Below are 559,289 nucleotides of genomic sequence, written 5' to 3' on the forward strand. Positions count from 1 at the left end.
CGTTTGCCACATAATTGAGTGGCTGGGTGCGAGTAGCTGGGTATCTGAGTGCCGCCTGAGCCCCTCATGGCAAATGAGAAGCAAATTTAAAATTTTACACTTGACTTAGCTTTGTTGTCCTGCCATTTCACACGATACACACACACACTCATCGCTTCTGTGTCCTCGCACCCCCCAAAGGCGATCATCCGATATTTGAGTAAACATATATGCACATTCGCTCTGGGTAGTTTTCAAAATGTTTATTTTTCACTTGACATTTATGCAATTTTTTGTTTGCTCTTTTTGATTTTGCTTGCCACTTAAACGCTACAGGTAATTGTATAATTTAAATCTAGATATGGCATTCGAGGTTCTAAGCACTAGCATATTAGGTATATTTTACAAAAACTATATACAGCGGATAATCAGAGGAATCGAAGTACCAAAACAAATCTCTGGCCGAACACTAAACACACACTTAAAGCAGTTTGACATTTACAGTTTATCCTTGGGATCCACCAGTGGTTTACCCACTGATCCACTTCCGGCCGCAGGACCTGCCCCTCCCGCCTCCGTCCTGCCTCGCTTTTCGAACAGTTGCAACAATCGCTGTTGCATCTTGCAATTTTATGAGTGCGAGTGGCTGAGGTGGTGGGCGCCCAGGGGGTGGAAGTAGGGACCGTAGGGCGGGTAGGGCACCGCGTGCGAGTACAGGAGTCCGCTGGCATACGCCCCCGGTCCGAAGGAGCCGCCGCCGGGCGGGGGAATGGTGGGGGAGTTCACGTCCATGCCGGGGTTCTGCTTCTTCCACTTGGTGCGGCGGTTCTGGAACCAGATTTTAACCTGGAAAAGCATGATGGGAAATGGCATTGTTGAAAAAGATTCAACTTCATATTCTAGTTCTAAATTGTAATATACAATTTAGAAGAAATGTGTATGTGACTACCTGGTGGATGGACACATTGCAGTGAAGACTTTAAAAACATCCTTTATAATAACAGATATTTTAATTCAACTACTTTTAAAAAAATGTAAAGGCGTGAACCTATAACTACTGCATCAACTTTTTAGGAGCGTTTCTTTTGTTTTTATTCAATCGTAATGTTCAGAATTACACTACAAAACAAATTCTAGGCTTCGCTTCATCTAACATTTGCCTAAATATACCTATATTTTTTAGATTTTTCGACTCTCTATACTAAAGTATATAAGCATTGCTCACCTGCGTCTCCGTCAGGCTCAAGCTGAGGGCCAAGTTCAGCCGCTCGCAGACGCTGAGATATCGGGTGGTCTTGAACTTGTTCTCCAGGGAAACTAGTTGCTCGTATGTGAAGGCGGTGCGAGCTCGTCGAGGCTTTGAACCACCTCCGCCGCCGCCACCGCCGGATTTTCCATCCCCATTACGACTGCCTCCCTTCTTGGAGTCTGTCTCGCTGCTGGGATCGTCGATATCGCTGCCATCGTCGCACATATCGTCCTGATCCATGTCATTCAGATCCTGGGCTGCAAGAAAAAAGAGGAGATTGGGTCTTCAGTTCTGCGTGTTCTGCGTTTCTCTTTTTGCATAAGTCAACAGGGTAGGACCATCCATCACAGACAAATGGCAATGTCCTGGGGGATTGGCAAACGGAAATCAATCACCTCGGCCACCGCATCATTGTTCGATTAATTGGAATTTTTCGGCACATGTTGGCGCACATGTGACTGCCGGATGACCGGATGACCAGTCCGCAATTTTCCGAGGGCGGAGTGTCTGGCTCCGTCGATTGCCATGATTCGACAATCAAAATTCAATTAAGGCAGCTCGCCAACTGGCCAACTGGCCAACTGTGTCCGTGGGGTGTGCCTTTCACCGAAATATCAGTTACCAATTACGGCAATACCTTTTTGCCGCTCTGATTGCGTCATATTATGCAATAGTAAGCCAAATTCGGTAACCGAAAATATTGTAAGCCGCTAAGAACTTCGCTTGTTAACAAATTTCTCTGCGGGCGTAGGGCAATTTTGCGGTGAACCCCTTTCAAAGCTGCGGAATCGATTCAGCCGGGCGAAAGTGTCAACCCTCCGTCAAGGATGCTCGCGATGGCACTGCTAATTGGCCAACATGATTGGCCGTGTTTGCATGAAATTAGAGGGCGCAGAGTAGCGAGTGAGGTAGTGCCTAAGAGTGCACCGCAGACTGGCCGGCAATTAAACCGAAAATTAACGTGAACGCTTCATTTAATATTTAACGAATTTCGAGACATCCGCAGTGTGGGCACACTACCATTTACCGCTGGTAATGGGCTGTGGAGTGTTTGCAGGCACTTTGATATGCATTAATGGCACATTAGATGCCCGCCAGCCCCATCAAAATCTAACCGATTCGAGTCGACGACTGGCCCTGACCACAATGGGTTTGAGTCAATTGAATTAACAGCCCCGAAAACCAACGGCGAAAATCGACAGCCAGCCAGACGCGCTTAATGCGCTGCCAAACAAATGGGGAAAGTTCAAAGGGCAGACGAGAATGTCGGGAAAGTCGGGAATGTCGGGAGGGGAGGCGAAAAAGCCAGAGCTGCTAATAAGCGTTGCAACCACAATTTTGCAGGACGAGCCATGGCGCCTAATTACGCTGACCATTCAACTGAGCGCTGCAACGTGGCGTATGCGTGATGTCTGGTACTTGGGGGGGGTGGAAGATGGGGAAAGCCCGTCGGACCACGTTCAATATTTGTGCTGACGTTTAATTAAACTGAAAGGATTATGCATATTTGCGTAGGGTAATCTGAATATTATGTGGATGCAAATTTTCCTTTACTTTCTATGATTTCTATGATTATCCTCAAGCTTAAATTGAATAACTTCTTGGTACAAGAACAACAAGAACCCCATCTTGTTGTACTTGAATACTAGACACCCGGGCTGGATTATTGTCATTTAATTATCATAACTTTATACTTTAATAACCCAGTTCCTTTATATAAACACAACAGTTTTAATCCACCTCATTTAAAAGAGCATTTCTCGATTAAATCGATCCAACTGGTGCATAATTTAAGCTGAATGCCCATAAAAGCCAGAATCATTACGAAATTCTTATCTGTCTGGTGTCTGCCATTATCAAAATGGCTGCTGTTAATTATAATTATGACGAAAGCACTTCATAAGCAATGCTGATGATATTGCGGAGACAAGGAGACTGAAAGCGAGGCACTCACAAGGGGAGTGAAATTTGCAAAGGGAAGAAGGACAGAGGGTAGCTGAAATTACAACATACAATTTAAACTTAATTATGAAATCCGAGTGTTAATTACCACAAACTGGCGCATAATTTAGCCCACACACACGGGGGCTCGCTTGAAATGGCTTATAAATTTGAAGCTCTTTGTGCTTGGGCAATCATTGTAATCGCATCCGCCTGGCCAATGCGACCCCGGGGAGCATTTGTCGTCTCATTTTGCCATTTTCATAAAATAATAAATGAGTGGCTGATGGACGGATATACTCGTAAAACCGGGCCGAGCTCCCTGGCTCTGGAAATTGTCGCTTAACTTGACTTTACGGCAACTGCAAGAAGGCGAAATGGAGCTCGGCGTTACACACATTGACATACAGACTCAGACACAGGACTCCCCCGAGTCCTGTCGCCCATAAAAGCGCACGAGAGAGAGAGAGAGAGAGCGCAAGAGAGCGAGCAAGAAGGAGCGCCAAATGGAGTGCTGAAAAAGAATAAAAGTTTTTCGCAGCCATTTTACATTTTTGTTTCGGGGTTGGTTGTACGGCCTGTGTGTTAGTGCTCCATCCTCCATTCCTGTACCGCCCACATTTAAATGTCGGCCACCCCCGGATTTTGCCGCCCCCTCCCCACTTCAGTCCGGTTATCGCTTGTTTTTTCATATGACTTTTGGGGCGCATTTCAGTTGCTTTTCTGGCTATCTGGATTATGCAGACAATATGTGGCTTTATTGTTGCAAGTGTGCCTAGCTCGTGTTGTTAGTTTTACGCTTTCCAATTTAAATGAAATGCAAATTGCTGCGCCTGAAACGCAATGAATGGCTCCTTCGAGAATTGCAGTTAGCCCCGGCGTATGCGTAATATTTGTGAATTATTAACCAGCTGCAGATGCCCCAAGTTAAATGCGAAAGGAGCGAGTGTCCTGGTGACATAAAATCTAATTAATCGCAATGACAAAGAGCCGCATAATTACGCTAATCTAAACCGATGCGAAGGCATTAACACCTCCTCCCAGAACAACGTAAAGCAGGGGGTTGGAGGTGGGTGTTTGAATCTCTCTCTCTCCCTCTGTGTATATGCGACAGCTCCATTGAAGCGCCTAATGAATGTGCGGTAATTAAGTACCTTGCTAATTAATGACTACAGCAACACCAAGCAACAGTCGTTGAATGCCAGCCGGCAAACAGTGCGTATGCGTGATGCACACACACACTGTCTGTCTATATGTCTTCTGTCTGTGTTTGTGAGTGAGTGAGTATGCTGCCTTGGGGTTGCTGTAAACTGGCAGCCACATAATCATTTCCAACATCATTATCGTGGCAAAGTTGCCCCGCCTGACTGTCGACTGTCGACTGTCTGCCTCCATTTCAGTGCCCACCAGCACTCCACTGCACATCCAGGCTCTACACCTCCACCTACACATCCACATCTCAACCCCCTTTCATGGGGTCGTTGGCGCGGCCATTGAGTCGGTTTTATTAGCAGTTATGTTCGCAGCCCTCGCCCGCCATTGATGAAGTTAATTGTGTTTTATTAACACAAACACAAATGCGCAAACAGCAAAGCCGACAGTCCGAAATGGCCGATAATGTGTCGTTGATAATGATGTGGATGTTGATGCGAATGCGAATGTGGCTGCGATGTGAATGGCTATTCCACCATAGTCAGCGAAACGCCATTTTCCGTGTTTATAATTTTCAACATAAGCGCTTAACGAATTGCCCATTAAGAGCAGTCGTAGTGCGGCGGCTTAAAACAGGTTAATTAATTGGCAATATAAATTGAACATTGCTTCTTGGATAAACACAAATACGGAAGCTTCAAAGAGACCAAAGAGAATGGGTTATTGCAGCCGATCGGATTGCAATCGAGCCTCGAGTGTTTAAATATTTTCAACTTAAACAAATTCCTACGTGTCAATTGCTAGAGAATTGCTCTCACTCTTTTCAAAGGAATTGTTGGTTACCTTTCTGAGATACTTTTATTTATTTAGAGAAACAAGGTTAAGCAACACATTACGAGTATAATTTAAAATTATTTAAACATGTTAACTCATCTTGGCGAGAAATACCCTGATTAACAGTATATGTTTGCTTATCTGTTAAACTTCTCAAAAAGTAAAAACCTTCGAGTAAAGTTTTAATGAATAATTTCCAAAGTAATGCATACCGAATGGTGGAAACGCGATCATATTAATATAATTTCCCATTGATTCCAAGCCTGTTTGCCAAGTCATCAACTCGTTTTATAATCAGATCATGAGCAGCGTTCAAACAAGCCACATAGCATTTGAACTTAAGCTCCATCAGCCAAAACCCCATAAGCATTTACTTTCTTTTTGCAATTTTTGGAGCTTTGGCCAGTGGCTTAGCGATGGTATCGCCGTGCCCCCCGCCCACAACAACTTCAATCAAATTTGCAAATTTTTATTTGAGCAATTTCTTTGCAACGAGCCAAGCATGAAAATCAATTAATTTTCAGCAAAATTTTAGCCAGCCATCGAAGGAAAAAAGGCAGCAAAGGCATCGAAAAAATCATTGGGAACCCGAAACCTGATCCGCAGCAAGACAAACAGTTGGAAGGGGGGAAACAGAGAGTGAGTGAGTGAAAAAGAGAATTTAGCTTCCCAGCTAGCAATGGCTTTTCCCCAATTAAAACATCAATCAATCAATTAAAAGCAATTCTATTGAAAATCCTTATTGGATATGAGTGCAGCTTTTTTGGTCTAAACAAGTTTGCGTTGGAAAAACGCAGAGTGCCAGCCTCACAAATCGGAGATCCTTTCTTTTTTTGTTTTGTTTTTTTTTTTTTGGATTTGGTTGCTCTGGCATTTGCGCATTTGTTTGCTATTGAATATACGCAAAATATAAATGCTTTCATGGCCAACATAAACACACCACCCAAGCACCAACACACCCGTAACTACGTGACTTGTGCCGGAAAGCAGGCAACACGAAAAATCCCAGGAACTTTGAAATGGCAGAGTCCCAGCTTTCGAGGGTGCTGCTGGCAGAACTAAAGGCAAATTCAAAATCAAAACATACACAAAAACGATACAAGCAGCAGTATAAATATAACATGTGCCTTAAGCCCCCCACCGGAATCCCGGGCACACAAAAAAAGGAAGATGCGGATGGGAAGCAGAGCTGTTTGCAGGTGTCCTGCCCATCCTCATTTCATTGGACGAGTACTCGAACACGGAATGTTGCACAGAGTCACTCGGGGGAACGTGCCATGTCGGCGTGCCCTGAATTTCCTCCGATTTCAATCAAATCAGACAGCTAACCATCAAAGTGGTTGTGGACTCACAGGATGTGGGGGTCGGGGTCTAAGTCAGTTGCGAAATGAATATCCTTACTCACCAGACATATCCTCGCTCTGATCGTCATCCAATCGCTCCTGCATTTCCTCGTCCCTCTCGTAGCTCCACTGCCTCGGATGGCCGAAAGGAACACTTGGCAGCTTGTTGCCCGTGAACTTGTTCGGATCTAGGATGTTCTCCACGGAAAAGGCCAGCCGCTTTGTGGCGGCATCTCGTTCACTGGAGGCACTCGTGGAGGCCGAGCTCGGATTCGCCGTGGCATTGCTGTTCACCGATCGCGTCAGATCAACTGGGCAGACCTACAAGGATAATGGATATTAAGGAGAGTAAAGGGTTAGAGTAAGATATGAGATCACTGCTTTATATGCCAGCTATATTCAAATGCTACATGTAAGTACTACGAATGTTGTTTTGATCAACTTTCTAGCTTGTGAAAATGGGTGGTTCCAAAAATGTAAGGTGGGACAAGACATTATTTGGATTATAGCAGCAACTAACAATCAGTGGCAAATGGCCAGTATGGCCAGTAATCGCTCAAAAATAGCTTACTTCTTTTGTTATAGGAGATATATAATAATGAAACGTACAAAAATGTGATTGAAAAAAAGTAAAAAACCGATTTCAATATGGTTTCAATCAAGTTAAAAACTGTACAAAATAAGTTCTTTCTCAACCAAGTGTTAATTGTGTCAAATACGCGAATGCAAAATCTCTTAAAAAAGTTAATTGAGCAGAACATAAAATTAATATTTATAAGCCAATTAGCAATTAGCTAATAAAATCTACTAACACAACCGAATTAAATTTGGTATTTACGTTTTCGCATATTCGCTAAAACCCTTCATTTTAGAACTATTATTCTCATCAATCCATTTTATAACATTTTACAAATTTCGCGCACCCAAATCGTAACGCAAAAAGCACTCAATCTAAACCCTTTCTACATGAATTTTCGAAATCTTTCGCACTCAGTACCCTTATGTCTTGAGTTCTTACCGACGGCGTGCTGTGCGATCCATCGTTGCTGTCCTCGTCGTTTCCATCGACGTTGAGCTCCTCACTGGAGTCGCTCCTCGCGTATGTGGCTGCCGCAATCTGCCGCGAAGTGGCCGCCGCAGCAGCTGCCGCCGCCGCCAGGCCGCCCAGCTGTATTCGGAATCCGTAGTCGCTCAAGTCCCGGCCACTGGGCGATCCAGAGCTGGAGTTGGAGATGGAGGTGCTGGCGTTGGACACGGAGTTCGAAACGGACGCCAAGGCGGAGGTGCTGGAAGCTTGAGTGGTGCGGGCTGCTACCGCAGCCACCAGCTTGATCCGCTCGAGATCCATGTCCGATGGTGCGGCAACCTGCTGCTGCTGCTGCTGCTGCTGCTGTGGTGGCTGCGAGGAATGTGGCGGATTTTGGGGTGGGGCAATGGGTGGGCTCATCTGCTGGTCGGAATGCAAGGCCGGGGAAGTGGGCGGCGACAGGGGCGAGGTGGCCGGAGAGGGTGGGGCGGTGCTGCTGCTGCTGGGAGCCCTCAAATGGAAGACCGCCGACGGATGTGGATGCGGATGGGGATGCGGATGCGGATGCGGATGAGGATGTGGATGCTGATGCGAGTGCGGATGGACTGGGTGCTGGTGATGCTGGTGGTGGTGCATGTGCTGCTGGGCGGCGGCCAGGAACTGCGGGTTCTGCAGCAAGTGGGGATGCTGCTGCAGCAGGGCCGCATGTGGATGCTGCAGTGGCTCCGGCCTTGCCAAGTGCCGAACGGCATTCAGTTCCAGGAGCTTTCGCTGCTGGGCTGGGGAGGAGAAGTTCACGGATCCCACCGAAGCTGGAGGCGATTGCGAGCGACGTGGATTGCTGATTGCGTTGTGGTTAGTTAGACTGCTGTTGTTGTTGTGATTGGGCTTCTCCTTGTCCTGGGAGTCCTCCTGCAAGGGACTCAAGCGGCTGAGCAAGCTGCCCGAATCACTACTCATTTGCTTTAGCCGTTCGAGGGAGTACCTCAGTTCCTGCTCCTGTTTGCCCGCCACTGCTGAGCCATTGGCGCTGATGATGAACTTGGGTATCTTGGCCGCTGGCGGAGTGGTGCCACCTCCTGCGCCGGACACCACACTGTCCACAGTCGCCACATCCGGAGAGGTGTTGGACTTGGGCGAGTCCGGGTTCGAGTTGGGACTCATCAGACCACCGACGGCTGTGTTTTGGGCTGACGCACTATCGCTGGCCTTTTGCGCCGGCGATTGCAACATGACCATTTTTCGGTCTTTGGGTATATTGTCTTGGATGCACTGGGCGTTCACTGAGAGTTCGAGTTCACTGAGTGTTGTTCACTGCGCGTTGCGTGTCTTGTCACCTTGAGGGCAGCCAATCGACTGAATCCGGAGATGCCAATATCCGAGGTGGACGCTGCTGTGCTGCCGCTGCTGCCGTCGTCCAACGTCCGATTATCCTTGGCGTAATCCGCGCGCGACGACTCACACGCTCAAGAGCCAGAAGCGTAATGATGAGGGTTGTTTCCGATTTCTCCGAGTTGTTAATCCAACAGATGTGCAGTGTTGTGTGCCTGTGGCAAGTCAACAGCTAAATGCTGATGCTGCTGCTGCTCCTGCTTTTGCTTCTGGTGCTAGCGGTGGTGGCGGCGGTGTTGATGGTGGTGGTGGAGGCTGTTTTTGTGGTACGGTGGTGGTTTTCGCTTTGAGTGACTCTCTGTGCGGCGCTCTACACGCCCACCGCTGAGTGGTTCTTTGAGTGGATTGGCTCCTCCCCGCCGTGGCTCTAATCTCTACTAGCATCTAATGATTTAATTTGCCTTCCACTCGTTAGCAAATGTAATGGTCTGTCGCAAGTCTAAGCCACAGAGCGGCAGGATGCGAGCGCGAGAGGAAAGGAGAGGAGAGGATTCAGGAGTCCTGTTTTACATAGTTCTTCACTCAACTGTAATAGCCACCCGATGGAAACAAAGGCCAGCCATGGAGCCATACAGCTAGCCAGCTAGCCAGCTGGGCAGCCATCCATGCTGCCTTCGCCTCTCGAGGATGTGAGTAATTGTCAAATTATTTAGCGCAAAATTTGTTTGTTTATGCGGTTGGGTGCTTTCGAAATGGATCTCAACTTTTTGCACATTTCTCTCAGTTCTTACTTTTATTTGTTGTATTTTATTTTTTCCTATTTCATATTTTTGCCAGTTGTGTGCTGAGTTTGCTTTGCTTTGCTTTCGGCATGCCTGGTTTGTTCTTAGTCATTTATGCATGAATGCTTTGCGCTTTCTTCAGCTTAATTGAATTTTTGAATATTTTCGTGGCCGTAATTATGTTGCTAATTAGTTGGTTTATTTATTCTTTCTCTTTCATGATTAGAACGAAAAAATCATCCTTGTGGCTTTCCTCCTTGACACTTCCTATGTAAAACTCAATGTGTTCGAGGGGGACAGCCGCATTGGTAGCTCTCTCACTCTCTCTTTTCTCGGGCTTTTTCCTCTCTTTCTTCTGCGCTTGCTCGCTCTCGGAAAATTCTTTAAAATTGAACAAAAATTTATATGCGCTTTGGCACAGACGATTTAATATCGCATCCAATTTGCGGTTTATACGCATCCCAGCAGTGGCCTTCAATGGGGCGGGTTGGGTGGTCGATGGGTGGATGGTGGGATGGGGGGATAGGCCACTCGGCTCTGGGGATTTTACTCCTGTTTCCTTTTTGGTCGAGGGGACAATGGGGCGTATAAGTGACATCGTTAAATGGACGCCGGGCGCTGCTTAATGAACTCCGACGCTGGAAAGTTGGGTGTTAGCTACTGCTCCTATACATACATACATATGTATATCGACTGGCTTTACTTCGCCGCTCGTTAGCAAGGCTCGTCTTCTCCCTTCTATAATTAACCACAGATTGGGGTGGCGAAGGGAACTCGGATGCTTAATGAGCAGCTTGTTATGCCGTTTTTCGTTTTAATTAGTTTTAAGATGCTCACCACCAACACCAGAGCGTCGGGCACTCATTTTAATTGGTCCATTGATGGCGTGGATCTCGTATACTCGTACATACTCTACACTCTGCACTTAGCGCATTATCACACTCAGTTGCCCATCCCTGCCAGTGGAGCGTCCTTCGGCTTGGGCCGTTTCTCTCTGTGTAATAAGTGCTTAACTCTTTACATGCAAAATTAAATGATGCGCATACGCACGGTAAAACCGCAAATTATTTTAATTGCTTGTCTCGTCATTATTCATTATTTAAGTGCGCTCAAACAGCCGACGTATACGGAATACGCTATGGCATGTGCATATGTATATGTATATGTACACCCCTCGCATGTGTGTGTATGTGTGCGTGTGTGCGTGTGTGAGTGTGTGAGTGGGCCGCCAAAATTGGCAATGCGCCAGACGCACACACGAAAGCCGCTGTTTACATAGACATCAAACTTTTTGCGCTGCGGAAAAGCGGAAAATTGCTCCTGCTGTCGCATGTGGCCTTCCCTCTCTCTCTCTATCTCTCTCTCTCTCTCTCTCACTCTCTCTGATGTACTTACTCTTCCATTTAATTAGTGAAAATAAGTATTAAATGAGCAGCTCTTGTTAAAATAAATAGTGCATGCAATGGCGGCCCGCCCCCTTTTTCTGTTTTCTGTTTGCTTTTCCCGTTGGCTTTCAACAGGCTGTGCAAGATTTACAACTAATTAAAAGGCAAATAAAAGGCTGACAGATCGAAGGGGAATATCGTAAAATCGATAGGCCGATAATATGAGCCACTGACCTCGGGACAAAAGGCAATAAAAGCACAAGTGCGCGGTCATCTGCATAATTATGCGATAATTAAATTATTGCCAATTTGTTTATAGGATTTCCCTCAGTTTTTCCAGCCGTCTGCCCTAAGCCCTATCCCATTGTCCTATTGTATTTGTATATTTAATGAAGTGAGAGGGAGCTGGCCTCCACTTCCGCTCAACTTCCTCACTCCACCCGCCGCACTTTCACCGCTTGCTCTGTTTATTCGGCCATTTTGTTGTTTGCACTCCACTCGCCGTAAGCCCCACGTTAATTTGTTTGACTAATTAAACTAATGAGCGTTCAAAGTTAATACATAAATTAGTCAGCCAGACGGGGTAAGCGGCGGCTGCAGGACTGTCTAAGCTCGTCTATTTCGGCCGTCAAATAATTTTTTTGTATATCATTTAATAAATCATTGGATTGGATTTCGGTTGGTCATTTGAAAGTTTAATGGCGTAGAAATTCGAGCTGAATTATTTGGCTTTTTTGTTGTAAATAGTTTTTAATGTCCCAAACCACTAGTGGCTATTATAGCTAGATAAGTAAATAAATTGATATGTAAAAGTTACACTAGTTGTAAAGGGATAAACTATAAATGTATATAAAGCAAACAGATCCAATTAAGTCCTGATTAGTGGAAGTTTGACTTAAAGGTTTGCCACGCCCACTCTAACGACCACAGTTATGGCAAAAAGGTTTTTTTGTACATGGTTGATACATTTCCTTGAATGTAAATATATTTTCAGCCCACATCTAGGAAATGGCGCTCAATGAGCAATAAATAAACAGTTAAGTGGCGCCCATGGCCAACATGGAGAGCAGTCGGTTTCCTACTTGAGGGTATCCATCACTTGCATTTCCATAAGCTGAGTAATGGGTGTCCAATAGTCGAGGGACTCGACTGTAATACTAAGAACTAATAACTAACGACTAATAAAATAGCATGTAAAACTTATTATTTCAATAAGGGGAAGTATATTAAAGTATATTTATAAAGGCAACAAGAAAAGTTTAAGGCTGAACCAAAAATCGAAATTTTAAGCACCATTAGAACACTAAATTAGGTAACGAATTATTGATCCAATCAACGGCGCTTAGGCTGCGATTTTTTCCTTGCCATCGGCTAATCGAATGTGTGCCTAATCTGCATTAAAAATGTGCACCTAAAAGCCCATTAGCCTATCATCATTCACTGGCCGCCGCACTCGCTGGGCAAACAAGGACCAATCGCCGTGGTTGTTGTTGGTGCTGCGAGTACGAATTAAATATGCTGCGCTAATTCCTCCATCAATTTGCAGCTCATTTCATATGCCAACCCATTTCGCAGGCCATCATCAGGGGCATGGAAGTGAGCATTGGGCTTTGGACATTGGGGAATCGGCAATGGGCAATGGGCGGTGGACATGGACAGGAGCTATCGAAGCACGTGGGCAGCCGCACGAAATGCCGGCGGGCAACCGGCCGGATGAAAAGCGGATGGAGCGGGAAAACTAGTTTGCATTCAGCTTGTGCACGTAATTAGAAAATTTCTAGGTGGCGCGAGGCGGCGGTTGGTTGGTGGAATGAAAACAAAAACAGAAACGTGCTAATTGCAAATTAATTATGCACGATATTGAATTTGCACTAAACGCAAAGGCGGAAACGGAAATGGTCCGCTAGAGAAAGTCCGCTATCAGGAAAGTGGAAAGCCCGTGAAACGTGATTTGCATGATTTTCCTTTTTTGTCGGGAGGATCTTTCTCTCTCTCTCATTCTCGCTCGTCTCTAATGGCCGACACGATTAAGTGTCCACAACAGCGGCATCAGCATATAAACAGCTAAAGTGTTAATTGCCATAAATGCTTGTCATTGTAGCGGTAAACGTTGGTGTATACTGCGCCAGCGCTCACCCACACACACACCCGCACACCCATATGCAGAGAAAGAGAGACAGAGCGGAAACGGAAACGAAACGCTAACGCTAACGGAAGCTGGAGTTGGAGCTGGAGCAGCGGAAAGGCATTTAGGCAGCGCACATCTCTGAGCACTTGCACTCAAATGAATGAAATGAACTGCTAAATTATGCACGCGATTTAACCCTCATTTTGCCAGCCGCAACTTTGCGCTGTCACCCACTCACCCATCCTGCCACCCACTTTTCTCAAGCTGGCCTCTCATTGCGCAAGCGCTCTACGCAAGTACATATATATTTTTTACTGCCACAAACTTTTTTTTGTCGTCAAATGTTTCAGTTGCTCTCCCGCTCAGGGAAACCCAATTGGAGGCCACGCCCCTCAACCTGCAGCCAATGAGTGAAATCAGTGGCCACTCGAATCTTTTCAACATGGCCGCCAAATGGAAGTCACTCGAAGAGCGAGAGAGCCAGAGAGCGCGAGAGCGCATTGTGTGAAAGTGTGCGTGGCTTTCCCCTGCTGTGTTGGTCGTTTTGCAGACTTTTTGCACCTTTTATTTTGTCATTTGTGTGTAATTTCGGAAAATGTTGGCGACATTATGACGCTCGACGCCAGTTGGGCCGGGGTCGCGCGCTTAAGTGTCCTCCAGGGTACTTACTTCGTTAGCAGAAGTTTCTTGCCCTCCCTCGTCCTTCGTCCTTTGCGCGGCTCCTTGTTGCTGTTGGTTTTGTTGCTGTGGCTGTTGCTGTTGCCGTTGCTGTTGCTGGTGCCGTGCGGTGCCGCACTGTGCTTGTCGTTTTGCGGATGTGTCTCTTATTTTCATAACTGTAAATTGCTTTAGATATTAAGTCTGCTGTACTCGCTGTGGATTTCCAAGCGGCACTGTATGTGTGCGTGTGACACCAAAAGGACGAAGGATGGGTCTCCCACACGGAAAAAAAAGGGAGGCCCATGAGTATGCCCCAATGCTAGGGGCAAACGTAACTTGATGAATAAATAATAATAGAGATAATTATTCACAATTAATCATTTTTTAAATTCGGATATAAAAATTTCACCAAGGAACCAACAAAATATTAAATTAAATTAATATTAAATTTAAATATGTATACTTAAAAACAATGATCAAACATTTTTTTTATAAGAGTTTCTGTATTGTTAGCAGTCATGCCACATTTTTGACCAAACAAGTACCTTAACCCACGTTCTTTCTGTGTTTTTAGAAGACTTCATCCGGGGGCAGAAAATGTCCATTCCTTTGGAGCAGGGTCGTGTTTTTCAGCAAAATGGTAGGATATTTATTCTGTGTGCAGGACAATATGTCCGCATGAGGCACTTGGCCAGGCCATTTAAATAGTTTCAAAGCTGCAGTCATTACCAGCAACAATTACATTTTGTCGCTTCGAATTTTATCATTCACTGGGGCAATTACAGAAATAATTGAAGAATAAATTGCTACGACTCCACCACGAGATAGAAATTAAAAGAATTTATATAGGTCTTAGACAGGATAATATACATATGTATATAGGAAAATGGTCTTGCTTAGTTATAAAGTTATTAATACTATACTAAGAATATTTAGTAAGAAAATGCTGGTAAGATATGCTACTGAACAAATATAGTTTTTTGAGACATTACAATATAATTTACACATAATAATGATTTTGAACGGAGCAAGGCATAGTATTTTATATTTCTTTTAGTTGAATTGAGCTATAAAAAATGATTCACAATAATAAAAAAGCGAAATAATATAGCAGTGGAAATTCGAAAACATACAATCTCAGAGCGCAAAATGAAGATTTTAATATGCGCAAAATTGAGACATAAATTAAAGTCACATAATTCTCATTAAAAGGCCGTAAATGAAACCGCGCAAGAACAAAGAAGGCGAATGGTCGAGCAGTAATAAAGATATATGCACCTTAAAGTGCCTTAAAGTATAAAAAGGAATCTCCGGGGCATTGGGCTTGGGGGACCCCAAAGAAATTTGGCAGCCAGATCAAAGAGCAACGACTTTTTGGCCATAACTTAATAGTTTCGAAATGCCGAAATTTAAGTCTTGGGCAAATCAAATTAAACCAGCCGAATCGGCCACTAAATCCACGCACACACATGCTAATTGCCAACATTCTAATTTGAGGCGGGAGCGAGACGGGAAGAGCTGAGAGAGAGAGAGACAGCTGCCACCCAGGGCGTTAAGTGGGCGGCGATTCCTTTCCATCGAAATTAAAGGGGAAAAGGGGTCAGCCTCTGATTTTTTTGGCCTGCGCGCGCAATTTAAGTTGAAATTTATGCGCAGTCCAACGGAAAGCGCATTAAAAATGAAGAGCAAACGCTCGTCTCAATGTGTTAAACGGCACATGTGATTTAAAACTGTATTTATTATGACCTTAATGTTTTTAATATTTCCGACTCTTAGCTGCCCGACTTCAGCCATTTGTCTTCGGTGAGGCGTGGAATTTTTTCGACGTGCAGGAATCTGTTAATTTCGATATTTGCCTTTGTGGCGGGCGATATATTAATGATTATGAATAAATTCAGGGGAAAAACAAAATCATAAACTACACAATACGTCCATCCGCACACAGATGTTTGGCGTGTTATGTGCGCTTGTGTGTGGCACAATACATGTGCATAAAATATTTAGCAACGCTCACACGAGCTTAGATTGCATAATGCATATTTTATGAATGTTTTCGTGTTTTCCCCGCTCTCTTTTCTTTCTGTGCCAAGTCAGGTCGCACAAAAAAGTGTTGAAAATAAAAAAGTAGCCTGCACTGGCGAGGGGGGCAGATTTTAAAGCCACTGCGGCAACAAAAGGAGATGTGGCACAAACAACCGGCATATGCCACCAAACTTCCCACCGCCACTGTTACTGCAAAATCGACACATCGCACACCATGAACGCTAAAACCCAATTCTTCTATATAGCATTTTTATGTACACTCAGAAACGAACTCTTCAGTTTCCAAAGTCAATATACATGTGAACCACAAAGTTTGACATTAATTTATAATTTAGGAAGATATACTTATAATAGATATATTACTTCGGTGAACTACAAATAATAATGATAAGGGAACATCATAACATTTTTATGATCCATTCATCCATTTTTAAAAATTCAATTCCCCTGTTTCTTTTTATATGTATATATGTCCTGGTAAATCTTTAAACTTGACATCTTTATTTGATAATTTAACAAATAATTGCTATCATGTCTTTTTTAAACTTAATTAAGGTGAATATCAGTAATTTTTTGCTAATACTGTAGTTTCTCAAAATGCAAAGGGTTGCATCCACTGTGCATTGCCCCATTGTTGCCGCTTGGCCAGTTCCAGTTCCTCGGATTTTCTGTTGGCCATGTTTGGCTTGCTGGCTACTGGCTGAGTGCACAAACACTCATGTGTGCGAGCTGATGTCAATCCATCATTTGCCTTAACACCATGATTTGTTTATTTGACGAGCTGTATTAAGAGAAATGAAACACAAATGCCATTCGTGCTCCGCTGCTGATTGCCATAAATAAATAATTTTCAAATCAGACACTGACCAAATCCCCGAAATGGATGCGAATGCGAGAGTACATGCTTGATTAGGCCTCCAATTGTGTGGATAGTTTTGATGTGATGTAATCAAGATAGCAGGGAAAGGGAACTCTTTCTGTTCCAAAATTAAAGACCAAATATATCATATGCATAGCTCTGAGTCTTGTCAGTCGTCCCACCTGAGCTCCTTGCGATGTACAATTTTATGGCTCTGTTTTTTAGGCCAATAAATTCTTGTGCACCACCAGCACTTCCTCTTTAATAAGCTCATAAAGTAACAGCCACTTAAAACTTGTTGTTGGCAGCAGTGACATCAATAAACGCAATAGACTCAAAAGAGCTGCCAAATAAGCCGTGAACGAGTTCCGCCTCCGTGGATGCCACATAAACGTCAGTGCCACATCATCATCTTCATCTCGGGCGGGTTGCTACAACCCCTGCAAGCTGTCTGTTTATAGAAATTAAATGACTTCAGACAAAATATGAAGCATAAACTCAACTCAACTCAACACTTTGGTATTGAACAGCGACACAATGGCCCCAGAGCCCCCCTTTCTCAGGACCCACAGCCCCCAATACACATAATAATATCCGGGCAACATTTGTGGCTGCTTCCTCTTTGCATTTATCCCTGTTTTTTAACACTTTCGAGGGCTTTGTTGGCATACTTTTAGTGGGATTTTAAAAATTTAAATTGTCGTAATCGTAAATTAATTTCATAGCACATAAAAATGCGAGAACACACAGCAAATACAATGTCTTTTCGGGCTATGTTTGTTTTTTCGGTCGCCGTAAGGGCCAAATGATGCTTTGTCTTATAACGCAATATATTCAAAATACATTTTCTTCTTTTATTGTATTTTGAGTGTGCTCAGTTGGCAGTGAGCGACATTTTTAAAATGAATTGCTGGGAACGTGTACGCGATGAGGAGACCCATGGCAGCAAAATATTTGGCTAGCTAAGTTTTCGGAGCAGACAAATGATTAAACTGCTTATAATGCAGTATTTAGAGGATGCATTAAAGAGTCATAAAAGCATTATATTCACCAGTATCCTAATTAGATGTGTAAATTATTTTTGCCGCCGACATTCAGTTGCACACGAGACGCCTGCAAGCAGTATTTTTGTCAGCGCCTTGTAAAAATTACCCGGCCAGACGGACAAAAAACGGCGAAAATGTGTTGCAAATGAATAAAGTTTTATAAATACACATCAAGTGCAATTAGAGGCATGACTAGAGGCAGGAAATGACATTCGGTAATTGTTTCCTCAACCTGACAGTCCACCCGAAGGTGTGAAGATTCCGCTCTTGAAGCCTCTATTTGAGATTTTTCATCCTTTCGCGACAAACCGCACAAATTGCGGCCTTACAAAGTATTTATAATGAATTAATGCAGTGAATGCAACTTGTAAATCTGTCACGCGTCCCAGTAAATCATCCTGCATAAGTAATGTGCAGTTTAGCCCGGCGAACACACCCAGAATCCGAAAACGATACTCCCCTCGAACCACTTTGTCACTCGAGATACTCGAAATACCCGAGGCACTCCGAGATACTCCGAGATACTTGGAGATACTCCTCCTCTGACTGCAACAGATGCCGGAATATAATAAAGTCGGGGGAGTGTGAAATTGTGTGCTCGCGGCGACTGAAGGCGGTCCGCGGCTAATCTATGACAGAAAACATGAAATCGGAGCGAACTGCCGAAAATAACTCGGTCTCGGGGACCTTTGACTTCATTTGCAGCTCTTTACTTAGCCATGTTCCCCAAGGCCTGGCCCTGGCACTAAAGTTGCTCTGGGTGGCGATTCAGCGGCCAATTAAAATCCCAATCGGGGCTTCGCCGTACTAGATGGTGCGTCGAATTTAGTTGCTCAAATTAATTATGGAGCACGGGAAATAAAAATGAGTTCGAACACCACGCAAACAATAAAGACAAATCCTACTTTTAAAATGTCCTTGGAATGTCTGGCTTTTACTGATTACTTTTATGCACCTTCATAGTGGCTTCCAACCTCGAAATTGTTCAGTGTCCCCCTTGTTGGATGTCAGTGCTAGCTATTGAATTAGTATTTTTTCCAGTACATTTTACCATGTGCTCCATCCAATTCCCAACTCCGTCCGGGGGCGGCACTTTCTTTTTATGACTGCTTTGCTGCCGTCGAATAAGTGAAGCGCGAACTAATTGAAATTTGTTGCGCTGACATGTTCTACAAGATCTGCTTGCAGATGGGCGACGGAGAAGATGCTGCCCTTGTCGATCGTCTCCAGCTCATTAGCCTCTTCCCGTCGTAGTTATTGTCTAATTTTAATTAATTTATCACAAGCATAAAGTGGCGCAACTCCTGACATTTCCCCAGCGTTGCCCCGCAACAAATCACTCACACGCCTCGTTGGCCGGCTAGAAACTTGCGAGGGGACATAAATTTCCACCCGGGATTCTTGGCATAGCACTACAATCAAACCGAATTTACGACGGCTTCTCGTCTAGTCTTTTATTTTGACATGCTGAACAAACAGGCAAACTAGCAACAGCTCATTTGATTGGGTCGTTTGGATGCCACAGCAGGTACGAGCCATAACCAAACTGAATAATATGACATACAAAAGCAAAAAGAAAATAAGATGGCACTAGGGAAGAGCGATATCAATACGTGAACTTCCACTGGTTTTTCCAGGTCTCGCGCTTGTAAACATTCTTGTACGTCTGCACGGACACCTGGAACTCGGGGCCAAACAAGGTGTTGGCCAAAACATTCTCCACAGCCAAATTTCGATTGGTCACCGCGTGAACAATGATCAGCGGATTGTGTACCTAAACATATAAACAAGGTATATGTTAAGACATTCTTACCCTTAGCTTACCCTTTTAATTTACAAGTTACGACAATACGAACAAAATTAAATGAACTTACGGGTATGGTTTTGCCTTCGCTTTCAAATCGAAGATCAGGATCCTTGTGGGCGCAGAAAAAGTGAGTGTGGGAAGTGGGCACTCGGGCAGAAGGGCCACAGTTCTGTGGGATATGCAAACGACGTCGGACTAAAGGACTCTTAAAGGACTAAAGGGTTTGCAAACCTTATGGGATACTAAGCCAAGCGGAAGTGTAACCTCGCCGTTTTTCGTGGTGAAGAACGCCTTGTCCACGGGGAGCGAGAGGTTCAGCCTCTTGGGTCCGCTGAAAACATACATGGGCTCATCAGCGGGCTCCAAGGCTTGCAGGCGGAACTTTTCGCCATAGGCCAGATACTGACCGGTACGGTCATCCTCGTTCGGACTGACAATCCTGAAGCTGTTGCGCAATGCGGGATGTGGCGAAGGAGCCACCGTGAGATCGCACATCTCGTTGATGGTGTTGCAGTTGCGATGAAGTCCCTCCTGAGTAATTACCACCGACAGCACCAGGTTCTGATCCGCAACCTGCTGGCGACAGACACTGATATTCACGGGCCGGATCTGCACCACCACTCCGAAGGCCAGAACATCCTGCGGAGGACCCAGCACTGTTCCCTGGTAGAAGCGGTCGTAGACGCCGCGGGTTCTGTCCAGCAGCAGGTTCCCGCTCTCCCGCCGCTTCTTCATTTCACTCACACGCATCTGAGTATAAGGAAACCATTTACATTACTAGTCGAAGGATTCATACAAATAAATGGCAAACAAGTTTTCAAGATGCTAAAACATAGCGATCACGAGTGGATTTCAAGAAATGTATTAGTCAAGTTTTATATACTAGAGAGAGATGGGCCCGGCAAGCCCATGGCCATTAGCTAGGAATATATCGACTGATATGACTGACAGCCACCCCTGCGCATCGTGTTTTCCGCTCATTCAAACCATAAACAAATATGCTCTTTTGTAAACTATTAAAACCATGAATGCTCACCTCCTCCGACAAGGCAGTTTCCAGCCAGTTGCCCACTTTCACCCCAGGACCGTACATAGCACCGTAGTTATTTCAGATATTGGGAGCTCTCGTCAGTGCATATCCAGTTACCTAATCTGTCCAGTATCGCAGGTGGTGTTTCCTTGTCGTGTCGTGTGCTGTGGCTTCCTAGTGACAGCCCGGCAACCACCTACTTCGATGTGTTCCCTCAAAAGATCAAAGATAGTTTTCTGCCCCGAGAGCCACACACAAAGCCTCACCCACCGACGACTAACCGAGCATAATATTTGCATGCGGGGCTTTGGAGGCGGCTTCATCTTTGATCCTGTCAAAGAGGCGAAAATAAATTGCTCAATTATGAAATATTAACTGCACACAGCGCCAACGAGAAGTGAGTCCCGGGCGCAAGTTAATTACTCATTTGTTGATTGTCGACTGTGGTTAATGAAGTATCCAACTAATTACAAGTCGGGACGGGCCGAGAGTGCGCATGTCATCAGGCGTTCTCTGAGGAATTCCCGCTTATATTGAAAAATGTCGCTGCGGAAACTGAAAGTGCCTCGGGCATCTTTGGACCGCTTTTCCACCAGCTGCCGAGGAGCCAACGACTCTGAGCCCACAATTTATTACCTTTCCCCCTGACATCTTGACACAATGTCGCCATCCCCCTCGGCACCGGCATCTCCAATCCAGTGGCTCGCGTTTCTAGTAGTTTCCGCGGGGCTCTGAAATTACCCGCATTCATCTTTTGACAGTGGAAACTCATCGCACTGGCGTCTAATTAGATTATTTGTCAGGTTCCCTGCTGAATGGCTAGTTCAGCCTGCTCATATCCAAAACTTTGAGATTCCTTCTCGATTGGCCCGACACCCCAGAGATTGGAAACGAAAGAAAAGTACTTGCTAATTAGACAGTCAATCACTTGAATCTGCTGAAGGTTAGTGGGAAACTTTTAAGAACTTTTTGGGGTCAACTACACATGGCATTTTATCAATTTCACTTCCTAAGAGTTATCCTAAGAGGATAAGAATTCGAGTTTAAAAATTTAAAAAGTTCTGCGAACCTTAGCAAATTTTTAAGGCTCGGATATCTTTAATGTAAGGAAATTATATAAATATAAACAAGAGAAAAAACTGTCGTCGTGTTTTATATTTTTTTTTATTAATTTTGTAAATTTCAATCGATCGGCATAACAAAAATTTTCCACGCCCACTCTAGCGCCCACAAACCGCCAAAAACTGTCTAGTGTTGAAATTTCTCCACCGCAATTCCGCTAGAGGAGTAACGGGTATCAGATAGTCGGGGAACTCGACTATAGCGTTCATTCTTGTATTATTTTACTTTTGGTGCCTATTTCTAATATTAAATAAATATATCTAAATTCTGAAGTATCTTCTTAGCGCTTCTGTCTCTTTAATTTACATTTTTTGCTTTAAATAACAGTTAATGATCCTGAAAATGCAGGCATTGTTTGTTTTTTAATAAGTGATCCAGTGGTTGTTACTTGTAGTAGTGAATTTTATTTGTATTTCCTTTTATTATAAGTTTTTTTTTTGCTTAAACAAACAGGAAACAATTAACTTAGCATTACTTTTACAATTAGCTTTAATTAGAAATAATAAAAATATTGAAGCTTTTAATTTTTATCCTTTTCTGTTGTGTTTACAATGTTTATGTGTATTTAGTTGACAATAATTTGTTTAAATGGTACTGTTTATTTAAATAGATGTTCGCGTGTATATACATTAAAACAGCAAGGAGCAGCGGCGACTCAAAGCCAAACTTTCCTGAATATATATCGCTATACAAGTAGTTGATATTTGGCGTTGTCGCGAAAGCGCTCATGTTTCCACTTTATGTTACAACAATTTAGTTAATTAGACTACTAAATATACATGTTACGTGACGCCGCACAGCGCTTTCTGCTTTTCTGCTGCTTTGTTGTTTTATTTTAATTTACTCGTTAAATGTATAATTCCATTAATTGTTTTTACGTTTTCCCACCTTTTATTTCCATCGATTTAAGTTTACAATTTTCGTTAGAATTTCTCTTATTTCTTTTCACATTTTTTATGTACATAAAAACAAAAGGAACTATATCTTTCAGTCTTTTTAGTGTGTATGTGTGTAATATATGTAAATGTGTGTATGGGTGTCTGTGTGTTTGTGTATAATATCTATTGTTTCGTTATGCATATAGCGTATTACATTGTTAAATTAATATAATTGTTTTGTTTTGTTTTTTTTTTCGTATTGTTTTGTTTGTTTTTTTAGTAGATTTTACTTCAGTTTTCAGTGTAAATATCGCTTGCTTCCCAGTTTTGTTTATATAATTAGCACTAGTTGTTTTTGTTTTTCATTCATATACTAAAATTAGTTCAAGGTTTCCTACCTATCTCTCAATTCATTGTCTCCTCCTTACAATGACTACAATCTAAGTAATTTGTATAATTCATTTAAATATTTAGTTTCCTTGTTTTCGCTTTGCATCTATAAAATAAAAACAAAACACCTAGCACATGCGTGTTTTTGTTTGTTTTTGTTTTTGCTTTGCTTTTCTTTGCTTTGCTTTCATTTAGTCATTAAATATATGTGTTTGTATAGTTAAATATATAATAATATAAAGAGCGAAGGCAAATATCGAATACTTTTGTTGTAGTTGTTTTTCGTTTAAAAATTCCATTTGTTGCAGTTGTTGTCGATAATGTAAATGTTGTTGCTGTTGCTAAAGTGGGTTATTGCTTACTTCGGATTTCAAAAGAATGTTGTTTGCACCTGGGTTGGGTTGGGTTGGTTTGGATTGGATTGGTTTGGATTGGATTGAACTTTGGGTTCCGTTTCTCTGCTAGAAATCGGAGAACTGTCAGGATAGTACACTCAGCAAACATATCACGTTCAGTTCTTAATTATGTGTAAATATATATGGTATATAATTTGTCTATTGTTTCGACTATGAGCTATTGTTGAATAATTAAATTATAGAAAAACAAAATCCGTCCGGTTTCTTGTTCATATTTGAGTTGATGGGGCGTATGGCAGAATATTTAGGTCTAGTGAAAAATGTTGTATATGAGTCTATGGTGTTTGTCTGTTTCGTTAAGTGTTGCTTTCATCTATAGTTAGTACAAAAAATGCTTTTTTTTTCGTATATAACGAGTGTTGTATAAAAACGACAGCAGATTGTATACAATAATCATGATGCATTAGTTAGTTAAGCTCTCAGTTTGAAATTACGTTATGGGTTCCTTTTCTCTTAACTCCTTTTCCGAAGCTTGGCTTCCAAAAAATTGATTTAGAAAAAAATATTTAACAAAAGTTTTTCCGCATGCACTTCCTACTGTGCCCTGCTCTCGCTTGAAAGTGATGAACCAAGTTTGAAAGTGGTACTCCTAGAGCAGAACAATCTTTCGCAAGTTGATCAATAAATACTATAATTACGCAATAAAAAATATAAGATATTGTAAGTGAAGTATGAACAATCAAGCAATGCTTACCAATTGCTTAACATAAATGTAGGTGTAAATATAAATAAAAATCAGGGGTAAAACGCACTAAAACTGCAAAGCTCTTCGACATGCATGTAAAATTAGCTGAGTAACATTTAAACCTAGTTACGTGTAGTTTAGGTGTATCGATAATTATTACTATTGCTAGCTAACTCAGTGAAGACAGTTGCTGTTTTGTTTTTGTATTGCTTGTTTGCTGTTGTAGAGTTCATCTATTTCTGTTTTTGCTGGGGCTTTCACTTACTCTCGCCTTGCTCTAAGCGATTTGGTAGGTACTAAAAATTATCATAATTAATATACGTAGTAGGTATGAGTTATAAGTTATAATTGGTAGAATTTGTATGTCTATTTAAACGGTACTTAGGTTGGTTGGTTGTTGGCTTTTGTACTTTTGTTATTTGCATGTAGGACTTGTTTTGCTTTTATTTGTTTTCTTGTTTTCTTCTGTTTTTGCTTCCACTATCGTTCTCTGCTCTCGTTTTATATTGCGTTAACGGCTCTAGTGCATTAATTTTAACAAACAAAAAATTTAGAGTAAATACTAAACGAATACGTAAACATAAATAGGCTTAATCGAAACTATTGGTATTATACATGCGCGTTTAGGGTGGTTCGATGACTTGAACAAAGAATCGTGGAGGGGATAGCAATCTTTTTGGCTCGTTCTTAGCAAATGAAGCCATCGTTTCCATATGGACTCCATATAGTCGTTGGCGTTATCGTCGACAAAAGTGAGAATAATTGAGAATTCAAAAAAAGCTCTATGAATATAAAATTTACAATTTTGGTTCGACACCAAGAAGAGTCATCGTCATCGCGTCAGGGACAAGTGTGTTCTTATACGAAGACTAACACAAAGTTTTTAATTTTCTAATAAATATTAAATAAAGATTCAACTTTTTGTTCGAAGCTTCATCGCTAAAAAGTTACAAAAGATTGCTAGCCAGTCATATTTAAATACAAATATCTTTGGACCTACATCTCCTCCACCGTAGTTAGGCATAGAGAAGAGTCAAATTCAAAGAAGCTTGGCTTGCGGACAAGGCTTGCTGCTCTATCTATGTCCATGCTGCTTCTCATCTATTTACATGTGGGTCTACTGAAATACCGGTCTTAACGATTACGCCTCCCTTCCGATGAATCCATTTGGAGGTGGGGGCCTTGGCGTACTCGCCGGGCGCAGCCAGTTCTCTTTTAGCAAGTTGGATCGGTTTCCGGCTCCTGTAGCTCCGACTCCGGAATTGGGATTCGTAGGAGATTTTCTCGTTTGGCTGACGCTTCGACTGCGAGGCGGCTGCGTCTTGCTCGGCAACGCTCTTTGCCTGGGCCGACTCAATGGCATGCGCTCCATCTTGATGTGCTCCACATGCTCGTCGTCCACGTCGTCATCCTCGTCCTCGTCGTCCTCCTCCTGCTCGTTGTCCTCGTCGGAGCTACTTTGGCTTTGGCGTGCATTCAACGGCGCCTGCATGGGCTGGTAGTTCGGATTATGGCTAATAGTCACACCTGCCATCTGCACAGGAGCCTCATTCCTGGGTATATAGTTCGGATATGTCAGACTGACCAGGCTGCCTGTTGGGCGCATCATCTCGTAGTTCGGATTGGGGCTGCTAGTGGTAAGAATGGTCGCCTGTTCGCTGGCTATTGATTCGTCTAATAGTCGATAGTTAGGATTGTCGCTAATGGCCATACCGCTACCTCCACCAGGAGTGGCTGTTGGGGTGTAGAAGCGGGGTGTGCCAGTATAACTGCCAGCCGAACCACTGCCTCCACTTTCGATAGTTCCAAGATTGCCCATGGCCACCGGGTGACTTGTCAAGTTGGTGTTACTGCTGGTACTAGGAGCATTGGAGGCATTGCTCTTGTGGCTGGTATTGCTGCCCGTTCGCTTGTGGTTAAATAGGTGGCGGTTAATAAAATTGGCCTTATTGCGAACCGTATCCGCCACTGTTTTCTTCAGACTTTGACGACCAGTGTGAGAACTGGCATTAGAGCTTGCTGCTGATGCCGTTGAGGGTTGCAGTGAAGATCCACCTATGACATCATCTGGCATCGAGCTGCTCATGATGGCGGGCTGCCGACCCCTTCTTGGTAGCAAATGTTGTTCTCCGCTAAGTTTTCCACCGCCTCCAGTACTGCCACTTCTGCTCGTTGGCAGCTCCGCGCATTTCGGACTAGGGTCGTAGATCTCATATCCCCTGTCGCCATCCAAAGCGTCTGTATCAGGGAGAACGTATGCCGCCGAAATATCACCTTGCGTTGCTGGAATATTCTGGAATGCAGTTGGCATTGCAGTTTGCCCATCAGGAGTACTGCTCGCAATGAATCCCGACGGCAGACTAAATGGCAAGTGAGTACCCTGATCATCAACCATGGCGATGGGGCTCTCGGGCGGTTGGTCTAAGGATGAGTTCGGCTGATAATCACCCATTCGCAAAGGTGTGGTAGCATCCTCCTGCTGTTCCCGGTCCTGCAGATCCTGGTCCAAGGGGACTGCCGCAAATGCATCTAGCTGATTGCGCTCCTTGCGCTCCTTTTCCCGATGCTGCAGACCCGCCTCTGAGTGATAAAAGGATACATCCTTAAATTTCGAATTGGGACATTGTGATTCGAGATACGCTATGATATCCAGAAAACTGGGTCTGGCCGAAGACCTATGATGCCAGCACCTTTGCATTAGTTTATGAAGAAATTCTGGGCAATTTTCCGGCCTCTCCATAACTCCTCCATCGATGACGTAACGCAGGACTTGCTCGTTGGAAAGACCTTGGTATGGCTGAGCCGCTAAGGTGGCCATTTCCCAGAGAACCACTCCAAAGCTGAATACATCACTGGCACTAGAGTAAACGCCATCTCGCAAGCTCTCTGGTGGCATCCAGCGAACTGGCAGTAGCCCTTTGGTTCCCTTCCGATAGTAATCCGTTTCATAGATATCGCGAGTCATGCCAAAGTCACCGATCTTCACCGTCAAATCATCAGCTACCATACAATTGCGAGCTGCAAGATCACGATGGACGAACTTCTTGGCGGCCAAATATGCCATGCCATCCGCGATCTCAATGGCCATCTGGTAGATCCTTCCATAAGTGGGAGGCTGCACATTACCAGTCACTCCAATGCGATTAAGATACGTTATCATGGCCTCATCCCGCTCCTCCGGACGATGGGCACGCAAATAGGACTTAAGGTCACCCTTCTTCATAAGCTCCATGACCACCAGAGCCGGCTGGCCCCTGGAGCATACTCCGAGCAGTCTAACAACATGATACGTATCGAACTCCTTCATAACACTCGCCTCGCTTAGGAAATTAGTTCGCTCGCGATCAGTAGCATTTTCGTTGACAGTCTTAATGGCGCACTCGCGGTCCAAGCCACTGGGTGGGAAGGATTTCAGGATTCCCTCATACACCATGCCAAAGGATCCCTGGCCTAGGGGAGACAACTGGATGATGTTCTCTCTCAGCACTTCCCAATCGTCTGGGATGTATTGCATGCTCGCATAGAACGGATTCACTTCTGTGTTCATATGGAGGTCATTAGAGGGAACCTTCCTCTTATGCAGGTAACAGACATATCCGAACAAGGATACAATCAGCACCGAAAGGCCGATTCCCAGTAGCCAGAAGAAGACCTTAGCGTAGCTCGGCGGAGGCTGTTTGATAAACAATAAAAACAACAATTGTTTTAAAGTTATAAGTGTAAGAAGATAAAAATTATTCAACATACCTCCACTTTTATATGTTCGACTTTCGTGAAATCGCCGTATCCCGCTATGGAGTTGGCTCGCACCCTAAAACTGTACGGGCCCTCGTTGAGCTTTATTAAATAGCCGGCGGTCTGGTTGAAGTCAGCAGCCGGGATGCACTTTCCTTCTTCCAGTTGGTCGGGCTTGAGCAACTTGTAGACCACTTCGTAGGTGACAATTTCACCGTTGGGATCTACTGGAGGCGTCCAGCGAACCCGTACAGGGGACTCGGTATTGTTGGCGTGTTCTAAATCTACCTTTAAATCCATGACCAGGTCGGCAAATTCTATAAGCAAATGAAACCGTTAGTAATAAAGATTAACACGTTCTCCTGTCCACCTACTCTTTCTCTTAGTAGTTTGAAAAACGGTGTCGTAATCGCTGCAAAGCGACTTCTTAAAAGTGCTATCCCTTAATTTTTCGCTGGGGATTTCTTCTCTACAGGCCACCACGAAGATAGCGTAGCGGGTGAAGTGGCGCAGTTTTTCAAAGACAAAATGTGTTTGATTTGGCGGCAATTCCTTAGCAAAAACCTCATAGAATTGTCTGTTGGAGGACAAGAGTTCTTCATCCTTATAGGTATTTTCGTCGTCCTTTTCGAAAAAGGCATCGCTATCGTCTGTGATAGAGCGCACATGGCGAAGAAGTACACTGCCTTCCACATCGTCCAGCTCTGGCTCGAGCGCAAGGTCTCGCCTTTGACGGGAGGTGTTAGTAGCTCCTCCATTTGGAATAGCATTGGAATCGAGAGCTGCATCTTCCGCTCCGTCTGATTTGTCAGTTGATCCATTCTTGCTTTTCCGTATGTTTGGAACGAATATAAAGTTTTGCAATGCGTTCTCAAACTCCATGCCCGCTTGAACTTTACGATCATCGTATTCCTGGCTGCTAGTTTTCTTTGAGCCCTCCACGCACTTACAGTCACCTGCTGACGGATCCGGTGTTTTCTTGGTGGGCGTTGTGGCTGGCAGGTCATTTTCCATGGCCTTAACGAGAGCTGCACCGATGCATTATTTAAATAAGTTAACAATGGATAAAACGAGGCTATTTTATTGCTTACGTTCAGTACAGTAATCCCGGTTATTGTTTCGGGTCGGCCGATTTATCAGTTTAGCTTTTAGAAAAAAGCGCGTTAGCACGCCATAAGGCTTATCTAGGTAGCTCCAAGTTACGTTCTGAAAATGCAAATAGAGGGTATCAGTTAAGATCAACAATTTCGTCACATCTAAAAATCCTTTCAAATTCTAAAGGGACCAATTGCACAACGCCATACTCACAATTTTCGAGTCTGAGATGGCGGTTGCTACCACCTCGGTCACCTTTGATGGTCGTCCGGGATTGGTCCTAAAGTTTTTTACGTCACTCTCCGCGTTTGTCAATTCCGAGGATATAGCCATGGTTCGGACGTAGTAGGAGTAATTAGTGTACGGAATCAAATTGCTGAACACCATGATCCCGCTCTTGTCGGGAGAGCTGACCTTCCAGCGATCATCGCATGGATCGTCGCTGCTTTTAGTTGAGTTCCCGTACGGATCGATCATATGATAAAAAACAAAACCGATGAAGGCGCGCGGATCCTTGAAAACAATGGTCGCGTTGCTCGGCTTTTGGGGCTCTCCTATTTCGACTTTTGTCGTGACGTTCAGCATGGCGGAGTTTGCTCCCACTGATTGTAATGTGACGTTGAGAACGGCTGTTCCACCTGGAAATGTATTATTCGGGTCAGTAATGCCAAAATATTAAATTATACTGAAAAATTCAATAGAAACTACTTACAAGATCCGCGGTTTCCGTTTGAGTCGGCGCCCACATCTGACTTTTCAAAGAACTTTGGACTGGAGGCCAGCATGGGTAGCAACTGGTTGATAGTGGACACACACAGTTTTGGGTTGAAATGAAAGAAGACACCGCCCTTCCTAATGAACACCGTTTGGTTGGGTGCCCAGAGCTCATCCAAATCGCGATTATCCAGCACATACAAAGCATATTTATCCGCGTCCATCGGTGGGTCGCCGCTAATTTCAGTTAGAGACTGAAAGAATTTTAGGGACTTCAATCCGTAAGTCAAGTGAACCATTAGGGACGACTGAATTTTATGAACGGCCGCTAGGCCATATTTTAATTCATCCATGACGTGAGCTAAAGAAAAAAGCAGTTTTATTATAACGAAGGCGATAACTTTTTGTCAATGTTACTAATGGATTCTCATATTAATTAACAAAACTGTAAAAACTTAACAATAACTATAATGTCTACTTCAACAATATTTGCTCGTTTTAATAAAGTTGAGTCCTACGACTTTTGAAAAAGTCGATAGTCAAGCGGGACAGGACAGTCATACATAACGTAATCGGCAGCAACCACTTACCACCGCTTTCACGTTTGATGCTGATAGTAAGGGGCTCGGTTCCGGTTATAATGGTGCATCCGTGGAACTCCCGAGCACGCTCTAAACTGTCGATAAGACCGGAGGAGCACTCCTTGTCACACTTGCCGCCCGGACAAGGTTCGCACATGCGCTTATTCTCCGACTTCTGGTACCCCGTTGGACAGTGGGTGATACATTGGCCGTTATACGGAATACCGGAATACACATTGTTGGTTTCAAACTTTGTTAGTGTAGTGCACTCGCTCGCCGTAACGCAGCGGCTGTCGAACTGCGAAAGAGTATGAAAGTTAGCTACTTGCTGTACAGTTAAATTGAATCAGTTTCTACCTGATAATAGCCTTTCGGACAGGTGTCCATGCAGATGTTATTAAAAGACACGTTTCGACAGGAAATGCAACTCTCATTCCCATTCTTATCGATGACGCATCCACCCAAACAGTCCTGACTGCAACAGGTGTGATCATCGATGCAGTTGTTTCTGCACTTTTCGGGGCACTCTGGAGGAACGAGGATAGAAATGCAAATATTAGTAAGAAAATTGTCTGGCTTTTCCGGGCAACTCACTTGTCTGGCATAGTTTGCTATTCCAGCACAGGCGCCTGTTATTGTGCAGCTGACAACTGGCGCTAAGCTCTCCCTCAATGGCCGCGGAATCGTGCCCCTCTTCGATTTTGATCTCCCCCGGACACTTGGAAAGCCTACACTCTTTCTCCTTGCCGTTCTCCGTCAGCACCACCAACTGGGTTTCGTTTTCCGCCAGAATTTCCAGCCAATCGATGGTCCTATCATAGCACAGCTTATGATTCTTCTCAATGCGCACACCGCCCCTGGTTATGGATCGCAGCTTGTGAAGTCCCAAATCCATGAGGTCGAAATTTGAATAGACGACCAACGCGTATCCGTCGAACAGCTTGTTCCCCCTGATGACGCTTAGATTGGGAAAGATCTTTGACAGTGAGTGCAGTCCGGTCACTCTGTAGATTATAATATAATCGGTGACCTCGGTCAGCTTGGGAAAGGTCCTGTTCAGGGGGCTTGCGTCGTTTATCAAGTCGATCAGCAGGAAGCCCTCGATGACCGTGCAGTTCTCCAGCTGATTGAAGTGCGCCACCATGTTCCTGATGTCCATGGATTTACAAGCTATAAGGGTAATGGAAAAGCTATTAGTGCCTGCTCTGTTATTGTATAAGCCTATTCCTTTAACTATAAATGTAGATTTTAGGTAATACATACGTTTTACATTTTGTGACAGTCGCATTGTTTGGGTTGATTCGCTCCTTGGCCATCGCGAATGTGTATCCGTCAGCGCAAGCGCGTTCTTATCCACTCCATCAGCTATATCATTGTGCAGCAGGTGCTGCGTATGTCCTGGCAGCACGACCGCTTGGATGGCCAATGTGTTGGCCAGTAGGATGCAGAGCAGAATGCTTATCCAAGGCGTGTAATAGTAATTTCGCTTGTAGTAAGAGCTTTTATGCTCCCCTATATGTTGTTGCTTTTGTTGCGGTGTGGCACGTGGCAGCTGATGATTATGCTGTAGTTGTTGGTGGTTGTAGTTTTTAGGGCTTAAACTCAGTCTTGTGGTTGCTGCTGCCAGTGTTTGAAGCAGCCATAGGAATTTTGTGTAATTAACGTGGACTTGCTGCTGCTGCTGTTGTTGCTGCTTGTGCTGATGCTGCCGCCTGCGTCGCTTGTTGAAAATGCCGCAATTGAACATGAGCAGCAGCAGCGACTGCAATGTTCGCAAAATATTGTGACAGTTGCTGAAGATATTGAACTTTTCGCGCTGATGTCGATTGTTTTTCGTGCTGCCATCGTTGCATTCATTGCTGCACTGATGGCCACTGCATTTTACGTCCCTCTTTTTACCCGTCGTCTCCACTTCTTCAAATTTTGGTCTGCGGCACAGTACAATATCGTCATGACTAAGAAACCAGACTTGCTTCGAACTGATTTCACTGCGTGCTTGACAGCTGCTGTTGTTGCTGCTTTTGCTACTGCTGTTGCTGCTGCTATACGTTTCGTCGCTGCTTGCGGAGATATCCACTGCTTCCACTGCTTGCTGACAGCAACATGTATCCAGCAACATTTCTTGCCGGCACAAAACACAAATGTGTCCCAGCGTACAGGTTGTCGTTGTTGTTGCCATATCGTTTTCCATCTTAATTTTCCCACGCTTAGATTTACTTTTTGTCACTCCACGTGGCATATTGTACATTTTGGGTCCTTCTATTTTCTTATGAAATAGTTTTCTCAAATTTTCGTCTTTCCACGAGTTTTGATTTTGGTTTTTGGGTCTCTTTCACCCCCGTTAAGTAATCATCTTTCGTCCCGCTCTCACACTCTGTTGCGGCGGAAAAGCGCAACAAATATTTCACTTCAGTTGGAATGCAATTTTCTTTTATTTGCTCCGCCGTTGCAACTGTAACGAGAATGTAAGCAAAATGTGCAAATTAGTTTTCAGTTCTCAAGCTAAAAAACAATTCAGAAGAACAGAAACCTACGTAATTCCATGCGAAAAAGGGCGCCAAGTGCTCGGCACACGTGTCTGAACTACCTGCCATCTGGCGTCTCTTTCGCACAAAGTGATTTTCATTTTAACGCTTTACCCTCGTCATTTCAAATCCCTAATTATTGCACCTCGTCTATATACTACACAGTATTCAGTTTACGTAGCACGGAAACGAGATGGAATATTCGGAAATTGGACACGACTTGACCTATTGGACATCCAGATTTTCGCTAAAAGTTCTACTGCTTAGTTCTATGAAAACCCATTATTTATTATTTCGTTATATAGATAGATGAAAATAAATAGATGATACATTAATATTAACTACTTTGTTATACGTACATAAATTTAATTTAAATTTTAAATATTTATCTTTGAGAATAGACGTTTAAATGGATTTTTCCAAATCAAGTCAACATTTTTTTTGTCAATAATGAAATAAAATTAATTAATTATCGTACATGAATAATTTGTTAAGTAATTGGGAATCCAAGTACAAATATTTTGGTAATAGGAAATTAATACTTGTAAAGATACAAAACGCAAGCAGCAACAACAACAACAAATAATACCCTAAACAGCTGGGAATCAACGATCCACTCTAGCCATCTCGCTCGCACTCGCCGAGTAAAGAGCCCAGCTTGCTAAGCAACAGCAACAGCCAGAGCAAAAAAATAAATAATTTTATGCAGCAGACAAAAGAGCAGAACAAATAAGAATGGCAAGCATATGGAGAGCGATTCTTCAGCTTAGCATTGACGTTCATTTTTTTTCGAGTGTTGAGTGTTCTTTTTTCAATTTTTGAATGACGCGCGACATTCGTTTGACGTTGACAGCGCAGTCGCGTTGTAAGCGTGGTAAATAGTAATTGCAAGTGTGTGCGATTTTTACTACGCTGTAATTCATCAAAACCTACGCCTATTCAAACGGGTGACTTGTGCAAAAAGACTTGTATTTACTATCTCTGCTCCTTCCTTTTGCTTTTGCCCCACTAATTTTGGGGCGTAACTTGGGGCTAGGAAAATGCGACTGCGTGGCAAAGGAAAAAAAATGGAAATGCGAGAAAGAGAGAGGCAGACGGAGAGGGAGCCGCAAGTGAGCGAGTTGTTGTTGTGCGAATTTCAGCTGCGTAGTTGAAAACGTAGTAGATGTACAACACAAACACAGGCAAAAGAATAAAAAAAAACCGCACACGCAATTTGTTCTTGTTTTGCAAATTTTTCTAGCTTGTCGCCCCAAAGAAAAAAAAAAATAATAAAAACAGCCAAAATTTATCAAATAGCCTTCTCTCCGATTTCGCTCTCTCACGCACACATTTGTGTGCTCTCAACTAATGCTGCTTGTTTATTATGCTTGATTAGTTTTTGTCCTTATTGTTGCTTTTATTGCGCAGTAAAATATAATACAAACGGCCAGCAAATGTCGCGCTATAAATACATAAAATACATGTTTAGCTAATATATTTAAAATGTTATGCCTAAAACATACAAATAATGTTAAGAGGCTCGACCGAATGAAGTTACCACAACTTAATAAAGAAGCGCTATCTTTCTCGCTCTTAGCCCACCAGCCACGGTGACTCCCAAACTGTGGCTCTAAAACTTTCGTCCGGTGCATATGTGTGCGGGTGACCCAGATTAACCTGACAGTTTTTTTTTGTTGTATCTTTCAGTTTAACCCAACAACTAACTAAAAGATGAAAGTTCCGGTGAGCAACATTTCCGGACAACACAACATTGCCAAAAGGTCGGAGGCCCTGATGATGGGCTATACATTGTATAAAGATAATATGCCACACACAAGGAATGTAGGAAAATAACAATAGTAATAGTAATATAGTATAACTTCAAATTAACACATTAGAAATAATATATTTATGCTTAAATGGCATCGCCAATTTTGTTTGTTATATTTATAAATAAAAGAATTTACATATGTAAATATGTATGTACATAGTTAAAATCATAGATTCATTTACATATACATATATATGTTACGTTCAAGATGACTAAGTCCACTTAGTAGAACCGCATAAGCCCACAAAACTTTAGCCACTTGAAAAACGTTTAGGTCTTGAACTAAAGATGTCAAGCTGAAGTGGAAACACGGCGGCTGATGATGACGCGATAAGGGGAAAGGAAAGGGCCAGGCCAAAGCGAAACTGGCTCGGCTGGCTTGGCTTATCAGCACTCGTTTACACACATGGAAATTAACAGCAAACGCTCCGCTCCGGACGCTGGCGAGCGTTTTATTGTTTAATTTCGTTTAACGCGCCTCGGGCGCCACCGTGCACGCGCCTCGTAAAAAGTGTAAAGGTGCATTTGGCACGCCTAACCGTCATTTGTCCCTGTTTTTACTACTCATTGTTGTTGACGCTTTTGTTTCACATTTTCAAGTGCGAATGGCAAGACTACTTGACAACGAACTGTTTTCAGATGCGAATGTGTTAATTCAGTTTTGCAGGGTAGAATTAAAGGGTTTGGCTTAAGTGCATGGCAAACTGTTAAAAATCTGGTATATACTTTACCATCTTATTACATATTATATTACAAACATATTCCCCTCTAAAATCATTGATGAGCACTAAATATTTGGTATAACTGCTTGCCGAAATGTCCACAAAACTGCTTAACAATTAGCAATGCTTGAGACGTGAACACTTGAAATGGATGCACTTAAACGGCTTGCAACATTTCGCTATTGCTTTAAAAACAATAAGAATGTGTAGAGAAAACAATAAAAGCAAGAATTATCAAAAAAGAAATTGGAAAACTGCATTGCCTTTTCGCCGCCTTTCCTTAAACCTCTTAATCTGACTCACTGGCAAAAAAAACAGAGACACTCCGAAGTAGCGTGGCAATAACCACAATAATAATCATAACAATAACAATATTAACTCCGGCATTGACGCAATAACGGGCAGAGGATAAAAGGCCAGTGAAGACAGAGGACAGAAGAATGTAAAGAGGAGAATCGGAGATCGGAGAAACAGAGACTCTGTGCGGCCGAAACCAAAAGCCAACAACATTCCAATCCGGACCGAAGTTGCCAGACCAGTTAGGAAGCAACGACAACAATCCCAAGAATAACAAACAAAAACAACAGCCTCCAGAAGACAACAAACAAGAAAAAGAATCTGAATCTGAAGAAGGAGACCAGAAACAGAAAACAAGCTTATTGAATTATGTCGTATGCTCCAAATCCAACGACTTTTGGTTTAAGATTTTTTGTTTCCCGAGTTTCAAAGGCAACCGAAAAAGTGGAAAACAATCAAATTATTGCAGCATTATGATAAGCGAAGATCACGCCAGACTCACTGGGAGATATAAACGATCGAAAACCTGATTTGACCGACCGAAATTCCAACTTTATATCGATTGGCCGCTGGTGATGGTGATCACCGTCATCATCAGGTGCCGCCGCCGCCTCCCATTCATAATATCTCAATCTTGTCAGTTTGTCACAGCAACGACTTTTTTTTTATTCCCCAGCGATCTTGCATATTCTGTTGAATATTTTGGAAAGGTTTTTTAAGCGAGCATTTAACACTGGCGATACGCAAAGTGCTTCAAATTATTCAAATCCCTTAACTTTACCATGTTTAACTCTGTTTTACTTCATAATAGTCTCCTTTGAATGTCGGGAGAACTATTTAATGTTCTGGAAACTTCTGTGACGTCGAGATCGAACCCGTGCATCATCGTGACTTACAATACCGGTCACATGTGGCGCCCCCTAATCTCCAGATCTGCCAACTCATGCTCAGAGTTGGGATCCACCAATTTGCTGCTGTCCAACGATCGTTTTAGCACCAGCAAAGGTGACTGAAGCTTTCGAGCACCTAAATACTTTTATTTCCCAGTCGTTGTCTTTCTACAATCGCCCAGTACGTTGATGTGGGCCTGTTGTTTTGCTTGACATGGTCGCTTTTCAGTGCGAAAAGCATATTGTGGCGAGTATCGGTGTGTTCGAGGTGCGAGTTCCAGATAAGCAACGTGACGCCGCCGCCTCACGCGAGATAAATAACTCTGTCCCCTCCCGGCAAGTGTGAAAAAGAGACAGCCTCTAGCCGGGTGCGAAAGAGAGCCACAAGCTTTTGCAAATAACAAATATGACATTTAAATGCGACTACTAACGGGGGGCACAATTATCCATATAGATATAGTTAGTGCCGCCTGCCCAGCCCCCAGATGTGTGGAACGAAGCTAAGCCCAATTAAAACATTCAATTGTGGGTGTCGCCAATCTTGCCCGCTGTGATGAAATAATAATTAGTAATTTCATAAGTAATTTTGTTTTTTGGGTGAGAATACTAAGTAGTGCCCATGCGAAATCGAACTAAGTATAATAACAGACACGTAATGTTATCTTATTCTTTCTCACTGGGCAGGAAAAGTGCACTGTACGTTTTTTGATCTATTTGATCCAGGCTTCCAATCCAACTAACGTGTTCAATGGAACCAATATGACACAAGAGTGTTTTTCATGAATAACTTATACTGGAGCTGTATGCAAAAATATAACTCTCATTCAGTCATTCTGTAATAACTGCGGCTTGTTTGTTTCCGCAAACAAGTTGGGATTTTTTAATCTTATTCTGGGGTATTTCGTACGCCTGACTGCGTAATTTCTATATACAGTTTGGGCTTAGTATGCAGTTCCCCCATCTACAGACTTTCTACGACAAACAATTGTCTCGAAATAATGGCCGCTAACTTCAAAGGAACTAACGTCGTAAAGCGAGTAAAATAGGCCTCTCTTCGGGATTCCACGCTATATGGAGTTGTACCAGGCGATGCCAGTTTTCCGAAGGTTTTCATCAGAATGTTTTTAGATCTGCTTTACAGGAGCTGGAAAACGTAGGGTGAAAACATGCGGGTAGGGTTGCTATGAGGCTATAAAACACTTCTAATTATGGAAATGAGTAGATGTATAAATTACAGAGAGATATATAATTACAATAAGAGGGGAGGAACATAAAAATGAAGTAAAGCTCGAATCCGATATCGTTTGAATCGGATAAATATCGTTTTAACAGAGACTTTCGCCTTTTCTATTAAAAATAACTCCAAAATAATTAAAAACAAAATAGTATTATTCATACAAGTTACAGATGCAAACTCAAATTATGCAAACATTTTCCTAAATATTATAGAAAGAAAAAAAACAATTCCACTCTGGAACTTAAAATAGTTATAATCATAAAAACGAGTTCCCATTGATTGCGATCATAAAAACACGGCCAATACTGTAGTCAACTAATTTTAATTATTTACGACTTCGATTTCAATTGACTTGCTTGGCTTGTCACCGATTGATTTTCTTCTGTATTTCTGTGTTTTTTACGTAGTGAATGCCTTCGTTGCGGTTGATACTTATGCTTCTGCTGCTGATTGAGCGCATTTCAACGACACTGGTTCCAAGCCAACCAGAAACAGTCTCACACCCCTGAAAAACCACCCAAGCCCTCGAAACTCTGGTAAATGTCTCGCGCTTTTTGTTTGTTTGCACGTTCATTCATAAACTCGTAAAAAATTCGAAAACAAACAAAAGCACCACAAAAAAAATTCCAATAAAATTTTAATTAACACACAAAAAATGTAGGAAAGCCGACATACCAAGAAATAGGAACGCAACGAAAATGGGGAGATCCGCTTCGAAAAGCGAGCATAAAAACGTAACGAAACGAACCATACAACAGTAAAAACACTAACCTTTGAGGCCTAGCCCCAAAATCCGTCCAACCCAATCGAATCGGAGCCGATCGAAAAGAAACCATTACAAGAGACACCTGCGAAAATGTTAAAATAATAATGAAATGCCAGTGCGCCCTACAAAAAATAAGCCCCGATAAGTGAGCACACACAGTAAACGGCTTTTATATTTTTCTGGCATTTCGCATTCCAAGCACACTAGTGGCTGTCGAGATGGTTTTGGGGAAAATAAGACGGAGCCGAGACGGAAATTCCACGATCATGACGTACACGCTTTGGCGATGACTGACTTTTATCGCCCCGAAAGTATGGGTAGTTGGTAATCACATCATATGTATACATTTTTACCCGCAGGTTCCAGTAATCGTAACCGACTAACAATTTATAATCGAAAAATCAGCCCAAAAAAATTAACGAATGTAATGACAAATGTAATTAACTATAAAAATGATCACATATGAAAAATGGGGGTTTAAGCAGTTTAATTCCTATGGCTTTCAGTTAACTTATATATTCAATCTACTAAAAATATATCTTGCCTAAAGAAGACAAAATATTTCGGGTAATCGAAAGTTAATAATAATTTATATCCATCAGTCTACAAAGCGTACGAAATAGTTGGTTTGCACACCATGCCGAAAAAAACTATTGGAGGGAGCGAGCCGAATCAGAAATCTTAAAGTCACAAGTCTCGGCGAAAACAACCACGTCAGCTGATTAAGACCAAAAATACCGATCTCGGTGCGTGAGCCAAGTCAGAAACGGCCAATCGGAGATGGCCAGCGATAAAGATAACGACAGCAAAGAGAACTATGATTGCCGACTGCTTTCGGCTGCCATTGATACAAACCCCTATTTCGGTAAATTATTTCGCTTCATCAGTAGCGAATAGTTTTGGAAACTCAAGGCGTTCTTTTTGTACTGACCACTACTATAGGGATATGACTTAATGCTGATTTATTCAAAAGTGCACATTTCACACGACCATCGAAAGAAATCTAAATCCCAGAAAAGACCTCCATTACCCCGCTACGAAATCTCGTGACTTTCACTAGCAGATAGAGCCCAGCAAACAGACTTTGGTCATCAATCACATGGGCAGACCGGTAAAGTACCACACAGCCTTTTGACAATACAATAAGCCGTCACGTTCGAATCAAAATACATTGTTTATTGCACATTTTGCGGGCTGCCCCTTTCGTTCGCTTGTCTTTATCGGAATACTTCGGAATACTACTTTTCACACGTCATTGTCATATCAAAGACGATGATTAGGAGCGATCCTTGACGCAGTGTTATTTTTACAGTTGCATTCCCGGCTCTATTCTCCAGTGCCAAGTGCCAAGTGTAAAGTGCCGCACACACCCGCTTGCTGTCTGTGTTTACTCAATGAATTATTATTCAGCCGATCGGCAGGCATTGAATTTCACAATAACAATAACAAGATAAGAGCGGGCATTACTAGTGCAATTGTTCCACTAAAATTAATGATACGAACAAAGTTCGTACAGACAAATTAGCGGCTAAAATTAGATTTCCAGTAAGCCAGAGCGATGTATTACTTAAAAGCATAACTTAAATGCGTATGCATACCTCATAGGCTGAACACTTTTGTAGTGAGATTGTTATCTATTCGTTCCACCAAGAACACCTGAAAATAGATAAGGAAACGGTACGTTAGTTAAAAATACTACTAATCATACATACATATATACGGACATAGTTCACTAAATTTAGTTCGGAACAGTAGTGATATAATCGAAGAAATAATTTATAACACACCCATATCTTAATCTTTAAAGGACTGCCTTGACTGATATACATATATTTACCCTTATAAGCCCCCCACCGATCCAGCAAGTCAGGTGAACTGTTTGCTTTGCAAGTGCTGTTTGCAACATTATTGCAATCTGAGTCAATATGTAACTTAGAGCTAGGGATACATGACAAAATGTTACAGACGATCCCTTTCATTACCTATCCAAGTTCCTGTTGGCCCACAGCAAATATTGCTGCAGTACTACACGGAATGAGCAATTTATATGGCACTTCCTGTTATGTTTGCTTCCCAGTTGGCATTTATTTATCTAGGCACTTCTTTTGCACGAAAAGCTTACGCAGAATTCTTGGAAAAGCCACCACAGCTAGCAAAGGGCAATGCAAACAAGTTAAGCTGTTGTGATTGATCGAGTACGAGAGTCCCTGTTTCGAAATCCAAAAGTACTTGAACAGAACTAAAACTGTTAAATATTTCAAATAAAATAAAACGGGTATATAAACCTTATTTTTTGCATAACCAGCATGTTTCCAATGTATACTAAACAATTCATTAGTGTTCATTCTTAGTGTTCATAACAACAGTTCATATATGTTATAAGATATGATCGCATCTAAAATAGCTACGTAATTAAAGATGAATCAGAACGAGGCTTACTTTTATATGAACAACCAAAAGAACTAATGTTTCGTATTATTATTATTTTTTAAAGCACTTCCAGTTTTATAATATTTGATATGTTGTCTAATAATCGGGTTTGTATTTATTTAATTTCTGTCGTGATTGAATTGTAAATTTCTATCGATTTGCGAAAAGACACTCTAGCGCCCAGAAACCGTCGAAAATTATAACGCCCACAGTTCTAATTTGAATTTTATATTTTAATTGATATTTCAAATTTTTCGTACGCACTTCCGCTAGCTGGGTATAGGGTATCTGAAAGTCTGAAACTTGAATAAAGCGTTTGCTCTGGCTTATATTGCTCTTTACTTTTTATTATTTCTTTAGTTAGCAACTTAAAAAGAAATTGTTAATACAGTTATATAAAATTAATATAAACATACTTATTTTAGAAATAAATACTTGTCTCACTGGATCCCGCATCCTTCCTTTTTTGTAAGGTTCATTACAATCTAAATTTACTCGTAAGTTATCAGCAATGATTAAAATTTCACATTTCACATTATCGAATAGTAAAACAAGTTTTGCCTTTCAATTGAATCGTGTGAAACGTGTCTCGCCTTTCATTAATCTTATTTATGCGGTTGGGAAATGCAATCGCATTACCAATAATGATTTTATGAATTATAGTATCTAAACTTGTGGATTGAGAGTCAGTTCTTAAAGACCTTGAGCTGGCCAGTTCCGGTCAGATAAGATCCTTTTCAGTCTGGTTTTTGTTCTTATTATTGAGTTTGCGGTTGTGGCAAGTTAAAACCCGCTGGAGCTTATAAAACATTTTTGTGGTTTTTTTTGTTTATCACAGTGTTAAATGCACAGCGGAATACGTTTCAACAGCAACTGTCCAAAGAATAATAACCATTTTTTTGTTATACTATAAAATAAAATATGTTATATGTATGTACATTTAAAACTATAATTTTAATTCACAGGTTTGTATACAAATACAAATACACATATTGAATGTTTTTTAAGACATTGGTATTAAATAAGACAAAATTTAAAGTACTTTTACTACTATTACGTGTGTGTATGGTAAGTGCCGCGTATTTATTGAATGAAAGGCATGAAAAGCAACAACAGGCGATCCCATGGTACTTGCACTGCTTGCTCGCCCAATCTGATGGCCTCTCTCTCCCTCTCCAACGTGTGTGTGAATGAATGCAGTGGCGTAAACAGCACAAGCAACAACAGCAACCACAGCAACGACAACAAAGGCAAGCAGCGTGAATCAAGTGAATGAAGTATTAAGCGCGCGCCTTTTTTCTCTCCGTGTGAAATTACATTTTCAAGTGACCGGACGGACGCCCGTAATTCGCGGGAGTGTATGAGTGAGTGAGTGAGTAGAGAGCGAGGTGTGCGTGTGTGGTATGCAAGTGAGTAAACAATAATAATTGTCAGCGGCAATAACAGAAATAACATTTCATATAAATTCCGATTTGATAAGCTTTCCTCCCTAATCTCGACAGGGGATTTTCCCCTACCGATCCTTTCTTGCTCTTCTTATTTGTTTGTGGGTTGGCTAACGCTTTATTTTCTCACTTTTATTATTTATGATACGTTCCGCTCCCCCCATTGCCCAATTGTTTTTGTTGGAATGCATTGCACAAGATATTTCCCAGTGTGCTTGTAGCAGTGCGATTGTGTGTGTGAGTTGTTTGATTTGGCATTTTCAAGTTATCAATGAATTTCATACACACGCACGTAGGAATAACGGGCGTGAGTAGAGTAAATTTGTCCGCGTACTTATTGGATTCGATTTCATTCACACCCAGGGACCCCGATTTCCCCCACGAATACCACCAGAAATTGAAGTTGCCACAATTACCGACAGTACAGCTTGGCTAGCGTGAATTTTTTTAAATGAAATCCCACTGATTTCCCAAGATATGCTCGCTTTTCTAATTACACAAATACCACTACAAATAATTCATGCACCTTTTATTTGCTTTAAAATCGTCCATTCTATTTATTGGTCCTTTTAATGCATACAGTACATTTTAGAAGTAAACTATTAGATATACGTTCAGGCAAGAGAGGTTTTGCCGTATTTACCTACTGACGGCGGGTAAATAAGTTCTATATTTGCTTACCTTATCAACCGCCTTATCGCCCTGCGCTCACTCCACAAATGTTCCCCATTTTTGTTGAATGAATATTCCCCTTTTGGGAAATGGGAACACCACAATACAACCCACGAAACCCCCTCCGTTTTGGCAGCCCATTCATCTATTCCCATCTGTCGGCTGTGCGCTGTATCTTTTGAGCTGAATCACAACTTTGACGGGCCAGTCACAGAGTCAAGCTAATTAATAACAAGCTATGGTCGTCCAAAAAAGGTTTCCACCGCCTTTCCCCCTCCCTTCCTCAAAATTTTGGTTCTAACATGTTATCAGTTGGATTCTCGCTCGTGCGCCCCCTCATCTGTTTCCTTTCTCGCTTGCTGGTGCTTTTCTGCTCGCCGCCTGTCAAATTTGACATTTGCTATTGAACCGTTCATAAAATAGGCGCCAGACTGATTTTCGCTCGAATTTTCTCCGCTCCTCTACTCAATATAGCAAGTCGCTTGGTTCTCAGTTCTCAGCTCTCGGTTCTGTTTTGTTTTGTTTTCTTGTTATGATTTATTAAACATTTATTTGGCTTAATGAATTAATTTGATTTGATTTGGACAGCGTAACGGAAATGCCTGCGCGTGTGTGTGAGTCCGCTTTTGTCTGTGTAAGGCGCCAAAAAGGCGCGCTGCACGACGCAATTGCCTGAGCTCGGAAAAGGCGGAAAAGTGCATGGCGAAACAATAGTGAGGGGAAAACAAAGAGAAACACCGAAACGACAACGACCGACCAATACATTTTAAGTATAAACTTGCATAATCTTACTAATTTTATTTTTTATGGATTATAACTAGTAATTGCTCGCACGTAATTATCCCCATTACTGAAGGTCAACTTTATTACAACGGGCTGGAAGGGGAAAACGCAGCAGACCTCCAGAGCACAAAATAGAACGCAATATGTTTTTACAAGCCTCTGAAAAATTGCCAAGAGACAGCAACAAAAGGCCACCAAGTTATAATGGTTGTTTAGCTATTAAGTTCCGCTTAAATTGTTAAATTTCACATTTACCTTATGCCCGTGCGCCAATGCTACAAACATTATATACATATTTATATATGTATATACATATGTACGTACATATGTAGCTACGTTTACAAACACATGCAAGCGAAAGCGCCAGCGGCAAAAACAACGACTACGACAACGACAACAACAACAACAACAACAACAACAACAACAACAACAACCACTGAAGCAGAATGGGGAGAACTACATAAGCAAAGTGCGAGGCACAAAAGAACCTAATCAAGAGCAAAACGCCGCAAATAAAGCAATAAACAAGACACAATATTGTTTTTTCTCCTTCTTCAACTTCTCCTCTCCTTTATTCCTTGCTTCTGCCTAATAACAACAGCAAAACGAGTAATAATAATACAAACAACAATGAAACGAGAGCGGTTTCGAAATACTTGCCCAAACAGTGCCAGTAGTTTCCATTTCCATCCACTCTCAGTCTCTCGAAGCTAAAATCTCGATTCTCAAAGCCCCAGTTCAGTTCCGAGCAGAAACAACAAGGCCCAGATACACAAGAGAAACTACTAAAGTACAGTAAATAACCAGATTAGCAACAAAAACACCTAGATTCGCGACGATACGGGCAGACAGACAGACAGACGCAGCTTAACTTTTTAGCAAGGCCAAAGGAAAACAAATACAGAAAAATATTTTACAAAATAAATATGTATGTTTTTAAGTACCAAAACAAATCAACAACAAATATTTTTCTTATACAAGTACAAATTTGACCAATGACGAATACGTTTTACAGTCAATTTTGGAGAGCTCTAGAAAATAATTATATTTCTTTACATTTAAATACAGAAGTTTCATACTGGCAGCATGTGACAGAAAAAACAATATTGATTGCGTCATACACTATTTGATAATAATACACAACATTTCACATTTACAAGAAACTATACTTCCCAGAAGACGTGTAAGTGTGTTGTTTGAAGCTCGGTTCTCAGAAACTGTGTCAAATGTTTAATATTTATGACTATCCAATTGTTTGTCAAGCTTTCTAGGAACTCTATAATAAATTAAATTTTGCAGTTTTCTAAGATTTATATTAAATATACAAATACTGTGCGCAAGATTATCGCGAGATTTCTTTCGAGCCGAACTCTTTTGAGATTCCGGTAGACGAGAGAGAAGAATTCATTTATTTTCTTTCTCTCGGGAAAGATGAGCATTGATTACTTTGTGCTCAGCTTATTACTGAGCTCAGCTACTGCGGAGTAATCTATTCATTTTACGGACGCTATTCCTTTTTGATGTTACAGCAATATTTCTATTACAATTAACGACACTTATGGTAATTTGTTTTTCAAGCTGAGGATATAGGCGTAGAAATAGAAATACATTAGACAACAATTAGGTAGGGGGTTTACAAAAAACAACACCGAAGACGGTTTCAATTTTGCAATATGTAATAGCACAAGCAACTACTACACAAACTCCGGTATCAGTGACGGAATTAAACTAAATAAACTAATAAACTAATCAGAAAAGGCAACGAGGCGCAATAGTCGTAGTAAAAAATAGCATACAAAACAAACTAGAGAGATGCAATAAAAAAAAACAATGCGGTTAGAAGTATCTGGTTAATGTAAAAACACAAAAATAATCAGCAATAAAGACAATAACAAGAAAATCGTTATACACAACCAAAAACAATATTCCTTTTGTATTATCAACAAAACCTCTTGATGAATTTGCATGCCTTAAACTCAAATATCATGGTTTTTTATACGATGACTTTACCTTTTTACAAAAAAAAATAAAAGAATTTAGGTCTCTGAATTTTAAGATTTAAAAACAAATGTATGTTGTTTTCAAATATTTTTAATGTATACCCTAATTTTTGAAACACCCTAAGGGTTGCACGGGACCTATCGATAACAAAGGCAAATCCGCAAAGTAGCTCAATGCGACAAAGAGCACGCACAAAATACCACGCACGCATTTTTAAGCCAACCACAAAAAGAAGCCGAACAATCCGGAGAAACTGCGATGAAAACAGGAGGTGGAGAAAGGACGGAGAAAGAGCGTACACAAAGCCCGGGTTTACAGTTGTTTGATCCCACAAATCAGATTAGAGCGAGAGGGAGCCTACTGGACTGACGTGTGGTAAGCTGATGCGCGATGTGTTCATCCCCAGTGTTCACTGGGGATGTCACCCAACACCTCTCGTCCTTGCTCATAGAAATAAAATTAGAGGATCTGCACGGGGAAAGCAAGTGCTGGCGACAGCTGGGTCACCAGATTTTCATCAATCACACTTTTTATGCCACATCAAGCGTCGGGCACAACATTGCAACGGAAATAGTGCCACGTCGAGTGCAGCGATGACATTTTGGCGAGACAGTCGGGTGACACTCAGACAGAGACGAACATCGGAGGAGATAGGGACGGAGATGTCAGACGGACGGACAAGGCAGTAGGCAGTTCCATGTGTTTGTAAATTCTTAAAACACATCCATAAAATGTCTAAAGCAACACATTTATTAATTTCTGTCCGATTCAGGATCTAACTAATTGTAGATACAGATAAGTATCTCGCACTAATGAAAGTAACATTTTTATCCAATTATAAAAGCCAGCACCAACCATGTTTATTTTTAAGTTCGAACCAAAAAAGCCAAACAGTTTCGTTTTTGGGTAACTAAATAATTTCAGACGATTAGCAGCGAGTTTTTTCGAGTGTGAAAAGTGCAGGGCAGACGATCCGACACCAGCCCATCACACCACGCCGTGAAACAGCGGACCAGCATCAGCATCAGCATCAGATTGCCCAGACCGGTACCGCCGGGCGCAGGTGCGAGCGGGATGGGCAGCTTTTGTGTGCGGACGGGGCCATTAGATGATCGCCGCGGCTAAATTTAAATGTCTGTGCGTTTAAGTTGCAAGGCAAAAATAAATCTACATAAAACGTAAACAACACACAGTTTCGTCTCAGGCTCTTCGTCTTTTTCGTCGTTGTGACAGATCACAAGATCCGTGTAGACGGGTTAGATTTGGGATGGGACGGAATGGATCGGTCTGTTGCCAAGGGGTTGCCCTCGGGGTCCGACAAGGGTTGTCTGCTCCCCCTTCCCTCACACCCAAATAAATAAATGTAAATGGGCTTTTACACAGCCCAAACTTGTTTATGCAAAGAAAACAAAAAGTTCATGATCAACATTTTGACAAGGCCTATGGTCTATATGGCATTTCCGCGTCATAAAAAGAAGCGGGTTAAATATTATTATGCATAGGGGCTCGCAGATGTAGTTCACTAAAAACAACCCATAATTAAATTACTAGGGAACAATATACAGAAAAAAATCATTGCGATTAAGAATCAAACATTTTACTTATTTGTTCTTTGAGTATTTAAATTTAAAAAGATACGTATTAAAGCTTGCTCCATAACATAATCATTAATTTGTTTTATTTGGGAAAACCGTCAGTAGAAACCGATGTCATCCTGGCCAATCTGTGATCAATCGATGACGGTCTAAAGCGGTTTTCAAACCGAAATTCCTCATGAATCTTATTAGTCAGAGGTTTCAGAGAGATTTCATTATATTGAATCGGCACTGAGTGACGTGAAAGCAATTAGGAATTCCAAATGGAGAACAACCTACAAAGTTGGAAACAACATAAATTTGCTGCCTCACATTTACTTTCTTCTGCAATGACTTTAAAGTCCTTTCACCTTTGCCGTGCTCTTCACGGGTTTCCTCCCCTTCACCAAATGAACTCTCGAAGCTTTCTCTTTAATAGTCAGCTCCCCCAAGGACTTTGTTTTTAGCATGCATCTGCCGGGGGTGTGAAATTAAAGGAAAAAATTAAAAATAGCAAAATGCATTTGAATCAAATAAATAACACGAGACAACCGACGCAACGTCCCCCCAATGGGGACCCCTGAAATAATAGTGGGGAGAATTCGTAGGGTTGGACGTGCTCTAAAGGTGCAGTTTGTGGTCTCTGCACGTCCGCATTTTCCTAATTTAATTTTCGTGTTTCAGTTCACGATCAATTTCATTCTAATGATTGTAATTAAAAACATTTTCCTGCGCCACCGAGACAGAAAGTTTCACGAAGGGGCTCGGATTGCCGGAAGACAGAGAGAAAAGTGGGCGGTTGGACGCCCACTTAAACGCCGTCGTATAGCGAAAAAATTAGCGCTTCGTTTAAAGCGAAACGAAAAACAACATGAAATAAGAAGAGGAAGTCAGCGCAAATCCCAAATACTCTCACAATATGACCACATTATATTTTACAAAATAATTTCTTCACTGTCTTTTAACTGTATGTATTTACATACCATTCGTCAGTTCAATCTTTCTCATATGAGATATTAAAACAACATTGTGTGCAATTTCTAGCGAGTGTACTTGAAACAGAGTACTTTAGCCGACTTACCAAGTCGGGACCATCAACTTCTCCACGAATAAGATTACAAAAACTGTTCCAAGCATCGTTATACGGTAGGTTATAAGTTAATAAGTTTATAATCTACTGGAATAAGAAGGTCATATAATAGTTGCATCCCAATTTGGGCGCCGTAAGGCAACTTTTTTTCAAGAATCGGACAGACAAGCGAAACTAATAAGGTTTTACCAAAGCAAGGATCGTCAAATGAAGATCATCATCCCTTGACCACCTTCTTATAAAAGCAATTACACCCCTGGCTTTATTAATGTTATAATTTCCTTATACTGCATAATTTAACATATTTTCACATAGGTACACGCCAATGTTTTATAACTAAGGTTTTATTAACTCGGAAAATACAGGAATGAGAATTTTTAAAGAAGACCATTTATGTGCTGCCATTTTAATAAATTAAATCCCAATTAAAAATATTAACCGGCAAACCTAATAAATCAGGTTTCCCTACCAGAAGTGAATGATTAACAGTCAAATGTCTTACTAAAGTCAGTGGAGATCTGTTTGAAAACTATTTTTGATCAGCGAAAGTTTTTCTGTTTACCTTTCCTTTTTCTTAATTATTTTCGGAATGTTTTTGATACCCCTTGAAAACCGTGTAAGTGGCATAATAGTTGGACAACAGCAGCGTCGTCAACGACGAGACAATGAGGCAGAATCCCAATAGCTTTGTTATATTCTTGCGAGGCTCGTGGGTCGTCGTCATCAGTGGGATGCAACACCCCCAGCTCTACCTGCCCCACCGATGCCGCGCTGAATTTCGTCAGATGAGGTCCCCAGCAAAAAAAAAAAGAAGAAAACAATTTATTCTATATGTACAACATCTTGAGACGACCCCGTCGCTACGACGGCGTCATCTGTTGTGCATTTCAATTTGTAATTGTAATTGCATTTTATATACATTCTTACATCCATATGTACTGTGCGGACCCAATGAATTGCGGTGTGAGAGTGTATTTTGGTATTTTCGGTCATGGGACCATTTGTGCTACGTCTCTTTGTGTCTGCACATTTGGCAAATGTCGCTTGATTGGCAACGAAAGCTGCCAGACTCAAGACTCATGTGTTGCAAAGTGGCTTAATGCTTGGTCAAATGCTTATTTTTAAAACAATAACATCTACATAAATATTGGTGGTTTTATATAAATAACTTATTAGATTGCATGACAATGAGGCGTTAAAGTAAAAAGGTAGTAAGTACCATTTAAAAGAACAGAAAGTCTAAGATGGTAGGAACAAATTTGTGGGGTCCAACATATATATATAATATAATATATATACATATGTATTATATTATAATATATATACATATATATATAAAACTACTTTACCAACATGCCGGCCCATTAGATTCCAGCGTGTGCGCACCTAGGGAGCCCAAGCCCGACATCATCATTATTGCATATATAGTGTGTAATGGCCATGATAATCGCTATCACATCATCATCATCACTGCATCCCGGATGCATGAAAATGCAAAAAGCTGCAATGTCAAATGCAGAAATGGGCACAATGACACAAAGCTGGCTGCAGATTGCGGGCTATAAAAAGCGGCCAGCCGAGAGAGCAGCTAACTTTCCAAATGCCAATACCAAACCAAACACATACTAGCATGTGGAACAAAATCACAGTCATTATGCATAGTATCTGTGTGTCTGAGTCTGTTTCCAATGTTTCCAATGGGCGACGACAACGTCTCAGCGACACTTAGCTGAAAATGCAATAAACAACATTCCGATCTAAACTCCCAGGCGCAAACGCCCTCCCCCTCCCGCTGTTTCAATTTACCCCTTTTTGTCTGACGGACAGGAAAAAATAAAATAGCAACTACAGCGGCAGCCGGGTCATTATGCGCATGTGTCGCCCATTATCGTATAATGTCGCCGGCGATCTCCAAACAATACATCCACTGCAGTTACTATGCATACCACTATACTACTATAAAATAAAGATCGCAACCGAGCTTGGAGTAAAAGTCGGTACGTAGAAAAAGTTTTAAGCAAATAAAACTTTAAGAAAACGACTCCACCTTGCGTATCTTGATCGCTTTCAGTAAAACAAATCAACTGGCAAACGTGGCGAAATGGCCTTGCGGTAAAGTTAAAAGGTCAGACTAAAAATTAGGCAGGGTCACTTTTTTGCGCCCAGAGGAGTAAACGATAGAAATATGGGGAGGACGAGGGGAAAAACACGTTTCTTCTGTTTGCTCTTTTAGAGGGTACTGTGGTTTTGCAATTTAAATAGATATCTATTATATGTGTCAAAGTTATATTATATGTATGTATGTACATCTGCTTTTCTTTCGTTAATGGTCTTTTAAACACCCATATAGTTATCCAAGTAAAGATCGGTACAGTAGGGTAGGGTATCACTATACTCGATACTTTTTACTGCTTTTCCCTCCCCGCTGTCACTCCCGCCCACAGCCTCCCAATGACATCGTCAATGTCAATAACAAGATCGTTTCTTCGCTTCCTCTACACAAGCACTCGTATGTATAAAAAGCAGGCGACTTGGATGATATGCGCATATGCTAAGAGATCTCCAAGAGGTAGACAGGCGGCGGCGATCTTGTTGCATACGCTTAACGGTTTTCTGGCTTTAACCTGGTGGCGTTATTTTCCCCAGCCTCCTCGCTCTTCAAGTGATTAATGGGCCCAAACGAGCAACGAGCAACCGACTTTACCTTGTACGGGTTATGCTTGAGGTAAATATACATTTATGTATATGGGTGGAGGAGACGAACTTTGACGACTTTTGTGAGCAATTAAAAAACTATTACGGCGGCAGCCAAATGGCAAGCTGCATTGTTTGCTGTCGAGTTTTATGTGCAACGATGACGTTTTTATGGGCGCCACACGAGTGTGGGTCGAGGTCTTTCCCTTCCTTTCCACTCACTCCCTCCCTCTGGCACTGTGCCTCACTCTCTCTCATTCTCTCTATCTCTCTCACTCACTCTCGAACTCCTCTATCCGTCTTTGTCTCAGGAACCGTTGCGCATGCGCCCGACTCTGTTTTTCTTTTTTTTTCGGTTTGTTTTGCTGACTTTCCACTGTGGAATGCGGAAATGGTTTATACCCATTAGTCTTTTGGTTTCTGTGTTTCTGAGCTCTTTTATTTTTAGGTGCATAACTCAAAATGCACCCTAATGACACACATAAAGTATGATACTCGTGCCATCTCTTTTTCGCCTTTGTCCGTTTGTTCTAAATTAATTGATGGCCATTAAACTTGGTTTTAATGAAAGGGAGTTGGGGACAGCGAATGGCGGCAACCAAATTGCCATTGAAGGGGTTACCGCCGGTTTACTTATACAAAAATGAAAATAAATTAAATGACAGATGAGTAGGCTTATTTATGGCTTTATCTTTTCATTATACCTCAAGTACAAACTATTAAACGTTTGCTGGGTTTATTGTACAATTTTAATTTTTCTATCGGTTATTTGTCCTTGTATTTAAGGAAGATAGGTTTACGTCAAAAATTAGTACTTTATGATGTAATAAAAGCAGCACCCTGCCTTATGAATATGTTTCAATGAAAACCTAGACACATTTTATTGTCGTTTGACATTTAATTAAATGTGAAACAAAATGAGAAAATCTAACAATGACTTGGAAAATAACTTAAATGATTACAAACCAAAAACATAAAAAACTGGTTTATTAATTTACGTTTAAGCCAAATAGTAATAAATAACATAAATAAAAATACGATACATACAAAAACAGATGACAATGCAATGAAAATACTTAAGTTTAAAGCAAATGGGGTTAGGTCTGGAAACGAAAGCTTACATTCCGGGACAAATCGAGGAAATTCTCACTCTCGGCGAATTAAGTCTGCATTTTTAGCTCGATCGCATTCGCAGACTGCGACTATGTCCGTCTTTTTCGTTTGCCTTCCGGCCGTCTCTTTCTTCCTTGCGATTCGAACTCTGGACTTTAACTGATTCACGCGCCGTTCACATAACATAAAACGTGATTTTAACATGGAGAGTGTCGATGAGATGATGCCACGATTAATGCTGCTGCTGCTGCTGCTGCTGCGGCTGCTTCATCGACTTCATCTTCGTTTTCCTCTTCATCTCCAACATTCTTGACAACAAAAAGAAAGAGAAACAGCTACAGACATTGGAATGTGGCAGCGCCACTTTACACCCTTCGCATTGCGATTGTCGTCTGCGGCTGCAGCTGTTTCTACTAGTTTATTGGATACATCTAAAACCAAGTCGGGGAAAAGGAGAAAATTCTGGAAGGGCCGGGTTAGGGAAAGTGCCTCCGGGAGAAGTGAAAACGGTACGGCATGTTAACTCACTGTAACTTGTGAGTACACAAAACAAATTACCAAATCTCAAAAAAAAAAAAAAATTCACTTTTCATTTTGAAAACATTTAGGCTTGGAAAAACTATAATTTGGGCACCGTAACGAATAAACGAAATTATATACGCAAAAATTAACAAAAACGTATTAATTTTATTTCGTTTACCAACGAAACAAAGCGGAAAAAAAGCCAATGCATAACGGGAAATTCGGTCTTGTGTTTTTGCTTACAAGCTCGAACTAGGCGATCAAATGGGGGAGAGAATTTGAGAGAGCAGTACTCTTGTTCTTTTGAGTTTTTATTGCCCCAATCTTATTCGCGACATTATTTACGTAAGCCACATTTCTTCTCGTTTACGTATTCATTTCCGCTTTAATTTCTGATTTCTGATTACATCATTGCCCAGCAGTCGGCCATCAATCACACGCACAAAACGGAAATAAATATAGAACTAATGCGAGTGGGAAAGCGGAAGTGCGTCTAATTGAGCAACTGACAGAATGTGCGCGTCTGTGGCGAGTGGTACAAAGCGAGGGGAACGCCCCCAAAAAAGAAGAGCCCCCGGTACTCTGAGACTCTGAGACACCGAGATTCAGAGACCCTGAGACCCTGAGACGCCCCTCATGGACCCTTACCCTTGTTCTCCTCACAGATCCAGTCTGCTATCTCAATCAACGTCTGGGTGACTGACTGGCTGGATGGCTGGCTGGTTGGCTGGCTGGATGGATGACTGACAGCCAACACGTGCTCACCGCAACCAGTTGGCCATTAAAGACCCAAAACAAAACAAACCAAGGCCCATGGAAGAGCGAAAAAAAAAGCAGACGGCAACAGTGCGAATGCGAATGGTTGTGGGAGACCGCGTAGGAGATACTGTTGGTTCCCTCCTAAACTCATTAAAGTCCTCCCACGGGAGCCTGGGAAAATATCAGTTGCCACACAGAACTCGAGCCCAAAAGGCGAAGAATGCGAACTAAACTGATAATAAAAGGGATTCCCACATTTTTCACATTGTCAAAGGAAAATAAAACTGTTTATTCTAGTAGCAAAAACAAATCGATTTCCCCAAAGTAAATGCACAAGCTCGTAAATATTTCTAATCGATTTCCCCAAAGTAAATGCACAAGCTCGTAAATATTTCTCCTACGCGAAAGATGAATTAAAGGTTGCGACAAAGTATTTTTATACCCTAATGTCCAACTAAGATAGTATGCCCCGTATGTATACATAAAGTGGAAATACATACATTAATAAAAAAATTAAAAACATTTTTATTTGAAACAAGTGAGTAATTAGGTGGACTTTCGAGTGATCATGCAATTTCTCTCATTTTTTGTTTATTCCATTCCATTTCACACAAATGAGTTCATTGTAGCTTTTCAGCTGCACTCGCATGAATGGAGGCCACTTATGGCTTTATCAATGACCAGAGCACAGATCTTTCGACCAGGTTGCCTTTCCAATTGAAACTGTTTCCGGCCCGACTCGATTCCACCGCAGAAAAACAAACCACAACTACAATGAGACGGCGACACAACCACGAGGCGTGGAGAGACACATTAGAGCAATATAGAAATGTTTGTGCAATTGCAATGGCATACCGCATGCCACATGGTGCCACACACTAATAGATCCCCCCGTTCCCCTGTCCCCCCGCACTCCCTAGCCACCACTCTCCAAGGCGTCAACCGTCGTCGTCTCTAGAGTGGTTCCCAGGCGAGCGAGTGTGTCTGCTCCAAAACTGTGAAAATGCCCAGACAGTGAGTGTGCAATTGAGCGACTGCTGCTACTTCTATTTCTACTTCAACTGCTGCTGCTGATGCGGTTGGTTGCCTCCTTCACTTGCCACCCGCCCACTTCCCGGGTCCGGTGGAAATTTGTCTACCCCCACGGAACCCACTCCGTAACCCCAACTTATAAGCATATAACACATAAAAAGCTCTATAGATACATTATTTATTTTTTATATTTCTCCGAAGAATATTAGTTTAAGAGTTAAAATTGATTGGATTTTTCCTCCGCGTTGTAGCATCACTGTTCAAGACAATTTCTTAAAAATATTACCCATCTAGGGGGGGTTCTTAAATCCCCCTATTAACCTCCTGGATGCGCTCTCCACTAATGCAGTTAGCTTGCTGCCAAGTTAATATTATTGATGTTGTTGTTGCGGCAGACGCACCATTTGCTACACATTATTTAGAAACAGAGGCCATTTAACACCAACTTCTGCCACCGTTCGCCCATTTTTCCCGCATTTTTTCCCTCATTGGCCAGTCTTTATTTTAGTTTTTGCTCTATCCCATTTTACCCAGTATTTATTGTAAGCGAGTTACTGGAAATTGGGGCATGCGGAAATACCAATGTGAATACCAATGTGGGAGCTCGGGATGATATATCCGGAACCAGAAGAGCTACTCCCCTTTTTCTATATCTGTCGGGCGGAGAAGTCCGCTTCTAGCTCACAAATCCCCCATTGACAATCAAAACAGCATACATTTCTTAGGAAAAATTCCAAAACGTCCCCTTCTGGTTCAACCTCATCGGAATGTGACACAAATTAAGCACAACGAAAGAGATAGATGTGGACAAACAAAACTACAGTGGAACTTTCCCAACGATTTCTTTCTGTTTAATTCTTTGAAAATCATAATGGATTGGGTTTTAGGAAAGTAACTTTTGCTTGCAAGTTTATGAATTTAAGTCTATTTGATATTTTTCAATGTTCTTACAATAATATATCAACAGTTTAACAACATTGTTAAACAATATTGAAATGTTTTTAGGTAAAACCCAAGTTATTTTACTTTAATGAAAACAAACAATGCAATTTAACTTACCGCAGTCGAGAACAATGAATGACACCTTCTCTCGCTTTTCCTTGTTGTTATAAATTTCAAACACGTTTCAATAATATTTTTCTTCACTGCTGCCTTGGTACTTTCTTTCCAGCTTGTGGCGAAAGCTTTCTTCGGTGGCAAGAGAAAATTGTAAATTCGGGAAAACCCCCGTTGACCAGAGAGGTTGAGATTGGGGGAGAAAATGCACGCGGGATCGGAATTCGGATCACTTCTATAACTTAATTTTCTTCTCTCTGTCTGTGGCTTCGAGTTCCCTGGTTTCTGTTGTTGTTTGTTTTTTCTGACTAGCAATTTGAATTATTTAGGTTATCATTTTTCTTGATTCTTTCGATGTTTTTGTTGCTCCCTTGATCTTTTGTTTGCAAGTCTTTGTGGTTGTTGTCACATAGGATTCCTCACTTATTCTCACATTTTTCACATAATTTTTACTTTTACACCTTCGAGCCACTCAATGATCATTTCACGAGATCTCAATCATGCATTTAGTCGTCACCGATCTGAAATGGGAGAATAAAAAATAGACGTTAGGTGAGAACGAAATATAAAAATTAGAATGATGACCTAAAAAAATTAGTCAACTTCTACTGGATAATAATAATATTATGATTTCGATTAGGTACAGACGTATATGCAGCATACAACTACTGCCTGAAAATGGTTTCAACAAGTTTACAACTTGTGTCTGTCGAAAAAACCTTTCCCAATTTAAACTTGCAACCAAGTACAATCAACGCAGTAACAACTATGTACTGTGCAACCATTATCCAATTAACAAATTCCTTCGAATCACTTTAAACCAAGAAAAATAGCATTCGTGCCACTTTAATCCACCTGAAAATCCATAATTTAATGCTAGGCTCTCATTCCAATAGCAATATCCACTTAGCCCCACCCAGAATCAAAGAGACCAACAGCACGAAAACTTTCAAATTTCGTGCGAATCCATAAGGAAAGCAACAATAAATTCGCCAGCCAAGCGGAAAAAAACATTTAATATATTATCAATTTTAGGAAAAACTTTATAAAACAATAAACAATATTTTATAACAACATCACCGCCGCAAGAATGGCTAAAAAGATAGTCGTTATTGGTGGCCACGCCTTTTTTTCAAAAGATCAACAACGACGACAAGTACATATGTATGTACATAAGTACATATATAAAATTTATAAAGTGCAACCGAAAAATAAAAAACAAAACTCGTAACAGAAGTGTGGAAAAATAGAGAAGAACGGTAAACCGACATTTTGACGGTCTAAAACACAGGTTTTTTTTGATAATTCACCAAGAAACTTTTCAAAAACATTTTCAAAGTAAAGGTTTTGCTTATGCAACTTATTTGCAAAAATATCAACATTTACGGTACATTTTTTATCGGTTTTACTATATTTTGTTGTTAGAATTCATGTCACCTTGAAATTAAAATAGTTTTTATTTATACATTTGTTTTTTTTTACTACTTTTATTATTATTGTTTATATTTTAAGTTACAAATAAATTTACTGTTCGAACAAGCGCTTTGGCTTTACAACCTAATGGGTATAAAAACCGTCTCCGCCAAAAATAACAACAAAACCAAGAAAAACAAGCGAAGTTCAAGCATCAAAAAGCTGCCATCACGCCCCTCTTGAGTGCGCTTGCCGCGCACTACCCCTGCCTCCTCTGCCCCACCATACGAGGCCAGACCTACAGCGTCTCTCTCGCTTTGCTGCTCCACAGCTCCCACTTCCCACCACACTCCACAAGTCACGTGGGGTTTGTGTGCAGCACGCGAAATGCAAAAAATCGAAAACTGCTGAACTAAAGCTAAATAAATAAATAAATTAGATGGTTTATTTCGGATTAATGCATATTATTAGCAAAACAGTGGGAAGTGCTCCAAAGCTCCACAATTTTAGAAACCCATTTCTACACTATCATGTTTTGAATTTGAAATACGTACATAACGATTACTATGAGTTAAAGTCTTTCCTAACTGTTCATATTTCATTTACATAACAAAATACATACTCTTTTAAGTAAACACTTCAACAACAAAATATACTGCAAAACGGTGAGTATAAAGTGAAACTAATTAATTGACTTTTGCACTTGAAATAATAAAAACGAATAAATATTGGCTTCATAGTTAGCTTTACTTTACTTACGATTCCGCATATTTAACCAAAAATTCATTTTGGTCAATGCAAGAAATCAACACACACAAAAACTCACAGACACTCGCACAGGCCGGCATTAAAAATGTGCTGCAGCAGCAAATGGGAGAGCAAAACTGGGAGAGCGCTTGCACACGCGAGAGAGATAAAATACAAAATACGAGACATGCACAAACAACAAAAACGAAAAACAAAAGGAAAAATCAAAAAAACGCCAAGCGTGCAAGAAGCGCAGCACCGACGCCGGCAGAAGCAGAGCGCCGGCAACCCTCGAGATGACGTTGACCCCGAAAAATGACGCGAAGCGCAATGTGTGAAAACGAATGCGAACGGGGACGAAAACAAACTGAAATCTAATAACAGCCGGCGCGAGTGCAAGCGAGAGGCGAACAGCGTCGACGTCTGCATGCTTCGATCTCTTTCTGTCGATCTCTCCCGCTCCAACAGTCGGTTTTTTGTTTTGCGGATAGACGTGCTAAAGCGCAGTGCGTATAAAAACACGCAGACAGGACGAAAACCTAAAGAGCAACAACAAAGTGCAAGCGCAGTTAGGCGGCGGCCAGACAGAAAGGGACAGGCATACCGAGCGCGCGCAAACTGTGAGGACAAAGAGCGTAAGAAAGCGAGGAGAGCGCATGTGTGCGATGGCGAAAAGGAGGAAGCAGAATTTGGCAACGAAAAGGGAGCGGTGGAAAGGGGGAAAGAAAAAGGACGAATGGAAATTGCGTAGGAGTGCGTCCATGCCATGCAAAAATATTTTCCACAAAAAAGAGCTATAAATATCGTATTTTTTAATACGTGAACGTAAGACACATTTATAGTCCTCATGGAATTTATTAAATTTGTAGCTATGTAGAGCTTGATACCTACTTTTAGTTTATGATGAGTACCAGATAAAATGCATGTTTTGTTAATTTTCTTTTTATTATTATAATCTCTTTATTATTTTTATATCTAAAAAACATTTTAAATTCAATTTTTTTTGGTATCCCTTAGCTGCTTTCCAGTAAAAGCTGAATAAGCAATGTTATAGCAAAACCCTTACGAGTTCATGAATTGCATTGCACTTATGAGCGTTTGATATACATATTTATGTTCGTTTTGGCATGAATAAATCACAATTCACATGGCTTACGTATAAACGTACGGTGTAGAAAACCCGCAGGCTGAGTCTGTGTTTGTTATAAGGGCGGTAACTTTGCAGTCTCACCAAGGAAAAATAGCTACAAAGGACAAAAAAATAAAAAAGAAAGAGCATCAACTATTTCAAACACAAAACAAATTTCCTCACAGATGGAGACCGTCAAATAATTTTTTTTTAATATTTTTTGCCAAGCGCCAGCAGAGGGACAACAGCAACAACAACGAGTCGCAAACGCAGTCGCTTATGAATGGAAAAGAGGCGCACGACTATCTCGCTCACACCCCCAAAACGCATGTGGCCGTGCGACAGAGAGAGCGAGGCAGACAGAGGGAGAAGGAGTTTCATGTGTGTGTGCGAGTGCGAAGTGCAGAAAATGTCGGTGTCGTTGGCCCTTTGCTGGTATTTTTGATGCTTTGTTGTTGTTGCGGCGCAATGTGGTACAGTGACTACCAAAAATACTAACAGGCACCTCGTAAAACGGCCAAAAGAGGAAGCGGCAAGGAAGAGGAAAAGCAGCAGGAGGACAAGAAGAAGAGGAGGGAAGTGAGCAAACGGAAGCGGCAACGTCGCCCAAATGGGTTGCAATAAAAAACTACACATGCGGTTGTAAAGTTGTAAAACTGCAGACGTAGTTCTAGTTGTAGTTGTAGTTTCCAGTCGTAGTGGTTGTAATTTGTAATCGAGTGTTTACACTCCCTCTGCTTTAAAATCGGGACATCAAAGGCACATTATCCTACCACAACAAATTGTTAGAGTGCATAGAGAAATTTTTATGAAAGTTTAGAGTCAACCTTGTAAAAACCCATTTTAACGGCATCGGCCAAATATTTAAATCATTAGAGTACGTGCTCGAGTATGTATCATTTGTATGTTAATGGATGTTATTGGTGCGATACACCAAAAAGCAAAATATAGTACATTTAGGTTTTTTTTTTTTTTTTTTGTTTTTTTTTTAATATATATAACTTCAAATGTTACATGTTTTTCATTAAGAGAATTTGTTTCGGGCCATAGAATTCAATACATTTTTTGTCGGTTTAATGCTTTGTGTTTTGTAAATGAGCTGCTAATAAAGAAGAAAGGGGTGTGTTGCAGAAGAGGTCCGAATACGAAGGAGTAAGAATCATCAAACGGCGCCGCCTAATTAAAAAACCATTAAAAATTAAAGCCACCGCCTATGAATGGGAGCTTATAAATACATAAATTTTCAGCAACGGCAACGGGCGCCCAAAAATAAGGAAAATAAAAATAAAAGCTAAAATGAATTACCTTACGAAACAAACAAGAAGCCGCGCGGTAACAGCGATAAAAAACCAGAGAAAAAGGGGATACTAAAAGTGCACTCAAAGCACATTGGGTTCAGTTTCGGTGAAACTAAATTCTTTTGAAAAAGAAGTAATCTAATGTTATTTTAGCCTTAAACTTCATTTAACATTTTTAATGGCCAACTTAATTTTTAACCTGTTAGGTCAAAACTATTCCAATCTACACAAATGTTTTCCTGTACTTAAGGATTTTTATATGTTGCTTTAATATAACTACATATATAGTTTTAACGGAGTAAATGGAAAGTAAGGTAAAATGTCAATTAAAAATGGGAATTGTATTCGAGACAGTTATTAAATATGTACAATTATTGGTCATTAAGAGCATCTTTTTATCTTTTGTGACTGCCAATTCTAAAGTTCTTCAAACTGGATTGCAAACTAATTGTAGACATTTTAGACTCAATTAAGTGCAGTCAATTAGGGTAGAAGTTCTCGGCTTTGCTAAATTTCTGTGGCAACCGCCATTCCAAGGATTGCGATTCGGGCCTGGAAGTCTACGGATCCGATCCAACGCCCATTGGCCAATGTGCAGAGTCAGCGTGGCAGACGGACAAAAAAGCGGAACATCATGGAAATGTGTCTAAAAATAAACTTGTGCAACAATGTTGCAAAAGCAAACATCAGCAGACAGTCAGTGACACAAAGTGGGTGCCGGTGGTGGAGAGGGGACTTTGCTGGGGCTCGGGGGATGTGAACCGACCCGGCCAGACAAGAGTGGAGCGCTCTTGGCCAGACGGCGGCCTTTCTTCTGGCCCTTCTCCTCCACTGCCTTCTTCAGTCCATGTCCCTCATTCTGTTTGTCTGCTGAGTGGAGTGCCGCAGTCGCATTGTTTGTGGAGCGGTTAAAGGGGCGGCAGCAGAGACAACGGCTAAAAGGAGCAGCCGCAGCAGCAGTGGCATGCTTGGCTTTTGTACCACGAAGCATGAAATACTCTGTGTCTATAAAACGTTTATGACCACAGAAAACATGTAGGAGAATACATAAAATATTTTTATATATTTCTTATATTTTTAAGGCGGTTTCTTCAGAAGAATCTAGTCTAAGTATTTAATACTACAAAAAAAAAAAAAACAGATACCTTGAGAAGCTTTTATAATTTATATATTATTTTTTTTAAATGGTCTGACCCTTACACCACATCTATAGAACCGCTAGAAAGGGTACAAAAACACGATGTGGTATATGGTGTGCCGCGTTGGGCGCGTGAAGCACGCGAAACGAGATCTGGGTGGATGTAGAGCGGTAAAGGAGGGGGAAGAAGGTGGCCAGAAGAAGGACGCGAAGGAGAAGGTGGCGCAGTGTCCGAGAAGAGACACATCAAACAGCCAGAAGAAGCGAGGAGCAGACCGCGTCCACTAATCGCTAAATTTACGAGTACAGTTAAAATAAAATAATAAAAATGTTTTCTCGATGGTTGTTGTTGAGGCAGGCAAACAAAGCGAAAGAGACGGCGTGTGGCGTGTGATAAGGACGGCAACAGAAAAAGAAACAAGGGAGAGAGTGAAACCTGAGTTTAGTTTACAATTTACATGATGAAGTAGTTCAAGAAGTTGTGGCCTGCAATTTCCACGAAACACTTGGGAAACAACTTCCCGGGCACACATCATTTTGTAGAAAAAAAATAAAGACAGACACGCAAGCAGACAGCCCGCCGCAGAAGAAAGAGAAGACGACAGAAAGGAAGACTAAAACGGTCCGAGGGGAAGAATTTAATGAACAAAACTCTACGCCACAAGATCATTGGCGAAATAAAGTTTTATTTCAGGTTTTCTGGCCTCACTCATTTTTCCACTTCAATGGAAATGAGAAAAACAACAAAAACAAGCAACCCAAGTAAAGGTGACAACGTGCGAGATTAAAGCAAAGTGACAGGCAATTGCCTGTCAAAGATTTAAGCGAACCTCTGACAATGTTAGAATTAATAGTAAAATTCGTTAGTTTATAATCTGTAAATAAATGAATTAGTTTATAACAATGTCTACTATTAGCATTTAATATTTAGAAGTGTCCGGACATAATCGCCGTCACTTTTAATAAATCCTTAAAGTGCAATCCGAAGATCACTGATCGTAGAATAAGCGAAATGAAATAACGGGACAGGCGAAGGTCATTCACGGGCGAAAGAACGACCTAAAGCAAGAGGCAAACGAAAATAACGGCAACATTGTTGACGCCACAGCGATTAGAAAAGAAAGCTAAACAAACACTTAAAAAACGAAGAGCAACATATTAACTTGAAATAAAGAAAAAAAAAAAACGAACATATAAACAGCAAAAGCAAGGCGAAATGCCGTCAGCAAATCCAAAAGCCAATCAATAGATATGCAACGCGAAATGCCCACGCACAAAAACACAAGAAAAGAAGAAGGAGGGGACAACGAGGGAGAAGGGAGCGGGCGTCGGGCTTATCTCGTAATGTTTATGAAAATGACTATAAATACAATACAAAAGCGGCGAAAACAAGCAAGAACGCTTAGGTAGATTGCATAGACTTTGAGATACCCGTAACCCTCGGCCCTGGGCAAAAAAAAAGTTTGCTTTAAGACGTTGCTTGATAATCAAAAGCAGCCTTTACTATGTATATTGTATGTACTTAACAGAATGGTCAAAGAAATTTATAATTAAATATACATATGGTTAATATGAATATATAAATATTAGGAATAATAAACACCGATTTGTCGGAGAACCTTATTTTAAACCTGGCACATTTTAACGAACACAACATACCCATTGTTACCTAACGGGCATCAAACCAAAGCGCAGCCACCCACCTAGCAGCGACGTCGGCGTCGACGTTAGCAGCACGCAAGCAAAATGCTCCAAGCGCCACAGCACACGCTCGCCAAACACACACATCGCCATAAAAAGGCAAACAGCAGCACGCACTTTATCAAAAACAAAATATAAGATCTCTCTGACTCTCTCTGTTGCCTGCAGCGCGTGGCCGCAAGAGGAAGATGGCATGCGTAGAAATGCAACCACGTGTGATGTTTATTACACCAGCACACACTCGAAAGCTGGCAACGGAAAATAATAAACGAATGTCAATACGAAAACGGAATCTTTCAAAACAAGAAAAACAAATAACTGCGCAAAGCGAAATGCCGAAAAAGCAAAAACAAGGTGCAGTGGGAGCGGGACGGTACTATCTGAGCGACAGAGACAGTATGATATTGTCAAAAGGAGAACGGGCAATAAAAACAACTAAGGGGCACACATTTGTTGCTCATATTGCTACAAACAGGGTCTTGAAATTACGGAAAGGGTAATATCAAGTCCGTTAAGTTATGAGATATTCAAAAAGTAGCTATTGCTTTTTGCGGTTCTAAAAGTATTTACATTTAAGAATTTGCAACCTAAAAAACTTGAAAGTTAATTAAACCTAAATATATATTCCCATAATATTACCATGCGTAAAATGTATCCAGTATGATATTGAATCACAAGATCAGATTTCTCTAGTTACTATCTGGTTTTAGGAAGATTTTTGAGGCTTTCGTATAAATTTTTCAGATAAAAAAGGATGATGGAAGATTAAACCTAAAAATACATTGGTGACGGAAACTAAATACATATGTATTTAGAGCCTATAAAACCATATATTTCTTCAAGATATTAAACGTCAAAAAAAAAATTTAATTGTAGTTCAAAGGTAACTAATGACCAATCATACGCTGTCCTTACATACTATTAACAAATTTTAAATTCCAATCTCCCGCTACTTAAGGTATATATATAATACATTTGTAAACATCTGACATATGTACATACATGTTGCAGAACTAAATCACTACATAAGTTTAAATTAGTATGGACTTTTTTAGTCATATGTACAATGTATAATTATCAATTATATAATTATCAGGGCTATGTTTCAAACGACTAACATGGTTAATCACGGCCAACTAGCTTGATAAGCTCTTAATCCTTACTCACCATCCGCAGAGGTTGCCCATAATCTGGAATCAAAATATCAAAACAAACAACTTGCCATTGGCCAATTGTTGATTCTTGTAGGTGTATATTCTTATTGAATGCGTTTGTGTGTGTGTCGCCAAATGAGATACCGAATAAACACTTCCACGAGAAGACGGACCCATACAAAATGATCACAAGATCCCGTAACCATATAAACACCACGTCATCGCCTGTCCACCGCCCATCACTTCCCCACCACCACCCACCCACGTCGACCAGCTTACCCCCTAAATTTCCTGTAGATTTAGTTGCCATTCGCACCAGCAGTTTATTATACCTAACTTTTCCTATAATACATTTGTTATTGCTGTTCTTTAAATCACATAGTGAAAACCATAATTGTACACACTCGCACACTGAAAAATAAATTGGTGTGCACAGCTGCGGAAGAAATATTAAAATTCTTAGGTGAGTCATTCATTGCTTAAGGATCGTCAAAAGTTTTCAAAAGGCAGAAAAAAAAGCAATAGAAGGCAATGGTTATTGAAATCGATTTAATTTAATTTGAAGAAATATAATGGTGTAATCAAATGTTGTAATATATGTAGACAATTTTCCACTGCTACTACTGCTGTTAACGTTCCTGCAAGTTTCAACTATTAAGAACTATTTATGTGACCGCACTTATAAGTTCGAGGCTCATGCGTAGGCGACAGCCTACTTCCGAAGGGAAGGTGAAATCGGGGGACTCTCGTCATACGACCGACTGACGAACGTCGACCATGTCATGTGTTGTTGGTTCCAAGTGTGCGCGTGGAGGGGCTCCATGCGTTACTTTTGTTCCCGCTGTCGCCAGCACTATTGTTATTGCCATGGCTGTTGCGGCTGGGTATTATTTACTTGGACCTTAGACCCTCTTCCCATGATAAGATTCGGGAGCAGCTGCGTGTAATGATGGGTGGTGGATGGTGGGTGGCGATGTCTGGGCGGATGGCGAGATGGATGGGTGGCTGGTTGAGTCGTTGAGAGATGCGAGTCCGCATGTGAATCACTGTGGCTGCCCTCGCATCGCTTCTTGGAACAATTGATTCCGATTCATTCGATTTTCCGCAAGTCGAATGCAAATAAAAGCACAATTATGTGCGGCTGGTACAGCGAAAACAAGTTGACTCACTGCAAATACGTTGCATTTCGCAATGGCAAAACAAATGGCAGCTACACGGCTTGCGTAATTAATACCAATTTTGGGCATGATCAAAAACGCACAGCTGAAAGCTGTGCAATAATGCCAATAATTAAAAACATTCCCCATCTCCTTGTCTATCGGTCAGCTATACAATAATGTGTGTATAAACGTACAAACTTAAATACATGTTTTTATAAAATTTATCTGAAACACAAGTTTAAAAAAATTTAATAATCATAAAAATAAAAGAAAAACTCTATTAATATTTTATCAGAAACTCATACAACTCACAAATTATTTTAATGGTTAGTATAAATTCAAATTAATTGAATTATATTATTTTTCTACTATTTTTAACTTCTGGACAATCGACGAATTCCATTGCTGGTCCCATTAATAAACAGAAAAACAACAACATCGTAGTGCGTGCATGCATTTGTAGGCAGAAGGGGGCGGGGTAGCAGGGGGAGGAGTTCGGAGCGATTAGGAGAAGCGCGTCTAAGTTCAAGGCCAAGTAGTTCACAACATAAGCAGTGAAGGCAGCAGCAACAACAACAAAGGCGAAAAAGCAGCAGCAGCAGGGCGAGAGTGCGAAAGTGAGGATGGAGAGGGAAAAGAAGCAAACGCAGCTGAAAAAAGTGCACAGAAAATTGTTTGGCTATGTGAATGTGTGTGTGTGCTGTTTCGCAGCGAAAAAGGTCAATGACACCTGTATGTTTGTCTCGCTCGGCTCACACACACACAGGGTTATCACCGGCCACTCTCTGCACTCGCGCCCTCTCTTTCTGGCCTTCGCGCACCTACGTTTAGACATGTGGTCAGAACAATTTTTGTTTTTTTCTCGCTTTAAAAGGCATTTGTGTTGGTGGCGGCATGTGTGTTGTTGTTGTTCGTTTCGGCACTGTTAATTAGTGTGGCCAAATTATGCGCCAAAGCTGACAACAACTCGATGGTCATACGTCATCAACAATAGCCGGACAAACAATTTCCGGTTTTTAGCCCCACCATTAAAAAGCCAATATCAGAAATAACATACACGAAAATAAAATAATAAAAAAAAACCGAAAAACAAAAGCAGGCGCAACAACAACAAACATGGCCCGGGTTCCGTCATTGCCTCATCCTCTATAGATCTCCTCTGTTCTTCTGCTTTATTTTGGTTCTATTTCAGCAATTTGTTATTGCGGCGACTTATTTTTGTCGCAAGCATGCACACACACTCGTATTTATGTTCGCATACGCACACTCACACAGTGCAGGCGGGCAAACTCGATTTAAAAATAAATAAATTACGCACAAATACAAATACATTGGCCAACATTCTTCGGGCCTCGTCAAAAATATAGCATGATTAATACAAAAATGCGCAATTCTGTGGTGTTTTTTTTACTTCGGTTTTGCCTGTTGTTTTAACCCCACCTCCCAATTTTTTATGGCATTTCTCTCTTATTATACAATAACAACGCGTATATAATAAGAGCACAGCAAGTGGGCAGTCCAACGGCATCGCAAATAGCAACAACAAGCGCAGCGGCACGCCAATTAGTGCTTATGCTTTTTAATTAGTAAGTGGACCCATCCCCAATTTCCCACCTCCCCAAATTTACGCCCACAAAAACCCCTTAGCCGTAGTATTTCCTCGCCAGTTATATGGGAAATGTCTTTATATTTTTCACTATTTGAGGTCACCCACAGACCCCAGATCTATTGGACAGCTTTTGTTGTGGATGTAACAGGTTTCAAAGTCCCTAAATCGTGGGTGTGTCTAAATCTCGTTCTTTCAGAAGAAAGACCCATTTTTAATTCCGAATTTAGTCACAATAATCTCAAACTGTCTAAGTTCAATTAAATGTAGCAAAAAGTGGAATTAAATATTAAATGTTTGTTATTTTAAAAGCACCTAATGTTTTTACAAAAATTTGATTATTATCAAATTGAAATCGTATTTATAAGGTAAAAGTTAGAACAAATATGCTAAGCTGCTTGAAAATTGTTTTGGTTTCTAATGCGAAAACGTGTGAGAGCTTTAAAAGTATACTAAATAAATTGGGCTGGTTTTGCACAGCTAATGGTCACTCTAACTACGAGCTCCAAAATAAAATTGAAAACTGCAATGTCATGACTTTTTGACAAACACTAAAATTATGGTGTCCAACTTAGTTGTTAATTAAACACGTTAAAAAAGGGCGTAAACAACCGTTTTCCAACAAATGATTTAACAAATCGACAGGTGAGGAAGCTAAAATTTATTAATAAAATATTTAATAAAAGTTTGCGTTTTGCAGGCGGTACTAAAAAGGAAAAAGTAACAAAATAAAAGCGCTTTTTAGGAAAAATACAAGTATTGACGGGATGTTAAAACGCTAACACTACTTTTGGAGTTTAATGGAACTCGTTTAATACATTTAATAACATTATTTTAATGAATATACATGAATACATTTTTATATTTTAAAATTTACCAAGGACAATAGATATAACATTTTTAGTAAGAATACTAGTAATTTCATGAAATACTATTTTAACAATCGTGTTAATTACTCTTTTAGTGCTGGATTTATTTAATGCAAAACTTATTTGTACCGTTCTTCAAAATGCGTGCAACAATAAAAAACAACCAGGAAAACAACAACAAAAAAACAAAAACCGGCAGCAATCGAAATTCTTTCATTTCCTTTGCGCCTCTCTTCGCGCAGCCGCTCTCCGCATGCCAGAGAGAGAAAGAGAACATGTTGGTGCGCCGCTCATTCACAAAACGGAGACGTGAAGCGGTGTGCGAAGAAGAAGAACAACAACAGCCGAAGATATGATAGATATGGAACAACAACAAAAGGAACAAGAGAAACCGGACGAAGAGAGGAGAGGAGAGGAGAGGAGAGAAGAGTAAAAACAACTTGGCATAAATTGCTGCTGCGTAGTAATTTCAGTCGAGTATTTTCCTAGTTACGTTCTCACTACTATTATTCATTTTATTATTTGTTGTTTTTGTTACATACCCTTTTGCAACGTTGTTGTTGTCGGGCATTGTTGTTCTAGTTGTTGTTGTGTCACCTATTTTTTGTTTTTTTTTTTCTATTTGTATTTTATTTTGGTATCGATTTCAAAATAGAACGACGCACTTTCCCAGACGCAGGCGTAATTAAATTTTCTTATGTTTTATTCGCGTGCTTTCTTTTTGCGCCGCAACTTCACAACATGCTGTGTATATATAATTAATGGGCGCGTGTATGTGTGTGTGTACACAAATTTTATTTATTTATTTACCGTGAATTTTACTCGCACACCCGGGCATGCCGTACTCTCGCAAGCACACGAGAATCGCCCGCACTTGTATTTCGTGGAATTTCATCTATTGGAACTCCACCTAACTCGCACTATTTCTCTGTATTTTGTGTTTTCGCACTTTTCATTCACCAAATGCTGGGGCACACATTTTCGCCTTGCACAGTATTAGATATCGGCAATCCACTGTGGCCTCTATTTGACAGCGAAGATTTTCCGCACGACGGACACACTCACAATTCCAATACCAATTCCCGACGACCGCAGCAACGAACTTAACGTTTCGAAATCGCGTGAAACACTGCCAGCCGTTACCCTTGTTGTATACGCGATTTTCGGTTTCGTGCGTTTTTCAACACTGTTCGGGCGTTTTAGAACTCTGTCTTCTGCCCGCTTACGAACTCTTTTAGTGACTAGCTGTCACTAGCGCGCCACCTATAGCAGCGCTGTTAAGGGACAGCGATTACTAGCAGGCCTTAGTAATAAATCCTAAAAATTATTTGTGGTATATGCTTAAATTATATTGGTCTGCTGTTATCAAAATCATAAAATTTTTCTGAACTGTGTTTTGTCCTGTCTATGTTTTTATTTCTTTAACATTCGATCGGAAGAAAATACTTTTCGTTGATGTACTTTTAATAAAGGAATTTTTAAAAATTATTACTAATTCATTGTAAAAAGCCTCTCCTCCTCATGCAACCATGAATAATCGTTTCCTTGAACCATGATATGGACAGACCCTGAAAACCCAACCTAAAAACAAGTTTAAGTATTAAACTATTAAATATTGCCCGACACACTTAAATTTCGTAATTGCAAGCAGTATGCTGCTTGAACTGCTTACCGAGTTGGCAGGCTGTTCAAAATATGCAGACAAATCTGCTAAGTAATCATAGGTAAAGTTATAAAAATACTTGGAATAGATTGCATATGAAAATTAAAATATTAGAAATACAACTTGCCGTTGTATTATTTTTTAAAATAATTCATAATATATTATTTTAATTAGCGTTTATTTTTACTTTGCAATTTTCTTTTTGTTTCGAATTTATATCATTATTGTATGTATAGTTTTACTTTTTTTATTGTAAAAATGAAATTCCGTGTTGAAAGCCAATAAAATTTTGCCGTTCTGCGAAATAATAGTCTACTAAGGACAGAAAGCGAAACTTTTTTAGAACCGAAACAATATCAAATAGTTAAAAACGAAGTTTTCCATAAATACTTCTCGTTGATTTAGAAACTTGGCTTGAAAAACTTCCATTTCCATTGAAACAGGAGACATTTGGTTTTAAAAATGTATTTAGTTTATTTTAAAGTTTCCTTCGTTTTTCTAATATTTATTTTCTCTTTTTTTCATGTGTTTGTTTTTGGAAAGAAAGAAAAGTACCTAACAAGTGTGTTCTCTTATAAAAATTAAACGTACAATTATACATTGGTTTGGGATTGTTGTGGTTCTCCTTCGTTTATTTATTGGTTTTATACAATTGTATGATTTGCATTTGTTTGTTGCTATTATTTTAGTTAAATATATAACTCCTAGGCGAGAGTTTAAATAATTATTTATGTACTTGTAGTTGACTCTGTTAAGTGGTTGGTTGTTTGTTTTGTGGGATGATTTGGCTTCTATGAATAAACTGCTATTGGGCCCATGTGTGTGTTTACAGTTTAAATTTTATAACAATAACAAATTATCATACATAGTTATAGCTTTAATAATATTATAATTAAAAATCAATCGATAAATCCAAGCAAATGAAACAAATGTCAGAAGAGGATTCTGTTGCATGCGTCAATAAAACAGGAAGGGCGAATTAGGAGCGAACCAAAGGCATTGTTGGTGCCCAGGAGTTGTGTCCTCTTCTTCTGCTCCATATGAATTTGAAATGTCGTCGATATTTTTTTACAATTTGAAATTGATTTTCTTTTTATTGTTTTTGTTTGTTTAATGTTGATTGGCTTGACAACTATTTTGTTTTTTAATTTAAAATTATATGTGTGTGGTTGTGTTATTTCTACTAATTTACAGACAGTTCTAGCCCAAAAAGTTCTTTGATAAGTGGGAAGTATTCGCATTTTTGTGTGTATTATCCAATCGTTTAAATAGTATTCCTGATTCTTTTTGCTTTGTTTAATGGCTAAAATTAAAATTTGCTTATAAAATGTGGCTCTTCTTGCTACGACTTCTCCCCATTTCTCTCGTGAGGCTAAGTTTTTATAAAGTAGATTTTGTGTTTTCGTTTTGTTTCTCTTAAATTAGTTTGGGTTATAAATTTTAATGTATATATTTTTAAGCTTAAAATTGTACACACAACTTAGTTTCATTAAGTTTTGCTGATTCGCTTTTTTTGTGTTTTGTTTTTGGATTTTTTGTTGTTTGTGGTATTTGCAATCAAATAATTTAATAAATTGTAATTTGCTGGCTTTGTTTTTGTTTGCCATTTGTGTATAATTTTAAATTATAAACACCCCCAGAATCCCAATTTTGTAGACATATGTGTGTGTGATTTTGTTTCGTGGACGTCTCCTCTTAGGGTCCATAGGCATCCGAACCGAAGTCGAACAGCCGATCGATGCCCTCGTTCGCGTTCAGCGCATACGGATAGTCGTTGTCGTCCGGCGGGTTGATGGACACAAAGGCAATATCGTTGCTGAAGTCTGTAAATAAGAATGAAACACATTACTGGATGTTCAGGCCATTTTCTGGTGCTTTGGTCTGGGCTGCAGATGAGTTTACATGGGGTTATAGGCGATTTTATCTGTACAGTACAGCCATAGAAAAGGAGAGAGCTGATAGAGCGAGATATGTTGTGGATGCATGTTTGAAATTCACGCCAGAGCTGAATCTCATGGTGCTACAGAATTTCAATTTCAAAATGAACAATTGGCCCTGGAGCGGTCAGTGTTGTCAGTGCAGACCCACGAGAATTCAGTTCCAAAATGAATTTGACACGAGGACGATTGCTGACGAGGCGGCGGGTTTGTTGTCGATATATACATATATACATTTATGCACAATTATTTTATTAGTAAATGGTTAATGGTTACCAGTTCGATGTTAGCACAGTGTGAAAGTAAAAGTTGTGGTTAAAACATAATGATGTATTGTTATAAATGTTTTAAAGGGTTGGGCGATCTGGTTTTTGTAAATTTTTTTTATATATGTTAAGGTTTGAGTGCAAAAAATACCACGTTCACTTAAACTAAGCTGTCTCTCCTTTTAAAAAAATTTTGTTAAGCTCTTTTTTTTTGTATATGAATAAGGGATAAAACGAAAAAGAATATAAAATCAAATTGTCAATTTTGAACTGATTCTCGTTGGCCGAAAGGTTGTGAAAAATTAAACAAATTGAAAATTTGGGAATAAGTATACGTTTTTAGTACCCAACCCATGATTTCGCTTTATGTTGCTTTGAGGATTTCGCGCTCAGCAAGAACTCAGACTGTGATGCGGCTTTTAAGTACACGCAGGTCACAGAGAAAGTTCTTGACAAGTGCGCCTCATGGAGAACTAATGGCATCCAAGGCTCCTCAGCGACAGCTACAGACGGATGCTGAATGGATGGATCATGAATGAATGAGCGGCGAGCGATAGCAGGCAAGATCGGTGTAAGATATTTACACATGTTGCAATGTTCTAAGCACTATACATAATTTCATTTTTGTGTACCTTTGCCAATACATTAGAACTATTACTTTAAGCGCTTAGAGCAAAGGACAAATAAGGTGCTCAAGTTACTTACAGTCCGAGCCAATGTCGTTAAAGAGAGCATCGAGACCCTGCAGTGTGACATTGCTGCTGTTGCTGTTGGCATCGCAGTCGGCAACGCTGGGCGGCAGGCTGTTGCGGCCATGGCTGAACGACTGATGGGGATCAGCGTTGGCGCCAGCGCCAGCGATGCTGCCATAGCCGCCGTCACCGCCGCTGCTGCAGTTGTTGTTGTTGCTCTCCGCCACGGCAGCGAATTGCATTTGCAGCGAGCTTGCTGCCGCCGATCGCGATGTGGCAGCTGCCGCATCTGCCGCTGCAGATGTTGTGGTTGCGTCTTCCATTGCACAATTATACATGGGCACATCGCTGCGGCGCTGACTGCTGCCGTAGCCTATTGTGTGTGGCTGGGATTTGCTGTTGCTGCTGCTATGGTTGCTATGATTGCTGTGGTTGCTGTTGCTATGACTATTAAGCGTAGTGGTTGCTGTTGTTGCGCTGCCTGCGGCAATTGCTGCGGCTGCTGCCGCCCGCCGCCGCTTGGTAGGCGTTGGGGGCGAGGATTCTGTTAAGCTGCTGAACAGCTCCTGGATGGAGGGCTGCTGATGCTGCTGGAACTGATGGGTCCGGACCACAGGATTCGTCAGTGTCGGAACCAACTGGTTTAGCTCCGCGTCCACATCGTCCTCCTCCTGCTGCTGCAGCAACTGTTGCTGGTGCTGCTGCTGGTTCAGATTATGATGCTGGGCCATCGGAATATCACAAATGTTATTATATTCAGGCTGGGACTGCTTGGCGGCTTCCTCGATCGATTTGCTGAGGTTGCGAGCCGAGCGGTAGGGCGTTTGAACTGTAATAAGAAGCGAAAAAATAAATAACTTTATTCGTAAATAGTAGTAATAGTTGGCAATCAAAACTAACTATTGACTATAAGCAGATAGTAAATGAGAAGGTGCGACTATCCTTTCAATTAAACCTTGATTGTCATTTAACTCACCTAATCCCTTGGTACTCATGGCATCGATATTGTTGAAGAGCGGATCGTTAAGTCGCTGGTTTGTCAACGGATGCAGTCGAGTGGAGGTGGCCGTTCGGACGCATCCTGCTCCGGGTGCTCCAACGTAGCCGGTGCCCGCCGCAATCGGCGAATTTTCCGGCGAGGTGTCATGGCAGAGGAAGACGTTGATCTCCCCGCTGTTCTCCGCCTTCACGTAAATCTCGCGCGGCAATTTTGTGTTGGGCAGCTGAGAAAAAAACACAAACGAAACCAGATTACTAAACAAATTCCAAATGTAGGTACGTATACACAATAATTAAATACCGATAAATGGCAAACGGGGAACTAACGTTCAAGTTAAAGGGGAGCGGTTGAAATTTTTAAGCGGTCGCCGACCGCTCGGCAGCAAAAGAGAAACACAAATGAAGCGAGCCTCAGAATGAGCAGCGTTTTTTTGCCGCACGCGTATTTTTAGAAATGATATTTTGCTTTTCGCTGCTTCGCGCCCCCTGTCTTCTTTTATTTTTATTTAATGTTTGAATAGCCGCCTTTTGCGTTCTTGTTATTTCGGCAATCAGTTATTGGCGTTCGCAGAGGGCTTGCAACATATACAAACTTTGGCAGTTCCTTATGGCAAACGAGGATCTCTGGAGGTTCAACTATCTGAGGAAATCCACGAGCACCAATGCTCCCTTCTGCACAGAAAATAGTGCGAGCGCAAGTTCGTTTAACAGTTCAAGGCGAGCGGATACATTAGGCATTGGTATATTTTTATAAATAGTGCGGCATCTAGGAAGACCGAGCAGCAGCAACGGCGGTTGGAGAACTCTGGTGGACGAGGCCACAAATTTACTTGATATCAAAAAGAAGGTGGCCAGGAGGGAAGGCGAGCTGGGCGGGATTCCATTTCGCCTGTCGTGTCTGCCGCTGCGATGGGCAGACCGTCTATAAATAAGCGCCACGTTAAATGGCATGCAGACGCTAAGAAGAAGCACCAATGACTAGAAAAAAGCAGAGAAAAGCTGGGAAAAGCTCTGACGTAGACATCGTATGTATGTATGTAAGTATGTAAGTCAATCGTCGAAAATTGTTACTATTGCTGTTGAATTAATATCGCTAGCATTCCTCATAAGTATCACATTTTGAAAAACTTTATTTCCAGTTGACAAGTAATCAACACTCTTTGGTGGCATTTACCAGCAAAGTCACTAATCACGGTTTATCTTTCACCTCTGGTTGCCTCAGATCGAATACTCACCACAAGCTTAGCCTCTGGCGGCGCCTTGATCACGATTACGATCTGATCTTTGAAGAGATCCACGTTGAGCAGGTCGTTCTGCGTGACGTAGGCCATGCCGCCGGAGTTCTCCACCTCCTGGGAGATCTCAGCCAGGTTCTCGCGCATTAGGTCGATGGCCATGTTCAGCTCGTTCTCCTGTTGTTCCAGCCGCACCGAATCCGCTTCGATGCGACGCGATCGCTCCTGGCTGACCATTGACTGCCCGCAGCGCCACTGTATGTTGTTCTTTGACTTCTTCTCCAAGATATTGATGCCTTCAAGAACATTGGTTATGTCGTAGATGCGTCGCTTCTGGACGTGCAACCGATTGGAGGCCTCGTTCAGATCCACCACGCCATCCGGTGACTCCTGCAGCAGGTCCACAAACTTTTTGGTCAGTATTCCCAGCGAGGTGTCCGCCCGATTTCGATCCCCGCTTGAAGAACTGCTAGCCACCGACGCGGCCAACTGTTGCTGGGGCGTCGACAGTGCAAAGGGGTGATGCGATGCTGGCTTGGCCACCCGCTCCACCACATCCTCGTCCAGCTCGGCATCCGCATCATGGTGCAGCTGATGGTGGCTGTGCCGGAGCTGCTGGGGCGTGCTGCTGGCCGTGTGCTTCTGATACACCGTCTGATGGTGGGCGCTCTGCTTGGCCTGTTTCTTCGGGTGGATCTCGTCGCTGACGGCGTGTGGACGACGTTTGACCTGAAATTTAGAGTATAAACAAGGGTTATTTACCGAAACCAATTTCATAACATTATTGTGATTTATATTTTCTTTATCAATTATCTTCCGTTATTGATGTTTTAATAGCAACAGATCTCATAGAACACCAACTGACCTTGTAATAATTTGTGATATCGTTAGATTTGCCGATCGCCTTGCGTTGCTGCTGATTTTGATGGTGGTGCTGCTGCTGCGTGTGGCCCGTCGTTGCCGCCGCTGCTGTTGCCACTGCCCCCGTGTTGTGCCCCTTGTCCAGACTGATGTAGACATGATCCCGCAGGTGGGCTGCCACGCCGCCGTTGCTGTTGCTGTCGCTGCTGCTCAAGCCGTGATCGTAGTCCAAGTCGAGGGCCTCGTTCTTGATCACAATGTTATTGTTGTTGTTGATGCTGGTGGTGCCGCCGTGCAGGTCGTAGTTGAGTCTGCGGGCCACCATCGTGTGGCCGGTTGTCCCGCCCCCGCCATAGTGTTGTTGGTGCTGCTGGTGTCGTTGGTTGTTGCTGCTGGTGGTGGTGTGGCTACTGCTGCTGTTGCTGTTGTTGATGGGGGCAACATTCACAAAGAACTTGGACATTTCGGTGCCGGTTCTTCTGTGATTCCTCGGCGATTCACCGCCTGACTCTTAATCTCGCTCTCTCTCTCTCTCTCTCTCTCTTTGCTCCGCGTATATATATTCTGTATATATTCTATATATATGCCGATTCTGTTGGGTTCGCCTCAGTCGGCAATCGCTGGCAGTATATTACAGCATACTTTTAAGCACTGCCTTCGAAAAGTTGCCACCCCGTCGGAATTTCCAGCGCTCGCGTCGGTTTACTTATTGTACTGCCTGTTTCTGTTTATCGCTTTCTAACTTCTCTCTCGCTGCTTGCTGCTTGCGCTTATCAACTAAATTAGCACCTAGGGATTCTTCACATCTGCAAAAGAACAAACAAAGAATACAAATATTAAATGCGGTCTGTATGTGTGTGTGAGTGATTTATTTATAGCTAGATTGACCTGCTTTTCTCGATATTTTATGCATTTGGCACATTAAACTTTTGATCTGTCTCTTACTTTTGTCCAGTTGGGCGAAACAACAAATTAAAATGCGCAACTGACCAGCGGACGGGCGAATGTTTGTATGTGGTAATGCAAATATATACGAATCGAAAGGTAATGGCGAAAGAAAAAAGTTTCGCGACTATAGTAAAAGGAGGGCTAAAAAGGAGAGTAGCAAAGCGCAAAACCGGTCAATAACGAGAGACATTTCGACGTATTTTTTCTGGCCAAAAACCACATCAGCAACACCTATGATAACAGAGAGTCATATACTGCAACTGACTCATAAACTTTCGCTTCAGAAATACATAATTAGCTTCTCTTTTATAAGATTGTGACACGTAAACATACTTTTGCTTTTGGATACACAAATTAAAATAGTTGTTTCCAGAAAAGTGATTACTCTTTACTACACTATACTATAACAGACTATGCTACAAATAATATATTTATCTGCTTGAAAAATCAGTCTTCTACAGTTTTGAAAGGCAACTAACCACATAAAATCAGATGATAAGCAAAAATGTGAAATACGGGAACTTAAAAATAAAAAAATGCCAAGCTCGACCGAACCGGATTCAAGTGTTAGAAGAAGAAGGGAAACGGGGAAACTGTCCGCTCTGAAGCATGCCGAAACTATTTCTGATGCCAAGAAGAAGACGCGCTTAGGTTCGCGCACAAAATGTCAATAAACTCGGCATAAAATATTAAACAATCAATATGTGTGTGGAAGAATCACCAGAGAGAGGCAACAAACGCAAAAGAGAAGCCAAAAGATTGGAACGAGAAAAACCATCAGGTAAAGAAGAAAATAACGTTATTGCCGCGCTTGGCTTTAACCGCTTTTGGCACAATGCCAGAATAAGCACTGAAAGAAATTGGTATGCGGCATACAACCAGATATAGTCTGGATATTAAAATATAATTTTGTTAAATGTAATACGAAATTTCTTTCGCGATGTCATACATATTTTACCAATTTTCAATTTATACGATAGAATTCCACTATATAAGTGTACAACAGTTTTTCGCAGTGTTTGCTACCTGTCACCTCTTGTTCCCCAAGCCTGACTCAAAGTTCATTAGGGGAATTCTGGCCCCATTCGCAGCTAAAGCGAGCATGAACGGAAGACGACAACAACAAATTAAAAAGCTCAAATGAGCGTAAAAAAGAATAAAATAAGAAGAGGGCAGGTAAGAACGGCAATTAGCGCTGCTCGCCCTGCATGCAATGTTAATTTGCATAACAGAAACTGTTAGCCAAACAGCCGACGAGATTGAGTTTAGCAAAATATTTAGAAACACAACTCCGCGAGCTGATAATTATTTCCAAAGTGACAAGAAAAAACCCAGAGAATGATAAGGTAAAGTGAGCCAGAGACCGCTAAAATATCGCATGGAATTTGCTGAAATTTGCAAGAAAATGGAATTGCAAACGCGCCAGGTAGGCAGACCATCGAAATTGACATTGCACAGTGGCCTTGGCGCTCGCAAACCGCCTTTCAAATTTCACCCAGATGAAGGCAACTAAAATCCAGAAACTGCTTATCTAAGATATTTATTTTTTCTCTAAGAGTAGGAATATACATATGTATGTATGTATGTACGTTGGAAATCTAGGTGATATATATTTCATAATGTTAAAACCATTATATGTACATAAACAATAAATAGATCTCAAACCATGCTCCCTCTCTCTTTCCCTCCATATCGCTATCTCTCTTCCACTCAATTGCAGTCGCGTTGGCGGCAACTTAATACCCCACCACAACTTTTTTCGCAACCATTTGTACATTGGCCAAAAGCTTTGCAGTGATTCTTCGAGCGTGTGTTAATGTGTTTATGTGTGTTTAAGCTAAAAAAAAACGGTATCTGCTTACAGACGAATGAGCTCAGGTAATTCAACTCCTATACATGGAAATCGTATACTCTCTCTCTCTTTCTCCCTGCCAAAGAAATGCTAAAATCATGTGGGCCAGACAAAAGACGCATGTGTAGAGGGGGAGACGGGGGGGGAGGTACCGAAAAATCCAGGTAGGTCTCGCCGATTGAAATTTCCAATTTAAATTTCTTTTGATCGGCACGCAAAATGCGAACAAGTAGCTCGAAATATTTTGCATCTAAAATTACAGTGGAACGTATAAAATTACCCAAACAACACAATTTAGCAAGAAAAAACGGGGAGGCGGACTCGCAAGCCTTGAGATCATACAAATAAAATGCAGATATATAAGTTCAAGCCATACTCTTTTAAGGTCACATAATTTGTAGGTCTTCTTCAAATGTATGTGATATGATGACTATTAAGGCCCTTAACTTGCATTTTTACATTACATTTTATTATTATAGAGGGGTTAAAAAAAGGACTCCTCTATCTTATCAACAGTGGGAGATTGCTTCAAGGTATGACACAAACAACGTTTTTGCTTAATGGATATTTGTACATGTACAAGTAGTTATTAATGAATTCAATGACTTGGTGATAACTATTTATTTGAGAAAACTTATTAGACATTTCAAATTTCTCCAAACAATAGCAAAACAAACCCAACAATGTACATACATATATCAAAGATAATACATCTTATCTGTATAATAACAACTTCTAAGTGCACTTGTCAGTCATCTCTGCATACATTTATCTAGCAGCACAAGGCGAAGCAAACAGAGAAAAGTAACATTATGCAAACAGGGAAATGAACATGAAAATACGAAGCGGTGAGTGGAAAATCGTGGAAAATGTGGCCTACACGCCAAAGGAATAACAAGTTTTTCTTTATTTTTTTATTGTTCCCTCTCGCTTTTTCCCTATCTGTACGTTTTTCAATCGGCATTGGCGCAACAGAGCGGAGCTACAATAAAACCTAGAATAGCTTTTCTTTGCTTTGCTTTTGCTTTGCCGTACAACATTTGTATTACTGATAAAGAAAAGGCTAGAAAATAAAACGTACACATTATGTAGTGGCCAAGTAAATAATTCCGTTGGGGGTTTTCAGTGGGTGGGGAGGGGTGTTTGAAGGGGGAGGGAGGAGCAGCCAAGCGACTCAGAGCACGCAATGCGACTTTTGATAGCGCTGCCTCTTTTCCTCTGTTCCCATTCCACTCCTCCGTTCGCCGTGTTAATTTCGATTAAGTATAAAACAAAAACCGGCCGCCAGGTGGAGAAAAGAATGTTAAATGAACGGGTCTTTACATCTTATAATTCAAATGAAATGCATCTTTACCCGAATAATAAATAAATCTCATTTCACGTATTAATAAAATATTAGCTAAATTGATAACTGCTCTGCAAATTTCCTGTAAAATCCCGATTCGAATGCACTTAATGGCTGGCATTTAACTTGCAGGCATAACTGTATTCCTTTGGCATGCCAATTTCCCGTTATTAATTATGAAGATCATGCATTTACATGGCTATTAATTATGCACGTTGTTATGTATGCACACACACACACACTAGCAAAGGCTCAAACACACGCAACATACAGGCATGCACACTGACACCCACACAGATACCAAGAGCTAATAAAAAGTTTCGCTTTCTTTTTGCACATCATTTTGCATGCGCAGTAAAAAAGGCAGGGACAAGTGAAATAAATACAAATAAATACTGTGCGAGTGTGCAAGGTGTTTAGCAACAACAATTGCAAAACAAGGAAAAAAGTGAATCAAAAGCCAGAAAAAGAGGAGGAACACGAATTTTGTGTATTAAGCGGCAGGCAAGAGAGTGAGAAAGAGAGCGTCTGCCAGAGTGTGCGTGTGCGGGATGGGATGCTGCTAGGGAAAAGAAAGGGGGAGAGAGTAAAAGCCGGCCTGAATCCGAATAACAGCTGTTACTCACAGACAGAATCCACATGGAACTTCTCTCCTCGTCTTGTTGTTGTTGGCTGAAAAAAGTCCACATGGATGCTTTTTTTCTAGCCGGTTTTATTTTTTCTATTAACTTAATTTCTTTTGACCAATTACACTTGGCGCGTTTCTTATGAACCTCCAGGCTCAAGACACAGAAGCCATCCACTTAATTGCACACTTACAGAAATAAAATATAGTATTATAAAATAAAATGGCCGTAAGCCTCGCCTTGGCTTTTTTCGTTTGAGAAAGCCAAAAATCTTTGGCAACTGGCAGAGTCGAGAAAAAGAGAACAAGCGAAAGAGAAGGCGGCTTTTTGTCCAGGGAGAGGAGCACAAAATGCGTCGCAAAATATTTCGCCCACAGAAAACTGCAAACAAAAAGAAAACCCGGGAAAGGGAAAAGTATCGCGTGGGTGTGGAAATTCAATGCCGGCAAGGCAAGGAGAATTTCGGGGAAGTCCCCTGCTTATTTCACACGCAAAAAAAAATACAAAATATACATAACTCCATTTCGGCTGTCCATTAAGGCGATGACGCATTTAGAGCCAATCGAATATTGTGTACTCAAAACGCCTGATAACAGGGGCCACATATCATGTACACACACTATGTGTATGTGGTGCAGTCGTTAAGTACATGTACAGATTAAAGCGGGGAACTGTTGATGCAAGTCCAATTAGTCCGACGAAAGTGTTAGAAATAACAGTCAAAAAACAAAGGCCCATCAAATTTGGAATAGCATCTAAATAAGTCAACTGACCTGCGATTTTGAAACATTAATGTGACCAAGTATATACGAAACATATTATTTAATTATTACATGTATCAATTATATCTGTGAGTGAAATTTATATAATTTAAGGGTACAAATCACTGTTTCCACGGCAACACAAAAAACTTCACTTAGTTTCACTGAGCTGGACTACTCTTTTAGTTTTACTTGAATGTATTTATGCATTATGTATTTATGTCTTAATCTTCAAAGTTACACCACGAGTTCTCCAAACTGTTACCTGTACTGTTGTTTTAACATCGAATAAAATGTTAATCTGGGGGCGCCATAAAGAAACGGCCGCCGACTTTGGGCAAACAGAAATAAAAACTGATGGACTCCGAATTTTCGATTCGTTATCTCTGAAAACTGGAGCGTTGGGGGATTGAATGAGTGAGCGAATGACTGCTATTCACCGTATCAGTTTTGGAGGTTATTAGAGGGCTTAGCCCAAAATTGAATGATTAATTGATCATCATCGGTGATGTGGAAACTCCCTCCCTTGGTTCTTTTTCTTGTTTAAATACGCACCTAAAATGGAATTTTTGTCGGTTTTTACTTGCTTTCTATATATCACACGGAACCACAACAAATTCCTCTGCTTTTTTTTCACCGCCGCCTGCTCCTTCTTGTTCTTTTTGAATATCACACACGTTTCATATTTGCAAATTTTTCGTTTTTTGCAGGCGTTTTGCCTTTTCCGTCGGTTACTTTTTGTATTCCACGTATAATGTGCTGCTGCTTCTTACTCTTTTGACTCAGTCTGCGTGTGTATGTGTGTGTTTGTGTGTGCGAGTACGTCGGTGTGTGTGGGAACTTTTAACTTTACTACGCGACGTTTTCGATTCTCTTCTTTATTCTCTATATATTCTACGATTCTGTGCGTGACGTCAGCAGTTCGAGCATTTGTTGTAGATATCACATAATTGTTACACGCCCGCACTTTTCTTGTATTTTATTCTTGACTTTTCAGCGCATTTGCTATTGCTACTCAGCGATTGGGAGCTTTTACTTGCAGTGGCAGTCTTTTGCGGCTTTTCGGTTTTCCCCTCAGTTTTCCATTTTCACATTTTTGCGGACTGGCGACGAAAAGCGAACTGAACTTGGGCCACAAAGTGTGTTGTGCCGTGTCTTTTTTGGAGTCGCCGTCGCCGGCAAAACGCAATCCACACGCGGAGAAAGAGAATCGGAGAGAGAGAGAGAGAGAGAGAGCGGGATAGAGAGATAGAATTGTCTTACGTCAGACGGAGAAAACGTAAGCGCCGTCGTAATGGCACATTTAATAGCGGCCACTTGTGCTTAACTATTGTATTAAACCGCATTAACTTATTAATACCTCAGTCTTGTACTCTTTTTAGTTAGGTTTTATTTTATATTTTCAGATTTTTCCGTCGATTTTTCCCTCGTAACGTGTTTTCTGCTCGCACATGTGTGTGGGGGCGGCAGCGGCAACAGCAGCGTCACGACGCGACAACAACACTGAACGCGGCGAATCGACGGAACAAGCTATGAGCCACAAACCTGCGGCGTCTCTTGTAGCGGCGAATTCAAGGCGTCAGCAGCTGAGCGTTCGCGACACGAGAGAGTGTGAGAGAGTGGATCGTGAATTGAGGGGAGAAAATCTGATCAAACGATAGCTATTCGATAGTACGAGAGTATGTCAAATCAAAAAGGAACTAATATTTTGTGTAATTCAAATATTGCTATAAATAAATACATATAATTTTTTTTTATTAAAAATATTAAATTCGAGTACCTAATTATTAGATTCGTTCATTCATTTATGTTATAAACAAATTTAGAGTAATTTTAAATGCCCATTAAGCCTATTAGTCACATACTTCTTTGACTTATAAAACTGTATTATTATTATATTATCTTTTCATTAAACCTATTCTTAAATTTTTTTTAAATTTTTATTTTATATTTATATTCGGTTGACATGAAAACTAAGGCTTGGAACTGAGAGAGGCCCGCTGCTTATTGCAGCGAATTAGCGGCAACAGTTGAGCACGAGAGAGAAAGAGTGAGCGGGGCGGAAAGCGAAAGCGCAAGAGGGTGCAATCTGAGTGGCGCCTCTTCCTACTCTTCCCATGTGGCATGTGGAAGCCAGACTCGAATGTTCGGTGAGAGCGGCTTTTGCTTTTTGCTCCATCCCTTTTTGCTCTCTTCGGCTTGCCGGCTACAAATCGGCTAAAAATCGCTCAGACGGAAGTGGCGATGTCGCTGTTACCGCACCCACATCGGCAGCGACGTAGACAGAGGCGATGGCAGAGAACCTTTTCCTTCCCCCTCTCCCATCCTCTTCCCCATCTTCCTTATCTTTATCAGTTGTGTGCCAAGTGTTGCATTGCGTTGCAGTGACGACACATTGTTGTAGTTGCAGCAGCGCTGCAGCGTTGCCGATTTTCAGAGCCCCATCATCAAGGGGTTGATTTTTTAAGGCCGGAAATAGCCATTAAGTGGGTCTATCGCATAACTCGACATGTCGCACACGAATCTATTAATTTTTACGAAAATCATGAAAATGATGCCTGAGATTATAAGCAAGTACGTACATTTATATCATTTATGATGTCTTATACACCACGTAAATATACTTAAATTTGCAATACATTTATTATTTTTTTAAATATTTGTATACAAAAACTGAAAAGTAAAAGAGTAAAAGCGCACTAAATTCACCTATATGTATATTTGCTCAGCCTTTGACCTGTTTAAAGAAACCTGTTCAAACATTTAGCTTTCCTTTCTTATATTATTTGTTTTTGCCAAAATGCTTTTTAAGTACTATAATCGAAAACATTTTGTACCAACAAAACTCATTCATTCTGGAATAATGTGAAGTTTGTACTGATAAATTACCCGAAATTGCTCCCTCGCTACTTTTTTAAACGGCTATCTGAATAAATATTTACAACTCATGCCCGCAACCATTTGCATTCCTGGTTTTGTGTGCACAAATGTATCTCGCAAATCAGTACAACATGCCAGGCGATCCGATCTGCGCAGTGTTTCTCATACCCAGAAACTGAGATACATCCCCCCACCACCACACGAGCTCAGAAATGTAATCTCCTTTCCAGTTTTCGATTTCTATTAACTTTTTGGGCAGTTTTTGGGATTCATTTTTTGTGGATGCGAGGCTGTTATCCTTTGCGTTTCTTGGGTGGGGTAGGGTGGTTTGGCGAGGACCCTCACAGATCCGTGAGTGTGATTTTTTTCGCATTTCCCATAAGCCAGACAGGCAGACAAGAAGAAGGAGGAGAAGGGGAAGAGGGGCGAGAATCACCCCTCACGGACGCAGAAAGAGAGGAACTTTGGCCCCTGCCTCTCTGCCCCTTCCCCTTCCCATCCCTTGCCCGGCATATGCAATTAGAGTATCTCTATGCTTGATTTTTTTCAACCATTTTCTGCAAGATGTTTTTTTTTTTGCTTGCCAGATAGAATAGAGCAAGCGGGAACTTCCCACGATCCTTGGGTGGACTTTTGTACTTTGGAAGACATTTTATGTGCGCAGTGTCATAAATACTTTTAATTAACTGGAAATGCGTGTGCGAGTGCCTGGCTTCTTTTTTTCTGCTATTCTGCTTTTCTGTTTTTGTGCTGCCTTGTGTGCTTGCCAGTCGCTCGTGAGTATCTGTGTATCCGTTTCTGCCCATTTCAGATACCCGAAAGCGGGGCGTGAGTTTTCAGAGGCGTATTTACCATAATTTGCTTGATTTTTTCCCGTATGTATGTCCGTATGTCATATCATAAACTCTTTCGGGTGGGCGAGGCGAGAAGGAGGGAGGGTGCAGACAATGCGGTGAAATAGATATGTGGCTAGCACAAGCGCTGCGTACATATTTGAGCAGATGTTTCTCCTTTTGGACCGGATCAATGAACTCTTAGTCAAGAATTCGGCTTTAACACTTGTCGCACTTTTGTAACACCCACGTTTGGTGCGAGTAACTGGGGCAGTGGTAAAGGCTTTAAAATACTTTGATTACGCCGAAAATGAAAACATAGTTAAGGAACAGGTACTTAAATATCACTGTTCTAGAAAGCCTTGGTAATAATAGAGACATTTTCTAAGCAGCTAAATATATTTAAGATAAATAAGGAAAAATACATTTAGAGTATGAAATATGCTATTACATTTATTATCCGACAAGTCGCAACCCTACGAACGAATTCAAGGGATAATTGCACTCATTTAGTTTCCCTGGAAAGTATGCTACATATTTTTTCCATTACTGGAAATCGTGGAAAATTTCAAAGACTGAGAAGGCTGACGCTAAGACACTACTACACGGTATCATAACGCCCAGAAAATCCATGATTTGTATTAATTTCTTTTTATTTATCAAAAGATTCGAAAAGAATTCGAAAATTCGACACAGTTTCTGGTTAACTTTAAAAAAAAATTAACAATTTGCTCCTTAGCCATTTATCTTTTCGGTTAATTTCAAGCACAGCATTTCAAGTCTGAGAGCCTGGAAGAGCTGCGCCTGGCATTCATCAGGCTCCTCGACAACCTCGTCACTCGTCGCTCCCTGCAATTCCTTCCTCATCAGCAGAAGCAGAAGCAACCCCTTTGCCTTCAGTGGGGTGCAAAAATCGGATGTCGTACTACAGTACTATGCCCCCACCGCCATCCCCTCTGCCGCACGAAGAGCCAGACATATGGGAAATGAAAGAGAGTTGCCGGCGGAGCACGGAAGCACAAGAGGAAACCACGACGCCGGCATGGAATGCAATCAACAGAAAAACTACTTGAGAATCTCCGGCCACGGCGCAATATTCAAATTTGAAAATAAAAGTGAAACAAAAAGGGGGAGGTGCACAGGGTCGACGGAGGGGACGGGGGACGGGCGGTTGGTGGAACGAGACTATGTTGAAGTAGACGTCGACGTCACCGCCTATTTGACAGAATGTCAGTCAGACTTTCAGAGCCGGCCGGGGTGGCGTTTTTTATTCAGCGGCAGCAACTTTCAAAGTACACTTGGAGGATCTAAAATGTTTACTGACTGGAGTTTTAGGGATCAAGTAGTATCACTTTGTGATCTTAACAAAAAAAAATTAACATTTTATGATATAATCATAAGAATTATATTAAATTCATGTATACTGGTTGATCTTCGATTATTTCCTTACCAACATTTATTTGATTCAAGTCTGAGCTTAAACAAGACTTTTTCCACTGTATTGGTTCTTAGATTTTTCTCTTTACCTCAACCGCTGCCTGCAAGGGACATTTATTGAACATCTTGTGTCACATCCTGGATTCTCTACAAAATGGATTGGAGGAGTTTCTGCACTCCTTAAATTTTCACAGACGGCAGCCCTTACCCATTCTCATGTTTTTCTTCCCCATTGCGAAGTATCTTAAATGCTTCGCCGCATCCATTTCCGATTTTACAGAAATTGAAAATAAATTTGATTTTAGGGTAAATTAAATTAAATTAAAGACATTGCGTTTGGGCCTTAAATCAGTAAAGTGGAAAGCGTTTGGTTGATGCGATAATGAGTGCTAGTCCAGTTTACTAAAACACTGATAAAAGCGAATGCAAGGAAGATATTTGTGGTTTAGTACCTGGAAATATCTAACCTTAAATCTTAACGTGTCATATATTATTTGTTTTTATCGTATTGAATTAATACACTTTACTGGGTTGAATTAATTTTTGAACAATAATAAACCTTCGTCTATGAGGTAAATATGGGAATGACTTCAAAGTTTTTTTCCACTAATGCCCTCTGTCAGTTGACTCTATTCATACACATGTGCATAGAAATGTACAAAAAGCAAAAACAGTGACTACGAATTACGAATCACATTGCTCAACGATCGACATTGAGACGTGCGACTCCACCAGATACCCTCCTCCCCCTCTGCTACCACTTCCCCAGTAATACTGTAGCCCCATGTGGGGGAAAGAGAGAATACCAAAAGTGGACTACCTGTCCGCCCTAACTGTGAGTGCGATTTCTCAACAAACTCACAGATACTCTGCAAACGCACAGAGCGACCAACCGACTTAAATGGTTAGACATTCTCGGTTTTCAGTTTGAGTTTGGGTTCTCGATTCTACCGAACCACGTTCAATGAACTTCCTCTCTCTCTTGATGTCTATCTGTATTCTGCTCTCTAGGCCACAAGACTACTAACAACAGAATGAATTCCTATTTATGTTTAATTATCATTTACATGTAAGTGGAAAAACCAACCGACTGTGGTAAGAAATAAAACCAACTTGCCGGAAACAAAAGGTTCTTAGCTTGAATTTATTCCAAGTCGATATTGGTTATAAAAAGCATCTTTATAGAAGTCGAATTTATAATATCCATAAAAGAAAAATATTTGCTTTAAACATTCGTTTTTTTACTCTTTATATACTTACACATTTGAACAATCTTGTTGTATAATCCAAAGGGTCTTTTTGGCAGCAATTTTGAATTGAATTTTATAAGATTGTATAATTTAGGTGTATACTAATGTAATTACAAAACCATAATTCAAATGTAATAGTAGTGTATAATAAATAAATAAGCGTTACGAATTAAAAGAATTTGGCTTTTGTTAAATAACATAAAAATAGTATGTATAACTTTAAGAACTTGTATTGGGTTTCAAAACAATTTTGAACAAACTTTCAGAATAGAAACACTTAAACAGTAATGAGATTTTGAAGAAAACTTGTTCTTAACACGTGAGATTTTTAATAACAGATAACAAACAGAAAACTTGAAAGAATTTTAAGTATTGCATAGATTCAAGGTAGAAACAGAATTTGGTGTTTGATTTTTTTGTGTTTTATAATATTTTTTATGCTTTTATATTACAACCGTGATTTGTGCATTTTTGAGTAATATCCTCGGAAACCGAAACATTGGTAGTGATGTTTGCTTGTGGGTTATAACAAAACACAACACTTTGCAAGCGCGCGTATACTTTTTGTATCTTGCAGATACATTATTTTGGGTTCACTTGGGTGAGTTGGGATATTATTTTTAATAATGTTGGCAGCAGCGATAACAAGGCAATAACAAACAACGCGCGTATAACTATGTGCGATCCAGAGATCAGGGAGATCCGCTGATCACTTCCACTTTCTGCTGCGTTCGATTCGTAAATGTTGCGTACTTCTTTCTTGCCACAACAAATTCCGAAAAACCGGGCGAAAAGAAAGAAGCAGAAAGAGAGCAGGCTCTCTGCAAACCGAAACCGAAAACGAAACCAAAACCGAAACAGGAATGCAATTGCAGGGGATCATGAGTGCGAGTGCTAGTGCCAGTGCCAGGGGAACGGAGAGAGAGAGCTCGTAACGGGGCGCATAAGCAGGAATGCAGCAGGGTAACAAAGCCATAAGGGAGGATAATGCATTCGGATCGGAGAGACCTCTCGGGAAGGAGCAAATGGGAGAGCTACGCTTCGGAGAAGCCGGAGAAGAAGGGAACCGGAGTACGAAGAGCTTTTCTCCGAGGTGGCATGGACATCAAACAATAGGCGTCTGGACAGGGATTTCCAGGCCTTTGTTCCCAAATCCTTGATTGACTAAATGACCCAACTACGAAGACCAGCCGAGAAGCAGGAATCATGGATGGCGGCACTTGAAAAAAAAAAACCCAAAACAGTGCCTTCAGGAAGTCCACATCAACAGTTCGTGCCAGCGAAAGGATTGGCAAATATATATTGTATTTCAATTAATATGTAATTCGCTTCAATAAATTATGCTCTGTGCCAAAAAGTGTGTAATAAGGTCTTAGGACATATTTTACTCACAAAATAAATCTGATAAATTAAAAAATAACCAGTACTAACAAAAAAGGTGGTACTCTATCCAAAAGCTTCTTCAAACAGTAATAGATGATAATAATATAATTGATAATAATTTCAATTTATAGGTAGATTTCTTTGCATTATCATTTAAACAATCTATATGCATTTTTCTCCGTGCTAAGAGGGAGTAAGCATCTGTGTGAAATGGAAGGAAGGCAGCACCGAGGGAATCCACAGAGAGAGTGCCCTATCCTACTTACTTACTACCAGTAAAAGTTGTCTGACCTGAAAGAGGCCTCTTCTGGCGATAATGTTGTTGACAGGTGCTAATTGCTTGCCTAGATCTACATAAGTCTATTGAACCCCAGAACGCGAGAGCTTAAGAGCCACTACAAGCCATCAGAAGACCAAGAAGGCATAACGCTTTTATGGTCATGCAAATCCAACAAAAGAAGTTCAAGTCAACCGGAAGTCAGAGTTGCAGAAGAGGTGAACAAAAATCGGACCAGATTGCTCGATCGTTACTGACTTAATAACAGGGAATAAACAGGACACGTCCCCTTTTCTGATTGCACACAAAAAATAAATTATACAGAGAACGCACTAAAATATTCGCTGACTTCTGAGATTAGCAATCAAAGTTCGGCAATTTTATGTTCAGATTATAAGACTTCAAACATCATCTGTTAAGATGAAATAATTCGGTTGATATATTTTAATGGTAACAAAATTACAATTTTTATTACATTTGTTAGTCAAATAGGACGAAGCTAGCACCGACATAAAAGTGTGAGCAATCAATTTCAAAATATAATCACTTTATGGCTGATTTTGCAAAATTGGAAAGCGGGAGAAAGTTGCCGCAGATGTAGTCGGAAGTAAGAAATTGAGACAGGAGATTGAGTTGTCGCTGTCTGGGATCCAATTTTCCCCCAAGTGCTTTTTGGGCGTCCACGTAATTCGCACGGAAAATAGAAGTCACAGCGCTGCGATGCCTGTACTGTACATCCCATAACTGTCAGGTCCTGCAGGATAGTACAGACTGCCCAGGACATTGCACTGCGGAGAGGTGAGCGGAGAGCAGAAGCAGGAGCGGGAACAGGAGCAGGAGCAGGAACAGGGAACCATACCAAAACGGGAGAGAGAGAAGAGCTCGTGTTGCACTGAGGGGGTTCGATGAGGTTTGACAGAGGGTCTGACGTATTGCTGCGATGTATATGCATAAACCATCGAGGAAGGAAAAGGAGAATAGTTTGCAGCTGTCGCTCTACGGCTTTTACTACCGCTGACACACACACAATCAGCAATCACCAATCACCAATGCAAACCAACCTTCTTAGCGCATGCCACAAACAAGAAAAGGGGAGTTGGCATTGCTGGAAAAAGGGAACGCAGCCAAGGATCTTACAAACATTCCTACAGATGGCAGACGGCCTGGTCTCTCAGGGGTCAGGGCGATTCTTACAGGGCAGCGTCCTCGTCTGAAGATCGTATAAGAACTGTAATAGTGAGGGGTTCTCGAGGATCTGAGAGGACTCCGAGTTGGAAGAACCACGAAGAGTACTGGAACATACCGTCGATCAATTGGTGTCACTCCCGGATCCATTTCGAACATCTCAAACATCTGTTGAATAGATGGAGTACGATGTTTACCAACTCAAGATACGTTTAGGTGTATTTGAATTAAATAACAAAGTATTATTTGTAGCTTATGGTTACAATTTTCCAATAACTTTTCAGTTTGTTAGTGATTGAAAATTGCCGAAGATACTTTTGGATTTCTGGATTTCTTTCCAAGCAGATATTTCCTTTAATAACAAATAATTTATTGGTAGGCGAATTGTGTATCTGATTATTTAACAGTTTCTTATATATACTTTTGGATTTCTGGATTGTCTGGACCAAGCAGATATTTCCTTTAACAACAAAGAATTTATTGGTAGGAGAATTGTGTATCTGATTATTATATTACTATCACTGCAATTACTTCCACCGGTTGAGTCTTGGATATCCTCACTTTTTAGTATTAAGGAGCGATTGGAGCTGGGATCATTAAACATAGAGACAGGAGAAAGAACGAGGAAAAAAGAGATAGAGAGGTGGCTACCTGGCTACCTTTGGACGATCTGATCTGAGAAGATCTGGTCTGGTCTGGGCCGGGACTGGGACTTGGACCTGAATCTGAACCTCAGGCTGAGTCTGAGGTTGCGGCTCAGGCTACACCGGTTTTCAAATTTGGGATATGTTCACCTCACGTTTTCTGCTTTCGTTCATTTCAGCTATTTTAAGTAACAATAACGAGAGGAGCCGCCGGCCAAGGAGTGCGAACGGGACGGGGATACGCGGAGCGGTACGGCAACTAAAGCTGCCGTTGCCTGTTCCGAAACCTTCGGGCCAAGTACCAAGTACATTCATAAGAGTAGCGGCGGCCTTAAATGTCCCAGGTTGAGATTCAGGTTCAGGTTGAGGGCACTGAGATGAAAATGCTGGTTTAAAAAAAAAATTAATTTTACACCCGAAACCGAACTAAGACTTTCAAGCAAAGCTTGTTTCATTTGCGATATTTCTTAGAGTTTTTCGAGAAATGACCCAGAACTCTACTTCTCAATCCGAAAACGTGGTACACGATTTCTCTCAGTGCACGCACAAGATAGGTAGAGGATCTTAGACCGCTCTTTCCACACAAGTTCCTTCTCTCTTTTTCTCTCTGTGTGTGCTGCGCTTTTGTTTTTCCCATTCACGGAATTCCTGGAAATTTGCCGATCACTAAATCTCTTGCGCCTTTTGTTGTTGCGTTTCCTACGAAGCAAAAGCGGAAAACAGGACCAGATCAGGAAAGGACACTGCCCGCAGGAGGGAGAAAGAGTGTGCAATTAGCCTGGAAGGGACAATGGGGGTTTTGGGCTCCAAGTGGATCCCAGGCGTGGGAGCTTCTTCTTCCTCTTCTGTCTCAATAAATAAAGCAATCCCGAACGGAAGTAAGCCAAATCCAAACGAAATCAAATGGTGTGGCAGATGTCCCACAAGAAAACCATATAGGCAAAATATGAAGAAGTGGAAATGGAGAAGAACGAGTGGAAAAGAAGCCGAGAAGCAGAAAAACAGAAAAGCAAAAGGTAGCGCACACGCACTTTTACACCTGGTTCGCTTTTCTTGCGCAAAGGAGGTGTGGAACCAGAGCAAAAGAGACAGCCCGAAGAAGCACCCTTAAAAGGAAAACCAAAAAAAATAGTAGTAAGTAGCAGTAGTTCGAGCACCCCTTCATGGCAACCGTCTTCCACTACCCACCTTGGTTTCCACCATCCACTTCAGACTGGAATGTAGGAAAGTGGAACGAACCAGGGGTGGAACCTGGGCGAGGGGTGCGCCGTGGGGTGCAGCCTGCAAATGTCGCGCTTTTTGCCTCCTTGATAGGATCTTGTAGGGCACTTACGTATGTCCAGGTTGCAGAGAGGGTTTGCTAAGCCCAGCGGTAATGAAGAACACTTTTCCTTGCATTCTCCACTTGGTGATTTAAAAGTTTTATTTAAAAAGGAGTAAATACGTAATACATAAAATCGAAAAACAAGGACTTTTCTTAACTGAATCAAATAAATATTTTTCGAGATCTCCAGTCAGCCTCCAGTTTAAGCTTGTACTATTGTTTAGCTATTTTTCTGTAAAAGCAATTGTCTACTACGACACATAAATAATAATATATTTAAATAATAATAAGAAGAGTATTCGAGACTTCGACTCTCCACAGAGACAGAGGACCTTTCCTGTTGCTCTGTAAATGTTGCATGTTGCAACAGAGGCATTACACCTCACACCACTTATTTTCACTCTGTAATTGTTGCTGCCGAAATGCAACAGAAGTTCTCTTGTGAGGCTTCGCCTTAAGGATCTAGTATTAGAATGGACTGACTGCTTTCGGCTCCCTGTGTTCCTGGTCGTGTTTTTTGTCCTTTCAGGGCTTCCTGCAACTGCAACAGGAAGCCGAAAGTGGTTGCTGGGGAACGTAGCTCAAAAACCAGCATTGTGGCACAGTGGGACATTTGGGTTTGAAATTTGCTTTAAATTGATTGTTTTAAATTGATTTTTAGATAAGACAATTTGCTTAAGGGAACCTTAAAATGTAAGTCAACAGATATTAATAAATAAGATCCAGACATACAGACATATACAGAGCAAGTGTTATGAGTCTCGTGAATTAGCATACATTTAAATACAATAATTTTAATACAATTATGTATGGAACTAGCAGCACTTGGAAAAACTCTTACTTCCAATCAACTGCAGAGGATCACCACCAACCCCGGTTACTCATTTAAGATTACCCGGAACATCCACCAGTTTAGAACCAGTGTGCTGCAAGGGCGCAACTTTCGAGGGGAGCTGGTTAGACCCAAAGTCCACTACAGGCATTGGCATGTGCCGGAAAGTCGATGGCCCCTTCTCGCCGAGGAGGGTGACCACCAGCAGCACCACCGCCAAATCGAGGGCTGCTCCGCTCACGGCACTGAGCCAATAATTAAACTAAACTAAAGCAGCCAGCGGGAGGGGAGGAGATGCAACCCCTAGTCGGTAATTTGCCAGTCAGGAGTGGGAATAGGGTGAACCACTTTTCATTCCACATTTTGATGTCTGCAAAAAAGAGCGGAAAACTAAAGCAAGCAAGCAAAGCCAGCTGGCAAGCCGAATAAGCAAACACCCTACCGATGGATGGATTAGAACTATGAACTATTCGTTAAAATATACTCATAAGAGAACGTCCAGATAGTACTAGTTGCCAATTTATATTGGGTGTAAGTTTAAGTAATATATAGCTCAACTATTTTAAATTTATGCAGTCTAGAGCTGTGCAACTGAGGCTGGAAAACAATTGTTTTGAGTCTTCTCCCTAAGCGAAGGATCAGTGGGCAATGAAAACAAGGATGCTTTGAGGTTGTTGATCTAAGGTAGGATGATTGCTGTCGAACGTGTCAAACGTCTGGGCCAAGCTGTCGAGCTCTCGTCGAGGGTAAAGGGGTCAATAAATATAAAATGGTATTGTAAATTAGAGCAGAGCCAGCCGGAGGCAGGGGGTGCAATGAAGAGCGAGGGTTGTCGGTTACAACTAATCAGTTGGTCCCCTTGTAGAGGTATGTTGCGCAGACGCAGTAACAGCTGTCACTATTATTTCTATTTTCCGTGCTATTTCTGCTCCTGTTTTCCGTTGAGGCCGGGCTAGGCTGGCCTGGGGCATTGCAGGATGCGTCGCGCGTGTCAAGAAAATCCTGAAAAATCTTGGTAAACATCCTGACCCGAAGGCGGCGTAACTGTGCGAAATCAATACAGATTATGTGCGAGACCGGGATAAGGCGACAGTTTGCCGCCTACCTACAAAATATGGGGAGGGATGCCTGATGCAATGTGCAATTACATGCATAGAATTCAAAAATCGGAAATTGGAAATCAGAGCGGGTTAGAGGTGAGGATCAGGGCCAGGTGCCAGGTAGAGAACCGGACGGCCCCGTGTGTGAAAATCATCGGAGCGGAATTAAGTCCCTCCCCGAAAAGCCGTGGGATTAATTAGCATTTGGATTCGGGACAACATTTTTGACCCTGGCCCGTTTGTCCCTAGTAGAATAGTACAATTTTAATTTATGCATTTGGCGGACAGCAACGTGTCAAGTGAATGTCAAACAAATCTGTGAAAACATTTTTGTGCAATCACCATCACTCCAGTGGAGAAAATTCAAATTGATTTGTAAGCTTAATATAAAAATAGGGGAAAGAGGAGATAACCAGTTCCTGTGAACCGTGTGACATTTGGCGGGATACAGAAATACACCAATAACCATCCGCCTATCCTTGTCCACCGACGGACTTACAAGTTTGTCTTTTGATGTTTGTCCGCGAGTCTTTCCGCCAGTTTGTTTCGCCTTATTTCGTTTCGGGGTTAACTTGTTCCCTGGCTTTGTTTGCCCGGTTGTTTGTGGTCCTTCAAAGTTGTTGGCTGTCGACTTGTCCACGGTTGAGTGGACTCGGGTTCCTTAGGACGAGTGAACCCTTTGCGGGCTCGGTTCACCATGGGTTAAGTGCAGATCAAAGTGAGGAAATTTTATTTGCATACAATTTAGCTTAAATAATTTGTTTACACATACGATTTGTCCGGGAAACTACAAATAGGAACATAGGACTATCTCATTTTTATACCCGTTACTCGTAGAGTAAAAGGGTATACTAGATTCGTTGAAAAGTATGTAACAGGCAGAAGGAAGCGTTTCCGACCATATAAAGTATATATATTCTTGATCAGGATCAATAGCCGAGTCGATTTGGCCATGTCCGTCTGTCCGTCCGTCCGTCTGTCCGTCCGTATGAACGTCGAGATCTCAGGAACTACAAAAGCTAGAAAGTTGAGATTAAGTATACAGACTCCAGGGACATAGACGCAGCGCAAGTTTGTCGATTCAGGTTGCCACGCCCACTCTAACGCCCACAAACCGCCCAAAACTGCCACGCCCACCTTTTTGAAAAATGTTTTAATATTTTTTCATTTTTGCATTGGTCTTGTAAATTTCTATCGATTTACAAAAAACTTTTGGACACGCCCACTCTAACGCCCACAAACCGCCAAAAACTGTCCTTCGCACTTACACTAGCTGAGTAACGGGTATCAGATAGTCGGGGAACTCGACTATAGCGTTCTCTCTTGTTTTTATATTGGTCTTGTAAATTTCTATCGATTTGCCAAAAAACTTTCTGCCACGCCCACTATAACGCCTACAAACCGCCAAAAACTGCGTTTAAGACTCTACTTCTCTCTTCCACTAGCTGAGTAACGGGTATCAGATAGTCGGGGAACTCGACTATAGCGTTCTCTCTTGTTTGATTGCTGATTTGTGGAACTAGGTTCCGTTTGGTGATTTCTATAAATGGGTTTTAGAAATATACTAATCGAGCTAATGCCTTTCTTTTATAAAATCACGAAATTAATTACCCGAATGATGATGTATTCTATAATTTTATTATAAGACTTACCAATAATTCGATAATTAAAAGAAGCGATCTGCAAAAAAAAGTATGATAGTTTGGTTAAAATCAAATTGATTTCTAAAATAAAGAAGAATGAAAACAGTCTAAGACATTATAGGATACACAGTCACTGTTTTTTTGGTGTTTTCTCCGGAACCTACACACATTTAAAATAAGTTAAACGATCCCCTAGCTGCTTTCCTGAGACTTCTTGAAAATCTTTTAACCATATGTTTGTGGATGCATTGTCAGGTTTATTCTACATCAATCTTCGAGAATGTGAGGCTGTGAAAACACATCCCTCCTTTGGGCAGGGGCCCTAACCTAACCTAAATCAACAAATCGGGCTAAAGCTATCTGCTCCGATTTAGAGCAAAAAAGTTGGAGAGGTTCGGAGGCAAACACAAATGAACAAACATCGTACAGGCAATGCCAACAAAGTTGTCAAATCAAACAGAGAACTTGAGGAGCAGGAACGAGATCCAACCTCTGTCAGATCCCGATTTGGATCGCCATGGTTTTGGTGTTACAAATATGAAAAACATTTATAACTTTTTGCTGAAGAGTTCTTCTCCTCGCTGGCTGGCATTTAAAGAACTTTAGCGATTTATGCGTCTGTCAGAGGAGGCAGGCGAAACCTGATTTGCTGCTGACGATCAAGAACGGGGGCTAAGGCCAGGAGGCCCAGCCAAAGTCGCAAAAGTTTAAAGGGCCCGAGCGAGTGTAGGTAGGAAATAAAACCAGACCCCGGCCCAAAGGGGAGGAGCAGGAGGAGTGACTACGCAATAGATGGCAGGAATCGAAGCGGGAGACTGCGGCCAGAAGACTCCAAGCACTCCTCTGCTGCATTCCGCTGGAAACTGCGACACCGAACTTCCAGCGCTTTACTCGGCCACATGTTGCACACACTGTGAGAATGAATTTAATTAAAGCAAATCCGTCCCACAGCAAAAGCCAAGGGACCAATGGAGCGCCACACAACCCGACCAGACACCAGCCAGACCCCGATCCAGATCTTCGCCAGCGGAGCCAGCTGAGTGCGTCTAGTCCAAAGTCTAGTCTTGGCCAACCGTGGGACCAGATCGCGGCCTGATCGATGAAGCCGTTGCGTCGTTTTAAACAAACAACGATAAGAACGTTACGATCTAGGGCATTGGAGTCATACTTTGGCTTACCCAACATCAGAGTTATCATACCGAAGAACATTCTATGTGTTAACCATTGCTTACCAAAAACGCAAGGAGATTAGGAAATAAGTACCACAAATTGCCAAATTTGGAGTCGGACTAACTGAGAATGAAGCCTGTCGAGGGCAGATAGTGCCGCAATGCTCATTTGGTTTATCAACAAAACCCATATTTGTGGTTAGTGGAGGAAGTCAAGTGGGGTACTTGGCTCCGAGGGTTCCACATGTGAACACAAATTGGAATCAATTTGCAGTCGTAGTTGCCACGATGTGCACCGCAACAATGCCAATTAAATCCCATTTCAGTGGCACATTAAAATGCAATAAAATATATTTCGTGTGATTGTGTGAGCGCTGATGCTTCTTCCATTGGAGCGTTTAAAATATTTCATGCCCAACACACAGTACCGGGTCTGTGGCATTCGTGCTTCCTTGCTGCACATGCTCCCAAAACTGAGGCAGCCGAGCCCAAAGAAACTACGCGTAGAGATGCTGAGGCTGGCCGGGCGATAAGCTCACAATGGGTCTGCAGTTTTTAGAGTTGAACGAATTATGTAGCCTCGAAAACGAAATTCGCCGCCGCATATTTAGCTCGCATTTCAGCATAATTTGATGTAATTTCAGTGGCCTCCTGCAACATTTTGGGTCTGTGCTTGCGATGGAACCTTAAGAGCTTGGATTGCCGAAAGCCACGAGATCGTGGCAGCCAACTGACCACGAAATTATATTGCGAAATATTGATCAGTCCCGATTCCAAGGTTTCCCCACACCCCGCGATTCGACCGCATCCACATGCCCAAACTTCCGAAACTGCGTGACCGCTCCACAGAATTTTATTTTTATTTTGAGCATTTTTATATATATTTATCTACACAAGTGAAAGTTGTTTTTATGCACCTGATGCTCGGATATATTATTTCTCTGCTTTAAAAAAAAAAATTCTATTGTACATATTCTATTTTAGAAATATATACTTATGTTTATTAAGTTTAATCAAACATAACCTTTTCAAAAAAATAAATAAGTCGGTTATATTTCACCGTGCTTATGCAATAATAAAAAAAAAACGGCAATAATACAAAAACTATTTAAACCGTTGTATGAATTTTGTTTCAAAACGTATTTTTATGATATTTAGTCAGAAGTGAATTATCTAGCCACCTTTACCATTGGTAACGTTTTGCTGGGCTTATAGCCGACTCCCGCCGACATTCTGCCAAGAATCCCTATATATGTGGGCAATGTAAAGAATCTTTATAAGCAGTGGAACTTTCAGCCCCTCTGCCCCCTCAAAGGGTGTCAGTTTGTCAGGCTTAGCTGGCCAAGAAGCCCAGACGATTAACTGTGGCTCGCGACTTGGCCAAAAGGGTGCCCCACCACCCCTTCGCTCCCTAAATCCCTCTGACAAACCGCAAATGTGAAAAATTTCGCCTGTTTTTCTTATCTTAACCCGTTTGTGGCCCCTACCCCAATGGTGACTGCATTGCAATGAAATAAATGAAGTTAAGCCAATTTGGGGTTAAAGCCAAAGAAGGAATTCATTATTTTTGTTGATGTTTTTTATTTGTGGTCACCACTCGAAACGTGTGTCCTGCTGGGAAAAGGAATTCGCACAAAAGTTAATAAAAACAGGCATCTGTTGATCATCGAATAATTTAACACTCTTGCTATAAACTAAAATGTTCTTGGTTACTTGCAAGAACTTTAAGTTAATTAGTTAAACTCGAGAGAAAACGACTTTTTTAGAAATTGAAATAGACATTAAAATATTACGCATACGCAGTGTTGCCCAATTTTTAAACATTTTCTTCACTGTGCTAAAACTAAAGAGTATTTTAGATAAAGCGTTTCGAGCGACCAAAGCAACCGCAAAAATGCGACAAATGCAACAATAGCTGTAAAAAGGAAAACAAGAAGTAAGAGACAGTGCAAAAGCAGAAACCGCAATAAACTTGAGTGGAATCCAAAGATGAGGTGCAGGATAAGCCAGGAAAAGAAGCCAAGCCCGAAAATGGCAGCACTTGTTAAGTTAGGACGCGGAGAATGGCCTTATCGAAGGCCCAAACTGTATGCTTTGCATATATTGCACACACACGACCGATAAATTGCTATATAATGAAAGGTAACCAATTGCGTAACCAGTTCTGTACGACAGCATTCACCAGCTTTCAGTGCTATTGCTGCTGTTTTTGTTAATCTTTTTCGCTGGTGCTGGGCGGGCAACTCCAAAAGGGCATCACAAAAACGTAAACAACATCCCAAAACAACAACAACAATCGACCATAACAACCAGCATTCGAGACAAGAGGCAGAGGATTTCAACCAGGAAAGGAAAAGGGGGGACCACCGCCAACGGCGGCTACATTCAAAACAAAAACAAAGCAAAACTGTAAAAAAAATATTGGTGTGGGAAATTAAGTTAATCGAGGGAGGGATTCGAAATACAGATACCTTTTAAACAAATGCAGTACTTTAAAAAACAAATCATTTTGCTTAGAAATAATAACTACATTGATTTTTGACACTTCTATGGGCATTTGCGAAATTATTGATTTTAAGCATGTTTATCTATAAAGCAGAACAGTAAATAATGTTTCTATAAATAAATAAATATTTTTCCCCTTTTAAAAACGCTGCAGCAAAATATGGGGTGTCTTGAAGGAGGTGGCCCCATAAAGGAAACTAAAGCAAATATAGTTTAAATAGTTTAGAGTAATGCAAAGTTTATTACTTAACCAAATTTATAACCTATAAATTTTTTAAATAAAATGCACATTTTTGTTTATGCAAGCATGAATACTATTTAAGCATCTTTCCACAAAAATACAGTGTTTTATGAATCACCTAAACACCAAAAGTTTACATTAACCATGGGCCCAATATTTTCCGCTCAGTGTACGGATGCAAGGAGCAGACAAAGATGCGTGTCTGGCTCTTTAGACATTCCCCTGCCCCCTTGTAGGAACTTCTCCTCTACTCAGCATCCTTTACTCCTTCGTTTGCACTCACATTGAGAGTTCCATTGAAATCGTTTGAAAATTGAGCCCCATGCTGGAGCATCTTGTGGATGCAAGGGGATGGTGGGGACTTGCAGGGGTAGACACGTCTGCCGCCTCTCTTGTAATAAATAAACGCCAGCGGAGCAGCGACAACAACAAAATCAAGAAATAAAACGACAGATGATGACGTTGCAATGTCTTCTGCACAGAGAAAAACATAAAACTTACCGAAAAAATTTAAAATTATTGATAAATCATATATTTTTCAAATTAACACGTTAACAAGTAAGTAATGCACGAAGTTTATGTGCGTTGGAACGTATTCCAAAAAGCAATAAATTACCATTTGAAAATGAAATAGATTAACTATAAAAAGTTCTAAATTATTTACCGCACATTAAACTGAGAATAAACTCATATAATTATCAGTTTATTCCTATAAAATACTTTTATACTTTCGTGTGGAATCTTCCCACTCCTTTGTCATTTTATACATACAAATGTAGCCATAAAATGTGTAAAAATAACAAAGCATATGAGTTGCATTTTCAACGGGCCAAAGGAAACGGATGAACATTATGGGCTGCGGAAAAAAAGGAGTTACGAAAAGTTGGGGGCGCACTGCATCACCCGCATAATAAACCAGAGCGCATAAAAATGTGTGTAAAATTGCAACCGCAACGTATTTCGCCAGTAATTGCCCAGACAGACGACAACAAGGGGTTGAGGAGGGGGGCGGAGGAGGCGGAGTGTGACAGGGAGTTGGGGGGGTTTGAAAGGAGGTGGCGACAACAAAGTTGCACTCACGCAGCCCCACAGCTCCAGCTCCAGACCCAGAATCGGAATGAAGAATCAGAGAACCAGACGCAGTCTTCTTCTTAAGACCCCACCAGACGAACTGGAGTGCGAGGGAGATAGAGAGGGGGAAGTGGGCGGGGAGCAGCACAGCAAGAAGTAAGCCGGCAGATGAAACGGTCAGACGCGAAGCCCGCCGGACAACAAAAACAACTGCAACCCCATCAGCTGCAGCAACAAAACATCCGGCGAGAGCGACAAATAGAAAAACAAGGAATTGGAATGCAAATTAAAGGATGCCCAACTAAACCATTGGATACCCTGTATACAGTTATTAAAAACATATGTTTTATTGCCATAAAGTAACTAAACGATTTCGATTTAAAAACGAAAGTTATTTTTGAAACAGCTTAAACAAATCAAAAAACCATAGCCCTCTTATATCATTGATAAAAAAGAAACCCTTGAAACCCCTAACTGTAGGCTACAAGTTAGTTTTAACTTATTGTGTAATTAGTGGGAATTAGTAATACTAGAGATGTTCAAATGTACTAAAATGTACTAAAGCTTGTTTTAATATTTCATTCAATATCGAACTCGAATAGAACTCCCACAGCCCCATACACCCCGTCGATACAGGGTATTTGCCACAGCAGAGCGAGCGCCACACGCAGACAAATGCACATAGAGTCCTCACACGAACGCAAAAGGAAGTAAGACGGGAAGAGGCGGAGAGTAGGACAACGAGATGGAGCCCGGCAGAGAGGAGGCAGAATCTGCATCTTCAGCCTCTCGCGCTCTCTCTTTCTCTCGCGCTGGGTTCAGCTCCACACATGTATGTATGTGTGCCAGTGTGCCTGTGTGAAGTGGAGCTTGGCGTGGACGTCGACGTAGCGAAATTTCATGAATGGAATTTGTAAATTTTATTTTCATTTGCAACGATTCGTTTTCCTCCTGCTCTCGCGATTCGTGTTGTTGTAGCGCTAATCATGTGCAGAGAGAGAGAGAGAGAGACAGAAAGAGATAGAGTAGGAAAGAGAGATACGAAACGAGACCCCAAGTGGGGCAGAAAACAACAATGATGTGGCATGTTGTCCAACCTCCTGTGTAGCTCCATTTCGCTCCCGCCCACCCCTTACTTATCTTCTCTTCCCTTTCTTTTTGCGAAACGGGTTTTGTGGTCGTTGAACATTTTTGCTTGCTTGTGGCAAGCTGTGCTCTTCTTTTTCCACCTCTAATACACCAGCAAATGCGGCAAATAATGTTTTTCTTAGTTCTAATCAGCAAACGAAACAGCGTAAGCAACGTGGGCGAGGGGGAAATGGGGGAGGAGAAGGGTGGGCAAGAACCTAATGCGTTTTTAATTGTTGAGGCTACGGCCTGATGACGTTGAAAACCCAAAAACCCCACCCCCCAGACGCTAATTCAAATTTTTTGTAGTATCGCACTAATTACACGACTACCAAAAGTGATTTAGAACGAAAATTAAAAGGTAAAAGTGAAAACAGTTATGAAAATAGAATATGCTGCCTTTTACAAGCTTAATACAGTGCAGTCCGTTTAAAGAGGACATCTCCGCATCTTCAATTTTAATAATGCACAAATTCCACACATTAAATATTTAATATAAATTGTTAGAATATGTTAAAATATTGTTTACTAACTTAAAATAATTACATTAATCAGTTTAAGCTGACTACTAAAATTCAAAAAGGATCCTATCCTATCGTAAGTACGCATGTTTCTTATTGGGCCCTAAATTGTTAGGAATTTTCATAATATATATCTTTTCTATTGAAGATCTAATTGGCAGTGCGTGTATATTCAAAACCCAATTGTTTCAGAAATTATGTTCTTGATGTACACTCTTATGTACTCCATGTATACCTATCTAATTGCGTTACCACGAATAGAAATGGCTAGTTGTATCATCGCGTAAGCAAAGTAAAAAAAACCTTGAAGGAAGGAAGTTGTTGGGTCGGGTGGGAAAGGTATGCGGAGCAAGGGAATCGGACTCGAAGAGCTGACTCGAAATTCCATTATACAAAAATGCGTCGAAACCGCAATTACAGAGCAAAGTAGATAAACGACAAACGGCGACAACGAGTGGAGCAAGTAGATGAGTAGCTGAGCAAAAAGAAGCCGCGAAAGAGAGCCATTGGCTCTCTGGCAAATTAAATACAAAAAGCGCAGCAAGCGGACAGAGGAGCAGTGGAGAGTGCAAGAAAATAAACAAAATATAAAACGGGAATACGAGAACGCGCCGAACTTTTGACACACTCTACATTAAGTCTGATTCGGGAAACTCTTATAAAACGTGTTTTATAAATAATGCCCTCTTCTTTTTACATAGCTTTTGGCCTTGGTCTTATTTTTAAATAATAGTAGACAGTCTTAGGGATTATAGTGCTGAATTGGGTGATAAGAGCTCCAAGTTAAAAAGAGTACAACTTCCGTATCTTGACTGAAGTCTAGAGTTTTATCCTGTTGAAATAACACATTCAACATTTTACAACAACCCCCAATAAGATAATATGCTACTGCTGTATTGTCCTTATAAATTTCAGAAGTTCTTGCAGCAGACCGGATTTATTCCATTCAAAGAGCATCGAACGATATCCTCAGAGCAAAAAGATCGCAAGCGGCAAAAAGAACACCAAGAAGCAAAGAACCAAAACAACAGCACAGCAGTAAAAATAGTCATTTGACTTTGAACTTTGCGACTTCTGCGTCGGAGGTGAGGGAAAGGATATGGCCGATGCCGATGATGTGCATATGGATGAGGATGGGGATGGGGATGGGGATGGTGATGGGGATGGTGATGGGGATCGGGGTGGGGATGGGGATCGGGATGGGGATGAGGATGGGGTAGATAGTCAGTCGAGGTGCGTGCGATCGCACTTGGATTGGCATTCCTTGGCGTGGATGTGAAATACAGCATACAGCATACAGCATGGGTGTGGATACGGCCCATATAATCTAATCGGGCAATGTGAAACGTGTGTCGATTTAGGCTCGAGGCCATAAACAACCAGAAACAACTAGTAACAAGACGAAAACAGTGGAAAAACTGGAATCGCCCATTCGATTCCAGTTGCTGAATAAAAAAGGTGGCATTGTCCATGTATTATCACAAAAAATCATTGCAGATCGAAATTATACGTACAGGATTAACCATTTTTTTAACGTCAAATAGCGAATTTTATATTAACTAAAAGGTAGCATTACTATGGACACTGCTATGTGCTAAACTTTTAGTAAAGTGAAATAATTCTGTGTTTTGTTAGCCTTCAAAAAAGACTAACAGTCAACTCAATTAGGCAAAAATACATGATCGCATACCCCTTTATAATGTGAGGAAATCGTAAAACAGCAATTACACATATCAAGGTTGCAGAGGCTTCATTTGCCCGACTGTACAGCACACCACCTGTTTATCCACACAAAAGGAACAAATTGTCGAAGGTGTAGAGTAAGGAGAACCCTAACAGTTTGAAGACGGCGCTTAATTATAAAACAACAAATCGACAATATGAAGCAGCGCAGCTGTCCTAGAAGAGGAACAGCTAACGAAGATCATGAGCAGGTGTGTATCTGTATCCGTTTCTGTATCTGTATCTGTGTGCCATTGAATCTGATGCCGAAGCATAAATTATGAGCACGTACACGAAGATCCCGGTATGCCGGGGATTATAAAAGATCATCCCACAGGCAAACAAAAAGTAGGAGGAGGTGGACGCTGCGGCTGGGAAGGAGGACCAAAGATGCATGTCCGCTTCCCTTTTCATTCAGAAGATGATGCAAAATGTCCCCAGAGTTGCCTTGCCTTTGTATTCGACAGCTGCCATTCTTCCTTTCCCGTTGGAAAGTAGAACTACTACTACTGCCAGCGACTTTTGCAATTGTCTCAATGGCCGAGGTCCTTCACTCACACTTTCTTTGTCCTGGGTGATGCAGCTGTATCTCGAGGATCGCCCCGTGTCCCATAAATTGCATTCGTTATCGATTTTCACAAAGTTTTTCTTTTACTCGGTCGTGGGTTCCTTGTTTCTTTCGTGATTTCTTAGGATCCCGGGGTGAAATGCTTTTACCTTTCGCATAATTCGAAATGCATTAGGCAATTAGTGCATTTCCAGGGGCAGCTGCTCGATCGCTTTGCTTTATGGCATAATCAAATCAAATCAAATCAATTTCGTGTAATTATCTAGGGTTGCATTTTCCATGTCGTATAAATATTGGACCGGAATTATGATTAGGGTGAGCCTTTTTTATGTCTAGGGTGGCAAGGCTTGAGGATCGCGGCATGGGAATTTTTCATTCTTGGGTGATCAAGCATAAATCATTGGGTGAAACTGTAATCTATACAAATGGTTGAATAAACGAAGATAACTTTTAGTCGAGGTATTAGTTGTTCTTTACAAATTGACTTATTTTTTGTTTCATACTGTTACATACATATATTATTATTAGTATTTAATAAAAATAAAAATATTACGTGAGATCAATCAAATTAATGAATGCTGTCCATATGTGATCCTAGCAATTTCTGAATTCCCTTATGTTTGCTTTTAGCTTTCGCTCATAATACCGAATTCCAAGCAAAATGCAATAAAACTTTATCCACAAAATTATTCCAAGCCGAAAATGACCTCAGATGAACCCAAAATTCGTTATCAAATCCGCATTAGACCCCAAAAGGGAATGTCGTGCTCGCGTATAAATTGTTTAAACATCCGCTTTTACGCGTCTCCGTCTAGGTGACACACACAACTCAAAATAAAGCATGTGTACAGAGAAAAATTACATATTTATCAAATATGCCCAAATTACGCTTTTCAAAATACAAATATTATAGAAACTTAAGACATTACAAAGAATTTTTACTTACTTAAACTATTATTTTCATAATAACTTATTCGTTTCTATAAGTGCTTTAAAATTGGTTTAGTAACACACCGTTTGCAAATTCTTTCAGTGCATCTATGCATGTGAATTTTTCCTCTCACACCCCCGCACACTCACCATAACGATTAATCATTTTATCAATGAAGTGCAAAGTTGCTTTGCGACATAAAAAACATGAGATGAAGAGATAGAGGCAGGCGAATGAAATGTTTTGCGAAAAGAGAGTGAAAAACGGACTTGGCGGAGATGAAGAAGCTGCCACGACGCCAATGTGACCTAATTGGTTCTGGAGTCGAAAATGGGATTGGATTGTTTCTGTTGCCGTTTTTGTTGCTGTCATTAAGTGACGACGTCACCCACAAAGAGCCACTGGAAAAAGGACAACAACAAATGAGATGTTACTCGCGTACGTGTATACGTAGCGGATTCCCCCACATGGGGAACATGGGAACTAGGCAGTATTTAATTATCATAAACATAAATTAAACAATAGTCCTGGGACACAGAATTTATTTATTTATTTGAAGGATTCTTTAAGACACTTAAATCGTATTAGGCATCTACAGATACAAAACGCAGTCATCACAAAAACAAGCAAGTTTTGTCTCAACTTTCTAGCTTTTACAACTCCCGAGATCTCCTTTTATACGGACAGCGTGACGGACTGAGAGGCGTGACTGGAGATCGTGTTATATATGTATATATGTACTTCTCAAGAAATCTAGTAAGGATTCTGCTATGTAGTTACAAATGAAAACAAAAGTCGCTTAGATATCTGCGCATAAATAATATGAATGCTTGCGGATTAAGTATGGAAAAAGTATCATATTAAAACACTTTTGTTGTAATCCTAAGATGTTTGGTTACATTCGGTTTCAGCAGATGATAGGATTTTTGAAATATTCATTATATCAAGTTTAATTTGTCTGATTCGCATCTATTTAGTCAGAAACAAAAAAGGAGACGTAAAAGTATCTGAATCTGTGCTCTCGTCCCTATCCGTTTCTTTTTTCTCCCCCTCATTCACAAAAAGCCAAAAAGTCGCGACTCGGATTGCGTATCTGTGTGTAATTCTTGTGCGTCCGTGTGGGTAAATGTGGGGTCGCGCAGAGAAATTCCATATTCCACATTTCTTATGCGGCCAACGCAGCAGCAACAGTAAAAGCAGCAACAACAATTGCTGATGCTACTGCGCCGACTTCGCGTTGCCTCGTCTTTTCCTTTTACTTCGCTCTTTAATTTGACTTTTTTGTTGCTTTCGCACAAAATTTTTAAAAATAGCCAGGCAACCAAAAGCCCAACAGAAACCAGCTAACAGCACTGACAAAAAAATCAACAACAAAACAAAGAACACGAAAAAATTAAGATGCTAGCCGAGTTGGCAACAACGAATCATGATACCCTTTTTTTGGACGTTAAATAACCTTGGAGATAAGTATTTATATTTCAAAATTTATTTGCCGAGATAGGAAGCATTATAAATAAACTTAAAGTATACATTTAAAAAGCACATGACAATACGTTTTGACTACACGTGATGTTTATAAATGTGTTATTTCTTTATGTTACTTTAAATTAATTTAAGGTTTAAATACATACATATACATATGTACATATGTAGATATAGTAGTCATGATTAAGGAATTATTATTACTAACTTTTAATCATTATCCAGTAAACAATTGGCAATTTCAGTGATGAATTGTGACGAAATATCCTAAGCAACAATTTCCCGGTCTTATTAAAGCAGAGGGTATCAGAGGGCAAGGGCAGAGATTAAAAAACAATAAAAAAGTAAGCAGCCACAGCAGCGGCCAGCACAGTAACAACACCTCAAGCGGAGGGAATCGGCAACAAAAAAATATTAATGAAATCGCTTTTAACTCGTTTCGCTTAAGTATCTGGTGCCAGCGTGTGTGCGAGCGTGTGTTTCGGGCATGGAGACTTGCCTCCTCATGTGGCCCCCTTTTGGTGTGTTATAAAAGTGCAACAACAACTTAATACACACACAGTCACTCGAGGTAAAAAGCAAAAGAAGGCAGCACATGATAAAAACAAACACGATACGATCGGCGGGCTAGCGATGACCCAAAGTGGTCAGTCAGTCCGTAATAAAAATGGAATTCAAGTGTTTAATATATCATGAAATGTATTAGCCTGTCCGAAATCTGGATATATATTGCTTGAAGCAAGTGCACAAGTTTTATTTGGAGCGAGTGTGCGTGATATTTTTTTGAGCTGATTGTATAAGCCATCCAATGAGCTTTATGTCGGAGTTGCCAGACGGTCCAAAAATTGGAACCGGTGCTCGCTACTTACATATAAATTATGTACATATATTATTATTATTTTATGGTTAGCTTCTACGCTTATCAATGCGTACAGGAATTTATGTTAAGCACCTATAGCCTAAGTACGATTTTCTCGGTTTTATAGAGCTAATCAAAAAATTAATTCTGTCTTATTGTCAGTAATCGAATAAATAAATGTAAGACGTACTAAGTCAGAACTGTATTCAATTAAGCAAACCATCTTAAAAGAAGCAGGTGGGTTTGAATGAAAAAGTAAAAATTCAGTAAGGAATTAAAAATGCATACCTATTAAAGACAATGCCCAAATGAAAAATCATTGCTCCCCTTAATAAAACGAAGAATGACCTAAATTTCACAATTTTCGAAGGCCTTATCATCGCAGTAAGAGATAAAAGAAAGAGCTCAAATCGAAGCTGTCGGTGCGCCAATTTCACTTATGGAAAGATTTGGAATTTCCTTTGCGACATAGGGCAAACAGAACGGAGTGTACAAATCACCGCTTCCGTAATGATGTATCGGATTTGGTGCATACTACGGCAGTCCAAAACCATGTGTATACCAAACAGGGGCGAACAGGTAACAGAGGCGCTTAGAGCAACTGGTTCACAAAAGACCCGACCAACAGACCAAGTCTGCGCCCGAAGGCCAGGCGAATCCAAAGTAACCAAATACAAAACGAAATGTATAAAAATCGGAAAAGAAAAAACTGCAGACTCGAGAAATTTCGTCGCCCAATACATGGAGATGGAGCAAAAAGCCATGAGACAGCGTCGTCTTCGATGTTCGCCATTGCCCGGCTGTAGCGTGTGCACACGGACGTGCATAATTGCTCGAGTGTTGGTGGGTATTTGGGTGTGCGAGTCGAGTGGAGGTCATCAAACTATGACGTCGCCAAAAGGTGACCCAAGACGATTGCAATTCCTACCTTGAGTTCTTGTGTCTCCTACGCCTGGATGTCACGGAGAAAGTTGGAACCGCGGTCTTATCGAGCCCAAAACAAACTTCATGTTTCCATATCTGGGTTAATTGATACGCCGATAAGGTTGCAGCTATCATGCGCCGGCTTTTAGACATGTCTCATGTGTTTCCATCACATTACGGCACTACAAAAACCACACCCTTGGCACTAGTCTCTGCCCCAATCTGAGGTGATCGCGTGCACAGTCACAGCATCCGTTATGGGCGATCTGGCAACGCTTGCACGAGCTTTGCTGCTCCAATTTGAAATCTAATCAATTCCCCAGGGGCTAACATGAATTCTCGGGAAATGAAACACGCCAATATATAAATATAAAAAATAAAGTGGTCTTCCAGAAGTGGGAACCTCATTGGGGGTATCAGAAAAGTAATATTAATCAACAAGCTATTTTTATACCCGCTAATTGTAGAGTTAAAAAATATATTCGTTGTTGAAAAGTATGTTACTGGTAGAAGAAATGGTTTCCAACTTCAGTTATATGGAAATATTTATTGACATACCAAAAACATTTCTACCACTCCTATTTTAACGGCTGCAAACCAATTTTATTTTGAACATTTAAAATTGCAACCTCGTAATCCCAATATGTGAGTAACGGGTATCTGATAGTCGGGTAACTCGACTGTAGATTTCTCTCTTGTTAAATCAGCGTTGTGTTTATTTATGTAAACGATAAAGTTAATGATGCTAAGTAATAATCATATAAGTGGGTAATCGCTCTTTATATTTTTAGACCCAACACGATTCTGGATGCAACAACATTTGGAAACAGGAAAGTATGGATAAAATACTAAAAATAAATAAATTTATTGCTTATTAAATCTATGTTAAATAGCTAGAAATCATATTAATTCCAAATTCTATAGATATAAGGGACAATATAAGGGATTTACTTAGCTGGGTGTTCTGTTATAAAAAACCACTGTAGTTTGTGATCTAAAATGACGTTGGAGTTCGATTTTTGATATCTTAAAGTTTCATATTCTTAAAACAGACGAAATTCGTAAAGAAATTTAAATGATTGACTTATTCTGGCCTTTGCAGGGCTCACTGTAGTCTGGAGCTCGACTTTACACTTGAGATAAATAAAATTGAAATGATTGCAAATGAAATTGGAGTGACGTCAGCGCAGAGATCCCATGAATTGGAATCTGACAGGAATCCGTTAGCCATTTGCCCACATCTACCCACACATACACCCGCACACCTATACGCATACAGATAGAAGCACGAAACATTAGAGATGGCGCACAGGTAGCTGCAATTATATAAAGTGCGCATTATCATCAGCCCTTTTCTCTTGCCGTTTCCCCCAAGATGCTTCTCCCCCGCCCTATCACTCCTCCCACAAAGTTTTTTTCTTGATGCAGCTGCTGTGTCAGCTGGACCGGCATGCAATTTTTTGCATATGAACTTTTTAGCCGGCAGTTGGGGGCGCACGCCCAAAAACAGTTGTTTTTTATTTCGCTCGCGGGGCCGCTGTTATAAAGAAAATGCCCAGCGCAGCACCCCACACACACAGCCAAGCACACACACATGTCACATTCTCTACTTCTAGTACTACCTACCACATTTTTTCCATTCCGCCTTCGTATGGATTTTTCGGCCACGTTTTTCACTGAGTTCCCCTTGGGTTAGCTTTGTGTTTTTGATCGCAAATTACAGGTGAGAACGTCACCTGTCTATTGGAAGGGATTGCAGGGCGATATCTGCCCGATTTCTGGGCGTAAAACGGCAACAACTAGCGCACAATGTGCTCACGGGCTGCTGCTTCCTCTTCACTTTAACACCATGACAATTGGTGGCTGCAGAAAGAATGAGCGGTGCGGCGAATTGGCGGGGCGAATTGGAAAGCAACAGCAAACAGAACAACAAACAGCGGGGCGGACGACGGACGTTTGTGCCACCCCCTTTCCGCCGAATATCACCACGATTAACCGTTGTCTTGTAAGCAGAAATGAAACTTTTACCAGGGTATTAAGCCACTTCAACTTCTGCGTACTCGAAAAGCTAAATGCTAAAGCGAATCGAGTAACTGGCAGTTTGTGTGTGCGTGTGTGTGCGCGGGCTATTTGCCTTCATACTTTGTTTGTTCTTTCGCACGCTCTTTCGTATCGCTCGACGTGCCGCAGCGTTGCTTTTTTAATATCAATCAGCTGTTAAAACGTATATTTTTCAGTTTGCCGTTCGCCCTAGGTTCCAAGGAAAAATACCGCTACTCTCGCACGCACACACCCACACAACTACAAAAGCCCATATGCTGGGCGACGTTGCCCGGCAAATGTTTTTTTTGTTGTTTACTTTTTGGGTTTTGACGGTGCCGTCAGCTGTTTCAAAACAAATCGCTCGGTGTTACCAGCTGACTTCGCTCAGCGGCCACTAAATAATCTCGCGTCACGCGAAAATCAACCTAATAATACCGATTTTCTGCCAAATCGGAAAAAAACGCGTTATTTAAAGGAAATCAAAGTTTTTTTTTATTTATATAAATATTTGTTGACTTTGTCGTGGGGATGTTAAATTAGCGATTAGTTAAGTTACATTTTCTAAGCTAATAAATTTATTGTACCCTTTTGTTATAAACATTATACAGAAGTAAGTTTGTTCTGTTTTTGGCCCACTATTTTCCATAATTTAAAAAGTGACTTGCTTCTAAAAAACAGCTTATTATCGCTTTTCGACTACGGCAGGTCTTGCATTACTGACTGCTGTGTTCGACATGACTTCCCAAGAAAAGCAACTAAAGTCTTTAATGAAACCCAACTCAGTAGCTACTGAAGGCTGCAACATAAAAGTGCATTGAACTCAGCCTGGGAAAGGACAACAAATTCGGCGCTTGTCTGGGAATTCAACACGTTGCCAATTCACAAAGCCGTGGGCAAAAAGTGAGTAGTACACAAAAAATTGGGAGGCAAAAAGGGTAAATCTTGATTCCGGAATCAGACCGTTGGAAAGGCAGCCAGTCCTAATTGCATTTGCAGCCGCACAATCGAGTGGTTTCTTGATAAGTCATCCTCAGCCTCATCGACAAGGGATGCAGTCGCAGCATGAGAGATTGCAATTTTTCGGAGCTTTTGCAGCGGTTTTATATCGTTTTTTTGGCATTTCACTTATGATTAATGGAGACAAGCAAAGGGGTTGAAACAGAACAGTCACATTTAATTCCCGCCGATCGCTGCTGGATCAAATGTCAATTATCACAAACACCTCGTAGTTGCTGGCCTCCGCGTCCTGAACGATTTGCATCGCCGAGTATGTGATTGCCTTCACCTCGGTGCCCTGCGGATGTTTTCCCAGCTCAAATGGTTCCCCGTAACAACGACAGGAAATCTGGAAAGATTCCATATCGAATTTGGTGATCTCCAGCTTCTTGCACACCAAATACGGTTCGGCGGAGAACAGGAACAGCAGCTCGTCCAGAAAGTGAAAGAGTAAGCCCTCCAGATCATCTCCTTGGGCTTCGATCTCAAAGCATTGCTCCACGGACACGTAATCCAGTTCGGTCATATATCCGAACATGGCCACTCCGCATTGTTCAAACGCCTCCTTCAGCGACGATCCCCATCCGTGGATTCTGTTAAATGGAAGGGGATTCTATCAGAATAATCGACTGTATTCTTCATTTAAAAGATATATCTCGGCTGTTGTGGTCACAATCCCTACGTATGTATATTTCCCTTGTCAAACTAACAAAAACTATTGCCTTTCAGTGAAGTAGTATTAATAATTACCATCTTCTGGTACAAGAAAGAACCTTTGACTGAGATAAAAAACTGCGGATGACGTAGGGTTATCTGAAAAAAATGCCAGCTGATATATGTATGTACATGTTGTCTAAATTTACAAAAATATGCATTATTTATAATCTTTAATTGGGTACGACTACATAACTGCTAGACTTTCTTCAATTTTTGCAAACTTTTAAACATGCTTTTATTTTTCTGAACAAATTGGTTTCAAAACTATTAGGTTACTTTAAAAGTCTTTCGTAAGTTGCCTTTGAACGTTATTATTCATTGGTTTAATATTTGCGCTATCTTAAAATTTTTTTTTTCCTGGCATATTAATAGTTGATTCCTTTATGTGTCGAATTTGGGAAAATATAGAAAAACGTATTTTAAAATATGTATGCCAAATAATTTCTTATTCAGAATGTTTGAAATTCCTAGAGAAATACGCTTAAAAGAATTTCGCTTATTATTTGTATTTTTTAGATATGAATAGCGAACCACCCTACTGCACATGTTCATCGGGCACTTTGTGGTTGTGGTTGTTGTTGTCTTACTCACTGGACATCCGCCGTGTGATCGAGGTCTGCAAGGCAATGTGATGAAATAATTAGCAACAGGTTGGTCGCCTGCAAATCGAAGATCTACTCACACTCGTATTTCAACTCCGGCAGCAGAAAGTTCTCCTTACTAAAGTCCACCTCCATTATTGTTGGTTAAAGCTAAAGTTAACGAGAAATTGGCGGCCTAATAACTATAAACAAATCAGCAACCGCTCAGTATGACCTTCGGTGCGCAGGGGAAAAATACCGATTTGCTAGTATCATGGAAAATACTGAACTCCAATAAGAACATGTTAACATGCTAATTGTAATAAAATGTATAACATTGTTTGTAAGAACTGATAAGGTATTATTACATTTACGTTACAATTGTAAAATTAAATTATTAAATTCATTTAAACTTTAAACTTATCAAAAATATTTTTAAAACACCTTAAATGCTTCTTTTAGAATCTTTCTTAATTTTAAATTAAATTATATAGAGCAAAGTTTTATTAGTTCTGTGTTATATTTTCACTCTTAAATTATTGTTAATGTTTTATAATTTGTTATTATATGTTTTATGTTTTATTATTTCTGGTCATTGTGTTAGTTCACAAAACGCTTCCCACAGCCTTTTTAATTGAAAATAAAATTAAAAAATGTTACAGATTAATTTTTTTTGTAAAGGCTGTAATTGTAATAAAATGAAGTCATTACAAGCAAAATTAAGGCAGAATTTCCAGTTTACGCACACCATTTGTTATCGCAATTAAAGTAGCACAAAGTGCTGGCGTATGTTTTCAGCCCCGTTTTGAATTTCTGTAAGAGCGACCTTGTCCTTTCATTAAATTGCAATCAGCCATAACATCTGAAGCTGCAACCTTGTGAGATCCATTTGCCAAAAAGCAGTCCACATAATCTTCTTCTCGTGCACCGGCAGCTTTGTCGTCAATCGTTACGATTGTCAATCACGTCGCTTGATTTATTCAACTCCATGAACTTGAGAGCTGGTGGTGAGTACTTGATTCGATACTTGACAAAAAAGCCATTGACGGACATGGGCTTGCCTAATAAACATTGCCTAATTAAATTCGGATCACTTTTCGACCAGCAATGATGGGTTATTGTTTGGAACAGACGGATGGATGAAAAGAACATTTCAAGTATAAATTCAAGTTTAAGTATAAGCTCAAATAAATCTGTCCAAAAACTTTAATTCCATTTCGTATCTACATTGTTTGTTGCTTAATATTAAACTTCAAAGTGGATTTAAAGTTATATGACATAATCATAATTATAACTTGCTAGCCAAGCAATGGGTATCCGCCAAGGCGCATCCCGCACAACTAAGTAATTCTACGCATTTCTAAAGGAATTTATGAATGATTTTTGCTGGTGATTTACGACCGTTTTGTTCATTTTCGTAAGTTGAACATGAGGAAACGCGACTTGGGGGTGTCAAACTCTGAGCCGAGTTGACAAAGCTTAGTTTTGTGCCCGGCCATATCATGGCTTTCAAACATTTTCCTGCTATTTTTGTGGCTTTTTATTATGGCTCATTTGGCTGCTGCTGCTGCTACTTTTGGTGGAAGCTCTTTTTCTCTGGTTTCTTCGGTCTTGGAGTGGTTCAGTTGGCTACGGGAGCTCGCCTGATTCACGTCGCGTATTCGGCGCAAATAACTGTAAAGCTATTATTATTCGCCAATATTGGCGCGCCTTCGCGTACGAGTTCCAGAATTTCATATTTGGCGACAGTATATTCGGAACAACTAGAAGTTGTAAATAGCTTCGAAGTAAAACTAAAGCTCTGGAGTTTGAAAACTTTACTAAACTAAGTAGCTGCATGCATAGGTAACTTGTTTTGTTGAATAACTGACCGTTGGTCAATTTGGTTGCAAATGCAACCGCCAAACTGAACAATTGCCAAATATTATCATACGTTGTTGCTCTCGTGTTGCATGACTGACTGGCTGCCTCTAAGTGGAAATAAAAGTTGTTCGCACCCCCAAGTTTGTGTCTCGTCGAAGTCTTTCGTTTACCACTGTTACCATGTCTCCATACTGACGCACAATTTGTCATGTTTGTAGTTTTCTTTTCACGCTGTATTTGTATCTATTTACTGCAGTACTAAGAGCAGTAATAATCGCGAGCTTAGGTTAAAGGGGTCAAGTGCAGGAGGCGAACAAAAAGATTACAAAACGAATTACATGAAGATGATGCCGTTTGAATGGCTTGCGATGAGAAGTGTCTTTTATTTTTGGTGCTAGGAGAAGTCTCTACGATGGCAATTATAATAATCTGGAAGTCTTTTGAATTGTATGCAAATACTAAATTCGGATGACAATTAACCAAAATAATCAGAGTACACAAAGTATCTTGAAACATTTTTTATAATTATACCCGTTACTCGTAGAGTAAAAGGGTATACTAGATTCGTTGAAAAGTATGTAACAGGCAGAAGGAAGCGTTTCCGACCATATAAAGTATATATATTCTTGATCAGGATCAATAGCCGAGTCGATCTGGCCATGTCCGTCTGTCCGTCCGTCTGTCCGTCCGTATGAACGTCGAGATCTCAGGAACTACTAAAGCTAGAAAGTTGAGATTAAGCATACAAACTCCAGGGAAGCAGCGCAAGTTTATCGATTCATGTTGCCACGCCCAGTCTAACGCCCACAAACCGCCCAAAACTGCCACGCCCACACTTTTGAAAAATGTTTTGAAATTTTTTCACTTTTGTATTAGTCTTGTAATTTTCTATCGATTTACCAAAAAACTTTTTGCCACGCCCACTCTAACGCTCTCAAACCGCCCAAAGCTGACACGCCTACACTTTTGAAAAATGTTTTGATATTTTTTCATTTTTATATTGGTCTTGTGAATTTCTATCGATTTGCCAAGAAACGTTCTGCCACGCCCACTATAACGCCTACAAACCGCCAAAAACTGTGTTTAAGACTCTCCTTTTCCCTTCCACTAGCTGAGTAACGGGTATCAGATAGTCGGGGAACTCGACTATAGCGTTCTCTCTTGTTTTTTTTATAAATAATTAGTAATTTTCAATTTAGATAAAGAAAATTATTATTTCAGCTTGAGATAAAAGAAACTTTCCTCGTTCCTATCGGTAACGCTTTATAAACTAACATATAATTTCACTGATCAATTTTATTGCCTAATTTGTACCTGTTTTTCATATTCCTTCTTGAAACTTAACCGAAGTTAAGGAACTTAAAACGTACTGTAACATGCTGAAGAATCAATAATAGCAAAAATTATGTATGTACAAATCTGCGTGCCAAAGACAAAGACATTTTGAACAAATACCGGTGGCTCTTCACGCCCACTAAATAAGATTACTTAAAACAATAGACAATAAAAACCCAACGTATTTACCTTTGAAATTAACAGTCGACCAACAGTTCTGTTAAACAAACCATTGCTGTTAAACTAACACCACGAGCATGTCGCAACAGTGGCCCTCAAACTGTGCTAGGCTACTAGCTTACCTGGTGGCGACTACGCTCTTTGCCACTCACTTGGCCAACGCGTCCAGCCAGATCGATGTGGATGCGGATCTGAAGCACATGCTAGGTCGTTGTCACAGGGTGGACGAGGATTTCAACGAGTGCATGCGGCAGGTATTCAACGACCTGAGGGCCTACTTCACAACAGGTGAGTGAGATTTGGATTACGGCGAGCAATCATGGGGCAACTCTTTCAGGTGTGCCCGACTACAACATCAAGCCCTTTGACCCCCACCACTGTGGCTATGTTGAACTGCGGCGGGGTGCTTCACAGGGTCTTGGCAGCTTTCGTCTGATATTGCGCAATGTATCCGAGTACGGATGGGCGCGATCCGAGGTGACCAAGTTCCATGCCGATCCAGAGGACCACCGCATCGTCTACACACAGTATTTCCCCGACAAAAGCTTGGAGGGGGAGTACGAGTTCGCCGCCAAGATGCTGGGCACCGAGATGAACAGAAGAGGCCACTGGAACCTAACCCTCTATGATTACAGGTGGGCACCTCGTTGCATGCAAATATTTCCCAAGCCGTGTTGCAAACACCAGTATTGTTGTAAGCTTTGGCTTAAAAGTTGACTCCACTGCTCCCAAGACGACAACCTAACCTTCCGCTCACTTTATTTCCTTTCTCAGTCAAACCACCAGCGTTCGACGCATCGGAGGTCCGGGTTCGCTCATCAAAGTCCACGTGGAGGTGGACCGCATCGGCGGAATGGAGCTGCATATTGAGAACTTGCTGCAGGGACAGCCCCTCAACCAACTAGCCGATGGAGTCATCAACAGCATGTGGCAGCTGGGATTGCCGTTCATCAAGCCGATGATTAACGAGTTGGTCAGCACGGCATTTACGGATATATTCAACGAGTCCTTCCGACACTTTCCCCTCGAGAAGTTCCTCGCCGCGTGACCTCATCTAATTAACCATATCTGTATCTGTTTTGTAGTATTTTTAATGGAACTTATAACAAAGGCTAGTTAATTAAACACTCAGACGACATCTGCCAAAGCACTCGGGATTGATTCGTTCTGCTGCTGCGCCACGGGCGGTTGCAGGCTCATCTGAGCCAGGGAGCGGGCAAAAAGCTTGCTCAGCGAGATGATCACGTAGGAGGAGCTCTGCAGCTGCTGATCCACCGTTTCGTACAGGAGCTGATAGGCCTGCTCCAGCTCCGGGGTGAGGGTGGCTAAAAATAAATATATTTAAATAGAATAAATATATTTTACTACAAATTACTAAGAAGGTGAGGATGCGAGCCTAAAGAATTACATTCTGTGTTCAAGGCTGGTACTTCTTTTAGAGAAGTTTTTTTATTATTTTCCATTCCCACCTGTCCGTCCGTATGAACGTCGATATCACGGAAACTAGTAGTATAAGAGCTAAAGATTAAGGATGCAGTCTTGTTTTTTTTTTTGTTTTCAAACCGCCCAAAGCTGTCACGCCCAACTTTAAAACTCTTTACAAATTCAAATATTTTTTCATTCCATTCGGTGGGCTGTCTTTCTAATAAAACGCAGATATTTCTTACTCGTACTCCCACTATTTAACAGTCTAAAAACTTGACTTTGACTCTTCTGGTTGCTTATATACCCAAAATTGTTTACATTCTTGACTATAAATGCTTTGAGTTTACTCACGTTTTTGGTGCAGCGTTTGCTTTCCGAGGTCGAACATGAATCGCAGGTAGCAGAGCTGATTGTACAGGTCCCGCTCCGTATACTGACGCAGTAGGCTGCCACTCCTGCACTTTTGGCACAGCGGGCGGTGCGACTTCTTCCTTAGGGAGTGTGTGCGGGTGTTGAAGTTGCAATCCGGGTGATCACAAACCAGCCAGTTTTTATAGAATCGTTGCACATACCGCCGCATGGAAAGCTGCAGCTGATTGCGGACGCTGGCCAGGTACTGAATCGGTGCTGTTTGGCACTCGGGATTCGCGCATTGCTGGAGCACGGCTATGTGGGAGTTGCTTGGTCCCGGTCGGTATGCGGTCGCCATCAGCTGCTCCGCCTTACAGGTAACGCACTGGAAGCGGAACGGTTCGCACAGGCGGTACAACTGGAGAGTTGTCTTGAGGAGCGACTCACCCTCCGACTGCTCGGTGTTCTCTTGCTGGGTTCTATATACACGAAATGATATTTAGATTCGAGTTTGTAAGGAGTAATATAATAGTTTAAACAATTATTAATACCTTTGCGCGTTCTGGCGGAACTTGGTTGGGTCCATGCCCAGACACTCGGCGATGCGACTTGCGTCGGTTCCTTCTAGCACCTCCACCATTCGCGTTACTACCGGATGGATCTGGTGTCCCAGGTAGTAATTCGTGTCCAGCTGCAGCTTCTTATCCTCGCTGGCCTTAAGCTCATCCAAATGGTACGCTCGCTGCATTGCAGCATTTGTGGTGCCATCCAAACAGATAACATAGTCCACCATATCGCCCTTTTTGTAGCGCCTATTACGCTCTCGATTCATCCGAAGGGCCACCTGGACGTGGGGTAATGAAGCACTATTGGCATATTCCTGGGGAGTCCGAGTTAGCTGCTTGGTGATGACAAACAGTGGCAGCGGTACTGCACCCTCTGCGATTTGAGTTTTGATCTTCTCTAGCTGGGCATGCACTGCATCCAGTTTTTCTTCCAAAGGCTTTTCCGACAGCACTTCATCGAGAACGGCTTTTCCCACCATCACAGCTAGCTGAGACCAATCCCGACGAACTATATCCAGGCCCTTGTGCTCCTGCTCACGCCTCAGGTTTCCCTTGGAATCCTTGCTCAACTTGACAGCGGCATATTTCTTTTTCTTCAGCAAGAGCAAACAACCAAATACTCCATCGATATCCAATTCCAGCTGCTTATACAGTTTATTTACACTCTGTTTAATGCTGTGACCAATCTTGTAGACCTGATCGTAGTCGGTTATATTGGTATTTATCATCAGGGAATCTGTATCTCCATAAACCACGTCATAGTTCAACTTTTGAACGAGTTGCTGTGTGCTTGTGAGGATTTCTCTGCCCTTGTGGGTGACCAAAGCAGCCAAGTGTTGCGCAAAGAACCGGGAGTGGGCGAAGCCCAAGCAACCATACATGGAGTTAGCAGTTAGCTTCAGGGCCATCTGCCTAATGTGGTACTGCATCTGCAGTTCCGGCGAAAGATCTGGCGCTGCCATTAGCTTTTTCACCTCTTTCCGCGACTCCACCAAACGTTTTAGTTGGAGGGGTAATATTCCAGCTTCCGTTTTGGAATCCGGTAGCGTGGGCAACTCATCTGCATCCACGGGCTGTTGGACAGTGGTGAAGCATATGTTGTATTCCTGTATTATGCTGGGGTACAGGGAGTTGAAATCCATCAGGAGAACGTACTTTTCGTAGAGACCGCGCAATGGCTCCAGGACCAGTCCACCAGCATAGGCTGCCTTCTTTTTGCTTTGCAGCGTGGCATCTGCACCCGAAAACGTGGCCTCTGCATCTCCTGCAGCACTGCGTTTGGAAACCGGCACCTTTTTATCCGGCACTATGTAATTCTTCTCGTGGAAAGCATGCAGCAATAGAAACTCATTCCGTTCAGAACGGCCTCCTTGAAGGGTCCTGGTCATGGTGTTGCCGCAAATATTGGTGATTTGTAACGCTAACGGCATGATGTTGAGCTCACACATCAGCCTTAGTAAATATGAATTGTCCTGCATGGTGAGCGATATGAGCTTAGTGATGCTCTCTCCCTTCTCATACATCTCCAGGAGATCATCCGCATTCACTTCCATTCTCTCCGATTCCTTAAGCTTCAGAACTTGCTTGCACAGCGTTTGCAGATCATAGGATCTTGCTCTTATACACTCCTCGGCAGACCGCTTTACATCGCAAACCATTCGGCCGACAAAATGTTCCAGCAAACGCTTGCCAAACGACTGGCTCAGTCTCAGTCGCCCCATTCGGGACCATTGAGGAATCTTCAAGGCTACGATTTGATCGGTTATCACATTTAGTTGACAATCCATGGAATCAAAGGTCACAATGAGATCTGCATCTATTTTCTGATACTGAGCTAGGAACCAACTTAATAGGGCCCTCTCCGAGTCATGTTTGTGCACTGTAGTGGATTTGTATTTTGCCATCTCGAAGTTCAAATCCAAAGGCCAACTAACCACTGCCGGACGGGTCAAAGCGCACATGTGTCGATTGAAAGCGGGCTGTGGAGCAGGGCGGTCGATGTGAAAGCGATTGTGGGTCAGCATCGAAATCATGCATATCTCGTTTCTCGAGGTTTTGGGATTCATTGAGGTGCGAACATTAAGGGCTAGTATCGTAAGTGGAGGTGGTGGTGCTGGCTTTCCTCTATCTTGCACCAACTCCACATTTTTGGGCTCAGTCAGTGTGACTTCGATGTTACACCAACTCATGGGAGCGGGGTTCACCTTAAATCCAGTCACCTGCAGCCAACAGGGCCCCTTGATTTTCCGATCCAAGAGGAATCTTTCGAGTGCATTGGTGGTGGCACCGAATATATGTGCTATGGAGTTGTATTTCTTGTTGGCCGACAAATTCGGCAGAGGTTTTTTGCCATCGTAGTGAACCTCCAAGTAATCGCAAGTCTGCGGAACTTCAATACCGATGGCGTGGTGGGCAAAACTCTTGGTGACCTTGCGGGATCGAAAGAATTCCAGCTTAAGTTGGTTTGCCACCTCGCTATCGAACTCCTTGTATATGTCTGCAACTGTCACCTTTTGCTTGGTTGGCTCCTTCGAAATGGGGTCTAAGAGCTAAATTAAATAAAATAGAAATTGAAATAAATGCAAATACATTTGCGAGAAAATACTCACGAATTGCCGGGGTAGCAGATAGAGCACACGGTTGATGTTCTGCACACGGAGACAGACGGACTTTCCATCGGCGGTCCGACCGAAGAGGAAGACCTCGCCGGGCATCTTTACTGGATCTTCGTAGGCCTCCCAGTACCAGAACCGCAGCTGCTGATCTGAGGAGATTGTCGATTCCTGATCCGTGGTGAGCACGGATTTTTCAAAGTCATCGTCCATTTGGCATATGGACTCCCAATTGTTCAGCAGCCTGCTTATGTCCTCCGATTCCGATGCCGATTCCTTTGCGGAACACTCTGTTTCCTTTTTGGGCGATGCATTCCCGTCGACTTTAGCTTGGGATGATTCCTCGGCTGAGGCTTTCGTTTGGGAAATCTTCTCCTTGAACTGCGTCTTCTCCACGTCGAATTGATTTTCGTCGTCATCCAGACAGCTGAAATCCATTTCATTGTCGGAGAAGGCATCTTCGGTTGCTGTTTTGGCAGGTGTCTTTTCGGGCGCCGGCTCTTTTTTGATTGTAGGACTGGAGAAAAAGGCCACCTTTGTGTTTGGAACTGCTGCCTTGGGCTTCAGGATGCGCTCCAGCATCTCGTTATCGCTACTGGCCTCCGCTTTTTTCCGTTCCTGCTCCTGAACTTTGATGTTGTTGAGAAAACTATTCATGTATTCCTTGGCAGCAGCGGCATCGAATTTACGCGAGGTAACTGATATTTTTGCTGGGGCTATAACTTTTTCAGTCTTCTCTGACGTAGCCGCAGGCTCTTCCTTGATTTCACCCAAGATATCAGCCAGGATATCATCATCTTTCACACTGTTCTTTACGTCTATCTTTTTGGGCACTGCATTGCTAAAGAGATTCTTGATGGACGCTTTTCCTGTTACTGGTTTTTCAGTCTCCCGTGGTCTCTTTTTGCTGTTGGGAGCAACACCCTTCTTCTTTTTGAAGTCCTTTTGTTCCTCCTCACCATCGGAGTACTCATCTTCGTCCTCGAAGAAATCGCGAAGATCTTCTGCGTAACCAGTACCATCTGAGAATCGCAATTTGTATTATGAATGATTAAGTTCAGAGGATGCGGTTTGATACTTACCCTCCTCGATCCAATCGTCGCCGTACTTTTCCTGCGCCCTCTTGGCGTATTCCCGCTCATCAACCACATCGTATACGTCGTCCACCTGGTCCTCCACTTGGCATTTGTTCTTGGTTCCCTTCAGCTGACGCAGTCGCTCCATGGCGGCGAACCTCCCATTTTTGTCTACTCTCTGGCGCTTGGCGCGTGGTTCCGCTGGACATATATTATTCCGGTGAAGAAGATGTTTAAGGGTGCTATCTTATTAACTTACACGGTGACTCGGACATTGCAATTGCTTATAATAATTTGATTATAATTCCGCCGTGTTGTGCTGCAGATTGGTAAATTTTGTTTTGTGACCAGGGCTGCAGGCTGATTGAAGCGGGAATGGCGGGAAAATATCGATAAAAGAAAAACGATGTGTTAAGTGTTGCCGTACCTCTGCAATATTATATCGATAGGGTCGTAACGAAGAATAATAATGTAAGTTCTTCCTTCCGAGCCTATCCGTAGTAAAAGAAAATAACATAAAAGCCGTCATCCCATTTGCCCATTTATTTTTAACAAATAACCATATTATTTATTGAAGTTTACATTAATTAGTAATTGGTTGTTGGGAATATATCGAAGGCTGGCAACACTTTATGTTAGCCCTGGGCACTGTTATCGCCAAATCTGTCAGCACTGTTCGTTTACAATTAACAGTAACAGTTAGCATGAAGATCTGTGTGCTAACAGCGATTTTAAAAGACTGTTATATTTTGGCGGGAAATTAAACTTAATATTTGAAATAAATTAGGCAAGTCCCTTAATTTGTATAATATACTTAATTTGTACTTAATATACTGCACTTTTCCTCGATAGTAATAAAATCCATTTGAAAGTTATTTTTAGCGTGATAACTTTGTAGCTTTTAGAAAAGCATTCTTAAAGTAATTTTTGAGCTAAAGCTTTTCTATTTTAGTGGATTAAAAAGCGAATAACCTTCTCATGAAGATGTTGCTCCATGTTATGTTATTGTCCTTTGTATTTATTTCCCAACTAAAAGACAATAGTTTGTTTGGTTTTAATCGTGTTTTATTTAATATGCATAATATTAGGCTTATATAATATATTTTATTATACTTTAAATACAATATACACCAATTTCGCTTAATATTTGGGTGGATTTGAAAGTCGTTTTTCAAATAATAATATAATTATCAATGCAAAATCATGGTTTATATATATACACACATACACAAAACAGACTTACATATTACATGAATACATATATTTATGACTATATTTGCTGTTTAAATGTTATAAGCAAAAATTCATACATATTTACAATTTATTAGTAAATATTTAGAATTTCTGCGTTTGCAGTCGTTATATTATACAATTATTTTCGGGTGTTTTGGTGAGGAAAATTTTCGAAAGATGAGGAAATATGGAAAATACTGTTTTAGTAGAGGATGGAGGAACTATAGAAAAGGTATTGAAATATCAGTCTACCAACGAAAAATGTACAGAAAAACAGATTAGATTAGATAAAAGAGGGTAGATATTTTGGATCCTTGAGGTATTTTCTTCAGCTATGGGGTGTATTACTCATTTCTATATGGTTTTATTTTTCTTGTAAGCCACAGACATGGCACAAAAATTTACTACGTTTTTTTTTTTATTTTTAAGGAATTTTTCTCCGTATATGGTTTCCATAGTTTTGGCTAAACATTTAACAACAGCAACAAATATAAAAACAACAACAAATAATCGTTAACAAGTGCAAGACGAAACTGAAAAGAAAAGAAAACAAAAGAAAAATAATCAATAAAATATTCAACAAAATCGTACTGTTTAAATTATATGATATTATTAACTGAATTAAATCAGAATACAGGTCTGTTTGAGATAAAGTCTTCTTAAAATGTGTATCTACATTGATTCTTTTGATGTTTTTAAAATTTTTCTAACGTTTATTTTTATTAAAAAATTTACTCGATCTGGAAAACAATACTTTTAAATTTTTTAAATATTAGTCTCGGGAATTTCTATCAACTCATTCTTACGCCCCGAACCGCCCAAAACTGCAACGCCAAATCTTTTTGGAAAAATTTTAAATTTATTATTTTTTCCCCCCCATTTCTACCGATATTCCAGAAAATGTTGGAATTTTAGTTCGCACTTCCACTAGCTGAGTAACGGGTATCTGATAGTCGAGGAAATCGACTATAGCGTAGCGTCTTGTTTATATTTACACTTTGTCGCTTAATGGTTATTATCTCACCTTGCTCTGTGCCTGCACAGATGCTACAGATGCTAGACCCACTGTTCACGCCCTTTACACCACCTGCACGGTGGCAAAGGCGCTAAAGGTGACCTTCTTGGGAAACTCCGGTCCGGGGGAGCCACGCGTCTTGATCACCGGCTTGAGGGGCTGGCGGGGCTTCAGGGAGAGCAGTCCGGCGGAGGCGGCCAGTTCCCTGAGGCGCTGGGAGAAGCCGCTGCCTGTGTGACCGGAAGTGGTGGCCGTGTTGTGATGCTCCAGTCCAGCGCAGTCCAGAACATCCAGGCCGTTGCTCGAGCGATAAACCTGGGCGGTGGCCGTGGGATAAACAGCCAGATTGGTGCCACCCACGCCTCCTGCCGCTGAGGTTGATGAGGTTGCCGTTGCATTAGCGGCTGCTGCCGGAGTTATGTATCTGAAATACAAATAAAGGTTCTGAATTAGACTTTTTTAGGGTAAAGCTATTTTCAGCTCTTAAATGTATCTTCATTGTTTAGGTACAAAGTGAAAATACCTTAAATACATTACCCTAAAATGAATACAAAATGAAACGAAAATTAAGATGATAATATAAAAAAAAACAATATTTGTTATAGTTACGATTTGTTTTTAGAATGCATATTAGGGAGTGGTATGAAAAAATGGCTGATCTGAATTTGCATTATAACGAACGACCGCTAAAAAATCCCACTTCAACGTCAAGTGTGGTAACAATATACACTCCCCATCTTGTTATCGCCACCTGGATGGAAGTAGAAGATTGGCAAGGGCTGGGCGCTGATACATATTACTCAGCCCGCTAATTGATTTATTTTTCTTAGCGCTTAGAAACTACCCATACACGTGCCGGGTGTGAAGAGATCACCCCATATATAGAGGTGTGTCCCCTCAGGTCGCACACAACTGCGAACTCTTTGGAAGGATGATGCCCAGATTTGGGATCCCAGTGGTTGGCAACAGCCGTTTTCCGCTATCAAATCGCAGAAATTTATATATGATCCATCAGTGTTTACGAGTGTTTTTGTGTGCCAAGTGGGCTTTTTTGGTTTGGAGCTGCTCTTGGTGCAACGCTACAGGCGCTAATCAATTTGTTTATGAGACGAGCTCGCTTTGGGCTACTTTAGTTTATATATATCTATATATTTATAAGGTTTTCATTATTTGTGCTGTCGTGCAAAAATATATATGCAAATGAGTTTACACACAGCAGCCTCGATTTTTTTTCGAGATAATTGTTATGCGCTGAACTGAAATGGTTGGGTAAATAAAGTGTGATGAAAAATAAACGCCAGATGAGACATCAATACGCCAGTAAGGAGATCCCAGTGCTCAAGCACTGAAGGGGTATATCCACTGTAAGCCGAAACTGAAGCCGAAAACCAAAAAATGGCTAACTGCCACTTGGGATTCAAGTGGCGTGGTTCATCTGATTTTTGAAGGGATCTCTGTAATTGGGTTTATGAGAAGCAAATATTTACACAATTGTATAACAAATTCATTGCCTAGTTTTCCACATACTGAAGACGCACGATCGATCCCATAAATCAGAAACGAAAGTTATTTGGTAAAAGTGTTATTTCAGCATTAATGGAAACGTTTGTCTTTTTTACTTTAATTTTGGAGACAAATAATAATGAAAATAATAATAATAAAGACAATTATTGTAATTTATATTAAGACCATAAACCAAAACTAAAGATTTCTAAGCGTCTCTAATTTAGAACAAGCCTTTTTCGGTAAGGGTATTTATTTTGCAGGCATTACGATATAATTGCCGCTTGCTTTTTGGCTTAATGACGGATGGTTGGTTTGGATATCTGCGCTTTTTACGATAGATTCGGCATTCGGCATTGTTGAGTTAATTGTGGCAATTATTTTGGCAATATAATTCGCTTGCTTGATGTCAATCTCAAGCACGCTTGCCCTTACAGTGCATTTCGAGTGCAACTTTTGTACTTAGATCGTAACTAGTCCGAATTAGCATAATATTGCCTTGTGTTTGAACTTCCTAACAAAGTCAGCTTAAAATGAGATTACAGGGGCTTAATCGTCTTAGAATACAAGCCCTTCATAGAAAACGAATTACACTTAATAATTTCATTATCTGCGATTCGATTTATCAGCTGTAGGGCGATTTTGATCAACTGGTCAAGAAAAAATCTATGTGAGACAGAGCGCAGTCGAAGCTCAAAGTCTTAATTGCATTCATTAAATTTGTTTGCTAAGCTTTCAGAGGATTTTATTGGATTCATTGCTCGCTATATCATGCCCTTTGCTCAAGTGCTCGAACCGTGTGAATTATCTTCAGGTTTCGTTTTACAATTTTGTTCATCTTTTCTGCGGCCATTGTTCTTGTTTTTTTTTGTTTTTATTACTTTGGTTGGGCTGCGGCTTATGAGTATATCATTAAGCAGGGAGTTGCATTCAAAATGTATTTTGTCGGTGGCTTTTGTTTTGGTGTGTGTTTGTTTTCGCTTTGGCATTGAACTTTGCTTTGACTTTGAGGTTTTGAAGCATTCAGAAAATCATAATTAATTATAATATTATAGACATCTTCATATTGTCTGGCCCACAACATACTCGTATGACGACTGTCTATATCTGCAAGTGTGTGAGAAAATTGCTCCACATTTTTCTCACAATTTACAGTTGAAGGGGGTTTTTTTCGTCGTGTTTTTGTTTCGGGGTATTTTAGTTTTTTAGGTATTTGCAGTAAAGTCAGGGAAAAGTACGAAAATAGGCTCCAAAGTTGTTGCCGCGGAGTGCATTTTGATGCCACTTGAAACTGAAGAACTTTAATTAGTGTGCCTGCGCTGTTAAAAAATGCTAATCAATACTTTAGTTATTTTTGAAATGCTATTTTCGCTGCAAAAATGCATAACTTTCGAAACAGATTTTCCCTTTGACAATACATTTTTGTATGGTGTACATTTACTCCTCAATTTGCCAAATTCTTCTTTTCAATGTCACTCTTCATTCTTGCGATTTCAATTTCATTTCATTTAGATAATGTATGCACTTCTATGCAGATCAAAAAGTGTTGTGTATTTTTCACCATAAAGCATTCTTTGAGATATCTTGGTGGCCGTCAGCACTTGTCTAATCCCATAACTTAGTTTCCATGCAACTCCCACAAAACGCATCCAAATTGGCTTAAAGAGTTGCTAATTCTGACCCAATTCTCATCGCCTGTCTTTTAAGAGGGGAAGTGGGGAAGGAAGTGGTTTGATGGGGATCAGACCGGTTAAGTTAATAAATCATAGCTGATTTCGGCTTGTCCAAGATGTTTGTTTGCTTCCCCATTTAATTTTAATATATATGCATCTCGGTGACGGTTTTCAAGTTCAGCGAGCGCATAAATTTAAATCCAATCGAAGGGTAAGCGCAAGGGGAATTGGTTTTTGGCCAGGTAAATTATATGATTTTTGGCTGTGGCAATTTAATTGGCAGATCAACGAAATTGATACCGATTGGGAGTTAATTTGATTCGATGTGGCAATCTTCCAGCACCGGTGCATGCAAACAAATATTTCAATTTTGATGTCACGAAGTTGTCAAACTTTTGACAAATGACCAAACAAGTTTTACTGGCTAAGTACTCACAAGATAGCCAACAACGCGCTGCGACGATGCTAAGCATTAGGCAAATGTCTGGCATAATAATTTGTCAAATGCTCTCGACATAAAACCATCAAACCAAAATCAATAGAAGAGCAAAAGCAGCAAATTGCATAATAAATCCAAATAAAAGCAAGGCTAAGCCATAAACATTGTAAGACTTTGAACGAAGAGGGGAAACACACGTTTGAAGATGGCAGTGGGATAAACTGCAAATATAAGAAGTCTAAGAACCAATATTTTTTTTTAAATAAAACCAACTTTTACTAATGTTATTTCTTTAAAATAAATTACTTGATACACGTAAAATTGCAATATTACGTATATCATAAAATTCAATTTGAAACATAATTACGTTTCCAGATACCATTAAATTTTTTCATAAATAAACACAAAACTTCATTGAACCATAAAACCGTAAAAAAATAAACTAGTTGTTTAATTTGCACATTTTCAAACCAGAAATACTATAAATATATTACCAGCTGTAGTGCATAGATATGGCATAGAAATTTCTCTTTAGAGCTGCGGATCTAAGGCACCTGCCGGCTGTCTTCCAACATAATTACATATTCTTACTGTTGCAGTTGCATCTTCTTTTCGCAGCCCGTCTGGAACTTCCCCAGCTTTCTGCTTGTGTGGTATGTTAAGCAGCTGCCCAGAAAATGGCAAAAAGAAAATATATAATAACGAAAGGAAAGAAAACAAAAGAAGCGCCGCACATGCTCAGTTTCACATCCGCATGGCTTTCTTCCCCTTTCCCGACCCCTCTCATCACTCGGTCCAACAATTGCTTTATTTTGGGGCAAATGAAAAGCAATTTTTATGCCACAATTATCTGCAACAGCCAAAGGCGATGCAGAACGCGAAGTGAGGCAAGTGCCAGGCTCCAGTTCGTTGCCAGAGTCTTTTGTTTAGCATACGGCACAAAAATATTCTAGCAGAGTCTTAGGAAGTTGCTATGGAAAGTGTCGCTGGTTGCACAGATTCCATGGAGAAATTTCTACAGGCAAAGGTGTTTTATATGGTGCACTTACAGTTTGACAGCCACAAGGCTGTACATATTAAATTTGCGTAAAATGGATAGTAACTGTATGTAATTAGTTTCAGCTTTTTTAGTTAAAGGCGGGGTAGCAGAGAAAAGAAAATAACATAGACATTTATAAAATTAATTTTTTAACTTTTAAACTTGAAAAATTAAAAACCACGTGCTAAAGTCATTTTAGCTTCAGAGGAAGCTAACAAAATTTCGCTTCACTTCAATTTTGTTTTGGCCTGCTTATTTGGTATATTTGGTAATATAATTTATTTGGCATACTTTAACCGACTTGTTATTAGCATTGACTGGTTCCTTCAGATCGCTGACTGTTCGGGCATAAGTAATGTCTATATAAAAATATGTATCGCATCATGTGACTCGACTTTTGACATTTTCAACCGATTAGCGCAGTTAGTCGCATCGAAGCGAAACACGTTTTGATCGCTTCTCGAAATATTCTAATATTCAGCATGGGCGTTCTCCCTTTTATTTTGCGAAAAACGATCACTTGGGGCGATGCGAAATGTCAAGGTTGCTAGTGCCAAAAGACATTCGTGCTGACTCGTCAAATATCCATTTGCGAGTTCGCAACTTGTAAGCGGCGAGAATTTCCAATTACAGTGGCCGAAGGATAGAATAGAAGATGGGCATCAAAAAGCCCAAATGGATCTCTGATTGTTTAGCCAGTCATCGCCCCGAAGAAGTGAAGGCACAGAAGAATCCCGGAGACCGAAGGGCAGGAGCAACATGAGGTGAGGCAAATCTTTCACACGTTCATAGCTCTTTCGAGGGGAGTACGAGTAATCCCCACTCTGCCTCGTCTACTGTGCGTCTCTCCGCTCCGCTCCGACCATCGAAATTGTTTATTGAAATCGATGATGAATGATTGAAAGTTACTATTAGTTGCCAGCAGTTGCCGCAGTTGCTGCCGTCGCTGTTGTTATTATTGAATTTGCTGTCGGAAGCAATTTACAAATTGTTTCGCCAGACAGCAGATTCTTTTCTCCACTCTGTTTTTCTTTTTTCTTCGCTTTGTTTTGTTAGATTCTACAAATTTTTTTAGCTTTTTACTTTTATTTCGGTTTAAAGTTCTGTTAAAGACAACAGAACATTCAAAATTTAAATTAAAGGTTTTATGGTGCACCAAGAAAGTAACATGTTCGTTGTTTAAATCTTTTGTTTGGAATAGTTCCATATACCAACTATACAAATAAAGAGCATTAAAATAGGTCTACACAAATACATAGATCTAAAAAAATATATTTATGAAATAAAAAATAATACATATTTTTGTTATGTATGGGAAAACAGAAAAATTTCAAAGGAAAAATACATATAAGAGCAATGAATTGTAAGTGGAGAAAGCTACACAAACTGAGCTTCATCTTAATAAATTTGGAATAATAAAGTTTCCAGTTTCTCGAAGGCGTTGTTGGTGTAAAGTGATAAGTGAGTGATTAACACCAGCAAAATAATGCAATTTTCGTAGTGCTGCGGAATTGAAGCGTGGACAGCACTCTATCTTGTTTTACACTCCAATTGCTGGCTAAGACAACTGAACTCACTCATATTCCGATTTTCACTCCTTTTGCCAATCGGCAGAGAAGTTGATCGAACCTTGAAAAGTAAGCACTTAAACCATTCTGATTGCCCACAATTGTGAATCAAAAAATAGTCTGGCGAGCAAAACAAAATGCCAGAAAACGTCTGCAAAACTTTAGGGTTAGCATTACTGAAGAGCAGAAAAAACAAAAACTAACTACCTGTACAAAAACAAGAAGAAGCGATCAAAGCGCAGTAGAAAGGAAACACAAAAGGCGCGCAAAAATTCAAAGAGCAACGGCTGTAAGCAAGGGAAACAGTTAGTTTCTACACTGATAAATTATAGCTTAATATTACATAAAAATGTTAAAAAATTTTAAATTGTAAATTCAAATTTTTAGTTTTAGTATGCCTTATTAATCCTTACCATCTTAAGTCTTAAGTCTTACCATCTTATTTATATTTCTAGCTTTTTATCTTAGAAAGTTGATTGCACTTTCAATTTACTTGCCGGAAAAGTTACTCAAATAAATTGTAATTTATTAAATTATAAACCATCAATTAGAAGTTACTTTTTGTGCAAGTGTACTCTTTTAAGCTAAGGGCACCCAGCAACCAGCGGACGTCAAAGGCAGAAAGGCAGCAACGTTGCTCTTTTATGAAGTAATTAAAGCGCATGAATTGGCCAATTGTCCAAAAGTCGGGATCCGTGGCGTCGTACAGCAGGTTGATGTGAATTAATTACTGACCCCAAAGCGCTGGCAATTTTCCAGGTGCTAGATGCCGTTAAAAGGCTTCGCCGGCGAAAGAGTCTTGTCTTCGTAGAGCCTATGAACAACTAACAGCTCGGGCAGTTGGCTACTGTTGAAGGCTACAGTGCCTGGAGATGCATAGATAAGCGACCTAAGATGGGGCAGGATTTCTTTGTCGAGAAAAAAGTTGATTAGGTAAGCGACGGGCGAGTGGAAATGGCTATTCGAGCGCTTATGGACGGTTCTTTTGGGGCATAGATTAACCCAAATTAAAGATAAGTGCGGCAGAAGCCTTTTAAAGCAGATTACCGATACCTAATGGAGAGGTCATCAAGGAGATTGCAATGGGTTTATGCTAAAATGCTGGAGTTTTTCAGTTCAAAATGTGGTAGATACAATAGCCGCCCAATTAAAAGTTTATTAGCCAAACGTGAACAACTTATAATTTCAAAACAACTAACTTTAAAATCTTAAAGCTAAGTTAAAGACTCAAGATTTCAACATGACAAGTCTAAACAAAAACTTAAGATCGATTCATATAAGTCAAGGCCTTTTCAGAAAGGCACTTCATTTCCGGAGCGTTTATGAAAAGTCTTTCCTGCGGCAGTGATTGACCAACAGCGAGTAGTTAAAAATACTTTTCGTTATGTCAGCTAACTGCTATTAAAAAGCATCGAAGAGTGCATGATAACAACTTCCGCATGATAACACCTTTCAAAATAAAGTCTCAGCCTCACACCCCGAAAAATAAAAACGCGTACATTCGAAGCAATTTTGAGATGCAGTCGAGTTGATCGCATCATTCTCGAGTGTTTCCAGTTTTCAGTTTTCAGTTTTGTGCTGAATGTACGGATATCTGGACAGTTGCATCTCGAGCCTCAAACGTAAGCGGAAGAAGTAAAAGTTTTTAAGGCACTTTGCTCATAATTATACTTGCACAAGGAAAGAAAATTAAACAGAAATATGCGGCAGCGAAACTGAAAGTTCAACAAAGGCGCTGACAATGATTTAGATGTAGATGATGGAGGGGCATGACAGTTGTCAATAGTTATACGCTCATGCGGAAGTCCAAACATAAGGAAGCTCTTCTGATGTCTAATGAAAATGCATGGTGAAAAATCAAAAGTCTATAAAATTCAATTAGCATTTATGCCTGATGACAATTTTTGCTTTGTTTACGAGCGAAGCAAGTCCCCTTTCCCCATTTTTACCGACTTTTTCCGTTTGCTGTGGCTGTTCGACATGCCACTTTGTGTGGGTGCGTGTATTTTATTAGCCACTTGGCATTTTATAAGCAGTTATTAAGCTAATTGCTTTGATGTCGACTTCATTGCGTTTGGCAGTGTGAAAGGTGTCAAACGGTTCCCTTCTTGAGCTATGATCAATTTAGGCAAGAATGAATGTTTGCCTGCTGTGGCAATGGTCGATATTTGCATCATGCAGCACCTGATGAGCTAACCCATACTGGTAAATTTAATGCTTTTTATCTTCTTTATTGCAAATACTAAGTAGCTTACCTTTACGTATAATATCTAGTGGATCTTCCAGTAAAGCTTGTAAGTAAGAATTGAGTAACTTTGAAATGATTATATGTCAAAGATTCTGTTGACGATATTTAGTGTACATAAATTGGCAGTCTTTAATTACATCGCTTTTTCGTTATTTAATCGTGGAGAAATATGTTTGAAATTCGCCCGATTGCAATTATAATTTATATACTTTTGTTTGCATTTCCCAACAGCGGCAACGCCTTTATTTATTAACGCCCGTCTCTTTTGGCTGCTTTTCAAACGAAGCAAACTAGATTCCGACTGCAGCACAAGCCAAATCACGACACTATCAATTAGAGACACCCAACAAGACAATTGTTTAAATGTTTCACAAAGAAAAAACAAAACTAACTCTGTTCCGCCGCTTGTAACTCGTTAGCGGGGCGTGTCCCTCTCGTTTATCATTTCAAGTTGAAGTTTCGCAATGTGAACGAAAAAAGGAGGAATAGCCAAATAGTTTTGTTTTTGTGCCTTGGGAGCGTGTATTACAAGCAGATCTAGCAACCGAAATTGCTCCAATTTGTTTGGGAACTTTTGTCGAGACTTTTAATTATGCAAGTGTACAGCGCCCACAAGAGAGTTTACCCATTCAGATGGATAATTTGCATGAAATTAGCTGCGATAGACGGTCATAAAAGTGTGCCCCACTTGGAAGGTTGGTTGGCAACTTTTATGCTGCTTCCCAGCCGAATAAGGGAGTTATTATTGTTTGTCACACTGACTCAATTCTGCTGCCCACTTGACCAACTGAGATCTCGGAGAAAAGACTATGAAAACAAACTGCAGATGGGTTAGACCCAGACTGCGACCAGTATGTTGCGATGCCCTCAAAACTTTTCTGCAGAGGCACTCAAGTGTACTTGTCTACCCTTGGAGCGGACCCTCTCTACACAGAAAGAAATTTACTTCAGAGTAGTAAGCAGGTAGCAATACAGATGAACACCAATTAAATATCTAGGTTTTAAACGTTTGTAGTATCTAAAGCTGTTTTAAACCACTCTTGAGAGGATTTTGTCTTAATAAATGGTTTCCAGACTTTCTTGGAGTGCAGCTCAAAAAGGTGCCTGGGTGCCCACGGTAGTGCATAGGTAGGTGCAACCTGTGGCACAAACGACGACGCGACAGAGGAGACACAATGCCACTTGCCGTTGGTTGGCTTCCTGCTCAGAAAGTCCAAACATGTCATGGACTGACTCCGAGTTCCCGAGTCTCCAATTCTCCGATTCCGACTGACTGCCTTTCCCAAAGACACTTTGTGGTTTTTAGCTCTGCGTTAAGACGGAAAGTGTTTTTTCTTGCTCCTCGCCCTCCTCCTACCAAGCGTCTTTTGCAAAAACATGTCAGGGCGACACTTTGACCAAGTTGCAGGTTTCTTTTTTATAGACACAACTTGCAGCTCGTCGTCGGCAGTGGCAATAACAACAAATACGGCAACGGCAACAACTCAATGCCAAAAGTGCAATGAAGAGTAAAGTCAGGGTTAGTCCAAGTACAGGTAGTGCGGTGAAGACAGACTTTGCATAGTTGTCAATGTATACATTGACAAAAACTATTTTTTTTAAACTTGGCTAAACATAAATAACCACGTCTTGAAGGTGTGGAAGCCCCACAATAAAGAAGTTAAGCTAATAGTTTGCTAGAAAAATAGTTGCACACTTTATAGCCATGTTTGTATGCCTACAATTTCAAAAGTATAGGTACTTTTTATGACCTAAAAATGGGCTTCAGGATTATAACGCTAAAAATTGTAAATATAAGTACAGTCTATTACCGTTTTTATAGTAAAATTCTGGCATGCTCATGATTAAATCGATACGAGCTGTGTATTAGATTTCGTTTTATGAACTACTTAAAAAGACTGCATGTTTTGAAAATACTTATTTCTTTTGTAATAAAAATGGAAATAAAGTTAAATGTATAATTGTATTGCATTGAAAATGGTTAGAGGAAATGATTTTAAGCCTAAGTATATTGAATAATGCAATAGAATTAATTTAAAAGTCGATTGAATCACCACTAATGCTGACTCATTTTTACACAATACAAGCTAATGTGATTCGATTTGAAAGCCGACATTAATATTTGTTAAGCTGTTCACCTTTTGCGCAATTTATTATAAAATGCCAGACCGCAAGGCGCCCGACTTACTGAGAATGTAAATTTAATATAGTGAGCAGTGTGAACAATAATATATTTACATTTTAATGGAGCTATGATTTCATTACCCTTACACACTGACAAGAACTCTTTTTATCTGAACAAAACACAAAAATACCGTATCTAATAAAAACCATAAGAGGATTGTTCAGATACATATACGTACGTCTAAACTGGCGTCACTTTGAAAAGCCAATCGAAGAGCCACAAGTCGAATTTAAGATTCTGGCTACCAGAACTTGTGGCGTGACTATTAGGCAAGCTAAATACACATTCGGATACTTGCATAGTTACCCACACGCAACGCCTCTAAAACTGTAAATGTTACTTGCTTTAAGACCCAGCAAGCAGCCAGCAAGAAATAAACAAAAATAATTACAAGTAAACAAAACGGTTGCCAACTGTGAAGCGATGGCAGTGGAAAATCGGGTCAAAAAGCAGTTGCAAATGCTAAAGTGATTAGCACTAAGTTGCCTGGCCCGCGGGGCGAGGGCCAATCGGGGCAATTAGCCGAACCAACCAAGACTCAAAGCTGCCAAAAAGATGAACATCATCAATGCGGACGATGTATGTTGTTGTATAGCCAGATCTGTGGTTTCTAGGCTAATAGCCCACAAAAGCCCAGGGCACAAAGGTACCTATGTACCTATCTGGCTGGTTCTGCTGAAAAGTTTTATGCAAATCACTGAGCCGTCTTCTTACGCGCCACCTGATGATTTGACAAATTCCGATTGAACCCAATAAAATAATAGAAAAAATTACAACTTATTCCCCCGGTAGCTGACCATGACAATGCGATGCTATCGAAATGGCAAAAACGCCAGAGAGCCGCCATAGAAAAGACCTAGCCAGCAGAAAAAGCATCACGAATGGAGCGGAAATTCCGTGGAAAAGCTGAAAACTAAATCTTATGATTCAGCCCAACCCCTTCCCGGCTAAATCAAGTCTAATCGAATGAGCCAAATCTATTGTTGCCCGCGAAAAAAAAAAAAGCAAGAAAATGTTTATCTTTTTTTTTGGTTTTTGGAATTCAGAGGCAGCCTTTAATGGTTAAGCAGTTTCAGTTTCCTGTAAAAAATTTGTACAAGAGAAATATTTCGTTGTTAAGCAAAAATAGATCTGGCCAAACTCTCATTCAGCAGCCGCTCGGCCAATGCCAAAAGGAATGTAAAGTAAGAGGGGCTGAAGCCGTAGCTGGACATGAACCTGAATTCGACTCCAGCTCCCAACTCCCAGCTCCCATCTCGAACTCCAAGACAAACCCGAATCCGAATCCGAACCGTTAAAAGCGTAACAACAAGTGCTGGCCACAATTTATTGGCCAAGCGTGTTGAAAAGCCAAAGCACAAGCCACGGTTTCAGTCGCAGACGAGACGACAACATCGTCAATGAGACTCTCCTGCTCCTCCTCCACCTCTTCGTACTCCTGCTCCTCCAGCTTCCCAGCCTCCATGTCTTTCTCTTTCTCCAATGGCCAATGAATGGAATTTCGCTGCATAGCCGCTGAACTTTGCTAACCTTTTCAGCTAGCCAGGAAGCCAATTGCCCATTTCAACAGGATACACTAACTTCTTACGAAGTTCTGGTCAACTGGATGTTGGTTTATTCATGGTATGTCCAAAAAGGAAATTAGGAATATTATTAATTTTTTTTATTGAATATTGTTTACCTATTTATTTTTCGGCTATAATTAGTAAATTTACTTGCAAAAATAAGGCGTTTAATATTTATTTAAAATAAAGGCTTTTAATATTTATTTAAAATATTCTTATTGTACATCCATTACAACCAGATTTTATTTTATATAATGTGATATTGTAACGTTGACTTACATTAAAAAAGTCTATTAAAAATGCAACGTTCTCAACTTTTATAATTATTTGCGCTGAATCTTTACAGGTGAATGGATTAGGGTTTCAAGAGTATTCAAAAGTCCTAACTTGTAAAGTAAATTGCTATCACCATTAACATTTATCAACTGCTACAGTTTCTCGCCACCCCCTTCCTAATGCCCCTCTGCCCAACAAGCATTTTACTTGGGCGCAAACTTGTGCTAATGATAATGATGATACTGGAAGAGGAGTGGAGGGGGCAGACGGATGCTCTCTCCTGGAAGTTGTTTACCAAGTTGCCAAATGGCCAATTCGCTTAGCTAATTCATATTGGCAGGCCGTTTGTCTTTATCGCCGCCTGCCATCGCAGACGGAAATTTATTGATAGGCAGTGAAAGGCTTGGGAAAACTAAACTGGAGTTGAGCCGAAGTCAGCCTCAGCTCAGCCCAGGCCTGCAATTGAAGCATTATAATTCACTTCATTAATAATTTATTCTGACCCACATTCCCCGCAAAATCCAGCCAGGCAGATCAAACCGCAAAATAAACGTTAAATGAGCTTTTTCTCAGGAATGTTTTGACTTCTAAAGGGTACAATAAACCTAATAGATTTAGATTGAGGAACTTATTAAACATCTTTTAAAAATTTTGGCTTAAATTGATGCGCAACCATGCCTTATGCCAAACTGTATCATTGTATTTTAGGAAATAGGTCCAGGGCATCTGTTCGTCGAGCTGCGATCGCTCGTTCTTTGTGTAGTTTTTGCAATAATTAAAGCTCATCTTCGGAAACCGTTTTGTGACTAATTTAACCAATAATGAAGCGTGTTTTGTGGTGATTAGAAGTTGCCCAAAAAAGAACCGCCAACCAAAATCAGTAAAAACAACTGCAGAAGGTGGCCGATGGAAAGCGGGCCACAAATTTAACGCTCATTACGCGCACGGCTTGACGTGACCATCGGCGGTGACGCGAGTTTCGTGGGCAGTGGTTTCTGTTTGGGTTCTGTTTTGGGAGCCCCGGGTGTCTCCACCTGCCCCAAAACGAGGGAAATTGCGATCCATTTTATGAGTGGAAACTTAACAATGTTTTGCCTATTAGTTAGAATGCTTCTAATATACCACCGGGCATGTGTGTGTCTGCTGCGGGGGAAGCTCAACAAAAATTGAGGCTACTGTTGCACACGACGCCGCCATCGAGGGAACTTTGCCACTTCACTCCTCAGAGCGATCTGTCTGCGGCTCAGTGGAGTTCTTGGCGTTTTCCTACTTTTTTGGGGCCCTAATGAGGCCCGGCTATTGAGTTATGATCGTACAATTTGCCGGAGATACTTAAGATACTCGGCGGACCACCCGGGCTAAGACATTTGCCACTCATCAGACCGCCCAACTGTTAATCTCGGTGGGGCATGCAACGGCGGGAGGAGTGCTCTTTGGCAGTGTTCTTGTCAAGGCGGTGAATTGGAAAATTGCCGGTCCAGAGGTGGGGGCCATTTGGCTTTTCCTGGGGACTCAAGAACTCTTTTGTTCTCATTAAGGTCTCGGCCAAGATTGGAGGCTCTGATATTTCTTGGAATTGGGGAGACTCTGAAAACGGATAATCGACTTTTTATGTCCGACCGTTTCTCTAATAATGAATTCAGTCACTATTTATTAAGTTCCTTACATTATCCCTCAGTAAAATGTAATTTCAGTGAATCTACTAAAAATTATTTAAAGCTTTAAAACCAAGACTATATATGTAAGCTTATTATATTAAATTAATCTTAAATAGTTACAATACATTACAATAGAATTTTAAACCAACATAGCCATAGCGAGCGCTATACTATTTAATTTAGTTTAGTTATGTAAACTACTCTATCTAAAAATAATAAAAACCCAAATAAATGATTATAAACCTAATGCAATTAACCACTTCTGTTCATTTTCAGATACAACAAATTAGTTTCATTTCTGTGGCGAAGTCAACTAAGTGACCTTATCCATAAGAACCCCGATTGTCAGCACTACCATATTCGGTTGCACCTCCCCTTTCCACATGCTCACACACTGCTGACACACTTTGCCTTGATTTACCTTCATTGAGAGCCGAGAGAAATGCCTTCGAGAGGTTTCCGAGAAAACGGACTTGGGCCTTCTTTGGGCCACGTTCACTTTGGCCTAACGCGTGCCGCCACTTGCCGGGGCACATGGGCTGCACGAATTTTGGCGACCGTAACAGTTGCAACCTGCCACCGAGGTGAACGGGAACGGCCCATTGTCCATCGATTATTGTAAAATATAAAAACCTTTGACAAGAAAAGACTTTTAACTCACGCGCTTTTGTGACTATGCCTTTGGCAAACCACCTGTTCTTCTGCGCAGAGATAATCTTTAATCGCTGGGGCTCGGCCTATGAGAACTAAGGTCGAATAAATTGTTTTCAATATTTTTTTGAGTGTGGACAGCAACTAAATATATGTCTCGCACATCGAGTGCCGTTGCCTCAGGATTTTCATGCACCTCTCGAATTGCCCAACGCACCAAATGTGGAGCAAGCGACTTAAAAACTTATTTAGTAGCTCCGCCTAATCTTTTCTGGGCACGGATCTGGCCGTCTTGCCTATATAACCATATAAATATATGGATGTCTGTGGGGTTATGTGGGGTCTTTATGCAAAATGTCCGGCACCAGAGCTGCACTTGTCTTCACGTTTCTACATATGTGGTTATATATATGAGCCAATAGGCATAAATTTGGTTTAGTTGAGGGGAAAACAGAGGTGACGATTTGAGGTGGGTAATAATGTCTTGCCAGCGTGTACAGTGGGTTTATGAACTATTAATTTAAACATATCATATTAATGACATTTTATCAACAAATAAATTTGGAAAAATATTAACACCTCAATGCTTTTAACTGAATTTGTAGAATTTGTATTGTCATTTGTTGGCTTTATTTGCGTAGGTCTCGACTTTCTCAACGCGACCACTGTGTTTGGTCGGTCAGCAAAAGTTGCGTGTGTTGTTGTTGACTTTGTGTTGCGTGTTGCAAAATCTTTTGGCCAAATGAGTCAGTCGCCAGTCAGTTTTGTTTGCCTTGTTTTTTTCCCTGACTTCCATTACCGATCGTCTTGTAGCTGCCTCCACGCAGATCGGCGCCTTCTTTTGCATAAGTGGCGCATGCGCAATATTGACAGCTAATTGTACACAGATGGCATCAAATTTACTCATGCAAGCGGATATCTCTCCTCCTCACCTTCTGTTTGCCATTTTCTTGGGGAAAAACTCATACGCACAGCGGAATTCAAGAGTAGAATTGGCCGGCGGAAAAATGAGATGGATGCGAGCGTAACAAGATTTCCATGTTGGATGACTTTTATCCATTTTCCGGCCCTCGTACCACTCTCTTTGCGGCACAACGCCCACTGAAGGCTTGGTCAAGTCGAGCAGCCAGTTTGTATACAGAATCTGTACTCTCTTTTTTCAACACAGTAGCTTAGGGTATTACAGCTGCGAAAACGGAATTTTATGGTTTATTTTAATAAAATTTGATTTTTAACCATGGTATTCCCTGGAAAACTATATACTAGGTATAATAGCACAATTATTGAAATGCAGCTTTCAACCTTGACTTAGTTCGTGGTTGGTTTCATTTCGCACAAACTAGGATTTTGCATAGCAGTTATCTAAAAACATGTAATGCTAACTAGAGGGTATATAGCATTCTGTTAGGCTAGCTTAATTTCCCGCATTTCTTTGTTGCTAATTTTGCAGTTGAGTAAATTGCTCTGATCGTCTCCTTCAGCACCACTCCTCCCCTGCTGATTAGATTTTGTGAAAGGCGCTGCCGCTCTGCTTTGCTGCCACTGCACCAAATTTGCCAAAAAAGGGAGCGCACCACCTGCTGGGCGGCGGGGAAATGGCGGTGGAAAATCCAAGCCGATCCGTGGGAGAGTGGAAATGCATGATGCTACTAGGCTGGCATTTGGACCCCCCAGGGAGGGGTTTGCCATACGTGTGCGTTCTCCGTGAAAACTGAGGCCCCCACTTTCCCACACCTTACCCACCTCATTTTCCACCCCTTTGCCGAACGATTTTCCTTGGCATGCTAACGGTAAGCGTGACGCATTTTTTGGTCTCGTTTGCTCTGGTTGCCTGTGCTTCGTTGGCTAACATGTCGCATCATTAACCCATGCTGGCCGTTATTATTCCGCTGGCTTATTTAGTCTGAATTGCGCACACAAAACTTATGCAAGCGCGCTGCAGCGGTCCACTAAAATGAAAATCGTTTACATTTCGAACCGAAATTGGGTGCAACGGTCAGTGGCCCATTGTTACGATTTTCGCTATAATTTTGGTTTTTTCGTTTTCACCGAGCTCTATGGCTAGGGCGTTGGTCCGCTCCGATCTGTCCAATTATTTGCATTAGCTTAACTTAGTTGTGTAGTTGGCCCAACTTACATAACCCAATAAAGCGTGCAGCGGGATTTTAAGAGCTTACCTGAAACGAGAAGAAAAGAGAATTACAATGAGTTGTCTAGGAAATCAGTGAGGTTTGTGGCATTTGAAAATGGCTAGGAGTAGACATTTCTACAAGTGCGTAGTTAAAAATTGTTTAACCTACCAATATGTTATAATGTTTGGGTTTCATTAAATATAACTTTTTCATACATTATTGTTTATTAAAATGAAAGCAATTAAGTGATTACCTTTCTTTTAACCTTTTTATTAAGAATTATTATTATAATTCTAATTTAAATTAATGCTTATCCCAATTAGTTTATTTATACCTTCTCATTGAAATTACGAAGTAATCAAGTTAAACAAGATATTAATAAAAATTATTTAAAATTCCCAAACCAAACAGGTAAAGTTATTACTTCTGAGAAGCACTTTAATATTTCACACACGCTTTCAAATTTTCAAGGGAAAAGCTCCCCTCCAAATCTCAGCCAAATCATAATGTGTTAACCTCCGTTACGTTCACCGATGCCCCAAAACCATTTGCAACACCGTCAGTACCGCCCGCCCCGCCTACATCGATGCCCACATCCTGCAGATCTCAGTGATCTAATCCACTCCCCCGCAACTCCCATCACCAGAAACAGTCCGAGCCACCCAAAACGCCCCATTTTCGTGCCTCGATCATAGTGACAGTTATGATCGTGGAGAGGCATGTGGCAGTGCGTGGTGGGGGGAGGTCGGGGTGGTGGAGGGTGGGGGAGGGTGATGGTTGGTGATGGAAGGGGCCGGGAAGGTCAGACGGTCAGTGCATAAACTGACGAACTTTACGAGTATGTGAGGAGTTCGCTCCGGCTTCGGGCATAAATTTTTCGGTGGTCCCGGTCGGAGAGATAAGTAACGCCCACAAGGAGATCTCTCTCACCTGCATCCGCCCAATCTCCACCTCCACCTCCCACCCAATCCTCGTGTTCTGCGCTGCCTGTGAATTCTCCGTGCTAAATTGTTAATAAACAAGCGACTAACAAGCAACAGTTAGGAAACTGCGAACAACAGTTTACAATTAGACTTTCAACTATTGCCGCCATCTCCACCGAAGATCACCGGCTATCTTACCCCGTTCTTAGCCGTGTGTGTGTGTGTGTGTGTGCGTGGGGGCGGGTTGTATTGCTGGATGGCTGACGGTGTGCTTGGCTCACCGAACAGCCCCCAACGCCACTACCGCCCACTCTGACTCCCACTCCGACGCCTTTGGCCAACTGACAAGTGGGCGTGAGCAACGCTTCCGCTTCCCCGAAACTGCAACTCGAAGGTAATGCCACCAGAAATGCAACAATAGTGGCAAGCACAGCAAGGTCTGGTGCATTAATTGCAAGTCAAAAGATCCAAAGTCAGAGCAAAGTTAACTGTTAAACGCAGAAGCAGAGTCAGCAGCTGAGGAGTGCGCTTCTCAGGCGCTTCTGCGGCAGATTCTCTCAGATTCTCTGCAGATATGCATCTGCATTGCATACAGAATGGAAATGGGTGTGGGAAATACCATACTGTATTTTGCAGTTCCTACTATATATATAAAATATTATATAGATATTTAAGACCCAACCAAATTCGAAATAATGCGTTTGGTATATAGGATGTTTGGGCCAAAGTTAGATTATTAAAATTCGTGTCACGAACGCATCGCTGGCGCACAGTCAGTGGCTGCCAGCAGTGTGTCAAACCCAAAGTCGAGTCGAATGTGGAATTAGAATGTGTGTTTGGAATGCTCGGCTCTTCTGCTTCCCCGCTCACTGCAACTTACACGCTACAATTTTCATGTTCCACGCTGCCTGCTGGTGTCCCAACTGCAGCTCCAACTTCGGTCTCCATCCGAATGCCCAATCCCAATCCCAATCCAAATCCCAATCCCAGCCACCGACTTGGTCGGCAGCAGGAGTTCAGATATGGCCAGAGCCAAGCCTGACTGGGTCTGTTGGTTCTGCTGGCAATTGTACAATAATTATAGACTTTGAATTGTGTTTAACACGCAACGTCGACGTTTTGCCAGCCAGCGTTCAGTGTTCTGCATCCAACGGATGCCGGCAAACCGGCAATGTGCTTTCACGTTTTCAACTCAGCTCTGCTCTGGCCAACTGGAATCGATTCCTTGGCCTGGCCGGCGATTGCATTGGGAATTTATTTGCGACAGAGGTCAAATATTTGATTATCGCGAACACTCGCAGCGCCAAAAACCAACCAACGAGTGTGAAAAATTTGATGGGAAATTATGGTGCAACAATTGTGGCAATGCCAATGTGGCAAAGTCGTTTAATGCCAATTTATTAGCGCAAAGTAAAAGGTTTTCTTCTTTCGGTACTCTTCTCTTGGGTCCGACTTTTGGCCAAGTCAGGAAATTATTGCCACTTGGCAGCAGCAGGAGCAGCATTCGGGGCTGTCGGAGCAGTCAAAGCATCCATCCAGCTGGGGATCGAAGTCAATTTGCCTGGGATGGGTGACTGTCATAGGCAAGAGTGAATCAGAATCGAACCGAATCGAATCGAATACTGCAGACTCTGTCTTTTAACCATGTTGAAATAATGCATTTTTTTATTCTTAACATAGTTAAATAAGCGGCTTATATGGTACTGAATCCGATTTCAAACGAATGCAATATTAACTTTTGTTTCATATATAAGCCAACAAATCGACTTTAGCAAGGCACTGCCAGTGTAGTGAAGGAGTATAAATCAGAGTTCTACATCGGGTGGAGAGAGTACGGAAAGTCAAGGGAAACTCTTTCTGTCTGCCTGTCAATAAAATAAATAATAATGCTGCATAAATATTCCTAGCACTTTGGAAATGCGATTTTTTTCCGGGGGATGGGCCACGTTGGAAAGGGAGTGTGGCGGAAAATTCGGGATAATAATGTTATTCCATGACTCTAGACAGAATGAAAGGGTGCAACTGACGGTGCTACAGACGAAAAACAAAGCCAGGGAAAATGGTGAAAAGAGAAAAATAAATGAGGCACCGATTGTTGATGCTGCAGTCATTGTAGCAGTCATTTATTGTAGTTGTTGCTGCAACGTTTTGGCACTATTAACCTACTCCGGAAAATAACACCACGAACGATGAGGAGAGGATGACGCTGATGCAGATGTTGGATGCCTCATGCCTCATGCTGAATGCTGACAATGGCCATGAGTCTTGGGTGAGGAAAGGAAGGAAAGGAGACAGTCACAAATCAGTCGGCACATAACTGTAAAAGCCACCTAATAATATAAATTAAACGCTAGCACAGCGGCTAATTGCAAGAGATACCCGAAAAAGCCGTAAAAATTTCCACTACCACCAATGATTTATGTCCACCGCACTTGGCACGCAATTAAAATTGTCAACCCAGCAAAGTGGAGGCAGCACTTTGATTTAATTTTATTCCATGCCACTTCGCTTTATTCCTCCGGCCCCATCTTGTCTATAGAAGATGGTTCCAAGATCGGGGAGAGGTGCTAAACGAGCTGACCTTCACAGATCTGGTTCCAGCCCAGCCAACTAAACCCAAACCCAACTCGTTTTTGTTCGCAATAGTAAATGGATTTCTTTTGCATATGAAAGGCCAGTTTCTGTGTGTTTTCGTCTGCTTTATTTGTTCAACTCGGCGACGTTCATCTTACACCATTCGAATATTTAACGATTTCCATCGCACAGAAATACGCAAAAGTTAACATTCTACAATCAATTCTGATTGTTTCTTCTTTAATTCGCTGGGTGTTGTCTGCTCTTCCTAATGAATGGAATTTAGTTTCCTCATTTTGAATGTCATAATATTTAAATGATTTGGTTGGGCAACTTGACCTGTTGGTTTTTAAAGTGATTTTTTCAAGGTTATGGGGAGGCAGTCATTTATGTACATACACCATGAATGGTATTCGTTTTCGCTTTTATTTATGCGGTATTGAAAGTTGGGTGTGAACGGCAGAGGTGACAATATGTCAAACGAAGTAGGAAGATGTGTTATTTTTATGTTTTTTAATAAAGCTGTATATCAACTAAATGACATCACAAGAGTTGTTTTTTTATATCTAAAATCAGAATTAATTTCCAAACAAATTAGAAATTTCACGAAATTGGTATACTTGCCTTTTATTCATATTTTATTATAATATAATATTAAAAGTTTTAATGTTTCACAATCTAATTCATTGAGAGGTTAACCTGTCATTCCCAGGGCATGCAATAAATGACAATAATTTTTTGGCTAACCTTCGTTAACTCGAATTGTCGCCCTATCCAAAGTAATAAATTATAAACTATAAACTAAAAAATTGGGGAAACAGCTCGTAGTCTTTTGACTAACGGCATATTACGCCAACTTCGTGGTTCAGACAGACGTACACACAATTTTACTCATTTGGTTAGTCATTCAACTGAAGCCACATATGTACTTGTGATTTTTATTGCAACAACGGCAGAATTTCATAACCCACAAGTGAGCAAACGAAAATAATATAAAATAAATCCAAATTCGTATGGGCAATAAAAATCGCGCGCAAAACGAAAAACTTAGGCAACAAACTTTTAGCGGGGGCAGCGGAAAGTTTAACAGTTAAACGCAGTTTAATGCGCCAACAACAACAAGAGCCACAATAACAACGGCCAGAGACAAAAATCAACAACAAAACCGAAAAGATAGAAAAACAGCGACAAAAAGCTAACAAAAGTATGTGCAAAAGCTAACAACCATTTGTTCTCACAACATTTTTACGCCAATTCAAAAAAACAAAAAATAAGTAGATAGTTACGAAAAAAAGAGCCTCAACAACTGCAGGCAGGAAAATGAGTTAGAAGCTGCGACGACTTCCCATTCATGAGCTGCTGGCGCTCGAGGAGCGGAATGGAATGGAGCAGAGCCGAGTGCATTGAAGGGGAGGGGAGGATAGCGATCCAAACGATTCGAGCCATCCAAACGAGCCGGGGGGCGGGGCAGCTGCGGCCCACACACAGAAATGGCAATAGCAAATCCAGCAGGCTGAGGCTGGGCGAAAAGCCCCACAGCAGGCTCTTTGGCGAATGGCAACCGCAGCCAACAACAAAGTAAATGAAATAAAATTGAATTGTGTGTTTGACTGTGCAGCAGTTGCAGTTGTTTTTATTTTGTTGTAACCGATGTTGTTGGTTTTGTTATTGTGTACTGACTTCACGACGTTGCCGCTGCCACTGACGTTTGAGGCCAAGTTTAAGGTCTTCCTGTTGCCAGTTGGCAGTTTGCAGTTTTGCAGTTGTTGCTGTTGTCTTAACTGTTTTCACTCGATCCGCCAGCCGGTGTGTGTATGCCTGTATGCAACTAAGTGTGTGCGATTGTGTTGTGTATGTGGGCTGGCTCTTTCAGCTTCCTGCTGCAACAAGTGGCTACCTTTCGGCATGCCCTAACCCAGAAATGGAGATGGCATCGAATTTGGCTTAGCAGACATGTCGAAAGCTGGTTGACAAATACAAACCTAAGATAGTGTTTGATCTTTTTGTCAAATAGTTCAATACTAAAGCCAAACAAGTTAAGCTTCAGAAATAGTTTGTTTTTAGCAAAATAAACTTTCTTATGAATTGGCGGACTTTTATTAATAGCGTATTAATAGTTTTATTTACTGTTTTCATTTCAGCGATTTTTTGAAAATATATTCCAGTTACCCATACAATACATTGCAGTTACAAAAAAAAACTACTTACAGAACTCAGTTAGGAATCATGGATTTAAAGAATTGTTCCGCTTTATACTTTAATACTTTAAATTCATAGTTGAAAAAATCAAAAGTAGTCAAATCTTTATGTAAACCTATCAATTTTTGCTAGTTTCTTCTTACATAGTTTTTATTTGATTGTTAGTCCTCCCGCGATAAGTGAGAGGTTTGGTTATATTATTTATATGTTTAATTGCAATGTTATGGTATGTACTGCATGTACGGATTCGTTGCTTTAATATAACTATTACAAAAAAAAAATAATAAAAAAAAAGTTTTTATTTGATTTAAAAGAAGAGCAAGTGTATTTATTCAGCGGCACTAGTTATTCCCAAAAGTCGGCTTCATTCTCGTTATCTATTGTTGTAGTACCGCGATCGGCTATCGCCGAAAAAAAACGGTTAGAGGGGAATCGACTGAAACCCCGCCATCCAGTTCATTCCGATGTTCTCCAGCACATTTCCCGCAGCGATCGCCTACTCTTGGGAGGGACACCCCCAAGAACCCTCTTGCTCGGACGCCACTGTCGATGGATCCCCCGCAATGCGGATAACGCCCATGTGTAGCAGATTTAGTCAAATGTGCTTAACGGTTAAAATGGGTTTGGTTTTTCGTTTCGGTTAGCATGGCTATCTGCTCTGGGCGCTTCTTTTCCTCCTGTTGATTTCTTTTGTTGCTTGAAAAATATTGTTATTATTTATTTTGGCGCAGGGGCTGTGTGGAGCTAAAGCAAAGTGGAGTTGACCCAGGGCCCGGTACATTCGAGCTGCAATTTTTCTCCGCTTTTTTGCTGTTGTAGGTGGCGTATGCTTAATATTATTATAACTGCCGGTGCAGCGCTGTGTTCTGACAGGGTTCGAGGATTGGGGATCGTGGAACGCTCCATGTTTGCGGTCAGGGACCAACCCAAGCTCAAGTCGATCGACCAGACCCAATAACGGAATGGAAAGGGGGAAAACCTGGCCAATTGTTAGTCGGTTAGTTTGTAAAATGTGGGTGGGTGTGGACCAGTGGCCAGGAATGAGAAGAAAATAAAAAAGGCAAAACCATGCTGGGGCGTTCACTTTAATTAATTTTTAATTTCGGTCACGAGGTAATCAGCCCCAGCTCAATTGACATTTTCATCGACTTTCCCCGCAGCTTACATCATTTAATTAAGAAATCATCAGAAATTATGTATGAGCTGAAGTGAACAGTTTTTAATTATGGCTAAAGGGAATCCCGAAATCTTTATTAAAGTTCAAATCGCGCTACTGCACAAATTTGAACCGCTCTTCAATGTCCATATAACATATATGTTGAAGCGAAGCCGAGGAGGTTTTAAACTCATTTTCTTTTACGGCCGTCTCGTCACAGTTCGTTGAGCTCCAACTTAAGATAGTTTAAGTTAACTCTTTTGTTGAAACGTTTTTTGTCATTTGCGATTACGTGAGTTGCCGCGTGCTAAAACCCATTAAACAGCGATTTAATGAGCAACAAATTTATGACTTCAGCCGACAAAAAAAAAAAGTAAATCGAATCATTTTAGTTCATTTAATGAGATTTTGTGGCCGGTCATTTTTGTGACAGCTCATCATGTAAAGACGTATGCTGTAACAGTGAGTAATGTAAAATTGTCAGTTTTGGGCTACATTTAGATGCATCAAGGAGAAAGTTATAAAAGAAGATCCTTCATTTTCGAAAATAAAAAGGGGTGTCTCTTAAGTAAGAGTATAGTAAACCGCGTATCTTCAATACATCCCAGCTAATTGAACAGTCTATGATCAAAATGTAAATAATTATAATACGAACTATTAAAGCTTTCACACACAAATACTATCATTTAAAATTAGCTGCTCACAAATCATACATTTAGCCATTAAACAAGTCGCCAAATGTTGAGTGGACAAACAAATTAACCATAAAATCTATTTCATAAATTTTTAAAGGCAGATCGATATCAATGGGCAGCTCGAAGTAAGAGATCTCCATAAACTTGTATTTAAAACATCCAACTGGCTGTAATAAATTGCCTAAGGTTAAGCCAAGTTGCCCAAAAAGCCTAATGCAGATTGTACAGAAACTAGTTTGCGTTCGCTTCGATCTGGAAACGTGTTTGCTATTCAAAAACAAAGATCTACGTTAGCGAAAAAATGATGTAAATTAAAGCTCTCGATATAAATACGTAAATTAAAAATTAGTTAAAACGGCAAATCACTCAAAAGTTGGCATCGCTCGTTGTTGGCTTCAACCTTCACATTTCGCATAAGATTAGTGTATTTTCGACTGATTGTTTGGCATGGTTTAAGATGGTGGAGATGATGAGGTGGTTTGGCATACGTAGTGGGGTATGAGCTTAAACCGAAATTATCCTACTTTTGCATAGTGGCAGTGTTACGACACGCGAGTAAATGTAAGTAGCCAAAGTGGGCCAACGCTTTAATATATGACTGAATAAGTATCTAAAAACCCAGGTACGTATTAGGTAGGTTTTCGATAGGAAACCTATTTCCGAGCTCAAATTACACGTTAATGGTTTTATTGAGGTTGCCATTAATTATAAATGCAAATATTATGCATTTTATTGGTTGTCAAATTTTGTTTTATAATCGCGCCTATTAAAATTTATTAGGGTTCAAAAAATAAATCCACTTATGGCAGAGGTAAACAAACCCAGCGACTTAATAACCGGTTGCAAATAACAGTTAACCATTTGCCCCTTGCAGGAGGGTAGAGAAAAAGAGTTCACATGTGAGTGCGCGATCTGCTCCATAGCATTTGACCTCTAACCTTTACATGGCTTGCACAAAGATTGGGCAAAGGTTAGCCCCAGTTTGTCCTCTCGATCGAAAGCCCCTGTGATTTGTGTTTCGTGACATTCGCTGGCATTATCATTTTCTTTGCCTAATTAAGGCGACATTGAGGTGCGTTTTGTGCGAAATCAAATGTGGAGCTCAGCCGTTTCTAATTTCCAATTTTTTGGCCCTTCTCAGCACTTTCGAAGCTGTCAGTCGCCTTGGCACAGCTCGTAAATTCCCTTACCCAAGCGAAATTAGCAAATCTTCTCTTTCGAAAGTCTGCCCGAGAAGCAAAAGAAACTTTCTTGGATTGGGATCCCAAACATTTGCCATTTGCCTTTTGCCATGCGTCGAGCATTCCAAATCTATTTGGATGCGCGAGCGAGTTTCAACTGCAGCCGCGCTCAGAATATCTAAGCAGCCGCAGACACATCTAGGTAGTTCCCAGTTGCAGGGCTGGCAGAATGTGGTTCATTTGGTCACTGGGTTAGCTCGGTCTTGGGCCCAGATCAGCACCCATCCTCCACCAGTCCACCAGCCCACTAGCCCACCTTCCCACTTTCCCACCTGCCACCTGTCCCCTGCGAAAATTGAAATGGCAGAGAACGCGAGCCGCAAAAGGCAAATAACAAATTGTTTCGCCCCCCGCGTCCCTCCGGCTCTTCGCTTGGCTGCTGGTGGCATGCAAATTGAGCGCCAGACGCCAACGCAACTTCAACGGCAGCAGCAGCCAACAGAAACTTCGCAAACAGCTCCAACAACAACTCCGCCTCCATCCATTGTTGTGCTGCAGAGAGAGAAATAAGGGGGACCCACCGAAGTGCAATATTGAAAAATACATTTGGTTCTAATATAAGTAAAACTAAATAAAACAACTTTGCTGTTTTAGTTATGTTTGCATTATATACAAGGTTTTACCATTTAAAAGCTTAGGTTAATCGTATCTTTTCTGGGAAATAAGATACGAATTGTCCACGTGCAGGCCAACGCAATTACCAACAAACTTCGCTGTCCGCTTTTGGCGTACACCTCCAACAACAACAGCAAATAAAATGGAAAAAATGGAAAAAAAAGGGAACAAAAATACTGGAGATTTGTGATTTTTGACCGGAATTGTCGTTGAGTGGCTGCTGACGTTGCTGTGGAGGCTCCCCTTGAAAAAGGTGAAAGCAAAAGTTATGTTCTATTTGTTTCACTTGAAAGGCAACAATAACGAAACGAAAACCGAACAAAAACTCGAGGAAAAACTATGTAATTTTCCAGCAGAGAGTCCCAGTCCATGGACTGGCAGTCTGTCAGTCTTATAGGCAGTCATTCATTCGGGGCATAAAATGGTTCACGGTTTCGCGCACGACTCAAGTAAAAGCAAAAGCTGCTAAAAACCCTAAATTGTTTATGACCCGTTGTGGAATGAAGAAAAAGGGATCTGAAAGGAAAGTGCCAGCGTATAGTGGCCCTGAATTGGAGAGGGAATTTGTCGGGACAGTATTCAGACAGCAAAGAAGATGTGAAAATCAGGCTTAATCATTAATACTATGATTGTCTCAATGGGTGATTATCTAAGTACGTTATGTGTTAAATATATATAGTATTAAAGTCTATAAGGAAAGAAAAAAGAAAATTATAATTAATAATAGAATATTCAACATCGGAATTTATGAATTTAGACCGGAAGCTGTACTTAAACTCTTTCTTATAAAAACTTGCCGTTAGGTATAACGAGATACAAAGCGAATGAATTAAGAAAGCGTTTCTTAACAGTTAAGGAATTTTGAACATTAAATCAACTAGACAGACTGCCTTTATTAGGCCTGCGAATTTTCCTTAACTGATCCAACAAATTCGTTCGGGGATGTAAATCTTATCGTTTGGATATAATCAGAAATTAAAGAGAAACCGCACAAGAAATCAGCATCCTAATTTATACTCTCTGCTCAGGATCTCTAGCTTACTTCCATTTTATCCTGCTTATCGACTGAAAACAAAAGCCTCAGCCAATTATTGAAAAGTATTATGATTACCAGAAAGCTACAAAGAGATCCGTCTACAATCCAATTAAGCCGCAAAAATGTTGTCGACAAATCACCAAAAGACCGGGACAGAGCGAGATCAGCATCAATTTTCGAATCGCCAATGGATGAAAACGAGGCATGCAAATTCAATACAATTGCCACACAATTACGCTTACAAGTTGGCGTTTCCTGGCTGCACCCGCGCCATAAATATATGGATACCCCCCGGAATTATTGTGAGTTTTGAAAGTGAAATTTCTTCGTGTCTCGGCGGCGAGTCAGCTTTTTGGATGCTGGGACTCTGACGCTGATGATGACGTTGATGAACAAACAAACGAGGCAGCAACAAGTTTTCGGCCCACTGCCCCCCTACCCTTATTTTAGTGCCCCCACTTGACCACTTGGCCACTTGACGACTTCTGTCAACGGCGAATGAAAGTGTTTGCCACATGGCGATTGCGATGCTGGAGTCGATGCAGAGGATGATGATGATCGCGCAGATGATGAGGGTGATGAAAAGGGGGCGAGACGCGGCTGGAAGTGGATTGCGGGTGCCACTCATCAGATTTTATTACCACACACACATCAAAAGTCTCTACAAAAGAGAGAAAGAAGAAAGTGAGCCCTCTCGAGTGGCTGACCGAACCTTCAAGACACTTCTCCACACCATACACCCCAGACCCACCAGTCTCAGCAGGGAGTTCCACGCTTCAGGTTGAAGATTTCGAGCACAAGCTCGGCCAAAAATTAATTGCCAATTAAGTGCTTTTGATAATCGCATTCGATTTGCCCAAAAACCTATAACTCAAAATATTTATAAAAAAGCATTTACTTATCAGTAAAGTACACAAGTATTTCATGGCAAGGCGGTTTTTTGTTTGTAATGTTTTATTTATAAATTTAATTTTTACGACTAGCAGTTTTCTGTGTTTCAAGACTCGATAAAACTCGATGCAAACTGATATGAATTATTTATTTGATGACTTATAATACGAGACCTCAATTTTATCATAAGAAAGAGTTTATATCTGTGGCCCGTTCTTCAACAATTACTTACTCGCTCTTAAGTAAACGGCAGAAATCTGAAGCATTCGTAATAACAAGTAAGAATTTAAAAAGTTTCTGAGCCATTACGACACCACCTAGTCACAAATATACTACCAAAGCTCTCAAGGAAGCTCACTCGTTTGTCACTCACGGCAGAGTCCCTTCCTCAGATGTCAGACTTCGCACATGACTGCATGATTGAGCAAAGTAATTGATCGACTGATCCGTGCGAGTGATTTTTGATTACATGACACACCAGCCCAAACACTCGGCGAACTCATCCATCCCATGCAGCAAAAAAAGTACACGAGCTACTCAAAAAAAACCAATCCCGTTTGTGGCAAAGATTTCAATTGAATGGAAGGAAGGTTGGACCTCGCGGAAAAAAAATACGTTGACAGTACGACTTTTACTTTCCAAATTGCTAGTGCGACATAGAGTGGCAAAGTGTGGGAGACAGGGGGGGCAGGGGCATTGGAGTGCGGGGATGGGCATCTGTATCTATGTGTCTTGCGGTTGGCTTTATAATTATTTCATTGAATCGTTTTGCTCGGTCGAGCGTTTCAATTGATCGACTGCCGGCACTTGAGAAAGTTTTATGTATTATGGTGTTTCTCTTCTGATCTTCTTTACTGAATATTTTAGGTGTACTTATAAAGACGTCGTCTTGTAATTGTTCAGTGTGATGGCTCACTACATCCGCGTCACAGATTTTCAATGAGGAGACATACAAAAAACTCTTGATTTCTATAAACCTCAGTTGCCAATTTTAATTATATGCCTCTCCCTTTCACTCTCTCTCTAAGGTAAAAAACGTGTAATTAAAAGGTATTTCTTCTCCCCGAGAAGTACAGACCTCAACAGAATCGGCAGTAAAAGTTAAAAAAAAAAACAATGTCTGCAAACAAAAGATAACGCCAAAAAAATTACATGATGTCATGAGCTTTGTATCTTGTAGATACAATTGTGCCTACAAATTGCCTGTAATTAAGAGAATTTAATTTCTTTGTGGAGGGTTAAAACGATCGGATCTGTATTTCACTTATCTTATATAGACATTTATGTCTCTTACCGACCTTTGGATTTTAGCAACATTTACGAGCTTATTGTACATACCTGTAATAGAAAAGAATCAAATGAGTACATGCTGCATGAGTAAATTTAACTTCTACATATATCTAAACCAATTTTAAAGTTATACCCAACTTGTAGCCCTAGTCCTAAAGTTTCTGTATTAAGGCTACAATTCCGTTGAGATCTATTGTAATCTGCTAATTTAGAACAGTTAGTACGGTAATCCAGTTAGCAAACCCCGAACAGTCACACGTTATTACTCTTAACTGGAGCGCTGTCATAAAGGCCCATTAAATAGGAAAAAATATAATTCAAGGCACCTGTCAATTGCCTCCAAACATTAGCCAAACGTTAGCAAGGTCTCAAGGCAGTCGAGCTAAATGTTCCAGTTAGCTAGACTTGAAAAAGTATCTGCCGCTCTTCATCCCAACTAGGGTCAATGTGGTGTCCTCTCCCCGCAACGTTACCTCTCAATTGGGTGCCAGTCTCCGCGTGTCTTGACCCAGTTTGGAGCTTGGAGCTCGGCCGTAAGCGCCTTGACAAACAATTATGGCTGGCAAAAAAGGTGAATACCCACCCACGACACGGTATGGCGGCATGTGACGGAAGTGACCTTGTCAATGGATTGTTGGACTGGTTTCTGATGGGGGTCTGCTGCTACATATGAACTTCCCCATGTTTCTCTATTTTCTCGTGCCGATGCCGATCATTAGAGGCTCAACCTTAGCTGAGTTCGATAAACTCGGAGGAAATTGTCATGATGTGGCGCGGTTGGCTTTTCTGTCTGGCCAGAAGTTAGGAATACAACGAGGGGGAGTTCAGGGAAATTTGCATTCGCTGTGAGGTAATAAATAGCCAGCTGGTCAGCGGCTAACTTGGGCCATCGATCGTTGATCCCCCATTCCTCCATTGATTCAGGTGCATTCAGATTTGAATTTCAATTTCAAATTGAACGAAACGAATAGCAGAAAAAACATAAAAATCGCTTGCGAGAAAAATGAAATCAAGTCAAAATTATGCGCATAAGTTGCAAGTTGGGCAGGTGTAGTGGGGTAGGTACACAGTAAAAAGAAACTTGGAGCTATCACACACTACTACTACTACACAAATATTTCCTTGTAGTTATATGTATATGTATAATTACTGCTAGGGTATATAAGTTTCAGTTTGCCAAAGGCACCTTTATTTCTTGTTCTACAAATTTTTAATCAAAGCAATAATTTTTCTTACTACTGAATGTAGTAATATTTTTTTTAGTGTTGCCTATCGCATATGTAGCGGCACATACTCGAATGTGGCCGTTATGGTTGCAGAAATTTATCATCGCCCGGCTCGTATCGAATTGCGGGGCCAGAGCAAAGGAGAAAGGTGCAACAAGTGGCAGCTACAAAGTGGTCGAAACGGCGAATGCTGCAGCATCGGAAAAATCAGCAGCAGCATCACCAGCTGCTGCCTCAAATGCTTCGAATACTTTATTGATTTCATAGCACATTTGCCAGGAATTTCAGTAACAGTTGTACGGAGGTAAACGAACGAAAAGGGGTAAATCTGTATCTGTTGGAGTTCAGGGAAATTTATAAAATTTACATACTGAACGGAAGTTCATCGTTTGCGGCTGGGAAAAGTAGCTTGCAAATTTCACGTACAGTGAAGATCCGTTTTATGAGGTCGCGCAAGTTGCTAGCTCAATTAGGTTAATAAGGGTTTGCTTATCTACATCGACATATGAATATTTGGATGTTTTAAATGAAAATGAAGTGATTGAACAATATTTCATATTATTAATACTGAAAAAGCGGTAATGTGAATGTGATTTTTTAAAATTTTTGGTATCTCCAGTTTCAGCAAGAAATAATAACTCTAATCTCTAAGAAATAAATAAACTTCTTTTTCTGATAATCCTTTCAGGATCCCTTGATTTTCGCATTTTGCGCTGAAAATTACCAAACTCCAGACAAGCTCATCATTCACCGAAAGCCAAAAACTTCAGGCACTTGCTCAAAAAAAGAGAGATAAAGATGAGGAATATATCTTTTCAGCCTTTTTGTCGGCTTTGACTGCTTTCTTTGCAACATTTCAACGTTTTGCGGCAACTTCGTTAACGTTTACTTTCTCCTTCGATGTGTACTTTTTCCTGCTATTTTTTGGTACGTGCATTTCTTTTTTCCCTGGCGTTTTTTTTATTCATCTTTTTGCGATTTTTGGCTGGCAACCAGTTGGGTGCACAGGTTCAGGTTCAGGTCCGTTTGTAAGTGGACTTTGCTTATCGCGGCTGGAATTGTTTATGTCTGGTGCCTTTTCTCGTTTTTTTTTTGGGAAAGCCAAAAGGCATCTTCGGCCTGCAGTTGAGTTAAGGCGGTGGCAAGTGGCGTTGCACGCGGAGGGAGATGGCTATGGGCGGCAATGAAAGAGCGGCGCGCAACGTTTCTGCGATTGTTATCAACTAAATGGTGTTAAAGTGCGTGAGAAACACAATATGAAGTCTCAAGTCCTATGTCGTGGTTGCAATGGCCCCGGAAAAGTCTTACTTTGCAGGGGGGGGGGGGGGGGGAAGAGAGGAGAAAGCGGGAGGAGGTTTCCTGGTGGGGGGCACTGCAACTTTTACCCTGTTATACAACACACGGTAAAGGGCAATGGCAGGGCCTTTACACTATCGTCATCATCGCCAGCGTGATGATCATCGTGATCGTAAAACTTCTCTTCAAGTGCCCTCAACCTCAACACGTAACGTGAAGGAAATGCAATCTCCACACACACAAAAAGTTTAACGAAGCTTCGGTGAAACAATAAAGAAAGGGCTAAGTTAGAAGAAGCAGTTACGCTGATACCCTGGAGTATAAAGTTGTTAGGAATCGTGCATTTCATTTGTTTTATTTCAATTAAATATCAGCTCACAATTAACTATTTCACTCGAAGAAAACTAACATTTTAATCCGATCTCTATTTCCCACCTAGCTTCTAGCTAAAATAAAACCTAGTATTACTCATAAAATAGCTTGGGCAAACAATAAGCTAAAAACATAAAATGCTGGCTGTTGCTTTTGGACCCTAGCGCGTGCCAATTGCATAACTACAAATGTAACAACAAACGTAGCAGCAAAAATGTTGATAAACATTTCAGCGGCTTAATGAGCAACAAATTGAATTCGTAATTGAAGTGTTTGACGAGCGTTGAAGCGTCGCATTCGTTTGCTGGATTTTGGCTTTGGATGTGGCTCCGTTTGTTGATGTTGTTATCCAGCTGTTTTTCATGCAACAATTTCCCGCTAAAGCTGTTGCTGAACCTCTAACGAAAATAATATCGAAAAGCTGGTGTAATCAGACTGCGTGCATTCGAGTGGCGCCCCCTCAAGTGGAGCCTACTACTGGTAGAGACACAACCCGCCGAAATTGGATTTCGACGAGCTGGGGAAATGTGCAAGATCGTTAAACGGTTAGTTGAATTGGGGCTATCATCATATACATATATGCTGGATGCTTAGGTAAGCCATAATGATGCATGGATAAATGGATCAGTTAGCTGGGGTAATTTATAACTTGTATTATACTAATTTATATTGCCATTTGGCCAATTTAGGAATTGTGGTCTAGCTTTGATAGCAGCTTTATTACGCCGTGTTTGGTGACCTTTGAATGATACCAATTTGATTGTGTAATATTTGTATCACTTAGCGCCACAATAAGGTGAATAAGCTTTGTCTTCGTTCCCGCAGCATTGAAACGGAAATTTATTGGGGACTTTAAAAGAACAATCAACGTCTAGTAAAATCAATATAGTTAAATAAATATAATTATTTATATATTTATATGGTACATATAGAAATTAATTTCGATAAATATACTATATAATATATGTACGTACATAGTACATCTGACACCAGTTTTGTTATGAACATGTATTTAAATTTTCGGGCCTATTTAAATTTAATCTAAATATAAGTGTACCCAACAGTAGAGCTCTACGTAATTAAACAAATATTGAATTTAAACTTAAGTTATTTATCCAACAATTTTTTGCATGTTTTTAGCACTTGAATGGCACTTGGCACACAGCCAAACATCGTGCGTCATCCGCGGAATAAGAAACAGATCGAGATCGTGGACGACGGCTGGCGAGATACAAAGTTTTCGAGTCAAGACTAAAAAGTCGGGCCCGAAACTGGTGTTAATTCAATTACGACGAGCCTAATAACTAATATGCATAGGAGGATCGTATTGAGTGCTAAACGAGTTGGCTGTAAACGAATCTGGCAGCGAGCATGCTGTATCTGCTGGATGGGATTGATGCTTTCATTTCGATTCCAGGGCCTCGGGTAACTATGTGCTTGCGTAATTAACGTCTTGGTCAAGCGTGGAGAAAAAGTCTAGTACGAGTACTGAGAAAAAGATGAAAATGAAAAGAAAGCCAAGAGCATCTGATAGTACGTGCCCAGCACTTGACAATCTTCGGAGCTAAAGATAGATGCCTGGGGAAAAAGACGGCGACGCACTCCGAAATTGAAACACAAAAGAAATAACGAATTATTGTGATTATTATTAGGAGACACAATTGATTTGGCATGCGGTCTGAATCGGAATCGGAATCGGAGATGGAGCTGAGTTTGAAGACCCTAGCCGATCCAAGAGCTGTAGAAAATTGAATTTCTTAGGTTGGAATAGGTATTGGAATCGGAATTGGAATTGAAGAAACACAGCCCAGCCGAAGATTTCACTTCGCCGCAGACAAATGAAAAAATATCCCAAACAAAACAAAGCAAATGAAATGAAATGAAGAAAACTTTCCAACAAAGAGAAAAATTAATCAAATGATGACGACGTAGCCACGAGTCACAATCTCAACCGAGCTTCAAGTTCATCTCCCAAATCATTTGTCAGAAAGGCGCACTACAAACACACTTAGATCGCAGCAAACTACAAGATACTTCTACAACTTCCGCTACAAGCCGACATTGTTGCAAATCTGCAGTGCGATGGATGAACCGAGGGTAACAATTTGGTTTTACTTTTATCTTTGCCTTTGTCTGATGCCCGGTGCTGCACATTGGATCTCGGACCCTGCAAATCGCAGTTGTTGGGTGAAATTTGTTTGCGGCTTGTAAATGAGTTTCAATTGTGTTTGAAGCCATGCAAAAGAAATTAAATGAACTTAAATACAATTTTAAGCTTTTAAGCTTAGAAACTCTAAGAAATGGTTTACATTCAAGCAAAGTATTAAGTAAGATAAAGCATATCGAAAAGCAATATTAAAGTAAGCAATTAATCCAGTCATTTTTAACATTTTGAACCTTGATTATCTCCTCAGAAATCATTAGGCGTCAAGTTTTGTTTCAAAAACACATTTTTGTTGTCTAAGAGCGTCTTGTATTGACTAACATAATTTACAAGCTGCAGGGAGCTCTGTGAGTAAGCAGTTATAGGTAATAAACCTTGAATCAAGAGTAAAGACCGCATGAATGGAATCTTCAGGTGCGGCTCCTGCTGATCTTCGCCGAATGCATCACTGACGTAGCTCAAGCCAATGAATTCATTTCACCCATTCGCATTTTGCCCAGCAATAATCGATTCATTTGCTTTGGAAAACTACCAATCCACGACCAATGTGGAGTTAATCCCAGCGACCACCAGGAGGGCTTCGCCATTGGAGAGGAAGGCCCGAATGGGGAACAGCTTCTTCTACTTCTACTTTTGCTCTGCTTTCTGTTCTTTTACGTTTTGTTTATTTACGATCATTGGGAAACGCGGAGAAACCCAGGGTGCCATTAAATCGTTTAAATGGTTTCCTTGGCACTTCATAATTTGCCGATCAGAGCGCCCCAAACTCCAATTGCAATTGCCCTTGAAGAATCTTTGCGTGTGGGCGTTGCCCATCGTCCCCTCGGAGGGTTGGATCTGCCAACTAAAGACAGCGGGGAGCTGAAGCCGGTGGCGGATGATCATGGGATACCAGAGCAATGTATTGGCCCAACGGCCATTGCATCTGTATCTGACCACCAACTTGAATCCGAGCTGCGACTTCAAGTCCAAGCTGGAATAGCAATTAATTGTATATTATTTTCGCGTCGTTTATTTACAGCAAATTAGCAGAGCTGCAATTTTTCTCCAGCAGAAAATTATCGTTATTGCCGCGGCGATGGCCAATATCGCCAATACAAGAGAGAGTACCCAGGGGATATATTATGAGGTATTTTCTTTTCGCATTACATCAAAAGAAAGTAAAACAAAAGACTTTAAAAGAAAAACGTTTGCAAGGAAATGTCTTTTTATCAAGGTTAGGTATAATAATCTTCTTGAACTAGCTGAAGAATCAGTCAAATCATAACTTTAATGGCCGACGGAAAAGCTGTACATAAATAAAAGCTTTACAATAGTATAAGGAGTCTGCTAAATAAACGGAACACAATTTGAGTTGACTTCATTTCGGATTGTTTTCTATACTTATATTGTTAATTAACAGTGGTCAACACTCCGATACAAAATCACTCTCGGCATTTCCATTCGAAAATTTCCCTTCACCTCGGCGGCGCTCCAATGAACATGGAAAACCTTAAGAAAAACGAAATGAAAAGCGGACAGGGCGCCGATGCGGAAATAAAGAGTGTTCAGCGCAAAGAAAAGCGAAGGAAAAGAGCCGGCGGTAAGGGTTTTCATTGTTGTCATTCGATTATCGATGGCTGTCATTTGCACTTTTCATTTTCCTGCTACCTATTTGCGCTTTCGTTTTCAATCAGGTAGCTAGCTGGCAAGTGATCAGAAACCTTATTCGAAATTTCCCCACCACTTTCAATTGGGCCCTGCTTCTGGGCAGTTTCCGTCGTTTTATGTCGAAAGGAAGCCAACGAATATCGCTCGCAGCCAAGTAAAATTTTTGTTTACGCACTCAAGTCGTTTACTTCCTTGTTTACATAATCACTTTGACTCTGAGCCTGAGCCCAATTAGAAGTGTGTAGTCGCCAAAGAAGAACTAAAGCTGCGAATTAGCTTAAGTTTGGCGTGACTTAATTAGGAGCCCAGACCCAATTATATCATCACCCGACCATTATTAACATCAACTCTGGATTCGTGGAGAGGAAAGTGAACTCTTATACTACGAGTATTTTCTTTTGTCCGATCATCTTGTTTAGGGTCTGGAACGGTGCTCGGGGATTGAGTGTGGTCAGTGCATGCCTAACCATTATGACTGCTGTCGGGTTATATAACTCTATAACGAGTTGAGGAAAACACAAAACGAATCATAATTTTGTAAGAACTTCTTCCGGGTTTCGCTTTATCTTCCCTAGTTTTGATAGATTTTTAAGAAGTGTTTTTAATCTGAAACACAGGGCGTATGAGTTCTAGTAACAATCCTTATATACGATATACGAAATAGAAATTAAAAACTTTATTAAACTTTATGTTGAGTTTCTCCACATTAAGCATTATTATTCTGTATGCCCGAACCTATTAAACATATAATTAAATTTATTACCACAATCGAAATATTTATTGCATATTTTCATTAAATTTTTGTTATATCTGTTAAGTTTGGTATGTCTGAAAATTCCATTCGCATGCTCGCATAACTTCACTATTACTTGCAATTAATTTAATTAAGGAAATAGGCAAACAAAAAATATTTTCGCTCTGTGACAAAAATACAACAAAAGCAAAAATATTTGTATTTAATTGCATTAGCGGCAATTAAGTCAACTGGCGAAAAAGCACAAATAAATCTTGTTGGGCAACCTGGTGGTTTCTTAGTGTTTTTTTGGGCCAATTTAAATGCATTTGGAATTATGATAGAAAAACTCCGAATGGAAACTCCAGCAAACAAGTCCGACCAGTTGGGCTCTAGGCTGGGTATTTGTAATAAGACTGCAACTCCGAGTTGGATTGTGGCTGGGAAGTCATCTTGTGTGGCTCGACAACAACGAGACATCAAGTTGAAGTTCGCACGGCACTTGAAAATTCAAACTGAATGAAAAAAACGCTATATTGTGTGGATGATAATAGAAAGAAATCCGAAAAATGGCCAAAGATGAATTCCAAATACACTTTTATTGTCTCAAATATTTAAGTTTAGTGGCTAATTAGGGAAGCGATGTTTAAAAAAAAAAGCAACTTAATTTATAGTAGATACAGTATTAATTTAGGTATTTTAATTTAATCGGAGTTAAATTAAATTTATGATAGATACCAAATTAGATTACAATTGTTGTTGCATATATTAATGGAACCAAAGGATCCAATTTATATATAATAATATAATTTCAAAATTATGTTTGTTATAAACCATTTAAGTGGATTGTGCCATATCTAAATTATTCTCATTTGAATAATGAGAATAGCGCTTGCCCTTTTTATATTGACTGACCACGATAAAGTAAAATAATAGTAGATCATATCTAGGCAGAGTATATGGTAGAAAACAGTCAGCGGCAACGAACAACAGCTGCCTGACAGAAAGTACTTTCTTTCTTAATAAGATGCGCAGTTCGCATATTTGCAGTCACAACATGGGGTGGCAAGGAGGTGGCTGGGGGAATGGGTGCCTGGGGAGCTGAAGAGCCAGTGATGCGTCTACCTTTGCCTACCTGGCGGCTTCTTCTCCTCCTTTGCCAAGTTAATTTGTTGACTGCCTCCAACTTGCTCTAATGCATGCAGGCAAAATACGCGAGCTCTCCGACGTTCCCGCCATCCCCGCCTGCTTTCTTCCGAGGCCCCGAGGTTCCAAGGTTCAGATCCCCAGCAGCTGAGACAACGACACCATTTGCTGGCAAATAGTTTTTGCGCTTATCTCCCAGAGGAACAACAACAGCATCAGCGCAACAACTGCTGCAATGACACAAAAGTGAGTTTTGAGAACTGGCAAAGTGGCACAAAGGTTGACGGGCAAAGTCGAGGCAAGGCAGGTGTTGAAAATATGCCGTCCCCGTTGTCAGTGCATTTCTGTGAGGGTGTATGCAACATCACTAGGAGCAAGATCTACAGCGGCAGCCACAACCGCTGCAAGACAAATGAGGCACACGGGTTACATGGCTGGAACTCTCTTATCGCCGTCTGTGACTCTATATAAGGTTTTGGTACTTTCTTAGCGTTGATGGAGAATAGTTGATAGGCTAGATTAAATAGGCTAAAATTAAATAGTCTCTGTGGTTCATCTAAAATGGAATACTTAATTTTTACTTATAAACGTTTTTTTAATTTGTATTTTATTAAGAGACGAAACGCGGTTAATCACTTGTCGTTTTATATTCCCTAATGTAGAAATCAAAGTGTAACCAGTTAAATCGCCAAATCAATTAGGCAAAACAAAAAATAACGTAAACTGCTGACGAGCTTTACACCCACTCGAAAGCAAACAGACTCATTTGGCCTGTCACTTGGCTCATTTGCATGACAACAAAAACCTTTGCTACTCTGTGGCCAAAAGACCAAAAAATGTATCCATCAAATGCCAAGTAAGCAAAGACCGGGTCACCGAAATTGAATTAGAATTGTTTATAGTAATTTGAGGCAAACAACTTCATAAAGAACTTCTTAAGGGGCGCAAGTGTGTGAAAAAACAGAGGAAGACAAAACAAATTCGAGTTTTGAGTGCTGCTTCTGCTAAGCAATTAAGCCGATCTACGCACTCATCCAACAGGGGATCGGTCAGTCGGGGAGTCAAGGAACTTGGCTAACTTTCAAATTCCAGATTCTGTTTTGGTATTTCCGTTTACATAAATTAGTTGTAAGATGAAATTTCCCATCTTTCATTCTTTCCACTGATTCTCATTGCGTAATCCACACTAACCATAAAATGGTGTCCAGAACCTGGGGATTGTTTCCTCTCTAATTTATAGTTTTGAACATTCATTTCCCTTTGTTCGTCTATGACTGTTTTTCATTATTTTTGTCACGCACTCAAAATCAATAAAAAAGCACATTTGTATAACAAATTATTTTAATTTGTTACTCGTTTCTTTTTATATAATTATTGTATATATCATTGTTCTTCGGCGTCGCTTTGTTCAATGAAGTGGCCTGATGCCTGTAATTTTTCTTGTTTATATTGCTAAGCTTTAAGTTGCGATTGCAAAAAAACATTCAGGGGTTGTTTAGTAAACTGGAAGGCAACTATCAATCAAATCTTGATATTTTTACTAACTGATTCCGATTTTATTTGTATAAAAATATGTTTTTTATAAATGAATTAAAGTAATTTCCATATTCCAATAAAATTAAAATATTTGTCGTATATTTGTTGCGTATTCAAAATTTGTCAGCTTTTACTACAAAAATGTCAGCAGAAAACAAAATAAGTCTCTAATTAACATGTTCTGTAAAATTAATGCCCTGGCCAGAAAAATATCTATATAAAAGAATATCGCTGAACCAACGAAGATCTCACGCATAAAATTAGGGAAAGGAAAGTTTTTAAAATTATTGTAATATAATATATATTTAAATGGAGTTTTTTGCATTTAGATTTGCAATACAATTTTAGTCACAAGTGTGCGTAGTAAAAGAACTTATTTCTAAAATATTTGGTTGCTTGTTTTTAAAATGGGTTTTCTTGATTTCCTAGCAGTAGCTTGCATAATATTATTGAATTTTAGCTGTTTTCTTTACCGAAAGCGAAAATTAAAAGAATCGCCGACCATAGTTTTCTAAATATAATTTTATACATATACATATGGCTATGTTTTTTTGTTGATCAGCTCTTTGTCATGCTAATTATGAATTTGAAAATGCAAATTTCCTGTGGAGGTTCTCAGCTTAAAACGCCGAAAGACAGAAACTGGAATCAACGGTCATAATTTATGAGACGTTTATTGATTTCGTTAAACGAATTTTTCGGGGCGTGTGCTCCACGAGCTTCTCGGCAATTTGTAAAGCTTCGTTTCTGGTTCCATTCCGAAACGTTCCGGGGGATCTCTGGATCAATTGCCAATTACTGAGCGAACAAAATATTTCTCTAATTTGCTGACACGAAGCGGCGGGGCTCGCATGTCACGGCCACTAGGAGTTCCAATCAAAACTCTGGACCAAATATGTAACTCTTCGCCTGGTTGCGAGCTGACGCTCCCAGTGGTTTGATGCCTCTGCTCCGATAACTCCAGTCAGGCGATGTTTGGACTCGGGTTGGGCTAGGCTGAGTTCTGGAACGGCTAGGCACGGGATTCGGCGATGGCTTGGCAGCAAAATATTTTTCTAATTAATAATAATAACAATTGATACCCGAACTGGCTAACGGAACTATCCGAGTGGAATGTGGAGCAAAGGTGTTAAAATTGTATTTATTTGCCAAGTTCTCTAGCTTTGCCCGAATCTCGATTCCTTGTGGCTTTTTTTCAGGCCCAACATCTAAGCGGTTCATCAAAATCGTTGGCCTCGCTTAAATTGCATTTTGCTTTTCAAATTAAAAGTGAGGTTTCTGCGGTTTTCTTGGGCTTGCTTCTATGGGTGGCAGTGACTTTTTTATCTTGAGAGCATCTTTCTTCAAATCATTTTTGTATTGAACTTTTTTAAGTATTAATGGAATTTGAATGATTTAATTAAAATTAGACAACCAAACCAAAAAAATGTATAATGGAATTTATAAATGGAATTTAAAACAAGGGAGAACGGCATAGTCGAGTTCACCGACTATGTGATACCCTTTACTCAGCTAGTAGAAGTGCAAAGGCGGAATTTCAACACTGACAGTTCTTGAACGGTTTGTGGGCGGTAGGGTAGGCGTGGCAAAGATTTTTCTGCAAATCGATAAAAGATTGGAGTCTGCATGCTGATTCTTAACATTCTAGGTTTAATAGTTCCTGAGATCTCGACGGACAAGATCAAAGACATTAGAATAATATTATTATAATGTCTTTGGCCAGATCGACTCGGCTATTGAACCTGGCTATAAATATAGATACTAGATATGGTCGGAAACGATTCCTTCTGCCTGTTACATACTTTTCAACGAATCTAGTATACCCTTTTACTCTACGACTAACGGGTATAAGGGCTTCCAAAAATTGTTTATTCGTAAATTGCGAATCGTCGCTAGTAAAATTTGTATAAGTAAATTCGCAGAAAACGAAACGACTAATTACATATATGTATGTTTCGAAATTCCCATGGATCCGCTTCAACCCCAGAGTCACAGTTGGCGATTTCAGTACATTGATGACTTTCGCTGTCTAAGCCTCAAAAAAAATGCATATAAAATAATTTAGTTTTGCATACCATACCCTGCATACCACACACCCCGTGCGGGGCAGTAGAAAAATTCATTTGTCCATATGCCAGAGATAATTACCATGACTCGCACTCGAACAAAAGCCGCAGCCATAGAGCACACGAATATTATTGCATTTTACAATTCGGCTCGCTACCGACCCTGCTGAACATTTGAACTGAACCCGACTCTCGCCGACTCTTCACATGTGGGTTCACATGGTTGGCCCGTGACCCAAAGCGGTCGCAGGTGTCGACAACTGACGCTGGTGGTGGTTGCTGTGACTCACCGGGTCGAATGGTTTTCATTTTCGCATAATTACAAATGTGGCAAATGCTAAATGGCAAAAATGTAACAGAAGTGAAGCGGGAAACCCTACAGGGGCTTGGGAAGTTTTTGCGCTGCATTTCCGGCTGCTTTTCGGTTTTTGTTTCGGTTATTCATTTTCAACAGTGTCTGATGTCATTGATAGCGACAAGCGGGTAGAATTGTGGTGGGGGCACTCAGGTTAAAGTTTCCACAAAATTGAGATCCCCATTTAATAGTTCTATTGTGTTGATGACTCGTCCAAAAATGGTGCTAAAACAGACATCAAAGCTTTGAAATTGAAAGTGTTTCAACGCTGTCAAATGTGGGTGCCAAAAAAGTTCGAATTTTAAAAAAGCAATTACCCTAAGCAATTTGACATTGAAAATGCTTCAAAAGCCTTTAAGAGATTAGGCAAGAAAATGAATCACCCCGAGTTATCCTATTGCATAAATGACAAGTTAGTTGCTTAAGTCATTCGTATTTGTGGGACAGTGTTTGGCCTAAAGTCAACACAATAATTTAACAGACGGACTCAACAATCGCCGTTTCAGCATAATGTAAATCGAAAAAAAAACAGTTTGCTTGTCTCATTTGGCTGCCCCTTGAGACTCTTCCTACAATACTTGATCTATTTTTAGGCCCACAGCTCACAGAAATCTTCGATCTGCGCCACAAATATTGACAGACGAATTTCGTATTTGTATTTACTTTGCCAAAAAATCACTAAGCGAAAAGAAGCAGCAGTCATCTCATAAGTCAAATACGGAAGATCGTCTTTGGTTCTATTTAAGCATTTATTTCTTTAAATTAGGCACCATATTTGCCGATGATTTCGGCGCTGGGTATGAGCTCAATGATGAACAATCAAAGTGAATGCTGCGCAACAAGTTTATTATCTAGCAGCAAGGCAATGTGATTGGCAAAACAGCAATCAGAAGGAAACTTTAGCCCTCACCTCCGGCACGAAAAATAGTGAGCAATTATGGTTAGATATCTCCCGATTGGCTGATGAGGAGCAATTAGCGGCATTTGTTTATCGAATCTCGATCCAAGTGCAAGCATCAATGGCTAAGTGACAAATTTATGGGCTCCTTAATGGCGTCATTAAGAATTTGCATGCAAAAACGGAGCCTTGGCAAGTGCTGTTATATTATTGGTTCTGTCCACGATATTTATGAACATTACTACAAGGTTGTAAGATATTGGATTTACTCGTAGTGTATTTAAATAGTTTATAATCTTTATTTGCAGTTTATAAATGTTTTCAGATACGTTTTATCATGTGAGAAATGAGTTCAAATAGTGATCAGCTTTAAAATTTCTATTGAATTGCAAATACTAAAAAAGTATAAAAAGTACAAAAGTTCTTGATACGAGTATACAAGTTTTCTGTTTCATTATTATCAACGCCAATTTCCGATCAAAATTACAGTTTAATTTGTAAATACCTTCATGCATGCAAACAACATTTGTAAAGCCAACTTATTTTCGAATGCAAAAACATTTTGGTAAATTCTCATAATATGCATAAAGCGGAAGTTTGGCACTATCGGGCAGACATCAAACAGCGCCACTCCATACTCATCAGCCAAAAAAACTTTCGCACGCCGAAAGCAAAAACATCATATCTTCAGCAACACCCCATCAAAGAGTTACAAAAACAGCGACATAAAAAACACTTTCAAACGCTCGCATCTCGGACACCTACACGTCGGCCATCCCCACTCAGCATCCAAAAAAAAAAACCAACTAATGCCTCATGAAAAGCAAAAGTGTACAAGGGAATGACACATTGTAAAAAAGACCAAGAGATGCGCAAAATTTACCCAAAACTATGTAAATAAATTTACCTATGCGAAATAAAAACTTTTACTTTTATTGTTTCTTGTGGTGTTAGAGATGCTGTCGAAGCCGAAATATTTGCGCATCATGCAATTTGATTTGCAACGTAGATTTGAGTTGTGTTTTCGAGTGCGATATCAATCGAACCTCCACTCAAGCCTGCTACGACAACAGACGTAATAGAGAAAACTCCAAAAGCATTGCTTACACAAAAAATTCCAATTGATAAAAACAACTTGCAGTACGTTGAACTAATCAAGTTCGTTGCCTAAGTCTTTTGATTGACTGTACACATTTCCGTTGAATGCCCCTGGGAGTCTTATCAACTTTTCTGCTGTCTCTCTGTCTGCAGCCACTTTTCTTTCGCTTTTGATACACTTTGCATGTCTGCTCCTGCTGATTGAAATGTTTGCCATTTTTCAGCGACGGCTATGTGGAGTACCTACCAACCATTGGGGCAGACAGTTGCGGCTCTGGAGTGGGCGGCGCTTAGTCAAAGTAAAAGGCTTTTAATCAACATATTTGCGTGTGCTTATGCAATAAAAACCCCAAATGAACCTGGGACTGATATTTGAACATCAAAAACCGTTTAGGCGTTACACAAAATTTGAAAGTAAATTCAAAATATTTCCCTTTTGGCCAAAAAAAAATAATAAGCCTATTGCTTAAATGTTAATATCAAAAAATATGTTCGCTTACTGAGGAAGATAGTACACAACCCAGCAAAAACTTTTTTCGTCCTGAGTTAGCTTTTTACATATAGACTACAAAGGCATTCAAGATCCGTTGAATATAATTAACAGGTTGACAGGACCTGTGAAGTATATATTCTTGATCAAGATCACTAGTCAAGTTATCCTAGTTTGTCTGTCTTTTCGTATGAACGTGTAGATCTCGAAAACTTTAATAGTTAGACATTTTAGATTATCACGCCTTCAATTTTAATATTTGTATACTTATTTTTTTGTTTTATTTTGAAGTTGCTGAAGATGTAATTCAACTTAATTTCGAATGCAAATATATCTAAAGATATTTTAAAAGAATTATGCAATTTTTACATTGCACTCCCACTATCTGAGTAACGGGTATCTAATAGTAGCGCAATAGTATCTAAAAAATCCAACTGACATGTCGTCCATTTGAAGTGTCCAATAGAGTACAATATCAATACAACGGTCTTGCTATTTATTTAGTATCCTGTTGAACTTAGACAATATTATAGTAAATAAAAATATACTCTTTCCAAGAACGACGCAAAACCTTACATTGCACTTACACCTTACCTTATTTTTGACATTCCTATTAAAATGAAAAGCTTGGCTACTTTTACTAAGCTTGGGCTTTTCTCGGATATCGTTAAAATGGAACAATTTAGCCATTTCTAACCAATGACACGCCCCTTCACCTCGACGTTTATACATCTGTGCATAGTCATAAAAGTTAAACGATTGCCGCAGCTATTAAATATTTCAGACACATTTTGTGGGCAAAAATTGTAACAGACTTCAGGCGAACAAAATAAACCGAAACCCAACCCAAATTTAGGCAAAAACCTAAAATGTCTTTTGGAAATGTTAAGCGCGAAATTGGCAAACTTTATGTGCCTGAATTTTGGAGTGCAATTTGTGTTTAATTTGGGGTCACACACATTTCGGGCAAACCCCGGGCAATGTTAAGTTATGTAAAACCGAATTTAACAATGTGCCAAGGGACGGTGCTGAGGGTAATCAATGTGAAGCAGTTTAAGTCTCCAAAGGCATTTTAATTGCCACAGAGCAACTTGCAACACTGCAACCTGCCTCGCGGCCAAGTTAAATGACACATGTGCCTGCCCCAGCCCTCTTTCTCTTTCTCCTACAATATTTTATCTCTCTCACTCTCTGTCTCTGTTTAACTTGGCCTGCTTGTTGTTGCTGCGGCCGATGCTGTTGAAAAGACTTTCACTCTGGCCGAGCGCTATAGATGAAGTGGCATTTGACTTCATTTTTGGTCAAAAATAAAACCGAACCATTAACTAATTAGCTTACATTTTGAACCATTTATTGAGCTCTAGAATTAAGCATAGCTCGTCTAACTAAAAATAAAATGCTCGCTTTGGAATTAGAGAATAAGAAGAGAGCAGGAAATAAATCATTTTAAATAATATTTACAGAAACTAACTTTCAACAATAGATTCATTGTAGAATAACTGCGACATTTTTAAAAGCATTTTACATTTGTTCTCCAGATTTGCCCAAAGTAATATTTGCAAGAAAATGTATAAAGATATTATTTGAACCCCCATTTCTGCACTTTGTTTTAATTACAATTTACTTATAACGAGTAGCGCGCTTAACAATATACACTTAGCATGCCAAAATTTATAATTGAAATGAATTATTTATCATATCAAAGTAATACATATACTAAAATATTAAAAAGCATATTAAGGCCTCCCTTAAATTCTTGATATCCTCACTTTTCTTAATTATTTCTATTAAAATAGCAAGCTGCTAATCACTCACCTTCTGGCCTGCCTGGGAATGGACTGCGTCCAGCACACGGGTGCCTTGTGGAGCTGGTGCATATTTCGGGAGGACTTGTAGGTGAGGTCGCCGCACTCCGTCTGCCACACCTGGAGATTCCCTTCCGCCGGATAGAAGGTGTACAGGCTGTGGGTGGCCGAGGCGATGACCGGCGAGGAGCCACCGCCCTCGACCACATCGACCACGCCGGCTGCCACGAGTGGAGATAGGGTGGCACTAGAAATCGGCTGGACGAGTAGAGCCTGTCCGGCTGCTGGGGCCCCGGCTGCAGTGCCTCCGCCCGGCGACTTGTAGTTGAGCATGCGGGTGGTGGTGGCACCGGCATTGCTGCTGCTTATATTGCCATTTCCATCGTGCTTCAGGATTAAGCTACTGGGATCGTAGCCATGGCGATTGTGCCGCGAAATCGCGTCCACCGAATGTGATCTAATTCCGTTTCGAGGCGGATTCATGTGGAGCCGGCGTCCGCGCCGGTAGTTTGCAGTTCCAGTTCCAGTTCCGGTTCCCAGGGTATTTACCAATCCCGAAGATCCCTGCTGCATCGACGCAGTTAACCGGTGATTGTGGACACTGGAGGCGGCACTGGGAACCAGGGGTTGTCGTTGTTTTTGGTACTGGAGGCGTGGCTGCTGTGGGGGTGCCTGGTGCCTAAGTTTCCCCTGATCCTTGGCAAAAAACTCCCGCCTCTGCAACTGGGGGGCGGCCAAAGTGAGTGCGCCCCTGACATTTCCGGAGTTCACCATCGAAGGGCTGGATGCAGTAGCTCCGGATGTCGTCTTAGTTGCGCCCCCAGTGGCCGCCGAACTAAGCTGCGCCAGCTTACTGGCATTGTTGTTGCTGGCCGTAATGGCTGCATTGCTGTTGTTGCAAGTGCTGGTGTTAGTGGTTCCACTTGTCTGATGCTCCGAATCGGTGGAAACCCGATCCGGATCACTTTCGAAACCTTCGTCCAGGGATCGAGTTGGACTCAGAATGGGCTTCGAGTGCTGCTGCTCCAGTTTCGTAGACATGGCTGCTGGCCACTAAGGGGTATTATTTGTTGTTGCTTCTTTTGTGTTTTTATTATTTTTTCTACAGCTTTAGCCCGGGTATTGGGTATCGTTACACTTGCTGCACATATGCACCTTATTTCTCTCTTTCTCTGCCGCCTGCCATGCACACTTGTTTTTCACATTTAATTTCGCTTCGCGAAAAGTCGCGCCAAAGTTACAGTTGGTTTGGTTTTTGGTTTTGGATCGAATAAAATATCGTTATTGCGTTATGCACGTCTGTCTCGAACGAGAGCTTTTTATCGACTGTGGAGTGCGAGGCAGTAACTGAATTAACTTGGTTCGCTCTGTTATCGCCATGTTAAGTTACATTCGTTAACATTTGCCAACGGAAGAGCAAAAGCTTCGATCGACACTTGTTGCGCTGCACCTGTTACATTTAGAGAGTGCCAGTGAGCGAAACATAGCTCAGCTGTTTGCCAAATGTTATTCGCGAAATTTCCATGGGAGAAAGATCACCACAATTATTAAAATGTAAAATGAAAAAAGCAGGAAGTGCCGCGGTATCTTCCTTTAATGTTTTTTCCTGTTCCCGCTTTTTCTTCAGGAAAATGTTAACAATTTATAATGTGACTGTATATCAGTAGACTATTGTTTTAGTGAATGCAATTGTAAACAAAATGTTTAATTGCCATTACAGATTCATTATTTATTTAGTTTTGCTTAATTGTTTAATATTTTCTTTAATTTCCATTACACAGTTTTTATCTCTTAGATATACAGCTGCGAAAAAAAAAATAGCACCACTTGCCCAGTAAAACTTTGAATAAGTCTCCTACCTACAATTTTGGGTTTAAAAGGATCTGAAATACCTTTTTAGAAAGGTTAAACAATTCACTTTTTAGGAAATAAAAAAAATCACAATTGTTCTATGAATTCTTAACTTATTTAAGGAACTTTATGAAAAATGACAAAAAACGGCGAAAAAAATAATAGCACCACTTCATAAAAAATGCTTTAAACATAAAATATAAACTTAACAGTAACAAATTCATTAATAACAAGTGATTGTATATTAAAACTACGCCGATCCCATTAATTTAGTGTTTGGTAGTGTATCCTTTATTACCAATAACAGCTGCGCAACGCTTTGGCATGGAGTCAACCAGGTCCTGGCACCGTTTTGGGGTTATATTGCTCCAGGACTCCTTAATCACGGTCCATAGGCTTTCGTTATTAGTTGGCTTAAAAGCTGCAACTGCCTTTTTAATATTCGACCAAAGGTTTTCAATGGGATTGAGGTCTGGCGACTGCGCAGGCCACTCCAGAACATGAACTGATCTATTTTGGAACCATTCCTTGGCTTTCCTACTGGTATGCTTGGGGTCATTGTCTTGTTGGAAGACCTATTTTAGCGGCATATCATATTCAGCAAAGGGTAGCATAACCGTTTCCAAAATATCCACATACACATGCTGATCCATTATGGTTTTATCCAATGTATTGGTCCAACTCCATAGTAAGAAAAACATGCCCATACCATTACACTGGATCCGCCGTGTTTAATTGCTTCTACTGTGTCGTTTGGCTTATATTCGGTGTTCCTAGGGCGCCTTACATTCGATCAAGATCCATTGCCACCAAAAAAAACCACCTTGCTCTCATCTAACAATAAAAAGTTCGTCCATCTTTCGCATGGCCAATTTAAATGTTCCTTGACGAACCTAATGCGCTTGGGTATGTGTCTCCCATTTAAAAAAAGGACCTTTCCTTGGACTACAGCCTTTTAAACTATGTTCCCTTAGACATGTGTGAACTGTTTGCACTGTTGCGGATATGTTGAGATCCTTTTTCAGTTCGGTAGGAGCTTTAAATGGATCCTTCTTGCTCTCGGGCACTAGCCTTTTGAAGAGATGGGTGCCCAATGATTGTTTTTTCCCACGTTTTTCGGGATTCTCGTTGTAGGTGATTACATTTCCTATAATTTTGTTTGAGTATTGAAGGATTTGGCCAATATTTCTAAAAGATTTTCCTTCAGAAATGAGTTTTTTGATCAAGTCACGTTTTTCTTTAGTGCAGTGCTTTCCACGTCCCATTTTAATGATTTTTTAAAGGAAATTTTTTAAAAATCATTTTCGAAATAATAGATTAAGTGTCAAGTTTAATAACCACATGCTTTTTACCAAAGCAATCCTTCGATAATTATTGATTATTTGAAAAAATCGATAGTGGTGCTATTTTTTTTTTCGCCTCATTTTAGACCTTGCCGCCCAAAAAAAATTATAAAAAATTAAGGTATAAACAATTCAAATTTTTTTTTTCATTTTTGGATGGGAAAAATATCTAGCATTATGCGAAAAATCAGTATTTGGTTCTATCGGTACCTCAACCTTAATTTATTTGATCAATAACAAAAAAAGGTATGGTGGTGCTATTATTTTTTTCGCAACTGTAACTCTATAAATTAACATAGAGCTAAACATTTAAAGATACCATGCCATCTGCTTTGGAAGCGACTGTGGTTTCGTTTCTTTCAACTCTCTCATGCCGTGGGATTTATCAATGAAAATACCAACTTTAAAGCAAAAGCAACAACAACAACCGGCACAAAACCCGCAACCGTAAGCCGAGAAAGGGAGCGAAAAAAACAAAGAGAGGGCTTGAAAAGCTCGCTAAGCTGAGAGCAAAAGAGCAAGGAGCTTTCGACACCTGCTGCACCTGCACAACAACTGCAAAGAAATAGGGCGATAGGGAGTATTTTGTTTATTTTGCAGTTTTGATTCAAGTGAATAGCCGTGTCTTATCGTTACTCTTACATATGTACATATATATGTGTGTGTGTTCCCCCGGGCCCGTATTCCATGTCGCCGGGCCTGGCCATAGGAGTACATTTTTATTATCCCTATGATAATATGTAGTAAAAATACCATTCATAGGCAACAGACTTAGTTGTTTCGTAATATTGTTTCTTTTACATTTTCGCTAACGCTCAACGATCGTAATTTTTGTTTCTGTTCTCAGCCGTCATTGCATTGATTTTCGCTTTTCACTTTATGCTCCCATTTAAGAAATTATTCACTCTCGGCAGCGATTTGATTTCGATCCGAGCTTTATGATAGTTTCGCTAGATGTTGGCGTTGCATGTAGCTGCTGTTATTGTGGCTGGTGTGCCTCTTGTTGCTGCTGTTAAAGTTATAACTGCAATTTAATTATATGAATTTTATAGTTTGAACACCATAAAAATGTCGGTCTTAATTGCGTTTCGGCAGTAACTGCAATTCCGCCACAGACGCCTTGTGCCTTGTTATCGGTTTACGTGACGGTATTTTGATTTTTATTATAAGAGATCCCCGTCTCCGACTGCCACTCGGAGGTGACCCAAAGGTTTGGGCCGCTCCGGTTGTTGGTCCACCATTACCGTTATGGTTAAGCAACGAGCTCCGATTCCCAAACACTCCATAATGCTCAGCCTGCGTTCATATAACCCGGTGGGTGGAGCGGCCAAAGTTGGCGCTGGTGTTTGCGGTTGGCTTGTGGCGGGTTCATATGGGTTCAAGACTCAGGCGCAGCCATAAACACGCTGTAAAGTCAACAACTACTTGGACTCGGGGGCAATCAATCAATCAAAGTGCAGTTAAAGTGTTCTCGGACGTAAAACAACAACGAAGGCTAAAGCCATAAGCATCCAAAATAGTGTAACTATATAGGTTTTACACGGGAGTTGCCTTAGATTAAATATGGCCACGAAGTAGTTGACTACTTGTACTTATGTACTTGACCTCTTGAACTTGAAATCATTGGAGGACAAAATGTTAAATCTCACATCTAAGATATAGTATTAATAGAAACATAATGATAGAAAGTGTCTCTTAATGTTGAATTAATTTTATCTATAATAAACCATTTGAGTAATCCTACAATATAAAATATTAATTTTTTTGAAATTTGTAGGACCAGTTATCTTGAAACTCCTCTCACTCAGGACGAAGCCCACCCATCATAGCCCACATATCGATCAAGTGCCCATTCAATTGACTCATCTATCATCTGCTCACATGTGTACTCACGTAGCATAACGTCGACCATCCAACATCCAATGGATGGATTCCACCCAAACATCAATTGGCGGCAATAAACAACCGTAAAATGTTTACAACCAGCCCGAGAAAAACCCACAAAATGCTGTCTTCCCATTCCAGACAATTTCATCTGATGGGCGGCAACGAACTCGCCACAAGAAGAGTTAGTGCTAGTGTATGGGGATGGGCCAGGGAAGGGAAGGGGATGAGTTGGGGTGCAGTGAGGGGGTGGTAGTCTCAGCACCAGTTTAATTACAACCTTACCAGTTATGACAGACGTCGGACCGCCGTCCTCCCGATCTTCCCAGAAGCAACGGCCACAACGACAACAGCAGCATATGTCACATAATTTCCACAATTAAAACTTATATTGAAGCCGTGCGGCAGTCAGCTGATGCAGTTGTTGGTCGACCGGGGACGGGGGGCGTGGCAGGGGGCCAGGGCAGGTGCAACAGGCCCCGTAGCCACACGCATGCGTAAAACGGTTGTTGCTGTTGCTGCTTAACAGCACAACGGCAACAACATGCATGAGTTTTGTATTGAAATCCACCGAGAAATGGTAAAAAAGACTGCGAAATACTCCCGTTTCGTTCAACATTGCTGTACTTTTCGTTCATTGTATTAGTATTCAGTATTACTTTCGTATTTCAAAGAACGCATTTTTTAAAAACATTTGTTAAGGTTGCAGTGCTACTACTTTATAATGCTAGGATGACCAAATTTTTTTAAAATGTTTAAATTTAATATTTACTCGTATGCGTGTAATTATTTTTGTACAGGGTATCTGGAAACAAAAAGTACTCTATTATCCTGTTTTATTTCTTTATTAAAATTACATTTACCTCGTCGAAATGATCTCTCAAAATTATATTCATTTATACATTTTTAAATTCGTTGAAGCACACATTGGTGTGCTGCTATTTAACATGCAGGGTATCTATAGAATACATCTGAGGATTGGACCGTGAACTTATTATCTTTTAAATAGATCTGCTTTTCCAGTGCACCTTTACTTTGGCTTCAGCACAGGCGACGTGGAGTGCAGGGACGTGCAGGCCAGACCAGCCGGTTCAGCGACAACGATACCAGCTACACAACTGGAGAGGATCAGAGGATGAAGCCGAGGAGGTGAAGGCTGAGGACAAGGCTGGCCACAACAAGGCGTGAATGCCGCTAGAGGAGCTCACTGGGAAGCAGAGGGAGGAGCAAGGGGTGAGTTGAGGACCCGGCTGAAACGCAACTTGGAGGCTGACTACATAATTACCGTTTTGGCCATGGCCGCTTGCCATTGTAATTGATGTTATATTAGAACATCATTTACGCAATTGCCGCAGTTTGATGTTGTTGCTAGTAGTAGCTCATGTTGTCTCTTAGTTTTGCCATGGAGATACTGCACCTCCTATTTCTGCAGTCCGGGTTAGCGGATTTCATTTCCAATGTTTTAGAAGCTGTGTAAAAACCAAAAACCACTAAGTAGCTTGCAGATTCCAAATGGAAGCAGAAATGGAAGCAGCTTTTGCCTATCTCCTAGTATTATTTATTAGTATTTATTTATTTCACCTTATGTTCATCGCAAGTATCGTCCTTGTAAAAATGATTTGTAATTCTTAGTTATAAGTGTTTTCATTTTATTTTATTTTATGAACTATTTTCTTGTGTCTTTTTCCCCAAGACCACCTTTTTGAATCACTTATTATAATTTCGACATATACACAATCTTGAAATGGCATAATTCTAAACTTCTTATACAATTATAACTTTATATACCAACTATTAAAACGTAAAAAAATGTTCTTTCCTTTAACAATATATTTTTTAAAAATAACACATTCGTTTTCCAACATTAAAGTAAATCCCCTCATCGTTGAAGAAGTTCCGAAAACCAGAGAATCAACCTGAGTGACAAGTTGATATTGAGTTGGCATTGGGATTCAATCCTGGATTACCTTGCCTTTGGCCATGGAGCAGTAATGAGCGACCAACCGCGGCTGTCAAAAGTGGATGGCCTTTATCAAAATATAACGAAATATAAACCCTTGAGTAGGAACTCTCTGTAAAAAATTCAAAGAACTTTAGAAAAATCCAATTAACTGTGTGCTTGAGTGAAAGTAAATTAAAACTCCAAATACTCGTAACATCCTATTTACCCACTTGACATTACACTGTGCACGCAAAGAATTTCCCAATCAAAGTCTGGACTAATCCACCTAAATGCCGTCCAACCTGTCTGTCTCCCAACCAGCTCTCAAATGTGTTTTGCCCGAAAAAGGTTCAGCTAACGCAATGCCGCCGCCCATAAAACCAAAAAAAGGAGCCTGAAACCAAAAAGCAAACGCAGAATGCAGAATGGAGAACGCAGCGCCATCGGGCCATGATTGCCAAACCAAATAGCCCGAAAAATACAGAGACACAAAAAAAGAACCAAAAGGAAAAACGGCACGAAACGAGGCAACATTTTTTACGCTTAAATGGCAGATTGTTAAAATAACAGAGGCGGCAACGGCACGCAAAATTGAACAACGGCATCGCCATTGCTCCCAGAACGAAGTGCGGCAAACAGAGAGGGGTTTTCCCAGCCAGAGGAGATGGAGGAGAAGACGGAGGAGGGTCCATCCCACCGAGAAGCGGACGCAAGACCAGACCATCCAACAGGTGCAAGCCAAGATTAACGCAAAATTAAAGCGGAAAAGTATGACGCGCGCCGAGGAAGCAAGGAGCAGTTGAAAAGGAGGTATTAGAACATTTTTGTTAACCCGAAGCGGACACAGGGGTGCAGAGGTGCCTCATCGTGCTATAGAAAACATATTTAATTTAACTTATACTTTATAGTATAGTATATTATTAGTATATTTTTTTAACTACAGATCGAAATTTTAAAATCTTTGTTTTTTCGATGACAAGTGGTCTGAATGATTGCAAAAGTTCCCGCTAATCCCAGCATTGCAGTCAGGAAATCTTGCCATGTGGAGCCCAAGGGTTAAAGGCGGACTGCGGTTCCCCCAAATGGCTAACCGAATGCAATTGCTACCGTCTCCAATCCCCTCGCCGCGGCAATGGAAGCGCCATGCCAGCAAATCAGACGCGGGCCACATGCGGCAACTGGGAAGTTGCAACCAGCAGGCAGCAGCCAGAACATTGCATCGTGCAACTGCTGCAAGTCGCGCTTCGCTTTTGACTATATCATTAGAAGCATCATTAGAATCACTTGGCAGCGACTTGGCTGCGGGCAACGCCTCGAGTGGATTTTTGCTGCTGCATAATAATTGTTGAGCTCACCTCATCGCGCGATCGCAGTGGCAGTGGCAGGCTGAATGCTGGCAGTTGCAGGTTGCCAGTGTTGCCGGTTGCCGGTTGCCAGTTGCCGGTTGCAGATTTTCATTTTTCGGTATGGGGCCTGTCGATTTTCAGTTGCTGTTTGCCTTTTACACTAGTTCCCTTCGCTGGGCATTACACTTTTGATTAGCGCTTTCCAAGAAAGCCGGGAAATTAGCGGCAAGCAAGAGTGAGAACCCCATAGTTTCTAGCTCTAAGGTTTAAATAAACGATAGAATTTGCTTTGAAATTATGATTGCTTCACTTACAGGGTATTGGCAGGGTATATCAACATAGACGAGTGCCAAAGTAAGGGCCCCATGCTGAGAACATGGTATCATATTATATTTACCCAGCAGCATTGAATATCAATCATATAATAAAAAGTAGAAAAATACAATATCAACAAAAAACTGAATACAACATTAATATTTCTTGTATAGATACATTTAAAGATTAGATTTGTAAGCATAATTAATACTGAGGCAATTAAATAGCTTCTCATATAACTGATAAGATAGTTAAGGCCTGATATGCCTGGGTATTTTCAAGTCGGAAAACTCGCATATGGCGTGTAAACAATGTTTCTTTTTAGTTACTTCCATTGTTTGGCCCTGGCTTCCGGGGCCATTCGCAGTATCATTTTAACACGTTCGAAATAAGTCTAAGACTTGCATTTATTGCTTATTATGCTGCGCTTTTCTTTTCTAATCTACATCGGCGTCTGCTCAGTTTTAAACATATTTTTCCTTTCTTTGGCATCAGCTTTAAACTGCACTGTGGGAACAGACGGTTCTCAAAGCCACACATGCCACAAATTGCGGCGCGTAGCTGCCATTTAGTTGAATGATCTAGGGCAATTGTCAACTGCTATAAACGACATCTTTAACCGAACTTTAATACGACAAACTTTAAACTAAACATGGATACATCGCAGCAACAATAGAACAAATAAATTACGTTTCTGGCTGCATCAACAAATTAATTTAAAATTAATTTACTATATAACCTCTTGTTACGCAGCTAAAAACACAACGTTTTTAACAATAAATAACTTTCATTTTGGTTGATGCCCATGTCAAAGAAGCTAACTATGACTACACATGTGTAAACTGAAACTGCAAATATCATATTGCATTCAGGAAGGTATGTATATTTATATAAAACAATATTATATTCTCCTAACAACCTGTCTATCTCAATCAAATGTGTCTTGTTTTGGAAAACATACCAAAATCTTAACTTACTGACCGCTTTCATTTTCATGAGTCAATAAATTGATTAAAAAGCAACTGGTGGTTTTATCAGGTTTCAGCCAACAGCGTGCCTTGACATTAAACCCCATCAGTCTAGGGGCTTGAACTTCATTAATTGGCGGGGATGCGGTGGGTCTGGGAGCCACATTCAAGAGCGACTTCCGAGCGCCAAGACTTGGGAGCAATGACTTTCCGCACAGCTGCAGATTTTCCTTCTGCGGCTTTGCTTATCGAGCGCCCAACCGCCAACGCATTTGACAACATTTGTTTCCTCATTACTCGTATACTTGGTAGAGATTTCACCAGCCGGAGCTGAATGTTAATTGCGCGATGCTGCGAGGAGGCATCTTGGCGGCATCTCTCGTCGTGCCAAAAGAAAGTGAAATGGAGATGGAAATGGGAAGCGTGGAAAGTCGACAAGCGGTGAAGATGTCTGCCAAGCCACCACAGGGTTCACAATCGGTCAGCTGGTGCTGATTTCGGTTGTCGGATTTCCCGCTCTTCATCCATTTAGCCATTTAGCCACTCAGCCTATCTGCAGTCTGCAGGAGTTGCCTTGGGGTCAACCGAATAATTTGGGCGGTCAACGAGTGTGGAAGAGTTGGACACGATCGTTATGTGACGGTAATGCTGATGAGCAGGAAGAGGGGACACCAGTTTGCGGAAATCGACGATGACAAATGTCCACAAATGCTTCCTCAGTCGGAGTGCACTTAAAATATGCAACTGGAAAATAATAAGTTATAATAAGAGAGAAATTTCAGTACTAACAGTTTTTTTCTGAGTTTTTTAGTTGGAGTGGGCGTTTCAAAAAGGTTTTTGGAAAATGGAGAAAAATTTACAAGACAAACAAAAATGTAAAAATATATCTCAACATTTTTCAAGAGATCTATAGAGATCTATATTTGTTGTAATGTCTTTTAATCCTTTTGAACGGTTCATTAAAAAAATATTTATAAGCGGAAGGTGAAAAATCTTGCTAGTGTGCTTCTTCGAGTCTGCTTTTGAATTTAGTGCTAATGCGTACAAGAAAGAGGCGTAACCACCGAAATAATAATAAAGTGCTAATAATTTGTGTGCAAACTTATGTTTGGAGTCGGGCCCCGAATAATCGATTCCTGGGCATAGCTGAGTTTGGGTCCGCTAGGTAATCGCTGAAAGCCCAGCTGCAAATGAACAAGTAAGGCACGTTGCCTTGGGTGTATAAAAGCGGGTAGGTTTCTTTTCAATCACAATAATACAAAGTCTTTAAAATGCAAAAGGAAATGATTGTATTTCAAAAATGTAGGATTTTTGAAAAAAAAAAGCGTGGTTCTTAAAACCACTACTATTTTGGCTCAGGGGGTTGCAATTTCATTTATTTTTCCTACGCAATGCTAATTGCTTGGCATATTCGCTCGAATTTGTTGTTCATCTTTTATGGTTTTTTTCTCACTTTTTGCGGCCTGAAGCTTTACATTGGTTTGGGCATCTGACAGATACACGCGCGTAATTAAGATTGGAAACATAAACAATAAGACAAGTCTACGGCCAAATTGCCTCCCACCCTCCATTGGTTTGTGGGACGAAGGTTGGCCAAAATAAATCAGCTAACAAGACCGACCGAACAGCAATTAAACCAAAATCAAATTTTTTCTTTATAATTTGGTAAATATTTGTGGGCTGCTTGAATTGGCTGAGGGGGATATGTTAGCCTAGCTGCCTATAATAATTACGCATAAATATTTGATGCGATTTTTTTTGGTATCAATTTTGTGTCAAGGATAAGCGGAACCACTGTCATATATTGGGGTTTTTGGTCGATGCGCTTTGATTGATTGATTGATCCGTCTTCGGGGGCCAAAACAAAACGATACGCGAAAGAAAAATGATGCCTTAATGGGCGTTTAATTTGCTTTTTGATTCGTGTGCAACTTTTTAATGCGATGATTTCTTATCCGAAATAAAATGAAGTTTATTTAAAAACAAGGGTGAACGATACCGCCGGTTTTCTTGACTATAATATTCATGTCATCGTTAAAATATTTAACATTGTCAATAATAAAAACATGATTTGAGTGGTTTGTAGCGTTAGAAAGAGCCGGACCAAAACCAAGTGTCAACGTTCAAAAACCAACTTGCACAGCTTGTGAGTCAATTGTCATATGTATGAATATACTTACCTAGTTTTCGACAAACAGACAAACATGGACATGTCAATTGGCCTTTGGAGCTGATCAAGATCATATGTATGCACATATGTATATTCTATCTTTAGGATCTACCTTCTAGGATCAAAAAAGCTTTCTTTGCATGTTGTAAGCAAAATTCGCTTGCAGTTTAGGACGCATTGGAAATTGTGGCAAGCCAGTCATGGAAGCAATTACCACGTGGAACCTTTTGCTCACCACTTTCGTTCCCTTCCCTGCACCAGTATTTGCTGGCGGAATTGCAGAGTAATTTGCAAACGCACCAATATCCAAGCCCAAGTCGCTGGTCAGCAATGACGACCTTAATTAGCGGGAAGAAGACGGCCGAAGAGGAATCAAAGCCAAGAACAACAGCAAATAATAGGCAAACACACATGCTTGTTTGAGGGGGAGAGAGCTGGAGTGCGGTGGGGTGCGGTGGGGTAAGTGAAGCGTTCATCGAGTAGAAGGGCGCACCGCGAATTCTAGGAAACCAATTAAGGCGCCACTCGAAGTCACGTTGGTTTCAAGCCAATGGAAATCGAACGAATTCCAAATCAAGCTAAAAAAAAACAGACGAACATGTCTCAATATATAAATCTTAACCATTCCAAAACTCAATTAAAAAAAATTTTAAGATGGAACGATTGAGGTTTACTATTGTAATATTTTTGGCTTCATTTATTATGGACTTGATCAAAAAAATACATTCTTTTTAGCTTTAGTTTTTATAAGGCAAAAAATATACGTATTTACTCTTAAATATTCCATTAAAAATATTTTTAAAAACCGTATGTATGAACGCATATGGCACTTAATTAAATGTTCAGAATTTAACAAATTTCATTTATGGTAGTTACAGAACCTGTTTTACATTTCACATGGGGTTCTTATGTCAGTTACTTGTTTTAATATGCTTGAATGAGTAACCCTAATTCGGCTTTGGCGACTTTAGATCTATGATATCATATTTAGAGACTCCAATAATTGGTGGGCCACCAGATTGTCCCTTGCTATAGGAACCTCCACCGTGAAGTCTATCGCCATCTTTTCCACTTTCACTTTTTTGCTGAGGGAAGTGCAAGTTTATTCCTGCATTGACAACGTCAAAAATACCCCCCATGAGTTTGTCAAGGTTTATTTGAGGTGCGTTGGAAAACGTTGGGTAAGCTGTAGTCCACTGGGTGGCCAAAAGGACACAAATTAAGTACTTCTGCAAATAAAGATTAATATAAATAAAATAAATTCAAAATACTTCTTACCAGCAACTCCATTGCAAGTTGATTTCAAAATGAATTTATTATCACTTTTAAGTCGCATTTATAGATTCTTTAAAGAAACACGTATGTGTACTTTGTACTATCAACAACAATTTGAATGACAACAACAAGATTATAAGAGGGCGTTTGTCAAATGAAATATCAAAAAATTAAATATTATAAAGTAACCGACGTAGTTGTCGAATCTTTGAAACTTATTAAAGAAAGTCATACATGGTCCTCCTAAGTCCCAAACAATCCCCCAAGCCCAAATTCATACGCCACTGTATTTAATGCTATCAGTAATTACTTGCTGGCGACAACAAAGAATGTCACAGATGTCACCCCAAGGGTTGATAACTGTGATTAAAGGCCATTGCATGGTAAAGGCCTTCGATCAGCAAATGGTTGTTGGCCCATTTCTTCAGTATGTGTGGTAATGAGGAAACTCCTATTTTTATTTGTCTAGGTATTATATATAGCATCTCCTTAATACCAAAAATATATTTATTTTAAAATTAGCTGGACTTCCAAAACATGTGTGTCTTGTTCAATTTCAAACCTAATAAAGTTTTTCTTACTGCTTTTCGTCTGTTTATGTAGGGTAGCTAACCACTGTGGCAAGGAGCTTGATGGACCCCTCTCATCAATTGAGATATTATGAAATCTACTGCACGCCCCGCTTTCCCCAGCGAGTGCGTGCGGTCCGCGTTCGCTAAGAAAAACGCATTCATGTATGCACATGTGTATGTATGTATGTATGTACAAACATCCTTCTGGCCCTCGGACCCGAGCTGCGAAGGGAACTGATCTGAGCAGAGCTGAACTGGCGTTGCATAGCATTTGCCTTGTTAATGATGTGCCGTGTGCGCTTTTAAATAAAGTGCCGCCCATTATAATGAGCCGAGCGCACCACGTCCCAGTCCACAACTTTGCCTTCTTTGCCGCCTGCCGTTACACAGAAATAAAAATTGCTTTGGTATGTGAATTTTACATTTTATATAAAACTTGTTAAAATGCTATAATTCAACTTTTCAAGTATACCCTTTATCTTTAAGTTTGACCTAGACGCGAACAGTAGTATATAATACATAAATTAATACATACATTTTTATATGTAAATCATGTCGTAAGAAGATAAAGTGACAAATCGAATTAGGATGCTTCATTCAAATTTAAAGAAAATGTGTTTATCGCAGTGTAGTTCTTACCAACCCCATTCAGCCATCGTCGTCGACATCCCAATCTTAACGTCATAAAGGAGCGGCACGCAGCGTCGAAACCCCTTTCCTATTCATTTCTGGCCTACGCATTGGGCCCGATTCTGTTTGTTGGCCCTGTTCGGGTTCTAATGAGCGGCCCATAAAACGCGCCAAAGTCTGCACATAAAAAAGTTCGTCGCAGACCAATGCCAAGGCCCATATGAAAGGCATAATTAAGGCTGCGAAACTCGCTCGACTGCAGACAGCTATTAACGAAAGTAAAAAATGCATTTAAATATCGAAATTACCAACAAACACAACAAGCCCTATCCTTTGCCTTCCTGAAAACAATAAGCTATTGAAGATTTATTCGAGCTCAATTTAGGTAACTACAGTTTTTAAAACTTGTACATTTATGTATAATAGCAAATCGAACGAATGACATCTGAGATTTACTCTGGAAAATGTTGTTGACCATGTTTTTGAAAGCTGTCGAAATAATTATGTGCAAAACTTAATTACCAATCTAAGAGGGCTGAAATTATAATAATTTATTTTAGTAGCGGACAATGTGCCTATCAAGCGTGAGCTCAGTGTAAACAAAAGTACTTATTTTTTGTACATATACCCTAAATATTTTAAAAAGGATTCAACATGGGAATTCAATATTCGGGTAGGTGGGTCCGACTTGTGATATTACATATTGTACATATATTACCAACGACACAAAGCTGGCGGCTGTGACACATCACTATTTGAAATTTCCCACTTGAAATGAGGCGGCAAAGAAATATTATCGTTGTCAGCTGCTGTCGCAAGTCGCATCTTCAATAAAAAGCAAGCACTTACGGTGGTTTCCAATCCAAAAAGGAGGAAAATTAAATATTTTCCCTGTGAAAATGTGCAAATAGAAAGTTGCCTCTCTCGCCCGCCCAGTGCAACAAAACAATTAAGGCAAGGTGAGAGGACAGTGGAGTGGATGGGTGGGAATCTGAGGCAAAACTGCAAGCTCAGCGAAAAGAAAGCAAGTGGCGCAACCTTAATGACAGTGGGCAGAGCACAGTTTGGCCGACACTGGACCCCCACCACCCATCTCGGGATCTTCGGGTTGCAGCCCCTTTTCTTGTGTGGTCGACAATTGTCATAACATAAACATTTGCACTCGGCCACAAATACACACAATCGCCAATCGCCTAATTATGGCCCTGCGCGGCTCTTCTTCTTGCAGCTCTTTGGGCCCATTCAATTGATTCAAATGCCCGACAATCTTTTCAATTATTTCTTATCACCTGCGGCAGGCACCAAGGCAAATGCACCTACACTGCCAGAAATGTTGTAGAGAATATTGGTCTATATTCTTAAAATAAATCGATCCCCATTAAATGCATTTTATTATAAATTCGAATGGAAAGTACCTTCAATAATGTGTTTTGATTTTTTAGGTTAGTAGGAATTTAGGTAATATTTTTTATATTTTTAGCTAAGAGAGCTTCTTTCGAGTGCAATTTCATGGCTAGCTGACTACATTGTTGCAAGTTTTCGACCAAGTTACTAATGGCATTCGATGATTCTGTTGGTTTAGTCTTCATTCGTCCTCTAGCCAGAGATGCTTAGCATATTCTCCTATTGGAGGATGGAACGAGTATCTGAACGATCCCGGCCAACGACATTCGACTAATATAAATTTTTAAGCAAACTTTCTGACTATCGCCACAACTTCTCCTGGCTTTTTGAATTATTCGGTCGCTTGCTGCCTGTTTTTTAGCAGCGGTCATGTTTTTGTATTGCAGCAAATTTTTGCGTTTAGCAATCGATACGAACGCGGTTTCGATTTCGGCGGATGACAGCAGTTTGATTAATTACCATGGCCAATGCAAAGGAAAATCGCTGTACGAGTTTGGTTTGGCGGTGCTTTGGCAAATTGTCCACAAGTTCCGGTGAAAAGGAAAAAACTATTTACCAATGTCTGGCGGGAAAGGGGATAAAAAAGGCTCGACTAATTTGCTGTCCGGTAAAACCCAAAGCTTTAAATTGGGAAAGTTGACCGGTTGTGGAGCCATAATTTTACCATTTTTCAGGAATTTAATGCTTTTAGGAAAGCCTAACCTTTCGTGCACGTCGCTTAAATAAATGCTAAGGAAATTACATGATTGGTTTTCTCCTTAGCATCTTTTTAGAGTACTGATTGGAATATAATTATAGTTCTATGGTGTCTTCATTGTTCGCGAGGAGAGTTTAGACTGTTATTTATGTTACAAATGTCACCAAAGAAATATATCGAATTAGATTCACAATAGTTTTAGTGTACGCTTAACAATTTGTATTGTCACGATATTCATCATTTAATTCACACATTCATCATTGAACTCCAAGTTCTGCCAGTTTGGAATCCAAATCCAAGTCTTCCAAAAGGGAAACCACTCATGCAACCTGAGTTTACACCTGCACCAATCTGATGTCTTCATAACCGTAACCGTCTTACATCGATTCGATCGAACCGCCAAGCCACTTGCACTTTCAGCATCGTCATTCTACTCGCGGACAACTTTCATCTTTCATCCCGTATCTTTTGCTGCCTGCACTTTCGTTCAATCGGTCAACGCAACTTGGCTGGCGGTGTATGTGAATCTGTGTTTTTGTGCCCCTGCATCAGTACCAGTGCACTAACAAAACAAAATTAATTCAATTTGTGTATTAGTTGATGAATAAAAAGTAAAAGAAATATCTCTTGAGTAAATTCAATATCAATTGCGTATATATACATTTTTTGTTTGGAAATTAGGCAATGTCACATCCATGATTAAATCAATTAAAAGCCAATTCATCGCATAGTTCGCTGTATTTCTCCCAGTGCAAATTTGTTGCGTTGCATTGCCTGGGGGCACCTTATGATGCCCGTCGATGGTAATTTGCATATTTTCCGCATGCGCAGACGACTTGAGTCGTCCAGTTTATTAAACAAAAATATTGACATGAAAATCGGCTTTCGATTTCCACGGGACAAATTGTGCGGCACCACTGTTGCACCACACTGAAACGCTCCGCGCCACCGAAACGAGATTAAATGGAAAGTGAAGTTGCACATATGTGTGTACGTCGCCAATCAAGCCGATGAAGCTCTAAGCCAGAGCCTCCGATTCACAGTCTTAGCCAACTCTTTGGCACTCCGTCTGTGACTGTCGTCTGTGTAATTAGGACAAAATGTCTAATGTTGACCAATGCCGAAAAAGTAAATACAACTCGGTCCAGTTCGGTTTCGTTTTACGCACCTTAATGATCATTTAGCGGCCGGTGTTTGTTGGCCAGTTAGTCGTAGCGGCTTTAAGCCGATCAATCTGGCTGAAACTTTTACTTCGACTGGGAAAGTTCTTCCATTGCTTTGACCAAAGATGTCGCTATGTGGAACGTAAACAAAGATGGGTTGAGGGTTTTAGACTTCTCATTTTCTTTGGGAAATGCAATTTCATCGAAAGCGAAACTGAAAGTTTCCGCTTCTTGGGGATTTATCGATTTCTCAAATAGAAGAAGAGTGCCGCGGAATTCGTTTTTCAAGCATTAGGTTGTTTCTTTCCGCAGTTTTAATCAACATATTATACTAAACTGTTCCTCATTACTGCACCTTTTACCAACTTATTATTGATTTTCAAAGTGTGCACAGCAAATCGTTTTAAGAAAAGGATTGCGGACAAAATGCCGTTAAGTCTTGGTGGCTCCATTAGCAACCGAGCAACCTGGCAACCGAAACACTCGCCCATTTCCCACTGCGCTGAGCAAAACTAAATTAAAGCAACAATTATTTATTTAATCATATTTTCTTGAGATTGAGCAATCAGCTGGAAGAGATGCGCCGCTCGGAATTCCCGGCTACCTGACACTGCAACACTGCAACATCAGAAGCATCTCCTGCAATTATTTGTGCATTAGAGGAAGTCAGCTACCTCTAGATGGCGACTAATGTCAGTTTAAGTGTGGCAATGAATAGAAAACTTACCAAGGTAGTGCGCCGGGGAAATTCGAGTTGGTGGGAAAACACTAGCCAGTTTGCATCCAGTTGCACTCTGCGAACGGCGACTAGCAACTTGGTTGCTGGGCATAAAAGAATATCGGCATCAAGCATGTGCGCCAAGTCCTTAAAAGCTTTAGGAACTGTAATGTCATGTGTGTCCAATTGATAGCCCCAAAAATGGCAATATAGGAAAAATTGAGAACTCTTTTTGGCAATTCATAATCAACTCACATTGATTACGGGTGGATAATAGACTAGGATTAGTCTGAATTACTGAATGTTCCTAATTGAATTGCAGAACTCGTCCTATCTAGTTTAATTAAAAATATATTATCCCACCCACCAAAGAATGAAAAAAACCAACTCTTAAAACGAACTGTGTGAAATAAATTCGATCAATATTAATAAAACCTTTAAGTACATTTGATATTTTAAAAAAATAAGTTAAGTTTTGCGATAACGCTGTGAGTACATTAAAGAAAATAAATGGTGGAGGAACAAAAGTCACTAAAGGACAGACTACAAACGAATTTCGCTTAATCTTCGATAATCTCTGATATTTTAGCGTTTTCGGCAAACACATCGGGGATCTCTGCATCGTCAGACCGCTCGATGATCCTGTATCGCTCCGCCGCCGCTAGGCACTGGATGGCCACCTCTCGGGCTTTGGCACGCGTGTCATCTGGCAACTGACCCAAACCGCTCAGCAGTTCCATAATGTCGGTGTCAAACAGCTTTTTGGCGATCTCCTCGCCAGCATTGATCATGTTTAGAATAACCACAATGCCACGATGCTGGACTGCCGGACTGGGATTTGCGATCAGAGTGTGCAGAATGTCCAGCCAGCTGGTGATGGCCAAGATCTTCTCGCAGCATTTGACGGACACTGAAGTAATGATGGCCAGAGCTCCGGCACAAGCCGTAGCGGTCTCCTCGTCCTCATCCTCGCAGAGCAGTGCCAAGAACTTCACTCGGTCGTTATTGCCCTCGAACATTTTAATGACATCCTCACTCATAACCAGATTACACAGACATTGGGCAGCTGCACGGGTGAGGTAAAGATGGTCCTCCATCAGATAATACTCTATCTTGGAGACCCCCTGCTCCTTAATTATCCTTTGGCGCACGCTCTCGTTCATGCTGGCTAGATTGGTGAGTGCCATTAGCGACTCAAAGTTCTCAAGCGCTGTGCAGTCCTGTTCCAAAAGGTTCAACAAAGGACGGATTACATCAAGCGACCGCTGACCACTAAAAGATACTTCCGGATTAATGGTTATGCCAATCCTAGCCAACGCCTGGGTAGCATGGCGTTTTCCTTTCTCAGTGCCCTCAAGCGCCATACGAAGCAGCGCCTTAACGCCGCCTTCTTGGACCACTTTTCCTCGTAACTCTTTCAGTCCACAAACCGCATTCAAGACCCTTGCAATCAGCTCCTGCGAATTGTGGCTTTCCGTTTTGGCCAATGCACAAAGAGCAGTTGTAATGCCCTCATTTGCCAGCACTGTAATACGCTTATTGATGAAATCTACGTCATCCAGCTCGTGCTCCTCCGGTATGTGTTGCTTAGCAAACTTAGCAAGTTCTATCATCTCCGGCAACATCTCCTGCTTCTCATACGCATTGCACAGATTTACAAAAGTGGTGACCACACCATAAAGGCAGGACTGGTTTCCAGCGCGGGCCAAATCCATTAGAGCGTGAATGGAAGCCGTATCCTCAATGAGCTTCTCCTTACATTCAGCATCCAGTGTTAAATAAGCCAGACCATCGGCAGCCCAACGACGGATATCCCTATCCTTTCCGGGTTTTATCAGAAACCGACGACATGCCTCCGCCAGTTTCAGAGCAGCTCCATCCCCAAATGGTCGAATGGCCGCATCCTGACCGCCATAGCTACCCAGCTTGCAAAGACCTACCAGGGCGCGTACTCGAATACCATCGTTCTTGGAGTGGTAGAGCCGCTTTAAGATGTCCACTCCCTGCTCGCACAGTGCCTTGGCCTTGTCCTTTTTAGAGGAAGCGGCGATAAGGCACTCACAGGCTACTCGCTGCTGTAACTCATCGTCGGTCGTAGCCATTGCTAAAATCATCTGCAATATTCCTGTAAAAAATTTATTTATATAATATTAAAAAAAATGTATTTATTATTTTTGAAATCATATAAAAGATCTTACCATCTCTGGCTACGACCTGATTGCCCACATCTAATGGACCGTTGAGCAGGGCAGTAATCGCAACAGTAACCCGCACCTTGGATTCCATATCAGGCGCTAAAAGTTTGTCCTTAATGTATTCGTCGATCTGGTCCGTGAACCTTGCCTTAGCTTCATCGTAGTACATGTTCTCATATATGCGGGCCAGACAAACGGAAGCAATTGTGGATGATGAGCCGGTGATATTCATTGCACTCTCGTACTTATAATCCTCCAGTTCAGAGCACACATCCAGCAGACGGCACAGACCCCTGATCTCTACCAGGCGTTCAGCCCATTCCAATGCCGTGTAGTGGACATTCCTGGTTATAAGCTCAATAACGGCATCCCTAGCTGCTCCAGAAATCGTGCGATCCGTGATACTATAAACTAGGCATGTAAGGAGTGTGTCAATTTCCCGGTTGTTTTTAGAGCACAGCTCCTTATCCGGCTTCGAATCGGTTTTGTTCTTAAGCCCAGACAATGCGTTTAATATTGTTTGTAAGCAAAACTGGGCGGTAGACACATAGTCCTCGTGTTTCTGGTCGAGAACCCTCATGAACCACGGTACTCCCAGTTCTGTTAAAACGCCTTTTGTACGCTCCACGCTATTTTCGCAAAGCGCAGCCACTAAACGCACCATATTCACATAAATGTCCTGATCCTTTTCCACCTTGGTTAGAGAGGCCACTTTGGCGATGCAGTGTTCCTTGTAGAGTAGTTCTGCGCCAACTTGCTCTTTGGCCAAAACTACAAGGTTATTGGCTGCGGCTCGTCGCTTATCGATGGGCGTGCCCAAATTAAAAGTAAGATCCATCATCTGCTGGACTTTCGTGGAAGTCTTGGCATTGAGTGCTGAACGCTCTTCGACGACGACATGCAGCCTCTGGAGCATTGGCTGCACGGTTTTGTTCCCGGGATCTGCTTTAAACAAAGCGGTGGCGTCTCTGTAGGCCTCCTCGAACTTTTCCAGAGCCTCATACGCCTGAGCCCTACGGAACAGAGCCTTTGGATCGCCCGGAGCCGCTTTTAGAGATTCAGTGCAGTCGTCTACGGCGTTTTCATATTTTTCTAGCTTCAGATAGGCAGCAGCACGATTTTTATAGAAAACCGGCAGCTCCTTGTGCTTAGAACCGGACTTAATGGCATTGCCATAGTGCTGCACGGCCTCCTCCCAGCGGGAGGCTTTGAACGCCTCGTTGCCTTTATCTTTGTAGGACGCCGCGTCGGACACTTCCTCGGTATTGATGGTGTTCGTCATGGTTACACAATTTTCTGTATAAAAAGACAAAAACTATAGCTGCAACTTCTTATTGAACACGAATGACTCACTATTCAGTTCGGTTTTGTGCCTTCTGACCTTAATTTGGACCCCCAGAAACTTCTCGATCGCTCTCGAATACACACAGATACAGGCACAGACGGTTAGCGGGAAAATCAAGCACGCTGTGTAAGAAAATTAAACCGGCTGCTGCCCTGTTCTATATATAAATACAAATTGAGAAGATTCAAACCAAAATAGTTGCAACAGTTGCCATTCGCAGCGAATCGGCCAAACAGCTGTCTGGAACAGTGGAATTGCATAGGTCTGGCTTTCTTCATTACAGCCGAAACAGCGGGGAATTTTAACATTCTAATGTCTTAAATACCCAAATTATTACCCCTGTAAAATATGAAAAATGTGTGAGTATACTTCTGTGAAAATTTCGTGAAAAACGTCCGTGACATAGTCGTTTAGTCAATAAATATTTTCTATCTATCGAGATATTATAAAAATAGTTTTTCAACTAGTTTTTAAAAATTGTTGGGCTTGTTTATTAATAAATTATTTTCTAGTTTTTTTTCTCTTCGCTGATTTTTGCTTCGCCCAGCCCCACTGGTTCGGCATTCTATCGGTCTATCGATAACAACGCTGGCGAGGGTGAACAAGTTCAAGTTCAAGCAGCTGATTCGTTTTGTTTTTAATTTTCATATGATATAACGAAACCAAAACAAGTGAAGCGAGCGAAAGGACACAAGATGTTTCAGCACAGCCCAATGTTGTGGCGACCTCTGCTCCTGCTGCGCGGTCTCCACCTGGGTCAACGCCACCAGATAAGCCACTACGAAGCACTGGGAATCGGACGTCAGTGCACGCAGAACGAGATCAAGGCAGCTTACTATAAGCTCTCGATGCTCTACCATCCGGACAGGAACCAAGGAAGTGATAGCGCAGCCAAGAAGTTCCGGGAAATCAATCAGGCTTATGAGATTCTGGGAAACTATCGGCTGCGTCGTCTTTACGACAAGGGAATCGTGCATACGGCGGGCGCCCAATATGCCCAAGATGTCCAGGATGTGGCAGAACCCGTAGTCGAGGACGATGCGGAGACTAAGTTTTACAAATCGCGTTTTCAGAAATCGCGTGTAGCGGACTCTGAAGGCCGTACGCCCATCTATGACTTTGACGAGTGGTCCCGAAATCACTACGGTAAATCATTTGACCGGAGACAGGCCGCCCAGGCCAAATATGACCGAATTAAGGTGCAAAAGGAGAGCAACAAGATGTCAGGTGAGACAGACATGGTCTTGCTGGCGTTTATCTTTGCCGGAATAGCCGTATACCTGATGTTCCTCGCCGAAAGCTCCTACGACACCCCCAAACGGAGGGCTGAGGAACGACACAGACGTGATCAAGAAGAGCGAGAGCAAAAAGTAGCCGGGAAGCAATCGTAGAGTTCTCTAGTCCTCAGCGTACATAGACTTAAGTTTAATGAATTAAATTCGAAAAAATATATTTTTATGAATAAGAGATATGTCCGTTTTACTGTGCTTGAATAAAAGCGGGACTTGCATATAAAAACAATTAAAAGCTTTGTAATATTAAATATAAAAACTTTATTCAAAATTTGCCGGTGCGCTTGCGTGCAGTGTACTTTGTGTCTGGGCGGGTTTCCAACCCCTGGCGACGTCGACGCTCTTTCTTGGCTAGGATCCAATCGCGGGATTTCTTTGGTGGTTTCCCACGGGCCTCACGGCAAGCATCACGTTTTTTGATATAATTGACACGACGTTCCTCTTCAGGTGAACCTACAAACGTAAAGAAAAATGATGTCAAGGAATTATTTAATAATTGTTATTTAAACTAACCCAAAGCCTTCGGCAGCTCAGCTGATCCTCCAGTCATGAGCACGAGGTAGTACTTTTTTGCCTTGGCGGAGTTTGGATAGTCGACAACCAATCCACCGTAAAATCCCGCCTTCATAGCTTGTGAGGTGACCATCTCGATCTGGTCGGAGTTTTCCGGATAAAACTGGAAGACAGCTCGGGCGGTTCGAGTCAGGCAGGAAAACAAGGTGGTGAAGAACTTCAGCAGGCGCTTGTGAGGATTGTGATACGACTTGTCCGCATTGCAGAGCCACTGGAGGGCAGAGATCGAGATGGCGCCATCAAAGGTGCCCGGCTTAAAGGGCATTCCCTCGCCCATGTCCCCCAGAATCACATCCCCCGCTACCTCGCGTTCCACTGCGATATCAAGCATAGATTTTGAAATGTCAATGCCGATCCACATGTGTTCGCTGTCCTCAAGAACGCTTCCTGATAGCCCCGAGCCGCAGCCGATGTCCAAAATCAAGCGACACTCATCATCATCCGGGAGCGCTAATAGTTCCAAGGCACGTTCGGCCATTTCCACTTGGATCTCAATGATGCGGGTGCTAAAAAAATTTTAGTTCTTATGAGTTCGTTAATTTATTTAATTAATCTACTTACTTTGTGGAATATTTCTTGGCCTCATCATCGTTATAGAACTAGAGGAATTATAAATTGCTTAGGGTTCTCTGTATGGCCCGTACGTGGCTATACTCACAATTTCTGGCGGCGCCGAATGCTCTGGTCGTCTGGCCATTCTACCTGTATGATTTGTCTGTAATTTGCAAAGCTTTGAACAGAAATTCAGGAGCGTTTTAATAAACAAAATAATCTCGGTACACGTGCTATCAACAAACAGCTGTTTGTCATTCACAACGAAACGTTGACAAACGTTTCGTTTATCGCTATCGGTCAAAGTTATCGAGCTAGCCTACACAACACATATCGCAGCGCAGTGAAAATTCGTGAAAAATGCAATTTTTCTAGTAAACTAAAAGCAATAACCATGTGAGGAGTGTGATTTAATGTGTAAACTTGTTTGTGCACCAAGTGAGACGGTGAGTTGGGCCTGAAAATACTTCGGAATTGAAAACAAAGCCACCATTTGCTTGGGGCTAATTTGGGTGTGGGAGTGTGCCTGTGAAATTGATACCTGTGTGTGTGTATGATTCTGACGCGTCAACAAATACACATGACACTATTAAGTGCTAATTGGCCAGGCGGAAGTGCAAAAAGTTTAGATGTGCGTGTGTGAGACCGTTATGTATGCCATAAAATTCTAGTGGCACAGTTTGCGTTGGAAACCCGTTAATGCTGACTCGTTTGCCTTGCTCCAATTTGCTCGAAAAAAGCGAAAACTCATCTAGCCAGCAAACTCAAGAGCAACAACAACAGGTTAATGCTTCTCAATCAGCTGTTTGCCGGGCTCTCTGGCTCTCCTTTTTGATCGACAGCGGACATCAGTGGCTCTCAAAATGTAGCTCTGGCAAGTGAATGTAAAACTGCACCGAAGATGCATTTCATTTGATGTAAGTTCTTTTGTACTCTTCCCAAATAAATGAAGCAACCTAAATCAGGTTTATTTGCGGTATGCCTGCTGTCTGCCTGTGTTTGTGCACACTTTGCATATTTATGACCAAACTGGTTCTTCGTTTGGCAACGGAACATCTTTCACTCTTTCCAAGAACAACATTCTCCTCCGGTCATCGGTGGTTACAAAATTTACGCAACAAGCGGCGATCGCGGTCGCTGGCCTCTCCACTCAACAAGTTTGCTAAAACCCCCAAAAAAATAGCAGGTGAAAAAATAAGACAAACACCGAAGCTATAAGTACGCTCAGAAAATAATGATGTTAAAGGGATACATTCTTTTTTATTCCATTGAGGCAAATTATTTGAAAAGGAATTTTTAGAAGGAAAGCTAAAAGTTTTTAACAGATTATTATGTAATAAACATTCACACATATATAGAATCAATCCAGTTTAATATTAATCGTTTGACTCTAAAGATTTTTAATATTTTCTTCGTAATATAATACCTTATGAAAGAGTATAAGACAAAGCCGAACCCGCTGTCACCCATTTTGGAAACCAGATACAGATACGGGGACAAAGACAGATATACAGAGCCAACTACAGATGCTCGCTGGCTGCTGGGAAGAGTCGCTTCAGTTGAGTGCCTCCATTCCCCCAGAGCAAACCGTTCCCGCCAGAAGAAAGTAAGAAAACGCAAGAAATGCGCAGTGGGCTAACGCTTCGTCCAATGCTGGTGGTGCTTCTAGTGGGTCACCTAGTGGCTCCAGTGGTGCCAGCTAACCTACTGACCAGTTATCTGCCCGCCTCCATGCAGGCCTTGGCATACTATATAGACTTGCTGCAGTACGAGCCACTATCCAGCACAACAGTGGAGCCTCCTTTCAGTGCGGATGATGAAGGAGTGAAATCAACCACCGCCAATCCGCGACCATCCACACCGTTGCCCACGAGAATGAAAACCTCTACAACAAGGCGACCGATTGGAGCAGGTGTGTCTGGATCTGGTGGCATGGGCTGGTGGCAACCGCCAAGTTGGTGGGAGACCCCGCATAGAACTTCCACTACCGAGAGACCCACATCCCCACCCACTTTGCCGCACCGTCCGGCAATTTTCGCACCAGCCACCCCGCCGGAAAAGTCACTTGAGGGCAACGATCTATTTGCAGAAATCGGAGATGATGAGGACTTTGATGACCTGCCTTTGTCTTTGATCCGTGATATTCAAAACGAGCGCTACGACTTTACCAACGATGTGGAGTCGCTGGATAACTTTTTGCGCCTCTACGACGATAATTACGGAAGGGCAGCTTTTGGTTCTGAGTCCGCGATGGATCGATGGAGTACCGCCTCGATAGCTGGCAAAAAGAGGGTTCCCCCCACAAAGCCCTACGTGGATTTCCTGCTGGTTTACGATCTGCTAAAGCGCGATGCCAAGGCGGCGAGTCTGAGCAAGTATGAGGGATATTCCGAGGATCTGCTGGTGGAGCTGCACGCGTTGTCCCAGGTTTCTGCCGCCAGACAATTGCATACTCTCTTTAAAAGGATGCTGGACCGAGGCGATATCCAGCGCAGTGACGTGGTGGCCCGCGTCCAGGGAATCGCCAAAGATCTGGGGAATCCCAAAAGCGCCACTTCCAAGGCATTGACTTTTATTCCCAGCATGCAGTTTTTACCTTAAGCTCCTAGGATAAGTCACAATAAAGTCGACCTTACAATTGTGTGTGCTCTTTGATAAACTTGAATTTTTGTTTTAGGAAATAGTTAACTTAAATCATATTGACCCAAGCATTGATAAAATAATTTTTATTATTTATTTGTGCCTATTTTTTTAAAAACTTAGACAGTGTACAACAATTTGTTATATCGCATTCTTGTTCTATCATTGGAAATTAGTAGCATCGCAATCTTGTTCTATTATTGGAGATTAGTAGAACAGTGAAGATTTTAATACAAATCAAAGCAATTATTTATTACCCGACTTGTTCTTTTTACTATATTTTGTAGCTGGTAAAACTGCCGTAGCACTAATAATATTGGAATTCAATTAAATCTATGACTCGCAGGTTGAAATTAGGTTTGATTTGCACTGGTGTACCATACCACACTACTCATTAATATTCGTGTTACTAGTATTTCTTCTTTGGTCTTCAAAAAGATTAATTTAGATCGGACAGCTATTTATACTCGTTACTCATACTACTGGTACTTCGATGAAGTCTCTAACAGGTAAAAGGAATCGTTTCCGCCCCTATGAAGTATATATGTACATACATATATAAAGTAAATATGTACATACATATATAAAGTATATATGTATGTATGTACATATATATTATTAATAAGGAACATTTGGCCATATTTTTGATTTTTAAACAATTTCGTATTTGTTTACCCAATTTTTATCGATATACTAAAACAATGTTAAAATTACTCGTTCGCACTCCCACAAGCTGAGTAACAGGTATCTGATAGTCGAGGAACTCTTGGTTTGTGATTACACTTTGTATTTGGAACCGATTCTAAATCAGTTTGTAGAGCATTTACGACCGGAAGTGCCACCGAAAGTATTCTTTTAGGACAAAGCGAACAGGACATTGGACACAGCACCTTGAGCACCGAGTCAGCCAAACAACTTAAGTGACACATTGACATAGTTCACGCCAAAGTGGGTGTGTGCATCGGTGCTAATGTGCCTAAAAGTCTATAACAGGTCCGCCGGCTGCAAATTGTTGCTAAATCAGCTGCGATTCTAACGTGCGACGTCATCGGCGCTCTCTCACAAGCCGCTCTCTTCCGCAGCACTTGCCACCGTACTCGTACTCGTACTCTTCTTGAACATGCCCCTCTTGTTGCTATTGCTGCTGCACTGGGATGTTTTTTCCACCGCTCTTTGATTTTATTTTTTTTTTTGGCGCTCTCTCTCTTTGAAATTTATTCATTTACATACTGAAGTGGTGTATACACTTCTACAGGCGGTTTATAGCAGATAGGCGAAACATATTTGCATGGTATGTTACAAAATTTATTTGTATGTGTTTTTCAACTATACTGAAAAAGTTTGTTTTAAATATTTTTTTTTTAACTTTATTAATAGAAGAAACAAATGTGGTTCAAAGAAATTTTTTTTCTAGATGTTGGCAAATAAATTAATATAAATGGGGCCGCTAACATTTGGCAGCGATTTTACCCTAAGAAAGGGTATTAAGAGAGAGCACTCTTTCGTTCGGTGGGTTGCTGTTTGCCAACGCTCTTTCATTTCATTTTGTTTTTGTACTCGGTGCGCGAAGCAAGTGTAAGCGGATCTGGTTGGGCCTGCTTCTTCTCCAGAGTAGCGCCTGTAATCTCATCTAATTCGGCTTTTTTTTTCGCGACTTACGCCACATAGAGTTACAAGCTATTGAAGAATTAATTGCCCTGATGAAACTGAAAGCAAAGCAATAATAGCAAGGAATTTTAAACAAAATCCATGGAGACAGTTAAAATCTTGTGCTGAAAGTGCTGTTGTGGAAAAGTTATCGATTCGTGTGAAAGTTGCAGGCTGCAGATTGGCGAGGGAAAAGCCAAAGAAAGTTTTCTGGTAATGTGACGACACAGCAAACCACAACAATGGAAAACTTAAACTTTGCACGCACGCCGCAATTTCTGCGCAAAGTTATCTTCGAGGCGCGCAGGTAAATTTAGGAAGAAAACAAAAACAAAGCAGGAGGGTGGGGTGTTCGAGGGGGGTGGAAAGTGGAAAAGTCAACCACCACCACTACCCAAAGGAAATCACCACCCACCGGCGAACGAGTCACCCTGATGTTCCGTATTCCACAGGACAAGTCTAGCCGGGACTTGCATTTGTGGCTGCTTCTTGGTTTCTTTTCTCTAGCTGGGTTGCACCTTACAGGTTTTACTTGTTTTCCTTTTGTAGGAGGTAAAGTGTGCGCCAGGGGGCGGTGCAGCAGCCCGACGGTGACTTATGTAACTCGAGCCTGCAGACGGCAATGGTTCGGTGTCCTCACGTCAGAGGATTATTTCTCTTTGTATGTGCACACAGCGATGGTCAAAATAATAGCACCAAAATTCTTTTTCATAGTAAGGCGAAGAAATTGTTATGTATCGATTATAAATTATGAATGAGGGCATTACACTTAGACATTGTTGTTTTTACAACAAGAGGAAATACTGATCACTCTAGTAACATTTACGTATTCAAAATATTTTAATGATGACTAGTAAATCAGCGTTAAATTAAATAAATCTTATTCTTACTAACCAGCTTAACAACAAATTTTTTAGTCACAGCTCACTCATAACACATGTTTGGCAATTTTAGTTTTGTGAGAGCATGAAACGGATAAATGTGATATATCTTATTTTTAGTGCTATTTTTTCCACCGAAATTGTAAGCAGTGTGAGAATATGTGCCTTGTGCAACATGCCACGCAAGCCACTCGAGGCACAAACCGCAAACAAAGACCAAAGACAACAAAGAAGCAGGGGGAAGGAGCTGCATCGAACAGAAACCCCTGGAACCAATAACCCCAAGGCACGGGATACCCTTTGAGAGGCCGACAATTAGTCATAGGAAATTGCACATACCCTTTAAAAAAAATGTTTACCAACAATACCAACTGTATTGGGTTGAGAACTGAATAACCATTTTTGTAAGGACTCCCTATAAATAAATGCAAAAATTGTGCTCAAAAAACTGACTGAGCGTTGACAACATACATATGTACATTTTTATCTGCACTAATAAAATAAATAAATAATAATTAAAACAAGAGAGAACGCTATAGTCGAGTTCCCCGACTATCTGATGCCCGTTACTCAGCTAGTGAAAGTGCGAAGGAGAGTCTTCAACAGTCACAGTTTTTGGCGGTTTGTGGGCGTAAGAGTGGGCGTGGCAAAAAGTTTTTTGGCAAATAAATAGAAATTTATAAGACTAATACAAAAATGAAAAAATATCACACCATTTTTCAAAAGTGTGGGCGTGGCAGCCTTGGGCGGTTTGTGGGCGTTAGAGTGGGCGAGGCAACATGAATCGACAAACTTGCGTTGCGTCTATGTCTCTGGAGTCTGTATGCCTAACCTCAACTTTTTAGCTTTTATAGTTCCTGAGATCTCGACGTTCACGCGGACAGACAGTCGGACGGACAGACGGACATGTCCAGATCGACTCCGCTATTGCTCCTGATCAAGAATATATATACTTTATATGGTCGGAAACGCTTCCTTCTGCCTGTTACATACTTTTCAACGAATCTAGTATACCCTTTTACTCTACGAGTAACGGCTATAAAAAGTTCCTGAATGAACCAAAAAAACCGAATTAAAATGATTAATTTGTATATGCGTAATTCCATAGTGAAAATGAGACTCATGAAATAACTCTTACAAACATGTCAGAATCTTTCCAGTTAAGCAATTATTGAAAACGACCTTCCCAAGCACCATGGTGCTCCCAACCATTAAATTGCAGCCCGCCCCCCACAAATCCTTTCCATTGTCTCGGCTTACTCCAATACCCATAGCCAGCGGACATCATTTCGCACATTGCACAAAAATGACAAGGACAAGAGAGGCATCCGCATTGGACCCCTTTGATTTTCCGTAGGAAAAGTCTTTGTTTCTCGTTAATGATTTGGTGCCTCTTGACTTTGCCGCCATCTGTGTCAACGGGCGCTGCCATCGAGCCCAAGGCAACAGCTCTTTCCCGCACTTATCGAAGCTGGATGGGATGGGTTTGTGGATAAAACAAGAAAGTAGGGCGGGTGTGGGTGGACATAATAGTCGCTACCAGTGCAGTTTCCGCCGAAGTGTGGCCGCGTGTCGATACATTTGTATATGTTTCTGGGTTGACTTCATCACCGTCATCAGCGCCGTATATATAGATTGAGTGATGCATACTTTTCCACACAATACCATGGGGGACTGCCACGCTGCGCCCCTTCTATTATAAACGTATATTCCGTAGAGTGATTGCTCTACTTTTTAGTGGCAAGTTTTGAAGCCATATTTGCTTTGGTTTAAGGGACACAATTTCCAAGGTTTTTGTTTAATTTTATCTTTTCAATAGTTACATTTAATAAATTTGTTTTCCTACCAATTTTTTAAGTCACATACGTACATAAATATCAATTAATGTTGATCTGCACACTTAGTGAAGAAGAAAACATAACATGACATAATGCATACTTAACATAGTGAAATAATCTTTATTTTTAAGCCTAATCTGTAATGCGATCCAAAAATTTGAATCGATAATGCAGCTGTCCGTACTACTAGTAGACTCAAATGGCAAGGTCAAAGGTCAACTTAATAGTCACGAACACACTCATAAACCATATGTTGCGTTTAATTAGAATAACATTCCGCAATTTATATTATTTTTTCTCGCTTGTTCTGCAGATCGTTTATAAACAGCGACCATTTTTCCGCCTCATCCGCAAGGGGACGTCCGGAAACTGAGGAGGAAGCTTTATCCGAAATGGAGCTAGCCCACACTTTGACCCTTAATGAGGAGGCTCTCAAGCAGTTGCCCGAACACAAGCGGCCTGTGTTCGAGTTGGAATGGCTGCGCTACTTGGAGAAGGCCCTGCCCCTGGTGTCCAAGGCGGAGATCAAGACGAGCCAGAAGAAGCTGGTGCAGCAGCTCTCTGAACGAATCCAGGGTGCTCCAGGTCCGCCCATTCGTAAGCTCATCGCTAGCGCGTTGGCCACGCTATTCTCCGTGGGTGACACCTTCATGCTCTTTGACACCGTCAACGCCTGCAATGACATCCTGAAGAACAAGGACGATTCGCCCAGCTACTTGCCCACCAAGCTGTGAGTATATTTCATATAAATATATACCAAATCGAAACTAAGTCTCTTTCATCCCTAGCGCCGCCATCTGCGTGCTGGGTTCGATGTATGAAAAGCTGGGCAGGATGATGGGCCGCACCTACGAGGATACGGTGCAGATCCTTATTCGAACACTTCGCAACGCTGAGTCGCAGGCGCGAATTGAGATCATGCACACGCTGGAGAAGGTGAGCGCTGGCATGGGAACCGCCATTGCCAACGTGCACAAGGATATTTACAAGGCTGCCAAGCATTGCCTATTGGACCGAGTTATGGCTGTTCGAGTGGCTGCAGCCCGCTGCATCCTCAAAATGATATACAGTGCACCATTCCTGTACCAAACGGAGTTGGAAAGCCTGGGAACATTATGCTTCCGAGCCTTTGACGGCAGCAACTACGAAGTGCGATGTGCAGTAGCTCAACTGCTGGGAACACTTCTGGCCTACACTCAACAACTGGCAGAAGCCGCAACAGGCAAAAAGAAGCAGGGACAAGTGGTGGCTATACAGGCGGCCAAAGGAGCTACGCAACGTTTGGTTTCCCTCGATGAAGCGCTGGGCATCCTAATGTCAGGATTTCTTCGAGGTGGCGTCTCTTTTCTCAAGGGTACCGGAGAGATTATTAAAGGCAGCTCAGGAGTCAACCGAGAAGTACGAGTGGGTGTAACGCATGCCTACGTTGTTTTTGTGCAATTCATGGGCAGCGTTTGGTTGGAACGACAGTTAAACACATTTCTGGCACACGTTTTGGATTTGGTGGCCAATCCAAAGGCAGCGTGCTCCCACGTGGATGCTGTGTATTCGCGCAAATGCATCAGCTTTATACTCCGATCAACGATTGGCAAGATGCTAGGTGAAAAGGCGCAAAGCGCTGCCTGCAAGGAACTGGTCCATCTGGTAGCCAAACAGATGAACTCTATTGACTTCAATCCCGAGAACGCCAAGGATTCTAATCAAGAAACTTTGTTCAGTCAACACCTGCTGGTGTGTGCCCTCCAGGAACTTAGTTCCCTACTAATTGGATTAGGAACCACAGCTCAGAACTTGTTGGGAGATCAATCTCTGCAAGCTATCGATGCCACCTGTGCCGTTTTGGTACATCCCTGTGCCGCTGCCCGTTTGGCTGCCGCTTGGTGCTTACGATGCGCTTGTGTGGCGGTTCCTGGGCAAATCACGCCACTGATTGATCGCTTCGTGGAGGCCATTGAGCAAATGCGATCCTCGCCAGAAGCAATGGCCGGATATAGCTGCGCTTTGGCGGCAATTTTGGGAAGCGTTCGGTACTCGCCATTGGGCATACCCCACACAAAGGGCAAGGTCGTGTTCAACTGTGCGGAGGAACTGCTGCGATCTGCTTCCCAGAATAGCCGCATGTCGCTGCACCGTACCCAGGCCGGCTGGCTATTAATTGGAGCAATAATGACTTTAGGATCGCCGGTAGTCAAGGGACTGCTGCCGCGGATGCTGCTACTGTGGCGGAACTCGTTCCCGCGGTCTAACAAAGAGCTTGAATCGGAAAAGGCTCGTGGTGATGCCTTCACTTGGCAGGTGACGCTAGAGGGCAGAGCTGGAGCTCTCTCTGTAATGCACAGCTTCCTGCTTAACTGCCCGGATCTGCTCAACGAAGACATAACCAGACGACTGCTCACCCCCATCGAAAGCGCACTGGCCATGCTGGTCAAGTGAGTGTCATCTTTTAAATTCAGCTTACCTGTCACGCTTATTGATACTTTTTCCAGCTTGGCATCTGTTCTGAAGAGCTATGGAACCCAGCTCAAGGCTCCGGCTGCTATGGTACGGCTGCGTCTCTTTGAAACGCTGACTCTGCTGCCGGCTAATGCACTAGAGGCCTCCTATACGCATCTTCTCCGCATGCTCGTCTCGGAGTTTACTCTTGCGGATAACGCGGCCAACACCACAAACTCTTTGTTGCGGACGCTTTGTCATGGTGATGATTCGATCATACTGGGCACTTGGCTGCAGGAAACTAATCATCGCACCATTGAAGATCAGGTGGGTTTAATTTGGGAGCTTGGGTACATCTCCCATAAATGTGTGTGTACGCTGAACCAACTGTCTATCCGTGAACCCCAATTCACTGTTTTTCCACCCTTCTCTCTATAATTGTGCTTATCCAAAGATGGAGCCCAATCGCAAAGTCGATGGCGAGCATGTAAGTGGAGTGCAATATCTGCTACCAGTGTTTGTTTCTGGTTGTATTAAGTCGATACATGTATATTAGCCTATATTTATTATTCATCACAATGGAATTGATTTTGATCCCTAATTGAGCATGAGTAAAAATTTTAAAAATGTTAAAGTGTGAGATTTTAATAGGTTCACAAGCTAAACATAAAGCCATGTTTTTATTTTGTAGCTTAATTGTTTTTAAAATTTCGATATCGAATGCAAACTATTGATATGTTTTCAGTAAGTTTTTTTGTTGTTAACCTTATAAAAATGTATATAGCTTCTTAATTATTGCTGAGAAAATCATTTCAGCATTGATATTGTTGCTTTTTTCCTGCGTGCATGCATTTTGAATTATCTTCATTTTGTTATAAGTTGTTTTTTAGTTAAACTGCAGGTTAATTAGTATCATTAATAATTAAAAACTCTTTGTTTTTTAGCTGCAACCCAATAGCGCCGCGGGATCTGGCGCCCTAGAGCACGATCCATGCTGTCTCTACCGTCCCAGTTGGTCTGCCCAAGGCACTGGATCCAGCTCTAATGGTGCATCAACAACATCCACTGGTGGAAGCAGTGGCGGCGGAGGAAGCAATATCCAGCAGATCAGCAAGGCACAACAGTGTCCAGGACCATTGCCACTTGGTGTGGCAGTGATCGATATGGCAGTGACTCTGTATGGAACCATCTTTCCCAAAGTGGCAAACAAGCATAGGCTGCAGATGCTAGAGCACTTTACTGAGTGTATTCGCCAGGCCAAGAGCAGTCGCCAAGAAGCCGTCCAAATGAATATCTTTACGGCTCTGCTTTGCGCTCTAAAGAATTTGACAGATAGCAAGACAAGCCTAGGCCAGGAGGATGTACGAAAAAGTGCCACGGCATTGGTAGTTGCTTCGTTGACGAGTGCCAATTCGACCATTCGGTGTGCGGCTGGAGAGGCCTTGGGACGATTAGCCCAGGTCGTGGGAGATTCCCATTTTACCGCGGAGTTGGCTCAAAATAGTTTCGATAAACTAAAGTCTGCCAGAGATGTGGTTACGAGGACTGGACATTCACATGCCCTCGGCTGCCTGCATCGCTACGTGGGTGGCATGGGCTCGTCGCAGCATCTGAGCACTAGTGTATCTATTCTTCTGGCCTTGGGTCAAGATAGTGCATCGCCAGTGGTACAGGCTTGGTCGCTTTATGCTTTAGCGCAGATTGCCGATTCCGGAGGTCCAATGTTCCGCGGCTATGTGGAGGCAACCCTGACGCTGTGCCTGAAACTTCTACTTACCGTACCCCACGCTCATGTTGATGTACATCAGTGTGTGGGCCGCGTAGTCAATGCGTTGATCACTACCGTGGGACCGGAGCTACAAGGAGGAGGTGGACCAGTAGCCAGTATGAGAGGATCCTTCCTCGGTTCAGCCGCTCTCCTTCAATCACACTCAGATCCACTTGTGCAAGCTGAGGCCATTGGTTGCCTACAGCAGCTACATCTTTTTGCCAGTAAATCTCTGCAACTAGAAGAGTTGGTGCCCACTCTAGTTGGAATGCTATCCTGTAACTATTTCATACTTCGCAAGGCCTCCGTTTCCTGTCTCCGGCAGTTGGCACATCGGGAAGCTAAAGAAGTTTGTGAATTGGCCTTAACTATGAACGCCGAACATCTTCCTGATTTGGTAATAACGGAGTATGGACTTCCAGGATTGCTCTTCTCTCTGCTCGACACAGAAACGGATGCCGAGATGCTGAGAAACATTCATGATACACTTACTTCCATGCTTCAAATGCTGGCTGCAGATAATCTCAGCTCCTGGTTGAGTCTGTGCAAGAACGTGTTAACCGTCGCTGTGGAAGGAGGACTAAATGATGATCCTGCTAGTGGAGAACAAAGCAAGAGCAAAGATGCTGGGGGAGAAGATGTGGACGAGGACGAAGAGGAAGAGTATGCTGATGATGTAACAGAATACCGAGCAGAAGAGAACACATCCACCCATCCGGCAGTTCAACCAAGGTGGCCCACTCGTGTTTTCGCCGCCCAGTGCGTGCGACGGATCATAGCCAGCTGTGAAGCTGCCAGTTCAGTGCACTTTGATCTCTTACAGGCTAAGGAACAGCAACTCATTCGCTCTCGCGGGGATTACCTCATCCTGCACTTGGCGGAACTTATTCGAATGTCCTTCATGGCCGCCACCTCGGATTCGGATCAATTGAGATTAGAAGGATTGCGCACTCTGCAGGAAATAATCGATCGATTCGCTAATGTTCCAGAACCAGAATTCCCCGGTCATCTACTCTTAGAGCAGTTCCAGGCTCAGGTGGGAGCTGCTTTGCGTCCTGCTTTCGCGCCGGATACTCCCTCTCATGTGACGGCTGCTGCTTGTGAAGTTTGTTCAGCGTGGATTGGATCTGGAGTAGCTCGCGACATAGGGGATCTAAAAAGAGTTCATCAGCTGCTAGTCAGTTCCCTTGATAAGCTTTCCTCAAAAACCAACAGCACTCAGTTATATAATGAATCAATGGCTACTTTGGAGAAGCTAAGCATCCTAAAGGCGTGGGCAGAGGTTTATATTGTGGCCATGATAGGAAATGGAAAAGCTCCGGCTTCCTTACTAAATCTCCAATCCCAACAGTCCGGCTTACAATCCTCAGCCAATGTGGAAACGGACTCAGATGTTCCTGACAGTAGAGGTGAAAGTCTTCTAGGATTGGTGCAACCTGAGCTTCACAATCTTTCAACACACTGGCTAAGTGCTATGAAGGATCACGCCTTGCTGCTACTACCTGCGGAGTTCCAATCCCAACTACCACACGACGGAGGAGCTTTTTACACCACGGACACAATTAACTCCTCAAAACCACATTACATGACCAGTTGGCCCCCAATCCTCTATGCTTCTGCACTATGGTTAAGGGATGAGGGGTTCGCGCGTCATCTTGATACAAGTGAAGCCGCAGCGGAATCCAATAATAATCAGATCACTCACGGATCTTTGTCGGCGGATCGCTTCCATATGATCTTCGGCATATGCATGGAGGCACTCTGCAGCATGAGAAGTTCTGAAAGGCCTAGAAACATTGTGAGCTGCCTTCGCTCACTGCACAGCATCTTTGATTCTGATTGGGCTAGGAGGCAGTTGGTCAAGGATCGGGCTTTAACCATTGAACTCTGCCATGTTCTACACCGTCAGATACTGACGAGAGATGAATTACTCGTACAACTTCTGTGCGTGGAAATTTTGAAGCAAACGATCCGTGCTGCTAGAGAAGATTTGGAAAGGAAACGGGACAATAATGCAAACTCTGAAGAGGGGGATGGAGGGCGACATGGTGAAGATGATTCTATGCAGCCAGGAAGCTCGCATGTCTATGCCGTCCTGGAAGTTTGTCTTTGTCTATTTGTTCGCCAAATACCTACGATGAATCCCACGAGGCAGGGAGCTGGTGGCTCTGGCCTGCAGCTGGATTTTGCTTATGCCAAAATGGCCACTGGCTCGTCATTCTTCTCGGTGCTGGGTGATGAAAACGGCCTGCTTGTAGCCAGCGGACTGCAGTGCGTCGAACAGTTGCTGGATTTGTGTACACCCAAAGGTGCCCTTGCAATCCTGCCCACCGTCCTGTATATGACAACTAGTATCGTTAAGGAAATCGCCAACAAGTCGGCCATAGATAGTACTATTTTGGCAAATACATGTGCTGTGAAGTCTGCCTTGCAGTGCTTGCGATCCGTTTGTGTCCACAAGTGGGCTAAAGTAGAGGAGACAACCGAGGAATGGCAACAGTTACTTCAAAGTGCCCTGGCCACCATTGTGGATCTCACCAAAACGGCTGGCGATAACGAGGAAAGGAAAGTCGACGAGGTCACCATGCTGTTGGCCATCACTGTTTTCATCCTACATACGCCCGCCTCCGTTGTGTCTACTCCTTCATTGCAATATCCCTGCATTAATCACTTCCGGCAGTGCCTGCAGTCGGAGCATCTATCCGTAAAGCTGCGCTGCATCGAGACCACTCGATCGATCTTCGCTCGGGCTGAATTAAAGACGGCAACCCCTTACATCCACGCACTTGCGCCTAGGATAATCGAATCGTTATATGCGGAGTCCAGCAAGGTGCCCACAGGCGAGCTGGAGCTACAGGTCACCCTTGAGAGCATCATTACCGTTGACCAACTTATAGACTTGTCGGAGCCACAAAACCGTAAGTAAATGGGTATAATTGAGAATTATTTAGCTTGGTCTTTCTTTAAGACACGGGGTACTCCTATTTTAGTAAGAACATTTTAGAATTTAACCTTAAGAACATGTTTTTGAATATGTTATATCAATAGATTTAAAATGGATGCCTTTGAATTTAAGGAATGGTATAATTTACAATAATAATATGCCTAGACGACGTGGCTGTGTCCATTTTTTCAAATTTCTATTGATATTTCAGAAAAAGGTTGCAATTTCTTCTTTGCACTTCAAATAGCTAAATCAACAGATATCTAAAAGTCCAGCGTTTTTTCTTAATTGTTAATTAAGAGGTTAAAATTTGATAACAAGTTTGTACATTATATCTTTCTTTAGAAGACAACTTATTTCATGTTCAATTGTTGTGAATAAAAAGATTAAATATTACTATCATAATTTCTCAAATTCGACATAACTTGCATTTGGTGCAGGAGTACCCCATCTTATATTATAGTTCATAGCAGTACCCCCTTCCCGCTTATATAGTTGACACTCTCCCCTTTTCAACTTTTGCCGTTAGGCTGCTCTGTCATATCGATCTGTTTTCTACAAATATCTCTTTGGGGAAAAAAAAGAAATACGTTATTATATATTTGCTCTCTTCTCTGTCTTCTCTTTTTATCAACTCACAAATCATTTACAAAACACTAAACCAAAAATGAAATCAAACGTTAGGAAACATAAACTTACTACAAGGTAAATAGAAGAGCTCGATCGCAAACTCACATGTTTCATGTCGAATAAGCATTTCAGAAATATAAGGCAGTTCAAACAAAACATAAAAAGTTTTAATTTCTTATCTTTGACACGCGTTGTTATTTTACTACATCGTCGTCGTCTTACTGATTGCAAGTTAAATACTTTTTCCACAAAAATAAAAAAGAAACATAATCCTGTGCTTTTTTCTACAAAAGTTTCTTATATTTAACAAAAAAACTTAAATTATAGTATCTTAACTGTCATTTAGTTTTGAAATGCTTCGTTAAATGCACCCTTTATGTTTTCCTATGCACCAATCCATAGAATAGCTGAGCACCTAGTTTCTAGTTCTTGTTGTCAAAGAGGATTACGCTTTAAATGTTGCACGTATGAAGTAAACGTATGGGATGACATGACTTGTCTATCTCTTGAATGGGTGTTCTGTTTAGCAAGCATTTCAACTTAAGTTTAAAATATTAATTGTTTCCCTGTCAACACTTCACAGATATTCAAATGCTGACTTTATTGGTCCCTGTGCTTATTGGATTCCTTGCGGAACCTAGTCGACTCCGGACGCTGCCAAAATACCAACGGCAGCTCCACGACCAGGCGCTGCAGTGGCTACTGAAGATCGGTCCCAAATATCCGCAGGAATTCAAAGCCCTAATGGGTCAAACCCCGGAACTGCGACAAAAACTAGAAGCGGCCATTCGCAGCCAGCAACAGTCGATTAACATTGCCCAAAAGGCAAGCGAGGCGCAAAGGAACCTGCTGGCCAAGCCGCAGAAGCCCACGATTAAGCTGAAGACGGATTTCAGTAACTTCCAATGAGCGCCTCCTCTGGGATTCGAACAAAATAGTCCTCAAGCTGCTAGTGCTAACATATAAATGCTTTGTAATGCATTGTGGCCGCATGTACAATAGGATGGATCGGTTCTTTTTATATTGAAAATAAGGTTTTGACAATTCTGCTCTATATAAACATCCAGGATAAAGGTTACATTTTGAAAGGATTCTTAAACGGCAACCAAAAAAAAGCAATATTTTTAAACTACATTCAGAAAAATGAGCCACCCTAATGCACATCGGTCCGGCATTTGATTTTGTTGTATGTGAAATACGTTGAAAGTACCTACCAGTTTATAAATTATTTGTTAGCCATTGTAATGAATTATTATATAACGCGATATAAAGTAAAAAAATATAAACTTTTAAAGCTTAAATATTTCAATATGTATTTTCATTTATAATTCCTATGGAACTATATATTCCATTTCCACTTCCTGCTTGACTGTATTAATCACTTCATCTTCGCTAAGCGGCTCGGATTTTAGATCATTCTGTTGTTCCGGCTCGGGATCGATTAAGACAACATGTGTACCCAGTTTTGCTAAATTGGGATTGGGTCGTGGCAGAGACACTAATGCTGAGGGTAGGTCCGTAAAGAGTTGCGATTCCAAGCGGCTGAGAAGAGTGGTACGATAGAACAGAGCTCGCAACCTGTTGCGGAAAAGCTGGATGGGTGGTGCAGATTCATTATATTCGAAGCCCCGTACTTCCGTACCTTTCTTGCGACAATCTCCAGAAAGAATGCACAAAGCCCGAAATCCCATCATCGTTGACCAGTTGGGTGGCAAAAGTGGGCTCTTTAAATCACCTTTCTCGTCCGGAAGGTTCCGGATCATGCTATTGTAACACTTAAGCAGTTCATTTGGCAAAAATATGTTTTGTAAGAGCGAGGGACGAATTGGTGGCTTATATGCAAGAGCTCTGACCACATACGCAATGTTAAAAAGGTCATATGGAACTGGAAATGTTTTTGCAGTCGCAACCGGTAGATTGTAACTATACTTAAAGAACTCGCACAACTCTAAATCAACTTTCATAAGTTTTGAGGAACTCTCTCGCTCAATCTTAGCCTTCTTTGATCTGGGTCCTCGCATCCGAGTTCTTTTAGTGCTTTCAGCTTTAACTAACGACTCTGGGTTCTCTTGCCACTCTTGCAAACGCTGCGCCCAGTTTTCAGAGTTGACCAATGACACCTTCTTCGATCGGCGGCGTGGCAAGTCTTCCACTTTTGCATTGGGATTTTGTTCAAGGAATTTCTTGATGACTAGGAAGCGGGTTCGACAGCTGGTCCGTGTGTGATTGCCCAAGAATGTGGCACAGTTCAGCCACTGGGATGCCCCGTATTGCGTTACGAAGCTCATTAGTTGGGTGTCGTCCTGTACGGACCAGGAGTCTGTCTTGTTGCGCTGTGCTAATACATTGTGGTAGCGAGTTCGGAGCTGTGTTAACGACCGGTTTGGGAAAAGAGATCTCGGAAAGCAGTGAAACTTCCCATTGTACTCTTCAACGGCGGCGAACAGCATCATGTCCTCTTTGGTAGTGAAGGCTTCTGCAATAATATAAGTAGGATTTTAAATAAAATAAAGATCAATCAAAAGTGATAATATAAATTTGGTACCCACCGTGACTAATGCGAGGATGCAACACGTAGTAATAACGACCAATCAGCGTTGACTTAGACTTGTCCGGAAAGTACTCCACGACTTTCTTCCAGTTAATTACCCCGTTTGCCGTATTTCTATCAACGATCTCCCTTAGTCTGTCGTTATCCTCATCGCTCCAGCGACAGCTGGTCTTTGGCTCCATCAGATAACGCAAGGCGGTATGAAAGCGAACGAAGCACTGGTAGTCGGAACGTCGTTCTAGCGACGCGGCTGTCAATTCCCAGTTTTGCATCCTATTCGCAGTTGCCACCGCCAACAGGGTTTCGTCCTCCTCGGGTGACCAATCGTCTCGCCTGAGATCAGGGGATAAGTACACCCGCCACATTGCCTCGCAGCTATACGGAGAGTGCCGATATTCCAAGTCCAGAGTGCTGATCTGGTTCCAGTCGATGCTGAAGCTACTGTCCGCAGACGCCAACAGACTTACCAGTGTGTTTAAGTGCCGCTCCGTTGGCTTACGCTTAAGGCTTCCACTGGGCAATGTATTGTGGGCCCTATGGTCAATTAACTTAGAATTGAGTTTTTATTAACACAGAATATTATTATTTGCTTTTTAACTTTTAATAGTTATAAATGGTTATTTGGCAAGCAATCTGAGTTCATTGCTAAACAATTCTTAAATGAATTGAGTTATGAACTTTACAGTTTATTAACATTCCCATTTATTAACCATTAAATTTATCCCTCATTATATGGCTTGTATGACTATATTCATAAATGAAGGGTACTTCGACACCTAAGTCGGGTAAAGGCCGACATCTCAGTGATAATTTAAATTTCTCCTCATAGCAGAGATAACTTGTCCATATTTTAGACCCACAACCATACTATCCTCACCTGTTGTTTTATCCCCATTATCACATTCTTTTTGTCCAGCAATGTCCACACGTGTCTGGAGTGCATGTCAAAGTCGGTGGGAAACATCTCCGTGTGGCAGCGCGCCTCGTAGTCCTCGTTGTTAGGGCAGCTTCGGCCGTCGATGTCTCGGAAAAAAAGGTTGCCCTTGAAGCGAAACGTGCCCTTCCGCAGGATCGCACCGCTAAGATTGAGAGAATCCGGGCCGAAATGGGAGCGAGGTCTAAGCCGGCGCACCAGGATGTCCTCGTTCCGAGAGAAGCGGGTCCTAACTACTTGCAACATGGCCAGGATTTTAGTCCGGACCTGCATGAGCCGGCGTTGGAGCTCCTGGTTCAACTGCAATGCGTTGGCGTCGCTCCGTTCCGACGTGCTCTGCAATAGGGCAGAGATCTCGTTCATAAGCTGCTGCTGGTTTATCCGCAGATCCTCGACATCGTCCATTTCTCGGTTTGTTTTGTTTACATTGCCTTGAATATTAGCGATGAACCATGCCTGGCCTCCACTATCGATAACATGGTTTCTGGTCTTTAATATATGCATGATTTTAATACCCTGCAATATTGCAAATTAGGTTTTCTAAAGCATTTCATAAGAAACTACTCCCCATGCATTTAATAAATTCATACACCCTTGGTAACAATAAACGTATTTATCGTGGCTAATTGTATTCAAATTTTTAATCTTATGTTGTGTAACATAATCTATACAAATTATGAATATATTCCGCATTTTATTTACGCAAATTATTTATTTATAAGATTTAAAATCAGCTGGTGTCCGACTCGCAACCAAACCAGAATACACCTAATTAATTGAGAACCTTAAAAAAAGCGATAACCAACATTGGTAGAAATTAGCGAATCAGCAGTAACCGATGACAAGCCAGTCGCCTATCGCTGCTGCTCGGCGAACAACAAAAGAGGACAGAGAGAAAAAACGCGTAGTAGCATCTTAATTAACAAAATTCGTGGTGAATGCGCTAGCATAACATGGAAGATGTCCCGGTTAAGATAGTCGAGCGCTACAAACCACCGCCTGCCGTGTTCCACCTGCCGCAGGCGACCCTCAATCGGCTGTCGCAATTCCGAGTAGGTTTCTACACGGATCATCCGGATTACCAGTATGACTGTCAGCTGGAGCGGGCTGTGGTGAGTCAGGCACAACGATGGCGCCAGCTACGTCGCCAGCAGCGCGAGGAGCGAGCCAGTCGCCAGGAGCGCCGCAAGGAGGAACGCCAACGGGCGCTGGAGGCGAGGCAGAAGGAGATGCTAGGAGCAGTTGATTATCCTAATGCGGACGATTTGTCATCGGATGAGGACGAGGAGGAGCATAAGACGGACGAGCCTGAACGGAGGGAAGAGGAACTGCAGCCACCTCCAATCACCGCTGAGTCACGCGACTCTTCCGACGAACCAAAGTCAATAAGTGTGTGCAATTTTCACAATATCTTGCAGCCCACCATCTTGAGCACCACTCCAGTGGTCAGTCCGCAGACGCTTCACAAGCGGAATAGCTCCCTAAACTACGCTGACTTTGAATACAATATGAACTCCACTCCTTTCGACAATATCGAGCTGAAGACCATTAACGATCTGGACATACTAGCTCAGGTGCTGCACCAGACACAGCTGGAGAAGCGCAGAGATCAACAGCAGCAGCAAGAGGAGCATCAGCAGCAGGATCATCAGCATGAAGATCATTCCAAGGAGGAGCCATCCAGCAAGGAAGTGCCAGCTTCGGTAGAGCTAGCAATGACTACACTGGCGGAGACCAAAGCGACGCTTGACAGCGTCAATTTCCATGTTCACTGTGATGATAATGAGGACAAGAGCGAGCCAAGCATTCCAGCCACGGCTCTATACCCAACGCCCATGTACAGCGCTTCCGGCAAGCAACCGCTGCATAAACCGGAACACTTCCAGGTGGGACACAGTTAAAGAGCACTAAAATGTTATCTTGTTTCTATTGGAACTCCCTTGTACTCTTATTATCGAAACCACATTACTCATTTAATTGTAATAAAAGCGGATATTGTTCGTTCACGCGAAGTATACCATTTAATTGGGTTGATTTTTTAGCACTTTTCAGATAGATTCCTTATCATAAATAGTTCATCAAAATTCGGTGGTGGGGCTATTTCTTGATTCAAATAGTACTACAGAGTAGTAAAACATTATTTGAACTTTTTAAATATTAATCCCATTCCCAATATTTCACTTAAAATATAGCAAATATTTCTACAGACGTTCTGATTTAAAACATGGGCTATTTATTATTTTGCAGGTATACCACATGCAGGGCTATAGCCACCAGCCCTTCTACTCCCCGCAGCTGCATTCTTACCAACAGTTTAGCAACTACCAAGTCAATGGATTTGGGACTCCCAACCATTTTAGGGCTCCTCCAGCGCCTTCCTCCATGCTTGCGCTCAGCCAGTCGGAGGACGAGGTGGCCATGAAGTCAAGGAGTGTGCCTGACATCCTGAGGGAACTGAAGACAGAGCTGCAGCAGGCGGAGAAGCGTCGCACCCGCCTGCACAGTCACAACGCGGAGCAGCAGCCAACGGCGGAGTTGGTGGTGGACAGAAACTCCTTTAGGGAGCTGGCTGGTCCGGCACAGAAGTTGGCTCAACGTATTAGTACTATGGGTTTCCCTCTGGAACGGGTGGCAAAGGTGGTTAGCCTGTGCGGTATCGATGATAAAAAGGTAACGCCTTTTCGGACACTTGCAAAAGCCTTTAGTCTGAAATTTGACTTTTTTCAGATTATCGAACACCTTATTCCACTGGGAGAACTTCTGGACCTCGGGTTTGATGAATCGAAAATCTCGGCGGCGCTTCTCAAGTTCAATAATAATAAGGACAAGGCACTGGACTATCTAATCAACTAGTATAATTTAGTGGAATCCTTTTGTACGGCCAGCTTTTACCCCCATGCCCAAACTCCCCAGTCCCCACCCAATCAGCTTACCAAGATGACTTCTCTAAATGTATATTTAATTATTTCAAGTTCTCGCGAGATATTCCTTGCTTAAGTTGGAAGTTTAATGCTTCAGAATCCTCAGCAGCAGAATAAATATAAGTCCGTAAAGTAAGCACATTAAGTTGGCTATTTAGTCAATACCGATCCCTATTAATTCATGCCCAACATAAGCAGATTAATAGCGTGTTCCACATTCCCATCGGAAAGTTCTAGATAATTAACGTTCTGGGTGTGATTAATAAAGCCCATGGCGGCCATGGTACGCAGTTGTTCAGTGAACCGATGACGGCGATAGCAGCGTGGCAGGACATCGCTGTCGTCAACACCATCGTCTTCGTCATCTACATCATCAACTGGTGCTGTGGCTACTAGCTCTGGGACCGCTCCTCCTCCGGATTCCACCTCCATGTTCTCCACTGGCGCAGGTTGATTCTGCGCCAGGGACTGAAAAGCGCGGGCCAGCTCGTTGCGGAACAACTCTGAAGATATGGAGCCGCTGCTAACGGCTCCACTGCTGCTTCCTGCGGCGGTTCCAGCTGCTCCAACGCCTGTTAATGGAGCTGAGGTGGTTCTTGGTCTTTCATCACCCTGCAGGGCCTCGTCCGCGTTTCTCTGTGCAATATTCGACAGAGAATTAAACGAGGTCACGTTGGCCAAAGCGTTAGCTAGTTGCTGGCGGCTAATCTGACGGATGTTAGCCATCTCATCACGCCGATTGGCGGCCGCGGCAGCTGCCACGGCTGTGCTGCTGCTTCCACCACTGCTGCTGCTGCCTGCTCCCAGGGAGTTTTCCTCCTCTGACGAAGTGGTGGACTCCGAGGCAGCCTGCTCTTGGACTAAAAGGGAAGAAACGCTGTATAAGATATACAAAATAAGTAAGAATAGGGATTTAGTTACACTGCGTGGCCGAGCTATTCCTGGCTAGCTCCTTGCGAATTGTGTCCACAATGAAAGGAGCCGCCTCGCAGATGAGGGGATAATCTTTAACCAGGTTCTGGACGACCTCCGGCTCGTGCAGCATGTTAAACAGTACGGAGTCGCGGATAAGAGCCTGCGCACCTAGATTTCTCCGGAATTCCGGATACTCGGCGAGTATCTTCTGCAGAATGTTGAACCGCGAGGTTACGCTGATTTGCAGGTGTGAGGTCAACGAAAACAGCTCCTGGATGTGTTTGGTGTTGATCTCTGTCGCGGATGGCGGCACGTACGGCGAGTAACGTTTAATTTTCTGAAAACAGTGGATCACGGAGTTGGGCTGCAGCATTCGGTTGAGGGTGTCCGCGTCCTCTAGCACGCGTCCATGGTGGATGATCTCTGCAAGTGCGCAGCAGATGACTTGACACAATAACGACAATGGACAACAGCCTGAATCGGAGGGTCACTCACCCAACTCGCTGGCGTCGAATTGCAACTGCATCTCCTTGGTCACCACCGCCTTCAAGTAGGCCACATCCCGCGTCATATCAATGTTGTGTAGGGGATGCACATCGCTCAGCTTGTTCTTCAGAAGCGCGTACAGGGTATGCATAGTGCGATGAAGTAGTATCTGCGTAATATTTGTTCTTCACTATTTTGTCTGGATGATTTTGTTTTGTTCAAAGCCAGGTCGGAACTGGTTCCAACGAACCGCCTTGAGCACAGGGTGACTCTTAGATGCCCCGATAGCCCAGACTATACTTATCAGGTCGATCTACGATTATAAAAAGGCTAATTAAAAAAGCTAGATCTAAAATAAACTGCTCAAAGATCGCTTTTGAAATTTTCAACAAATAGCTAAATGATTCATTTGTTGATAGTATTAAAGAAACTTTTAATTTTTTGTTGATTCTAGTAATTTTACTAAAATTTACTATTTATAAAACCGTTAAAATTCAGGGTGACCCATACAAAACTACAAATCACCTAATGCCTATCGACTTATCGGGTTTTGACAGCTTACCGCTCCAAATATGTTATATATACGATTTGTAAAATGACCTCCAATGAAACACAGACTGAGGGTAGGCGTAGGCGGGTAACCCTTCCTCCTTCTTCATCCGATAAAGGTGCACCATCCCAAAAAAACAGCGATGATCCCAAAAGAATTTCGCACACAGAGTTCCAAAAAAGAGTAACATCGGATAGAAGCGATGAGCCGGTCCTTAGCTGCGAATTCGAAGTGTTCGGGATTGTGCAAGGTAGGATATCCACAAGTCGGGTAGTCATAATAATAGTGATCTTGCACCCACAGGCGTTTCATTTCGAATGGTAAGAACTTGCTTGGATCATCACACTCCTTATATTAACAAGGTATATGTATATGTAATCTTCCATTCATAATCCAATTCCAATGTGGTAGTACACCTTGCGAAGAGCTCAAAAACTTGGAGTCCGGGGTTGGTGCAAAAACACCAACGAGAATACAGTGAAGGGCGAGATTCAAGCACATCGACATTCCTTTGAGTCCATGTGAGTGATTTTTTCTATTTAAAGTTTGCTTATCCAGTGATTCTTTTACAGGCGCCTCTGGCTAAAGCACACCGGCAGCCCCACCAGTCGAATCGACAAATGCATTTTCAGTGAGACTGTTGAACTTACAGAATTCACATTCACCAACTTCTCCATCGTGGTAGATTAGATATTCTTTATAAGCTTAAATTTGTTTAAAACTAAACGAAATTGTATTTTTCTTATGCACGTTTGGACAGTATTTGGTTCTAATGTTATAAAATTAAATCTAACTAAAATTCAATGCGATGGATGAACTTATTTCAATATAAGTTAAACGAAATAAATAAGTTTTTATCCATATCAATTTCGTTTTTATTGTGCATATTTTTATCAGAATGTGTGTAGATCTTAATTTAAACTATATTGAACTAGCTTTGAACAATATAAGAGAAATAAACCTAATTTTTAATTCGATTGTTTTGTAAAAAAAAATATCGACTAGTAAGACCGCGCTTTGAAAAGGGCAAAATCTCTTTGGACTGGACGATGATAAGGGGGCCGGTGATTGGGTCGTAACTTCTCGTTTAATTTCAGTCCTATCCTCGAAGCAACAGGTTGTGCAGCAGCTTTTCCATTAAATATATTACCCAAGTCTGCTTGATTGTAGAAGTTATTAAAGATCAATACGAAATGGTCAACACCAAGTTCTTAACGTTCAACAATGGAGAGAAGATGCCCGTGATTGGCATCGGCACCTGGCAGGTAGTTATTATCACGATTCTGTATTCTGTAATTTGAAAAATCATTTGTAAGTGGTTATTGGATAGTGGATATTCAAATCTTAACGCTATTGTTTTAACTGATTAACGACTCGACAAATCGCTGACACGTCATTTAAATCTCTTGAAAATTCCGATGCAATCAACAAATTGGTTTGTGCTGGGGACTTTAGACCGGTTTTAAAAGACAAACAATAAACCTCCATTCAGATGTACATATATGCCCTAGTGGGCTGGACTTTCACTGGTTACCGGAGAATAAAAACCCAGTATAGAGAATATAAATACTATCACCAATATATATTCAAAACCACTAAACCACATTTTGTTCATTACACTGCAGGCATCTGATGAGGAAATTGAAACCGCCATCGACGCGGCTTTGGAAGCTGGGTATCGCCACATAGACACGGCACCAGTTTACGGCAATGAGAAAGCCATCGGAAGAGTTCTCAAGCGTTGGCTGGACGCCGGAAAAGTCAAGCGGGAGGAGCTGTTCATTGTGACCAAGTTGCCACCCATTTGTAAGTAACATACATTTCTGTACATTTAAAAGTTGGATCCAAGTCCATTAAAAATGTAAAATATACATATATGTATTATTAACTCCTATCTTGTAGAAGAAAAAAATACTTCCAAAAAACACAGAGTCATAGACTCCCACAAAAACATTTCACCATAGTTACCAATGTTCTAGAAATCATCTGATAAGATAAGACGATTAACATTTTTCCAAAACACCAACATAACATATCCAACGTTCATATTTTTAATTTTAAAATATTCTTATTATCACTATGTGACTCTTTGATATGATGGATGAAACTTATTAATTTTTATATACTAATGATTAATTTATATATAATTTTGATGGAGGTGTGAAAGCTTTCATTGTCTAGTTATTGCAAAATAATATTAACATTTAATGCTTGTTTTAGCCAATCGCCCCCATGAAGTAGAGCCAACAATCAAAAAGTCGCTGGAAGATTTACAACTCGATTATGTGGACTTATATTTAGTGCACACCCCCTTCACCATTAATATTAACGAGGACGGAAGCTTTAAGGTAGCTGTGCTGCGGAATTTACTTCCAAGTCGTATTTACATCTCGAGCATTAACTTTCAGCTTGACAAGGATGGCCTGATGGAGGTCGACGTTACCACGGACCACGCTGCCACCTGGGTTGCTATGGAGGCCCTGGTGGAGAAGGGTCTCACCAAGTCCATTGGGGTATCCAACTTTAGCAAGGATCAGGTGGCCCGTCTGTTGAAGAACTGCAAGATCCGGCCGGCCAACAACCAAATCGAGCACCACGTTTATTTACAGCAGCGAGATCTGGTCGACTTCTGCAAGTCCGAAAACGTAACCGTAACTGCCTACTCCCCGCTGGGATCCAAAGGGATCGCCAAGTTTAATGCTGACAAGGGTATCGTGAGGGATCTGCCTGACCTGATGGACATCCCTGAGGTGAAGGAAATTGCCGCAACCCATGGCAAGACGCCAGCGCAGGTCCTACTCCGCTGGATTATCGACACTGGGGTATCCGCCATTCCCAAGAGCACGAATCCCGCTCGCCTTAAGCAAAATCTAAATCTCTTCGACTTCGAATTGACTGCCGAGGAGGTGGCCAAGTTGTCAAGCCTGGACAAGAATATTAGAATTTGTGACTTTGCATTCTTCCACGGGTATGAAATTATGTCTTAACCTAAATCTCTCTATTTTATAGCTATTTTTATTTCGTTTATAGAGTGGAAAGGCACCCTGAGTTTACCTTCAAGAATCAGTACACGAGCTAAGCGACATATTGTAGGCAGTATATTTTTTTGCATTACATTACTTTGTGTCGTATTGACAAGCAACAATTTATTTTGTAAAAGTTATTCCAAACTTTTAATTATCGTTAATTACTCTTATTCGTATTTTCGTCATTACACACATATAAAATGTTGTTATCCTAAATTATTTATATCCAAATTCTTTACTGGTTTTCTTTGGTATTCAACAGTTGAAATGTCTTGGTTTTCGTTACGATTTTCAGCTCAACAGGTTTTCCCCCTTCGGCAGACTTTCCATTTGTATTATCGTTCGTTTTTATTGAGCTGTCGTTGACCCTTTGAGCGTTCGACCTGGAAAACAACTTTTAAATTCAGAAAAGCTTGTATTCAGCAGAGGTGTTTTAGTACAGAAATATATTTGCAGCACTTTTGTATCTAAGATTAAACAAATCACAATTGTACAGTAAGCAATTAGTAGCGAGCACGGTATCGGTACTTAAAGGCTTTGAGAATGTTACACGACTACAAACAATTCGAGGTACATTTTGTATGTAAGAACAATATGATCGATAGAAGTTATATTAGGGAGCGCTTGCTGGATAGACGGAATATTCAATACTTAAAAAGTTTAGTACTAATAAAAACCAAATGTCGTAAAGCGGTAAGTTTAAAGATTAAGGAGATTAATCAAGGAAACTCCAGCATAAATCTAGGGTATGATATTCGGGCCAATCTCATTTTGATTGTCAGGTATTTGGCCACACAGCTTATATTAGTTCGCAGTTCGAGTATTTAAAGGAAATTCGTAGTTTCTGGCCCAAGCCAACTCACGTGGTCCGCTCCTCATCCGTACTATTCCTGAAATTCAGTAGAGGATTGACATTAAAAAGATATGTAAAGAAACGAAGCCAGCTTCCTTAAGCAGGAGCTTATATATCCTTGCAGTAATTATATACAAAAAAACAAAAGAGAACGCTATAGTCGAGTTCCCCGACTATCTGATACCAGTTACTCAGCTAGTGAAATATGTGAATAAATATCAAAGCGTCTCAAGACATATGATCAAAAATATATTACTTTATGTGGTCGGAAACGCTTCCTTCTGCCTGTTACATTTTTTTCATCGAATCTAGGACAACCTTTTACTCTATGAGTAACGGGGATATTAACTTGTGCACGAACAAAACGAGCCTAAGATTTATTTTCCATGGCACCGACTGTTCCTGTGGCAGCTTTATAATATAGTCGTTCGATTCGGACCACTCCTGCAATAAAAAGATAACTTTGAAACAGTTTCAGAGAAACTACTAACGTAGAAACGGACGGACATGGTAACTTTGCAAATTTTTGACTGAAGTCAATATACCCTCTTGAAGGGTATAAAAATGTTTCAAACTTATCTAAGCATACCGCAAAATCACTCACTTTAATCCCTGCCCAAAAAGTCTGATGTAGTCCATACTTTGCATGCAAATCAAACCAATTTATAAAATTTGACTAAAAAATTCTGTTACCTGGGCTCTTGATGACTGCGCATGGCTAGAGTGGCCACCTCGAACAGACCGATGAAGAAGCAAAGCATCAGGGGTCCAAAAATAGCTCCTTGCCAGCCGATCCAATACATTCCGCCTGCTATGGCCAGGCCGTTGAGGTAGGGATGACCACCACTGGAATGTCAGCAAAATGATGACGGGAGAAAATGAATTACTTTCATCTAAAAAAATAGTACTAACCCTTTGAGGTCCGCATATATAGCAGTTTCAAAAGATGATGGCACGAAGAACTGAAGCAGGAACAATATAAGTCCTGCATAGAAGCGGTCCTGAGCCAGCCAAAGCTCTAAAAAGGCTGGCACCGCACACCAGTAGCTGCCTAAGAATGGAGCAGCAGCCAACATAGCTGCCAAGGCGGACGGCAGGAACACTATCCGGGCCCCAAAAACGGTATGGACCAACCAGGTGAACAAGCCCGTAAAGGTAGAGCACCTGAACATTGAGACTAGGACTACGGTAATAGAGTTCTCCAGGGCATCGGCGATTTTGATACCCGAACTGGAATAGCCCAGGTACTTGGTGATCTGTAGGGGCGCGTACTTTTCCTGGCTGCTCGACAGCAGGTAGAACAGGGCAGTAAAGAATACAATCTGAAGGAGGTGTGATTATCTCGTTAGTTGGTATTCATAATAAAACATTACTATTCTAAGGTAATTTAATGTATTCAATTGTTATTTATTTACACTCACCATATCTAAAATGAACTCAATGCACGCTTGTCCACCCGAAAGCACAAGTGATAGAATCTCCCCGGTCACGCCCATTATCATAGACATGTTGGTCCGGATGATGTGCCACAACGACTCTGCTACCTCAAGGATCGTCTGCGTATTGCTCTGCGCCCAGCCGATAATGCCCTGTTTTGCCACTAAAACTAGCTCTTTAAAATGTCCTTGGTTAAATAAACAGCCGTCGGTTAGCAGATGCACACAGTATGAGTTATTTCGTAGACGCAAACGAGTGTTACGAGATGGATGAAGGGAGCAAAAACTTAACGAAAGACCGGAAACCCATGCGAAAACCCCGAAAATAATCTCAACGAATTTATTAGTAAAACGGGAAAAAAGAAAATCGAAAGAAGCCATAGAGATGGGAACATGGGCTTACCTGGATTGTCGACGATTTCGCCAAATGTGCTTTTCAGCGCATCCGTTGGCACACGCGGTCCGTACGATGAACCAGCCTTATTGAAATCAATCCAATACTGGATAAGCCGGTCCCACACTTCGAGGATCTGCTCCTTCAACTTGGTGGCGTGCACCTTATCGGCGTCTGCCAGCCAGTCGTCTATGTAGGTTTCAATCTTACGGCGACCATAATGGTGTGCGTTATCTAGAGCATCCTCGATGGACGATTGCATGTTGGCAGGCAAGATGTCAATTAGCTCAGGCCGATCTGTGATCGTCTTGTTAATTAAATCCTTGCCCAAGTAAGCCACCTCAATCGTCTCCGAGTAAATGTTCACGCAGAAGAACACGCTTAGAAACACGATGATGAGAAGCATGAGGATGATCATTAGGATGGAGGTAACTGATTCAACGGAGGCCTTTAGTGAGTCCCGCACAATAGTGTTGATTTTATAGTTGAGTTCCAGGACACCAGGCAGACATAGTGGCAATACCGCAGAATGGTGTTCGATTGCCCAGTACTGCAATGCTTATGAAAATTAAAAATTTATGATTTAAGAATTTTCAGTAAAACTCACCCGCAGCGCTGCGTACACTTCGCTGATTTTGTTGCAAGCAAACTGGGTAATACCCGTATACGCTCCTATAGTGTAAATAAGATGCAGTAATACTGGGATTGCCGCTAGGATAAACATCCACACGTTGCGATAGAGGAATGTACCCAGACAGGCATAAAACAGGAGCTTAAAGAACGTATCGCTCTGGTGACTGGGAGTCTCCGTTCCGGGCTTGACATCGAAAGTGTCCGTCGAGTCGACAGTGTCACTTAACGATATGTCCTCCACATCCGACTGCAGGCCCGGACTCAGGGGTTCATTGCCTGGCCTCCCACAAATGCTAAAATTGCTTAACGACCGTTCAAAATCATTCTTGTCGAACAACTTCTGTAGGCGGTGGAAATAGGAGCCGGAATCATCAAGAGTTTGCAGATGATATGCCGTAGATGCTGTTACATAGGCCATAACCAGTAGAAATACCGGCACCTGAAGGGCACCAAGAAAGCTACTTAGATAGCCTGCCACAGCTATCCACATGGACTGTCCGGCGACCACAAAGTGGGCACTGTTCTCTGGCTTCCAGAAGAAGTGGACGCAGCTCAAATAGACCACAATCAAGGAAATTAGCTAAGGAGCAAATCAGTTTAAAAAGTTGTGTTATTTCGTTCGTTTATGTATTAACTGGTTTTCTACGAATTTTTTGATAATTCACCATAGATAAATGGACAAGGTACTTACCACGTATACGTTGAGAAATCCAATAATTTGGACGAACAAGCCATGGGAAAAGGTGATCCAATGCCAGAGGGCCAACAGAAAACCCTTCGGAGCATATAGAACCAGCAGCTTAATGCACCCGGCCACTCCGCATCCGGCCAGAAGGAGTTGCCAGTGCTCGCAGAGCCACCCGATCAGCAGCCTCCCACAATGCTCTGTGGCTTCCAGCGGCGATAGGCAGATCGAGACGAGTACATTGGAGTCGCGCACCTCCAAGCGCTGAAACCAACTGTTTACGCTCTCCGCCAAACGTCGCTTGAATGGGAAAAGCACCGCCCCCATGAGGAAAGCCCATAGCAATGGACGGACGAAGGGCCCAAGAATGAAGCACACAGCCACAAATGCCGCCACTCCTGCGGCGATCAGGAAATTGTACATGGCAGCGCGAAAGCTTTCATGGTTCTGCGACCTCATCCGGAGCAGGCGGTTGATCACACTGTCAAAAGAGCGGTCCCGACGTATGGGAATCGGTTCGGATCGATTCATTTTGTGTGTTACCGGAGAAACGGGGAACTGCAGTCGGAAACAGAAAACTGGATTAGAGCTTCATGTCCATATGGGCAGCACACCCGAATGACTGTTTTCGGAACTGCTCCGCTGATGGAAACTCACTTTTGGTGAAATGCCTCAGTGTTCTGTGGTCAGCCACAGATGAATTCCAACGGGGCCCGGGAAGGATTCTGATAAGGAGATACTAATTTCCGCAACTAGAGGTGGTCATTGGAGAAGCAGACTGCCACTCACTTTATGAGGGGCGGGGTCCGGGGTCTCACATAAACAAAAACACGACGTTTCTGCCAATTACGTCAGGCGGGCAGGGCTGTGAAGTGGGACGCTTCGCAGCACTGGCAGAGAACCGATACACAGTGAAAAATTAATATATCGTTCTATATACAATACCCTTTGGTATAAATATAAATTTATTTATAAACAGTTATTTAGAAACAAGAGAGAAAAAATCTATACAAATTGGCTATTAAGAGCCGTTTTAATGCGAAACAGGCGTGTGAATAAATTGTAACACTTATCATATACTTACTGTCAAGACCTTGGTCGCTTTTCAACACTGCCCCATTTTCAAAACAAAATATAGACGCCATGGAAAGTAAGCGCAAAAAAAATATTCTTTATTGTTAATAGTAACACACGAACACTAATAATTATTTGTAGACTTTTCGCTGCAGCAGTTGATCGACCTGCAAAATATCCAGAAGGAACTAAATAGTAACAAAGACACGTACCTTAAAACCTACCGCCAAGTACTGAAGAAGAAATTTAGATCAGAACTGAACAATTTGGTGAGCAATTGTAAAATCGCAAATTTGCTTTATTCACTTTTACATATAATCTCTCATAGGTCCGTGCGGATTTTAATATAGTCAAATCAGAGTTGAAGGTTCCACAATTACCTCCACTCCCTGCAGAAGATGAAAACACAACATCCGCGGTACAGGTAAGTTTCTTACATTGTTATTAAGTCTCCATATTAATTAAATACTTTAAATAACAGTTCAGCGATATTGCCAAGGACTACGAATTCACTAAGGACTGCTTGTCCTTAATGTAGGATTGCTCTGATCGGTCTTTGGTGCTGTTCAGCCAATATCTATGCAGCACGCCACATGCGTGCAGCATGCACTCAAATGGGGGAGATTGACTCTGGAAATAAAGAGTTTAATCATTGGATAAATATGTACGTCTACAAGAGCGAAAGTGAACTTACATTGAATAGGGGTATTATAGGCCGCTTCATGAATTGACTTCCTTTTGTACGTAATATTAGGATGTACTTTACGTCCAGCTAAAAGAGAAACAAAGTGAATAAAACATTAGCAATTAAAGACACCCTAAATAGCTGTCTTTTTAAAAAAAAGCCGATATAAAAAATCAGTAGTTTCTACATTTTCAATGACTTCGTTTAGCACTATGTTCTCGATGTGTCCCCGCTGGACGCAGAGGACCGATTTCCGGCCGAAGGAGCGAACCGTCTCCATTTGAAGTGCCATGTCCCAGCTATAGAACAACCGCTCTGCCTGCACCAGGTTCAGAGTGGAACGGATCAGCAGGTTGGCTACGGAAGCACATAGTGCTAGTGGGTACAGGATGCGCGGGTGCAGGAAACTAATATTCCCGTTATCAAATCCGCAGATCCCGACAAAGTATGCGACAGCTAGGAACCCAAGCAGTAGAATTTGACGCAGCTTCCGCTGCAGTTGCATTCCATGCAGCCGGTTCACCAGTTCGATGCGAACCACGTCGCCGCCGCAGTGCTTGATGCACAGTTCCAAATCCGCTTCCACGGATCCTTCATATTTCGCTTTCCGGCTATAATATCTGTGGATCGTCACTTTGGGCTCCATTTAGGGTTGTTCCTAATATATCAAAATATCAATATATCGATATTTTTTTCTGAAAATGATATATTTATATCGTGACAGAGAGAACTCTATAGTCGAGTTCCCCGACTATCTGATACCCGTAACTCAGGTAGTGGAAGTGCGAAGGAGATTCTTTAACCCTGACAGTTTTTGGCGGCTTGTGGGCGTTAGAGTGGGCTTGGCAAAAAGAAATTTACAAGACCAATACAAAAATGAAAAAATATCAAAACATTTTTCAAAATTGTGGGCGTGGCAGCTTTGGGCATTAGAGTGGGCGTGGCAACATGAATCGACAAACGAGTAACGGGTATAAAAGCGGGACTGTAAAATCTAAACTGTGCAAAAGAATTATAAAAACCAGCGGAAACACTTCAAATATGTCCTCGCACTTTAAAAATAATCATTACCATGTTTTCGTAAAATGTGCGAAAAAGAAGGTACATATGTACATATGGCATATGTATGTACATATGTGTGCGTATGTTCGGGTTTCAGAAAGTTCAAAATTTCACTGAAAATTTATTATTATCTGTATTATTATCCTTATTATTATTATGGTCTGAATTAGAAATCCATGAATTTAAGCTATGATATATTAAGTTTAAATGAAAATATGAAATGAAATATGAAAATTAAGTTAATAAAAAACTTTTATATTTTTATAGTGGGGAAAAAAATTTTATTTGAAAAAAAAAATATCAAATACATCGATAATTTTTTATGATATTTTAAATATTATCATCATTTTGTTTTAATAAAAAACAAGAGAGAACGCTATAGTCGAGTTCCCCGACTATCTGATACCCGTTACTCAGCTAGTGTAAGTGGGAAGGACAGTTTTTGGCGGTTTGTGGGCGTTAGAGTGGGCGTGGCCAAAAGTTTTTTGGCAAATAGATAGAAATTTACAAGACTAATACAAAAATGAAAAAATATCAAAACATTTTTCAAAAGTGTGGGCGTGGCAGCTTTGGGCGGTTTGTGGGCGTTAGAGTGGGCGTGGCAAAAAGTTTTTTTGCAAATCGATAGAAATTTTCAAGACCAATACAAAAATGAAGAAATATTAAAACATTTTTCAAAAGTGTGGGCGTGACAGTTTTGGGCGGTTTGTGGGCGTTAGAGTGGGCGTGGCAAAAAGTTTTTTTGCAAATCGATAGAAATTTACAAGACCAATACAAAAATGAAAAAATATTAAAACATTTTTTCAAAAGTGTGGGCGTCGCAGTTTTGGGCGGTTTGTGGGCGTTAGAGTGGGCGTGGCAGCATGATGCGTCTATGTCCCTGGAGTCTGTATACTTAATCTCAACTTTCTAGCTTTTGTAGTTCCTGAGATCTCGACGTTCATACGGACAGACAGACGGACAGACGGACAGACGGACGGACAGACGGACATGGCCAAATCGACTCGGCTATTGATCCTGATCAAGAATATATATACTTTATATGGTCGGAAACGCTTCCTTCTGCCTGTTACATACTTTTCAACGAATCTAGTATACCCTTTTACTCTACGAGTAACGGGTATAAATATCATCGATACGATATTTTTTTAATATCACGACATCCCTAGCTCCATTCCTCGACCAGGTGTTACCAGATGGTTAACAAGGGGTTAGCCTATAAGTGGTCAAACAGCTGTGTTTTCCCACTAAATTCAAAAGGGTACAGTTATCCGCAACCGCACATATTATTTAATTATTTAATTACTCTATATTACTTCATTTAATTCTAGAGGTTAAACATATAATTTATATCTTTTTAAATTTGTATTCGCGAATAAAAAATCAGTTTTGTTCCGAAAGAGCCATTATATAACGCTAATATCACGTTCCGATTTTGGTTTTTGGTGTATGCATAGTCGTTGTAGAATTAAGCAGCTATTTTTTGCCACTCATTTTTAAAAAAATGTAAAATTTATTTCAAGAGGGTTTATGCTTATGCAGAAAATTTAAAGATGGTTTCAACCTCATAAGAGAGGACATTGGTTTAGTATTTTAATCAGTATTTTTTCAAATACTTCGGCCTGGTCTTAGTGCGTTTTGAAGAAGCCTTACAAAAGCTGGTAGCTGCAAAACTTAGTGGCGCGAAACATAACTTTGTTTTTTCTGAGAAACTGACTGGAAATACAAATGGAAATATTAAAGGGTTCTGAAATATAAATATTGATGATGATTTCTCACTAGCTGAATTGAATAAATTGCTCGTATTAATATTTTTAGGAGTATATGTGAATGTGAATGAAATTGTGTTTGAGCAACCAAAAATAATATATAAAATGCATATAATATATGTATGTATATATACATATGTAGCTAAATTGAATTCGTTTAAAATTTAATACCTCTTCTTATGCAAATCCGTAGTGCAGATAATTCCCCCGTGCTGGAAGGCTATCGAACTGCCCGACTTGGAACGCACAGATCCATCAATTAATGTTAGTTAGCTGATTCGTTTGTTTTCTGTGTCAACTAGCTGACCTTGATATATTTTCACGATGGCCGATCAATGTTCAAACACGAACGCCTTGCGCAATTTCTAATGTCTCTCTTGTTTTTATATGCGTACTAAGCCCGATCTCCATCTCCAGCTTTTCGTCTTCATCAGCTTTGCAATCGTCAGCAGTTTGCGACTTCTCTGGATTTGTGGAATTTTGGGTGATCGAGCTGGCCGCTGATTGATGTGGTCGGAACTTGCTCGGAAAGCAGTCGACAAATTTGAATGGGAAGCCGTCTTAATTTAAGCTTTAAAGTTTTAAATCTTCTATTCGTACATAGCTATATATGTATTGTGTACATGAGATAAATCGGAATCGGCAGGTCTTTAAGGGTTTGAGTTATAATCACGGGTTCATTGGGGGCAGGTTGAAAGGAGAATGACTAGTGCATTGGTTTGTTATTCTTGCCTGTCTTTGGTATTTCACACATTCGATTGCATTGCTTCAGAGCGCAAATTCCACGTTAATGTACAGGCGAGAATGATTTGCAGAATCGGAAAATGCCGCTTGACTTAACCGTTATTTAATAAATCAGAAAAGCACCAGCAGAAATAACAATTGCCGCCATACACTGAGGTATTTACTAATATACGTGGAATATTAGTCAATTTCATTAACCTGTTTAGTAAGATTCCCTTATAATTTTATTACCTACAACGAAAATTGTTTAAATACTAAAATAGTATATATTTAATTGAATAGTGTAGATTAGAGTTTTAAAATACGACGGCTTGGAATATATATCCATAATATATACATACATTAAGTATCATTTTATATATTCTAGCTCTTTAATTTTCGAACCGTGTTCAAGTGTTGCAATCCAACGTGTTGGCTGCTTTTGTGGTTTCGAGGGCTTTTGAGACTCCGGCATCGCGAAATCAACGCATCAATCATCTTGGGTTGCACAACTGCAGGGAGGTGCAGTCCAAGCAATTGCAGCTTTTCCCAGATGATAATACTACTTGCCTCTACAAACATACTCATTAGCACCAGTCCGATGTAAATTCTACTGCCTTGCAATAATCATTTTGATGATTTTACGAGATTTGCAACCTTGAACTCTGCTTTTTTATTATTTCCAAGTTCGGATAAGGCCAATAATACTAACGAGAGTCAGAAAAAAAAACGCCACAAAGAGATGGATTCAAAACACAAAAACAATCCTAAGCTTGGCCCAATAAACAATGGCTTTGGCCGGCGATCGACACCCACCAGGTACCAAAATTGGACGCGGTCCATCTGCGTGGCATCATTACGATCGTCACCTGGCGCGGCTCGTCCGATTGAGACTTAAATTGAAGTAAATATTTCTGGGCCGAAGGTTACGCCATTAAGCATACGCCGCGTGTGCTCGCCAAAAACTCAAAGCCCGACTAACGATGAGAAGCGTCTCGGAAAAAAGTCATTGTACTCCACCAGGGAATGAGCCCTGAATAACCGGACGGTTCCGGCCATTTCAGTTTCATCGCTGGTCAGCAAAGGCGGATAAGCGGTATGCATACATATGTGAAATCGATCGGAAGTCGCGCCCAGGTTCCTTCAACTTTTGGATTATGCAATCGCATTAAAAAATTAACATATTAAAATCAAATGGTAAACTGGTGCACTTTCGTTCATGAATTTAATTACATTATGAATATTTTGCAGCTTGCTTTAACATATCGATTTGTATGTAAATTTCTGCAAATGCTCAAGGTTTTATCTCTGGCTATAATGTGCTTACTTATTTCCACATTTTGTTCAAATAAATTTTACAACTAGGACTGGCTTGCCCCCACCCAAGCTTTTGTTAAAATATATTTTTGTGAGCAGCATTAGTTAAAAGTCTTATATGGCAGCAGAAGTCTTCGTAAAGTGCGTTCTGGCTGGAAAATATAAATTGCTTTCTGCTAAATAAAGTCGCACAGAACTATATATAACATTTTTGATGCTAACTTCAGAAAACTTCTGATGATTCAATGGAAAATTTCAGTGTAAACGGAAATATTGCCAGCCGCCTCTGTCCATATAAGGAACCTCATTCTGATCATTTTCCTCCAGTCATAGAGCCACGAGAAAGCCCTTGAACAGCTCGCAGTCATATTTCCCCCAATATGGCAGACGCGTGTGTCGGATCTGTAAGATGGGATCAGCTTGGGGCCACCTGTTTATACAAAATCATCTTCTCCCCCGCCGACTGTTTGCGCATGTAAATTCGGCGCGGCTAGATTACATGGTCAGTTACGTGTTATTCGGTTAGAATTCCGCAAAAAGATCTTGTGCTCGGCGGCCATGCGGCGGACTTTGAGACGAAAAATGCAAATGTTTGCTTTGTTGCATTGCTTGGGTTTTTTGGTTGTTGTCGAAAAACGCACCATAAGTGCAGCGTAATAGTGAGATTTTTAGCAGGTAAATTAGAATAAAGGTAGTGGAAGGGTCGTTAATTGAGGGTATGTAAATCGTCAACCAATTGGCTGTCAAAGTTCGATCCACATGCGATTGGTAACTCCTACTCTAATTGCTTAGCTCACAAAAACCGACTACGCAATGCTTCAAGTTCGCACGAGAAACAAGTTTACGTTGGGTCCTCAGAAATATTAAGTATCCGCCAGGTTGCCTGTAACATCCAGGTCTCGGTAGCCGTTTTTCCCATTTGGAGCATTGTTTGTTTCACAAGTTCACGGCGCATTTTGGCCGTTTATTAACCACCACGAATAGAGGAAAGCGAAGTCTTGAACATTATAAATATTTAAGAGCCCTACAGACAAACTGGTTTAGCAGCCCCATCGTCTTCTGCTTTTTACCAAATACGTATACGTATTCAAAGATTTGGGTTTGTGGCGGCTAGCAACCTTTTCTCCGTTCGCCTCGCTTTGATTTGTGGATACGATAATTTTTTGCACACTTTTTCGTAACGAAGGGCCGGGCCTGTGCAGGGGTTAATTAACGGACATTCTTCCAGAACTTTGAACTGTGCAATCATCCGCGCTGCCAAGACGACAGACAAGGTAAAAGTACCGCTCTGATATTTGGATTGGCGGCAATTAGCGCCACACTGGCCTGTGGGTGCAAAGGCAGGTGATACCCGCCCGGCCAGATACCAAGAATCCGATTCCAAAGGGTCGCTGCTTGCTCTCGCTCTCTTTCTCTCTCTCCCTCCCTCTCTCTTGCTCTCACTCTGGCATCCTGACGCCGGAGCCGATCGCTTCAGCTGTCAGAGCGAGAGCACACACCAACACACACACACCTGTTGCTCAGAACCTGGCTTGCGATCGAAGCTTTCCGCTCGGACTTAACTTCGGCTCACCTCAACGCCACCGAAAATGAGCGGTCGGCGCCGCCAATCGACGTCGACGTCTGCGCCAACTCCGCTCCTACGACTGCGAGGCGGTATAAAAGTAAAGCGACAGCGTGAAATCAAACTTATTTCAGTGTTTTTGATTTGAATGTAAAAAGCGCACGCTCGCCCAGTCGCTGTCCAGGTGTTGTCCAGTAAAGTCCAGCGGAGCAGCAGCACCAGCAGCAGATCAGCCGCATCAGCCGCATCAGCAGCATCAGCAGCAGTTCCCCAAATAGTGATGTAGAAACCAAGAAACAGTAAAACGATGGTCAAACAGTGTGTGCGTGTGTAAAACAAAAACTACAACTCTGCAAGAAAAGAAAACGAAACGAACAAGGATAGTGCACTTGAAGTGATAAATCGTATACCAAAGTCGAGAAAAGCTCGGTAAATTAGTCAAGGAAATTCATACAGTACTCTCTCCCTTGCATAAATCGGAAGATAAACGGACTTCTAGTACCTGCAAAAGCGAATTTTAGCACAATGGTAAGTGGCCGGGGGTTCCCGAACTCCAAATGTGACTCAACGGAAAATTGATGCCACTGAAATCCTCCTTTATTAAAATGGTTTTGCAACCAGTAATTTCGATGCCGAACCCCAACATGCAAGCCTGAATAAATATACATACTCGTACATTGACTTGGGCTTTCCGTCCAATCCCACAAATGACCCTTTGCACACGACTCGTGTGTGCTGCTATTAAGCAGAATATTAATAAAAATAAAGCCCCTGTAATGAATATCCGCAATGCAGCCGTAAAAATTAATTGAGCAAATTATTAATCGAGGAAATCTTTTGAGCACCAGCCATTCCTGGTTCTCATTCGCTTTCTTTGGAAATGGAAAAAAACCGCACGCCAGCAACTGGTTTTTGTTTTCAAGTACATTCGCGTAGCAAGGTTTTCCAATGTCTTTTCCCAAATGCATTTTTGCCGACTCCGCGCAGACCTTTCCGCGCTTTTCGCCCACTTTTCCCCCGTTTTATGCCCCAAAACATGAGCGTGTTGCTCCGTTCTGTTTTGCTAGAGCCATTCGCTTTTGAGCTCCGCCAAAAGTGCATGCAGAAAGTGCAAGTGCAGCACTTATTTCCAAGCTTTTGCTTTATTACGTTCGCAGTTGAAGCAGCAGCAGTAGCAGCAGCAGCACTTACAGCAACACCGCAGCAGTAGCAACATCGCACGCTGGCGGTCAAGTGAAGTGAAGGCTGCCTTTTGGCTTTGAACAGCTCTCCAGCTCACCAGCTCAGTGGTCCGACAACATTTCACACGGAAATGCAATGCAGCGATGACCTTGAATCTCGGCCGGGGATATGGGATAACTGGCGATCGGACCGCAGGTGAAATGATAGCCACTCAGGGCCAGGCCGACTCATTTGTCCCGTCCTCTTTACTTACCTATCCACCATTCGGCACATCATTGCAGATGCTGCTGGGTGTAGAAATCCAGTGATTTTCATATTCATTCAGCTCTGCAAATTCGAGAGAAAAAACCCCAGTGGGTTAACCAATCGACGCTGCCGCGGCGCCGGTGGCTAATGATCACTGGCATTGCACCATTTTACAAAAAAAAGCAGGCAACCCAGAAATCGAAACTTATTCAAATCTTCGAGTTGTTTTCCTCTCCTTTTGGCCTCTTACACAATAATTATTACACCTCGAATTTATTTTCGACTGGGACTTTTGCCGCATTTTTGTGTTGCCTCTTTTGACACTGAAAAGTGCAAAGACGCTGGCGGCGAATTAAACTGGGCCAGTTGGCTATCGGCTGTTGGTTGTTTGGGGCTGGTTGTTGGCCAGAGCCAGAGTCGGAGCCACTGCCACCCAGCTGCCAAACTGCGCAGCCCCGCCAAGTGATCATAATAAAAATGTGCTTTAATCAGCCGATTTGCTTGCAGTTCCTGTGGGCCAGTTAGCCACATTGGAGAGCCAGTCTCAGCCGCATTGTCGTCGCTTTATTGTTAACTGCCGCTCGGCACTCAGCTGTTTTTGGTAAGAGAAAAAATAGAGAGCATATAGTAAACAGAAAACCATAGGCAGAGTGCCCTCTTAGGACAGTGTGTGTGAGATAAGGCTTGCCGCATGTGACTGCCATCGCAGTGCATTCGGTGCTCCATTTCGATTTGTTTGGCACCACACGGCGTATGCGCGATTTTCTCAGTAGCTGGCTAGTTTGTGTCCACTTCAATTGCGAATATGCCATTTGGGCAAAGGTTTATTGTTGAACATAAAAAAGTGCGTGTGTCTTAACAAGTTGTTTTACTGGCAGTGTACTATGTATCTGAAAAATTAACACTTAAAAACTGATAACGCAAGCAAAGAGAGGAATTCGCTGTAGATAAACGTAAAGAGACCATTATACGGAGAGTACCTCAAATGAAGACTTTTATAGACTCTTATCGGGCCATGATTGAAGTAAGTGTCATTTGAAATTCAATTATTGCTCGTTTAAGATTAGACAGAAATCTTATGCCGGTAAAGGTGTTAAAAGCACTAAAAATAACAGCTTTTAAATTAAATTACGCTTACATGCATATTTTACGGCTTTTTGAGTGTTTTTATTTTGTACAATTTTTCCAAACTCTTCGTTTCAGAAAAAACAATTAATTTATACATATTTGTCGCTTTCAATTGGATGAATTCATTTGTATACATTAAATTATTTTGTGGGTCATGCTGTCATACCAAATTTGTGGTTCAACTTATTTATATCAGCGCGAATTCAGATTTCAGATGCGCATACAAAAGTTTAATAGTATTTCTTAAAAATTTCCTTGTTGTATAACAATTAATTAAAATAAATTCCACTTAAAGAGACGAACGCACTGGCCGGTGATATATTTTCAACACATTTAAGCCGAACACAAAATAATTAAATAATCAACATTGAGGGGCTAAAGCAAAATTTAAATTAGTGAACTGAAAAAACCTGATAAATACGTAAATACGTAAATGTGAAGTGATTGAGGAGCTAAAAGTCATTGCTTGTTTAATTGTGCGGCTAGTGATTTACGGTCTTGGGGGCAGAGAACTCTAGGCTGGGAAATGGCGGCAGGGACGAAAACCAAAGTTCGTCATTCCCATTCCGAATTGCATATTAAATACCTGAATCCAGATGGTAGGGAATCATTTTTAATGCAAACGTCTAACATTAACGCCACATACGTTCACAAAAAAATCAACATCGGCGGACTGGCAAACGCAATGTAGCATGAATCAGCTAAAATATATATCCCCGAATTGAGGCTTTCAAATGGCATTTGGGGAACTCACTTACACTTACGCACATTTAGCCAACCTGTTGAGTATTTGCAGCTGTGCACTTGACTACTGACTGAGTTTTTAGTTGCTGCAAAAACTGTGTAGCACTGAAAAAATTGCATTCATAAAGTCGTATTAAATCGCTTCTATTAATACAAAATTTATAGGAATTTTAATGTTGCCAAAACCTATTGAAACTTCACATTATTACTTATATTTTCTGACTGACCTTAAAAGTGTAAAAAGGAAATAAATTCTAAAAATATATATTGACATTATTAAAAAAATTCAGATGGCGAAACACGGTTAAATAAAAAATATAATAATTAATTTATTACTGTTGGCTTGATTTGTTTTCATGACTGTTTTCAATAATTGTAATTAACTCTCACGCAACTTTTATTATTAAAACAAAAATATAATTAAGCGTTAAATGTATGAATTCATTTCGGAGTCATAATTCCAAATATTTCTGTGTGAATTTCAACAACTTGCAACTTAAAACGCTGCTGCGTTCAGTGAGCGGAGTAAGCCGCCCCCAAAAGCAACAACACCAGCAGCAGAAGCAAAACAACAACATACACTCGGAAAAAATGTCTTGCACTAATTACTGGGGATTTGGGGCCAACGACAAGAGCGCAACTGGGCAGCAAGAAAAACATTCAACTCGATTGCCAAATTAACGCGATTTAGTTGCTTTTAAAAGTTGCCAGAGTCAAGACATCTCTGGCGAAACACACACAAATGCGGATGCATATAGGCCCTGCATATATCGTGTTGTTGCTGTGTGGCAAGTGCATATGCTGCACATGTTGCTGGCGCGTTTTTTTCCCGAGCTTGGTTAAGAAATCGTCAGCGATTTCGATCGCGTGCAAGTCGCGCGCAGCTTGGTATTTGCTTGAAAGTTGAAAAACGCGCGCTGCTTTTTCAACTTGACCCACAACAGCCGGCTATCGATTCGCTGGCTGTAATCGGTGTTTTATTGTCTTATTATTAATACTTTTTTATTTTCTGTGTTGATCGGTGTTTTCCTTAACGGCTTTCCATTTACCGAAGATTTGTTTACGCATTCAACCAATCGTGGAGTGTTGCATCATCGCTTGTCATATTAGACAAGATGCTGCCGGAGTAAAAGTCGCGGTCTGAACCTGAATGTTAACTCCGAAAGCCAGTTGCAGATACAGATTCGTATACAAAACCCCCTCTCCGTACGCCTATGTGTTTCTTTTGATACCCCCCTGTTGGCTGCGCTCAACTTGACCTATAAATTGGTTTTTATGTTGCGCAGGTTCGTGCGACTGTGTTTGATTTTCTTTGGCCTCTCCATACGAAGCAATTTATACTTTAATGATCGAAAATCATTAAGTGCGACACGAGCTTGGGTCTCAGCTCCATACGGCTTCGATCGATCGCCGGTCCCCTGATGCTCCACAACATATGGCTTCAAACCAGTTTGGCCCTTTAAATTTATCTCTTATTGCCTTTTCTTTTCTGCTGCTGCCGCGGCTGCTCTTGCTGGGAAAGTAAAAGTGTTGAGCTGGACAATTATGCGGCTCTACAAACGGGAAACCATAATTTTTTCTTACTGTGCAAATTGCTTAGTGCCGCCCTGGCAGATGAGGCTTATATAAAAGTCGTTAAAATAAATCAAAGAAAGAGGTTTAGAAATGCAAATGCCGCCACCTGACTCTCTCGCCAGGCCAATTGCAAATATTTCCAAAAGTAACAAAATAAAGTCCGAGACCAAAAACACAAAATCCCAGTCAGTAAACCGCTCGGCCGGTTGGCCTTGTAAAGAAATACATACGTACTCAAATTTTAAAGATTTGAACTGATGTCTGTTACTACATCGCAGCCTCAACACCTATATCATCTTCTTCTCTCCGTCAGTCCAGTCGCTCGACGCTCTTTGTTGTCTTCCCAATTATGCATTTGAAACTCAAACCCGTCAGATACTCTTTTCGGACGGCCTGGGACGGAACTTACCGTCCGAGAGCGGTGGGAATGAGGGGGTTTGGGGATTCGGGATTTCGGACGCTTGGGTTAATTAATTGCCAACATGTTGAAAAGTGTTAATAACATTTTTGTTGGCCGATTGGGGCTGCTGCTTTATCGCTGATAATTTAATTGCTTAGTCGACTGTGGCACTCGGCACCAAGCAAATGCAAATGTTAGCAAATATATTTCTGTCCGCTGGCCATTTGATTTATATTATCTTTTGGGTCGAATTGTGCAAAGCCGAACAAATTTGAATGATCACAAATGCAGTCAACTCTTGGAATTTTTTATTTTGCAAGCATTGTGGCTCGGGATGAATGCCTCGACTTCCTCCCCCCGCTGGAATGAACAATAAATTGTTAAAAGAGCTAAAGACGCGGCATTGAAATCGAAATAGTGGTATTAATTAGTTAAATCAACAAAAGCCAAGCGGGAATGTGAAGCATAAGACCCTGAATACGTGTGGGGATTTTCGGCCTAGATATAGCATTGAGAAAAGCAAAACCTCAGAAGTCTGTTACTTTTTCAGTTCGTTCAAATGAGTAAGTTGTTATTAAGAATACTTACTAATATAATTCAGTTTTTTGTTTTGATCCTAAATGAAATGAATGGACCTAAGTTTTGTACTTGAATGTCAAGATCCATGTCAATGTGCCCAAAATTCTTAATTGCCCTAATTGAGATATTTAAATATCCGGTCACTTGGCCAACACAATGAGCCGTCTCATCGTCAATCGCTTATTACACAGTCACTGGCAGCACATTAGGGCGACAATTTGTGGCTGCCGAGTGCGACTAAAAACAATTATTGTCCAGCAAAATGTTCCCAGTCCGGCGGCTTAGTCACTTCCCTCTGGTTGAGGGTTAGATGCTGAGATGCTGAGTTGCTGCCGTCGATGGCGACATCGAACAATGATGATGGATATGAATGGTGAATGGCCAACTCATCGCCGGACAGTCCCAGTCTCCGCCGCAGCTGATGCCCAAATCAGGGGCACTGTACATTTCAGCTCATTTGTCCGGCTTTCTGGACCCCGTCCGACTTTATGGCGCATAATGAAGCGTTAAAATGTAACGCACAACAGCAGCGGCCAGGCCACAAACAACAATTACAAATGCCGCTTTACACTTGCCGCTGCCGCTGGCGGAAGCATTTTTGTGGGTTTTCAGGGAAAGCATTTGGTGGCGAACGCGTGTGAACCAAAGAAAGCGAAAAAGGGTCAGCATTTGGGCAAGTGTTGGGATGCTGTTGGTGCCGTGGCTGCCGTGGCTTACGCAAACTGACCAAAGCTAGCCGACTTTATGTAATGGCAAATACAATACATTTTCAGCTGCCATATTTGCTAGGCCAAAGTCCAAACAGAAGCTGGCAGACTGGCGACAAGAGACAGCTTGGCAGAATGCTAAAATTCTGGACAAGACATCATCATCATCGTGAATCGGCAGAATTCGATTGGGGGATTACACAAGCTACAAAGTCTGCCCAGCGGTATGAATCATTATTTGCAAAATTTGGCCAACCTTTGCAGATCCAACAAAATCTCAATCAGCAGTCGAACTTTAGAATTTATGTGTATTTATACCTATAGCAATTTGTTGGTTCTTACAGATACCGGTTCCCATTTGTTTTTTCCTTTTTCCATATGCTGTATTTTATTTAATTTGCTTGGCAAAAACAAAGTTCAACAAACCGCTCATTTTGCGTCAAAATTATAATTTAAGATTTGCCTGGAGCTTACAGATGGCCAGTTAATTTTGTTTACGTCCCAGCTTCAATTGTCCGACCACCCAGATGGACATTCATTTTATTGCAATCGCAGACTCAAATAAATCACATTCAACGATGTTGTCTGGCTTGTGTATTCAAAGCAGCGCTAGGAACTTAGCTAATGTGGTATATGTGAATCGCCTCATTAATGCACAGTGGTGCGCACTACTTCAAACACCATCAGCAGCGATGACTGGTGATCTTTGGCGCCCACGCACGCGCACTTGCTGCTGCGGCGAGTTTGTGTCTTAAGTCTTTTGTTTGCGCTTTGATAAATCACGAAATCAAGAAACGGCTTACCAGCTTAGACATGACAAAAAAAGTCTTTGCATGATAGATCGAATTATGGCAGATCATTGGATAAACTGATCGGCGGCTGTCCGGCCATTATGAATGAAATTCCATTTGGTTCCGGAATGGGTCTAAACTTCCTTTGGCCACTTGTCGAACGCCGGTTGCAAAGGCCGTATACGCCAGTTCTAACTGGGGCAAATCCAAAAGACTCGCAGTCGGAAATGCAACGACACAAACTCACGGAATTTTTGGACACAGCCGAACTAAGCAAATACCGGCGCAGACCGACAATCAAGTTTAATTGCGCTTAGTGGCCGCCAGCAAGTGCACTATAATACGTGTTAAGTATATACTATTTTCCTCTTAATGGATCTCACCCAGATAGTGTGTGAAAACGGGTTTTATGACGCTCATCGCTAGTAATTTTCCTTAATCAAATGGCATAAAATATGTGAAATTAAAGCAGCTGCTGCTGACCTACGTCAGTTTGCCAGGAAGAGCTCAATGCAAATTGCTTAATAAGTACTGCCGGTGTCTGGCATAATAGTGGCTTTAATTGGTCAAATTTACACTTGATTTACACCCACACCTGCTGTTTTCAACATTTAATAAAGCTGGGAAATACCCGAATAAGGTTTCTTCTCCGACAGGAACCAAACTCTTGTAGAGGCGTTAATTACGATATAATTAGAAAACATTCTATGATATCCGTGATAGACAGTATAAAAAAATCATTTGGCTAAACACTTTCGACCATCACAACTGACCAATTTCCCAAGCGGTTACCAGACTTATTTAATAAGTTACGGGAGTTTCAGGGAACATTAATTATAGGGGTTATATGATGTAATTTGCCGTGAGTTATCACCACTTATGTTTTCGTAATTTACCCTATGCCGTTAGAGTATTCAAAGATTGGTCTTTGTACTTTCGAGTTTCCCCTTCTGCCCAAAAATTCAATTAACTAGCACGCACCTAAAAAGTGAAAATCTTGGCCTGAGTCTCTGTCGGAAAGTGAATCTTAATTAGATGCAATCAACGGCGACATTGTTGAGATGCGATGCTGTCTCTTCCGGACTTTGTGACCTGGTTAATAGAGCCCAGCCCAGCAGATACAACCCCGATCTGAATCATCATGACGGCCACAAGCCCACCGTCATCGGCAAAGTCCGTCCTAAGACGCTTCACTGGCTTCCGTCGGGAGCATTCCCGAATTGCGTCAGATGTGTAATAGAAAAATTTGCCAGTCATGTGCCGACAGATGGAGTCCGATCGTCGAAGTGGCTGAAATTTCAATAAATCTTGCAACACGACTACCATGTGTCAGAGAGATGAAATTGTTTGGCTTGGACGGTGTGGTTCTGCCCGAAAGCAGCAATTACAGATGGCTGGCCACACCCACACCCAGTCGCTCTGTAAGTTCACCTGGCAGCGTAATGGCAGACTCGACTTCTTAATGAACAAACGACATGACGAGGCTTTCAGCGCTCAATCGGCGCACTGCTCGAACTTCCTCCGCTCCTCTGCCGGTGATGATTGCTGACGTACTTAGCTGGCCAGGCAACAAATGAGCATTGTTTTCCCAATCCACCAGCCCCCCGTTCTCATCCACCAACTGAGACGTCTATGTCTTGTTGATGCTGCAAGTGCCCGGGAGGCTCACCAGCACAGAATGATTGATGAGCTGTTGGTGGCCAATGGTGTAGTTGAGACATCTGGTCACTTAGGTTCGTGTTTACGTGTTATGCAAAAAATAAACGTTATGGACAAACGGGGTAAGAATCGGACTGCTTTGGCCAGTCAACTTTTCCGCAACTCCGACTTAGTCAAGAGGCAAGGCTATTGGAAAAAATTAGAGACCAAATTACATACAATTCAGGCTACATAACTCGAACATTAAAAGCCCCCTCATTTGAAAACACACAAGGCAGTTTTTTAATGTATATATTTACAAAATAATAAGTCAATGAACTTTATTGGATATTGTTACAGTCAAGGAAATTGATTTCAGTATTAAATTGGTTAAAAACTTTGAAAAGTATATTTTGCTTTGAAAAATTAACTAGTACTTATGTGCGATTTGTTATTGTACAAATATAGGAGGTATTTTTCCATGTTCTCCACTCTATTTCCGCTCGAGTTAAAAAGGTATTCTTTACGGATATGGAATTTGGAACAAGGCTGCGTAATTACATTTGTTTTTGTCAAATTAAAACAATAAAACCATAAAATGTTAAATGCTAGTTCTTTCCAGTTTCTCACTGCTTCAAATATTTCCTTAATTACGGATAAAACCAAGTCAGGTGGAGCCAATGCGGAGTTAGCGGATTCCCTATTAGATTTCCCATTATAATTGCAAATCACTATGAGTTTTCTTAACTCAATAATTGAGATATGCTGGTATCGATCTAATAGACAGCTTTCACATCGTGGACTTCCCTTGACATTCCGCTATCCACACATACGGCCCCGGTTCGTTCAAATCAATTAAGTTAACCCTAACCCCTCTGTGGAAACGGCTGCAACCCCCGCTGCAATTAAGAGTAGCGCTGTTTTCTTTAATTGCCGCCAGTCAGGTATTTAACTATTTAAGCGACGATTAACACTGGCGGAACTGGTTTAGCTTTTCCTGGCATCCCCTGTAGACTTCCCCAACTTCTATGTCAGTCAGTCAGTCAGTCGGTCAAGCCGTCGAATCATTTCTAGATTGTTTTTTTTGGCTTTTTATCACATGGACAAGAGGCCATTGCGGATTGCAACATCGCCGCCAGCCGGCTGCACCAGTTTTTCTACAAAATTTTTTTTTTTATTTCAATGTACATATATTTTTGCGGCTGGCATCGCCGAGTGCTAATCGACAATGGGATATTACCGGCGCATAAATATGATACCAAATCACAGTTTGTCGACTAATGGTAAGCATTTTGCGGAAACTCGCGCCAAGTGGTTTTTCGGCCAACTAGAATGGCTTTGGGTTTCCTTTGTTGTCAGCCATTACACCATGTGTGATTGATGCTCTGAGGGGGGGCCGTTTAATTAGGACCATAATCCAAAGCCAAACGCTCAATACCCATAATAAATCAGTTTTCCGCCTTTCCGAACCTAGCTTGAAAATTGCTTTAATGTGCCTGAAACGCAATGTAGCAATATCAACCCAAATTTATTGATTTGACATTTGATCTCGCTAAGTGGCCATGTGGATTAGCCACTCCCGGTTAGCACACATGACTAATCTTCCGTCTTTTTGGTCTTTGCACTTGCAGGATTACCTCACAATGTTCTACGACGGTTGGCGGGATCTGATGGACAACAAATCGGATCCGCGGACACGAGACTACCCGCTCATGAGCTCGCCATTCCCCACGATAGCCATCAGTCTGACATATGCGTACGTCGTCAAGGTAAGTGGTCCGGGATTGGGGAAGCCCCAATCCATAATTATTGAAGTGGAGTGGGGCCAGGTGTAGCTAAATGGAATCGAACAAAAAACAGACTGAACAGAACAGAACAACATGATTCCTATGGGGGCAATTTACACTGATATCGGAGACCAGAACTGGCAGATTCTCATCTGGTGATTATGTGGATCCTTTTCGCAAACTAGTTTCGCTTTATTGCATTGCAAAATGACTGTGAAACCCAAGCTGGGGGTTCAGGGCCATCCGATTTCTGCGATGATCGTCTAAAAGAGCTGGTGTCGAAAGGTGACCCAAGCACATGCGGCGGGAGATTATGCAAAATTTAAAAAATCAATTCGAAAATCGATTTCTATTTAGGTTTCCCGCTTTGCATTGGTTCACATTCATAATTTTACAAAAGCATTTAACTTACTTTCACATGTCTGCTAAATTTGATAGGCGAACGCGCGGGATGGCGGTTGGCCAAACAAAAGACTTCGGCAACGAACTTGTCACAAAACCAACAGACAAAGTCGGTCGCGACGATTGATTTGATTTGATAATTGCTGCAAAAGGCTTTGGCCTCTGTTTGACTATGTAAATGACACGCAAAGACAATGAAGACAAGACTTGAGATTTAAGATTCGGGGTGAAGAGGATATATTACAGTGAAACTAATCAACGTCTTATTCCAGGTACTCGGACCCAAGCTCATGGAAAACAGAAAGCCTTTCGAACTTCGCAAAGTCTTGATCGTCTACAATGCAGCGCAAGTTATCTTCAGTGCCTGGCTATTTTACGAGGTAATATAATAAATGTTTATTAGTAAACTTCCACACAAAGCTATACACTTGCCAACCTCTTTTGCATTTATAGTCCTGCATAGGCGGATGGCTCAACGGCTATAACTTGCGATGCGAACCCGTTAATTATTCCTACTCGCCCAAAGCGATTCGTGTAAGTATTTGTGGAAGCTCCTATATACAGCGCTAAGCTAATGTGTATTCTCAAACATCGGGCTATAAATTCTGATTTTTGCTTATGGTTGGCCAATAGCAAAGTTCTTTTGTTGACTGGGCCAGATTTTATGTAAGCAACCTGTTTTTAGCCGCGAAGAGACAAGATATTAGAAAAACGGCAATGGCGACAGGTTCTCTTATGCTAATCACAAAGAAATGGATGCCGAAAGCCGGCCGGCTGTGTGGTTTGAATTCGGTGGATTCTGCGGTTTGAGGAATCTCACGTGTGTCGCCAGGTTGGCTAAAGTGGGTAAATGACCCAAAGAAAGTGGCGGTCTTAGAAAGTTGGCAGGCGAAAGATTTTTGCAAATCACCCATCTTCTTGTTATGGATAAGATTGGGATTTGTCCAACCGTTAGTTCCAGGGCAAACGGAATTGATCTGCCCAAGCTGTATTATTTTTAGCATAACAATAAAGGCTTGAAATATGTGATAGGAATGAGCACAGATATTAGTTTTGACTGGAATTTGAATTGGAAATAATCGTAAGCTATAATGTGTCTCGTAATTTGAGTAATCTATTGCTTGAAACCTTTTGTCACCGCAAAGTACCTTTAAGACCAACTGTCGACCAAGCACAAAAGATTTTTTACAATCCCTTTTAATTTGATGAAAGGTTTCAAAGTTTGGGTTCTAATAAACATGTCCCTTTAATATTTTAGACCGCTGAGGGCTGCTGGTGGTACTACTTCTCCAAGTTCACCGAGTTCTTCGACACCTTCTTCTTTGTGATGCGTAAGCGGTACGACCAAGTGTCCACGTTGCACGTGATCCATCACGGCATCATGCCAGTCTCAGTCTGGTGGGGCGTCAAGTTCACCCCCGGTGGCCACTCGACCTTCTTCGGCTTCCTGAACACCTTCGTGCACATCTTCATGTACGCCTACTACATGCTGGCCGCCATGGGACCCAAGGTGCAGAAGTACCTGTGGTGGAAGAAGTACCTGACGGTGATGCAGATGATCCAGTTCGTCCTGGTTATGGTGCACTCCTTCCAGCTGTTCTTCAAGAACGACTGCAACTACCCCATCGGCTTCGCTTACTTCATCGGAGCCCATGCGGTTATGTTCTACTTCCTGTTCTCAAACTTCTACAAGCGCGCCTATGTGAAGCGCGATGGCAAGGTAAGGAGGCAGATTATATGATATTATATTACATTATATATTATAAATTAAAATATTCACTTATCCAAATGTTCTCTTTCTTCAGGACAAACCGGCGGTGAAGGCGAACGGACATGCCAACGGACACATAAAGGCGCTCAAGGACGGCGATGTGACGCCAGCCACCTACGGCCAGGCCAACGGCTTCCACAACACCTTCTCCAAGTTTACCACGGATATGTGCAATCCGGCCCTGAACTCCTCGACGAGACAGCGCGTGCTCGTAAACGCCGGCAACAAGTGAGCGCCGCCAGCCAACCAGCCAGCCAGCCAAACATGAAACACACATAAGCATAAATTAATTACGCTACCAATTAAAATACCGTACATTTAAATTAAACGTAAGCATAGGGAGTCCAAGCCTACATCTAAGCCAAATCGAATTCGCACGAGGAAACAAAAACATTATTTCATGGACAATCCATGGTGATCGCACGTTAGGATCACAAATCGCTGGCATACCGCTGTCCATCGATCATTTCTCAAATACAAATATATCCACATTTAGTACCCAACACTTTCCGCATTCCGCATTCCGCATCCCGTCATCCATGTTCATGTACATAGATCGTTTATAGCTGCTGATGACTTAGTGGTTCGGCGTTCATCTACTTTTAATACATAAGTACACCATTTTGGGGCGAGGCGATGATCATATTACTCCAGGATCAGTTCCCAAGTGTACCTGCTTTCCGTATCTATCGCTCTACCATTTTTTATTTTTCTTTATGCAAGCGACGCTTCTTAGTACGTGTATTTTATTTCTATGGATTGTTTTAAACAAACGAAATGTGTTTTTATTTTATAAATAAATTCGAGATTAAAACGTAGTGAACAGTCTTTTATTTTGTATTCCTAATTAGATAACGTTTGGTTTAAGTTTTTTATCGGGGTGTCCCAGAAATCGTATTGATGCATTAAAATTTTACTTTGAAGTATTGTAGATATATTTGTATACCTTGGGGCGTCCCAAATGTCCCAAATGATTTTACAATTTTTTTAAAGTGTGTATTGCCTTTCCTGTGCACCTCCTTTTATTGTCATACATATGTAATAAGAATGTAATAACATGATAAGTTTGGTGGCGCCACCTTGAGATCTTCGACAGAACTATTGCGTACATACATCGCGACTTACATACAAAAGAGAGAAGAATACTTTTAGGGTTTCAAATCTGTGTATAAATGTGAAAGCGTTCGCAAAACGTTGTAAGTTATCGATCTAATAAGTGCTATAAGAAAGTTTAAAGTCCATAGTATGTTTAAATACATCATTTAAGACATTAAGAAAGTGGACAATAAAATAGATAATATTATCTACTTTCTGAAAACATACTGCTCGTGGAATGGTTACGACAAAATACGCCGTTTTTGGTTATTTTCTTTAATTTTACTTTGAAACATAGATCCAGCAACTTCAATTTTAACCTTACAGGCATCTTAAAAATCCCCCACCCGAAAATCTTTAACATTTACAAATTTCTGAAAAAAGAAAACATAATCCAGCTACTGTAAACATTCTTTCGTAGTACCCCCAATTGTAAATCCCTGTATATATATTGTAAATAAATATGAATATAGTAGTAACTAAATACTTAAGTAGATATTGAATAAGTCCGGCTAAAAGCCCCAGCAGCTATAGCCGATATATATTGTAGCATACGTTTAAAACTTTTGTCTACAACGTATATGTACGTTAAATAAATAAATAATAAATTTGAAGCCAGAAATCTATCCGGGAAACAGCAAGATATTTATAATTATTTAGTACCACCCTATTTCAAACAATATTCAGTAGGTACCACGGATTATTTGCCAATGCGAATGTACAGATACGTAAAATTTCAAAAAAGGTTCAACAACAAGTTGAATTTCAAAAGGTATTTGACCTTGCATCGATCTGATGTGAAGTTGCCATGCCTCCAAAAAAAGTCAGAAAAACAAAGTTGACTTATTACAGAAGTAGTAGGCATGTCAGGTCATTATGGTTAATGAGAAGATGTATGGGCATATGTAGATCTTCTGAGGGTTCCTCGAAAAAAGAAAACCAGCAGAACGGTGCACACTGAGTTTATGCAAATTATTTACCAATACTTTGTTGGCAATAAGCAGACAGGAACACGGATAGGACGCCATGCATAATTATTTCATTACGACCTAATGAACAGCTTCCGATCGACTCCCATTACCTAGGGTCTGATTTGTGGTTAAATAAATTGCCAATATTAACCTCAAGAACATGATTACCGAATAATGAATAATATGCCTTCTTCCAAAGTTATCACATTCTAACCGAGATGTATTTTTATGACGGTACTACCCTGTGGATGGGCAAACTACTTTTAAAAACCTTTTATGATGGCCTTTCGGATATAAAGTGCACTTACAGAATAAGGTATAACCATGAAGCGTAAAATCCGAAGTATGCAAAGCGAAAGGATTTAGAGACCAGCAAAAAAATGTCAATAGCAATTGGATCGGCAAGCAAACAAGATGGTAATGTTTTGCCCAAAATCGTTGTCCTGGTTTAACGTATTAATTTTTGTAGCGACACTTAACCGTAGTGGTATCCTGCATCCTGATAGTTTTATTGCCCTGTGTGCTTGGGGCTCGCAGCACACTTATCAAGAGTCATTACAGAAGCGTTGTGAAACCAAAGCAGAATGTCATAAAGGCCAGAACCAATCAAACAACACAACTTAAATATGGAGATCATGCGGGAAAGTTTTATAATCACTGCACGGATATTTTCAAAGAGAAGAACTTGGTTAGCCAAGTGATCCGTGGCATGATTAGTGGAATTTTGGACAGGCTCAATGAAGTATGTCTAGACAAACCCATTCACCCACTTATCCACAAAGTTTTCACGGAGACACTGCTATGTGGCGGAAGCATGTCGGAAGCAATCGATAGCGTTATTGACATTTTATTTGGAAAAATCGAAAGAAATTGTAGGGAGAGGCCTGGATTCCGAAGCTATTATATTTTAACCAGTGCGGAAAATGAAATAGTGGAATCAAAAGGTTAAACCGCTATCTGAACTGCAATAATGAAATATATGCCAATAAACGAATCTTTTAATTTTAAAAGCAATTCGTAGTATATTAAAGCAACCAAAATAAAATAATTTAGGGTAGTACAAATACCTCTTATAAGTAAAAGTGTTATACCATATCTTTATATAGTGAAACTATTACTCTTTGTAAGTCTGATTTTTAGGGAATAATATTTTTAAAAACTTAAGAAACCAAACTATAACCAAATATTATTCACTTGTTTAACATTTACAATGCAGATACAAAAGTCAAACAAACTCCGCTTCAGTTCCTTCCATAGTTGTCACATTAATGTAGGCTGGGCTATTCGTTCTTCTCGGTGGCAAACAATTCGGAGCCAGGGGTCAATTTTTTCAGAAATGGCAAAGATCTTGCGAAGCGATCCCCTGCTTCATCCACGCTGGGAAGAATGGCCTCCACGAGAATGGGGACTACTTGCTCGCCTACGGATTGAAAAAGCTCAGCGATCTTGATTATGGTGGCCGGATCTGGCAAACCTGGAATGACCGCCCGAGCCGATGGTGTGTTGTCCGTATTCACCTCGCGACGTCTGCGCCTGCTTTCCTCCGAATCCTCGACTGTTTCCTCGGAGGAGGAGTCATCATCGTCGCCATCGCCCTCCTGCTTAATCACAACCTCTGTCTCCTCGCCGGCAACCGTGATTACATCCTGCTGGCGGATGGGATTATGCGTGTTTGGATTGATTATACTCGTTAATCACCTGTGGCCTGGCCTGCGTTTGGGACAAAACCTGGAGCATCACCAGCAGAAATCCGGAGAGTAGCAGCTGTCGTCCCATGTGAAAACCCATTTTGTCAACTTGGTTGGGGCTTACGCACCCGGCTGCCATATATATAGCTCCCACTTAATAGGCTAATGACACTTGCATGTCTCTTAATCGGACAAAGGTAATATGCAGGGTAATGCAGAAATTGGTCAATTTTAGTGTGGCCCAGCTATACTAATTTGAGTTCTATTCGCCAACCTTGTGGAGTCGGCAGACTCTGACTCCCCAAACACCCGGCAACTCAGCATATTTTGGCCTGGAATGCGCCGACGAGTGCAGTTTGCACTGCGCTGGTGGCTGACCACAAAACCAGGTCCGCCAACTTCGCTTTTGGCCAAGCGAGAGAGCTCAGGTAAGCTGCCACGGAGACAGACAGGTAGTTTTTGGGCCCGGCTCAATCTCAATCGCCGCGGGCCATAAATCGTACTTACGCACACGGAACGCGTTTTTTTCACAGGTATAATTAAATCAAACTCGAGGAGCGGTTCGGACTGCGTTGTGGCTCTGGGGCGTTGCACTGCCAGCGCGAAACTGCAACTTTAGTTGCGAATCAGACCTCTTATCGGACAGGTCACAGTATAGTACAAAGCCGTGCCAAATATTGCATTTTGTGCTTATAGTTGCTTGCTAAAAAGTTAAGTGTGTGTACACATATTTTTTGTGCAAACTCTTTTATATGGGAATATTAAATTAATTATCATTATATAATTGTATACAGTAACTGTAAATGAAAATAGTCCGTATGAAATTACAATGTTACTTGACGAATTGACTTATTTTATTTACTAATTCGGATAGTCGGGGAACTCGACTACAGCGATCTCTCTATGTTTTCATTTAAATAAATATATTTCTTACCAACTCAGGAACAAACTTTTGCCATGCATCTATTATCGCGCTTGAAATTTTTTGGAGGCGCCAGCAAAGTAAGTTCAGTTCACTAAAATATCTTAGCGTTTTTAGTAATAACAATATTGCAGAGCTCCGTCACGCTTCCAGCTCCTGGTGAGTTTTCCTTAGCAAACTATTCAATTTTCGCGCCAGTCAGGGTTGCAGCATTCAGCTTCTGTAAGACAGCGAAAAACGCACTAAAAATCAACGAGGTATTTTGAAAAAGTTGAAGGAAGTATGACCGATGGCAAGATTTATTCCTAGTAAGCCCGTATTCGTTCTCATAAAATATTTTACATTCCACACATGCGAGCCACTTGCACAGAATGCCTCACCGCGTTTAATTCGCTAATTTTCGCAGTGGTCTATTTTAGGCGTGTCTCTTAGTACAACGAACGCAGCTGCTGAAAACCCAACCGATTCCACGGAGGTCTACAAATCTATAGCCGAAGATACATTTGTGGGAGGCAGTTCGAACACAGAAAAAGGTAATTAAACAAAGAAATGTTGTCTACATCTGGGGAAAAATGGATGGCTGACGTAACAATGCGTCGAATTTTCACTGGAAGCGCCCATGAAAATGTATCTAAGTATCTATATTTAAAAGTATATATCTGCCATTTTTGTGGGTTCGGGGTATGTTCGGGGCCGTGTTGGGCGTGTGTGTGTGGTTATGGCTTATCAGTGCGCGAGATAAGAAGAGTATGCGGAAAACGATATCGATTTCCAAACAAGCCACAGGTCCATTTCCAAATGAAGCGCAAACTCGAAGCGTGGCTCGCTATCCGTGACGTCAGCAAGTTGCTCCCTGGAAAATCTCATACGGAAAACTCCCCTTCTGTTGTGAATTATGAGAAATGTGGCTTCTGATCTCGACTTAACCTTACAAAGCTGGCTCCGTTCGCCGTAGAAAGTCTGTGGGCATTAGGTTTATGTGCTTAGGCTAATTGAAACTGATTTGAGCCAATTAACCTTTGTTGAATCATTTACTTTTCAGTCGACATGGTCCAGGATGAGAAGGCGGCCCACACCGATGGCGCCGACGAGCAGATGCTGGGCTCCAACGGAGTGGAGGACAAGCTGGCCGAGCGTCGGGATGAGGTGAAGTTCATCAAGGGCGATCACCAGAACGGCGATGCCAAGATCGACATCGGAACCGTCAACGGAGGCAAGCCTGTGAGTGCAATACATACCTAAATATATTAATAATAATCGGAAAACAAGAAAGGAAACTCGCTTCTGACTGTACAGTAAAATCATAAAAACCTTCGCAAGGGTTTGATAAACTTGCAGCTCAGACATATTTGCTTTTTTATTTAAAAAGCTACAAAATTTCAATAGTCAAATAGTTAGTCACTAGTTATGTTCATTCAAAAATATGCATGTCTGTGGCTATGATTGGCTTCCAGTTATACACACTAAATAATACATCACATAGTTGAATTTTGTTCTCCGGTTAATGACCTTGGCTTGTCATTCAATAAATATGCATACATACATATGTATATGCGGATGTGTATATGAAAATATAAATTTTTTTTTTTTTTGTGCAGAGCTATTGTTTTTAAGTAATTATTATCAAATAACTATTACTCATATTACATATTACTAACATCTTATTACTCGCTTCTGGAATCTAAAATCTGTTTCCCTCTTTAACCCTAAGGCCTTTTATTGCTATAAAAATTAATATTTTAATATGAGAATAACTAATATTTTTCGTCATCACAGGCCTTTACTGGTATGAGCAAGGAGGAACTCATGAAGTATGCCAACGATCCTTTCTGGGTGCGTCTCCGCTGGATCTTCTTCGTGTGTTTCTGGGCCATTTGGGTGGGCATGCTGGTGGGCGCCATCCTGATCATCATCGGAGCCCCCAAGTGCGCTGCTCCGCAGCCACTACCATGGTACAAGCGTGGACCACATGCGAAGTTCGCCAGCGTTCAATCCTGCAAGGCGGAGGATGTTCAGGTCGCCAAGAAGCTGGTTTCGGCTGGCGCCATTTATGAGCTGCCAGCTGCTCTGACCTACGACGTGAAGAAGCCGGAGGTGGAGGAGAAGATCAAGCAATTGGTGGCTCTGTACCAGGGCAGCGATACCAGGGTTATAATTGACCTGACGCCCAACTACGCGGCAAAGGACTCGCAGCTGGTGCAGGATGCCATTGCGGACCCGGAGAAGCGATCCGCCTTTGTCTGGGTGAGCGGGGAAAACAGTCAACCCAACAACTGGCTCAAGGTGGGCGGAAATCGCAGCGCCTGGGAAAAGCTGGGAGACAGCTATGTGCTCTCCCAGTTCGAAGACGGGTACTACGATCTCAAGATGAACAGTACCATCATTAGGAACGAGTTTGGAGGAGTCTTGAAGCATCTGGTGGCATTGGGCGTTCGAGGCTTCCGCCTTAAAAATACCAAGTTCTTTGTGCTATCCGATGGCCTCGAGGATGAGGTGAACTCTGCATCGCCGAAGGACTTGAGCCTTGGACCCAATGACTATGGCTTCTACGACCACAAGCAAACCACTTTCCAATTCGGTCTGGGCAATGTGCTCTATGAATACCTCAGCATCGTCAAGAATGCCTCCGACGAGGCTTTCTTTTCGGTTGCCGAGGATGTCATCAAACCACAGGTCTACCAGTTGAACGAAGTTACTGATGCATATGGCATCGATCTGCCCATGTACGGAGACTTTGTTAAGGTGCTCAGCAAATCAAAGCCAGAAAAGTCGCTGCAGAAGGATCTGGAGAACACACTCTTCCAAGCAGGAAAAGACAGCTGGCTGCAGTGGAACTTCGCGGACGTCTATGTCGACACCCCGCAGGATCCATCCGCTCTGGCCATGTTCCTATCGCTGCTGCCCGGTGTTCCCGTGGTGGCTGTGGACGCTGTGGCATATCAGAACGTTACTGAAGAGACCTACAGGCAGATCACCTCTCTGCGCAAGACTGCATCCTACATGCACGGAGAACTCACTCTATACCAGGCCGATCCACTGGTCGCCTTCTCCAGGTAATTGAAGTCATTGACTGTCTCGATTGTAATTGTTACTAACTTTTGTATAATTCATTATGCTTGTCACTTGAAGGCAAAGGTAAAAACTTAAACCATGTATCCCTGTATGTTACAAAGTAGTATTTTAATGTTATATATTCTTATAACATTTTTATTGTTACATTATATTAGTTTTATTTTTATTAAAGTAATAATTGTGTTTATATGTAGTAGAATGTTAAAAGATTTCACACATCTTTTTAATTGTATCTAACCCATTTTTGTGTTTTTCCACAGGATCAAGTCTGGAAATCCAGGCTACTTCGTCATCTTCAATCCCACCGAGGTGCCACAGGCGAGCCACTTTACTATTCCGGAGAATCTACCAGACAAGATGACCGTATCCTATTTCAGCGAGCAGTACAACAACAACATGGATATTTCCGGAAAGGTTGCTCATGCTGGAAGGGTTAATCTCAAAGACCTCAAGGTGGCGCCACACTCCAGCATCATCCTGACCTATGTGCCAGTGAAGGCGGAGTAATGCGGTAGCACCTGTTACTATACAGCAATCTCAACAATATTGCTTAAACGCATATATACAGGAATTGTATAAAAAGAAAAGTAAAATGCTTTGTTAACCGTTGAGATTTAAAGCCGCCAAACAAAATTTCAAAGTTTTTCGCTGAGGACTTGTTAGACTTGCTTGCTTGTTCATGCGCTTGCTAAGAATTAAATACAATATTTGCTTGCATTTAAAATGACGTTGTTTTCAAAATCATGCACATTTAAAATTCAATCAAGGGGCTCAAAATTAAGGAGAAATATTCAAATATAACAAACATTTAATAATCTGGCACAAACGCTTGCATTTCATCAATCTAAGCTGGCAACATTTACCTTCTGGCAACGCCAGTTTTGTCCAGAATGGCAACTTTGTTTAACTTATACTTCAAATTCAAATTCAAACGTCTTGTATGATGTGGAAGTGATGTGGATCAACACTATACAATTTTCTTATTTGGCCTTCCTTAACAAGTTGGTAAATTTCGTACCAAACTGAGAAACAGCAGAACTATTTGGTCTTTGTGGAAAAGTTTGAAGACCTCAAAGAAAATAACTAATGCATTTGGCATACGTGTGTGGGCCAACTTTGAGATACAAATAGTTGGGGCGGGCTGGCAAAACAAAAGTATGTGCGGGCTGCCCGAGACAAATAATCAAAATCGACAAGCGAAATGAGCCAAAAACAAAGCGGCCAAAATGTTTTTAGTTTGCACAGTCCTGTCTCCGAATGGCAGCCTGGGGAGCAAGAGCTCTCTCCGCATACCTCCCCGTAACTTATATGTATGTACCAGCAAAAGACGAAAAGGATATGCGCACGTGCTAATGTGATTAGATACACAAGCACCAGCATGCTGATGCTGGATAAGGCGACTTGTTCGAGGAACCGCAACATGCAGTGCAGTTGATTGCGGCAAGCCAGCTACAATAACAAGAAAACTCGACTACCGAGCAGAACAACTTCATTTTCGGTATCTCTGAGATGCAAACTATTGTTGCGCAGGTCATCATCATCGTCCATATCATCATCACCATCATCATCTGGGACCTGCGAACTTCTCGACCGGCATTCCGCCACTTCCCCCAACCCATACCAAACATACCACCCATCACAATCACCATCGCCACTCCAACCTCCACTTTAGACCTGGCCTTGTGCGCTGCGAAATTATTTTGTCGCTACAACTTTTCCATCGGGCAGTCATCAAATGCAGCACCAACCCTTCTAGACAGGTCCACTCGGGCTGACCACTGATTTAATTGCAATGTGCAACACATCTGCTGCGATGTCACCAAAAGCACTGGGGAATGCGTTAAGTGGGTTTTAATAAATTTTTCACTTATATCCCGGCTTTGGCCTTGCGAATGGCCAAGGGATTAATAGCTTCACTTGGCAGTCTGTGGTTGGGATTGACAAATTAAGCATCCTTTTGTACTTGGGAAAGTGTACTTAAGCATACGCATGTTTTGTGTGTATATTAATATAACAAACTTTCTAAACAATATTTTGTATTAGGAAAGTGTCATTCAAATTTAACTTTTCATATCAAACTGCATGTATTTAAACAGCACGTTTGCTTTTAAAATCTAAAGATATCTTATTTTTGAAATGCAACCAATGAAATAAAGTAGCGGAAATTTTAAAGACCAGTCCTCGACTTCCACGTTCTTAAATGGTGCAAAAGAACCTGCCGCAATAATATACATATTATAATAGTCCAGAACAAACTTTAATGTTATATAATGTTAAAGCATAATATCTTTTGTCACGATCTGCACACATTATATTAACATATTTAATTTTCCATGATTAAAAAGTAATCTTAAGCGATAATGGCATGTTTTATGTTGCATGATCTCCGTAATTGCTTATTAATTGCCGACTGCCGAGTTCTTACTTTGTGTTTCGGAAATTTGTGTTGCAAATTTCGTTATTAAATTAAATATACCCTTGAGAGTAGATATATAAATATGATATTTAAATACAATGTAGTGCAACTCAGCCCAATCCCAGGTGTTTCTAAGGTAAAAACCTCGCTGGCACATTTATTAGGTGTCACGATATCTGCTTAGGGTTCCTTTGAAGGGCTTACATCGGATTATGGGCACATACGCACCAGTGTCAACAACTCAATTCGATGGGTGGAAAAAAAGAGCCAAATGAGTCGGCTAATTTGTATTGATTTTTTATCGTGCAAGCCAACTCCCTTTTTTCTTGTCCCTCATACTTTTTCAGCTCTATGTTGCTGGTGCGTATTTCTGTTTGTTTTGAACTTTCCCATGCATAAATTTTGCATATTAATTGAGCGACTGTCATCAATATGTCTGTGCACAGCGCGGAACCCACCCATTGACCATTCCCTGCTCCATCCTCATCACAGCATGGCATCATTAGTTGGCCTAAAAAATCCCATCAGGCTTTGATTAACATTTTGTGCACAGAAATGGCGGCCAAATGCAAGAGCGTCTAAATGAGTTGCATCTAATTGAGTGACAAACACGCCACGAACAACACAACACCACCGACACCACCGACAGAACAGGCCGGCCACCTTTCACAAACTGTGCCAATTTGTTTTAAAATGCATCATCCCGGCGCTCAATCAGTTTTGTTCTGTTGGGTCCGGACCAGTCCGGAACTTATCCCTCCCCAGAATCCCATGTCCAGTGCCTGCTCTCGACTGTTTTTCAATTTGCATGCAAGCGTAAATTACTCTCGGCTCGAGACCCCTTCACCCCTTCTTGAACACCGATCCTTTCCCCACACGGATTCCGCCCGCTGGTCGGTTAAAAGGTTTGTCCTTTGGTTACGTTCTATATGCAGATTGCCATCGCTTTCGAGGACTGCTCCGTTCTTGCTCCTCCTTTTTGGTGTGCCTGTCGGAATCTTCTGCCTGACTGCTTTAAATAACTCTGCGTATCTTGGTTATGAACATAAAACACGTTTTTGGCACCCCATTTGTCATTAAGCTACCAATTTGCTCGGCTTCAAAAACATCTCAAATTTCCCACCGACTCAACGGGAGGGGGGAGCTGAAAATTAGCCAGGTTAAGAGCCCAAAGAAGAAAGATCAAAAAGCAAGCGACGAGGACACGGATGGTGAGCCCTAATCGACGCCTGGCCAAAAATGGAAATGGACACAAATCTTAGGAACATTTAAACATTTAACATTTAAAATACTTAGATGTTAAAATGCTTTTAAATTAAAATTTTTCGTAATTTGATTAGGGAAATTTCATTCAATTATTTTAATGAACTTTATTACCTTTGCAACTATTTTTCTTAGTTTAATGACTTAACAACTTTTGTATATTTTTACAAAAAGTAACCATTATTAGGATATCTTAAATTTATATGAAAATCAGATTGTTCCTGAATATATGCACTTTTCTGTGGAATTTAACCCTCCAGTTGGTTTAGTTAAGTGTGTTGTAATCATAATTGCTTTACACGAACTCCGAAAATTCTCGCATTAATTTTGAATGGCAACTTGAACAATTTCACGGAAGCAGTTTTGACTTCGTGTACATATTCACCCGATCTGTTCGGAGGAAATGCCAACTGACAGCGGTTGATATACATTTGCGATCTGGGCGCCAGACTTGTGTACGATTCGCATGCCTAAGCAACTCGACCGGCTACCAAGTTAAGCCAAAGAAAATGTTTTATGGTTGTAAGCTAAAATATGTTTTTAATCAAAAATAAAATACAAAGTACTTGGATAGCTACTCTTCATTTTAAAATAAGTTTATTTAGAAATACATTTTTTCTATAAATCTGATATTCATAATAAAAAGGCAATGTGGCATGTAAAAAAGAGTAGTTTCACGCAGTTCAAAAATTATCTAAATATTCATCTGCCATCTGCCCAGACTTTCGAAGTAGGGTAACACATTTGAACTCGATATAATTTCTTTCGGTGTTCTATCTACCCACTACCGCAAACTAAATCGAAAGACCTCCTTCCAAGTCGCTAACAATGTACAACAACATGTAGAATGGCTATAACAATTATAAAACACGAACACAAGTCGCTTGCGGGGAATCGCAATGGCAATGTGAGAGGTAGTAAGGAAGGTGTCTGCGGAGACAGACTGCGGTTGGCAACTTGGATTACCTTTATCTGGCTGCCGGGTCATCCGGAGAATGCTGCGCCGAGCACTTGGCAGCATTCCCCGATGTCGTCGGTGTGTCGTGTATCTTTGGTGCGGCTTTCGAGGTGACAACTGCGACAGCTAAACGTCAATTTGTATAAATGTTTGCAATTGCCACTGATGCGTCGGTTGTGGTGGATGTAGGGTTTTTAAAAATAAAACTCTCTGAATAAACGCGGATGACCAATGCGGGGGTCGCAAAGGTCCTATGAGGGAAAAGAGTATCGCCCAGATGCAGAGAGTGGAACAGGGAGCAAGAGAGCAGATCATAAATAAATATTTGCCGGTTTCTTAGCAATTTGCATTTTCTGTGGCCCTCTGAGTGTTTGTTGTTTGCCGTTCTGCCCCAGCCTTGTTGGCGTTTTTTGAGAGCGCACTCTGCCAAACGAGTTTCCATTCGGATGCATATCCGCGAGATACTCTTCCCGCGCCGCTCTTTGCTAATTGATTTATGAGATTGCAACTGCAGATGCCTCCAGCGAAGCTCTTTCGACACTCCGCCATAAAATTCGTGCGATCCAAGGTATAAATATGCAAAAAATGCTCCTTTAGAGCTTTGTGAATTTTATTGGTGCGCAATCGGCATATGATCAATTTGTGTAAGTATAAATAGGATTTGAAAGAGGAATTCAGATATTTAATCTATAAAGTATCGTGCAAGTCAATAATGAAGCCCACTGCTTTCCGCTTCAGAGATATGCTCAGGTATACAAATAATTTTAGATTCACCTTGTCTTGATGATGTTGATATTTATATATAAAAAGTAAGTAATTTTCTTTAAATGTAATTTCTTTTATGAGCGCTTAGTCAAAAGTTAAAGTGCATAATTCTTTAAATTTAAATCCGATTAACACCTCACTAAATTGAAAATCAAAGTAAGTGAAGTTGAGTGGAATTCAAACTTTTTTCTTTAAAGCACTAAATGAGTACCGAAAAAAGTTTACGTAATGAGTATTATTTGAATATTTTTTGATTGCTGAACAATACCTTCCACTTCAATTTGGTCACCAATGGGAAACTACCGAAGGCCCTTGCGCATCGAAGTCACTGCCTGCATCCAACTTTCGACCGTCTTTGGGTTCCTTTTTGGGAGTTGCGTGCACCGCCTGGGGGAAGTATCTTTTAATGGAGCACAATTATCTCCGCCGTACTGAATAAACGATCCTGAATAAGCGAACTAACTGCTGACGATGAAAGGGGACCTTTCAATGTGATAAATGCGAGTGCGACACACGAAATCGGTGCCTCTGAAGGTGGCATAAATATGCGGCGCAGACTGAAGTCCAGCTGAGTGGTTCGACCTATATCGTTGGCTAGACGCCCAGACCCGATTCGATGCTTCCCATATCTGGCGCTTCTTCTTCTTCTTGCGCCACACGACGAAAAGAGAACGAAAGAGAGCGCGGCAAATTAACGATCGAAACATGCATGCGAAGACGTCAATGTACGGCAACATTGTTGTTCCACTCGAGCTTCTCGCAGAGATTCGCAACAAACACAAGTGAAATTCAAGAGAGAATCGCACAGAGAGGAAGAGCATGTCTGCGATATTTTATGCTCCCCATTAATGGGGCAAATGCACTTTACGCTCTCGCAGACCCGTTTCTCTCCCTAACACTCTGTTGCCCAAGATGCTTTCGCTTGAGTTCTTCACATACCAACGTTGTTTCGAGCTTATGAGTTTAAAATCGTGGGTACGGGAAAATCATATACCCTATTATAGAGAACAAGGTGATATTTAAAACGAATAAGTTATTTATACCTATACCATACAATTTACTTAATTATTTTGGCGGTTTTTACTTTTCAAAATTAATACAAAAAATGTATTTCACATTTTTTTATAAATGTTTTTTCCGAAAAGTATATTTTTTAAAAACATTCTATTTGGATGAATTGAAATTACTACAAAGCCCCTCAGAGTATGCAACGCAAATAAATGGCTTTAAGTGAGGAATATACTACATATAGAGCACATTTTTAAAATACTTCTTGATACTTTTCTTATACTTCCGTGCCATATCCGGTAAGAGACTACTTCTAACTTCGTAGTGTAAGAATTATTGTTAAACATACTGAACTTTGTTACATAAAGCATATATGAAAATGTAACATATAAAAATGTATTATTGTATAGAAACGTATTTTAGTTTAATACATAGCCTTAAAAGATTGATTACGGACAAAGACATCAATTTGAAGTCCGTATCTGGTACAACACCAATTTGGGTTTTCCTCGTTGGGCTGCAGTGCATCCAGCAGTTTTGCAGGCCGGATACTCTCACTCGTTTTATTTTCGCGATGCAGCAACCAGAGTGCAAATACAAATAGCAAGAGCGCTGCGTCGCCAGTTGGTGGGCCCGTCTCTGTGCCAGAAACACATGCTCAGTTTTAGGTCCGCCCGTCGCCTGAAAGTCCGTGTATCTGTCCGCTGGCTTTTGGTCTGGTAGTCGGACTGGTACTGGTCCGAGTGTTAGTATCGTGCTCGAAGCTCTAGCTTTGTGGCCGCAACCAGTTTGCTGGCATCGATCGTCCTTTGCAGGTCGTGCATGTCGCGTTGGCGTCTCGCACGGTCCGCGTTCCATGCTCGAAATCGCAACCTCAAGCTTAAGTGAACAGAACTGGAGCGGATTCGGGTCGAAAAATCTGTGCGATAGTGGTTTTTGCTACGCAATGTCCGAATATATCTCCAGAATGCGTTGACCCACAGAAAACCAGATCGAACCGCGAGTGCCATGCTAAATAAAGTCGTTTGCAACTACAGCTTTAACGGCTTAAGATAACAAATAAAAGAAATAAATTTTTACCGGCTCCACACTCTCACTCTCGGTCCACGAAGCACTCCCGACCCGACCGCCTTGTCCCAGTCGATCGCGCTCCCCGTATCTCATCCAGTGCTCCGAGTGCTAATGATATTTTCTCTCACTTTGCTTGCATAACCAAGAGCAGAACACACGGCGCGGAGGCAGATTGCAGATACAGATACAGATACTGCTAGTAGTTTAGTAGTGAGCACGGAGAAACCTTTGCAGATGCGTGCAATTGCCATTGTACCCGGTAAGTGAACAATGAGTTATGAGCGCTCTGCGGCCAAAAGTGCCACCACCAACACCACCACAACCACTCCGCTCCGTTTTGCCACCTTTTTGCCCGGCATCTGGGGGCGTTGCAAACTGCCTTGTAATTGCCTGACATAAATGCTCGTGTGTACAAGGCTTAATGGCGATAGCAGCAGGTACGCTCAGCGATTGCCATCTACAACTGGCGGCATGACTGCTGGATCGGGGGAACCAGGGGTTCCGAGCGCCCGGTTTAGGCTATTGTCTGACTTCCAAATTGAACAGGAAACAAGCAACAGGTCGTGTTTCACAGCCGCACTCTGAGACTCCCGCATAGCTCCATTAGATTCAATGATTGGGATAGCCTAGGCCATTGCTATTGCCGTTTGTGATCGGTTATCCTAGATCGGTGCTTATAAGGCAAATTGGATTGAAGTCTGAATACTTATGAGCAAAATGCAAATATCAAATACGGAAACCGTTTTGTTTAAGACGACGAGCAAATGCTGCATATTCTTATTCAAATTAAAGTTCAAGGGAAGCCGGTTCTTGTCACTAGTTAAGCTTACCATTGATTATCCACAAGTGCTATAATTATGACAAAGCAATCAATGTAACTAACAAATTAAATTCAGAACTTTAAATGTTGCCAATGCTCTATTTATACAGCGGAAAAGGACAGTTTACATGTATTTATTTTTAAGGTGAAAAGATTATATGTTATCTTAACTATAATAACATAGGTGTTTTTTTAATATTATATAGTTTTTATATAGTCATTGCTAGCCTTGCTGACCTTTAAATATAAATGTTTAAAACATATTGTTGAGGGCTTAAGGGGGCTTTAGTATAAACTGCATTTAGCTTTTACTCACGAAATGGCTAGATCGACTAGACTAGTGCTCCTGAACAAGAATAAAAAGATTCAAGTAAGCGGTTGGATTCTTCGGCCAACGAGCACACTATTCCCTTATGAAGTAATTTCTAGCAAATTATCAAAACGTATAAGATCGTCAAATATTTATCTCTAAAACAAACCTAGGCTTGGTTCATTTTCGCAACAATGTATATAAATATAAATATCCGATTCCGGTGAAGGTATTTTTCTTGGTGCACACTAATAATGATCTTTACTCAATTTTATAAGCTGCACTCCGCTGGCAATTATCATATAAACGATTTAAGGCGCTTTTGCCATTTATAACGCCGAGCTGCCCTTGGCCCATTAATAACCTGAAGTGCATTCTTATCGTGATCTCTTCCGCTTGAGACAAATTAATTGAGCATACATGCGCAAGCTGCACATTTTTTATGCTCGCCCGTAATCAATTTAATCCGCTTCTCCTTTGGCAACTGCGGAGCTGTTACCCTTGATATTTGTCATAATTTCCCCCGAACAGTTATCAAATTCTCAATTGAAAACTGATAGCCCCCAAGTTCTTTCTCTTAAAGTTTCTCTTCGGAGGAATTAGTCTCTCCAGTTCGCTCGGCACATACAAATTAGAGGCGACATGCAAGATAAGCAATCTTGTGCAGTTTTTAAACACAGAGGCAAAATAACAACTTTTTGCCGTGGCTAGCAGGAGGCGGGGGAATAGGGGCGGCTATCTGGGGCTAGCACGAATGTGGGACCCGTTATCAGCACATCGTTCATGCTCAATTTACCCTCCATTTAAATACAGGGTATTAACTCCTTAGAATCCGAAATTAAGTTATTACGGCAAACGAAAATTGGGACAGACAAACTCTAACACTATATGTCACCTAGCTAATAGGTTGAAATTTACGTCTACGTCACATATATTTCTCCTTATCTTTTGCCTATTAGGTTCTAATCAATCGTCAAACATTTTGAGTGCGAATCTGTATGCATAGGCAAGTTAAATGAGTCACCCCAAATGTCAAACTACGTGCAAATTAGATTAAACACGAATTAAACACGCCAGCAGGTGAGAAAATGTGGTGTAGAAGAATCATTTATTCCCTATCTGAGTCTAAACACATGCAAGCAATATATAAAATAAATACTTGTAAAGAATCTTATATTTCTTTCCTAAGTTTAAAGCAAATAAGTGCATATGTAATGTGTTCTTTTATTTCAATTCATCTAAAATTACTATGTATTATACATATTGAGAAATATAACCAACATTCCCTCTATGTATACTTGATTATTTGAGTTGTATTATTATAAAAACAGCAATTATAAAATTTGTTTAAAGTCTTGAGTCTTAAGATAAATGATTTCTGGACGATACAGGACCACTTATCAATATTATCACTGGATATTTTTATAATTGCATATTTAACTAATACTCCAAGATCTCAGTTCAAAAAGTTTTACTTTGTAAAAATGGTTCTCAGATTCTCGCTCTTCCATTTATTGATAATAAATTATGATATATACCTAAAAATCATGTTGTATCATACACTGTGTGTATATAATATGTACATATGTATGCACATAAATTTAAAAACGTAATAGAAATGCCACCCATTGCAGTTTTATATATAAATTTCCAACATAGTTAGATAAGGAATATGTACATATATAAAATTTCAACGCCATACCTCTGAAACAAGTATTTCCAATAGCCCATTTGAAGCCGTGTCATCGTGTGTAGTTGTTATCGACTGTACAAAAAGATTGGAGCTCCTTTGTTAGGTAGTTGCAGAGGCCTCCAAAAGCCTATAACACCCGAGTGCCGTCCACAAATATCCACATCACTCACACGCCCTTTAGAACGAAGAAATAACCAAAACAAATGCAATAAAATTCGCAGCACAAGCGGGCGAGCAGAAGTGCAAAAAAGCAATTAAGAGGCGGAAGACGAAACTAAGACTAAGTCGAGCGCACTGCAACTCGAACCCGGACAAGTTGCGAGGCGACTGCAACCGGCAACACACACTCTCACACACACACACAAGTGCAGCGAAAGCGGGAACACCAACGAATCGACAACAACAACGCCAGCCAATGTGTGTGAGGCTGCCTATGTACTAGTCCGTCCGTATGTTTGCGCGAGTGTGTGTGTGTTTGCTGCATGTGCCAGTGCGTTGTATTGGTATTGGTGTGCAGCCCCCACTTTTCTCCAAATGCACGCAACGTCGACGCTGCATAGTGAGACCAAAACGTATGGTTTTAGATATGGTCTTTGCGTTTTTGTTACTTTTATAGTTGTTGGGTTTGGTTTCCAACGCTGCATTCTCGATTGTCAAGTAGTTATCTTTCAGTGTTTAACTTAAAATATGACTTAGGTGCAGAATGATTCAGATTTTACGACTTTTGAAAACTGGCATTACACATTAAACGCAAATTCAAAAAATTAGTTTCTCCCTTTGGAATATGAATAACACATAATACTAGTGCTAACTTTCATGATGTTTTGAATAAGCCATTTTAGTTCAATGAATAAAATAAATACTATTGAAAGTCCAGCGTTACTCAGCGTCAAACATCAGTTCTGCGTCGCAAGATTATCAAGTGCTTTCGGCCCACTGTGGCTCAGTTTGGGTGCGCTGCTCTTGCTCTCTCGATGCGATTTTCGGTTCCGTTTCGTTGGCGGTGCCCGCTTCCACGCAAACACAGGCAAACATCGCACACCAACCAACTGGCGCACACACACTCGCACATTCGCGGGCCGGGCACCAATACTAACGCATTCGCTCAGCGCTTTTGAGTTCTTTGCATCCGCGTCTTGCGGCCCAATGTGAGTTGCCTTGTGCATGCCAAAGATTTCAGATCGGTCAGCAGCAGCAGAAGCAAAAAGCTCGGCTCGCGACTCGCGGAACGTTTTTGAAAAGTTGTGCGGATTAACAGAGCAGATTTGGGTTTCATAGGGCCCTATGAATATTGATTTTTGCACGTTGCTATCGGTGCTGAACAGTTGTTTAATTTGACTACAATCGGATTCTTCAGTCGCGCGTTTTACCGGCGGCTTTTGCAAGTCAGTTGAGATCGTGCAACACTTTTTGTGTGATTTTTTGTTTGTTGTGTGTCGACTATTAATTGATATTCTTAAACATACAGCTAAAAGTGACTGTATACTTGGAGTTGTGGAAGCAAGTGTTTTGTGTGAAAATCTACAAAAGCTAAACATACCATTTCTTATATTAAACCACCAATAGTAATCCGGAATATTCTTACCCATAACCTAAAAACCTTCTAAATACATAAAATCAACTTTAAATATATATTTATTTATAATATATAACATATTTTCAAATATAATCAAACGAATCTTTCAAAACACACGTTAAACAGGTAAACTTAATATTTAATATTAAAGTTACCACCTACGCTATTTTAAATGATCACATGATCTTGAAAATAAATATAAATGTATTAATTGTAAATCAAAATACACGCAATAATGCCAAGTATAAAATGTACATATACATTTTTTTTAAACTTAGTAGCTGTTTTATTTCTGAAAATAGTAAATATTAAAAAATATTTTTAAGAAAAGTATTACAAAAAAGTTTTCCTTTTCTAATTGTAAACAAATAAATTAAAAAAATAGGACTAATAAATTAAATATTATAATATTATATATTATTATATTATGATTAAATATTATAATATATAATATATAATATATTATTACAAACTCAATTAGAGAAGAAGATATCATATGGTTTATTCGTTAGACTTTAATGTTTCGCATTGTTTTTTCTGTATATTAAACATGTATCTGTTTATCTATAACAAAATTTGAAATAAACAATTTTTAATTAGTAATCGGAATAAAAAAATACGAAATAATCCTGCAGTTAAATCTGTAACAAAAACTTCTCGTGATAAAGTGTTTTGAAAAGTATATAAGCAAATATTGGCTGTAAATTTACCATTACTTTTCAAAATTATATATGCTTTCCATATTAACTTTTGCTCATAGTTATAATATATAATCTTTTACGATTCATAATTAACCGTATTACGTAAATGTATCTGAGGAATTTTTCACACAATTCTCAAACGAAAAATACGCTTGCAAAATTAATGCCTAGCCATTTCAAAGAGTCAAAAGTCGACCATAATTTCAGTACCTTCCATTAGCTATTTGCGCATCCGTTTGGACTGTTTGAGACATTGAGTATTACATGATACCGGGACAAATTCACTACTCTATCAATACAATGTATCTACGTGTTTGGCTCCACCTTCGACTTGTTTTTGAAACCGAATACCAGTCTAAGCAATGTTCTTCTATGTAAAGGGGCGTGGTTAATCGAATCTAAATCATGCTTCATACTTTATTGCCTTATAACATGCGATATTCGATGGCCAATAAGAACGGAGTTTTAACATCTGTTTTGGTTTTCTACTATTCTGACGTGAGGTCTATGGAAAAATATTGCAAGCATTTTCTAAATGTAAATGTTTTGCCACTGCTAGCCAAGCATGCAAAAAAGAAGGACTAACTAAATTTCTTAATCGTTAATAAATAATTGGGCCTCTTACCTAGAGTAGATACATAGATGCAGTGGAATTGCATCAGCTGAATAAGAGTGGAGTGGATACTAACTAAAATTTGACGATTATCTTGTATTAAACAAAAATTTAACCTTCTTTTTTCAGGTGCTCCTAAAATAAAAAGGCAATCTGCAAAAATTTAAAAGTGAGACCTTAAGTCTAAATATTTATCAATACTCTTCAGACTTACCCAATACTTAAACTTATCAAAATTTCATGCAAGATTAAATTGCAATACAACTACATAATCTTGGATAACATAAATCTCATTGAAATAAAATTAAATAATTTCAAGCCCCAGTGAACTAAACAGCAAAAGACAGTTAATAGGCACAGAAAATGCTGCTAAAAATAGCTTAAAGCACGGTAAAATAAACTTAGACGCTCGAACTTTTACATAGGATATCAGAAGCTGGAAACATGGTTTCGGAGGAGAACTGGAATAGCGACACGATGTCCGACTCGGACATGATCGACTCAAAGAACGACGTATGTGGCGGTGCCTCCAGTTCCAGTGGCAGCTCGATTTCGCCGAGGACGCCACCCAACTGCGCCCGCTGCCGCAATCATGGCCTGAAGATTACACTGAAGGGACACAAGAGGTACTGCAAGTTCCGCTATTGTACGTGCGAAAAGTGCCGGCTGACGGCGGACCGCCAGCGGGTGATGGCTCTGCAAACGGCCTTGAGGCGAGCCCAGGCGCAGGACGAGCAGCGGGCACTGCACATGCATGAGGTGCCGCCTGCCAATCCGGCGGCCACAACTTTGCTGAGTCATCACCATCATGTCGCAGCTCCCGCCCATGTCCACGCCCACCATGTGCATGCCCATCACGCACACGGACACCACTCGCATCACGGACATGTCCTGCACCACCAGCAGGCAGCGGCGGCCGCAGCAGCAGCTCCGTCGGCTCCAGCCTCCCATCTTGGTGGGTCCACCACGGCCACCTCCAGCCTCCACGGTCACGCCCACGCGCACCACGTCCACATGGCAGCCGCTGCAGCCGCTTCGGTGGCTCAGCACCAGCACCAAAGCCACCCACACTCGCACCACCACCACCATCAACAGAACCATCACCAGCATTCGCATCAACAACCGGCCACGCAGACCGCTCTGCGATCTCCGCCGCACAGCGACCACGGGGGCAGTGGGGGCCCGGCCAGCAGCAGCTCTGGCGGTGGAGCCCCCAGTTCCAGCAATGCGGCAGCGGCCACTTCGAGCAGCGGATCCAGCAGTGGAGGAGGAGGAGGAGGCGCAGGGGGCAGTTCGGGAGGCGGAGTAGGAGGTGGTAGATCCTCGGGGACATCGGTGATCACTAGCGCCGATCATCACATGACCACGGTGCCTACGCCCGCCCAATCGCTGGAGGGGTCCTGCGACTCGTCATCTCCATCGCCGTCGTCCACTTCCGGTGCCGCCATTTTGCCGATCTCAGTTTCCGTCAATCGCAAGAACGGCGCCAACGTGCCCTTGGGTAAGTAAAACCCATTTACATACATATGTCTGAAAATGCATTACTTAATACCGAAATTTACATGGGCTAGACTCAATATCCAATTGACTTCGTTATGAGCCAAAAAGCTCAACTCTACCCACCACGATCTCATAAAAAACTATATTTATAACTTCTGAGATCAGACATTAGTTATGAGGTGGTTTTTTTAAGGCTACTCAACGTAAAATGCTTTACTCATTTTTTAAAAAGCTTGATTAGAAATAAAAACCAGATAGAACGCTAACGTAACGTTGCTTACAAAGAATCTTTAGAAAATTTAATATGAAAAACAAATAACATATTTTTAGATGATAAATAACAAATCGAATACTTCTTTCAGTATTTGTTCAAATAAATTTAAGAACATACCAACTTAATTAGGGTAATGTCTTATGTTGTTCCTGTCATGTTAGGTTTCTCCTTTGGGAGCGCCTAAGCAAACACGATGTATCGTGTAGCTTCCTTAATCTGCGATCTCTGCAAGTATCTAGCAGTATTTATGGCTCATTTAGTAAAGTGCACACGGAAAATTGAAAATGGAAAGCGCAAAGAAAATTGCACAGCCTTTTCATCCTGGCCCTGTCCACGAGGAGCAGTTCGCCAAGGAGTGGCCGTGCATCTCGCGCCACTAAATGATTGCCACCTAATTATAGGCCGCAAATGCCGCCGTTGGGAGTCCCGAGGACAGAACCATGACTCCACGCGGCGTCGCGGCACGTACCATAGGCATCTGGGGCAGAGACGCCGCCGACAGAAGGCCTAATCAAGTTGTAGTTGTTCTCGGGGTCCAGACTAGTAAATAACAAAGGCAGCCAGGGGGAATGACAATTGAATGGAATGGAGTCGACATAAAGTTACCTATTGCGCATATACTCGTACGTTCATATTTATAATTAGAGTTATAATTTAGCTACAGCTTTCTGGAAACATTACATTCCCAAAAGGTAAGGGAATGTTAGGCATACAGTGTGGGCCCTTAGAGTATATCTAAGCAAATAGGCACAGCTTACATGTCTAATTTTAAAAATAAATAAGACATTTTTAAACTCTAAACAATGTTATAGTCCCAATGACAAAGAATCAGGAGACCAAAGCCCTGTAAAAACCAACAAGATGGCATTTTGCCTGGATGAACAGGCATTGTGGCGTCGGTGACGGCCCATGACAAAATCAATTAACATGGATTCACTGGCTGTCAACAGTTGACACCTGATGGCTTCAGTGCCGCCTTTTCTTTCCAAAGCGATTTGGTCGCCCATCTCGAAGCATTTAAGCCTTATTCATGCGTGGGAAAAATACTCTTCTAATTGAAGAGCATAATCGGTTATTAGAGCAATGCAAAAAAGATATGCAAGTGTATAACATTTTAAAATACGACAAATTAATTTTTTAATTGATCTTTAAGTTGAGTGTTCAAGGAGTGATTAGCATATTTATGGATCTTTCAGATACCGACACCATGCGAGTAGTACTTTTGTCCCTACACAAGTAATCAATCTATAGGCTTAATCTTGTAGACCCGCATAAACATATGATGAAAAATGGCCCTTTATGAATAATTCGCTGTACTAAGTGAGCTATTATTACCCGATTCCTTGGGACTGGCATTTATGATCAGCGTTCCCAAGAACTTAGAGTGGCTATATCTTAGGGCCTCAGATATAAAGATATAAATGCTCATTAGCGGCTGGATTCCGACTCCGTCTGGGGGTGTGGAATCCGCCGAATCAGGTGCAATGAGGGCCATCCAACGCTCGGCTGACCACGTTTCCTAATTGCACCTCGGCACACAACGCGGCATACAAATGCAGCGCAATCTACGTCTACGGACAATTACAAGACGGTCTGTCAAGCCGATCCAACACGACCATCCATCAAAGTGCTAAGCAGGCATGAAACTTTTTCACAGTTGCATTTTCCACTCGCCGATGTCTTCTTTATGCATATTATCATTATCGACGCGTAATAGCAGCCAGACATGGATCAGACATTACGGCAATCATTTAGCAGAAGCGCAGACAATACAAACCGACGTCTGTCAACTGCAGGCAGTTCGTCAATCAATTGGATACCGCCCCACCTCCTCCAGTTCCTCTGGCTCCTCGAGCTTCTTCAGCTCCTAGAGACTCTCAGGTGTCTCTGGCAGCCAAGTAGCCACAGCCAGGTTGTGGCCCCGATGTCTGCAAACATGTAAACCCAAAAGTAATCTCGATCGCCGGCACGGAGCTAACTAACCCGTCTTCAAACAGGAACCGAGATCGGGTTTCTTGCTGGCCATGGCAACTTTGTTGCACATTTTTCCAGTCCCCAAAACAAGTCGGACGGCTCATTAGTTTGGCCTGCTGCCCACACTGGCGCTGCCCGACTCCGGAATTAGTCATGCCGTCTGCGAGGCACCTCCATACGCGAGGTTAAGCACTTGGCACTTTTCCTTGGGTTTCCTGCTCCTCCAGCAGTTGTACCTGCTCCAGGACTATCATTTTGTCATTAAATCTGATGGCCATCATACTCCACCGATAATGGGCAATATTGTAGAACAATATATTGCCCTGGTATCAGTTGGATACTGGGGCTTTCCTGTACTCAAGATAATTTCTAAAACATAAGGCTATGGTCAGTGTAATGCGATTAGTGCTTTTTAAACATCTGCTTGAACACGTAATTGATTTGGAGCAGATCATCAGCCAGCAGTTTTAAGCTCGCAAATGGCTAAGTGAGGATTGGGCAGTACCTTTAATAGAAAATACAACATTCTAGAATCCTCTTTCTAGTTCTATGTTGTGTTGCTGAAGTGTATTTGGCTAGTAATTTAACAACAAGCATAATCGAAACAAATTGTGCAGTTCCAGATTAATCATTAAGTTATATATACACCATTTAAACGGTCCCGCCAAATGAAAAAGATAATTTCATCAGATTAATTAAATGCCATTTGAATACTAATAGTACGTTAGGTCAGTCAACACTTTGTTTGTTTCATTTTGTTCAATTCTGTTCATTTTGCATAATGCGCTTAACAATGCAGTAATACACTTAATATGTATTCATTATACATAACTAAACGATATAAAATCAGGCATGGTAGTAACTTTATTTAGAATAAACATAAAACTCAAAACAACTTCGAACTCGATAAGACTCATGTATGTATGTGTAGCGTGCTCACAAAGTCAAGGTAACCGTGACCCGCAATCGATAAACTTCGACTTGAGTTAATTAATTTAATGGGTTGTGCTAATTTCGGGCTCTTAAGACAGGCAGCGCCTCCTGGCCAGGCCCAAACGACCTGGTGCAAGACCAAAAGATCTCCCAGTTGTCTGTCTAGAACATTTAGTGCCGCCAATTCGACTGAAAAACCCCTGGCTGGAAACAAAAACTTTGCTGCGCTCGTAAAATGAAGTTGTAAAATGTATTTTTGGTATATTTTGCGAGCTCATACATTCTGGTCGATTTTGTTTTCGATTTCGTTTCAAATGGATCGTTTGCCGGTTTCCAGCTGGAGAGCGTAGTTTGCATTTTATTATTTTTGTTATTTCCCATATTTGAGAAATGAGCTCGGGAGCAGCGCTTGGCAGCTTTGACAGGTCATTTGGGTGAATAATTTACGAGATTTCCAGTTAATATGTTGGCATTACTGTTAATACTTCGCCGGACTTTGTTCGCGATGCCCGAAGGTCCGCTCCAAGTCGGGATTATATCCAACTGAAATGGGGCTTAATTATATAGCCAGAATCTATCCAGGAGCAGGCCACAAAAAATACTTTTCCGCACGAACAATAAAAATATGGTTTTCTCTTCTCGCAATTAAAGCCGTTTTTACGAGCAGAAAATTAGTGTAGTCGCAGTTCGCGAACTGGCCTCTGAACAGTCTAGAATGGCTCTAAACACGATGCAGCTGCAGCGGATAAAGACATAGGGCTAATAAGCTCAGGCATTCCTTGTTGGCGATATTTACAACCTGCCAAAGTCATTTGCATCGGAGTACAGGCATAATCATCTCCCATCCAGAAGGCATCAATTAGAGGGCTCTCAATGAAGCCCAACCCCCTTTTTTTGAGCCAGGTTCTAAGTCCCGAAGTATTCACTTGAGAAGCATCCTCGAAATGCGGGACATTAAGGCTCGCACTTTTTTTTTCTTGACAAGTCAAAAGCTTGTGAAGCCGTGAAAGCGGACCACCAAAAAAACTGAATTACCCTGTGTGAAGATTCAACGGCTTTTTAAGTGAGTAAAATGATGGGGCACAAGCATAATGCAACAAAAAAGATACCATACACGCCGAAAACACACGTTCTCTGTTTTAAGTAACCGTGTGGCATGAATTAATTTGCTTAAAACAAATTAAACCCGTATTCAATTTATTACATTTTTATTCAGATTATGAATTACTGTTGGTCTCCCGCCACTCGACTGTGTTGCCAAAATGTTCTCTCTGTGTAGCTATGAAAATTCCCCGAAGCTTGACCAAATAAGGCGGCGGGTTGCCTCGCTACAAACAGTTAAACAATTAGGAAACTGAGTTCGTTATTTAAAGGGGGCATTAGCTGTAAGGAAGTCATTAAATGATCGATCGCATTAAATGTTAATTGGGGCTTACATAGTGTTGACAAAATCAACAGCTCCGGGAAGGATGATTTATTCCGGCCCTGCTCTCCGATCAAAATAGGTGGGCAGTTAAAATAATTGTTCCTCCGGGCCAGATTCTTTGCCACTCAATTTATTAAATTTATAAAATATTTATGATGCCGGCCGAGTTGCTGCAAATGGTGTAATTGCATGCGAAGTACTGCTTAACACAACAATGTTGGACCCCCCGAAAGATTGTGGCGCTGGCTCTTGGTTTCTCTGTTGCCACTTAGTAATCGGACTTCGTCTCGGGTTGCCTTCAATTTCAGAACTGTTTACATTTCCACAGACACGCAATTTATGATCCGGCTTGGGGCAGGCATTGTTCGCTGCATTGGCATCGGCATCGCTGGTTGCAACAGGCAACCTGCAACTTCCCCGAGGCAGATTTATACGACTGCAAGTGCGCGAACTGAGTACGTTTGAAGCGAACTCGAATTTAGGAACGGGCAGAGCAAAGCACTTGCAGATTTATGGCAGGCATCTGCCCAAAGGTGCCAAGAACTTGCTTCATAAACCGAGTGTGTGATTGGTCTCGCCGCGGGCCAAATTGATTTATGGTCCTCTGCGGATATGTGTTAGCAGTTATCAACTGCTTAATCAGAAGAGTTTGCTCCTACAAATGCTGTTGGCCTCGTGGTATTGATATCCCAATCTTTGATATATAAGCTTGGTGCTTTAATTATAATAACAAATAGCCTAAGTGTACTTAAGTGTATTAAAACGGTAACATATGTAGAAAAGTGCGTTTTCTGGCTTCTGTATACAATTAATGATCTATAAAAACTAGGGGGCTTACTTATAATAACTAACAGCTAGAAAATTTATATTTAAGTGCTTTAATCTGATTGCAAGTAGGAAAACTGTGCGTTTCACACGAAGAAAGTTTTCAAGACTTGGGCATAAAATAAGTATTTGGGCTCTGTGAGAATAGCATAGTGCACATAATTTGTTTTTAATTACGAATCAACTTACCAAGGAAGGAAATTACTATGTTTCGATATAAATAATTATGAGTTTATGCTAATAGAAACAGTTTCTAAAGGTAATTATAATTATCCAGCAATGCACAAATGAAATTAATTTACAATTTTGGAATTTGTCTAATGTATCAAACTGAACCCATAAAGTAAGAGTGATTCGCCAAATGCTAGCCAACTTCGAGAAGTTCAACGCCCTCCATGTTTCCCTTTTCCTTCTTCAACACTTTCAAGCTTCGCATTCGGTTTCATATCCCAACAATTAAACTTGCAGCAACAAAACTGTCAGTAATAATATCCGCAACTTATGGGCCAACCGCCCTGTCCCTTTAAGCCAGTTTTCCCTAGCGAATGCGTATCTGAACTGCAGAGCAAACAGTTACGTGCATAAATAGTTACATTGATCAGCTGATCGTAGGCCGCATGAGAAGCAGGTTTTCCAGTGATCGAATTCAAAGCCGCTTTGACTTTAAGCCGAAATGTCAACAGCAACAGAGTCCGGAATGAGTAAGGGATCCACTGCCTGCACAGCGAAAAAATATCTATTTATTCGCATTACTTAAATTTACAGTTAATTTATATTTTCTTCAAAATTTGAAACAGATTTGGAACAGTTCATAAATTGATAGCAAACTATGCAAGCACGTAACTAAATTATTTAATACAATTGCTAAATGCTAAATACAAACAAATTCGTACAGTGTACATTTTTCACTATTTGCACTTTGTTATGCGGTCAAACCATTTGCACACTGGCAATTCCCTGCAAAGAGCAGGAAAAATCATCAAAATATGCAAATTACTAAATTAGATTTTGTATTTATATTGCATTTTATTAAGGTTTTTCTTCTCCCTTGTTTTCCTTAATAAATAATAAATATTGTTATACAAAAAACTAAAACAGGTCAACTAGACATAATTAATAAATATTTCAGATGAAAGCCTTAGCTAAACACTGTAAATACCTAATTATACCATTAGCTTTAATGAAATGTACATATATATATAAGGGATAAAGCACAAATAAATAAATAATAATATTGCATTTTATTCGGTGGCTCTGCAAAATATTTTTAAATACCGACACGCATTTTCGCCGAATAGAATTTCATAAATTCCAAATGCACTTCACTAACTAATCTTAATTAGAAGTCTCCAGCCAACTGATTGAGGACCTGCCCCTTCATTAGTATGCATTGTTCTCAGTCACTTTGCACATCAGGAAAAAGGTTTTGGCATGCCACTTAGTCATTCCTGAATGCCACCACCTCCAGTTTCGCCGATCCACTTCCTCCGCCGGATAATTGTGCCCCTGATGGTTGCCGGAGCGCGAATTCATAAATTACCAAATCAAATCTAAGGGCGGGACGAAGCAATGTGATATGATCATAGGAGGCGCACACCTTTGTTTGCTCATGTTCCTGGTCATCTTATCTCGGAGCGTCTCGGGATGCAAGTATCTGCATCTGCATCTGCATTTCCAGCGCCGCCTTAGGCTGGTCTAACCGGTATCGAGATCGGGATCAAATAGCTGGCCAAACATAAAGACTGATTGATGCTCTGACCTGGCTGAAGGCGTCCGGCTAAACGACTTTATTCCGTCCTGAACACTCTCTTTAATGTCCAGAATTCAATGATTGATAGGCCATGGCCAGGAGCACCGACAACTCCGAGCGCGTCGATGGCCATTAAGGTAAATATGTGAATTTGCATATTCGGCCACAGCCACCACTGCCAACAACCCACGTCTCTCGGCGACGAACGCCCTCAACACGCGACCAGTCAGTCGGTCTGTCACTCGCAGGCCTCCACCGCGCTTGTCTATCAGCAGTTCAACAGTTCGGACCTCGGTGCACCCCATTCACTTCATTAAAAACTTGTTGCCATTTCAATTTGAAGCCGAAACACCGGCTGGGCGGAAAAAAAATACACCAGAACTCAGAGCTCCGAACTGCTCGCTGCTGACTGCCACAAATTGTTGCATTGAAAATGAAATTACCCACGTCAATTAACATTAATGGACACTGGCCATAAGATACCTGCTCCTCCAGCCGGATTAGTTGTGCGTATCGTGGCCTGCAAGTCTGGTCCGCTCCGATTGTGAATGTCTGGCTGAGAAGTCGTAAATAGCAGCTGAATTGCTGCGCGCAAACTCGAGCATTTGATCACACTTTAATTATGTGTATAAATTACATTTGCTGGATAAACAATTTTAGTGGATGTGGCGCTTCCTGTCATATCGCCAGATGATTTAGATAGGATACCATGGTACCATGATCACCTTAACTTAACTGACAGCTTGCCATGAAGATTAACAAATTGTAAAACACTGTTGGTGCTTTAAAACCGATTAAGTACCAAGAATAGGTATAGATACAGTTCAAAGACTTGTCTAGAATCCTTTTTGAGATATTACCCTATACTTTCTAGTCTAACTTGTGTTTGTGTTTTGTGTGAGAAGAGAAAGACTTTAAGTTAATTATAAGTAAAATAACCCGAAATGCTACCATTTATGAATGCATTTATGAGCTGTTTTATATAGATTGATATTGATATCGATATGATGCATTAATACATAAAGAAGATAAGTCTTTTAAGAACATCTAACCTCGTTTTTTTAACCTTTATCCATCCTCATTCGAATAATTAGATATTATAGCATTTTCCAAGGAGCTTGGAAAAGTACCATCCGCTTAGACCGAGAATTATTTAATGCATTAAACTAGAATTCATGTGCTCGGACTCATTCGGAAATCGGTTTTTGTTGCCTTCATTAAACTCAAAACGATGGCAAAGCTCCAGCCTCGCCCACACGCATTAATTCTCCCAAACATAAATGTATGTATATGGGAGCTATTAACTAGCACCAAAATGCTGGCAAAGAGGATCATAAAAGCGGCCGTGCACCCACCGACTTTCCTCCTCCTGCGGGCTGCTCGAGATTTTTAGCACATTTTTAATTTATTTTCAACATTTTTACAATTCTAAAGCATTTTTGCATCTCGTTCCTGGGCATCAAAGTAGTAAATGTCGCGCTGTGTCGTAAACGTGTAGGGTGTTCAGTCGAGGATGTGTGAGTGCTTCCTGGGAGTGTATGGGTGCAGATGGGGAGTATATGGATAGTAAATGGGCAGTATATGGGCAGTATATGGGGTGTAACGATATGGGAAATACGCCGGGAAACCTGCGCAGGAACTTAACGTTGGAAACGTGCGCGCCTCAAAGGCAAATTACGTTGCGCAGACGCATTTAATGAGCTGCGCGCCGCTGAGTTGCAGCGCTCAGAGCTGAGTTTCTTTAACGATGTTTTGCTCAATTCCTACAATATTTTTGTTAGGTTCTTAACGACTTACGACTAAGCCGTGCACTGCGAGAAAATGTCATAGAACAAACCATGGACTGCACTACGAGATAGTCAATTCAATATGTTCAATTCACTCTGACTTAAAGTGTATTTCATGTTTTGTAGATATGTAATTCAAATACATATAGTGTATGTACTCTTAAAGTGTGTTTAAATGGATGAGTAGACCCACATTATGTGCCGATAAATAATTTACTTACCCGAACGTTCAACTTTTACACGAAATGAATGAAAGCCGAATATTTCTCAGGATCGTAGATCAAACCCCTTGCCAATTGGTTACCCTTTTACAGGCTCTTGGGACTCCACATTATTGGTTTGAGATTTCAAACATAAAATTATAATTTACAACTTTGTTTTTTGCTCGCTGGCTGGAGAGGAGAAACATAAAACTACGTGGAGTCTTTTTAAGTTGATTTTAACAGCGCGTAATTTCATGAAATGCGCGGCAAACAGATGCGACTGCCGATGGAGATGGAGATCCATGAAGATGAAGATGAACATGGAGATGGAGATGGAGATGAAGATAGAGATGGAACATAATATTACCCCAAACCGGTGGGTCCTTGGCCTCCGATCTCCAGTCGTTATCCGCCACTCCACAGCCCTGAGGTTTACCATACATCTTGGCAAAATATTTTAATTAGCTTTGCCTGTGGCTTCCCTGATTGCTTGCGAAATGATGTTTCATGATTTCATTTTAAAACGTTGCCATTTAGTTTTTATTTCATATTATTGCAATCCCTAGGTTGCAGGTCAAACCAAAACACGAAATTCCAAATATTTAAGCTTAATCCTGCGAAAATGAAAATCAAAGGTATAGGAACCTTTAAAAGATCACCGCTTCAAAGAACGAGGGGCGTAAATAAATTAAACTACATCTCTGTTTGTTTTAATAGTAAAAATGTAAATTACAAAAATGAAATATATTATAAATAATAATAAACATTACAAGCGAAGCCAAACCAAAAAGTCAAATGTTCCACTAGTTCTACGACATAACGCATCGTATGTATGTATCTATCCAACCTTCGATAGGCTATTGAACCCTGAGTATCTGGCACTTGGTCGGCGCACATGATATTTTATACAAATGCAATTCCATTCAATTACCCGGGGTGGAGAGTTAAAACATATTGCATAATTTGGATAGCGAAACGAGCATTGATAGCTGCAGATGGAACCGAAACATCATCATCATCATCAAAATCGCTGGGCGGCGAATGTCGTCGAAACTCACCTTGAACTTGAATTAGTTTCCATTGCATTGCTTATTCATATGGAAGTGTTTATATTTATATTTATATACGAGTATCTATATGTAAGAGTTCTGAACTCGGGTATTTGCATTTAAACAAACATCGATACCGATGCACAAACACACATGACCAAGGGTGGGCACGTGGGCTAGTTCAATTCCCGGTGGCACACACCGCTGGCATTGGAATTCGAGTGAGGAAAAGTGAAAACGGCTTGTATTTGAAATTGAAATTTTACCGAACTGTTGCGATTTGTTTAGCAAACTTTCCAAATGATTTCCCAGCGCTTTTGCAATGCACTTTTATTTGGCAGCGGGGAATTTGTATTCGGAAATTACAAATATTTTAGGAACTCATAACTGGGCCGTTATAAAAGATATGCAAAAATACCGCTCCATCTTTACTATTTAATCCGCAAAGTAATTGATAGCGCATTTGTTGCAAGTAAAGGTTTGAGCAATATCTCATGGATGCAAATTACACTTTTACGATGCCCATTAAGAACCACTCAGCATCTACATATAATAAACAATATATTCTTTTAATTTGATCAATTAATAAGATTATAAATATTTCTGGCTGACATGCACAGTACAATTAATAATCGCAATTAAAATACATTGTCTTAGACATATTTGTCTTTGATTCATATCCCCAATTAGGCAAAATCGCATAAATAGATTAGTGTGCATATATCATATGAGGAATACTACTAACTGCATGTATGGCATACGTTTTGTGTCAAAACTTTTGACAGCTGGTCCTCAGCCAATTAATTTCAATTTCCAACAAATTCTTGGCCAAGACTCTGCCAGACACTATAAAGTCGGTGCGAATTATTTTGTAATTTGAATTTCGCCGCCCCACAGAGTATTGCGCTCGAAATTTACGATCGCGGTCATGGATTTTAATGAGCCCCGACCACAGACCCTCCATTAACATTTCAGCAATTTCTGCAGTTGTAACAACTTATAGGCATAAAAATAAAATTTGTAAGGCGAAATTAGTCCTGTGCATGTACAATTCGTCTACGCCACTCGGCTATTTAGTTCTTCGTCAGTGGCATCCAAGAACGCCCCCCTCAAATCGGGGAAAATCTGCCAAATTTAAGCGACCTTCCATTGTTTTTCCAGCACACTTTTATCAGCTTGTCAATTTATCATTGAAAAATATACACTTCACCGACCTGCCCAATACGTCTCACATTATAGGGCAACGAATGGGCACGTAGTGGACAGTTCTGTGGAGAATCTCTGGTCCATTCCTATCAGCGGAACTGCAGACACGTCTGAGCGCCGGGAAATTTATTGACTCGGTGTCGACAGGCGCTAGAATCGACCACAGGCGATGGTCGTGGGGTTCCTTGAACGAAAACTAAAAAATTTCAAGATAAGTTGGTTTTCCTGAGCTCACTCTCTGAGAAAATATATATTACGAGCATATTTATAAATTAACTCTGATGTGTTCCCTGCGCATAAGGTCATGAAAAGCCCGAGCCCAATAGAAACACATTTGCGAGGCAAAGTATGAATAAGTCAAGGACGGGTTTGAAATGAAGCAGTCAGCTTTAAGCACATGGGAAACTCACGCTGCACTTTGTTCGCGTGTGAAGGCAAAGTCAAATGCATTCCTTTATGATAGACATATAACGCACACCAGCGGGCACCCACAGCTGTCTATCTCTCGGCACTCGGCTGCTCAACCGCTCTCTCTCTCTGGCGAACATATAGTATATAGTGTAGATATAGCTATAGGAATAGGTATAGTCGGGCAGACCCGGCCGCGACCCATCCCCGACCACGACAATCGGCACGTGTAAGCAATTTGTTGGCGTAATCGCAAACAAATGCACTCCCGATGCATTTCTCGCGCTCTCTCTCTCGAGTTGCTCTTAATTGTTTGCGACGGGGTCTGGTCTGCCTTGACAACCGAAAGTGCGCAATGAAAATGGCATTTTCCTTATTAATTTATGCTTGACCAACCACCGTACGTATACGCAACGTTGGGCGAGCGCTTATTTAAATGAAACATTAAGTGCCGAGAATGTCTTAGACAGATTCAAATTTTTCGAGTAATTTAGATGGTTTATTTATTGGGGGAGCGCTATCGGAGGGATAATTTATGGGCCCTGCTTATTGGATAGCCCGCGGGACAAATTGCGAGAGATGCAACAAAATTATCCAATTATGCTCAGCAGATATAATTATACCGTTAATTGTCTTGAGACTATCCTGGATTTATGACGTCCCGCCTGCAGACATAGCTTTGTGTCTCTGCAGCCTGATTTATGGCCATCACAGCGTATGCTCAACACTTAATGCCACTTGCCATCTGCCGATTGCCAATTGCCAATTGCCGGCCAATAATTCAATATATTTATTTTAATGGCTTACATGCAAATTGTGCACTTTGTTCAATTCTTTCGTTAATTGCTAAATGCAACTGACTGGCCAGCGCTATTAAAATTAAAAAAAAAAAAACAGCTCGGTTGCCACAACTATTCGACAATTATGCCGGTTTTTTAATTCGAATAACATGTTGCCTATCACTCAATCGACGCTCAATAAATTCCGATTTTATGTTCATATCCATGCAAAAATCCAAATCTGGTTTGTGAAACGTCCGCTGCACAGTGTTTTTCGCCTTAATTGATTAATTAACTTTACGATTTTTTGTCGCTTCGATTGCGCAAGAATTCTCTACACACAAGCGGGGTTATAAAAATATCTAAATATCTTAATAATCATGCAAACACTGATTGGTTATCTAGGTGCACTGCTCAGTCAAATGAGAAATTTAATTTAGTCCTTCTTTGTTCACAAGCGAACTGTTTTCGGCATAAAGTTTTCAACTATAGTTTTAAATAAAGCTAAAGTTCTTAAATAAAGGAACTGAATGTTATCATGCCTCATTAACACTAATTTCAATTCGAAAATAGCTAGAGTGCAGGCTGATATTAATCAAGTTCATACAGAATTTCAACGGATTGCCCTAACACAACCAACCAAAATTTTACAAAACTAGGCAAACCGCTTGGAATATATATATATCAGCTTTTAAGCTGATTTTTCGAATTTAATCGACTTAAAGATCAAAGGAAGCATTCCCAGTCTACCACATAGGTGAGCGATATATTCAGAATTCGATGGGGGTTGGACCAAAAATCAATTTTCAGCCAAAACCCTTCATGTGATGGCTCAAAAGGACACGGACGTCATATCAACTGATTTATATCACAGTCCCAGCAATTAACGCGAATGTAACGGGCGGCAGTAAAAGCCAGTAAAAAGTTGTGGGGTAGTCGGAGAAAAAAAATCTACGCTCTTTGGAGAATTTTGTTTCGGTTTTTTTCATTCTTAATTTTACGAGTGCCGAAAACCCTGCGGGCAAAGCCAAATAAATATGTTTGCCGCAGTTGTCGCTGTAGTTGTTCGACTTGGGTCGTCATCATCAACCGACAACTTTGACGTGAACATGAACGTGAACGTGAACGTTTTTCGGGCTGGATCGTAAAAAGCGCAAGAGGAAAACTTTACGATGCCACAGTCTAGCAAGCATTCGGCGTCTGTCCAAGGAGGCTAAGCTGAAAGACAAAAGCATTGACTTTCCACTTCCTCCTCCTTGGGAAATCCCCGAACCCTCCGATGATGTACGAAATTAGTGGCCCTGCACGGTAGCCAAAGCAAATCTCTCTCTGGCAAGGCAATCGCGTACTTAAGACAGAGCCAATTGGCAATAGGGCTTAGTGGGGTTCCGGAACCATACGCAACACGAACACATCCCGAATTCAATTAAATGCTTCGGCGATGCACTAAGAAAAATCTACTTTCTTTTCGTAAGCATCAGTATTATCAACGATGGCTAAACGTTCTGAAACCCATTATGTGTTTGTATACATTTATCATTTACTAATAGACTGGTATGAATTAATTTTTGTCGTTAGTATTTAGTTCACAGAATAAATTTTAAAAGTTATTTTACATCTGTGTCTTGAAAGCGGAGTACAGTTTTGTAGTGCAGGACACAGCAATATTGGTTAAAGTGTAGCAATTGTTACTTTGACTGCACGTCACGTTCTGTTCTCCATACACCTGGCAGCCCTGGCCGATAAGAGCCTAAGCTCCACACGCTTATCGCGATCATCATCATCATCGGTCCGGGAAAAGGGCAAATAGATGGCACAAACGCTGATAACGACGATAAGTGATGAGTGGGACATGTGCATTTGAAAGTGAAAGTGCCGCTCTTTCTTGCCCCTTTCTACTTTCGGCGTGCGGGTTGTGCTGACGGATGCATTCGATTCAAATTCATTTTTGGCCAGCTAAAAATACATCCTCCGAATACTTGCTGCCAAAATATTTCGCCAGGGATGCATCCCGTGGCATTTCTCAGTCCACAGCCGGTCGAGAAACTCACCAGCCGCTATGAGGAATTAAATATGTAATCTGTTGGTTGGCAGGCTTCTAGTCCGGATTTTATATAAATTTAGGGCCCCATTAATTGGGAGATTGTTGGTTCTGTAAATCAGCTAATTATTGTGGGGCACTACAATTCGTTCCTGACAAAGATATTTCGTTTGCTAGACAACTTGATTTCAGTTGAATAAAGAAATTGGGATTTCTCAGTCCACAGCCGGTCAAGAAATTCACCAGCCTCTATGAGGAATTAAATATGTAATGTGTTGGTTGGCAGGCTTCTAGTCCGGATTTTATATAACTTTAGGGCCCCATTAATTGGGAGATTGTTGGTTCTGTAAATCACCAAATTATTGTGGGCCACTACAATTCGTTATTGACAAAGATATTTCGTTTGAAATAATTATTAACTGTGGGACTTGTAAATCGATGTAAGTGGTTTCTGATCTTGAATCCCGTCACCAAGTTGGCATTCACTCATCGTAGGTGTTTGGTCATGTCATGTTCTAGCAGAAGAAAACCACGCGATTTGTGCGTCGCAAAGACCCGGAAACTAAAAATAGCCCCTTCTACTAATTTGGCCTGTAATTAATGGCTAATTCTGAACGAGTTATACTTCATTAGCTGGCGAGGATGTTCCTGGGTAGGTGCTTTTGCCTTCTTCCCCCAATTCACCTGTAAAGAGCGCTCTTTATGCAATTCACGCGCGATTTCCAACGCGTCGTCGGCGGCATCTCTCTTGAACCAGGGCCAAATTAGACGCTATAAAATTGCAAACTGAGAAAAACTTATTCGCAAACAAAACGAGCACATTTTATTTAATATATAGATGCCTAATAGGAATGTGCGCGATGTGTAGAATTTGAACAGCCGGAAGATAATTTATGAATACGGAAAACAATATTAAAAGCATTCAGTCCTACGAAAATTGCTTTCCTTACTTCTGTACATTATGCAGATTTAATGGATATTATATTTCATTATTCCCTAATATTAATCTTTATGTAATTCCCATATACATATGTACATAGACTGCCAATGGAAACAAAACAGTCACAATTACATCACAACTTGTTTAAAACAATAAAGCTTTTGTGGAATATAATTTATATTAAAGGGGAGTTTCACCTAATGCAAGTAAATGCCTTTTAATATTAAGAAATCATCATTCCTTTCTGGTCGCAGTACTATTGCAGTGTTAGGGATTCAGATCTCTTACCTTTGATATTTCACCGACGAGATATAAATTGCCCCGACACTTAGTTCAACTTGACATGCCCGCCACGTGTAATCCATAACCGTTGGCCGCCCAAAACCCCGCCACAGTAAGCACTCGGTATAGATGGACAAGTGGCGTACTGATGGGCACATACTCACCCACTTTGGCACCCACTGAAACCCACGACAGCTTGTCGGACTCTTGCAATTTCTTCGCACTTGGCCGACTTGATTTCCGTTCATTGCCCTGTCAGCGATTCTTGCCGGAATTGGCGGTTGAGGTCTATATTACCGGGTGTGTCTTGCTTCCTTTTGCTCCGAATTTTCCGCACTTATTGCACGACCTTCAGATTCAATTGGGCTAAACGACCGAGAAACTAATCTCCCCGACACGATTTCATATAAGCAGTATTTCAATATTTATAGCAATTTGTCGACGAAATTGACGAAACAAGAGACAAGAGATGTCATTGCAAGACAACTTGGCTCATTTAGCTTGCCTATTAGTTTGAGCAGCATTCATTAAAATGTCATAAAATTAGAGGCACCAGAGTTGGACGAGCCAAATATTTGGCAGCTCGATTGCAACAGTCGCACATTTGGACAGGCATTTTTGCTGGCAATTAAAATGTATCCCAATGTGCACATACAAAGTAGTCCATACACTCAGAGAAACACCTGGGACGTACTTAAAGTGAAGCCAACAATTAAGCAAGAAACTTGTTACTACCAATGCAAGTGTGATTGCAGAATATTAAGTTAAGTTTAAACCTAGAATTCTGCAGTGATTTCTTGACCCTGATTAAATGACAATATGAATCGTAAAATCATCAGTATAAACTCTAATAAATTCAACTAAGTATGAAATCTAAAAAGGGAATCTTAAGGTCTTATGGTTTTATGTTTTGAGTTTTATCAACTTTTGGTACGCACCCTAATTGATAACATTTTATTAGTGAGTATTAAAGCTTGAAAAATCGGTTCCAATATATCTAGTCTTATACATATATTGTTGAGTCTGTTGTCTAACAATAATTGTTCACAAAGTAATGTAGTAAAGTATGAAATTTCCAACATTTTGTATTCTGTACATTGGGCACAGCAATGAACTTCACCTTATACGCCTGCTTTACAATCTACCAATGTAAGTGAATGTATTGACTGTGTTAAATAAATATGAGATACTTAAGTACCTGTTGATAAGCCCTTTTTACATCAGACAATCTTTTAATAAAGCAGTTGGATCAAAATCGATCCTATAAAACAACACAATCAGTAAAAAGGCTACCCTAACAAAAGACGTGTTACCAAACTCACACAAATCTTATCTTTTCTTTGCTAATTTGTATCCACAAGTACTAAAAAAATAGCAAAAAGAAAAGGAACTTTATTATCGGGAACAAGTTGAAGTCAAATGTTAAGTTCAAACAGTAAAAAAACAGCGACAGCGCGGCGATCATAAAAATAAATCTACAGAAAAAGCTTGTTATTTTCGATAATAAAAATAAAAACTATATAAATGCATGGAAAATACAGCAGGAAAGGAGGGATAGAAAAGGGTGCGGGGTGAATAGTATGGGATATAACTGAAATATGACACAAGTTCAAGTGAATTACGACGACAAGGAAAATGCGACAAGTCAGGAAGGAGCAAGGATACTAGACGGGATAACGACAACGACAACTATTAAGAAAATGGGTACTAAGACGAACAAGACGAAGCTCTCGCCTCTTCTTTATATAACTCGTAAAGTCGCTCGAAAATTGCAAACGTTTTAATTTTGAGATTAAAACGGCTTTCGTGCGGAGCTTAACAAGCTTAACTTGGCCAACCGAATGCCAGTCAGCCAAGCAGGGTCCCCTGTGTCAAAGCCAACTTCCAACTTCCGCCTTCTAGCAAGGACGAGCAAAATCGGAGTGCCACTTTCCACTTGCCACCCGAATCCCCTGCTCATTCGCAAGTCTCGTAAAAAGGCTGCATGCTACATGCACTTTTATTGGCCTTTACTGCACTGTGTTGACGAATGCACAAAGAGCTCCTCTGGAACGAGCTGCAGCGTTGAAGAAAGCTCCCTGCCAGAAGGTGAGCCAGCCAGCGGATATTGGCCAGGGTTTTGTGTTCGGGAATTTAACTCGATTGAAGGTGAGGCAATGAATAACAAATGAAAAAGGTAAATGCAATCTGGCGACGGTTACCTCGCCGGCTTACTATTTCAATAGCTGTTCACGTGGGAGCTATTGTCCACACGGAAATGTAACCTACCAATGACTTTTAATCAGAGCAAAGCTGATTCGTGAATTTTCAGTTCCGCATTCGCAAAGCCATTAATATCCTGATATATTTCTGCGATGTTATGTATTCCCATTTTCGCTGTTTAGTTTTATGCCGGCTAGGGGACTTGTCATTATTGATTTCCTTTAATAAGTTCTTGGTTTAGGTCAGGATATCTCCGGTCCACCGAAAGCCTGCGTGCAAAGTATTTCCAAATATTAGTTAGTTACTTCACATAAAGTGTTAATGCTTTTAGTAAAAAATACAAAAAGTTCACATCTACAACACCAATTAGTGAGTAAGCAACAGCATAGCAAATCACTCCAAATAAAATAGAATCCATCGACTGCTTGGTCAATTCCTCAGAGCTCATCACATCTGCGTCTGGTATTGTGGCTCATTAAAACACTGTTCTGCTCCTTGCATTTTCCTTCCCGCTGCCAAAGATTTTATATTGTCTGCTCAGCGCACATTTGCATTACACCCGACCCCCGATTTTGGTCCGGACTTACACATACATATACCACAAAGCTTGCTTCATTTCAAAGCTTGCTTCATTTATCACATTGCCCCAGTGCAGAAGGATTTCGTCAATTCTCCTTCCTTCTGGGTGCATTTGCCTGCCACTTACTCCTTTCTGTCCATACTGAGCACTTTGAGTTGCCATTTTGTGGATATGTCGATTTATTATTTTTTATTGTTGTTACGTTTTACGACCTTCCTCGAGCAACTCGACTGCCGACGGGGCAGATCTGCAGATATTTCGAGAAATTTACGGGTGTTTCTCATCGTTTTGGTAGCCAGGCTTTATCTCCATCCAGCTGCAAAGCGCACGAAAATTTATCAAAATATTTCCAACATCTCGCTTCTGCTCTGTTCTTTATTGCACAAGTTAATTTTACAACGCGATGCAGAAGTGCTCCACGCGGAGTGAAACTTCAATGGGTTTTCAACAGCTGCAAAATGAATGCTTTTAATCTGAAAAATATTCGTTCGCATTTTTTTTTGTTTTTAGATGATAAAATAAAATTAAAACATTACCTAGCTTTCGGCTTTTCCTTTCTGGGGAATATCATATAATCAAAATAATTTGCACGACGAATAAAACATGTGAGAAATGGAGAGAAAATTTACAGGATTATACAAAATGTGAAAAAATATCAAAACATTTTTTTAAAAAGTGTGGGCGGTGCAGTTAGGGTGGCCATTGCAAAAAGTTTTTTGCAGATCGATAGAAATATACAATACTAATAAAAAAAAAGAAGAAATATCAATACTTGATAAATACATCCTAATAAAGAATATATGTACATATGTACTCTATATGGTCGGAATCGCTTCCTTCTACTTGTTACATACTTTTCAACGAATCTAGTATGCCCCTTTAATCCTACCTACTCGTATACCTACATATTTACATACTTTTCAACGAAGAATGAAACAAACTTTTCAACCATTAAATGTATATAACATATATTTTCAGTTAAAGAAAACGACCTTTCCTCAGGTGATTACAATTGCCCTTTGAGCAATAGGTAATATGTATGTGCTTAAAATTAAGAATTAATCTTGAAATTGTACATACAACCAAACGACAGTTCCTGATTCCTTATCAGAACGCAATGTTTCGTAAATATTTTGCATATGGCAATTTTTGAATAATTTTTTAGTTCGTAATATCTATATAAATGTTTATTTCTGCGCGTCAGAGTAACAGAAGGAAATTAACAACAATTATAATTTGAAGCATGTATACCAATATTAAAGAGCTCTTAATTCGATATATTTTTCAATGTTTAATATTAATAAAAACCGGTGAAAACGAAGAATTGCGTGTATGCAGTTTTGTCTTAGACTTTAAATATAAAGCAACTGCGTAAATAAAATGGAACCCGTCCAGATAAACGCAGGAAATGGTTGGAAAAAGAGGCAGCGAAGCGAAGTGGTGCCTTGGCCATGTAATGCCTGCCAATTGGTACAAATAACTATATACAGGATATATAAAACCTCCTCCAGAAACTGTGCAGCTGCAGCAGGAGCAGCAGAAACAGCTTCGTGCTGCAGCTACAAACTCATAAAAAGGCCCAGAAAAACGAGCGAGGAAAGCTTGCTAACGACTTAAACGCTGCAGAGGGGAGCTGGGGAAACGAGGTCCTCGTGGAGGACTCGGTATCGTGGAGCTCGGAGACTGCCGAGTGGAAGGTTAGCTGCAGCTTGGACAGTAATAAAAGTAATAACAACACCAGTACCAGTACTAGCACCAGTACCAGTGCAGCCTGCACAAAGAGCTCCATCATGTACATGGGGTATACTATACATATGTACTACATATACCTTGCTCCACACGAAGCTCGGATTTGTGTGCCCCCAGTTCTCCTGCCACAAGGCCCTGCGCAGAGTCGCTTTATGCGCGTTAATGGCATCGTTTACTGGCTAACTGTACATGCATATAGACGTGCATCTAGCAGATCTACATATACAAAGACATAGATACATATTCGTGTACGGTAGTACATACATGGTGCTGCAGGGAAGGGGGCGGTGCAACACCGACAGCTGCAGCTTTTCGTGCGGGGATACTTTTCGTGCCAAGTGGGCGTTACCAACGTTTCCCGAGCGTTTTATATAAATATTGTTTAATGTGTGTATTATTTATGATTGCACTTAAAGTGACTAAAATGTTCGGTGATTAAGTAAATGGTTCATTCAGAACTCCATGAATGAATTGCAGTTCTCGATTTATTTGAGTTTTTGGCTTAATTTCTAAACATGGCACTATTGCACGAGCCTCAAAATAGGACCAATTAGCTGCAAAAATATGCAGTTGTAAAGTGTTATTAACAAGTTTAGATTACAGATAATTAATGCTGTTGAACATTTTAATTAGGGATTGTTATTTCCTATTTTGTTTTCCAGAAATGTATTTGAAATGTTTGTGTACGTGAGAGCTTGAACGGCATTTTAATGCTTTGCGGATCGCACGGAAATGTAACATTTCATGAAAATTCCGTTTAAAAGTACTAATTACGGAATCTTTTTCTTTTAAGCGTTAATAATTTGAGAATCGGGGTCACGAATGAAAGTATATTTAAAAATGGTTGAGTTCCCGCTCCAATAATATTTATTCTTAATACAAAAAAAAAAAATTAATGTGTCCTAAAAAGTATGTGACTCGGCTGCTCTTGTGGTATTAATAATATTAATTAGCATCGTTCAATAGGGCAATCTAATGATAAGATGTAGTCGGAGTCCGTAAGGATTTATATAAAAGGAAAATACGCTTCTACGGTGATAGAGGCCTGAAAAGAATATACATATGTTTGCAATGTTTAATTTCTCGTTATAGTTTGAAACCATAAACGCTATTAACTGCCTAATTTTATACTTTTAAATTGACTCTTTGTGGTTTCACGTAGTGGTTTCGAATAGCTAATTAGAGTTAGATTATTCTAATACTGTTCGCTGCTCAACTGGGAATCGTTAATATACTCTAATTCAAATACACTGTCATTGCTTAATAAGCAATGGCGCTAGCGTTAAGTGGGCAGCCCAAACGAATAGGGCCAGTAAAATTGGTTTGCAGTTATTGACATGGTCAAGCGTCGGTTGCGGCAGCAATAAATCAATTTATCAGATTTATTTGCGCCCAATAAAATAATTTGCAGGCATAAAATGGTAACAAAACAGCGCCCGAACAGCGCCCAGCCCACTAATGACTTAATTACTAAATTAAAAAGGCGCAGACAGCGCGGCAAATGTTCGTGCAACGCGACCAGGTGAATGAGCATGTGGGCAACACTCGAGTAAAAGTTACAAGCCACAACAGGAAGTAGAGCTGTTCCCAAAACGAGTTTCTAGTCAAGTTCGCACACGCAATCTGAGTGCGCCAATGCAAATCCTGCAACAGCGTTTGTGTTGCATGCAACAGCAGCAGCAGCGGCAGCAGCAGCAGCAACAACACTTGCACGCCACCAACACCAACGACCGCATTGCAGGAGCTGCGGGCAGAGAGCCACCATAAAACGGGCCAATGGATATGAAGCTCCGCCTTCATCCAAACTACCGACAGCAACAACGACAACGACAACGACGACGGGCCAATGTAGCCGCTGTGTTGTTGGTGTGTTGGTTTTTTGTTGCTGTTGGTGTGTTGTTGCTGTTGGTGTGGAGGTAAAAACCAGAAAATGAAAAAATGGCTGGCGATACGAAGAGCATAATGGCACAAGCTCGGCGAGCAAAAGAGAAACACCAGAGGGCAAAATATTAATACGAAGCAAATATTCCACATGTAAGCGGACAATAGTAAAGTCTTTATATTTGACATAAGTGAAATATGTATTCTATGCCTCCAATGAAATGTATCTCATATGGCCAAAAGAGTAGAACGGTCTTTAACAAAACCTAAGTTAGGTGAGGAAAATATGGTAAGTACAGAAGCTCCAAGACTTTACTATTCGCATTAAGAAGTTGGACTTTATTATTTATTACTCAGCATAGATTTTTGAAGTTCTCATTGGTGCTATTATTAATATCATTATAATGAAGAAATGGTTGAACTAACGTATTCATCTAGAGATACCGTGTTCCTATTATGCAGAGTATATTTATTGTGTTTTACTGGATTATTACCTTTGATACAAAATATAATTGTAAAACATTACACAAAAATAAGAAAACGTATTCGCTAGGATATATGCCCTAAGCACTGGCTTTAGCACGGAGTTTCACACCACCATTTTCTTGTTTTTCTTCTAATAGCACAAGTGATGTTGTATATATACATACATATGTGTATATATATACAGACTGCTAAAAACAGTTTCATGTTTTCTTGCCTAGATTTGCTTAGTCCGTCCCACCTAGCTAACAATTATGCTGATGCTACTAGTTTTTACTGGGATTGGAAATGGCGTACATTCCTGTTTGGTATCAATAGGTTCCCCGTATTAAGTTGCAAATTGTGCCGACGTTTTTGCCGCCATGTTTACGTTGCACATCGCTGTCTGCCAGTTTTGGCACCATGCTCTTTTGCAAACTGGCGAAATTTGAGATGCAGTGCCTCCACGACTCTTGTCGAATTGTTTGTTTATGGGATTGAAGCTGATTGCGAAATAAGTGGGGAGATCGATTGCAGGCAAATGATAATCGAGATCCACGGGAATAAAAAACTAACGACATCTTCCTCTTTTCCTGCTTTTCAGGCCAAGACGTTTTCCTAGACTATTGCCAAAAGCTATTAGAAAAATTCCGCTATCCTTGGGAGCTGATGCCGCTCATGTATGTGATATTGAAGGACGCAGACGCCAACATTGAAGAGGCTTCCCGGCGAATCGAAGAGGGTAAGTCTGCTGATAACCTTATAGCACCTTACTGCCAAGCCCTTAAACTGGCTGTGAAGTAAAATTGTATAATAAAATGCCGAATGTCTCTCGATCTGATCTAAACCAGGCCAATACGTTGTGAATGAGTACTCCCGTCAGCATAATTTGAATATCTATGACGGGGGTGAGCTGCGCAACACAACGCGGCAATGTGGATGATAATTTTTCATTAACTAGAGTAACAAATACCATTTTGAACCGATATTTATTGTTCAGCATCACATATTAGCTTAATGCTTTGGTGAAATCGCGCGAATTTAACGTTCATAACTTAGAGTTGAGTAACTTAGCGTTTTATGGAGCAAATCCTCTGTAAATAAATCGAATTTATCGGTAAACTAAAGCGCGCCTTGGACTATCTTCAATCAACAAGCCAAATATGTGACCGATGTGTGACCGCCGTTCTCCGTGTCAGCTTTCTTCAATCAACATTACCCCGTGCTGAGATGTCTGGCCGCCAATTGTTAATCTACAATCAACATTTTCTCTTCAATCAACAATCCCCCAACGTAACTAATCAACATGCAACAGAGCCCTTGCCGCCAACGAATAATATAATCAAAGGACAAAATTTACTAAACGTTTTCAAAAATATTCGAAATACCCACGCCAAATCAACGATCAACATTTCAACACGTTCGCTACCCAAATCTGCACATCGGCTATATAGCTTTAGTTTAATCTTATTTAGGTTTGGCATTACTCAGTTTATTGGGCTAATTACAGTCTAATTAAAGCCATTGAAAGCGCCTAACTTCAGTCGGTTATGCTTTTATTGTTTATCTAAGTACTTAACTGAATCTAAGTACAAAGCAATGTTTCTTTCGTAAGCTGCACTTAATTGATCAACAAAGGGGATCGAGGAGAAAACAAAGATATACACTCAATCAAATAGGCTTACAAGCTAATCTCAAATTTCGTCTCTGTGTGTGAATTTGTATCTGAACAAGATACAAGGTGCATAGTAACCCTTGAAGAAATGATCACTATTTTCCGGGGGTCTGGGTATCAAAACTGTTGTGAGACAGTGCACAAATTATAAATATATTTAGGTTAATTTCATCGATGTCTTGCGAAACTCTAATTGTAATATTTAATTCTCATTGACATTGTAAAATATTGTTACGACCTTAAGATTTAGCCCAACGGAATACTATATAAGGGATAAACCTGAAATGTCAGAAATAAACTATTTTCCTTAAACAAAATTGAATGATGAATTCGAAACTGAAAACCCTCGGATATGCGAATTACCTCACTGAACTGAAAGTATCAGCTGTTGTTTGTTTTGTTGATGACATTAAACTGGTAACGATTGCTTTTCAAGTTGTTGCCGTTTCACGAATCCATTACCATTGCACGTCCCAGCATCATCAGCTGAAGTTTGCCGAGTTGGAGCTGAGAGCTGGGAGTTGGGAGCTGGAAGTTACTTGTGTCGCCACTGCTGCTTGGATCGTAAATGCATCATTAAACCGAAAAATGCATGCGAAAAATTTACGACCCTGCCAACACCATTGCCAAAGGCCTGCACTGGAAGAAAAGTTTTCAATGAATTCATTTTCGCTTTTATGATAGATAGCCTTCAGTTCAAGTCGAATTCATTTATTAGTTTAATATTTGAAAAGGGTAGACTTAAATAATGCTGTAGTTTACTTGACTTTAGAATATTCTATCGAATTTTATTCCTTCTTTATAATAGTAACTTAGATCGGTAATATCCATAGATCCTTATGGGTAAATGTTAGAGCTGCTTTAAAGATTTCTCCAAGTGTGCCTGTTCCCAGCTTCGGCTTTGGTTTCTCCAGCTGAGATAAACGACTCTAGTCCGCAACCAGGTAGCTGCAATGCTCCGGCCGAAACAGCTCAACATCGCTCCTCGGCACTAAACACGTCACGATGAAATTTCAGGAATCGCAGGCGATCTGGGAGGGTGAATCTCTGGGTTACCGTGGGTAGGCAATGGCGACGTGTAAATGTGGGCACCATAAAGCTCAAAAGTGTTTATGGTTGAAATGTGTGCAAGTGAAAGAGGAATCGCCGAACCGATAAAGGTATTTAATGCCAACGAATCGAAAGTTTTATTGCGATATTCAAGGTCCCTTAAAAACGAAATATTGTTAACCTACCTTTTTATACAAGAACAGAAAACCATCGTAAATACTGCAAAAGAAAAGCTGACCCTAGGTCATAACATAACATAATAAAACATAAATAACTAGTGCAATGATTTTAAAGATATTTAAAAGTTTTACGCGCTGAAAAAATTACATCATACAGATTCCAATACAAGGTTTAATATTATAAAAACAATGGAAAACTTGTTATGATACACGATTTCAAGTGCAGATTTAATCGTATTTTTTAGGCCGAACTCTGAATTTCTTAAATTATGTTTACATATTTTACAGTTACAGTTACTTTTTGTAATTAGATTAGAAACCATTCATTTTCGGTTTTGTTTTATCATTGCCTCATTTTGGATATATGATAATATATAGATATATAGGACTTAATAGTCTGTTTTCAAAGAGTGCGATGACCAAACCACCTCATGACTCAGAGCATATAGTAAATTCATATGGAATTTAACCACTCTCCTCGACCCCATTTTACGACGCATTGCCTCATCCCTGCATTGTCATATTTCCAGCGACGCCTTTCTTAGTTTTCCCATAAAAAATAGACTCGCTAGTATACCATTTTGTTCGGAGCACCATAACGAGCTGCAAGCCGCTTCATCATCGTCGTATGGGGCTGCCCAGCCCGATTCAACTCAACTCAGCACGGCTCGGCTCAACGAGTCTAGAACAAATTCCTTTCCACTTTCTACCAGCATTTCCCGAGCATTTACCAATGCTTTTTAAAAACTATAGGAAAGCGCAGACCCAGCGGCTGCAGGAAGCAAAAATTTCCAACTTTACGACTTCATATTGTGGGCGGATCGTAAAATATTTGTGCAGCGTCAACTTCCACTCCACTTCCGAACCGCTCCTCGTTTCCCATTAAGTTTCGCTACTGTCATTTTTACTGCCCCACGACTTACAAGCTGCCACTTCTGCCAGACATCTGATCCACATTCCTAGCCAATGTCTCCCATGGACAATCAAGATTCATCATGGCCACGGTCCTCGCTCGCTAAATAATGAGCAAGCAGTTTGTCATAAAGGATTCCAGGGCAATCGGGCTGGACATAGTTACCCCAAAGCTGCCTCGACCCCCAATATTCCTCCAGCAACCAGTCAATTGGACCGGAAACTTATGGTTGAGGTTTTGTGGCCTGCAAAGCTTAGATTATAGTCATTGGATGAAGCAAGCACAACTAGTTTCTTTAAGGGAGGGCTCAGAAAGATTGTGGATTAAACGAGGTCATCAAATATTTGACTATTATATTAATAACATTGAACCAGTAACCAGTAAAATTTTAAGAAATGTGATGTTCCAAATTCAGTTCATATCATAGCTCAGTGATATGTTTCTGAAATCTACGTTCTAAATCTAAATTTTCTAGTTTTTTTAGTTCCTGAGATCTCGACGTTCATACGGACGGACAGACAAGCGGACATGGCCAGGTCGATTCCGCTGTTGATCCTGATCATGAATATATGTACATATATATTTCCTTATGCATACTTACATACTATTCAACGAATCTAGTATACCCTTTTACCATACGAGTAACGGGTATAATAAGTTAATAAAATGTTTGCAGTAACTAATTGGTGGTCCAAAGGTAACCACTCTTACACCCAACTTTAAAAGCTTGTCTAACGAATGATTTCCTTGCTCTACAGTCAACATCCTACGTCCATTTTCATTTGACTTATTTCATTACACCCAGTCTGGAATTGCCAAAGCAGTGTGTTGGCCGAGCTATCGTATTGAAAGGTCGTCACTGCGCTGCCTGGCCAAGGCAAAGCTGCTCGGAAAAGCATTCCTCTAATTAACGCAACACCAAGACTCGGTTTATGGACAAACCCAATGAGAGTTAGCTATATATTAACAAGTACCAGAATGCCCTGGCAAGAGGAGAACTGAGCTTGTGCCGTACCCTGACCCGCTGTCCATCACCAACCTGGCTCACAACTTTTTTACGACTTTTTATTATTTCGTCAAATCGCACAATGGGCGGGCGGCATTAGTTGCGACTGGGTTAGGTCTGGCATTGACTGTACCTTAGACTCAAACACCACCAATTCCACTCCCATTCGAGACTTGTGCGTCTTCCGAGGAGGCAACTCCCCCCAACCAAAGAAAGGGGACCACAAAGGGGAGGCAGGCTCATGCGTAATTCTCTCTCGTATGCTCTGGCCCTGTTTAATGCATTCTGCAGTTGGCGGAAGAAAAAATCCCATTAAAATTAAGTAAAATTGCAGCAGCAGCAGCAGCGTAATCGTAAAAACTTGGCATTTTGATGTTGCAGCAAGTAGTAAAATTTTGAAAAGTTTTTGCCACGCAGATAAGGCGGGGAGTCAGCGGAAGACAAAGGCTCTAGCCAGCCGAAGCTCCAACTGGGACTGGAAGCGGGATGTGGTCGTGGATGTGGATGTGGATGTTGATGTGGTCGTGGATCTGGGGGCGTGGCACTTTGGAGGGGGGAACGGAGGTTTTATTATGTGAGCACCGTGCGAAGGTTGCACATAAAGTGCATTCCGGGGCCATAGGTGGGCCCGTGCCTGCAGTCCGAGAAACTGGGACCTCAGGATCCTCATGTGTCTTCCAAAATGGCGCACATCTTGGCCGGGTGGCATAGACATTAAATGCGGCCGTAGGTATTGCTATGGCCGCCAGCCACGGCTTTAAACTGCTCTACTATATTTTCCATAAAAAGTGTGTGTTAAATTAACGATGGCGTTTGCCATTAAGCAATCACTGGATTATGTTTAAGTTATTGTAGAAACATCCCGGAAAAGTTTTCATTTATATTTTGTTCTCACTTATAAGATTATATAAAACTAACAAGGAAAAAGGGAGAGTCAAATACGACATCAGATTGGAAAACAAGAGAGAACGCTAAAGTCGAGTTCCCCGACTATATGATACCCGTTACTCAGTTAGTGGAAGTGCGAAGGAGAAATGGGTCAACAATCTCGCGCTGCGTCTATGTCTCTGGAGTCTGCATACATACATACTGCTTACATACTTTTCAACGAATCTAGTATACCCTTCTAACGGGTAACGGGTATGAACAGTAAAGTAAAAAATATCAAAATGTTTTAAAATTTTCTAAATCAAACTTGCTATATGTCGGGAGCTCTAGAAACGGCATTCTTAACTTTAACTTTATGGTTCCTAAGATCTCGACGTTCATGCGAACAGACGGACATGACCTAATTGACTCGGCTAATGATCCTGATCAGGAATATATCTTGTGGCATACTTTTCAACGAATCTAAAATACTTTTTAGTCTACAATTACGGGTATAAATACTCATAACGATTCTAAAACACTCATGTTAATATAATGTATTTGAAATGCCATTTAATGAAGAAGAAAACAACTTTGTTGGCCGTTTTTTAGTCTTCACATTTGAACACAAAAAAAGTTTCATAATACAGAAAAGTTTATAACTATTGTGTTAGTATAAGGTTTTTGTTTCAAAAAGATTCTTACCGCTTTTAAAGTTGTGTATTTCTCCAAAACGATGTGTACACAATTTATTTGGAGTCAAGAAATGCTTCTGCCCAGTGCTAATCGCATAACTTCTGTTAATTCCCAGCTCGAGTGGAAATAAATCGCACTGTAGCGCAGATCTACTACAACTACTACACCCCCATGGCCCTGGTGAACGGGGCGCCCATGTACCTGACCTACCCGAGCATCGAACAAGGTCGCTATGGGGCGCACTTTACCCATCTTCCGCTCACCCAGATTTGTCCGCCGACTCCAGAGCCACTGGCTCTCAGCCGCTCCCCGAGCAGTCCCAGTGGACCGTCGGCCGCCCACAACCAAAAGCCCTCGCGACCGGGCAGCAGCAACGGCACCGTCAACTCCGCGGCCTCGCCCACAATGGTCACCACGATGGCCACTACCTCCTCCACGCTCACGCCCACGCTCCACCGCCGGCAGAGATCGCGTTCGGCCACGCCCACCACTCCACCTCCACCACCTCCGGCCCACAGCAGCAGCAACGGAGCCTACCATCACGGCCATCACCTGGTCAGCTCCACGGCTGCCACGTAGCAGTATCGCAACGTTGCTGCCGCCGTGGCAGCAGCAGCAGCGGCCGCTGTCCTTTTCGTGTAAGTATACAGATTGTTCTGACCACTTCGTTTATTTATTGATCATCAATTGAGCGACTTAAAATGTATTTTGACCCTTTAGAGAACATTTAACTTAATACACTAACAATCTGTTTAAGAATCCTAGATGTAAAGATGTTGGCATTTTTCTATATTTTCTTTAATAGAGCTCTGATTAATCAATTACCACTGATAAATTTATATTAGGTTTTAAAATTTAGCCGTGTATCAATGGCTTCGCACTATAAGCCTGTATACAAAAAAGCCATATGTGGGGGCTACAATTTTCCAACTCTGTGTGTAGATTGCTTTTGGGTGCTCATCTAGCTACTCAGTTGTTCAAAACTAAAGTAAAATCTCAAACTTAGCCCAGCATTAGTCCTAATACTCCAAAAGTTTCCGTTTCCGCTTTCACACTTGCAGCTCATTTCGCATTCTGGCCCAGGCGCATTGCCTTTAATCAAATCAATTTCGCAGCATAGTTTTATGTTCACAATTTGGGTTGGCTGGCTTTTTCCAGTCTCGGTCCCTGGTCCCTGGTCCCTGCTTCCTGGTTTCTCGCCCGGATCCCTCCCTCTTTCCCATTTCCGGTTGCAGGCGAGGTCGAGTGTGTAGCTGCTGGCTGCACTTCCGTACTGCGCACGAAAGTATGCAATGGCTTTTTCATCATTTGTCCTGATGACTGCAACGTGGGCAACAAAAGCGCTCCAGATGAAAAACAATTCCTCTTGGCCCGACGTACCACGCCCCCTAATTTCGCACCGCCTGCTCCGCCTGACAATTGAGGCATTTCGGCATTTTCTTGGTGCGCTCCTGCTGCAGTTGCTTAACTCGGAGAGAGACGGGTGTTGAATTTCCATGCTGTTGTCATTGGCATTTTTGTTTATATTTCCATCGAGATGGGCAAGACGAGCTGGTGTTTTGTTCCCAGCGTTTGAGCATTTTGTAGCCTTTTGTTTTGCTAAGCGATTTGCTTTAATTAAAAACTCAAGTGGCGCCAGCAGCGACAATGGGTTCTCCAGTTGCCTTCCCGATGAAGGGATGGGGGATTTGGGTGTGGTGTTTAGAGGACGGGCATCACATCCAAACATCAAAACATACGCTTCTCAGGTCTTCCTTTTTCCCTCGGTTTGCCGTTTTATGATTCAACATGGCAAACCGCGAAGATGACACTTTAGAATGCATATTTCAATGTTTTGGTCTCGTCCAAGGTAATAAAATATTCGCATTGCTGCATTATGAAAGCGCGCCGAATTGGCATCTAAATCTTGTGTAGAAACTGTGCGCATTCGTGGCCCTTCGATTGTTTTGCGCCCATTAAAAACTCCAACTGCCGAACTCTACTCCTGTCACCTCTCGCCGCACTCCTGTGCCATATTTATTCCAGCTTCAAAGGGACGCGGACGATGTGCAGTGTTCTGTTTTTATGGATCTGCATCATAAAACCGAAACTGAACTGAATCGCACGATAGCTGCGTGAAAATATTTTTTCTCTTCCAAGACGTCTGCTGGCCAACAATTCTGCCCCTTTCTAAGCCTAGAACTGCAATTAAATGTTCCCTTTGAGAGGGCGAGACTACAAAGTCAGGCAGTTGGATATCGAAATCGTAAAACTATCGCAAAGTTCGTTTAACTCTGTGATGGGGATCGGCCAAATCAAACTTATTAAAAAGAGTCGGTCGAGAAAAAAGGAAAGCAAACACATTGGCAGCAACAAACAATTATTTCGGGCAAAACTCAAAACCATAAAAGCGGGCAAACAATACCGAAAACTTTTACGAGCCTTGGGGAGATCCTGCGAGCAGCATTTCCTGAATGCGTTTCATTTTGCCAAGAACAAACGCACACGAGAAGCGAATATCCTTTCGAGTGGCACTTCAATTCCGTTGCAACTCGCTTTTGTTGCCCGGGCCAAAATGGCAATAAATGCATAAGTTTCCATTTTACGATATTTTGTTTCCATTTGCTGCCGCGCAAGTTCCTAGACAATCCTCCTCACCTTTTCACCGTGCTCCGAATGCACTGGGAAAATATTGTGCGGACACCGTCATTCTTCTCTTGGTCTAAATATATTCGCCAACTAATTTGCTTTAGCACGTTTATGGGGCTTCTGCACGTGGTGTAAATTAACTGAATCTTTGGCACTTCAAAAGTTTCAGACGAACAGGCAGAGGTATAAAAATGCTTCCATCAAAGATTTCAGTCAGGAGTGAACATGTCACCACAAACATCAAAGTCACTCATGAACATGGACAAAAAGTATTAGGCGCTGGCAGTGAAAGAGTTGGGAGTTTCTTATTTATATAAATAAATATCAACAATTTCACTTAAAATACACCTTTTTATATCCGAAATAAAAAAGAATGCGGGGGATACTCTTTCAGATTTATTTATTGAATATAACATATACAGTTTCGATACATACATGTTAGCACTATAGATTTTAAACATTCCTAATGCTGTGCTTCGTCACCACGCGTAGTACCTTATTTAGTGTTACGTTCCGTTAATTATAGTTAATATTTAATGTATGTTTTCTAAAACTAAGATAATAAATAGCATAAATTGGCAGGTCGTCGATCCACTTCATACTGATCAGCTCCAAGTTTAAATCTCGCAGAAAGACTATGAGACGCATCAGATTTCCGGCTTTCATCACTACTTTGTAGTCCTCCCATACAGTTTTCCCCTACAAGAGTGTGCATGAACAAACAACAAACATAATACAATATATTTTGAATATTATTGTTGCCGTACATTTCCGCCGATTTCTAATTTCCGCTGAGTTGCCATTAAAAAGGAGTAAATCCGTCCGCTTTTAATGCCCCCAGTCATCATCGTCGCCTGTTCTCGATACCCGGGGGCTGCCATAATAAATGCAGTGCTGGCCATAAAAATAAAACACAACAAAATAAAGGAATAAAATGAAAAATGTTATAGTTTTGAGCGAGCGAGACTCGAGGTTTCTGCTTTGGTTTCGGTTTCAGCTTACGCTGCTTGAAATTCGCCCCGACACTTAACTCTTGCGGCTGCCCCACTTGGACAGCTCCTCCCCCAGATCCACATCCACATCCTCATCCACGACACTTTCAATCCGCTGCTCGGAACGCAGTCATAGGATTTTCGGGGTTCGTGTTTATTGTTCTTCGACGTCTTGCGTGCTGAGCGCCCTTCGTTGTTTATGGAGCCGCGTTACGCTTCCTCTTCTTTTTCGGCTTTTAGTGGACACGCATTATTTAAAAATAAACAATAATGTTTGGATGGATGGATGAAGTATACAAAACCAGAAACCAAAGCAATCCAATCCGAAATAAGCCGAGCCGAGCCGAGCCGCAGTCAGCTTAACTCAAGGGGCTCGAAAATCATTTTCAGCTACTCCTTTTTCAGTGGAAACTTTTTTGAGGCAATCGTAAAACTCGAATCAAGCTTGAAAGGCAAATAAAAAACACATTAAGCCGCTAAACTCCAGAAGTACAAGGAATAGGGTGTACTCTATGAAAAAAGAATAGGCTCCTTTACACAGTGGTCAACTCCGTTGTTTAATTTGACAGTAGATCTATTTAATTATATATTTGGGCGGTAAAATTAAAAGCATTTTTTTTAGAAATGTATTAAATAAACGCAACTAAAACTGTCATAAATCGGTGTGTCCTAGTCAATTTAAAATTTAAACACGGAACTTTCCAAGATTAATGTTAGCACGACCACTGCAGGGCCATTTTGTGCTAAGATGTCTTTGATTTTGTTGAATTCCTTATTTGTTTAAAGTTTACATTATAATGTCATTGACCTATTGAATTCCTTTAAGAACGTCATTTTGTGCTGGGTGGGGGAAAAGTGGTTTCCAATGTTACCTTGAGCTCCAATGACTGCGACAATTAGAAATCAGGCAAAACGAATCGAAAATCAAGTTTCAGCGCCTGCAGCATTATCTTAAAACGCGTCGTAAAAATCACATTTCGCATTATAAAAATCAAGCTCTTGGGTCGGGACCCAGCTGCTCCCATATTGTGCGGACCTAGCTGGCGAGCCATCCATGCCACTCCGATCCATCCCTGGCCACTTGGTGCGTTCGTGGGCAACGGCAACGGTGGCTATAAAATTTGCTTTTACGAGCGCCAAAGCGCACCTCATTGCTCGAGAGTCCGAGGACGCGGGCCAGGCCGCTGGTGGGCAGGCAAAGGTGAGCTGGCCAGGATACCTTGGTGAGGTCTTCGCCTCAGCTGTCTCTGACTGACTGTCAGACATTACAATGATTTTAATGGGTTTTATGGCCGAGACAGTGCACCCATATGGGCGCACTGGGATCATTGGCTTCAAAAATGGTTTTATGCAGCACTCGCGATGCAGCACTTTGACAATGCAATATTGAATTTCAAACTAATTAAAAAGAGCCTGCTAACTTATCCAACTAATGCCTTCCTAAATAATAGTATTCATTTCTTTTTGTTTTTCCACAGCGATAATTAAGTAGCAGCAGCATCTTCAGCAGCGTGCAAGAAACATACGACTTCTGCAAAATGTTATTTAATATTTAACCAGGCTTAAAATAATTCCAGCGAAATGTGAAAATCTTAAAACATACATGTAGACTATCAAATCGTAATCCCCGAAAAACTTTTCCAAATGATCTCAAAAAACTAAAATAAACAAACCTAATTATTTTAAACAGTGAACTAAACTCGACCATGAGTTAATATAAAGAGAGATAAATGTGTCAATAGTAACTCTATGAGTACACATGTATTGTATATTACTTATTTTTAATCTTGTTCTGCAAGGAAATAATCAAAAATTTAATATCGATCAGCACAAACTAAAACACATTTTAAACCTAAAATAGGCACAACTACATAAACAAGTTTTAATCCTAAGCTTGAGCACTTCAATTCGAAATTATTATTTTCCATTAAGCAGTTTAGGAAACGAAAAGATTATCAGATCACTTTATGAAAAATTTTTCTATATACATTAAACATGTGTAATTAATATGAGATGAGATTATCAGCCTACAACATAATCTGTCTATTTTACTCCTTAGAATACATTACATTTTTATTGGGCTGTGCGCTGCCATGTGAAGAAAGCATGCGGTTTATTATTACTTCGTGAGAACTGATCTGGCTGATCTGAAAGTAGTGTAGCGTACTTTTCTAAACATAAGAAAAACAGTTTTCCTTTACATATAAACGATTTCTTTTGTACAGTTTGACAAAAACCAAATATGTTATGCTATTCACATTGTAGAGTAATTTGATTGAATCCGCTTAAGCAAAAAACGCGAAATAATTAAATTAGGATATTAAGACAAAATAGAACACATTTCAATTTTAATGGAACTCATTATAATTCACCAAACAACTTAAATGGTATTCTAGTTAATTTAAATACAAAAGCTTTGAAACAAAGAAATGAAAACATAAAGAAAATTTACATTAATCTTGAATAAATATTTCGCTGTAAATAAACATAAAAGCGTCTTCTATGGAATGCATTTGCAAAACGACAAAAAGTAAGTTGGTAAAACACTAACATTACAAACAAGCTCACATTCCAAACAATCCTTTTAGGTCATCTATAGTAAGTTTTGAACTAACTTTGGCGCCTGTGAGGACACCATCGGCCAGATCCAATTTTTTATCTTGCAATGCTTTGATCCGCTGCTCAACTGTGTCCACGCACATAAACTTATAGATAGTCACGTTTTTTTTTTGGCCAACACGGTAGATCCGGTCCTGTGCCTGTGCCTCCAACTGGGGGTTCCAGTGAAGATCCAAGAGCAACAGGTGGTTGGCACCAATCAGGTTCAAGCCCACACCGCCAGCAGTAAGGGAAAGCAAAAGAACGCGCTTTTGATTGTTTCGATCGTTAAACTGATTTACAATATCTTGACGGTTTTTTACGGGAATGGTACCGTTTAAAGAAAGGGTCGTCACACCATCATTACTCAAATGTTCCCGAAGAATGTCTAAGACTGAAGTCCACTGCGATACTACAATTGCTTTGTCGTCTGAGCTATTTAAGATCGATGTCTTAAGGATTTGTATCACCATGTTAATTTTTGAAGAGGGACGTCGCAGATTAAATACTGGGTTGCTGCGCTTCAGCAGATTTTTGGAGGCCTTGGCAATGCGGGCTTCATCTGGCAACAGCGGAGGACCGTCATCACCAGCATTGGCAACAGAATGCTGACCCTCTGTAGAGGTGTCCGTAATCGCGAGTTTATTAAGCTGGGCTAGCAAGTCAATTTCCGGTGTATCACTGTCAGAACTGTGGTCTCTCAAACTCTGGGATTCCTCTCCATCCAACATCTAAAAACAATTTGATTATACACTTAAAATTATGGTAGTGTAATTATTTTTTAGTTTAACTCACCGCATCGATAAGCCCGGGATGGCAGCAAATTTGTCTAAGACGCAGCAATAACACCAATATGTCATGAGATTTGACCTCCCTTTTACTTCCGGCCATTCTGGCAAACTTTTCGTGCATTTTGTAATATGCCCCATTGGGATCTTTAATTTGGTTGTAGGTTGGTTTATTGGCATCGCTTCTGTAATTAAAATCCGTTTCTCTCTCGGCGCGCTGATGGAGAAACTGGGCGAACAGTGTCCTCGAATATGTCATTACAGTTTGGTAAACATTCATCTCCTCTTTTTCCAGCGAGATCTCAATCAGGCGCAAATCTTTATTTGGCAAGCTGGTCAGTTTGCCATCCGATTGCAACTGTGCTTTTGTGCGCCTCAGCATTAGTGACTTCATTAAGAGATTAAGACGATTTTGCCCTCCAGCACTCTTGTTGTCAATCCACTTCTTCCACGTGTTTAAATCATCAAATGGAGAGCAGCGCAGGAACTTTAGTAGGGCATATACATCCAGCTCCTTGTTTTGAATAGGAGTGCCAGTCAAGGCCCAACGATATTTGCCCCGTAAATCACACACCGCCAATGACGACTGCGACTTGTGATTACGCACCACGTGTGCCTCGTCCAATATGATCCGACGCCACTTGACGCCAAACACAGCACTCAAGCTCTTGTGCTCTCGCGCCACAATTTGGTAGGTTGTCACCACAATGTCGTAAGTTCGAAGGTGCTTTCCCTTCGTCACTCTATTGTTGCCATGATGCACGCAAACGGTCAGTTTATTACGTGAAACCTTGGATTCCACCTCGCTCTCCCACTGACGCAGCAAGCTGGCAGGGCACACCACTAATGTGCCGCCCCTATGTGCTGGAAAATGTGAAAACAATTTAAAATAAACTCCACTAATATGATGCCCTTACTACGACACTTACTATCTTTACGGCCCTTGGATTTCCACCCGACCACGCTTTTTCGCTTTTTATTTTTATCATCCTCACTGTCGCTGTTGCTGCTGTCATCTTTGCCCTCGGTCATCTCTTGACGATTTTTGCACGCAAGGACAGATGAGATCATTGTTAGAGTCTTCCCTAAACCCATATCGTCGGCCAGGATTCCTCCCCTAGGTAGTTTACATTCGCGCCAGGACATCCAGGCTAAGGCGTGCTTTTGGTGGTTCATAAGCGATACTTTCAGGCCCATAGGATCCTCCGCGAGCACTTCGGGTCCAGGGAGGTCCTTGAGTGAGACGTGGAGGTCCTAGAAAAACAACCATTAATTGCTGTCCACATATCTAAAATAAATTAGCCCGAATCAATTATTCAGTATTCGAAGCTTTAATCATGGCCTGCTCTTGAACAGCCGCCGCACAGTAACTCGTGCCCAGCGACTCCCAAGTATGAACACGCTTCTCAGATATCCGTTCTGACTCATCACATGGACAAGAGGCAAAATATAGTCGTCGGTTTTAAAGTTTTCCCATAATTGCAGAGGATTGGAAAATATCTCCTAAGACTATAATTCTAACTAACTAACTTGCCAGCCCTAATTTCCTTACCTTTAGCGATTCCAGGGTCAGTGCCTTCTGGTTGTTAAACGTGGCCATTCCTTGGGCACCCGTGTAGACGGGTTTGATTTCATTGACAGCCTCCGACAACTCATCCCAGTCAGGAGTATCGATGGTCGGAACTTTGGGTGGATTCAATGTTGACTTGACCACTTTGACTGCGGGCGCACTACTCGGCTCAACCCTTAGTCCGTTTGCAGATTGCGCGGCCACTTCCAGCTCACGGCGCAGGGTGTCAATGCGCTTTCTAATCTGGCTGCCCTTGTCGGGCATCTTGTGCGCCACTTTCTCGAATAGCTTCTCCGCATCGCTTAGCTGAACGCGCTTTTCGGCCAGCTTACGCATCTCCTCATCGTAGACCACCTGGCTGACCACCTTCTGGTCCTCGCTCTTAATACGAGATCGACGTGGAGCGGCAGGAGATGTCTTTTGCTTAAGAGCCGCGTGTATTGTTGGCTGACTGAGTTTCTTGCTTGTCTTGACCACCGGAGCACCAGCACTGCTTCTGGGCGAGAAAGCCTTAGATGGGCGTACAAATGGCGGACCAGTAAGGTTTTCCTTATTGGTGCTAGCATCGTCGTCTGTGCTGGAAAGTATCTCAATTGGTGCCTCTTTGTTGCTTAGTATGAGCACATCACTGCCACTGGAGTCGTCCAAGACCTCAGAATCCGCAGCACCGAGCGTGGAGTGGAGAGCGTTCTGTATATTGTCAGCAAAGTGGGTGGTATAGCGCGGCACGACCGTTTCGGCAGTTGTTGCTTCCTGGGGCGGCTGCTGCAACCCATCGCTGTACTCGATCTCGCTGTCCTCATCGCTGAGATCCTGAGGTCGCACCCCAGTGATGCTCATGCGAGTGCTGGGAGACAAAGCTCGCTGTTCTAGCTCGTCGTCTTCATCTTCGGTATCGGAGGAGATTCCCAAGGGATTCCTCTTAGCGTTTCTGACGGGCGGACGAACGCTGTCGTCATCAGAGACTTCAGACTCCTGGGAATTTTGTGAGTTCTCGGATTCACCGGACTCTTCAGATTCCGCTGACTCACTTGACTGGGCCTCCTCCTCCTCCGATTCCGTTTCATCTATAACCACGCCAGCGCTGCTCGGGCGCGAGGATTTGCTGAGTCGCGAGGACTTTCTTGATCGGCCTGTTTTGCATGTTAAGTAAACGATATGCACTGGGCACCAAACCTAATCCGCTTCAGCAATTACTCACCTATACTTGAGTTGTTGACTACCGAATCCTCCGCCTCCTCGCTATAATACTGCTCGCTTTCACTGGACATTTTTAGCTACAGGAATTTTACGAAAAATGCTTGTAAATCAGCGCCATTTATTTCAGAATGACATTCAGTATGGAGATGCCACCTGAGCGAATGAATGCCACAAACTATCGATATTTTAGACAGCAGAATTTCGTACCGGATATATTTTGTAGACTGTGATGTGATAAAATGTATATTTGAAGACACATTTGTTTCGATTACCACCAAAAAAAATTATTTAAAGCTTAGAAAACGAGACGAGCATTCTTATATATGCCTTTGTTATCTTCTTCTTTCCACAGTGTAAACACTCCGCCACAAGCTATCGGCGATGACGCATCTTTCAAAAGCGGTTATCGATTACCCGGCGACTACTTTGAAAGATTAATGTGAGATTTAAGTTGCTGCTTTATTTCTCGTGCTCAAATACAATCTGATATGGCCCCAGACAGTAGGTTCTCAAAAGAGCATTTACTTAATTATTTTGCCTAATCGATTCGTTTTCAGCTCCACGGAGCCCAGGCTCGAGATCAGACTCGCCGCCCTGTTGCAGTTCATCTGTGATTTGGAGTTTAAATAATACATCATCCATATATGGAAGCAGTCCAATATACCCAATGGAAGCATCTTCACCGTCAAATGCGAGCGAGAACCTGGCAGAATCGTGCAGCATTAAAGATCAGAATGATATCCCCTTGTCAGACAGCTCTGGTGAAATTAACAACCGGTTGGAGCTTGAGCCAAATAACAGTCTCGAATTGTCAAGTGGTAAGGTCCAGGAACTTCCAAAGGCACTTCCTCTGACCTACATCGATTTACCCCAACAGAATATGCAGACAACGAATGTGTAATTTTTGTCAGTGCTTCGGAGTATACCGAAAAAAAAACACAGATCGATCAGCTGGTGCAAAAGATGCTCACAATGGAGCAGCAGCAGCGGCAACTGGAAGAGACCGGGTCCAACAGTAAGGAGCTATGTGCATTGAAGACGCTGCTGGAGAAGCTTAATGACCGCCTGGACGCGCTGGGCGGATTCCTGGATACGTTGCGTGTGCGGGAGGATCAGCAGGCGATCCAGATCAAAGTCTCGGATCAGGTGGAACACACGGAGCAGCCCCAGTGGAGCAATTTGTACTCCGGGCTGAACCGCTATCGGCAAAAGGCCAACCACACTACGGCTCAGTTCTATCAGCACAAGAGCAACATAATCGACAGCCTGAAGGTAAAACACTGACTATAAAGATATATTGCACACATAGGTTTTATGGTCTAATAAACAGGCTTGATTGCTTTTGTGGTTTTTATGTCTCTATGTCTATATATTGTATATTTTTTAAATCTTTATATAGTTGAAATCAATAGAAATTAATAGATTTTTTTATGGACTTTTTGTAGAGCCTTTATGAGCCCATTGAGCCTGGTCCTGCAATCGATGAGTTGGAAAGGCAACCCGCCTATTTGTTGGTTCGCCTGCTGAAGCATCAGCAGGTTGGCTTGAAATGGATGCAATTCCGTGAGCGTCAGAAGATCTGTGGAGGAATTCTTGCCGACGACATGGGTCTGGGAAAAACTCTATCTATGATAGCCCTGATCTTGGCTTCAGAGGAAACTAAGAACAGAAACCGGGAAGAAAAACAGCGGGTTTTGAAGTTAAAGTGGACGCAGGAGTTTAATCGAATGCATACCAAGAAAATCCGTAAGATCTGCATGTTTGACGATGAAGAAGAGTCTGGGGAGGAGGAGAAGTACGAACCGCCGGAGAAACGCGCCTGTCAAGTCAAAACTAAAAAAAAAAACAGCCAATTTCGAATTTTGGATGATGAAGATACAGAAGAAGTTGTAGTGGAGAATGAAAAGAACGAGCTGTTAGCAAAGACTCCTGAACAAGAGATTTTTAGTTCGGATGAAGGTGAGGACCACTTTTCAAACGGTCGCTTTCCCTCGGCAAACACTTTAGTTGTTTGCCCCATGAGCGTTATGTGCCAGTGGGCCCAGGAGGTAACCTCCAAGGTGGCGCAAAATGCCATAAGGGTGCTGACTTTTCATGGACCCAATCGCCGTGAAATCGGAATAGAGGCATTCAGGAGCTACGATTTAATCATTACCTCGTATAATCTCCTAGTAAGCGAGCTTAAACGATACGGAAACGCTTCCCCGCTGTTCGCCGTTCATTGGAACCGGGTGATCCTCGACGAGGCTCACATCATTCGGAATTCAAAAACCAGTTGCTGTAGCTCTGTATGCCAGTTGCGAGCCCGTTGTCATTGGGCCTTGACTGGAACTCCTGTCCAGAATCGGGCCGTCGATGTATTCGCCCTGCTGCGGTTTCTAAATGTACCAAACCTTTGGGACCTCCAGCAGTGGAAGCGGTATCTTCACGAAGGCATGCTCGGTCATCGCCGGCTTAACTTTATAATAAAGCCACTAATGCTACGCAGGACAAAGCAACAGCTGCAGGCATCTGGTGATATGCCTGCGCTGCCTTCCCTAAAGGTTGAACTAATATGCGTACAGCTATCGAAAACTGAAATGGCCGTATACCAGATCCTGTCTGCCATATCCAAAAAAATCTTTAAACAGTTCCTGCTCCAACGCGAGAAGGGCAACAGTGATTTAAATTATTACGCTCTGGAAAGAACCCCACAGTTTATAAACGAAGAAATCTTCGACGAACGGTACAACGAGATCTACGAAAGATTCCTTAAGTCGCTTGGCTACAATCCGGGAGAAAAAATCCTTGGTATCTATATACTGGTGCTACTGCTGCGGCTGCGACAATTTTGTTGCCATCCGGGACTCATCCTTGGGGTAAATATATATATCACATTTTATCGCCACATAGTCATAATCAACGCCTTCCGCCAGATGCTGTGTGGTGCTTTGACCGCCGACGACCTTCAGAGTGTAAAGGTGGATGCCTCAGACGTGGAGGGCCAGCTCAAGATGGATGTCCTTGCGGAATTGGATAAGTTTGACGAACCCGATAGTGAAGAGGACTCTTTTGACGAGGAGGACAGTACTCGAAGAGATCAAAATTTCAAGTTGAAAGTCATAAAAGATGAAATTAAGGAGGAGAATGTGCCGTGGCTTCCTGGTGATGACCTACCATCGCCCGGTTCTTCTGATGATCGATTGGTACCAGATGGTGCCAGAGCTCTTGAACTGCTTAATCCACAGAATCCCATCTTTCAGTTTATACGCCCTTCTGCCAAACTAAAACTGATCATTAATAAGCTAGAGGAACTTCTCACAGGCACCAACGACAAAATTATTGTTACATCTCAGTGGGTGAGCTATCTCGCCATCATCCGTAAACGACTGCAGGATCTATCATGGGAAACACTTGACTTTAATGGCCAGCTCAGCGCCAAAGATCGCGAGCTTGTGCTGCGAGACTTTAACGCCGAACCCGACAAGCGAGTTCTCCTACTCTCCCTCACCGCTGGCGGAGTGGGACTGAATCTGAACGTAGCCAATCACATGCTAATTGTGGACCTCCACTGGAACCCGCAGCTGGAGCGCCAGGCTCAGGACCGCATTTATCGATATGGTCAAACGAAGCCTACCTTCATCTACCGCTACATGTGTCAGGACACTGTAGAGCAACGAATTAAGTCCCTGCAAGATTTCAAGCTAGAAATAGCTAAAGTGGTGGTTCCAGAGGAAATGGGAGGAGTGTCCAGATGTGTTGGCGGTGGTCTCAACCTCGACGAGCTAAAGAAACTGTTTGCATTGTGAGACAATGTACTTTAATTATAATTTAGTATGTATGTATGTATTTAAGAAGTTTATGTTTCTTGTTTTCATTTAAAATTTTCGCAAACAAAAGCTTTACAGCTTCACCAAAGTGTATAATGACGAGTGAATTCGTTTTCAATTGATTTCAATTATGTATTAATGCAATGCAGACTTTCTTTAAGGTTATACGTTACATTTGGTATAATCATATGCCCTATATGTTTATTAGCTCCATAAGAATAATATTATCCTGATATATATTTCACCTAAAAACCAACCGTAATTACAGGAAATCATTTATTAAAGTATACGAATTGTCATGACGTTTGAATAATTTTTTTTGTCTTTTTTTTTTGCCCACCCGAAACATTCCAGCAGAGCAATAAAAAAGAACTCCGAAGCTCCAAAGATATATGCGGAAGCATATCAATCGATTAGTTAATGATTTTCAGTGTAATTGTATTCTTGTGTATACAATTAAAAACTTAAATAGTAATTGTAAGTTTAGGAAACTAACAATAAAATAAGAAATGTAATTTCTGTCAAAAATTAATGAATTATGGTAAAACTATAGCTGTATTACGAAAATGCAACGTAAGCATCAAAAACAGAAGTGTAGGCCTTCGGTCCTATGTAAAAAAATATATCGTTTATATTGCTTTTATATTAATATGTTTCATTTTTGGTTGTTTTCCACCGCTAGCCATCCGTTTGGACATGATCTTTTCTTGAATAGTTATTAAGTTGTTGCTGTGAATGCGTTTTTTGTGCTTTCGCAAGTAGTCAACATCTAAAAATACCAATGAGCAATATTCGCAACGAAAGAGTTCTCCAGAGTGACCACGCTCGTGCCTTTTCATTTGTTTTTCTGTGTGGAACTCTTCGGAGCAATAGGAACATTTCTTAAGATCTGTATGGCGATTATGAGTGAGCATATGGCGTTTCAGGTTGTAAATACTACTGAACTTCTTTAGGCAAAGATGGCATTTTGGTTTCCTGTAGATAACATAAAAAACGATCGTTAAAAAGGCGTGACAGTTTTGGCACGTTGTGTTAGAGTGGGCGTGACAACGATCTGAAAGAAATTTCTTCGCGTTTTAGCTTTTATAGTTACCGGAATCACAGCGTTCATACTGCCACGCAGACGGACGAACAAGTTCATAGAACCGGAAGCGATTTTACGACATGTTACATACAATACGAAGTATTACATACCTTTTAACAAATCTAGTAAACCTTTTTACTCTACGAGTACCGGGTATAATAATTTATGTTTAGAATTGATAACAATGTGCTTACTCGGCTGGTGTGCTGCGAATCCGATCGTTCTCTTTGACGTCAGCTCCATCTTGAGTGGTACCAGGAAGGACTTCACCGCTCTTTCTGAGCTCCCTGTCGCTGAATAGGTGTAGATAGTAAATGTTTCAATGCTGAAATCTCCAGACTGTAACTCACCGCAATACTCGTTGTTTAAAAATATTTTGAATATTTTCCTTGGAAAAATAGCTATCGTAGCTGAGTTCGCCAGTTCTGGTCAAAAAGAAGAAAGGCATGAGAAAACACTGTAGTCGACTTCTTCGACTAGCAGATACCTGTTACTCAGTTACTGGGAGTGCGAGGGGAGGTACTATACAAAAAATAATGACATCAAAACAAGCTTGAAAATTGTTTAGAATTGAATTGTCAAGACAAATGAACACAAAACAAAGAAACTTGCACAGCGCTGGTTATGCGTTCTGGGTGTGGCTGTTTACGTCGTTTGTGGGCGTTAGAGTGGATGCTTTAATATTCTGAAACAAACTTGCAACCTTAATTTTCTAGTTTTTAGAGTTCCCGAGATCACGCGGACAGACAGACGGAAAAACAGGCAAACGGAAAGATGAACCAGGCCCTTTTAACTCGACTAGTAATTTCGATTAGGAATATACATTGTGTGTATATGCATACTTTATAGGGTCCAACACGCGTTCTTTCCTCGTTACACACTTTCAAGCGGATCTACTGGGGTATACTAGATTCTACGAGTAAGGGGTACAAATATTTTACATAAGACTAGTGGAATTCTGAACTTACGACTTAAGCGTAGTTGGACTGTTCTTGGTGCAGTCTGGTTTCAGATCGTGCGCTTCATCGCCGACGTCCGAGTCAGGTTCCTTTGTGGACTCGGATTTTAAAGAGGCTGCCTGTAGGAGATGCTCTCTGCGATGGATTTCCAGCTGAACAGACTCGATGAATACCGCTGAGCACTGGCTGCAGGAGAGCGGACCGTCACTGTCGTGGATGCTGAGGTGCCTTTTGAGGTGATCTTTTCGCATGAAAGCCTTCGAGCAGTGAAAACACTTGTGCGCTGGCTTGGCTACGTGGGTTCGCAAGTGTCGCTTTAGATTAGATTTTTGCTTATAAGAGCGTGGGCAATAGGGGCACCTGTTGCACAGGTCACTGATGTGGGTCCTTAGCTGGGTCTGGGAATAAAACCTCTTAGAGCAGTGCGGGCACGTGTAGTAGCCATTGGCATCGCAACGCACCTGTGGATTAATAATTTTGGTACTTCTGAAAACCGGATAGAGAATGCTTTTAATATGGTGATAAATTGGCATTCATATAATGTTTACAAATTAAAAACAAGAGAGAACGCTATAGTCGAGTTCCCCGACTATCTGATACCCGTTACTCAGCTAGTGGAAGGGAAAAGGAGAGTCTTAAACACAGTTTTTGGCGGTTTGTAGGCGTTATAGCGGGCGTGGCAGAACGTTTCTTGGCAAATCGATAGAAATTCACAAGACCAATATCAAAATGAAAAAATATCAAAACATTTTTCAAAAGTGTGGGCGTATCAGCTTTGGGCGGTTTAAGGGCGTTAGAGTGGGCGTGGCAACATGAATCGACAAACTTGCGCTGCTTCTATGTCCCTGGAGTTTGTATGCTTAATCTCAACTTTCTAGCTTTAGTAGTTCCTGAGATCTCGACGTTCATACGGCCGGACAGACGGACATGGCCAGATCAACTCGGCTATTGATCCTGATCAAGAATATATATACTTTATATGGTCGGAAACGCTTCCTTCTGCCTGTTACATACTTTTCAAAGAATCTAGTATACCCTTTTACTCTACGAGTAACGGGTATAATTATATACAGATATACATACATACAAAAATTCTGGTTTTGCTTAAATTTTAAAAACTTAATTTATAATATTGTAAGTAAACTAAGACGTATAATAGAATACAATAGTAGCTAAGGAAAAGTTTTTATAGTTTGACGCCCCGTCTAAATTTACATTCATCCATATAACAGATTGCCTTACCTTGGAGCTTCCTTTGGGATCCTGTCTCGCTGTTCTTTTGTGCGACAAGTCCGCCTGCGAGGATGCGGGATGAAAGTCTCCGGCGGGCCATCTTCATGGGTCTCATGGAGATTTGTTTGAAGTGTATGTGTTTTACCTAGATCACGTTCAGATTGCTGCCTGTTTGACGTTTGCTGCAAGTCCTCTTGGAGATCGCTTTTGAGTTGCATTTTCTGGGCTTGATTCTCATCCTGATTACAAGCAATTAAATGCAATTGGTCTTCCGGATTACTTGACTGGTTAAGGAGCCGGAAAAAGTGTTGGTAGCTCTGCTCGCTCTTCCACTTGAACCGAAAAGCATTCTGGACTGCCAGGACGCAAGACAGGCAGATGTACTGCGGCAGGAGGTCGCCGCATTTCACTGGACGATCGGTGCACCTGGCCACGATGTGCGAGAGGCTCATCTCCGGCTCGTCGAGCACAGGATCCCGCACATTGGCGAATATATCTACCAGGGTAGCGGTCTCGTCCATACAAGTCCGGCATACGTTCATCGCGCCCGTCATCATCTTAATCTGCAACCAAATGCAATATTATTCAATAAAGGAACACAGTTTACGACATTTTATGAATTGACCACCGAAATTTGGCGTTGTTTTGCAAACTATTAATCCCGTTTCGTTGGATTTACAGTTATTGAAAGCGATCATTGCTGATAATTCATAAGAATAAACGGGACATTTTTGAAGAGTGAGATTGATTTCTCACTCTACACAAATGTTCTCTTTTTGGAGAACATCAAATAAATCAACCGACGCACTGCGCACTTTATTTTTACATTTGTTAAATAAATTATTTACATTAAACGGATTGTTCTTGTGAAAGTCTACTTTAATATAGATGGGAAAGAATTATTTAAAATATAAAAATGGGTTTGATTTAAAACCAAGTAACAAATACATAAGGGCAATAGATAAATGTATACTTCCAGATACGATAAAATCAAATATATTTTTCAGGTAATGTAATTAATCCTACTTTTTTTACAACATTTTAATTTTGATTTAGTGATATATTTACTTTGTAAGCTCAGCTTATCTAAAGAACATCAGATAGCGATACAAGGCTTTTAGAAAATAAAAAAAGGATTTTTAAGATGCATAAAATATTCAATATTTGCAATGGAACCAAATAGCCTTTAGTAGTAGCTTTTCCGAATAAAATGTTGTAAGTCTCTATAACACTTTAATTCAACAAATCCTATTAAATCATTACCTGGTTTTTACAACTAAAATACAAAAAGTGTCAGTACTAGATATCTTAAACAGGTTGGCAGCCCGTCGGCAACAGCTGATCAATTGTATGAATGCGGTAAATTTTTCTGTGTGTTTATGAATATTATGTCGATCAATGGGACGAGGAATAGTTATGTGAGTGGCTAGGCGGCAATCACAACATACATACATACCACGCTTGATTCCTTGCCAGACTCGATAAACTAGCTCGCAGCGCATTGCGGTCGCAAAAAATACCGCAAATCAACCACCCGTTGACCTGTGAGATTCATTTCAAGAGGCAGCGCAGCACATCTGGGACAAAGTCCAAGGAAATCCGGGAAATGCTGAGCCAACTGCCTCTCTTCGCTGGGGGCGAGATTGTCCGAGGCTTCGGACGCGGCTCTAAAGAGCTGGGCATCCCGACAGGTTGGTGGCGACGTTAAGCGAAACGCAAAGGTCATTGCTAATTGATAACCAAACCACTTGTTAGCTAACTTTCCGCTGGAGGTGGTGAAATCGCTGCCGGAATCGCTGCCCACTGGCGCTTACTACGGCTGGGCGAACGTGGATAATGGACCTGTGCACAAGATGGTTCTCAGCGTCGGCTGGAATCCCTTCTATAACAACAAAGAGAAGAGCGTGGAAACGCACATGCTGCACGATTTCAACTGCGACCTATACGGGCAGATACTTAAGATATGCATTGTGGGGTACCTGCGACCAGAGCGCAGTTTTGACTCCCTGGAGGCTCTAATTGCCGCTATCCGGCTGGACATTGAGCAGGCCAAGGCGTTCCTTGACGAGGCAGACAAGGGCAAGCTGAAGGAGGCTCCATTCTTTAGCGAGAAGCTCATCTCGCCGAAATAGCGATATCATAGGACAGTCTGGAAAAGGAGGCTTCGCTGATAGACGTACTACTAATTTTCGCTCGGCTTGTGCCTCGAAATAGTTATTCCATCAGTTATCTTATCACTCTACTTGCATGATGTACAAAGCGGAATTCGAATACCGAATTAAGTACTTAAGCTAACCGTTTTCATTAAATTCAGACTCATCATGATGACACCAACAAATTCAACTAACCGCATTTCAATTTGACACATCAAATGTATAAATGAAACTGTTTTTGTAAATATGTTCCTGATGTGCATTTCTTCTAATATATCCTTTACCTTTGAATGGTTAGATGGTCTAGTTGGAAATATCTGAAACCCCGGCGCTTTTATTGACGGATATCTATAAAGTTACTTGCAACATATATAGCTCATTTATATTTATATATATCAGCAGGAATGTTAAAGAAATCTTTTATTGTTATATATATATAATGTTAAATTTATTTGAATTATGCAAATCAAATTAAATATAATTTATGTAGCATTTGAAATAGTAGCAGCTATTTATTTCGATTAATTTTATTATACATTAAAGAATGAAATATATATTTCTTTCCATTGAGCAGTTTAATTATATATAAGATTTATTAAATATAATTGAAATTAGATGACATATTCCTAACTTGAGTGCGATCTACATTTTAATTTGAAAATACAGACAATAGAATGCTATCGATCCAGCAGCAACCAGAACTATCGATATCGGCGACCGATCGATATAGGGCTTGATCTCGACCGATTCGGGAAAAACTAAGCTGTGCGTGCGAGCGTGCGAGAATTTTTCTTGTATAAAACCGTTGCGTAAACCAACAGGTAAATCAGATCGCCTTCAACAGCGCCACTACCTGCAATCAGTTGACTTCAACTACCATATTGCACATATTTCCCAGCAGCAACATGTCAGCGCCACAGCAACAGTCGCAGCAGCAGCAACAACATGTGCGCGTGGTCGAGCAGCAACAGGTGGAACCAGCTGAGGCGGTGACCTCCAGCAAGGCATCGGAATCCATCTCGGCTAGCAAGGAGCTAACCGGTTTAACGCACGAGTGCGGTGTTTTTGGGGCCATCGCTTGCGGAGATTGGCCCACCCAAATGGACATTGGACACGTGATCTGCTTGGGACTGGTTGCACTGCAGCATCGCGGGCAGGAGTCCGCAGGCATAGCGACCAGTGAGGGCAAGTGCTCCAAGAACTTTAACGTGCACAAGGGCATGGGAATGATCAGCACCCTGTTCAACGATGATTCTATGAAGAAGCTTCGTGGTAATCTGGGTATTGGTCATACGCGCTACTCGACTGCTGGCGGATCCGGAGTGGTCAACTGTCAGCCCTTCGTGGTGCATACGACTCATGGAGCATTGGCCCTGGCCCACAATGGTGAGCTTGTAAACAACGAATCTCTGAGGAGGGAGGTCTTGGCCAGAGGCGTGGGCTTATCCACCCACAGCGACAGTGAGTTGATCGCCCAGTCGCTGTGCTGCGCCCCGGAGGATGTTTCCGAAATGGATGGACCCAACTGGCCAGCCAGGATTAGGCATTTCATGATGCTGGCGCCACTCTCCTACTCGCTGGTGATCATGCTAAAGGATAAAATCTACGCCGTGAGGGACACCTATGGAAATAGGCCGCTGTGCATTGGCAAGATAGTTCCCATCAATGCTGGGCACGGCAATAACTCAGACACACCTGCCGATGGTTGGGTAGTTTCCAGTGAGAGCTGTGGGTTCCTGTCGATCGGCGCAAGATACGTCCGCGAAGTGGAACCCGGAGAGATAGTGGAGCTGTCGCGAAGTGGCTACCGCACGGTAGATATTGTGGAAAGACCCGACTTCAAGCGCATGGCTTTTTGTATATTTGAGTACGTTTACTTTGCCCGCGGAGACAGCATCTTCGAGGGTCAGATGGTCTACACAGTGAGGCTGCAGTGCGGCCGACAGCTGTGGCGAGAGGCTCCAGTGGAGGCGGATATTGTGAGTTCCGTTCCTGAGTCTGGTACAGCGGCGGCGCATGGCTATGCCCGTGAATCTGGCATTGAATTTGCCGAGGTTCTCTGCCGGAATCGCTACGTGGGACGCACATTTATTCAACCCTCCACTCGGTTGCGGCAGTTGGGAGTAGCCAAGAAGTTTGGAGCCCTATCCGAGAACGTGGCTGGCAAGAGATTGGTCCTGATAGACGATTCCATAGTGCGAGGCAACACTATTGGACCAATAATTAAGCTGCTGAGGGATGCCGGCGCCCGGGAGGTGCACATCAGAATTGCCAGCCCGCCGCTCCAGTACCCATGCTATATGGGTATAAATATTCCGACTCGAGAGGAATTGATTGCCAACAAGCTGAACCCCGACCAACTAGCTAAGCATGTGGGCGCCGACAGTCTGGCTTATCTTAGTGTGGAGGGACTAGTGGAGGCTGTCCAACTAAAGCACCGGGATGCAGGCGCTGGTAACTCCAGGGCAACAGGCCACTGCACCGCCTGTCTTACTGGCGAATATCCCGGTGGGCTGCCTGATGAGTTAAGCTGGTGATACCGATTGAGGCTCATAACAGCTAAGAGTCGAAAAAGACTTTTGGAAACCAGTTTTGCACGCAATTGCCCCACTCACTACAAAACAAACAAAAAACTGCATTATAAATAGCCATAGAGGGCTCGGAATTACTGTCACAAATTTTGCATTTAGTGTATCTAGCATTACAGCCCACCCATTCCTATTTACACTCTACCTTCTTAGATCTTAAGTAAAAAGCCCACGTGCCTCCCCAAGCTAAAAGACACCGATTAAAGTCTGGTTTTGCCTCTGGAACTATACTTATAGTACAAAATACATAATTCTTTGTTGCCCATCTTGAATATCACTAAAATTTGTTATTTGCAAATGCCGATAATAAAGACTTAGACTATTATTGAAACAGGCTTTTTTTCTATGCATGAAAAGTCATCGAAGATATGAAATTACGTGTATGACACCAACCAGTTAATTCCAAGGTGCGATTAACAAGGCGATGCTGGTGACTCTTTGCTGCAATGCACCATTTCATAAGGAGGTCATGGGATCGAAACGCACAGTAGGTATAATTCTTCGAACTTTAGATTATTGATTGATAATAAGACATTGCAATAATTACGTAGAAGCAGATTCATTTGTCGTACTCTGTCGCCTTGCAAGAAAGCGATCTAATTCGTTTCTTATCAAATACTGGTTAAAAACTTTAATCATACACAAATAATGAGTTGACCAATGATAGGGCTACACTTCTTGTTTTAAATTAAATCTAAATAATTATATACATAGTTTAAATAAAGTTTATGCTACTCCTAGAACAGCCGATTTGTATTCTATATTCTTAAGACTCCAGCATATTCTCAAAGTCCTTTAGCTCCAGTTCTCTTTCAATAACCTGAGTGTAAAGATTATCAAGCGTTTCCTGCATTCGTTGCTTGAGTGTGGCATTCTGTATTGAAGCGATTTCCGTTGACTTCTGCACCTGTTGGGCCTTCAGTTCACTTATCTGCCGCGTCAGTTGATTGATCTTCTGCTGCACCTGTTGCTGCGTGTACTGCGGTTGCGGCTCGTCTATGAACTCCATGTTCTCAAACTCCTCTCGCTTGGCTAGCATTTGGCTATCGTAGAAGCCACTGGGAGCAGCCAGGTTGGAGCTCGACCCGGCGGCGCTTAGCTTAGGACTGCTGGCTTCATGCCCAAACATAGACTTGCTAAACTCGCTCTGATCCATTTTCACGCCGCTCGCTCCGGTATTACTGCCACTAGCGCCAAAGAAGTCCGACATCCGTGAATCATCAGCAGAAAGGCGTGAGGATTCCTCCATCTCCCGCCGCTGCATGGTGTTGTTGCCTCGAACCGGCTCATCCTCGTCATCCGTGGTGGACACTTCCTCGCCGAAGATGTCGTGGACAGCAACTCCCATGTTCGGGCCCCGGTGGGAGGGAAAGTTGCTGGCTTCGTCATCATCGGACTCCACATTAATGTCCCGCTGGTTGCTCATTTCCATGATTGTCTTTTCGCTGGCATGCATGGTAGTTTCGTCCTGCAGATCGTCATCTGCATCGTTGTAGGGCTTAATGTCCGATTGTTCAAGATCATCCATGGGCTTGTCCTCTTCGTTTATGATTTCATAGTCGACTCTCACGGCCTCGTTGTCAATACGGAGCAGGTGCTTCACTTCCTTCTCGATTTCAGGAGCTTCGACATTTTTTTTCTTCAGAGTTTTGCGGAATCGTCGTTTTCTGACATTCTTGCAGGGAGGTGTGATACCGTGTGGAAATAAGTATTTTTTGTCCACCTTGTTGGGATCCTTCTTCTTGTTTTTGTTGGGCGACTCCTTCTCTGTCTCGTCCTCCGGCTCCTCCTTGCAAATTAGTATCTGACAGATGTCTGCCGACTTGTAGAAGCTCTTGTTGTCAATGGTCTTGTAGCTCTCCACGACAGTGGGCAAGTCCACGAGCTTCGTGTACAATAACTGGTCATCGATTCGCACTTCCCCGTACCTCAGATCCTGATCCAGTTGGATGGTAAGCCGTTCCTTTATGGTGCCAGCATTTATTGCCTCATGGACCGTGTCCGCCACTTCCTGCGGGTGATGGTGATCAGTAAGTCAAGTTTCACGGCTTCTTCTGATGTTTGTTTGATGTGTTTAGACTTACCTTTGGCACGCGCATGATAAACTGGCTCTCCAACTCTACGCCATCTTCCCGCGGTTTGTGCTCAGCTTGCTTAACCTTGTCGCTCTTCTTTTCAAACATTTCAATACGATTTTTCGAGAAAAATTGTAGTCCTTTTGAAGATACTAAATGCTTATTAGAGATGAGATTCCAGTTCACAGTTATCGCTCCAATCGCCACAAATACTTTAAGTCTGTCACACTGAATCCGCATCTGCAGCAAAAATAGCGTTCTATACCGCAAAATATAATATCATTTCTCGCAAGCTACTTAACAATAAATTTGAACATAAAGGTGAAGGCCAAAGGGTTTGTCGCCCGTGTAAAGTGGGTATACCAACAGCTTTGAATATCGGATGTGAATCCGATAACATATCGATAGGGCAAACATCAGCCAACCCTGATCCAATTTCGTCTTCTCATCCCTTTTGCCATGACGGAAAACACGAATTGATGTGGATTTCTATTAATTTATAACATAAAAATACGTCGAAAGTTGAACAATCAGACATCGCGCTAGTCGAAGGGCAGAAAGCAAGGCGGACGACATGCAGGAGAAGTGGTTACTGGCCGGCCTTTCGGTGGCGCTTCTAATAAGCACCTGCTCGGCGCTGTACGAAGACCAGATCAGGAAGTTCGACTGGTAAGTATGGTACGATATCTGACCATTGACCCGGCGTTAGTGCGGCGGATATATGTCGTGTTACAGGCGAGGCGTTAATGTGGGAGCACTGAAGCAGTCACGCGTGGACCTAAACCACTTTCAGCCGCGGATTCTGGTCAGCACTAATGAAGGAGTGGTGGCCAGTCTGTGCGTGAAGACCGGCGAATTGGTGTGGCGGCAGGTGCTCGAGCAAAAGCCGCGCGGCGATATCAAGCTGCTCCAAGTGAGCGGATTCTCCGATGACAGCAGCGACACGGCTGCCGCTCCTATGGGCAGCAACCTGGGCTTCGACATGCTAACCGTTCAGGGACACGCGCCCGCTTTGGTGCGCGGTTGGAACACCAATATGGGTGCCCTCGAGTGGGAGTGGTCCATCATGCCAATGAACATAGAGCGGGCCCAGGACGCCATGTGGATCTACAGTAAATCCGTCCTATACCACGTGTTACCTGCCTGGCGGAGCCACCTGGAGGTTACAGCGTATTTCGCCAGCTCGGGCCACAGCACTGGCAGCACCAGCAAGGTTATAGCTCCTTGGATCACCCCAGAGAGCTGCACGCTCAGCGGTACTTTCTACGTTTGTACGGAAGGAAAGCAATTGATTAGCCTAGATCTTGTTTCCAAAAGCGGTCAGGTGATTCGTACTTCGCTCGAGACGGAGCCGAATGAAAAAACTCAGGCCCTAACGGTAAGGAAAAGATATGTTGAACATTTATCTAATGATTTTAAAACCGTTCTGGCTTAACTATTGCTTTTATCGAAAGTGAAGTAATAGATAGCCTATTTTAAGTTGTACGATATAATGTTATAAGATAAGTTCTAATTCGTGCAAATATTTCTACAGGGTCTGAATGGTGTTGTAATTGTGGATGGCAAGCCAATTAGTGTCAATAAGGAGCAATCGATCTGCGGTGGCTTGCAAAGCTCTAGCTACGCCGTGGGGAGCTTCAACTACCGCAAGATCTTGGCGTTTGCCGATCTGTCTTCTGGAGTACGTTTAAACTTATATTTACTATTATATTAGTGTATGTTCTATGTGTAATGTAATTGTTTCTTGTAATGTGCGTTTGGACAGATTCTCAAGATCAATGCTCTGTATTTGGATAACTGTGCACCGGCAGCCGAGTTGGAGCAGAGTCTGCCATTCCCCAAGCATTTTGGCACTCCGTCGCTGAACAACTTTGACTGCAAGCAGAAGCGCAATGGCGAGGGCAAGAACTGTCTGTTTCTGTTTAGCACCACATCGGAATCCATTGTGGCAGTGCAGCAGGGACGCGTTCGTTGGTCGCGTGAAGAGGCGCTGGCCAATGTGATCGACTCACAGTTTGTTGATCTGCCGCTGGCCGATACCGAGGGCACATTGGAGAACGAGATGAAGGGCAAGGCCGGTGAGTGTGCTTAAATTATCCACTACTTTAAGGTAAACTTTTAACATTTATTATTGAAAATGCACACCAAAGCGGATTTTACAAGTTTTGAGAGTAAGTGAACGTTTACTACACGTTTGTTACGTGATTAACATTTTTTTTCGTTGAAAAGTATGTAACAGGCAGAAGGAAGCGTTTCCGACCATATAAGTATATATATTCTTGATCAGGATCAGTAGCCGAGTCGATCTGGCCATGTCCGTCTGTCCGTCCGTCTGTCCGTCTGTCCGTATGAACGTCGAGATCTCAGGAACTACAAAAGCTAGAAAGTTGAGATTAAGTATACAGACTCCAGGACATAGACGCAGCGCAAGTTTGTCGATTCAGGTTGCCACGCCCACTCTAACGCCCACAAACGCCCAAAACTGCACGCCCACATTTTTCAAAATGTTTTAATATTTTTTCATTTTGTATTGGTCTTGTAAATTTCTATCGATTTGCAAAAAAAATTTTTTGCCACGCCCACTCTAACGCCACAAACCGCCAAAGCTGCAACGCCCACACTTTGAAAAATGTTTCGATATTTTTTCATATTTGTATTAGTCTTGTAAATTTCTATCTATTTGCTAAAAACTTTTGGCCACGCCCACTCTAATTATTTTGTGGTTCTAAAAATGTGCGAGTATTTTTTAATAAATTCAAGTATGCATTGCTAGTTTTATGCTAGTGCTTTACAAAGTTTTTCTACTGGCCACTAATTAAACTCCAATGTAAATTTAAATATGAAATTTGTAGTTCCTTAAAGTTTAATAAAAGGTCCCATTTTAATTTTTACTTTTAAGTGTCATACATTTTTCACTAATATATATGTCTTTCCTATTTAAACAGGAGACATTGCTAGTGCCTTTCTGCGTCGCATCACCACTCAAGCTGTTCAGATTCGGAGCTTGTTCCTTCATGTTATCGGTCTAGGACCTCCACCTACGGCCACCCAGCGAGCTGGTTTGGTCAGGGATTCCTTTGGTCTCCACAAGATGCTGGTTTTATTAACGCGTTCTGGAAAGATCTTTGGCATTGACAATGTCTCTGGAAAGCATCACTGGCAGTTGTATCTTTCAAATGTTAGTGGATTCGCCAACAACGAACAGATGCGTTTGATTGTCCAGCGCTCGGCCAAACACTTTCCGCTTCAGCCCCTGTGCACTATTTTGGGAAAGAATGCTGTAAGTCGGACTGACCAATCGTATAGTTCCCACGCTTATTCTGAACTTCCCTAGGTCAACGGCAATGGCGTACTCTATCGTTTTAATCCTATTACGGGCCAAGTAGCCGAAGGTGGTCTCGTTCAGCTGGACTACAAAATTAAGCAGCTCTCGTTGCTGGAAGAAACGGAAAAGGACTTTGTGAAAGGCATTCTGTTAATTGATGCTTCGAACAAGGTACACGTTTATCCTGAACATGCAACGCCACTGGTAAGAAACAAATTTTTATGATAGATATATAAATGAGATACAAAATCTTTATCTTTACAGGCTGACGGCATGTATTTGTACACCGCCGATGTGAAATCTGCAGAGTTGTCCGGCTATTTTATTAAATATGCGGGCGGGGTAAGTAATACATATGTTTAATGGGTCAGCACTTTACTTATTAAACCATTTCCGTCAGCAACTGTCCAGCACGCACATTTGGAATGCTCGTCTGGGCGGCCACAACTCCGAGCAACAGATTATTGGCGTCGCCGGCAAGAATCCCATCGAGCATGTACACTCCCAGGGACGTGTGTTGGGCGATCGATCGGTGCTGTACAAGTACATCAACCCTAATTTAGTGGCTTTTGTTACACAGGCCCCGGATTCCACACACAAATGTGAGTATGCATGCGCTTCGTTTAATTTAGAATCCATTTACATGGCACACTCTCCACAGCCGTGCTAAATTTGTATCTGGTTGATGTGGTCTCCGGCTCCGTGGTTTTCACCATGACGCATCGTAAGGTGCGTGCACCACTAAGCATTGTCCACTCTGAAAACTGGCTTGCCTACTCCTATTTCAATGAGAAATTGCGTCGTACAGAAATTAGTAAGTTATAACGAGGATAGCCTTTAAAAATATTCATATTTACTAAACTTCATTCACTTGTTACAGCCACAATTGAACTGTACGAGGGCAAGACTCAGGCAAACAGTAGTGTTTGGAGCTCCTTGCAAGCTCCACCAATGCCCCTTGTGGAGCGCCAGTCTTACATACTCCCCACAATAGTAGAGGCTCTGCGGGAAACTATCACGGAACGCGGAATCACCAACAAGCACGTGCTTAGTAAGCATTATCAAAAACTATTTGATCGCCGAATGGGTTGATAATAATTCGTCATTATTTCTAGTCGGCACTGCAAGTGGTTCCATTGTTGAAATGCCGTGGCATATGCTGGATCCCCGTCGTCCGATCGCATCTACGACTCAGGGACGTGAGGAAGGAGCCATCCCCTACATACCCGAGCTGCCTTTGCCAACGGAGAGCCATATAAATTACAACCAGACGGTGGCCCGTCTGCGAAATATTTATACCGCGCCCAGTGGTTTGGAGAGTACCTGTCTAGTCGTTGCTACGGGTTTAGGTAAGGAGATTTATTCAGATTATTTTTTAGTCAAAGCAATTTAATTCCTTTTTTTCAGATTTGTTCGTTACGCGCGTGGCGCCATCTAAGACGTTTGACTTGTTGAAGGAGGACTTTGACTATATTCTCATTTCCATAGTGCTAGTCGCGCTCACATCGGGCTCGTTGATTGTTAAGCATTTGGCGTCGCGGAAATTGCTCAAGCAGGCGTGGAAATAGGCTTGGCATTATTATTAAATAATTGCTTTAAATACATATAAAATTGTACTGCGACCAAATAACACAAGGGAGGATGAAATGATGAGAAAGTGTAAATCGGCGAGAGAGTATATATATATATAACAATTCTGATATCTGCATTCATCCCACAATGCGAGTAAAACCCTTTCTCAACGCTAAGCCTAGGCAATTATTTATAACTAATTATATAGCGTTAAACATCAAATAATTATTATTAGCTGTTGAAAGGTTTTCATTGCATTCTTCTGTTCCTTTGATTTGTGTACGTTTAGATTTGCATTTGAAAAATATCAGCATTGAAAGTGTGTTTAAAAAATATAGTCAATAAAAGCATTTGTAAAGGAGGACAATGGTAAAGTAAATAAACAATTTTTTCATCAGAATTAACTAATTAGATATGTTATTAGCTATAAACTGGCGGTGGATTAAAAAATTGTTGATAATAAATCTATCAGATACTCGTTACTCAGATAATGGGAGTGCAAAAGTGAAAGTTAAGATTGTGGGCGTGGCCCATTTGGGCGGCGTTTTTTCTGGAATCTGCATGCTCAATCTCAACTTTCTGGCTTTTATTCATACATACAGGGTCCGGCACTCGAAGTGTAACCAATTCAGCTTGGAATATTACTTTTACTTGATTCAAAGTACAAAATGTGTAAAAATAATACAAAATTCAGAAACAATTTAGTTTATGAATGTGATCTTCAGGTATTTTGGCCCACTCGCGGACAACAGCTTTTTCAGCGCCTCGAGACTGGTGTATCTTTTAGTTCGGACCTTGCTCTCCAAAATGGCCCAAAGAGAATAATCCCTCGGATTCGCGTCTGGTGAATTCGAGAGCCAGTGTGTGGTCGTTATGAAGTTCGGAACGTTGTTTTTTAGCCATTCTTGATTCCCTCGAGCTTTATGAGACGGTGCCGAGTCCTGTCGAAACGTCCATGTTCTGCCACCAAAATGTTTGTCTGCCCACGGCTTCAAAGCAACCTCCAGAATACTTTCCCGATAATATTGCGCATTTACCTTGACCCCAGGCTCGATGAAAACGAATGGAGAGCGCCCATCTGCGGTTACAGCGGCCCAAACCATTATCCGTGGAGGGTGCTGCCTTCTGGTGGCCAATCGATGACTCAAATTCTCGTATGAACGGTCGGTCAAGTAAACCCTATCGTTTTGTGAGTTTACGAATTGCTCAATTGTAAAAATTTTCTTGTCAGAAAACATTATCTTCGGAAATTGACCACCTTCGACCAAGCGAAGCAACTCCTTTGCTGCTTTGGTGTGGATCATGCGCCTTTTGGATCTTATAAGGCTTGACCTTGAGATCATTTTTCAGTATACGGCGGATGCTACGATCAGAAATTTTCAGTTCTTTCGCCTTTTGATTTGCACTTTTTGAATCATCTCGGGTGACGTTTGATGACCACCTCCATGACGTTTTGCGATGCTACCAGTATCATTGTAACGAGTTATGGTGCGATAAACGAAAACTTTGTTCACTTTAAGATGTTTGAGCTCTCGAACAATCGCTGGTTGTGATTTTCGAGCTAAATATAATGCAATCACACTATTACGTTTGAAATCCATTACTGATTTCTTTTTTTCACGTTCACTCTCGGCAAAATGCTGTCGTCCACTTGTAAACAATACTCCGAACTGTCATTTAGCTAACTTACAGACAGCTGATGCCAGTGCGTCAGCTGCGCGAGCGGTCTGAAGTTGGTTACACTTTGAGTGCCGGACCCTGTAGATCGAGACGATCAAAGCGACGGACATGGCCAGATCGACTCTGCTATTGATCCTGATCATGAATATAAAGCTTCCGACCAACCACAGTCGTAGAACGTTGTAAGAAAAATATATGCTTGTTTTTTTATTTTTTTAAATATAGATGAAAAGATGATTGGTACGCGCCAAAACTCAGCTGAAATTCTGCGTTTTCCAACACAGTCTAAACTTACTTCAACCGATTGAAACAGCTGTTTATTCTCATCTTCTTCCGCAAAATTGAAAGGATGGCACTGCGTGTTTTTGGCCTAAATATAGTGAAAACTAACAGGAATCTGCTGCAAAATGCATGCAAATTCAGTGCGCCGGTCGCAGGCTACGTGGTTGGTACAATAGCCAGGTCTACAAAGCGTAAACTTGACCATTTCCATTGTATCCAAGTGTGAGACAAAACGTTTGCATAACCTTTCAGGCAGCGGCTTTATTTGCCACCGAAGTGACTGTCCAGGCTGCTCCGGCGGCTGTCCAGAAGCAAAGGGTGAGCAAGGCCATGCGGGCTTACCTGAAAAGAGCCAACGAACACGACGAGTTCATGAAGACCCAGCACCTGGAGTTCCAGATCGGAAAGCGGCACCTGGCCAACATGATGGGCGCCGATGCTGAGACGTTTACCCAGGAGGACATAGACGTAAGATACTTGTCTATGGAAATCTTAAAGCCACGGTCGTGAATTTTTATGAATTACAGGAGGCGATATCCTATCTGTTTCCCTCCGGCTTGTACGACCAAAAAGCCCGCCCGGCAATGAAGTCACCCGAGGTTGTCTTTCCCGCCCGCAAGGCCGCGGAATTCGATGAGACGGGCAGACCATTCCACAGTATGTTCTACACCGGCAAGCCCAACTTTTTCCAATTGCTTCATGTGAGTAAATGCAGAAATATATTTTATTGCTTGAGGATGGAAATTGACAATAAGCCAACTTTAATTGGTAAAAAAAGATTTGCCAAATTAAAGTACTCTAATATTTACCCAATAGACTTCGTTGGTAGATAGATATTATTTTGACTCTTTAGCTCATAGCTTTTATTTCCAAGTTAAATTTTACCTCTCTTGTTAATTACCAGGACATTGTGGAAGAAACTAACAAGCTGGCGGATCTGGAGGAGCGCATGCTTCGGCGCGGCAATAAGCCCGATGAGAACCAGAAGCTGTATGAAGCATTGCATTTTTTGCAAAGGATATATTTTGAAATAGATTTTGTTTTTTTTGTTCTTTTGTTTTAGTGGTATTGCAGGCTTTCAGTTGCTGCCCAAGGACCAGTTGGAACTTTTGCTAGTTGAGAGCATTGCCGATATCGAGTACTCCAACTTTACCAAGTCCATGGATCGGCTAATCGCATCGCCATATGCTTATAAAAGCAAAGCATTCATCGAGCGATATTTGAAACCGCTGATGGACCAGTCCAAGCAGCTTGAGGTGCCCAAACCAAGGATAGATGAAGAGGGTCGCCAGTACATCACCACCTACGAGTGCCTGCGTAAAACTGCTAGAGCCGATGTCACAGTCCGGCTACCCGGAACAGGAAAAATCAGCATTAACGGAAAAGATATTTCATACTTTGAGGACGAAAACTGCAAGGAACAGGTGAGTGAAGTTGTATACTTTAAAGCTACCATTGCTTTTAGTAAAAACTGGCTCGTTTGCTTAATGCTATTTTTTCAAAATTTATTTTGGAAATTATAGTATTTGTCGAGTTATTAGAACTTGATATAATATACTTTTCGGATCTTGCTTGAACTGCTGCGGAGAAAAGGCAATCATGAATCCTTGTTTAAATACAAATTCAGATTACAAATTTTAAATTCTACTGAATGAATATTTAGAAAAGTTTAAATACTCTTGGAAAATTATTGACATGAAATTAAATATTTTTCCCTTGACATTAGGTTGACACTAGACCCAATACAAATATTAACGCTTTTTTCATAACAATATATATAGCATATACTTTATTAAGAATAATAATTTGCATTGAATTATTATATAAACGATTCTCTGACGACAACGCCAAAACAACAAAGACACAGCCTGGAACCAGCCACAAATCAATCCTGCCAACTGCTCGCCTCTAGTTTAACTAAACGCTAGTTATAGTATTTGTATCAATAGTAGTGTATGTAGGGTATATGGCTATATAGCGTATCTATAGGGCGCCTGGCGCATCGATATCTAAATTGGTTTAACTACAACTCGTTGCTACGATAATATCAACAATGTTCTGGATTTTTTTGGGATCTGCACAACCCCCTTACGTCGTGGAAAAGTCAAACTTTGATCTATAAATATTACGAATGGGGTGCAGTAAATGCTCCTGCTATTTGCGCAGATTCTGCTTTTGCTGATTGGAGATCACAATCAGCAGCTTGTCGATCACTTTGCTGGCTTGCTGCTGCTGCGAGATGAGTGCCTGCTTTAGCTCTTGGATCTCCTGGGTGAGGAACTCGATCCGATCAGCATTGTCATCGATCTTTGTGGTTAGTGTGGTGAATTGCCCGGCATCCGGGTCCGCATCGGGTAGTACATATCCGGTCGTGGCGCCATTATTGTTGTTATACTTGTTCTTGTACGACAAATAGTTTTCGGCCGAGTTTTTTGAGGAGACAGTATGACCGAAATGCTTGCGCATCTTTCCCACTTCATAAGCCTTCATCAGGATTTCTCTGGGCAAGCGTTTCTCGCTGGGATTCAGTGGCTTGACACATAAAACCACTCTATAGGCTTGGGGAGAGACCAGAGCTGTGTAATGAAGTAAGTTCCGCAGCCATGTCGGAAGGTAGCCGTTGAATAGCGCCGACTCTATGTAGCTGATTAGCTTCGTTTGTCGCACTAGCTTTGATAGTCCCGCCGTCTTCTTCAATCCCTGGATATCGTGTACTGCTATGCCTACGAGGAGGTTCATCAGAATGATGGTCACAAATAGCAGGAACAGAACGAAGGTGATTTGTGCGCTGACTTCTAGCAGAAAAGGTGGATCTTTGCCTTCCGGATCGTTGATCAGGAGCGATAAATCCTGTTCACCAATCATCATCACCAGCACTGTTATGAAACCCATAAACGGATTGGCAAACGACGACGACGATGGAAAGATAACACAGAAACTGATGGTGAAACCAATCAGCATGCAGGAGTAGGCCATAAACAGCTTTGCGAATTCCCCTTGGACTCTCGTGTACATGGCCACATAGACATCGAACACTGGAAGCTGGCCTATCATCAACATGAGATTGGTCCAACCAAGCAGCACGGCGAAGGCGCCTATATGGTTTTGAAACGTGTACGTCTTGTTCGTGTAGATATATGATATAACAAACACGCTGGTTATCACGAACCACTCCATAATGTTCTCCACCTGCGTTACGTAGTGCCGAAATGACGAGTAGCCCGTAATGCCATATAGCTTTCGAAATATCTCCACTATGGTGATTGCAACCAGAACCCACCATTGCATCTCCATCACAAAGGGGTTGTTCCTAAGCATGTCTCCCAAGATGGATTGCTTCTGGCATAACTCCTGCGCTGGAATAGTCGTGTTGTCGTTCTTGCTACCATTGTAGCAGTTGTGGGCCAAAGCAGTCAGCACGTAGAGAGTGAGAAAGAGCACAAAGCTGAAGCAGAAGATCAGCCTGCCAATATAGTACTTGCGGATCTTGCCCCACTTGATGTACAGGAACGAGGAGCAAAGCGGGTGTTCTAGGATCTCCTTCTGGCCCTCGTCGACGAACGTGTTTAGGTAGCTGATCTCGCGCGGATGACAGTGCTGCAGCAGCTGACGGAAGTCCAGCTCCAATTCCACCTCACGGTTCACGGGGTCCTGTTAAGGGGTAAAAGGAATGGATAACGCAATTCCAATGAGAATCAAAATAGGACTATTTACTTGCGAGTGGTGCAGCGTTATGGCTGCGTCCAGTTTTTGTCTGATCATAGCCACCGAAGCCGGGGTCTTCCGGGTAATAACGTTCAACGCGGAGGTACCTTTCTTCGATTTGGTGGTTACATCCGCTCCGTGAAATATTAGCATTTCGACGCACTGTACCAACCCATCCAACGCAGCCAGGTGAAGAGCTGTAAACCCGTAAATATCCTTATGGTTGACATTGGCACCCCACTGGATGAGAGTCTCCATGATGTCGTAGGCGTTCTCGGATTTTCCCACCGCCGCGTGAAGTGGAGTACGGTGATCGAAGTCCTCGGCATTGGCGTCGGCATTACCATTCCTCAACAACGATTCAACGCAATCCAGACTGGAAGTTCTAGCTGCTAGGTGGAGCGGTGTGAAGCCTCGGTGGTTCTTCAGCTTGGCATCAGCACCTTTGGCCAGGAGTAAGTCCACACACTCCACGTTGCCCTCATCTGCTGCCAGATGCAAGGCGGTGGACTCCTTTTCACGGATGCAGATACGCACATTGGCGTCTGCATTGGGGGCATTCAGCAAGGCTTCCAGACACTGAAGATTGCCCAGATCAGCTGCCAGGTGAATGGCATTGGTGCCATTCGGTTTGAGCGAGTTGACATCGGCGCCTTCGGCAATAAAGATCTGCAGACACTCCAGGGCGTTGGATCGCACTGCGCAGTGCAGCAGGCTCTCCTCGCAGTTCGGCTTGCTGGTGTCCTTGGATATGTCCGCCCCATTGTTGATCAGTAACTTTGCCGCCTCCGCAGCATTTCCAAAGGCTGCGCAGTGCAGAGGCGTGTAGCATTTGGACTGCAGATTAACATTCAAGCCCTTGGCCACCAGAAGGCCCAAGGTGGCCAAACAGCCACTAAAGGCGCACAGGTGCAAGGCTGATATTCCATTTTGATCGCAGAAGTGCAGGTCGGCTCCCGCCTCCAGCAGACTCTCGATCAGATCCCAGCGCTTCAGGTACGCGGCCCACAGGTAGCAGAGATTCTTCTCCAGCTTTGAGGCGGACTCAAAGTGCGTTCGTATGCCCTCGGCCACCACGTTGCTCTGCTCGATGTCCTCAAAGAGCTTGACGCGGCCCGCTGCGCTCTTCATCTGGTCGATTAGGCTGATCCGCAGCGTATCGTTGCATATCTGGACGCTCAGCTCGCTGGTCGGTTCCTCGAAGCTGTCGTACATGCTCGGCGCACTCTCCGCCGGCGGCGACGGTCCACACTCCATGTATTCGAATTCTCCAGCGGTCGGATACTGGGCTTCAATCATGGCGTCAGTGTTGTTCCGCCATCGCACCATCAAGTTGGGTGGAATCGATTTGAACCTGTGGAGTCGCAAACCGATTAGTGGATGAGTATTATCGCATTGAAAGTGGTCCGGATGTTCTACGGTTGGATAATTCCAAACAAAAACATTGATATTTTTAAGATTCCCATGGCATGAACATGGATTTTTTTCTTACTTCAACCAGACGTCTATGTGCGTTTTTATGCGCTTAATATTAAATATTGACGTACTTCTGTTATTTCACAGGCTATCCTATGATAATCGTATTTATTTTTATTTGTTATTTTTATCGATTTAAACGTAAATTTTCAATTCTGCTTATTTTTAATCATTTAATTCGATTTGAACGTTGTTTGATGATTATTGGAAGATCCACAATATCTCTCGCGTCAAATTAAATGTATTTATAATATTTATTTAGTTTATTAAAATATTTCTGAGAGGAGAACAATCAAACTTTTCAATGATATTTCTTAAACATTTAACAGGTTTTCATGGGTTTGAGGTGATTTTGATCTTCTGGATAACACATTTTACGTCAGTTGTTTTGGCTTATAAAGCATTCAAATAATTTGTCAGTGATTAGAGAACATTTAATCTCAGTGGAAGTTTTTTCAATTTATTTAATGGTTTTACATTTCGTCTAGACGTGATGATATACAACTGCAAACTGCGTTGCCATTCAGTTTGTAGTTATACCCGTTACTCGTAGAGTAAAAGGGTATACTAGATTCGTTGAAAAGTATGTAACAGGCAGAAGGAAGCGTTTCCGACCATATAAAGTATATATATTCTTGATCAGGATCAATAGCCGAGTCGATTTGGCCATGTCCGTCTGTCCGTCCGTCTGTCCGTCTGTCCGTCTGTCCGTATGAACGTCGAGATCTCAGGAACTACAAAAGCTAGAAAGTTGAGATTAAGTAAACAGACTCCAGGGACATAGACGCAGCGCAAGTTTGTCGAATCATGCTGCCACGCCCACTCTAACGCCCACAAACCGCCCAAAACTGTCACGCCCACACTTTTGAAAAATGTTTTAATATTTCTTCATTTTTGTATTGGTCTTGAAAATTTCTATCGATTTGCAAAAAAACTTTTTGCCACGCCCACTCTAACGCCCACAAACCGCCCAAAGCTGCCACGCCCACACTTTTGAAAAATGTTTTGATATTTTTTCATTTTTGTATTAGTCTTGTAAATTTCTATCTATTTGCCAAAAAACTTTTGGCCACGCCCACTCTAACGCCCACAAACCGCCAAAAACTGTCCTTCGCACTTACACTAGCTGAGTAACGGGTATCAGATAGTCGGGGAACTCGACTATAGCGTTCTCTCTTGTTTGTTTATGAGAAACTTGTAATTACTATGAAGTTAGAACTCGTAAATAGTTCGACGCTTTTTAGCGTCGTTAGTACAACCCATGCGGTCGAACTAAGTTGGCTTAATATTTAAACAAAGCCATTAGAGAGACTCGAACTTCTCTTTGTCTACACTCTCATCTCGCACAGATCACCTTTTTATAGATCCGTACACACATAATCTCCATCGCTCAAATGGCACTGAGCAACGGAGTTCAAGATCTGTTGACTTTTCGAGCATGCATAATTTTAAATAATTATTGTGTGTTATTTTTGAGTAGGGAGTTATGCAAAGCAGGCGGTTTATTTGAAGCGGTTTTTTTTATTTTACCGATCAGTATTCACTGTTTACTGTTCACTATTCTCGTACGATGATGGATTTACCGACTGTGCCGGTAGACTTTGTTTTGTTTTCTTGGTCGCCAACTCAGGTCTGCTCAGCAGACATAGTTATCCGATGCATAATTTCAGACCTCGTCCATGGTCAGAAGCTGGTGCACTCGTTGTGCAACTAAAGCACTATGACTGCCCACTGTCCATTGCCACTGCTTTTGTTGGCCACTTAAGCTGGGAATCTCGACATCCGACCGACTGGGACTGAATACGTACACCGTTTGCAGCCATATCCACGGATGATGCCAATTCGCCAGTGAGCTGTTTTCAATTTCTAATTTCATTTCCGAAATACATGGGAGAGCCCGGCGCACCAGTCGTCCGATCCGCGAAATTCGAAATACGGACTACGGATCGGATTGGATCGGATCGGATGGGGTTAGATGGGATGGGATGAGGTCGGAACGGGACAAGTGCCTCACAATGGAGGCCTTTGTGGGACCGAGACAATTGCGTCTAACGGGCGGAAAATGCTAAATGTTGTGTGAAAAAACGCGAAATTTTCACTTCCGTTTTGTTGTTGCCGTCGATTTTTCGGACGTTGTTTTAGCGTTTATTCCTATTGTTTCTAAAGCGACGACGATCACTCCGAACGCGTACTAGCCGTGTTTTGTGGCTCTTTTTTCGTTTCGGCCAGCAACGAACGCGTCCGCCTGCCTTGTTGTTCCAAAAGCGACTGAGCTCGATGAAAATCGGTAAGCGTTGGCTAAGTCGTCGATCGAAATTAAAAGAGAGTGTACAGGTAGGGCCAAAATAATAGCTCTGGGAACTCGGGGATAAACATACTATTTATTATATTTGAGTAGCTGATTTGATTTTCAGTTTGCCTGTTTGGCAGGTTTAATACACCATGTAAGACTCTTTATGGTCATTGTCAGTCTTTGATGGAAATGCCTTTTCAAAAATACCTTTCAAAAAATAAAGAAGTAAGAAGTAATTTTAAGTGCCAATATTTTGACCGCAGGTGTAAATAATTGGTATTTGGAGAGGGAGATACTCTAGAGAGACAGTGACAAATCTCCAAAAAGTCTGCAATTTTGTCGGGAGTGGGAGTGATAATCGTTGGTACATTTCACTTTGAGGCATTTCTTTTTATGGGCTAAGTTCTTTCGATGTGATATTGTATGAAATGCCATGACCTTAAAACCACATTTAAAACTTCCAATGTCCTTAGCTCTTAAATTCAAAATACACGAATATATATTAAATAGTTTATGTAAAAGTATAGTCAATAAAGTATCTTCAAATTACACTTGGCAAAAAGAAAGCTGCTTTGCTTTGGTTTTTGTATTGTGCAGACAGCGTTACAATATAATATTTACATACATTGTAAGTTGTTTATATTCTTTAAGTTAAACTCATATTAATAGCAATCCCATGCCTAAAGTCACTGTGGTTCTAACAATTAATATTCAGTTATTTAGTATTGTAAAGTAAAGTAGTAGGTTTATTGGAACCTTTCCAACTAACTGCCTCTTTTAACCACCAGCATAAAACACACTTTTTGTGTATTTCTATAATTCTATGCAATTATCTTTTTTACTGCTAGAAACAAATATCACAAGTAATTTTACCATGTTTTAGGAGTATTCCGTATTCTCCATTCCCTCACAAAAGCTGGCTCACTGCTCCCGACATTTGATAAACAGAAATTATATAAATATGGTAGTTTTGATTTTGCGAATAGCATGCATGGTTTTCTCGGCGGCAATTCATTTGTCACATAAATCACGGAATGCTGCCGCGTCTTTGCCTTTTGGGCCCGGCCATCACGCCTATACGAGTATATGTACATATATTTTGAGTGTGTTTTATTGTAGCCAGAAATTTCTGCAACTGCAAGTGCAACAGGTAACTGAAAACTGGCCACTCCAACTGGCACTTACCGGTTATTTGCATTATTCTCCGTGAGCGGCTGTTCCACTTCGGTCTTGGTAACGACGCTGATCGAACGTGTCATGCGACGGGGCTTGGTGCTGCCCTCCTTATAGCCAAGATTCTCCATGGTGACGGCCAGAAGTTGCTGCTGCAGTCGTCGCCGGTGTCAATGCTGCCGCTTTCGTGGTTGTGGCAATTAAAACGCGCAAATATGCGCAAAAAACTCGGTGCAATGCAACTTCGCTTTTTGTCACCGCCCGCAATCGGCAATAAGTATGCGAAAAAGTTACTTTCCAATATCACACGGCAGCGGAGCGCCAATTTATAGCCCAATTTCAGCGACTGGTTGGCATTTTCAAAGGCCTGCAAAGATAGTTCGATGTGAAGTTTATGGACTACAGCTTTCTACGAGGCATCTATCCTAACGATCCCTCTGAGTTATCCCAAGCAGACTGGACCCAACTGACTGGCAGACTTTCCCAACTGCCTGGATGGATGAACTCCGCGAAAGATAGCCAGTCGTGCGTTGGATGCGACACTCGTGGCCGCAGTTATCTAAGCGTCTTCCTTTTGACGCAGCGATAAGCGCACATCATCACAATCACGACCATTATCGCCAGACTATCCGGGGATTTATCTCAGAGTGCTACTGGTTCTGAATGCTCATCACAAGGGGGGTTAAGAAACTGCCATCGTTGTGATATATCAGTTGAATTAGTCGAGGATTGTGTAACTGCTAACCAAGTGATGTGAGTCTAAGCTCGATGAGCCTCTTCATGATTATTTCTTTTTTTTGGATAGACGTGTCTACTTTGCCATCCCTTTGCGACACTCCCATGCCGTGATTGTTTATTTTCTTATTTTGATTTTGTTTGTGCATATTATTTACAATTTTTGTCAACGTCAGATGTGGAAGTACTCATTCCTTTAGTATGCACGCAGATTCCAACGTTTACTTTGGAATTAAGTTTATTTCTGATTTCTAATAGTGTCTCTTTTAGATATAGACTTTGCCCTGGTGTTTTGACTATTTCTATAATGATTTAATGAACGTTTCTGCCAATGTGTTGTTCTTCTGACAGATTTAATGAACTAAAAACATTAAAAATGATATTGTCTCTCTACTATTTTATGTTATCCTATGCTTTTATTTAGCATTCCCTATTAATCTTACTTTGTTTATTTTTCGGCTTGCAATAATTGATTTGGTCAAAGAAATATCACATCTGTAGCCAATATAAGTTCTGTGTATTTTCCGCTTTTCCGCGAGATTAGCCACTCGACTGCTAAGAATCTAGAGATGTCACATTAGACTAAATTAGCTAGTGAAGCGTTAAGCTTGTTAAGGTTTTATTTGTTGCTTTACTTTTGGCATCGCATTACTGTAAACAATTCTCGAGCGATTCTGGGAATCTTTCAAACTTGTTTGCAAAACATAAACAAAAGTTAATGGGAAACGCAAAAAAAAGTCTCTGTTTGCCTGGCGACAACGCATGAGAAACTTTCTTTGATTAGGCAAACCAAAAATCCGCTGACTGATTAAACATATACGGGATAAACAAGGGCCGGCAACAAAAACTGCGGCCAAAATTGAGTTGGCTGAAATATGTGAGCAAATTAATCAAAATCTGTGAGTAGTTGGGAAACCAGTTTTTGATTCGTTGATGTCTAATGCACAGAAAGAATTTGGTTTTTGCTGAATGTCGAAATGATTTTTCATACAAAATGATTTTTTGTAAAAGTTTACAAGTTGAAAGGAACCTTCGGTAACACTATTTCTTGAGTAATACGAATACTTGTATATTTGAATATATTCTTAGATTCTTTTATTTTTCGCCGTGTGCGGTTTCTGGGTTGTGTGTGGAGTCTGCGAGGCCCCAAAACTCGCTAACACACTAAACAAATATTTGTTTAAAAACGCCCCCGTGTGATTACAAATGTGCTGCCACTTTTGGCGCACTGTGTGAATTGCTGGAATTCGCCCAATCAATTAATACGTTTTTATACCTTTTGCAGGTGCAAAAAGTGCTGGACCTTAAATAGCAAGAGGTCGGGCTGGCTTTTGTTGTTGATCGAAGGCCCGGAAGTGGCGTATAGCTGCTTACCCGTTACGACAGACCAGACCGCCGCCGGCCATTTTGGAAAACTGCGTCGCCATCGAGCCGTGGAAATGGCAGATGGCCGACGGATTGGCCGAGCGATCTTCGGGATCGTTCGCTGGCGGGTATTTCTCGGGTGTTTCTTCGCCGCCCGCTGATTCAATTATAATTGAAATCAATTTGGGGCTTTGTGGGGGACTTAAGGGGGTTATTATCCGAACGAACGCATTGGGCTGAGTTGGGTTTTTTTTTGCGTTGCCATAATGCCCTTGAACCTGAAGCGCATGCCCATTCCCCACACTGCGCCGTACAGCCGCTGATTACTAGATCCGATCTATTTACTATATACTATATACTATAAACTGTATAGTATTCGTGGGCCTATGCAGTTGCAATTGAATTCGAGCCAGAGTGCGCGAATTAAAGGATAATGCAGTCGACAAAAGCCGTGCACCGTGTGTAAACAAACCTCAATTGCTATTCATAAGTTGCACTCGGTTATAGAGATCGTTTATTGTTCATTTGGCTGATTTTGTAATAGAAAACTTCTAGATATCGCTTATGTTAGGGAACCCGTACTAAGGTACTTTGGTCCATGATTAATGCTAATTTGTGTACTATTTGTGCATTTAGTTTTGATTCTGCTTGGGTAATATAATTATAATAGGTATCTATCGTTTTTCCGAAATTTAAGTCAGGGGAAAAGTTGATTATGATTAGTACTATGAACATGTACTAATAGTTCTCAATTGATATATAGATATAATACTGCGATACTCTTTCAAACGGATGAAAAACTTCACTTCTTAGATTGCAAGAAGATTTGTAAATGATTATACACTGCTAGAACTTCTTTTTTTTTTATTAAAGTGGGCTCTAAGTTAAGTAAAAGTTTTACTTATTCTATTTGAAAATATATTGAAGCAGACGTTATTATTCCGAGTGTGGTCGTAGTATCCTAATATTCCCTTTTCCAATACGCTGATAAGATCGATTTTCAAGTATTTTGAAACGCTTAACTAAATTTCTTGACCACTGTGGAAAGTTCACTTTACATTATGTCATGCCAATGCGTGTATTGTTTTAACTGCAGACCCGGTGGCGGAGCATCGATGATTGCGACATTTTGCTACTAAAATTATCCTTTTTGTGAGATGTTATCTGGCATGGAAATTTCTGGGGGCGATGTAATATTTTCCGACACTGGGCGCGCTCTCGACGACGCGGGATCGACTGATATAAAGAACTACGCCTAAATGATGTTCTACGCGATATGAGTGACCAAAAGTAAGCCGCTCGACGAGCGCCAATGAAGAAGGTGTACATATAGTATATATAATATATCCCCGCAGATCCGACACCAGTACACTTGTACAGTTGGAGCGCCGAGCGATATCTTGATATCTTCGTGCATCTCAGTCGTGTCGACATAGCTCATGTGTCAGACTATAAAACTCATTTAAATCATAATAAAATGTAACCGCGAATTTTCTTGAAACTCTGAGATGCCGGTAGGATGCCTCCCCTCTAACGCACCACACCCTCGACTGCAGATCGCACGAAGAGGGGTTTGGAATTTGGGGAACCCTGAAGTTGGGGCAGCCAGTTTTATTATTCGCCTCGTCACTTTTCTGCAAATCTGGTGCTATTTTTATCGCCGTCAATTAAGACTTTCTGTCGCTCGTCTTTGGCATTCGGTGTTTGTGTAGTGTGTACCTATGTACATTAATTTAAAAATCTTGTTTGTAAGCCTTTTATTATGCTTGTTATTGTTGTTACTGTTGCGTGAAGTCATCTAGAAATTTGTTTAAACAAATCAAAGTCTGTCTCTTTCCCCTTTGGCTGTTATTTTGCTGATTGATGGCAGTTGTCGATTTGGTTTGCCAAAAAAGAGAATCGGAAGAACAATAGTTTAAAAATTGGTCTTTCCCTTTTGTTGCCGCATGTTTTGTTTATTGCTTATTGTTTTTTAATCATAACGTTCATTGTACGTCTGCCAACAGACCATTGTTGGGCGGTACGTTTGTCAAGCCCCTTGACTTTGATTCCCACGCAGTCGAATTCGAAAAATGGCCAAAACGAAAAATTGAATTACGATTTGTTTTGATCTTTGGATTCTGTGAACTTTGTGACTGGCGTCAGAGCTGTTGCTAAGTATGGGAATATAATTATACCCGTTACTCGTAGAGTAAAAGGGTATACTAGATTCGTTGAAAAGTATGTAACAGGCAGAAGGAAGCGTTTCCGACCATATAAAGTATCTATATTCTTGATCAGGATCAATAGCGGAGTCGATTTGGCCATGTCCGTCTGTCCGTCCGTCTGTCCGTCCGTCCGTCTGTCCGTCTGTCTGTCCGTATGAACGTCGAGATCTCAGGAACTACAAAAGCTAGAAAGTTGAGATTAGGCATACAGACTTCAGGGACATAGACGCAGCGCAAGTTTGTCGATTCATGTTGCCACGCCCACTCTAACGCCCACAAACCGCCCAAAACTGCCACGCCCACACTTTTGAAAAATGTTTTAATATTTTTTCATTTTTGTATTGGTGTTGTAAATTTGTATCGATTTGTCAAAAAACTTTTTGCCACGCCCACTCTAACGCCCACAAACCGCCGAAAGCTGCCACGCCCACACTTTTGAAAAATGTTTTGATATTTTTTCATTTTTGTATAAGTCTTGTAAATTTCTATCGATTTGCCAAAACACTTTTTGCCACGCCCACTCTAACGCCCACAAACCGCCAAAAACTGTCAGTGTTGAAGACCTCCTTCGCACTTCCACTAGCTGAGTAACGGGTATCAGATAGTCGGGGAACTCGACTATAGCGTTCTCTCTTGTTAATTAATGGTTTCCTTGCCAGCAGATTTCGTTTCTCGACTCGGTCCATACAAATTTAACTAATGAATTACTTTGATTTTTGCTGAGAATGTCACTTCCTTTCTTTAGTATATGTGGGTTACCTAATATTATTTATATAGAAGAAAAGCTAGATACGTATTTTGAATTCCAATGTTATTAAAGCCCAATGAAGAGATATGAAGAACATGGTTTAGCGATATAAACATAGCTCTTTGCGTTACTCAACCGTCTTTAATTACCTCTTAAAAGAACTCGACTAATTACGTACAGCGAACTATTACCCAACCTATTAAAACGGGACAGCGCGTGCTGATCTTGCCCGCGGCTCCGCAATTATCCGGGCTTGATGCATTGCTATAATGCACTTATAATTTGCATCACACCTAGCCTGGCAGACGAACTATTCAGCTCCCACACACTCGGTTGACGAGTCTACTAATTGCCAGGCGGACATTCAACAATCTGCTGCAGTTTAGTGGCCGCGGCCGAGAGTCATTTAATTTGGCTAACCATTCCGCCATTATCTATCGGCATTGTTGTACAGGAAGCGCTATCGCAGCATCATTTGAATACAGAGAGATCCGTACAATGGCTGCCTCGGGCGCTCGAACTTGACATCTAACGGCCACAATATTATACCATTCTCATTCGCCGATTCGTTATCTCGATTTTTCCAGTTGCTCTTCCCGCTGCAATTTAGCGAGCTGCTTGGCAAAGTCGATGTGGAGGCTAACGTCGAGGGAGGCGGGCCTTCCGGTCAGGCTGGAGCCATCCGCTGGGGCATCGCCATGAGTTTGCGCAGCTTTGTCGATCAAGAGATGATTGAGTCAATGCGTCTGGGTAAGTTCATGAGTCTCCAATGTAGCCGCCTCCGTTGGCTTATTGCCGCTAATTGCAATTTATGCTGCAGCCGGCCTGCTAACACGTGACTATCGCCGTCGGGAGCGTAAGAAGTTCGGACAGGAAGGAGCACGCCGCAAGTACACGTGGAAGAAGCGCTAGACGGTCACGTGCATCTACAACTAGGCTGCATTTTATATCAAAGTGTTTTATTAATAAATATAAACTATGTTAACAGAGGTGCCGTCTTAGGTCCATTGGTCTACATTTGGTCCAGTGGACGCAGACCCAGAAGCTCCATTCCCTGTCGCAGTGTTCTTTTGGCAGCGTAAAAGAGAAGAAGGCGTTGGAGCTGCTTTTGTAGGGAGGGCTCTTGTTTCACTGGCAATCTCTTCAGCGCTCGACTGGTGGCGTTGCTGCAGGGAAAAACAAGTACATTTAGTTCATGACAGAGATAAAAAACTAGCAATTCGTTTGTTACGCTTGACTCTGACAGTGCATAACGAATGTGTATTATTATTCTATTGTACTCACCACAGTCCAAAGAGATAGTTGACAAGGACACATGCCTCCAATTGTTCCTTCGATTGCCAAATGCTTTGATCAAAGCGTGCCAGTGCGTAGAGCAGATCCAAAGCATCCGCTGGCTCCGTGGCAAAGTGCTTCCAGTCAGGCTTAATATCGTCCAGATCTACTTCACTGAAATTATGCAGCAAACTGTGCAGGCGACAGTGTGTGTACTGCAGCTTGATTCCAGTGTCCCCATTTACTTGGAGCGCCTGCTGCCAGCTAAACTCGTGATCTCGTTGCCTTCGCTGCTTGAGAACATTGACCAGGACGGCTGACACGCCCAGAATATCACAAACATGTTCATCATCCAGATTATAGTTTTCTCTGGTAGCTAGAAAAGAATGTTGGGACTCACACGTTCATTGGATTTGGTAAGTACCTACTTGGACTAAAGTTTCGTTTTTCTCGCATTATATCTCGTGCTTCATCCAGGACATCTTTGAGAAAGATTGCCTTTCCCTGACGAGTGCTCATCCCATGAATGCGTCCAAATTTTACATGTTGCAGCTGTTCCAGACTTAGGCGGTCATCCAGGGCTGCCGATGTTTTAAAGAGGGCATTAAAATGATCCGCTTGACCATTGTCCACGACGTAGAGCAAGCGGGAGAAATGAAACCTGGAGAGTCTCTCCAGCAGCGCAGCGATGTCCCTGGCTAGGTACAAAGTGGATCCATCACTCTTTATCACAGGAATGCGTCGACCATCCACCACAACAATCTCACGACCATCGTGCTCTGGCTGGAGGAGTCCACTAATGCGCAGTTTTTCCAGAACTTCCTGAATGTGCTGTTGGGAATACTGGGATTCCCATTCGTAGATATCGAAGTGAACGCCCAGTCGGCTATAGACTTTGGATAGATCATCTACAGTGTACTTTCTGTACTGCTGCCATTGATGGGCCATTGTTTTATCCGTTCCTTCTTCCAAAGCGCTAAAGAGGTCCCTTGCTTGCTGCGCGATTTCAGGGTTTTGTTCAGCCGCCTTGTTGGCGGCCACGTAGGATTTGTAGAGCGTTTCTATTGGGGATAGTTGCATTTCCTTGTCGCTTACATTTAGCAGTTGAACTCCTAGTGCCAGTAGTCCAAATTGCGTGCCCCAGTCCCCCAGGTAGTTCAAGCGGGTGGTGCGATAGCCTAAGTGCTGGTGCAGATTGGCCAGAACATTGCCGATGATTGTGGAGCGCAGGTGGCCAACGTGAAAGGGTTTTGCTATGTTGGGCGAGCTGTACTCTACTACTATGTGTTCCGCAGCAAAAGGCGAAGGATGTGAAGCGTTCCCTTTAGTTTGGAGGAGCTGCTCTACAAAGACCTGTGGCTGCAGCTGAAACACGATCTTGGCTGCACTGCGGCCAGCACTGGGTACCAGTTGAACGTTTTCCACATAGGCTTCCTCGAATCTGTTCTTCAATGAATTCAGTAGTTTCCCCTCCTGTTGCGCAACCGCAGAGGGCAGAACCCACTCCACAGTCGGTCGGTCGGCATTCTGGAGCTGCTGTCTTCGCACAGGCACCTCAAGGGCATAGCAGGCGTTCTTGAGCTGCGGCAGCTGGAGTATGGGAGCAAGTTTGGTCTGACATAATGGGTAGTTCCATCAATATTAAGCTTACCTGCTCACAAATCGCTTGCCGTATGCGAATCATCGTTTCCGTGAGTTCCTACAAACTATTCTAGCGCATTACAACGTTTATGTACATTTATTTTAAGCGTTTTAATTTCAATAAGTAAGCATCGAAATCAGCTTTAAATATTTTACTCACTAGATGCAAAGGTAAACAAACCACTGTGTGGCCGTCCATAAGCCGCCGAAAAATCCCATGTATTGCTGCAAAGCAGCTGTTTGGTCTTCTGTGACGTCACAGACTAACCGATGCCAGTGCGCATGCTAGCGTTGCCAGGCTTTTGAACGGCGAAACCAAGCAAATTAAATTTGCAGTAAGCTTTAACCGTTTCTCCGCCAAAGTTACGAAATACCTGATAGTTGGTTTTGTTTATTAGTAATGCACTACCGAGGACGCACCGACGCCCATGCAAACAGATGTTCGGTGTGGCTTCCATTTCCATTCGCGGTTTTACTTCCAAATCTCTCTCCCCCAAAACTTCCAGGCCCTGCGTCAACTCCAACGCCGTCGCTTTGGCTTCGCTCGCTGGATTATTTTGTGGGACCTTTTAGTTCAGGTTCAGTCGTGTTCGTAACGTCGTCGAGTTGAAACCGAAAAAGCTAGGCAGTTTCTCACAGCTACATATACATATGAGCAGGCAGCAGCAGCAGCGGCAGAGCAGAGAGCAAATCGGTGCAATCTTGAATAGTGTGTTTCCCAGTGTTTCACCTAAAGTTTCTGGCACTATTGCCTTACCAAAGATTCGCTTCAGTGACCACGAACCACGTCCACGAAGGGAAAAAAGCGGCTGACAGAAGTGCGAATTCCAGCAAAGCGGCTAAAAAGTATTGCATACTACGGGGCTGTCATGAAAAATAGATATCGATTTGCCAGGGCATGAAAATAACAATCTGAGCGCGGCTCTCGGGCTAGATTCTGTTTTTAATGTCCAATAAAGTTGTTTGCCCGTTACGAACGGGTATTACGGGCTAATTGCGTCCACATTCGGTGGGTCATCAAATGTGTAGGCCGTATGTGTGTATGTGGGCATGAGATCATCGCCGGAACAGGGCGCCCGCTGGTATGCAATACTTTTTCTCACGCCCCCATTTCTCCCCGCAGCGGAAGTCTAATCCAATTTGGCCTATGACAATACAAACGCACTTTCTTCGCTACGCATTGTCCAGGTGCGTGTGCGTATAGAGAGAGCGAGCGAGAGGGATAGCGGACGAGCAAGCGAGAGGTTAAATATTTAGGTTTAACAGCCAGGCGCGTGTGTGTGACCCATGAGAAGTTGTTGAAAATAATCAACGCCAATCGCCGGAGAACGAAAGCAGAGAAACCCCTACGCGCGCGTGTTTAATTTGTATTTTTGGCACTTTGGTTGGCAAACAGCAAAAGCATTTCCCTATGATTGGCTCATTCTGGAATCTGTGCAGAGCGTGCCCATCAATGCCGGTAGACAAGGTGAGTAACGTGCAATGCTCCGAACAATGTGAATAATAATTACTAACTCTAACTGTAAAGGAAGAATCAAACTACACAAATATTGAACGCCTTTACAGTCGTAGTCCGTAGTCGGGTTGCTTATTGTTGTCAGTAAAGAAGTTCCATTTTAATGTAAAACAAAAACGTTATACTAAAATACAAATCGTAGCAGGGATGAGTTATTTTTAGATAGTTTTCCGGGGCTTTCGCTCCCATAGCCTCTTAGCCCAGTTCGCAGACAGCGAACATTTTGCCAATAGCCTCGAAATCGTTTAATTTATGTGCGAACGTTGTCTGAATCGGCGTGTGGGTATGAGTGAATGCGAGTGCAGGACATAACACATTTTTATTGCATACTTGCGGGCGACAAGTGAAAGGGGCTGCAGCCGAGAAAGGGGTGACTTGGCTTGAGTTATGACTCGTTTCGCAGAATTGCGGGATTAGGGTGAATTTTTTAATATGGAGGATTTAAATTCGACTCAGGGGACCAAGCCAGAAATTTATGGTAAAATAGGAGGTGAATAACTCCCAAAATTTTAATTAATATGTTAATTTATTACGCAAGGCCTATGTTCTTTTCAGGAATTTGGAATTTAATCAATCAAAACTCAAATTTTAAACTAATATTCCATTTTTAAATTGCTCAGCCATAAAAACGAAATAAAAGTATGTAAAGATGTAGAAAGTAACCATTTTAAGTGAACGAGATTTCGGTTCAATTAATGCCATGCGAAAATTCCTTGAACTCTTCCACCTAACTGATTTCCCCTTGGCCACATTTTTCTTCCAACTTTCATAATGTTGATCAATATTACCTTACGTCTGCAATCCTTGGAGGGTCGTCACAAATCGTTTGTCCGAAGCATGCAATGTTTTTCAGCCTTTTTCACACAATGTAGAGCGAATATATATGGAGTGCCAAAGTAAATAACTGAAATTCGTTGGCAGCGAATAAATTAACTTGCATTACGCCCGACACCAATCGCGTCAGCGTCAAGTAACAGTACAAAAAAAAAGAAATATAAAGAGAAACATGGCACCAAGGCAAAAGGCAAGAAAAATGGGCAAAAAGGCTGAAAAGGCCCAGAAAATCAATAGCATATGGCTTGTGGCTTGTTTGGGCCCACAGCTGTGGCCGGCCGGGGTGCCACATAGAACCCGGATTTGGATTCCGATTCGGACCCGGACACGGACACCTACTCCGCCGGAGACGGAAGACCAAAGACCGAAGAACTCGCTCTCCAGCCTTCCAGCGCCGCTATTCCAGTCGCTGTGCGAAACAGCTGATTCATCATTTCGCCATGGCAATGTACACGATTGCAGCAGAAGCGATTCTGACAATTTGTCTCTTGGCGACCAAGTGTTCATTCAAGAAATACTTTTATTCCTTCATATATTCAACATTAGGGCTTGAAATTAAAGAACTAAACGATTAGGTTCTAGTATGGTAAAAAATTGAATTGGAATCCACGAAAAATATTTTTTAAACAAAAAACCTTTTATTTTATTTAAGGCTTGAAATTAAAAACCTAACGATTAGTTTCTAGTATGGTAAAAAATATAATTGGAATCCACGTAAAATATTTTTTAAACAAAAAACCTTTTACTTTTATTTTGATATACGTACTTTGAGTAGACTTTAACATTTCACATTGCGCACATGCCGTCATTCCACGACCTCGCGCATGTGCAGCTGGGAGAGAAGAGATAGAGATAGGGAAGAGATAGAGACTCAGAGAAAGCGGCGCTGTGAGAAAGTAGAGGGAGCGAGGAGAGCGCCATTTAGCCGGCTTTTGCTCGGGCTTTTTGTTGTTGTTTCCCGCTGCTTCTTCAGCCATATGACGTTCGAGGCAAATTATCTTGCGGTATTACATCAGCGCAGAGGAGTCGAACTTTTATGGCGGCACCTTCGCCACCCACTCCCACGCCTACTTACCACCCTCTTCCCAACCACTTCTCACCCACCGAGTCACCCATCCACCTACCTAGCGGCAACAACAAGTGCCGGCCAAGTGTCGCCAGTCGGTCGTCGGTTGCATGCCACACGCTTATTGATTAAGCTCGCATATGGTTACCGCCGTGCTTAATTCTTAGTCACTCCTCGGATCGATCCAGTGCTATTCGCTGACTCCTTACAGTCAGCTGGGCGTCGCCCCTAGTTACACTGGAAGAAACTACGCACGCAGAGGGGAAAATTCCATTTTGAAATAAGAACTGTTTTCCAGCAAGGAATAAATTTGATTAAAACTGTGTGTGCCAGTAGGAGTCTCTAACTAATTTAGTTGTATTAAGCCCGTTCGTTGGCCATCTCGTTTCGGCTTGGGAGTTTATTGTAGAGTGATTTAAATACAAAATCGTTCGCTGTGTATGCTCACTCAACTTATGCCGAGTTATCTTCCACTGGCACTCGCAGTTATATCCGCCCTATTGTTTCGCACATCTATAACCATCCGCAATGTCTTCTACTGGATTGTATAGAAGGCGAGGCGGTTGCCTTTGTTGCTTGGCTATCTTATGGATGCAGGAAACTGCGAAGAGTTGGCCACTTTTATACACAGCATAGTTTAAACTCTTTGCCGTGTAACCAAGTTCATATAGACACATTTTCTGCGAGCTGGGGATTAGGATTTATGTATATGTATAGAAAATGCTGAAAATGCAAACAATTATAATTATTATTGCAAAGAAGAACTTTATACATAACGTACTCATAATGTATAGATAATTATTTACTGATTATAACTGATTTGGTACGCTCAGCAACAGAGATTGTAAAATATTGGTTGTCCTATCCCTTGAGAATGTTTATACCCGTTACTCGTAGAGTAAAAGGGTATACTAGATTCGTTGAAAAGTATGTAACAGGCAGAAGGAAGCGTTTCCGACCATATAAAGTATATATATTCTTGATCAGGATCAGTAGCCGAGTCGATCTGGCCATGTCCGTCTGTCCGTCCGTCTGTCTGTCCGTCTGTCCGTCTGTCCGTATGAACGTCGAGATCTCAGGAACTACAACAGCTAGAAAGTTGAGATTAAGCATACAGACTCCAGAGACATAGACGCAGCGCAAGTTTGTCGATTCATGTTGCCACGCCCACTCTAACGCCCACAAACCGCCCAAAACTGCCACGCCCACACTTTTTAAAAATGTTTTGATATTTTTTCATTTTTGTATTGGTCTTGTAAATTTCTATCGATTTGCCAAAAAACTTTTTGCCACGCCCACTCTAACGCCCACAAACCGCCCAAAGCTGCTACGCCCACACTTTTGAAAAATGTTTTGATATTTTTTCATTTTTGTATTAGTCTTGTAAATTTCTATCGATTTGCCCAAAAACTTTTTGCCACGCCCACTATAACGCCTACAAACCGCCAAAAACTGTGTTTAAGACTCTCCTTCTCTCTTCCACTAGCTGAGTAACGGGTATCAGATAGTCGGGGAACTCGACTATAGCGTTCTCTCTTGTTTTATGATTGAGAACTTAAAACTTTTAGTGTGCATCAAGAGAGTGAAAGTTTCGCACGCCAACTACTTCTTCTCCGGAAACCCCTTCCTATTGCATCTAACGAGGGCAATTTGCACTTTTCTGCCACTGTCTTCCCACAACCGTTGCCTCAATTGCCAGAACCAAAAATGGGGGAAACCAAAGGCAAACTCAAGCCACTATGGGCCAGGAGCCCAGGGAGAAGGAAGTTTTTTGTGCTGTTTTTTCAGTGATTGTTGAAAACCGATGTGCATCTCCATGGATTTGGTGGAGGATCTGCAGCCGGCAGAAAAGTTTTATAATTACTTGGGGTCAAGTGTTTGGAGCCGGTTGGTGTGAAATCAAAAATGAAAAACACTCTTCTGTAAAATTAAACTTGTTTCCCGTTTATATGAAATTGTACTGAAAAACTGTTCAGAATTGTGCTGACGTGTACACAAAACTGACTGACTGGTTAAACATTTGAGGGGCAGAAAATGGAGGTGCACATGTGGCACGAGAGATTTCCCTTCATTTTCATTTTCCGGACTTCTGTTGTTTGTAGAATTGCATTTTTTCAGGCAGTCAGTCATTTGGTTATTTGCATATTTTCAACACAAATCAGTGAATCGCATGCAGAGCGAATATAAAAATTTTACATTTCCCAGAAGTTTTTATTTAATCTGCTGCCGTCTGCTGTTTACTTTATTTTGGTAGAAATTGTTTATGGTTCTTTAAAATTTGCCATTGGCTTGCAATACTAATTGTATATTTATCGATTACATTTTATGACAGAACAGAGCCAAAAACATTTGGTTAACGGAGTTATGGGCTATGAAAATAACTGCATTACTGTTTACAAATATAATATCGCTTTAAGTAAAATATTAGGAATGACATGTGTAAATCAATCGACAAAAATGGGACGTCACTTAGCCTGCTGTTGAATATTTCTGGCAACTTTATTATAGCCTTGATTACTCGATTTGTATGTGCTCGGGCTCTTATAGCGTGTTAATCAGTAACACTTTTCATAGCCATTAAAAACTATACACGAATGTCGAACGAGCACGAAATGTCTATCAAGTCGTGCTCATCAATGTCAGGCGATTAGAACTTGTATGGTTCAAACTTTTTTCATTAAAGCAGAAGCTCTTGATAGCCGCGTATGATGCAGCTATGAGAACGTCGGTTAAATGACAATTATAAGCCACTTGCTGATGATTTCCGTCTTATCTCATTTGAGGCAGGAGGGAACCAAAAAACGCCAAGAAAAAATTAATTAATTTGCGAAGGCGCATCGCTAACCGTTGGTCCATCCGACTACGACCCATCCTTGGCACATTACGTCAACTTTGGCTCTAGGACTTCCACCTTATTGTCCCCCCAACCCTCTATTCAGCAAAAGAACCATCCATCCATCAGCATCCTGGAGAGCAGGGCCGAGCCATCACATCGTCTACCGTATTTCAATTTCAATTTCAATTTTCTGCCTTTGAACTAATGCAATTATAATAATTTCCCTGCGCAAGTGAATGGATTACAGCGCCGGTCTAACGGCCTGCCAGGTGCCACATGCCACATGGCACTTTCCACATCCCGTATGCAATATGCTATGCGCTATATACTACATAGATGGGTCCCGGCCTGTCGCCGCTGCACTGACGCAGTCTTCAAAACCCCTTAAACCCTATCCTCAGCCTCTGAACCCATCGCCATGTTGGCTGGCGACCAAGTTGCAAGGGGCTGTTGATGCTGACAGTGCTGATGGTAATTTTATTGGACAGTTGGTGAAGAGGGGGTATATCGCGGCATTTCTGGTTAAGAAGCTCTTGGGTTTCTTAGGCATCTTACTTTTAATGTCATCACTCAGTATCGCTGTCATACATTAAATTCTATATGATGCATTTCTTGAAATAAATGTAAATGGGCAGTTTATTGATAATAAATTAAAGAAAAACCCAGTTTTATTATCCAAGGCGCCACATTAAAGACTTAAACTTTATGCAGATAAGCTAATCCTTATGTCCTAATTGAAAAGGACCCCAACGGACAAAATATTTAAAATGTACTTGTCTTATTATTAACAAAAAAATGTATAAGATGTGGTGTGCTTTTAGATACGACTTAAACACAGGTTGGACTACAAGCGTGTAACGCGTAACTACCATAATTTATACCGATGATTACATCCAGGTGTTTTCTTCTACAACATTTTTTGCCTGATCCAGCTCTTCAGGCTTTTAGAATCCTTGGCTGTACTCCCACTGTTTAGCCGCGAATGGAAAGCAAAGAAAAAATTCTTCTTTTGCATAAAAAGTTAAACGATCCACGCTTTCAGACTCTAGTGCTGCCTTTTGCTGCGCTTTTGTTGTTAACTTGGCCAACACAAACAAACCGAAAATGTGTGCGTGTGAAAATCCCATTATATAAACGATATGAAAACTTGTGTGCGTATGCATTTTTTATGCGTTTGGCCGGCGGGATGGCGAAAAACTTTTGCTTAACAATACAAAAGCGTAAAATATTTAAGTGGCCCTGAAGGGAAGCAAAGTGATGGGAAGGGGAAGGAAAGGGAAAGGGGAAGCATTGTTCTGTCCCTCATCTGACCTTATTTGCTTATAAGTAATGTGTTAGCTTTGGTTTTTGGCAAGCGAAGAGGAAGTCGCTGCCAATTGGCCGGGAATAAATGCATATAAAATTCCCAAATTATCGGAGTGATATCAGCTGAAAAATGCTGCAGCATTTTGGAATATTCAACATGTTTTAACAAAGTTTAAGTAAATATTTCAATGGCCATAAATAACAAATATATTGTAAACTCAACAAAATTCAATATAATTCTACAAGTTGCTTCAAGAAAGAACTTTGCTGGCACGTTGTCATTCGCTGGTTGGATATAATTTCAAATTATTTGCCATTTTATTGCGATGGCAATGGCAATTTGATATGCTGCTGAAATATAAATAAGACTGCAACATGAACACAACAATGGACAATTATGTGCACAACCAAGAGATCTGTATTCACAGAAGCATTAGCACATACCCATTCAAACACCAATGTTTGCTTTGCACGCTGCAGTGCAATTCTGTACTGCATTGTCTTAATGGCATTCAACCAACGTTCAGCGTTTTCAATTGCGAGCATTGGGGGATTTAGCCAACTCGGCTTCATCACGAGCCAAGTTCATCTGGGTTTAAGTGGATCCAGCTAGATCCGCAGATTGCGCAATGTGCCAGACATGTCTGTCACACACTTACTGCTGTTTCGGCGTTGTTCAATTCAATAAAATGTTTACAGAAAAAAAAGGGCACATGGTGTTTGAAATGAATTTTGGTTTTAAGCCTAGTCTACGCAATGGCACCTTTGAAATATTGTTTAGATATGGTTTATTCACGGAGCACTATATTTTGATGTGTAAAAACTTTGCCAATCACTAAAGAAAGATTAAATTTCTTGACTGAATAGTAATATACTGAACAACGCTTATAAAGTTCGTTTAAATAGCTTAAAATCCTTTATCAATTGCAACTAAATACCTCCGATTGCCTGATTCCTGGCTAGACAGCTCTGCAACTCCGGACCAAGTTATTTGAGCACTGGCAAAAACGGACGAGTACACAGAATGCTGATGATTTAAAACTTGTCAGCTTTATTGGAAGAATATATAAGAACGGCGTGATCTAATCCTCACGCTTTGCTGATGACTTTATTGACGTATTGAATGATGTAACTCATAGTTTGCCTTACTTAAACTACGTACCCATTAAACAAATTATCAGACCCTAGATTAAAATATAGCTAAATTTGGGAACTGAGCAAGGCATAAGACCTGTCATATTCAGATAGATAAAAAGGGACATAAAAATTCACGAAGTTCTCTTACTTCCAGAATTTTTGTCATTTTTGTTTAGGGTTCTTTAGTAAAACTTCGTGCTTGGGAAAACAAAGGCTGTGAATAATCTAAACGCGCTGTTAACTGCTAATGTTTTTCGGCATAATGACTCGACTTTGTTTTGTGAAAAGCGGAAATGCGGTAATACGAGTATTTGAAGGATGCTGAAATGAGTTCACCGAGAAGTTGACATCACATTCATTTTTCCTTGAACTTCGTTTTCCATCATGGCTGACGTAAGTTCGGTGTACTTTTATAAGCGGAAAATTTCCTTCAGAATGCACTTTTGATTGCAGCTGCAAATTGCCAGCAGATTCTGCGGCCAGAGGAAAGACGCCAAAGAAAGCTAAGACCCAGCAGCTGGAAAGAGTGTCAACAAAGGCTGAAAACGTCGAAGTTGAAATGCCTTAACTCAAGTCACTGTGCTAGTCTCTTCTAAAATGTGTATTATGTTTTAACGAAAATAAAAAGGAAAGAAAGGTAAAATTGGGATGCCATTAAAGATAAGTTTGTAACAATAAGCCGTTGCTTGTTTTAAAATGTGACGTAGAAGCGTTAAAAAGTATGTAACAGGCAGAAGGAAGCGTTTCTGACCATATAAAATATATATATTCTTGATAAGGATCAATAGCTAAATCAATCTGGCCATGTCCGTCTGTCCGAATGAACGTCGAGATCTCAGGAACTAGCTGAGTAACGGGTATCAGATAGTCGCGGAACTCGCCTATAGCGTTCTCTCTTGATTGAAATGTAAATGTTTCCTTAATATTTCGTAATAAAGTAACAAGGTCTCTGATAACATCACATAAGTGTTCTTAATGTTATTCAGCTATTTATATTGTACAATATATTATTATTGTATAATATATTCTTGATGTTTTGTATGATTTTTTAGCCGCGTTCAGGGTTTTGGGGGACTGAAAGCTAAGCGCGTGCCATATCGATGGGAAAGTCGCGTTGTCGACGGCGTCGTTATTCACATGAGTGCACTAAGCAGAGCATCTCACAGAAATACTCACCCACACAGACGCAGGCATATTCGTTCACCCGCACACTGACAAAATGCACTCGTGCGGTAATCGCTGAACAAGGAAAACAAAAGGAAAAGCCATTGAAGGCACGCACAAGCGACGGAAAATAGTTTTTCTTTCATTTTCCCTCTTTTTCCAAGCTTAAAGGCACTATCGAATTTCAGTTTAATTGCTTAACATTAAATAACGCTTAGCAGCAGAGGCGAACATGTATGGAAATGGAGATGCAGATACGGGTGTCTTTCTTGCAGTTTGTCTCGGAGGCAGACGACAGACAGGAAAATGCAATTATAACGGCCCGCCCCTGGACCACTTGATGTTTTCGTTGTTCAGACGTTTGAGGGGCGCGTAATTCCAGATGCATTCTGCTCACAAATATGACGAATATTTGCTAGGCGGGCGGAAGGTGTCACAAAAGTTTGCCTGCATAAATTGCTCAGGAAGTGCTGCAATTTCTCGGCCCAAGTATGTGTGAAAAGTTATCATTGGCAGAGTGTGCGAGAAAAGAATTTGATAACATAAATGGATTTTAATTTTCATTTGTTGGCGTAAAGAGATTGCTAAGGTTAATGCTGTAAAAAGCACAAAGATAAGGGAAGTGTTAAGTTTATTTGCACATACACAGTTAGTTACACAGTGCGCCTTGATTTCAGTTTATGAGGGATGTTATTTAGTTCAAACATTAAGTTAAGCACACATTTTATTTGCAGAAATAAACAAAAATATAAGAGAATGCTATTCAGATTCATTCAGATTCGTTTAAGTACCCTAACCACAGACTAAATTCGCTGTTCGGCCTAAAAGATGAAACGTAACTGGGGTAACACATATCTGAAATATTTAATGTATGTATGTATTTTATTCCTGGCTTACCGAATCCGATGACTTATGCAGAATTTATAGAGCTTGCCGGTGGCTCTTTTGCAGTTGCCACAAGCAATTTGATTGAGATTTGCCCAAGGACTGGGCCACATAAATCAGGCTGTCCCATCGACAGCCATGTCAACGCTAAGCCGTCGAATCAAAGCCGAAGCCAAAGGCCCCGAGCCATGGGGTCCAAAGGTACATATAAGGATTAGAATTGAAAAGGACCCAGACGATATGTAGCACATGGGCTGTGGGGAGAGCAATAAAAGCGTCTTAAAAGTTTAATGTCCCTCGATTTGCGGTTGCATACAAATGACTTTTTAGCCGTCGTCTGCGCTCTCCTCTGCACTCCTGTTTCCTGTCTGTCTTCCTTTTTGTCGTCTGACTTTTGGATTGGGGCGCAAATAAATCGCAGCACTGAGTTTAACGACTGCCTTTGCCCTGTTATTTTCTAGCTTAATTGTATGTTGACATTAAATTGTAGCATAACTAGTCGGGAGTTCTCCCAAACTTTAATAGATGGTGAAAGCTTTTTGGGGGAAATTAATGTTATAAGGAGCACATGCAAGTTGTAAAGAGCAAGCTTAAATGTTAGCTGTTTAGGATAGGAATAGGGGTATACTTAGGGGTATATTTCTTTATATTTAAGTTAAATTTAGGGGGAAAAAGGTGAATTCTTGTATTTCTTCCCAAACGCGCAAACGCCAAATAGGCGTAATATTATTTCTAAATTTATTTTTCTGAATACAAGGCTGTACGCATTATTACTTATAGCTTCATACATTTTATTTAATCGGTTAAGTCAAGTCGCTGAAAAGTATGGAAGGTAAAAGGAAGCGATTGATAAGAATCAGTAGCCGAGTTAATTACATATATATTTAATAATATTACGTACGAGATGAATCCATTACTCTGGCTGCGGTTGTAAATTAATTGCCACTAATTAAATGTTGTCCGCATGTTGTTCTGCTTTTATTTCAAAAGAAACTAAATCCATATTTATGGTAGAGGGCAACGGCAAAAACGAAAGAAGGCGCTCTTGCAAATGAGTCTTCTTTAATTTAATGAAGGTGACCTCTAGCCGGGGCTTTACTGACGATTGGTTGCACGATGTGCCTCGTTGCCTCGTCGACCTCTGGTGGTGCATTTATACAGTGCGAAAAACGTGTCTATTAACAATAAGTACATTAAATAATCTCTAGCTCTATTCGTTTTGATTCATTCTAACCCTAAACGCTTAATATTCTAACCGATGCCAAACATTTTTAAAAGGTTTATATACTCAATGGAAACTACAGATAGAACTTGTTATATTGTTTTCTTTTTTACAATCCTTTCCAAGTTAAGATGTATTGTTTTTCTTAAACTTTGGCAGTGGCTAGCCTTAACTGACTCCTGACTGCCGGTCAATCTGCGTCAGTCAGTCATTCGGATGCTTTGTGTCGTCTCTTATTCTCGGAAGTGCAGCTGGCAATTAAATTTGTGGCAGCAGCATCATTTCTGCCCACCTGGGCCACTGCTGAGTGAATTAATTGCCGGCACAGACCACGCAAAATGGCAGCAAACATCCCTCGGGCCAAGTTAGATGAGCAATCGAGCAAACTAAGCCGTTGTGTCACAAAGGCACGCACCAGAGAAAAATGGGAACGGGTGGGGCAGGGTCCGCCTGCGGCCAACATGGAACTGATGATCAGGTGCTTTGTAGGCCCAGCCTAGCTAACGGAAACCATAAAAGCACGGTGTGTATGCGGCTGTTGTCTGTGCCAGACAAAATGGTGTCAAATGGCAAAAATGCATCGTAAACAAAAAGTAAATGAAAAAACTTTTCAAGCAAGCCGAGGGCTGCGGCAAAAGTAACAGCCCAAAATAACAGCAATGGAAGTTTGTACTAAACCGCAGCTTTACAATAACAATTTGCATAGCTTTGATATTTTTTTAAGTGGCTGGAATGTTAAAGTTGCACTTGCACATTTATAAAACACTATTACATTTGGGGAACCCTTGTATAATAATAGCAATGAAGACTCAGTTTGCTATTTCTGTAATATTTTCATTTCATAAATTATATAATTTTGCAGCCAAAAATATATAAACTCAGCGCCAGTTAAAAATATATGAAATTATAGCTTATAATATAAAATGTTTGTATACCGCACAATGTGCAACAAACTTTCGAATCTAACCTTTCGGAACGCATACGACAAAGACATATTCTTGCTCCCCAAAAATGTGGTTGTCACTTCAAAGGACTATACCAATACACAGGCAAATATATGAGACCGCAAAACAAGGATCTCCGAGGCGATAACTATGCTTCGAGGTGTCATTTTGCTTGTTTTGCCCGCATAAAACTTGAAAGGTCCCTTCGGGTAGATTAAACACGCACACGAACTTCCCACACAGACACATTTCTGCGGTCAGAGACTTAAGAGTGTGTAACTTATGGTGCAACTGACGCCGGCAAGTATGCTACTAAAAATACTGAAATCCAATCCCCACCACCCATGAGCCATAAATTTATCTCCAGAATGTGCATCAGATACAGGAAAATCTATACAAGAAATATGTCTGCAGCGTGGACATTTATTTATGGGATAGTTAGGGACACCACAAATTGGGCACCGCTCCATGCGCCCAGTATTCATGCCAAATAAGTGGCAATTACCTCCTGGAAAATTAATAAAGAATCACTTGGTGCCAGCGCCTCTGACGCCTTTTAGCCGCACACCCTTCACCGTTTACAATTTTAATTAAAAGTAATCTAACCAGCGGGAGGGTTCTGCCGCCCGCCCATCTGTCAGCTGTGGGATAGTTGAGATGTCAGCAGGCTTATCGGGATTTCAACATCACTGCACAGGGAGACCTAGTATTTCGCAGCTGTGGGATGGCCGCCTCTCTCGTAAGAATGATTCCAATTTAAGCAGTATGATTTCCCCAAACAACACTCTCTCGCCTAGCTGGCCCAAAAAGACGCGCAACGCTTAAAATTTCATGTGATATTAAAGTTTAACGCACTTGCGAAAAAAGCGTATACACACTATTTAAATATTTATGCTAGAGTGCGGATGCATTTGGTGACCGCAATCAATTGGACCACCACAGACATAAATCAGTTGGAGAAATATAAGTTTTTTTCAGGAACCCCTCCCTTGACATGATAAATTGTTGCAGCTGCCCAGGAAATACACTGAAAGTTGGTGGGGTCGTAAATAAGTGTGTAAATAGACTCCACCTTGTGTGCAGGTGCGAGTCTGCCACGTGGCACGAACCTCCCCGCACTTTTGGCAGTGCGAACGAAGGCTACGCTCCTGACATCAACTGTCAATTCATATGACAAACGAGCCCTCGTAGGCTCGAGTTTTACCCCAATGAAATGAGCTCTTACTGCTAAATTATGCAAAAGGTGCGTGCCGTCGAGGTATGGCGCTGCCGAAGGCGAGGCACTCGATCCATTCCACCCAAGTGAGCCTTATTGATTGGCAAAGAATGATTTGCCACAGCTCCTTATAATTGGTCTAATGCGTTGGCGGATATTGGAGTGTGTCTAAACTGAAGGGGTCTTCCCGCAACTGGGTTAAATGCCTCTGGTTTCATTGTTTGGATTATGTGTGTATCCTTGCCGCAGGGCACAATGAGGGAGAGTGATAGCTATTGCAGCTTAATTTATTAAGTGCTTTAGTGACTGGTATAATGTCAAAGATTAGATATATTAAGCCCATTAGAGACATAAAGATAATTATCTGTAATTCACATAAAAGGCGAAAATACTATATAGAGTGCGCAAGTCATAAAAAGAATTTAAACCTTAGTAATCACATTACGTCGAAACTATATAGAGTCAATTATTCAAATGGTAACCGGTTAAACCATTGCCTTTTTACTTATTATCAAGTAAACAACCGATCCCGATTAGGAGTTTAAAAATTAAAATTAAACCAAGGAAATGGGTGCTGCAAATAATTAATATAATGTTTACTGTCTTTTGACATTGCGTGCCAGCCGGCAATTATTTCATTGTACAAAAGTGGAGCAGGAAACGACGTCGAGACAAAAAAAGTTAAGCTCAGGTAGACACACAAAAATTCTGTGGGGCAGGAGGAGAGTTCCAAGCCGGCCATAATTAAATCGAGTGACTTGGCTGCTCCACGAGAATGTCCTGGAAAAGCTGTCTGTCCTGTCGGTCAGGACAGTCGCTGCAGCTGTCTTAGCCAGTTTGTGTTTGAAAGAGTTTCACCCAATTTCCAGCTTACATGCAACGACTTCTGCTCGAAATGTCCAAGTCCCTTGGCTTAGATCGATACGCGCTGTCGTGGCCATAAAACAAGTTGCAAAATAACACAAACACAAGCCGCTGTAACTACCGAAGTGGCAGCAAGAGTAACTGTTGCAGTAGAAAACAGGCCATTAATATGGATTTTTCTCTGGCCATTGTCGCAATTATCAAATGGCTGCAGTTGTAATGGAGAAAGTGGGTGGACGTTCTGCCGCATTGAAATGCGGCAAACCGCAATTTGGCCGAGAGCCCGAAACAAAACTGTTTGACTCACCAGCCAATTGGCCAACAGCCCTGGGCCTAAAAGGCTGGCCCTGGCAAATGAAAATATTTACATGTGGCCATATGTGGAAGTGGTTAGTTTTTGTCGGTATCTTTGTGGTATTTGTCATGCGTTCTGCTGTAATTATTATCCATGTAAAGATGCGCCCATTGTTTCATTCAGCAGGAAGAGCCGTTTTAACGGATTACACATACTCGTAAATGCAGTTGGACCAGCTAAGCCTTTTATGATTTTACATCATTTTTATTACCAAGGATAATTCCAGTAATAAAATATTGAATTTTAGTTTCACATAAAAGAACATTAATAAGAAAAACAGTGCTGAAGCACGGCTGTGAACCCATATCTTATTGACTTTTTTTTAAGGTTAAAAAAATTACAAAATTAAATAAATCATTACTTTTGGTCAAAAAATCAGAATTATCAAGATGACTATATAATATTCTAAATTGTAATCATTGGCTTATATAGTCTATGGGGAGAAACTATTTTTATTTTTATTTTATGTATTTAGGGTTTGGGGATGTGTTTTAAAATTCTTAAGTCATTTACTGTTAAGAGAGACAGAGAGAGAAAGAGAGAGAGACAAATATAATTTTCTTAGATGAGTTTAGACTGATATCCCCTGGGTAACTTGTGAATGAAATAGTTTTCAAAAGATGCATTTATAACAATTTAACCGAAACTTACTATCCCCCTTGAAATATTACTTGATTGCTTTCTGACTCAACGCAATGTTTATCTCTCATCCTTCCCCCAGCAGCTCCACTCGGAGTATCGGAGCACTTATCGCTGGCATGAATTTACGGGCAACTCGCGGCCAGAGGTTGTGCGACGGGCGCCTGCCCCAAACCCAAGTCAATTTGTTGGTGAGTTGCGAAGACATTTGTCTTGCGCCCATTGTCACGGACTATTTATTGATCTCGCTCTGATTCGACTTTCGATTGGATTTTGCGGATCTGCAGGAGCGACAAATGAACCGCCATTGCCGCGCCGGAAAAAATGCCCAGAATTAGCATATAAATCGCACGAGTTCATTATAGGATCGGAGTATACAGATGGACGCCGGGATGCCAGTGCACATCGTTTGGCGAGAGTAAGTGTCGTATAATGTATTTCCTATTTCCACCTCCATTTTTGACAGCTGCAGCGAATTTTAAATACCATTAATGACTTTAAAATTTATCACTACTACCTATTATATTTCATAAAGAAGAGGGAAAATCAATGTCATTTTAGCGAAATATATTTGAAAGAACATCAGAAAATGAGATTATTAGAAATGCATAATATTGGTCTTACAAAAATTTTAGGGAAATTAATTATTTGAAATAATATATATAAATTAACTACGTAGCAGTGTAAAACTTGGGAATATAATTTTAAAGAAAACTTTTTTCTATTTATCCCAAGTTTAAATTGTGAACTTTTTTTGCTACTTAATCCAAGCTCTCATTTCTGTATATAAAAAGTTTTTTAAATATGCAAGATTATTGTGCATATCCACGTCTCCATGAACAAGCTAAAAACGCAAATCCCAACTAGCTATCCACATGTTATAGTAGAGTTACATTCAGTTTATGGCCACACAACCTTTATGCGCTTTTGACATTTGAAGAGGACCGCGAGAGGAAAATGAAATGCGCTGTGGTTTTTAGTAAAAAGAGTATAAAACTTTCTTATTTGTATACCCTAAGTTATATTTACTCGTCGAGAAACCGATGCACTAGTTAGCCTTCCTTGTACTGCCTATTAGAATCGCGCCAGAAGTTGAGCATTTGGTTATACACCTAGAAGGTAGATGGCGTAAATTATTTGTTTTAATTAGGCTTAGAGGGTATAACGTTTTCATTGGCAGTATATTTTCATGCACGATTTTTATGGGCTTTCGAAAGCCCACCGCCATTACGGGAGACTTGCCATTAGGGTTAATGCGTTTAAGCCGCGGCCCTCATAAAAAAGTCGACGCTCTCAAATGCCACAGGAAATACACAAAAGCCGTTCAAAAAAGCTTCATGTGAGCTGGGTCCTTTCCTAGTTCATTTTTGGCCCCTCCTCTCCAACCGTAGACTAATTAATAATGAGGCACACAGTGGCACATGTTGCAAGGACATTGAAATACGTGAGCAAAAATCAGTGGCATTCACAGATGCACGCGTTTGAGGGAGTTTGTGCCTTTGGGCATCCACTCTGGTTTTCAAAATATAACTATTTGTGCTCTTATATCATTTATATTATAGCTTTTCAATTTAAATACCGAATGCATAAATGTAGTTACAATAGTTTTGAAACTCTCAGGAAGTTAATCAATCAGGTGTGCTTAAAATTATATGAAACTAAATAATGTTGCCTTACTTGACCATTGAAAGTTCATTCATTACTCGTTAAAATTTTCCTCTCCAAGATTCCTTTTCCGCCACTGACCTAAATACTTGTTTGTTCGCCAGAATACTGGGGAAAGTGTGCTTTTGACATACTATCATGGGCACCCTGACAATACATAATTAATTGACTCTACCTCATGACGCACGTCAACAGGGCGTATGCGTATTATTTACGACCAGCTAATTAACCAGACATGCCCATACATCTCTAAAGCCCTTAATGCCCTCTCTGTCTCTTTGCAGTCGGAGGAGCGCGGTGGCACACCCTCGCGCCGCAGCAAATCGGAGGGACCACCCGTTGTGCCCAATGGACGTGCGTATCCCATTGCCACGGAGATCGACGGAACCACAAGAAAACAGGTACACAATTGTCACATGACTGGCACTGCACGCAGCCAAAGCGCTCGGGTGTCTAATTCCATAGTTGTCTATGACCAAACCAAATAAGTCAAATATTCGTGTGTGCACTTCGAATTTGGGAGCTTGGGTGTCTATGTGTGTGTTTGCAAGTTCAAGCCCCAGCATGCCTGTATTAGTTGAATCATTTCTGCAAGCCCAACAGTATTGGATGAGGTCATTGGGGTCTCGCATTCTTGTCCAGAAATAGCTTTCCACCAGCGCAATGCAATTGTCTGTCCTAACGTGAAAGCTACATTATGGGATTATATTTGAAACACCCTTATTTACTTGGACTATACTTTTGTAACTCTAATGATACTTAATTTAAAGTTTTTAAAGATTTCAACGAAATACATTTTAGATCCTTTGGTTAACGTTTTGCATCTAACTTACCTTGAATTGAAGTTAAATCTCTATATTTCATTTATTTTGATTTTAAAAGTAATATTTAAAATGTACCAACTAAAGGGTCCTCTCATAAAATTTAAAGCTAACGCCTAACGTGAATGCAAAGTAAGAGCCTCAGTCCGATTGAACGTTTGTGGCGCCACATAAAGTGGGAAAAACTTGTAGATAAAGGACCTGTCCCAGTTTTCCGATCAGAGATAGAACGCGCCTTGGACCATTGGGCCGGAACTTGGTGGCAGCAACAGTTTCTATTAGCGGCGATGCTGTCTATCAGCCAGCCCCCGAAATCCCCTCCGGACACCCAGCATTCGTACGCCTGTTTCGCACTGCCTGCAACTTTTACAGTCTTTTTGCCTTTATTGGCAATTTTCCCCGTGCAGGACATGCTGTTGAACATTTGTAGTTCGTCGCGCCTTTGCGGCTATGGGAAAATTTCATTTACTCACACGGGCATGATTGCATGTGTCTGCATTTGCAGTGAGTGATCCCGAGCAGCATTGAGTTGTCAGGCAGAATGTCAGTTTGTCGGGTGGCTACTCGACCTGAATGTACAATTTTAATCTGCAAAACCCTTCAACATTTGCATAAGTTGTACATCGATTTTTTACCCCATTCTATACGAGCACTTGTATAGTAATATCCGGATACTTTCAATACTTAGTACATATTTTGCCGTTCTGATTGTGGCCATTGTGCTTGTGCTTGGTAATGCATGTAACAAGGGTTTTATGCTAGTTTTTATCTCCCTATACTTTCTTCTGTTGGTGAATAAAACACGAACGTGAATGTGTTAGATTACATTTGATTTTATATTTGTTGATAAAGGAGTATTCTGCGTTTTAAAGTTTCTATGCATACATTTTGGGGCAATGCTTAACAGTAGGTATTATGGCATATACTTATTTATTGTGTTTTTTAAGTGGCATTTGTGGCATTTGAAATTATTAAATGAAGTTCTTCCCACAAATATTTATATACTGTTGTTACTTACTATAAAAAAGTTAATCTTTTATGAAAATACCAGTTGTATTTTCGAATATATTTTTAGTTATGTCAGCATTGCAGCCTGAACCCTTTTATACTCTCTCCAGTACTAGTCAATTTAAATGTATTTATTTGTGTATTTGGGGCTGTAACCTATCTTTATAACGCAATTAGTAATAGATGTTCAAAATTTTCAATTTATACTTGTATTGTGTGTATTTCTTCTCTTTCTCGTTCTCGTTCTCTGTTTCTCCACCTATGACTAACCGGTATCTTCTTCTCTATGTTAACTGTGCTCTGATCGTCCCCAAAAAATATGAAAACTAACCTTGATTAATAAATAATAATTAAACATTAAACTTATCCTTACACTCAATGCGACACTGCTATGCTTTCTTTTCTCGTTCTCGTTCTCTTTTCTCTTTTCTCGATTCTCCATTCTCGATCTCGTTCTCTTTTTGCTTAAACCTTAAACCCCGAAACCCTTTTTCGTTGTGTCATTCTGCTCTTCTCTTCTCTTTCGCAGGCGGGTGAGTCAAATGGGCTATTGAAAAAGACCATCAATAAGTTGAGCACTGAGTACCGCCTGCAATTCGTGTGGCCCACAGTCCGACGCATAAAGGGCGGCGGCGAGGCGGCGTCTAGGGCCGCAGCCGGGGACTATCCGAGAAAGTCCATATCGCTGGGCGTCCTTCGGTCCGGGGGCCAAGGTCACAGTCACACCCAAAACCAGAATCAGAGTCAGAGTCTGACCCAAGCCCAGAATGGTCACACACATCACACGATGATGGGTGGCGGTGTGGGCTTGCCGACGGTGCATAAAAAACGAACAACAAATCAGAAAGAAGGTGCGACAACAAATTGTCGTCGCTAAGCATTTATTTATCATACTAAACAAAACCGAAAAAAAAAAATACAATTAATTATATATGTGAAACAAACGAAACATTTCCTACTAGCGCATAGTTTCTTTCAACTACTATATGTAATACTAAAACTAATTTTTAACAATCCAAAAGCGCGTGCGTACTAAATGAGTTGACATTTGATTTTTAAATTAAATTTACTTAATTAATTTACTTAATCAACCTAACAAACTAATTCACGGCAGATTGCGTAATATTTTGTTTACTAACCTCCGTAACCGTTGAGATTTGTTTATTTTTCAAGATTTTTAAATGAAAATTTGTGCCGTGGCAGCAGCATTGAGCCCAAAAAAAAAAACCAAAAAAGAAAAGCCCAATAGAAAAGTGTTGAATAGTGTTGGTAAACTAACATAGTCTTAACAATTTTTCCGCTCTCACCGCCGCCATATAAAAAATGCTAACTTGCTACCAAGCAATCAATCGAATTCGAAATCAAGTTTTTATGTACACGTCGTCGTAACTTTCGCTTTATAATCGTACTCGTACTTATAAATATGTATACTACATTGCTCAAAACTAAGATAGATATTTTCTAGAATAATTACCTTGAACATTTCCGTATGATTTCCTCTTTCTTTCTGTACGTACAACAAATGTTTCGTTTAACGCTTTTGTAACTAAAATTATATTATTTCAAGCAGTTAGCAATTCTTTACTGTCTAAAATTTTTTTCATATAGAACGAAATTATGCTAAATTCCTTTCCAAAGACAAAACTAAACCCGACTCTAAAAGATTAAACACAATCAAGACTTTCTTCTTAGCCCAAAACTGACGTAAGTGTTGAACTAAATTTAATGTTTATTAGTGCTAAACCAATTCAATTTCCTTTACTGCCGAGCGTAAAATTGCGTTGATCAATCGAAAATTGATGGGATTATTCTCGGGTCGTGTCCATTCTCATCCAACACGCAGTGTCAATGCAATTTTACGTGACGAACTGATGAATTGATAAATTGAAAAAAGCCAAGTGTAGTATGAGCATGTTGTGGCCGCGGGTTGTGTGATATATCCCGTTTTCATTTAGATGGAAGCGTAAAAGTTATTACATAAGTTGCCTTAGTTTCGTTGCATGTGTGAAACGACAACCAATCGAAATTACTATAGTGTCATGCATTAAACCGACAACCATTAATCAATCAGTCAAAACGGCATCATCAATTTGCTATCAATCGTATATACCTGTATTACTCACGTGTAACATATCATCGGCAAGACAAATTGGCAAGCTTAGTGAGGGTTAGCTTAGGCTGTGGGCAGTAAATGTGAATATCACTTTTCCAAATACTAACAAAATTTACAGTTTAAGCAATGCTCATAGGTAAGGCAACCGGAAACGGAAGTGAAAAACGGCAATAAAATGAAACCTTACCCCTATACTTATACGCTAAATTGTTAAGTGCATCTGCATCTCAGTGGCAATTAGTGGCTTCAAATGCAAAATGCTTTTGTCTTGCCTTTAACCCTTGTGCGACGCCTCGAGCTTCCAGCAATAGTGTACAAAATTGGACGTAGTGCTTACAAAAATGCTACAAATATCTAACTAACTATCTAAAAAGTGAATTATCCAACGCTGCATTCAACTCGAATTGTAAACACATATTTTACATAAGAAAGAATACAACAATTGGTTTGAATTTCGTTCTATATTCCAAATAATAGTTACCCTAAATTGTTCAAACATATCCCCAGAAACTACCAGGAAACCATGCCAAACACGCTTCAACCAACATTCAACATTTTAGATTTTTAATTCTGAACTCAATGCCAAAAACACAAATTGATTTTCATTTGAAGTTTACATTTAGCATTTCTCTTAGCTGAGTAAGCTGACCACCCACAAACTAACCACTCAATCACAACTACAAACCACACCCTCAAAACCACCCACTAAAGCGCTGCTTCCGGCTCATTTATTTGCTGTACAATAATATGAAGTAACCTTCTCCTTAACCCTGAGTTGAAGTTTAGCGTATTCGAGACACCTTGCTAAAGAAAACCTAACCTTTGTTTCCACCTTTTGCCTTTAGTTTCCTACTGCATTTTCTACAATTAATTATACTTTCCTAAACTAATCTTAATGTACCCACTGATGCCAGACATCAGCGAAAATCTCTATAAAGCTATCGATCGACTTGGATTGCAGCATTAAATTTCGTGTCTGTGTGCTTTCAGCTACTCTACATGAGTTGGAGCCCTTGGTTAGCGATACGGATGATAGAAAAACGCACGAGAAGTATGAACATTTAATTAACATAGCCCTCAAACCAACTCGCTCATAGCTTCTGCCATTATCATTCAGTGATGTGTCCTCCATAAGCCCACCCGAAAGAGCGGTATCACCCAAAATATAAAAAAAGCTTTCAGAACCCACATTCATCCGCACCTGCATGTTGCAAGTGTTGCATGTTGCAGCCATCGAGAAGCACAGCAGTTCCCTTTTGAAGCTCAGAATCTCTTATTTACCAGCACTACTTCTCCTAGCTAATGACTTCCTCGATTCTTGCAGACAAGTGACCATTGTGGAGCGCAAGATCACCTCGCGTCCGTTTTCGCAGGCCATCGACCAGGAGCGTCTGAACCACTTCATCACGAAAAAGGAGAACTTTGGCTTCGCCGATGCCGCCGTGGCCGCCGCGGCCCTTAAGGACGAGGTGGACAACAGGCAGCAAGTGGTGGTCATGAACGGCTCCGCCCCGCCGCACTCGAAACCGAATTTGGATTTGTGGTTCAAGGAGATGGTGGAGCTGCGCAAGAAGGCCGGCGAATACAAGGTGCGAACGAATTCTCTATCTGTGACTGTACACCATACAGCTGTACCTTATTTATTTATTGTTTGTGTCTTCAATAAATTTGAAACTACCCTTACTTCTTTCACCTTTTTCTATTTCAGTGTCGTGGTTGGGGCATAGAAATTGACCCGGAATTGTACAAGAAACAGAAGGATCTATGGGATCAGGTTTCAAAGCGCAGCTCACTTTCGGCACTTTCTTTAGCTTCGTCTGTTCACAGGTAATTTGAATTAAAGAAAAACGAACCAATTTTATTAAACATTAAAAAATAATTAAAATTGGTAATGCATCTAAAAGAAATAAATCAAGCACATTTCCAACCCTTTTAGACCCATTACAAAGGAGGAGAAAGAACAGGAGAACAATAAGAAGTCCACACCATTGGAGAAGGCCCAGAAGCCTCGTGTTCCTGGCCAAGCCTTTTTGATTGATAATAAGGATGAGATTTCAGCACTGCCAGCACGCTTTAGCAATATACGCCATCATCTTGAACGCACCACGGGTCCGGGTAAGTAGCTGAGATATATGAATGGATTAGCCCAGGCTAACTCTTCTACTGTTCTGTTCTGTTCTGTTCTGTTTAGATGTGGAAGAGGGCGCTTTATTGCCCTCGCCCACGCGCGAGAAGTTGATGCCGGCTATTACCAAGCGGGAATCGGAATCCCAACGAGGAAGTCCTAAGAAAACCGCCTTGTCCAGGCATGGATCGCCCCAGAAGGGCAGTCCACAAAAGGGCAGCCCCAAGAAGGTCCTTAAAAGTGAGTAGTTTCCCGATTTTCCCCACCCTTGAGCAGAGGATACAAAAAAAGAATGCATACGCATATCCGATTTCAATTCCAAAGTTAACCATATCCGAATAGCAAATTTACCCCTATGCAACAATGACACAAGTACACAAAATGCACTTACCAATAGAGTTACGAGTTCGGGATCAGAACAGAACATTGTACACGCTCCAACAATAAGTATACGTCCCGTTACCAACACCTTGATTTGGTTTCCTATGATTTTCGTATTGTCATAGTTTGCTCAACTGCTTCAACCGTTTGATTTGCATTTTTCTTCGACAGTCGAAGGAGTCGACTCGATTTGTATCCTTGTCAAGTGCACCGAAGGCTTCTGGGATATGAGATTTGTGCACAATACTAATGTAGTTTTTTCAAGTTACATTTGCCAGTTTTTATCAGGGTTCGTGTTCTGAAATCGGTTGAAAGGTGTTTTAATGTTCTATGTTTAAGATATTATTTGTAGAAAACTATTTGGAAGCACTGGAACTGAACTACTTACATTTATTTGTTGAGGTGGACATTAATTAAGATAATCCCACATAATCATTCATTCATATTGCGTATGTATAAATCATTTCGGTGTACTGGGGCCATGAATATTTTAATGTGCTAGGTGTAAGTTCGAAAATTGCTTTATATTACTTTGCGTAAGGCTAAGCTTTAAAGAAGGTTTAATTTGTATGTACACATAGTATCTTTGATCATCTTGACTGAATAAGGAGTGTCTTTTACCGCTTCTAATTTTTATTCGGGTTTTGTCAGAAATTTGCCAGCTTAGTCTTAGCCCCAAAAGGTAATATAGAATTGCAAGAGAGCTATAATATAAAAGTTTCAGAAGCTTTAACGATTACTTGGTATGTTATATAATCCATCCAAACGATGTGAAAATGAGAAGCTCAATTCGTAGCTCATTGCCATGACAACTTGTACAATAACTCACTTGAAACACCCACACAAATATCACTAGTAGAAAGGCTCTCACCCCGCCCAACATTTGAAATATGAAATTCTCTAGTCAAATGCGAATTTAAATTAAAACATACAAATCGTACTTTTGTCATCAAACCGCCACCACCACCAACCAACCAAACATACAACAAAATCGCAAAAAAAATAACGAAACAAACGAAATGCCAAAAACCAAAAACCGATACCGAAAACCGAACCATCCTTCATCCGTATTCGTGTCCATGTGCGTGCTCAGCCCGGTCGCAATCGGCGGGTCCGGGCGTTGCTGAGAATGAGTCACCGAAGCGGCAGATCCGGTCGGCGAGTCAGGCGCCCAGCAGCCGTAAAAAGACGCCGACAACCGGAAGCGGAAGCGAACGCAAGGCACGCCCATGTAAGTAGCCATTTTAGAGGAGGCAAGAGAAAATCCCCCGCCGAATACCCAGAACTTGACTTGAACGATGCGATGCTTTCATGGCCTTATTTATTTAGTTTTAGTTTGCATATGTCATGTGTTAACAAGATTGCGTTCCGATTTTTTTATTTTTCGTTGCCTTAACTTCGTTTCTCTTGCAGGATTTGTTCCTAGTTAATTTAGATTATCTATCACACCTCCAGTTTGTTCGTTCTTCCAAACCCAAAGCGTATTTCGATTGACCATCTAGTTGAGTGTCTAATGAAACTAGTAATTCATAGTTGAAACAACTTTAATTTTGGGTTAACAGTATTTGTTAGCTTGATCTCTGGTCATGTTCCATTTTCAGTTCATAATTCTCATTCCTTTCCCACTTTAGTTTCGATCACTGTTCTCTCTGTAATGCAGCGTTTGATTGGTCTTCCGAATACATAACAATCTATAGTTTAGCATGTTGAGATTCCGTAATTAACAAGACTTACAAACTAATTAACAAACCAACTAAAACAAAAACCAACTAAACTTATCTGTAATTAAGTAAAAGTAATACTAACAATCCAGTTCAGTGTTGTGCCTAACCGTTCGAGTTTTAATTTGTATTCAATTATCCTACTAACCATAAGTGTGACTTTGTTGGCTTACAACCCGAATATCTGTAACATATACTTATAATATAATCTTTGTGGGGCAGGGCCAACCAACTACCTGTTAAATATACTCAATTTCTCCTGTTGCCAAGTTAAGGGTCATGAAGCCAACATTGTGTTCTCCTTTCAATAGCAGCGATATGAAAATACCGATAGTTTGATATAAGTAGACTTACTAATTTGAATTGTTAACACAACTAACCGAAAGAAAACTGGAACGCCACTAATAGCATTTTACGTTTGGTTCTTTAAGCTCCTTATTTGGTTCGAACTTTTGTTTTAGGACAATTTAAGCTTTTGCTTTGATTGCATTCTCGACTCGTCCGTCACTAACCAAATTAAACATTTGTAATGAAAATACATTTAATAATTTTTTTTCACCTGCGTTTTGTTTTCGGCAAAAAAAATGTTTAAAAAAACTTTGACAAACAACAACAAAAATCATCGTAAAACAAACAAAACCGAAAACCGTTTACGTTCTTATAGCCACCCTATCCACAACATTCCAATCCCGCATTAAAAGTAGTTCCTTGCCACCGCCAAACGGTAGAGTAGCCTCAGCGCCGCCAGCCACTGCAGCAGCAGCAGCATCAGCATCAGCAGCCAAATCAGCATTAAACGCTAATCAGGCTCATGCTAATCAATCACAATCATCACATGCCAAGAGCGGTAGCATCAGCGGCAGAGTTTCAAAACCATCGGCCACATCCGCCCAACAACAGCATCAGCAACAGCAACAGCAAATGCGTAAGAAAGACAAAGATAGATCGAATAGTAGTTGCATTGGCAGTGGTAGTCATGTTGGTGCTGGTAGCGGTAGTCAAGCAAATAGTGTCAAGCATCTGCAGAATAAGCAAAAGCAACAACAACTACAGCAGCAACAGCAACAGCAACAACAAAAGCAACAACACCAAGCGCAACAGCAACCGCAACAGCAAAAGCAAAAGCAGCAGCATCTCGATGTTGCAGCAGCAGCAACAGCAGCAGCAACATCGTCATCTTCCCAAAACCCAACCCGGCCTGCCACCATCAACATCAAACGGCTCACGGTACCAGGTCAGGATAGAAAATTGGCTGAAAGTGAGTAAAGTTTTACCGAAAACTTGAACAAATCAAAAACCAATGTCTTCAATAAACCCAAGCTAAACCAAAATTAAAACCCATTTAAAACGTAAAATCACGGAAAATGCTGTAAACTGATATCTGATGCGCGAAATGTTTGTGTTGCAACTTTTGTAAAACTCTAAACTATCAAAAAGAAACTCTTGTGACGCTATTAATAATTCAGCATTTTACACCTTGGTCAAACCTGATCGTCCACAATTATGCTTATGATTTACCAATTGGCCTCATCGATTAAATAAATGTGTGTGTTTTTTATTTGGGCCAAGCCATGTGGAATTATGTACCTGTATTGAAAGATTGGTAGTAGAAACTGTAGAAAATTGTAGTGTGATCATACTTATTCCACTGGTAGCCTGTTCAAAATAAAGACTTTCAAAAATGTAAAAAGTCACAGTGAAAGTACGAAACTCAAACAAAATTCCAAATTCTTAATTGCTGGAAATTGCAGCTACACCCAATGAGCAAAATGCATTATTAAATGTTATTCAATGTTAGTTGTTGTTGTAGTCAGTCTATGTATTTGTTGTATCAACCGTGCGTCTATATAAATGTATTTGTATAAGCAATTGAAATTAAATGCCCTTGAATGTGCGTCTCATGATTTGTAGAATTTCAAATATAAATTTTTTTGTTTGTGTACATATGCAAAGTTTGTAGCATTTCTATCCTTTCCCATTTTGGATTATATGTGTTAACTTGTATATGTATTTCTTTTTAAACAATTCAATCTACAAGACGACACCTAAGCACATACGCTAATAAGAATATTATTAGTTATGTTGATGTAGGAAATATAGGTTCGGGATAGATAAACAGTTTTAGAAGAAAGTAAATCCTTTTCACAAACTACAGTGCACTTTTAAATCAACGTAGGAACATGAACTTCTTTCTTTATTGATATTCCTTTAAACATTTGACCAGCTCTTAAAATACATGATTAGTGTTTGTTAATATATAAGCGAACTCAAAGTGCCAGGAATCAACTGAATCTTTACTAAGTTGTCGTCGACGCCTTCGTTGTTGCCTGTCCAAAAAAACACATCAATAAAATATGTCCAGCCAATGCTAAACCAGAATCTGTACAGCTATACAATTTTTTTCAAACATAAAAAAATATATTGGTTTTGTTACTCCTCTTCAATTTTCATGTTGTGTGCCTGTTTGTGTATTTGTGGCATGCTGTTTCTCAAGTTGTGCGCTTTATTAAATACAAAAAAAATTAAAATGAAAATATTCTTTTGGTTCTACTAACAATATGTTGCCTTTTAAGCTTACGGCTTAATATTCTTCAGTTGACTAAGTTTCGTTCAGTTTTCAGTTACCTAACTAAGTTAGAAATAATTATTTCGATTTTCTTTTACAAATACTAACCAGTAAAACTGAAACACAAAATTTGCTTAACGAACAGAGGACTTATTCAAAAAAAATATATATGAAGATCAGCAGCTGCGGCAGCATAATGAAACAAGAGAAACATAAAATGCGCTTATAATTAAGTTAACTCCGTAACGCATAGCCCCCGGCACTGACTAGAACTACCATTTATAATTATTTTTGGATGTTTTCCCAACCAACAGACGAAGGCGAGGATGGTCGTGAGACTGCCATTTCCATTTCCAGCTGCAGTCCCCAACCCCCGGTGCAGGAGGTGCCCGAAGAGCCCCTGGTGAAGTCCCCACCAGAACCGACCCGGGTCAAGTCCCCAGAGCAGATTATAATGCGCTCCCCCGATCCAGTCAACTGGACGGTGCCCCTGGACACTGGCAAAACGTTTACGGTGACGCAGAATGTTAAAGACGGTAAAGTAGACCCAAAGTGGTAAACCACTTTGTAGAGCAGAAGATTGGATAATAATTTCTGCCTGATTCTGATTTCTGCCTACAAAATATATCACTGCCTTGACATGTATGGGCTGCAGCTAACTGAGTACTTTCATTTCCGTAGGGGAGAACTACAGCCGACCTCAGAGCGAGATTAAAGCCTCGACACCGGTGGAGAAGCCCCCACCGCCACCACAATCGGCTCCGCCACAACTAACCGAACAGGCTAAGATGGACGGTAAGCCATTAAGCACGCTTCAATAAAAACGCAAAACTTCCATACCAAAAGCATCAGCAAAACCAAACGAAGTCGACAAACCAAACCAATCCAGAAAAACCAAAAAAGTCAAAATCGCTTTTACAAATATTTATATATTAACTCGTATTTAAATATGTGTATCTGTATATGTATATGTATGTATCGCTATTCACAAACATCATCAAAAATCCAAGATCGAATCATTGTTAGCCAAGCTCCAACTTCTCCAAATCCAAAACCCAAACGAAAACCAAAAAACCACACCAGTAAATCTCAATAAGCGTAAATATAAAGCAAAGTTCCCCTCTTTCTGTATCAAGCCCAAAGCAATTGTGCAAGCCAATGCAATCACATAGCGTACCCGAAACCGTAGATCCTTGCGTAACATAACAAACACTATTTCCAAAACTATCTCCCCCTCCCCCCACCCTTTCGACCACTGCCATCCCGCCAGCCTGGAAGTCCTGCAGTCCAAGCACCAGCGCCGCGATCTACGGCAAAACGCTTACGCCCCATGCCACACCCACCGGCCAGCCGGGCGGGGCGGTGCGCTGCACAGTCGCCCAAGATCAGCCGCTTCAGCAGCCGGATCCGGCGATGTCGTCCTCCTCGTCGACGGGCACAGCTTCTACGGCCAGGACAGCTGCCGCCGAGGTCCTGGAGAAGGCTCGCGACCGATTTGATCGATTCTGGGGCAACAGCAGCGCCAACAAGGAGGAGAGCGTCTAGATCCCAGCTCCAAAAACCGAGATCCTGGATCCCAGATCAGGCACTCAGTGCTTTTCAAGTGCAAAATGTATTCCCCGGGCAATTAATTGGCCCCTGAAAGCAATTATAATACGTAATAGATGTTATGCAATACCTAATCATGTACACCATCTATCCTATCTAAGAGCCTGATTACACTGCAACACAGCTCTCCATTTACATTAATTTACTGTATGTAATTAAATCAATTGGGTTTTTTCCTTAATGTTTGAGTTCCATTATTATTCGCACCTTTCAAATTGAATGTTACATATAAAATCAGTTATTATTTTGAACCGTTACATTCGATAAAGTACCTTAGTATTTTTTGTATGTATGATATTGTTAGTCAATCCGAAAATCAATGGTGTTATCCTTTTTTCTATTATATTGTAATTTTGGATAAGTGTGTCGTAGTGAAATCAAAACATTAAGGGAGTCCCGCAAGAACTGGCTTGAATTTGAAGCTAAATTCGCTTTTGGTTTCCTAGTTAAGCTGCTGCAAGCAAACCTAATCAGGCCAAATGTCATCTAACGACACGAGCATTACACTAAATTTATTTATGTAAGACACTTTCACTGCCTCAACCCAAACCGAAGACGAAACCGAACTCAAACCAATGTTCTATACTTTGAGATACACCCAGAGAACTTTGCAATATTTCGATATCATCCAGTCATATAAAATATTCAAATGGGACAAACATCACCGCAAAGACCCGTCCAAAAAGTGAGTCCATTCGACAAGAGATGTACTCACATTTTTGTAGCTTTCATTAAATGAGCAACCGTATACTTGGGTAATGCATAAGGTGATCTAAGCTAAACTGCTGATCCGTCAAATACAAAAAAGTTGAAAATAGATTTTGCACATGAACTACAAAGGGAAAAATACCAAAAACGACAACATGATGTTAAGAATAATTTAAGACATACTTTGGCTAATAAAAATGTAAGGCAAGAGATGATTAAAACATAGCAACACCCTACAGAAAACACCAGCAAAACATACTATTACTACACAAAAAATGCGAAACAATGAGATTATGCTTTGAAAAGCTGTGAAACTAGTTTCAGACTTGCCTACAATTCTAATACTCGTATAACTATTATGTGAATGTGAAAATAGTTGACAAAGAAAAATGGAACAAAATGGTCAAGCAAAATGGAAAGACCTAATCGATTTAATCATGTTTTGAGTAAAATTAGCGCTGAATAATTAAAACAAATGCTTCCCGAAGGTCAATAGCTTTGAGAAAGTTCATGTTATTTTAACAAGTATTTTTTGGTTGGATCTAGTTTTTCGAATCTCTCAGTGTTGACAGTGTTTTAGTACAAACCAAATACCGATTCAAACTCAGTTTGGCAGAAACTTCGTTTGCGTAGGAGAAATGCTTGAATTTATACCTTTCTTAGGAATAAATAAAAAATACAAAATCGCGTAAACTGAAGTTAAACTCCATTACCCATACGTTATGTGATTAACTTCAGTATTGAGCTTACTTGTTGCTTGCCTATATATATTTTAATATAAAACTCAAATAAACCAAACAAAAAAATGAAGAAGAAAATAACGCCACTTTAATGGCATTTATTAAACAGTTGAGTATTTTTATATGTTTTTCATGAATGGACCCGTTTGTTAATTCAAATCGATGAGTTGATCACTGAATCTTATAGTTATCAATTAGTCACAATGCATATGGTCAAGAGCCCCTAAAACGCAAAATCTTTATTACACTCAGTCTAAAAATGGTCACCGATTCGATTCAATCAAATGCATTAGTTAGAAATAAATAAGAAGCTAAACTAACTAAACTCTGGCAATCTCAAAAACTTTAACAGAAGGACAAATAAATGAAAGAAACAGAAAATGCACATTCACATACAAAAAAAACTATATTTCCAGTTGCAATTAAAGAAACACGGTAACCCAACTGAATGGTAGACTCTTGAACTCATTTAGTTTTAAATATCGTACTTAACAAATTTTAGGCAACTTTAATACGAAACTACTTAAGAACGAACTTGATATTAATTCTAGCTTGTTTACAAAAGGAAATAAAATTATTAACGAGACAAAATACCAAAACCTAAACAATGTATACCCTCAAAACGATTCCAAAATAGGCGCACTAAACGGCTTTCCTTCAACAGCAGTGAAAAAAAAATCGATTTTTATAAACACTTATACGAAGGTCAAACCAATAAATACTTTTAATTTTCGGTTTCTTCACAAAGAAAAATATTAAAAATCACCAAACAATTATATAAATTTTAAAAATTGACTTTCACGCCCAAATGCGCCTAAAGTTTTAATGAATTAAAAAAGCCTCAAATGAAATGCAATAATACCAGTACTTATACAACCCAATTGATAATTTTTCTGAATTGTCATAAAAAGGCACACCAAATAGCCTTCATAGAGATGCTAATTACACGATATAATTATAATTATACTTGGGAAAAGCCGAATCATATGATAGAGGAGTAATGGAAAATAAAATAGAATCCGAAAAACAAGTGATGGTAAAATGATTATAATATTAAATGAATCGAATAAATGAAAAATGAATATAAACGTTTTAAAATCTATGTTTTAATATGGAAAGGGGCATTTTACAAGTTCGTATCTACCTTCTCCAATTTAAATAAAACGCATTGACATTGCTTTTGTTTTGCTTTTTATTGCTGTTATTAGGTTTTTCTTCAAGAAAATGTTTTCTATTATAATTGATGTATTATATTTAATAGGAAATATTGTTTGCTTCATGGTTTGCTTTCACTTAACGGTATTATCGATTTTGTTGTTGTATCCGGATATTTCGCACTGTCTGTGCTTGTTATTATTTCTAGGATTTGGGAAGAAGGTAGTTGAAATTACATAATTAAGATACACTGTAAAACATTTATTGCTGTAAATGGTTTTCATAGGCATTACCTATTTTCTGATTGTAGACACACTATTTATTAGACTTTACAGTTGATTTATTATTCATTGCACTTCACGAATTGCGTTCATTATTATTTTGCTGATCTTCGTAATTTTTCTTACAGGAATATAGAAAGCTGTTATCACAGTTTTTTTAAAGAATAACATAAGTTTAATGTGGGGTAATGATTAGAGGTGATGTAGAAACCGAGGAAAATATAACATAAGCGTGGGAATGAGAGTTGCCGATCACGGTTTAATATTTGTTACATAAATTATTAATTTGTTAATTACCTTAGGATTTTTTAAAATTTTGCTTTTAATTTCTTTAAAGTTTGCTCAAAAATACATGTGTCGAAAAATTTTCGAAAAAATGTGTCTTCAAATTTTAACATTGTATTTATCGTTTTTATTATGCAAAAGTTTTTCAATTATCGAATTCCTTATCCTGTATATTAAATCTAGAATACATAAGCGTATATAGCTTATCAAATATGTGTCAAAATAATCAGAAATCATAGGATTGCTACTGGTGCTATTTGAAAACAAGTTCGTGATAGGATCACAACAAATCAATCGAGTTGGTCTGGGCTCATTATACTTATATATCAAAAAATATAATTTATAGACGTGGCTCAAGTGATTTGTTTTAGATTAAACTCATCTACTGATGTGCCAGTTCAAAAACTCACTCAGCTGGAGGCAACTTGAGCAAACATTTGAAGATGGGCCAAAATGTACGCGACATTTCAAATCTGTAGACTGCTAAACCTACTCATATGCAGCTATATTAATATGTTCGTATTAAGAAAGGGAGACAAAGAATAACTTAATTGATCAAATCAAAAGTTGACATATATAAAAATTTAGCACAATTTTGTTCCTAACATTTTGTTTGAATAAAAGTGGTTGGATTTCCACGAGGATTTGCTTATATGTAAACAATTAAAAGGGGTTCCAAAAAAGTTCCAAACACCAGAATTCCATGTTCCAATGCTAGCTAAGATGTACCATATGCTTGTATATAGTACTAAATAAATTTGTTGGGGTCCAGCACCCGGCACCAAGACCCCCAAGGTTCTAATCTAAACTTATCTTGAAAATCGTCACGGACTTAATAATTAAATGCATTTAAATAAACAAGATAGATTTTTTTTGTTACCACAAAAATGACACGTTTAACAGACTTTTCTTTGCTGCAATGACGAGAGTTGGCCTCGTATTTGCATTAACATAACGTTAGCATCATTGCGATTTAACAATAGTGAGGGAACACCTAAATATAGTTTCGAATGTCTCTTTGTAGGTATATGTATAAGTAAAATTTATATAACCTTTATATTGGCTTGGGTCTGCACTTGTTTTGTTTTATTTTTGTAAAATATAAATTGCTTTTAAATTTAGAATCGGTTTCATGTTTTCGCTCTGGGTAATTCCGTTATTTGCAGTTTTGAATAGATCTTAAATGGGTTCTCAAAATTGGTAATATAAGCGTAAGTTGAAGGTTGATTACTTAAAATCTAACTGCAGTTACCATTTATGTTTTCGTATGTGCCACTACGATTAAATTCGTTTTATTTGCTAGTGTTCTTAAATTTGACATACGTATTTGATAAACATAAATCAATTTTATGTGCTTTTCGTTTTGTCTCGATTTAAAGTGGCTGGGAGCCTTAAAAAATGTACATATCTATACCAATCCAAAGTGGTATATTGAGATAAATTATCCGAGAGAAAATCAGCTACGCCTATATATGTAAGTGTATCGATAGTTTAATCGTCAGTTTACCGAATGATTTTACTTGTAATTTGCTGAATTCATTTCCATATCATTCGGCATTTTAGCTAGGCTAGCCTATATATTAATGATTGTTGTATGCATTTTTGTCTCATAATAAAATATCTTTTCCTGTGATCGCGTACAACTTAATATTTCACCCCTTCAACACCAAGAGCGCGATTCGAAGACTGGTTTGTTTGTACTAGTCGTTAAGTAGTCCCAAGGGAAGCCTAGTTCTCACTGAGATCCTTTATTGCCTGCAGTATACGCTTGACATGTCCCACCTTAACCACGCCAAGATCCTTGAGATCACGCCTGCCCAGAGTTAGCAGTTCCTTGCCGCGAATGTCGTTCTTCAAAAAGCTGTCCACGTACTCGGACAGCTGCATCGTTTCCAACCAGGTGACAACCTCGTTGACGCTCCAGTTGCTGGCCGCCTCGCGGGTGTTGGTCAAAGGTGGCTTAAATGCCTGCTGACCGGCGGTCGAACCGGAACGCAATCTCACCCAGAAAGGTCGAGACTTTCGGCGACCATCGGACTGCGGAAGAGCAAAACCATTTAGTAATTAGTACTCGATTAATAAGTAATACAAATTAATCAGTTAGCCAACTCTTTTTATATCCGTTACAAGCCGTCCGAACACGTCATGTTGATTTGATGGTTTTCTTTCATATTATTACATATCTTGCCATCTTCTATCAGTAAGCCAAACATATTTTGGTCCACCGTAACGACCACGAACTGGCTGAGTAACTGAGTCGAGAAACTCAACTATAGCAATCTCTCTTGTTTAATATTTTTTGACTATTATTTTTATCAATAAGCAAAACTATTTTGTCGACGTCCACACAACGCAAACATTTTTAAAGATGTTTCTTTTCCTACTACTATTTCTATCTATGTATATGTCAACGAAATTTTAAATTAGCTTCAGTAACTTAAGTAACTGGTATCTGAGGAAAGCGACACAACTTTCCTTTTGGTTTCCTTCTTGTCTGGTTTAAAACTTTGAAATTTTTTTCCACTCACCTCCTCATTGGGCGCCAGGACATTAAAGTAGGCCCGCAGCTTGCCGTCAATGCACTTCTGTACGGAGCACTTCTTCAGCTCCATTTCCATGTTGGCCAATGCCGCGCTCAGCTTCGTTTCTAAATCCTCGCGGAGAATCAAACTATGACCTCGGTCGCGCAGCAGGGTGCACGCATCGTCGTAAAGCTGCCGCGATGAGTCGATGACCTCCACCAGCTTGGTGCGCAACGAAGGACCTTCGAGTAGTTTGCCCTGCGGATGGATCGATTCCAGGGCTTCGCTGGCCCGGCAGGCCACCTCGTATAGGTCGTGTTGCAGTGCCGGATGCGAGATAATCAGGAACTTGACCCACTTTACCAACGAGCTAACGGCTTCGATAAAGTTGAGAAGTACGTAGCATTCGCGTTCGGAGATTACCTCGTCCGTGGAGTTGGCATGCTCTGAAGCTGTAGAAGATGCATCCCTTTGGATGGAAATGCTGTGCTGGCGCTGCTTCTCCTGCCAGCTTTTCAGCGAGAGCTCCAAGCTTCTGTTTCTACACAGCATCTGCACTCGGTTCTTGTGCAGAATGCGAATCATTCCAGGCGGCTGAAGCCAGGCTTCTCCGTCTACCTGTATGGGTATCTCCTCGTCTCCCAGGATATTGATCTGCACGCTTTGGCACTGGGCGATCCGATGATGTTGTAGATTAATCAGCCGCGAGGCTGCCATCTGCACCGATCCGAAGACGGCCACCACTTCTAGGACCCGATCATCAAAGCTGGGCGGCAGGAATATGTCATCTTTCTTGCTACTACCCCAGAAATTGGTTCCGCCCATGAAGCTAGGTATGTTCAGGATCACAATTCCCTGCAGTTCCGGCAGTGGAATTCTTTGACCATCGCACTCTAGTTGCACTCGCTGCTCTAGGTTCTTGCAGGTCTTCTGCAGGAGCTGCTTAGATCCCAGGACACCGTACCACATGTAGTTCCGTGCTCGGGATCTGCACTTTTCGGGGTGCTCCTCACGCTTGTTGTGGAAGTCCAGCGAGATCTTAGCATCAATGCCGATGCCAAAATAGTTGTTCATCACGCACTTCTCGTGGTAACCGGCTAGCAGTGTCTCATCTGGGTCCATTAGGGGACTAACGGCGGCGCAGAGGGTGTCGGCATTGGCCAAAAGACATTTGGATATAAAGCCACCGCCATTGGCAAGATCTGTAGGAAAAAATTCGTGAATTAATGAAATGATTAAGTACGAAGGTATTGTAAAAGCCTATCATGGTCCGTACTTGGCCAGTTGGGCAGCCGCACTAGAGGATTGATGATGGGTAACTTGCGGTTGGTCTCCTCGGTGGGAGTCTTATCCTTGTCTTTGCCGCCCTTTTCGTCCTTGTCCTTTTCCGCTGAAGCCAAATGATCGAAACCGAATAAAGTTGACCCCATAAACAAGCTCGACTTGGACCCCTTTAGAGACTGGAGATTGGGAAGTGCTTCGTTCGGCTGCAAGAGAGAGGCTTCGATAAGTCGCGAAAACCCAAAGTCCGGAAAAGTCAAGTACGTGTCAAAGAGCAACCGGAAAGTCAGCACTAACTACGATACAAAGAAACATGTGAATGTGATTGAGTGTGACCTTTGTGGGTGAGTGTGCCAGTGTTGGGTGGCTTGCAAATACGGCGCAGGGTTGGTAAGTACTGTTCGAGGGACAGAGCGAAAGAGAGAGAGAGAGATAGAGAGAGAAAGTACGGAGTAAGATTCGGAGGGAGACAGAGCATAAAAGACAGCACACTACGTAAGCAAACCAAAGAATGGAAATCATAGATTGTAGGGTTTTAAGCAGAGGCTACGTGTTTGTTGTTTTCGTTATTGATTTGGCTAGGATAGTTTTTAAGTTATTGGTTACTTTTCAACACTACTCAAAAGCGAACTGACGCATGTGCTGAGGATCTGCAACTGTCACTTTTAAAAACACTTTACAGAGGGATTTTCAAATTCATGTTTGAGACCCATGACAAAATTGGCTTAATCAAAAACTTGTGTATTTTCAAGCTAGTTGTTTGGCAATAAATAAAGATTCGAATTTTTACACGGACAGTGAGAGAACTTTCTACAAATTTATTTTAAATTAAATGAAGAAGTTAAGCTATTATATGCCATAGGTTTACTTCGGTGAGCCCGAAGTTATTACTCGATATGTTTGTGGATCCAGTTATTGGGACTTGCTGGGAAGCTTACACAACGAACGAACGAAGAACGCAGAAACTGTTTTGGGATCATAACAGAGGGAGAGGGGAGGGTCCGGAGCCCGAGAACCTGGGACCGCGCCCGGATTTCCGGACTGGCTTACCAGAGGAATCAGCGGCCTGATCAGCGCCAGGGTGGCCAGGCGAAAATCTGGCTCGGCCACCACAAAGAACCGAACGCTGAACAATCCGTAGCTGCGCTTGGTGGCGATCTTTTTGTTTTTCTTCTAAGAAAATGCATTTATAATGACTGCTTTTAAAAATCGTGTTTAATTTGCAATGTTTTCCATTTACAGTGTGTTGTTAATTATAATTAATTACATGTTTAGATTAGATGTTTAGGTTGTCGTTGTGGTATGGAGTTTAGGTTTTGGTTAAGAATATCTAAATCAAAAGCTCATAAAGGGTAATGAATTTTGAAATACGTACCAATTGTTTTTGTGATTATGTAAATCATATAGAACATGGATGTTTTACTTGGTATTATTCTGTTGTGGTTTAATTAATTGTTAACTGTCTATTTGAACTAAAGTAACTTCATAAAGTGGAAAATATAAAAATTAACCGGTTGAAACGCTTTGTACGGTTTTTGCATAAACTCCTTGCCATATTATATATTTTTAAGTTTGAACGAACATAAATCCCGAATCATCTAATAAATAAAATATCGAATATTTTATTAAACTACAACAAATTCCTAATATTGAGAAGAAACACGGTTCTCACTTCTAATGAACTCTCTGCTTAAACTCGCACGAAATGCTTCCTAATAAATAAATATTGTATAAGCTGCTAAGCTAAAAGTATGTGAATACCTGGAACTGAATCCAGATTACTTTTTAAAACTCCGTGGGTGTAGGTGGACGACTGGGAATCACTTGATCGAACCATTACCCACAGTCGCTGTTGTTAGTGTGTGACTGTATGATAGCTGCCTTTTGCACTTGCAATTGCACTTGACACCAATTGCTCGACTGACACAATCAAAACCGAAGCCTATTTGGATCGAACATGTGGCACGCACTCAACTAAAGTGGCACAACTCGATTTGTATATTGGATGATTTAAATATAACCTTTATAACCTAAAATTTTACCTTTAAAACTATCGATCTAGATATTGATACTATTTTGTTGCTTAGTTTTAGTTTATGTTAAAGTATTTAAGTTCAATTTCTGAAGGAGATATCTACAACTTTACTACCTAAGTCCGCACTTTTACAAGTGGCCAACAAAAAATGTCGTTGAACTATTTTAAAAATGTTTTCTTAATCGTGGTTGTTTTTCAATTATTGTAAAACGTTTGAATAAAATATGTTGTGCCACTTTTGTTAAAGGCGTGCAGTATGGGGAACTGGTTGTAGAGACGCTGAGGAGGAGGTGCTTTGCTCGTGGACTCACCTTGAAGAGGCTGCCGCAGCTGATCCTGCGGCTAGCTGCCGGCGAGCTGCTGAGGAATCGGGCGTGCTCCGGATCGAGGGTCAGCTGGTTGGGATTGAAGCCGGAGTGCCGGCGGTCCTTGTCCTTGTCGAACTCGCGGACAGCCAGACCGGGGGCGTGGCTCGAGTGCCGCCTGATCTCAGAGGCGTTCATAGCTCGCACCCCCAGCATGCCGGAGCAGTTCATGGACACGGCCATGGCTCCGCCGGAGGAGACCGGCATGAGCGATGCCGTGGGCTTGATGGAGTCGCCGCGCAACGGCGTCGGCGGCCTCACAACAACACTTATCTGTGGATAGTTGGGATTTACATCATCAAAGGATTCTTTCTTACACGACTCATCAAAAGTAATGCGCTTTACATCTTGTCCATGGCCCGATTTCTTCGTGGGCGATGTCGAGGTGGTCAAGATCGTATTGGGCTTCATGCTGCTGTTGATGTTGCGCACTGTGGCATCAATGTCGTGTATTTCTATTTTGATGGCCGTCTGCGCGGACAGCTCGTCCTCGCTGGTGGTGGCCAGTGAATTGGGCCCTTTATTCGTTGGAGTTTGCTGCTGTTCTGGATATTCGGTATCGTTGTCTCCGTCTCGTTGTTGTTGTTCTAGCATAAGCTGCTGTTGAGATACGATTTCAGTGGTTGTAGTGGGTTTGGGTTTTTTCAGTGAGATGCGCTTTTTGGGACGCTTCATCGGGAGCAGGATTATATTAAGTAGTCGATGGTTTTGTACATTGTAGGATTGGTTTTGGTTTAAGTTCGGTTTGGTTTGGTTTGGTTTCGTTAGTTTAGTTAGTTCGATTTTGGACGGGTTAATATTTAGATGTTGTTAGATGTTGGTTAATTCGATTCAACAGCCGAAAAAGAAAAGTTTAAGAAAGAAGCAAACGTAGAGCAACAAAGAGTTTACCATAAGTGGCCATATCTCATCACTGCCATACAGACAACCATACAGAACAACTCTAGATACACTCGCTATTTACAATCTAAACATACAGCTAATCAAACTTGATCGGCTATACCTACCTTGAAGCTTTGACGCGCTATATCGTTACCTTCCACGAACTGCGCCAAACTGCAGTAACGCGGTGGCTCCCGCATCTTTTGGTCGTCACACCTATTGTCTATCTCGAAAACGATATTCTCAAATCCGAATTGCTGGGGATTGTCATCGCTGTCCATTCGCGCCAATCGCGCAATTCTCGGTGGAGAGGAGTTGCGACGGCGCGGATGGGCCTGGGTGCGGCTTAAGGCGCTCAATGACTTTTTGCGTGGAGGTTTCGGTGGCCCCGCATGTTCCGAGCAGAGAGTAGTTGTGTCGTCGGTAAGTGTGTTGTCTTGTAGGGCATAGGTTATATCGTGACCCAGTACCGAGCTTATGTCGTCCATTATGCTCTCGCCAGGCATGGCCTCTGTTTCATCGCTCGTCTCTGGGGAGTCGATGTGTGTGAAGTTGCTTGCATCCATATTCTGGATTAAAGAGAAAGTACAAAAATTAAATTACAGAACACGATGAGATAAAGTAGATGCTAGCCACGGTTTGATTGTTATTTTAAAGTTTAAATAATCTAAGTGGTCTCAATAGAATTTTAACAAATTATAACTATTCTCACCTGAATAATATCACCCACTGTTTGACCTGCGTCTTGCTTGTCAAATATTTCAGAAGCCACGCTGCACTCCTCATTGCTAATAGCAGACAGAATATCGCTAGCTTCACCACCAAGATCATCGGAAGAGGATTGCTCCTGTAAGGATTAAAACAAGGTTGGCGTCATGGTGCGGATGGAACTTTTCGACAATGAGACACGTACGGTAGTGGTTTGTGCATCGGTATCAATGATTGTAATGCTGGCGCTTGAGTAAACATTTTGGGTGTTTGGGGTAACGACAACGCCGGGTACCTGAAGGTTGCATGTGTGAACCAGCCTCTCGGCAGGTATGCTGTCCTCCTTCGCCACACAATTATCCTTTTCCTTGTCGATCTCCACGGTTTTGTCATTCTCCTTGTCCTTTTCCTTGTCTTTGTCCATTTCCCGGGTCATGTAGTAAGTACGCTCGAAAACCTCGTGAGGACGGTAATCGCATAAGGGGTCCACGATCGGTTCCCCAGTGTGGATCGGAACCCTCAGGAAGTCCACTTTGCGCTCGGTGGGCGTATTTTCACCTCCATCACTGCAGGGTGACAAACGATTACCGGCATCATCGATATTAGCTCCACCGGTCAGGGACATGCGACATCTTCGGTACATGGTCTCCCCATTGGCACCCTCCTCGATCTCCTGGATCACTTCCACACCAGAGCTCCTACGACTATCCGCAAATTGCCGCGGAGCTGGCAAATTGATGCTGTTAAAGAAGTTCTCATCCACGGAATCTCGTCGGGTATCAGGCAGAGGGGAAATGCAGGTAAGTCGTGAGGTTTCCATGGTGGGAGAGATAATGTTTATGGGTGGTATTATCGGTAAAGGGGAGGTGCAGGGCGATGATTCTCCGGATGCGGTTGTAGGTAGCTTAAGAGCCTCAAACGGTGTGATCGACAACTTTCGCTGGTAGCGTTTAGGACGTCCCGGTTCCGAGTGCTCCACTACATTGTAGATGGCCCGCTTGACGCTATTGGCACGGCACTGGAGAGCCTCTTTCTCGCTAGAGCGAAGTGACCGACTATTTCTGCGCTCCTTTGTATTAATTTGATCCTTTTCCGTCTTTTCGATTGATATGTTTGGGTTGCTGGTAGTGAGAGGTTTAAGATAATAATTTTCCATTACTTCGTATTTAATTTTTTGAATAGAGAGTTAAAAAAGTAGTAGAAAGACGAGAGTTACTCACAGCAGATAGGCGCTGGATCCTGGTGTCACAGGAATACTTCTCGCAATAAGACTCCTTATGGTGGCTATCAAATCGTCGCCACTGTGGGCACCCATTTCCTCCTCCTGCAGAGCATCCAGCAGCATGTTTAGTTTCTGTCTGAGGATTTCACACTTAACGGCCAGCTGTTCGTCATCCTTGTGGTGTTCCGAGATGCGGCATACCAGGTCGTCAACGGTATCGCAAAGATTCCGCGTGGAGCTGATTAGGGTCTGGGTGTCACTGGTTTCCACTATGAAACGCAGGTGGTGGTTGGCCGATGTCACCATACCAGTGAGCATCGCTTCTTGCTCAGTGCTGATGGACATCTTGGGTGTTTTGGGTACGGGAATAGCCTTTTCGAATACCATGATGCTCCAGCGATCCAGCATTTTGGTGCTGGCTGACTCGTAGCGCTCTAGAATCTGCGGCAGGTGGGTGTCGTCGTCACAGCTAGAGCCCCAACCCAAAACTCTGGCAAGATCGTTGCCCGTCCCCAACGGCATCACGGCCACCTGACATTGTTTCTGTTCATTTAGAGATAAAAAAACCCATATTTTATAAATACATAATAAAATGTTAAATTGGTAAATGTAGAACTGACCCAGTCTGTGATTAATGTATCGGTAAAAAGTATCTTTACTAATGCGATCGGATGGGAAAAGCTGTGAATAATTATGTACATATATCAAAACTTACATGCATGTTGAAGCGATCGATCTCGCTAAGAACCCAGCCCACTGATCCGTCACCGGAGCAGACCAGGATACGGAACATCTCGAAGTGCCGAAAGAGCCGCAATCCCAGGCTCGGCCCCGTAGAGATTAGATCAAAGACTTGTGCAGGATTTAGTAGCTGCTTGAAGCGCCTCAGGAACTTCACTCCTTGATTGTCCCCAGACTTGGAGTTTACGAAGACCAGCAGTGGCGAGAAGTTGCCCTTGGGACTGGCCACATCCCAGGCGTCATCGGTGCTAATGGAGTGCACGCTGGTTGGGGGAACCACAGACAACTTGGCAGGTCCGATTGGACAGGCCACAGCCATCTGGGGACGACAAGCCACATGGACGGTGGCCCGACACCACAGGCACCGCCAATCCTGGAGTCTCAGCACGGATCCGCAGGTCTTTTTGCAGACGGCACACATGGAGGACACCGGCAGGTTGCCCTCCATCCACTGATGCGGCATTATGATGCCATCCGCCTGCTCGATGATGTCCTTGCCCACACTAGCTAGCGTTGTCCACTTGCAGTTGGCTATCGACTTGGCCGCACACCGCTTGTGCACCTTGCACTTGCACACCTCGCAGCTCAGTCCGTGGGAGGTGACCCCGGAAAGGGCATCCCTGCACACGTTGCAGTAGGTGGGGCGGGCGTGGGAGGTGGCGTACCAATGGTGGTGGTTGGACAGGATGTCGTGCTGCTCGATAAGAAAGCTGTCACCACGTGGCCTCTGCGGCGCCGTCGCCGTTTTTAGGCTGCCCAGCCAATCCTCCATTTCGCGGCGGGACTCTGCGCAGAGCACCAGCGAACGAGTGGGTGTGATAATCTGCGGATAATAAAAAAAATGCATAGATGAATATTTAATGCAATGTGTCCTGGGTAAAAGGAATATGGTAAGAAAAGTGTACTCGTCTCCATAATAAAATTAAATACTCATCAAAAAATACATTCTGTAATTACCATTTTGCTATCGCTTAAATGGGAAATTTAGGAAATATAGGAAATATAAAATACGAAAAGTAGAATACTTCATTTGAATTGTATATAATATACTATTTCATCCTAAGTAAGACGAATCTATGCAGTACATGCGTATGCTATTTACGAGGAATATAGAAGCATAGACGGAAAAATTTACAAAAACCTTGTTTATTATGGTTAATTATTTGTTGGCAAAGTAATTTGCCCTAATAACCATACATTGGTGCTGGAACAAGGATACAAACTGCTGTCTGCTAATTAGCTGTGTAATCAAATGGCGGGCTCATTAATATGCTAATGCTGCTCATGCTCATAATAATGCGCGGACAGATGGACCAGCCAAAGGCTTGAGGTCATGTGCCAAGCCCGTAAGTAGGACAAGCCGCCGTATAAGCTCGTTCAAGTGGCTCGTCCATAGACCACCCATAGCCACCCAGCGACCACACACCCTTCCATAAAACGAATATAACCAACCTTCAAAGTTACCTTAGCGATAACCGATTTGATTCCAACGCTCTGTTGTTTGGAAGCCTTGCCTAATTTATCGGAAACATGTCCTACTGAAATATTTTATCTTCGCTTCTTTTAGTCTCCCCTTTTTATTGACTTAGCGAAGTGTCCATGCAAGGTGAAGTTATGACTTTGTTTTTTACCATTAATTCCAATGCCAGAGCGTAATAAGTTTCTCTAATTAACTCACTGCACCCAAAAGGTGCGGAATGAGTACAATAAATCAAGCATACCATGACGAACGTCCTGTCAGCCGGGTTATGCAAGTGCAGATGACTTTGTTGGAGGACACTGACAATGGCCAGTTGACATGCCAATGTCATCGGCTGAAACGACCTCTGAACTGTACACTACACCACTAGGTGGGGGTAGTGGCGTCTATGGCATAAGCCGCACAATCTGTGGCAGCAACAGAGTGGTAAAAACACTTGCCATAGGATACACAAGACCAGACATTAAGGGATAGACCATGACTACCCAAAAAAACGAGCCTCAATAATTGCATTCCAAACGCATTAATTTCGTACTGGTTCTCGTCGAACCTGAATATTCAATCAAAAGGATCACCCCCGTGCCGTTTGCATACTCCATGTTGCAATTAATGTGTAACCGCAACCGCAAAGTCATTATTGCCATCCATCCTGGCACTCCTTTCTGGCCAGGCTATTGGGTTTGGGGCTCTTCCTGTTTTCAATTAGTAGGATGTGCAAGGTTAACTGATTCCCAATGCACGTGCCATTCGGTGTGGGTGGCGATGGAGGTTGGGGGCTTCTCGTCTTGACGTTTGGAACATGGATGTGCTTTTAAGAGTAAATCCGGGCCAGCGGTTCGGTTCTGGAAACTGAAGTGTAACTTTTGTCAGCGGCATTTGGGTATTTCATTGTTAATTCTGGTTTTAATTCAGTTTGGACGGGGACTTAATTAGTTTTTCCAGAAGTTTTATTATCTCTGACCTTTTCGCTGCACTTGTATTTATTTATCTCTTTTAAAAAAGCAAATTTAAGTAAGTTCGCTTTGGTTTCTAAATATTTCCACTTTAAATTAAGCGAAAAGTTTTTTAAGATCGCCGTTCACCTACAGAAATCATTGAGAACAATTACATCACCGCCGTTAAACAAGCTTATGTGCAGGATATTTGAGCTTAGCTCCAATTATCACTCTTGATTTCCATTTTAAATTTCATTCAATGTGAGTGCCAATGTCATTGTGAGTGCCTTTATAACCCACCGACACCTCTGGGCGTCCACCAAACAGCGGAGAAACCCAATCTGCACAATTCTGGTTGCCAGACTACTGCTTTGTTGACCCGTTCGCGGTGTTATATTGCGGTTTTCACTGTTCCATCACAGGTTTCAACTTGCAAAAAAAAAATGGAACCGAATAACTGGGACAAACCAGTATAAAATAGCAGAAGCCGATGTCGCTGGCCATTGTACATGCAGGATCCTCTCGTCAGGTCCTTTTGGCCTCCTGCTTCCAAAGAAATATTTCAACAAGGAATAATGCACTTTTTTTTTAATATTTTCTAACAATCAATAAGCACATTTATGACCCTTGATGTGCAAAGTAATGGTCAATCAAGCTTGGAAGCTTTGATAAGTGAAGCGAATCTACATAGTTCCGCTCTCGGAAAAATCAAAACAAACTGTATTGTATACTTGAGCGAATTGCTTTAATTTGATAGTTCTCAGCAAAATAGAAGATGTTTTCTAATGAAGTAAGTTTGGAAATTTATTCATTTTCCTATTTGTTTTTCCAGTTTCTATTGATATGTTAAAAAAAAATTGGCCACGCCTACCTTAAGACACATAAGCCTACCACAACCCCCACGCCCACACTTTAAAAATGTTTTGATTTAGTTTTAAGCTTACTATTTTTTTTTGACAATAACTATTGATGTGCCAAATGCTTGGTGAACTTTCTTGTTCGCGTTCAAACTAGGTAAGTGACGGGTATCTGATAGTCGAGGAACTCGAGTATATATCGTGTCCATCGAAACGCTCATGGTTTTTTATGAAGTTTTTTTTTTATTTTCTGTACTTTAAATGGCAAACTCAAACTTGCTTAATGAATTTTTACGCACCACAGTGCCGTTTCCACTTGAGCCGACATATGGCAAAACTCATTTCGCGATACACCGAAGTGGCGGCCAGATATTCATAACAATGAGCCTCATGAAGGAGGAGCAGAAGGAAACGCCAAATTACGCATACACCGCGTTATCCCTCAGAGGAGGACTTTAAAACCGGTTGGCTTTCTCTACCAGGCTCGCCGTGAAAATTCTTATTTCTTAATTCTTAATTCTTAATTCTTATTTAGAAAAAGAGACGGAAATACAAACTGGCCGTTTTTACATTACGGCACAAAATGAGAGGGAGAACTTTTAAAATAACTTTTGTAATATTAACAACCTTCCTTTGGTCATTTGACTCAGTTGTGAAGTTTCAAATCCTGCATCCGCTCTCCTTTTTTTAGTCGAATTTAAAAATAAGTTTGCAGTTTTGCTTTAACGATTCATTTATCACTGTTACTTATATTTACTTTATTAGGTATGTAAGTAAATCTAAATTTTGCGAAAGCCATTCGCAAGTCAAAGTGCAGTATATATCAATGTTTTTAAGGCTAAAAGGGGGAACTCCCCCTATTCCAGAGCTTTGTGTGTTTCTTGGAAACCAACATGCTTTAATATTGCAATGTTTGCTTTAGCGTGAAGAATAAACAAGATAGGAATGCCTTGCTAAGTAATAAACTTGAAGATATCATTGTGTTAAATTGGAAATTATGAAATGAATACACAAAGGCTGAAAAGCTTTCATATCATTGAGTAGGCAGTTTCCAAGAAACCATCTGTAAATATTAATTATTTATAAATAAGATTTACTTTCTGGTGAATGCACTAATTATTTAAGCACTGCCATTTGACATTTAACAACACTTGACATTACGACTCTAAATTGGGATAACGAAACTTTTGATTGGGATCTCGAATCAACACCAAATCTAAGCAAACAATTAAACAATTGCGTGTCTCTCTGGCGATGACATTTGCTAGAGAACAACAAAAAGCCAGTATAGGAAATGCCCTAATTATGAATTAACTTTGAGGAATAACTTTGTAGACTGCTATTGTTCTTGGAAATCAATTAAGTTCTGCTATAAGCGACGAAGGAATTACACATTTTTTAAAACAAATTCTGGGAGGCGAAGCTGCTCTGATGACTGGCAGTTCACTTTGCTCAATTTGCAAGGGAGCTCGGCAGATGCTCGAATTGCGCATTACGCATACGCCGCGTGGTGTTGTGCAAAATTAACAGAAGTCGAGCTTCATCTTGCATAATTGATGCCGCTGCTGCTTGCTCGCTGTGTGTGGTGAAGGCAATCAATCAGCTTGATTGCTATTACAAATTCCCAGGAAGTTTGCGCGTCGAGAGGAGGTTGGTATGGGGCACTTGAAAATTTCCATCGATTATTGAAGTACGCAAATAGTGGCTGTCACGCTTGATTGCCCTTTGTTTTAGTCGACAAGTAATATGCGGTCCATCATAATAAGCCAGTGGTTGGTGTTAATTAGTCGTCCAGCGGATGACTTACAAGTTTGCTTAGCCACCACAATCAGTTCATGGGATTATCTAAGATTTAAATACCCAGTAATGGAAAACTTGGAGCAAAGTCATAGAATATAACTTCTTTGTAAAAGGCACACAATAAAGCAGCATTCGAGCATTGGAGACATAAAGCCCATCTGAGCCCAATTCCATGATTGATGTTTGGAAGGGCAAAAGTTATTTGCATAGAAAGAAACTGATAGAATAAGAGTCTGCGATATAAAGCGAAAATGAAAGTGTTTCGCAGTTGGCCTGGGAACACTGAAGGTTCCGCGACTTTTATAAGGGATGAAAAAACATACGTTCTTCCCCAGTTGAAAGAAATATGTTTCGCCACACAGAGTACTTACATCGACAATTAGTTTGTGCCACAAACCACTCTGCGTTGGGAATTGGCACATAATGCTCTAACCACTTACTGCACAAAGTCCTAGTAAGCCTTTCTGTCATTATTTATTTGTAAATTAAATTACTCGTGGCCCTTGGCCACATGTAATATATTGCTTACGTACCTAGGAAGGCCACCGCCAGTTTAAAATACATACATATTAATCAAAATAAATCTTTAACAAATATTAAAGCTTAAACGTTGAAGTCGAGTTCCACGACTTTCAGGTAACCATTACTTAGCAAGTGGAAGTGCAAAGTAGAAATTTCAACACTTCTTTGCATTCGATTATTATGGGCAAGAGTTCTAATAACATATATAACAAGAGAGGACGCTATTGTCGAGTTTCCCGACTATCTGATACCTGTTACCCATCCAGTTTTTGGCGGTTTGTGGGCGTTAGAGCGGGCGTGGCAAAATGGGTCAACAGACTTGCGCTGCGTCTATGTCTTTGGAGTCTAAATGCAAAATCTCAACCTTCCAGCTTTTGTAGTTCCTGAGATCTCGACGTTCATACGCACAGACAGACGGACGGACAAACGGACATGGCCATTTTGGCTCGGCTATTGATTACAATCAAGAATATTTATTCTTTATGTGGTCGGAAACGGTTCCTTCTGCCTGTTTAATATTTAACCTATTTAACAGATCTTTAGGTAAGTAAAATCTATCAATACCTAATTAAATATATAGGTTAATTTGAGCATTTCTTTAAGATAATTGCTAAATAAATACTTTTCTTGTGAGTAAATGCATATTTTAGGTAAGCCGAAATCAAAAATCTAATGTAAGTGTGTACAGATCTATGTTTGCACTTCAAGATTGATGGAAAACTTGTTATGTCGCTTTCAATTGGTTTTTCCGCGAATGTGTTTTCCTATCCGTTTTTTATTGAATGTTCAGCTCATTGGTTTATTTGGTGTTTTATTTTCGTGACGCTGACGGTTGCAATGAGTGAATGCTTTTGTTTGCGGTTTACGGTGTCGCTGACATTGTTGACAAGCTCTCATAGTATACTGAGTGCATTGCTTTTGGCAGGACTCGCGACCTGTGGGCGGTCGTTGAACATTGCAAATTGGATTTGCTTTCTATTTCGCTAAACAAAGAAAAAACCACTTTAGTTATTCCCTTGACAAAAAATTCGGTATTTAAAAATAAAGGGATTTGCCTTGGCTTAAACGTTTGACTAGCTATAAGAGGATCCACCATTTTTTTAGACAACACCTTAAGCATACATTTGCTCAAGGGTGATTCGGAATCACACCAACCGTCGTGGAAACTCAACTGACAAAAGACAATAAAAACGATGATGGGTACCGCCTCTTCGCTAATAATATTTTCGCAAAAGTGAAGAGGGAAAAGCCCTTTGGCAATTTCCAGTGTTGGGGCTCCCTTATTCGCTCGGCTGGCAATTTTATTATTTATATTATAAGAAAGTATAAAGAATGTATATATGGGGATTTTTATTATTGGTGAGGCGCACGGAACTGAGCAACAAGCAGACCCAGAAATTCAGCTTTCCGAGGATTTCCTGTAAACGTTCTAATTTCCCGCATCAAATGTTGCGCATTCGTGTATGAAGAGAAGCCAAAAATTTACATATAGAGTACATATAGTGAGGAGTATATACATATATCAGATTTCGAACTGGCAGAAGGTCACCTACTTATGCTAATTTAGCATGCAGACTGCGTTGAATGTTTACGTTTTGCTTCGATTTCTTTTGTTTTCCTTTTGACTTTTGCTTTTCTGCTCGCCTATTTCCCCTTTTTTGTATATAGAAATAAAAGGAAATTGGTGAGAGTGGGGTTTTCGGTTGACTTTTGCGTGTGTATCTGATACACCAGTCAATCGCAAACACGTACTTCTTGCTCCCAGTCTCCAAAGTATCGAAGTTAAGTCGAGAAGCCTTTCCGTTTCCTATTTACCTACCCAACACCTCGAGAAAATGTTCTGGGGGCCTGCCAAATGGTCTCACATTGCTATGTATTGCTTGGTATTGGTTAGTAATCAAAAGGCAGTTATTGTAGAAAACAGATGGCTAGTAGTCAAATTGGTAAACTAATTAGCGAAAAGTACCCACGGGGAATGAAATACTGAGCCCAACAAAGTTCGAAACCTGAGCTAGAAATTCAAACTTTTCTCACATTACACTTTTATGGTCCTGCATTGTTTAGTTACGACTTACCTGAAAACTATGATTCACGTTCTTGATGCCGCACTCGAAGTAACACAGGTCCGATAGGTCAATATCGTCGAAAACATCGCACTGCAGGGAAAATATTTAGGAAGAGAATTAGAATCCAGTTCTTGAAAAGTATAAGATGCAAATTGCAAACCTCTCCAGCAGCATAACATTTTTTTTAATTTTGTGGCAGAAATTCCTTTTGCGGCCTGCATCTTCCTTGGCCTTTCCAAGCTAGGGAATGAGTTGGCACTGAGCCAGGTCAGGCAAAAGAAAAACCAAATATATGTATATCGTATATTTCGCCTTGTCTTTGGCCCTAATGGAATGTTTAAAGCTAGCCGGCGGCTATTTTGTTGTGGCTCAAACCCTCGACCGGCCTCCCGACTTCTGTGGCCCGCAGGTCCTTTAGGAAATTGAAATGTTTCACACACACAGGCCGGCAAATAAATATGTATTTACCAGCCTACAAAGGCCAGCCCAAAGACATAATATATATATATGTGACAATGGAGGGCATCGTGTCGATACGAAGTGAAACCCGAAATCAAGGTGTCCTTCTCTAAAGCCCGAGACCCATAAACACGAACCTAAACCCAATTCCAATTCCAATCCCAATCTCAAGTTCCACGACCATCGAAACGCCAAGGTTTGTGTTTTCAAGTAGTTTTTGAGCATGCCGAAAATTGGTTTTCTTTTGACTCGAGTGGCTCAGAAAGTTGAATTTTGTTTGCGCCCCAAGGTAACTGTGAAGGCTGTTAGGTGTGTAGGCAAACATGTTTTATTATTTTTATATTTTGTTTTATTTGCCTCAATTCCCACAGCAATTAATATTTGATTACTGGTCTGTGCACCGTGCTCTGCGAACTTTAAGTGATCTAAAATCAATTTAATATTGCGGGCTTTTCTGGTGGTTCCACCTCAACAATGTTTTCGTTTCTGAGAGTCACAGCTTCACCTACGTGGTCGCGTTTCCATACACAGCCTTGGCATAATTTATTCATGTGGAGCAAACTTCCTTGACTTTGAGGATTCCGTTTTGAGGAACTGTGTCAGTGGCAGGTTGCGAGCTTTTATTGAAGCCACCTTAAGTCTTATTATGACGCCCAAGTACTGCAGCTTACAAAACCAATACCAGTACTGTTTTCGGTGAATGAATTTTGAAGGGAGCCACCGCATTGATTTTGGTGTCTTTCCGACGAAAGTCTGACGAACCGAACGTTCGCCAGCGTGCAATTATAATAAGTTGTTTTGGAACATAATTGATTGAAAACACGGCCATCACTCAAAACCAAGTGGATATGTATGATGGAGCGGCTTAATCCGCCAGAGTGAGCATTACAATAATTAAACGTACACACAGGCAGGTTAAAGTCCCCACAGATACACAGGCGTCCACGGAAAATATGTGAGTTTGAGTTGCGTGGAAGGCACAAGAGATTTTCGAGGACCCACACTCGAGTAATCTCCTACCGAATTCCTAGTCCTTGGTGGATTCAGGCTGCGAAGGGTGCGTTGAAATTGTTGAAAATCGGCGAGGAGTGCTTTCAAGTGCTTTTACCAGTCAACGTATTTAACTTTAATTTGTGCTCGAGCTTCAGCCTCACATTCTCTACAAAACTTTACTTCTCTTAGTAATGTGAAATGGCTTAATTAATTAATTAGGTTTCAAGTGAGTAGTTTCCAAAAGTAGCTAAGCACATTATAGATGTTGCTGGTAATTTATTCACGAACTTCGATATCGTATTGCAAAACTTTATCTATAATGTAGAAAAACAAACTAACACCCATTTTTCTTAAAGTGTGTTTTGTTGATTAATATTTTTCAAAAAAAAAAAGGGTATACAAAGAGTATCTCAAACGTATAAGAACGTATAAGTACCATGATTTATTTATTTTTATTTATCGTTTTTCCTTGCTTGAGGCAGAATGCGCGCGTTTGTGAGAGTACTTGGGTTTTCCTGTTCTGCGCCGTTTCCGCACTTGTTAAATTAAGTGAGCACAGACATTTTCCGCTCGAATGGATATCGCAAATCTTAAGCAGAATGGAAAAGCAGAAACCCTGCCGCGGATCCCATTAAAAAGAAGGCGAATAAAATTTTTGCTCGTGCTTGTGTGTTTGATTTATATTTAAAACACCGGGCAATGCGAATCGATAAAATAATTAAGCGCGCAGGAAAGGGAAATGCTGAATTTTTGAATTTGATTTATTTCGATGGGTCTGAGACACATAACACGTTTGGGAATTGCCTTCTCGGCGATCCCACCCACATCTGTTTCTGCCGCTTCCTCTGGGGTCAATCACATACACATTAAGGCAAATTGCTAATTTTCTGTGTTATCAGCTCCAGTCCCCAGGCATTAACCCAACTTTGATTGCATTATGCCGAGATTTCTTTTCGCCTCGAGACCGAACGAAAAACGGCCCCGAATAATCATTAATTTGCTCACTTTTGAGGGTCCGGGGCTCAGGTCGTCGAACAGGATCCGCCACCTGCCGCACGAACATACTTTCCTCTGTCCTTTTATTTATTTTATTTTTTGTTGCTGCGTACAGCTTGCAGAAAAGTTTCGGGACCATTCATATCAATTTCTTTGCATTACTTCTGAATCATTTCGACTTCTTCGTGGGCTCTCCCGTTTTCTGCAAGCCAAATCACTTAATGGGAAAAAACAGAGCTGGCAGTCATTAGAATTTAGTGTGCTCGAGTCGGAAAAGTGCTGAGTTGGGCGATGAGACCCTAAGCCCACTAATTGAGCGCCATTCGGCAAGAGATTCTCTTAAAGAAAGTTCAAGGCAAATCAAAGCAATCTTATCAGTGCAGAAACTTAAAGGAAGCAATCCTGGTGGAACATCAATATCGGATTGATGCCTTTGCAGCGCTTACTTTCGCATCGCAAGTGCCAAGAAGTTCCTGAATACAAAGTTGTTCCTTTGAAAAGTCACTTGGCAAACTTTTGTTCGCAGTTGCATTCCAACTATTTGCTGACGATGGTGGGACACACAAACATTAAAGACTTTTGCCGCTGACTTTTTCCCTAACTTGCCTTTTTCAATTCTCTTATGGAGGGAATACTTTTGACACTGGTGGTATAACAAAGAAGGGCCATGCAAATACAGCAAACAGAACATATTGCCCTTTGTGCGTTAATGGTGCCAACCAGTTTTGGGACTAATTATTATTAAATAGCTTTGGCTGCCCGGGAACAAGCTACGCTACGGTGGAAGCCTCGGGGTTGGGGCTTCAGCAAATATTACGGGCGGGGATCTCCGTGGGCGTTGCGGGGCGTGGCACGTAGGTGTCTGCGTGGGCGTGCCACGTTTCATTTGGCGTGTCAAAGTGGCGCAGCTTGAAATTTTGACATTTTAATGGCATAACTTACCCGCCACTCCCCCGAGGAACCAACAGCTCCAGTTTTTTAGACCAACCCCAAACACTCCCTCCTAGTTATTAATGTGCCACAACATCGCCTGTCGCCCGCTGTGCTACGCGAATCCTTGCCGAGAGCCACATTTAAATACTGGCAAAGTATTTATGGCTCGGAAGATTCTGGCCCGTGCACAGACAAAAATGATACAAAAAATGATAATGCTCATTTATACTAATGAGAAATTAGAAGAATATAAATTTATTATATTTCTAATTAAAATTAGCACACTATTTTCCCGGAACACATGTTTGAAGTACAAATGTTGACCCTTATCATGTAGATAGCAAATAATTTTAAAACTTACTGGCCTTTTTGGGTTATTCTCTCTGTGCATCATTTTATTCCTATTGATTTATATTTTATGTTTCTAAATGCAGATTCCCTTCTAATGGAGAAAAAGACACCACACCCCAGCGCCCTGATTTCTGGTCAAACTGAGCATTCTGGATTTGAAATTACAAAGTTTGCTATTAAGCCTTCGGCGTATAGCAGTATTGATTGTTCCGGGCCACATAGCCAGTCGGCCAAGCAGGGCCGCATTATCCACACTGGCAATTACATGTGACCCACTCATTGCGAAATGAACATTTCACCCCTGCATGCGTTTTAGGGGAACGAACAAAAGCCCGCAATTAGAGCGATTTAGAATGTGGCGAGGACGAGGGTGAGGACGAGGACGAAGGCGGAGGAGGAGCATGGCCTACTTGGAGGCTCGGTGTAATTTGTCATGTCCCTGCAACGGGATAACAACTGTGACCCGATTCGAGGGCAGATGTCGGTGGGATGAGGCTGCGGAAACTGCTGCCGACAAGCTGGCTGACAATAATTGTGATTAATAGCGCTGGGGCGTCAGCGAATATTTTTCAGGCCATTTCGATGCGGTGCGTGGCATTGAGAGTGAATGCAGTATTAACGACAGGCACACACGTTAAGTATACGCCCTAATAACCCATTGTGACAACGTAATGCTGATGAATACATATATTTCAATAAAGGTTGGAGGGCGAATTGAGATTTATGGGATTATTCCAACCGCAAGAGTGCTATGCATCAGATAAACGAGCTTATTTTTGCACTTTTGCCGCTCTTGTCTATTGGATTCAGATTTTACACGCCATCGTGTGCATAAAAATTCACATTAATAATTATTGGGGGCAAACAAATGCTGCTTCTTCTTGTGGCACATAAAATATCAGCTTAAGACCTCATATGCATTTTTATTGCTTTCTCTTTGCATATGTTAAAAAAATAATGCATTTCAAGAAGAAGTGCTCTCGAACAAACATCCTTGAGCTCGTGTCAACCTTTTAGGGTTTATTGAGAATATGAAAAATTGTAGTTATATCGATATAATTTAACTAATTTGGTAAAGACCAAGATTCCTCAAAAAAAGTCTTATTCTGCGCAACCATAAAAGTATTCGCATTTATGTTTAATTTCGCTTTTGGGGGTAAACTTCTGCTGATTTTATTAATGACATATGCATGTGTTGTATATTTTCTTTTGTGAACCCCATACAACTAAACGCTGAAACCGAGCGGCTGTGCCGTGATTTATGCTACATAATATATGAGTCTCCTTTTATGCTAAAAAAAAGTAAGGGGAATGTAGGACGAAGAGCGATGTGGAAATTCAACAAATTCAATTTTTTCTGAGCCGTGCGGTCTGGGCTTGGTCTGCGAATATGCGGGAAACTCACATGACCTCGTTTCGGGCTTGATAAAATAATATTTTCCGTTCCGAAAGAACACGAAAGAACACATGGTCCCGTTTTCAGCAGCTTGATAAAAAGCAAAAACGTTTTCGTCCCAGAAAGGGCGGATGTCCAAATCCAACTGCCCGACAACAGCTCCGGCGTTTATCTGCCGGACTCTCCACAAAATTCGTGTCCTGGCCCGCAGTTTCGGCCTAATAAATGTGCATTAATTTGGACAAAAAGGTTAACTTTTGGTTGCTGGCCATGGCAAGATTGCACATTATAAATTAAACATTTATGACGGCAGTTTTTCCTTGTTGGCTTTAGTAAAACATGCACAGCCAGCAGGCAGTAAAAATTATATGAACGGTGTAACCCTGTACTCGAATAAATTATTTGCTAGACAAGTAAAAAGTTTCTCTGCCACCCTAGCACGAAGAAAAAGTATAGTCAGCATGCACTCACAAAAACCCGAACATGACTGTAATGCTTTAATAAATCTCCTAAGATTCCACTTACTATGAATGTTAAAAACCTTCCTAATCAAATTAAATACGTGTGTAATTTGGGGCATTGATACTAATTGAATAGTGTGGTGTAATTATTATCTACAAAAAATAAGAATGCTGTTAAACAGTTGCATGGATAAAATTCACTAGTCTGAGTATGCACACGCAACTTTTTAACTTTTTTTCTCAGTGTCCGAAATAATAGTGACTTGTGTTCCCAGGTTCATAGCAAGCCTTTGAGGAAACTTTTTCAATAAACGGTGGTGTTTGCGAAGCCAAAGACTCGGTTAACTTAGGACGACATTTACCATTAAAGAGCAATACATAAACCACTTAGAGGGGAATATTCAAAAATGGTGCATAAAATGGGCGGTAAACAGACCCTAAATCGAAGCCCAGTCCGATGCAAAGCAAAAGGAGCAGCTAATGGGAAAACGCCGCAAAGAGCACGCATCTCCACGCGATGCCACGGGAAGGATTTATTTTCGAGTGTAAATCCTCGCATAAATGTTGATGCCACGTAACCTGAGAGGCCACCCATCAATTTCGGAATCACGCGCCCCCAGCAACTGCCAACACCTTTCTAGGCTGTGCCCTTCGTCCCCAATCTCCCTTTATTCCCCATTTCATTTTTTCGGGGTCCAGGAGGCTTCGGATGGCTGGATCAGCGAGGTGTTAATGATAAGTTGCCCCATTTACCTCATGTTTTGTAACTTGTGCGGTGTGCGTGTGCAAACTTTCGCTAAGCCCGGTTATCTTCTATTTTTACTTTTTGTTTACGGCAGCTTAAAGTTAAAATCCCGCCTGCACGGCAAATCAGTTTTTCAATTTGCCTGTAAGGGTACTAAAAATAAAGTTAGTTTTCTGTTGTCCATTTATTAGTGAGCAACAGAAAAAACCGAAAGTCAATTGTCAGATTTTTTATTTCTAAAGGGTTAAAAGTTTCATTGCAACTTACTGGCCCGAAGTTTGTAATAATTTTTGGTAAAATTTGGAGGCAACTAAAATGTGCTGAAGCTAAAGCTTGTCAAATATTAGTCAACGTACTCAACTTACTTAAAACTAATTTAATTTGATTAATACAATTTCTTTTGATGAATGATATTAGACGCAGTGGGTGCAAAAAATGAGGTTCACTTAGCGCTAACAGAAAATTGATTTATTTACGGAGCTCAATTGGAAATTGACCCAGCAGGGTTCTCTTTTTTCGCCCAGCAACTAAATCGAATCAAGTATATTTCATTTGCACTAAATGGCCATATAATTGACACATTACAGGGCACTAAACGAATTCCCATCCCATTCCCCTTTCTTCGAGTATCACCCCTGCTGAATCATTTATTTTACAGCCTAGAAGGCTTTTTGAGAGCGTTACCCATAGCTACGCTGGCCGGAAATTTTAGAAGGACATTGCTTTGCTCAGGAGCCTGTCACACAAAGGATTCCCACTCAATAAAAGGCAGCCTTTGTTGTGCCCCATTTCTGGTATTACCTTTTGTCGGCGGACCTGTCGCTGTGGGTAGGTGGCCAAAAACTGTCTTTGGACCCAAAACTTTTCACTAAGCATTTCAAAGTCGCACGAGTGCCCAACCGAAATGAGGGGTAAGAAAGCCGTTTCGACCTTTCCTTTCGCTGCCTTCACACGGGGAAGCTAACGCTCCTTTGAGCTTGGCGTCGTTTTGTACGTTATTTAAAACTTCGAGTTTGCTTACCATGAATGGCAAAAAATTGGTTTTGTTGCGTTTTTGAAGAGAAAGTTTTGAAGAGAAAGCGAACTGTGTATACATTTTAATGATAAATTAAGGAAGCTCCACTGGCAATATAAAGCCGAAGTACTAACACTTGCAAAAACCAGTAATCATTGCTCTTTTAGGGAATTAATTCTTAGGAATTATTCGAAAACCTGCACCCTTTTTCGCCTCGGGGCTTGACGTCAATTAAATATTCATGCGCCCATTAGTCGTTAGCCCTTGGGCTGCCGCCGAGCATTTCCAAATGAATCAAATATGTAGGCTCCCATTCGGGCTGAGCCACGACAAAAGAAGCGATTCGGTGGCCGTGATTGCTTTCCATTTAAAATGATTTTTATCCGCAATGAGGAAATTAATGCGCCACAATAAATTTGAGCCACTCGCAAGAGACAATGACCTAACGAACTTGGCTCGTGGCTTGTGGCTTGTGGCACTTTTCTGGCCAGCGAACCGAATATGGAACTGGGCCATGATTGAGCTGTTCCAGTCTGCTGTCCAGCCCGTGGCCATTAATCAAGGTGAAATGTCAATTTAGTCACACATAACTCAAAACAAGATTGGCAGTGGCAGTTGTGACGTCGCGTCGTTCCTTGTTTGACGATTCTAAAGGTGCTATGGAAATGGTAATGATTTTCCCTTTGCAGCCTTGAAAGTTGGGCGAAGCTTAGGCGGAAGTTTCAACGATTGGCGGCTTCAACAGTTCGTCTTAACCATTTTCCATTACACTCGGAAAATGAGAAATATAATTTTTTATTTACACAGCCTTAAGTGTTGCATCATTAGTTTCAATTATAGCAATTCAGGACCTACAATTGTTTACTTATGATTTAGAATAGGAATTTAAGCTATTTCTTTTTCTGAACTCATGCGAATTAGGGATGTTGAATCAATGGCGCTGTTAAGCAAGCTCGTCAGTATCATGTTTGCTTATTTCTTATGCTATTGCTGCGGTGCAGTATCGAATCCGTTACGCTCATTCTAAGAAACTGAGTTTCCCTGAATCCTGGTAATAGTGTATATTTGGAACAAACCACCACCTTAGCTTGTAGTTCACTTCATGGAACACATTTCGTTGCATAAGTTTTCCCGACAGCTTTCCCCGTACTCGCACTCTCGTGGGCCCAGAGTGTTGGCAACACCTCAGCACCGACGTCATAGCTTCGCTGGTGTCGCTGTCTCTGCGGTTGGTTGTTGCCACGTTTTGTAGTACATTTAGTACGCTTGTTAGCTTAATGCACCCTTGAGGCCGCCCCTCGAAGTCCCCCATTTTGAACACATCAGCGATGGCGTCCTCGGTCTTCTGGAAACTCTGCGGCTCCTCGCTCGTATGTATTTAAATGAACGTTTATAGTAAGGAAGCTTGAGGCGCAGCCAAGCCCGCAGATTTTTCCAATGACGTACTGTGCAAAATTAATTAGATTTGAGGGAGCAGTTTTCTGCAAGGTAATTACATTTTCATCTAGCATTCGTGAAGTGTCTGTAAGGCGAATATGCACTTAGAAAACTTGGTAATCGATTGATAATCCATAAAATAAACTCACTTTGCATGGATTTTATCAGCCCAGTAAGACGACACCCAGGATTCCTTAAAGACGAAAAGTCTGGGGAGTTTCCTACTTATTTCCCGAACAAAAAAAAAACTTTTCCCCAACAAAGTTGATACTTCGGGCTGCATACAAACAGGAGATTAGGCGACCTGAGGCATTTAACGAGTGAGCTGGACGCAGATGTCGGCGACATAAATGATGGCTAAGCTCCCAAAGCATTATGAAGATTGGGTGGTTGGGTGTTTGGGTGGGGAAAGGTCCTTGGTAGGACCAGAGGCCACGGCAATTGACCACTCGCTTTTCTCCGCCTCAAATTAATATCGCTGCTGTCCGCCTGAGGCAGTGAGCTTTGTTGACGGGCCGAGCAACGTGTGGTATGCGTGATATTTCAAATGGCCATTAAATTGGTTTTGGCCATTGTTAGTTGCGTTGTTCGCATTTATGTGATGGCTATCGAATTAATTCGACAAGTTATGCCTTTGACAGTGCTGATTTGTTTCATTCGCGCTTGAATTCATTTCTTGCTTTATATGTATTAATTTCCGCCCTGCCCATAAATACAATATCCTGCCTGTTGTGTCTGAGAGGAAAAAAAGAAAAGGAAAAGCCGAGCCATTCATGCACTCACAATGCAGTAACTCAACATCCAGCTTGGATTTAGCACAAAAACCCACCTAAATAAATATGAAATTTAGATAATGCAAAACGAGCCAAGCGACAACCTTCAGTGTCAATGATAAGCACATCTTTGTCATCCTGCCCATCTTCCACGTCCTGCCAGCTCCCCTCGTCACGTAGCTCTGAATGACAAGAAAAATATAGAAATATACGTTGTGCGTACTGTACACATCCTTAGAGTGCGACACTCAAGGCTTTTATTCCGTCCACGTGCAACAAATGAACAAGTTCATTAAGTGCAGGATGTGGCGGTCGGGGAGATATAGGGGCTCCGTAGATGAGCCAGTGCGCCACTACTGTGCCGATTGTTATGCAGTCATTAAAGTCCGTAAAGCCGCTACCATATGCAAAGCCAGTAGGCCCAGGCGACGCCACATGCAAGGGCAACATTTATGCTGATTAAACTAGTGCCAACTGGCGGCAAATAGAAGCGCGCATATCTCTCGCCAGCACTGCGAGAAAAACCTAGAAATAGAGAAATATACAGTGCCTGCAAGTTTACTGACTTCAGACTCCTAAGTCTCATAGATATCACAATAACCAAACATATTTCCAAGATTAATAAAATGTGATTAAATAACTCTTTTGAAATTTCACATATACGTTAGAATAACTGATGACGCTAGTACTTTTCTGTGCGTGAATGCCATGGAAACTATACATCCAAGTCAGCTGGGACTGACTCGAACAAAGGAAAATGACTGGAACTGAACGGACTTGAAACTGGGCCTGGTTCGCAACAGTCCCCCAGCTTCTGGAGCCGGATGGCATCCTCCTCCGTCTCGTTGACATTTTTCATTTGGCTGTAGCTCGTCATTGGCGAACGGACAGCTTCTGTGTTAGTAATGTTGCCTGTCAGGGCCACAGATATCAGGATATCCCGGCCAGCATCACAAGAATTGTTTAATTGAAAAGTTTGCCAAAACTAATAGCTGCCCTAAACATAATAGTGCTGATGGTGTACAGAGAAACACATTTATAAAGATTCCATTTATACGTCTAATTATGTTGTGATAATATTAATATTAAAGATTTATTTTTACACTTTGTTTTTTTTGTTTGTTATTAGCAAATAGAATCATTGCTTTGAGCCTAACAAAATTCAAAATTCACATGAAAGGATGATAGAGTTAAATGGTTTATTGTTTTTATGATTTCCCATGTGCCACTGGGAGAAGTGTAAATGTTTGCCTTTTAGAGACTTGCAACTGGAATGATTTGTACAACTCAAAATCACTTTAGTGGAATTAATTTGAATTTATTGCGACTTTGCATGCAAATCCTCACACTGTTTATGCAGTTTGTCAAAATATCACATGTGGCTGCCTCTATTGTTTCACATTCAGACCCATATCAGGCCATCGATTTTGCACAAAAACCCCAAACAAATGTCGGCCTCTGCTGTTGGGTTATTTGGCACGTGAATGTGAGGAGGGGTCCCATGTGTGACCTCATTCAGTTTGATTTGGTTGGGTGTACGTAAATTGCCAACAAACCTTTTTGAAAACTAAGCCAGCAAATTATGCACTCGCAGCTGGTGCCATCGAACCCTCGGGGGAGTTTCGTAGAAAAATGGAAGAACGAAGAACAATGTTTCCTACGATTTAAGTAGCTATTGGTGCCTACTGTTAGGTTACGGGTCATTACTAGAACATTTTCTGACTGCAATGATTTATGCACTTCTTACATAGGATTATGGTGGCGAATTTCTTGATCATTTGAGTGAAATTGGTATGTGTACGTCGCCTCAATTTGAACAATTCTAGGATTACCCATACACCTGGCTGAGCAGACAGTTCTTCTCAGCAATGCATATTTCAAGACCCCTGACAGCCACTTTGCTCCTTGACCCCTGCAAACAGTCCCATGAAAAACTTTGGAGCCTTGTTGAATGCAATATAGTCGACCTTCGTGGCTAATTTTAGAGACATACCGAATGGATTTCCAAGGTTGTTTTTCTGTTTATGAAAACTTAATCGCGCTTACCAAAAAAAAAGCAAGGAAAACGAACAGCGTCAGACTATTTACCGTCGGAAAGGAAAGTGTCAGCCAAATGGCCACTGACGTAACATGTGGCTTTTTGTGGCTATGTGGCTATGTGGGCTACTGTACCTGAGCTTTTTTAATTTTCCAGCTGGTTTAATATTCAATTGCATTTTAATTGGTAATTGTTATTGCCACTAATTGAAATTGATGGTGATTTTTATTTAAATACCAACCCTACATAAATTCCGAAACACCTCGATAATGGAATTTCGGTGACTGAAGTACTAGAATACTGGTAATAGCGCTCTACACAATACATTTATTTTATTTATGAGAGTAAATTTGATGATTGAGTATGGGATGTATACGGCTTTTAATTTCAATTTACCCTTTTATTTCCCGGAAATTCATACATAATACAGTTATAAATATAGATATAGCTATTAAGTGCGCTGCTCTCTACAATAATTCCAAGGCTTGATTAAATAATATTACTTTTAAAAGGGATATTGCTGCTAATGTCACGCTCATTTTTTATTTCATCAACACTCCTGTGCGATTCTGGGTTAATTAATCTTTTCCGAATGCTGCCCAACAATAAAATGCGAACATGATTTGCCAATTTAATGAGCTTACGAGCCCCAAGGAAATTTGGGTAATGCCAAACAGAACATGGAAGCAAGATAGCGTCGGTAAGCCGAGAACCATATCCCCTTGAGTTAACACGTTTATATTAAACAAGAAATGATAATTTCCTTTCACCTATATGAAAGAGGTATCCAATTTTAAAAATTATTCCGACGAATGGATGGGAGGTGGACCGGCGGATATGTCTCCTTCTTCTGACTAAATCGAAATACCCTCTGCAAGTGTATTGAAACAGTCCTTCATGCAGGAAAACCTAATTCTTCGGCAAACACAGCAAACACACCTGGACGCAGGACACTGAACACTGAATACAGAAAGGACACCCAAATGGCAATGTGCTCATTGTCCACTGCAAACATTACATGCTTTGTTCGAAATGGAGTGGGCCTTCATGTAAATTTTTTAACACCACACACAATAAACATTTGCACACCGCCGCAGGACATTATGTTCCATGTAGGTGAGTCTGTGTGTGGGACACGCACATGTCAGGACAAAAGTGCTGATAGCATTCGAGGCACGCAATCATTTGCCGCAGGCATAGCTGCTGTATAGGTATGTGCACACTTAAAAAATTAAGAGTAAATACAATGTGAGGAATAACTTTCGTATATTTCACGAAACAGGTTTCCTGTAACTTACATCATGAAAGTGAAGTGAAATCCAAGACTAGTTACACATAGACCAACTTGGGACTACAACTTTCAATTCGGGGTTTTATTGGTTATTGAAAGTAGACGGACCTTTACGAAACCTTTCTAGAATCGATTTAGCTAGTTAAAGGATTCTTATGACTGAGGCAGTGCAGAGGAATTTTGTCGAGTGCAGACGACAGGACAATTTGAGTCGTGGAGTCCATTATCGGGCACAGCTTACTCTTGTAGCGTTTTCATAACAAGACACGAGCTCCATACCATGGCCTTTTTAATTTGCGCCAGTCTTGCCGCTTGTGCCCTTTATAAATATGCACACAATTATCTTGGTGGAAATGTCACTTTGGCTGATTGTTTGGCAGCCTCATGTTGCCATTTAATACGCATATGCCCGCCGTAGTGGGATGGATGTGTGCCTAGGTAATTAGCCAGAAAGTGCCCCCTTTCCATTCCAGTTTCCCAATGGGAGCTCAACAAGAAGATGGCTATACATACTCAGCTCAGACAAAGGGTCAGTGCTCTTTGCTGAATCGAATTGATTGCGTGAGTGTGTGTTAACTGCTCGGAGTCAATTAGATATTTATCTGAGGGCGGATTTGCACAAATAAGAAATGGGGGAAGGCAAGACCACGTCTTTCTTGTAGTATGTACATCAACGCCTGTTCCGCTGAAGTTTAAATTAATGTCTTAAGCCCCTATTTGGGGAGCTCAACTAGCTCACATTAATTAAATTAGCCAATTAAAAGTTTTGGCAGGCGCACAAATCTTTTTCCATATAAATATATTTGTTCCAGGATTAATGGGAGCCAAAGCCGACGGAAAGTTTGGTAAGCCCAGGACAAATCACTTGCCCCAAAGCGGTATTAAAACGAGAATGAACGAATGAAATGGAAATGGGCTTGCAGGGTGAACGCTAAACTTACCCCGAAAAACACGCAGAATATTGATTTAGCGGTGACTTAGGCGTTTAGTTTACGGTTTTGGAACTGTTGCTTCTTTGGTTTACGGCTGAAAGTTCTGCTGTATCTTTGGCTCACATTTTGCGAGCTCACACACAAAACTCGAGGCAATGGCTTAAGGACACCTCCTTAGCGCCGCCGCCTCGCGAACCAACACAAAATAAATTATTAATTGTTTGCCGAGTTTTGTTTTTTCGTACACTAATAGGGAATTATTTGTTTTAGCAACTTTATCGATATTGAGCTTGCTCGCGGTTAAATAATTAATTATTTGGCCTGGTAGGCTTCCTCTGGTCTGGCTGTTGTTGATGATGGTGATGGTTTTCTTTTCGCTGAATTGTGGCACATCGCTTCGTTGAGTTAAAACTGAGCTCAGATCCTGCCAAACAGTCGCTTTTATTGGCCGCCCTCCGAAACTCACCACACACAGACTTGCTGGCTGCCAGCCGCTGTTCCTCTCCATCTGCCATGCGCCCCAAAGGATACAAATATTTACAGGTGAGCTGGGGCTTGGGGGTGGGGGCTACAGAGCTAAAGCTATTCGAACACGGAAAACAAAATTGAGTGCCTTGGAAGATCTCAAAAGGAATTTTAAAAAATAACTTTGCGCTTTGCAAGAGAATTATGATCTTAACATGCCTAAATAGTTGCAAATAGGAAGGAAATTATTGGTAAAGTAATTTCTATCTAACTATGCAATAGCTGCCTATATCTTATGTATCATTTGCATTAGTAATTGCAGGATTCCAGATAATCGGAACGATGGCAACCCTAGGCGCAGAGCTTTTCCGCTCTCATTCGAGAACTGAAAGCTTTCACGTTTCAAAACAAAACGCACACACATACAAACAGCATCCCCATTCTTTCTGCGTGCGAGCGCACATGGCCAAAAGCCGAGTACTACGACTTTACAACTGTGGTGAGTTGTCCCGCAGTTGTTGTTCTGGCCGAGTCGCGTGCAGCAAAGCTTCGCTAGTGTGGGCCAAAATGACGAGAACGGAGGGGAGGATGGGGGGCGAAAAGAGAGTAGGGGGGATTTAGGGCTCAAAGGAGCCGTCCAAGGAGAAGGCTGCGATGAAAACAATGCAAACAAAAATTTGCGCTTTTACGAGCAGCACAACCATCATCAACATGAACATCAGTCTCAGCGCGCCGTTCTTCCATCCCGCAAATGCCTTCCACTTTCAATTTTTACCAGCCCGCTAAAGGCTTATCCTTTTTGTGTCTCAGCTTAGGACCAACTCTGCCATGGCCTCCTATTTGTCTGGCGGGCGTAGTTTCCTCAGTCCTTTGCTGTTTTCCTGGACTTTCCGCTTTCCCACTCCTTATCGTTTGCCCTTTTTATTGGAGTTTACTACGGCAACAAATTGCCCACCGTTTAAGCCACTTGGGCACAACATGGCGTATGCGTAATTATAATTGAAATTTCGTGCCTACGCCTAATGAATTCCCAGGCACCTTTCGACCAGCCGAAGAATGCGAACGCCGGCGATATTAACCTTTTAATAAGGCAGCAGATTAAGCTCTATTTATCGGGCATTAAACTGAATTTTTAATCAGAATAAATTCCGTCAGGCGGCAGCGACTAATGGAGCTAATCACTTGGGCGACCGGCGAGTCCATGGCGACCTGTGATTACTTTACTGAATACTGAATAGTTAATGTCACCAGCCAGGAGCATCTGAGAGGTGCTGAAGACGCCTTCGACTTGTTGCGTAACGACAGCGCCGAAACAAGGCCAGCGTGCACTATTATGCTTTGTAACTCACGGCGTATACGTAATGTTTTCATAGCACTTACATAACGCAAAGCCGGCGCTGAAGAGGCTGCATCACACACTGTTTGCTTCGAAGTTTATAAAATAATTGCATTTTACGCTGGTAGCAAGATTGACGTCAATCGCAATCGGATGAGATGCCATGCAATTGCATCACAAGAACTTCGGATTAAATACTGAGTGGAGATGAATTCAGTTCAAAATTTTTTGAGTAATCAGTTTAGTAGTCGTACTTCTGCTCCTGATCACAGTCATTCAAGACCGAAACTTGAACTCCCAGACCGGCCATAAATAATTGATTTACCTGGCAATTAGCTGCGTTAATATTATTAATGACAGGGGCACGTCGCTATCGAGTTCAATTGACATTGACAGGCGAGGGCGGCCGGTCCGACTTATTGAGCCACTAAAAGCTACTGCATTCAGCCCGCAACCTTTTGCCCCAATATTGCCACCGAAAATTCAGCCACATTGTGATTGTATTAGGTGGCACGGCTTCATGTACCGCGAGCATTTTAAAAGCGTACTATATTAATGAAAAGAGCACTGCACGCAATAAACCAATTTATTGTGCGTCTCACCTGTCTGGTTCCCCCCTTTAAGTTCCCCCTTCACCCCTTCCTGCACCCATCGTCTGCTCCATTCGACATTGTTTTGCCATCTAGCTGCTCGGTAATTTCATTTGGTAATTATATCCTGCAATTTGCTGCAACGCAATTCGAGAGTGCAGAGCACAAGGACCGTGTCAGTACGCTGGCAACAAATGTGAAGGGTCAGGTTGAAAAAAGGTTCTAACAAAGTGAGGCCATCCATCGCATCGAGCACTGCCGTCCGCTGCCGTATTGCTATTTAACGAAAAATGGCAAATTAAAGTATTCCTTTCTAAGCCAGTCCACCAAAAACCTTTCAATTAGTGGAGCACTTGCGCTCTGAGCTATTGAGTTGTTTGTGATTTTACTTGTTCTGTTCCCTGAAACTTGGTTGGGTAGGAGTATGGGTTCACCCTTCATAACTTAAAATAATCCATAAACAATGTTTTGTTCCAAGCTAATACTTTAAATAGACACGACCAACCAACCACTTAATGTCAAGGAGTTAATATTTTGATGCCCAACAATGATGTGTCTTTTAAATGTTTAAGTACTTTTTTGTTGAACACTGCTTGTTTTGTGAAACTTTACTAATTTACAATTATCTGAAAGACTTTCACTTAATATCTAAATAAAATAACCATTAAAAGCAGTGTGCAGTTTATTTTATGATTTTGTTTTGGGTATATATGATAATTATTATTTAAAATTATTTTCTATATATGAGCATTTTAAGAAGGAAAGATTTTCGTTAGATAAAAAAAGGCCATTCCCCAAAAATACACTTTGCTAAATAAATAGTAAGTATTACTTAAATTTCAGCAAAGGGTGGGAATTCCATGGAATTACTGCATCGAATTCAATTACCAATACCTTTGATATAATTACCAAACAAATTAGCACTTATTATCGAATAAACCCTGAGGTTAACTGGAACTTACCTTTTCATCCTTGGCGTAGAATAGCATATTCCGCTTGAGGCGAAAGTATCGACGCCGCCAGCGTTGAAAGGACCAAGTGTGCTTCAGCAGGAATCCCTCCTTGATGATGGCAGTCTGAAAAGAGGGCAAAACAAAGTGATTGCAGTTTCAGCTTGGCTGTGAAAATACCCAATCAGCCATGGATACGCCAGGGGCAATTAGCAATTGATGAGCTGACACTGCACGGACCGAAGTCAATGGGCCGAGGATGATAATAATGAGGAGCGTAGCATGTACCAGGCCCAGATGGGAGTGGGCCGTCAGAGCACAGGACACAGAACACGCAGGACACTCCGGTCAGCAACTCCGAAGCTCTCTGCGGGACCCGTCACTTACAATCTTCGGCTGAGTGTCAACAAATAATTGACTGCAGGCGCAGAAAGGGCAAAGGCAAAAGGGCGAACAGTGGGGGCGTCGATGTGGCCGGCAATCAATTGTGCAAACAAAGAGCAGGCACACAGCCGTTGGCGCAATTCACACATATTTGCGAGCTATAAAAGTGTAAATAAGCGGGGCGCGATGGCGACAGAAGTGACAATAATCTGGGGCAATTATACGACAAGTAAACTTCTTGATTCGGCTTGATTCAACTTGGAGAAGCAGGGTCATAGAAATCGATCGGATTGCAGCTGGCGGGTGTACAACATTGCAATCCGTTTCATTTTTGTGAGTGCAGCCATATCCGCCCTCCTATGCGGCAAGAGGAAGCGCCAAATAATAATGGAAAAAGCGTTGGAAAAATCCACGGACATTGCAACCAATCGAGTTGCAGCAAATCCATTTGCTTTCTGTTTGTACAGCAAATGGTACATAGTGGGAAACGGAAATGTTTACACAGTCAAGGAATTGAAAGGTTGCTTAAGGATTTACGTGACTCTAAACGATTTTTGAGGAATAAAGCCATAACGAGTAGGGGAACCTGCTTTAAAGTAGCCGTTGACCTCCCAAGGGAGATGAAAAATTGAATTAAATTGATAATGTGAGGCGCACAAGCCAAACCTAACTGTGACTAAAAATCAAAGTAAGGGCTATCATGCCAAGATAAATCATCGTCAATCAATCATGTGGCACGGCCATGAGGCCAATCGCTGACACATCAAGTATACGCCAAAGTGGCCAAGGATAAAGCCCGCAAAGCCAGAGTCCATCAGCCAGTCGACAACAGACAGCGCGACGGTGATAAGCAAGTTTGAAATTTTCGTTAGCCGGGTATTGATTTTGATTTAACGCCACCTGCCCCAAGCTTCTCCCTTCTCGTGCCCACTTTCGCTGATGTAAAAAGATACAAGATAAATAAAAAGACCGGTCCGTAGATATGAATATGACTTGCTGTTGCTGCTCACTCGGCCGGGAAATGTAAACATAACGTAAGGTTTCCCAGTCATGACTTTACCTTCATTTCTGTGCCTTCATTCTATCACTCGGCGAATACGCTACGTATAGGTATTAGGCAATCCGTTCCTTCCGATTTCGCACAGACTTTAAGCTTTTCAATTCAAGCAATCAGCTTTAAATTAAGGAAATTAGATTCAGAGCTTCGAGTTCCTTTGATGCCTCACGTAAGGCGTCAAACTGTTGGCCAATTGTCTGAGTAAATAGTCGTAAATAATTCAGACTTTTTTCAACAAGCACCTGGCGAGAAAAGAAGTCAGACTCAAGGATATTGCGGCAACAGCCTACTCAAAAAGATCCACAGAATGGGGCAGAGGTAAAGAGTTGGCAAGACTTCTGTCTTTGTTTGTACAGGAGACTTACTTAATGCTGGATTTAAATGGTTGAAGAGGACTACAATCGCTGGCAAAAATATGGAGAGCGGGCTAAAAAGGTTTCCTTTTTTTTAAAGTTATTTTTTTTCAAACTTTGCAAAGCGTGTTAACGGTGTGGCAACTTAGTTAAAAGTATTCGCAGTTCAAGAACGTTGCTTTCACCTGTAGATAAAACTATTGTACTGTCCCATCTGGAATTATATATACATATGTATATCTATCCACATACCAAAATACCTATAATTCAAATTCTAAATTCATATAAAAAACATAATTTCGGAACTTAATATTACAATTACAAATTTTTCTGAATTAATAAACTGTACTTCTAAAATCAAATAATCTCCTGCTTACATTTGACAATTTTTTAAAATCAAATATATCTAAAAAGTAAACAGATATTATTTTATCTATCAAAGCATGACAAACTACCAATTCAAACGAGTCTTCTGTTCTTAAAACCCATTCGAGTCTAGTGAGTGCTGCCAGTTTTCGATACCCCTGTTCCTAGTCGTTTGTCCCGCACTGTGCCCCAGACTGAGCCTGTTGAGGCTCGTTCTATTGTCTTATTGTCACCACCTTCAGGGCTAACAGCACGCTAACCAAAACGCTGATATCAAGCCCTGCACTAAGCCGCTTTGTTTAGCGTTCGCTTATTGTTTTGCGGTTTGACATGTGTACACCCCACACCAGGCAACTCAACAGGCTACATGTGAGTTCATGGGGCCACGCCCCTCTCCAACCGGGAGCACTTGAATTTTGCTCGTCTGTCACAATCAGGCAAATGTGTTTTGCTCAGCGCCCAATTGCTATAAATCACAAAAAAGAAATGCCTTCGCTTAAAGCATAAATGGCAGTTTGACAAACGAATTGGCGAAACAGTGGCCGAAATTCGAGCGGCTGGGTCATCGGGAGTTAGATAAAAATAAATGGGCTTGCGAAGGCCAAAGTTGGGCGGAAGGGTCAGCGCAGCGATGCGTATAATTAACATCAAATGGCCAGCAGCCCGGTAACATTGTGCATACGACGCGGTGTACTGGAGGGCAGAGGCGAGTACAAAGTGTCAACAAACCATAAAGAACTTAATTGAAGCTTTTCTCGGGCTTCGCGGAGTTTTGTGGCTTGCCTTTCTTTTGCTTTTCCATCATTTTGATTCTTTTATTCGCGAAACCTGGCCGCCGGGCAACTATGGCAACGTTTAATTAAAACACGCCGACGGTCCGCTCGACTCTGCTCTTTTTGTGCCACCGCGAGTCGCAAGTTGATACAATTCTATTTCATTTCGGGCGACATGGACAGCGTCGGATTACATTTTAATAATGCACCTAAATGGTGATTGAAATGGGCGTCCGCTAAGCCGGCGAAGCAATCTGCAAATGGGGGCCTCCCTGACCCCTGACCTATGCGACAGCGAAGCTAAAATACTTTACCGACTTCTTGAACTGCGCCTCTGACCTTTGGCAGTGGTGTAGCTCACCAAGGCACTTGAAACATAAACTCTCGACACACGCAACTGGCATATAAAGCTGGCTTGCCCCTGCCCCTTTGCATGCAACTTCCGCTCCAGAAACTTTGGCGAGGACGCTCCGCTGCACCTCGATGGTTGGTCCCGTGACAAAGCCGCAGGACTCCGGACACATGCAGAAAAAATGCCGTCGTTTCTGCTATAAAATCATGTTTGATACAAAATAAAGTCGTAGATCTAGTTGAAAACTGGCGAATTTGTAAATTATTTATTTCTTATATTCTAAATAATCAGTTATGAGTACTATGAAGAGCTCAGATGCAAATGCAGTTTTGGTCATGCAACACTTGTATTGCAGAATGTCCTTTTAAGCCTAATAGAAATCTCTTGTATCTCGAAAACTATTCATAATTTACCAATTATATCAGTGTACAGTACGACCAGATCCTTAAACTTACCAGGTTACTAGTGCACTTTGTGGACATGCGGCGCTGGAAGAGGCGCGCCGGCTCAGTTTCGATTTCCGACTCCGACTCAGACTCGTCGCCATCGTGGCTGATGGAGATGATCGGGATGATGGGGACCGGGGAGAGGCTACCGGAACTACAGGCACTGCTTCTTCCGCTGCTCGGACTGCTCCTGCGGGAGCCGCGAGGGCTTCGCTGCACGTGAAGGGTGTCCAGTTTTAAGTGGGCCATTGTCGGGATGTGGGACTTCTTTGCATATCCGGGACACAATCGGGCTGTCACGTTGCAAGGACACGCAGCACTCAGGGGCGAACAAAGCGAGGGATTCCAGCGTTGAGTAGGGGACGTGTAGCCGCAGGTGGCTGTCCCATTTGTAGCTCACCCTGCTTATGTAAACGGACTTTCGGCTTTGGACACACCCCCCGACAAAGGCAAATGGCCTTACACACTTATGATTTTTGGGGAAATGAACTCCGATTTCTAGTCCTTTGCCATTTGAATGCGTTCAGATTTCTTTTATTCAGATTACAATAATTGCACGAACGTTCGACAAGCATATAAAGCAATACAAATTTAATAAATATAGCAAAAATACTTGCACTTTAACATACATGTAGTGTATATTCAAATTTCAATTTAAATATATGGGTATATATGTATGTATATATTTGATTAGACCACACTAACTAATTTGCAATGGGAAAAAGTACGCCACATCCAGAGTATCTAGGTGTCTACCATAAATTGCGGAACACCATGCACTCACAGTTCACATTTAAATTCACATTCAAGATTACACTAACGATAATTGAATTTGCGTTTTTGTCCTTAATTATCCGCCACTTCCTGCTTCCTTCCCTCGCAATTCAATATGTATAAAATTCTACTCTAGCTCGCCGCCTCGAGTTATTGTTTCAGTACTTCGTGTCTATTTTTATGTCCTGCTCGGGCACACAGCTCCACAGCTCCTTCTGCTCCCCGCCGAAGTTTGCTCGGAACTGAGACTGGAACCGAACCTGAATCTAAGTCTCAATCAGAAAGCGAAACTGCCGGAGCCGCGCGGCGAACTGAACGAGACCGCAACCCTCACTGTTCGCTGCCAGTTGCCGTAGCCCAAAGCGGAGTGGGCCTGGTCCAAAGCCAAAGGAAAGGCGGCAGGATGACGGCTAGGATTGCCAGGTGGCGGATGAAAATGCTGGTATTTCCTTAAGGGAACAGTAAACAAAGTAATCAAGTGACTAAACTGTAAATTTGTTGTTAAATCTTTTTTAAGTCACGGAAAGGGAACGGTGAAAGAAGTAATGAAGTGACTAAAGGAAATGTATTAATAAAAACCCTCGAAGGGCTAATCCAATATAACGTATATTTTTACTATTAAATTCTATGTTGAGAATTCCAATTTAAATGTTTTCTGGCATATCGAAATATCAAGCCAGATCGACTCGGCTATTGATAAATATACTTTAAAGGGTCGGGAAAGGTTATATACTTACTTTTCTACAAATCTAGTATACCCCTATACTCTGCGAGTATTTGGCATAATTAGGAAATATTTTCTTATATATTATATTTGCCTTATTCTTATATTGTGTGGAATTTTGACAACGCTGGCAACCCTATCCAGCTGAGCTGGCACGCAACGAAAATAAGAAATATTCATTATCCTTGCCAACAAGTTCTCGCGCTCTCTGCATTTTCCGTGAGAGCCGCAGAGAGAGATTCACAGAGACAGAGAAGAGAAAGAGCTAAACATTTGAAATGCTCTGTGCGGGCGGGAAAAGCCGAAAAGGAACGAAACAGGACGAGCAAAACAAAACGCCGAGAAGAAGGATAAGACAAAGCGCAGGCCAGGACAAAGTAAACAGGAAAGCCCAAAACGAACCGAGGAAGGAAGCGAACGCCTGACAGAGCGATGGCTACAATTACAAAGGAGTGCAAAGGCAAATTTGTAGAGCGGGCGGAAAATGTGGGTGTGCATAGTGGCATGGCTTGGTGGCGTGTGCTTTTCCGGCCTTGCGCTTTGGCTTTCACTATTTGTTGTCTGCTGTCACTGCCGCTTGGCCGTCGTTCCCTGCACATCCCTGTACGCCACACCCTCCGACCAGCTATCCCACATTTTTATCATTTATTTTCCACATTTCCCGGCGGGCATTACTCTTTGCGCTCGACTGCACTCGCCTATTTATTTTATTAAGTTTTCACGTGCCCACACCCATACAGCCATACACTTGTACACTCTCACCTGCAGTTGGCATTTTGAGGACCCAAGGACAGCCAATTAGGCGGCTGCGGTCCGTGCTTTTAATGCATTTTATATGCGATTGGGGCCAAGCTGAATGAACTAACGCTTTCACATAAATCCAATTTGGCAGCGATGTGTTAACTACATAAGCTCGCCTGACGGCCAATTAATTTACTTTTTTACCTCCTTGAAAATGGAGGAAACAGACTGCACGCGATTAATAATGATTCATCGGAAATCGCCGGATCACAATGGCTTTTGGTTTTTGGCTTTTATGGTTTTATACATATACTCGTGTTTGTGTTACAGACATCAATAGTTTTCCTCCACTTGTTTGCAAGCTTATAAGAAAATAAATGAAAAGAAAGGTAATAAAGAGAGAATGATATAGTCGAGTTTCCCGACTATCAGATACCCGTTACTGAGCTAGAGGAACTGCGAACGTGCGGGGTGCGGGGTGTCGGGTTTGCTAAAAATATTAAAAAACTAGAGAGAACGCTATAGTCGAGTTCCCCGACTATTTGATACCCGTTACTCAGCTAGTAGAAGTGGGAAGGAGTGTCTTGAACACTGACAGTTTTTGGCGGTTTTTGGGCATTAGAGTGGGCGTGGCAAAAAGTTTTTTGGCAAATCGATAGAAATTTACAAGACTAATACAAACATGAAAAAATACCTAAACATTTTTCAAAAGTGTGGGCGTGGCAGCTTTGGACGGCGTGGCAGCTTGGACGTTAGAGTGGGCGTGGCAAAACGTTTTTTTGCAAATCGATAGAAATTTACAAGACCAATACAAAAATGAAAAAATATCAAAACATTTTTAAAAAGTGTGGGCGTGGCAGTTTTTGGCATGAATCGACAAACTTGCGCTGCGGGTATTACTCTGGAGTCTGTATGCTTAATCTCAACTTTCTAGCTTTTGTAGTTCCTGAGATCTCAGCGTTCATACGGACGGACAGACGGACAGACAGACGGACGGACAGACGGACATGGCCAGATCGACTCGACTATTGATCCTGATCAAGAATATATATACTTTATATGGTCGGAAACGCTTACTTCTGCCTGTTACATACTTTTCAACGAATCTAGTATACCCTTTTACTCTACGAGTAACGGGTATAAATATCAAAACCTTTTTCAAAAGTGTGGGCTTTCGAGTGGGCGTGGCAAAATGAAACGACAAACTTGCCCTGCATATATATCTCTGGAAGGAAACGCTTCCCTCTGATTGTACTTGTTCTACTCTACGAGTAACGGGTAGAATTATACAAATGCTAAGCAGAAATTAAAAACTCATCTTTTAAGCTTCTTAAGGTTTCTTTTTGTTGTAAATGAAACTAGACGCAGATTATTAAATAATGCTTGTTCAAACTAATTAATTTATTTGACTTAAGATTTAGCACTAAGGAAATAACGTACGCTACACGCGGTGTTCATATAGATGATCACCGTATCATGAGGTTCTACCAGGCTTTATACACAGAAAGACTTAAAGCCAAATTGGATGCTTTAGTTTTTCCATATCAATTTTCCTCACAGGAATCATAGACCCAGTCCTGCCTTTCAGCTTGAACGGTACCAACTCTTGTGCCCTGAAAGAAATATATTTATGAAATTAAATATATAAATTATCTTTGTGTAATTAAAATAAAACAAGAGAGAACGCTATAGTCGAGTTCCCCGACTATCTGATACCCGTTACTCAGCTAGTAGAAGTGCGAAGGAGAGTCTTCAACACTGACAGTTTTTGGCGGTTTGTGGGCGTTAAAGTAGGCGTAGCAAACAGTTTGTTGGCAAATCGATAGAAATTTACAAGACCAATACATAAATGAAAAAATATCAAAACATTTTTCAAACTTGCGCTGCGTCTATGTCTCTGGAGTCTGTATGCCTTATTTCAACTTTCTAGCTTTTGTAGTTCCTGAGATCTCAGCGTTCATACGGATGGACAGACGGACAGACAGACGGCCGGACAGACGGCCGGACAGACGGACATGGCTAGATCGACTCGACTATTGATCCTGATCAAGAATATATATACTTTATATGGTCGGAAACGCTTCCTTCTGCCTGTTACATACTTTTCAACGAATCTAGTATACCCTTTTACTCTACGAGTAACGGGTATAACAAGAGGTACCAAAATTAGGTGCAACAGCTATGATTTGGACCTACATACCCTGGGCATTTCAAGACAACGACGGAATCGCACCCGAGTCCTGCCGGCCTTCTCTCCGCTGAGCATTCCGAATTCAAAAAGGCTGGGAGTAAGAATAAAGCCTCCCCAATTGTGCGGCATGTGGATCTGCTCGGGTTCCTTGCCAAGCCAGGTGTTCAGGCGCTCTCCGATCCGCGCAAAGAACCCAGATCGGGATTGCCAGTCGGCCGCAGCGTATCGTGGTCCATGGGTGATGCTCATCTGGATGTGGCGCGGGAATCGTCGGAACTGGTCCCGAGCCTGCTCATCCGTTAGCTGGTGAGCAGATCCTGCTATGCGGACACTGCGCATGAGCGGCGCCCAGTTGAAATGTAGAGATACGTGCGGATTGGCGCTAATCTCACCCGCCTGCCGACTGCCCAGGGTCGTGAAGAAGGTGATTCCATTGGCATTGACCTCCTCTATGTTGGTCAGGCGGGTCACGGGCTCACCAGACTTGTCCACCGTGGCCATGCAGGCTAGTCTAGGCCGCACCTGAGGCGCCTCCTTCTGGGCGGTCATGAGCCAGTTCTGGAAGATCACGTGCGGCTCCTCGTATACCCGCTGCTCCTCGCTGGCTATATAGCTCACCTGGTGGGAAACATGGCTCATGTGCTGCGCAAAGCGGCTTAGTGATCCTGGTGACCAAAGCGTACAACACACCTTTTGTATCAAAACAGTCGACATAGTAATTTTTGATGTAGCTTACAATTTATAACAGACTTGAAGGGAACGGAATAAAAATGCTTATGTTGCTTGTTAACAAGTCCTTTAAGACGTAAGTGTTATGGTACTAAAACGCTGCCATATTGTAAGCTGTAAACTAAACCTAGTATATGTACTTTCAAATCGAAAATTAATATTTAACGTGCAATTTTTATTTGGTAGTTGTGAATGCAAGTACATTTACAGTTGTTGCTTTATAACTACGCTTATATTTTGAAGCAGCTTTGAACATTTCTTTATCCTGCGCACAACAACTAAATTTGGAAGACATTTTCAATGCATCTGTAGCTGAACTCCAGTTCTCAGTGCCTAAGGAGCCAGCCGTTCGTACACCCAGCCATCCTCTCCCTTGTGGACCAGCTTGCTGTCGACTTCGGATTCCACTCCTGCACCTCGCCTAAAGCGGATGCGATCGTGGAGCCGATCGGTCTGACCCTGCCAGAACTCAATAAGGTCGGGACGGACCAAGTACCCACCCCAGTTGGGCAGCGGTACCTCGCCATCGGCACCCAGTTTCGCTTTGATAGTTGCCTCCACTTCGTCCAAGTAGCTGCGCGACGGAATCCGCTGGCTTTGCGGACTGGCAGCTGCTCCTATTTGGCTGGCCCTAGGTCGCTGGTGGAAGTACTTGAGAGAGTCCTCCGCCGTGATCTTCTCAGCCACGCCCTCGATGCGGACACTTCGCCGCAAAGGGAGCCAGTAGAAGGAAATGGCTACATTGGGATTGGACTTGATGTCCTCCGCCTTGCGGCTTCCGTAGTTTGTGAAGAAAGTGAAGCCCTCGGCGGTGGCCTCTTTGACCAGTACATAGCGGTTGGAGGGCCTTCCCTCCGGATTCACGGTGGCCAGAGCGGCGGCATTGGGCTCCAAGATCTCCGGGGTTTTCAGGGCCAACTCCAGCCAGTCTCGGAATACGCAAAAGGGGTTCTTCACCTTGATGTTATCCTCCAGGAAGGCGTCCTTGCGCTCGCAGTACTTTAGGCGAAGTGCTAGATACACAGTGTTAAACGCTTCACATTTATAGGATAATATTAAGTTAATGGAGTTTCTTACCCGAAAGTGGCACCTCCGAAGCTCCTTGGCTCATCCTGCGAAGCGCCTGCAGTAACTTCACTGTGTTTGTGGGGTTACCTACTGATTATTGCCGATTTCACAGATAAGACTTACACGTACTTATTCAAGGTCAGATATGGTCAAGATAAAGCAAACAAACAAAACAATAGCAAAACCGGGGAACGAATTGATGGCAAAACTTTAGGAAATCTGTCTGCGCTTAGTGTAGCCGGTCACACTTTGTCACGCTTTTTCGCCGTATTTCTTGCGCATGTAAATACGGTCCTTCCATCGTTGGCAGCAATGTTAATCGACTGTTATAATGGTTAGCTGAGCTAGATGGCGCTAAAGTGAAATACTTCTGGATTTGGCGTAAGGTATCGCCACTCGGCATTTTTTTATAGCGATGTGTGTTTCGCCATTAACTTACATTGCGTATATATTTAATTATAATGCTTTATTATAATAAGGGCACACACAATGCGCACACAATTCTTAAGAGTTGCCGTATCTCTTAAATCTAGTATTATTGTAGGTGACGCTACCAATATATCGGTGCTGCCACAAAGGTGTTATAGGTAATGGGTGCGACACCTGTGGACAAAATAAAATGTCTGCGGGGCGTCACCTGTCGATAAAATAATGGGTTCTCGCTCCATCTATTGGCAAAATACTGCTTCCTCAGTAGTGCCATCTATCAGAAAACTAGTTCTTCGCCACCTATTGAGGATTTAAAAAATGCCGAGTGGAGACACCTGGCGCCAAAACCAGAGGAATATAACGATGAGAGTTGCCGTATCGCCTAAATTTTGTATTGTAGATGACGCTACCAACAAACTTTCATTTTGTCCGTAGGTGTCGCGCTATTTAAACAAAAACCAGAAGGATATAGCGATTAGAGTTGCCGTATCGGTTAAATTTAGTATTATTGTAGGTGACAATACCAACAACATTTTATTTGGTCCGTAGGTGTCGCGCTATTTAAACATTTTGAGTCTAAGAGCGATTTTAAACCAAACTGCAAATATGCTGGAATTCAATTTTGTGCACACGAATATATGAAATACAATTTGAAAACACTAATTTTCGAACGATAAGAGAAAATAATATTATTCGCATCAAGGCTTTGACAACTCTGCCATTGCGAAAAATGTGTACAAAAACAAACAGCGGCAGCACGTGTGCGTGACTCTCAGCGCGGCGGCTTTCTCAGGGGGTTGTTGTTCTTGCGAGCCGCAGGTCCTGTCGGATTTCCCGAGCGACCCGAGTACGTATATCCTACGCTCGGCTCTCAGCTTGGACCCTTGCGACATGATGACATGCGGGTAGAGCAAATCCAACACGAACGGCTGCTGGACGTGTTTGCTGTGAGCGGCGAGCGAGAGTTGAATCGAATTGAAACAAACCGAAACGCCAAAAAGGAGCTCAAGCCCGGAATCGTTGCGATAGGCGGACGAGCGGACAGACAGACTGACAATTGGGGGCCACAGGAAAGCACCAAGTATAATTAATATGCCACGGCCGTGTTAATGCTGCGAATAGTTCCAAATATCCATAAGTGATTGCCCCGTCGGTTGAGTGCGTGCAGGGAAAAGTAGGTTACGGCGGAAGGAATTTTGAGGTTGGACGGTCGGTGGCTCGTGGAAAGCGTTAACGAATTTCTCGTGTGCATGTGTGTAGGGCGCTGGGTGCCGATAAAATGCACTGCGAGTGCCACAAAGGCGACAAAGGCAAAGTGCAAATGGCTTGATGACATATAGCAAATGAACGAGACAGCCCATTTCCAAAATTCTTCAATTCATACTCTCCAGCCAGCGAGGGAAAAGTGATATTTTTACATCTGTGGTCTGATTTTTGCACAGGTCACAGTAACAAACCCACACATACAAGCACACAAACACACCACTAACACAGACGGATCGACGGGGGGAACAAGCGGACTCACAAACACAAACACAAACACAAACGACAGCTATATAGCAATATATGCCCATTGAGTGCCTTATATCATTTGATAATAATCCACAAGGTGTCTACTATGCCGGACAGGAGCTATCCGGCGTTGTTGATCTCAGCGTCGACGCCACGAAGCGCATTAAAGGTGAGCCCCCTAACGTATACTACGCTATAAGCGCTGTCCATGACTCACGGGGCGTATGAGTGATGCGGTCACTTGGCATTTCGGTGTGCATTTAAATGCACGAAGGCCACCAGCTAATGGCAATATTAAAATGTATCTCCCACCGGGCGCCGATTTCAACGTGCTCTACTATTAATCGTTGTTCCCTGCGCCCTGCCCCCAAAAATACGTGGCTGTTGTGACTGCCACTGTGGAATATCCTGCAGTTGTTGTGCTGCTCTTGGCATGCCGCCATTTTCAGATATCCATGAACTCGTTAAAGGCGTGGTTATTTGTTAGTTTTCGTTTTTTTGCAAAAGCCATTTACACGCGCAAAATAGTGGCTCAGTCATCTGACTTGGGTCAAATTTGGAATAGTTTGTACGTTTTTGAAATATCATTTAAATGTTTAGGCTTTTCTATACAATCTAAAGGCTTTCACATTTTTTGACGCAATAAATCTAATTTATAGTTTTAGATAATAGTTTAGGCGTCTGACGGCAGCGATGAGTCGCTGTTTCGGCTGTCGCGCCTTGCAATTACTTTCCGCAATCCCTAATCACAGCGGGGTGGGGAATACTTTCAGGCATCCACGTTACCGTCAGCGGCTATGCCAAGATACGCTGGATAAAAAAGGGATATCCGCGCGACAGCGAGCGCGCCATGTGCCGTGCCTACCGATCGTATCTGTCCTCGCGGTCCTACGTCCTCGGATCCTGCGCGAACAACTCGAGCTTCGACTGGCCGGCCGGCGAGTACTCGTACACCTTCCACGTGATTCTGCCCGACAATCTGCCCACGTCGTTCGACGGCAAGTATGGCCAGATCCACTACGAGATCATAACGACGATCGAAAGGGCCGCTCGCCACCCGAAGGTCTTCAAGCTGCCATTTACGGTGATACAGCCGCTGGACCTAAACGCTGATGCCATTTACAGGGTAAGTGTTTAATAGACGTAGTCAATGGGCGACCCAAAAGGTTGCATGTAGGCATAAATGGGTTTGTTTGTTGTGGTTTCATTAATAGGCTAATAGATTTTACCCTCCTATCATAAATTATTGAGACTACTGCTAATGCACCGGTTTCCCCAGGTTCCACTGGAGATCCTCGATCGAAAGCGCTTCTGGAGCTTCTGCTGCCCCACAGGACCGCTTACGGTGAAGTTCTCGACGCCGTACTGCGGATATGCGCCCGGCCAGAAGATCCACTTTGTGCTGTACATCAATAATGAGTCCTCGATCGACATCACCGAGTGCGAGGTCAAGCTGAAGCAGGAGGTGAGCTACGAGTCGCACGACCCGCAGCATGAGTACCGCTACGACAAGCACCTGATAGCGCGGAAGCAGTTCGGAAACGTGCTGAGATGGTCGAGGAAGGTGTACAGGGGGTATCTCGACCTGCCCTCGATACCGCCCACTTCGGTGAAGCCGACGTGCCCCATTAGCGTTAACTATTCGATTAAGATCATTGTGAATCCCACGGAGTTTCACTGGAAACTAAAGCTAAAGATTCCTCTGACCATCGGCAGTATTCCGATCATGGATGGTCCGGAGGCCCTTCTGCGATTTAATCGCCAGCAGCCACAGCACCAAGTAGTTAGTCAAAATTTACAAATGTCGACGCAGCAGCGCCAAAGGGTTCGAGATCGGGATCGGGATCGGGATAGGGATAATGATAGGGTTATGAATATGGATCGCGAAAGAGATAGAGATCGGGACCGGACAAGTGCCTCAGTTCAGCTTCGACGTATCAGCTCCATTAACAACAACAACAACAACAATCATGGACGCCTTGTGGGTGGACTACTGCCGACCAATAGCAATACGAATATGATAGTGAGTGCCAGTCCCACGCCCACAAGCTCCACGCCCTCATCAACGCCAACAACTGCCGCCCTCAGGCCAACGGCCATGCCAGCGATATTCGTGACCAGTGATAGCGATAATCCCCCGGACTATATACCCATGAGTAAGACACCGAATTCAGCCTGCCTTTGAAATTGAAACTTTTGTAATTAATTTTTGTAATTAACATCAATTTAGTTTTGAGCATCATATTTATGTATATTGTTGTACCGAATGGACCTATTACAACTCTTTTTCTTACAGTGCCGCCCTCGTATGAAGACGCCATGGCTCTAAGTGAGAAGTTCTGCGATGACACTGAGTTCTTGACCAACGTTAGCATGAGCAGCATTTTGTCCGCTCAGGCTGATGTCACCACAAGTGAGCCCTTTAAGCCGCGTTATCCGGTCTATTACGATTACGAGACACCGACCATACCGCCCGGTAGTGATGATTCTAATGAATCCGACACATAAAACCCCCATCAAAACAAAAAAAAACAAAAATTGTTTACTAAAGAAGCAAATGCTTAATGTGAAAAATTATCCAATCAATTGAATGGCTGAGTGGCTTTTTCTATGTTCTTTTTTATTCCTTTACTTGATAGTAGTTAGATCATTTTCATATACCATCTTTTTTATGTTCAAGTATTGAGATTGAACGCGAGATAAAACTTGTCTGTCCAAAACCAAAGGAACTTCATTTCAATATTAAAGTTTGTTCATGTCTGATAAGAAGAATTTCATAACCCGTTGAAAGGGACGTCTGAATTTTAAAGTTTAATGCTGTCCTTGAGTGTCTGTTAAGCCTATCTCATTTCAGTTGCATCTCATTACTTACTTGTCCATATCACTTTAATGAATTAAACTTTATTCCTATTCTATAAAATAGTGTATCTAAAATAATTGCACGTTTTATTGCATTATAATTACATATATAATTATAGAACTTAAATTAATAAAAATTGTTTTACTATTCTTAATATATAATTTATCCATTTCCTTCCATAAATACATATACATATGCGTTTTTTATAATATTTACTTAATATGAATTAAATTTTTAGCTAAAACGACTACAATATATATGCATCTGAACCAAAAACATTTATCAATTTTTAAATATATAGTGACGTTCGCTGATTCTATAATATGGCGTCTTTTAATGTTTAAGACAAATATATTTATCAAATACTAATTAAGAACGTTTTATAAACTTTAAAAGCATATCTTAACTTTTTCTACTTTCCTAATATGCATTTCTCTGTTAATTAGACGTAAGCCGAGCAGAATCAATTTTAAAATGTGCTTATCTTGTAAATTTATTCTCTTGTTACCGCCCCAAAACATGCTACATTTTGTACCGTCCATTCACGACCCCACCACCTTTTCCTTCGAAACCCGAAACCGTAGAGACGCTCTACGATGAGTCCAGTTCCCGGCTGCGTCTCACACTGAGCTGCCAGGACTCGGCGGCACCGGAGACGGATGAGGAGGTGACCACGAACACACGAGGAGGAGAGTCGTCCCTCACCTCTGAGAAGAAATGAGACTTCCTGGGACTACACGATACGGAAATCTAAACCAAAAAGCCGACATATTAATCGAAATCAAAATACTGAGGATTGAAAAATTTAACCCAATGTGCTAACGTATAGTAGAACTTAAAGCAGGGCGTAATTTAAAATTGCAAATGGCAAATCGAGCACATTTTTACAAAACCAAAGCGGAATGGAATATTTTGGAGAAGAACGCTATCTAAGCTAAAATGCAATTGGGTTACTTAATTATTTTATCCAACCTCTCTACAAGGCTTTCTCTTCTTATCCTTATTTCCCCTTTTTTAACTAATCTTATAAAATTATTTTTTAAGTAATGCTAATTGTAAACAGATTGAACATACAACCTGATCAGTGGTCGCTGGCTAAATATATGTGAACAACGTAGTGAGAAGTTAGATGAACTCATTTAGCCGTAATATTAAAAAAAATCTGCACAATTTTACCAAAGGGAGAGTCGAAATTAGCCGCGAAACTAACATTTTCCAATATCGAAAATTGTATTTATAAATCTATAAGAAATTTACAAGCAAGGATTAGCTAAATTGTACTTTGTTTTTTATTATTTAAAATCATCACATCACCATTTTTTTAGGTGTCTAAACAAAATATTGTCCAACTAATGGTATATAAAAGTCTCTTTTGCTCTAGTTTATATACAAGCGATTACTTTTAGAATGCGTTGTCTTACTATATACTTTGTACTTCCTCTTATTAAAGCGCCAGTCTAACCAACAATCATATAAGTCTATTCCTAAGTCTTAACTGTCTTTAAATCCATTAAATCCGATTCAATAAAGCAAAACAAGCAAAATATATTACGTACACCTAAAAGCTGTAGTAACATTTACATCCTGTACACGGTATTATCAGCAGAAAATCTCAGTCACTGAGCTGGACCATAAAGCTTAATATACATATTTTTTTTCGCTGCGGCCAAAACAGACTTCTGGCCAAATTAGCAGTAAAACAGCAACCATTTCTCATTCAGACGACTCGTGTGGAAAAACTTTTTCAGACCTCCAACGGCTCCGGCTGAAACCTCAAGTTGTCACAGTCACTTGTTTGCCGTCCGTTGGCGAGGTCGCAACTGGAGTCTCAGTCGCGTGAATGCGAAATTTAGTAAAAACCACACATATAATAGAGCTACTCCATACCACTGAAAATGCCAATAAATTGTGAATTTAACTTATCGCGTGCCGCTGCCATTTATTACACCGGCGAGCAAATTTCGGGATCACTCACTGTGACAGTCGACGGGAAAAAAAATTTCAAATTAGAGGGTAAGATGCCATTAGGCAAATGAGTTGGTTTAGTGATTAGATAGGCGAAAGTGGTGCCAGCAGTTGGACAATCTGTTATGCTGATCTTGCTGTTGTTCCCCATTCAACAGGCGCAAGTATCACTCTCCATGGAGTCTCGACTGTTCACTGGCGGGAGTCACTTCGAGGTCAGCCGGAAATCGAGCACAATGATAGTACCGGAAACCTGGACTACGCCAAAGTGGATTACAACGGCAGCATGGTGCACATAAGTCAAACGAAAAAGTTGACCGAAGCTCTTCGGCTAGAGCCTGGTACTTTTCGATTGGGTGACTTTAAGTTTCAGTTTCCTGAACATCTTCCAGCCACCTGTAGGCTTCCTTTTGGCAATGTGGAGTATACGCTAAAGGTTGTTCTCGAAAGAGGTGGGAAACATAACAAAAGCTTTCATCAGCGATTGGCGATACGAAAGAGTCTGGAATTCGATGATCTCAAACCCCAATACATGGAGACTTCGAATATGGCCCTTACACTCCCTCGAAGTGTCTTTGTTCCGGGTCAAAGTGTAAGCTATGAAATCCATTCCAAAGATGGAGTCCAGGACTTTCTAACCCGCTTGTGCAAAAAAATCAGCTACACTAGTCAGCAGCCAAAGGCCAAAACCAAGACAGTGACACAAGTTTTGGCCGAGAGTCCCAAATTAAATGGCAATCTTCGCCTACCTTTGATAGCCCCCATTATGAGTCACTCAGATCAGATGGAACCTATACAAATCAGTTATTATATTGAGACATCCAACTTCTTGAATGCCCCAATCAAACTACCCATTTTCGTGGCCACTGTTGCACCCCCCGTATATTCTTCTTTGGAATCTTCCCAACATTGCTTCGTAAATATGGGTAAGTCCACATGTTCCCCATTAATAGGGCCACAAGTAATTAATTATTGTCCCTTTTAGCCCTTAGCCATAGCGAGCTGCTTGGGCCAGTTAATCAGTTTCTGGCCCACAGCTGTTCCCGGGAAATTGACGCCTTGGCGCTGAGCAATCATTGTGAACGCATCAAGTTGCTCAAAGGCCCAAAGAGAAAACAGTCGTACGTGCAATTAGCATTGCAATACTTTTTTAAGAAAGTGCTACCCTGACACGTGCCGAGTCTGGAATTTCAGTGCCAAGCTATTGCAAATTGTAGAATTCAACATAATTGAACTTGAAATACGTAAGCCAAACAAACAAGTGGATTCGAGGTGGCTTACACACACAAAATTTTTTTCCCCAAGTATTTTTTTTACTCTTCCCAATAAATTTGAGATACGTGTAATACATAATTAAAATGTGAAAATTATTCCCCTTTTGACTGTGAACTTCGCATTTTATGCAGGCTCCTATTACCCAGCCAACTGGCACGCTCTCATTATCGGAATTATGCATGCCGGATTAATGGAGTGAGTGCCCAAATAATTTCGGGCTCCTAATTGTGCCACGTTATGCGGCAGCAAAGTGGCCAAGGGTTACAGCCAACACCCCGAAAACAAAGTGCTTGTTGTGACGCACTACTCGGTTTTGTTGACATTCTTTCGGCCGTTGTATCGACGGTTGATATATGGTAATAACTGAAATGTACCCCAGTATGTGGTGGATATGGGCTCCTGACCTCGCCAGCATCCGCCCCGTTGGCTTTCGTCCACCATTTCAGCCAGCTCATGAGCGAGGGTGTGTGTGCGTGTGTGCTGGCCAAAGCGAAACAAAGGAAACCGAAAGGACCCACGGCCAAAAGCTGCTCCATTTCCGAACGGTTCGCGCTGAAATATTAGACCAGAAGCAGACAGTAGACGGCTACACAGACGCAAGGCGCCAGCTTATTGATTCGGTCGCCCCGAGACTCCGCTCCCCGGAAAGCGAAAGCCCGATGGCGTCGGATGCTGACAAAGAACTCGCCGTTCAGAACTTAGTGCGCGTCTGGCTGTGTGGAAGTTGGGTTGCGGTTGTTTGCTGCTCCGTCTCTTCGTAAAGCCCAGAAGCACAGAAGTAGTAGTGATGAACTGGCAGTGAAGATTGAAGATTCGGTCAACTCGAGCCGGAAGCAAGTGCAGCAGCCATGCCCACCACCTGTGTCTTTCAGCTGGATCGCCTGAATCCGGTCTACAATAGTGGGGAGTACATCAGTGGTCGCATTTTGCTGCGTACGGACAAGGTGAAGCGAGTCAATGGTGAGTTCCATGTAGTCCTAACTTCTTACCCCCTGGAAAGACTACAAGTTCCGAAATCCTCAGCCGTATATGTAACTCTGGAGGGCGAGGCCAAGGTTCAGTGGTCGATGAGCGGCAAGAGCGAGACGGCCAACTACTCGGGCCATCAGCAATATTTACACTCCCGCACCAATGTGTTCGATAACACCCTCTTCCGGGCCGGGGTCCACGTATATGTCCTCACCCTCAGGATTCCTCCGGACTGCCCCAGTACCTGCAAGGGTCCCTACGGCTACATAGCCTACACCATCTCGCTGACCATCGACAAGCCCTGGGGCTTTGACGAGGTGTTCCGGAAGCCTATCAACGTGGTGCAGACCCTGGATCTCAACTACAATGCAGAGTTTTCAGTGAGTACTTCTACTTTTGTGTATATTGCAGAGATATAAAACATAGTGCATTTTGCATTAATGAAAAATGTTTTAAATTTGTAATTGATTTTAGAATAGTTAATGTTAAGATTTAAGGAACACTACCAAAATAATTCGAGTGCTGTTCAAATCACACCAAACATACCAATCACTCAATAAATACATTTCCCTACATTAGCTGCCTGTCAAGGACGAGAACCTGAAGTATCTCTGCCACTGGCCCTGCATTTCGGGTCCCATCTGCTCCACATTGACCTTGCCCGCCTCCGGATTCACGCCCCTTCAAGAGGTGCCCTTCCGGCTGGAGGTGGACAACCAATCGCCACACTACGATATCATCGGCGTGGAGGTATCCATTAAGCAGCACTTCGTCTTTCTGTCCCGAAAACCCGTGAAGCGGAACTTCTACTCCAAAACGCTGGTCAAGGAGCTGATCTCGGACCGCACTCTGCGCCTGTCCAAGCGGCAGTACGAGTCCAGCATCTGTATGCCCATGGACACGCCCCGATCCACCCTGAATCCCAACTACATCGTCTTTCTGCACTACACACTGCAGGTAAAGCTGAAGACGGGTTACTTTCACTATGACACGGACCTTTCGGTGCCCATCATCGTGGGCACCACCTCCTTGCAACACCTCAGGGACTCGGTTCACACCCAGCAGCCAGTGCGGAGGACGCCCACGCCGGAGAGACAGCGCCTCATCGAGCGGGTCACTCCCAGGCCGCAAACAGTGGAGGAGGAGTCCGCCGGAGAAACAGATCCGGCCACCGACGAGCCGCATCGGGTGATCGAAGACGACGAGCCACCATCTTACGACAGTTGCCGTAAGTTTTATTTGTTCTTATTTTCAATTGAAATGCGCATAAGTGAAATCATCATCACACAAATGAACTAATTTATTAAAGTAGTATAATTAAATTAATTATACATTATTAAAGTATAAATATATAATATTCCTTTGATCGTGCGATATATTATTTAATTAGTATTTAACAAGTTTTAAAATATAATTAGTTGGACGACAGATTTGGTTTTCTATTGATTATGAAATCCTTTTGTATAATTCGGTAACTTTTGCTTAGAATAGAAATTAAAGTTACTGTTTAAGTGAACTTGACCTTGTAAAGAGCACTGATCATAATTTCTTGTGTGTATGGATATCCATTGATTAAATTATTTATTTTTAAATGACTCTGACGCAGCTGCTAATCGATAACAAAAAAAAGATTTTCTAACTATCAGAGTTTCCGATCATATAAAGTCGATCTGGCCATGTCCGTCTCTCCGTCCGTATGAGTGTCGAGATCTTAGGAACTATAAAAGCTAGAAAGTTGAGATTCAGCATATATATACTATATATAATATGGTCGGAAACGCTTCCTTCTCCCTGTTATATACTTTTCAACGAATTAGTATACGCTCTTACTCCACGAGGAACGTGTATTATAAAGATTATAGGGCTATTCTCCACCTATTTATTCCGCGAGTTTATAATACGAAATAATCCCGATTTACAATATTGGCAATTCATTTAAACCAACATTTGAAAGGGAAATCCATCAAGTCCTTAACATTAATGTTAACAAAAATTTCAATTGATAGCTGAATAAAGTCTAGGGACCACATCCAAGTCAATAAAATTATATCAAAAGGTGCTTTTCCTGAGATCGTCATACAACTTGATTAGCTTTTCAATACTTCCATTTGCAGTGCCGCCCTCTTTCAGTTTTGCTACCTTGGCAGGCAGTCAGCAAACATTAGGGAGTAACCCCGCAGCTGTCCAGCAGCGTATTCACTTGCCCAAGTTTCCTGGATTTTCCACTCTCATTGGGACCGCTCCGGCCCACGGATTGGAGGACTCTGGCTTGGATATGCACATCTACAGGTCGTACGGATCGCTTAACACGGATCACACAGGCCGGAGTCTGGACACTTTCGGATCCCTCTGTGGTCCACTGTCCGAACACGTCGAGGAGCAGGAGCAGGAGCAGGAGCAGGAGCAAGAGGCACAAGATGTGGATGTGACTGCCCAGGTGCATCGGCCAACTCAGCGGGCACAAGTTTCAGTGGTCGAGGAGGATCTACAGGACGAGCACCTGTTCTAAAGCAAAAGTGTCTTACGTATTGCCATCCCCAGTAATAAGTAACTTAAGTGTTCAAGACTAAGGCTTATACAGGATTTTTAGGCCGGATCCTAGTCCGTCGTTTAGTTTTAGTGAGCTTTCATTGCGCAAATTTGTACACTCGCGTACCATCCAAAATTGATCAAATCGAACTTATTGAGTGCCAAAATCTCCTTTTTCTAGCATACTTATTACCGCTCTTATACATACGTCTAAATTAACGGTTAAAATATATGTAATCGACTTCATACATTTACTAACTATTGTAAGTACCAATTAATGCGTTCTTAAGTGGACAATAAATAATTGCAGTATACAAACAATCAGCTTGTGAATTATATTTTGTGTGGCGTGCTGATGTAAAACTATTTTAATAACTTATTGAAAGATAAACGAAATATTCGCTCATGGGCTTTGACTTAGCCGTGCTAAATTAATTGTGTGTCTTGAAATGTCGATTATTTTGTCTGGCTATTTACAGAAAATTACTACTCATCACTGGCCTTGCGAGTCCTTGAGTTCGTGATATACCCGAACCTTTCTCACATATGTAGGCTACACCTGCCATCCAATGTAACGCGTTTTAATTAAATTACAAATTGTTTGGCACTTAGCTGGCAGCGTCCTAGGCCAGATAAGATATAGCTCTAGAGATAATAGCCATGGTTGTGGTAGCATTCACACCTAGTATAAACGATAAGGCCGCGTTCAGTCCCGTTCTTAATGGGCGGGCATGTTGTCAACAACTGCCAGACATTGGTTAGCAGTCGAGCTGTCAACAAAGAGCAGAACGCTGAGCAGAATGAGCCACCGCTGTGAGATCCAGTTGGACAACCCACGGGGGGCCTATCGGGCCGGAGATACGGTCAATGGTCACGTCTATTTGACCCTTTCGGAGCGTGCCCTAATCAAAGGTAAGTTGGAGCGTGACTCATGGGCTACCCCATTTAAAATAGCCATCGGTGCCGCTGAATCACCGATCAAGATCTGGTTTCTTTTAAGGACTGCCAAATTGCTGATAGTGCTTGTCGGTGGAACACAAATTGCTAATACCTTTTAGTGAGCTTATCGATGGCAAAATTGATTAGTAACTTTTCATAATTGTAACTTGAACAATATTTGTAAATATATACATATTAATTACAGTAATCCCTTTTTTATTTCATTAATATTTTTGCTATTTATTTCAGCAATATGCTTGGAGGCCAATGTATATGCGAGCACCGCATGGCAGCAGCCCCAAAAGCAGAAGAATAAAAAGAAAAACGACCCGCAAGTGGTGCTTCAGAGCTTGGACTTTGATTATCGCGTGGATTTTTTTGCCAAAATCGATTATTTTGTGGGCTCGGAGGTCGCACAGCCACAGATCATGGAGGCGGGCACCTACAATTACGGTTTCCATGTGAAGCTGCCCAAGAACTGTGCAGGAAACTTCGAGGGGGCCCACGGACACATACGGTACACACTCCAAGTGCTCATCCACAGCAGTGCAGATCGTCCGCAGGAGGTGCTCCATGTACGCCAATTGCAGATTTTCCCACAGAACTCTTTAAGCCAGGAGACTCGGAGCTGTGAGTTCCAGATTTACGAGCAGACTCCTCGGCTTAAGTTCTGGATGAAGCCACTGCATCTGCAGATCCAGATTCCCAGGCAGGGTTATTCGCCAGGAGCCGGTATTTCTGTTCATGTAAAGCTGCACAACCCGGAGAAATTGCTACTTCGCGAAGTGGTTTATTCTCTTGTTCAGATCAGCACTTACGTTGCCCACTTAAGGAATAAGCCCAAGCGCATGGAGAGCAAGGTTGAGCGGCAAACTGTTGTAAGCAGCCGCCACGAGCTACACAACCTGCCCCGTGGAGAACTTCAAAATTTTCAGCATTTGCACATGCTGCAAGTACCCCAAACTGCGGCCACCTTGAGTGCGGCAGGATGTGCCTGCCTGCAGCTTAACTACGAGGTGGAGGTGCTGCTCACGACCCAGCAGGAAAAACGCTTCATTGCGGCCCGGATGCCGGTCATCATTGGCAATGTGACGCCGCCGTGTCCTGGCAAACTGCTAATGCAAGAACCAATGGAGGGCACTGCTCCGCAACCAACTCCCCCAGTCGAAACAGCATCAAAGTTGGTTCCGAATTTCAGCGTTTCCACTACATCTTTGGGTACGTCTCTCCTCGTGTTAAAGAATCTCAATTTATATTATTTTTGTCGTACTATTTAGCTTCGGATTTCCGCGAAGCAGAGTTTATGGTGGCCACCAATCTTAATAAGACCAACAAGCACTACTTGTCCGGTGAACAGTTGGATTTTAGACCCCGATATGTCTACTACGAAATGGACCAGACTCAATCGGAGGATGTAAAGTCCCAATGAATGGAAACCACAGCTTTATTTTTTTTACATCGCCTAATTTATTTCATTTAGTAGCAAAAATACACAAATATAATATATGTTATTCCATTATCACAATAGCGTCATTGTTGCTTCATTGTTTCGGAGTAGATTTAGGGTTTTCATGTTATTTAAATAACATTTTCCGGATTTTCAGGTGAAAGTATCTGGAAATTTCCAATTGAGGGAAATATTTCTTTTAAGAATCAATATCTATGTTGGTTTTTGTTTTTATACTGATTAAATTTATTTCACTTATTTAGCGGCAATAATAGGGAATCGTGAATTTTGGTGATTTGAATAGGTATATTGGACAATGCGTCATATTTCTGAATTCGCTTAGAATTGGAAATTAAAAATATATTTTCTGTGGAATTTTGTTCCAAGAAGGATTGTAGCATTACCAAATTAGAAATATCATAGTTCTTTACTTAGCTGTGGTTTTTGTTATTAAAAGGTATATAAAAGTAAATATTTGATATTATTTATCAAAAGTTTAAATAAAAATGTTTTCCAAATGCTTATATGTATATACTCTGTCTGCATGTTAGAGAGCTTATATATGTATATTCCTGAGATTTGGTTTCATATCAAGCATGATAATCAACTGACATATGTTTATTACTAATATCCAAAGGTAAAGCAAATTAAAATCATTTGATCAGATTTTATCTCGGTTCTATCTAAGAGTTGGAGTTCCAACCGTATGATGGTGTTGGGCGGTCCGAATAGTTTTGACCGCTCATTGGGGCAGTGGGATCATGAGGTAGTGATAGAACGGGAACGGGTTGAATGGATCCCGATTCTTCAGCGGGTGGAGGTGGAGCCGATGGCATGGCAAAGTTGGTGTACATGGGGTAACGGGGAATAAAGTCATCCGTGCGATTGTGCTCATCCTGATCGATGTCGATGAACCTTTCTCCAAAGTTTGTAGCCTCCTCGAAGGTTGGTGGTTCTAAAAACATAAATCATTTTAGAATTGGACAAAACACCATAAGCGATCAGAACTTTAATTTGGAGATTCAAATGAAGATTATCTGATGTTTTCCCTGTATACTTACTGCACTTGTCATAACTGGGAGGCAGATCTGCGGCAGCTCCGGCCGGAGTGTCCGGTGTTTCCGGTATCCACTGTGCTGCACTGGCTGGATTCTCGGCACTTTGGATCAATGGTATAGTGCCAATTACAATCGGCACCTCGAAGTCCGAGTCCACGTGGCAGTCGCCCGTGCTGATTGTCAGAATCACTTTGTAACTAACCGAAATAATGCCATCGGAGCGAGAAGAGGGTGGTACTGCTGGAATAGCCAAAGTTCCTTCGATTACTTTCTTTGAGAGACGCAACACACGCTCCTGCTGAGAACTTTTGTTCAGGCTGAGCTCCTTTTCGCGGGTTTTGTGGTGGGGCGTTTGAGCCTGGAATCTGTATATTTGCTTTAGCTTCAGTTCGATGCCCTCCAGATCATAGCCGCTCGACTGGTTATCGATCTCCAGAGTAAAGCGTATCTTCTGTCCAGGTGCGTAACCACCGAACGGTATTGTTAGCGTCGAGAGAACCGGTCCTGACCTACAGGGCCAACAGCAGAAGTGCTTGATGTCCTCGCGAACTAGAGGCATCTGTACAAAAGAATTGTACATTGATTATTGCATACAACTAATTATAACATACAATAATGAGTATGGTTAAAGAAGAAACAATAAAAAGAAACGGGACAAGATCGTTAAAAATATCGTTACTCGTAGAGTAAAAGCGTATACAGAACGAAGCGTTTCTGACCACATACGGTATATACATATATTCTTTATCAGGATCAATAGGATGTCCGTTCATTTGTTCGTCCGTCTGTCCGTATGAACGCCTAGATCTTAGGAACTTAAAGCTAGAATGTTGAGATTAAGCATGCAGCTTCCAGTCTCAACGCCCACAAGCCGCCACAAACTGTCAGTGTTGAGATTTCTCTCTCGCACTTCCTGAGTAATGGGTATCAGATAGTCGGGGAACTCGATTATAGCGTTCTCTCTTGTTTTGGTTTGCACATTTTACTATAACTTTGAATTGTACTTTGATGAACACTCCCCATTTTGGTCTTATCATTTCGGATTTTACATTTATAAGGCACGCTATGTTACTACACTTGAATGACTAATCTAAGTGTCCTTACATTTCTTTCGCGTGACAATTTATAACTGCATTGATTCAGAGCCGCTTTATTTGAACATGTTATTTTACTCAAAAAGAACCTAAGCTGAACTTTTGTGAATTTTTCACCTCGCACAGAAACATCCTTTGTACTCACCAGCAATTGGGGACTCATGTTGAGGTTGTAGGTCTGTATTACAGTCAGTGGCTGTTTGAAGACGTTGTTGAAGCGCCACTGGCGATCAATGATCACGGATACCTCGTAATAGATTTTGCCGTACTGCGCCACCACTGACGAGGGGCATTCCAGGGGCAGCGGAATGCAGAAGTTGTAGGTGTGCGTACCTGGTGGAAGATTCCCAGATGCAAAGACTGAGGTTCGGGTGTACAAGTACTGCTGTTTGCCTCGGAAATACTCCGTGTAGTGCTCAGTCTTTCCACCTCTCGTCCTTGTTCGACGCTCGTCCCATCGCACCTTTGATTCGCCCTCAAAGAGAATGTATACCTCTAATCGTAGTGACAGAAAGTTAGTTATTTCGCATTATCGATATTATATTAACAATACTATATTATACACAAACTTTACCAATCAGGTTTGCTTTGTATTTGAATGCGTGTATATACATATTTACCACATAGTATACATATATTTAAGCCAATGGAGCATTAAGAGTGCACTTAATCCACTCTATCAAATGTATCAAATACTTATTGCTCTCTTTTCGCGAGTTTTTATTGCATAAATGCCAATATTATCGTCTTAAAAGCATTTATGTTTTTTTTTCAGAATTGACAATTTGAAAAACGAATCAATTTATGAATGAATTTCGTATTAGGGGTTGAACTGAGCTCTTTAGGTCATTCGTAGCTACAGTTTAGGATGATAGGAATTAAACATTGGCTATAATTAAAGCCACATAAATGATCACTTAAAAGCGTCTTATATAATGAGCACAACACTTTCTGGCGCCACGAAAAACTTCTTTGTTTGCTGCATTCGTTACAACCGGCTTGGTACTACGAGTATAACAAAGTCAATAGAGATAACGATTTACTGAAAAGCATATCTGCACCATTGACTTCATTACGAGCAAAACTCACCGTTTACAGACTTTTCGGATGTTGTGGTCAGAATGGCTCTTCCATTGACCGTCTCCCCACTGTAGTAAATAGGTTCGCGGCGATCAAGCTCAAAAGAGCAGCTGGAAGGCATTTTAGAGTCGCCTAGAAAACGAAAGCGATTCGTTAATATGTGGGTGCTGGCAAATATATATTTAGAAATTCCAGATCTTATTCAGTGGCGACGCTCAACATGAAATTTATTTACCGCCAGACACAAGCGTCGCACCCAAAGTGAGATATAGACTGAGAATAATAGCCGGTCTGCGTCTGCAACAGCTGAGTTGTTAGTGACATCATCACTTCTCGAGCGCCAAAGCTTTTCTGATGGAGAGTTTGGGGCGAGGAGCGAGCTTTGGAGCTTGCGCTCACTGAAAACAATATTGGGGAGCATCGGATTTTGCCCCACACTCTTCTCTTTATTGTTGTTACACTGACATTCGCTGTTTTGTTACGATTGATAAGGCCAAAAATCTTTAAATTTGTAAACAAAAATCAGATGGTTACTCGCAAAGCTCAACACGCTTTGCTCAACATTGACATTTTTATATCTCATTGGAAATTTACATAAGATTGTAAAACGAGTGTTTTTTTTTACAAAATACGGCGAAAAATAATCATATTAAGTTAGTTTGTCACGGACTGAAGTCTGAGATAGTTGATTACGTAGCGATGGTAGCGATGGTTTGTACTCATTTGCATATAAAAGCGTGAATGTCCCAGTAGTTCCAATTTTCAATCCTGGTGCGTTGCCACCAAAGGGTATCGTCGCGGTCGAGAGTATGGAGCGCCAAGCCGATATAGCCGTGTCCGTTTCTCAATTTATAACCTATCAAACTCAAACTATTTCAATATGCAGGTATTATTATACAAGACGAAACGGGCCGTTACTTAGGTAGGAATGAATATGTTTCCAAATTCTTTTGGCATATCGATAGAAATTGCCAAGAAATATAAATATAACTTTGGTTGTAGTAGTTGTCTAGGCTATAATCACAATTTATCGCATATCACCAAGTAGACACTTTTATATTCTGGCTTGTTTATCATTCCGATAGTCATACATATATAGTAAACATTTTGGTAAGTACACTGGCGAACCGTAAAAGAAATAAATACTGCCGAGATAAGATATAGTCGTGATTTTCGCGATAACTGCCCTCAGATCTGCACAGGTGACTCCACTGGTTGTTTCTCCGGTTTTGTCTTCGACTGTCCAGGATCGGCGGGACGTCTGCGGCGACGACGCCTCTTCTTCTGGGGAGGATTTGGCGGCGGGCTCTGGAATGTGTCCACATCGAAAACTGGGTAGCGGGGAGTAAACTGGGAAGCCTCGCTGACGGTGTTCGCGTCCGTATCCGCAATATCAGCAGTCATAAACATGGCCTGCTCGTACGTAGGTGGAGCTATGGGAAAAAAGATATAAATGTAGAAATATAGTTTTATAAAAGAATTATATTATTATATAAAAAAGACTCTATTTATCATGTTTCATCGTATAGTCCCAGCTCAAAGTGTGGTGTGCTCTAGTACTCACGTAAATCTGGTACAAAATCGTCGGCGGCTTCCAACTCGTCATCCCCGTCCTCCGGAAGCTCAAAGTCCTCTAGATCCTCGCTCATTTCGTAGCCGGAGTTACTGACCCCGCCTGCGGCCATCTGAGCCAGTTCCATGGCCCTTGTTGAGGTACATGGCAAGTCGGCTGGCAGCGGACTTCCAGCTGCGAAGGCGTTAGTTGGCAGGAAGTCTGGTCCGGACACCGCAGTTGCCAGTGGCACGTTGCCAATGGTCACAGGGATAATGAGCCGCGGATTAGCCATCAGCCAGTTCATAACAGCCACCACACGTACTTCGTAGGATACCCGCACCACCTTGCTCAGGTGCTCGCAGGTGGGCGCCGTGGCCGGAATCCTCAGGGTTTCCGTGTATGTCCGCTGCCCATGATGAGCCACCGGACCGCACTCGCGCTTCACCAGCATTATCTTCTCGGAGGTGGTGCGGAGCGAAGGCGTATCCGCCGTATAAGTGGCTCTCAAGTGCAGCATGATCAGTAGTTTGCGGCAGTCGGAACTGGAGTCATTGCGCACATGGGCGTGGATGAGCATGAACTGACCCGGAACATAGCCCTGCTGCTGCAGAGTAACCTTCAACTGCACGGGCTTCGTGTGCATCAGGCAGAAGTGTTCCACGGCCTCATTGCTCGCCGGTTCCCGAAGCATCTTGGTCTCCTGGTTCAGGTCCAGCAGCTTTAGCACCGTGAAACCCACGTTGTGGGTACGGTTGGAAGCTCCTGGCTTCAGAAAGGTGACTTTGGCCAGGTACCGGATGTGTCCATAGGCACCCTCGAAGGACGAGGGGCAGTGGCTGGGAATAGGGCAGGCAAAAGTGTAGGTGTACGTGCCGGCGTCCATGTTAAAGTTGCTGCCCTGCTCGGAACCCATGAGGTAAGTGGTGGAGGCTATATAGTCCTCCCGCCCGCTGTACTGGTGTTTCGATCGCTTTTTGGGGTTTTGGATGGCAACCGCTTTACCATGTCTGCGGAGGCGCCACTGTGCTTGGGCATAGCCACTAATTTGCAGTTTTATTCCTAAAAGGCAAACGAGGGTTTTTTAAAAGAAAATCCAAAATTAAGTAAATTTAGTACATATACTTATAATGTAGGCTAGGGAAACAAGAAGACAGTTCCCTAGTTAAAAAATAAAGAAAACACAACGGGCTTGCTCATAAAACTGTCTCACTTTGTTTATCTTTTTGAATTGCCCCACACTGTTGGTCTAAAATTAGGATAAGATAAAACGGATAAAAAACGGAAGCGAGAAGCCTTAACAGATATTTCCAAGAACGCGAAAAAAAAGGCTGTAAAGCAATTATACAAATTTTATAAATACTTGATTCGGGCTATTTAAGCAGATGCTAAATGATACAGTTTAATTTAAGGACAACAATTAACCTGTTTAAAAGTACTAGAAAGTGTATATTTCGAAGAACTAACATTTATTGTCTGCATATCACTGCAAACCCAGACGTAAACGGTGAGTAAGTCCCCTGGTATTTCCTCGAAAGAAAATAAAATCAGTTGGGTAGATCCCCAGCCATAAGTAAGGTTGTTATCGGTCCCTTTCGGCTCCAGGAATCATCAATTATCGCACATTTGGAGTGTCCGCATGGTTATCACTTAATTACCCATTTCAATGGTTTGCTGAATCTTTTGCTTTTGCCAAACCTGACATTATGCGAAGCGATTAGATACGCCGCGCTCGATAAACAAAAGCCCCACACTAATTTCAGAACTGTTCGGGTATCCTAGTTGGTCTCACTTACCTCGCAGTTTCTTGGTCTTGTTCAGATTGACAATCACCTTGCCGGTTATCACCTGGCCGGTGAAATAGGTGCCGTGCTCATTCTGGTCGAACGTTATCATGCAGTTCTTTGACATGGTGGCGAACAAGTGATGGGCTTATGGCTCTCCAGAGCTTTTGGATTGGTCCTAACACGCCCGCTGCTAAACACGAACTGCGCCAACTGGGCCAACTGTATTGGACTCTCATTTTCAGTTTTGCCGTCGGCCGGCATTATCTTATCGCCTTAACTCTCTACAAAACCCACTGCAATGTTTGTCTTTCAGAAAAGTTGGCAACGCGGCCGGTTGAGTGAAATTCCTCCATAAATATATTAAAAACTTATGTGATAAATCAGTGGCACTATTCCTCTAGTCTTTTAGTCCTCTATTGCTACATCGCCTTATCATTCCTATCCCAACCTTGGCAAAACTGGCCCTCATCGATCAGTTCTCTCTTCCAGTATCGTACTTCCGAAATTGCTGTCACTTACATATGTAAATACTTCGATAGCAATGGTACAAATTTGTGTTTAAATACTGAGATACCTTTCGCATTGATAAGATAAAATAAAAATGTTGGTCAAATAAATGCTGCACAAAAAAATAAAATAAAACTAGACCCAGTGGGTGACTTCAGTTTGCTGGGCGCCACGACACAGGCAGGGTAAAAGTTAAACAGCTCCTGGATTAACATACAAATTATTCCGAACCATGGTAATCTGTGAGATAGAGTTCTGCAATAATTCCCGGGGAATTTATTATGCAGGCCAGTTGATTTCTGGACAGGTGGTTATTAAAACTGACAAGGATGAGCCAGTGAAAGGTAAGGCGCTGATTCATTTTACACGTTATCTCTATTCGAAGCAAACGTTAATTGCGGAAAGACCGAATTTGATTTGAAGTGCACGAGTTGCACGGGCTAAAATAGCTTTTAAAGTAAAAGCCTTTTTTACTTCAGCTGTAATTCTTACCATCAAGGGATATGCCGAAACCCATTGGGCAGATACAGAACACGATCCGGAGGATCAGTCGAACGGTGAATCATTCAATGGACATGTGGACTACTTGGCCACCAGGGCTTATCTGCACGGGTCTAGTTCCAGCATAGGTGCGTTCGAAGATGATAAATCACCATAAATCAAAAGACAATGAAATCAAAGCTCCATTTCAGAGGTGCTTATTGAGCCCGGCACCAGCACGTATAGATTCGCCTGTCAGTTGCCCATCACATGTCCCTCTTCTTTCGAGGGGACACTAGGTCGTATACGTTATCTGGTGAATGTGAGGTTCGTGCGTCCGTGGAAGCACGATCTGAATTTTAATCGATGTTTCACTGTAATCAAAGTGATGGACCTGAACTCCGAAAGTCTGATGCTGAGAGTAAGTTTTTTTTGGCATCCGTTCCAATATTCTTTGATACTCTTTCTTAGATAACTTTTTCGAATGTTTTTTTGAAGGTTCAAATGTGTTCTTGTATCGTTTCTTAAAGTGCCTTTCCGTATCGTTAGGCAAATTAGGAAAAGTTGTGTTGTTGTTTATTATAGGTTCCTATTCTTTCGTGAACCAGCTATTATATCATTTTGCACAATAACTTAACGTAGTTAAGTGAGTACACACATATACCTATACCTTTATGTTGTCCACTGTACCATGTGTTGTACCATTCTCTAGTATGAATTTAGCCCTAAGCCAGATGGTTTGGGTGGTTGTCTAGACGCTTGGCGTATCTCGCACTGAATCGGGAGATTTCCTCTGCTACCCACGGTATTCCTAGCTCCTTATGGATTGTCGAGTTCTCGTGGTATGGGTGAGCGTCAGAGATTAGCCTTAGGCACTTGTTTTGAAAGCGCTGTATGCGGATTCGGTTAGAGACGCTTGCTGTGCCCCACAATTGAATCCCATAAGTCCAAATTGGCTTCAGGATGGCCTTGTACAGGAGGAGTTTTAGGTTCTCCCTAAGTTTGGACCTTTTCCCGATGAGCCAATGGAGTTGCTTGAGGCGCAGGTCGGCCTGGTGTCGTTTGGCGATTAGGTGGGGGCGCCAAGTGAGCCTCCGGTCTAGCGTCAATCCGAGGTATTTCGGGGTGCTTGAAAATGGAATAGTTTCCCCGTTGAGCGTGACTGGGGGGCAGTCTCCTCTGCGCAGGGAGAAAGTAGTTTGGGTGGATTTGTCTGCGTTCACGGCAATGTTCCATCGCTTCAACCATGGGTCGAGGGCATCCAGCTGGTTTTGAATGATGGCTGATGCTTCTTGGGGGTCTGAGGCGGAGGCTAGGAAGGCGGTGTCATCGGCGTATGTGGCCACTGTTAGGCTTCGGGAGGGTGTGATAGGAAGGTCTGCTGTGTAGAGTGTGTACAGTATTGGTCCAAGAACGCTGCCTTGGGGTACTCCGGCTCTTATCGGCCTAGGCGTGCTGGTCGCTGTTCCGCAGCGAACTTGGAACTCTCTACCCTCGGTGAAGGATTTGAGGAAGGCGAAGTGGGATCCGGGAAGGTGCGACTTGATCTTGTAGTGGAGACCAGGGTGCCAGACTTTGTCGAAGGCCTGTTTGACATCCAGCATGACGGCGCAGCAGTATTGCTTCCTTTCGAAGGCCTCCAATATTTGCTCTACAAGCCGGTGGCATTGCTCTGGTGTTCCGTGGGAGCGCCTGAAGCCAAACTGGTGATCGGGGATCAGACCAGCCTAAATGATGTTAAACTGTGTATTCGTACAATTTCAGGTACCCAGCCAAGTGGAGTCCCAGCGCACTTTCTGCTGCTTTCCCTGCCGCTCGTCGCCACTCAGTATGCGACTTTCTGTGCCACAAGGTGGCTTCGTGCCAGGACAGACCGTACCGGTGGAGGTGGTTGTTTCCAATGACAGTGGAGTAGCCGTGGAGGACATAACCGTGAAATTGACTATGGTGGTGATTTACTACAGTCAACCCCCGTCCGCGGACACCAACAAGGATCGTTTCGAGATGGTCTTGAAAACCGGAGGCGGCGTGTCGACCAAATGCCGGAAGCAACTTAACTTCGACCTTAAGGTGCCGGCCACTCCGCCAACCTGCTTTAATCTATGTAGCATCATTCAGATCGGCTATCAGGTGGAAGCGGAGGCCAGGGTCAAGGGTTGTCATGGCGGCCAATCCCTTCACATGCCCATAACTATTGGAAGTGTCCCGCTAACGGAGCAACTCCAAAAAGAGCCAAGGACTTGGAGCGAAGTCCTGCCACCCCAGCAGCTTGATGCCAAGGCATTGATTTTAATTGGCAGCGAACAGCATGGAGAACCACTTGGGATCCCAAATCCATGGGCTGCGGATCCTTCTATTGGTAACTAAAATAGGAGTTTTAAGAAAATGAAATATACAAACAAACCGTTTACCCTCCAATTTACAAAATTCTGCTAAGATTATAAATCAACACATCGTTATTTATTTTAGCTCAGCCGACCTATGCCGCGGCTAAACACATCTCCCTGGATCCGCAAAAGTTTTCGAAATCTAAAAAAAAGTCTCAGAAAAAAAGCATCAAAGGATCACAAGAGAAGAAAAACGACGCAATTGTGTTTTTACCCTTGTACGGAGTCTTTGATTTATCAAATCAAGTGAACGAATTGACTTTGGGAACAAATGAACTCAAGACTGATGGAGGCTATGTCAATAACGAAGTAGAAAAAAGCACTTGGCTTTAAAACGATTGCAAATGAATATTCCCACTGTGTAACCAATTTATAAGTAATACTAAAAAACATTAGAATAGGTACTTAAACTGCGGTAACTGTTTTGACCCGCGTGAATAATATTTGCCGAGTTGCGCAATGTCTTATCCATGAGAAAATATATTTATTTGAATGAAATTGGTCTCCTCAGATGCCCGAGTTTCAACTCATTTGGGGGCTTTTCTTTTACAGCCAGAAATATTGCCATCAGCTGCTTTCGCTGTTGGACCTGATAACTTGGCTCACATGTTACCTGGTTACGAATCATCCATTTACTGTATATCAAAATTGTAGGGGGTTTTTGTGTTTACCAATAAATAGATTTATATGTGTACTGATAAGATAAATAAACCTAAAGGCCTCCGAAGCACAAACGCGTTAAAAGAAACTTTTTTGTTCAGTTTGATTGCGGCTATTGAAGGAAAAACATCTCAATAATTGACAGCCATAAATTAATATAAAACTTGCGGTGGGGCCAACAATAAAATAAATCATGGGAATAATTTGCCAAATTTTATTTCACAATAATACGGAAGGCGTTTTTTACGCGGGCCAAATGGTTGCTGGTCAAGTGACTCTGAGCACGGATAAGTTGATTCAAGTCAAAGGTAAGAGCTCATCATAATTGCGAGTTGTCATATAACTTTGTAATATTTTATTTACTTAGCAATTCGACTTAAGCTAAAAGGTTTCGCAGAGACTCATTGGACCGAAAGCAAGACTGATTCGAACAACAAGTCCACTTCAGAATCGTACAATGGATTTGAGAAATACCTGTCCAGTAAAGTTTATCTCTTGGGTTCCGAATCAAGCCCTGGTATGGCAATAGGTGATAATTTGTTATTGAAATTCGTTAAATAATTTTTTGGTTTATTCGGCACAGAAATGTCAATGGAGCCAGGAACCAGGTCCTATAATTTCGCTTGTCAAATACCCATAAACTGTCCCTCGTCGTTCGAGGGGACCCATGGTCGTATACGTTATATGGTAGACGTCAATATTATTCAGCCTTGGAAGTACGACAGCGTGTTTACAAGGCCTTTCACAGTAATTCAAGTGATGGACATAAACACATATAACTCTGTTTCACAGGTAAATATAAATTGAATTTTAATGTGCACAGAAAGCAAAAATAACGTAATCGCTCTTAAGGTACCCGTGCAGGCCAAGACTGAGAAAACCTTTGGAGTCTGGCCCTTCAAATCGGATCCTCTAACGCTGGAGCTGAATTTGCCGCAGACTGGCTTTGTACCGGGGCAGACGGTACCCGTAAATGTTTTGGTTGGTAACGAAAGCAAAATTCGGGTGTATGAAGTAAAGGTCAGTCTATCAATGATGATCACTTACTACAGTGACCTGAGTTCAGGTTCCAATTGTGAGCGCAAGTCCGTCACCAAGTTGAAGGCAGATGGGGTTTTGAGGAACTCGCGGAAAGCATACGACTTCCAACTGCTGATTCCCTCTACTCCGCCTTCGTGTTTCCATCTGTGCCGCATTATTAAGATTGGATACCAGATCGAGGTTGTGGCCAAGGTGAAGGGCATGCATATCAACGGAACTCTGATACTGCCGGTGACTATTTGTGGTGTTCCGATATCGCCGCCTATGGTGCAATACACACCACAGAGCTCCGGGCCAGTGGTTCCAGAACAAAGAGGTTTGACTTTGATTGGGGCTGAGGGAGCTTATGCTCCAGCTGCTCCCCCATATCCCTGGTTGGAAGGATCCACACTACGTAAGTTATTATTATTATAATAAGGCCGTACCCATTATGTAACCTTACGATTTTTAAAGCACCACCGAGCTACGCCGAGGCAATGCATACTCATAGTGACTTGGAGAAACAGTCAGAAGCGGGAAATCTGGAAGAGAAGTCATACAAGCCTTTGTATCCTGTCTTTGATTTATCTACTTCAACTGTAGAAAAGAGCGAGGGAGCAGCTTTGGACAAAGAGGGGAAAAAATGATGGCGACTAAAGAAACTATTTCAAATTTGATAACTTTTGGACATCCAATCTCACGCCTACTACTCAAGAAGTCCTTGAGCTTTTTTCAGAGGTATCAGGCTATTTACTGCACGACTGCATTTGGTAAAATGTATAATTCAAAATTGTGACAGCGATAAGATAAAGTTTCCCTGGCCATCACTACCAATATAGAACGACCGCAATGTTTGTTTCATTCTCAGTTAATTTCTGGCACCCAAGTGGGCATGTGGGTGTTATCGTTGGCAAAAGCTGTCCATTCCAGTCTGTCTGGAGTTCTCGGAAGTTAGGGAGTAAATAACTGAACATTGGCATTAAAATCAAATCAGTCGTGTTTGCGCTGGCATCAGAGTAGGATCGGCCAATAAATACGCAATTGCGGTTCCAATTACAATTATGGTTGTTACCTGTGAAATTGATTTCGATAACAATCCCCATGGCACCTACTTTGGGGGCCAGGTTCTAACTGGCAGAGTTACGTTGAAACTGGACAAGATGAAGTTGGTAAAAGGTGAGAGAGTTCGTTAGAGATGCCTTTGGAATTTGGCAGTGTGGCATGAGTCATCCTTATCTTATCGACCATTTTAAAATGCGGTTAAACGATTTGTAGCGAAGATCAAGTCCAGTGAGTCATAATATTTATAGTGAGCCGAGAACCACACGTGCGAAATGTAATGTCTATGAAAAGGTGTTCGATGAACATACACAAATGCATCAACGATAAATATTTGCGCTCGATAAGATTAAATTATTTTTAAATAATCAATGGGTTTCGCATTAATTGATATTGAAAGGGAGTGATACATATTTTGCTTTTTTATAAACACAACTATTTCTTGTTTAAGTTTTGGTGCATACCCCAAGTGAACGCATAGTCTGTAAATATGTTTGATTAAAGGAATTTAATGCGTAAAATATCATAACAAAATTGTGTGCTTCGTTAGAATGACTATTAACAATTAAAAGAATTAATTCAATTTGTGACTCCATTGAATTAAAATTTAGTTTTCAAAAACGCCGTGTGTGAATTAACAATTGACACCTTGAATAAATGCTTACATCCCTTGTTTATCAAATTCCATTTTATACGTCAAGTTTTTTCTCCGCAGCCATCACCTTGAATATAACCGGATACGCAGAGACGCGATGGATTGAAAGGGTAACCAGAAACAGGAGGCGGAGACGTCATACATTCTACGGCCGCGAGGATTACATAGCGTCCAAAACTTTTTTGGTGGGATCCAATCTGAGCAGTCCGTAAATCCCCACTTAGGCACGAAAGTCCACTTTATTGATAATCATATCTGCAGGCCAAGTATCCATTGAAGCGGGCATTCACACTTACAACTTCGTGTGCCTAATTCCCACCGAATGTCCTTCGTCCTTCGAGGGAGCACACGGCAGGGTGCGGTACATGACAAACGTGACCCTGGTCCGGCCCTGGAAATTTGATCAAACCTACACACGTTGCTTTACGGTGCTTAAAGTGATGGACCTCAACTTCGACAGTCCACTGCTGAGGGTGCGAATCCAAATCTAACACGAATAAAAATCACTTAAAAACTAAACTAATCACATATTTTTAGGTACCCGCCCACAGTGAGACCTCGAAGACCTACTGCTGCTGGCCTTGCCGGTCAGATCCTTTGGCCCTCCAACTGACCGTTCCACAGACAGGATTTGTGCCTGGCCAGAACGTTCCCATCAGCGTACTGGTCACGAACGACAGCCACATCCCGGTGGAGCAGCTCCTTATAAGTTTCGTGATGCTGGTGACATACCACAGCAAGCCACCTTCGATGCCCAATACCACGTCCGAGAGGTTGGTGGTCAACACTTTTAAGGGAGACGCTGTGCAAAGGAACTGCAGGAAACTGTTTAGCTATGAGATCAGAGTGCCGGCCACTCCGCCCACCTGCTTCAATCTGTGCGGCATCATCCAGATCGCCTACCAAGTGGAGGTGGAGGCCAAGGTCAAGGGCTGCCACAACAACGAGGTCGTCAGCATTCCTGTGACCATTGGCAGTGTTCCTCTGGCGCAACACGTACCCATCCAGCCTCGAGGTTTGGTCCCCCAGCTAGATGTTAATGAACTGGCTGTTGAAAGATTAGCCACTGCACCAGCTCCAAATTCTTTGAGTCCATGGGCTGTCGACGAATCCATTCGTGAGTTACCTAGAACTATAATTTTACGAACTTCAGTATAAATTTACGTCCTGTGTTTGTACCTTTTAGCTCCTCCCAATTATCAGGAGGCTCTTCACATGCGCAGCACGGCTGCAACGAAGTCAGACGACCTAGACGAACCGGAACCAGTACCGCCCAATACTCTCAGCTTGGATGGCGGTGCCTATAAGCCACTTTATCCGGTCTTCGACATACCTAGTCCTTCAGCTCCACCGCCGACGGATTATACACAGAATTATATGGCTGAGAGAGCCTTTGTCAATCCGGCCATGGATGTGGACAAAGACAAGGGAACATGGTTATGAAAACGAAAACAAATATTAAAAATCTAAGGGCGACAAAGCATTTGTACACAAAGCAAAAATTCCACCTAAAACTTTATAATAAACATTATTTTCACAATTATTACATTTTTACATTTTTTTTGAGTTATTAATGCCCTTTGCTATTAATATTTTCAAATGATACGTATTTCTTACTCCTAAAAAAGACCTCGATAATGATACATGAATGCTGGCACTAAGTTCCCCAGGGCCAAGGCCTCTTCCACCAACCCAGATAACAGACCGAACACCCAAAGTGATCGTTCAAGTAGTTCGCAAGGGAGCTTTTTATCGACTCTTATACAGTTTGGACTCCGATTCCATATAGTTCCCTGAGAAATCCGAATCCGACGGCGGGTCCAAGTTAAGGTTCTTATCGCTTATCTAACGACACGGTCGCACTGCAAGCAGTCCAGCAGTTTTGTACTTAAGTTAGTCGAAGTGAGTTGCCCCAGAACATCGGTCTTAGCTTTTTCGCGCTCGGACATTTAATCTGGGTAAAATGGTCGTTACGTGTGAGATCAGCTTCGATAATAATAGACATGGTACTTTCTACGCCGGTCAGCTGGTAAACGGATGCGCGACCCTCAAATGTGACAGGTCCAAGGAGGTTCAAGGTACTTGCCATAAACGTTTGATTAATTATATTGAAATCAAATCCCAAGAGTTCCGTCAATTGCTTAAGTTTAGCTCTACCTTGCGGCAGTGTTATAAATATTTGCTCGATAACGATATGTGTATATGTAAAAATTCCGTATTTTTATGACGACACTGAATTTAGCGGACATTCTTCGACGCGGAATGTGCGGGGTTGATTGATATGACTCCAAAGAGGCTTTGCTTCGGTATTAATTTAATAACGAGATTAGGATCCCCACGAAATTATATTGAAAACAGGATGGAGTGCTATAGTCGAGTTTCTTGACTATCAGATACCCCTAACTCAGCTGCTTTTCAACAAATCCAGAATACCCCTTTACTCTACTAGAAACATAATTATAATTATAATTGGAAATATTTAAACTCCCCTCAAATATTTATAATAGTTTAGTTAGGATTGGAACTGAATTATTCATATACTTGGCACTTTTAACTTAATTATTTGCTTATATAACGCTGGTATCGTAGTTAACTCTTTTCTTCAATTTCTCTTAAATCTCAGCTGTGTTGCTCAAGGTGGTCGGGTATTCTATAACCAAGTGGAGCGAAAAGAGTCTGGGCTCGACAAAGCTCTACGTGGGCCGTGAGGATTATCTATCATCAAACACTTATCTTTTGGGTTCCGAGCAAAGTGAGTAGCCCTTAAAAAATGTTTGCCCTTATAAACAATTGTATCTTCGAAAAGACAACAATAGACTCAGTATTCAGGCTGGTGTGCACAACTATAACTTTGCCTGCCAGCTTCCCTATCAGTGTCCCTCGTCCTTTGAGGGTCGCCATGGCTGCATCCGCTATATAGTGAAGGTCCTGCTGGTCAGACCGTGGAAGTTCGATCAGGCCTACACAAAGGGCTTTACGGTTCTTAAGATGCTGGATCTTAACTTCGACACTCCCCAGTTAAGGGTTAGTATTTAGTTAACTTATTAAAAATTAAAACGGATAATAAGTTAACAATAATTCAAATGAATCTCGCTTTAATTCGGCGTTATAGTGAAACAAAAACTATATTTATCTTAAGCAATCGTTTTCATATCGATTTTTTATCACAGTCCGCTGCCCACAGCGAGGGTTACCGCACCTTTTGCTGTGGTCCCTGCAAGACAGATCCTTTAAAATTGGAGCTGCACCTGCCGCAAGCGGGTTACGTTCCTGGCCAGAAGATTCCCGTGACCATGGTGGTAGTCAACAACACTGCCGTAGCCGTCTCCGAACTGCGACTCTCTTTGGTGATGCTGGTGCGATACTATAGCGTCAGTCCTGAACACTCCCGGGTGGAACGAATAATAATATCGCGAGCCAAAGGGGACTCCGTGCTGAAGCAGTGCACCCGCTCCCAGACCATCGATTTGCTCGTACCCTCAACGCCGCCCACCTGCGTGGAGTTGAGCAACCTTATCCAGATCGCCTACCAGCTGGAGGTGGAGGCGTTAGTGAAGAGTCTTCGGGAACAACAGCTCATGGTCATGCCGGTTACTATTGGCACCATTCCCCTGGCGGTTTCGGGCATAGTGGTGCAACAACCTCCCCGACGAAGTGCCCACTACGAAGGACCGGAATCTAGAGGGAATCCTGCCGACGAGCTACCCATGGTGACAGCACTTGGGAGCTTGCCCAGCGATTTGACGCCCGGTGCAGCTGATTCAGGTGAGATCATGATTTTGCAGTCTACGTGCCAATGAACTTGTCATGATTGACTGCAGCCTTATCAAATTCTTTTACGAACCAAGCACGCAGTTTTTGTAGACATCGACCAACTTACTTTCAAAACATATGTCAAACGCAAGTTTCAAGTACCATTATTTAGATAAAATTAAAAAAGGGGCTACCAAAGTTTAATAAAACTAATACATAATGTCGAACTCGCTTATAAGGGCTTATATAAGCTTGTGGAGTAAAAGTCCAACCTTCATACTCAATTCCAGATAAACAAATATTTCTACATTTAGACAATATGGTGTTGTGAATGAAGTGGTTAATACATTTCTCAAACTCAGCAGAATTGTTCATTTATTATAATGCTCGGTGAGGGTTGAGTTTATAAGAGACTTTCGTTAGGCCCATACGACTATATATGTATGTATATAAATAAAGTTCCTATGGCTAGGTGAGATTCCATTTTTAGAAGTAGAAGTAGGAAGTATTTGAAGTATTTATCAAAGTTTTAATGTTTAAGTAAAAACTATTTACTATTTTTCAGGGCTCCCTAATTATGAGGAATCCCGGCACACTCAACGGGGCAATATCAACGAAGAAGAGCTGCATGCATTCGGAAGCAATGAGTTTGCTCCCCTTTATCCCGTATATAGTATACCCAGTCCTACGCCCGTGCTCACGGCAAACACCCGGAATGCGGGATTCGTCAACCAAAGTTTTGTCAAATAAACCAATTTTTAACAAAGTGGTCCGATCAGCAATCTTGGCTTGTATTTATTGTAATTTACCAAAAGGTAAAAAAAATCTAACTAAACTGTCCATCCAGACAGTACACAATTTGTTTGTATTCATAAGAACATTTGACTAGTGCTGTATTATTTTAGTAAAATTACAGCTTATTCTTTTAATTACTTCTTACCCCAAATGTAAGTTATTTCCAAGTTACAGCATACTTCCTACTTAACGGTTTTTATACATTTTATACTTTTATACATTTTCCTTACTTACATTTTTCTTGTTACCTTTTCCTTACTTCCTACATTGAGCTATGTTGTATTATTTTCGTAAGATTACAGCTTATTCTTTTAATTACTTCTTACCCCAAATGTAAATTATTTCCAAGTTACAGCATACTTCCTACTTAACGGTTTTCGCTTCTACTTTGTATGTTACATGGTGAAAAGTTACATACACTTAGAACACATATTGAAAATGGGGCTCACAAGAAATTTTACTACAATTTATTTGTATTTATAAAATACATATAAAGCACTCCCTTAATTACTTCTGACATTACAGCGCGATTTATTCTGAATACTTTTATACATTTTCCTTACTTACATTTTTCTTGTTACCTATTCCTTACTTCCTACATTGTGCTATGTTGTATTATTTTCGTAAGATTACAGCTTATTCTTTAAATTACTTCTTACCCCAAATGTAAGCAATTTCCAAGTTACAGCATACTTTCTACATAACGGTAACGAAACATTTTTCGCTTCTACATTGTATATTACATGGCGCAAAATTTATACACGTACATATTCAAAATGGAACTCACAAGAAATTTTACAGCTCCTTACTTTTATCCATTAGTTCTATACTGTAAAGTTAGCTCTTGATTTTAATATCCTTACGTTCCACCTTAAAGTGAAAATTTCCTTCGGAAATATCCTGTACTGTATTTAAATATGTAAATTGTTATTTTAATAACTGTATTGAGTCAGGTACTTGAGAGCTGTTTGATGACTTCAGTATTCCAGGCCTTTATCATCTTTCGGTTCAGTTGCAAGTGAAGAACAACAGGGGTTTTGATTAAAATGTAAAAAGTTTCATATTTGCCGCGTACTATTTGTTTTAATCCGTCATATTTTAGTTCAATAAATTGTTATTTTATTTTTGGACCCTGTTGTGCATAAAAGCTGTTTTTAGCATAGGGTGGTTTTTAAATGGTTCGTAGACCGAATTCGCTCTGTATAACAAAGTAGCTCTATTTTAAATTTGTATAACACTGTTAAATAGTATAAGAATTGTTATAGGATGCCGATTCGAACATAAATTATAGTAGCAAGTGTATAAACCTTTATAGAATGAGTACTTTTTATTGCTAGATGTGTATAACACATTTCGTATCAAGGCGATATGATGGCTGGAAGTTTTTAAGAATGCAGATTCAAAAGACTAACAGTTGCACTTGGACGTGTTTTCTTAAAATCTGATTGACCTAAGAAAAAATTTGGTTTACCACTCTTCGTAACTAAACTCGCATTCCGCAAATTAAATCTGCAAAATAACAAGATTTTTATTGAAAATTCAATGCCTCATTACTAGTTCAATAGGTCGTTTCTATTCGATGAATTTATTTTGTTGTCGGAGATGCTTAAATGCTTAAATTGAGCTCCCGGCACGCTCATGATGCCATCAACCATTAGGGAGAATTTTCGGCGACGGAAAACAAAACACCGACCCACGGACATGTTTAGTTTTTATCATTCGCGCATTTGTTCGCGGACTCGTGCTTACTGGTGACCCATTCCCTCAGTGCAAACTTTCAGGTTGGTAATCTGTTGGATTGTCCTTCGTAAGCTCCCTGTTTTTTTGGGCCACAGTCTATGGGTTTCCCTCTCTGGACCCTGGAATTTTAGGTTTTAAATGTAAGCGGATACCGAGCAACTGACACGTGGAATGTAAGCGTTAAAAGCATTTTATCAACTCATAAACCATATTTTCCTCACTAAAAATTCCTCCTCACTTCAATTAAGTTCACTCTTATTTGGAACTAATTTGCGCTCTCACTTCAATGTCGGTCATAGAAGAGGTAAGTGTAGAGGAAAATTAAATGCTCATAATAATTGAAAATAATTGAATAATAATTGAAAATATTTTGAAATTTAATTTTGAAACTATTTTATAGGCACTTTTTGTACTCTTACGGCACTTTCATTTCTCTTCAAAAGAAAAACATGTTCAGATTTGGTGATTGGTAAATATAAAGCTCCAATTTTCATTAAAACTAAGGAGATGTAAAGACAACATTTAGTCAGAGGCTTAGTAAATAAATGTTCTTCACTGCAGTCGCATTGAGAAGTGTAGACATCGCACCCAGTCGAATCTAGATGGGTAAATGCGCCGAACTAATGACCGCATTAAGTAATTTCCCCCGTCCTTCCCCCCAAAATGACCCAGTCTATTGGAGGTATCTGGGTCTGGATTCCCAGCAGTCTCGCAGTCTCATTGGGGAGCTGTTGGTGGCCCTCTGCATTTGAATTGCTTACTCAATGGCGCTTTCGTGGTAATTGGCATTTGGCTTTGGCATGTCCGAATGCCAAACTGGCTAAACTAAATGCATAACTAGTTTCGGCTTCTTGTTTCGAGTGGATTCTGATGCTTAGACGGTTGTTGCTGAAATGTGGAATTTAGATGTATTTTTCAGGAAGGAAAAACACAGAGAACAGAAAAACGAAATTAGTTGAGCTTAGCCCGCGGTAAAATGAATGCAGAAACATGCAGATCGTTAGGCGGTATTCTTGGGTTCTAAAGGCCATGCCTAATATATTCCAATTGTTAGGGAGCCAAAATCAAATGTGAAAAGCCTTGTTCCGCAGTAGAATCATTCGAGTTTTTACGACTTTGGCGCAAACAAATCCCGGGGCGTTGTTAGGGTTTATATTATTTAATTTATTTAGGTGCCAGTTTAAAAGCTATTTATTCATGTGTCAAGTGCCTGCAATTGATTCTGCCCGGGCGCCTAATGGATTATAGATAATGCCAATGTACGTGCCACATAGATAGACATGTTTAGTCCAATTTGCTGGCCAACATTGTGCGTTGAGTACTACCCACCGACGCAGAAGAAGGGGAAATAAAATTAGCATTTTTTGTGGATTCGATTTGCCGGTTATTTTTGTGGGCTAGGGTTTTTGCTTTTCCCCCTGGGCAAGGCAGCTTTCCCTGTTTTTCGGTGGAAAGCTGTTTCAGTTTTTCTCTTTGGCGAAACGCAACGTATTTCTTGTTTATCCCGGCTGGTTTGCACCTCAAGCAGAGCTGTTTGTCTTTGGCTTCGTGTGTGTGTGCTGCGGATTTCACGCGAATTTCACCGATGGTTGCTCCGGCTAAACCACCTACCCTCTCCACCCAAGCCACCCAAACCACCTGAAAACCCCACGCCACATCAACAGCGCTTTTGCGAACAATCGCAAGTGAATTTGGCCCCGCAAACGAATTTCAGCGGCTTTGACGGTAGCAATTTGAGAGGTCCACAAGCCTGCAAATCCATGTCCTTGTATTCAGTATCCTTGTTGGGCTTCGACAGGCGCTATTTGAGCTCCAGTCGAGCAATAAAGATGATTGGGCACTTGTGATTAGTGGCGAAAATGCGGAAAGGCAATTCCTCCACAACTACCGAATTGGCCCAAATAAATCCTCTAAAATTGCCTCTCCGGATTGGAGTTTTCTGTGTTTCAATTTGTTTATAAGACTGGCCATTATTTTATCCAAGTTCCATAGCACGACTCATTATGGTTTCATTAACAGGCAGCTCTCCCCGCTCTCTATAAACCAAAAAGTTTACTCGACTCTGGCTAATGGCAAAAACTCGTCACGCACTCTCAGCCAAAACTAAAAACTTTATTGTCACTTGTGCGATATACAGGAAAACCAGCGGCACACACTCTCGCCCCCAGAAGAAAGAGACCAAAATTGGAATTGACAAGATTTAAGCCGGCACTGACTGAAGTTTTGTGTCGACAGTCTAAGCCACTTTTCCGAGTTGCACAGACAACGGCCAAATGCAACCGAAACTTTTCAGGTGCCCCCCAAAAAGATGCAGAGCAATGGGGCATGCACTAGATCCCATTCAATCGACTGGAGGTGGCAAGTAGAAAGTCGGAGAAAAAGTACGTTCTTTATCGAGCTTCTAGCTTCATAATTTCGTGTATAGTGAATTATATTATATATTTCATAATTATTAAACACTTGATTAAACACTAAACATTTTTAAACGTAAGCTTTCTACTATTAAAAAAATCATAAAAACCATAATTAACGTAAAATTTGATTTATGTGTAGCTGACATATTTTGAATTCTATTGGGAGATTTGTTTAATGAAATAAGTTTCGAGTATAGGTCTATAGGCTGTGTATTGATGGGTTAAGATACATATATAAAAAAGGCCCTCTGAATGCTCTTAAGCTCATTATACCCGTTACTCGTAGAGTAAAAGGGTATACTAGATTCGTTGAAAAGTATGTAACAGGCAGAAGGAAGCGTTTCCGACCATATAAAGTATATATATTCTTGATCAGGATCAATAGCCGAGTCGATCTGGCCATGTCCGTCTGTCCGTCCGTCTGTCCGTCCGTCTGTCCGTCCGTCTGTCCGTCCGTCTGTCCGTCCGTCTGTCCGTCCGTATGAACGTCGAGATCTCAGGAACTACAAAAGCTAGAAAGTTCAGATTAAGCATACAGACTCCAAAAACATAGAAGCAGCGCAAGTTTGTCGATTCATGTTGCCACGCCCACTCTAACGCCCACAAACCGCCTAAAGCTGCCACGCCCACACTTTTGAAAAATGTTTTGATATTTTTTCATTTTTGTATTGGTCTTTTAAATTTCTATCGATATGCCAAAAAACTTTTTGCCACGCCCACTCTAACGCCCACAAACCGCACTTCCACTAGCTGAGTAACGGGTATCAGATAGTCGGGGAACTCGACTATAGCGCTCTCTCTTGTTTTTGTTTTTGCTCCGTGCAGCCATACATGGCGTCAAAAAGTTGGTTAGCAAAGTCAAGTAAAGTCAAGTCAATGACTGTTGGAAATCAAATCTGCTCCGCCCGAACCCAAACCCAGACCCAATCCCGAACCAGCACCAGAACTAGAACCCACCGAGGATGATGGCTGCATTGGCTGGCGAAAAAGCGGGGCGGATGCTCGGAAAATTTCATAAATCAAAGTGCCGTTGGGAGGTGCGTGCTGCAGGACTCGAGTATCTAAAGGAGCGCCAGGATTCAACGCACGGCGCTGTAATTGCTTTATGCTCTGGAGCGTGATGCGGTCAACAACGCAACGTGAGCGAACCATTTCGATATGGTCGTAACTCCCATCTCCTGCGGCCCGCATTCTCAACCAACTAGTGAATTGGAAAAGCTAAAAAGTTTTATGATATTTTTTGGTAAGCTGGCTGCTCGATGCCTTGCCTTGGGTTATGCCGTCCGGGCAGGACAAAATTTCAGCTGAGCTTGAAAGCCGGGCATAACTTGTCTCATTGGGGTCAGCGGACACGATACTTTTATCCGGAAACTTTCAGACAACTATGCATTTGAATACGACATGTTCCCAAAATATTGCTGACAAAGTAGCCAAGAGATAAGTGCATGAAATTATAAGCTTGAGGGGACTTTAGAATACTTAATTATAGACAAAAATAGTAATTTTTTTCAGATTTTGAAGTTCACTTATACTAGTCATTTGGTGGTAACAATAAAAGGTACCGTGACATCTACAATTCTTTGAAATTATCTATTATTTAAATGTATTATGATCTTTTTGATCTTATGATCTTTTCTGAGATCTGGCCGACCATGCGGACATGGTTAAATCTACTCGGCCAGCAATTCCGATCATTTTATTCTATGAGTAACGGGTATAAATATAGTGTTTTGAATAACTATTAAAAGTTACCACTAAAAATAAAATAAATAAAAACAAAAAGTAGCTTTCCTTTTTTAATGATAAAATTGAAATATTAAAGTATAGTAGTTTTCTTCCAGTTGCAAATGCTCACGACATATTCCACATGATTTTCTGCGACCTGCTATTACAAAATTACCCTTGGCAGAAAACTTTAAAAAATGCATGGTGGCGAGTAATAAATTATGCTGTCCCCATCTCACTCTGCGTTATGTTTTATGCGGCCCCTAAAAATGATGTATATGTGGATGATAAAAAGTAGATTGCAAAACATCAAGCGAAACACCTTTCGGCCAGAGTGCATCGCACTCGAATGTCAAAGCTAATAAGCAGCTTCAGTGGAAATATTTTTCCCGGGGGAAAACTCTGTCGCCTTCCTTTTCGCCTTTTTGCCGGCTGTTCTATTTCGTGGCAGATTTATGGGCAAGTATAAAGCAGAGGAGATGACGTTGAGGCTTGGCAGGTGTGAAAGTTTAGTGTCCACATGTGGGTGTTGCTCCCTATTTTCGCCTTTTCAGTGTTGCAGGATTATAAATACAACAAAAATGCTGCATACTTTGTGGGGGGCTCTAATTAATGAAAGACTTTGCCGTTACCCTTCTGCCACTGTCAATGCATAAAGAAATTTTGCTAATTAAAAATAATCGCAATAGCAGGGCTTCACTGCAACTTTGTCTTTGCCTCGGAAAACCAACCCCTCATGCTCCTCCCATTCTGCCCAGGGGAAAATTTCCGAACTGGTCGGCCATTTCTTGTGATTATTTTAACAACTTGGCCATGTTGCTGCACTCACTGAGGACACGAAGAGCCATTTGCACCATTGACACTTACAAAAAATGTACTAAATATTTTAAAGTGAGCTAATGCAATCTTTTTTACACGTAGAATATACATTTTATATAAGATTTTATAAGATTAATACAAGTATTTTAAAGTTTAGCAATGCATATTTTCTTGTTACTTAAGCTTGTCTACATACTTTTTATAGTTTTATGTGGCGGCCATCAACCAATGCAATGTTCAGTAGTTTTTCAGTTAGAGGTTTTTTAATCCCCGAAGGATTAATTCGTATTTCAAATTTAAATAAGCAATCTTTTTTCTCTCTGCAAGTCGTAGAAACTGCTCGCGGGCTGCAAGTAATTGTCTCCGGCTCGTTGCTTTGGATTTGGATCCGGATTTGGCGGCTTTGGCTGGCAACATCATTAAATGTGTATATAATGGAATTGCTGTGATTTGTTCCAAGCGGAAGATTTATTATCGCCCTGCCATTTTCCAGGCGAAAAAATCGGCATTATGTTCCGCATGCCTGGTGACAAAGTGCAGCCAGACGACGGCTTTCATTTTGTGTTTCTGCACAGCAATCGGGTCGTTTACATAAACACTTTGGAAATTTATTACTCTTGGTTGGCGTGTGTGTCTGTCAATGGCAAAAGTTTGTGCATTTCATTTGTGCAAAATTTGCTTACAACTCAAATTGAATTAACCTGATGACTCAGTGGAATTTGGGGCGGTGTTCCACCGAATGCTTTCGACCAAATTCCGGCGGATTACTTAGGACTCATTGCGACGACGTCTTCGGGTTGTAGGAATCCTCATCCGAAACGCCATAGTTGTCGTGCTAGTTGAGCCATATGCCAACTCATTTGCATTGAAAGTTTTTCTCTTTCACAAGTTTTGCTGTGAGCATATGCTCGAAACCCTATTAGGTCTTCATCAAATTAAAATATGTCGGCCTCGACGGGAATAATGCTCGGAGCCATTGCTAAAATTAATTGCCTGCAAAACTATACAGAAGTCATCTGGAACCTCTCCTCCAGCTGGAGAAGAAGGTGCGCAATTTCGCAGTCATCAAATAAATTAAAACTTGACCATGGACCAACTAAGACTGGAGGAAGCTGCAAAATCTCAAAAGTCTCAGTTGAGTTGCTCAAACATCTGTGCAAATGTGTGTGGGTTTGACAGAGATTATGTCTGGATTTGGATTGCTGGATTTAGGGGACACTGGAGCGAAAGCTTGAAGTGAAAATGAATTTGCGTGACAAAATGAAATACTTGTGCATGAGTAAAATTGTTTCAGTCTGCCAGTAAGTAAGTAAAATAATTGCCCAATAAACATGTATATTTAAAAATATTGCCCGAGTGCTCAGCAAACTTATTTCCCTAATGGACTCGGCATCAGGCCCTTAATCAATTTTCAGGTCTGGTTCAATGTCATTTTGAAGTGGCATACAATTACACTCGTAATCCCCTAGCATATGGCATTAAATCTTGTTGTTTACAGACTTGTTGACCATCGCCCACTTTCAATGTTTATTGTTTAAAGCTTCCTATGAATGACGTTTATATTTATGTGATAAATAGCGACGAACATATGCTGTGAAATAAAGCCCGCTACCTTTAAATGCAGTTTGCGGGTGTTAGTTTTCGATGTTTCCCCATTGTGCGTCCAGATTTGACCATCCACTCTGTTATTTGGCCATCTCCCCTAAAGCAGATTGAGTTGGCACTTAATACCTTTTACGTGATCCGTCTGCTAATTAATGTCCCTCGTCGGCCGGTCGGTGTAATAAATTGGATTTGTTGTTAACATTTTAGTCACTGTTTTGTCATTACGCGGTGTGGGAACGCTGCTATCAATTTTGTGGCGCCAAAATGTCTGTTGGCGAAAAAGCCAAGGGAAAACACCAAACAACACAATTTTGATGAGCACTTTAAAGAGAAGTCGACCTGTCTTGGCTTTAATAATCCCATTGCGTGATCAAACTTCAGCCAGCCAATTGCTGGCTACTTATGCCCATAAATAGTTCATTGCATTTCCATTAGGCACTTTGCGGCAATCCGGACGACTGTTCGTTGACCTAATGTGCGCAATTCATTATCTGCAATTAGAGTTCAATTCACAGGCTCTGCCTGGTCAAAGTTCAAGGATCGGCTAGGCCGGCCTCTTGAGGCCATAACACATCATTAATGGGCTCTGCGGCCGGTTGCCAAAGAAAAGTGTAACAATAATGGGCTCGTTTGTTTTCATTGCACACGTGCCGGAGCCCCGACTTTGGTCAAATGTGCTCTTAATAGACCCTGCGTATTGGGCCATGTTTTTGCTGGGCAAACATTGGCCAACTCTCCTGTTGGCGGCAGCTCCTATTCCCCCTTCAGTGGGCCACTCTTGTGGTCCGGCTGATGGCTCTGTTCCGTCAGCTTGGGTGGTTCAAAAAATGAAATTAAATGCGCGAATGCATGTTTAATGGCGCGCAAATGTGTGGAATCTTTTTGAGTTTAATGTTCGACCACACCTGGATAATGGGTGCAAATTTGGGTAGCTTAGCAGTGCTACTGCTCATAGATTAATTGGAAGGCCACTATAAAGTGTATAAATAAATTAATGGAAGTTCGAATAAAGCCACTTTTGCTCATGCTATTAGGGATATCATTTTTCCACAGGTTATCCGATCCCACTGGGAACTTTTAATTCGCAACTCTATATCGCGCTCACTGGAAAATGTTTTTTACAATGGAAATCCTTTGGCATAATTGCATGCATATTGCCTGCATTAATTGCATGTGTTATTATTACAGAGATTTTTTTGTTTTTATTCCACGCCTCTTTGAATCAGTCTGATTGTTGAATTAAAAAATTAATGAATGATTTTTGAAATGGCAATGTGAATGGCTCTGTAAATAAAATGCAGTAGCCTGACCTCTTTCCAGATATCGTTTGATAAATCCCCATGATATTCTCGCCTGTTTTTATGTGTATTTATCAATACCAGCGGCTTAAAGGAAGAATTCCCGAAGGACTCAAATGTTGTTGACGGTGACAACTATGCCGCTTATTTATTAAAGCGTTAATTGTCGAATCAAAGTAGTCTCCGCATTAATAAGCCATTTAATATATCTCGAATTTCCCAACAGCAGTGTTAAATTTTCAACATGTCCATATCGAGCATTCAGACCATTCAATCGACTACCTCAGCGGCGGATGTCCTGCGAGGTAAAAAAATCCCAGTTTATCGGCTCAACTCGAAGTATGTGGCCAAGGCACAGGACAAGGCTAAGAAGGTGGAGGAATTCCTGACCAGGGTAAAGTCGTATTCGATGATTTCCTTGTCAGGACTTGCTTCCCGATATGAGTCCAATCGTCTCCAGGAGCTTGACGAGTGGTACGAGCCGAGAATCAAGTTTTACGACGAGGCCGATGCCAGTTTGCATCCCAGCTACGATATAAAGCACTTTCAATAGTCAGTAAAAAAGGAACTTATTGAGTTACATAGGTTTTCTGATGCGCCCATATTTACAGCGATCTTAATTGCTATGTGCGGTATTTGGACGCGAAGGAGAAATATGGCAAGCAGTTTCTTCAGGAAATGGAGCACTTCGTTGCCAATCAACGCAATATCTGCGACCAGTTTTTTCTGAAAAAGTAAGCTAAAACTTTGAAATGAAAACCTAATTTCACGGGGACTTCTGTGGCTCTTCTAGAATCCTGTGCTATAAAACACGGTGGCCTCCACTGCATACAAAGCGGGAACTAAATAACTTTGTGTCAAAATTCTTTCAAATGACTCCCAAGGAAAAATGTCGCATCGAGTATCTCCTGAAAACAGATTTAAGTCTGGGTGGCTAAGACCGATTTAATTGCAAAGTAAATGAGGCTTTTTAATCCTTTTGGAAACGGATTAAGTAGCACATTTAATTTTTTTGCAATTATTTCGTGCAATAATTATGAAATTACCTTATGCAAAATTGTACAGCCAATAAATTAAGTTGTGCAATTACAGCGTTTTTTTATTCGAATATGAAATTAGTGAGAGAGTTTTGAAATGTAAGAAAATATATTTCATGTTTACGAAGTTAATTTTAATGAGATCTCGTTTGCAAAAAGCTTAGTTACTCGGACAGTAACTAAATGGTTTTGAATAAAATCCGCATTTGTTTTATTTTTCTGCTAAATTACATTTAAACAAACTACCGTTTGTGCATATTAAATATTCGAGCTGCGCTCATAAATAATTTCAAACAATGAATTATTATATTGTTGAACTGTGTAACTATGTGAGCAATTTCATGTTTTAAAGCGATGCAATTGTTTCCACCTTTTTTTACAAGTTACCGATAAGGGGCAAATGTGTGCCTTTTTTGATTGTGTGCGTTGACAGGAAGTGCGTCATTTGTCAAATGCTATTTTATGGCCATTTTTTAGCCGTTGAGTTGAGTTTTGTTTGCGCCGTGTATACACCTGAAAAAGACCAACTTTACAAATGTTTACGCAGTGAACAATGGCCAGACACGCCATATGAATTTGCGCTTTAAATCAGTTATGCCCTTGGCTGAATTTCTTCTTTAAAATTAATCAAATACTGTTTCGATTTATTGTTTGGTTTTCGCATAGGCCACAAAAAATAAACAATCATCAATAATTGGTCAGCCGAAGGTAATTTGCAAAGGTTTTACAATTTTCATCGGAGCTGTGAATGCAGTCAGGCCTGTCATTAAATCAAATATTGGTTTTCAATGTGACTTAACCATTTACAGGCATTAGACAGGGATACAGGGATTTCATATTTTGCAAGGAAACTTGGAATATTTTCCACTCCAGTTCACGCATCAGCCGATATTAAATTAAAAACTGAAAAAACTGAATAACCTCCTTGCTTCCTTTTCGCCGCCCCCAACACTTGAAAACTGGCATCCCATAGACGCTGATTCAAGCTCGAGTGGTCTTTCAACCTCGATGGCCAACTTCAATTAATGCCCAAGTTCCAGCGAGTTTAAAGCCGGTTCCGGGAAGAAAGCCCTCGCAAGAGTAAAAAATCACAGCGAAGCTCTGGCATCCGCAGCTTACAGCTATAAATTATAATTTCCGCATGCTGAGCAGCCCCAGCACCGTTTACGCCGCCATTCCATAACCCAATGGCCTGACCATCGTCCGGTCAGTGCTGGTTTTATGATGCTTATGGAAAAAAATTCCTGACACTGCATGGCTGCAAGGTGTGCGCCAATTTCCGCCACATGTGAGCGTGTCCGTGCCTGAGCTCACTCTCTTTTTGATACATATAATTTTAAAAATGTTTGGCCGACACCCGTGTCCGTGTCCGTGCCCATACATACATATGTTGCCAGAATAGCCGGAGAAAAAATTATAATTAATAGTGCTCGAAAAGAGTGTCGGAAAAAGTCATAAAAAGACAAACTTATGCATAACTTAAAGTCGCAGGCTTCGCACGTCGTAGAGCAATGGATTTATGTTACACATACGCACTGTGTAACCAGTAGCTGAATGGGATTTAGACTACCCACCCGATTGAATATAATGCTCACTACTTCGACTCAGCGGTGCGCTCAGCAGACTTTTATTATTATTATCCGACCCTAAATTTATATGTATTATACATTTGCATGTAAATACATATTTGGTATTTTGTCAAATCAATAGAAGACTGGAAGTAGTGTATACCCATAATAGTCGAATGGGGTTGTTAAATATTCATTGATTACTCCAAGAGAAATGGTTGTTCTGTAAATCATACCAAATGTATAGCCATTTGTTTTTATTCACTGAACATGATCAACATTAAACACGCCCAAAGGATAAGCATTAGCATATTTATCACGCATTCGCACTGGGTAACCCCGTCAGAGTAAACATTGGACTTAAACAAGGTGTAAATAGCGACTCCATCACCAAACACCAAACCTTTCAAACATCGTATCCCGCGTTTAGCTTTAACGTTTGGCAATACCCTCTGGTTTTTACGTTGCGCAGCCAATTTCCCAGCATTCACGAAGCGATCCTTCGCTTCAGCCCCTCTCTCTCCGCATAAATCCACTTGCCGGGGTAATGAATGTTGTTTGTTTGTGCAACATATTTAACAACAAGTAGCAATGCTGAGCAATCATTGCTTGCCAACTCGTTTGTTTTCTTGACTGGGGTATTTGCCTTGGCTCAAGCACTTTGCTTTGGGGAAAGTATGATTAAGTCCTGCTGGGGACTTGAGTGTAAGTAATGTACATCTTGAATATTTGTCACGCACTTAAGTGCTTGGGTGGTGCTTTCATTCGTTTTCTTTTGTATTTTTAAACGTGATCGAGTCTAAATTATTTTTTAAAATTCAAGTTCAGGTTCAATCAAACGATTAAGAACTTGTACTACGAGGTCAAACTCTTTAACTTTTGACTTAGGCAGTGTTAAATAAATGCTTAATAACAATAAATATTTATACTTTTGTTTATTTATGTTGCTTCCGCATGATTGCCCTGTTCCACATGAATATCATTTAAAAAATGCAATAGCTGGAGTAAGAAATTTCCTGCGATTTCCTTGATTTCGATGTCCATAACTTCCGACATCAAGATTTTGTGGCGCACACATAAGCACTCACCACCACAGCCACAAACTGTCCGTGTGTCTGTATGTGTGTGTCTGTGTGTGTGTGTGCGCGCTTGTGGTCCTAGCTCGCTGGTCGTAACTTCCGCTCAGAACGCACACCACTTGAATTTTGTGTGGCATTGCAAAATGCATTTTATACGCAATAAAAATACACTTACGGCGTTTTTTACAGCTTGCTTGCTTTGAGGCTGTCCGCCGCCACGCCCCCACATCCGCCCACTCCACTTTCTCAGGCGATTTCATTTCTTTCGGCGCCGTTTTTCTACTATAATATTTCCCACTTACAAAATAAAAACGAAAAGTCAGTTGGTCTGCCAGTGGCTTGTTTGTGTTGTGTTCCTTGGTTAAGGAAATTTAATGAGCTACTTAATGCTGTTGTGGTGCACTTTCTACTAGAACCCCAACCATTCCTCTCGTTCCACGGTTTTAACAAGTCGGTTGTTAAATAAATTTAAATTATATTGTCGATCCCCTTACAAGTCGTTTCTGCGACTCGGCGGTGGTCATTCCTTTGCTACACAATCACGTTTTTCCCGCTTGCGCTGGAAAAGTGTGTGCCGCAAGTTTATTAATACCTGCCCTGCCGACGAACACTTAATCATCTCAATGATTCGAGGGTCTGGGGCTGGGCTCCTGTAAAATATCGACAAAGAAGTGAAAAGAACTCGGGTAAACGTATGCCGAAAATAAACACAAATAAATTGCCTCATCATCGCATTTACCTGGCGGCCATATTTTAGCCCAAATGATTCGAAACTTTTGAGTCGACGAAGGCGACCTGTAATGCTTATGAGAAACCGCAAAATGTTCCTCTCGAGAATGAAAATTTAATAAAACATTTTCAGGACGCCGGTGCGGTTTCGACATCGAGAGGCTGAGCCCATAGTTCCGGCGTAGAAGGAGTTTTTTAAGTCGCCATGTTCAGCAAAATGCTGAAAATGTTTTTGGAATATTTTCAGGCATTCTGTTTGAGTTGCCTGCAAAACGGCTGAGAATGCAAGTTCGAATTTTGCTTAGTCCAGCTCACAGAGTTGCAAGACAAAAAGGAAACTAAAGCGACAAATTACATTTTTCCAGATGAAACTAAAAAGTCTCCACAGAAGGGGTCACTTTGTGTCTCAATGAGGGCATTCTAAGCCCTTTCCGTTTGATTGGCAGCCTGTTTAAAATTTATACTCTCAAATTGTCAGAAGGGGCGCCCAATTGTATTAGAAAATAGTCAGAGTGCTCTTGGTTATGCTGCAAGTAGATAGTTTGAACTCATTTGATTGCTATTTTGAATTAATTGTGCCATTCATTATTTGGGACCCAATAAGCATAATAGGAGCACAATCAGCAGACGTAAAAATCAACTGTCCTTTGGCATTTCGTGTGTGTTTGCACTGCCAATTGCCAATGCACAGCATGCAAAATTGGAAATGCAAATGCTAAGTAAATAATGTCATTGCAAAAACTGCAAATGCAAACAGCAAACGGCAAATGGCAACGGCAAATGATGTGGCCGAGCCAGAATCGGCGGTAACAATCAGCAGGGCAGGCGCAAATCGCATTAGTTCGCTCCCGTGGCCTTCGAGTCCATCCACAGCAGTAATCGAATGTGAAGCAGTGGTATCCACTATATATGGACTCGACAAAATGCATTTTCAATACTCGACCAAATTTACCCGCTCCTTTAATTCTCCTGCCTATTGTGCCGTACAAATATTCCAAAATGCATAGACTTTCGAGCAATTGAAGCCCAATCAAAAGAACGCGAGAGTCCTCCAAATCGACGTTGGCATTTGTGACGAGTGCATCCAGGCCAAAGTCATAAATTGCGCTAAAATTGAGAATCGTTCTTGGCTTCGGTATCGGTTTATTTGGTGGGTTTGGGCTAGGGTTTGCGCTGGAACAGTTTGCCAGTTTGCCTATGCATGTTAAATGAAATTATTGCAACTTTTTGCCCGGGCCACATGGCGAATGCGCAACTCTCGCTCAATTCATCAATCACCGAATTGGTCCCGATGCTCATGCTTTCTGCTCGCTAAAAAATGGTTTAGATTTATGCGACTGTTGCCGCAGTCCAGTTTATTTTTTGCGTGGCAAAACTTTATGTTTGTTTTAAGTTCTTTTCGCTTTCATTGCGCGCAGCACACTACATTTCATTTTGGCCACTTAAGCTTGAATTTTGTTTCGGCACAGCAAGAGGAGCAAGTATTTTTCTAGCAAATCGTCGGCATTTAATCCAATTTGTGTTCTGCCGCTATGGTTTGTGCACTATGGAAAACAGCAGGCTGTAAAGGATTCTCTTACTCGATTTATTGCAAGGAGAAAATTTAATACCTATGCTACTCCCTTGTGTATCAACACATATAATAGTATGCGACTGAAATTTGATGAACATATTCTCTTTTAAAAAGCCCTAGTTCGTTTTGCATTTAAGTTGGTAATTGAATACAATTTTTTTGACGCGCTGCTAATTTATGAAAATGTTATATTTATGCAACTTATTTTCGTGGTTGTTTTGGCCATGGTAAAGCTGGTCGGATCGTTAGCGCTGTTGGCCATTTTAAATGCTGCGAACACAACTCAATTAAGCCTGTTACTGACGAAGGCAGCGCCGACCTCCCACTTGGCCATTTCCATTTCCATTCCGGGCTCAGAGTTAGAGGCGATTCCGGACACTCTCCACGCCAATCGACGGCATTCGGACGAAGTAGGTATGAAATTGGGGTGGGTGGCCGATGAGTTCGGTCCGGTTGGACTCGGCTGGTCCAGGCTGGGCTGGGAATATCTCTCTGCCCGGCTGGCAGGTGTACAAGTCGTTTTGCCACTCCATTGCAGCAGATTCGAACGCCTGTGCGAGTGTCCGTGTGCGTGTTAATTACATTTGGCTTGCATTTGGGCAAAGTTGGCCAAAATTGAATTACAAGTTTTTCGCTCGCCAGCATTTAGCAAAAGCGTTTTTTTCGTTTGCGCAATTTAGCTACACATGGCCTGAGTGCTCGTCTGAATGAGGGAAATTTTCTCTTTATTTCATTTTGGCAAAAGTTGAGCGAAACTTCCGGCTGGAAAATACAACAAAAGAAAAGAGTTTTAAGGGTTGTACAAAGGAAAGAAGAGAATATCCATACCTTCTTCTACCTTTTAGGCAGAACCTCTTTTTAAGCATTTCTCAGCTTTTTTTTTTCCTTTAAGTTTAGTTTTTTCGTACTTTTTATGAGTATGTAAGAGATTAAGGTCACAAGCCACGGATCGAAGCCTTATAACAATTAAATACGACCGTATTTATATATTACCGCAACAAAAACTTGGATCTCAATCTCTTATATGTGCAAAATATATATAACAATAAGAATATATTTATGTAATACAATAACATCGGCGACCCCCTATCTGAGTCTGACAACGTACGTTTTATCATAAGTACTTAAACTTTTAGAAAATGGTGATCTTTAACTTAATTATAAAGCGTTACTCGAAGAGGATGAGGGTACACCATACTCGCTGCAAAGTATGTAGCAGGCAAAAGGAAGCGTTTTCGACCATATAAATTATATATGTTCTTGATTAGGATCAAAAAACAAGTCGATCTAGCCCTGTCCACGTCGAGACCCAGGAGCTGTTAAATCTAGAAAGTTGAAATTCAGCATCAGATTCTAGAGACATGGGCGCAGCGCAAGGAAAATGTCAAAATTTCTTCTTCGCACTTCCTTCAGCTGAGTAATATTTTTATATCCGTTACTTGTAGAGTGAAAAGGAATACCAGATTCTTTTAAAGCAGCCCCTATGCCTTTACGATCGAAAATTAGGTAAATATTGATAATGTTTCGAGTATGTTTTGTTCTCAATATGTAACTAACTGGTTTATAAAATGATGTCAGAGTCGCGTATTTCATTATGCCCTTATTGCTCAAATAAATAAATATTTTACCCAAATTGTTGTGAAACTGTTCCTATATTGATTTCAAACTTGCACATGGTCCTTTTCAATAATGTAGAAACCAACAGTTTAGGAGATAAATCCCATTCAAAGTAAAACCATCAAAAAATGTTTCTGGGCTTATCGAACGAAGCATGACTTCGGGTCGAAAGGAAAATGCCCCGAATATGCATGGTTTTTGTCCGTTTTGAACGGCTAAGAAAAGCCTAAAGAAACAATCATAAAAATTGCCAAAGTGCAAAATTTTTTCATCAAATCGTTGATAATAAAAAAATACCACAAAAAATATCAAAAAATTGCTGAAAAGCTTATTGTCTATCTAGGGATTGGATTCTAGTACCATGACTTATATATATTTATCCATTCGTTACTCCTTCCTTAAATCCATTTTAAATAAAGGAAGAAGCACCCAACTACTAAACCATTTAAGTTAAGTTTCTCTGAATAGCTTTGCGATCCTTGTTTACTTCTTGCACATAAAAAGCTGTTATGTGGACTCCGTAAATTTGGTCAAGAAACCCGAGCCTTTTGTCCATGCTAACCGGTTCCTGCAGTCATCATTAACCTTTCCGCGCGCACATAATTAATGAGCCTAGCCATTGTCTTCTTTGTTTTCCAGCCCCGCCACGCCTTCAATGCAATCAGCCTGCAAACAAGTGAAAACTTTGAGGAGGGAGCGCAGGAAGTCCGGAAGAGCACCGCTTGCATAATAGAAATTCATTGCCAAATTGCACAGAAAATCGCTGTGGTGCTAAGAAGGTGCCGCTGGGCAAGTTGGCCGCATCTTGAAAGTTATTCAACTGAACTCTTACCATCCCATCCCATAGGGGAACAGCGATTTTAATTACCGCAAACGGCACTAGATTGTAAGCGCATTACGTATACGCAGCGTAGTAACTGCAGCTGATAAAATCACATTGAATTCTAGTTAATTAAGGGATGGGCGCCCTGCCCAAAGAGCACTCTCGACTTGACTTTAATTAAAACATTATCAGGACAAAAGCGGCCTTCGTTCCCCTGCTCAGGGTCGAATAGTCTCCAGGATCCAGTCCATGTAGTCGGCTACCCGTGTGTAGACACCTGGCCAGCCCTCTAGTCCGCAGCGGTTGCCAAAGGAGACCACGCCCTCTTGGTACCACGCCTGGTCGAACCCCCTTCGCATCAGCGGTCCGCCGGAGTCGCCATCGCAGCTGTCGCGGTAGAATTCCCCGCCAACACAGAGCTGGGAACTGATCAGGTGGATATTCCTCGTGGCGAACTTACGCTCGCAGTAATCGTGGTCGTTCACGGGCAGATCCAATCGCTGCTTGATGGTGCTCTTCCGGGCTGTGAATAAGAACTTTAATCAATAAAGGTACATATTTTAGGGTATTCTTTGGTTAGGAGCGTTAAGTGATATCCGTAGAGCAAGTATAGGGATGTATATTTATTAACTAAGCTCACCTGTTGTGGTTCGGCCCCATCCGCTGACTACCAAGATTTCGCCTATATTGATGGCCATTCGTGTGCTGACCAAAGGCAAACAAACCGGCTGAATATACTCATTAAGCAAAACAGGTTGATCTAATCGCAATAAGGCAATGTCGTGGATGCGGTCCTTGTTGGCAGGATCATATTGGGGATGTACAATCGCTTGTTCGATGCCCAATTGAAGAATGGGCTGGTTGCATATTTCATCCACGCAGTCCACATCCTTGCTGGTGTCGTATTCACCCAACCGAACGGTAGTTCTGTACAGAGACATGAGCAACTTTATTAGATTTTTGAGGACCTGAATACAGTTCAATCAGATCATGTTTGCTTTATGTACACCTTTTTGGGAAAACCAAAAACTTTTTTCAAATCATGTTTGTCCAATTTCTATTTTATTTTGCTTAAAATACTTACAGGCGACCCACCTCCGTTTCTACGGCACCAATGACGCAATGAGCGGCGGTAAGAACGTAACGATTGTTGATCAAACTGCCACCGCAGCTGAGCTCACGACGTCCCCTTTCTGCCAAAAGGGAAACAGATCGGTTAACTAAAAATTACATGATTTAATACAAGATCTCACTTACTATCCACGTATTCAAGCAGCGCCATCCAGTTGAACTCGTCAATAGCAGTGTCGTTGCCATTATAGACCTTATTGCTGAAAGAGTGGGGCCCGCACTTGGGTGGCGAGGGCAGCAGGCTGCCCTGACCCGGCTGACCTTCTTGACCCCGTGAACTTGAACTCGTAGTCGTCGAAGGCGGGGCAGCGGAGGTGGTCTCCTGGGATCCAAAGCTGCGATCATTTGTACAGCAAACATATGGCTGGCGACCTACTCCATTGGCGCACTGCGAGTTCCGAAGGAATGTTCTTTCCTCCGGGCTGACATAACTCTGTTGAAGCACGGAAAGCAGACTTTGACAGTCGTATACGGACAAGCATCGCCCCTGTTTTTGGTTGGGATTTCTACAAGCTACGCAAAAAATGAAAACAAGTATGCAGATCAGTTACACCTGTAAAAAACAACTACTCGGAAACTAGTAGACAGATCATCAAATCTGGCAGACAAAACGTAAGGACGAAAAGACATGGCGAGATAAAATTTATCCGCTAATAAAACAATTTAAATAATAATAAATAAATAACAACAATAGGCATCGAGCATGTTGAAGTAAGTTGTTATTAAGCTCAAAATGTGCCATTATGTGCCATTACTTTACTCAAAAATATCATATTCAAAATAATGATTTGCTTGATTGTGCTATCAAAAATTGTAGTGACCTAGTTTTGCAGCTTACTTTTTATTAAAACTATAAAGTTCTATTAAGAAAAAAGTTTATATAAGTTTTATATAATTTCAAAAAGGGTTCATTATAGACCAACCATAACCATAAAATAAAACAGTTTAAATGGCCAAAAGATTACGATTAATTCATTTGACATCTATCAAATACCTTGATAATGTAATATGTTGTTTGACTGGATCCATACAATTTGTTGAGAAGAGTATAAGATTACACGAGTGCGCTCAATTAAGTCATTGACATGGGAAAATTGTATAGTTCAAGATTGATAACCGCATTGATTTCTGTTAAGCTGTTGCGCTTAACGAGTCTAAGTACCGGTCTCAATTAATGAGTCAGCTCGGAGTGAATCACATATTTATAGCTGGGTACTTACTTCCTTGGGCCTCAACATTTTGTAGAACGGTGAAAGGCAGAAGGCAGGTGGCCCAAAAAATCCCAACTACTTTGCGTGTTGACTTCATCTTCTGGGATATTTCCCACAAGTCTTAATAATAAATTTCACAGCTTGTTAACAGAACGCGTCTTTGCGATTACGCTCGTCGACCTCGAACCAAAAAACCGGGAAGCGAAATTAAGCTACAAACGCCTTCAAGACGCAGAGACAACTGATCGCGAATTAACGGGCGAGAGACATTTTAAATGCTATCGGAAATGATAATCGATTTGGTGAGAGGTACTGCCACTGAGAGGCCGTGAGTAAAGCTTTCAAGCCCATCAAGAGACTTGAGCCGAGCTTTTCACAACTAAGAGAGAGAGAGATCTCTTTGAAAAGCTTTGGTAATCCGATTTCAATTTTTCACCCCTAGAATGTAGAGATTCTTTGTATACTGGTAACCGTCCAACTTGTTTAGAAGTATTTATACCCGTCACTCGTAGAGTAACGTTTTAGTTTTAAACACGAAATTCTGTCACAACTGAATGGAATCAAGAAATGAATGGAATCAAGAAATACTTATAGTAAGAGCGTTAACAAAAAGTTCCTATATTGGCAGCAACCGATTAGAAAAATGGAAAATGGAAAGCCACATAGTCTGTCTGCAACCGGAAAATAGGAAATCAAAAATCAGATCATAGGGTTAGTTTTGTCAATTTTATACCCGTTAATGGTAGAGTAAGATTCATTGTGTAACTGTTATATTGAAAACGCTCCCGACCATATGATTGTGACATATTCATTCTCCGTTTGATAAAATTGGGCCAATCTTTTGAAAAGCTTCACACTTCAAAAGCCTCAAAACAACCATTGTCCCAAGAAACAAGCCATTAAACAATAGAAAGCAAAGCAAACATGTAATGCTTTGTAGGTTTGCTACAACATAAGAATAATTTGTTATTAAGAGATCCTTGTGCAATGAACTACAATTAAATCCATCAATTAAATATTATATTTATACCCGTTACTCGTTGAATATGCTGGGTATACTAGATTCCGAAAAATGAAAAAAGTTTTGATATTTTTTCACATTTCTGTTAGTCTTGTAAAACTGCCAATGTTGAAGACTCTCCTTCGCACTTCCACTAGCTGAGTAACGGGTATCAGATAGTCGGAGAACTCGTTTATAGCGTTCTCTTTTGTTTATATTCACTTCTATAACAGAAGTCGCGAATTTGCATTCAAAGAGATCGGCTAAAAATAGCAAAAATCATATATTTAGGCGCTGCTTTGGGCGGTGTCGGCAGTTTGACAAAAAACAAAAAGTGCATTAGGTAAAGTGCGGTTTAACGGTGCTCTCTGCCCTTTGGGAAAGTTATCACCCTCACCCCGCGCAGAACTGCAAAAGAGGGGCAACAAAAACTTAGCTTATCAGTAAAACTGAACTGTCAATCAATCCACTAAAGATTTTTATTCTTATATTTAGGAAAAGCTAAAGAAATTGAGCTGTTCGCGCACAACAATAGCGTGAAATTTCTTCTTGTGACGGAACTTAGAATTAAAAGAGGGAAAACTGTAAAGATATATGGATATGCATTTAGGCCATCGCGTAATACTAAGAGCGTTGGCGGAGCAACGGTGTTCGTTAGGACAACTCTTCGTCATTTTCCGTAAAATAGCTACAGGACTGGGTGACGTTCAAATCGGAGCCATTAACCGTCCTCCCAGTGTTAGGATCGAAAAGGATCGGCCAAAGGTATTTGATTGGTGGTGACTGGAACTTCCGACAATGGCTTTGGGGCGACACTTGCAATTCACCCCGGAAGCTCGAGCTAGCTCTCTACGCACCATGGAATACCAGATCCTCTAGCAAATATAACACAAGGTTGGGATCTGGACTCCTATCACTTGCCTTTGATCATCAGCAATCCGATCTCAAGATCCCTGGGACCGTATTTTATGAAACCAGGCTGCAAAACAACTACGAAATGTATTAAGAAACTTCGAAGTAACTTTTTTGAGCAGAAGCTGGCTTCTATGTATTATACAGTGGGTGCTGGGTATTTGCTCTGGAAGTACACCAAATCCCTTAAAAGACAACCGTTTAGACAGGTTCCTATTTGATGTCCGGGAGGCGAACTTGCTAAAAATGTGGAGGAGCAGGCCAACTCTTTTGTAAATCATTTGGAGACTAGGTTCACCCATTACCAATTCGCTGCAATGGAGCAGCATCGAGAGACCCTAGAAATGTCCCTACCCAATAAAACAATCAGGGTTGAGGAAATTGCCGAAGTCATCAAACTACTGCCATTAAAGAAGACTCCTGGCATCGCAAGTATTTAACGCCATATTTAGGGTGCAGTCCTTCCCAAAGCAGTGAAAAACGGCAGCAATTCCAATGATACATAGGCCTGGGAAACCTGAAGAGAATCCTGAATCGTATCGGCCCATAAGTCTCTTGTCTTCGCTATCCAAGATATGGAAAAGGCGGATTGCCAACAGAGTAGGTGACTTCATTAAGGAGCGCCGTATCCTCCCGGATCACCAATTTGGATTTCGACAGGGACAGAGCACTGTGGAGAGGGGTCCAACCGCCCAAAACTGCCACGCCCACACTTTTGAAAAATGTTTTGATATTTTTTAATTTTTATATTAGTCTTGTAAATTTCTATCGATTTGCCAAAAAACTTTTTGCCACGACTACTCTAACGCCCACAAACCGCCAAAAACTGTCAGTGTTGAAGACCTCCTTCGCACTTTCCCTAGCTGAGTAACGGGTATCAGATAGTCGGGGAACTCGATTATAGCGTTCTCTCTTGTTTTAATTTGTTGTTGGTTCGTTTTAGTTTTCTCGTCGCATTTGATTTTGTTAAATTGAGTTAAATTAAGAAGAATGGATTAATAAGTGCTGGACTGGTCCCGCGAATGCCTAGGTGGCCATCGCCACGTGTGCAGGTCACTTTTCAGGTTAGGTCACTTTTGCCCGGCTGACATGAGCCCTCGAGCACTTGCAGCCAAGGGTGCTCCCACAAACAATTGGTGCAAAAGGTGCTCCTGTGGGCAAAAGGGGTAAAGGTGGTCCAATGAACCGGAGGTGTAAAGGTGCTCCGATGGACCAGAGGTGTAAGGGTGCCCCAATGGACCAGAGGTGTAAAGGTGCAATGCACTATTGAAAATTTGTCCCCTTTTTCTGGCCTAAATTAATAACTCCAGAACGGAGAGAGATATTCAATTGGTGTTTTTTGTATGGGGTTACACTAATCCATATCTTTAATGGTACGAAAAATTGTGGGCGTGGCACCGCCCTTTCTATTTTTTTGTAATTTATAACTCCAGAACGAATAAAGATATTTAATTTTTTTCTTAGCATTAATTTGCTAGACCTAAACGTACCCCAAAAACTGGGGGCGTGGCTCCATCCCTTATATTTATATTATTAATTTTCGTAAAGGCTTTCACTAATTTTGTATGCTTTTTCTAATCTCAGCAAAAACAACTAATTTCGTTATAGTGTTTATATACCTTATTATTTTACTGAAGTTAACAACAATAGTACTAATAAAAAAACCAAAACAATTCAGCAACCGCCTTGTTTAACTCCCGTTTAGCATGAGATTACTATGAATTTGGAAAAGTAGGGTTAAGTCTAAAATCTATAAATTGTCCCAAAATCGGTAAAAGTGGTTTTTTAAATTACAATAATCTGAACAAGAATTAAAAAAGCTGCAGCATGAGGTATATTTCATTGATGCAATCTGCTGCAATCACTTTAAATCTCTATTCAAAGTAAGGCATTAAAAAAAAATACTTTTGTAAAGTTTTTCTATTAAATGTTGCAATCGCTTAATAGACGGCCCACTGATTAAAATACTTTTTACAGAATGCAAATTAACGCGTTGGTTCCAAAGATATTAGAACTTTTGTAACAAAAGAAAACCTAACGTTGCAGATTGTTGTTTTGTGTACGCGCAACAGCTGTTTTAAAAAGCTGATTTCTTTGTTGTGGCGCCCTCTATTACAATTTCTAGTACGGAGAACTAAAGATTGGTCAATTATGAATGCGTACACTAAATATTATTGTAATATTCCGACTTTCAGAAAATGGGTTTTGGCCAGAAAAAGGGTTCAAATTTCCCATAGTGCAAAAGTAGTTAAATTTCAATATAAAACGAATAAATGTTATATAATTTTTAGTTAGGGAGCAGCAACAAAACACCAAAAATTCAACTACTTCCCCGGTGCCGGAAGATCGATCTTTCGTCGATGGAATTTTAGCGCGGCGAGTCCGTTCCTTTTATGAACTTTTAATATTTCCTTTAAATTTTTTGCGCATGCATATTATTTCAAAAAAATATTTTTTTACATGAGCCGCAAAGCTTATCATTCCCTCCACAATAAATACAAACTAAAAAAAATGAATACAATGAATTCCATTTACACAAAAAAGTAAAAATTATTAAAAAAAAAAGAACCTAATTGATAATGAAGCGTTCAGTTGGCCAAAATATGTTAAGTTAATTTAATCTTTAAACAAGCATTGAAATGAAATAATATTTGATAGCTTTTTCTTGCTCTATCGTTCCAATACTCGATATAATCTAAATTAAAACTTTTATAACTATACTTAATACACACTCAACATTTGTAAAACACTTAATTAAAAAATTTGTCATAGAAATTAAGTAGTTTAAGCTCATGCAAAATTATTATACCCGTTACTCGTAGAGTAAAAGGGTATACTAGATTCGTTGAAAAGTATGTAACAGGCAGAAGGAAGCGTTTCCGACCATATAAAGTATATATATTCTTGATCAGGATCAGTAGCCGAGTCGATCTGGCCATGTCCGTCTGTCCGTCCGTCTGTCTGTCCGTCTGTCCGTATGAACGTCGAGATCTCAGGAAGTACAAAGGCTAGAAAGTTGAGATTAAGTATACAGACTCCAGGGACATAGACGCAGCGCAAGTTTGTCGATTCAGGTTGCCACGCCCACTCTTACGCCCACAAACCGCCCAAAACTGCCACGCCCACATTTTTGAAAAATGTTTTAATATTTTTTCATTTTTGTATTGGTCTTGTAAATTTCTATCGATTTGCAAAAAAACTTTTTGCCACGCCCACTCTAACGCCCACAAACCGCCTAAAGCTGCCACGCCCACACTTTTGAAAAATGTTTTGATATTTTTTCATATTTGTATTAGTCTTGTAAATTTCTATCTATTTGCCAAAAAACTTTTGGCCACGCCCACTCTTACGCCCACAAACCGCCCAAAGCTGCCACGCCCACACTTTTGAAAAATGTTTTGAAATTTTTTTTTAGTTTTGTATTAGTCTTGTAAATTTCTATCTATTCGCCAAAAAACTTTTGGCCACGCCCACTCTAACGCCCACAAACCGCCAAAAACTGTCCTTCGCACTTACACTAGCTGAGTAACGGGTATCAGATAGTCGGGGAACTCGACTATAGCGTTCTCTCTTGTTTTTTAGTAGAGTTCCCTAGGCTTGTCCGTTTTTTTTTTCGCAGATATTACCGTGATGGATGACGCCCGATGCTCCTGCGCCATTCGGAATCTATGATGAGATAACGTTCCGTTAAGTTACTAGTTTGAACTCATGCTGATGATTCCGCGGTCGTAGGGGACAAAGGGGTCACCACAGCCATGCTCTCAGTTGGGTGACCGTAGGTAGGGTGGGCACTTGCGACCACAATAACACCCGTGGCTTCGCTTTCACCAATTTTCTTTTGTCCGGTTGCCGATCTTCTATCATCTTCTTCTTTTACTACTTTTACTTTTGAATCCTTTTATAAGCTCTTCCGGTTCTCTTAACAAGCTTATTTATATCGCAGCATATTCTGATCTTAGTTATGATAATTTAGTGTAGCCGGTATGCGATCTGTGCAAGCAAGACCTCCACCCCCAAAGCCGAGAGCTAGAGCCGGAAAATTAAAACGTGCCTCGCCAGTACAGATCGTCCGTAAAACCCATACCGTTGCACATTAGAGCTGGGGCGACCACTCACGATAGTATCGATATATTGAATATTTACTTCTCAAGCCAATATCGAATATTTAATTACGATAGTGTTATCACCACATTTTCTTAATTTTGGCGCAAAACGTTGGTGTTGGCGGCGTTTCAAAGATAACATGGATAAATTTGTCGGAAGTGCAAGTGTCAAGGGTAAGTGGTATTATTAACATGTAAAGCGACAACATAGATATTAACTTTTTGTTTTAATTGCAGGTAAGGGTAAAGAAGAAGATAAATCGCGAAAAAAATAAAAGTTGGCAAATCAAAATCGTGGTAAATCGTAAGGTAACTTTGACCAGTCAATCGACGGTCGGTCTGCCAAGTGCATTTATTATGCAAAAGTGTATAAAACAAGTGGCAAAAAATCAAATTTGTTTGACCACCTTAAAAGGCAGCAGATATCTGAGCTGATATCTGACGACTTGCAACCGTTTTCAATAGTGGAAGATCCAGGCTTTTGAACATTTGCAAAACTTTTAGACCCTCGGGACGTTCTCCCGTGCAGAAAAACGCTGAAAAACCTTAGCATTCGCAGTTAATATGAGTAATCAAAGGCAAAGTTACATGAAATTTTGAAAAGTGTTTAAAGTTGCGCCATTACCACAGATTGTTGGATCTCGAGTGCCAATGTTTCATATATTACGACCACGTGCCATTTTATCACAACAGATTTATCTTTGCGTTCAACTGTATTGACAACAATACCATTGTTCGATCAATTAAATCATTCTGCTGAAAACAGTGGACCGGTTATTGTTTCTCAACAAGAATAAATGGATCTCCAATTAGGTTAACTTAATTTAGTTTTAAAATTTTGAATTTTGTGTCCAGGAATGTGATATAATTCTATGAAAAAATGGTATTTGTTTTTTTAAAAAAAATTCATAAGTTTAATCAAACATGTTTTTTTATAAAAGTCGTTTAGTAAATAAACCAAAAAATCTTTTCTCAATTTACAGTGAGTATAACCAAAGATATTAGAATAACAAGATGCGTAACGGCCATACATTGGTTTTTCACTATGCAGCCACTTTTTTGGTGACGGCCAAAATTGCTCTCTTCTAACTATTGCTTTTTATTATATATCGTCTCTTTTTATACTTATATAATTTAATTTTTAAAGTCGTCAATTATTTGAATGTTTTAATTTTTTTCAATAATGAGATAAAATGCTGAGTTTAGCTTGCCTTTTTTGTCTATCATCAATAACAGTCCACTTGCAATGTTTAAAAAGCAAAAAGTTTTTTTAAAAGATCTATTTTATGCTCATAACATTCATTATCTACATGAAACCATAATGAGAAATCACTACTCTCATTTGTGCACTTAATGCATTGGCCTACAATAAATTTTTATATACACATTTGTTTTTAATTATTTTTAAAAATATTTTCAAAAACTTTAAAGTGTATTTGACAAATATTAAAAAATAGATCAGATGGTGCCTTTAGTTTTCCAAAGTCCGATTCTGTCGAGTAGTTTTTCTCTTGTATACAAAGCTCTGATGGAGCTGTTAAATGCTCTGTTTCTTTTCAAATTACCGATCTGCATTTATCGCAACTGGATCCCTTTGCAATATATTCAACAAAATATCTACTCGAAGTTAATTCAATGGGTATATCATTGCACAAAAAATTATCAATTTCAGAAAATGCTACATAGTATTCTTGCTGCTGTATTACTTTTTTTTCAATGCAAGGCTGATATATAATCGAATCAAACTCTATTGGCAATATCACATTATCATCTGATTCGCAATTAGAGTTTTGGGAAAATTTAAAAATGTATAAGGATATAAGCTTGGCAATTATTATATTAAATTCATTACCTGAAGGATTTCTACCACCTTTTGCTCGAAAGCAAGCAAATATATTTTCAAGGGGATCCTGGTTATCTCTACTTGTTAAAAAGAAAAAGTGGTCCGTGTGGTCCTTAAATATATCTTTGACGAGTCCAAATATAGCTTCAGTAGTTTGGATCTTGCCATCAAGACAATATATATTATTCCCGTGATATTTTACGCTCTTTAGGTATTCCTAAACAACACCCCTTACTTTGAACCCAATATTTTCAGCAATTTTAAATTTTTTTATAAATAAGCTTTTCTAAGCAATCGCCTTTTATATTTGCGATCAATTAAATCCTCTAGTCCATCTATTATATCAACATTATCACACGATTCATTCATTTCCTTAATGGTTTCTCTAAGGGCTGAGTACAAACATTCGTTGTCTCCCGGCTGTAATTTTTTAATGCTGTTCCATTTTTGTAATGGTGATGGACTGGGAAAATTTAATTTTAAAGAGTCCCTTAAAAACGTATATGTGGAAGTGGAAGTGTAATATACATATGCTCTGAATTAATTTTTCGGAATCATTCCATCTTGTATTTGTGCCTTGTTTTTCTTTCAGAAGCATTTTTTCCAATATTTTTACCTTATTATCTTTTGTTTTTCATTTGAATTTTCTTTCCTCAGCATTTTAATTCGAATTTGTCTTTCATCAGACATTTTTTATAATAATCTTTTTTTTTTTTTTATATATAATCATATGAATTCGCTCGCCCGCAAGCATAGTGCGTGCTGAGACGAAAACGAAGATGAAGACGAAACGCAAGCAATCAGCTTCAAACGCTGCTGTACTGATTTTGAAGACGAATCGCTTGCTATTTTACCGTTTTCGATTTGGTCTGACTATGCTCTACAGGAATTCTGATAATGCTTTATCCCCACAGGAACCAAGCACTTTTGTTACATCAGGAAATATTATTACATTCTCAAATTAAGTTAAGACAGTGAATAAACAAGTAATTAAATGAAAAGTTAAAATCAATAAAATTAATAAAACTAAATATATTTAAAATAATTTCTTACCTTAACGTCACAATTAGCCTTTCAGCTGGCATAATTGGGGTTTTATTAAAATTCGTCAAATTTTTAATGATTAATGGTTCAATTTTTTTTTAAATATAATCAAACGTGCACATTTTCATTCTGGTGTACTCCACAAATTTTTTCTCATCTTGGCGCAGCTCATCAAACAAATGATGAAATTCACCAAATGCTTTTCTTCCCAAATTAATGGGATGCATTTTTTTATTTGCTTTTTTAAATTTTAATTTAAAAAATAAACTCTGCTCAATTAGCAGATCATCATCCGATGAGAAATCCATTGCGACTAACACAACAAAAGCGCATCCAATTCATCTTGGACTATGCAACCTATTAGCTTACTCGCAACGCAAGGAATTCGTCTTCAGCTTCATCTTCATCTTCGTCTTCGTCTCAGTGCGCACTATGTTTGTAGCCTAAGGGTGGGGAAATCGCGCCTAGATTTCCGGCAGTGTGGCCGTGGACGTATAAATAGCACAAAATGAAGTTTATCTTTTTGAATAGTTTTTTTAATTAACAAATATTTCTTGGAAATTAAAGGGCTTAATAGCTTAGCTTATAAACTAATTAATTAGTTAATCAAAATAAGTATGTTTAAAAAAAAAGGTGTGGAAATTTAAAATCTAAAAAACAACTAAAAATGCGTGGTCACAGAAATAGCACAATTTCAAAATATCTTTATTTAATCATAAAAAATAAGTTTAAAAGTAATTAATGTAAAGCAAATTTAATATTTGGTTGAGTATCCAAGATTTTTGATGACTGCGTTACATCTTCGACCCATACTCTCCATAAGCTTCTGACATCTCTCCTTTAGAATGGATTTCTAGGCTTCTTAGACACCTTTCCACAAATCGTCAAGATTAGAAAATTTGTTTTTGGGCATCATAACCTTGACATTATTTCATAGATTTTCTATTGGATTTAGGTCAGGGCTTTGAGCCGGCCATTTCAGAACTTGGATGGATTCGTCCATCAACCACTTTTTAACGACACGAGATGTGTGCTTTGGGTCGTTGTCGTGCTGGATTGTCCATTTCAGAGGCATGTTCTCAAACGTAAATGGTTCCATTACGCCATTGATCCGGTAAAGCGGACCCACACCACGCCAGGAAAATACACATAAAGGAACCGGCACCGTGCTTAACAGTCTTCATGGTGTACCTGGGGTTAAGAGCTTGGCCTTTTGGACGACGAACAAATGTTTTCCCATCGGGTCCTATTTTATTGATTTTTGTTTCATCGCTTTCCAAAAACTCAGGTCCTTATCCCTGTGGGCCCGTGCGAAACTTAATCGTTGCGATATGTTGCGGTTTGACGGGAGCTTCAATTAGTCTTCTTGCAACTAATTTCCTAGATACATTTGTGCCACATTCTTTATTTATTTCTTCATTAATTTCGCGGGAGGACTTGAAGAATCCGCCTTGCTGTTCCGTACTATGAGCATATCTGTACGCGGATCAGTTTTTCGTGGCTTTGTTTTGCGTTTGTTTTGATTGGTCAAATATGCTTTGTTTTACTTTACTACCTTCAGTGCATTATATACCATTTTCCTCGAACATTTCATTATTTAGGCAATTTCAGCAGGTATATTGCCAGATTCAGTTAGGTTGAATATCATCCTCCTTTCTTCAACTGAACAATGCTTTCGTCGACCCAATTTTTACATTACTATTTGTACTATTTCTGTGACCACGAACGAAAATATAGCATAAAGCAGAAGAAATAAATGATAACGGTAAATTTTTGTGTTGTACGTCATGTAGAAGAGAGCAATGTAGTAATAGCGCGTAAAATTACGAAATTAAGTTAAATTCAGTTAACTGAAATTTTCTCTTATTTATCACTACCAATCGCAATTTATATTCGCAACCAAACAACTTTAATTGATTGTAAACACAATTTATAGCGAAATTATAAAAAAAATTGAGGAGCTCTACGTATAGTCAGCTTTAAGCAAACGTATTAAGAGAAAAAGAAAACGTATTAAAAGGAAAAACAAAAAAATTGGCGCGGTTTTCTTCCCACCCATAATTGCGCGCTATTTTAAAAACATCAAAATGAACAAGAGAAAACGCTATAGTCGAGTTCCCCGACTATCTGATACCCGTTACTCAGCTAGTGTAAGTGCGAAGGACAGTTTTTGGCGGTTTGTGGGCGTCAGAGTGGGCGTGGCCAAAAGTTTTTTGGCGAATAGATAGAAATTTACAAGGCTAATACAAAAATGAAAAAATATCAAAACATTTTTCAAAAGTGTGGGCGTGACAGCTTTGGGCGGTTTGTGGGCGTTAGAGTGGGCGTGGCAAAAAGTTTTTTTGCAAATAGAAATTTACAAGACCAATACAAAAATGAAAAAATATTAAAACATTTTTCAAAAACGTGGGCGTGGCAGTTTTGGGCGGTTTGTGGGCTTTAGAGTGGGCGTGGCAGCAAACTTGCGCTGCGTCTATGTCCCTGGAGTCTATATACTTAATCTCAACTTTCTAGCTTTTGTAGTTCCTGAGATCTCGACGTTCATACGGACAGACAGACGGACGGACAGACGGACATGGCCAGATCGACTCGGCTACTGATCCTGATCAAGAATATATATACTTTATATGGTCGGAAACGCTTCCTTCTGCCTGTTACATACTTTTCAACGAATCTAGTATACCCTTTTACTCTACGAGTAACGGGTATAAAAATAATTTATCTGAATCATATTTGCATATTAAATATTGAAAATTGGTAATTTTTATACTAGTAATTTGACTAAATAGCTATAATAAATAATAAAAACATTTACAAAGTACATTTTTAAAACTACTGTAATTTAAAACAAAGAATTTTCAAAAAAAAAAGAAATTACATTTAAAAAATAAATATTTCATAAAAATAATTCATATACTAAAATATTATTTATAAAATAAATAAAAATATGGAAACTGTTTATTGCAAAATTGATTTCTTGCTGAACGAAGTGCGCACATAAGCATCTTATATTTTTTTGTTATTCTTATGTCTTTGGTATAACCATTATTTAGAAAATAAAGCACTATCGTGATAGTATCAAATAATTCAAAATAAACCATCGGAAATATCGAATGTTTCAACCATCGATAGTTTCTATTGCACGTTACAAGATCAGAAAATATCTCTACTGTTTACTATTATTATGTATACTTCTACATGCGTGCATTGTTTCCAGAGAACCGATATAGGGTTCCAATTTTTACACCCACCCATGCAAATTTAAATTGTTGTTAAAAAATGATTTCATTTTAATATGTGACGTTCTGTCGTGCCTCGGGTAATCAGGGACGGCCGGGGTCGTCCAGGAAATTCATTTGTTTCCCCGACCAGAGTCCCAGTGATAACGCTCAAAGTTTCAGCCTTAATAAGGCTTATACAGAGATGATTTATTCAAATTTCTAAACGGATTGATATGGTAGGGAATGGTATAGGGGCTTGTTCGGTGCGGTCGGCGTGGGGCTTCTCGCGTCTGGATCCTCCGGCTGGAAACGGGTCCCTCGTGTTCGGTGCCTGGATGTCGTGCAATGCCTGAGAATACGTAGAAATGCTGGGGGACCCTGAAGTCAGCGATTACGGGGGGTAGGAGAGATATGTAGGTAACGGACCCTTAAGTCAGTAATGGGGAAGGTACGGTTGTTGTTGTTATCGGACCCGAAAGTCAGCGGGGAGAATCGTTGTTAGTGTTGGACCCTGAAGTCAGCAGAGAGAATTGTTGTTGGACCCTTAAGTCAGCAAAGGCAATAGGAATGGACACTTACTATCCTGGTTTATTATATTTACCACTGGGAGATCATGCTGTAGAGCTGGCTGGTCGCTCTTAGTTGATGACTTGCATCCTATCGCTGTCGACCACTGACTGACTTCCCACACGCCAGCCGCCCGCTTTAGAGATTGGCTGGGTCTATCGTTTTTTGCCTGTGCTATCGATTTACCCGACTTAGTGTGGCCGGGTTTTTGGTTTAGTGTGGCCCTTGGCTCGTTTATGCGCGCGAGTTACAATCCTGTGGCCGGGGGAGGAAAAGCTTTCCAAAAAACAACTGTGTAGTTCGGGGTATGAAACGAGAAGGAATGTCTTTATTACAAAAAGTTGTATGCTTAGGCAAAATGTCTCTTCGGCCGAGTTCGTGTTGACGATCTTCGTTAAAACTCCTCGGCTCTGGATTTGTTGCCGGGTCGGTGTTGTTTCCCTGTGGCCGGGGAGAGGGGCATGTTAACTCCTCCCCCCAGTCCGAAGAGAAGGCCATAAGGGGAATGGCCGGATCGGAGGAAGGTGATTAGGTGACGTGTTGTTGGTGTATGCCACGAACTCCGAGGACATTTTGAATTTGACAGTTTTTTTCTTTTTTAATGGGTATCTTAATGTTAAACATGAGTGTTGTTTTTATAAGCGTTATATCTTATGCTAAAGTTACACTTTGTTTACTTATTATCTATCTTATATTATTATTTGTTCCTTATGAAATAACACTTTACTTTGTTTACATTATCAGACAGTGTCTATATTGTAGTTTATCCTATTTTATAATGAATATGTGTTATTTCTGACTTCCCTAAGTTCGTTAAAGAAACATGTTTGTGCCTTTTCAGATTTTTTTTTTTTTGATTGTTTTTTGTTAATAATATATTTATTGAATAGTGCTTGTCTATCTTATGTTTCTTCCACTGTTTTCTTAACTGTTTTCCTAATTTGTTTTTTGTGTAACTTTTGACCTTTAGTTTTTAGGAGAGTGATGCCTTTGTCTCTATCTACTTTGTGTAGTGAAAATCTCGGTATCTCGCTATCTTGTTTCTACGGTTTTCTTTTCTAAATATTTTATCATTAGGCTCGACTTGGATTGGTGTCTCTTTGTCCTCGTTTAATTTAGTCAGTCTTCTTTCTGTGGTCGCGTTTAAATGTTCCTGTACTTTTGGGTATATGTCTTTTCTAAATTCGTTTAATTTCTTAAGGTAATCGTGGTGATTGTCGAATGTTATTGTTCTGTTGAACAATTCTTCCGTGGAAGAGCTCGAAAGGGGTATACGAAGTGCTGGAGTGTATTGTATTGTTATAAGTTGCTATTGCTTCTGAGAGTATTTGGACATGATCGCGTTCTAGGTGTGCTTCTTTTCTTTTGTTCATGATTATCCTGTATAGTTCGGTTAAGGTAGAGTGCAGTCTCTCGACAGAAGCATTTCCCGTAGATTGTTGGAATGAAGTTGTATGAGGTTTTATTTGGAATTGAGTTAAGAGGTCGTTGAATAGACTGTCCGAAAATTCCGCGCCCTGGTCGAAGATTATTTTCTGTGGTGCGCCATAGTGACTTATGAATTGTAGTAGGGCATCGGCGACTTTTATTAAATTCCTATTGCTAAGGGGGTAAGCTTGCGCTAGCTTGGTGAATTTATCGATAATTGTGAGGTTACAAGTATTGTTAATGAAATATATGTCTATATGTACGACTGCCAATGGTCCCTCTGGGGAGGTTGGGCTTTGCATCAATGGTCTATGGGGGTGTCTATCGTATTTTAGGGTTAGGCAGGTATCACAATTTTTTATAATTTTTGTGATAATGTCTTTTAAATGTGGAAAATAAATGTCCCTTTTTAAATGGTTATATGTTTCATCTATGTACAACATCTATGTACAACATCCATCCCCCTATGATTAGTGTTAAAGTGGTACGCAGTGCGTACTACGCACGAATTTCGTTTTCCTGGTCAAGAGGATTTGTAATTTCGGTTAGGCATATATTGCAGCGGAAAATTTTGTATAAGTCATTTTCAAAGAAATAGTTATTATAGGACTCTTCTATTATTTTGAAAATATCGTCTGGTGCAAATATTGCGAATGTTTTATTCGGTTTCAGGATTGTTTGAAGGGTATTTGTAACGGAGTCGAAAGTATGTACGGGTTCTGTGATTATGTGTCTTACTTTATGGATAAATGGTGTTTCTAATTGTCTCACAGTTGCTGATCCGGTACGGAATATTATTTGGCAATTGAAGTGATTTAATGGTTGCGAAGCGATTGGTATAATTTGTGGGTCTTCGTTTATGTTTAAGTTTGGCTCAATTCTGCTGAGTGCGTCAGCAACTACGTTTTGCGACCCTTTTTTGTATACGACTTCGTAGTCGTAAGCGGCCAGGATAGTTTTCCATCGAAGTAGTTTTGGATTCTGGCCTTTCAGATTTTCTAGCCAGATTAAGGGCTTATGGTCTGTGACTATTTTGAATCTACGCCCGAAGAGGTATGGTCTGAAATGACCTACAGACCAAATGATGGCTAGCATTTCTTTCTCTATCGTAGAATAGCGTATTTCTGTGTCCGATAGTGTTCTGCTAGCAAAAGATATGGGTCTGTCATTAGTGGGCCTTCTGACAACACAGAGACTATCGCCGCGCCAAACAGTTGTTCTCAGAACTATGTTAAAACTCGCAGTCAGCGACAGCGGCGCCAGCCTATCGCCGCGCAAAACAGTTGTTCTCAGAACTACAGAATTACAACAACCATTCGCAATGCAAAGATGGGCTGATGCAATATTACCATAGTGATGAAATTACTATTCTGGTGAAATAACCAAAAAAGCATACCAACCACATACAAACGGTCACCACGCACAGCAGTTTGATATGTCAAATTTTTCTTTTTATACCAGTTACTCGTAGAGTAAAAGGGTATACTAGATTCGTTGAAAAGTATGTAACAGGCAGAAGGAAGCGTTTCCGACCATATAAAGTATATATATTCTTGATCAGGATCAGTAGCCGAGTCGATCTGGCCATGTCCGTCTGTCCGTCCGTCTGTCTGTCCGTCTGTCCGTATGAACGTCGAGATCTCAGGAACTACAAAAGCTAGAAAGTTGAGATTAAGTATACAGACTCCAGGGACATAGACGCAGCGCAAGTTTGTCGATTCAGGTTGCCACGCCCACTCTAACGCCCACAAACCGCCCAAAACTGCCACGCCCACATTTTTGAAAAATGTTTTAATATTTTTTCATTTTTGTATTGGTCTTGTAAATTTCTATCGATTTGCAAAAAAACTTTTTGCCACGCCCACTCTAACGCCCACAAACCGCCCAAAGCTGTCACGCCCACACTTTTGAAAAATGTTTTGATATTTTTTCATTTTTGTATTGGTCTTGTAAATTTCTATCGATTTGCCAACAAACTTTTTGCCACGCCCACTCTAACGCCCACAAACCGCCCAAAGCTGCTACGCCCACACTTTTGAAAAATGTTTTGATATTTTTTCATTTTTGTATTGGTCTTGTAAACTTCTATCGATTTGCCAAAAAACTTTCTGCCACGCCCACTATAACGCCTACAAACCGGCAAAAACTGTGTTTAAGACTCTCCTTCTCCCTTCCACTAGCTGAGTAACGGGTATCAGATAGTCGGGGAACTCGACTATAGCGTTCTCTCTTGTTTTTTTTTTAATTGGTATCATTTTATGAGTTGGGGTGTATGGATGATCCCGGTGCCTTATCATCGATTGATGTACACTTATACGGTCATCACACTTGTTGGTATAATTGTTGTAAATTGTCCTGCACAAGCGATCCCGGTGCCTTATCAGAGATTGATGTACACATACGGTCGCCTGTGAAGCAATTTGAACTTGGTTTTGTTTGTTTCTTTTGTTTTATTTGCACTTGGACGTCATTATGTTTCAATAACTTTTTACTTAATTTATTATTTCACCACTCACTACTAAAATCCCCACAACCACTGCCATCACATGTTCATCACCTCTTTAGAATTAGAACGATAAGCGTAGTGGGCATTGTTAATCCCTTGTCCGTAGTCCGGCTGCGCCAGTTACAATCCTGTGGCCGGGGGAGGAAAAGCTTTCAAAAAAACAACTGTGTAGTTCGGGGTATGAAACGAGAAGGAATGTCTTTATTACAAAAAGTTGTATGCTTAGGCAAAATGTCTCTTCGGCCGAGTTCTTGTTGACGATCTTCGTTAAAACTCCTCGGCTCTGGATTTGTTTCCCTGTGGCCGGGGAGAGGGGCATGTTAACTCGCGCGCCTTGTTATTTTATTGTTTATTATTTATTCCTTGTGCGCGGCCCGCGTCAAAAATATTTTAGTAAATTTATTGGTGATAAACTTTTTAAACTTATACTATATTACAAAACACTATTATCAGATTTTATCTTAGATCGTTCTCGATCCGATCCCGAAACAGACTGCCCTCTGGATTCTAAATCCTAAGCCAATCAACCTCGGCCAGAAGCTTTTCTTTTGAAACTTCTTGAACTTTCAATTGTGTTTAGAATAAAAGCTTGATGTCAAAATTATTTCTCTGCGTTGTGAATTTCAATTATGCTGATCGATGCAGTTTGATTGAAGCGCAACAAGTTGACCATGATTTGGTCTCCAAGTGGTTTGTTTACGGGTTGTACAACTTGCATGCTTAAAAGTGGTAAAGTTATCTTAATTATCTTTGTTGAAAAAGAAAATAATATATTAAAAATATTTTTTTTATAAACACTTTTTGTTGCTTTTATTATTTTGTATTTTTTTTTAAATTATAAAATTTTAGATATTAAATCTTAAAGACTTTAAGAAAAATTGGTCGCCATTATTTTATTGTAGCGTTTCTGCTCTTTGGGCGTAAGCTTGCAAAAGTCCTTTTCAAAAATCTTGAGTTCTTTTCTTGTGTGCAGCGGCGGCCAAAGTGTGGTATAAGCCATGGTTCTGGAAGAAAAATAAAATGCACAATAATAAGTTTGGATATTTATAGTTTCTCTTCATCATTATATCCGGTTCCAACGAAGCACCAACGGAAAATTTTATTATTTATTATTTAGCATTTTAAAATAATATTTTTAGTAAAAAACTTATGAAGAGAGTAATATCAAAAATAATTATTGTGGGAACTAAACTAAACAAGAGAGAACGCTATAGTCGAGTTCCCCGACTATCTGATACCCGTTACTCAGCTAGTAGAAGTGCGAAGGAGAATCTTCAACACTGACAGTTTTTGGCGGTTTGTGGGCGTGGAAAAGGGTTTTTTGGCAAATAGATAGAAATTTACGAGACTAATACAAAAATGAAGAAATATCAAAACATTTTTCAAAATGGTGGGCGTGGCAGTTTTGGGCGGTTTGTGGGCGTGGCAACATGAATCGACAAACTTGCGCTGCTTCTATGTCTGTGGAGTCTGCATGCTTAATCTCAACTTTTTAGCTTTTGTAGTTCCTGAGATCTCGACGTTCATACGGACGGGCGGACAGACGGACATGGCCAGATCGACTTGGCTATTGATCCTGATCAAGAAGATATATACTTTATATGGTCGGAAACGCTTCCTTCTGCCTGTTACATACTTTTCAAGTATACTTTTACTCTACGAGTATATAACTATAACTAGAAACTTTACCTTACGAATTGCCAGGCATCCTCCGCCGTGGACTGGTTGTCAATTAGGAGCTGGATCTCCCGCTTGAACTGCTTGGCGTACTCCCGCTTCGAATTGTGGTAGCGCTCCAGACAACGTATCTGACTAAAGAAATAAGAAGTATTTTGACCTTGACCAGTTTGGTTTGAGATCTTACAGGGGTATGCGGTGTTTGGAGAATGTGGGCTCATGCACGGGATCCCTGTCGTCATCGAAGACGGTTTGATAAATGGGCTCGTACTCCTCTATGGGATTATCAACGTAGGTAGCGTCAACATATTGTGCGTCAGCCTTGTGGCGCCTAAACATGGCTGAAAACGAGTTTCGCTGCTCATCGCTCATCCGGAAAATGCTTCCTATTACCGAGGCATAGAATGACTTCATTCCCATGCTCATCCTCTTGTCGCCCATGAGCTTTCGCTTCTCCATAATTTGGGTTTTCCTTTCACTGGTTGTCTCCATTTCGAAGGTTGTATTGAAGTAATGGCTATTACTGTGGATGAGTTATTGTTTTGGATACTATTGTGGAATTTGTGAATGTAATTGTTGGCTAAGGTCTAACTAAATATTATATATGAAAGTTAAAGCAGTGTTTGTTGATGGATAAAGCATGTTACACTAAAATTTTATAATTTTGATAACAGTCAACTCTGTTAAAGTTTAAGATTACGTTTTTTGATGATTATGTTGTTGAGCATTGAGCAATGTAGAGTAAAAGTGTATACTAGATTCTACTAACAGGCAGAATGAAGCGTTTCTGATCATATAAATTCTTGATCAGGATCAATAACCAAGTCGAACTGGCCATGTCCGTCCGTCCGTATGAACGTAGAGATCTCAGGAACTATAAAAGCTCGAAATTTATTGACCCATATTACCACGTCCACAAACAGACTAAAACTGTCATACCCATACTTTTGGAAAATGTTTTGATAGTGGTTCAGTTTTGTTATGGTCTTAAAATATCATTTAATTTTATTTTCCGTAAAATTCTTGTTTTTCAATATTTCTATCGATGTGGCAGAAAAATGTTAAAATTCGTGTCAGCCCTTCCGCTAGTTGTTGTGTCAAAATTTTTCAATTAATATTAAATATTATTAAGTGGAATCTGTATTTGTTGATAAAAAGTTAAGTTAAAATGTCGAATATTTCCCGTGCTTCTTTATTCTCTAAAAACATAACAAGGTGCTCCTCAAAATAAAAATGGCTTGCATATAAAAAAGCCCATTTACATCATTTTTAATAACATTTCCAAAGTGAGTTGATTAGGTCATTTTTGTATCTCGAACTATGAATCTTTGCTCCCTTTATCTAAATTATTGAAGCGATCAGAGAGTTTACCATAAAATTTGTATGTTCATCCACAGCGACTTTGAGTCCTTACAGATATACATTTGCATTTCATGAGATGCAGCTTGCCATAAGTAGTGATGTAAAAAGAGAAAAGAAGAGGACGAACAGGAGCACTAAAATAGAACACAAATCGAGTTCAACTTTCGCAAAAGTTGTTTTCCTTTGCCTGTCGGCATCGAAGCGTAGTCATCCCATCCCAACCAGTGCCGTCCCATCCTCTCCGAATCCATTCGGAGTCCTCGCCTGCCCGCACCTTACCTCACATCCTGTTTAGCTTCAATGAATGCTCCAACGCTCCGTGTAACGCCCGTTAACCCCTTGCGGCCCCCAGAAAGCCGTTCCACTTGGCCCATTCACGATGTCTTTCTGCTGTTGGCCGCTTTGTTTTTGTGCCGGCCTATTCATAATTCCACAGCCGGCTGCTGGCTGCTGGCACAAATTGAAAAGCAAACACGTGGCTCTGTAGTTGGCCTTATCACTGGCTACATTGGGATTTCGTTGCTGTGAGCCACTGACACTTCGTCATGTCCATCCGCCCGCCGGTCTGCCAGGGTTCAGTTTTAGTAGTTGTAGTAATACTAGTACCATAACCAGTACCAGTTCCAGCCGGGGTCGAACTCGGGCGCTTGGAATTTGAGTTTTTGTGTTGAGCTGCTGTGACACTTTTTAGCTGTCTCGTCCTCTGTAGCCTGCCATTTTGTTTGTGGGCTTAGGTCAGCACTTTGCCATTTTCATAGTTGCATGCACCAGGGTCCTGGTCCTCATTGTCATCATGCTTGTCTCATCTCCCACCCGTCCCACCACTTCCTCGTCCTGCGGTCCCTGGGCATTGTTTAATAATTTTCCTGCTTACGGCAGGATATTCTAGCTGCCCAGAACACGTCGGAACAGTTTCTTTTTCCAGCGCTGAAACTTTAACTTCGGCTTAACCCTTAATGAGGCCATTATGGTCCAGGATCCCCTAATCCGACGACTGGGTATCATTGCTAATTTCTGGGCCAGTGGCGAAAGTTTAAGCAAACTTTAAGGTATTTAGGTCTGCTCATTCAGCTGCTCCCACTTTTTCCGAGCAACTACTGATGTACGACGAACCAGCGTTCAACGGCAGACGCCACTTAAGTTGATTTCCGTTCGAAGCCATTGAGTATGAGTTGAGTCCTGGTCAAGGACCTGAATGAGTCACTTGTGTGTCAGTGAAACGGCTGTGTATTTTTGCCCTCGAGTGTCTTGTATATTAATTGAAATTAAAAACACTTTCGAGTGCTCATCAAAGGTCTGCCATTAAAGTTATTAAAAATTTATGGCATCAACAGGGATACTCTAGCTGAATATCGAGATTTGATATTTTGGATATTTTTTACATATTAATTATGATTATTTAAGTTTCTATACGAATGTAGCCCGATAGTTACAAAGAATATACATCATAAACACGATCTGTTTTCAGCCAAAAAACTTAAAGGTACCTTGGGTACAGACAATGGATATTTTCAGCTTCAACGACTTGTCGAAAGTTTTTATTCAAATTGGTATTCAAATCGATTTTGAATTAGATACAGTCGTAGATGTGAAAATTAGCAAACTTGTTCAGCGAAGAAAAATCCGTAATCTGGATTATTTATTTCATAATAATACTCGTGGCCAAAGCAATGTTTAAATTAACAAAGAAAAATAGAAATGCAACCGAATTTATGCCTCAATTTGTGTGGTCTCCATTCGCTGTCAGGCATAAATTCCGCAGCCAACAAGCAAAAAATTTAAATTAGCTGGCACCGGGAAAATGGAAAACTGTCGTGGCAGAGAGCGAGTAGCACACAAAAGTGCTGGCTAGAACGCAAATGAAGTTGGCTTTTAATTTCCAATAAACCTTCCCCACTGCGGCCCGCAATATTAATGAACTGTAAAGAGGTGGAGTGGAAACAAAAACCAAATGCAAAAGGGTTACTCTGTTTGCATGTATCTACCTACCTATGTAGTATGCACCTGAATGTCGGACACATGTTCAATTAGGAAAATTCTTGTATTGTGTGGCACATTTACGGTTAGGTCAGTGCAGTGTTTTCCATTCTCCTCATTCCGTGTTGCACCTTTTTGGACGGGAATGTAATTCATAAATCGCTTCCTGCATGCATACGGCTGCTAATTTAATTAGCGATGGAAGGCGCATCAAGTTCCACGAATTTTCCAACGCCTGGCTGCATCGCAACGCTGCTTTTCCACGTGCTCAGAACGGTCATTAAATTAAATTTCAATTAGCTGTGCAGTCTCTTGTTGCTTTATGCGTGGGAATGCACTTCGAACTTAAACTTAAACTTTTTGCCAACATAAGAATTATAATCTTTTCTGCTGAACAATGTATAAAGATGAATAAAAATTTAAAAAAAAAATGCATATATTAATCATTAGGATCGCTGAGGACCGATGCTGATACCAAATTCATTTATTATGTATTAATATTTTCTTGGAGTTTGTAAATCTTATACGCAGTCACCTTTTTTTATAGTGTCCTCACCTGACGTGATTCACATGTTAATCAGCGAAGCGTGAGAAGCGAAACTGTTGCCATTATTATGCGGCTGGAGCTTTGCGGAAATATTGGCTTTCTGTTTTCGGCCAACATAGTAAGATGCTTACTATGGCTAAAGGGCACTCAAGCCTGCAATGGAAAAGGGAGGACTCTTATACCGACTTGGGGAGCCCATGGAACTTCATTTGATTAGCATTTCGCACAACGAAACAATTTGGCGCGTATGTGAGTTGATGTCTGCTGAGTAATGAAAAGGGCAACTAAAAACCCATTAACCCACATTCCTCCCCGCTTAAATGTTCAGACGTGCCCCACTCAGCTGTCGCCCACTAACAATCAACAACAAGTGCAACAGCAATGGCCAGCGCACTACCAACACATCACCCTTTTATTTTCCACCCAAATCCCCAAACAGCGAGCGGCGACTAGGAAACAAGTCAACACTGGCTACCAACAATGTCAAATGTTGCATGTGCCACCCGCACACAAACGCAAACGTAGAGGCTTACACTTCAATTTAAGTTTGGCTAACTATGATGCTTAAAAGATAATATTAATCTCAAGATAATTTAAAAAACCCACCCTCTTAGTTTATTATAAATCAAACCCAGTCATAATGAATTTACAAGACTAATATAATAATGAAAAAATATCAAAACATTTTTCAAAAGTGTGGACGTGGCAGCTTTAGGCCTGTCACATACTTTTCAACGAATCTAGTATACCCTTTTACTCTACGAGTAACGGGTATAATAATAAGTGTACTTTTCTAGCGGAAGCACTTGATATTTTGTCCAATCAAACCTATTTAATTTTGGTTTTTAACTGAGGAAGATATTTGTTATTTGCTTGCATTTCTGACTATTTAATTTGTCTATTTGCCATTCGATCTGGCCATGTCCGTCTGTTCGCCCGCCCCCCGTATGGACATCGAGACCCAGGAACTATAAAAGCTAGAAAGTTGAGATTTAGCATGCTGTTACATACCTTTTAAGGAATCTAGTAAATCTTTTTACTCTACGAGCAGCGGCTATAAATAGGAATTTATGTTATTTTATAAATAATTATAATTAATTTTTTGGCCATATTTTTTTACATGCTTAGAAATAAACCGCAAGGCAAGCTCTTTGATGACTAAATTTTTCGATTTTTATGGTTTAGGCTGTAAAATACAACCGTTACTTTAATGACCAATTCTCTGGCTTGTAAATAATTTGTAAACTTAACAGTGTGTATGCATAAATTATTTTGAATTATTTAAATTTTCCGTTGTAAAAGAGGTCGCTAAAACCTTTACTTTGAGTTGGAATTGCTTCGGTTGTTTTCCTCATGTTGACAAATTCACGACAGTTCGATTTATTTAGGCTCATTGTTTCATCCTAGGCGTCACAAGTGGCAGATGAGCTTTCAAGGTGCGAGCAGTCCGAACTGACTGAGGCTATCCCGTTTTCGCGGCGCAAGCAATATATGCCTATTGCACTCGCACAGCAAAGAGAGTCTGCAAAGGCTGGGAAAAGTGAAAGAGAACTAAAGCTCCCGATGCCGAAGTGCCTTCGTTTGCGGAGAGTCCTTTCGGAAGCACTCGGTGCCGCTCTCGGATTTCTCAGTCGACGCCAAAGGACGCACAAAGGCATGCTACACTTTTCGAAGTGGAAACTTCAGCAACTTTGGACGAGTTTGAGGCAATGACTATGAACTCTGGATCAGAATGTATTGACATAGTTTCGGAGCTGGCTTGAAAGTCATTCAGGTGCAAGTGGCCAACTTTCTCCGGCAGTTCGCTGGAGTCAGCTCTTGTATTTATTTTTATCGCTGTTCATTAGTTGGCAGTTGCCATAATTTCAATTTTACAGTTTCGCCACCATATTAATTTACGGCACTCGCACTGGCCACCCCTTTAATGCAGTTTTCGGGTGGAAAATTTTAGATTGCTTCTCGACGGCGATTGTCTAACTGGAAGCAATTGTTGCGAGCATGAAAGGCAGCACTGCGGACGCTTAACTTCCAATTTATCATGAATAATACCACGCAGCGGAACGAAATAAATCAAATGAAATTTATTTGGCCCTGTTCTATGGAAACATAATTTAGCAAAATCAAATTAGATGTAAGCCGATTTTCCTGCGAAACACTTTGGCAAGCCGTTGAAATATTCATGCCACAAACGAGAGGGTCCAATTGAGCCCTGCCAATATTTTGGCCATTAACGCAAATTGAATAGTCGAGCAGCGCTCATTTTACGCCATTTAATAACCGAGTTTGGCCGGCAAAACTCATCTGTTTGCATTTTATTCGTGCTCTTTGGTTTGCCAATTTAACTCTTCTGCTACAGTACGTGTGAAAAAAGAAATATTCACGTCTTTTTCCAGGTGGAGGAGTGCCCAAAAAGTTGCTGGCACGCAAATGCTGCCAACAACAGCCATAAATTTGCCGCTTTTCTGCTAAAAAGTGGCCAACAGTTTTGTTAGCCACGTGCAGGTTCGTTTCTGACTGCCAGACTTTCGCATATGCAAAAACTGAGTAATGGCGGTCGGGGAGAGCCCTGTGATCCTTGTGACAGAGCCGGCAATTGCAGCATATTTAGCCGCTTGTTTTTTAAAACTCTATTTAATTTGGATTCTTGTTTCGCTCGGCTCACGTCTCAGTGGTCTTTTGCCTCTCATTTTTCAAGTCGCTGTGTACTGGTGATTTTCCTTACATTCCTTGTAGGTTTCCTTTACGCCTGTCACAAGTCCACACAACTTGGCCATTGCCCAGCCGATTTTGCAGTGTTTAATTTAAGTTCCAGCACAAGCTGCTGAGATTTATTACTGACCCTTAACAAGTCTCGCTGGCCTTCTTTTGTCCCTTGCTTTTCGTACCCCTGTTTCATTTCTCCCATTTTTTAATGGACCAGAATAGACGAGCTATGTAAGAGTTGTAATTTTTTGCTTCCAGTCGTGGCCAGTGTTCTATTTTTTATTGGGAATTACACAGGGAAGAAGTTTTGGTGAGTGCTCTTAGCCGGGGAAACAGCTTTCTACAAAATGTATTATGTATTTAAATAAAAGATTTTTAGGTACTAGAATTGTTAAGTTTATTTTAAATTTTCTTGTGCAAGCTGAATGAAATCATTTACTAAGAATTTAATAGAATCGTGCTACCTTATAAGTTCCATGTCCAATTATATAAACATTTCATTAGACATTGCAGACTTAGACTTCACTCATTGTTTCATCATAGCCACCTTGTTATCGTTAGACAAATTTATTGATTTATTAGTTCTGCTCTCAATGCTAATGATGAAACAAATAATTATATTATCAAACTAATTTAAGGTCCTCTTTCATCTAGTACCGCAAATTATTAATTTAATTTATCAATTTAATTAAAGTCATGCTAAGAAATTGCGGCAGTTCTTGCATTCATTACACTGCCTCAGAAATCACAGGCATTTCCATTTACCTTTTTGCAGCTTGATTCTACGATAAAAAGAATGTCATCAAACTGAAAACTGAAACATTGGCGAACTTCGGCCTTGGACCTCCCATCGATTTGGCCATTCGGGTCATTCATTTCGGGCAGTGTGTGCTGCAGTGCGATTTTGACCTCTCCAGAAGCCCATAACCAATCTCAGAACAATAAATTAAACCTAAACAATTCATTCGGCTGAGCGAGGCTCGGTTTCTGTTTCAGCTGCTGGGACATCCTGGATGGCGGACGGTGGAGTGTGGATGGCTGACGGCGGATGGGCAATAAGGCAGAAAGCCACTTCTTAGTTTGCTTGCAGCTCAAGCGGAAACCATATAAATGCGGAAATGATAAAAATGCCTGTGAACATGTTTTCAAAGCGTATGCTATAAATTGCAATGGCAGTAGGTCCTTGGAAGTTCCTCCCAATGGCACCGAACTCCCACATGGACAATGCAACCAGACAATAAAATAATAATAAAAATAGAACAAAACCGGCGAGTAGACGACGTAGACAATGATGAGGTCCCATTCCGTTCGGATCGGCTTGGGACCGAGTTCAATAAATGAATGTGGCCAAATGGAGGACACTGAGTCCCTAGGAAACTCTTCGACAAAGCAAACACAAACACACGCGGAGAAAAGTTGGGTGCGAAGAAAGAGACGCGACGACTGGCGATTTAATGAAATTGTTTTACACTCAATTGAGTTGCCAACTGAAAAAGAAAACAAAAAGCAGACCAAGAAGCACCAGAACTAGACAAACCAACTGTTTTCGCCAGGGGAAGATTTCGGGTAATTTGCATTGCCTCGAAGCGCCAACGACCCACATTTGCCCCGAAGTTAATCTTTTCTAATACAAAATGGCCCAAACGCTGTCAGCTTTCAGGAAAAGTGGCTGACATCGGAGATGCTCTGGCAAAGGAGATAAGAATATGCACAAATCCTAGTGAATATTTACTAAAGTTTGACAAAATCAGCTCACGCGGGGTTTCCCTGCATTTTAAGGAGAGGAAATAAGATATTGAGGATTTTAGACCTAAATTATTTAGTAGAACAAACGGTGCGAAAATATTTTAAATTTATAAGTTTTTTAATAAGTTTTCTAATATTTAAACAGTCAGTAGTCAACTTTTCCCAAGTTGAAAATGATGACTAACCATCGAAATTGAAATCGTCAAGTAAAGTGTCACAAGGTTGATTTCTGTTATTGGTAGATCACTGCCTTTTTAAGTGACCGTTTCAATATTTGTCCAAATTGCAAAAAAATAAATAAATTTAACTTATAACGAGAGCGATCGCTGAAGTCGCTTTTCTCGTCTATAAGATACCCGTTATTCAGATAGAAATTTTCAAGTTCTGCACAAAATGTTTATTGCTTATCAATAAAAGTAAATATGTATATATTGCGTATACAATACAAAAATTTGAACTCGTGATACGTAATTTTCAGTGTTGGCCTTTTATTACGAATGCTATTTAAATGCCAACGAGTGTATTTAAATGTTTTTCACTATTTTTGTAACACTTGGGAGAGGCGCAGAGAGGAATCCAAATGAGAGATTAAACTAAATAGAGCTATAGATAAGAAGAGAAAGCGATCGTCAGCAGATTCATTTTATATAGTGCGGCGGTCGGAGAAGGTTGTTCTGTCAATTGGGTCGCTAATTAATGAGATTTTCTGTAGCTGGAAATAGGAAATATGTCTACATTTGAACTGAAAAATTTGAACGATTGCTTGGAAAAGCATTTGCCCCCCGATGAACTAAAAGAGGTGAAGCGAATTTTGTACGGTGCTGAAGAAGAGTGAGTACAGTATAAAGACCAATAAGATAAGACTGTATGTCCAAGTAAGAACATCATGTGGGGTGTCTATGAAACCTCCAGATTATTCTAAATTTGTTTTATTCTTAATCTTTTAACAAACACAAGGGTATCATATGAATTTTTATGTTACCTTAGCGTTGCCCCGAAGCGTATTGTTACTTTATAAAAAGAGACTTACATTGAATCACATTAAAATATAGAACTTGTTCAACGAGCTACGTATATACCCTTGAGAACATCTGGTGATGAAAGTGAAACGATCGCGAACCGAAGCACGCAAAACAAAAATAAAACTCGGATATTTTTTCAGTGTGTAGGTTTTATCTCTGTATAAAAAAAATCATAAGCCAAATTTATTTGTTTATTACTTTGTTTTGTTAGTCCAAGCTTCAGACCACATAGTGCGGATCTCCAAAATTGTATTGTGGCTAATAAGGTTGCTCAATCCTTATTTAAGCGGAAAACATCTGGTCATAGTTATTGTTTATATACTAAGATTAAAAGTTGAGTTTATAAGAAACAATTTTTTTTTAAACTACATATATACTCAAAGTACTGTATCAAATCGATTTAAATATAGATTTATTTTGCAGTCAAACGCTTGAGCTACCCACAAGCGCAAAAGATATTGCTGAACAAAATGGATTCGACATCAAGGGCTATCGGTTCACGGCGCGAGAGGAGCAAACTCGCAAATGCAGGATAGTCAGAGTTGGCGCCATACAGAACTCTATCGTAATCCCTACTACGGCTCCCATTGAAAAGCAACGAGAAGCCATTTGGAACAAGGTGAAGACCATGATCAAGGCGGCAGCGGAGGCCGGATGCAACATTATTTGCACCCAAGAAGCGTGGAGTAAGTATGCAAAAAAAACAAGAAATAAATGTACTTCGTTGAATACCAATTCTACCAATGTTTATTACCAATAGCCATGCCCTTTGCCTTCTGCACTCGGGAAAAGTTTCCTTGGTGTGAGTTTGCCGAAGAAGCCGAAAACGGACCCACGACCAAGATGCTCGCCGATCTAGCCAAGGCTTACAACATGGTTATCATCCACTCGATCCTAGAGCGCGATATAGAGCACGGCGAGACCATCTGGAACACTGCAGTGGTCATCTCGAACAGTGGTCGCTACCTGGGCAAGCACCGCAAGAACCACATTCCCCGGGTGGGTGACTTCAATGAGTCCACCTACTACATGGAGGGAAACACCGGACACCCGGTCTTCGAGACGGAGTTCGGCAAGCTGGCTGTAAACATATGCTACGGACGCCATCACCCACAGAACTGGATGATGTTTGGTCTGAATGGAGCCGAGATAGTCTTCAATCCGTCGGCTACGATCGGTCGGCTATCAGAGCCACTGTGGGGCATTGAGGCACGTAATGCTGCCATCGCAAATAGCTACTTCACGGTTCCGATCAATCGCGTGGGAACTGAGCAGTTCCCGAACGAGTACACATCTGGGGATGGTAACAAGGCGCATACGGAGTTTGGTCCCTTCTACGGATCTTCTTATGTCGCTGCTCCTGACGGCTCAAGAACACCGGTAAGGGTCTCAGCTTAATACACACTTTGATAACCCAATCAAAGGCTATATATAAAAATTTAATAACTTTCATTGACAGAGCTTATCGCGGGACAAAGATGGCTTGCTTGTGGTTGAACTCGATCTGAACCTGTGTCGCCAGGTGAAGGACTTCTGGGGCTTCCGCATGACCCAAAGAGTTCCGCTGTATGCGGAGTCCTTTAAAAAGGCGTCGGAGCATGACTTTAAGCCGCAGATCATCAAGGACACATAAGGAGAAAATTTTTACTTTCATTACGTTTGACTCTGTTGCTATTTACTGGCAGAATGGATTTATAAGAAAATTGCATTTAAATTTGAACTCTAAATAAAGATAAGATTACTACGTTCATAAAAACTTCTACCTAAATTATATATATCATTACATTTATTCTCCCACCAGTGATACCCTGTTGAGGTTTTGCAGCGACAAATTAACTACCCACTTCTTTCAATGATCCATATTTAATATTGTTAGTTTACTTGATTGACATTGGCTGTGACCTAAAAATTGAGAAAGTAACTAAATAAAACTCATACTTCGTGCTTTTAAGAACGGATCTCATTATTTTCGGCTTAAATGTTACACATTAAATCTGACAGAACTTCAAGTCAAATCCCTTGTGAAGAGTCACATCCTCGAGCCTGAAGAGCATCTCTGTTATGTATATCTCGTTCCCCGATGGCTGCTTTAAAAACTTCCCTCCGTACAAAATGCTGCAATCTAGCATTGAGCTAAGCTTTGACTTTTACGATTATGTTACGGATGAATGGGAACCGGGAAGGGAATCGGAGACGGAGACGGGATATGCGTTCAAGTGTGGGTCCCGGTGGGGATGGGATATAATCTGTTTCTATTACGTTTGCTTATCTGCATGCGACTCACATGTGCGTTGCTTTGCCGACTCCTAATGCAGTAATAATCGTTTGTGCGTTGCCAAAATGACTCGACTGACCTTGTGGAGCGTTGGCAGTAATTGGTTAGATTATTCTAAATTGGTTTCTCTGCTTTCGACCTGACCTTGTGCGGCAATGGAGTTATAAAGCGAAAAGTGCTTGTCGAGCCCCGCAACAGAAATGGAAATTATAAACTTTTGTGCACCAGGCTGGGTGAGGGGATGGAAGTATGCAAATTGAATTTCGGGCAACATTCAAGTCAAAAGATACAAAGAGACAAATGTGCGAGTTTTGAATATTTATATACAGCACAGAGCCCAAAAGTGCTGTGATACTAGGCTTCCACGCTAGAGGTTCCACTAACTGACTCAAAGTAAAGCCACAATATTCTTGGTCCTATTTTTGTATCCCTCGCTGTGCGAGAAGTGTGGGCTGGAATGTCAGATTTCGTGTGTGTCTATTTAACAAAGGTCACCCGAAAATAAATCAAATATTTACCCAGCCACATTCGTTCATTCAAATTGAAAAGTCACTTTTGCACACACACTCTTGGCGAAAACTGATTCAAGGCCTCGATTGCATTACCCATTCGACATGTTGCTAATAAATATGTTTTCCGGGGAAAGCCAAATAAAACCCAAAGTGACAGAGGTCCTTCCAAGCGAGCCTCGCCCGGACTTCGGGGAATAGCCAATAAAATGTGGGAGCTGCTCGTTTATAGCCGTGGGTTATCCTCGACCAGTCGAACATATTTTATTCAGTGCCCCAGTTGATTGATTAAGCACAAGATAAATTCCCAACCGTCGGCACGCTCAGGGTCCTTCAAGATAATCCTCTACATATCGGATTATAATTTTCAAGCCCGCCTGCAGCACTTACACTAATCATACGTAGATATCTCTCTCCTGCGCCCAAGGGGCCAGATGGCAATTGTGACAGCTCAGATATCAGAGCGATTTCAATTAAAAGCCAGCCTTTTAATTAAACAGATAAAATGGCTATAAAATGAGAGAAAGGCGACCTGGTCAGCAGGTTTAATGGGGGAACTCGATTATGAGCTCATATTTAATTAAACATAATATTTAGAGCTAAGCAGCTCCGAGCGAAGAAGCTTAAGTGCTAGTTAAGTGGGTGCGATGTGTATGGGTGTCCTGTAGGTTGCCAGAAACCAAGACTGGGACCGCAATCAGGACCCAACAGCCGGATGTGTGTGCATTTGCGGCAGGCTGGTTGCAAAAAAATGCCGAGGACGTGCATCAATCTGAATGCATAATAATGGTGCCACTGTGGCAATCAGTTACTCCCAAGGCGGCATTAACCACCAGCCAAATGCATATTGAACAGGATGTCGACTTCGCATAGGGAGGATGTATATTCTCCTTAAAGTTCAGAGGTGCCAGCAGATCAAAAATGTTGATTTGTTCAGTTCAGTGGCTCAGCGAATAATTGAACCAGCGGTGAACGTGTTCGGATTATCAATAAGCTGCTTCGATAAATATTTTATTTTTTACTGGTTCTTGAAATGAAATAATTCTTAATGAAATGATTTTAAGTTCAATGAGAGTTCAAATAAGATTATTTTTATAGATAAGATGATTAAAAAAATGTATGTTTCTTGACATTTAGTAGCCAGCAAAATAGACTTGGAAAAAGATTTACCATATACCACAGAGAAAGACAAAACATTCTATAAAATAATCTATTTAAATATTCCTTTTTATATCCAAAACAATTTTTGTTTTGAGCGAGCAGCCGGTTCAGTTCGGTTGGTTCGGCTCAGAACTGGCTTGCATCCCTGTTTAAATCATCGGCAGTGGCGCACACGATATGAATGGGAAATCTTGAGCAGCGTACGTGTGCACAACAGCGTCGCGAAATGAAAAGGAAAAAGGAGCTGAAAAGGAGCAGAATCACCAGGAGCAGCAGGCACGGGCGAGGAAAATTGGAAAGGAAATGTGATGCCGGGCGGCATTGTTGGTGCTCCGAGTGAAATGCTTTGGGGCTGGAGATGGTGGCGATGGCAATGGCGTTGGCGAACTGAGGATGCGGACGAGGTGAAGTTGCCGCCGAAACCTGCCCCCTCATTCAGGGGCCTTTCCATTAAGCAGGATTATTTATTTTATTTCGTTATGCGCGGCAAACAGCTTGTGTAAAGGATTTAAGCTGCTGCTGAATGTGGCGAGCGGCACACAAGCCTGATCCTTATTACCAATCCCAAAACTGCCTTGTAATGAAATACACGAAAACTTAAAACCAACAATCCAACGAGCAAACAACAAAGGCGTCCGTTATATTAAATTCCAGCCGCACTTGCACTTGTTAGAGCCTCAAAGATTATAATTCTGCCACAAGGATACTCGCAGATAACTGGCAATGAAAGTGGGCTGCTCCAGAGGGAGAAGTCCTGTTGAGCCAGGACAATGCAGATAGGCGTTGGGGATAATAAAATATTATGCAACTGGGAGCTAAGACAGGGGTGGGCGGACGTGGTTGGAGGCAGGAAAATGGCGCCAAAGCGGAAATGGAAAACTTGAATGCAAAAGTGGGAAATGGTTACGTATGAATAGAGGGTCCTCTTTGCTGACGCATGAGAGTGTGTTTGCTGAGGCAGAAAAGTCAATTCCCTCGAGGGAGTTCAATGGCTGACCTAATAATTGTAACTTCATTATTGGAAAAACCCATTTGGGGGATGCAAACTTTTATAATTGGGTTTACCTTTAATAATAGTTGACTATTTTGACCTCAAAATAAAGGAAACAAAAGGTAAATTGTCAAGGTCGTTAAAAATAACTTGTGGGCTTGGCTATTGTTAAACTTCCTCTGGTTAAAATACAAATTATAAGATGTAATTACTTTTATAGAATTCCCGTTTTAATTCAAAGGTTGTTATTGCTTGTTATATATATTATTAGTCAACTAGTATAGGTACTTAACTTTATTTAAAGGAGATAATTGTCAATAGATTTGAGCTTAATTGTAATACTAACGTAGAAGTTCAGTTTAAGCTGCAAATTAAAGTGCTATCTCAATTTTACCTGCATTAATTTCCCACAGAAATATTAATTAAAACGCTTGTTTGCCATTCGGAAACTTAATTTCGTTGCACTTTGTATTGGTGAGTATCTGTGTTTTCTCATTACGATTGCGGTTACTTCTCAGTAACCATCGGTTAATGGACCGCAATCCAAGCAGAAAATGGAGTGCAATACGCAAGATGTTCTTTGTTTATGACCAGGTTCCCGTTGGGGCTTTGTAATTAATACCTACTCGAATTAACGGCGCCAGGTGGAAATACTCGCAATTGTAATGGTAATGCGAAGCAGAGCGTTGCAGGCCATTACATTTTTGCACAAGACGCACTCAAATTAAACAATAAAATATTTAAAAATTTTACCCAGCATAAAGAACACCATTCCTCCTCCTTGCCCGATTTAACTTTTTTATTATTCTTATTATGCCTTTATTGTTATGGGCGAGAAGACAAAGGAACTGAAACCGAAACTGTAACTGTAACTGTAATGGTAACTGTAACTGGTGTGGCTATAGTGGCGGGTGGGTTGCACGTTGGGTGGAAAGTGGCTGGAAAAGCGGGTGGCAAGGTGGGCGATAGGGTGGGGCTCAGCTGTGGTTCTGCTCGACTGCAGATCCTGCGGCTACCTGTGAAGTGTGCGCCATGCTCCGCTTCTCACCTGCTTACCGCACCACTGGCAATAGCAACGGCAGCAGGAAAAATCGAGAAAAAGTGGGTTTTGGTAGGGAAAGGATGCGGTCAACGATCTGACCTACACGGACTTTCTCCTTATGGGGCTGTTAAATGAGTTCAGCTTGATTTTTATACGCGTGTAAACAGTTATAGCATGGGACAGTTAATGTTTATATGACCCTTGTAATGGCCATTAAATAAGGTTTAGGGGGTGCGAAGAACATAGATTTTATATTCGGTTTTATGAATATTAGATATGGTGTTGGTACGTTATGGTGTTTGGCAACAGTACGAAAACTTGAAATGTTATAATCACATTAAGCACTCGCCATTTTTAGGTATTCCAGAAACTTTTTATAGTGTAACAATAATTCCTAAAGGTCATCTTAATATATTTATAATATTCAATATACATATGTGATTGTAGCCAAACTTTTCCGAAATGTTAGTTAATAATCTGGCAGTCACTGGTCTTCCAAAGAGTAAGAAGACGTCTTTAGAAAAGTGCTTCAATTTGTTAAAATTCATTCTTTATTTCCCAACCAGACACGGAGCAGATGCACAAACAAAAACAGAACAATTTCTAAATTACTCCAGCTTACACTTGCAGTGGCTTCACTTCCCATTCACCTTCACTTTACTGACTTTTCCAGTGCCGAGCTGATCCATTCCGACGGACGCATCAAAAAGTGCCAACCCGAGGACAAAACCATAAAAATTAATTATTTCTTTTTGTTGGGCTAAGGCAAAGAGAAATGTGTCGAGCAGGGAAAGAAAGCAATCCAAGTGGAGAAAGGATGACCAAGTAGTGCACGGGGACGACATGAGGAAATTGCGCTGAGTTCACCAAGCGTTTATTGTTTAAATTTTCCACATTTTCTCCCGCTCGCAAGCTCTTCCTCGAAACACACTGGAAAACTGTTCATGAAGAACGTATCTTATATCTTTTTAATTGCACTAATTTTTTTTTTAACTGTCATTCTTGTCTCAAAATGCATTATTATATATGTAATTGCAAAATAAAATGTGGACAATAATAAAAATTGATTCAAACGCTTTTTTACTTTATAACACTCTTTTTCATGTACGGGAATATTTCGTTTTTTTTGCAGTCAAAACCAAAAAGCGAACAATATTAAGAATGAACACATTGCTGATAGAATTGTGACCCAATAACTGCTTAAATATTAAAGTCATAAGACTTCCATTGGGATTGCTTAGTAGTGTAACTATTTTGCTCTTAATGTTCAACAAAACTTTTAAATGCTATACAATCTTCATCTCTCTGGCGAAGTTCTCCCACTTGGGTTTCGCCCTTTAGCTGGGTTCAGGTCAACCCAGCTGTTGGCCGCCGCATCCGGAAACTCGTGAATTTTTCACCAGGATAAGCAACAGTGCTGCAAGTGCAAAAAGCAGAGAAGAGGACCGGCAGCAATGGCTAAAACAACAATGTGCATCGCACAGTGACAACGGATTTATGCTTAATTGCCAACGACATGGAGGCGTCTAACTCTGTTCTCCCCTGCGGCACGCTTTCCCATGGCCATGGTGCGGAATTGTGGAGCGGCATGCTCCTCTGTCACTCGGTGGCCCCATTGATCTGCTTTGAATACGCCAATCTTGCAGACGCCTGCCTCGCACCGACTGGGAGTTAATAAAGTCCGACAGTTGGATGGCAGTAGTTCGCACTCTGTTTTTCTGGATGCGCAGCCACATGCTGCCCATGATGGTGTTGTTTTTGCCAGCTGCCCATAACGTTAATTACGACCACGGCTGTTAATTAGGTTTTAAATGTGCAGACGACTAATTAACTCGAAGCGAAGGACGCGGCACCCAAATGCAGACTGGCAGCTTTGTACCTCAAGGACGATGGACGCGCTTGAACTCAGTATAAACGAGCTATCAATAACTAACCAGGTGCTAAGTACTACACTGCTGATGCTCACAATTTGAGGAGCTCGTCGAGAGATTAATGGAACCCAATTCGGGATCTTTTTAAACATTTAAGTTTAAATGTTATGTGTTGCAATTTCAGCTTTACTCTACATTAATTTTTCGAGTGCTTGATACTATGTTATTGCTTTAAAAAAATAAAAGAATCTCTCAGGACATTTATGGAAATGTCCTAAATTGTCAAGAGGCTCTTGTGGCAAAGCTGAGGAAACTTTATCCCAGTTGGAGATACATATACACAAAATGGAAACCAATTCTCGGGGAAACCGCAGAGGGACCGGCTTGCTCGACCTTCCACAAGGAAAAGGTTCAATCTCTTGATGATGATTACACCTTATATGTTGCTGGAAAAACAAGTCACGCCAACAGCTGTAGACATCAACTAAGCAACGAGGGGTGTCTCGGCTCCAAAGTGGAATACCAAACATTTTTTCTTTGTTTGCCTTTATTGAAAAATTGCTTCGCCCAAATCGATGCCTCAGTGGATGCAAATGGCTGGTGCCAAAGGCGGGGAATGCTTGGAAAAAAGATAAAATTTAATGAAATTCGAATACGAGGGATCTAGCCTAGTGCAGTGTGGAAAATCCATTAGCTGGAATTGATTTTTCGGTTTGCTTTTCAATCAACTTATTTCCTAGCGCCTGCTGAGGCCGCTGCTGCTGGAAAATGCTGTGGACCCGTTTGACCATCAATCATGATCCGCAGTCTTTTGTGCGGAAGAGCAACAGCAGTGATATAATGAAAAGAAACAAAATAAATCATTTAAATAAATGCCAAATTGGACAATGCATAATGGAGGAATTTAAAAAAGTAAGAAATTATATATAGTACACATATTTGACAACCTTTCAATATCACTGCTTGGCGATATTTTTATCGGCGCACAAAAAATACCCGCGGCTACCACTTAAAGCCTTAAAAAGCTTTTAAAATAAAATTTACATTGCATCATTTCAGCCAACCCGCCAGAAAATTGCCAGCGGCCCTGGTAGCTGAACTAAATAAAAGGCTGTGAAAAGGAAATCTGCACATATTGGTCATTAATAAAAGTTTTTGCATATTGATACAAAAAGCAAATATTGATAAACAAAAAATGAATACGGCTTACATCTGCATGGGCGAGGGTAAGGGTGCGGGAAAACCGAAAGAGCCAAGTGGAACCGAGCATACAAATAAATAAATAAAGCGTGTGTGAAAAGGCAACAATAAAACACATCCGACAGGTTCTACAAAACCAGAGATGTCCTCGTGACGTGAATAAATCGAGCAAGGATGTCACGAGGAGCATATTTATTCCCTTCCAAGAAATTTAAGGTTGAAGGCGACTTTTCAGGAGTTTCAAATTTCAGAGCAGTTTTATTTGACCTCATATGTCAACTGAGCACACGACTGCATATAATGTATTATAACCATCTGAAGACAACACTCCTTTGTATCGCAGCATCCCCTTCGCAGTGAGTGCGGTAAAAGCGGTTGCGATTTCAAGTCAATTGCGTCGTTATTTATCAGCCACCATGATTGTATGGGAGGCGAAAAATAACCAGCAAAGTCAGAACATTGCGATATTTTAAGCATTGTTCGATTGCATTGTTGCCTTTACTTGGATGAAATCTGATCGAGATTTCGTAATGTGTTACTTCGTTTTATTTGTTTAAAATATACCCAAAAATAAAGGTCCGAAATAGTTTTTGGCTCAAATTACCAATTAGACGCGAAATTTTTTAACTAAAAAGTATGGGTTAAACTACGGAAAATGTTTACCAAATCGTAGCTTAGGCAATTTATTTTCCGCTTTATAATTGCTGGTCAGGTTAAATCCATTTAATTTTAACACCAAAATCTCCCGCATATTAAACTGCAGGGACTTTTTGCATTGTCTATTTGATTTATATTTATTGGATATGTACTTTAGTGGTCGCAAATTTCCGCTGTTCATTAAGGGCATTGTTTAAAAACAAACGAGATATTCTCCTGAATGTGTTTGCGGTTACTCTTTTATGACTGTGGCTATGTCTCCTGTGTTCAATGTGCAAAGTCGTGAAGCCTGCGGTTATTAATTGACATTATTTTTTAGCAAAAGTTGAGCACTTTGCTAGTTCATTTCCTTGTATTGCTCCAAGGGATTTAAATGTTTCATGCATCTTAAATCTGTCTTTGAGGGCAAAATCATTTTGTTACGCTTTAAAAGGCAAATAAATCAAATGACATATTTTTAATTAAATCAACGATTAGTTTTTTTGCTCTCTATTGTTATTGGAGACGTCAAGATGGGGAGGTTGCTTTTCGTTTTTCCGATTTTATCCTCAATATTGTTAATTCAATGCCAAGCAAACGCTTTGAATAACACAACAAAGAACGGTTTAGATCCCAACAGAGAAAGAGGTAAATCTTTAGTGCAGTAACGAAAAGTATAAGCAGCCCAATAAAAACCCTACAAATCTCATTCGACATAGGAGGTAATAAGGCGGATTCCCCATATGTTTCCAGGTTTCAGCGAACATGTTTAAGTCAAGGTAATCCTAATAATGAGGTAATTATTTTGAGAAAATTTAAATTTGATAAAATTTTAGAATGTAAGGAAAAGGAATTCAATGATATGCTTGACTCCATTCTAAGCTCGGAGTCAAACACAGAGGATGAACCGACAAAGGCTCCACCGAAGCAGCTTCCACATAGACCACGTCCACCCTACAAGATTCGACGAAGGAAAAACGGACACATTCTTCATGACATTGTATTATGGGTTGAAAGAACAAAGAGGGCAATATTTGGATTTGGGTAGCTTTTTCGCCTAGTTATTTTCAAGTGAAATACAAAATATTTACTAATGTTTAAAACAAGTGTATTTTTAATAGCAAAGCCAATCCATTTAATTTTAGGCTATTTAGGCTATTAGGTGCGTTTGCCAATTAGCCTAGCAAAACCACGATATTTAACAAAACTAATAATATTTCAGGTGATTAAATATAAACGGGTTAAACGGCTGTTCGCTCTTGCTTAAATGCTTTATAAAAGGTGCTGATAAAGTAAATTAAAAAAAATTAAAGTAAATAAACGCAACATTTCAAGATATTTAGACCTAGATAAACATAATTATCCAATATCATTCACAGCGGTTATAAAAGTGCATGACTTACACAGCATCAAAAATATGCCATAGTTTTCAATTCCTTAATTTATTTAATTTGTTTTGAATTTCGTTGCATTTCTGCATTTAATTAAAGCTGATAGGTGGTATGAGTGATGTGGCATGGAATTTATCTGCATAACTCATACGTCACGATGGACGTTTGGCAGGAGGGATAAACTTGTCCCTTTTGTCCGTGTCAGTTAGTTTGTCCCGCGGTGTCCTTTGTTCGGCAGCATATGCGAGTGTCGGAGAGGCAGCTGCAGCTTAATGATTTTCACGCTTCTGTTGCACTTAAGTTGCAGTTTTCTCTATTTTTCGGCTTGAAAAAGGCGTTAATGGCAAACAGAGGCGACAACAGCTGGCTTACAGAACGTGATAGAGGGCAGAAGAAGGAGGCGAATGCACACATGCTCATTTGGCTGGCGGGCAACAAATCCCAAGTCATTAGTCGCTGTCCCGTCTCCGGTAACTGGGAAAAACACACTGCAAACTAAATTACAAGGGCTGCCAAAAGCCTTACACGAGATTAGAGGAACGGGGGCAAAAAATGGTGACAACTTTTGCCTGGGGAGCGATTCTCACTTACGATTTCTGCTCGACCTTGTTACATTTGATTGGGCATTGCACTAAGAACTTCAAACCTGACTACTTAAATATAATCTTATGTTTAAACAGGAGGAAGCTTTTAAAATGTCAATAAAACCCAAATAAAATATATATTTCCCAGTTTATCTTAATTATTAATTCTTATTGCATGAAATGGAATTTGAGCCATAATACAAATGGAGTGTTCGTTAATTATAATAGATTTTGATCATATAAAAGATACTAGATTTGCTGAAAAGTATGTAATAGGTAAAAGTACGGGTTTCGACCATATAACCTAGATATATTCTTAATCAGGATCATTAGCCGATGTAGCTATTTCCGTCCGTATTAACGTCGAGATCTCAGAAACTGAAATAGATAAAAAAAGATTGGGCACGCAGGATCCAGAAGCAGTGAAAGTTTGTTTCCTTATGTTGCCACGCCCACATTAGCGCCCACAAGCCTCCCAAAACTATCACTCCTACAGTTATTTATTTTCTTATTTGTCTTTCCAATTTCTATCGCTTTGCCAAATAGAATGTTGAACTTTCTCGTTCGCACTTTCACCAGACGAGGCACTCGACTAAAGCGTTCGCACTTGTAACTTAAAAAGTTTTGTGACTGCATGTGCCTTATTGTTGAACATAATCCCGTTCCAGTAAGCCAAAAAACATATAGCGAGAATGGAGCAACAAATTGTTCTGGGAACACACCGCATAAATGCCCCTCCTTGCCGGTAGTTCCGCCTGCTCTACACTGCTCAGCATATTTCATAAGTCAGGAATGTTTCCGGACGGGCTTCTTCCCTGTTCGTCAGTGGATCGGGTTCGTGCCCTCCGAAAGCTGCCTGTCAGCAGACGGCTGACATCTGCAGGATGTGTCCATGGCGTCGCCATCGCTGTCATTGCCCATCAGACATCAGACTCGTGCTGCTGCCGACGTCCTGGCACCTTTGGAACGGGAAGACATGGGGTGGACAGGGATGGGATATGGGATATAGGTTGGGTGCTCCGTTGCCAAGGTAAGCGATGTGAGTTTAAGCCACAAAAAGAGCGAGCGTGTGTGCCTGGGCCAAGGCACAATTAAAATGCGGAAGAGAAATTAATATCCGCTTACTGACGTATTTTGCCTGCCTTCTTAACAATGCCATTTTTTCAAGTTGCTTACATAATTATGCACTGACTTTGAGGAATGCTAATGGCTATTATCGGGATTTATGAACAGCTTACCGCACATTTTGCAGATTATTAAATTTTCTTTCGGTTTTCTCACATAATTATGCGTATGCTGATTTTTGGCTGAAATGGCAATTTTGAAATGAGTTGCGGTTTATAAATTTATTATTCAATTACCGCAATTAAATTTGACACACGAACGAGCAAACTTTGTGCATTATTATATTGGTATCTTAAATATTCATCAACACTCGGTTCCTTAATTAATTAGTTTCCTCTTTTGCTTGCTGTGTATCTACCAACGCCGCGACTCACATAATGAAGCAACTTGTCTAAAAGGAAGTTCCTCCGTCCCGGGTCAACAGGATCCACCGAGTCCAATTCTCCGCAAAACTCATTTGCATGCGAGGTGCTATAAAATAAAAATTTAACATTTCCAAATGGGGGTGGGATGCCAACTTGGTATGCAAATTGAACAAACACAAACCGCAGCAAAGTTTGCGATGGGCCAAAAAACAAAAAGGTGAAGTTCAAAGTTTTCACTCCGCTTGATATGATATGGTGGAGTATCGTGCGACCCCGGTTTCGTTTAAAAATCTGTTGAATATGCAAATTGCGCTTAAACGATTGCGGCAACCATTAAATATATTTAATAATTTATCACATTTGTTAAAGCTTTAAGCCGCTTTTCGATGTGCCCCTCTTTTAAGGTCTCTTTGCATATTTCTGTTCATAATAAACCATATTTTGTTCTACACACACACACACTGACAAACAAGGATCTTCCATTTTAGATTTTTAAAATTTTTGGCATATTTTGCTGCGCAGGTAAGGACCGAACAAAACTTTTATCTCCGCAATTTTCCCAGTATTTGTGGGGAAAAGTTATGAACATTAGCCTAAATAAAATAAACCTTGTTCAAGAATAAACTAATAGTTGCCATCTAAAATAATGACTCTAGAATGGACATTCAGGATTGAATCAAAACCCAAGTAAACATGTTCATAATTATGGAATTACAATTGCGTGTACTTAAATTATTTAACCCTGTTCACTACCATCACAATTTTGTTCATTCCACCTCAATCGGCTAAAGGGAATTTCAAGTTCTGCTGGCTGGTATTCTACTTGCCTTGTTTTAGTGCCATTTGTGCGTTATTTTTATAAAGTTACCTCATGAATTATTCATAAACGAAGCAGACGTACCGTAACCTAAGAAAAACAGCGAGAAAGGAAAAATCTTTAAGTTCTGCTAGGCAAAGTGATGGAGTTGGCAGGAGAAACTCAGCCGGCTGGCAAGCGGACTTTGCCTGCAAATACGAAAATCTGATTAAATTATGGAAAACTTTCTAATTGGTTTATTATTAAGAAAGAGATTACCATAAATTACATTTGAAATAAGTAAGCCATTTGGCAGGTACACAGCAATTGATACGAACCGGCTTACCAAATTATCTCAGTCGAGTGCGCCGGAGCTCATAAGCAAAACAAAGCAAAATCCTTCCCTCATGTTTAATGCACTTGACAGGACCAGACCCAAGAACCTTCAAGAAAGCTCCAATTTACAGCCTCAAAGTTATGACTTTTACGCCCCATTATCGCTTAAATTATTTAGCCAACCACGAAAATAAACGGAAAGCGAAAATTGCTGAAAAAACAAGAAAACCTTGCATAACTTATGACCAACAGAATGGGCAGTAGTGTGAAATGGACGGGGCTTGTGTTTATTAAGGACTAAAATATCCGCAATTAGATTTTTACAAGGCGGGTTAAAGCATTTAATGAAAACGCTCAAAAAACAACCGCGCTGATTGCAATCGCTCCAGTGTGTGGATTCTAAATAATCAAGTGACTGGCACTAAGTAAGAAATCCACCCGGTTTGCGGAATTTAAAGGCCTGCCAAAAGACCCGTCGAACCATCGTGAGCAAACGGTCAGCACGGTGGCAAAAGGTAAACATTTTTTTATCCTGTCAATTTCGTGCTTTTTAATTAAAAGCCTGCGTGCTCAGGTACAGTGTAAACAGGCCAAGGCCAAAAGGGATAAGCAAAGCAAAAGGTTCGCTAATTAAAAAAATTAGAAATTCTGTCCCTTTAAGGACGTCCAGGAGGGATCCCACTCCCATTCGTCACTTGATGATGCATAGCCATGAAGTGTGAAAAATTCAGCCTCATTTTTAAATAGACTTAAGTCCGACCTCCTCGTTCATTCGTTGTGAACTCGAGGGCTATGGTACCGCCTGCCATTTATTTGGCTCAGTTCTCCAAATTAATTAAACACTCACCAGGCAGAAGGTCAAAGTGGAAATGGTTCCTTCTTCATACACGGCTAGTGCCAACAATTAGCTTTCGAGGGGTCGGATGTTTGGCAAGAAAAAAGGAAACTGAAATAGAATTCTGTCGGTTCGAAGAAAGCGGAAATTTTAACTAACTAGGGGCTGGAAGGCCTTCCACTTCCGCTTCCTTGCCGCCAAACGCTACACAATTACGCGTTTTAATAAAGTTTCAGCGAACTCCGCGCATAAAATTAAACAATTAAGCAAATAGTTCCGGAAACTAAGATGCAGCAGCCTTGAGCTCTTTGAAAAATCACCGCGAGGAGTAATAAAAGGAATATTTATTTAAGTTCTGGAATTAAGCACAACATTTAAAGAGCGGGGTAGAAAATAATCGTCTCCTAATTGTTAAAAAAGGGTAGTAAGCAACATGATATTTTAGTCACCTAATAAGGCCTCAATATTACTTCAAGGATTACCCATATTAGTTCAGTTAGAATTTAAAGCTTTACATGCCAGTTCTCTAAGCCAAATATATCTAATTATCATATATTCCTATTTGGAGAGGATTTAAAATTAAATATATATAAAACAACTATATTAAATGACGTTGACTGCATTAATATTTCAACTACTCACATCTTTTAGTTTTCGAATACTACCCAATTATCTAAATTTTTGCCACCCTTTAAGGGCTCGAAGAATTCCGGTCGCTTAAGCGTGTTTGATTTGATTAGTCAATTAACAGTTCATTAGATTTCAATCGACGGCTCTGTCGCCGATTTAATATCTTCACACTTTGTCACCATATAATCCAATCTTAAATCATTTTCATGGCCTTCAATTGCTGTTTGTGGGGATGGGGCAAATAAATCGAATCCGTCCACGACCACGCCCACCCAATGTCAATGGTAAGCGGGCAAAAACATACCAGAACCAGAGTCAGAGTCAGAAATGAGATAGACTGCCGACAGAGACGGACTGGGCCATAAATAAGGATCCGACCAGGACGGGCTGTGTTCCGGTGTATTTTTAATGCCACAATTAAATGCAAATACAATAGGGCGAGGAAAAAAGATGGAACTCTCGGACTGACAACACACAGCAGGCAGATGTTGAAGGATGGCCCTGGGACAGATGAAGGACATCCAGGCGGACGGATCTGTTCTCTATCAACAGCTTTTCCTGCCTGCCGCCCAATTTTTTCCTTTTCTGGTTTTATTTGTTGTTTTTCTTTGCGACAGAGAAAATATTTTTGATGCCGACAACAAAAACCCTGGCGAGCAACAGCCTGCGGAAAAAATATAGACAAGAGCCACGCCCCCTCAACCAGCACTGCCGCCCGCCCTTGGCAACAACAATGCGCTAAAGTAGCTGGAGGACAAAGGATGAGAAAGGAGTGCAGTGTAGCCAGAGGTCCTTGATTGTGGTTGAGCAAAAAGTACGCCACCCATCACACACACACTATATGTACGCGGACGACACAAATGAGATATTCACTTAAATTTAATTTCCATTATATATTTATGAAAGCATATTTTAATTCGCTTTATTGGCAATTTTCGTCGAGCAGCAAGAATACCAGTATGAAAAAGGGGAAAATATAATATTAAGCACCGCGTGAGTCCCTCAGGAGGCCGTTAAGTATTTTCATTAATGTGATTTTGCAGAAAAGGAAAATAAGGAAAGGGGAAAAAAGGGTTCGACAAGCCGCGTCAATATTCTTTTATTTAAATACTGGCTTTATTGGCGCACTTTTGGCTAACAATATAATTAAATGGTCGGAAAAAAATGTACTATTCCGATTTTTTCTGAAAGTGTGATAAATTTTGCGCGCTTTACCAATTATTTCATCAGCGGTTTTGAGAGCAGAAAGACTGCACAATTGATTGAACTGCCGCAATTACCGCGATGGTTGTGAAAAATACCAGTAATTGATCCCGCCGCACGTTGACACTTCCATCGATATGATTTTAAGTATGTTACCTTACTCACTAACCTTACAAGGTATACTTAAAAGAACAAAAAAGTATCACGTTTCACTTGCTGTGACCCTAAACACATCTCTACAAGGAAATTCATCCATTTTATTTCATCCAGATAAAATGGAAAAATACACATTTCCCTGTTTTTTGACAGTCTGCTTCCGTAGTTTGCGTTTGAAAATGCTTTGTGCACTTTGTGGGGTCTTTAATAAAAACAAAGGACACATAGAAAAAAGAAGTTTCCGCTTGGGTAATTTTTTTTGTAATAAGCGAATCGTTCGAGCAAAATTTCTGTGGCTAAAAGAAATAAAGAATGGAGGCTGAGGTCCTCGGGGAAAAGAAGGCTTCTTAATTACTCGCCAAAGTTTTCGATATTTCCAACTGTGATTTATAGATTTTCTGCTGCACTCTTTCACTGAAATATATTCGGTCCACGGGCTTGGGCTCAAATGACATTTGCAGTGGTCGAAACTGAGGCAAAACGTGACTGGCCGGCAAAGGAAACTCGATTAATGCTGCCTGAAAATGCAGTAAGAACATGTGCGGGAAAAGCTAGCGTAGTTTTTTCCCGGTCCGATGCAGCTCTCAAGTCAGCTTACCTGCCCATCAGCTCTTTGGCATTTCCGTTTAATTCGCCTTTGCACTCGCTTTAATTGCAGTTAATGTAAATGAATGAATATTCCATTAAATGTCAACTTGGGGAGTGGGATACCCGGTATCCCCGGAGCACCAGCAACAGGCAGCCAGAGACTTTAAGCTGCGAAAATGGAAATTGATTTTCCGGCTTCGCCTTATCAACGCAACACGTAACTCGTAAAGCGTGGCGCAGGGGTTTGAGGATATTGAATTCGCCTCGCCGACCAGGATTTACATAAAATATGCGATCTTTATTTACAAAGGAGCCTCCGAACTCCCTACTCAATGGCATCATCTTTGACCGGCGTGCCTTTCGGGTTGTCCAGGAGCAGGGCCTCGTTATGATGCCTCACGTTGTAATGGAAGAAGAAGGACTTGCTGTACTCGAAGGTGGAGATCATGATGGCGCAGGCAGGGGCCACCTTCAGAAGCCTGGGTCCGCATCCTGCGAAGAGTCCCCTCACGCCGTGCATCCTGTAAATGCCCGTCAGTCTGCTGAACGTCGACTTCTTTCCGAAATCCCTCGCCGGCGAGTCCGTAAAGATGACCCTTTCTCCAAACTCAATCTGCTCGTGCGTCTTGACCACGTCGAACGGAGTGGTCACAATGGCCGCCACTGTTCCCGCCAGCACACCTGCCAGGAAACTCAGACTGAACGAGGGCTGTGAGCTCTGGCCAAGATTCTGCTTCAGGCTTTCGTAGATGGGCCAGTAAATCCCCGAAAAAGGAACGTCCCTGAGGATCGTGGGCCGCAGGCCCCTCCACAAGCCCCAAACCCCCTGCAGAGCCACCACACTCCGGACGAACTGCAGCATCTGTGCGTAGGTCTGCCGCTGGGCTTGCATCTTGGTTCTCACCAGCTCGATAGGACTCACCACCGTAACTGCACAAATGCGGGCAGTCACCCCGGACATCATGGGTACCACCGACGGTAGAGTTCTCTTGGTATCCCTGGAGGTAGGGAAAAGTTTTAAGCCTTTAAAATTTGTTATCTTTAGATTATATTACGTTTGCGTAAGAGGTAAATAAACGTAGAAGCATTCTGCTTCAAATATGTGTACTGATAAACATTAATTTAGCTGTTTTTCGTTTTAAATAACACAATGCAACGAAAAATAAAAACGAGTTACTTAACTCTGAAGCTTATTTGTTATCTAGAGCTAAAACTTCTTTAAAGTTTATTGAAACTAAATGCTTATTCCTGCGCTTTTGCTAGCTACTTAAATATTCGCCACGGAAAAGTGTTTGATGAGCGATTCATCAACAAAACTACTTGTACTTATAGGAAATTAATTAATTAATTATAACTGTATATAATAATAGTTTTATGGACTTTCAAATATCTATATCAAATATCTAAATATATTTGTATAACGTACCAGTTTTCAAGTTGCCGGGGCTCCAGAGTATTGCTATAGTGGCGCTCGTACATGTGGAGGTATCTCGCCTTGAACTGCTCATAAGCCACGAAGTAGATTATGGTGGAGGGCAGGGCGGAGACGAGGGTGGGACCCAGGCCGGACCACAGAGCGGCCACTCCTTCGTGCCGGCTGATCTTCATCAGAGCATCCCAGGAGCTGGAGAACTGTGGTCTTGGCCTCAGGCTGGCCAGCTCGGGGCCATTGGGTCCACTTGCAAAGAGATGGTCCATCAGCCCGTTCGAGTAGAAGAAGCACTTGTGGGCCGGCGACTGCTGCGACTGCATGCGGGTCTTAATCACATCCAGGGGCGTCATGAAGCAGGCCGTGATCATGGCCCCCGTGCAGGCGGAGATCACCTGTTGAAGCGGCCGGATTCGGAAGCGCGGATCGCTCAGCAGTTTTCGGTGAGCCGAATTCGAATTCGTCGCACGGTCGATGGCGTCATTTTCCCGCGGGCTTCTTACGGGCCTTAGGTTGCTGCCGCCGGAGGTACCACTACTTCCACCTGTTCCACCCGCTCCACCTGAGCCGCCACCGCCTCCACCTGAGCCGCCACCGCCTCCACCGCCGCTAAAGGATCTAGGGCGGGGTCCACGACTCATCGAAATCTCCGATTCAGCTGGATTCGCCTCCGCACTGGATGCGCCAGAGTCTTCCTTCGACATGGCTGCCGTCTCCGTCTCCGGTGTGCTAGAACAGTTGAGGGAGAGTCGATCCGGTTTCCAAAAGCATTAGTAAATTTACATTTATGAATTTCACATTGCTTGGTGCCAAAAGAAATTTCCTAGAAACGTGACGTTTAGAATGGCAACTCTACAGAGGAAGAAATAGAGTTGGTACACTCTTGCCAAAGAGAAAGGATAACTTAATTCTTATGTTTACTATAGTTATAGAAGGCTACATCGTGCATTTGCATTGGTCTTTTGAAAAAATAAAATAGGGCTTAGGTAATTGGTTGATTGATGTCAAAAAATTGTCAAGTAAATAAAAAGTGGATATCAAATTCTTTCATCAAATTGTAAAGGGTTTTTTTTCTTTAACCCGAATAGTCCATGGCGGATTTTGATTGATCTCGAAAAATTAGACTACGTTTACACGTGATGGGCAATCTAAACGTCGGCATTGTTATTGTTTTTATTCAATTATTCGCGGCGAATAAAGTTTTTCATTCACTCCGCTTCGTTTTTGGTGATTATAAACTCCACTCCGAAAATTCCTCTTTATTTATATGATTTGCCATTCCATCGTTAGCCCTTCCCGCCACGCTGCTGCCAAAGCAATTAAAATACTTTTGCACCGACGTGAGATAAAAAACTCATTCATTCCGGAATTGTTATCGCTCCTGCTTTACTTTATTTTTGGCAATTAACATGCAGTACTCTCAATGCTGATGGCATTCGCACCGACTGTATCCGTACTTCCGCCCTCGAATTTCCCGTCTCCGGGAAGCGCCAGCGAGCTCCAAGGGAGGCGGAGTGTTCATTATGCCAAAGGGGTTCCACTCTGCATGGGAGTTTGCATCCCACATCGACCGCACCTCAAGTCATCCCGCTTCACATCTGAAAATGTGTCAAAGGTTTGAAGTACTTGAATCGGGTTCGTGGGTTTCGGATTGCTGCTGGATCGATTTTGGATCTCCACTTGAAACATTTCAAAGAAAGATGAATTATAAATATTTAACCGATGAATATGAACCCGTTAATTAATTGAAAACATCTAATGTACTTATATGTCCGTTTAATTTAATTTAAATTATTTTTATGTTTATTGCCACCCAATTTTTTGTCAGACTAATATTTGTAAAAGCGGGCTTTAAATGTATGTATGTATACCAAGTTTTTGTTTTTGTGCTAACTTCAAACAAACAACTTTTTTTTTAGTGTATGACTACCCACAAACCAAGTTGACTGTTGGCAGAAAAATAATTGACATCCAAATGATGACACTATATGGATTCTTGTATGCATCTGACACATGTGCCACCACGTGTCGTCAGTTTTTTCGCACTTAAATCAAGGCACGGCGAAAAATAATTATTCTATGGTTGCGGAAAACAACAAAAAATATTTTGATTAGATTTTTCACTAAAGACTTACAAGCTTTACATTTTATTAGAATTATCTATTTATGAAAGAAAACTTTTTTGGTAGGGACAAGGGTATATGAGCTCCCTAGGTACCTTTGTTATAATTATACCCCTAACTCGTACCAATAAGCACACATAATTTGTCAATAAGTATGTCATAGGTAGAACGTAGCATTAGGATCGCAGCCATTTTAATCTGGCCAAGTCCGTCTTTCCGTTGATTAATTTGTATAAAAGTAGGGGTCTCGGGAACTATTAGGGCTAGAATGCTCATGAAAGTTTTCTTCAAAATATTACCACGTGCACCTTAGCTAACATCTATCGAATCACCAAAGGGTCATGGGTGCAATCCCAAAAGCAGGACTATTTCTTTATGTTTTTTATTCTTATCTCTCTGGCACTTTTCTTGCTTTAAACTTAATTTGGGTTTTCTTGAGTGGGTTGAGTTGTTTTCCAAATCCTTTCTTGTTTTTACCAAGGCCAAGCCTAGGAGAACAACAACATCAACATAGAGACCTTGGAAGAACACGTTGTAGCGCTCATGAAAAACACGAGAAAATACTTGCCGAGGAAAAATGAGGGATGCTAAAGAAGGGGGAGGTGGCCAGAATGCTACTCTGATATGATTTCGTTGCTAGACAAGTTCTGTAAAAGGTCACGACAAAAAATGGAGTGAGTAAACAGCAATAAATGAAACTCACGACAAAATATCATTATACAAAACATTTCTTATGACCAAATCTTCTCAGTGGAGTTATGTGTAGTCCTTCTTCACTGAAATGACATTTCACATTTTCGTTTTATTATTAGCCATGTTAAAGAATCTAATTATTTTATAAATGAAGATCCTAATATACAGACATATTTTCAAATAATATGGATTTAAATCCTGAATACCCTTTGAAAGCGTATATAGTAGTGTAAATAGGTGGCCAAAGGAGGGTGCGTAGGCAGCCTGAGGTAAGTCTCGAACGAAGTATGCCCACATGCACATGACATACTAACTAGCGCTGCTTTGCATCACCTACACGTCCTCCCGCGTCCAAGTTCCCTTCCGGAATCCCATTCGCCTGCGTGACAACGTACCCGTCATCAAATCACACGCAGACATTGTCTTACAGTTATGACTGGCGTTGCTATTTGGAATTCGACACGTACGCGAGCATCCCGGGACACGTAGAACGGTGTAATCCCGGGAAGGGCTGTTTCAGGGGGGTGGGCGTCTTGTGGGTGGTCTTGGGGGAGTTCGCGGGGCAGCTTGTGCCGGTGTCGATTTTGACACGTTGCCTGTGTGTGGGAACTGGTAATTGTGGTGTAAAACTGTAGAATAACAGCACTTAGCTGGCTGCTAATACGAGCACGTGTCTGCTTTGTTGCACAACACGGCGTATGCGCAATGCTCATTCATTGTGGAAACAGGGCTATCCACAATAAAAAGTGTGCGCCCAATAAGAACCCAATTGAGTCGAACTCGATATGCTTTCAATTTGTCATTAGCATACTCGATTAATTACGAATTTCTGCTGTTAATCAAATTCTCCTGCAAATGACTAGTCGGTTGGAATTAGAGAAACATTTGCCCATGTTATTATCTACATGCTGTATCTGCTCCAAACAGATAATAATTTTAATCAGCTTAGGGGTGGGCGTTTTCGATTAACTGCTGCCAGCTCATATGCATATTTTTATTTAATTAAAGTCGAGAGTAAACAGCAAAGGAATGTTGACAGGCGCCGGTGGAAAACGATTGAAGGGACTTCGACGGGTGGATTCGACATATGGCGAGCCCAGGAAAATTCACAGACCCAAAAGTCACAAAGGCCAAAAAGGAAAAAGGGAAAGCGAGGGCAAGGCAAGGAGAAAATGTGGCACGCGGCATTCACCGCACAATTCCATTACGTAAAGCAAACATCAGATGGCGTTGGCTGCGAGGCATGATTGCGTTTGGTGCTTCTTGCGGCTCCACATCGCCCCTTTCCTTGTGGGCGTGGCGCCAGTAAAGGCAACATATTGAATATTGATGCGCATCGATTTCGACTTGAAAGCGGGAAAGTTCAAGCAAGCAAACCACACACGCATTCACTCACTTTGTTTATAATAAAAACATTTGCACTTTCTTGCAGTCACGCATTGAATGGCATTTACACTATTCAGCGTGGTAATGGTCGGATTTAAAAATTAAATTGTCTACTAAGGTGTCGAATGTAGCATATGGATGTATGTATGTATAGTCGGCATACTTATAACACATTATAATAGATTAACCCGACAATGTTTGTACACGTTTCTTGAAGGATAGGGTACACGTGGACGTACATGGTCCCGAACCGTACAACGTTTTTAAACCCGTTATTCGTAGTGTAAAAAGGTATAGATTCATTGAAAAGTTTGTAACAGGTACATAAAGTATATATATTTCTGATCAGGATGAATAGCCGAGTCGATCTGGCCAAGTCCGTCTGTCCGAATGAACGTCGAGACCTCAGTAAAGCTAGAAAGTTAGAAACAAACCGCCAATAACTGTCAGTGTTAAAATTTTTCCTTCGCACTTCTACTAGCTGAGTAACGGGTGTCTGATAGTCGGGGAACTCGATAATAGCGTTCTCTCTTGTTGGAAATGGTTTTTAATAGGACACTCATTTCATATACCTACGTACTTTTTGTTTATAAAGATTTTGTGTATGTATTCAAATCCCCAAGCTTCCGCATCCACAAATTTATGATTTAAACAACCTTTCAGTATCTTGAATAGATATTTTTTTACACAAGCCACAGCTTTCATGAAGAGATAACTCGATTCCGGTCGAACTTTTGACAGCAGAGTGTAAGTGCACTCAGCGCAGTTAACTGGCTGCGGAGTCTGGGAAGCAATTTGTGAACGCTCGTCGAGCATTTAAAACAATTGGTGCCAAACAATTACGCGGAGGGTGCTTTTCAGAGGGAAAGGAGCGCGTTGCGTGAAAGGAAGCCAAAGACTTCCTCGCCAAATTAGCGACAAATGTGTGGCGGCGGGCTGAGAGGGCGTGGCAAGGGTTGGCGGGCGGGCGGGACTACGACCCAAATTGCAAATTGCAACAAACTTGAACCAAAGTGGGGCAACGATGGCGACAACGAGCGCGACGATGGACGCTTTGTCTGCGTAAGTTCGTAATAAGCAAATTAAATGCCAAGGGAATGCGGCCCTGCAAAGTAGGCAACAATAAAAATCCAGCGGCTGCCAATGCGAACGGAATGACTTGGCGCATTAACACCCCGATGACGCCACATGCCACATGCCGCCAGCAGCCACCAGCCACATGCAACCGAAGCGCAATCTCATGGGCGTTAATTGCCAACGAATGCATAATGTTGGCGAGGGGAAGGGGCAGTGGGAAGCGGAAAACGGGAAATGGGCGTGGGGGCTTGGGAAAGTTCTACGGGCATGCTTGAGTGGTCCACACGAAACGATTTTCAGTAGCACTGATGGCAAAGGTTTCTGCAATAACACCAATTACATAATTACACTTATTAATAGCCTTACAGCCTTTAATTATTTGACGATTTTATTGTTGTTATAGGTATTATTTTATTTTTTGATGTTATTATAGGTGCAAGTGATCAAAGACCTAAAATGCGACTGCATCTGCACTCTTTTCAAAAGAATATAGTATTGTTGATTTCTAAAATTTAACTTTAATTTTTTTTTATTTTACTACTGCGTTTTGTCTTCTGTTTTTATTTTCGTAGCATTAAGTATGAATTTTTTAAAGATGCAATAAGAAATTTGTAATTTTGGGAAAACTCAGATTAGGGAAGTATTTTGTCCACTGAAGCTGGACCAAGTCACGTTCTACAAAGCTTTCTGCGCTCTTCTACACTTTTATTTACTTTTAAAGGAGCTTATGCGCAGTTTCCCTTCAGCCCTTACAGAGTTTTTCCTTGTAATTGCAGTTTTGCTTTCGCTTTCCTAGGGAAATATTTACGATAGAGCAGAAGCGAGAACTAAAATATGAAAGCAACAGAAGTCATAAAAAATATATAAATAAAATGCGCTCCTCCATAAATCGCATACGTGAGAGTGCCCATGTGGGCGTTAGTTTTTGTGCGAGGGGATTTTTGGTTCGTGCGTGCTGACTTGCCAAACATCCTGGCATCCTGGCAGAGCAGCAGCCATCAGATCCTGGCTGAAATTTACAAATTTAATAAAGGAAAGAATATGATAGATGTTAATGCAAATGGGTCCTTGTCTACATTTGAGCGCCGTGCAGTGTGTTTCCGCGGATAGAATGGCTGTTGTGATATGCTCACAGTTTTATTTATTTAAATTTGTTTCTGATATGCAAAACAGACCGGGGAGACAAGCTATAAGTACCAGTTAATCGTGTAAAAAAAAATTTTACAATTCAAAGCGCATTAACATATTTTAGCATGCTTGGAGCGAATTGGTTTCGGCCTTTTGCACTTGACCAATTTAAATCAATTGCTGAATATTATTTTATGGCGCCAAAATTTCACGTCCCATTGAACTTTGGACCACAGAACAAACAAATAAACAATGGATAGGATTAATTAAAAAAAATAAGTTGTACCACAGGGCGCTGGCAAAAAATGTGTTTAATTAAATATTTATATTATTATTATGTTGCCCCATACTAGACGATTTCGGTTTACTTGCGAATTTATATTCATTGAGGTTTTCGATGCGAATAATTTGCATTTAACACATGCGCACAGTCTACAAGCTCGACCACAAAATTACATTTAATTCTCGCAGCACAAAATTATCAGCCAGCAAATCCGTTTATGCACTTGATGTCCTTAATGACTTTTGTTGTCCATATTTCTGTGGCTGTTTTCAGTTGTCTAGTCGCCCAATACTATTAATTAAACATTTTCCGTTGGTATAGAAAATTGCATTTCAGATCTCATTCACCCAAAGTGGAATTCAAACGCATGCAAATGTTTGCCAGAAAATTATTTCCCAATATTAAATTAGATATTTTGCGTGTCATGCATGTAAATTACCACGACCAGAAACACGACATCCACTTTTTTTTTTGCTTATTTTCACTGTTTTAAAACTTACCAGGCATAACCAATTTTCGCAAAGCCAGGCCCGAATGACTTCCATTCAATTTGATTGTTTAGAGCAAAATTTCTACGCCTGATGGCCACAAAGCTATAATAATTGCTGGGCTTTAAATGATTTACCAATGCTCACCAGACACGCAATTGTGTAATTTGGCACCTGTTAAATTATTAAAATGTTCATTATAAAGTCAAACAGGCGACATGAATGAAAAAGTAAGGAAATAACAAAACATAATTTGCATATGTGTTTATTTGCAGTCGCTGTTTTTGTTTCAGTTCGCATGCAATTGGGAATTTGCATTGTGTGCAATGCTTAACCAGCTTATTGTTCAAGGCTATTGATTTGAAGACCAGTTGCTTTGCGGGCATTGGAATTGCACATTTAATAAATAATCGCACACAACAATAACAAGCATTAATTAGTCATTAGGCACTTTACGATGTGAACGGAAAAAATCGTGTAGAACATACGCATTATATTAGACATGTCGCTCTCAATTAGTTTCAATTAAAGAAGATTAAATATGTACGCAGTAATCCGTTCTGTATCCAATTTCAGTTTAAGCCGATAAAGTATTTTGTTTTTGCCCATGGCCTTCCTGTCATAACTTTGCGTTTGCCTCCCCCCAGTTCCCCTACTCATCGTTCTTTGCGGCCTTTTTCAGTTAACCGGGAACTAGGGGAAAGTCCCCGAACAGTAAATCAAATCAGAGACCAGAACGCCATAGTAGTATTTATGCATGAAAGGCTTCCCGTCTCCGAAAAGGCTCCCCTTTCCCCTAGTACTTGTCCCACAATTTTCGTTATTTACGATTCGCCCGCCCCTGCATATTTGACTTTAATATACTCTCGAGTTACTCTAATTTGTGGTTGTCAGCAAATTTTGGACAACAGCACTGCCGGCAAAATCTGCTTGGGAAATTTAATTTTTCTTATTTCTGTTTTGCGTTTTGCTTGTGGCTGTGTAGCCTGGGAACTTTGATTTGTTAGACTAAACTATTCGGCTTTTGCGGCTTTCCATGTTAGGTTATGAATTATTAAAACTGGGGAAACCAAAGGAGGTATGGGATAAATGTACTAAATTGATTCAACTACTCAATATTTAATGGGGTATAAGTGTTTTTAACAATCGTAAAAGTGATTATGGGAGGACAGCTGTTTCCGTTTCCTTGTCAATGTTCTTTGCAGAAATTCCATTACACGCATATCAAGCAAACAAACTTCCATTTAGCACTTTGCAACTGGCCACAAAAGTTGGGTTGAGTTTATTCAATTCAAGTACCATTTTAAACACTTCGCACTTCACCGACACAACTGAAAGACTGCGCACAAGGAATTTCTTCCTGCGAAAGAAAACACCAACGATACATGGGCCACAGAACAAACTTGAGCAGAGAAGCAGAAAGGCGACAGAGAAAAATTGCGGAATACTGGCCACAGCAATCTGATGGACTGATATGGAAAGCTGTGGAAAACCAGCAGCATGTTTTTTCTTGAGCAGAAAACAAATGTCAACACATTCTACAGCACGTCAGGTTGTCCAAGCGGTTATTATCGCAATTTATGTTCTCCTATGGTCAAACAGAAAAGATGAAATCTTTTACGCAGGACTCTTGTGCTGCCCAATTAGTTCTCTTCGACAGGGTATTTTCTTAAAACTAAGGGAATCTTTTGCCAACCAAATTATTACTTACCTGTGCTCGCACAATGCGAGGCCATAGGCCATAGGAAATCCGAAAGGAAAACTAGGAACAATTCATGGGTCAAGCAATATAATTACGAATTTTTAAGAGCGCTCCGGGGGGAAAACATTTCTGTTAGCCCTGTTTATGGCGGAGATTTTCAATTTCCCCAAAGTTCAGAGCAAACTTTATGCGAAACCTGCACAAGAAGCAAGAACAACTTGGAGAATGAGTCATTTGCATAAGGGGCCCACGCAGAAACGACACAATAACTCAATTCGCAGCACAAGAGCAGAAAAAGAAAATCAAATGTGCCACAAAGGGAATAAGGCATAAAATCCAACGCAGAAACTTTTCTGCCCAGGCAGTAAATCCTGCAGGATATGGCCCTTAGCTTAGCAACACAACGCACAACTATTGCTCCGCCTCGAGGGGAGCGACAACTTTGATGTCCTGGCCGAGGACAGATCCCAGTTTTAGGCAAGTGGAGAAGAGTTAACAACTATGCCCAAAACGCCAAATATTTGAAATATGTGTAGCAACGAAAATGTTGACGTTTGAACTGATTTCCAGGCGGTCTCCACAGTTCAGACCCCATTTCTCCGCTGAGAGTGCTCCTCTACTAAACACTCGGAAAAAGTCTTTACCCCGAAAAATGTGCTTCTAAGTAATACATATACATTTAAATTAAAATAAATAAACAGTTATACCAAATTACAGAAAGAGTGCAAAGAGGAGCACTTTCCTTTAAACAAATTTTGTTATATAAAAGAAAGTCAAAATGTATGTTTGGTGCATATTCTTTTACACAAAATATGACAAATCATATCGTCAAATAGTGAAACAAGTTTTGGTAGATTATTGCTTCTTACCTCGAAATTTTGAAAACTTAAAGATAAACGCTGCAAATTTTTACGAGTGATTTGGCTGGCAAAATGTTGTGGCAAATTAAGTTGGCGGCAGTGCGAAATGGCGTGGCCCGGAGAGTATTGGCAACAAAATTCAGGGAGAAAACAGAAGTCAAACATAAAAGAGGAGCAGACATGTTTGTAAGTAGCTTTTGTTTGGTAAATTGGCGGCAGCAATAGTTGACACAAGTTTTGGTGAGCGAGTGGCAAAATTCGAGGCATTGTTATTGGCAATTTCAGCAGACATTTTTGCTGTCGGTTGTCATGGGAATATATACAAAACCAGCCGCATAAAAATTGCTTTCATCTCTTGAATTCACTATATTTTCCAGTTTGTGCACATGTGCGGATGCTAGTTTATGATAAATGTTTTAAGTTTTTTCTTTATCTTATAATACTTGATATTGGGATTTTGGACATTAACCAAACCTTTTCTTGAGTCCCGTGTTTTTTAGCTTAAATTATGGGTAATTACAACTTTAATTGTCCTTAGCCTACGTTTTTATTCTAATTGTAAAAGAATTATATTAAATACTGTGGCTAATTTCGATTGATTGGCTACTAAAGAACCTACTGTTAAGCCCATTAAACATTTTCTGTAATTTTTTAAAATATTTTTGCTATTTGCTCTTTTATCATCACTTGTATTTGTATAAGCTGATTATATTAAAAAAATTCATATACATAATTACGAGTCATCTTCTTTTGTTCTATATACAAACGATCAAGCTAATCGCCTTCCAACTATATTATAAAAACGTACAACTGTTTTAGGCAATCCAATTAAATTTGACGTTAAATCTAATACCTTCTTAGTATTTTACTCGGTAAAATTGGAGAAAACGGAAACTGTGAAATGTTCCTGGTAATCAATTTCAAATAACTTGTTAAAGCGACCTAGCTATGCACTATTCTCTAGGAAATTAGTTTCCCTTATGGGAACTGCTGCTTATATCGATACGGCGAACCTTTGCCGCAATCTCCAGGGAAACCTCCACTGCAATTTTCTTAACTAATTTACGCCGGCAGAAACTTTGCTCGCACAAAGCCAGAAGGCTAGCAGTCAGTCGAGCTCTAACCACGGGCAGTGCCGCCAAGTCAAAGATAAACTTTACACCAAAATGTATTATTAAATTTACGCAGACCCCGTAAAATTTCAGACCAGAGGAAACCGGAGATATGGGATCCGGACAAATACTGGAGGGGGGCTTGGCAGGCAGCTGTCTGTCGCCGCATTGCGGGCACGGCGGGAAGTCCTGAAGGATTCTTGGCAGCCGCTCCCTGGAGTTTCTATATATTGGTTGTAATACTTCTGCCGTGAGCTGGCAGGAACTGCTGCAGCTCGGTGCGTACGGTTCCAGTGGACGAGGAGGAGGAGGAGTCCGTGGTCGAGGCATAGGATGCCGACGAGCCCGATGATATTGTGGAATCGGTTCGCTGCTGGCATCCCAAAGGATTTGCGGTGTTGTCAGTTGCCGTTCTTGCTTGCAAATCCTTTCCGGAAGCCTGCCGCTGCAGTTGAGGAATGCGGCTTGTTGTGGCCATTCCCGTTGCTCCAAGCGATTCCCCAGCTGGTCCTCCTGGCGGGACTCCTGCTTGGGACAGAGACTCCGCCGGCTTTGTGGGTCTGGGAATGAGCGAGTTCCTCGAGGGCGATTTCATGGGCTGCGCGTATAAATCGCCATTGGGCGCCGCCCAGCTGGAACTTCCTTGACTGGGCCTAATCGCGTAGATGCACTCGGTCCGCTCGCCTCCCTGAGGGGGCGTGGTTTCGTGGGCCGGCGGTACGGATTCGAAGGATTGAAAGGATCCGCTGAGAGCCGTCATTGCCGGAGAGTCCGGCATTCTCTTCACTCGCTTAAGACTGGAGGCGGGTGATTTGGGCACAATAGGACCCACAATGAGAGTGTTCTGTGAGATTTGGGGCACCTTGAGGTCCTCGTCTTCGCCTCCACAATCCTTAGCCACTTGGAGTGGCGAAGTGGTTATGTTGCTGCTATCCCTCCGCCTCCTGCCAAGAGTGTTGCTAATGGTTCGCGGCGGCGGCAAAGGAGCGTTGAAATTCTGTGGCGGCAGGGAATTTCTCTTATAGCTGCTGTTAATTAAATCCTGTTCTGTGGGCAGGACCTTGGGGTAATTACGCTGGCGCAAAAGCTCCAATTGCTGAGCAGCCGTCAAAGGTATAATCTCCAGACCATCGGAGTCGTCTCTACTCGTCACATTGATATCCACATCGTCGGCATGAACAAAGCTGGTAACCTGCTCATCAGCAGCCAGGATCATGTCCACAGGATCCGAATGGGAATGGTTGTGGTTCCTCAGGGGATATTGCTGTTGCAGGATGTCTTCACTCGGTTCGGTTAGGGCCGAATGTTGTCTCTGCAGGAGCATCTCATAGTGCTGCGGCTCGTGCATGTGCTGGGGGATGAGTAGAGCTGCGTCGGCCACCTCTATGTCCTGGCATATGATCAGCCTGCCATCGGATAAAATCGGTTGTGGAGGTGGAGTGGCCGTGTTGAAGCTACCCGATTTCGGAGCTTCCTGACTGGACATCCACTCACAGACTTTAGTATGGGTGTCTACTGTAGAGCAACTCAGCGATCTCTGGCCTGTCTTGATGGCCTCATATGTATTTGATTTCCTTGTCATCTCCAGAACGAAGCTTTCATCTCCGTCACGGGACTTGCTGCACCTCTTCAGTTCCTCATCGTTGGCTCCATCGTAGCTGAGGATGGTGCCGCCCAGTTTAGGTGCCGGGTATGGTAGGGCCTTGGCCCTTCGACGGCGCTGTCGCAACAAAAAGGTTCCGTAAATCAGGAGATTGAGAACTATTATAATGGTAATTAGGGCGATCAGTAGTTGCATCGTGGCCTCGGATTTGGCCACTGTTTCAGGAGGCGGCTGATGCTGATCCTCCCCGCTCTCCAGTGGGTTTTTGGAGGTCACCAGGTCCTCGAAATCCCTACCACCCTGCATCTTGTGCACATGACCGAAGGTGGGAGGAGCATTGTACATATTTTCCGCCGCTGTTTCGGTGGATTCGCCACTCTGTGTTGGTCCAACTAGACTGGGTTCCTGGAGGAGCAGCTTTAATGTCCTCACAGGGTCCTCCGCTCCGTGGTCCCTCGGCCCGTACTTGCTCATGTGACCGGTAATCACTTCTTGACCCGGCTTCTGGAGCTGTTCCTGGATGGCCGCTATCTGGTTGAGTTCGTCCGGGAGCTCTTTGTTCCAGAAATTCATATAAATCTGGCGGTACTTGTAGCCCACCGTTGGCGGAATGCCTAGATAAAAAATGGGAAATGAAAAAAAAAGAAAATTGGTTTTATTTAATCGCTTTATTTCCCAAAAGCGTATAGAGGTTCCAATATCTAATGACATGCTCCTACCAATATTGAGGTATGCCTGAGCCCTCCTGTTGAATTCCGGCCAATCCAGGTCATAGCGATCCCACTCCAGGGCGTGTGAGTTGAGGAAGATGCCCTTCCATGGTGCCTTTGGATTTCTGGAAAAGCATCATAGCAACGAATGAGAATATCTGCCAACGGATATGTTATCGTCTGGTTCACATTTGAGTCCCCACTTTTCCAGAAAAGAATCCCATTTTATAGACATAATCCGGCCATTCATTTGCTCATTTAAATGATATGGTTATGGCCAATAACCACACTCGCCGGCAGCCGAATGCCAAAACGCCCTGCTAACGATCTCTGATTTCAGCTCTGATTGCCGCACCCATTTCCATTTTTTGCCCGGCCTTTATTTTTATCCCTGAGCGGTGGCCACTTCAACTAATAATATTTGCATGTGCCGCCACCCAATCCGGCTGCTGTAGAATAATAATAAAAGCGGCAGTAAAAATTCTATTCATTTCGCTGTCCGAGCGTTGCAGATTGCAAAACGTGCCGTATTCGAAGGCAAAGCCAAAGCCAATGCCAAACCAGAGCCACTAGTCGTTGCCATTCCAGAACTCATGAATATCCCACACTGCATCCGCATCCGCATTTGCATGCAGATCTGTGACTCTTCGTGTTGATGTTGATGGCCCTCCCAGCTTTATACTTCCCAGCCTTGCAGTACCGCAAACTCCCCAGCTAACTTTCTCCAAATGCACTTTGCACATCCGCTTTGTGGACCGAAAGTCCAGCAGGCAGTACTCACCCGGTCTTTACGAAATTCGTCCAATATGCCATTACCGCCTCGGAAAGCAGCTTTTCCTGCACCGTGTAGTTGCCGCTGGGAAAGGGACCTGCGGCGGCCAAAGGAGCCCCGAAGATAAACGCCAATTCCTCGCCCATAATGCTATGCGGTAGCTGTAAGTGAAATAGTATATATATCCAGTTCAGCAGTGTCAGTAAATCAAGCCGGTGGTGAAATACTCTAAAACGCAGGCCATTAAAGAGGGTTGTGGGCCTATGGTTATAAATTATAAAGCATTACAGTAGAATTTTCAGCCTAATGATTTGCTTTCAAAACTAAAGGAACCTCATATTCGTATGGCTTGGATGAATTTGCCAGTTTTCCAAAATGAAATGAATTTTCCCCTTTAGCTTTAAGTCAGTATAAGTAAGAGGAGTAACTGTTTCTTTATTTTAAATACAGAGCGAACATTTAGATTTACGGAAGGAAATCTTCTAATGTATCCGACCTTCATCACTTAGGGTATACTACCCGGCAAAATGAACTGCGGTCAGAAAGTCGGTGGGTGACTAGGAGATCGGTGTGAAATGTTTTCAGCAGTATTTTAACGGCTCTTTTCGGCCATTGTGACCAACCGGCATCAATCTTCTTAGACGGCCTGCATAAATATTTAGCTAGCCGAAGACAGGGGCGAAAACCAGGACGAGGACGACGGCGAGGACAAGGATGAGGACAGGACAAGACCGCCGGAGGCAGTCGCTGAATGTAAGTAGGTAATAAAGCCAAGTTTTTATTGTTACCATGAAAAATGTAACAAAGTCACAAAGCATTGCTGTCTGAGCACATCAAAATGCCACTGTCCCGGAGCTGCTGACTGTTCTTTTCGGTTTGACACTCGGACGATGTCCTCTGCGCCGCCGAAATCTTTTATGGCATTTATGAATGATGATTTTCGCTTTTGATTCAGATTTTCATTTTGCAATTGTATGAGCATGAGGATGAAACAGGCGAACGGAATTCAATATTGCTTCTCCGTGGCAAGGCTTAGTCTAATTTTTTTGTAGAGAGTTCTGTGGTGAATATACACAGTTCAATGGCCCTATGAAGAAATCAAAGCGATTCTTTAAGGTTTTTCCACGATTCAAATCGATTCAGCACTCTAACAAGGCGAATGTTTATTTTACGGCTAACATTTTGATGCCATGCCAGGAAGTGGACAATGGACAAGGGAATATTTTCACATCAATCAAATTGAGTGCCTGCGAACACTAATATTATTCGTATATTTTTGCGTTTGGCGAAAAGTATATTTGTTATGGCGCTCATTTTATCCAAATGCTTATACTGCATAAAATCTAAAAATTTTAATTAAATACTTCCGTTTAAATTCTGCAAACTCAGTATTGGTCCTCGACATGAATGCATAATTAAAGCATGTTCATAAATTTGTACAAAAAAGAATTTATGAATTTATTCGATTATCCGAAACGTGGGCACTTCCTGCACCGAATTTTTTATAGGCTAGCGATTCTCGCTTTAAAAATTACCGGAGCGGAGGCGGAAATTCAATTTGGAATAAATGCGTAACTTTCGTAATTTATGCCACTCCGTGTGCCCACTCGGAAACTGCCTTCTTGTGCCCACGGCAACGGAAACAACAATTTGACTTAGCGCCATTTGTCGTAATAAACCTAATGGAGTTAATGGCACTCGCTGCGTGTAAAATTTCCAAAAATATTTCCCCGAACAGGTTTTACGGGGGACTTAGTATCAGTATCCTGAGGCAATTGCCTGGGCGTGAATTTGCCAGGAGGCTGAGAATTGCTCGCCGGACAATTCGCCGTCGGCTTTCTATAATTTAATTGGATTACGCAAGAGTTTGCCAAGGCCCGGTCTCTTTAATTTTGTATTTCTGGGTGTTGGTAATTAAATATTTTTGCTCGCAAATTTTTTGGCAATAAGTACGATATACATTAAGCGTAACCAGCACGTTTTTTAGTATTTGCCAAACACTCGAGTTTCGGAACCTTTTTGGGGATTGCGGTCGCAATTTTCAACCACGCACCAAAATAAAAACTTTAGCTTGAGCCATATTTATTTTATTTTCATAAATTTCTTTTCCTTCCTCAACCATTTCGCATTCTTATCAGAAGGAGAAAGCCCGTTGAGCGGGGCGAATGCCCGAATAGTCGACGGAAAAACTTTCCAAGAAAAAAGAAGGCGACCAGACGGGACATACTTCAAATGTTTTTTATTTGTGGGGTTTTGCGAAAAAATTCTTGGGATGCTGACCGCGCTTAGAATGCGACGATAATGACGTTTGTCTACGTGGGTCTGTGCGTTCCTGGGTACCCGGAAAATGCTGGATTTAATATAGGAAACTTATTAAACAGTCCTCGAGCCGAAGTCGTTTTCATCTCGTTTCCCTCTATTATGCCTAAATAAATTGGAACTTGTTTTGCCAAAGTTTTCGGCTCGCTGAGTTTATTGCTCAGCTTGTGAAATTAGAAAAGAAGAACAGAATAGAAAATCTCCAGAGCGGCAATTTTGTTGAATCCCAACGTTGTTTATTTCTGTGCCATTTTGCGTTTTGTCGTCGGTATTAAATTCAGTTAGGATGTACAATTCTGATTTTGGTGGAGTTGTCCCTGGGATTAAATCAATAAAGCCCTTCTTAAAGCACAACTGCCAATTCAGTGGAATTATCTGTGCTTGGTATAATTTTCGCTATTTTTAACAATCGCCTTGAGGCGCAGCTCCGCCTCAGCGGACTGAGATGGTGTGGTCGGACACTTGAAGCCAAGTACGTAAGTAGTCTTTTTGGCCCATTTTGAGGCCGAGTTTGAGGCAAACAGGCAAGACATGTGCCAAAAAGTTTCACAATAAGCCCGCGGCCCAAGGCAAATAGTCAAAAAGTAGGGGCTGCTTGGGCGGCGAAGACTGCTGAGTGGGCGTGCTCCAAGTGAGTGGCTGAGCTCGAGATGGAGTGCAGAAGCGCAGTTTATGCACAAATTCATTCGCATTCAGGCGAGTTCTTGGCTTCGGCCCTGACAAGCGGAGAATGCGGCAACAGAGAGATGTTGGCATAAATAAAAGAAGAGCCAGCATGTTATGCGATTGTGTGGGCCTTAAGTTGTCTGACTGTTTTCCTGTCTGGCCCCCAAAGAAAAGTAAAGAAACAGCCACAGCAACAGCATCGGAAAACGAGTAGGCTGCCTTGGCGACAGGCAGCGATAATTTGTAGGCACAGCCGAATATCCTTGGGATCCGCTTTTCATGTTCAAGGATTCCCGGCAATGGCGTGAAATATTTAAGTACATTTTATTTTTGCAATTTATTCGCACTAATGCGAAGCCTGGCTGCAGAATCCGCCCATATATCAGGGGCATAAGCGTGTTCTTTTGTGTGATTTGGCTACTTTCGGTCGATGGCAAGCGTTGGCAATTTATCAGACTTATTTTCATACTTTAATTGCGGTCTATTAAAAAGTTGTTGCACTCCGCTCGCCACAAGCTGTTGTCGCAACCGAAAGGCCATGTCCCCGAGCTGTTCATCTATTTTGCAGTTGCAGTGCTCCGCAACTATGGCCATAAAAATTCGCTTAGCACAAGACTAAAAGTTGCCAAAAATATAATACGCAATAATAACTTTCCGCTGGGAGGGAGTGCCTCCTTTGTTTCGGATCCCTGTTTGAGTTGTTTTCAAATTCATTATTTCTGTATGGGTTGTTGTGGAAGTTTTGTCTCCGTCTGGTGAGCAATTTCTGTTTTGCCATCGGGCTTTTCTCAATTTTTTTGCGAAAGCATTGGCAAAGCTCAAAGAACCCTTACCACGGGGAAATCAGTGGGAAGATGAAAGGATTTCCCTGAAAATGTTTACTTACTCGGAGCGCCCCATTTGCCTATCAGTCCAATCATCTTAATTACAAATCAATAGGTCCATTTAACTGTAGAGTAGCAGAGGTCCGAGGCCAGGACAGCTTCATAGCAACACAAAGCTATCTATGTGAAGCAATCAGTATCAAATCCATAAGAATGACAAAACCATAAAACCTAGCCAAGTAGGATGGACAAGGACACAGATAGCCATAACCATAGCCGTTCCCCCCTCCGCCCCACGAAAGTGATCCCTCCTCGGACTCAAATGAACTCGAAGTCAAGAGGATGCCGTCTGCTAAGCAAACTGTTTTTGTTTTTGAATTTGTGCTGTCTCTAGTTATACCCGTTTCTCGTAGAGTAAAACTGTTACGCCCACACTTCTAAAAAAATGATTAATTTTATTGTTTTATTGCCAATTTCTATTAATATGCCAGAAAATATTAAAATAACTCGTTCGTACTTCCACCATCTAAGTAACATGTATCTGATATTCGGGGAAATCCATTGTATCGTTCCCTTTTGTTTTGGTTGCACTCGGAAAAATGATTCCATAAGTGATTAATAAGTATATTTTTTTAAAAACTCAAACCCCAACTCGGCATTTAAATGTTAATTGTAAGCTACAAGGCATCCAAAGTATACTGCTATTTTTTCTCTATGTGCATATATTTAGCAATTTATGTTGCTGAGGGGTTCAATGCCTTCATTACGATCATTCCCCATCGGGAGCTGCAAACTTGCGAATTGTTTTGGCCAAAAAGCCAAGCTCCGTCAGCCTTGTCAATGATGAACTGAATTCAACGGCCCAGTGGCGCAAACTTTTCAGCATTATTGTTCCATTATTGGGTGGACGCTATGCGGTGAGCGGAGGGGAAAGAGTCGAGTACATTATGGAAACTCATTAGATGCCAACTCACGCTGGATTTAATTTAAATGCGCTGTAGAGTATGTAATTGTAATCGCCGTTTGGGCATTGAGGAGGGCTAATACTTACGTGGGCAAACGGTCCCGTCGCGCTGTTATGGCCAAATACGTACATATAATTGCGCCGATTGACATCCGCGTGGAACATCCCGGTTTGCAGGAGTGGGCCGACCACGCGGGCATCAGACAGTATGTCCAGGACCACGTCACGGTGCTCCAAATTAGTGGCCTTAATCGGATTGTTGTACATGTCCTGGTATCTGCGGAGAGAGAGAGACAGAGAAATGAGAGTGTGGGCCGATCGTAAGTGTAGGCCACGAAGCACGCAAAACATCATCGCAACGTGGCGTATGCGTAATGTGCATTGTTAACATTTGGTGGCTTGCGTGGGTACTCGTTTTGTGTATTTACTCTTGGTACGTAAAGCTTAATTACGCGGTTGGCTTTTGTGAAGAGCACCCCCCGTGGGACATTCGCAGACAACAATGGACAACAATGGGCACTAATGCCGAGCATCGCGAATCAACCAAGAAACTAGCGCTGATTGCAATTGATTTTTGCGAAAGACTTACGCTTTAATCCCAGAACAATTAAGTGAACGCCCCACAAAACAATGTGGAGTTAGTCATTGCGTTGGTCATGTTAGCCTAAATTTAGATACAGTACTGAAAAACTACTTAATAAAGAATTTACATATGGAGCTCCACAAAAGCAGGGTTTTCTGTCACAGGATTTAATAACAAAAATCTGCTTATTTTAAAGAAAAGATTTTAAAAGTAGAAGCAACTTTAACGTCTTCATCTTTCTTTGCAAAAGTCTCATTGCGTTGAAAAAGTACTCAATAATATACACAGCTATAACATTTAACAATATAAAGTTTGAAAATAAAATTCAAGATTAAACTTTTCGTTCGGAAAACTTGTAAACTTTTCACACTTCACAAATTCAGCAGTTTGGGAATGCTTTAAATGTGTATTTAATTTATGTCTTAAAAAGTTTGATGCCATCTATCTCGTTAATAGACTTTATGATATTTATAACAAGCATTGCTTATTACTTTTAATACATAATCATACCGCTGTAGCAATATGTGTACCAATATGTCAGCAACATAATTCAAAAATTATATACAAACAAATTGAAACAGAGTGCTGCACAAACAGTCAGGCCCAAGTGCAAGTGTAATACGAATATCCTTTTGGCCACCAGTTTAGGATACCTTTAGTAAAATGCCTTCCTATACTGGCTTTTCTCTAATACATTTGTTGCCCTCCACTCCCATATAAGATATATCGGCGAGCTTCTGGTTAAGTCCATCCCAGCATGAAATTATTATGGCGCAGCGGGAAAGACACGGGGTCTTGGAAAAATACAGAAATCCCTCTGTGCCTGCTTGCCTAGTGTTCATGTCAAGCACAACACTTGGCCTTTTGCTAGCAGCTGTTGAAGCAGGTACAACATGCCACAAGACATACAGACTCACACTCACTCTAAGGAATATGTACGCCGGCTTCTTCAACGTCTTGGCATGGCCTAATGTACAAATAAATAGAGCCATATTTTGCACATTTTCGTACGGGTTGTACTTAGTTTTCCTTTGCTGCCCGGATTGTCTGTTTGTGTTTTGTGTGCCACGCTATGCATTTTATTGTCGGCTACTTAAGTTATGCACTTTGACCTCCATTCAGACAGCACAGTCGACGACGACCCCCTGTGAAGAAGCCTCAAGGAAGCAAAGTCAGCAAACGGCGGGGCGTACGGTGCCACTCATGAATGTATGGCCCAAGGTGGCTCGCAACACGTTTGCTCTCGTTTCCCCTACATGCTGCTGCTTATGCAGGATTCAAAGGATATGCAGGATACCTTCAGCAGAGGTAGAAAATATATGCCAAGCTAGTGCCATAATGGATAGATGCTATCTCAACAGCTCGGAGTCTGATTAATAATATTTAAGAAAATTAAAAAAATATGTGCTCGATTATTGAATGTTAGAGAACACTTATGCATGTTTCTGTTTCACTGCATTGTCCGCTTCTGTATATCTAACTTCTCCTACAGTAGCTGCATCGAAGATGTAAGTTGGAATCAGAATCGAAACTGCTCAAGCTCGCTTTATATTTATTTGCTGCTTCCATCGTGTAATCCCATCTAGTTGAGCAACGCTTAGAGCCTTCAGTTGGCGGTGTGCGATGCGAATGCGCAATAAATAACAACAGTGAGCTTCAGAATGTCTCCTTCGCTTGCTATACTTTTAAGAGGTACATATGCTGAGGTTCCCGCAACAGCTCAGAACTTTGATCTCATTATGCTCCCCACAGAGGAATTATTATAAGCTCATCGGAAAACCCGCACCAACCATCGACTTAATTAAAAATGTATGAAAGCCATGATAATTCCGTTTTTGGGGGTGGAGAAAGTTTTTTGTAGCTCATTGAGGAAGCAGTAAAAATGTGTCGTTGCAAATATAGTTTGGAAATCACGCGAAATGCTTGCCAAAACAAACGAAAAGTCGAGCAAACAAATTTTGAATGCCAACAGACCAGCACAAATGCTTAATTAAAAGTTGGACGAATGCGCATTTGGGAAATCCCTCGACAAACATGGAATAACCCGAATATGTGGTGCTCCTGCTAAGGAAATAAGATTAAAGTGGGCACCAAACAAACAATAAGTGGAACAGTTCCGGGACTAAAGCCATACGAAAGTTTCGTGCCACCGACAATATAATTAAATATATACATATACGTGTGTATTTAGACGACAATCGTACGTAAAACATACACGCACCGCAAAACGACCCACAAAAGCCTCCAAACACACGAAAACACTCAAAAGTAACCGCAGAGCTCTCGAAACACTCGCACACACACAAACGCCCCCAACAAATGGCCACCGGAAATGTGCACAACAAACACTCCCAAGTATGGAGTGCAAAAACACACACACGCAACAAAACCAGCAACACATAGCAGGTGAAAAGGGGTTAACAAAGCCGGTGAGCGTCATTTGCTTTGCTCCCGTGCCAGTGCCACGCCCCTGGGCCCCAGCCCACTCCTTTTTACATCTTGAGCGAAGTCCAAGGAATGACCATTTCGGGAACTCATACAAGTTCAATTTAATTTGGCAGTACAGTGCGATTTGTTTCGTTTGTATTTTGTAAAAACGAAATTGCTCTAATGACTGAATAGTTAAGGCAGGTATTCTTGTATTTAGCTGGTTTTGAGCTGACTTTAAAGAACTTAGAGACTAGCTAGGCGTGAGTTGAAACTAAGAACATGGCAAATTACCACCACCCGTTTTTGTGGTCTTCCGCAGGGAGCTCTTTCTCCCTAACTTGGTTGCACAGTGTAGGTTGCTGACTTCCGCTGCTCGTTTCTGGAGCGTGAAGCAACACTCACATTTAATTTCCGAAGAGCGTATGTGACACTTTAAATATTTCCGCACTCAAACAAACACTTCTCCGCCAGAAACACTCACTCACAGTCGGCGGCAAAGACGGATGCGGATGCGGATGCGAAAACGGAGAGACAGATTCTGATGCAGACTGGGACTGTCGGAGGTGCTTGCCGTACTTCTGGCCGGAGAGCCTGGTCTCCGGCTGTCTGTGCCCTGGTGCACAATTTTCTAGTGCCCTAGATTTTTGGCAGCTGCAGAGCTGTAATGAATTTGTTGAGGAGTTTGCTAATGAAGTACGACCGGTTTATCAAATGAAATGCAATTTGATTTTAAATTGCATTAAGCGGAAATTGCAGGGAACGGGAATATGCTCCTAATGGCATTCAGACGAGTGGACAAATATCGAAGCAGCTATCCTGGTCCCCAAATTGGAATCTTTTCCTGGCATGTAAAGTTGGCTTAACTTTAAGTGAGAGCAGACCTCAGACATTTAAGCACCTCCTCAAATCACAGCTTGCCCGCCGCCTGGAAAAGGGGGAAAATCAAATCCATTTAATCACCCAGAACCTAAACCCCCTCCCACCCGATACGCCCGATATCCCCGTGAGCACAACAAGCAAGGCGAAACAACTCGAGCCTCATATACATACATATATAGCCGTGCACATATAGATATATAGGCACGGATGCGGACCACTAACTGGCGTTAATGCCCGACTTCTGCGGGGAATAGTGCGGGTTCATGAACCCCACTTAACGTGGATGTGGGTGAGAGGACGAGTGGTGGGAAGGTGGGGAGGTTCGCCCATTAAGTGTTCAACTGCCGCCAGGCTAAGCAGCCAAGCCAGTGGAGGATCTAAATGTGTGCTCGAAACTCCTGCTACGTCCTTAGTGCTAAAGGGGCGATGAAGTGTGGGAGCGGGGAAGGGTACCAACATATAGTTTGCCTAGGCACAGGACATTGTAGATGAAGTCAATAAATATTCAAAGGCAGCGTCAAAAGGTATGTGCACATTATGTTTACTGCTTTAGAAAGAGTCCGCGACGAACGTTTAATAACATGGATATCTTTTTGGCATACATAACTAAGCTTTTCCCAAATTTTAATTGGGCAATTATATTTATAAAAGGCTTTAAATCATTTCTGACTTACTCACTCGCTTTACCTATAATAGTTTTACTGTTGCTGCTCTTGTTAATGGGACTTAAACAAACAGATTTTGGGGTCCATTGTCGAAAATAATTCACCGACAATTCATGTTTTTATTTAAGTTTATATTTCCGATTCATTCTGAAGTGGCATCATGCCTACCATAATATTAAACTTTCACTACGTAAATTCGCCACTAATGCACTGGTCGACATGGCAATTGTTGAATTAAACAATTCACAGCCTTCGGTAATATGCCAGATTTCAATTATTTATTGCGTCCGTGTGGGCCTACAACAATTTCTGGTCAGTGCGGAATATAATGTAATATATTGCGTATACGCCCCCCGATCCGCCCCAAAAGCGTTTACCAAAATTGCTTTGCCGCATACGCAAACTGTGCCCCCTTTCTGTGCCAGTAGAGAAGTTTGCAATGTACACACAGATACATACACACACACTCATATCCCCCGGCGCTGACAAACGATTATGAATAACTGCATCACGCTGGGGAAATGCGACCACTCATAGTGGCGGGCGAACGGGAAAATATCTCAGCGAGTGCCGTTGCGCGCGTGTGAGCGAGTATTTATGCCGCTCACTGTGCAATAAGCACCATTTTATTACACTTGAACATCTACACTGAGCAGCCAAGTTAAGCTGTAGCTGTGGATGCAATAAGTGGTCTGGGTGTCTAAAGCTCAGAGATGTGAATAAAATATGTAAATATAAAGCTTAGCCCCTCATGGCCATATTATGGTAGCAGTATTTTGTACACGAGAAAAGCTCTATAATGCGAATTTCTCAATTGCGTATTAATAATTTGTTTTCCCACTCAAGTAATTTTAAAATTCTACTTTTAAGCACGCATGATTGCAGTTATATTTTGGATACATGGTAAGAATATTTCAGTCTGCATAAACTATGTTATAAAATATTTACCTTCTCCCATTTACATGCTCTTTAAGCCCATTTACTTTAAAACAAACCTCTCCATTTAAGCTACCTGAGAGCTTATAAAATTACTGAAAAGGTGTTCGCACTTCATGAATGGAATTTCCACTCAAAATGCTCGCAATTTCCATATTTTCCTAGCAAGGAAAAACACTGAAATATGCAAAGTAAATAATTGCGTGGGTTTGAGAGCGGTTCTCCGCCCGGTTGCATAATCGAAAGTTCTTCAAAATGCATGTCAGCGAAAGAACGCCCCGAAAGGGGCGTGGTCAGCTCAGGGGCGGATGGCTCGTCCGAGGAGGAGTGCATGTGGGGCATCACATGATGGCCCAAAACAATCGCTGAGCCAGATTGAGTTTGAGCTCGCGTACACACAAGAGGAGTGGCAAAAAGCACGCATGTAATTTATGATGTTTCAGCGTGTAAACAACACGTTCCGAGCCGTCGAAAAAAGAGGAGGCTGAAACAGAGGGAAGCATGCATGTGCACTAGTTGCAGCAACGTGTAATTTACGAGAGAAGTTTGGCAAATAAAACGGGAGCAACTGGTTCAAGATGCTGCGGCATAGGGATATATGGACATGTCTATGTGGAACAGGAGCAGCTGAATACCAAATGCATATTTAGCCGGGATATTAAAGCGCAAAGCGTATGGGCCAACAGCAGACAATGCCATTTAAAAGTTAATGGTTTTTGCATCGCCCACCCAAGGGCCACGCCCACATCATGGTCCTCGCCATATGCGTTTCAGAACTGGAGCTGAAAAGTCGACTTATGGGCATTACGGAATGAATGTAGTTAAAGAAATAAGAGCTCAGCTTATTAAATGCGGAATAGCTCTTCTATTTAGCCAATTGACACATTACTATAAAATGATTTATTTTATACATCAGAACCGAATATTTCTTTTTAATCCGTCAGGACAATACAGCTAAAAATATTAAACAGCAAAGGCGAAAAAGACTTTTAAAGAAATCGGGATTGCGTAAAAACATTAAATAAATAAGCAACCTTTCAAATAAGATTAGGTATCTGCTTTTGACTTTCCCATAACGACTGTGGGCAAAACTGGCAGCACAGCCTGTGCCACAGCCCACGGATAATAAATGCAGGAGCTGAACCTCGGAAAATGTGCCGCCTGTCGCCAAGGATCACCGGGCCGACCGCAGCGCTGCCTTGCATATTTTTGTAAATAATACTATAATAAATAAGTTTAAGCTATTAAGCGTCTGCTGGCGGCCTCCGGCATTGTTTGTCCGCTCCCACGGGCCTTGTTATCTATAGGAGGCGTGTCTGGAGCGGTCTCATTGCGAAGTAAACAACTTTGCGGCCAGCCGGGTAATTAAGGAGCCCGCTCGAGGTTGCGGTTTATAAATGGCTGAAATTAAAACGACAATATAAAGCTGTCAGCGACACTTTGAGTTGGGTCAATTGTGTCGCGGCCAGATAAGCCACGGATTAAGCGACTAAGCAACAGTTTACAAACCGGGAAAACGACGAGGAATAAACTGGCGACAATGAAATTCTACAAAAGTGAGGCAGTGGGGAGATTTCTTCTGTACAATCAAAATTCAATTCAATCACACAGCAGACGTGTTTGATTCGATTTTCTCATCCCACAGTCCGCAAACAAATTAAACTCCTTTGAATTCAATTTGATTGCAGAACAGCACAGCTGAACACCTTGGGGAATTACATCTGCAACTTTCAATAGCAGCTTAAGAACCATCTTGAGATGAAAAGAAAAATTTGGCAAGCTCAAAATTCCTTGCTCTATTTTCTCTTTCTTGTGAATAGTGCAAGTGAAAATCCCCAGAACTAAATCGCTTCCGGAAGTCGGCTGTGCCCTCAAGTACAAGATACGGATACAGCACTAAATAATTGCCTTTTCACTCCGACAGTTTTTCTCTCTTTGCCAAAAAAACAACCACAAACTGCCAGACATTTTCGATGGGCCCATAAATCTGAGCCGACTGAGCGAATGTGTGTCAGCTTAGCGTTTAAAGGAACAAGAGGAATGCTACGGTAATACCAAAATAGCCAATTTCATGGCTAGTGTAAATCAAACACACCTGCAATTAGGCCCACACGTGCACGACCCCCACCTGGAGCCCCACCTGAGGAGTGGACAAAGCTATTTGGGCAACGGCCCCAGAAACAATTTCTGGCAATTGCCGGGCAACTCATTAACATGCAGCACTAAGTCTACACAGGAAGAAATATATCCGAATAGATACAGGTCTGAATTGTGGGACATTATGACAATTTGAAAGTGTGTTAAATTTATACATATCTTTGTTTGCTTGCTTATTGAATATAAATACGTATAAAGATCTATCCATTCACGGAAATCGGTAATCGGTAAGGCAAACGAAGGTCTTGATTACTAGTACTGATAGCTAGATACGGTTCAATTGAATTGTTTACTAGAAGAGCAGAAGATAAAGAATATTTTTCGTCCTGTACCTCTGCTTTAGGGTCTCTTTGCTTTAGTTCTTTGGCCATTGTCTGGCCCCGTTCTGTTGTTGCTCGACGCTGGAGTAGCTAATTTTTGGGGAGCACAGGTGTATGGGGGTGTGTTCTATTTTCCTCCGACGGTGTAGTATCTGTAACTGTATCTGACCAGCCATTAAACGCAGCCATGAAAACACGCCTCGGGCATGCTAAAAGGGGTCGGATAACAGGTCTCCGATCCCTCTGAAAACCTAGGGCCCCGAGGCGACCCAGCCATAATCCAAAAACTGTTCAAAATGGCGCAATGCCTAAAAGTTTTCAGGCGGCTAAAACTTACGACACTGCAGCAGATAAAATGGCCCAGCTGAAGAGGATATGCTCGTAGAAGAAGTGCATTCGAGGGTCCTTGCAGCGCTGCTTTGAGTTGCTTTGAGTTGGTCAGAAATGAAATCAAGGCACGCGGCGGAAGCAATTGTGTGCGCTTTAAGGCGCCTCAAAGGAGGATTATAGAATTCATAAGCGGGCTGAGGCTGAGGCAAAATGAAATGCAATAAGCTAAAAAGATTGCCGGCGAAGTCATAAATATGTATGAGCGAGAATATTAATACTCATATTCCCTGTCAGGGCAATTTCGGATTAAGAACCATGCTTAATCACCTCATAGAAGTATATTAAAAGCAGAGCCGCCATCATTTCAGGGATTACACTCTAGTACCCCAATCCGCTACTTACTTACATACGTATTTTTTAAATGTCTTATAAGAGCAATGATTACAAATAAATGCTTTAAATACTGTTAGGCTTAAATTGTATTGCATAAATATTTGTATTTTTAATATTTTAGTGGTTAGAGTCTACAATTCGTACTACATGATTACCGTAATGATTAAATTTAATCTATTAGAATTATATGTAAAAATTGTTTTTAATTTTTTGAAGACTCATTGTGAACACTTTTGAACACATATTATTTAAAATATATTTAGAATAGAATAATAGAATATAGAATACTTAGAATAGAGAATAGAATATACTTATTTTATATATTGAATACATAGTATTTTAAATATAAATATAAACAATTTTATGTTTACGATTGACACTTATTTTTGGTTGTGATATACCGTCTTTTGTGCTGGTTTTATTATTATATTTTATTATCTTATATTATACTATTCAGTAAGGATGTAAGCTGATGATGTTGGTTGCATACTAGTTAAGTCTCTAAAAACTGGCCGTTCAAATAACTGTTGGTATATTTTATTATATTACACCCTATTAAGAAATTTGGTCTGCCATGCAGGCTCATTTTTTGAAGGTGTATGCCCTTTGACTAACTGGATTGAAGTAAGTGCAGGGCATATAGGACCTGCGGGCGGCGCATTGATTGTCAAAGGTGTCGTGTTGAACATTTGATCAACAGACGAGTGCGGGCTGAAAGGCTCTGAACATGCCCCTTCGTGCATCCTTCAACTCGAGAGACACCCAGGGTTGAAAAAAGTCAGGAGTCGAAATGAAATAAATCGAGGCAAAGGCTCGGCTGTCCGTCAATGACGGCCTCCGTACGTTTTCCACTGCCCCATGCCCGATGTCCTGCGGTACCAGTGATGTTTGGTCCGCCATTTAATTCAATGACGGACAACAAAGCATTGCCACTGGGATGCAGTTAACAGAGCAGTGAGAAAGCGCCAAATATGTGCAAGCAAAGCCTGAAAGGCTGGCACTTCCACTGCCGCGCCCACACACTACATGCCACCACCCCCCGAACACCACCCACCCTGCACCGCCAACCTACCACCGCCCACCGCCCGCCGTCCCCATACAAAACAATTTCCCCTGGAGAGTTTCCATGTTCAGTTATTCGTATGTGAAAAAGCGCATCTGTTGTTGATTGTGTGAACTTCCTTTCAATCGTTTGTTTGTCCTTCTTTTTTCCCTCGGTTGTCGTTGTGTTTTTGCTATTTGTTTGTTGTTTTGTTGTTTATTCTTATGGCTGCTGTTGTTGCCTTTCAAGCCGTTACTGTTTTTGTTGCTGCGGGTGTTATTGCTGTTATCCGCTCCAGGCGAATGCCAGCAGCTCAGATAGTTTTTGGACCACTTTCCGCCACTTGCGGGGTATTCCAAGTTGCTAGCCCAGCTTGTACTGAACTGCTTTTGTGAATTTGAATGAAGATATCACCCAAACAAGTTCGATATTTCCATGGCAATTAAACGGAAGCAAATAGTTACGATCATGAAAACAAACAACAAAGTTTATGTTTAAAAGCGCTGAGTTAGTTGAAATTATCTGCCACCTATATTGTTTGCAGAAAACCAGTTATAGCTTTATCGCAAAACCATTTCTTTTCCAAAAATAATGGAAAGAGCGCAATTGCTCAGTTCTATATAGAGCGATAAATACACTACAATTAAGTTGAACTTTAAAGGGTGTACAAAATTGTTTACTTAAAATCAGAATCTGATGAGCACATACAACATTCGTTGTCGGCTCAAAACGATTTTCAGTGTACATGCGGCATCGTCTGGACACTCCGCTTATAATCCTTGGTGGGCATCTTTAGAAACAATTGCATCTTTTGTGCAAATAACTTTATAGCATGGCACCGAAAAGGGAGCCCAGGACCTCCGTTTCGGAGAAAGAAACGTTGACATTCCATGGACGTCGGTGGGTGGGAATTGCCCCTTGTGCCAGGAGGTCACTGCTGTGCATTGTGCAATTTATTTATTGCTTACAAAACTTTTCCAGAAAAAGAGAGAAGGAACAGGACTAGCAGCAGGACGAGACGGAACAACTCCTGTGAAAATGAGATAGTCGGTGGCATTGTTTTCCCCAAATGAACGGAGTAATGTCGACCCGCGGGAACGTCGCCAGCTCAAAGTAATAAGTAGCCAGATGATGACATAATAGTGCTCTCCTGCGGATCAGTTGGGATAGTCGTTTATTATAATTTATGGTGGCTCCTCCAAGGAGCCTGCTCGCAATGGCCCGAAAAAACCTAAGCCCGACTATTTTCAAACATTTTTCCGCACGGAATAAATTTCAATTTAAATGAAACCTTAAAGCCGATTCGGCTTCCGATGACGTCAATGCCGGAGTAAATTGCCTAACCGACATTTCAGGCGGGCGTCGCTAATCCGCGGCACTTAGCAAACAAATTGCCCCACATAAACAATTCTAATTGAGATGAACGATAGGGCCGTGTTCTTACACCCATGCAAACCAGTCAATCGGATCGCTCGCAATCCGGCAACTATGTTAAATGCGCAGTAAGTTACACGGCTTCGGGCCACGGGCTGGCCGGATTTGCATTGCCCACCGTCATAAAATGTAGCATAAATTTCACTTACTTCTTCAGCGTGGCAGCCAATGCCAAATCGGGGCGTACGTCGAAGCGGCTCTGCATATAGAAGCGCAATAAATTATCGCGTTCATTTTCACGTAATCCTTCCTCGAGTGCTAATGCGGCCAGTGTGTGATAGGATTCTGACTCCGTGATGCCGAATAATAAATCATAACTGAAAGAGACAGCGAGAGAGGGTGTGAGAGAGAAGGTATGATGCGGTGTGGGCGGGATGCAGTCAACATGCACAGCTTGTGTTTGCCGCTGGTGGACGAAGGCTACTTTTATGCACTGTAAAAAAGCAGGTGCCGTTTGCCCCAATTAAGGTGTTGATAAGGGGGCTTAAGGGTATAGATATAAGCAAATTTACCAAATTTAAAGGTCGCTCTTAGAAGGCAATCTAGTGCACAGAAAAGGATTACAAACTTTATCGCTCATACGTGGTCAGGAAAATACACAACATTTAGGAACTTTGCAACGAAAAACTACATGAGGGCTAATTTATTTTGAATTATCAATTTTCACCACTCTAGTTATTTCAGCTTATGTAATCAATATGCGCCCTCAACATTACATCTCTCAGTGCACCAGGCCAATGAAATCCCATAAAACGCAGTAAAAAGCACTAAAATAAAACGAGCCCTCGTTCCTGTGGCGTAACTTGTTACGCCGCCTGATAAATGGTGCTAGTGGTGCTCGTCTATGAAACTGCTCTGTTCCCAGCTTTGGTACGGATCTCGACCAGCCATCCTCCCTTGGGGGCCCCTCGAGCTACCAACCAACCGAGCATTGTCTTCCTGTTGCGCCGTGGACATGGCATTAAAAGTTCCACTCAAGTTGGGCCGGAAAGTTTGCGCCCCAGAAGTAAATGCAAAGCTGCTGGTAAACTTGCCAAATTGAATGGAGCTGCCAATGGAATCGCAACTGGACACTTGAGCGTGCTCGAGGACCACTTTTCCTGCACTCCTCCGGGAACCTCACTCATTTGGGAAGGCTTTAATCCTTGGTCATCGCTGATTAAGGTGATTAAAAGCCCAACCTGGGGGTTACCGCTCCGGACGGCATCTCCGGTCGAGTGAAACGTGCTTCCACCTCAGTTTCCCAACTGAACCGTGACCTGCCTCTCTGCGCCCGGAACCCTGTCTGTTTGCCGTAATTAATGGCTCTTCCTGGCAGCTATTATTCTATTTTTCTCGGCACTGCGTGTCAAACACGTTTGACTTGCAAAAGGATAACAATTAAAATCAAATTAATCACGCATTTTATTAGATTATACCGTGTTAGGTTGACTGAATGGCTGAGCAGCACGTGCCCTAATGTCCTCCAGGGAAATGGGCATCCTGCCTTAGGATTGCGAAGGGAGTGCGGAGTCCTGCGAGGAGTTGAGTTATTACTTGTTGCCCAATTGATTGATGGACGGGTGTAATTTCAAAAGGGCCCGTCGGTGCTCAAGCCCTCAAAGCCGCTCTTTGATGCGACCCAGGTCATTATTTGTATTGGGCTTATTTAATTTGATTTTGACACACGTCGAAAAATTCAAGTATCAGCAAGGTGATTTATAAATATCAATCAGAAAATCTGCGTTAAGCTATCGTTGGAAAAACTGCTACAAAACAACACCATTTGAATGCTATATTAAAGAGGGGCCTCCGTTATTCTTTCATGAAGAGTAAATTTTGTACCATTTACGGTGCAGTAATAAAATGAATATCACTATTACTTCTTCCATTTTAATTCAACCCAATCCGCTTTTCTTCATGCAGAATCAATATAACTATTGGTTTATTGTTTCACCTTCGACATGACCGCAGCTAAACCCATTTCCCGTCCCTAAATAATATCGATTCGGTGTTGAAATGGATGTTTTTTTGCTTGGCTCCAAAGAATTGACATCGAGACGTAATTTGCTTGATGATAGCCGAGCTAACGCCAACGCAAAATCGGCGTGTTAAATGGTTCACCCCAGGCCCCGATTTTCACACACGATTTGACTTCACCTGAGGGCAAACACATGCACCGAAGAATGAAATACCAGTCGCCTAATCAAGTAACGCACAATAAATAGTCCGGTGAGCTGTCTGTCCGGGCAAAATACGGATGAAAGGGAGTGTTTGACAGCTGCCCAAAGCACGGAGCACCAGCAAATATCAAACACTAAGGAATTGGCAGTGGTTAGGGCTAGGTTAGGGAAAAGCAATCGCAATGGATAAAATGGGTGAAAATAGGGAAGGGGGGAATTGCTTAACAAACCGGCTGAAGTGCTCCGTATAATGCCCCATGACCTTGTACGGTTGATTTGGTATTACATGTCCATCGACAATTGGACCCAATGATGTTGAAAATTGTGTGAGCGCCGTTGGTATGTGCAAGATATCCTGGTAGCTGCAAAGAAACAAGAACGTCAAAAAATGCGTTAAAAGGCCTTTCCAAACGAGGTGGGTATAAATGTAGCAGGAGATGGATATATACATTCTAAAAGAGGGACTGCCGCTGGGACTGAAGCCGCTCCGCCGGCTGACAGCGGTCACTTTTCACTTTGATTCGAAATTTCTAATAAATTTTATGTGTGATTTGTTGCTGGACAGTAACTCGCACGTACCGCACACACGTGGTCCCATAAAGCCGAACGAGATGGCCTACAGATACACATATGGCCTTAAGGGCATTGCCAAATTACTACGCAGAAGATTAAGAGCGTTCCGCGTGGAGCTCTAAAAGCACAAGTATGGACAGGTCTTTACTCATTATTCAAGTTCCAAGTAATGTTAAAGAATTGTTTAGCATTTCGAAGCCCATTGCCAATAATATACTACATTTCTGATAAACCCCATTAAGCTTGCCGTTCCTAAACATCGTTTCATAAAACCTGACAGAATCGTGTGCAAGATTCACAATTTTCACAGTGAATATCCTAGCATTCTAAGGCAATGAAAATTTAGAAACAACTTTCGCTTGAAATAATTGGCAATTCCTGAACGAAAATGTATTCTTAAGTTACGTGTCCAAAATTATAACTTCTAAGCCCAGGCAACAAAAACGTTTGCAAACGTCTGAGTTTTCCATTTTCACTTATTCAAATTTTTTTTCCAAATAACAAAACGCCTCCCATCAACTTGTGTGCTCTTATCACTGGCTCTTGTGTTACTTCCTGTAGTTATGGTATTTTTTCGAAAAGTATTTTTACCCATTCAAAGCCATAATAGAGCGGCAATGCAAACCAATTCCCACGCACATACTCGTACGGATTTACACCCCGTATTTTACTGATTATCAACAAATTAATGTAATTTAATACAAAAGTTAAAAAAATGGGTCGAGGAAAGCATTGTTCAGTTGAAAAAAGGAGGATGATATTCAACCTAACTGAATCTGGCAATACACCTGCTGAAATTGCCGAAATAATGAAATGTTCGAGGAAAATGGTATATAATGCACTAAAGGTAGTGAAGGAAAACACAGCATATTTGACCAATCAAAAAAAACGCAAACCAAAGCCACGAAAAACTGATCCGCGTACAGATATGCTCATAGTACGGAAGAGCAAGGCGGATCCTTTCAAGTCCTCCCGCGAAATTATGGAGGAAATAAATAAAGAATGTGGCACAAATGTATCGAGGAATTAGTGGCAAGAAGACTAAATGAAGCTTCCCTCTTTGGACGCATCAGCAGAAAAAAACCGCTCCTGTCAAAACGCAACATATCGCAACGATTAAGTTTCGCACGGGCCCACAGTGATAAGGACCTGAGTTTTTGGAAAAACATCCTTTGGAGCGATGAAACAAAAATTAATAAAGTAGGACCCGATGGGAAAACATTTGTTCGTCGTCCAAAAGGCCAAGCTCTTAACCCCAGGTACACCATGAAGACTGTTAAGCACGGTGCCGGTTCCATTATGTGCTGGGGTGCATTTTCCTGGCGAGGTGTGGGTCCGCTTTACCGGATCAATGGCGTAATGGATCGCTTTATGTATGTGGACATTCTCAAAAATCAAATGGAACCATTTACGTTTGAGAACATGCCTCTGAAATGGACATTCCAGCACGACAACGACCCAAAGCACACATATCGTGTCGTTAAAAAGTGGTTGAAGGACGAATCCATCCAAGTTCTGGAATGGCCGGCTCAAAGCCCTGACATAAATCCAATAGAAAATCTATGGAATGATGTCAAGGTTATGATATCCAAAAAAAAATTTCGAATCTTGACGATTTGTGGAAAGGTGTCCAAGAAGCCTGGAACTCCATTCCAAAGGATAGATGTCAGGATCTTGTGGAGAGTATGGTGATGTAAGTATTCATGGATACTTATATTTGCCAAATACAAACAAGAAAGAAGAAACATCTGAACCATTTTTCGATAAAAATCAAAAAAAAAAAAAAAAAAAAAAAAAAAAAAAAAAAAAAAAAAAAAAAAAAAAAAAGTATAAAAAAACAAAACCCAACCTTTTTTCGACCTAAAAATGCCACGTGGATATGAAATACAATCAGCTCACATACCAAATGCTCCTGCGATTTCTGGTCTGAAGTTGCTCGTGCTGCAAAGCATTTCCGTTCGCTGCAATATTTACGCTTTTTGCTCTTTTTACCCGCTTGGCTGGCTCGTTTGGGCCAACCCACCGCACCCACGTATTGATACAAAATTGCAGTGGCAAAATGGTTCAGTTGGGTGCAATTTCTGGCATGGTTTGCATAAAAATCCACATGCCAGAGCTCCAACTGAAGAAGTGTCGATGGCACAGAAATTGGCACAAATTAAGAAAAGGACCGACAAAATCGACAAAAAATATAGCCACAACAATCCGGGGAGGCAAAGAGAATTCTCGAATATTTTGGCCGCCCGAGTTGGACAATTGTTATCTGGAAAATGCAGACCAGAAATGAACCAGCTAGCTGAGGTGGAAGTGCTCGGAGTAGAAATTCAAATGGACAATCTGCATGCTCAGCTCAGTTCAACTCGGAGTAACCTTGGACCGAATGGAACAAGTGACTGTCCCCAGTTGGCACAGTCATAATATTTGGACCACCTTTCGCCAATGATTCTGGCAATGCGGCTGAATTAAAACCCCAGGCTCTCTTAATCATTCCGTCCTCCACGCTTGAATGAAACCCGAGTAAAAGCAGATCTGTGGAGAAATTCAATTGGAAGCGATGCCAAGGATGCCTGGATGCCTGGCACTCATTCACATGCTAAGCCCGAAAAAATACCGAAAATTTCCATCTGTCGGTGGATGTGTGTGTTAATTCACTCAACACCTTCGAATCCCATTGAAGAGGGACATTATCGTAATCCATTTAAGCCAAGAGCTGACTGCAGCAATCGATGCAATGCCATCAAACACTTTCGAGACCAAATAAAGCTTCCCCGCTCTTTAAAGAAGTTAAGCTTGAAGACACTTTCCAAAAATGACAGTTTACAGTTATTTTTTTGTTAGGTAAAATTAAAAAAATGTATGTACGAGTATGTAGGTAATGTTTTATATACACATAATCAAAAGATATAATTTTGTGCATTTATTAAAATAGATTTTCTTTAAAATAATTTTATTTGCCTATTAGGATTTATAAATTTGGTTATACAAGTTTATGCGTTCCTAAAATAATCCTCAAAAAACCAACACTCTCTCAGTAATACGAAATTATACTGCTTTAAATATATTTTATGAATTACACGAATGAATTTCAGTTTTCCTAGTGCAGGCAAAGTTCTGCAGCACATGGTCCTGGCTTATGTGGTCATTCTGGGCCCTGGCTATCGGCACATGGCCAAGTTTAGGACTGAAGTCTGCACCGCACGGCCACAGCTACGTGAGCTTGTGTTTTTCTCTGACTTTGACAATTTGTGGAAGCTAAAACAGTTTTGGCAGCCCGGGAGAGTGAGTTGTGCCCCCAGATGCGGGGTCTTGAAGAGACCACTTCATCGTCAAAGTTGCTGCTGCGAAGTTGTTCGCCATGGAACCGTGTGATTTATGATTTTCTTATGGGTGGGAGTTTATCGCCTCCTGTTGTTGCTTCATATTAGCTCTGCTGGTGCAAAACTGTCACAAGTTGAGCTGCAACTGCGATTAACTCGTTAGACACACAATATGTGCGATTTCTCTCTATATATTTTGTGTGTGGTGGCACAAATATAGATACTGCAAACTGGATACTGAAAACGAAATGCACAATTTGTCAGTGTGCTGGTGGCAGGAACGAAGATTGATGGTGTCCTTAAGGCTGCATGTAGCTACTGAAAATACACACACACACTCGTTTGCAGAGAGTCTTGTGCAGGCAAACCGAACATTTATTATGCCCCAGTTTAGCCCTGCATCTAGTACGGCTGTAGTTTCAGTTTCTGTTCCTGCTTAAGCTGTTCGTATCTGCTCGCTTTTCATTTAATGAATTTTTAATAGGCATTTCCTTTTATTTTGTCAGTGTGACGGCGCTCGACTTGTACTTTGTTACCAGCGTATACGTGATAAGGCCAAGTTGTTGCACTTATAAAGTGGTTAAAAATCGAGTTCCATCTTCAGAGCGCTAATGAAATACAAAACTTTAAAAATATTGAAGTGTCTAAGTCATGAGTTTTTCACTTTGATTTTTGTAGGAGCAAGCGAATCTAATAGTTCCCAAGTCAACAAACAATAGTTAGCTTTACAAAGTTCTTTCGCAGAGTGCAATCTAATGGAATGACTTGCTCTTTTTGACGCCAAGTGGCCAATCAGAATCTAAGGCATTCAAATACGCATTTTAGGCCATAGTTTATGTAAGCTCGGCCATAAGTAAACAAAGATCACAGGCAGGCAAACACATTTGGCTGCGGAAATAGGTAAATAATTTGAATAAATTAACAAGTTGGAAAAGCACACATTCAAATCAATGGGCAGGATTCGGGCAGAGGTTCTATTAAATATTTAGGAAGCCTAAGGCCCGGAGACAAAGACTTATGCCTGTTTGTGAGAGTGGGTTAAACAAATGCGACTGTGACTCCCCGTTTGATTGTATAAGTAGTTGTTACCTGTTTG

General features: G+C 41.3%; 59 protein-coding genes and 12 long non-coding RNA genes across 136 annotated transcripts in view; 36 read left to right on the forward strand and 35 right to left on the reverse strand.

Annotated features, from left to right (window-relative positions):
- Positions 1–346: 346 nt before the first annotated feature.
- Positions 347–9,059, reverse strand: LOC6535958 (homeobox protein slou). Its single transcript, XM_002096538.4, has 4 exons — positions 7,517–9,059; positions 6,561–6,819; positions 1,205–1,485; positions 347–825 (listed from the first exon to the last, which is right to left on the reverse strand). Exons 1-4 carry the CDS (start codon positions 8,762–8,764, stop codon positions 610–612), a joined length of 2,004 nt encoding a protein of 667 aa, XP_002096574.3. The 5' UTR covers positions 8,765–9,059; the 3' UTR covers positions 347–609.
- Positions 9,060–9,241: 182 nt separating this feature from the next.
- On the reverse strand, positions 9,242–14,233 carry LOC120321825 (protein kinase 4-like). Its single transcript, XM_039375803.1, has 2 exons — positions 13,822–14,233; positions 9,242–10,633 (listed from the first exon to the last, which is right to left on the reverse strand). Exons 1-2 carry the CDS (start codon positions 13,984–13,986, stop codon positions 10,565–10,567), a joined length of 234 nt encoding a protein of 77 aa, XP_039231737.1. The 5' UTR covers positions 13,987–14,233; the 3' UTR covers positions 9,242–10,564.
- Positions 14,234–19,199: 4,966 nt separating this feature from the next.
- Positions 19,200–20,821, reverse strand: LOC6535959 (cilia- and flagella-associated protein 161). The gene is made up of 4 exons (XM_002096539.4): positions 20,604–20,821; positions 19,799–20,317; positions 19,635–19,736; positions 19,200–19,534 (listed from the first exon to the last, which is right to left on the reverse strand). The coding sequence occupies exons 1-4, from the start codon at positions 20,658–20,660 to the stop codon at positions 19,367–19,369; spliced, it is 846 nt and encodes a 281-aa protein (XP_002096575.1). The 5' UTR covers positions 20,661–20,821; the 3' UTR covers positions 19,200–19,366.
- Positions 20,822–24,417: 3,596 nt separating this feature from the next.
- On the reverse strand, positions 24,418–68,998 carry LOC6535960 (insulin-like receptor). Its single transcript, XM_002096540.4, has 13 exons — positions 68,392–68,998; positions 55,638–56,155; positions 40,062–40,119; positions 31,477–32,665; positions 30,808–31,383; positions 30,571–30,740; positions 30,223–30,511; positions 29,631–29,993; positions 29,132–29,556; positions 28,915–29,029; positions 28,198–28,851; positions 27,836–28,140; positions 24,418–27,761 (listed from the first exon to the last, which is right to left on the reverse strand). Exons 4-13 carry the CDS (start codon positions 32,459–32,461, stop codon positions 25,230–25,232), a joined length of 6,414 nt encoding a protein of 2,137 aa, XP_002096576.2. The 5' UTR covers positions 32,462–32,665; positions 40,062–40,119; positions 55,638–56,155; positions 68,392–68,998; the 3' UTR covers positions 24,418–25,229.
- LOC120321851 lies at positions 33,188–34,717 on the forward strand. The gene is made up of 2 exons (XR_005561577.1): positions 33,188–33,629; positions 34,428–34,717. It is a non-coding gene; the product is annotated as an uncharacterized LOC120321851 (long non-coding RNA).
- Positions 65,694–68,274, forward strand: LOC120321849. Its single transcript, XR_005561575.1, has 2 exons — positions 65,694–67,625; positions 67,681–68,274. It is a non-coding gene; the product is annotated as an uncharacterized LOC120321849 (long non-coding RNA).
- Positions 68,999–70,112: 1,114 nt separating the features above from the next.
- Positions 70,113–111,128, reverse strand: LOC6535961 (transcription factor E2f1). Of its 5 annotated transcripts, XM_015191992.3 has the most exons (7): positions 110,570–111,128; positions 95,832–95,859; positions 75,507–76,308; positions 74,642–75,370; positions 73,384–73,630; positions 72,421–73,236; positions 70,113–71,335 (listed from the first exon to the last, which is right to left on the reverse strand). In XM_015191992.3, exons 3-7 carry the CDS (start codon positions 75,963–75,965, stop codon positions 71,208–71,210), a joined length of 2,379 nt encoding a protein of 792 aa, XP_015047478.2. In that variant the 5' UTR covers positions 75,966–76,308; positions 95,832–95,859; positions 110,570–111,128; the 3' UTR covers positions 70,113–71,207. The 5 variants fall into 5 exon arrangements, with proteins under 5 accessions (XP_015047478.2, XP_039231786.1, XP_039231784.1 ...); XM_039375852.2 differs by lacking the exon at positions 95,832–95,859; XM_039375850.1 differs by lacking the exons at positions 95,832–95,859; positions 110,570–111,128 and adding an exon at positions 87,445–87,553.
- LOC120321850 lies at positions 87,652–94,174 on the forward strand. Its single transcript, XR_005561576.2, has 2 exons — positions 87,652–93,946; positions 94,026–94,174. It is a non-coding gene; the product is annotated as an uncharacterized LOC120321850 (long non-coding RNA).
- A 928-nt stretch (positions 111,129–112,056) lies between the features above and the next one.
- On the reverse strand, positions 112,057–113,613 carry LOC6535964 (protein archease-like). The gene is made up of 3 exons (XM_002096543.3): positions 113,382–113,613; positions 113,291–113,315; positions 112,057–112,575 (listed from the first exon to the last, which is right to left on the reverse strand). The coding sequence occupies exons 1-3, from the start codon at positions 113,434–113,436 to the stop codon at positions 112,185–112,187; spliced, it is 471 nt and encodes a 156-aa protein (XP_002096579.1). The 5' UTR covers positions 113,437–113,613; the 3' UTR covers positions 112,057–112,184.
- Positions 113,614–114,916: 1,303 nt separating this feature from the next.
- Positions 114,917–117,808, forward strand: LOC6535965 (circadian clock-controlled protein daywake). Of its 2 annotated transcripts, XM_039375853.2 has the most exons (4): positions 114,917–115,125; positions 116,683–116,946; positions 116,996–117,293; positions 117,433–117,808. In XM_039375853.2, exons 2-4 carry the CDS (start codon positions 116,736–116,738, stop codon positions 117,704–117,706), a joined length of 783 nt encoding a protein of 260 aa, XP_039231787.1. In that variant the 5' UTR covers positions 114,917–115,125; positions 116,683–116,735; the 3' UTR covers positions 117,707–117,808. The 2 variants fall into 2 exon arrangements, with proteins under 2 accessions (XP_039231787.1, XP_039231788.1); XM_039375854.2 differs by lacking the exon at positions 114,917–115,125 and having other exon boundaries at positions 116,617–116,946.
- Positions 117,732–123,057, reverse strand: LOC6535966 (DNA polymerase alpha catalytic subunit). The gene is made up of 6 exons (XM_002096545.3): positions 122,948–123,057; positions 122,695–122,889; positions 121,610–122,634; positions 118,986–121,549; positions 118,435–118,913; positions 117,732–117,983 (listed from the first exon to the last, which is right to left on the reverse strand). Exons 1-6 carry the CDS (start codon positions 122,961–122,963, stop codon positions 117,787–117,789), a joined length of 4,476 nt encoding a protein of 1,491 aa, XP_002096581.2. The 5' UTR covers positions 122,964–123,057; the 3' UTR covers positions 117,732–117,786.
- Positions 123,058–124,301: 1,244 nt separating this feature from the next.
- On the reverse strand, positions 124,302–172,652 carry LOC6535967. 3 transcript variants are annotated; one of them, XM_002096546.3, is made up of 3 exons: positions 171,339–172,652; positions 124,946–125,360; positions 124,302–124,454 (listed from the first exon to the last, which is right to left on the reverse strand). In XM_002096546.3, exons 1-2 carry the CDS (start codon positions 172,367–172,369, stop codon positions 125,000–125,002), a joined length of 1,392 nt encoding a protein of 463 aa, XP_002096582.1. In that variant the 5' UTR covers positions 172,370–172,652; the 3' UTR covers positions 124,302–124,454; positions 124,946–124,999. The 3 variants fall into 3 exon arrangements, with proteins under 3 accessions (XP_002096582.1, XP_039231374.1, XP_039231373.1); XM_039375440.1 differs by lacking the exons at positions 124,302–124,454; positions 124,946–125,360 and adding an exon at positions 141,900–141,918; XM_039375439.2 differs by lacking the exons at positions 124,302–124,454; positions 124,946–125,360 and adding an exon at positions 153,818–154,541.
- Positions 137,340–159,684, forward strand: LOC120321747. 2 transcript variants are annotated; one of them, XR_005561464.1, is made up of 4 exons: positions 137,340–139,841; positions 156,408–156,646; positions 157,455–157,981; positions 158,528–159,684. It is a non-coding gene; the product is annotated as an uncharacterized LOC120321747 (long non-coding RNA). The 2 variants fall into 2 exon arrangements; XR_005561465.1 differs by having other exon boundaries at positions 157,455–157,932.
- An 11,164-nt stretch (positions 172,653–183,816) lies between the features above and the next one.
- Positions 183,817–184,477, reverse strand: LOC26534932. Its single transcript, XM_015191994.2, has 2 exons — positions 184,426–184,477; positions 183,817–184,376 (listed from the first exon to the last, which is right to left on the reverse strand). Exons 1-2 carry the CDS (start codon positions 184,435–184,437, stop codon positions 184,095–184,097), a joined length of 294 nt encoding a protein of 97 aa, XP_015047480.1. The 5' UTR covers positions 184,438–184,477; the 3' UTR covers positions 183,817–184,094.
- A 5,519-nt stretch (positions 184,478–189,996) lies between these two features.
- Positions 189,997–193,355, reverse strand: LOC6535969 (protein unc-45 homolog B). Of its 2 annotated transcripts, XM_015191996.3 has the most exons (4): positions 193,337–193,355; positions 193,155–193,268; positions 191,805–193,097; positions 189,997–191,731 (listed from the first exon to the last, which is right to left on the reverse strand). In XM_015191996.3, exons 3-4 carry the CDS (start codon positions 193,081–193,083, stop codon positions 190,167–190,169), a joined length of 2,844 nt encoding a protein of 947 aa, XP_015047482.3. In that variant the 5' UTR covers positions 193,084–193,097; positions 193,155–193,268; positions 193,337–193,355; the 3' UTR covers positions 189,997–190,166. The 2 variants fall into 2 exon arrangements, with proteins under 2 accessions (XP_015047482.3, XP_002096584.1); XM_002096548.3 differs by lacking the exon at positions 193,337–193,355 and having other exon boundaries at positions 193,155–193,325.
- Positions 193,356–193,731: 376 nt separating this feature from the next.
- On the forward strand, positions 193,732–194,667 carry LOC6535970 (dnaJ homolog subfamily C member 30, mitochondrial). Its single transcript, XM_002096549.4, has one exon. It carries the CDS (start codon positions 193,842–193,844, stop codon positions 194,535–194,537), a length of 696 nt encoding a protein of 231 aa, XP_002096585.1. The 5' UTR covers positions 193,732–193,841; the 3' UTR covers positions 194,538–194,667.
- Positions 194,668–194,675: 8 nt separating this feature from the next.
- LOC6535971 (probable 18S rRNA (guanine-N(7))-methyltransferase) lies at positions 194,676–195,827 on the reverse strand. Its single transcript, XM_002096550.3, has 4 exons — positions 195,670–195,827; positions 195,573–195,610; positions 194,952–195,517; positions 194,676–194,891 (listed from the first exon to the last, which is right to left on the reverse strand). Exons 1-4 carry the CDS (start codon positions 195,706–195,708, stop codon positions 194,704–194,706), a joined length of 831 nt encoding a protein of 276 aa, XP_002096586.1. The 5' UTR covers positions 195,709–195,827; the 3' UTR covers positions 194,676–194,703.
- A 33-nt stretch (positions 195,828–195,860) lies between these two features.
- On the forward strand, positions 195,861–211,645 carry LOC6535974 (HEAT repeat-containing protein 5B). Of its 5 annotated transcripts, none has more exons than XM_039375883.2 (8): positions 195,861–196,009; positions 202,883–203,299; positions 203,358–204,998; positions 205,056–205,329; positions 205,457–205,489; positions 205,947–209,688; positions 210,399–210,419; positions 210,928–211,645. In XM_039375883.2, exons 2-8 carry the CDS (start codon positions 202,962–202,964, stop codon positions 211,251–211,253), a joined length of 6,375 nt encoding a protein of 2,124 aa, XP_039231817.1. In that variant the 5' UTR covers positions 195,861–196,009; positions 202,883–202,961; the 3' UTR covers positions 211,254–211,645. The 5 variants fall into 5 exon arrangements, with proteins under 5 accessions (XP_039231817.1, XP_015047484.1, XP_002096589.1 ...); XM_015191998.2 differs by lacking the exon at positions 195,861–196,009 and adding an exon at positions 199,753–200,157; XM_002096553.4 differs by lacking the exons at positions 195,861–196,009; positions 210,399–210,419 and adding an exon at positions 199,753–200,157.
- On the forward strand, positions 196,016–198,452 carry LOC6535972. The gene has a single exon (XM_039375885.2). It carries the CDS (start codon positions 197,187–197,189, stop codon positions 198,162–198,164), a length of 978 nt encoding a protein of 325 aa, XP_039231819.1. The 5' UTR covers positions 196,016–197,186; the 3' UTR covers positions 198,165–198,452.
- Positions 211,570–214,277, reverse strand: LOC6535975. Of its 2 annotated transcripts, XM_015192000.3 has the most exons (4): positions 213,773–214,277; positions 212,894–213,443; positions 211,987–212,820; positions 211,665–211,922 (listed from the first exon to the last, which is right to left on the reverse strand). In XM_015192000.3, the coding sequence occupies exons 1-4, from the start codon at positions 214,232–214,234 to the stop codon at positions 211,843–211,845; spliced, it is 1,926 nt and encodes a 641-aa protein (XP_015047486.1). In that variant the 5' UTR covers positions 214,235–214,277; the 3' UTR covers positions 211,665–211,842. The 2 variants fall into 2 exon arrangements, with proteins under 2 accessions (XP_002096590.1, XP_015047486.1); XM_002096554.3 differs by having other exon boundaries at positions 211,570–212,820.
- A 389-nt stretch (positions 214,278–214,666) lies between these two features.
- On the forward strand, positions 214,667–216,886 carry LOC6535976 (transcription factor SPT20 homolog). Its single transcript, XM_002096555.3, has 3 exons — positions 214,667–215,715; positions 216,077–216,499; positions 216,557–216,886. The coding sequence occupies exons 1-3, from the start codon at positions 214,783–214,785 to the stop codon at positions 216,680–216,682; spliced, it is 1,482 nt and encodes a 493-aa protein (XP_002096591.1). The 5' UTR covers positions 214,667–214,782; the 3' UTR covers positions 216,683–216,886.
- LOC6535977 lies at positions 216,772–218,398 on the reverse strand. The gene is made up of 3 exons (XM_002096556.3): positions 218,161–218,398; positions 217,672–218,088; positions 216,772–217,610 (listed from the first exon to the last, which is right to left on the reverse strand). The coding sequence occupies exons 1-3, from the start codon at positions 218,300–218,302 to the stop codon at positions 216,925–216,927; spliced, it is 1,245 nt and encodes a 414-aa protein (XP_002096592.1). The 5' UTR covers positions 218,303–218,398; the 3' UTR covers positions 216,772–216,924.
- Positions 218,399–218,683: 285 nt separating this feature from the next.
- On the forward strand, positions 218,684–219,562 carry LOC6535978 (acylphosphatase-2). Its single transcript, XM_002096557.4, has 4 exons — positions 218,684–218,951; positions 219,005–219,021; positions 219,113–219,222; positions 219,274–219,562. Exons 1-4 carry the CDS (start codon positions 218,747–218,749, stop codon positions 219,389–219,391), a joined length of 450 nt encoding a protein of 149 aa, XP_002096593.1. The 5' UTR covers positions 218,684–218,746; the 3' UTR covers positions 219,392–219,562.
- A 205-nt stretch (positions 219,563–219,767) lies between these two features.
- LOC6535979 (aldo-keto reductase family 1 member A1) lies at positions 219,768–221,943 on the forward strand. Its single transcript, XM_002096558.4, has 5 exons — positions 219,768–219,966; positions 220,327–220,507; positions 220,922–221,049; positions 221,110–221,669; positions 221,732–221,943. The coding sequence occupies exons 1-5, from the start codon at positions 219,895–219,897 to the stop codon at positions 221,778–221,780; spliced, it is 990 nt and encodes a 329-aa protein (XP_002096594.1). The 5' UTR covers positions 219,768–219,894; the 3' UTR covers positions 221,781–221,943.
- Positions 221,944–222,156: 213 nt separating this feature from the next.
- On the reverse strand, positions 222,157–226,595 carry LOC6535980 (transmembrane protein 245). Of its 3 annotated transcripts, XM_039375884.2 has the most exons (9): positions 226,518–226,595; positions 226,386–226,467; positions 225,735–226,286; positions 225,018–225,623; positions 224,420–224,960; positions 224,002–224,204; positions 223,493–223,902; positions 223,274–223,426; positions 222,157–222,617 (listed from the first exon to the last, which is right to left on the reverse strand). In XM_039375884.2, the coding sequence occupies exons 3-9, from the start codon at positions 226,257–226,259 to the stop codon at positions 222,587–222,589; spliced, it is 2,469 nt and encodes an 822-aa protein (XP_039231818.1). In that variant the 5' UTR covers positions 226,260–226,286; positions 226,386–226,467; positions 226,518–226,595; the 3' UTR covers positions 222,157–222,586. The 3 variants fall into 3 exon arrangements, with proteins under 3 accessions (XP_039231818.1, XP_015047489.2, XP_002096595.3); XM_015192003.3 differs by having other exon boundaries at positions 224,002–224,180; positions 226,386–226,580; XM_002096559.4 differs by having other exon boundaries at positions 224,002–224,192; positions 226,386–226,580.
- Positions 226,596–226,622: 27 nt separating this feature from the next.
- Positions 226,623–227,625, forward strand: LOC6535981. The gene is made up of 4 exons (XM_002096560.4): positions 226,623–226,878; positions 226,944–227,071; positions 227,131–227,226; positions 227,284–227,625. The coding sequence occupies exons 1-4, from the start codon at positions 226,872–226,874 to the stop codon at positions 227,338–227,340; spliced, it is 288 nt and encodes a 95-aa protein (XP_002096596.2). The 5' UTR covers positions 226,623–226,871; the 3' UTR covers positions 227,341–227,625.
- On the reverse strand, positions 227,068–228,157 carry LOC6539848. Of its 3 annotated transcripts, XM_039375886.2 has the most exons (4): positions 227,675–228,154; positions 227,497–227,574; positions 227,284–227,432; positions 227,068–227,226 (listed from the first exon to the last, which is right to left on the reverse strand). In XM_039375886.2, exons 1-3 carry the CDS (start codon positions 228,131–228,133, stop codon positions 227,304–227,306), a joined length of 666 nt encoding a protein of 221 aa, XP_039231820.1. In that variant the 5' UTR covers positions 228,134–228,154; the 3' UTR covers positions 227,068–227,226; positions 227,284–227,303. The 3 variants fall into 3 exon arrangements, with proteins under 3 accessions (XP_039231820.1, XP_015044925.1, XP_002086731.1); XM_015189439.3 differs by having other exon boundaries at positions 227,217–227,432; positions 228,026–228,157; XM_002086695.4 differs by having other exon boundaries at positions 227,217–227,432.
- A 5,895-nt stretch (positions 228,158–234,052) lies between these two features.
- Positions 234,053–247,690, forward strand: LOC6535983 (elongation of very long chain fatty acids protein). Of its 2 annotated transcripts, none has more exons than XM_002096562.4 (6): positions 234,053–234,450; positions 244,544–244,681; positions 245,374–245,481; positions 245,555–245,635; positions 246,360–246,821; positions 246,907–247,690. In XM_002096562.4, exons 1-6 carry the CDS (start codon positions 234,448–234,450, stop codon positions 247,102–247,104), a joined length of 990 nt encoding a protein of 329 aa, XP_002096598.2. In that variant the 5' UTR covers positions 234,053–234,447; the 3' UTR covers positions 247,105–247,690. The 2 variants fall into 2 exon arrangements, with proteins under 2 accessions (XP_002096598.2, XP_039231963.1); XM_039376029.2 differs by lacking the exon at positions 234,053–234,450 and adding an exon at positions 236,205–236,374.
- A 964-nt stretch (positions 247,691–248,654) lies between these two features.
- LOC120321894 lies at positions 248,655–249,212 on the reverse strand. The gene is made up of 2 exons (XR_005561623.2): positions 249,107–249,212; positions 248,655–249,055 (listed from the first exon to the last, which is right to left on the reverse strand). It is a non-coding gene; the product is annotated as an uncharacterized LOC120321894 (long non-coding RNA).
- A 71-nt stretch (positions 249,213–249,283) lies between these two features.
- LOC26535948 lies at positions 249,284–249,948 on the forward strand. Its single transcript, XM_015192007.3, has 2 exons — positions 249,284–249,355; positions 249,408–249,948. The coding sequence occupies exons 1-2, from the start codon at positions 249,353–249,355 to the stop codon at positions 249,885–249,887; spliced, it is 483 nt and encodes a 160-aa protein (XP_015047493.1). The 5' UTR covers positions 249,284–249,352; the 3' UTR covers positions 249,888–249,948.
- Positions 249,949–250,098: 150 nt separating this feature from the next.
- LOC6535985 (antennal-specific protein OS-C) lies at positions 250,099–251,021 on the reverse strand. Of its 4 annotated transcripts, none has more exons than XM_002096564.3 (3): positions 250,637–250,786; positions 250,413–250,584; positions 250,099–250,358 (listed from the first exon to the last, which is right to left on the reverse strand). In XM_002096564.3, exons 1-3 carry the CDS (start codon positions 250,763–250,765, stop codon positions 250,219–250,221), a joined length of 441 nt encoding a protein of 146 aa, XP_002096600.3. In that variant the 5' UTR covers positions 250,766–250,786; the 3' UTR covers positions 250,099–250,218. The 4 variants fall into 4 exon arrangements, with proteins under 4 accessions (XP_002096600.3, XP_015047495.2, XP_039231964.1 ...); XM_015192009.3 differs by having other exon boundaries at positions 250,413–250,587; positions 250,637–250,755; XM_039376030.2 differs by having other exon boundaries at positions 250,099–250,587; positions 250,637–251,021.
- A 429-nt stretch (positions 251,022–251,450) lies between these two features.
- On the reverse strand, positions 251,451–266,002 carry LOC120321895. The gene is made up of 2 exons (XR_005561624.2): positions 264,934–266,002; positions 251,451–251,768 (listed from the first exon to the last, which is right to left on the reverse strand). It is a non-coding gene; the product is annotated as an uncharacterized LOC120321895 (long non-coding RNA).
- Positions 251,887–255,344, forward strand: LOC6535986. 2 transcript variants are annotated; one of them, XM_039376018.2, is made up of 5 exons: positions 251,887–252,081; positions 252,591–252,769; positions 253,325–254,601; positions 254,678–254,683; positions 254,881–255,344. In XM_039376018.2, exons 2-5 carry the CDS (start codon positions 252,596–252,598, stop codon positions 255,125–255,127), a joined length of 1,704 nt encoding a protein of 567 aa, XP_039231952.1. In that variant the 5' UTR covers positions 251,887–252,081; positions 252,591–252,595; the 3' UTR covers positions 255,128–255,344. The 2 variants fall into 2 exon arrangements, with proteins under 2 accessions (XP_039231952.1, XP_002096601.3); XM_002096565.4 differs by lacking the exon at positions 254,678–254,683 and having other exon boundaries at positions 251,888–252,081.
- Positions 261,664–304,090, forward strand: LOC6539897 (protein doublesex). Of its 4 annotated transcripts, none has more exons than XM_039376019.1 (5): positions 261,664–262,360; positions 267,944–269,315; positions 292,670–292,807; positions 298,567–299,089; positions 303,550–304,090. In XM_039376019.1, exons 2-4 carry the CDS (start codon positions 268,259–268,261, stop codon positions 299,028–299,030), a joined length of 1,659 nt encoding a protein of 552 aa, XP_039231953.1. In that variant the 5' UTR covers positions 261,664–262,360; positions 267,944–268,258; the 3' UTR covers positions 299,031–299,089; positions 303,550–304,090. The 4 variants fall into 4 exon arrangements, with proteins under 4 accessions (XP_039231953.1, XP_039231956.1, XP_039231955.1 ...); XM_039376020.1 differs by lacking the exon at positions 261,664–262,360 and adding an exon at positions 266,087–266,626; XM_039376022.2 differs by lacking the exon at positions 298,567–299,089 and having other exon boundaries at positions 261,666–262,360.
- A 327-nt stretch (positions 304,091–304,417) lies between these two features.
- LOC6535989 (transcription termination factor 2) lies at positions 304,418–308,387 on the reverse strand. Its single transcript, XM_002096568.4, has 5 exons — positions 308,229–308,387; positions 307,010–308,160; positions 306,387–306,711; positions 305,465–306,321; positions 304,418–305,400 (listed from the first exon to the last, which is right to left on the reverse strand). The coding sequence occupies exons 1-5, from the start codon at positions 308,296–308,298 to the stop codon at positions 304,636–304,638; spliced, it is 3,168 nt and encodes a 1,055-aa protein (XP_002096604.1). The 5' UTR covers positions 308,299–308,387; the 3' UTR covers positions 304,418–304,635.
- A 3-nt stretch (positions 308,388–308,390) lies between these two features.
- Positions 308,391–312,349, forward strand: LOC6535991 (transcription termination factor 2). The gene is made up of 6 exons (XM_002096570.4): positions 308,391–308,468; positions 308,580–308,728; positions 308,785–309,045; positions 309,105–309,499; positions 309,673–311,085; positions 311,143–312,349. Exons 2-6 carry the CDS (start codon positions 308,716–308,718, stop codon positions 312,013–312,015), a joined length of 2,955 nt encoding a protein of 984 aa, XP_002096606.3. The 5' UTR covers positions 308,391–308,468; positions 308,580–308,715; the 3' UTR covers positions 312,016–312,349.
- A 100-nt stretch (positions 312,350–312,449) lies between these two features.
- On the reverse strand, positions 312,450–316,044 carry LOC6535992 (uncharacterized zinc finger protein CG2678). Of its 6 annotated transcripts, none has more exons than XM_039376025.1 (7): positions 315,941–316,044; positions 315,322–315,875; positions 314,089–314,565; positions 313,471–313,545; positions 313,315–313,413; positions 313,231–313,260; positions 312,450–313,011 (listed from the first exon to the last, which is right to left on the reverse strand). In XM_039376025.1, exons 2-7 carry the CDS (start codon positions 315,867–315,869, stop codon positions 312,666–312,668), a joined length of 1,575 nt encoding a protein of 524 aa, XP_039231959.1. In that variant the 5' UTR covers positions 315,870–315,875; positions 315,941–316,044; the 3' UTR covers positions 312,450–312,665. The 6 variants fall into 6 exon arrangements, with proteins under 6 accessions (XP_039231959.1, XP_039231958.1, XP_039231962.1 ...); XM_039376024.1 differs by having other exon boundaries at positions 315,938–316,029; XM_039376028.2 differs by having other exon boundaries at positions 314,089–314,477; positions 314,541–314,565; positions 315,322–316,013.
- Positions 316,045–316,618: 574 nt separating this feature from the next.
- LOC6535993 (putative riboflavin kinase) lies at positions 316,619–317,655 on the forward strand. Its single transcript, XM_015192017.3, has 3 exons — positions 316,619–316,730; positions 316,789–317,003; positions 317,068–317,655. The coding sequence occupies exons 1-3, from the start codon at positions 316,711–316,713 to the stop codon at positions 317,442–317,444; spliced, it is 612 nt and encodes a 203-aa protein (XP_015047503.1). The 5' UTR covers positions 316,619–316,710; the 3' UTR covers positions 317,445–317,655.
- A 479-nt stretch (positions 317,656–318,134) lies between these two features.
- On the forward strand, positions 318,135–320,384 carry LOC6535994 (amidophosphoribosyltransferase). 2 transcript variants are annotated; one of them, XM_002096573.3, is made up of 2 exons: positions 318,135–318,286; positions 318,367–320,384. In XM_002096573.3, exon 2 carries the CDS (start codon positions 318,371–318,373, stop codon positions 320,000–320,002), a length of 1,632 nt encoding a protein of 543 aa, XP_002096609.1. In that variant the 5' UTR covers positions 318,135–318,286; positions 318,367–318,370; the 3' UTR covers positions 320,003–320,384. The 2 variants fall into 2 exon arrangements, with proteins under 2 accessions (XP_002096609.1, XP_015047504.1); XM_015192018.2 differs by having other exon boundaries at positions 318,154–318,286; positions 318,364–320,384.
- Positions 320,385–320,545: 161 nt separating this feature from the next.
- On the reverse strand, positions 320,546–322,486 carry LOC6535995 (transcription initiation factor TFIID subunit 7). Its single transcript, XM_039375671.2, has 2 exons — positions 322,138–322,486; positions 320,546–322,064 (listed from the first exon to the last, which is right to left on the reverse strand). The coding sequence occupies exons 1-2, from the start codon at positions 322,366–322,368 to the stop codon at positions 320,820–320,822; spliced, it is 1,476 nt and encodes a 491-aa protein (XP_039231605.1). The 5' UTR covers positions 322,369–322,486; the 3' UTR covers positions 320,546–320,819.
- A 79-nt stretch (positions 322,487–322,565) lies between these two features.
- LOC6535996 (ER membrane protein complex subunit 1) lies at positions 322,566–327,404 on the forward strand. 2 transcript variants are annotated; one of them, XM_039375670.1, is made up of 13 exons: positions 322,566–322,797; positions 322,864–323,506; positions 323,663–323,809; positions 323,894–324,206; positions 324,279–324,299; positions 325,074–325,408; positions 325,463–325,657; positions 325,718–325,795; positions 325,854–326,055; positions 326,115–326,267; positions 326,334–326,504; positions 326,569–326,802; positions 326,861–327,404. In XM_039375670.1, exons 1-13 carry the CDS (start codon positions 322,703–322,705, stop codon positions 327,019–327,021), a joined length of 2,748 nt encoding a protein of 915 aa, XP_039231604.1. In that variant the 5' UTR covers positions 322,566–322,702; the 3' UTR covers positions 327,022–327,404. The 2 variants fall into 2 exon arrangements, with proteins under 2 accessions (XP_039231604.1, XP_002096611.2); XM_002096575.3 differs by lacking the exon at positions 324,279–324,299.
- Positions 327,405–328,991: 1,587 nt separating this feature from the next.
- Positions 328,992–343,678, forward strand: LOC6535997 (28S ribosomal protein S9, mitochondrial). The gene is made up of 7 exons (XM_002096576.3): positions 328,992–329,150; positions 329,240–329,455; positions 329,515–329,688; positions 329,892–329,977; positions 330,051–330,411; positions 343,277–343,439; positions 343,510–343,678. The coding sequence occupies exons 1-7, from the start codon at positions 329,055–329,057 to the stop codon at positions 343,599–343,601; spliced, it is 1,188 nt and encodes a 395-aa protein (XP_002096612.1). The 5' UTR covers positions 328,992–329,054; the 3' UTR covers positions 343,602–343,678.
- On the reverse strand, positions 330,746–340,998 carry LOC6535998 (transient receptor potential channel pyrexia). Of its 4 annotated transcripts, XM_039375658.1 has the most exons (5): positions 340,793–340,998; positions 337,647–338,001; positions 337,335–337,596; positions 332,702–334,046; positions 330,746–332,638 (listed from the first exon to the last, which is right to left on the reverse strand). In XM_039375658.1, the coding sequence occupies exons 2-5, from the start codon at positions 337,657–337,659 to the stop codon at positions 331,142–331,144; spliced, it is 3,117 nt and encodes a 1,038-aa protein (XP_039231592.1). In that variant the 5' UTR covers positions 337,660–338,001; positions 340,793–340,998; the 3' UTR covers positions 330,746–331,141. The 4 variants fall into 4 exon arrangements, with proteins under 4 accessions (XP_039231592.1, XP_002096613.1, XP_015047506.1 ...); XM_002096577.3 differs by lacking the exon at positions 337,335–337,596 and having other exon boundaries at positions 340,793–340,996; XM_015192020.2 differs by lacking the exons at positions 337,335–337,596; positions 337,647–338,001; positions 340,793–340,998 and adding an exon at positions 335,977–336,447.
- Positions 343,628–345,801, reverse strand: LOC6536000 (probable arginine--tRNA ligase, mitochondrial). The gene is made up of 4 exons (XM_002096579.4): positions 345,616–345,801; positions 344,393–345,554; positions 343,974–344,340; positions 343,628–343,855 (listed from the first exon to the last, which is right to left on the reverse strand). Exons 1-4 carry the CDS (start codon positions 345,646–345,648, stop codon positions 343,702–343,704), a joined length of 1,716 nt encoding a protein of 571 aa, XP_002096615.3. The 5' UTR covers positions 345,649–345,801; the 3' UTR covers positions 343,628–343,701.
- A 362-nt stretch (positions 345,802–346,163) lies between these two features.
- On the forward strand, positions 346,164–378,142 carry LOC6536001 (nucleolar and coiled-body phosphoprotein 1). Of its 12 annotated transcripts, none has more exons than XM_002096580.4 (16): positions 346,164–346,314; positions 346,729–347,073; positions 361,671–361,779; positions 361,876–362,006; positions 363,538–363,654; positions 365,612–365,933; positions 368,186–368,246; positions 368,520–368,784; positions 368,904–369,022; positions 369,132–369,310; positions 369,387–369,560; positions 370,795–370,932; positions 372,087–372,680; positions 374,303–374,524; positions 374,670–374,783; positions 375,259–378,142. In XM_002096580.4, exons 2-16 carry the CDS (start codon positions 347,017–347,019, stop codon positions 375,531–375,533), a joined length of 2,877 nt encoding a protein of 958 aa, XP_002096616.3. In that variant the 5' UTR covers positions 346,164–346,314; positions 346,729–347,016; the 3' UTR covers positions 375,534–378,142. The 12 variants fall into 12 exon arrangements, with proteins under 12 accessions (XP_002096616.3, XP_015047508.2, XP_015047512.2 ...); XM_015192022.3 differs by having other exon boundaries at positions 346,182–346,451; XM_015192026.3 differs by having other exon boundaries at positions 346,182–346,423.
- On the reverse strand, positions 356,238–356,740 carry LOC120321777. The gene is made up of 3 exons (XR_005561499.1): positions 356,665–356,740; positions 356,361–356,602; positions 356,238–356,302 (listed from the first exon to the last, which is right to left on the reverse strand). It is a non-coding gene; the product is annotated as an uncharacterized LOC120321777 (long non-coding RNA).
- LOC120321778 lies at positions 356,254–356,781 on the forward strand. The gene is made up of 2 exons (XR_005561500.1): positions 356,254–356,332; positions 356,391–356,781. It is a non-coding gene; the product is annotated as an uncharacterized LOC120321778 (long non-coding RNA).
- A 76-nt stretch (positions 378,143–378,218) lies between the features above and the next one.
- LOC6536003 (diacylglycerol kinase eta) lies at positions 378,219–418,158 on the reverse strand. Of its 11 annotated transcripts, XM_039375653.1 has the most exons (14): positions 417,083–418,157; positions 413,355–413,468; positions 396,191–396,271; positions 388,496–389,344; positions 387,779–388,323; positions 386,764–387,679; positions 386,563–386,697; positions 385,976–386,419; positions 385,314–385,637; positions 384,915–385,241; positions 383,619–383,741; positions 382,564–382,774; positions 381,294–382,489; positions 378,219–380,802 (listed from the first exon to the last, which is right to left on the reverse strand). In XM_039375653.1, the coding sequence occupies exons 1-14, from the start codon at positions 417,320–417,322 to the stop codon at positions 380,494–380,496; spliced, it is 5,814 nt and encodes a 1,937-aa protein (XP_039231587.1). In that variant the 5' UTR covers positions 417,323–418,157; the 3' UTR covers positions 378,219–380,493. The 11 variants fall into 11 exon arrangements, with proteins under 11 accessions (XP_039231587.1, XP_039231589.1, XP_039231588.1 ...); XM_039375655.2 differs by having other exon boundaries at positions 384,915–385,637; positions 386,854–387,679; positions 417,083–418,158; XM_039375654.2 differs by having other exon boundaries at positions 384,915–385,565; positions 417,083–418,158.
- Positions 418,159–420,681: 2,523 nt separating this feature from the next.
- On the reverse strand, positions 420,682–422,337 carry LOC6539892 (pyridoxine/pyridoxamine 5'-phosphate oxidase). 2 transcript variants are annotated; one of them, XM_015189405.2, is made up of 3 exons: positions 422,240–422,313; positions 421,513–422,168; positions 420,682–420,925 (listed from the first exon to the last, which is right to left on the reverse strand). In XM_015189405.2, the coding sequence occupies exons 2-3, from the start codon at positions 422,140–422,142 to the stop codon at positions 420,857–420,859; spliced, it is 699 nt and encodes a 232-aa protein (XP_015044891.1). In that variant the 5' UTR covers positions 422,143–422,168; positions 422,240–422,313; the 3' UTR covers positions 420,682–420,856. The 2 variants fall into 2 exon arrangements, with proteins under 2 accessions (XP_015044891.1, XP_002086774.1); XM_002086738.3 differs by having other exon boundaries at positions 421,513–422,337.
- A 49-nt stretch (positions 422,338–422,386) lies between these two features.
- LOC6539891 (pyridoxine/pyridoxamine 5'-phosphate oxidase) lies at positions 422,387–423,561 on the reverse strand. Of its 2 annotated transcripts, none has more exons than XM_015189404.2 (3): positions 423,430–423,561; positions 423,310–423,369; positions 422,387–423,245 (listed from the first exon to the last, which is right to left on the reverse strand). In XM_015189404.2, coding segments are annotated over exons 1-3 (741 nt in total). In that variant the 5' UTR covers positions 423,431–423,561; the 3' UTR covers positions 422,387–422,565. The 2 variants fall into 2 exon arrangements, with proteins under 2 accessions (XP_015044890.1, XP_039231659.1); XM_039375725.2 differs by having other exon boundaries at positions 423,424–423,550.
- A 1,074-nt stretch (positions 423,562–424,635) lies between these two features.
- On the forward strand, positions 424,636–429,665 carry LOC6539893 (arrestin domain-containing protein 17). Of its 2 annotated transcripts, none has more exons than XM_015189403.3 (5): positions 424,636–425,410; positions 426,015–426,367; positions 426,521–427,397; positions 427,538–427,717; positions 428,686–429,665. In XM_015189403.3, exons 1-5 carry the CDS (start codon positions 425,296–425,298, stop codon positions 428,820–428,822), a joined length of 1,662 nt encoding a protein of 553 aa, XP_015044889.1. In that variant the 5' UTR covers positions 424,636–425,295; the 3' UTR covers positions 428,823–429,665. The 2 variants fall into 2 exon arrangements, with proteins under 2 accessions (XP_015044889.1, XP_015044888.1); XM_015189402.3 differs by having other exon boundaries at positions 427,538–427,654.
- A 146-nt stretch (positions 429,666–429,811) lies between these two features.
- On the forward strand, positions 429,812–431,419 carry LOC6536008. The gene is made up of 3 exons (XM_002096587.3): positions 429,812–430,114; positions 430,225–430,992; positions 431,052–431,419. Exons 1-3 carry the CDS (start codon positions 429,997–429,999, stop codon positions 431,234–431,236), a joined length of 1,071 nt encoding a protein of 356 aa, XP_002096623.2. The 5' UTR covers positions 429,812–429,996; the 3' UTR covers positions 431,237–431,419.
- A 139-nt stretch (positions 431,420–431,558) lies between these two features.
- On the forward strand, positions 431,559–435,160 carry LOC6536009 (arrestin domain-containing protein 3). Its single transcript, XM_002096588.3, has 4 exons — positions 431,559–432,301; positions 432,365–432,690; positions 432,890–433,538; positions 434,425–435,160. The coding sequence occupies exons 1-4, from the start codon at positions 432,190–432,192 to the stop codon at positions 434,817–434,819; spliced, it is 1,482 nt and encodes a 493-aa protein (XP_002096624.2). The 5' UTR covers positions 431,559–432,189; the 3' UTR covers positions 434,820–435,160.
- Positions 435,161–435,567: 407 nt separating this feature from the next.
- On the forward strand, positions 435,568–437,527 carry LOC6536010 (arrestin domain-containing protein 4). The gene is made up of 3 exons (XM_002096589.4): positions 435,568–435,751; positions 436,028–436,996; positions 437,056–437,527. The coding sequence occupies exons 1-3, from the start codon at positions 435,571–435,573 to the stop codon at positions 437,205–437,207; spliced, it is 1,302 nt and encodes a 433-aa protein (XP_002096625.2). The 5' UTR covers positions 435,568–435,570; the 3' UTR covers positions 437,208–437,527.
- Positions 437,528–437,794: 267 nt separating this feature from the next.
- Positions 437,795–440,916, reverse strand: LOC6536011 (arrestin domain-containing protein 3). Its single transcript, XM_002096590.4, has 5 exons — positions 440,693–440,916; positions 440,467–440,589; positions 439,523–439,872; positions 438,287–438,842; positions 437,795–438,180 (listed from the first exon to the last, which is right to left on the reverse strand). The coding sequence occupies exons 2-5, from the start codon at positions 440,576–440,578 to the stop codon at positions 437,909–437,911; spliced, it is 1,290 nt and encodes a 429-aa protein (XP_002096626.1). The 5' UTR covers positions 440,579–440,589; positions 440,693–440,916; the 3' UTR covers positions 437,795–437,908.
- A 593-nt stretch (positions 440,917–441,509) lies between these two features.
- On the reverse strand, positions 441,510–444,004 carry LOC6536012 (arrestin domain-containing protein 17). The gene is made up of 3 exons (XM_002096591.4): positions 443,806–444,004; positions 442,022–443,071; positions 441,510–441,890 (listed from the first exon to the last, which is right to left on the reverse strand). The coding sequence occupies exons 1-3, from the start codon at positions 443,918–443,920 to the stop codon at positions 441,646–441,648; spliced, it is 1,410 nt and encodes a 469-aa protein (XP_002096627.1). The 5' UTR covers positions 443,921–444,004; the 3' UTR covers positions 441,510–441,645.
- A 444-nt stretch (positions 444,005–444,448) lies between these two features.
- LOC6536013 (arrestin domain-containing protein 3) lies at positions 444,449–447,644 on the forward strand. Its single transcript, XM_002096592.3, has 5 exons — positions 444,449–444,647; positions 444,783–444,932; positions 444,996–445,204; positions 446,548–447,142; positions 447,253–447,644. The coding sequence occupies exons 1-5, from the start codon at positions 444,536–444,538 to the stop codon at positions 447,501–447,503; spliced, it is 1,317 nt and encodes a 438-aa protein (XP_002096628.1). The 5' UTR covers positions 444,449–444,535; the 3' UTR covers positions 447,504–447,644.
- A 282-nt stretch (positions 447,645–447,926) lies between these two features.
- On the forward strand, positions 447,927–449,688 carry LOC6536014 (arrestin domain-containing protein 2). The gene is made up of 5 exons (XM_002096593.3): positions 447,927–448,138; positions 448,198–448,347; positions 448,414–448,622; positions 448,683–449,265; positions 449,325–449,688. Exons 1-5 carry the CDS (start codon positions 448,024–448,026, stop codon positions 449,495–449,497), a joined length of 1,230 nt encoding a protein of 409 aa, XP_002096629.2. The 5' UTR covers positions 447,927–448,023; the 3' UTR covers positions 449,498–449,688.
- A 52-nt stretch (positions 449,689–449,740) lies between these two features.
- LOC6536015 (arrestin domain-containing protein 17) lies at positions 449,741–452,104 on the forward strand. The gene is made up of 5 exons (XM_002096594.4): positions 449,741–450,026; positions 450,625–450,768; positions 450,826–451,037; positions 451,102–451,681; positions 451,751–452,104. Exons 1-5 carry the CDS (start codon positions 449,912–449,914, stop codon positions 452,005–452,007), a joined length of 1,308 nt encoding a protein of 435 aa, XP_002096630.1. The 5' UTR covers positions 449,741–449,911; the 3' UTR covers positions 452,008–452,104.
- A 348-nt stretch (positions 452,105–452,452) lies between these two features.
- Positions 452,453–455,083, forward strand: LOC6536016 (arrestin domain-containing protein 17). Its single transcript, XM_002096595.3, has 5 exons — positions 452,453–452,642; positions 453,188–453,316; positions 453,371–453,588; positions 453,735–454,329; positions 454,883–455,083. The coding sequence occupies exons 1-5, from the start codon at positions 452,528–452,530 to the stop codon at positions 455,065–455,067; spliced, it is 1,242 nt and encodes a 413-aa protein (XP_002096631.1). The 5' UTR covers positions 452,453–452,527; the 3' UTR covers positions 455,068–455,083.
- Positions 455,084–464,884: 9,801 nt separating this feature from the next.
- LOC6536017 lies at positions 464,885–465,799 on the forward strand. Its single transcript, XM_002096596.4, has 3 exons — positions 464,885–465,265; positions 465,325–465,447; positions 465,507–465,799. Exons 1-3 carry the CDS (start codon positions 464,958–464,960, stop codon positions 465,649–465,651), a joined length of 576 nt encoding a protein of 191 aa, XP_002096632.1. The 5' UTR covers positions 464,885–464,957; the 3' UTR covers positions 465,652–465,799.
- A 3,586-nt stretch (positions 465,800–469,385) lies between these two features.
- LOC120321781 lies at positions 469,386–473,707 on the forward strand. The gene is made up of 2 exons (XR_005561503.2): positions 469,386–473,202; positions 473,265–473,707. It is a non-coding gene; the product is annotated as an uncharacterized LOC120321781 (long non-coding RNA).
- On the reverse strand, positions 473,269–475,733 carry LOC6536018 (serine protease 7). The gene is made up of 5 exons (XM_002096597.4): positions 475,491–475,733; positions 474,397–474,783; positions 474,224–474,332; positions 473,780–474,066; positions 473,269–473,662 (listed from the first exon to the last, which is right to left on the reverse strand). Exons 1-5 carry the CDS (start codon positions 475,576–475,578, stop codon positions 473,358–473,360), a joined length of 1,176 nt encoding a protein of 391 aa, XP_002096633.1. The 5' UTR covers positions 475,579–475,733; the 3' UTR covers positions 473,269–473,357.
- A 12,045-nt stretch (positions 475,734–487,778) lies between these two features.
- LOC120321838 lies at positions 487,779–488,270 on the reverse strand. The gene is made up of 2 exons (XR_005561566.2): positions 488,184–488,270; positions 487,779–488,115 (listed from the first exon to the last, which is right to left on the reverse strand). It is a non-coding gene; the product is annotated as an uncharacterized LOC120321838 (long non-coding RNA).
- A 4,639-nt stretch (positions 488,271–492,909) lies between these two features.
- LOC6536020 lies at positions 492,910–494,410 on the reverse strand. Its single transcript, XM_002096599.4, has 3 exons — positions 493,970–494,410; positions 493,795–493,917; positions 492,910–493,109 (listed from the first exon to the last, which is right to left on the reverse strand). Exons 1-3 carry the CDS (start codon positions 494,272–494,274, stop codon positions 492,974–492,976), a joined length of 564 nt encoding a protein of 187 aa, XP_002096635.1. The 5' UTR covers positions 494,275–494,410; the 3' UTR covers positions 492,910–492,973.
- Positions 494,411–496,652: 2,242 nt separating this feature from the next.
- On the reverse strand, positions 496,653–499,227 carry LOC120321932. 2 transcript variants are annotated; one of them, XR_005561667.1, is made up of 4 exons: positions 498,990–499,227; positions 498,680–498,722; positions 497,134–497,821; positions 496,653–497,063 (listed from the first exon to the last, which is right to left on the reverse strand). It is a non-coding gene; the product is annotated as an uncharacterized LOC120321932 (long non-coding RNA). The 2 variants fall into 2 exon arrangements; XR_005561666.1 differs by having other exon boundaries at positions 498,789–499,227.
- Positions 497,829–498,273, forward strand: LOC120321933. The gene is made up of 2 exons (XR_005561668.1): positions 497,829–497,917; positions 497,997–498,273. It is a non-coding gene; the product is annotated as an uncharacterized LOC120321933 (long non-coding RNA).
- Positions 499,228–502,753: 3,526 nt separating the features above from the next.
- Positions 502,754–504,895, forward strand: LOC6536021 (beta-ureidopropionase). The gene is made up of 4 exons (XM_002096600.4): positions 502,754–502,948; positions 503,563–503,825; positions 503,900–504,519; positions 504,599–504,895. The coding sequence occupies exons 1-4, from the start codon at positions 502,845–502,847 to the stop codon at positions 504,770–504,772; spliced, it is 1,161 nt and encodes a 386-aa protein (XP_002096636.2). The 5' UTR covers positions 502,754–502,844; the 3' UTR covers positions 504,773–504,895.
- An 8,434-nt stretch (positions 504,896–513,329) lies between these two features.
- Positions 513,330–513,927, forward strand: LOC26535482. Its single transcript, XM_015189408.2, has 3 exons — positions 513,330–513,472; positions 513,544–513,603; positions 513,661–513,927. The coding sequence occupies exons 1-3, from the start codon at positions 513,358–513,360 to the stop codon at positions 513,870–513,872; spliced, it is 387 nt and encodes a 128-aa protein (XP_015044894.2). The 5' UTR covers positions 513,330–513,357; the 3' UTR covers positions 513,873–513,927.
- A 7,183-nt stretch (positions 513,928–521,110) lies between these two features.
- On the reverse strand, positions 521,111–523,237 carry LOC6539850 (solute carrier family 25 member 40). Its single transcript, XM_002086696.4, has 2 exons — positions 522,260–523,237; positions 521,111–521,831 (listed from the first exon to the last, which is right to left on the reverse strand). The coding sequence occupies exons 1-2, from the start codon at positions 522,964–522,966 to the stop codon at positions 521,159–521,161; spliced, it is 1,380 nt and encodes a 459-aa protein (XP_002086732.3). The 5' UTR covers positions 522,967–523,237; the 3' UTR covers positions 521,111–521,158.
- A 9,116-nt stretch (positions 523,238–532,353) lies between these two features.
- Positions 532,354–559,289, reverse strand: part of LOC6536023 — a 37,881-nt gene continuing 10,945 nt past the window's right edge. For 4 of the 5 annotated variants that reach the window (XM_039375034.2, XM_039375033.2, XM_039375032.2 and 1 more), the window contains exons 7-12: positions 554,534–554,665; positions 552,291–552,458; positions 541,060–541,249; positions 536,209–536,360; positions 535,437–535,552; positions 532,354–535,331 (exon numbers count right to left, since the gene is read on the reverse strand). In XM_039375034.2, coding sequence (XP_039230968.1) covers positions 533,338–535,331; positions 535,437–535,552; positions 536,209–536,360; positions 541,060–541,249; positions 552,291–552,458; positions 554,534–554,665 — 2,752 coding nt within the window. In that variant the 3' untranslated portion in view covers positions 532,354–533,337. Of the gene's footprint in view, positions 535,332–535,436; positions 535,553–536,208; positions 536,361–541,059; positions 541,250–545,906; positions 546,195–552,290; positions 552,459–554,533; positions 554,666–559,289 lie in introns of those variants that run through there. The other variant, XM_039375036.2, reaches the window with a different exon arrangement.

The sequence above is a fragment of the Drosophila yakuba genome, chromosome 3R (genome assembly GCF_016746365.2).
Source record: "Drosophila yakuba strain Tai18E2 chromosome 3R, Prin_Dyak_Tai18E2_2.1, whole genome shotgun sequence".
In the NCBI taxonomy this organism is placed as follows: domain Eukaryota; kingdom Metazoa; phylum Arthropoda; class Insecta; order Diptera; family Drosophilidae; genus Drosophila; species Drosophila yakuba.

Coding starts and splice junctions, on each gene's coding strand:
- LOC6535958 (XM_002096538.4), bottom strand. CDS start 8,764: ATGGTCATGTTGCAATCGCCGGCGCAAAAGGCCAGCGATAGTGCGTCA. Junction 1,486..6,560: donor TCAGAGCGAGGATATGTCTG/GTGAGTAAGGAT, acceptor TTTTTCTTGCAG/CCCAGGATCTGAATGACATG. Junction 826..1,204: donor TGAGCCTGACGGAGACGCAG/GTGAGCAATGCT, acceptor ATGCTTTTCCAG/GTTAAAATCTGGTTCCAGAA.
- LOC120321825 (XM_039375803.1), bottom strand. CDS start 13,986: ATGAAAATAAGAGACACATCCGCAAAACGACAAGCACAGTGCGGCACC. Junction 10,634..13,821: donor AAGAAACTTCTGCTAACGAA/GTAAGTACCCTG, acceptor CTTATTACACAG/AGAGAAACGGCCCAAGCCGA.
- LOC6535959 (XM_002096539.4), bottom strand. CDS start 20,660: ATGTACGGTCCTGGGGTGAAAGTGGGCAACTGGCTGGAAACTGCCTTG. Junction 20,318..20,603: donor AAACTGCCTTGTCGGAGGAG/GTGAGCATTCAT, acceptor CCTTATACTCAG/ATGCGTGTGAGTGAAATGAA. Junction 19,535..19,634: donor GCGAAGGCAAAACCATACCC/GTAAGTTCATTT, acceptor TTATATGTTTAG/GTACACAATCCGCTGATCAT.
- LOC6535960 (XM_002096540.4), bottom strand. CDS start 32,461: ATGTACAATATGCCACGTGGAGTGACAAAAAGTAAATCTAAGCGTGGG. Junction 31,384..31,476: donor ACTGTCACAAAATGTAAAAC/GTATGTATTACC, acceptor TTACCCTTATAG/CTTGTAAATCCATGGACATC. Junction 29,994..30,222: donor CATCAAACGTGAAAGCGGTG/GTAAGTGGTTGC, acceptor TTTTTTCTTTAG/CTCACGTCATGGATGAATTA.
- LOC6535961 (XM_039375852.2), bottom strand. CDS start 75,965: ATGTCCAAGTTCTTTGTGAATGTTGCCCCCATCAACAACAGCAACAGC. Junction 75,371..75,506: donor ATATCACAAATTATTACAAG/GTCAGTTGGTGT, acceptor TCTAAATTTCAG/GTCAAACGTCGTCCACACGC. Junction 73,237..73,383: donor CATGAGTACCAAGGGATTAG/GTGAGTTAAATG, acceptor TTCTTATTACAG/TTCAAACGCCCTACCGCTCG.
- LOC6535964 (XM_002096543.3), bottom strand. CDS start 113,436: ATGGAGGTGGACTTTAGTAAGGAGAACTTTCTGCTGCCGGAGTTGAAA. Junction 113,316..113,381: donor GCCGGAGTTGAAATACGAGT/GTGAGTAGATCT, acceptor ATTGCCTTGCAG/ACCTCGATCACACGGCGGAT. Junction 112,576..113,290: donor GATCACACGGCGGATGTCCA/GTGAGTAAGACA, acceptor TCCATTTAACAG/AATCCACGGATGGGGATCGT.
- LOC6535965 (XM_039375853.2), top strand. CDS start 116,736: ATGTCGCAACAGTGGCCCTCAAACTGTGCTAGGCTACTAGCTTACCTG. Junction 116,947..116,995: donor GAGGGCCTACTTCACAACAG/GTGAGTGAGATT, acceptor CAACTCTTTCAG/GTGTGCCCGACTACAACATC. Junction 117,294..117,432: donor CTAACCCTCTATGATTACAG/GTGGGCACCTCG, acceptor TTCCTTTCTCAG/TCAAACCACCAGCGTTCGAC.
- LOC6535966 (XM_002096545.3), bottom strand. Junction 121,550..121,609: donor ATCTGCTACCCCGGCAATTC/GTGAGTATTTTC, acceptor TATTTAATTTAG/CTCTTAGACCCCATTTCGAA. Junction 118,914..118,985: donor TTCCGCCAGAACGCGCAAAG/GTATTAATAATT, acceptor TCGTGTATATAG/AACCCAGCAAGAGAACACCG.
- LOC6535967 (XM_002096546.3), bottom strand. CDS start 172,369: ATGTCTACGAAACTGGAGCAGCAGCACTCGAAGCCCATTCTGAGTCCA. Junction 125,361..171,338: donor ATTCCCAGGCAGGCCAGAAG/GTGAGTGATTAG, acceptor TTTGTATTTCAG/ATACATAACTCCGGCAGCAG.
- LOC6535969 (XM_015191996.3), bottom strand. CDS start 193,083: ATGACGAACACCATCAATACCGAGGAAGTGTCCGACGCGGCGTCCTAC. Junction 191,732..191,804: donor TCAGGTCGTAGCCAGAGATG/GTAAGATCTTTT, acceptor AATTTTTTACAG/GAATATTGCAGATGATTTTA.
- LOC6535970 (XM_002096549.4), top strand. CDS start 193,842: ATGTTTCAGCACAGCCCAATGTTGTGGCGACCTCTGCTCCTGCTGCGC.
- LOC6535971 (XM_002096550.3), bottom strand. CDS start 195,708: ATGGCCAGACGACCAGAGCATTCGGCGCCGCCAGAAATT. Junction 195,611..195,669: donor ATTCGGCGCCGCCAGAAATT/GTGAGTATAGCC, acceptor TAATTCCTCTAG/TTCTATAACGATGATGAGGC. Junction 195,518..195,572: donor GCCAAGAAATATTCCACAAA/GTAAGTAGATTA, acceptor AAATTTTTTTAG/CACCCGCATCATTGAGATCC.
- LOC6535972 (XM_039375885.2), top strand. CDS start 197,187: ATGCGCAGTGGGCTAACGCTTCGTCCAATGCTGGTGGTGCTTCTAGTG.
- LOC6535974 (XM_015191998.2), top strand. CDS start 200,093: ATGGAAAACTTAAACTTTGCACGCACGCCGCAATTTCTGCGCAAAGTT. Junction 203,300..203,357: donor AGCTACTTGCCCACCAAGCT/GTGAGTATATTT, acceptor TTTCATCCCTAG/CGCCGCCATCTGCGTGCTGG. Junction 204,999..205,055: donor GCACTGGCCATGCTGGTCAA/GTGAGTGTCATC, acceptor TACTTTTTCCAG/CTTGGCATCTGTTCTGAAGA.
- LOC6535975 (XM_002096554.3), bottom strand. CDS start 214,234: ATGGACGATGTCGAGGATCTGCGGATAAACCAGCAGCAGCTTATGAAC. Junction 213,444..213,772: donor TAATGGGGATAAAACAACAG/GTGAGGATAGTA, acceptor CTCAATTCTAAG/TTAATTGACCATAGGGCCCA. Junction 212,821..212,893: donor GCATCCTCGCATTAGTCACG/GTGGGTACCAAA, acceptor ATATTATTGCAG/AAGCCTTCACTACCAAAGAG.
- LOC6535976 (XM_002096555.3), top strand. CDS start 214,783: ATGGAAGATGTCCCGGTTAAGATAGTCGAGCGCTACAAACCACCGCCT. Junction 215,716..216,076: donor ATAAACCGGAACACTTCCAG/GTGGGACACAGT, acceptor ATTATTTTGCAG/GTATACCACATGCAGGGCTA. Junction 216,500..216,556: donor GCGGTATCGATGATAAAAAG/GTAACGCCTTTT, acceptor GACTTTTTTCAG/ATTATCGAACACCTTATTCC.
- LOC6535977 (XM_002096556.3), bottom strand. CDS start 218,302: ATGCATACCCTGTACGCGCTTCTGAAGAACAAGCTGAGCGATGTGCAT. Junction 218,089..218,160: donor ATTCGACGCCAGCGAGTTGG/GTGAGTGACCCT, acceptor GCGCACTTGCAG/AGATCATCCACCATGGACGC. Junction 217,611..217,671: donor GAATAGCTCGGCCACGCAGT/GTAACTAAATCC, acceptor CTTCCCTTTTAG/TCCAAGAGCAGGCTGCCTCG.
- LOC6535978 (XM_002096557.4), top strand. CDS start 218,747: ATGACCTCCAATGAAACACAGACTGAGGGTAGGCGTAGGCGGGTAACC. Junction 219,223..219,273: donor CGACATTCCTTTGAGTCCAT/GTGAGTGATTTT, acceptor ATTCTTTTACAG/GCGCCTCTGGCTAAAGCACA.
- LOC6535979 (XM_002096558.4), top strand. CDS start 219,895: ATGGTCAACACCAAGTTCTTAACGTTCAACAATGGAGAGAAGATGCCC. Junction 220,508..220,921: donor GACCAAGTTGCCACCCATTT/GTAAGTAACATA, acceptor TGCTTGTTTTAG/CCAATCGCCCCCATGAAGTA. Junction 221,670..221,731: donor GACTTTGCATTCTTCCACGG/GTATGAAATTAT, acceptor TTTCGTTTATAG/AGTGGAAAGGCACCCTGAGT.
- LOC6535980 (XM_039375884.2), bottom strand. CDS start 226,259: ATGAATCGATCCGAACCGATTCCCATACGTCGGGACCGCTCTTTTGAC. Junction 224,961..225,017: donor AAGTGTACGCAGCGCTGCGG/GTGAGTTTTACT, acceptor TAAGCATTGCAG/TACTGGGCAATCGAACACCA. Junction 223,427..223,492: donor ATATATGCGGACCTCAAAGG/GTTAGTACTATT, acceptor CTGACATTCCAG/TGGTGGTCATCCCTACCTCA.
- LOC6535981 (XM_002096560.4), top strand. Junction 227,072..227,130: donor GATCAGAACTGAACAATTTG/GTGAGCAATTGT, acceptor AATCTCTCATAG/GTCCGTGCGGATTTTAATAT. Junction 227,227..227,283: donor ACACAACATCCGCGGTACAG/GTAAGTTTCTTA, acceptor TTTAAATAACAG/TTCAGCGATATTGCCAAGGA.
- LOC6539848 (XM_039375886.2), bottom strand. CDS start 228,133: ATGGAGCCCAAAGTGACGATCCACAGATATTATAGCCGGAAAGCGAAA. Junction 227,575..227,674: donor TAAACGAAGTCATTGAAAAT/GTAGAAACTACT, acceptor TTTCTCTTTTAG/CTGGACGTAAAGTACATCCT. Junction 227,433..227,496: donor CTATAATACCCCTATTCAAT/GTAAGTTCACTT, acceptor CTTTATTTCCAG/AGTCAATCTCCCCCATTTGA.
- LOC6535983 (XM_039376029.2), top strand. CDS start 236,336: ATGAAGACTTTTATAGACTCTTATCGGGCCATGATTGAA. Junction 244,682..245,373: donor CATATGCGTACGTCGTCAAG/GTAAGTGGTCCG, acceptor GTCTTATTCCAG/GTACTCGGACCCAAGCTCAT. Junction 245,482..245,554: donor GTGCCTGGCTATTTTACGAG/GTAATATAATAA, acceptor TTGCATTTATAG/TCCTGCATAGGCGGATGGCT.
- LOC6535985 (XM_039376030.2), bottom strand. CDS start 250,765: ATGGCAGCCGGGTGCGTAAGCCCCAACCAAGTTGACAAAATGGGTTTT. Junction 250,588..250,636: donor AAACGCAGGCCAGGCCACAG/GTGATTAACGAG, acceptor CCCATCCGCCAG/CAGGATGTAATCACGGTTGC.
- LOC6535986 (XM_039376018.2), top strand. CDS start 252,596: ATGGTCCAGGATGAGAAGGCGGCCCACACCGATGGCGCCGACGAGCAG. Junction 252,770..253,324: donor CCGTCAACGGAGGCAAGCCT/GTGAGTGCAATA, acceptor TCGTCATCACAG/GCCTTTACTGGTATGAGCAA.
- LOC6539897 (XM_039376019.1), top strand. CDS start 268,259: ATGGTTTCGGAGGAGAACTGGAATAGCGACACGATGTCCGACTCGGAC. Junction 269,316..292,669: donor CGGCGCCAACGTGCCCTTGG/GTAAGTAAAACC, acceptor CCTGCTTTTCAG/GCCAAGACGTTTTCCTAGAC. Junction 292,808..298,566: donor TTCCCGGCGAATCGAAGAGG/GTAAGTCTGCTG, acceptor GTTAATTCCCAG/CTCGAGTGGAAATAAATCGC.
- LOC6535989 (XM_002096568.4), bottom strand. CDS start 308,298: ATGTCCAGTGAAAGCGAGCAGTATTATAGCGAGGAGGCGGAGGATTCG. Junction 308,161..308,228: donor AGTCAACAACTCAAGTATAG/GTGAGTAATTGC, acceptor CATGCAAAACAG/GCCGATCAAGAAAGTCCTCG. Junction 306,712..307,009: donor TGACCCTGGAATCGCTAAAG/GTAAGGAAATTA, acceptor TTGTTTTTCTAG/GACCTCCACGTCTCACTCAA.
- LOC6535991 (XM_002096570.4), top strand. Junction 309,500..309,672: donor ACATAATCGACAGCCTGAAG/GTAAAACACTGA, acceptor GACTTTTTGTAG/AGCCTTTATGAGCCCATTGA. Junction 311,086..311,142: donor ATCCGGGACTCATCCTTGGG/GTAAATATATAT, acceptor GCCTTCCGCCAG/ATGCTGTGTGGTGCTTTGAC.
- LOC6535992 (XM_039376025.1), bottom strand. CDS start 315,869: ATGATGACGGGCGCGATGAACGTATGCCGGACTTGTATGGACGAGACC. Junction 314,566..315,321: donor ATCCCAAAGGAAGCTCCAAG/GTAAGGCAATCT, acceptor TCCGGTTTTCAG/AAGTACCAAAATTATTAATC. Junction 313,261..313,314: donor ATTCGCAGCACACCAGCCGA/GTAAGCACATTG, acceptor CGGTACTCGTAG/AGTAAAAAGGTTTACTAGAT.
- LOC6535993 (XM_015192017.3), top strand. CDS start 316,711: ATGGGACGAGGAATAGTTAT. Junction 316,731..316,788: donor ATGGGACGAGGAATAGTTAT/GTGAGTGGCTAG, acceptor ATTCCTTGCCAG/ACTCGATAAACTAGCTCGCA. Junction 317,004..317,067: donor AGAGCTGGGCATCCCGACAG/GTTGGTGGCGAC, acceptor ACCACTTGTTAG/CTAACTTTCCGCTGGAGGTG.
- LOC6535994 (XM_002096573.3), top strand. CDS start 318,371: ATGTCAGCGCCACAGCAACAGTCGCAGCAGCAGCAACAACATGTGCGC.
- LOC6535995 (XM_039375671.2), bottom strand. CDS start 322,368: ATGCGGATTCAGTGTGACAGACTTAAAGTATTTGTGGCGATTGGAGCG. Junction 322,065..322,137: donor TTATCATGCGCGTGCCAAAG/GTAAGTCTAAAC, acceptor CATCACCCGCAG/GAAGTGGCGGACACGGTCCA.
- LOC6535996 (XM_039375670.1), top strand. CDS start 322,703: ATGCAGGAGAAGTGGTTACTGGCCGGCCTTTCGGTGGCGCTTCTAATA. Junction 325,409..325,462: donor CTATTTTGGGAAAGAATGCT/GTAAGTCGGACT, acceptor GAACTTCCCTAG/GTCAACGGCAATGGCGTACT. Junction 326,268..326,333: donor ATTGCGTCGTACAGAAATTA/GTAAGTTATAAC, acceptor CACTTGTTACAG/CCACAATTGAACTGTACGAG.
- LOC6535997 (XM_002096576.3), top strand. CDS start 329,055: ATGGCACTGCGTGTTTTTGGCCTAAATATAGTGAAAACTAACAGGAAT. Junction 329,151..329,239: donor CGCCGGTCGCAGGCTACGTG/GTTGGTACAATA, acceptor ATAACCTTTCAG/GCAGCGGCTTTATTTGCCAC. Junction 329,978..330,050: donor CCCGATGAGAACCAGAAGCT/GTATGAAGCATT, acceptor CTTTTGTTTTAG/TGGTATTGCAGGCTTTCAGT.
- LOC6535998 (XM_039375658.1), bottom strand. Junction 334,047..337,334: donor CGGAATACTCCTAAAACATG/GTAAAATTACTT, acceptor GCGACTCCACAG/GTTCAAATCGATTCCACCCA. Junction 332,639..332,701: donor TAACGCTGCACCACTCGCAA/GTAAATAGTCCT, acceptor ACCCCTTAACAG/GACCCCGTGAACCGTGAGGT.
- LOC6536000 (XM_002096579.4), bottom strand. CDS start 345,648: ATGATTCGCATACGGCAAGCGATTTGTGAGCAG. Junction 345,555..345,615: donor GGCAAGCGATTTGTGAGCAG/GTAAGCTTAATA, acceptor CCCATACTCCAG/CTGCCGCAGCTCAAGAACGC. Junction 344,341..344,392: donor AAAACGAAACTTTAGTCCAA/GTAGGTACTTAC, acceptor ATTCTTTTCTAG/CTACCAGAGAAAACTATAAT.
- LOC6536001 (XM_002096580.4), top strand. CDS start 347,017: ATGATTGGCTCATTCTGGAATCTGTGCAGAGCGTGCCCATCAATGCCG. Junction 369,311..369,386: donor TGAACGCACCACGGGTCCGG/GTAAGTAGCTGA, acceptor TGTTCTGTTTAG/ATGTGGAAGAGGGCGCTTTA. Junction 369,561..370,794: donor CCCCAAGAAGGTCCTTAAAA/GTGAGTAGTTTC, acceptor GTGCGTGCTCAG/CCCGGTCGCAATCGGCGGGT.
- LOC6536003 (XM_039375652.1), bottom strand. CDS start 417,322: ATGGCCCACTTAAAACTGGACACCCTTCACGTGCAGCGAAGCCCTCGC. Junction 386,420..386,562: donor CAGTGGGTGATATTATTCAG/GTGAGAATAGTT, acceptor TCTTTAATCCAG/AATATGGATGCAAGCAACTT. Junction 380,803..381,293: donor TCCTGGCGCCCAATGAGGAG/GTGAGTGGAAAA, acceptor GCTCTTCCGCAG/TCCGATGGTCGCCGAAAGTC.
- LOC6539892 (XM_002086738.3), bottom strand. CDS start 422,217: ATGTCGACTGTTTTGATACAAAAGGTGTGTTGTACGCTTTGGTCACCA. Junction 420,926..421,512: donor GTTGTCTTGAAATGCCCAGG/GTATGTAGGTCC, acceptor TATTTCTTTCAG/GGCACAAGAGTTGGTACCGT.
- LOC6539891 (XM_015189404.2), bottom strand. Junction 423,246..423,309: donor TTCGGAGGTGCCACTTTCGG/GTAAGAAACTCC, acceptor CTGTGTATCTAG/CACTTCGCCTAAAGTACTGC.
- LOC6539893 (XM_015189403.3), top strand. CDS start 425,296: ATGCCCATTGAGTGCCTTATATCATTTGATAATAATCCACAAGGTGTC. Junction 425,411..426,014: donor CGCCACGAAGCGCATTAAAG/GTGAGCCCCCTA, acceptor GAATACTTTCAG/GCATCCACGTTACCGTCAGC. Junction 427,398..427,537: donor CCCGGACTATATACCCATGA/GTAAGACACCGA, acceptor TTTTTCTTACAG/TGCCGCCCTCGTATGAAGAC.
- LOC6536008 (XM_002096587.3), top strand. CDS start 429,997: ATGCCAATAAATTGTGAATTTAACTTATCGCGTGCCGCTGCCATTTAT. Junction 430,115..430,224: donor AAAAAATTTCAAATTAGAGG/GTAAGATGCCAT, acceptor CCCATTCAACAG/GCGCAAGTATCACTCTCCAT. Junction 430,993..431,051: donor ACATTGCTTCGTAAATATGG/GTAAGTCCACAT, acceptor TGTCCCTTTTAG/CCCTTAGCCATAGCGAGCTG.
- LOC6536009 (XM_002096588.3), top strand. CDS start 432,190: ATGCCCACCACCTGTGTCTTTCAGCTGGATCGCCTGAATCCGGTCTAC. Junction 432,302..432,364: donor CAAGGTGAAGCGAGTCAATG/GTGAGTTCCATG, acceptor CGAAATCCTCAG/CCGTATATGTAACTCTGGAG. Junction 432,691..432,889: donor ACTACAATGCAGAGTTTTCA/GTGAGTACTTCT, acceptor TCCCTACATTAG/CTGCCTGTCAAGGACGAGAA.
- LOC6536010 (XM_002096589.4), top strand. CDS start 435,571: ATGTTGTCAACAACTGCCAGACATTGGTTAGCAGTCGAGCTGTCAACA. Junction 435,752..436,027: donor GGAGCGTGCCCTAATCAAAG/GTAAGTTGGAGC, acceptor TATTTATTTCAG/CAATATGCTTGGAGGCCAAT. Junction 436,997..437,055: donor CGTTTCCACTACATCTTTGG/GTACGTCTCTCC, acceptor CGTACTATTTAG/CTTCGGATTTCCGCGAAGCA.
- LOC6536011 (XM_002096590.4), bottom strand. CDS start 440,578: ATGCCTTCCAGCTGCTCTTTTGAGCTTGATCGCCGCGAACCTATTTAC. Junction 438,843..439,522: donor ACATGAGTCCCCAATTGCTG/GTGAGTACAAAG, acceptor TCTTTTGTACAG/ATGCCTCTAGTTCGCGAGGA. Junction 438,181..438,286: donor TCCCAGTTATGACAAGTGCA/GTAAGTATACAG, acceptor TTATGTTTTTAG/AACCACCAACCTTCGAGGAG.
- LOC6536012 (XM_002096591.4), bottom strand. CDS start 443,920: ATGTCAAAGAACTGCATGATAACGTTCGACCAGAATGAGCACGGCACC. Junction 443,072..443,805: donor CAAGACCAAGAAACTGCGAG/GTAAGTGAGACC, acceptor TTTGCCTTTTAG/GAATAAAACTGCAAATTAGT. Junction 441,891..442,021: donor CGATTTTGTACCAGATTTAC/GTGAGTACTAGA, acceptor TTTTTCCCATAG/CTCCACCTACGTACGAGCAG.
- LOC6536013 (XM_002096592.3), top strand. CDS start 444,536: ATGGTAATCTGTGAGATAGAGTTCTGCAATAATTCCCGGGGAATTTAT. Junction 444,933..444,995: donor CGGGTCTAGTTCCAGCATAG/GTGCGTTCGAAG, acceptor GCTCCATTTCAG/AGGTGCTTATTGAGCCCGGC. Junction 445,205..446,547: donor CCGAAAGTCTGATGCTGAGA/GTAAGTTTTTTT, acceptor GTACAATTTCAG/GTACCCAGCCAAGTGGAGTC.
- LOC6536014 (XM_002096593.3), top strand. CDS start 448,024: ATGGGAATAATTTGCCAAATTTTATTTCACAATAATACGGAAGGCGTT. Junction 448,139..448,197: donor TAAGTTGATTCAAGTCAAAG/GTAAGAGCTCAT, acceptor TTATTTACTTAG/CAATTCGACTTAAGCTAAAA. Junction 449,266..449,324: donor GTTGGAAGGATCCACACTAC/GTAAGTTATTAT, acceptor CGATTTTTAAAG/CACCACCGAGCTACGCCGAG.
- LOC6536015 (XM_002096594.4), top strand. CDS start 449,912: ATGGTTGTTACCTGTGAAATTGATTTCGATAACAATCCCCATGGCACC. Junction 450,769..450,825: donor GGTGGGATCCAATCTGAGCA/GTCCGTAAATCC, acceptor TCATATCTGCAG/GCCAAGTATCCATTGAAGCG. Junction 451,038..451,101: donor TCGACAGTCCACTGCTGAGG/GTGCGAATCCAA, acceptor ACATATTTTTAG/GTACCCGCCCACAGTGAGAC.
- LOC6536016 (XM_002096595.3), top strand. CDS start 452,528: ATGGTCGTTACGTGTGAGATCAGCTTCGATAATAATAGACATGGTACT. Junction 452,643..453,187: donor CAGGTCCAAGGAGGTTCAAG/GTACTTGCCATA, acceptor CTTAAATCTCAG/CTGTGTTGCTCAAGGTGGTC. Junction 453,589..453,734: donor TCGACACTCCCCAGTTAAGG/GTTAGTATTTAG, acceptor TTTTTATCACAG/TCCGCTGCCCACAGCGAGGG.
- LOC6536017 (XM_002096596.4), top strand. CDS start 464,958: ATGTCCATATCGAGCATTCAGACCATTCAATCGACTACCTCAGCGGCG. Junction 465,266..465,324: donor GATATAAAGCACTTTCAATA/GTCAGTAAAAAA, acceptor CCATATTTACAG/CGATCTTAATTGCTATGTGC. Junction 465,448..465,506: donor GACCAGTTTTTTCTGAAAAA/GTAAGCTAAAAC, acceptor TGGCTCTTCTAG/AATCCTGTGCTATAAAACAC.
- LOC6536018 (XM_002096597.4), bottom strand. CDS start 475,578: ATGAAGTCAACACGCAAAGTAGTTGGGATTTTTTGGGCCACCTGCCTT. Junction 474,784..475,490: donor AAATGTTGAGGCCCAAGGAA/GTAAGTACCCAG, acceptor TTTTTTGCGTAG/CTTGTAGAAATCCCAACCAA. Junction 473,663..473,779: donor ATGGGGCCGAACCACAACAG/GTGAGCTTAGTT, acceptor TCTTATTCACAG/CCCGGAAGAGCACCATCAAG.
- LOC6536020 (XM_002096599.4), bottom strand. CDS start 494,274: ATGGAGACAACCAGTGAAAGGAAAACCCAAATTATGGAGAAGCGAAAG. Junction 493,918..493,969: donor TCCAAACACCGCATACCCCT/GTAAGATCTCAA, acceptor TTATTTCTTTAG/TCAGATACGTTGTCTGGAGC. Junction 493,110..493,794: donor GATGCCTGGCAATTCGTAAG/GTAAAGTTTCTA, acceptor TTTTTCTTCCAG/AACCATGGCTTATACCACAC.
- LOC6536021 (XM_002096600.4), top strand. CDS start 502,845: ATGTCTACATTTGAACTGAAAAATTTGAACGATTGCTTGGAAAAGCAT. Junction 502,949..503,562: donor TTGTACGGTGCTGAAGAAGA/GTGAGTACAGTA, acceptor TTTATTTTGCAG/TCAAACGCTTGAGCTACCCA. Junction 504,520..504,598: donor CTGACGGCTCAAGAACACCG/GTAAGGGTCTCA, acceptor TTTCATTGACAG/AGCTTATCGCGGGACAAAGA.
- LOC26535482 (XM_015189408.2), top strand. CDS start 513,358: ATGGGGAGGTTGCTTTTCGTTTTTCCGATTTTATCCTCAATATTGTTA. Junction 513,473..513,543: donor AGATCCCAACAGAGAAAGAG/GTAAATCTTTAG, acceptor CATTCGACATAG/GAGGTAATAAGGCGGATTCC. Junction 513,604..513,660: donor GCGAACATGTTTAAGTCAAG/GTAATCCTAATA, acceptor ATAAAATTTTAG/AATGTAAGGAAAAGGAATTC.
- LOC6539850 (XM_002086696.4), bottom strand. CDS start 522,966: ATGTCGAAGGAAGACTCTGGCGCATCCAGTGCGGAGGCGAATCCAGCT. Junction 521,832..522,259: donor CCCCGGCAACTTGAAAACTG/GTACGTTATACA, acceptor CCCTACCTCCAG/GGATACCAAGAGAACTCTAC.